Here is a 558,362-nt window from a genome sequence, read left to right as displayed (position 1 = left end):
TTTTTTCCATCTTGTGCTGGGCAGCTGTTGTACCACACTGTCATGCTAAGACAGCAGATGCCTTCTATTGTGGCTCTGTAGATGTTCACAAGCAGCCAAGAAGAGAGTCCGGTCCATTTTAGCTTCAAGAGGAAGACGACCCTTAGTTGGACTTTATACACCAGGTGTGATGTGTTCAGCGACCAGATCAGGTCATGTTAAGTGAAGACCCAGGAACTTGACGTTGTCCACACGCTCTACTACCTCCCCGTATACAAGGAGAGGCGTGTGTTCTGTCTTCCTGGATATCCTGCAGTCCATAATGAACTCCTTAATCTTGCTGGTGTTCAGGATGAGGTTGTTATCTAAGCACCACTGTGGATGAGAGGATAATGCTGCTCCTCCAGCTGGGGGAGATACAGTCTCTCTGCTGCTGGATGAGTCAAAGCGTGCAAAGAAACACGGCTAACCTGTTGGTTACTGTGTTTACAGTCTGTTATACTCCTGATGCATCGCCACATATTTTGCGGTAAAGTAAATTTTACTTTAACTGAATTTCAACTTGCTGAAATTTCACTTTCAAGGTGGTTCAAAGACATGATTAGGTCAGCTATTCAGAGTGCCACAGAAATCTTCACTGAGCACTGCTAAAATAGCTAACATTGAAGAATATAGTCTAAGGAGCTTGGAAAGAAAAGCATCAGGATTTCTTTAAGCTGCTTGAAGACATTTCACTTCTAATCCAAAAGGCTTCTTCAGAACTGAAGACCAGGATGACTGAGAACCTTCACAGACATTGAAGAATATAATCATTGCCTATCATGGGGATGCCGGCAGGCATATATTACAAGCACAATTTAATTTCCTGAAACTGCATTACCGTTTTTGCTAGAGACTAAATTCAAATAGTTTGGGAAAGAAGAGAAGGCAAGCTTTACAGGGATATTTGGTGTAACATGGTAGCATATGGCATTTATAAGGTACTGCTTTCTGAATATGGACAGAAAAAGAAAATCGGCTCCTATTCGTTACCATGTGTGCTTCACGTTACCGTATTCCTCCAACATTTGGGGCTTAAGAGCACATTCAAATGATTCCTGAAAGATGAGAATAACTTTTTTCTTCAATTTTACAGCAAAAATGACAAAGTATGTCCATAAATCTTGGTCAATAAAAGGGCTAATTTGTATATTTGATTTGGCCATGGGGGTGAAATCTGCAATCAGACATAGCAACTTGAGCAGAAACAATATTGTTTACTCCATTACTTTAGAGAAATTCAAGTGGAACAAATAACACAAAAACACCACAAGATGAAAAATAATGCAGGTCAAGAAATTACCATTGTACACATTTTACAGTGAAGTAAACAGTTCACTTCTGCTGAAAAAAAAATCTCAGACTAGCTGGTCAAAATCAGTTGTTGAAGCATCCTTAAAAGGCTTTCCCTAACTGAATTTTACATATCGACTGCATTTACACAGAATAGAAAAAAACCATGCTGAATGGAGATGAAATGAAGACTTTCCATTAAAATATACTGTGTTTTGAATCAAGGCAATAAACTGTCACTTCTTCTTCGCCAGACTTCGTGGGGAATTTTTAAGCAAGTCTCTGATCCTAAGGTATGTTCCTGTGGCTTCAGCAACTTCAGTGAACTCTGGTGTATCTTCAAACGGAACGATGCCAGCTGCAAACTTGCTACGATGCGGAACAGCAGTTATCTTCTCGAGATGCCCTGGAGTCATACAGTCTCCACTCACCGGATGAGGCAAATCTGACTCAGGGCTCTGTGGGTTGTCAACTTCGGCTTTCACTGGCTTGGGACTCTGAAATGTGCTGTCCTCGACTAACATTGATTCGGGACTCTGAGGGGTGCTGTCCTGAGTTTTAACTGGCTCGGGACTCTGAGGGGTGCTGTCCTGAGTTTTAACTGGCTCGGGACAATGAGGGGTGCTGTCCTGAGTTTTAACTAGCTCGGGACTCTGAGGGGTGCTGTCCTGAGTTTTAACTAGCTCGGGACTCTGAGGGGTGCTGTCCTGAGTTTTAACTAGCTCGGGACTCTGAGGGGTGCTGTCCTGGGTTTTCACTGGCTCGGGACTCTGAGGGGTGCTGTCCTGGGTTTTCACTGACTCGGGACTCTGAGGGGTGTGTTCCTGGACTTCAGCTGGTTCGGGGCTGAGAGGGCTATCGTCATTAACTTTTACTGGTCCCGGGCTTAATGACAAACCCTCTTGAACCTCCAGTTGATTTTCTTTGCTCAGGGAAGGTTCTTCAGGTTTTATTGAGTCCATTCCTTCATCCATGTCTTCAGTTTCTGTGTCCGCGTGTGCAGATGTGGATACACTTGGTGAACTTGGTACAGGAGTTTGTGCGGCAGGTGTCTCACAATCACTGTTAGAGGCCATGTCAGCATTTTCTAGAGCTGCCCAGATCAGTCTCTGCTGCTCCTCCAGTTCCTCCAGTGTAAGGTCATCCTCTGTTCCCTCCCCAGTCTCATCAACCACCACCCAGTCATGCCCTCGCACAGCTGGAGAGCCGTTGGTGGGAGTAGGTGGAGGTGTACCTTTAGGGAGAGGTGGGGGGGTGGGTGTAGCAGGAGGAGTGCCCTGTGGTAAAGGAGGAGGAGAACTAAAGCAAGGAGAGCCAGGAGGCAGTGGTGGCTGGAACTGGAAATCACCAGAGCTGTGAATTTGATGAGGTGTTCCTGGATCTATGAGAAGAAATAAAATAAAGTCATCCACAGAGTGCTGACTGTGTATTTTTGTGCAACTGAGCTACAAATACCAAACAAAAACATTGTTTCTGTGAACTCAGCGTGATCTACTCTTGTTAAAAAAGTTATTAATTAGCAATAATCCTGGTAACAATTTACGTAGAGCATTGATATACTGGCAGCAGCCTGGTCAACATGTTGGTTCAACAACAGTAAAATGAGAACTAATCTTTAGAAGATCCATAGTTTTCACATTCCAACTTAAAAACAAAAAGTGAAGTTGGATGGATGGGATCCCAACTCTGGAAATCTAACCATTCAAGGAGAACATGAATACAGGCTGTGACACCCAGATGTACGGTTACCTGATTCAATATCCATGTCCGAGCTCCTGTCTGGGGTCCGGTCTGGGCTAAACTTACTCCTCTTCCTCAGCTGTGGAGATGAATCAAATTCATGTCTTCTCTTGCTGGAGGCGGCACCAGGCTGTTGGCAAGAGCAACATGCAATAAGACCAAAAAGCACGACTTTTGTTTTTCCTTTCTTAGCAACATAAAAACATTTTTTTAAGTAGAAATATTGAAATCCTGTGGATTAAATGGAGGTCTGTGCAGTTGGACCAGTGGTGATTCATGCTGTAAAATGCGTAAAGGAGATTTTAAAGGATGGGTCATGTGAACACCATGAACTGTTGCACAGAGCAAAGTAACCTCAAGACAGAGTAGATTTTGTCCTTGATGAGAACAGTAATGGCTTAAATATCTAATCTATATCTTATATCTAAGAATGAGCACTAATCTGCTAAATAGCGCTCAAGGTGGTGGCCGATAAATATTTGGTTGGAGTTGAGAAGCTGCTGCCGCAAGAAGTCAGTAGAGAGCTGGGATACAGACCGTGGGAAAGAAGCTGGACAGGTAGGCTGCATAGTTTTGCTTCATGTGGCTGCTCTGCATTGGAATTGAACCATAGTGCATGAACTCCTGAAGATACAACAGAAATAAAGAAAAAGTGTTATTTAACTTTAAAAAAAAAAAAGAAAGGTCCCAGCATACTTTAATGGGTTGTAAACCATTTAAACTTCACATTTAATTGAAAATAACACAAAGACAACATAGCAAATTTGGAAACTAAAAATATGTACTCATTTTGAAGTTGATGCCAGCAACATTTGTCAAAAATTCATAAGAAGGTCATATACACCACAGTATAAATTGGCTCTTTTTAAAAATTAAAAACCAAACAACAACAACAAAAAAACACTGTACAAATTCATGAGGAAATAAAATATTTTCCCATTCTTTCGGCTCAGGGTCTTTTTAGTTGTGTTTTAACGCAATTTAGTACCTGGACTTTTTTTTACTCCACAACCGTCTAAGATGGCTGAAAAATGTTGCTCCTGACCCTGTGTGTGTTTCAGCATTCACAGGGCTGACACCCATACAAACATGGACGCTGGTTTTTTTCCTGATAACTACTCAGATGGTCCCTCTCCTCATCAGAATTTAACATTTTTAGTTGTCAGATGACATGACAGGTGGCAGTCGTGTCATTTCTGTGTCCTGTTTACATTTTCAGTCAGTCAGTGATCTCCACTATAAAACTGTGGATATTGCAGAACCGTCTGTTGGCCTGAGAATCTCAGTCATATATCTATGTGCAGCGATTTTTTTCTAGATTCACCAAATTATTTTTTGAAATCATCTTTTTTAGATGACGAACACCTAAAATTCCTTCCAATTTTACACTAAGAAAGAATCTTACATTTATTATTATTATTTTTCCCATGGTTTGGTTTATATTCACACAGTGAAAACCCCAATCAAATCAAAAATGTTTGTGTACTCTGCTGTGTGCCAGAATGCAAAGCATGTCTGGCTACACAAACAAATCGCAACAAAGGGGGAAATAAAGCAGAGTTTGATTTAACCAGACTAGAGAATGTAGATTTAGCTTCACAAGTACTGATCTGTTGCAATTTACCTAAAAATGTGTTGAAATTATTCAACAAGATATTTCTAGTCTTTCATTGCCCCTTTCTTATTTTTATGACATCAAATCAACATTTAATGTTGTTTTTGTATTTTTCATCAATTAAATGTTGTGTTTAAATGGTTTTGAAACAGTAAATCACATATCACATTAGAGCTGGGCGATATAAGATTTTTTCATATCACGATATGTTTTTTTTTTCATTTCAGGCGATAATGATATATATCACGATATAAGCCAAATAACTATATTTGTAAGATTTAAATGTGCCGTTGCTCACAAGTAAAATGTGAAATAATCAGCAGCTTGTCTTGATTTTACTATTTATTTCCCATAATAAGTTCAACAGGGTAGATGTACTTAAGGAACATCAGACTTTTTCAGATAAATAAAGGCAAATGTTGCAAACTACACAAAACGCAGCCGCTAAAGCGTTTAAGTTTCAAAATAGAACAAACAAAACAGACTACTAAATTGTCAATTCCACTTAGAAACAAAATATTAATTCTAAAAATAAAGCTTAGTTCGTTTTACAGAAGAACAGACAAAATTGACTAACTTTTGTCAATATCAAATAAACTGAGAACTAAAAGGAAATTTTCAATCTCTCCTTGTTGTATAGCTTTCTGAACTTTCTGAATCCTTTATCATCCGCAACTGAAAATAGTTGTGGATGATTACTATACCTTTCTAATGTGACGTTGTTGTCCCTGGCTCTCTTTCTCTCTCTCTCCCTCCCGCTCTGTTCCTGTGCTACTGCGAGTGCAACTACCGCCCCTCCCCCCTCTTCCCAGCGCAAAGCACAAGGCTCGCGTGCGGAGTGAAGCGGAAAAAAAGTGCGAGAGAGAGGGTGAGAGAAGGAAAGAAAAAAACCCCCACGGCTCGCGATAAGGAGCCGGCTCGCGTCGTTCACGTCAAAAATCCGGCTCTAAGAGCCATTTCGTTCGCGACCGACACATCACTACGAAATACCTTCGCACTACGGAACTTCTATGGCCCTTCCGTTCGACAATCTCTCCGGAATTGGAACCATCATCTCTTTTCTCTTCGGTAACCTGGTCACCCACGCTCTCGGTTGATTTTTCTCTAGTCGGCACACTCATTTCCTCCATTACCTGGGCAGCCCGGCTGGCTGCTTCCCAAACAACTACACGTGCGGCTTGGCACTTGTGCTGTACGTAACAAGTCACGTGACGTGACGCTGCGGCTGTGATTGGTTCGGCTCTGCACTACTTAATTTGGATTGGCTGTTCTTTTCTTTTTTTCTTTTTTTTTAAGAGGACAAGAGAGATGAGGCCTATCGCAATAGTTAAATTTTTCTATCGAGAAAAAGTTATTTCGCAATACATATCATTATCGTTCTATCGCCCAGCTCTATATCACATATTTACTTTTTACCGGATACCAGGCGGTACTGGAGGTCAAACATTTGAAAAGGCAGACTGCAACACTTACATCTTTCATTTTGTGTGGTGCGGGTACATTGAAACCTGGGAAATCCACCAGTTTGGAAACATCATATGAGAGGTTTTGTGAATTAGTGTTGTCAGTTACAGTGCCATCACTTGATGCTGTAAGAGAGAAAAAAACAACATCCTCTATAATCTGTGCAGACTGCAGAAGCTTTTATTTTTCTACTTACTCTGTTCAACAAAGAAAACAAATTGTGAAGCTGTTGAGTTCTTTTTTAAACTTACCATTTCCGTCATACAGTGATAAGCCAGAGTTTTCCATCTCTGCCTCTTTGAGCCAACCTGGTGGGTAACCTAGCTGCCTCATGCGATAGATCAGAGGAGGTAGGGTGTTCTCATCAATGCCCAGAGCTGTCAGCAGCTCCTCACTGTTTAACAGCACAACACAGTAAATAAATCAAATGAAAAATTAAAAGACTAAAAATTACACTTGTCTAAACTGGCTTAGAGACCAAAACCATGTAATCTACAAGCCAAATATCTTTGGTATAAACTAACTAACGGATGAAACCGTTGGAGTACGAATGTGAGATAGAAAGCACTTACCGAGGAAAAGCTTAGAAAAAAGTATTTGTGTGAATGGGTGAATAAAGCAAGTTGTGTAAAGCGCTTTCAGTGCTCAGGTAGTGTAGAAAAGTGCTTTAAAAGAAAAAGTCCATTTACTGCCAATGTTGCTGAAACTGCAACCTCTCAAGAACAACAGGCTCACAGGGCGGCAGCGAGCCAAAAGCAGTCTTGGGTGTGGTTACGCTTTCAGAAACCCAAATGTATTAAAGGACATGCAGCTAACTGCAGCAAGTCTACCACCAGCATGCAAGAAGCTGAAGCCAAGGATGATGATTCAGAAACTCTGAGTGAGACACTGACAGCTTCTTCTTCATGTAATTAATTTGGTAGAAAAATAGATGTAAACAGAACAAATATTACACTGTCAGACACAGACCCAGGAAGCTGCTGTGGTTGTAAAATGTTGTAAATACATTATTTTTTAAAATTCAATTGAGAAGGACAGAGTTATTTCAAAAAGAGTACTGAAAAAGGTACCGTTGCAAACATAAACCTTAGGACAATAACGTTGGGCAATTTTCATTGATATGATGAAAAAAATCACTTAGTGGTCATTTCAAAGGGAATTTATAATCATAATAAAATGTAACAGGGGTCATTCTTTCCCCTCTTACATCTTATTTTGTTTCTCTCTCCCACAGTTGTCAGTTTGCAGGGAGACTGTGCCTTCACCATTTTTCATTTTTAGGATTTTTTTTCATTAATGATTCCCAAATTCTGGGGGAGCCTTTATTTATTTTAAATTGAGTCCCCAGATAACACTTTTTTTTCGTTTTATATAACCCTGTAAAATATGCACTTTTGCAACATTATGTAATTAAATTAAAATTGTGAGTAAATAAAAATGTGTGGAGAGTAAAAAAAGTCCTGCCTCATGACTCCAGGCTTGTATTTGGCAAACCGCTCCTCCACTTCATCAGCATGGTATCTCTGGTTACTCTGCATGGCTTGGTTGTTGCTCTGATTGAACTCCTTTCTTCTCTCATTAATTGCAGCCATGTCTTTAGGCTAGGAGAGAAAAAATACATTCCTATATTAAATTATGTTCTGTCCTTGTGTTCATCCTGGATTTCTGACATATTAACAGATCATTAATGGTACCTTGGGACAATCTCTCAGCTGGTGACTGCTTGAACCACAGTTGAAACACATAGACTTGGGTCTACAGTGAACAGAGCAGAGACAGAATCATTATACATTATAAATTCCACCCAGCACACAAACAAAGAAGAGTTGTAAACAGGAAAAGCTATGGAATTTTTGTAGTCTTACCTTTTGTCTTTCATTTCTATTTCCTGGCCATCAGTTCCAATGACTTGGTTGAAGACTTGCTGATAGCTTTGCAGCAATTCAGGAAGCTATAATGCATTTGTCTACACAGCTGTGAATTTTTAAAACTTTATAAATCTGACTACAGCATTTCATAGGCAATAAATGTTTAATTTATTCGTGTTAAAGATACGTTGGAACATCCCATCCATCGGTCAGCTGGGGGTTTTCGTTTACCAGAGGCTGTCCAAGTTTATCAACACTGAAAGTAGTGAAATATAAGACACTCCCAACGACCTAAAACAAAAACATAACACAATAAGTTACTACTTGTGAGCCTACACATCCTGTTTTCAGTGTGTTTGAATGAGAAATAACAGCATGTGCTCACTTTAAAGGCTTCTGTTGTTGTTCTCACACTACTGGAAGACATCATCTGTGGATCTTCGTCCAAAGCAAAAGCGGAATTCTTTATAGAGGGAGAAATATGTATTTTTAAACAGAAAATTCATTGTGATATTGAAAATATTTACAATAGTAATATACAGTGCTGTGAAAAAGAATTTTCTCCCTTCGTGACTTGTTTTTTTTTTTTTGCAGATTTGTCACATTTACATGTTTCAGATCATGAATGACTTTATTAGACAATGATAACCTGAGTAAATGCAAAATGCTATTTTTAAAGTTACGTTTCTGATAATGAAGTCAAAAAGAATTTCTAAACTTACCTGTGTAGAAAACTAAAACGCCCTAACCCCTTGCAAATGTAACATTAATCGTGACTTTCTGTCTTTGTAGACAGACACATGTATTTAATTTTCAATGATTTATTACAGGTATTTGCTGTATTATCAGTAACAGACTGGATGTTATTGCCAGCTTGACCCCATTTAATGACAGACTGACAGCATACCAACTTATTCTTATGGCAACATTAATGGTAGGTTGTAATGACAAGGTTAGCATACCAGCAAAAAATTATTACTTTTTTTTTTTTTGGACAATATTACCCCATCAGCCTTTTACAGCTTTTATGTCAAAAAGTGATAAATTACAATATGTGCTAGTGTAATGTTAAAAAATCTGAACAATGTCATATTTTGAGTGACGTATTGTGGTAATATTCTATCATGTTGAGTCTGGTGATTTTCAGCTCTAACAAATAGACACAAAAAAATTAAGAAGAAAGCAAAAAGGGGGGAAACTTCTCCACGGCTCTGTATATTCTAGGTACACACCTGAGGCTTGATGTTAAAAGAGGACCTCTTTTCACCGTCTGGTTTCTGGTGCCTCAAAATCACACTACAGATGCAGTCTTCAATTTCCTGGCGACACTTCCTAGCAGGGTGATTAAAAATTGTCATTCATATGTTGTGAATGGATCTAAACTGAACATGTTATTAATAAATTACCATAGATGTAATAATTTCACCAACAAATACGTTCATGCATATAAACTTACTTAAAATAAAAAGAATTCTGACTTACTTTGATATGTTGTTGTTTGTATAAAGGACCTGAAGAAGAGGCCCGTCGATGTTAACATCTTCAACAGTGACGCCGCTGTAGTGGTGGAGGAGGGAAAACATCGCAGGATCACGGTTGGCGAACAGTTTCGTTTCATTTGAAATGATCATTACTGGGTGTCTACTAGTTACCTTGGTCGTGTCAGGAGGCTCATTTTCCTTCGTAAAATTTTATGTGGTCTGGTAGTTAAAGAAAAATGACAAATTCTGTAGAAAAAGGACCGTTAGAAGTCATTTCTTGGTTGTGTTTTGGTTGCATCCTATGCTAGCAAATTTAAGCTAGTGCTAACAAACTGCCACAAGGATATTCTCCTCAGTGAGTCTCTGGATGTAATCGTCGCACTCCTCCAGCCTGCTCCGGAGCTCGCTCCTCTCGTCCTGCTCTTCCTCATCATCTGTGAACCGAATGTGCGTCGTGACCGGGGGAGCAGACTCATCGAGCTGCTGAAAGAGCTCACTGTCCCCAAAATCAACTTCAGCCATACCTGGCGCTACCCGATCCGTATGCGGAAACACGACATATAGTGCGCATGCGCACAATGTGATTGTTCCTGATACTTTCACAATAAAACTACTGAACCTTCACGTAACTGATGTACGTAAAACCACTAATATTATTTGTTTTTAACTTGCATTCACTGCGTAAAGTAACACTAAATAAAAATATAAATAAATTGTATTACTACATATCTCTGAAGATATATACAAATCAACAACATGGGTGAAAAACTCCAAGAATAAATTTGAATTAAAAAGTAAAAATTGCTTTGCGTTATAAATTTTCCTATTTAGAAAAAACACATACAGAAAAGAGAACATGTACTACAAAAAAACGAATCAACTTAAACATTTACAACCCGATTGCAAAAAAAAACTAAATAAAATCAGAAGATAATGAATCTCCTAAACCCATATATTATATATTTTATTCACAACAGAACATAGAAAAGAAAAGATATCAAATGTTTAAGATGTATCATTTAAATGGACAAGTCATTTTTTGAACTGACGAGACCAGTTGCTCGATCTTTGGGAAAGGATTATCCCATTGTTATATATAAACCTTTCTGATGTCAGTTTTGACAAGACTCCCAATAGAACTGGCTGAGATGTAGCTCCAAACCATGACAGTGTCTCAGAATTTACATGTGTTTTATGGATGTTTGTGTTTTAGAGAGGTAGGCACATATGTACCTCTTTCCTGGTTGGACATGTTGGCACTGATTTTAGAGCAGTTCTTGTGTTGTTGTATTGTGTGCTAAGGATTCAGCACTGCAGCAGATGCTGATTAGCAGACCTAGTTTGACTGTGCAAACTAGGTAAGTTTTTGCCTAGACAATAACACTGTGATCGAGATGAAAAACAAAACAAAATAACATTTGCATCTTTTCTCAGTTTAAACATACTGAAATTCAGTCATTTATTCCCTCTTTTCTCTCTCTGTTTTCTCTCATAAAACCTTGACTCAATTAACACAAAATCTATTAAACGTATTACTCTTTTACAGGTCCAGCCAAGGAGTTCCTGCTCAATCTGTGAATGAGTAATACATCTGTGAATAAGTGAGTTGAGTGGCTGAGCTGTCTCTGTGTGGGATCAAATAGTAGAAGGAGATGTTTTCTGTCCCTCCTGATGGTGCCTGAAGGAGTATCCTGGAAATAGGAATGTGGGGTGAAATGAGGGAACATTACCTTGCCTGAAGTCTTTGTGTCTTGACACACATTTGCTGTCATGGTGTGACTGGGCTCAAAGCTCTCACTGGGTGTCTTTGGTTGAAGGATGTAGTGTCTTTTATCCTTCTCATCTGAGGGATCGGCCATTTGCCTACATCAGGAGGCTCCACAATGCTGCAGCCAAGTGGCTGCAATCCAGCCCAATGGAGGGGGAAGTTTAGCTGCTGAACATGCTGACACTGCAGCAGTTCATGGAGGGGCTCCCAACAGAAAAAGTGGAGAGGGTCTGCTGTTATCGGCCAGTGAACCTCGAGCTGGCTGTGACGCTTGCCAAGGATCACTTGGCAGCACGGCAGACCCTGGGGCTTTTCTGGAGGCAGAGAGGGTGGAGGTTAGGTTTGTGAATGGCGACATCCCATAGAGCCACTGCAGGTCTCGTTTGAGTGGATTGGCATGGATCTCATCGAGGCATTTCAACGATTATGCAACATGATATCCCGAAGCACTGCCGCTGTGCACCATTTTGGCAAAGAGTGTGGTGCAGGCCCAGTTTCAGGTCATCTCCTGAGTCGGCATCCCAAAAGAGATAATAACTGACCAGGGCACATTGTTCATGTCTCACACATTAAAGGAACTGTACGAATTACTGGGAATTAAATCTGTTTAGACTGGTCTGTTCATGTTTGGGAGGTTAACACAGGAGCAGGTATCATTTGCCCATCTTTTTCACTCTTAGCTGCTGTTTTTTTCTTTATTGAGAAAAGAGACAAAACACTCCATCCCCGTATTGACTACTGCAGCCTTAACCAGATTACAGTTAAAAACAAGTTCCACTACCTCTTCCTTTTTCCACCTTTGAACTCCTGCAGGGTACGTCCATCTTTTCCAAACTGGAAATGCTTACCATCTGGTTAGGATTCGTGAGGGCAACAAATGGAAAACAGCCTTCAACACCCACCTTGGGTATTTAAGGTGCCTGGCGATGCTGTTGGTCCTCACAAATGTCCCAGCCTTTTTCCTAGCTCTTGTTAATGATGTCCTCAGGAATTTTCTTTTATTTTTCTTGTTTTTGTCTACCTTGATGACATCTTGATTTTTTTCTAGAACCCTCAATGAGCAACAGAACCACGTCTGGCAAATTCTCCACAGACACCTGGATTATAGGCTCATTGTGTAAAAGTCAGTCTACTGAATGGATTTCATCCTGGAGGTCTGCCCAACTATCTGTATGTTCCTACTTCAGCTCAGTCTAAGGTATTGCATTGACAACACACAGCAAAATTTAACTTAGTAGTTAAATTAACTGCTCATAAGTTTATAGCAAAGGAAATTTTGGTGATCTAATGACTGGATGTGTAAAGCGCTTTGGGGTCCTTAGGGACTAGTAAAGCGCTATACAAATACAGGCCATTTAATCTGAAAAAATATGTTGGGGAATATATCGGACCCTGCACCATCACTCAAAATGAGATGGTCCCCACTCCTCCTGCAGGTCTCCTCAGACCCCTGCCTGTACCTGGGCGGCTGTGAGCCCCCAGAGCCCAAGATTTGGTCACTTACTTACTACTCAGGTAACACAGTCATTCAAATCATTTATTAGGTAAAGAGTTTGCCATGGACCCTAAAATTGTACAGACAGGGGAAGTCTTGATCTCCAGAGTTCCACTCAATCCTAAGCTTCACATATCTGAAGATGCTGTTGTTTGGATTCTGGTGACAAATGAGAGAGAGGTGGTAATCAAAAGAACCAACCTAGTTGAAAAAGTAAATGCTATATAACATTGTACAGTAGTAGCCCCTCCCAGACCAGCTGTCAGTGCGTCCCAGTAAATTTTGTCATATCAGTTTTTTCTTATTTGGTTACAAATTGAGCCCATTAAAAACAGCATGACTGAAAGAGCTCTAATATGTTGTTTGTGTTGTACTCACTGGTAGGTTGAAGGTCTGAAATTCTCTTCCTTGGCTGTCATATAGGAAAGTTCCCAAAAAGGTCCCTTCTACCCCTATGGTCAACATTCCCTTGAAGAAGAAGAGAGGTTTTGGTGAGAATTATAATACAAAAAAAGGTGAACTCTTCAGACTAACAACAAAACCATGTCACTCACATAGGCAGAAAACACTCTTGGGGCGCTTTTGTTGGTTCCATCAGGCGACTGGTGTTTTGGGAGATGCCCCAGTGTCAAAGCAGTGATGGAGACTGGGTGGAACAGTGAGATGATTACAACCCCACTCTGACCTGCCAGGGGCCAGCAGTTCCCTGGGGCCACAGGCAAATATTCCTGAGGAAAGAAAAGTAATTATTACGCTGCCCAGAGTTCATAAATGTAAACTTTTTCTCTATGTTATATCACTTTAAATCCTGCTGTGCAAACTATGTCATTCTTACTTGGATTACTCTCCTATTGGCCCTGGAAGGGTCCACCCACTGCATAAATTTGCACAACCGCCACTTTGCAAAGTGGCGGTTGTGCACAGGGTTCTCTGTCCATGAGGAGACCCCGCTTTGGATCATGCCTCCTGAATTCACACAAATCACAGACAAATTCTTTGTTTTCTTTGTGTACATTCATGTATAAATGATGATGAGACAGATGAAGATGGCAATCCTTACCTTGAGATTCTCTGGCAAAAATTGGCTGATTGTCTGCTGTTTCTGCTTCTTTTTTGCTGTTTATAAAAATTGTGTAGCTCACAATTCCTGGGAGACACGAAGTAGAGGGGTTAGGGGTGGATGTGAGGACAAATGGTCCAGGTTTTACTTGTGTGTTAGGAAGGATTGTCTGACAAAAAGTTCTGAGTCACTCACCAAAAGTCAGAAAGGGCAGCATTAAGAAAGCGGTGATGTGCTTTAAAAGTCTTGTTTTGTCTGTAAAGAGAGGACCACAGGGGAGTTTACAGTTTGATAACAGAATCTTCTTCTCTCATTTTAAATGATGTTAAAATTGAGTAGTGGTCCTTACTTTGCTGTGTGTGATGGTTCATAAAGGGACCTCGTCTCCTGTATTTTCTCCGACGGAAGACCCTAAAAGATGACACACCAGTTTAAAGACTTATTCTACAGGTGAAGATTTACATTGTCGGTACACCTGAGGATGTTCATCCAGAATGTAGCGTGCAGTCCCAAAAGCATCCACACACATACTTGTATGAGATCTCTTTATAAGAAATATTTGGACTTCCATCTTCCCTATAATAGCCTGACTCCTGCAGGCGGAGGCTTCTTCGTGCCATCACTGTAAAATGGCAGAAAGACAGAAAATGATCAGTGATTCACTCTTTAAACACAAGATGCATTCATCACTATGTAAAATCAAAAATTATTATTAAAAGCTGTATACTTTCTCTACTTAGAATCATTCAATATATTTAACATCCTAAGACCTGGCATCCACATATGTGGACATCACATTTTGGGATGTCTAGACCAAAATCCTAAATTTTGCTCTACAAGGGGCTGATATCCACTTATGAGGACATTATACTGCCATTGGGATTTAAAGTGAATGTCCTCATATGTGGATCTCATTTTTCTCAGAAACAAAAATCAGGTCAAAACAAACAAACAAACAAAAAAATCACGTAATTCTTTGTTTTTACAGCCCAAATAACAAAGAGAAATTAAAAATGCATGCCATGAAAGAGTTCGGGTCTTAGGAGGTAAAACAAATCTTTGAATCTCTGCTGCAATAAGTCTTTAAAGCAATGTGCACCAATCTTATACCTTTAGGGATCAGGTGTTCACCTGTCTCTGGTTGATGTTTAGTGGATCAGTGTTAGTCGTTTTTTCTCTCTCTCGCTGCAATCACAGGTATCTGAGTATGCTGAATGCTGCAAACACAAAGGTTTACTAATAAATTCATTTTTTTTTTTTTCAAATCCAATAACATTCTGTCTGACGCAGTTGCCATGGAAGCACGTGTAAACACTGTCAGCAGAGTTGCTATAATTCGTCATTCTTTCATGTCACCTGTCACCCGCAACTTTTTCCCGACCGCATCTTAAAAAAAATGCACGTTACCAATGCAGTGCTTAACACTCTAAACTGGTGTTTATTTAACTGTGGCATCTCTCCTTTGTCTCCCAGTAGACATGATTTAGGTGATCTGGGCAAATTACAAGGTATCCGTCCCTGCATATAATTCAATACACTGTTCCAAACTGGAAAAAACAGCCGACATTCCCAGAGGGCGTGTATCAGTACCTTAACTTGTCGACATTTCCAACACAAGTCCTCTCTACCAACAACCATTCTATACAGCGCTGAAGGAGTATAATAATATATATTAAGAATTTTGTGCTGAATAAATTCCCCCTTATCTATCGGGTTACTTTCGTGTGTTATTGTAACTCTTCCTTTTAAACAGTTTCTTATTTGTAAATACTTCCAAAAATGGCCATAGCGCTCCAAACGAAACTTATTTGTAATATTCTCATATGACATGAAAACATCTCCCTCAAATAAGTCACAACAGTTCTGAAACCTCTTCTTAGCCATTGTGCCCAGTAAACAGTCTGCTCACCAATTTTTATTTTAAGATTATCCCACAAGGTGGCATACTTTTGTACTAAGGCACAAGTTTATATTTTTTATGCACGTCCAACCATACCATTTTTGAAATTTCAAAATACGATTTTGCATCTTACCCTCTTTATTTACTTTTTGTGATAAAATATAAATTGGTGAGGATGGAGATGCAAGCTCTTGTTCTATTAAAATCCAATCTATATCGGTTTTCATTGCGCGATGTTTGCCTAATCTACCCATTTTTAAAAGAGATGCTATAATACTCTATATTGGGCAGGGCTATTCCCTCTTCTTTTTCTGGTTGGGAAAGTTGATTAATGTTAATACGGGGTTCGAACCCTTCCAAAGAAAATCTTTTATCATATTATTATAGCTTTGGAACATCTGTCGCGGAATACATACACATGGGCAACATTCCTGTATAATAGTTGATGAGTGTTGATACAACCATTTTTACTGTGTTTACTTTTCCCCACAATGTCAAACTAGTTTACTCAATTTATCCAAATTTTTATTGATTTTGCTTGTTAATTTTCCCATACTGTTAGCCATAATATCCTCAATATTTGGGTTCAATTCAATTCCAAGACACTTCATTCCTTTGTCCACCCACTTAAAGTTAAAGTCCAATATTAGGTTATGACTACAAGCTTGGGAAACTGGCATCGCCTCTGGTTTATGCCAATCAACTTTGTACCCCGAAAACATTGAATAATTATCAGTCACTTCTAATAGTGTTGTGATAGAATTAGCAGGGTCTTGGCTTAATACCAGAACATCATCTGTGTACAGGAACAATTTGTGTTCTCTATCTCCCCCAAATACACCTTTAATCTCTGCATTTTCTCTAATTTGAATAGCTAATGGCTCTGAAAAGATGGTAAATAGAAATGGACCTAAATTACATCCTTGACGTGTTGATCTAGAAATACTCAAAAAAGGAGAGAGTACCCCATTCGTAAATACAGCTGCTTCTGGCCTCAAATATATGGTTCTAATCCATCTGCAAAAGTTGTCACCTAATACAAATTTTTCCAGGGTCCTAAACAGATAGTTCCACTCCAACATATCAAGTCTTTTTGTGCATTTAAATATATAGCCAATACAAGATTTGTGTCTATTCTTGATAAACCCTACTTGATTTTTATGAATAATTTGTGGTAGTACAACCTCCAGCCTCATTGTTAATACTTTGGATAGAATTTTGTAATCCACACTGATTAAATTTTTTCAGTCTGTAATTGCCTGGATCCGTTAAATCCTTGTCGCCTTTGGAATTAGTGATATTACTGCCTGATTAAAACTTGCAGGGAGCCGTCCATATTCAAAGGCTTCATGCAATACTCAGTTAAAAATGGACGTAGCAAATCTCTAAATTTGTGATAAAACTCTGCTGGGAAGCTATCTATTCCTGGTGACTTTCGAGCTTTCATTGCACAGATCCTTCCGTTACTTTGCCTCTGTTAGGGGAGTTTGCAATTTGTCAGAAGTGGAATATTCTTAAATGCCTAAGTCAGTCACCTGATCTTATCCCAGTTGAGCAAACATTTCACTTGTTGAAGACAAACTTTGAACAGAAAGGCCAACAAACAAACAGCAACTGAAAGCCGCTGCAGTAAAAGCCTGTCAGGGCATTAAAAAGGAGGAAACCCAGCATCTGGTGATGTCCGTGAGTTCAAGAATTAGGCTGTCATTGTCAGTAAAGGGTTTTTTTAACCAAGTATTAGAAATGGACATTTTTTTTCTGTTATTTAATTTGTCAATTACTTTGAGACCCCTGAAATTAAGGGATTGTGTTCAAAATGCTTTAGCTCCTCACATTTTTATGCAATCTTTTCATTCAACACACCAGCTAGTTAAAACTGCAATAATGTCTTAAAGACATAAAGACCTGGATGACCAAACTCTTTGAAAAGCCTTCAGTTGGTCCAAAATTCTGCAGCAAGAGTACTGACAGGAACTAGAAAGAGAGAGCATAGTTCTCCCATATTGCCTTCTCCTTTCTCTGTTTAATCTGTAATCAAATTTAAAATCCTGCTCCTCACATACAAGGTCTTGAATAATCATTCCCCATCTTAATGACCCTATTGTACCGTATCACCCCAGTCCAGCTCTTCATTCTCAGACTGCTGTTTTACTTGTGGTTCATAGAGCATTTAAAAGTAGAATGGGAGGCACAGCCTTCTTCAGCTTTCAGGCCCCTCTTCTGTAGAACCAACTCTCAGTTTGGATTCGGGACACAGACACCCTCTATGCTTTAAAGAGTGGAAAAAAACCTACAGTTTTTGCTGTAATTTGTTTTTTTCTTACTTGGTAAAAAAGAAAAAAAATTGTATTGAAGTAGCAAATAACCTTCCAGCTCTCAGTTTAGATTCGGGACATAGACACCCTCTCTGCTGTTAAGATTAGATTTAAAACTTTAATAAAGTGTATACTTAGGACTGGATCAGGTGACCCTGAATCCTCCCTTAGTTACACTGCCATAGGTGTTGGCTTCTAGGGGATGCATTGAGTGTTTCCTCTTCAGTCACCTTTCTCACTCATTATGTGTTTATACATCTCTCTGCATTTGATTATTAGCTATTAAACAATGAATACATATTACCTACTCTGTTATTAGTAATTATGCCACAAACATCAAAGACAAATCCTTATATGGTTGGAACAGAACCATGGACGGATTTGTCTTATAATAATTTAGAGTTAGACCTAACAACATAAAAAAACAAAAACTAAAGACCATGAGCTATTGATATATTTTTTACCTGTCCCAGTTTCTCCAGTAATGTACAGCATTCATTTGTTGATTATTTATCAAACATAAAATTCTCACCCTTTTATTCTGCTTTTAAAAAAAGAAAAGAAGAAGAAAAAAGATAGTGGTTTATATTTTAAAGCACTGTCGCCAAAAGAAAAACAAAGACTTCTTGTGGAATTCATATTCATTTTCTTTTATATATTTTTCTCATTAATGCAGTTGTACTGTGTATTTTTCCAATTTGTTCTGCAGGAAAGTATTTTAAAGAAGAATTCGATAAAGTTAAAAGCGACACCAGCCAGGAAACGGCTCTTTCTAATCTGTAGCGATGACAGGAAGTACGTAAAAGTTCGCGCATGTGTAAAGCAAGCCTTACCCTGCGAGTCATCGCTGCGGGTTTAAAGCATATGTTTTTGTTTCTGTTTCGTGTGCAGTCATTTGTGTTGATCTTTTTATTACTTTAATTTGCAGTGACTCTTCCCGTAGGAACATTTCTATGGGACAGCACTTAATAGAGACTTCCAGTAATGTCAGGTTGCTCGGTTATCCCTCTGACGTTACCGCAGTGGGACGGGGGCGCGAGGAGGATTCGTTTCATTTACCTGGTGGGTCTGACATCGTTCAGACTGACAGAGAGCACCAAACAGGTGAGTTAATGGTTCACAGGTAGTCTAAGAGGGTGATGTATTACCACCAGCATAATAAACACATCTCCTTACTTCCAGGACGGTCACAGACTTTCTAATTGGATAGTGATAAGTAATGTTTAACATATAAGTACTGTAGCTAACTAAAAACAAAAACAAAAAACAGCTTAGTAAAAATAAATAAATGAATAAAGCTTGACTAATACTATACTGAAGTTTTACACTCACCGGACATTTTATTAAGTACACCTTACTAGTACTGGGTTGGACCTCCTGTTGGCTCCAGAGCCACCTTAAATCTTTGTGGCACAGATTCAACAAGTAGCTGGGTACCTTCCTCTGAAATTTTGATCACACACAGCTCCTGCAGATTTGTCGGCTGAACATCCATGATGTGAATCTCCTGTTCCAGGACATCCTCCTGGATTTAGACCTGGTGGCCATGTGTGTACAGTGAACTCATTTTCACTGCCATTTTGAGATTATTTGAGCTTTGTGACATGCTATGTTATCCTCCTGGAAGCAGAAGATGGGTACACTGTGGTCATAAAAGCTGGACATGGTGAGCAAGTAGCCTGTTGAAATTATGCTCAGTTGGCACTAAGAGTCCCAAAGTGTGCCAAGAAATTAAACTTTGCTCCACCCAAACCCGCAAAATGTAGCGTCAGTTTCCTTTTCTTAGCTGACAGGAGTGACACCCAGTGTGGATTTCTGCTGCTGTAGTCCATCTGCTAAAAGCTTCAACATGTTGTCCATTCGGAGATGCTCTTCTGCATAATTTAGGTGGGATGAGTGGTTCTTGCCTTCCTGTCAGCTGAAAACTCAAAAGTCTGGCCACACTACTCTGACCTCTGGCATCAAGACATTTTCACCCAGAGAAATTCTCTGTAAAAACATGTTTGTGTGGATAAAATCCCAACAACCATGTCACATTCAAAGTCACTTAAATCATGTTTTTTTTTCTCCATTCTAATGCTCGCTTTGAACTTCAGCGGGTTGTCTTGGCCATGTCTACATGCATAAATGCAATGGGGTGCTGGCATGTCATTGGCTTATTAGAGACTCGCATTAATGAGCAGTTGAGCATGTATACCATTAACGTGGTCAGGCAGTGTACGTTATTGTCAGGCTTTATACGGCGGTGGCTTATATTCATCCTCTCTGTTTCAGGATTCAACGATTCCGCTCTATTTGGGAGCCGATCTCCTCTCAAAGACTGATGTCCGTACAGAAAACCATCCAAGACACCATGCCAAGTTTGCCAAGAAAGGCCTTGCAACAAAAATAACTTTTTCCTCAGGTAAAATACAGACATACCAGTGGAAGTTAAACATTAACTACACCCGTGCCTGTAAAACCACTGGGTGGGCGTAGACAATCGAATGAAATAAATATGACTATGGGGAAAATAAACATAGACAAGCTCATGCTGTCGCATTGATATGCATCTTATTTTTTAGGTAAAAGTCACCCACCAGGACAGACACATTGTCACACTGATCCCCCTGATTGTGTTCAAGCTTTCAGGTTTCACGGCTTGAAGGTACCCTCTGCAAATAACAGCCTGTGGTTCTACAGCATTCAGGGACTTTTTCGAGTAGCCTTTGAGTTGTACAGTAAGCAAGATCAGCTTGCTGTGCTGGAGAATTTCCAGGTAAACATCATGTATACGTGATAATTTTATTTTTTCTGTCACAATGCATGTTTTAATCACATCTGTCCCCTAGGATGTCTGGAAAGCACAGATCAGTGACAGCCCTCTGCAAGTGAGTTACAGCCTCAGCGTGCAGCTGGACCCTTCAGGGTCGCTCAGCCAGTGTGACTCACAATCAAAGGGTGTAATATCACAGCCTCCTTATTGCCAGGCTAACAAGGACGTGGTAGATGTTAGTAGCATGGACACTTCTGACACATCAGCAGATCACGATTATTGTTCTCTTCCCAAGCAGAGCTTACAATCTGAGCAAAGAGAAGTAGTGATATCAACAGTGAGACAAAAATTGCACCGCTTGGATGAACAGTTCTCCTCTGAGCCTCAAAGCTGCTCAGAGCAGCTGGAGACGGTCTTGCTGCTTTTGGAGAACATCGATCGCTACATAAACGGGAGACTTGAAGAAAAAGATGCGACGGAGATTGTGCTGGCTCTGCTAAAGGCCAAAGACTGGGGCCCGGTGTATTCAAGCAGCCTGCTCACTTGTATAGGACGTTGGCTTGGCCAGCAGTTTCATGCAGCCAACAGCAGCATCAGCCAGAAGGTGGAGGGCTTTAAACTTCAGCACATTGAGCGCATCAGCGACCTGCCACCTGCTGAGGAACTAACCACAGAGCTGTTCCCTGAAGCGATGCGGACGCTGCTGCTTCACTGGATGGGCTTAAGTGAGGACTTCAGCCTTGAAAAGAGACGCAGCGAATACCCAATCATGCTCCTCATCCTCGAGTTTGCCAACCACAACCTCATCACTGGCGTAGCTCATGTGTTGTACTCCAGTCTTATATGCAGGTAAAAGTGTCAACATAAGACCTGTTTTTCAATGGAACAACGTTTTATATTCAAATAAAGGTTTATTTTGTGCGTGTGTGTACATTACTATACATATGACTCCTCTTAGGTTGGGTAAGGTTCAGTATTAGCAAAAACTTTTGTTACACAGTACCCTGCAAAAATCTCCAGATTCTCATTTCTTAATTTTGCTAAGAAAAGAGATATGGGTGGAGATTGATCAAAATACAGTATATAATATAGAAAGAACAGTGGTTGAAATCCAAACAAGCTTAAAGTCAATATCTGGTTATGACCACCTTTATTAGTGTTTCATTGTGTTTTTACTGTCTAGGTATGTTTTTACTGCATTGACAGTGTGCTTGGGGTCACTGTTACGCTAAAAAATAAAACCTCTGACCATCAGATATTTCCAGGTGGTATTGAGTGGTGGATCAAAATCTGACTGTACTTTTCTGGGTTCACAGTTCTATCGGTTTTGATTAAATCTCCGGCACCACTGGCTGAAATGCAGCTCCATGACAGAGCCTCCACCAAGTTTTACACACAGTAGCAGAAGATACAGTTGTACCTCTCTTCTGAACTTCTCTGTATATCGTGACGATGATTTGAACCAAAAATTTAAAATATGGATTCATCTCTCCATCAGACCTGTTGTCACTGATTTTCAGGTACTGTTTATCTGCTGTGGGGTAGTTTTTGGTTTTTTAGGTCCTCCACTTGTCCAGTTTCCTCTGATTTATTTTATTGATACAATGCACACTATCCTGAGATATGCCAGGTTCATGGCTAAAGGTTCTTTGGGAATCACCTTGGTGGTGTTAGCATTATTTTTGAAACACGTTATGACCCAACCATATCACATAAAAGGAAATGCTGCGACGTGTTCTAAAACTTTTTTAAGACACAAAATTTATTTATTTGAAACACATTTAAAAGTACAAAAGAACATTTGAAACACATTTACTCCTCCCCGCTCATCTCTGTGCAGGACAATTTAGAGGAATTGTCCTGCAGGGGCCAGCAGTTCCCTGGAGGCACAGGCAAATATTCCTGAGGAAAGAAAATTAATTATTACGCTGCCCAGAGTTCATAAATGTAAACTTTTTCTCCATGTTATATCACTTTAAATCCTGCTGTGCAAACTATGTAATTCTTAGATTACTCTCCTCTTGGCCCTGGAGGGGTCCACCCAGTGCATAAATTTGCACAACCACCACTTTGCAGAGTTCTCTCTAGGCAAGTGTGTCCACGAGGAGACGTCGCTTAGGATCATGGCTCCTGAATTCACACAAATCACAGACAAATTATTTGTTTTCTTTGTGTACATTCATGTGTAAATGATGATGAAACAGATGGCGATCCTTACCTTGAGATTCTGTGGCGAAATTTGGCTGAGTGTCTGCCACAGGATGAACCTCTGTCATCTGTTGCCTCAGAGACGACACTTCTCATTTGCTGCTTGTGAAAATTGTGTAGCTCACAATTCCTGGGAGACACGAAGTAGAGAGATTAGGGGTGGATGTGAGGACAAATGGTCCAGGTTTTACTTGTGTGTTAGGAAGGATTGTCTGACAGAAAGTTCTGAGTCACTCACCAAAAGTCAGAAGGGGCAGCATCAAGAAAGTGATGATGTGCTTTAAAAATCTTGTTTTGTCTGCAAAGAGAGAGCCACAGGGGAGTTTACAGTTTGATAACAGAATCTTCTTCTCTCATTTTAAATAATGTTAAAATTCAGTGGTGGTCCTTACTTTGCTGTGTGTGAGAGTTCATACCATTGACTGTAGAAAACATGGACGACGCGACTCCGCCTCCTACCATTGTGCAAAAATGAAGCCAAAATATCCCGCTTGTGGAGGCTGCCATCTTGCAAATTTGGAGCCAGAGTCTGCGCAGTAGTGACTTGAGGTGGAGCGACTGTGTAACGCTCGGCCCACACACCCGCTGGACATGACCGCAAACACGCCCCTCTACACTTTTTACGTAGCCCGGCTGCTCGAGTTTTTTTGCTCGTTTACCGCGACTGACGTCTCGTTTAATTAAGGTAAATACAACCATGTCACTGTTATAAAAAAAAAGACGCACAGCTTATCATCTTGTAGTTCTAAAATCACTCTGTTGTTAATTCATTAGCTAGATTAGCCGCTAGCATACGCGCTGTGTTGGAGGCTTGTTGCTAGCTAGTTAGCGATGCTACACACCTGCTACTCTAATAGTCTGTGTTATTGAAGGATTCAGCACTTCTTATGTTTGTTTTTATCCATTTTTAGACAGCAATGAGATCATCATAAGCCCAGAGTTACTGTTAATATCAAAAATATCATGCTGTCCTTTAAGATTTTAACATAAGACTGAGTGTAATGGATCTATAACTATTTAAATCTTCAGAGCCCTCTACATCCTGGTAACATAGAAACTTTAAAAACATCAGCAGAACGTTTCAGTAGTGTAGTCTAATTTATTCTTTTCATTTTATAATAGAGTCCATATTATATCCACAGCTACATTCACCCTGGAGAGAAACTAGTGAGGGAGACCATCAGGACCAAGCTGGGTTTCCTGGGTCCAGAGGTTTGGAGAAACTTCTTCCCTTTCTTCATCACAGCTGTCCTGTGCCAGATGTTCTGTTGACCAACTGAGAGAGACTTCATTTAAGAAACAATAGGAACACTGAAGCTCATCGCATTGATCAAGCAGGACTCATGATCTTCACCAGCAGCTCCCTCACAGGGAAATCTTCAGCACTCCTCCGTAGGCCCGCCCCAGGAGATGGATAAACCCAGCATTTCATGAACACTGTGATGGAGACCTTTGGTTTGTGTAATGTTATAAATACTCAGATACTCCCCAGAGGCTCCGGACTTTTACATAAAGATATTATATTCAGTCCTGTAGAAAGTTATATATTTAAAAATATATGATCCTCTCTGGTCACTCTGGTATGAATAACTCTGAATCACTTTATGGTAAATAACACATTATCTGCAAAAAACTGTGAAAGAATTCCAGATGACAAGTTTGTAGTTCAACATACAAGTGACGACCTTTGAAATTCATCAGGTTTTATTTAATTGTGTCAGAGAAAATCTCATATGCTCTTCATGCAGCTGAGTACATCAAGTGTTTAAAATGGAAGCTGTGCAGGTCTGAGATCAGCAGCTTTGTGAAACACCAAACTGAGGTCCTGTTAATGCTGATATATAGTGACACAGTTACATGAGTGATTAATCCTTTTGTTTTTTTGTCTTTAACTTTATCAATAAAGCTGCAGCTTTCACTACAGCACGTGTGGTACTTTAACCTTTGTACCGTTTTCATCAGTTCATTTTGCAGTTAACATGTTGGATGATCTGTCTGCTGTCACTGGGTGGTGCTGAGGTCTGAATCTGAGGGCAGCCCCTGTAATCACAAAGAGAACAGAACCATCACAAACTCAAATATAAATTTTATCCCTCAAAATTGAAATAAAGCTGATTCTTCTGTCCTCACACACTCAGGATCTGAAGTTCTTCTCTTACATTTTTTCAGTATTACAGTACTTTAATCCATAGTTCCTGATTAATGAGGAGTTACTGAAGTACAAGCTTTTAAAAAAGATGTTACTGTCTTTACAGATGTGGCAAGAGACTGAAAACATGCTGTTGTTTGCATATATTTGATATTCAGTTCTGCACAGGAGCTGAAGCAGCGTGCAGCCTGTTGCTTTTACAGTATAATACTTGTAATAAAAGTACAGTAACAGTAATTAGTGACTGATTAGCCTGGAACGTTTCTGTTGATTTCTTTAGTAAGTTCATTCACCTGCACAGATTAGCTGAACGAACCCCGATAGCCGAGTGCTCATCCTAGGTCTCAGGACCTAGCTAAGGACAGTAGTTACGGATTAGCTTACAAACACGATTAACTTACCGAAAAAGTGCAGCGGGGCCTCGGGTCCTTCTGTCGGGTAGTCCAGTTTACTGAAGAACACCTCAGGCTGTCAGGTTAAAACAGTCGGTCGTGTTTTCGTAGCGTAAACGCTGGCCCGCCTCTCAGAGCCTACGCTCTATCTGCTATTCCCGAACAGAGATACGCAAGTTTCTCCGTGACTGCAGCCAAAGCTGTTATGATGACGTTACACCCCAATTTAACATCACCGCGGTAGGAATTAGAATCAAACTTATGGGAAATGAGACCCCTTGGACATCAATCAGCATGATGAGAACTATTGATAACAAAAGAAAGAATCTTTGGAAAAAAATTATCTAAGGAGAATTAATTTACTTTAGTCTGACCCCAGTCCCATCCGCTAACATGGAGGAGGCGGGGTTTATGACCTATACTGCAGCCAGACACCAGGGGGCGATAGAGACGTTTTGGCCCCAGAGCCACCTAGACAGGGGGGTTGAAAAAAAAAAACCCAACTATTTTTGAAACTCAGTTGGCGGGAGCCTTTAGAGACACGTGTTACTCCATTCCCAACCTAATAGCCTGACTCCTGCAGGCGTAGGCTTCTTAATACCATCACTGCAAAATGGCAGAAAGACAGAAAATGATCAGTGATTGACTCCTTAAACAGAAGATGCATTCATCACTATGAAAAATTTAAAAATTATTATTAAAAGCTGTATACTTTCTCTACTTAGAATCATTCAGCATTTAAACAAATCTTTGAATCTCTGCTGCTGCAATAAGTCTTTAAAGCAGTGTGCACCAAGCTCATACCTTTAGGTATCAGGTGTTCACCTGTCACTGGTTGATATTTATTCACTATCCGTGGATCAGTGTATGTTAGTCGTTTTTTCCCCCGGCTGCAATCACAGGTATGTGAGTACGGTCTGAATGCTGCAAACACAAAGGTTTACTAATAAATTCAATTTTTGTCAAATCCCATAACATTCTGTCTGACGCGGTTTCCATGGAAGCACGTGTAAACGCTGTCGGCTTTAATTTGTCATTTTTTCACGTCACCTGTCACCCGCAACTTTTTCCCGACTGCATCTTTTAAAAAAAACCAAAAAGGCAGTGACGATGTTACACAGGACAGAAGCCGCCATAGGTTTTCACAGACATGCTGTCTGCTCAAATCCAGCTAAATGCATTAAATTTATTGGGTGACGTTTCATAATAAAGATGGAGAATGATGCAAAACATACATCCAAACCAAACCATGAGTTTCTTGAAGTTCAATTCAATTCCAAGACACTTCATTCCTTTGTCCACCCACTTAAAGTTAAAGTCCAATATTAGGTTATGACTACAAGCTTGGGAAACTGGCATTGCCTCTGATTTATGCCAATTAACTTTGTACTCCGAAAACATTGAATAATTATCAGTCACCTCTAATAGTGTTGTGATAGAATTAGCAGGGTCTTGGCTTAATACCAGAATCTCATCTGCGTACAGGAACAATTTGTGTTCTCTACCTCCCCCACCTTTAATCTCTGCATTTTCTCTAATTTGAATAGCTAATGGCTCTGAAAAGATGGTAAATAGAAATGGACCTAAATTACATCCTTGACGTGTTGATCTAGAAATACTCAAAAAAGGAGAGAGTACCCCATTCGTAAATACAGCTGCTTCTGGCCTCAAATATATGGTTCTAATCCATCTGCAAAAGTTGTCACCTAATACAAATTTTTCCAGGGTCCTAAACAGATAGTTCCACTCCAACATATCAAGTCCTTCTGTGCATTTAAATATATAGCCAATACAGGATTTGTGTCTATTCTTGATAAACCCTACTTGATCTTTATGAATAATTTGTGGTAGTACAACCTCCAGCCTCATTGTTAATACTTTTGATAGAATTTTGTAATCCACATTGATTAAATTTATCTGTCTGTAATTGCCTGGATCCGTTAAATCCTTGTCGCCTTTGGAATTAGTGATATTACTGCCTGATTAAAACTTGCAGGGAGCCGTCCATATTCAAAGGCTTCATGCAATACTCAGTTAAAAATGGACGTAGCAAATCTCTAAATTTGTGATAAAACTCTGCTGGGAAGCTATCTATTCCTGGTGACTTTCGAGCTTTCATTGCACAGATCCTTCAGTTACTTTGCCTCTGTTAGGGGAGTTTCCAATTTGTCAGAAGTGGAATATTCTTAAAAGCCTAAGTCAGTCACCTGATCTTATACATTTCACTTGTTGAAGACAAACTTTGAACAGAAAGGCCCACAAACAAACAGCAACTGAAAGCCGCTGCAGTAAAGGCCTGACAGGGCATTAAAAAGGAGGAAACCCAGCATCTGGTGATATCCATGAGTTGAAGAACTAGGCTGTCATTGTCAGTAAAGGGTTTTTTTAACCAAGTATTTGAAATGCACATTTTATTTTCAGTTATTTCATTTTTGTCAATTACTTTGAGACCCCTGAAATTAAGGAATTGTGTTAAAAATGCTTTAGCTCCTCACATTTTTATGCAATCTTTTGCAATCTTTCAGTCACTTTAATTTTAAAACTGTGTAATTTTAAAACTGTGTATATACTGTATATTCTGTGTATTTATTATCTCACTCTTATTGCCTGTTTATGCCCTGTCCTTATCTTCAATGTCATGCTGCTCTGTTGTATCTTAATTGCCCCTTGGGGATAAATAGTCTTTCTGATTCTCTTTCCATTCAACCCACTGAATTAAAGCTGAAAATCTGCACTTTAATTGCATCTGAGTTGTTTCATTAACAACTCAGCTTTGTCTCAGTCTTGCACTTTGGGTCCTCACTCTGCTTGCCACACATAGTTTATTATGACAGAACATTGCAAACAGTAACCTGGACCCAGCCGACTTGGTGAGGGCTCAGCAGTGAGTGAATGGTTCTTTTCTAAAAGAAAAGAAGAGGTGGGAGGCTTTAAGCACCCCAGATAAATAATTCCTATATTATGGGATTTGCTTGTGTATTTGAGGACGTCGAAGATGCCAAACGCCTGCAGCAGCGTAGGTTCCCCTTCTCCATCATCTGGTAATGAGAGTGGGCAGTCTCTTCTTCACACCAGCTGCTCACTTGCCGGTCGTATCATCTGGCTGCTCTCCTCTACTACTGCCATCTGTATCCTGCTCTAAGCAAAAGGTTCTCTCAGCGGGAGAAGACTGGGTGTAAGGCTAAGTTCTGCAGCTTCACCCTTGTACAGTCTATCCTCTTGGTGCTGGGAATTCCAGAGTCTGCGCTAGACAGCCCCGCCGGCTCGATGATTTCCAGCACTCCTGCCTCAGCCACGCCAGACTGCTCGTTGGATTACCTGCTGCCCTGCTCGTCGAAGATTCCTACCCAGTGTTTGTCAAAGAGTCACTGCTTCAGCACTCCAGTCCCCCTTTTCCCAAAGGAAGCAAACAATAAACTTTCTTGTTGTGTTCCAGACTCAGCAGATAATTAAATTTCCTGTTTTGTTTAAGAGTTGTTAAAAACTAATCCTTTTTGTTATGTTTCTGAGACAAGAACTGTGTTTTCTGTTCCTGAGTCGGCATTCCCTGGCTTGGCCTGTATTTCTCTGACAGTTCAATCAAGAACTCTGTACCATGCTTCTGAGCTGGACAATTTAAGAGTTCTTTGTTTCTCGCAGTCTGTACGTTTTAAAAACTGTTACATCACCCCTGGAGACTCAGTGTTGTTTGTGTTTGTGTCTCCAAAGAGTGTTGCATCACCTGTTGCCAACCCAGAGTCTACTCTCCCACCTGCTCCAGTTAAGGGTTTTCAGGGAATAATGTTAAATGTTGAGTTTACATGACATATCGGAACATGATCCAGTCTGTGATTAAAGTGCTGGTTGGGTTGTCTTACATTTTGAGAAAAGCCAGTTGATTGTAATCATAGATTTAAAAGAAAAAAGAAAAAAGAAAAGCTTTGTTGAGGCTGTAATTATATGGTAATTATAATTATTTCACCTGAAGGGCCAGGTGGATGATAACAACAAAACTTGCTTTTGAGTTTTCCAACTAGGGTGGACCAGTCTAACAGTGAGGCTTTCAAAAAAAATGAAACTCTGTGTCTATGGTTGATTAATAAACAGGAGTGGAAGCTACTCCTGCTCAGCTTGTTTTATTAAGAAATAAAGAGTAAGTATGATTTGGGGTTTTTGATTTATTAAAACATAGTCACCCTGTTGTAACCAAGTTTCTGTAAGGCAAAATAAATCAGTATATTGATTAATTATTAAACCATTTACTAGCAGGGACTGAGAAGAAAGAGGCCTGATAGCATACATTTTCATTGCTATACAGATGATACCCAGCTCTACTGACATATATATCAATGAAGCCAGATATAGCACACCAACTAGTTAAACTGCAGGAATGTCTTAAAGACATAAAGACCTGGATGACTAAACTCTCTGAAAAGCCTTCAGTTGATCCAAAATGCTGCAGCAAGAGTACTGACAGGAACTAGAAAGAGAGAGCATAGTTCTCCCATATTGCCTTCTCCTTTCTCTGTTTAATCTGTAATCAAATTTAAAATCCTGCTCCTCACATACAAGGTCTTGAATAATCATTCCCCATCTTAATGACCTATTGTACCGTATCACCCCAGTCCAGCTCTTCATTCTCAGACTGCTGTTTTACTTGTGGTTCATAGAGCATTTAAAAGTAGAATGGGAGGCACAGCCTTCTTCAGCTTTCAGGCCCCTCTTCTGTAGAACCAGCTCTCAGTTTGGATTCGGGACACAGACACCTGCTATGCTGTTAAGATTAGACTTAAAACTTTAATAAAGTCTATACTTAGGACTGGATCAGGTGACCCTGAATCCCCCCTTAGTTACACTGCCATAGGTGTTGGCTTCTAGGGGATTCCCATGATGCATTGAGTGTTTCTCACCTTTCTCACTCACTATGTGTTTATACACCTCTCTGCATTTGATTATTAGCTATTAAACAATGAATACATATTACCTACTCTGTTATTAGTAATTATGCCACAAACATCAAAGACAAATCCTTACATGTTTGAAACAGAACCATGGAAGGATTTGTTTTAGAATAATCTCCAGTTAGACCTAACAACATAAAAAACTAAAGACCATGAGTTTATATTTTTTTACCTGTCCCAGTTTCTCCAGTAATGTACAGCATTCATTCTTTGATTATTTATCAAACATAAAAGTTAATTTCTAAATTTCTCACCCTTTTATTCTGCTTTTAAAAAAATATTGGTTTATATTTTAAAACACTCTCACCAAAAGAAAAAAAACCTGATCTCATGGAAATTCATATTAATTTGGTTTTATATATTTTTTCTCATTAATGCAGTTGTACTGTGTATTTTTCCAGCAAATGTATTTGTTTCTGTTTTGTGTGCAGTCAGGTTGAGTTATTTTATTACTTAATTTACAGTCCCTCTTCCCATAGCAACATTTCTACGCAGTTTGTTATGCCTGGAGAGTTAAGTGGCTTCACAATAAAAAGACAATCCTCTGAAAATGGTTGGGTACAAGGCCTGGATTGAAAACGAGTGAAAAAGCAACCAGTGTCCAAAGAAATCTTTAAAAGACGTTGAGAAATCCTCTAGAGCTATAAGTGGCTCCTTGGAAGCAAAATATAAACAAATCAGGGTGGATTAAGACAGTAATAAATAGAAAACACTGGTTATTGTAAGTGCTGTTACTTTCCCAGCATCCCCTTAATCTGAAGCATGTTATGACCCACCCATATCACATAAAATGAATTGCTGTGATGTGTTCTAAAACCTTTTTAAGACACAAAACTAGATTATTTAAAGAACATTTGAAACACATTTACTCTTCCCGGCTCATCTCTCTGCAGGACCATTCAGAAGACCGTGTGTATTACAACCCAGCCTCTAATACAGAAAATACACACTGTGTTTAATATAAGTCGTTTCTGCCAGTCAGGAGAAGACAAACTAAAGGATTCTGATTATGCTACTTTGACCTCAGACCTTTTGCTAAATTGATGTAAACAGTGTCCACTTGAACCACATATTCAGTTTATGTTCAAACAATCACATCAATATGAGTTTTTTTTTAAAAAGTTACATTATTCAAAACATATGTACTTTTATCCAGCATCAGCCCATCAAAATGATGCCTCCTCTTCCAGAGATGTACAGATTAATAAACACTGAGACAAACTCAGCAACTGGATATTTACAATGTTCCAATGTGTGAGACCTTTGCCTTTAAATAAATTACATGTTCAGAGCAACATCCATGCAAGCTTGAGGGCTAGCAATGAATTAGGAGTCCTGTATGATCAGGAGAGTGGCGACGACAGCCAAGTTTGGCACTACATGGAATCCATCCCACGTGAGAACGAGGAGGAAAAGCCGAGGCCCATTCCTCTCTGAGTGTGCGTCTGAGAGCGAGCCATCTCATACTGAACATCGAGGTTCCTAAACATCTCCTCCTGCTTCTGAAGCGTCTTCATCCCATCATCGTTCAGTGGTTTGGCAGCTTCCACATCATCATCGCCCTGCAGAGGCAAAACATTCAGTTTAAATTTGACGAGTTGTAGTTTAACAAAAAAAAAAAAAAAAAAGTTGAAATTTGTGGATTTGGTACAAAAAGCTGATAAAAATAACAGCTCTACTTACTTTAATACCCATCAGTTTGCGAAATTTAACATTTTGGTCCTTGTTTCCGAAGTTAAGCTTCTCCCACAACTCGGCTGTTTGGGACTTCTCCTTAGAAAAGAAAAGAAAAAAACCCCCAAAACAAACCCAAAAGAAAACATGATAAATATGGCATATTTTCAAAAGTTAAAGAAGAAGAAAATAAATAAATAAACCAGCTCTTACCCCATCCTTCTTTCCCTGCCATAGCATTTTCCTCTTCTTCTCCTGCTCTGCAAACTTCATGGGGTTTACAGCGGATGGGTTATAGTAGCTGGGAACAGCAATACCAGTCTCTGCCAGCGTCTTTGCTTGTAGGGCTGCCATCTGTGCTGCCATGGCGATCTGAGGTGTGACCTGTGTCCCAGAGGCCAGGAGAGCCGCGACGTTGAGGGCAGGGTTTGAGACAGCTGCTGCAGCAGCTGCTGCTGCCAGGAAAAAAACCAAAACAAAAAGAAAAGAAAAAGAAAACAAAAGAAAACACAGACCATCCTGATGAACTGAATCTTGACTCGTATGTATAGATGTAGGGTCTACCTTACAATATAAAGCGCCTTGAGGCGACTGTTGTTGTGATTTGGCACTATATAAATAAAATTGAAAATTGAATTGATTCAGGCGCTAAAGTTTCTACTTTGTGCACAGTTAGCACTTCTCACCTGCAGCGATCTCCTGTTGTTGCTGCTGCTGTTTCTCAAACATTTCCTTCTCCTTCTGCTCCTGCAGTTTCTTTGCTCTCTCCAGCCTGGAAAGAAGAGTGGAGACCATTTTGGTTAAAATGAACAAAAGATCTCGACCTACACGTAAACCATAACAGTAAAAAGACACCAGGACACTTTTCCAACTTAGAGCCATACTGTACACCACTAGGGGGAGTGTTGATGCTACCAAAAAGGCCAGCGTGTTTAACCAGTGGCTCCATTTGCCTAACAAATAATAGATTCCCAGTTTAATCTCAGGAGGAGACACAATTCGCTTTGGGGTTGCATCAGGAACTTAAGGAGCTGGTCTCACTTAATGAATTTAAGCCTATTTACAGATATTTATATTTATATATTTTTTTAATTTAATTTAATTTAATAACTGTACAGTACTCGGTTTATAGTAACCATTGTGCTTAATGTAAGTATGTAAGAAAAATTGTGTATGTTTCTGTTCTGTGTCCTGTTTGTTGTATATGTGTCTTTCTGGCTGCTGTTACAACCAAATTTCCCCTTGTGGGACAATTAAAGGATTATTCTATTCTATTCTATTCTATTCTAGATAGAGCTGGGCGATAGAACGATATATGTATTGCGAAATAACTTTTTCTCGATAGAAAAATTTAACTATTGCGATAGGCCTCATCTCTCTTGTCCTCTTTAAAAAAAAAAAAGAACAGCCAATCCAAATTAAGTAGCGCAGAGCCTAACCAATCACAGCGGCAGCGTCACGTCACGTGACTTGTTACGTACAGCACAAGTGCCAAGGCGCACATGGTATTTGTTTTTGCAGCCGGGCCGCCCGGGTAATGAAGGAAATGAGTTTGCCGACTAGAGAAAAATCAACCGAGAGCGTGAGCGAAGGTTACCGAAGAGAAAACAGATGATGGTTCCAATGCCGGAGAGATTGTCGAACGGAAGGGCCATAGAAGTTCCGTAGTGTGAGGGTATTTCGGCTATTTCAAGTCTGACAAAAAACAGAGTAGCGCGCACTGTAAATTGTGCCGAAAGCAAGTCTGGAAATACAATAAACCGGTGCATGCTCAATCTCTGACTGAAAGCGCTAATTCGTCATTCGGCTTTTGTCAGACTAAAGTAACTGTTAAAACTGTTTGAAAAGCTAAGCTATACAACAAGGAGAGATTGAAAATTTCCTTTTAGTTCTCAGTTTATTTGATATTGACAAAAGTTAGTCAATTTTGTCTGTTCTTCTGTAAAACGAACTAAGATTTATTTTTAGAATGAATATTTTGTTTCTAAGTGGAATTGACAATTTAGTAGTCTGTTTTGTTTGTTCTATTTTGAAACTTAAACGCTTTAGCAGCTGCGTTTTGTGTAGTTTGCAATATTTGCCTTTATTTATCTGAAACTGAAGTTTCATGTTCCTTAAGTACATCTACCCTGTTGAACTTATAATGGGAAATAAATATTTAAATTAAAACAAGCTGCTAATTATTTCACATTTTACTTGTGAGCAACGGCACATTTAAATCTTACAAATATAGTTATTTGGCTTATATCGTGATATATATCGTTATCGCCTGAAATGAAAAAAACATATCGTGATATGAAAAAATCTTATATCGCCCAGCTCTAATTCTAGATAATGTAACTACTTTTGAGTTTCTGTATATCAAACTCCATCATGACCCAGCAGGATTTAAACTCCATTTGATGTCTTCCTGCGCATCTGATAGTGATCTGATGAAGCTAAAGCTTCTCTAAGCTCACTTTCTGCTACCAAAGTTAGCGCCTTTTGTTGGAACCATGAATGCTGCAACCAGCCATCATAATTTTAGACTTTTGTGAACAACATTAGTAAAAAGCGCAACATGAATGAGAAGCTTGACTGTAACCACAAACTGCGATATTAAACTTCTACCTGAGATTCAGTAACAAATGCCTTACTTATTGGGCTGGGCTTTAAATCTATTTTTTTAATCACAGGTTTCAAGCCAAACATCAAAGGTCTACATTTCCCATCAGCCGTTTTCTTACCTTCTTGCTAGGGCCTCTTGAGCATCCATGGCTGTGTTTCGGCCTCGGAAGGCGGGTGGACTAGGAGTCCTGCTTCGGCTCTTCCTGCGCACCTTTTCAGTCCTTTTCTTATGCTCCCTGGAGATAAAAAACAAAAACAAAGTCAGCCAACAAACATACTCTTAACCCTTTAAGACCTAGCAAAGAACCAAGTCCGCCAGAGCTTATCTTTATATTTTTACATGCTGTAGTGCCATTTTTGGGAGCATCTCAAGTTGCTATACATCAATACATTATAGCCCAAATTTTAATAATATGTATGCATTAAGTGCATAGTAACTACATAAATTGCAAAAAAGTGCAATAAACTACAAAAAAATTGAAAATCTTTTTTTTTTTTTTTTTTTAAATAAACATATTTCTAGTTAGAGAAATTTAAGAGGTTTATCCCTCAAAACTGTAAATACAAAAAAGTTGCACAAAATAGTTTCCCACCACAGGAAATTTGTTTTGAGTATCTTCATAGTTTTATTTTTGAGATACACCAATTTTTATATACTGCAGGAAAAACGCAAATATATATTATAATGCAAATTTGCAAAAAAAAAAAACAACCCTATTTCCAGCAGTGCAATTTGAGTTCTAAGCATCCCAGAAACTATACAGAGAAGCATAAAGTTAAACATGACTTTTAAAAACACCAGTTTTATGCAATTTTTGCAAAGCTATATGTGGATGGAAACTGTGACCTAGGGCAAGTTGATGGCATAAGATGCAAGTACAACTCCTCCGGTTTCATATGCAAAAAAAAATTATTGCGCTAGCTTACGCGGTTGCAGTTCTACAGGGATTTAAAAATAGTTACGCAAAACGGAGCGTGCCTGCTCCGACCGGTCTTAAAGGGTTAATGACATGTAAAATCTAAGACAAAAGTTCAAAAGCACTTCATCGGCATAAGAAACGGTGCGATTTCAGCTGAGCCCACCTGCTCTTACTGCGACTTCTGCTATGGTGACGATGTTTGGTCCTTGAACCCGAGCGAGACCTGGCCTTCTTCTTCTTGTCCCGGCTGCGTGATCTTGATCGCCGCTTGTCCCTACTTCTGCTGTGATGCCGTCTGAAAGCAACATTAATGACATGAAACAAATGCAGGCATTTCTGTATTTCTTGGCACGTTTTTCTTCTCAAAGTTTGACAAATGACTCAGGTCATCCAGAAGCTACAGCCAGCAATTCTAAACAATTTGCATTTTTCTTTGTCGTAAGTATGGAGACCTGCTGCAGTCTTACTTTACTGAGCAGACTGACCTCTCTCTGGAGTGTGACCTAGACAGGCTCCGGCCCTTTGAAGACTTCCTGTCCTTGCGCCTGGAACGTTCCTCTCCGTTCTCTGCCGAAAGTCTCTCTTGGTCTTGCGGCTCATCTGTTTTTCTGTGTGATTTTGATGGCTTCTCAGAGTCCCTCTTTCGTGCCTGTTTTAAGAAGAAGTTGTCTCTTTCAGGAAAATAGTGCAACAAAAAGAGTTAGTACCATGGCTTAGACCATAAGGTATGTAATAAAATTGACAAGCTGAATAAAACCTTGTCATTTCAAACCCACTTCCATAAAAATTACAGAATGTCATTCTTAGAGAACTTAGAGAAGTGTAAGTGTGGGCAAACAGGAACCAGCAAGTCGTCATTTTATTCAATAAGCTAGGAGGAGGAAACACTTTAAGATTTTTTCCCCCCCAATTTGATGACAAAAACTGAGCGCAAACCAAATTAGTTTGTGCCTGCTGAAAGGCTGATGTAGGTTCGGGCATCCAACTTACTCCTTACGCCCACACATTTGATCGTGTTTGGATTCAATTTCAGTTTAATTAGATTAATTATGCCCATCCCCAGCTGCAAGAGATGCAACAGTTAATCCAACTTTCTACTCATAATGTGTGACAAAGAGGAGTTTGAATGGCAGATAGTTACCTGTCCCAGTAGTAGGCATATTATTTTGCTATGTCAGCAGGGTCCTCTGTTCAGTCTCTTCGTGCGTTAGCACGCTGAGTATGATTTATTGTAGAAATGTTATCATGTGATCTCCACACAGGATTTAACAAAAAATAAAAAGGAGAAAAGCTAGTCTTCACCATTTACAATGGTTACAAACAATGACAGATCACCAAGGACAAAAGCTTCCTTTGAGAAATCAGAGCACAACGAGGGTAAAAAAAGAAAAAAAAAAAGACCCTTTCCACGTGAGCAAGCCCATCGCCATTTATTTCACTTCTTCTTAATTTTGGCTATTATAATTTGTTTAACCTAAGAAAACATACTCACCTTGACTTAAAACTAACAAGGAATATAACTTAGGGTCCTTAAAATCACATCAAATGCGTTTCTAACTATAGAAACAAAGGTATTAATTACCTCTTTGCTCCTGCTGCGACTGCGTCTGTACTTTCTGTCACCTGGAAAAGCAGAGCATATTTCAGATTAAATCTGTTCGTCTGACAAGATGATCAAATATATGGCAAAGCCACTGTGTAAAGTATATTCTGCAGGTAGTAGACCAGATTTCACATGTGTGATTAACTCTTAGCAAATTTGGTAATGTTGAGGCTAAATTGCCCACCACTACTAGGGATCATCAGAAACTTTAGTTTATTGTTTTTGTTTTGTGCTGCCAATCTTTTTTTGTCTAGGTTACCTCTAAACTGGGAATGTAACAAAATTTTGTATTATAGCTCGAACATACGTGACATTTTTTTGTGCCATTTGTGAACTGAATACTAACGTTTTCGGTCCCTGGAGCGTGACCTTGACCGTGAATGGTGGTGTTTGGAGCTTCTGGGGGACTTTGATGACTCCATATGCCTTTTTCTGTGATGAACTGGGGAGCCAGATCTGGTCAAGTCGACAGAGTCGTTGTCACTCGCCTGAAACAAACATGCGAAATCACAACAGGAACTAATTAGTGAAGTTCTTTGGAGTCAAGCGAATTTTATACAGCTAAAGAACTATTATCTACTATAACTCATGGCCTATGAGTAAAACTGATCAGGGTTTTTGTTGAGTAGTAAAATGCATGTGGTATTGGCTTTTCACTAAAGTAAAAAACAAAACAGTAGAACTGTAATACAATAAAAGTGCTTGATTACATAGGGAAACTACCCTCAAAAACCTATTTGGAGCCATTAAAAACCCTTAAAGTACAGCCCAGATTTTCTGTGATACTCAAAACATGCACAGGATGATCTGGACAGACAAATAGAGCTTCTGTCTAATGTATTAACGCCAATAAATACATTAGACATTGATTACTTATGTAAGCAACACCAGTGTGCATAAAGTTGCCTTAATTAACAAAGATTTCCCTGTTATTCTGAAGGTTTTCGATAATCAAAATACATTTCAAAGGCAAGGCACAAATTAATTACAGTACTGGTTTTACTTTTTCCAACAGCTTTAATAAGCAGGAAAGAAAGTGCTGAAATAAAGTGTTATGGCCCTGCTCTGGGTTAGAGTGCACTTCATGAACATTCACAAACAGATCCTAAATAAAGCATGAATTTCACTTTCGATTAGTCCTTCCAAATAATACTCGAGGCTGACTACTATTGCATTAAACACCTATCTGAACACTGTTCAACATTACTTCTGCAGTATGTCGCAGACATTAATGCAGTTGCAGTAAGGAGGGAATGTAAGGCTGTGTAGTCCACAGGCACAACGTTATTTTTATTTTATGCTTTTTATTTTAAGTATTGCTCAGCATTTTTTTTACTGTGGTACCTATTTAATGTCCTTCAATACTGCAGTATTACACTAAATGTCACGATATAATGGCTTTTATTGTGTGGCTCACGCAGACTAAAACGCAGCCGTTTTCAAAGTGGAGTCATTTCAGCAGATGAGACATACCATGGGTCACTGCAGTGTTAATTCATAGTTAGCCATATCAGTCATTTGTGCTACTGTGTTGCTATTGTATTGGATTAAATGTGTGGATTCTAGTGATCACATGAAATGAATAGCTAGAAACCCATCACGTAATCTACGGCAGCCAAATCTCTCCGTTTTCGTTCTTCACGCCTTCACCGCAGTGATATTTGGAGTAATTTTATCGTTAGCTCGACCGCTAAGCTAACACACGCTAGGCGCCATCTTTAAGAGAAAAATATCATGAATACAACCGAAAACTTCCACTAAAATTACGAAGTATCTATCAAACCCATGTACGTACGACATTACAGTAACACGATAATACTTACCGACATTATATTGAAGTATAATATTTATGCCTAAATGCGATTTTCTTGTTGCCTTTGTGAACGAAGACGAAAAGGTAGAGAGGTAGCTTACTGCTGAGGCCCTTTGACTAGCTCAGCTAATCTGATCTGGGTTGCCAGTTGTAGCCTCTTGACTCCCTGATTCAGGTAAATGCCAAACTTAAGAAACGAAATAATAATAATAATAATAATAATAATAATAATAATAATAATAATAATAATAATAATAATAATATACTTTGACTGCAATACAAAACAAATAGTATAATACTGTAAGACATAATTACTTTTATATAGTCATTGGTTATACACCCAGCAAACATTTATTACAAAAACATATAGTCGTATTCTTATAATCCTCTTTGTCTTATTCTTTTTTAACTTGTTGCATTTATTTATTTTGTTGTTATGTTCTTAAAAAAAATGCACGTTTTTTGTAAAAATGTAAACATGGCCATATGAGTCCTAAAGTTTAAGCATTGCGTCAAATGCGGCCGTAAATCACCAAACCTGGCAACACAAAAGACTCGCCGGATATTCCTGCAATGCCCCGCCTCTATATTTGTTTGATTTTATCCTCGATTTAGCCTTTCAGGCGTCTCTTAATCTCAGGTCAAATTATCTTAAACATTTAAATGAGCCATATTGGATGATAGACACATTGCATTGAACATTTTATAATAGATTACTGAGTGTCGCGTGGGATGCTACTGCCAAACTTACAGAAAGCTCTGGATCTTTACCTTTTACTGTAAGGACATTGCATCTGACAGGCAAAACTCTGGGAACAACCACCACAAACAACTCAATCCTAACAACCTACATCAACCCGCCAAATTCTAAAGCTAAATACGGTGGTGTAATGTCGGCTCTCTCTGCTATAACTGTTTAAGTATTACAGTAAACTGGTGAGTTGCTGTCGGTTATATCTCCTTAATAAAAAAAAGTCATTCCATTGTTTGCCTTATATTTTATTGTTATTTGTAAATCTCTGCTAAATAGCTAGCATTGGTATTATAACCTGATTAATGACAGCTAGCTGCTAGGCAAGTTAAGATATCCTCTCCTGTATCAGCTCCTGAAAATGGCGCTGTGGAGCGAAGTTGAACTTCTGACCAACGAAGATACAAATACAGTCCGTTTCGATGGTGTGTCCCGGGAGGAAAACAGCAGTGGCCTGTATCAGGTGGACACGTTGGTCAAAGTCTCCAGTGCTAATGAGGTGACTGATGTAAATATTTACCACACACTCATGCCAGGGGGTTTGTGGCAAAGACTCCTGGGCCTGTATTAGTGTTTTAAGCAAGGTTTAGTAAACCTGGGTTTTTACAGGTGCAGGTAGATCCCAATCTCACGTCCTCGAGCGGCTCAAACTGGAGTTTTATTGTTGCTGACAGGACAGTCATCCTGTTTGATCAGAGCTATCAGAGCATCCTCCTGCTTCTTAACTTTGGTAAGCATTATTTGTGTGGCTGCATAAAAATCAGCCATAAAAATCGTTTTGAGGCATCTGCAAAGTATAAATAAATATACATTTTAAAAAAGTATAAATAAACAAAGGTTTTCTTTTCCAGAAACTGATGTGGACGCCATTGACGTGTGCCTGAAGGGAAAGTTTCTGGTAGTTTGTGAAAGAAATGGAAACCTTCATTTGATCTACGTTCCGCAAAAGAGGATCCTCCTAACCCGGGTGTGTGTGGTTTTCATCTTTAAGGCCTTAACTCTTATCCTATCTAATCTTATCTAGTCGTATGCATGTCTGAATAATAAAGCTAAAGTATACAGGACAGTAGCAGCAGTAAAAACTGAACCCTGGTGATGCATGAAGTGTTACATCATTAACATGCTGTGTATCCTCTGAAATTGAAGGCTTTGGTTGAGAAACCAAATGGAGATAAGAAAACCTACCGCTATCTCATCATGGATGAAGACAAGGCATCCTCAGGTGATATGAGAACAGTGACTTATGAGAAATTAACATGTCCTGGAAAGACAAATGGATGTAGAAGCAGTGCTCTAGCTGCCATGTCAGGTTTATGTTTGCTTGTTTGTTTGTTTTTTCATGTTGTGTGTTTATTATTGGCAGGAATGTACCACATGTTCCTTCTCATTAAGGATGGTTTTTTCCACATTACAAACCTTTCCTTGGCAAAGATTGAGTCAGGTATAAAAATTTGTGTGCCCCACATCTGCTAAGTTTTTTTTTTTCAAAGCCATTGTTTGATCTCTGTCTTTTGTCATTCCAGCTATTGAAAAAATGGATGTTGGAGCTCTAAAGGAGGTAAGTTAAGGTCAAAAACTCTTTTTATGCACAAGCAATATTTTTTTTTCTTTCAGCAACGCAGAAATAGTCACTCATTTCTCTGTTTCAGCTCCAGTCTTTGATCAAGATAGATTTTTACTCCACCAAGGATTACTATGAGGAGGGTTGTAGCACAGCAGTGATGTTCAGTCTGGGCCATGAAGTCCACCTGATGATTGGGGTCAGTGTCTATCAGTGTCAAGTTTGATTAATTTGACTTCCAGCTACAATTCTGAGATAAGCGTTACATGATAAAGGAAGCATATTGAAAGAATTTTAAGAAATGATTGTAACACCTTATGGTGTTTCGGATATGTTTTAGTCATTCTGTCCTGCTGTGTGCATTTCATTTTACTTTTGGTCTCATACCAGCAAAAGTTGCACTTTTTAATGGTAAATGACTCAAAAACTTTTCCAAATACTGCAAGTATAAAACCATTTTTAGTGGCAAGTTTACAGTGGACATTTTATTAGGTACACCTTGCTAGGACTGGGTTAGACCCATTTTGCTATCAGAGCTGCTTGAATTCTTTGCGGCACAGATTCAACAAGGTGCTGGAAACATTCCTCAGAGATCTGATCCATAGTGACATAATAACATCACACAGTTCCTGGAAATTTGTCAGCTGCATATCCATGATGTGACTCTCCACCGCATATCAAAGGTGCTCAATAGAACTGAGCTCTGGTGAATAGGAGGCCATGTGCATACACTGAACTCATTGATCCTCATTTAGTAATATGTGCGTGGAAGCAGTGTTGTGCTGCACAAAAAAACATTCACATAGGCTATGACTGTGTATATGTCTTTAAATCAGAGTCATTCTAAATCAACTGCCTCGTGCTCACAGTTTTGTCAGTGCATTTTAAATATTTGATAGTCCTCATATAACATAAAGCAAGTGTTTCATTATATCATGTAAAACAATATTTTCATCTTGACAGGGGGATAAAGAAAATGTTTTGACTCACTGGAGGATGGACCCTCATCAAGCTAAGATGTGCTTTGCTCAGACCGTCGACAGCAGCTTAATTCCAGGTAAGTGCTCTCAGTTCCCAAGTGTTGCATTACATTACGTTTTTGTTGGGGGGTTTTTTGGAAGTAGGGCTGCAACGATTCATTGAGTAACTAGAATAATTAGATTCTTTTTTTTTTTTTTTTTTTTTTTTTTTGGTCTGTCCCATTTGGTTCTTTAGCCGTCAGAATTGTTGTCTGAAGACCAACAAGGATACCAAATGGATTTATTTTGCCAAATGGATCATCATGGCATTGCCGTATTGGTCCATTTGATCAACCTTTGTTGTTATTATTTATTTTATTTTCAGTTGTTACAGATGGGACAGACATGACTGGGGGATAGGAAAGAGAGGAAGGAAAAGAAAAACAGAAGGGAAGAGGGACAGTGAGAAAGGGCACTTACAAAGACAAGGAGAAAAAGAAAAAAAAAATCTCCTGGATCACCTGTTGAGAGAAAAAGAAGAGAAAACAAGCAAAAAAAACCCAAAGCAACATACTAAACACAACACCATCCCGTTAATCTAGCTAAGTGTGAACAGCAGTAAATACTAAATATTGAATGTTGTTGTGCAGCACACAGGACAGACAGCGCACCATGTGCTTTGAAGTAGCAGCTAAGAAAGGTGTAGTTTATGTCTACGAACAGTGAACATCCGTGTGCACACCTGTGTGGATCAGCGCGCTTGTATACAAAAGGTTTCTCCATGTAACGGTCTGCTAGAGGGTGTGGGGGGCCATAGCCCCGTCCCCCAGGGCATGAAGCAGACATGGAGGAGATCCAGGCTTCAGACATCCAGAGGCCCCAGAGTGCGAGAGCCCAAGGTGGACCACCGGAGGGGCATCCGTGCCACCCTCCTGGAAAGGGCTGAGGAGATCCCCAGACGAGGGGTCACCCAGTAGCCACGGAGCAGAAGCCAGAGGGGGCTGCACTGGCGTGCCCGCCGGCTCTGCCGGCAGCCAGCTGTGCCAGAGTGAACCGAGCCGCAGACCCCGAGGCCGGAGGCCCGGGGGGTCCCCTTTGCCCCGGAAGAGGCCTGACCGAGCGACAGGCACCAGGCCCCGCCAAGTAGCCACCGGGAGTGAGCTGGTGCATACCTGAGCACCCAGCCCCGGACACCAAGAACCACCAATGCACCAACCCCTGAGGGCATCAGTCACTGGCAGGGAGTGTGGTGAGGGGAGATAGGCCTCCACACTTTGGAGGGCCTGGGTGTTCCCAGAGAGGTGGAGTCTAAGACCCGACCTGACATACAGACACAGACAAACAGGCACACACAGACACAAACATGCTTTCCCACCCTCATGCACACATATACAAACACTCAGCACTCACCCAACTTAGTAATAGACATACATGGACATGTACACACAATCACACTCCCCAAACATACTCTATACCCCGGGTCCAGGTACCCTCACCCCCAGAGGGGGAAACGGCACCCAGACCCAAGAGATGTGACCCTTTCCCCCGGGGTGGAGGCAAGCAGACCGCCCCAGGCTCCGCGGCAGCAGGGAGGCCCATCGGACAGCCAACACCTCCTCCCAGCCCCCTGCCCCGATGGCTAGTAGAGAACGGGGGTGTGTGAAGACCCCATACCTCCCTCCTCCCGCTCATGTGTAGTGTTGCTGCGTGTTGTTCTAAAGTGCATTTAAAACAAGGGAGGGCATGGTGCTGCTGCCAGAGAGCAGCAGGTGAATAATTAGATTCTGAAAAAAATTCTAAACGCAACTTCTTTGCTTCGACGCTTCGTTTAGCACACGGCTCTGTAGGCTGCTGTTGTAATAAACGATGTAAACCTGATCATTTCACCCACATTTGTGACTAAAAACAGACCTGCAAATAGAAACTTATTTCGGAGCGGCGTGTGAATAAAAAGTGACAACATTAAGTTCACACAGTCCCCAGTTTGAAACAGAAACACTGATAACACAGCAGCAGTGATGACGGGCCACCACAGTTTAATGTGGTGCCGGAGTCTGTTTATACACCATGAAGAGCAAAGTGGCAGAGCTGTTACGAAGGTGGTGAGGCTCAGGTGGGGAGAAAGAAAACGTGTTTCTAGCATCCAAAACAGCAGCGCTGTTCCCGTGATTGCCAATAAAAACCTTTACTGGGAAAAAGCAAGCAGGAGAACTTCATCCACCTGATCAATAAACTCAGACGTGAAGAAAAGCAAACTTTGCTCCATCCACTGCCATTTGTTTCACAGAGAGAAATCCATGGTTATATAAGCAAAATGTTGAATCTAATGCTGATTTAAGAAGTGATGATTTTAGGAGTTTTTGTGTCTTTGCAGGTGTAAGGAAGATGGTGGTGGTGGATAACCTTTTGTACATCCTCGACACTGAGGTGAGATCCTGCTTTGTAAAACAGTTTGAACTTTTAGAGCAATCAGAATTTGAGTTTGAAATCTATCCTGGATTATTTCTTGTGTCTCAGGATGTTCTGAGTCTTTGGGATCTGCACTTCCTTGTCATGATTCACTGTTGGCCAGAACTCGCCGTTCATGACTTTCAGCTCACTGCAGAATGTGGCTCTGCCTCCATGGTGGCGTACGTATCACTGTTTTACAACGTCCTGTAACTGTAAACATGCACAGGGGCATGTCTTTGTTAAAACAGTTTTGAAAATGTTCATTCATGTGTGTATTACAGCCAAGATAAAGGCAGCATGAAGATGATCATGCTGACAAAGCAAGACAACAGTCAGGTAGAAGTACAAATCAGTTTTAAGAAGCTTTAACGGATGATTTCCCAGAGTTCTGCTCTGAACTCGTTATGTTGGGTTTGAATTTTTCAGATCAGCTCACTGCAAATACGATTCCTGCCCTCTATGACTGTTTGCTACTGTCTGGATGTTTCCTTTGTCTCCTGTCTGGTCCACACAAAAATAAACATGGTAAACAGTCAACACAAAGTAAAGCGTTACATAAATTTTGCTACTGCAATTTCTGTCTGTTGAGATTTCTTCATGTTAAGGTTGGTTGCCTTTTTTTTTTCTTTAATTCCAGGATGCATTTTATTTAGTCGAGGGGATTTGTGAGAACCCAGAGAGGTAGGATATGTCTGAGTGAGTTTTACTGTGATGATCGGCCTTTGCTTACCATTCAAACATTAAACTTTTTACTTGCTCTTCAAATAGTCGAAGAGAGCCAGTCGCTTCTGTGGTTGTTCGATCCTTCACAGAGGCTTTACCTGAAAACAGGTACATAATTTAATTAAAGTTTATGACATTATAGTCTATATGATGTTGATGTAATTTGACTTAATGTGACTACTCTTTATTTCTAGGCTGAGCAGGCTTCTTCACAAACACATGTTTGAAGAGGCTGAAAAGTTTGCCATCACATTTGAGCTGGATTTAGAGGTAATTGAGTTTGTGTAACTACAAGCTTAGATTTGTGGTTTATAGATCATTATGAATTAAAAACAGATTTAATATTTTATGAAGAAGGTGGGAAGCGTTGCATGGCTCTGACAAATGATCTGACAGGTGCTCTTCAATGCAGACTCTGATTAAGACTGAGAGTCGATACACATAAGTCTGTTGTCTATGTGCTGGAGTTTTTCGTGTTTGTTTGTTTGTTTGTTTTGCCGGTGTGTGCAGAGACTAAATTTAAACTATCACTTCAGCAGCTGGCATGATTGAAGATTGGCTTTGTCATTTTTAAGTGGTTATACTTGCCCCACACAATATATTTAGCTGGATTTCTGAGGTTTTGGTTTTCCGTATCTATTATTGTCGCTTTACATGAGCGGTGCTTCTTATAGTATTTTGTCATCCTAATCAGTGCTGTATACAACAAGCAACCTGTTTTGTTCAGCTTGTCTATAAGGTGAAGCTTGACTTTGTGCTGGAGCAGCTGGCCTCTGCATCAGTGGGCGGTTATGGAGAAGATGTGTGGTCTGAACTGGTCGAAGAAGCCAAGACAAACCTGATGAAGATCACAGTGAGTATGATAACAGTACTGTCATCAGTTCTGATTTCTTGTTTCAGTCAATTGATTTCAAAAACACTTGTTATGTGTGTAAATGGAGAAAAATATAAAGCTGTATATAAGCTCCATGGAAGGTTTTATCTCATGATGTGAGGATAATCGCGAGAAAGGTGATCAGTCTGCCCAAAACTACATAGGAGCAGCAGGAAGTGGTGTAATCAGATGAAACCAAACTAAAACTCTTGGGCATAAACTTGAACCACCTTGTTTGAACAGAAATCCTGAGTGTGACCCAAAGAATACCATCTCTACAGTCAAGCACGGAGGTGGAAACAAAACAGGCCACCATTGCAGCAATTGAGTGGCTAAAGAAGCACATTAAGGTCATTCAGTGGCCTAGCTAAATCTGTTGAGGGCGCTGAAACAAGAAACCTAAAGGATTTAGAGAGTTTCTATAAAGAGGAGTGGGCCAAAATCCCTAATTTTTGTGTGGAAGGCTTGGTGACCAACAACAAGAAACATCTTAACTGCTGTGCTTCCTAACAAGGGCTTATTTTGGTTAGAGATTAAATCCATATTTCACTCAGTAACATGCAAATTAAAGTAAATTTTTATGTAATGTGTTTATCCTGGATGTTTGGTTGATATTTGTCTCTATCTATTAAATTAAACTATGATAAAAATGAAGGAATGCTCATTTCTTGAGTAGTTATTGAGTAGCAACTGTTTATTTATATATATGTATATCTTTTCACGTGGTCTAGGATGAGCAGTATGTGGTGGAATACTGCCTCAAGGCCCCATGGCCGACCTTTGAGACAGCAGAGAAGATGCTAAACCACGCTGCCACGCGATACTCCTCTTTACAGATCCAGGAGGCCTTGGCCAGACTGGCCACCTTCTGCAGCCTCCACAGTGTGGAAAAATTCAAGTAAAATGAATGTCTTAGTGTCCAATTCTGAATTATTTTGTTATACAGAGTTTGTTTGTTTAAGTACAATTTTGAGTGGTTTTAGTTTGTTACTTTACCATCCACAGTGGAATCGCCTGGATTGAGTTTCTGAACAGCACTGATGATCTCGGAGACATCCTGTGCCATCTAAGAGAAGGAGACATGAAGGGTGCACAGCTTCTTTGGCTCAGATATGAGGTAATTTTTATATTACCACATTTATATGTGTAGAAACTTTTGCACACATCAATAAATCCACCGGTTAAATAAAAAACAGTGGTTATTGTTTCAGGAATGGTGTAAGGTGTGTTGTGATGTTTTGTGACAGGGCCAGATTGCAACCAAGTTCAGTGAGAGCAGCCTTGAAGCCATCCTCAGTGCCATCCCAGAGGACCTGCCCTCACAGGATCTCTGCCTGTGGTTCAAGACAGTTTTTGTTCCCTTTGTGAGGAGAGTGTTACCACAAGGACAGGTAGGATACAGTCCTGCATTCCTAAATACTATTGTCTCTAACGTATAGTGGTATGCTTAATAAAGACACTGCCTCCATATCCCTACAGAGAATCCTGGCAAAGTGGCTCGAGCAGAAAGCAAGAAATCTGGAGCTAACAGAAAAGGTAAAGACAAAAGGATATTGATCTGAAATGATTAAATAAAACCAGGCTTCTGAAGTCATCCACAACTTTAGAGACCTCTAATTTAAATGGGTTCTTTTATGGACTTATTTGTATAAACTGGGAAACGTATTTCAGCTTTATCTTATTATGTTGTTAAGTGGACACAGATATTTCCCTGTCTCAGAATCGGCCTTTGGTGGTGTCTTACCTAAGAGAAGTCTTGCACTAAATGCACATTATTTGTTTTCAGCGTGCTTGGCCTCAGAATGGGTTGGACCTGGCTGTGCTTGGACTGCCGTCTTTATGGACATGGATGAAATCTGTAGGTTTTTGTTTTGTTTTTAGGCTCTACCGGTTTCAATAAAATGCAGCTTAAATAATATGATGTTGTGTTTAATTTCCTGATAATTTTTTGATTGATTGTTTTTTGTTTGTTTGTTTCTTTTGTTTTTTAAGGATAACAGTAATTGTGTAGAAGAGGTGGAAAACCTCAAATCCCTGGTGTCCAACCTACGTCAGCTGCTGGACCTACATCAGAAGTACAACTGCTCACTTTCCCTTTCGGTCTTTGAAAAGGTTTGTCTTTTTTTAATATCTACCCTGCTGTAGGGGGTCGGTTGCTGTGTCTGGGTGTCTGGGTCAGCGGCAAGGAGTGGGGGCCCTGGTGGTCTGATCCCCAGCTTCTGAAGCTGGCTACTGGAGCATTATTTTTTGTAGAGGATGTGTTTTCTTGATGTTTACTGGGTTATCTTCTTTCACAATTTAAAAGAAGACTGTGTGGAGTGTGGCATTTTTCATGCTGGACAAAGTGCCGGCTCCGGAGCTAATCGCCACCAGAGTGGAAAACAGCATCAGGCCGTACACTGAAGAACACAAGATTCCTTTTGATGAGCTACTTCTGCAATACATCAAGGTAAAACTCAATTGCAACCTCATGCACATGAGGAACTAGTTTATCAAATACTCAGTGGTGTTTGTGTTTCTCCCCCTAATCTTCACTAGGATTTGCTGGAACGCTGCAGTTCTCAGACCACGACACTTTTCACTGAATGGGAAGCTAAAGCAGTGGCTGTGCTCGGCTGCATGACTGACACTGATGTAGGTGACTGTTACCGTTACGTGCTACACAACGAGACAATTAATGTGCACAAATATTTGAGTGAAAAATCAGCCTAGCAGCCAGTGAGAGCTGTAAAATCTCACATCATGGTGTTCTCTTCCAGCTGATGGTTGATGCCGTGCTGGAGATCATGCAGAAGGCTGTGGTACCATGGAGTAATGTGGTGGAAAAACTGGTCCAGAAGTACCTAGAGATGGATGGACCAAAGTATGATTATATCATTGTCTCCTTCAAGTACCTTTAACCTCCTAAGACCTGAACTCTTTCATGGCATGCATTTTTAACTTTTCTTTGCTGTTTGTGCTGATTAGGACCTGATGAATTTAAAAACAAAGAATTATCTTTTTACCTGACTTTGCTCTACAAGGGCCTGATATCCACATATGAGGACATTTGTTTTAAATTTCAATACAACAGCGGCAGTATAATGTCCTTGTAAGTGGATATCAGGCCCTTGTAGAGCAAAATTTAGTATTGTGGTCTAGACAACCCAAAATGTGATGTCCACATATGTAGATACCAGGTCCTAGGAGGTTAATGTGAGACACTGAATAAAATCCCTTTTCTTTTTTTTAAAGACAGGAGCTGTTAAAGGAGAGCTACCGTCTGATGGAGATTAGGAAACTTCTCAGGGGATACGGCATCCGCAACTTCAACCTGTCTAACAGCACCCAAATAATGGTATGTACGGACTGCTCTATGTAACATGCAACTTATTATCTGTAAAATAACCTCAGTTTTTCCCCAGACACTGATTAGATACATCCTCAAGCAAGACTTGCCAATGTCCTTGGAAGACTCGTTGACGTTAGCTGAGGCGTACAAACTGCCAACGTCCCAGATAAATTACCTGTATGTCATCCACCTCATAGGCCAAGGCAAGGTATGTAAATCCTCACAGGAGTTTTTAATTGCATGTTTCTGACTAATTTTGCTTTTCTGTGTTCCTGATATTTTTGTATGGGACTTTTTGTACTGTTTTTTTGCAGACTGAGGAAATCTTGACTCTCCTGAAGAAGCTGCCCTCTGCAGAGGCAGAGTGTGTGATTGAGCGTCTCACATCGTGGGCCAGGATGCAGCTGCAGGACAAAGAACACATATCTGACGAGGTACAGAAGGGAAGACGTCACCTTTGTGGAAGTGCATTTTATGCTTATTTATTTTTAAGGTTCAGTTAAAGTGTTGCATTTTAAAAGAATTTAAGTCATTCTAGCTAAACTTTCCTTCGTAAAAATTAAATTTCTTTTGCGTCTGCATAACCTTATAATCGAAACCTTAAGATTGCAGCAGGAAACATTGGAGGTTGTTATGGTAACCATATGATCATTTGGTTTGAATTGAATTTCCTCTTTGATAGCACAAGAAACATCAGATGGTGATAGCTCAGGTGATGGTGGAGACTCTGAAATACCTGCATATAATCCAAAAACGTAAGTAATATATATGACTCATTCCTCACAGCTCTTTGGCTGACTGAAGGAAGTTTCAGAAAAGTCTCTGTGAGCTAAAATTGTTTAAAACGATGTGACACTGGTTTTCTATCCGAGGCTCTTTGGAAAGATATGCAATAAATGTGCACCTGATTATTCAAGAGTGAATCCGGGCCTCGTGTTTCATTGCAGATGATGCTCTAAAAAGCGTAGTGTGTGAGAACAACCTCGTCATGTTCAAGGCGATCGCCCACCTGCAGGTGAGCTTCATTTAACAAATGTATTTCAGCATTACTAAATCTGTTATTTGATTTTGTTTTAAACTCCAGACTTTCTGTCTTTCTCTTCTTAAGGAGGACTTTGATATTTTTTTCACTCCCTCCAACTATGAGGATCCAAACATTCGAAAACAGATCCAGGAACATCACATCACAGCGTACGAAAACACTCATGGCCGCCCTTTATGTAAGGGGAAGGCCATGACAACTCCAGTTGTGGCTAACGATCCAGATGGCAAGACCAAGACGATCTCCACAGAAGCTGGTTTGCGCCGTCTGGGGAGGCAGCTGCAGCGCACCGAGCAGGAGCTGTGGTCTGACTTGGCCTTGAGAGCTCTGAAAGTTGGCAAAGTTGACAAGGCGCTCAAGATCCTGAGGTTTGCATGTAGAAACTGACAGAGCCAGCTTTTTTGTTTGGTCTCTAAAAAAAACTGGTGCATTATTTAAACATTTAAAACTTGCTTATAGTCATATTTGCACTTTCTCTCTATGTTTTCAGTGAGCTGTATGAGCACCACTATAACAGCAGCACAGGGAAGGTTTTGTTTACTGCTGCCAAGATGTTATGCCATATGCTGGAGGCGGATGTCCCCATGGTGCTTCCTGATGACATGGATTTGCCAGCAGTGATTCATGATCTGGCCTGTCAGGCTATCACTGTGTGTCATTCAGGTAAAGAACACATGCAAGTAGAGCAGGGCGATATGACCAAAAATATTTATCACGATATACATTTGAAAATTTGCGATAACGATATAATTGACACTAGACAAAATACTTTACAACTCCACAACTTTATTAGTGCAAAAAAAAAAAATCAACGTATTTTCACTTAAACAAGCAGCTGTTTTTAATGTGCATTAAAGTTATATAAAAATTTAACAGTGCAAATGCAAATTCCTTGCAGACAGCTTAACCAAAAGGCATTTCCAGTGGAAATTGGCCGACATATCCTGAGCATAACCATGTATAATATCCACAAAGCTTAAAAAGAGGTTATACACACACAATATTATGTTGAAGCACAGTACGTATCACTCCGCGAGGCGCCTGCCTACGATAGCCGTAATGCTCCGACAATCCATCAAGCCGTGCGGGTTCGTAGCTTAGCAAAGTCGTGCTAAAACATTTGACAGATTTTCGAGCGCCGTGTACCACATAAAATTGTTTCGAGGTCAGTAAACACAACCAGAATTCATACATAAGGCACACGGGATTATAAGGGGCACTGTCGATTTTCAGAAAAATCAAAGGATTGATTTTAAGTGTGCCGTATTTTCAAAAAAGAAAACACGGTAATATCGACGGCCCGCTAGCATGCTCTACCAAAAATAGTGCTTTGTTGTGTATCTGACGGATGAAAGCTAAGAATGCTGCAACCACTGAGGTTGCAGCATTTTTACAAACCAATTCTGGTTCATCCGTTTCATTCAACGATCCGCTTTCGCCCTTCTCAGTCTCTGTCGCCGCCATGTGCGTATGAAAACAAAGGCACTGCGCATGCGCGTTTTACCCATATTCTATCGCGATATTTCATTTTCTTATCGTTGCCCAACATTATACCGGTATTACCGTGAATGGTATGATATGGCCCAGCCCTACATGCAAGCATCACAAATGTTCAACAGTATTTTACACAGGTGAAAGTTGCACTAAAATGACTCAGCCCTGTAAAATATTGACTGTACTGTAAAATATATTTTGCTGTAAAAAGTGAATACATGCGTGATATCAAAGTTTGACAGGATTTTTTTTACCCTAACTATCTTAAAACAAATAAAAAAGATATAGTTACCACTTATCTTTGTCTGGTCTTTTTAAAGCAGCTGCCTTTCCTCAGGCCAACAGAGTGAAAATATATTTGATAGAGATGTTTTTTGTTTTTTGTTTTTTTACCCTCAGCTATCAAAGGCTGGTGGGGTTTTGTGGTTACTCTGCTAGATGAGTAGGTGAGCAGGTGACAAAGACACCTACATTTTTAAATGTGATAAACCAGAATGAAACAAAGTAGCAGGTCCAACATGATATCATATGTGTATCTACTCGAGGCTGAGGGGTACCACTACCTGTCAGTAGTTCGTATTTAAAATCAAAGTGTTAAATTATGTGTGAATACTCTTAAAGCCAAAACCTCAGGCTTCAGCCTGCTCTGAATGCTAAATGACTCTGTAGGACGTCATTGAGAGCAGATTGCACATGCACTTTTTGATATCTTCTGTTTGTGAGGGGCATCCAATCACAAAATTAACTTAAAGGGAGAGTCAAGATGTAAACAAACATCTAGAAGAAGGAATATTTTCAACTGGTCTAAGTGAGCATAACATGTCTTATTCCCCTTACCTTTTCATATAATTTGCAAGTTTGCAAAATCCTGAGGTTTATCTTGTATTAACTGTTACAGATCTTCTCCTGGATTGTCTGGAGCTTTGCAAATGCACACGGATTGCTGTGGATGTCTATCATCAGTGTCAGTTATCAGACAACTATGGCTTCATCGTCAAGGTCAGTATCTTCCTTCCTCTCATCCAGTGTAAATCACATAAACCAGTAGAACAAAGAAAACATTTCAGATGTTTAAACTGAAACTTTTCACGACTTGATGAAAAACAATATTAGTTTGTTTTGAATTTGATGACGGCAACATGTCTCAAAAAGAGGAGGATGTAGCAAAAGGCTTAACAGCAGCAGGCCAGTAACACGATTTTCTGTAAAAAGAGTTTCTTAGGCAGAGGTGCTATGGAATTGGCAGCTTGCATATCTGAAAAGGCATCATTAATGCTGGAAGGTATATACAGATTTTCAAATAACGTGCTCCCATATGTAAGAGGGACTTACATATTTCAGTGAAACAATGCTAAACTGGATACTGGAGCTTTTACAACAGCATGGCTTGACAGTAGAAGTTGCAGGTGCAGAACTGGCCAGACATTTGACCAGCTGAAAACATTTGGCACATTATGAAATAAAAGAAAAATACAACAAACCAGACTGCTGAGCAGCTAGAATCCTATATGAAACAAGAATGGGACAACATTCCTCTACAAGAAGTCCAGCAGCTGGTCTCTTGAGATCGCCGATGCTTATGACTGTTTGGGGTGCTATACTGTGGTAAACATGGCCTTGTACCAAGTTGTTTTGTATTACTGCCATCAAATTCAAAACAAGCTCATATTTTCCATGAAATTTTACTTTTTCTCAGTGTAAATATTTCATATGTTTTCTGTGTGATTTGAATGACATCTGGGTTCGTGAGATTTGAAGATCATTGCATTCAGGTTTTACTTATATTTTACTTTTTGGACATAGAATTGTATATTCTAGCCTCTTCATTTTTTATGTTTTATTTGTTGGTAGACATCTAAATTATTATTATCACAAAATGATAACTGTGAATCTCTTAAACGGATGGTAAGAAATAATCCATGATTTTGATAAAAGTGCATTTATTTAATGCTTCTCTCTCACAAAGCTGCGGAGTGAAGCGAATGTTTTCATACTTTTTAAACTGTGTACCGTTCCAGGATTTGACACCGGAGGCAGAAAAAGACCCACACTCTCAGTGGAGTTTTCAAGATGTCTTTAATGAAGATTGCATTGTTCTGGACCCAGTGTCAGTGCTGCCTGTCCAGTATGAGATTACCAACTGCTTGCTGCCTATTTCTCAAGGTAAGAATTCTCAGATTTATTTTCTCTTAAATGTTTTTGTTTTTGTTTTTTAAGCTTGGCAACTTTTAGTGGTCTATGCCATTGATTTTAAATACTGATATTTATTTAATTTTGCGAACTGATTTGATTGTATTACTTTTATGTTGCATATTTCTCATGCTGCCTGTCATATAATGTCTATAGCCCTTTGGCCACCTTTGGCTTTATCAAAAAAATGCTTAAATATACTTGACTTACGTTATTTTTACCGGAAGTAGTCTTATTATAACTTATGACCTTTTTTGCAGATACCAGATTGTACCCCCTGGACTGCTCCTGTCTGTCACACTGCTCATTTGAAGATGGTAGATTTGAAATTAAAAAACTTCCTCTGCTTTCTATGTTTTCTTATCAAATTGCAGTTTTGTATGTTGACCTCATGTCTCATCATGCATGCAGGTTCAAACTACCTGCGGCCGCTCTTCGGTCCCCTGGCCAACATGTTACAGATGTTACAGGAGTGCAGTCAGCTGGAATTGGCCCTCAGAGTGCTGGTCAACGCGTACGGCAGCTGCCTGCAGCACGTCACCTCAAACGTCATGGATATAAAGCTGAGCCTACAGGTACAACTGCGATATTCTCAGCGGTGCTTGTTGTGTTTCTCAAGACGTTATACTGAAAATGATTGTTATCTCCTCTCAGCTTTATGACGCACAAGAGCTTAAGAAGTACAACCTGTGCCTGAACGATCACAGGAAGACAACTACGTCTACTCTGAATGCTGTGGCTGTGCCACTGTTGAACAAGGTGAGTCAGCCAAGTCCACAAAACCACAAAAATTCTGTGGTAGATAAACAGCATTTTTGGTATATTTTAAATAGCCATCTATGTTTCTGTCTGTTGGCTACAGGTGTTAAACTGGAGGGTGGTGGATTGTGATTTGGCTATTGGTCTCTGTACACTCCTCTCCAAAGCAGAAGTCTTCAAAATACTGTGGAAAGTTATTGACAACACCTGGCAAAACTATGACAAGATTTTGGTAAGCAATAAAATCTCTTCTTTTTAAAAAATTAAATAAAAAATGTTTTATTGTTTTTAGTAAGTGAAATTTAAGAGAAAGAAATGGGCAAAAAGGGACTTTATTATTTCTGTGTATCAGTTAGTGAGTCCATAAACATCAGACTATCATCTGTTTTGTTTTTTCCCTTTGACTACGGAAAAGATTCAGCTGAAGTTTGTTTAAAGAACCTGAGATCATAAGCACTTGGGAATCAGTTCTATCAAGCAGTTATCAATTTTGTAGAAAAAATAAATAAATACAAATCAATGTTATATTCCAGAAATCCGTTACGGTGTTTTATTATTCCAGGCTGTGGCGAGGATTGGAGCAAATCTCTGTAGTTTATATAATGAGGCAGAAGAACAGAGGAGGTTTCTCTCTGTCATCACCGATGCTGAGTGGGGAATCAAGCTTGGCAAATTGGAGGTAATGAAGTATTTAAATCAGGTGATCAAAGGTACTCTGGTCTGAATAAATGCAATGCTCAAAAAAACATTAAAGGAACACTTAGAAAACACATCAGGTCTCAATGGGAAAAATCCTGCTGATATCGACAGTGATATGGACTAGGTAATGTGTTACATATGAATGGATGCCGCAATGTTTGATCAATATTAATTCAAAGACGGCCCCAAAATCAAAGTCCATTTTGCAAAAATGTCATTGCAGCAACTCTGAATAGTACTCAGCAGTTTGTATGGCCCCCATGTGCTTGTACCTCACCACATGAGGCTGAGCATTGTCATGCACCAGGAGTAACCCAGGACCCACTGCACCACGGGGCCATGGATTTTATCCTGATACCTAATGACAATCAGGATACCACTGCCTAGCCTGTAGAGGTCTCTGCCTCCCTCCATTGATATGCCTCCGCAGGCATATCACTGACTCACCACCAAACTGGTCATGCTGAACGATGTTACAGGCAGCTTAACGCTCTCCTTACTCTCACCAGACCCTTTTACTTCTCTCACATGTTCTGAGGGTGAACCCGTCTTTCATTTGTGAAAAGTGGTGGACCTGAATTCTGGTATTCTATTGCTAATACCAATCAGGCTCTATGGTGCCAGGCAGTGAGCACAGCGCCCAGTAGAGGACATTGTGCACTCAGGCGAGTCCCATCAAGTCTGTTTCTGATTGTTGGTCAAAGTCATTCACACCAGTGGCCTACTGGAGGTAATTTTGTAGCTCTGGCAGTGCTCAAACCTGCTTTTGGGTTAAAGACCTTCTATGGTCCTGTCCAGCTCTACTTGAGTAACTGTCTGTCTCCTGGAATCTCCTCCATGCTACTAAAACTGTTCTTGGAGACAGCAAACCTTCTGGCACTGGCACATATTCATGTGCCATCCACGAGGAGTTGGACTACCTGTGCACCCTCTGCAGAGTCCAGGTATTACCTCATGTTACCAGCAGTGACACTGACGCTAGCCAAATGCAAAACTAGCAACAAAAGAAAAACAGTCAGAAAAGACGAGAGGAAAAATGTCAGTGAGCTCCATCTGTAAGGCCATTCCTGTTATGGGGGTTGTCTTATTGTTGCCCTACTAGTGCACCTGTTGTTAATTTTAATAACACCAAAGCAGCTGAAACTACTTAACAACTCCCCCCCTACTAAACTGACCTAATGTACTCTGATTAAAAAGTGTTCCTTTAATTCTTTGAGCAGTGTAGGTCTATAAAGATTTGTTTAATTTTTTGTGTATTTCATTCTCTCTCCCTGTTTTGTATCACTTCATATCTGTTATTGTGCGTCTCTCTCCCAGATATCAATCCAGCCAGTGTTCCGTCAGCGGTCTGAGATGAAGAGCACTCTGATCCCTGTTTTAGTGAAAAACAAGAGAATCACCCCAGACATTATCCTCCAGTACTGCAGGTCAGCTCCTCCTGTTGTCACTTTTGACCATCTAACATGTTGGATAAATGTGTCTAGACTGTGTTTAAATGTCCACCCTGTTTTGGAGTGCGTGTGTGTGTCACGCTCAGCTATGCTAAAAGTTGTTTTTTTCCTTTCTGCAGCACCTACGATCTGGACCATGATAGTGTAATCAACCAGTACATTACCACCTTACTGCTGCTCCAGGAGGATGAGGAAGGTGCAGGTGATCCAGCTGTCGGTCAGGAGGAGGCGCAACCTCTGTCTCACACTGACACGCTGGATCGAGTCCTGCAGGTTATCCCAATGTTACACAACACCAGCAAGCTCACAGACAACCTCTGTTCTGCCATATTCAAGGTCTTTGTATTTAAAATATAGTATAGGCTAAAATTACCTGTTTTTAAGACTTTTAAACATTAAAAAAATCAAATTCCAACCTACAAAAATCTGTTGAGCTGATCTGTAAAACGTTTCCTCTCATACAGCTCAGCCCATACAACTACGAGAGAATAGAAGTGGTGCTGAAGATCATACAGGCTGCAGATGAGAACGTGACCAGCCTCTCTGTTGGTCAGGTAAAAACCAAACACACTGGCATATTCAAGCCCATGTAGTTCACTGTGTTCAAAATGAAATGTTGGGACTTGAAACATTTGAATTTAAACCCACAGGCGATGGGTCTCCTGCAGCATCTGAAGTCCTACAAGCGAGTTTCTCCTCCCACAGACGTGGAGAACACGCATCTTCTTGAAACCGGTCTGCTGCCAAACCCCCTTTCAAGCAGCAGACTTCCCTTCCACCTGCTTATGCAGACCAAACATTACTGGAAGATTATCTGTAAGTTAACCACTGTTACCTTTTCACACCTCAGTATTAATGCTCATAAACTTATCTTCATCACATCTGCAGTGGCAGAAAGTTGTTATGATGTAGGTGTTGTCTAAAAGGAAGTAATTTCAGCTATTCTCCTGAACTGTGAACATGTTTGCACACTGGCATCTATTACTTTTAAAATAATAATTATCATAGACAAGAAGCAAAAAGCTCCATTTGTGGTCAGTATTTACTTTTAAGGGTATTGTATTGTAAGTGGACATCAATAACTTAAGCTTATTATATAATATTACAGTACAGTATATTTCTAACTAACTAGGTAGCTCATTCTCTTTAATCATAGTTTTAAAGACATTTTATTAAGGTTTGACCTTATTTGACCCGGAAGAACAGGCCAGAGGTCAAAAGTAAAACACACCAAAAATTTAAGAATTATAGTTCAAAGGCTTTGGTTGACTTAAGCCAATTTTTAATGGATTGTTAACATGACCCCACTCTACACCCTAACAAAGTTTTATCATGGTTCATTAAAAACCTTTTGAGTTACAGACAGAAGTATACTGGTAGAGTTGATGAGATGGTTTAAAACTGATGAAGTTAAAATATTCTTCTTTGTTTAGGTCCTGAGCTCAGTGAGGAGACCTTCCCCACACTTCTGCTGATTAGCAAACTCATGAAGGTAAAGCCACACTAATCTAAACCACGGCCTTAGTCTGTTTAATCACAGAAATCATTCTTTTATTCATAAAATTAGGTAACTGAGGCTGTTAAAACCATCCTGTTGCTCCATAGGTGAGCCTTGACAAGCTCTACATGTCAGCAGCAAACCATGTCTTTGAGAAGAAAATGAAGCCGTTAATCTTAGAGCAAAGGAAAATGGGTCAGGGGCATTGTCAAAACAAAGAGACTTTCAAGGTGGCGAAGACTATGATGAAGTACATCAAATGTATCCAAAGCCCAGAGTGGGCCGCCGCCACGGCCCACAAGATAACCCAGGAGCTTCCGCCAGGTTTGAGCTGCACGTTTGACTCTACGCTGGACTGTGAGGGGTGTTTTTATAGATGCACTTAGCTGTTTCCTCTTCTCTACAGGCTATGAGAAGACACAGTCACTCAGGTTCTGTTTGGCACTTGGAGACACTTGGTTAAAGGATCCACACCTTGATGTCAGTCTTTGAATTTTTCACATTCTGAAATGTCTCAAATGCCCATCTAAAAAGTTTTTTATACATTAGTTGATGATTTTTTTCCCTCTCCTTCCCCTCCTCTGACCTCACACAGGAGGCAGCGCGGGCCAGAGGAGACACCTTTCTGTCCAAGCTGAAGCTACAGTTTCAGCGCTCAGCCACTGAGAATACTTTAATATCCAGTCAGCTGAACAGCCCGGAGCTGATGAAGCTGTCTGGGCTGCCAGGCAGGCTCATAATGGCCCTGTACGAACACAGCAGTGTGGAACAGCGTTACAAAGAGTCAGGAGGTCAGACGTATCCAGGTGAGCACACTTATCAATGCAGTAGGTAAATTAATGCTTCATTAATGCTATTTTTTTAAGATCGCTTTTTTCCTAAATATGTAACCAGGTCTCTCTATTTCTCAGATATACATGGTGCAGTTGAAGAAATAGCCACAGTCAATAATGTGGATCTTCTAAAAATCCGCACCATGTTGTTAGAAAAATGGATCTGCAAGACAGGCCCGGCTGTGGTCAAGGTTTGTCAGTCGTAGCTTTATCTTATCTCTCTGCCTTTTTATTGTTTTTCTGCCTGTTTTGTGTGTTATCAGATTTGCTGCTGTGTGTTTAGTGCAACTAAACTTTTTTCTTTCTTCTTATTTAATTAGGATATTGGGTATAGTGACTGTGTCAGCAACATTGAGGAGGACCCAGACTTGATGAGGTAGCGCAGTCACTTTTTCCATTCTTACTACTTTTCTTTTTTCTTAATGATAATTCGTTAAAACGGGATAGTTTACCTTTGAGTTACAAAGGATGTTAGCTGTGACAGTGCAGTGTGTCTTCTGCTCAGCTGTCAACTCTGCTCTCATAGGCAACCACAGATCGAGACCTCAAAGCTCACTCACATGTACGACAGAGCAGCCGCAGACATGCAAGTGCAACCCTAAGATATCGGTTACTGTTTACAGGGTGCTTTCTTTCTTTCTTTCTTACAAAAGCCTTTAGCAGCGCCCACAGATGTTGCATGCGTCTGCAATATGAATGAAATAAAGATTACTTGGTTGCTCTAAATTCTCTCTGGCTCTGTGTTGAGAACCCACTGGCGTACTTGTTCTACTCACTGTGTTTTTAATGCTTACAGGGTAGTGTACATGCTGCAGTCCTGCTCGATGCAAGATGCCGTCCGTCATCTGAGCCCTATCTTAACTGCAGAAACTTGGGTGCGTTTAAAGGGAAAAAAACAAAACAAAAGCAATAATGGGGGAAAAGTCCAACTAAATCTGTGTTTGATTTCCCTTCTCTAGCCGCTTAGCACATCTGGGCCTCGTCTGACCTTCTGCCATCGTGCTCGAGCGCTACTCTGTCTCGTCCGCCTCGCTGATGCACCCATTCTGGAGGCTCAGCTGCAAATCCCCATCACCAAAATCCCGTAAGAATCCATGAAAAGTTAAACGGTACCTGTATGGCCTGTAGGTCTATAGTAACTAATGTTTCTCTGGTTTCTATTCATATGCAGATATTACCTGAAGTGTTACATCTTTGTCTCTCAACTGGAAGCATTAAACATCCCGTACACAGTTCAGTCCTTCCTCAGTAGTCCCAAAGAGGGTTTAGTTAAAGGGCTTTGGAAGAACCACAGTCATGAGCCTCAGGTACTTTCTGACAGATAACATTCAAATTATTCCAGCTTGTTTCCTCACCTTTACTTCATTGGGTTAGAAATGTCAGACACAAAACCGGAAGCACCTTTTATCCTTTCAGGCTGTGCGGTTGGTAGCAGACCTGTGCCTGGAGTACCAGATTTACGACCCTCAGCTGTGGAACAACCTGCTTCAGAAGCTGCTCGGCTTCAACCTGGTGAGAACGTGCATCACGCTTTTATTCAAAGACCCAAAAAACAAGTAGTGTAAAATAAGAGGGGTTTTTTTTCTCCAGTACTTGGAAATATTTTCAAGCTGAAGGTCCATAAATACATTATTCCTAAATAGCAGCTGGGTTGTGTTTCAGAAGTAACACCTGAATTTAAATATTTCTCTTCCTCAGATCAGCCACCTCCAGAAGGTATTGGAGGCAATAGTGGCTGTTCCGGCGTTGTGGGAGGTAATTCATCACTTTTATTTCACGAATTGAAAAAGGCATTTTTTTCACCTGGAAAACCATTTTCTTTAAAGTGTCACAAACCATATATGCCTAATGTCTTTACAGTAATGCAGCACTGAATTTGATGCTCAGATATTTGTGCAGAGCATGGGCTTTGGTTGTTTATGTGTGTGTTTATGTTTTCTGGAACGAAAGCAGTGGCATTGCATTTGGTAGAGCACGGTTTAACCACTGCACCACAGGATGTCCGGTGCCAGAAATAACTTTCCAGTTTGACAACGAGTAATTATTTTATTTGTGCTCCGCAGATTTCAAGTTTCTCCCGGACCTGGAGGAGCATGATACTGGCACCTTTTGTCTCAGGTACCACACAAATGACTGAAATTTGCTTGTCTTGGTGCTCATTGATGTTCAGATATCCACTTTCTTTATATTGGAAACTTTAGCCCCAAACTTGTTCACTCCTGCAGGCTTAAGACTTGTACAAACAAGTTACGTGTGTCTTGTTCCTCTTTCATTGGCAAGTAAAAGATGAAAAATTACTTTATGTTGAAATGTTGTGGCAAGAGTGGTGCAACTTTAGGCTTTGAGTATAGTTACAGCAATGCAACCCAATAATAGAAAGGCATGTATGAGGTATGACTGCCCATCATGAGCTGTGCTCAGTAAAAGACTGGGTTAATAACTCTACCTTATGAGCCACAGCTTCCCCTTGAAAAGTCAGAATAATGAGACTCGCGAGTAAGCTTTAATGCAGGTTCATAAAAATTAAAAAAAAAAAAAAACAGAAGAAGAAAAGTAGGAGCTGAAGTTTATTTTGCTGCTTTAAACTTTTTCAAGAAGTCTTTCTTTTAAGCCTTTCAGCATCAGAATTTCGAAACCACCCATCAGCAATTCCCCAAAACCGAGACAGGCTTGATCGGATCTAACAACAAATAATGCTGTGTACTCCACTTCATACAAGTGAGCTGTTTCTGAGGCAAAGCTGATAATGGGGTGTACTAAAATAAGTATGCATGGCTGTGTTTGCATCTATTAACTGCTTACCCATCTCAGTGTAATGTGGCGGTTAGACCCTGTCCCATCTGACACAGCACAAGAGGTGGGGCACATGCTGCCCCATAGGCTAATTACATGTAGGAGATGGTTTATGTAGTTATCCAAACAACTACTGAAAGATTACTGCCAGATAAAGAAGATTATGAATTAATTTATGGATGGGTGGATACTTTATTGATCCCACCAAGGGAAATTACTGCCGCAGGGTAAAGAACAAAAATGTTACAGTCTACAATAAATGAACAACATTGTTGAAGTAGAAGTGCCACAGGTGCATAATAAGGGCAAAAGAAATTATATATACAACAGTGATTTTTTTTTTAAAGACAGAAAGAAAGAAAAGAAAACTTAGCTTAACTTAAAGACGAGAAAAAAGTCAGCCGTGTAAGAGAGTAGTGCAAATTACATTGATAAATAACAGGTTTACTCAAATCTGAGATAGAGCTGCAAGAATAATACAGAAATATGTGAGTTAAATCTGACAGATGTGCTCATCTGTACAGTACTACTGTTTTATAGAGGATGGTAGGGATGATTACCTGAAGCAGGGTCAGTGTAGATCATTAATGTGGGCATGACGGTATGCTGTCACTGAGTATAAGTTCCCTGATAGTAATTTCACTAGCTAACTGCTTCCTATGAAGCCTTTTAAAGTTGATGATGCATGTGTGCTCTGCTCTGTTCAGCTCTTCTTTTAAATGCAGTTGTTTGTTTGTTCTTATTTCTTGGCAACAGCTTCTGTTCCTCTGAGTCCAGATCAGCAGGCGATGCTCTACAGGACGTTTGTTCTCCTCCTCAAGTATGCCTCACTCACATTCAGCTATAACCACCAAACTGATTCTTTCATGGACATCTTGTGTTTGAATAGGGCAGCATACTGTGCGTACACTCTTTATTAATTTAAAAGCAAAAATAAATCTTGATACAACTTTTTCAATCAGAACTTGAAAACTCTGGCTGTGCTACAAAAACAAAAGAGGCCTTGCACGTAGATAGAGATGCGAATACTTGATAAGACTACATAAAGTGTTCACACTTAAAATATACTGGTCAGCAAGTGTTTTTAAATAGGCATTATACATCAACTATAATAGAAGCTCAAACAAGAGATCTAAAATGAGGTATGACCTCCTGTGGACGTGATGCATGCTGTTGTGCATCTGTGCATTGATGGTACAAGTGTTGAGGAATTTCTCTCCATACTGGTTGAGTACAGCCAATGAATAGTCACCGGTTGTGTCTGCCTTGAACAAACTGTATGTTCAGTAGGTGGCATATTAGAAATAAGTAAGCCAAGGATATGTCAGGATATGCTCCTGATCCAAGCAAGAATGGTACAAGTACTGGTTGGAGCACCTCATCTCGGTGCCTCAGTGCAGTCAGATTTCTTCCGAGAACGATTAGGAAATGCAAGGCTGCTGCAGCAGATGCATGCAGGCATCCAGGGTGCCAGTAACTCAGTCAGCTTCATTCAGCTGTGGCACCAACGATCTTATACATGCTTGTTTTTTTGGGGGTTTTTTTGGGGTTTTTTGGGTTCTGAGACAAGTGGCTTAAAAAATGCAGTAAACTGAACCCGTGTGTAGTTCTTTTGTGTTCAATAAATAGATTTCCAATGCCATCACTGACTAAAACCAGTCAGAACCAGGAATTGGGGCACATCTGTATGCTGTGTTTTCACATCAGCAGCCATGATTTGATTCAGAAGAACAACACACAGTTTCATGACACATGACATCATCACAGTGAATGAGTGTCAAAGGCTGTGTTTTGTTCTTAATGCAGTGATGTAAGTCTAAACTGCAATATCATGTTTTTGTATATATGTTTTTCTCAGTTTAGATAAGATATTAATAATGAAAGTTGATATTGAATTTAGGTAGATTGTTTTGAGTCAGCAGTTAACGAGGTCACTGCCTGTTCTGCCCCTTGTGTGGTCTTTTGCTTATTTTATCTACGCTAATGTTTCCCTATAAGGAAATGATGTTTGCCACTCCTGGCCTATATACACCGCATGTGTTCTGTATGTACTTTTAATGCTTGTATAATTGTGTTTTCCCAAAAGACACATAAAATATACACTGGTCAAACAATAATTAAAGGAACGCTAATCAGAGTATAGCATCAGGTCAGTTAAACGTGTGGGTCAGTTCAGTAGCAGACTGGGTGGTTAATCAGTTTCAGCTGCTTTGATCTTAATGAAAATAACAACAGGTGCAGTAGAGGGTCCGACAATGAGACAGCCTCCAAAAGAGAATGGTTTTATAGGTGCACTGACATTTTTCCCTTATTTTTTCTGACTGGTTTTTCATTTGGTGTCAGCGTCACTACTGGTAACATGAGGTGATACCTGGTCCCTGCAGAGAGTACACAGGTAGTCCAACAACAGTCTCAAGAGCATGGAGGAGATTCTAAGAGAGAGATAGTTAATCTAGGAGAGCTGGACAGAATACCAGAACTGGCAGGTCCGCCACTAGTGCACTGTGCTTTTCAAAGATGAGACCAGGTTCACCCTGTGGACATGAGACGCATGTGAAAATGTCAGGAGAAGCGGTGGAGAACGTCATGCTGCACGTTATGATGTTTTCAGGCATGCATTCAGGCTTGTGGGGGCCATACAAACTACTGAGTGCCATTCTGAGTTGCTGCAGTGAAATTTTTGAAAACTGGACTAACCTGCTGCATCTTTTTTTATTGATTTTTTTTACTTTGATTTTCAGGGTCTCTTTGAATGTGGCATTCTGCCTATTCTAACATATTACCTAGTCCATCTCAGATAGATAGATAGATAGATAGATAGATGTCCAGCATAATTCCTTCCCCATTGTGTTTTCTAAGTGTTCGTTTAATTTTTTGAACAGTTTATAAACACACTGATCCATTTCTGATTCATTTCTGAATTAGTATTAGACCTGAGTAATGCTTCATCTAATCTTCACCTTAACTCCTAATGTCTCGCCATTCCTTTTCCCTCCTGAGGTGCCCATTTTTGTTGAATCTGGATTTAATCGGAATTGCCAATCGCTTTGCACAGTTCAATCTGCCAGCCTTCGCCCTGGGAACGCTTCTTCTAATTCCCTGTGCCAGTAAGAAGGAGCAGCAGGTCCAGGTGAGTGCATCCATTTAAATACATGTGAGAAGTAAGCATGTAGTTTAGGCTCTGACTCTCTTTTTGTTATTTGCAGGGTTTTCTGTCTGTCTGCAACCCGCTCGCCGTGCTCGAGCAGGTGGAAGAGCTTATGAACACCGGGGAACTCGCTGGTATTCCTTCACAGGTTAGATGTGACGTCTTTCCACTGCTCACAGATTTAACTGCCTTTAACACTTGTTACCACATTTTACTATCATTTAAAAATTTCCACTTCAGCTACATTGTCATTTCATTTAATCTTTTTTGTTTCTAAATATATTTTAAAAATAGAATTCTATTTATTTTTTTAATTTTTAGGCATTAATATTTCTGAGTATCAGCACACTCCTTAAAACTGTTAAACAGGAAGTTTGATCAGCTGATTAGATGGTGTGAAAGATATTTTTTGTGTGTCGGAAAAACAGTGTTGCTAACCAAAAACATAAATAAACCCAATCTTCACGTGAGCAGATTTGCTGTGTTGTAACATCTGCATTCTTCATTGTGATTCTCATATAAACAAAGTTATAGAGTATATTATGTTATATATTTAATGTCTTATACTACATTACTTAAATTCTTAATGATCCATCAGGTCAGAGAGACTGTGTTAACTTTCATCAGCCAGAATGGACAGCATCAGAAACTGCTGAAGACGAAACACTTCAGCCATCTGAAGCAGCTCATAGTGTCGAGTGGGCAGCCTAACCAAGTGAAAGATTTGGTGGACTATCTGATCAGCCAGAACTGGTGAGATTCACGCCTCTCAACCCTTCATAGGAAAGCAACAAAAACTTTTCTATAGAGATGGTTTTAAAACATCAACAATAAACTGATGCATAGTGCTGTGATCTAAAATGTTTAAAACCTGATGTAATCATCCATACAAGGATATAAAGAGCAGGTACCTGTCCTTCCAACCCTCATATAAATGGAAGGAGACTAGCAATGATCTACCTGTACCTATGATATCTATGAGCTGTGATCTAAAGCTTTCATTATTATACACATAAAAATCCAGTCTGTAACCACGCACTGAGACGCCTCCTCTGCATTGATCTGTAATAGCCAGATCCCCAATCTGCAATTTCACCATGGGCCTCAGACTTACACAGAAAAAAAACATCAGCTTTTGTGTAAAACTTATTCATCATCACGATTAGTAAAGTTGGGTCTCTGGCTCGGACCCTAAAGAGAAGTCTTCAGTGGAAGAGCAATGCAGTTTCTAAGCCTTAAATGGTCGAGAAACACGCTAAGCAGCAGCATGCTCACCCACCCACCCGAATTGAGTTTTTTTACAGGATCTGTAGTGAATGCTCCCCAGGGTTTTATACTATGTGCCATTAAGCCTGGGCACAGAGTAAAGTAAAGTCAAATTTATTTATATAGTGCTTTTTAAAACAGGAATTTATTTCAAAGTGCTTCACATAGGAATAAAAGCATATTAATCGAAACAATAAAACACTATAAAGAGGGTATAGTAGCATATCCAATAAAACAGTTTGCTACACATGAATATTACCTAAATGCCTGTCTGAACAGATGTGTTTTGAGCTGTTTTTAATCTGCATCTATCATGCAGCCGACCTGGAGGCTGTTCCGGCTGTAACATTAGCTTTACATGTGGCTCTTTGTACACAGTTAGGAGGTAATGTGCAGTTCAGGTGGTTAAGAACCCATCATAAACTGGAGATTTGATCTTTTACCCAAACATAATGAATTAACCTGAATTACAAATTTTTTACACTCTTCGTGGGATACAGTACCACACAGTCGTGTGAGAAACAAGCACACCACCTTCTTTCAAGTCTAAGAGTTTACGCATCAGTGCACAATTTTTAAATTATCTGGTCATACCCAGGTTCTAAAATTATTTAGATACAATGTTAGATGAACAACATAATTACACAAAATAATTACGCTAGTTCATCATTTATTGAGAAAAAAGAAAATACAGACGCTGCATGTGAAAACTAACTACACCCCATGATTCTGTTTGCTTGTAGAAGCACCTTTATCCGAACATTGAGTTCGGTTTTATTCAGTTTATTGAGTTTTGCGGATGTTGATTTATATACAGCTGTCTTAAGATCTGACCACAGCATTTAAATCGGGATGAAGTCTGCTCTTTGACCGGATCAGTGCAAAATCTTGGTGTTTTTCTATTTCAACCATTCAGCTGTAGATTTGTTGCAGTGCTTGGGATCATTGGGCCTCATTTACTCATTTCACAGTGCATATGCAAAAATCTGTGTTTATCAATATTTTTGTATTTTAGGAACAAATTTAGTTTAGGTCAGTTCCTCTGACCAAACATATGTACAACAAACACCTGGCTGCCTTATGAATTTGAACACAAATCTGTAAAATGAGTAGGGCTGCTACTACTACTACTACTAACAATTATTAGCAAATATCATTGAATGTTGGTTTTTATTCATAGCTTTCTAAAACACATTAAGCTACAAAATGCTCAGGACTACAGAAAAGGCACATGAAGAAAACAAAATACTATCGCAAAGGGGAAACACAGCCACCCTTTGGTGGACGCTTATTTGTGCCACTTGCATCTGATTCTTTCAGTCACTACCCGAAGCTCGCGAGGTTCTCGTGTGGGGCTGATGGATCACATGGTTCCTCGGCCTCCACCTATTTTAATCTTTTTATTCCTTGTGGTCTTTTTTTATGTCAACTTTGATCCCAAACGTTAGTGCACAGGGAATCTCTCAGGAGAAATTATATTCTGCTATTTCAGGCCTGCGTGCTTCTTTTCTTTATTATGTGTGCCTATGCCAAGAGGCACACATAATACTATTCGTCCTATTCGTCGGATTTATTATTATTATTGTGTGGATGCCTCAAGGCATCCACACTATTGTTTTCCTGTTTCTCTTTATTCTTTATCTTTATTCTTCTAGTTGCTCCGATCTTTGCCGTTTAACTACTCCCTCAGTTTTCAGCCGATTTTCACCGTTCAAACTCTAAAAAATTCTGCTATTTCTGCTAATGTGTGCTATGACTTTTGGTGCTCATAACTTCTATACTTTTTGAGATATTGAATTTTTTTATGCAATATTTTTGCCCTTTGAAATGAATGGAACACATTATCAATGTGGTCACTTATTTCTGCTTGCCGGGCTGAGCTGTGTTTTAGCTCAGTGAGATGAGCAGCCGTTCTCAGACTGGGAGGCCCGGGTTCAAATCCCGCTTGTGGCAACATTTTTTTCAATTAACAATTAAACCTTTTTTAACTCTTTTCAACGCAAATTTCAGCTTTTTCACCCCTTTTCAGCAAAATTTTCAGTTTTTTCTGCTATTTTCAGAAAAAAAACTCTTTTCAGCAGAAATTCTGCTCATTCACTTCTTTTCAGCGCAAAGTTCTGCTTCTTTCCATCTTTTCTACAGAAATTCTGCTCATTCACCTCTTTTCAGCAGAATTTTCACCTCTTTTCAGCCCAAATTCTGCTTATTCACCTCTTCTGCAAAATTTTCAGCATTTTCACCTCTTATCAGCACAAATCTCAGCTGTTTTCAGAAAAAAACCTCTTTTGAGCAGAAATTCTGCTGATTCATCGCTTTTCAGCGCAACTTTTTGCTTCTTTACCTCTTTTCAGCAGAAATTCTGCTGAGTCACCACTTTTCTGCAAAATTTTTATCCTTTTCACCTCCTATCAGCACAATTCTCAGCAGCTTCTGCTAAATTCAGCAGAATTGTCCATCTCTCCACCACTTCCTTGCGAGAATGAGTTTGGGTCAGTGAGATGAATAGTTGCCTTGTGTCCAGCAGGGCCAGGTTCGAATCCTGCCCAGGGTGAGTTTTTTTTCACCACCCTACAATTTTTTGCAACTTTTCATCTTTTTCAGCTTTTCAGCAGACAGCTTCAGCGTTAAGGCATCCACACAGCATTTTCGCAGGAAATGCAAATTTTTCTAGTTATTATTATTCTTCAGTTTCCGCCTGAAATTTTGCAGCGAATCTCGCCTCGCAGTTTTGAGACAAGATTCATATATGTTACCTCATTTTGTGCGGCTGGATCAGGAATGGTGTGCTATGACTTTTGGTGTTTATGACTATTATAGTTTTTTAAATATTAATATTTTAGTGAAAATTTTCCCGCGCTTCTCTGCCAAACAGTTTTGACAATAGGGTTACATATGTTAGATCATTTTGTGCGGCTGGAGCTGGACTAGTATGGTATACACTTTTGGTGTTTATGACTTTTATAGTTTTTTAAATATTAATATTTTAGTGCAAATTTAGAAAGATTCTTCTTTTGGCGCCATAGAAACAGACTTCATTTGTGGTGTGTTGGCTCCATCTTTTGGTCCCACTGATACAAATTTCAAACTTCATTTGTGGTGTGTTGGCTCTCTCTAGTGGTATGCCGGGAGTAGTACGGCCTGTCTACCCTTATTTGGATTACCGTAATGATGACAATATCAACGGTGCGCACAGCGTCGCTGCTTTCAGGAGCCATTGGAATTTTTAAGGTTGCGCAAATCATTCAAAAGTTACGGTAATGCTTGGTGGAAAACTCAATATCCCACAATTCATAGCACGCCTCTGCCGAGTCAAACAATGGCGGCCATCACTTAGTTTTTATTTTCCTCTTAATACTGTTTCTAGGTCACAAAATAAACTTTTAAGATATTTTCAGGCGAGAATATAGGTGTGTAAACTTCAAATATCTGCTCGTTTTGTCAAAACATCCCATATTAGCGACAATGTTCTGACGATGTCGTTTCTGCTTGAGGCTAGCTGGCTAGTGTGGCTAGCGCGGCTTTGCTAACAAGCTACAGCCGGCCTGGATGACAGTGAGAGCGGCTTACTCTGGTTTCACACCCGGTCCTTCGTAAAGTCTCGTGGTCACAGCTGGACTTATTTTTCGTTTAAATGGACCGATGATTTATTTATTTATTCATTTTAGTAACGGTATAAACAGTGAAAGGTGGTGGATTGGCCAGATGTAAACTTCAAATATCTGCTCGTGTTACCAAGACATCCCATATTAGCTCTGATGGTTTCGGTGCCTGCAAAGAGCTAGACAGCTAGCTAGCTAACTGGCTGTCTTTTTGACTCAGGGTCATAGCTGGACTTATTTTTCGTTTTTATGAGCTGATGAGGGTTTTTTTTTAGTAACGGTACAAACAGTGAAAGGCGGTGGATTGTCCAGATGCTGGTCGATGTGAAAAAAATAACTGAGTTGTTTGGTGGTCGCTGACACGGAGCTACAACCGAGGGCAGCTATCCACCGGTGTGTGTCAGACAGAGCATGCAGGGAACGAGACATAAGAGGCGGCGAGGCGACCGCCGATCGACCGGTGGTAGATCGTGGATCAGGGAAACCGAAGGCAGGAGAAGCAGGCGGCTGCCGGTCAGAGCGTGAGGTGAACTGAATTTCAGGTAAGAAGTTATGAACTGCACTCTATTTGGGTCAGATATAAACCGAGTTTAGGTGTAGTTTATTTTCGTTGTGCTGACTTTTTACAATCAGTTATAATAACTCGTACTGCGTGCTAGCTAGCACGACGGAGTTTCTATACAGCTGTGTGCGCGCTAAGTTACTGATGTTGAACTTTATGACAGCCTCCCCTGTCATTCTTTCGCCTGTTCAAACTTCAGTCATGAAACTGATCAATGATCGGCTTTTCTCTCTTGTTTGTTTATCGCGCTAAACAACAGCAGCACGTTTAAGCTTGATCAGCTGTTGTTAGAATTCATTTGATTTTAATTTCTAGTATCAGCTGATGTTTGCTGGAGCCACAGCTGTAGAAGCGGCTGGTGGAAACCAGGAGATGACCTTACCGAATCATCAGAGCTGAACTGGTGATGGAGAAACAGGTTTACCTTTTTTTTAGGTGACATGAATGAGTTGAAGGGAAGTTATGAACTGTTTCTGAGAGAAATAAACACCAAGCTCCTTTTTTATTTAGCTGACAGCTGGTAACTGTGCAGGGGCGGATCTAGCAAAGCTTTTGCCAGGGGGCCAGGTAGGGCATCTTACAACCAAAGTTTGTATAATAATACACAAGATTGGCTGTAGACCATTGTTAATCATTCAGAACACTGTGTAAAAATAACAAAAAACAAAAAGTGAATGCAAAAGTGCATAAATATTTATTTTACGTGTTTGATGTGAGCTGAACTGGTGATGGAGAAGCAGGTTTACCCTTTAGGTGACATGAATTAGTTGAAGGGAAGTTATGAACTGTTTCTGAGAGACAAATAAACACCAAGCTCCTGTTTTTGTGTAGCTGACAGCTGGTAACTGTGCAGGGGCGGATCTAGCAAAGCTTTTGCCAGGGGGCCAGGTAGGGCATTAACAGGGAAAGGGGGACACAAAGATATACTTTTCTTTCTTACTCTCATATAAAATATTTAGCTTTTTATTAAATAGTTATCTGCATCTTACAACCAAAGTTTGTATAATAATACACAAGATTGGCTGTAGACCATTGTTAATCATTCAGAACACTGTAAAAAATAATAAAAAACAAAAAGTGAATGCAAAAGTGCATAAATATTTATTTTACGTGTTTGATGTGTGTGGCGGGGCGTGGTCTGCAGTGCCGCTGCAGTGGAGGTGGACCCACCTGAGCGGCACCTGCAATCACGCCTCTCGGGCGTAGTCTGTGCTGATTAGCAGCGGCATAGGCACACTTAAAATTTCTTCTGAAATTTTCGCTTTCTAGTTATTTTTGAAACTTCTTTGGTCTCTTCTGGCTTCCTCTTTCAGCATCCAGACACTGTTATTTAATTTTATATGGTCAGACTTTGTTCTTGTTTCTTGCCTCAGATTTGCAGGATTCTGTCTTATAACATCGCCACAACTTTCTCTTCACTTGGAGCTAAGTGTGTTCACTTATCTAGAGAAGCAATGGCGGGGAAGTGCGCAGATAATATGCAAATTATATGGGGCTCCCACAAGGCTGCTGATTTTGAACTATTCTGATTTACTAACATACCCACAGTGGTGAGAATAAAATAGGCCAGTTTGCACGTTTCTGAATCTGACCGTAATTTTGCATGCAAACTAATTTGTTGCACATGATAAAAACATTTCCATCCAAATATTAGTAAATGAGACCCATTATTCTGGCTTCAGCTGTTGGACAGATGCCCTCACGTGTGACTCTAGAATACCTTGACATACTAAGTTAATGGTGAATCTTGAATACTCCTGACCTGCAAACTGACAAAACATCTGCTTTTATAGAGGTGCTGATATCTGCTGATGATCATTTAATCAAATGCATTTGATTAGCAGCACCTGGCTGCTACTTAACCTCTTAATTGAAATGAAAGCAGTAAGAGTTGACTTAGGTTTTCACACACTGTGAAGAGCCACATTTTGGCTCAGTTTGTTTATATATATATATATTTTTTATTTTTTATTTTGTCTTGATATTTCAAACCTTTTAACTGGAAGAGGGTGTCACAGACTGGCTGTTATTTAAAAAAGCTAGCTCTTACTGTTACTCTTACTTACTCTTAATGTTATCCTACAGTCTCAGGTTGTAGCTCGAAATTCAGATTTTTGCTTTTCCTTCCTGTTTAGTTTAAATGCTCGCACTTAGAACAGAACTGTCCTAGAAACGGACGTCTTAAACCTTTTAAAGTTGCATGATTTTAGTTGTCTGTGCTCTTCAATCTTCCCTGCAGCCATGATGATGCTGAATCACTCGCTCGTGAGTACATGAAACACAGAGAGCGTCAGCGAGGGAAAACCCTGACAAATGGCTCGTTGTCATCCAGCTGCCTGAAGGTAACTGAAGCCGATATCTTGGACCCAGTTTAGTGGAAAGTAAAGGCTACACATCATGTTTGATGTGAAGTAGAAGTTTCTTTTTATTAGCTAAAAGCACTTCACCTGTGTGCATTAATGATTTCATTTGTTTTTCAGGACTTTCTTAACATGCAACACGGAGTATTGAGATGAACCAGCACTGTTGCTTCAGCCGTGTTTATATAATCCTCCTTGGTCTGCTTTAGGCTGAGATGCAGTATTTGCACTTCACATTTATCTTTCAGCTGTAATATTTGAATAAACTATTCATTTATGAAAACTGTGGAGATGAGCTATGAAGCAGCAGATCACATGTCAACTTTTATTTTCCACTGTAACTCCAAGTTTGTTTCCTAGGATGTGTATTGAGTTTAACTGTTGATTTTCATTGCACAGCCACACTTTGTACAATATTTTGAAGTTAAAGTACTGTCCCACATCGGATCTAAAAGAAAGAGGAGCAGTAATCCTAATAAATGATGTGCACTGTGTTGCCAAAAGTATTAGCTCATCTGCCGTCACACACATTAAGGAACAAACCAATCTTACTTCATGGAATTTTATACAATGTTGGCCGAACCTTTGCAGCTATAACAACTTCAACTCTTCTGAAAAGGCTTTATAAAAGATTTAGGGATGTTTATGGGATTTTTTTTTGTTAAACCAGAAGTCCTGTCTTTGCTCTACTTCATCCCAAAGTTGTTCTATCAGGTTTAGGTCAGGACAGTCAAGTTCTTCCACACCAAACTCGCTCATCCAGCTCCCACAGGGCGAGAGGCAGGGTACACCCTGAACAGGTCACCAATCTGACGCAGGGCTAAGACAACCATTTGCACCGATGCAGTTAGTTTAGAAACTAACTGCATGTCTTTGGAGTGTGGGAGGAAGCCGGAGTACCCAGAGAGAAAATGTGAACTCCACACAGAAAGGTCCCGACCAGATGGTGGCTTCGAACACACGACCTACTTGCTGTGCTCACATTTTCCTAAAGTTATTTCTGTTTTCTTTTTAAATACTTGTTACTTTCACATTTATATGAACAGCTTCCTTATCTTAGTCATACTTCTTTGGTTCATCAACTTTTTTTTTAAACACTGGTCTCGTTTCTGATGGACTACTTCCCGTCACTCGCTGTTAGAAGTCACTGTGTGATATCTGAGAGGAAGTGTGCACTCACACTGAGACCGATCCGAGCTGAACTTTACCCATTCTGCATTTTTCAAAAGATTTATCAATTTTGGTCCTCCAGTTTTTTCTTCTGCTATGCAGCTGTCGCTTATTCAGGTGTGCAGAGATTATGTATCGCATGTTTGCCCATCAAGAATGCTCAGCAAGTTTACTTGTTAGTGGCTTAGCCACACATGGTGTGCCTTTAAATTGACTTATAAAGCTCATCTGTTCCCAGAGAGGAGCACATTAAATTAATGTCACGAGACTTCCTTTTCAAACTCACTTGCCTCATGGGAAACGGAAGACTTTGTATTCTCTGCGTGGCTTTGTGTTAAAATGACGGTTTTATTTTCATCTAAAATGGCCATTCTGTGAAACTGGTGTCTAGATTTAGTCCGGTCCTTGTTCAAGGCACCTAACTCAAGGTATGAATCAGTGTTGTCCAAGCATTATAGACAAAGAACCATTTTTAAATTGTACCTTTTGGGACTTTGTTACTAGAAGCAAAAACTAAGAATTTGTTCCTATTTTTTCAGTTTAATCAAAGAAAGGTCAATATACTAACACAGTTTGACAGATTCCCTTGTCTAAGAAAGACCAGACTGTGCTTCAATAAATCGGTGGACACGTTTTTCTGCAAAAAAAATTTTTTAAATTGAGGGGTGGATCAAGACTTTTGCATAGTATTCTACAGATTGTGTTCATGTATCCAAAAAGGTCTGAGAAATATGAGATTAAATATGTGTTTATACATTCAAACTGTTGCCTTTCAGAAAACACTATATAAAGATATATAAACCAATGCATGTTTTTAAACGCAATTTGTATCATTTATGTGTTTTCAATGATTCAAGGACTTGTTTAAGCTGCACAAGAACCATAATTTTAGCTGAGTGTGAATTAAATGATTGCATCGAAAAGAAGAAATGGCTTGTTTCTCAGAGTGGACAGATCAAGTGTCATAAAGTTATATTTATAAACTGTATTCACAGAAACCAAAGTGTCTGAATCATCTTTGCTGAACTAGGCCATCAGATATTCAACTTCCCCAACTTTAGCTGCAGTTATGAAACTGCAGTTGTGAGTTGGTTAAAATAGTTTCATGTAAGAAAAACAGAAGACCCAATAGAGTGCCGAATACCAGGAAAACAAACGAATGCAACAAGCAGACAAACAGATTCGATAATACACATATGAAAGATTTTTCTCTAAGGGTTGTGCTCATTGCTTAAAATCTCTTAAGGAACAATCAGGCTTTCATTAAATCCATTGTTTCCTAATTCAAGAGATGATACAGAACCTCAGTGTGTCTCTTTATCTGGGCGAGCGCATGGAGATTTAGAAAAACGGTGTAGATGGAGCACACATCTGTCTTCTCCTTCGTATCAAGTATGTGATAGGTCTGGATTTTATATATCATCTGCCATATCTGCATGTTCTGAAAGATTATTCATAAACAAGTTATCATTATATCATACTGATATTGCTGTTGCAGCTGCACACTGATGCGGTGTTTAGCACTGTTACCTGACAACAAGGAGGTCCTGGGTTCAAACCCACCCCTTGCGTGGTGTTTGCATTTTCTCTCGGTATACACCATCTTTGTGCAACAGTCCAAACATTGTTTTTTGATTGATAAACTTACTTTAGTGGGTTTAGGTCAACTCTAAATTGCAAAGGGTTTAAATGTGAGTGTGAACAGCTGACTCTCTTTGTTAGCCCTGTGACAGACTGGCAAGCGGTCCAGGGTGTACCCTCCCTCTACTCCAGCCACCTAAAAGCAGCTATAAACTCCAGTGCCTGTTGTTTTACAGGGAGATATTTGAGCAATCTTAACCAGGAGGAGTATGCTTTCACTGCACATTTTAGTCTGATCTGTCATATCATATTGTACTGCTGTAATGCCAGCAGTTTCATTATGATCCCTTCATCGCCCACCCCTGAAAGATTCCAAGAAAACGGGCAACATCTCAGTGTTGACAATAAACGTATATTTATTATCATACGTTCATATAGCATTGGCCAAAGACAGAATACATATTCATACAGTTTTGTTGTTTTTATTCAAAGTTATCTTAATATATATCCATATTTTTTAACTCATGTATAAAAGCTTTTATACATTATGTATATATGCAGTATGTTTCTCATTATTATAGTTTTCACATGACAAAAGAAAGAAATTTTATTCAGATGTGGTTATAAATGTCTCTTTATTTCACATCAACGTCACAATCTTTGTTTAATTCACACATCTTAACATGTACATGTTTTGGAAGACAAATACATTTAGAAAAGTGCAGTCAGCATTGGTGTGATAGCTTCTAAGCAAGTGATGTGCTGGTAAAAAAAAAAAGAAAAAAGCTTTTCACTGATGAGAAGTATAATTACTCAGTTCGGAGGATTTCTGTGCCAGTGTGGAGCTTATTATTTCAAAGTGTGAGTGAGACTGCTTTAGCTAGAAACGGCTCTATAGAAGACACAGCTGCATCGTTTTTTGACTTTTAGAGGTTTTTACTCCATAATTGCCATGTTTTGAAAATGCAGTTAATATTTTTTTTTAAAGTGCAGTAAATAGTAAATATGAAATAGCTTTAGCACTTACAGCTTAATGATGGAATCGATCAACTTACTTTAAATTGAACCTTTAGCTATGAAACTGCTTGTTATACCTCCTCAGTTTAGTGATCACAGCTGGCTGATCGACTGGGAGCCCGTTTCCCGGGTTTTCTTCTCTGTACTCTCAGCATTTTCTGTTTCAGGCAGATGAAGAGCCTTCCTGCAGATGTTCTTAAAGACGGGGCTGGAGAAGTAGTAGACCACAGGATCCAACACGCTGTTGAGGTAGGTCAGGCTAATGGTGACGTAAAATACAATGGTAAGGTTTTCCATTTCAGAACACATGTTAGAGGAACCGGCTAATTTATGGGACTTGATCCAGATCGCCAGCTGTGTGAAGTTACTTGGGAGGAAGCAAATGATGAAGAGCACTACCACGACTATGATGAAGTACAAGGCCTTCTTGATCTTGGCATGCTGGGCCAGCTGCCTCCCTTTCAGGTGGCGAACGATGCAGAATGTGCAGTAGAGGATGACCAGCAGAGGCATGTAGAAGGAAAAGAGAAATGCAAACTTATGCCAAGAAAGATTACTCTTGGTCTTGGTGTCAATCATGAAGCTCTCACAGTACGTTGTGTTGACGTGTGACAAAGTGAAGACATGAGCAGTCATTGAAGTCGTGACCAACCACAGCCCGAGTGCTCCGATTATGGCTTTAGAGACGCTCAGAGAGTTGATGGGATGGTGGGGATGCACCACACGCATGTACCTGTCCACAGCGATGGCCATCAGGAAGAAGGTGCTTCCGCTGCGATTCAGGGCCAGCATGAAGAGGCAGATGTTACAGAGGGCGTTTCCAAACTTCCATTTGATCCCAGCGAAGTAGTAGCTGGCACGGAGAGGTAAAACAATATTGAGCAGAAAGTCAGCCATTGCCAGGTTAAAGAGCAACACTGTGCTGCTTTTCCAGGGCCTCAGGTGGAAGCAGAAGATCCACAAAGCCAAACCATTACCAAGGACTCCCAGGACAAACTCTGTCATCAGCAGAGGAGGGAGGACATTGATCAGCAGAGTGCCATTGAAGCTGCAATGCATCGTGAGCTACGTGCCTCTCTGATGCCTTCACAAAAAGAAATGACGCCTTTTGAGCTGCCCGTACTCTTTAAAGGGAAATGCAAATGCAAAAAAAGTGTGATTATGTGGTTTACCCTTTACCCGGAAGCCTGAGGCTTCTGCTTTTTTTTTTTTTTTTTTTTAGGTGTTAACAAGCAATTAGTTGTCTGTCTTGGTGGTGTTAAATTTCTGTAGAAATAAAGAAATAAAAATAAAGGTGATAACAAAAAATCACTTTTACACAAATGATCACATCTCTGCATGCAGAAATATTTTTAGCTGTTTATCCTTGGAGTTTTATAAACCTTATGTTGTCACACTGCATGGCTGCACAGTTAAAACTGTCCTACTCAATCAAATCTCCGAGCACATAAGCAGGAACTCATACCTGTGATGAAGCGCTCCTCACATCTTTACCTCAGTCCACACAGGGCCCTTCATGGAGAACTGAAGAATCTCTCTTTCATGGATAATTATTTTACACTCCACTAAGAAGCTTTTCTCATGAATCACAAAGACTAGATAATGATCTGTGTTGGTTTTTATTGTGCACTCTCTATGTACAGGAAGCTTAGCATTTATTTTATTATCTTGGAATAATACCTAATAATATAATAATAAGCAAGTTCTTATTCTGGGACAATCACCCACTGCTGTGCAGCTAGCGTGAGAAAGTTCAGCAATTATAAAAAGCCACATTGTACCGCACTGGTTTTATTTACCACGTGCCAAAAAAAAAATTTACACAAAGGCTTCACTTTGTTGCATGCATCGTGGAGAAGTGTTTAACCTGCATCTGCTGCATCACCTTTTTCATGAAGCTACCTAACACCAGGTAGTACGTGACCAAACAAGATTAGACCAGGAAAAAAAAACAAAGGCGATCTGCAAAGTCAAATATGAGAGAAACTGTCTGCATCCAGCTGGGATGCATTAAACTGACCACTAACAGCGTCCACCTGTACACGCAGAAAGATACTTGTTTTTAATTGGCTCATGGCTTCCTATCATCCATTCTCTGATGCTTTGTTGTAAATGAATTCAGTACTTACGTCTTGTACATATTGTATAATAATATTTAAGTCCTTAATGAAACAGAATCTGAGAAATGTCCGAAAGGTTTCAGATCTTTTTATTTTCACAGAGCTTCAGTACTGGAATGAGCCACGGTGGCGTAGTGAAGTACTGAAGCCCACGTTTATCGATTCATGAAGCAAAACTATATAAATATCAACTGAGGGGACAACGTGTCAGATGATGTTCTGCACATCCTGCATGGAGTTGGGGGGTTTTTGTGTTTTTTTTTTTCAAATAGCGGAGGTGTATGTGTCTCTTCCTCACTATGAATACTTAAACAAATTGTGTCATTTAGCACCTTTCAGATAAAACTTTACTGCTGGACACGTTTTGCATAATGAAGTTGCATCACTGAGGATGGTAACTGTGCAAAAGGTCACAGAGTCGAGCATTTTATTTCTTATATAAGTTTTGAGCCGTGTCTCATGTCTTTTATAGTTTGCTCCGAAAACTGGAAAATGGGTCAGTGACTGGCTGAGACATGCCCACACATACACGGAAATACAGTACATAAGGCAAAAATAGAGTTTGTTGGTTTGACCATTTTTATTCTTCAATAAAAAGAACTCTGTTAGGTAAAATTTCTCGTCACTTCTTTAAATGGTCTTCAGAAATAGTTCTCCGGGCTCTGAGAAGTGAAAATACAAATATGGGAGAAACTGTCTACATCCTGGGACACATGAAACTGAGCTGTAGCAACTTCCACCTGTAAACACAGAGAAAAAAAGGCTTTTGTCTTCCTATCATTCATTTTCTGATGCTTTCTTGTCAGTGAATTATGAGCCATTTGTTTCTTTGTGTGTGTTTCTTTTTTACTCACTACGTGATTACACACCTCTCTACATTTAATCATTAGTTATTATTAATCTCTTGCTCTCTTCCACAGTGTGTCTTTATCCTGTCTTCCTCCCCTCATCCCAACCGGCCGCAGCAGATGGCCAGCCCTCCCTGAGCCTGGTTCTGCTGGAGGTTTCTTCCTGTTAAAATTGAGTTTTTCCTTCCCACTGTTGCTAAAGTGCTTGTTCATAGGGGAGTCATATGATTGTTGGGGATTTTCTCAGTTTTCTTTGTATTATTTTAGAGTCTTTACCTTATAATATACAGCGCCTTGATGTAACTGTTGTTGCGATTTGGCACTGTTTAACCTCCTAAGACCCAAACTCTTTCATGGCATGCATTATTAATTTCTCTTTGCTATTTGGGCTGATTGGCGTCACGGGACCGAGTGGTCTGTACAGAAACAGGACTCAGGCGCAGAAACCCAGAAAAGAGACAGCAGGCGGTTTAACAATATTTTATTAGTTAGGCTTAGGCTTTGGAAGTATGGCAAGGACAAAAGCAATAAAACGTAGAACTTGACGTGGCGTGGCCTGGGTAATGTGGCTAGGGGAACGCAGAACTAGAGAGAGATAGGCCTGAGACGCAGCCTGGAGCTGGGCAGTAAGCAGTCACATTGCAGGAGGAGAAACAGAGCGATGAGAGGTGGGTGACTGGTATCCGGGGTGAGGTGACATCCGGAGGTTCCGGATGGAGTGTGATAGCAGGAGGGCAGGCAGGTGAGGTACACAGAGTGATTTCCAGAATGGTGGCTTGGTATCCTGAGTCCGAGAGCACAGCGTGAGCCAAAGGTTTGAGCCAAGGTGAATCCAGAAAATTAGTTGATGACGAACTGGCTTAAATCACTCTGGCTTGATTGCCTGCAATTGGCTCCAGGTGTGCAGGAACTGGAGGAGGTGGTCCTGCCCAGGGGCGGATCCCAGGTAGGCTCAGGAGCCTGATGGAAATTCCAGCCGCCCACCGCGGACCATGACAGTTGGGACCTGATAAATGTAAAAGCAAAGAATTACCTGATTTTTTAAAATAACAGTGGCAGTATAATGTCCTCATAAGTAGATATCAGGCCCTTGTAGAGCAAAATTGGTATTTTGGTCTAGACAACCCAAAATGTATTGTCCACATATGTGGACGCCAATGTCGTAGGAGATTACGTTGAATTGAATTGAACTGGAGAGACCAGTGCATGACTGATAGTGTTCCAGTGTGTTTTTCTATCCAGATATGCTTTTACTGCATTGACAGTATGTTTTTCAGATCAATCAGATTTTTCCCCAGATGGTATATCATGGTGGAATAAAGTCTGATGGTTCTTTATTGAGTTCATAATTCCAGTTTTGACTGCTAACAACACCACTGGCTGAAATAGCAGAGGTCAGCACGTCTCTCTGTCACGTATGAATACTTAAACAAATCGTGTTATTTTGGACCTTTCAGATAAAACTTTACTGTCGGACACGTTTTACATAATTTAGCTGCATCGCTAAGTAGGGTAACATTTTACATTGGAGTGAAGCATTTAATTTTAGCTGCTTTCATGTGTAGTGGCCCTTTGATAATCACCCCGTTGGGGTAAAAATACTAACACAAAAGTACAAAGTTGCAAAAGCGCATGAGAATTAAAGAATTTGAAAAGCTATCTGAAGCATGTACAGACTGATATTAATCTTTAATAGGGCTGTCAAAATTGAGAGCAAACAAAACAACTGCTGTATAATGCCCTCCGGTATCTTAGTTTAATTGGTCACGTGACTGCATCATATGACTAACATGTGTTAGTGAAAATAAATTGAAGAAAACTAAACAGAAGAAAGTAGAGACATAACAATTTAACATAAACCAGTGACACACTCCCAGGTCGATCAACCCTGGCAGGGGCTCCTTGGATGAGGGTGTCTAGTGATAATGGCTGAAACACCCGATGAATCCAAGGTCCACTACTGACAATGTGTCCCAAATTGTAATATGATAATCTAGATCAGATCTCTAATCCCTAAACCTAACCAAGGGAGGTTAAAAAATGCAGATTAGCTTGGGATAATAGACTGAAACACCCTGTGAAGTTGAGGCATGCAACGATGTGTCCCGCTGGTAAACTTTCTGGGCTGCCTTTCCTCATAACAGCCATCCCTCTCCATTTGAAGCAATAATGCATTGCTTCAAATGGAGAAAGTCTTGAGGGATGGCTGGGGTGTCCTGTTGGGTTTTAGATATCAGCCTGGGTCAACACACCTGAATCAAATGGTTAGTTCATTACCAGGCCTCTGGAGAACTTCAAGACATGTTGAAGAGGTCATTTAGCCACTTAAATCAGCTATGTTGGATCAAGGACAAATATAAAACCTGCAGGACACCGGCCCTCGAGGTCTGGAGTTCGACACCTGTGATCTAGTCCTTTTACTGAATGAATGTTGACAATAAACTAATTATTTTTAAATAACAGGGAGGTCTGTCTCATTGGAAACAAAATAAAAAGAAATAAGGGATGCATCAGGATTTTGTTCACTGTTCTGTATGAATGACTGATGTTTAACTAAGAACTTCATGAGTGTTCCGTAAGAAGTATATTTGTGGTAGCATTACTATGGAAACAAAGTACTTTTGTTCATATTTGGTTATGTTGTGAACACGGGGGTGATGAAATGTACACATTTACTCCTTAGTCACGTCCTGTCTTACAGTTTGGGCACTGTTTCCAGTGCTGTTGGAAAGGGGGTGTGGGTGGAGGTGTGAGCAGACTAGTGTGATAAATTAACCCTGGGGAGATAAGTTTTATACACTTTAAGCATTATTAATTATGTGAATTTAATCCAGGAAAAATATTTCAAAGGTTTTATACATTTCATTTAGAAAATACTGAAAAGAAATGAGAAATAAAAGTAAGAAGTAACTGTAGTTTACTGGCTGCGTCCTTTGTAGTTTTGTAAGATACGTTAATGAAATTAAAATTAATTACACATTAGAGCTCAGCAAAATAAAATACATATGATCTTATGATATTATCACATAATGAAACTAATATCTCATTAAGGTAAAACTTGAACAAAAGTAGCTCAAATTCAAACAGAACATGAAAGTTAAAAACAACAACAACAACAACAACAAAGAGCTAGTTGTAAATATGTAACAATCAAATTAATTAAAGAAATTAATCTGAAAAAATTCAAAACTTAATTTTTTTGAATAAAAGATAAAGTGAGTATAATGAAACACAGTCCTTTTTTTCTGTATTGCAGTGCTTTATTTATTTATTTTTTGTCATTAACAGTCTGACCTTGCATCATTTTTAATGTGAATCTGGTTGTAGAGGATTGCCAGGTTTCTTCATAGGGGTTATTTGCAGTGATGGGAATAACAAAAAACAAAACAGAGGACGTTTTAGGAGTGACGGCGAGAGAGAGAGAGAGAGAGACAGAGAGAGAGAGAGAGAGAGAGAGAGTTTTGAGATGTGAGAGATTTGTGACGTTTAGCGTGTTTGGAGTGTGTAGTTAATGTGTTGTCTTGTGTAGTTAGTGTGTAGTGTTGTGGATAGTTTTGTGTTGTGTGTCAGAACAATGAGGCGACTGCTGTCTCCAGGTAGAAAAAGGAGTGATACACCTGCTGCTGTCAGACCTGCAGGTATCAGGCTGTGATGTTCTCCTTTATAGTGGACAGAAATTATGTTTTTGGAGTGGCACAAATAATTTGTGTGGCATCTTATTGAATGCAGAACAGCTGATTGTTGTGTAAATAGTTTGAAATGGTTATTTAAAAAAATCAAGGTAAAAGGTAAATGGATGCAAATAACTTTGTTGTTTGCAAAACTTGTGCATAGGATTTTAAAATTGACAATTTATATTTGCATTTAAAGTTATGAAATATGATTCATTAAACATGTTTGTGGTTGTTACAGTAAAAAATATAACTTTTTCTACTCTGATTTTATGTTTTTTGTGTGACTTTAGATCAATTGTGTTAATACAGTATGTCAAAATGAAAACATAACTCTAAATTCAGACACATGAGGTTGTGCTGAAAAGGGTGATACCAAACAAGGCAAAGTAAATAGTTTTTAAAGGTAAAATGTGGAGGGAAAATCAAAGTAGTTAAAAATGGCCAATTATACCCTGGACCCCAGAGGGTTAAACGTTTTTTTTAAAGTAACGCAATAGTTACTTTTCAAGTAATTAATTACTTTTAGAATATTGCAACTCAGTTACTAACTCAGTTACTTTTTTTGAAGAAGTAACTAGTAACTATAATTAATTACTTTTTCAAAGTAACTTGCCCAACACTGCTTATTTGACAGTCAGGCAAAAAGCCGCCTTGTTTCAGCCCATCCATAATCAGCAGCAGTGGACAATTATGACGCTAACGCTGGCACTATGTTTAACTCTGCTGCCATCTAGTGGATAATATCTGAAAATGCATACAGCACACAGGTCAGAAGTTGAAACATACTCATCATGGGCATGAATGTCATGGTAATTTTGGACTTTTAATGAATAATTGTAGAGGATCTTTGATTACTTAAAAAAAAAAACAAGACAAGGTTCCACAAGTTTGAATTTATTTTTGGAATTTCTACGATCTACACACGGTCAAAGGTTTTAATCAGTCATGCTAAAGGTTCTGCAATGTAGTTCAACTTGACAAGACCAAGGCCTACTATCTTCTCATTAGTGATCATGACTGACCACAACTGGTCAACACAACTCTTTGCAGCATAAAAAATGTTTGTTTGACAGCATTCATAGGAGTGACCAATACTCCAATGAGCAATTGGGAAGTCAAAGGAACTCACTGAAGATCTAAGAATAAGAATTGTGGATTTACATAAGTTCAGAAGGTCTCTTGGAGCCGTTTTTAAACAACTGCAGATCATCAGTTCAAGCAGTTGTACACAGGTGCAAGTTTTTCAGATGTGTCACCACTTTGCTGAGGTCTGGAAAAAGTGTCACCCTCAGATAAGAGGACATTGTTTGGGATGTTTAGAAACAATACAGGAACCACCGAAGGTCAAACCTGCCATGAACTGGAAACTGCTGGAACACCAGTATCACTGACCACAGTGAAGTGAGTTTTAAATCAGAGGTTGCTGACAAAGAAAAGAAGCCCCTGTTCCAAACAAACACCTTCAAGATTGGCTAAAATCTGCAGTTCTCCACATGGACAAGCCAAACTCCTTCTTGAGAAAAGTTTAATGGTCAGATGAGACAAAGACTGATCTGTTTGGCCTCAATGACAAGACAATGTTTAGAGGAGTAAAGGTGAGGCTTTCAAGTCTGAGAACATTGTATCAGCTGTCAAGTATGGTGGTGGCAGCATCATGCTCTGGAGCTGTTTGGTTTTGTACAACATGCTGGTACATTGTACAAAACTTGGTTAAAACTTGGACACAACTGGGTGTTCTGACAGGACATTGATCCCAATGCACATCAGAACTGGTTTTGGAAAAGATAAAGCAGGTTAACAGCAAACTTCTGGAATGACCTTTCCAAAGCCCCGACCTCTACCCTATGGAAAATTTGTAGACTGTGCTTAAAAGCCGGCTCTGTGCCAGGAAACCCACTCATTTAATTGAACCCTACCGATTTTGCAAAGAAGAGAATTCAGATTTGCAGCAGAATCATCCCAGAGGCTTCTTGTTGGCTATCAAAAGTGTCTGGTCAAAGTGCAGCTTGCTTAGGGACATTTAACTATATATTTTTATGTATAAAAAGGGGTTTTATGTATATGTCTGAGCCTCTGTGTATCCTTGGACCCTGTGTGGATTAAAGAAAATTACAAATAAATTTAAAGTTACACCCAATTCTTTCTTTTCTTAGTCATTTAAGATGCTGTACAATCCTTTCAAATACTGTTCAAAGAAATCTTGAAAAAAACAAAATTACCCCAACAATCTTGACCGTGATGAGTGTATTAATACCTCTGACTGCAACTGTACATGTTTTAGAGACTACGTCATCTGAAGAGTGTTTCTTTGATGCACAAGAAATGTTGTGTGAGGAATTACTAATAAGAATTTTATTAATGATTACTATCTTTTCTTTTCTGAGTTCATCTAATTATTCACACATAACTCATCGGTCATAATGTCAGTGCATTACTCAGAATTCTTTCATACAGATGTCACGCAGTAATTATCCATGGATGTGACTTGCAGCTCGTCAGTTCAGATATCGTCAGTGTGTGCAGAGTTTACACCAGGGACAAAAAATGTGAAAGAGTCAGTATGGCTTGCGGGGCCTTTTGTCTCCCATCTCCTGTTGTCCCATCAGCCTCTGTGTTTCTTTTACTGCATAGCTGGGAATAAGACATCATGTGTGCTACTCCACCCAGCAGCGTGAACATGAAATTCCAGTCTAACAACATTGAGCAGCACTGAGATCTGAGCAGATCCTAAAAATATAAATAAGAAACGGAAACTGAAGGGTCAGTCTGCTGTCACAGAGATTATCTTGGTGGTGGTCGACTGAGGAGAAACTAAACATCCAACAGATCAAGAAACAGCACCGACGACTTAAACCGGGACTTAGAGTGCTCAGCACAATTCAGCGTAAACAAAACTTACAACATTAGAATGCTTTTGCATGTCTAACTGATTCAGATTTTTGTGTGTCTTGATTGTCTGAACTGATCTGTTGCTGAACATTTTGTCTGAAACTGTGAAATGATAAAAGATTGAAGACATCATGATGACTGAGACAAACAGAAATCAGGTTTTTCCTCATACCTGTCTGCCAGCCACAGGGAGTTAAGTCAGGAGAGGCATGTGACACAACACCCTATAGCTCAGGAGTGGGCAACATTAGAAACTGGGACTGTTGCTTTTACCGATTAATCCATAAGGGAGTAAGTATTAGGGACAGACCACTTAATTACTTAATTATAAAGAGAAATAAGAACATCGAAGAGGAAACACATTAGTTTGTTGATCTGCTGAATTTTAATACACCTGAGACTCAACGTGAAGAACAGCGATTTAAAGCATACAGAACATTCTGTAGTCATGAAGTGGAAATGAATTATAACCTGCGTTTAATCAGATCCTAAAAGACTAAACTATTGTTATTTTAAATGAACTGTGTGTGTTATGTTAGTACTGGGTTGGACCCTTTTTGCTTTCAGAACTGTCTTAATTCACCTGGCACAGATTCAACACAGTGCTGGAAACATTCCTCAGAGATTTTGATGCATGTTGACATGCACCTAACCTTTGGAATAGCCTCCCTGCTTATATTCGAGCCTTGGACTCTATCCAATCCCTTAAATCAAGATTAAAAGCATATCTATTTGACTTGGCTTTCCTAACCAGTTAATACCATTTTAAATCTTTTAAACTTTTAAATCTTTTATTAAATTTATTATTTTTTATTAATTTTACTGCTGTTTTTGTCTTCTCAGCAGATTTTGTATTTATCTAACTCTCCTGGTCTGTTAGTGCCTCTATCCTGTCTGTGCTGGTGCCCGATTTGTACCCTGTTATTGACTTATGTTGACTCTCCATGTTACTGTGAAGCACTTTGGTGTGCCTTCGGGTTTTTAAATGTGCTATATAAATAAAATTGCATTGTATTGTATTGTATTGTATGACAGCATCACACAGCTGCAGCAGATTTCTTTTATCCTAAAGGTGCTCTGTTGGACTCAAACTTCTAATTCCTCATCTTAATGTTACAGGAGCAATCTAGACTCATCTGACCAGGCAACATTTTTCCTATTTTAGTGAGCCTGTGTGAATTGTAGTCTCAGTTTCCTGTTCTTAGCTGATGGGAGAAGCACCCAGTGGGGTCTTCTGCTGCTGTAGCTCATCTGCTTCGAGGTTTGACATGTTGTGCATTCAGGGATGCTCTTCTGCCGACTTTGGTTGTAACAAGCGGTTATTTGAGATACTTTTCCTTTCCAAGAGCTCAAAGCAGTTTGGCCTCTGGTATCGACAAGACATTTTCACCCAGAAAACTTCTGCTCATTAGATATTTTCTCTGTGTAAGGCCTAGAGATGGCAGTGTGGAAAAATCACAGTAGATCAGTGGTTTCTGAAATACTCAGACAAACCTGTGTGGCACCAACAATCACGCCACATTTAAGGTGACTTAAATCTTTTTCCTTCCCCATTCTGATGCTCAGTGTAAACTTCAGCAGACCATGACTACATGCCTTAATGCACCGAGTTGTTGCCATGTGATTGTCTGATTAAATATTTGACTTACACGGGTGTACCTTAGAAAGTGGGTGGTTCACACCTACCCTGCTTATATAAGCCCAATATTTTTGTTTTATTTAATTTGATTTGTGGAATAATTTATTCCGCAAATGCGAATGTGCATCTACAAAAACACATCTTAATCTGACTGTAATTTCCTGTTTTATGTCCTCCCAGCTGGATTGCTTAAAAAAATCAGACGCATTCTCGGGATTAAAAGATAATTTAGAAATAATCCTCATGGGCTTGGATGTCATTGAAATGGCGTCACCGTGCCGAGGCTGAGAGCGAGAGGCAGACTCTTAAAAACAGCAAGAGCCAAAAACACATACTTGGCATTCTTAAGGGAAGAGTCGACGTGAAACCTGCGCCGTAATCATTACAGCTGGAAAAAAAAGAAAAGAAAAGAAAACGACCTTCATGTGGGAGGATGACTTTAGCGGCGGAGGACGCGCAGATGATTTCCTCCACCTTAGGGGGAGGATCCGTCCACGTAACGCGAGGCAAACTCACCGCATTTGCTCGCATTAGCGTTTCCTCCTTCAGCCGTGATGCATCAGAGTAATGAAGCGGCAGCCTGGAGATGACCGTGGTACCCCCGCTCACAGCCCGCAGTCTTCATAGAAGAAGAGACCGCTGCTGAACTTCGCTTTCATTCGGACGTTTTTGGTGATTTTTTGCGTAAAGAGGGGGAGTGACTGTTTCTTAATAAAGCCATCATCGTAAAAAATTAAAGAAGTGAAATCTAGAGGATGAGCAGCTTAGGTCATGTACCCACACGGGTGAAATCCAAGCGGACTGAGGTCAGGCTCGGCGCGGAGAGGGATCATTTTGACAAGCAGCAGGTAAATATGCAGGAAACGACGGGTTAATGCCCGCTGTGGGATGGACGGTAAACCTGGGTTTTATTCAGGCCTTCGGTGGCTTTAGAGGATGAGTGAATATCTATCGGATAGGCCACAATCCCTGTCCCCAAATTAAATGTTTAATGAGTGAATTAACTGCCCAGAAGGCGTCGCAGCTTTACCAGTGGCCACTGAAAGGTCCCACGAGGGATCCCCCCTCTATATATGTGTGTGTGTGTGTGTGTGTGTGTGTCTGATTATATGGCTAACACTGGAACATTGAGCTGAACATAAGGACAAACTCTTTGGCATAGCGTTGTAGGTTTGACTATTTAAACACAATGCTGAAAGACTGAAAGTGCTTTGCCATTGCGCACTGGAGTCAGTCCATTGGTATCCCGGTATTATGCTCATCTAGTCCTTCCGGTTTGGCCACCTTTTCCCCTACTATAGGCATCTCTCTCCCCGTTTTTTTTTTTTCTAAACCACCTCCACGTTTCGTTTCTTTGTTTGTTGTTGGGTTTTTTGTTTTTTGAAAACATGAAAAATAGACCCTTAACTTTGACAAACTATCCTTCAACGTCACCTCAGTTTCTTTTGAATGTGTGCAGTGAAGAAATGAAGGCTGGCCTCATTCCTCACACAACAGGTGCTTTGTGGTTTCTGCGCCTTACTCCACTGCACTGTTCCATACATGGCGAAGAGCTAACCCGGGCACTGGTGTATTCATGTTGTGCATTCGTGTTATTGGCTAAAGCCCTGGAGACACTGGGGCTACATTTTCAGGTGGAGAACACAGATACATAAGAGCCGAAGCGAGTTGAGTAACTAAACAAACAGCTGTCCGGCCGGTCAGGCTTACAGCCCTATTTTATCTGAACTGAGTGGAGCGTTTCCTCCGCTGGGCGTGTGTTTTACTCAGTGTTTTAGTTGCTTTTGACGCACGTGTAGCGAGGTGGAGCTCAGGTTCTCAGACTACTGTGGCTCTGTCCTCTGGGCTGCTTAATTATAGTAAAATAAATAAATATAGCCTTACTGCCGTGCGTGTTTAGCGTCATTGATCAGAACAGCAAATGACAAAAAGCAGGTGTGGCTTTGCTTTCAAAACTAGGCATTGTTGTCAGACTTGTAGTTTATGTTCCTTTGTGTCAAACGATGCATTGCACATAAAATATGGGTTTCAGGGAGCTGCTCAAATTCTTAGCATAATCAGGTCTAGTCAAGGGATTTGGCACAGCGGATCATAAACTCTTAAAGCAAATACTTCAGTGCGGGGTCCTCAGGAAGAAAAGCTGCTGGATGGTTTCAGTGTGTGGAGGTAGGAGTCGTCATTTCCAGGTTACTTAATATGACTAGAGTGCCACAGGGTTCGTGTCTAGGGCCACTGTTATTTATTTAATGTATAAACAGTCTTTGGTGGGATCATACAGTTCAGGGCTCTTAGAATGAGTTAGTATCTCAATAAAAGTACTTAATAATTATAATTGACTGTCTCTCTTTTACACCTCACATTCAGTGACTAGTGAGAAACTTTTTACTTCACCATTAAGTCCATTCTGTTCTTTTTATTGCCTTAACCTTTGTCTTTGCTGGATTATAGTGATGGTGATATTTACATGCACATCTTCACAATGCTTACATATGCTGGTGCACAGAGATTTATTACAACTTTAAAGCTTGTCTCATATCAGAAATGAGGTATAAGCCAATGACTTTTATTGATGACTGACTTTATTGCTGCTGGTGTTTATAAATTCTTTATTTTATTGTTTTGTTTTGTTTTTTCCAAAAGCTGTGTTTTAGTGTAGTTAGTTTGTGTACTTCTTCCTCAGTGTGTGCTCTGCTGATTGTACTGCTGTTTGTCTTGGCTTGGCCACTCTTGTGAGAGATTTTTATTTTTAAATCTCCAGAGTTATATTCTCCTCGTGAAATAAAGGTTAAACAAATAAATAAAATTCAAGCAGCAGTCGAGCAAATTTCCAGCTGCATTGACAACCGTGCCTGGGCAAAATGCAAATGAAGTCCTGGCAGAATGAGGAATCTGGACTCCTGTCTCAAATAGTGTGCTAATTGCATATAATTTATACAGACTGTGCTGCTTTAAATGTTGCATAGTGTTGCTAAAATGTGTTCTCTTAATTTAATCCTGTTATATTAAAGAGGCTGCTGCATGTAGCAGGGAGAGCTGAGAGACTGAAGCTACTCTGGTGCTGTTTTTTTACTTCCACTCTCTCTCTCTCTCTTTCCTCCTGTCTCGGCTTTTCATGTCGACCTCGGTACCAAGGTGAACCGTCTCGCACAGCAGCTTGTGTGTTTTTGTGCGCACTGTACTGTTTGCTTTCCCTCACTCCTGTTGCCTGAGTAAGCGCCCATGAGAGGCAGAGGGTAAAGGGGGGATGGGAGTAGGAAAGGGCAAATTCAGCTACTGAGTGGGAGTAGAGAGAATGAAAAGGTTTCTGGTTAGCTGTTTAGCCACTTTACTCCACAGGTCACTGCATGTTATTAGAGTTTGAGTTTTTTAGGTCCTTAGTAGTTCCAGCCTTGTTGGTCTGTGCTGAAAATCTATTACAAGAAGTGACTTTGATGCAGAATGTGCACATTCTTTATATTTACATAACAAGCCCTCGTTTGCCTGTGACATCCTTATATTTTCACTCATAACAGGCCAGTGATAATCCGGCTGTCATGGTTTGGCGCTGAGATGTTTGAGCCATGGTTTCATTATATTTATGTTCCACAGCTACTAATATTAATAAACGGCATGTGAGTCACGAGCTAACGGCCCAGCTCAGCGAACAGCGTATGTTTTGTTGCTATTTTAATGCAATAAAGATAATTCAGTTAGATATAAAACTGAGTCATGACCCAGTGATCTCCATATCTGCAGCTACTCTTCCCTTGTGTTCACTCTAAGTTCATTCATCTACACTGTCATCATACCTTTTTTAATGCATGTACTTCATCCAGTCCTGTTAAAGGTAACTAAATATGAGCCTTATTGGCTTTTTGTTTTCCTTGTAGCTGTTACTATTTATGTTTGCTCCAGCTTGTAGACTTATTGAAGGACATTCTGGTGATAGATTCATTAAAGTCGACCTTCATTCTGTTTGGGGCTCACATTCCTCAGCCTCCCCGTGGAGGTGTACAACTCTGACTCATTCCTGTGGTAGGTGTTATCCAGGCTTGCCCCTTTGTCACCAATTTGCTTCATAAATCTTATAGACAGAATTTCTAGGCGCAGCTGTGGGGCTTCAGTCGGGTTCGGTGGTCTCAATATCTCCTCTGTGCTGTTTGCAGATTATGCGGTTCTGTTGACTTCATTGACCAATGACCTACTGCTTGCACTTGGGTGGTATCCAGTGTGAAATAGCTGGGGTTAAAGTTGGCACTTGGATGTCTGAGGTTGTGGTTCCTAGCTTTAAATGGGTGCCATGCCCACTCCAGGTTGGAAATTAGTTTCTTCTCCAGGCGGAGGAGTTTAAGTATCTTGGAGTTGTCTTCATGAGGAAGGGAAAAAAGGATGAGGGTGACTGGTGCTGCGCTGGGTCTGTAGTGAAGAGAAAGACGAGCAAAGCTGTTGCTTTATCGGTTCAAGCTTCACCTATGGCCACGAGCTCTGCGTAGTGACTAAAAGAAGGAGAGTGCAGATAGAAGTGGTGGAAATGAGCTTCCTCTAAAGAGTGAGGATTTCAGACTCATTTCCTCCACATCGAATGGAGTGCCGCTCCTTACTTCATCCTCCTAAGCTCTCTGCCTGCTTCCTTTAAGCAGGCTTGTCTTCTGATTGGCTGCACCTCTGAAACTGAGGATTTGAAGAGTAGGTGGGTGGGGTTGCTTGCAGGAGGTAGCTCAAAGAGTGGCTTTGGCACCCTTGGAGACCACGTCCTGATGCTGCTGTTTGGGTGGGCGATTCCATGACCGACAGTACAGTTACATTTGGTAATATCACCACCATTTATTTCCCACTTTCATGCATTAATAGTGAATTATAAACCAGATCTGAGGGATTATAACTTGGGTGAAAGTCAAATGAACTTTTTGCTTTTGGGTTGGGAGGTTGTTTTAAATATGGTGTTTCTTTTGCTCCCTGTACATTGTTTCTGTTAGGACAAAATAAGACATGTGATGTGGACTACTGTTAGGTTTATTGCCTGTGTTGATGTGGGAGAAGTAGAAGGAGTCAGTCATAAAACAAGATAACAACAAAAGATGTTAATAAAACACCAAATGAAAAAGGCCATTTGATCTGAGAGGATATTTAAAATCACTGAAATCTTTGATTCTCCATTTCTTTGGTTGATTTTTGACTCTGGTTTCACTTTTTGGTATGCCAGTGATGTGATTTGTTACCATTAACTCTACCTGCAGGTAACCTCAGCTAAGAGACGTGAGCTGTGTTCATGTCTGTGCTTGACCTTGTCAGCCAGATCCTCAGCAGCACTCTGTTGAATTAAGCTGATAAGAACCAGCAATAAGTGCTCGTGCCTTAGGGCGTTGAGTCCAGTGTGAAACAGTTCTGGTGTCATGTTGATGCTTTGACTTTGTTAACTTCACGCACTCTCATCTAAACCACAATGTCCAAGCACATGGACACGCTGCTGAAAGCCAGAGACGACCAGGTAAGCTCAGACGTAAGGAGGTTGAAGGTATTAAAGCTGCGTGCTTGGGGTGTGCACTGTGTAGTAATGCTAGCTGGCAGCAGACCGTATGGCAGGCCTCAGGGATTAGTCCAGGCTTTTCCTCTCTCTCACTTCTCTTCCTCTGTGCTGGTCAGAGGGTTTAACCACATCTGAACCAGCCTCCAGGAAACGGTGTCGGCATGTTTGGAGCTCTCGGACTGAATGGCTGTGTTAGTAGAAAGTTTGGATTTCATCTGACTTTACCGTGCCATAAGGAAATGGTATCACTGTGTAGCAGCGTTTGGTGTAGGCTGATGTGAGGCTAGATAGTGAGACCTAGTCCTGTGGGTAGAGGCAGAGCTTTACAAACAAGGAGCTCTCTCTCGCAGTTTTTAATAAGAAAATTGCACTAAAATAAAAGTAATTTAAATGCAGGTAGCTGGAGAAGCTGACTAACAAGAGCTGCAGTTGATTAATAGATCAGCAGAAATTACCTGATTTTATTAATGGTTATCTGATTTTTTTATATATATTTTTTTTAAGTTTGGAGTCCAAACCGTCTCTTGTTGGAGCTTTTCAAAGTAAAAATGTGCATTGTGATATTTGATCTCATTAATTTTTTGGATTTGTGCAGACCCAACAAGTAAGCAGGCAAATATTGAAAAATAAATTAAAGTAACTGTTATTTGTTTGTGAATGGTTGCTAGTTTGACCCCTGTGGGCCAAACCAGCACCTGTTCCTTGCCTAAGGCATTTAAGAGTGTGTGTATACTGGTGCTAATCTGTTACAGCTTAGAAAGTGCTGCAGTAAAGATTGTGGCTGTAAATCATATAATGTACTTTTATCATTTTTTAACTGTATAAAGCATGTGCTTGCCCTGTTGGCTGTCTTGCTGTTTTCTGACAGTCAGCCTTTCTGAATGTACTATGAGAGTCTCCCTGCAGCCTCGCTGCTCAGCAGCCATCTGTTGAGGCCTCTGTGCCAGGCTCTGGGTTGGATGGGGGCCGCGCTCTGGCACACAATCTTCTACCCCAGCTGACGGCCTTCCTCCTCCAACAAGCCCCTCATTGTCGCACAGACAGCCACACTCGCACCGTGAAAACGAGGGACTCGCGGTTAATTTGCGTCAGAAGCTTGTGGGAAGGGAGGGTCTCCTGTTAAGCGCTACACCCCTTCTCTAACTCTGAACCTCAGTCTTCACCCACAGTAGCCCCTCTGTGCTCTCCTGTGTGTCACCATGCTTCTTCTGGAGGTTGTGTGCATGGATCAGCGTGCTGGCGACCTTCAGATTAAAGGAGCTTTCATAATGTTTTGTTGGATAAAGCAGAGCTGCCACTGATACGTGATTATGGTTTAAAACATAAACGTTTCTGTGGTGTGGACTTTCCAGGTCAGTGTTTTAGACAGCCGGGGTCTTATCAAGGCTTTTATTTTAAGCTTCTACTGTATATTCTGGTCACATGTTTGTGTTTTTAAAAAGCTTTTCTATCAGGAGAGGTAATTTGTGATAAAAGGGAGGGTGTGATTGAACGTGCCTGAGCTGCGTGTCCGATTTTTCTCTTGTACAGTGCACTCGTTCTAAAGCCGACCTCCTAAATCATACAAATGTTGGTGTGGTTGGATTCAACAGCTGTGATGTGGTGGGGACCAGTGACAATGCTAGAATTTCAAGCTTGATACAAATACTCAGGAAAATAGTTGGTACTGTTTTCATGGAGACAAAACAATTAAGCAGGTTTTTAAAGTTGATTGACAGAGAGAAAAAATAATTATCATAGTTGTAAGGTGTGTGTGTGTGGGGGGGGGGTATTCAAAAAAACAAAGCAGGTTGTCCTGTGTTCGGTGACTGGGCTTAATATTTTCTTTCCTGATCAAACAGACTTCACGTTGGTAATTTAGACTGCTGATTGATGCAGTTTTAGAAAGTTTATTTAGAGAAATAATTTTTGTTAAATTAACACCTTCTATTATAACATTACAGACAGGACTCATAACACTAACATGATCTTTTATTAGTTGTAGCTGCTAGCTGGTTCCGTAATGATATCAATAAAGTTGAAGGATAACGTTACCTTCGGCTGCTTCCTTATTTCCTCCTGGGTTAGAACAGCAGATGGATGAACATACTTGATCTGGCAAAGATTACAGCCACTTCCCAAAGCTTAGTTTATGGTACTGAAGTAGTCAGTTTGCAGTGTTGCAGTATTTGTCTATTAAGAGCAGTTTTCAACCATTGCAAACATGCAGTTATCCAAAAACCCAACTGCAACTTGCTTGATGTGGATGATGCTACGTGTTGGTCGAATGCTGACTGGTTGACGAGTGGGCCAGAGCAGAGAATGGAGGGACAGCACAGTTCACCAGGAAAAATGCAGTAAGAAAAGTACAGACAGTGGCTGCAGTGCACATTGTTGCTTTAACGCTCATTTTCACTTCAGCCATGCATCTATTTTCCTCTGGTTATCCATTCAAGGGTTGCAGTGGGGCTGGAGTCGATACAGAGCACGATGTAGGGTACACTCTGGACTGGTTGCAAATCTGTTGCAGGACTTACACATACAACCATCCAGATCTATGGATGGTTAGAATCACGAGTAAATCTAACACCGAGCATGTTTCTAGCTGTGGGGGAAACAAACTCCACACAGAAAGGCCTCAGACTGGACCTTGAACCCAGGACCTTCGCGCCACTGTCCTGGGTTTACACTCCCAGATCAGTTGTGTTCATGCTTTTGTTTTTTCATAGGCAAGTTTATCCACTTGTTACATTACCTCATGCCCATATTAAGTTTCTGCAGTCACCATCCAGGAAGTTGCTGACATCTGTGAGTCCTTAAATTATTCTCTCAGTGATTAAATTAAAAAACTCCATTGGGGGGGAGACAGAAATGCACAGGAGGAATCGACGGTACTGAACAGGCCAATCAAGTAAACAAGATGATGTCCCTTTGCATTATATTTGTGTTCTTTTATGTTTGTCCAAATTACCTCCCAGATCTTAAATTCCTCACAGCTATTGTGTATTTTTCCAGTTTGCTCCACTTCACTAACCTGCTGCGAGCTTGCATGTTCTGACAGAAACAAGCAGGTCTGGTTGATTGCGACACGTCAGTGGGACACTAGTCTGGAAATTAATGTTTGTGTCCTCCTCCCCCCTCTTATTCTCACTGTGATTCTCACATGTATATCCCAACACTGAGCTGACTCGTATCAGGACCACCTCTCAGCCTAAATTTAGCGATGACTGGCATCACAGTGGTCCAGCGTAATTGTGCTGTCTAGACTCTGCTTTGATCACGATGCAGTCATTATGAGTGCTTTCAATCTTTCATGTTCCCGAAAGGAAACGTGATGGTCAGCAGTGATTTTTATCAGAGATGTTACTTTTACATGGCTCTGCTGTAAAGCATTTTGTGCTCCACCTACAGACACATTTGTAACGTCTTTTCAGATTGCAGTTTTTGTTTGCTTTTACAAAAGTTTTTCTGGAAATCATATAGTTCACAACATTGAGTTTCATCCAGGCTGGGCTTGTGCCTGTTTTGTTTACATAACTTGTTCTTTTGCAAAGCCTTGACCACTGCTTTCTGTGCTGATTTCAGTAACTGGATAGCGTGGGAAAAAATGCTTTTATGTGAGTGGCAATGTACCACGAAACAGCAGCTGGGCACACGTTGTTTCACACGGTGGTGGGGGTGGGGGGAGTAAACTTATCCACGCAGCTCTGTCTTTTCCTTGATTGAGCTCTCATGTTAAAGAAATTGTTTAATAGGGCTTTGATCATAATAAATGTCACTTTAAGAGAGCAAATTTATTTCCAGATGGGATTAATTCTGAAAAATAAAATAAAATGCATAAGAATATGATGTTTAAATGAAGCCCATTGAGAAATATTTTTATCACAAAAACTATGAAAATGATCCAGAAACCACTGTCGAGACATAGAGGTGATGATGGTGGCACTGAGTGGTTGTGTGTTCTCCCTGTGATTGATTTAAAATACTTAAATCTTCAGGAGGAGATTGATCCCGTGTGTGTTTCCGTGTTTCCCTTCCTGCTCCTTTGTCAGCGGTGCTCGCTTTACCTGCTGAGCAGGTTGTAGATCAGCTCGCTTTGTGTCCCGTAAATCTGATGACACTCCGACTCTCTGACGCGCCTCATCAGCGGGGTAATGGCAGACATTATCTTTCCATGTGGGGTTGGTCTCTTCTGATCTGAGTTCCCACAGAAAAGCAGTAATAAAGTTAAGTGGTTTTATTGTCTCACTTGGATGGCACAGAAACATTAAACGTGGATTATCTTACTAAAGATGAGATCACACTAAAAGCGAAGGGAAAGTTCATGAGGTGCAGTCATACTGATGCACTTTTATGATGACCTTTGTCCAATTGTGAGCTAAATTTAGTTCACTATAATCAGCGGGGTGGGTTCAAATGAGTCTAATCAAAAGAGGAGAGCCAGAAATCCATCAGTACATTACTGTGTACACAGTGCAGTCACTGTTCCTTTGACTCCAGTCAATGTCGTGCAACTGGTTATCATTTGTTTTGCTTCCCAGTTAAGGTGCAATGCATTATGTTATGTCTATTGTAAGTCCTGCAAATGGAACTGATGTTTGTGTGGGTGGAGAATCAAGACGTTCAGGCTCTAACAACCTCTCTCTGCTTCTCTTTCAGCTCAGCAGCATCAGCAAAGCCATCAATTCCACTGAGATACCTGTGAAAGAGAAACATGCTCGACGTATCCTCAGTAATAAATCTCAGCAAAATGACTTGCACACAGGCTTGACATGGTAGTTGCCACCTCTAAACAAATTTTTAAAAAATAGTCCTCACTTAAAATAAAAAGGGACATTGATGGAAAACAGAAGCGTTAAACGCCACCTGATTTAGCAAACACTCCAAAAAATATGAGATAGCATGTCACTTTTATGAGGCACAGCAAACTAGAGAAGCCATTTAAGGAGTTGAGTGATCTGGTCACACTTCTGGTCAAGTAGCAGGCTGGAACCCCTGAATAGCAGGAAGGTCAGGAAACGGCTGCGATATTTCTATGATCGTTCAAGCTTTGTTTTTCCATTACATGTTTTAGTCATCGTGTCGAGAGCTGAGCTCGTGTTGAGCATAACCGGCACAGAGAGACTTTTTGTGGCTATCCATTAGTGAGTAATGATCCCAGATAGAGCTGATTCAGATCTATCATAAAGCTGGAAACCATGTTATTAGAAGCAAAACAAGGCCACAGAAACAGATTTTAAATATGCTGCAGGAACATGAGGGGAGAGGTGCATGATGTGATCTGACTCAAGTTGAATTTGCTCAGCTATTTTGCCTCTGAGACAGACGCGTCTAACGTTTCTAAATGACCGACCACTTGCTTACGTTTAAAAGTCTTCACATATCTTGCAAGTAGGATTGGTGATTCTACTTTCAGATTGGCTAAAACATGAAATCTACTAGAGCAGTTTTGGATGTAAAAGTCAGACATTGCTGTAACTGATCATTAGGAATAGTAAATAAATTCAGCAAAAATAAACATGTTTATTTCTTAACACGCAAGGTGAGCAGGTCATTTTACTCATCGTTGTGTCTTTAATGCTTACCAGAAATAAATAAATGGATATTAAAATGGCACAGTGCTGTGATGGTTTTTGCTTCCTTAATGAAGACGACAACAGGAATCATATTGGGCACTCACAGGGAGAAGGGAGCCTTCACCTTCTGGTCCTACGCTCTGGGCTTCACCTTTCCCAGCAGCTCCATCCTTTGCTGGAAGTTCTGCCATGTGCTGCACAAAATCCTGCGAGACGGGCACCGCAATGTAAGGCACCAAGTACCCTCCTCTGCATTTCTGTTACTACCTAAAGCGCCAGACACTGGAGTGCAATTAAGGCAAAAATTTAAAACCTGTGACTGTTTGAATAATTTGTACGACAAAGTAAAATTTTGTACATGAAGTTTTAGTTTTTATTCATTCAGCCTGTTATCTTCACAGGTTCTACAAGACTGCACGAGACATTACAGCTCCCTGGTTGAAATTGGGGAAATATGGGTGAGTCCTTGGATCTTATTATAGTTCAGAAACTAATCATAATTTTATAAAAGCAATTTTATAGAGTTTTGTTGTTGTTGTTGTTGTTTTTTAAAAAAAAAGGCCGGTTGAGTCTGTTTTATGAAGTTTTTTTTTTCCTTTTAAACTTGCTCATCTAGTGTTGTTAAATAGTGTAGTGGTTTACACATTCACCTAACAAGGTAAAAAAAATCATTAAACAGCCATCACTTGTTTCACTTTCACTTTCTTCTGTACCAGCGTCCACCATTTTAGCCAGCTGGTCATTGCTACAGGTGGCTAATTTCCTTATTTCCTTCTTACATAATTTAGGGATTAATAAAGTGATTCTAAAGTGAAACAAAAGCACTGGCCTCTCTCTGTTGTTGGCTGAGCCTTTGTTTCCCAGTCAAATCCAGAAATGAATATTTTATAGCTGCTACATTGTTCAGTCAACATTTGGCTCTTTTAATGATGAATTAACTCAAAAATGCCTCTTGCCCATTTAACCCATGCTCTTCTCACTCCTTGGGGTTTTCAGGGCAACCTCCATGACAGATACGGACAGCTGGTGACTCTCTACTCGAAGCTGCTCTGCACAAAACTGAAGTTTCATACGAAGGTAAATGCACCATCACTCATGTTTTACATGCACTTTATGTGAATGGATAATTCAACAACATTTGCATTACAAATCTCATGAAGCTGCACCTCATTGTAGCATGGCGATATCCCAGCAAACCTGGAGATCACAGATGAAGAGCTGGAGCGCACTGCAGGAACAGACATTAATAATGTGTGAGTTTCATAATATTTAATGGACCTTTAGGTGCCTGTGTAGCCTTAAATCCCTGTCTTCCTCAGTCTTATACTGTAGTCAGCTGCAGTTGTTAATAAAATAAACAGACAGGCCCAGTTGCTGTGTCATTTCGCAGGGTCGTAGTTTGAGTGGGTGTCCTTTTCAGTCTAACAAAGGTATCAACTTCTCTCCTGCAGGTTCCAGCTCTCTGTGGAAGTGTTTGATTACATGGACGCAGAGCTGCGGCTGGCCGAGACAGGTGAAAACAAAAACTCATCCCACCTTTCCTCCCCTCTGTCCTTCCAAGGAGACGTAACCTGAGTCGAGGTTGAAAGCTGCTGCCTGCTGACATTATCTATTAATGCACAAAAGCTAAGAGCCTTTCAAAATAGGACTGTCAGCAGCTCTCAGTCTACCTGTTTTCACAGACTGCAGTTTGTTTTCTTCATGAAGTGGCTTCAGTTACTCTTGGCTCAGTTTTGACTCGTCATTGTTTTTGTTTTTTTGTTTTTTTTTACTTGTGAGGAAATGCTTGCAATTAGAAGACATTAAGCAACTTCCTCCAGTTTAGCAGTAATGGTATGATCCTCCCAGTCCCTGCAGGGTGGAGGTCCGGCAACATGTATCAGACTGTAAACAGAATTTTGCAATGTGGTTGCCCTCAATAGACCTTGAGTCATATCCAGGAAAAATATTCAACTCAGAAATTTTCAAAATAAAATGCTGCCAAATATTTAAGTAGCAATTTCTCTCCCTCTCTCTCTCTTTTTTTTTTTTTTTTTTTTTTTTTTTTTTTTTCCCCTCTATCAGTGCTCCGACAGCTCAACTCGTCCCTCGCCATGACAACTCTCACATCAAGCCAGTGTCGCCTGGCTCCGCTGATCCAGGTCATCCAGGACTGCAGTCACCTCTACCACTTTGCCGTCAAGTTGCTGTTCAAGCTGCACGCCTGTAAGGACGATTATTATTACCCATCATTAATCAAATGTCTTTTAATGTTCTGTGACTTTAATGATTTTAATGCTTGGACCATTCATCAATTTTAGGTCTCCCTGCTGATACTTTGCAAGGACATCGTGATCGTTTCCACGACCAGTTTCACAAGTAGGTGGCTATGAGTAAAGAAGGGTGACTGCATTAAAAGTTTTTAATACCTGTGGAAGCTTGCAACTTAATCTTGCCGCTCCCAGTCCCCGCAGCTCTTGGAACTAATGCAAATGCATCCCTTCCCCCCCGCCCTTTGTTGTGTCAGGTGGTGACACAGATGCATTTATGTTATGTTCAGTAGCCCTAAGGTTCAGAGGGAGCTCTCCAGGGTTTATTCGTCACAGATTACACTCATTGTCACAGTCGAGTAACAAAGTCACAAAATCAAAGCTATTTATAAAGCACAAAGTGATCAAATGTAAGAAGAGGATGGAGCCTGCAGAGTATGTGTAGCACATGTCTAAGTTTGTCTTTGTGCTACATTATTGTGCATGAATATGTGGTGAATATTAAAGTTAAGCTTGTTTTTCTTTTGTCCTTCAGACTTAAGAACTTCTTCAATAGAGCCAGAGAGATGATCTACTTCAAGAGACTCATCCAGATCCCCAAGCTGCCTGAAGTAAGAACACAGGGGGAAGAGGGGAGGCAGGATGATGATTAGTGACCGCCTCCATTTTCATCACAGACCCCCTACTGACATCTGCGGTCTGAAATTTGCAGAAATCTGTACATAAACTTGATGTCTTCTCTTCTTAGTCCCCGCCTAACTTCCTGCATGCAGCCTCACTGGCGAAACACGTGAAGCCAGTGGTGGTCATCCCCAATGAGGATGAACCGGAGATGCAGGATGACGAGGATGACGAGCCGGAGCCGCTCATCGAGGTCGACAGCTTCACGACCTCCAGCGTACAGGCTCAGCCGCAGGTACGGCATGTCACACCCACTCAAGTACTCAGGTGTTACCATACTGCTGTGTGAGCTGTCTGTTACATTTACTGATTCCCGCTTTCAGCAAGTGGACATATTTGATCAAACCTTCGGACCTCCAAATGGAGGCTTTGACGACAGGTGAGCTAGCCTGTTTTTAACTGTGAGCCTTCATTGTTTCAATGGTGTCGGGAGTTTCTTTGAATGTGACTCTTTTCTCTCCGGCAGGGACCTCCAGATTGAAACCCTTAAGCGGGAACTCGAGCTGCTGAGAGCAGAGCTGGAGAGGGTGAAAGCCGAGGTAAGAGCTGTTGAGACTGAATGGCCTGTTGCATGGACTTAGACAGTTTTGTGTGTGTGTCTGTATTTGACAGTACAGGGCTTGGTTAGCTCTGTGCAAAAGAATCTGGGTCATGTGTTGGGAGGATGTGAATACTTCTTCTGACATGTAGAATGTGGCAAGTAGCTTCTGAATGAGATGACTGACATTGCAGACACAACTTCAGCTTTCATGCAAAAAGTCTGGAAGAGGAGATTAGCCCAAGCTGATATAAATGCATGCCATGGAATAAATAAAGATTCTCACATGTAATAGGCATTGAGACTTTTTTTTTTTTTAAATATAAACATGCTCATGTCTCTTTTTCCTCCTGTAGGCTCAGCGTTACATCACGCAGCTCAAATCCCAGATCAATAGTTTGGAGGCAGAGCTGGAAGAACAGCGTGCGCAGAAACAACGAGCCCTTGTGGAAAATGAACAGCTGCGCATGGAGCTCGAAGCGACCCGCCGCCGCAACACTGATCACGAGAGCTTACAGACCACCTTCATCGAGGCTGAAAGTAAGAGTCACAGTTAATACTCTCTTACAGAGAGACTGTTATTGTCAACGAAAATGTAAAAAAAAAAAAATTCTTTCTCCTTGGTGGTGTCTGTGCAGAAAGGGCACAAGCCACTGAACAGCGGTACAATAAGCTGAAGGAGAAGCACACAGAGCTGGTGGCCAGCCATGCTGAGCTGCTTCGGAAGGTATACACAGACCGCAGACCAGTCCAGAGGTGTTGGCTTTAAATTAGATATCAGCATCTGGCTGTGGGTTGTAACAGCAAGTGTGTTAATGTGCTGACAGAGTGCAGACACTGTGAAGATGCTGTCAGTAACCCAGCAGACCCAGGAGGAAGTAGAGAGAACCAAACAGCAGCTGACCTTTGAGATGGATCGAATAAAGCAGGAAGCTGACATGAAGGTTGGTGGTGTTTTTGCTCTTTTCCCCATAAAGATGACCTCCCAGGTTGAGGAGTTTTAACACCTCAGTATATATCAATAAAGATGTGGTTAGATGACCCTTAGAATCGGTTCCGTGGGTTTTTTTTGGGTTTTTTTTTTTGGTTTTCCATGGCGAGCCCCAGTAAGTCGTACAGGCAGAAATAACCTTCACTAACTTCTAATGCACAGTCATTCTGTTCTGGAAGCAGGCCTAAAATGACACCCCCCGGTGCAGAAAAGAGACACAAAGGTTGGCCCAAGTTACGTGTATAGAAGATTAATGCTGTTTTCCGTCACTGTAGATGGAAGAGCAGAGGTTTGAGGTGGAGAGGGTGAAGAGAGAGCTGGAGGAGAAGATGGCAGAAGTGACCCGTATCAAGGCGACCCTGCAGAGCAGTGAGAAGGTGAGCATGCGGTAACCTTCATGGCGTCTAGCTAACTCATCTCGATTTAGTCGTCAGTTCTGTGTGGAAGCTGGAGGCGTGCTGCACGTTACCGCCTGGACTTTTCCTCCGACACTTGCAGCCATCTGCCTGTCCGGGCTCCGCTCACTGCTCTCTCTTTTGCCAGACGTCGGAGCAAATTAACAGCTCGATGACGGCTCTGCAGGCGGAGAAGGAGCGTCTGATGCGGTCTGTGAGCGAGAAGGAGGCTGAGCTGTCATCAGTGCGGCAGACTGCGCAGCTGCAGCAGTCGTCGCTTCAGCAGGAGCGAGATAAGACCAGCAGGGAGCTGGGAGAGCTGCAGGGAAAACTGAAGGAGAAGGTCAGTCAGGACACAAGAGCCAAGCTCAGCGGTCTCTGCAGAGTGCTATTTTAAACCTGTTTGCCAAAGCAACCCGGATCATAAATGTCCCAGAAATGCAGCAGTCAGTCCATTGTATTTGTACTATATGGTTACATTTACACCTGCACACCTGAGGTTTCCAAATAGCCTTGGTTTTCTATACAGTTACAGAATTTTAACACATCATGACTTATAAGCTGTTGGATAAAAGTTTGACCATCTAATTATCTAATTCTACCGCAGTAAAGGTTTTTGCTTTTTCCCTATTACTGCTGCAACAGTGGCAACCACATTAAAGCAGCAATGTGACAGACTAAATTCACCTAGCAATAGCCAGAAACCTCCAACAACCACTCCTCAGACAGTTTGGGAACATTTATTTTTCCATTGTGAGCAGAGATTGCCACCCAGTCTCTAGCCCTTAGATGTAACAAGAGTATGAATATCACAAAAACATTCTTACTTTAAAGTCTCTAAAATCTGAGCAAAAGTACATTGGCAGGCGAGCTATAGGCTGATGCTCAGAAGATAAATTACAGCAGAGAGACAATAATTGGACCAGACATAGCGAGTAAAGTAAATGTGAGATAAAGTTAAAGCAATGAAAAAGATGCTAAACTAAATGTGAATATAAAGAAATCCTGATGTAATAAAGACGACATCTGCTGCCTTTTTGAACTATCATTTTTGAAAGTAACTAAAACACTGTGGCTGTACGCAGACATTTACATCTAGCTCTCCAACAGCATGCTTTCTATATTTTAATAGTGCCATAAACCTGTATGTAAACCTCTGTGTGTATAAATGTAGACAAGTCAGGAGGAGAAGATGAAGCAGAAGCTTCTGGAGGAGCAGTTTGCCCTGCTGCAGGGAACTATAACAGAAGCTGAGACCATCATCCAAGATGCTATTGCCAAGCTGGATGATCCCCTCCATATACGCTGCACCAGCTCTCCAGGTCCGATTCCTGTGCTCAAAAATTAAAACGGCAGAGAGCGTGTCCCTAGCTTGCTGACCACATGCATAAATATTGATATGTCTCTTGCAGAGATTAAGCGGACTCTAATCTTTTGCTGTCCTCCAAACAGATTACCTCATAAGTCGGGCGGAGGCTGCACTTGGCTCCATCGACAAAGTGAAAAAGGGCCATGCAGATTATCTGAGAAACATGAGCGGTGAGTTCTCTCCGCTTCCGATTTGGCTCGGTCCCGCTGACCTCGTGGCTGCTCGGTATTCCTCGTTGATATGGCCTGCTGCCCTCTCACTGTCTGATCTTGTAACCAGATGCTGGCACGCTGCTGAGATCTCTGACCCAGTTCTCTCACTTGACCGCGGACACAATTGTTAACGGCAGCGCTACTGCACACATGGCACCCACTGACCATGCCGACAGTAAGGAATATTTTCTTGGCTATTTTCTTAACTTTTTTTTTTTTTTTTTTTTTTTAAGTACAATGTGTTTATTATCCACACCATATGCTCAGATGCAAGTCTTTAATCTTTAAGTACATGTTAGAATTGAGTTACTCGGTGCATAAATGATGCAGAAGTATGACTGATGATTAATCTTCGACGCCCCGCAGAACTGACGGAGAACTGCCGAAGCTGCGGCACTCAGAGTCTGCTGTTCTTGAGGGAGATGAAGTCCAAGGCCACGCTACAGAAGGCAGACCCAGCCACCATTCGCATAATCATACAGAAGATCCTACACCTGGGTCAGGTGAGGGAAAACATATTTAATGGGAAGGATGTACTCCAAAGCTTTGAGGAACTATTTAACTGAGCCTGAAGAGCCTTTTGGTTCACCATCTGAGATATGAACAGCACGGGAAGCTGCCATACAGCGTGCTGCTTGTGGGCACAACTGCGGACATTTAGAAAAATATTACTGCTTTGCCCTAATGTTGTACAACATGTCAGTCTGCTATCATACCGCATCATTCCTATAAGCCAGAGGATGAGGCCACTTTACAATGTTTACACTGTTAAATGATCCATCTTCATGTCTGAGGTTAAAAACAGGAAGTGGTAAGGATGTACGTCAGCAATCCGAGTTTAAAGGCAGAGTGAATGTAGAAAACTCAGGTGGATTACTGATACATGAACTATTTAACAATCTAAAAAACAGACTTCCACAAGAATGTCAGCCAGCCAGCTCCTCAATCTGAAAGATTTTAAACATTTTTTATGATCATTTAAGTCCAGTCTGCAGTATAATCGTATAATACATAATATTTTGGGGGGTTTATTTAGACGTGGTAATCCTTTCAGTTTTCACCTGGCTTCTTTGGGAACACGAGCCTTCTTAAAGAGTCAGTTATTCAATTATAGTCCTTATTAGCAATGTAACCAACCATACACGTTACCATTGAGCTCTACTTCAGGCTCCAGTTTTTACTAGTGTAGGTTTAAACAAAATATTATTTCTGGTCTTATTGACTTATTTTCCAAACGCTTCCGCTTGTACCATCCAGGAGCTGCGGCCAAAGGGCTTGGACGTTCGTCAGGAGGAGCTGGGAGACCTGGTCGACAAGGAGATGGCTGCAACATCTGCAGCTATTGAGGAGGCAGTCCGCAGGATCGACGTAAGTACTCTAACTTGAAGATGTTAATGTTATCTGTGAAGAACAGACTTGTACTCTGCAGTGTATTAATTTTAAGAGATTACCTTTTTTTCCCTGTACATTTAGGAAATGATGAGTCAGGCACGAAAAGACACCACAGGAGTTAAACTGGAAGTCAATGAAAGGTTTGTTTATCCTGTTTTTCTTTTCATTAAACACAATCTTATAAGAAGATTTCTTCAGATCATTTTTTTTTCTTATTAGTATCACCATGTTTATCAAAGACCAAAGCAATTTAACTCTCTATACCCCCCACCCCGCACTTTCTTACAGGATCCTCTTCAGCTGCACAGACCTGATGAAGGTACTGTACTTTAATCTCTTTCATTAGCATATGTACTACACTTCTGTTTTTTGAACAGTCCAGTCAACTAAACCTTTAGCTTTCTTTAGTCTTATTCTGTGCTTTATCCTCCTCCTCCTCCGCCTCCCCCAGGCCATCCGCATGCTGGTCATAGCATCCACCGACTTGCAGAAGGAGATTGTCGAGGGTGGGCGGGTGAGTCACACTGTTCTCGCTTTGAATCCAAAAGTGGCAGCTTGTTTTGTGTTTCTGAAATCAGAGTGGGCCGCTCTGTTCCATTCAGAAATATCGGCTAACTGTGCTGGTGTTTTTCTTGTAAAGGGCGCAGCCACCATTAGGGAGTTCTATGCCAAAAACTCTCGCTGGACAGAGGGACTCATCTCTGCTGCCAAGGCGGTGGGATGGGGAGCCACGGAGATGGTGTAAGTTCTCATTGAATTTCTTTGTATCTGAAATTAATGATGATTCTTATTTCACGCAAATGGTCTGCACCGTTTGAGCAACAGGAACTGCATCCACAGCTGTTCCGAGTATCCATTTACGACCTTTTAACAGGAAGTGTAGCCGGTCATAGGCTGAAGCATTCATGTCGCGTGTTTGCCTGATTTCTCACAGAGAGTCTGCTGATAAGGTGGTTCTGCACACGGGAAAATATGAGGAGCTGATCGTCTGCTCTCATGAGATTGCTGCAAGCACAGCGCAGCTGGTGGCGGCTTCAAAGGTAAGATGTACACAAAGGTTAAAGATTTTATATTAGGGCCCCGGTTTAGCTCAGCCATGTGGCATATGATCGCCTGTTCATCCTACTAAGAGTGGCCGGTCCAGGCTCATGTCTTCCCCTCTCTCTCTCCCTCTGCTTTTCTGACAGTCTCTACTGTCCTTATGAAATGAAGCCAAAAAAGCCCCAAAAATTATTTAAAAATGTTACATTAATAATATTACTGCATAAAACTGAATTTAGACTAGACTTTACTTCCTGTTTATTCTTTCAGTGGCTTTAGAGGGCCTTATTGACTTTAAGTGAAGGACCACACATTGAACAGTTGCTAGAACTGGGGCTAATTTATGTTAAACACAATGAATCTGGCAGATTATTTTATTGCAGGCCTGGGTTCTTGTTTCTAAAATCAAAAAGGTTCCTCTCAGGAGATGTAGCAGCACCTCCTACAGGTGTTGGAAAGGTGGGCCCTGTGGGCTAAGGGTGGACCATAGTGCCCTAGCCCAGGCCTGACTCCAGCATGGGGAAATGGTAAAAGTAAACCTGTCCTGGGTAGGAAGTTAATTTTATTTATTTTTAGTAATGAAAAGATTGCGCATCTCAGCTGGTTTGGGAACACCGTGGTGTCCCTCTCGAGAAGCTGTTGGAGGTGGCAGGTGTAGATGGCACAACCTGGACCCTGATAAGTGTTAGAAAATAGATGGATTAAAGCCACAAAAGTCAGTATTTTTAGAGTTTGAATAGTGTAATCTTGTCTCATGCAACACTCTCCTGTGCTTTCAGGTTAAGGCAGATCGCCACAGCAAGAAGCTGACAAAACTCCAGCAGGCTTCTCGCCACGTGAACGAAATGGCAGCTAACGTGGTGGCCTCGACAAAGACGGGCCAGGAGCACCTGGAGGACAAAGGTGAGTAGAGTCTGATGTGTGCAACTGACCATCATGAACTCTGATGAGCATCTAATTTCGCTGTTTCACCCACCTTTTATGTGCAGATACAATGGACTTCTCTGGGATGTCGCTAATTAAGCTGAAAAAAGAAGAAATGGAGTCACAGGTTAGTCACGGGGCATACTGAAGCATGCCTGCCTGCGAGTTTGTGGAAATCTCACATTCAGCAAATTTCTGTGAATTGTTTATATCGAGTTTAGTGAGATTCAGTCTGTATTTTGCTATACAGCTTATGTAATTCTGCTGGTCTAATGTGGTGGATGTTGTTTTCCCCCCTCTCCTCAGGTGAAAGTGTTAGAATTGGAGAGCATGCTAGACAATGAGCGTCTGCGCTTGGGCGAGCTCAGGAAGAAGCACTACGAGATAGTCGGAGTTCCTCTGGACCAGCTTGCCGAGGGGAACGGTGAAACCTCCTCGCTGGTCAATCCTGTCACCATGTCACCAAAACCCTTAAAGCCCAGTCTCATGAAGAAACCTCCACTGGCCCAGAAACCCAACATCCCACCCAAAAATCAATTTGCATACAGTGTGAGTTTTAATTTGTCATTTTTTTTGCAGATTATTGCTCACAGTAGGAATGCGTGTGTCTGATCGGTATATTATCTGATGTACATCAGCTTTTTCAGGAAAAAAAATCGAATTGAATGTAGTGGGCTCAAAATTTCACACATCAAATGTGATCCACTCGGTGTTGCTGGATGTAGAAAATGAAAATGTGGCTTGTTTCTGAATATCAACTATTTTTTTTTCCCCCTCTTTGGTGCAGTTTAAATAAATGCCTGAGCAGAAGAATGAGAAGCACTAACAGGATGGTTGGACTGAAGAGGAGGAAGACGGCCTTTTTGTGAACCTGCACTTCCTTTAAGTTGCATGCTGACAATCCTCTAATCCTGCTTCTATTGTCTCCGTTTCCTGCTTTTATTTGTCTTTCCTTTTTTTGCCAAAATGGACCAGAAGCCTGATGTTTGATGCTTGATGTCTGGGTTTTTTTTGTTGTTTGTTTGTTTTGTTTTGTCTTTTTATTTTCATGTTATTGTTAGGCATCGAGAACAAAAGGTAAATGCTAAAGTTTTTGGTTGTATTTAAAGTATTTTTTTTCTTCTCTATATAATTTTAAACCATTAAACACTACTCCTGCTTTTTAAAATGCAAACCTCGTCACTGACCGCAAATCGACAGCATATCTTGAACTTGTAGGATTGTTAGATTTGATCATCTTCTTTTCTGTTTTGGGGTTATGTTTTTTCGCTGTTTTGGATGTTTGTCACAGAGCACATCAGTTTTCTCAGCGTACACTGTATGATATTTGTGGTGTGGTGGGTTTTAAAGAAAACTGGGGGAATCACTTGCATCCACGTTTCAAAAATTTAACATACCTCCAATCATCGCCTTCACAATGGACACCATTCATGTCCTGTGTAAAACTGCTTTCTTTCTCAAGAATACAAGATTGTCTCAGAGGCCTTGAATAGTGCTGTACCAGTGCACTGAATGATACCTGTAGAGACATACAGTCTGTATAGGAGTGTGCAAAGTATTTATAGCTACACTCATCTCTTTAAATACCCCTTTACTAGCAGAGAACCTGGATATTATGTCAAATAGATGCTGTAGTGCTCGCACGCACATACTGGCTGTAGGTGTCCTTAATTATCAAATGCTTCTTTCAGGCTGAATATGCAGATTATAGGTTTTAGTAGTTGTATGATATCAAGGTGTTGAAGTCCTTGCTGCCTCCGGGAGCCTTTTCTTATAGGGTCTTACAGGTTCTGTTCTTTCCTCTGTATGAAATGTCTTTATAAGCTCAGATCTATTAATATATTTTAGTAAAGATACTGGTGGGTTTTTTTTCCTTGTAACATGAATGAACAATAAATGTTTGATTTTAATGTGGCATTGTGTTCCTTCCTCCTCTTCTCAGATTACGGATGATTTTAAGGAGATTTCATCAGTAACCGTTTCACATCTGATTGTTGATTATAACTATTTTTGTCACGCTGGTAATATTAACAACAGCTGAAGTTTAAAACCAATAACAAAGATTAGACATGCTAGTAAATATTGGGGACCAGGAGCTTTCAGTCTTTCTGTACTGCAGTCGTACAGATGAACACAGACCACACATGCAGCAGGCATTAGTTTATGGTTATAATTTGTGAGCTGAGGCAAATCTAGAGCAGCAGATGGCATATTATAAATACAGTTAGGCCCATAATTTGTTGAACAAAGACAACTTTTGTAGTGTATTTAAATCAATCAGAATGACTGAACTCCAGACTTTCAGCTTTAATACAAGGTTTACTGATTTTTAGAGGCTCAAACAAATATGGATCATTTTTAATACTTGGATTAAAATCATTCGCAGTTGGTGACTGAAGTGTGGAACCCATACACGTCAACGTCATCAAATCCTGTGTTCCCTATGCTCTGCTAGGCCATAGCTGCAGACGCCTTTAGTTACTACTTGTGGGTCTCTCTTTGCCCTCAGTTTTGTTTGTAATAACTGAAAAGCTGGTCGATCAGGTGATTTCTTTCCCTTCACAAAAAATGTGGTTCCTTTATCAGTATGGGTTGGGCCATGTCATATCTACTTGCACTGTCCAGTGCTGTCTGATCAGTTTTCAATATTTGGCTGAATCAGAGCGGAGTGTACACCTCTGTACCCTTAAGAATTCATCCTGCTGCTTCTATCAGCAGTCACATCGATAGCAACCACTAGTGACCCACTTCCACTGGCAGTCACACATGCCCATGCCATAACGTTGTGTGGGGAAAATCCCAGCAGGTTCTGAAATACTCAGACCAGCCTCTCTGCCACCAACAACCATGCCACGTTTAAAATCACTTAAACTTCCTCATTCTGATGGTCAATGTAAACCTCAGAAGGTCTACATGAGTAAAAATGAATTACTGCCCTGTCAATGGCTATGTAATGGTTAATGTATCTGTGTACTTCAAACATGAAACCACAAAGAAGAGGTTCAAAAGAAAATTTCTAACAAGAACCGTTGCAGCATTTTGTGCATTTTATATATATGAATTTTGCAAAACTTACCCAGCAATTTACTATAATAGTAATAATAATGATGATAATAAACGATTTCAAATTATTAATGACTAATTCAGACAATTAAAAAATAACACTGAACATTGAAACATATGAACCATGCATTGTTACCACAACATAGTGACACTGGCGATATTTTAATATTTTCATTTAACTTTTATTTGTTTTATGTATTTTGCTGTACTGCTTATTATTTGCTGCTTGTCGCTAAGGCGCCACGTACGGCCGGGATATTTTAGAGCCTACATAGAGCATAAAAGGTAACGAGTTACTGATATTTTGACATGCGCAGTTCGGCCTGGAGACAACGAGGATTGCTGCCTTCACAGACAATTTTAAACATGACCAGCGTCTTGAAATCACACGTTGAACCGCTGGAACAGAGGAGTATGCGTTTCTCTCAGTTTTTTTTACTTAGCGTGAGCTTAAAAAAAAATAAGCGCTGATATTTTTTTAAACACCCAAAGAACTGCTGTTTCATCATACACGACTCTAAGTATCGCCAACATTATTTTACTTCCAATAATCACCGGTCCTTTAAAAAAATGAAAGGGGATAGTTACACGTTTTCCCTCGTATTTCGTCATGTCTCTGTTTTACATCTGATAACATGCAAAAATGTCACGTTTTACCGCGGATGAGGACATTTACGACTTTTCGCGGGTATGTGAACGCGGCATACGAGGCGCAGGAGAAAGTTTTAGCTGTCAACAAACTGCGTTCTCGCTCAGGCTCCTGTTTGCTTAGGTAAACTCGTCTATCTGCAAATTAGTCCTCTCGGAGAGTGAGAGGACATGAACATGTGTAAAAGTCCTGCGGTGTAGCTAAAACTGAGCTCAGGCATGGAGAACCGGGCTGTGTCGGTGCTGGACAAACCCGCGGCGGTGCTCACGGTTGTGGATGTGTATGAGATAGCGGCGGTGCTAGGGCAGGAGTTTGAGCGGATGATAGACAAGTTTGGCTGCGACGCTCTTGTCGGATTGGTGCCCCGTGTGGTTCGGGTCCTGGAGCTACTGGAGGCGCTGGTGAGCCGCGGGGCCGCCGGACAGGAGGCCGAGGACCTGCGGAGGGAGCTTGACAGACTGCGGCAGGAGCGGAGCGACAGACACGAGCAGGAGAGGAAGCACCAGAAGGTCAGTGTCAACCTACCTGCAGACACCTGTTTCTACTTCCACCTGTGTGTGTACCTGTTTATGAGGCCTTGTGTCAGGTGAGCAAAAAGGATATCAGCACATTTCACATTTTATAATTCAGCTTTTAGTGTGGAAAAACAGAATAAAGTGGAGAAAATACAGCTAAAAAATGTTTGGGGATGCCTATTGTATTTTCCTTCAGTCATAGGTTATTGTAGTTAACTAAAACTAGATGTGGAAAAAATATTGTAATTTCTAAAATAAAAACTAGAAATACAAAAAATGAGAAACTAACTGGAACGATTTTGTGAAGTTGGAAAACTAAACTAAAATAAACATAGAGATTAAATATTATTACAGCTTGCCGGATGAGGCTTTGACTTAAGTGTCTGGACTGTGAGTCAGCTGCTTTTAAACACTTACATGTACTGATTTTTCCTAAATATAGTCTCTGGCACATGCTCTGCACACAATAAAAATTTAAAAAGACCAAAACAAATACTGAAACTAATAAAAACTAAACTAAAGCTAAATATTTTCAAACAATACAAACTAAACTGATACAATAAAATCCTCTCTGGAAACTAATGAAAAAATACAGAACTATAATAACTATATTCAGGTAGTGACTGAAGCATTTAATGAGTTGCTTTGAGCACTGTTTGTATTATTTCACATTAGATTGCTGCAGTAGGATGACCATTTCACATTCATTACATTACTGCTTTATAGCACACTGTCTAATGAATCAAACAACCTCTTATCATGTATAATAACAAGACCAGACTTTTAAGACACATGTTGGTGTATACTTGAGTATTTTAAATACAGATTTTGGGAGCAATAAACCAGATGTGCGGCTGACCTTATCCAGCACAATATTTCATTTATTTTAGCTGTGGATTAGAGCCATTAGCTGCACAGTTTACACAAATAACTCTCAGATTTACAAGAAATCAGCCCATCTGAGATAATAATTTGTTTTCATGAAAGAAGCGGTGGCAGAGACACAATTTTCTTTTATAGGGTTGAGAAAATTACTTACATTTTCAGTGACAAGAAAATTAATTTTGTTGCCTTCAGTGTTGCTGCAGGCCAAAGAGGTTTTGTTTTTGTTCTCTCACTTCTATCATTTCCTGATGCAGGTGTAACCAGTACTGAAATACATAATCATTTTTTTAAGCAACTCCCCAATGATCAAAAAGCAAATCTGGAAGCACTGCTGAAATGGAGTCCCACAATGCAACCATCAGAGTGTGTGTGTGTGTGTGTGTGTGTGTGTGTGTGTGTGTGTGTGTGTGTAAAACCTGAGTTTTTAAAATGATGAATTAATTTTTTAAGTTTTCCAAACTTACCTGGCCCTGTGTGTTAAAGTAAAAACTCTCTCTCCCCCACCCCCTAATTAACTATCATTAACCACATTTTTTGTGGTTACTGATAGTTAAAGCTGAGTTCTGTTTCCAGCCACACCTAGGACTGATTACTGTTAGACCTGTTGAATCAGGAAATCACAGTCTGTCTGACAAAGTGAAGAAGCAACATGTCATGCCACGATTCAACGAAACAGCTGAGAAAGAAAGTTACTGACGTCTATCATTCTGTAAAGGGTTACAAATCCATTTTTAAGGCTTTGGGACTCCAGTAAAACACAATGAGAGCCATTATACAGAAAATAGAGAAGACTTGGAACAGTGCTGAACCTTTGCAGAAGTGACCAGCCTGCCAAAATGACTCCAAGAGTGCATCAACGACTCATCCAGGAGGTCACAAAAGAACTCAGAACAACATCTACAGAACTCCAGGTCTCACTTACCTCAGTTAAGATCAGAGTTCATGATTCCAGTAAGAAAGAGACTGGGCAGAAATGGCATCCATGGGAGAGCTCTAAGGCGAAAACCACTCCTGTGCATAAAGAAAACAAAGTATTGACTCACATTTCCAAAAAATAAATAAATAAATATATAAAATTCTGTGGATTGACGAGACAAAAGCTGAACCTTTTGAAAGGTTTGAGTCCCATTACATCCTATGATAAACTTACACAGCATTTTAATTAAAAATGGTGGTGGTAGTGTGATGGTCTGGGGCTGCTTTGATGCTTCAGGACGACTTGCCTTAATTAATGGATCCATGAATTCTGCTCTCTACCAGAAAATTGCGATGAAGATGTTATCTTCATGTAATGTTAAAACTGCTCGATCTAAAACATGGAAAAATAGTACACACACATCTGACCCTGTAACCTTATTTTATGGTCATGTGGCCGCTAGAGTCTATCCCCTCTTTGAACAAGTGGCGTGAAACAGTATGGACAGGTGGCCAGTGCCTCTCAGAGCTAACACAAGCACACACTCTAATTTTCAAACTGTTTTTTCTCAGCTTCTAGCACTGGATGCACAAAAGTTGATTTCTTGTGATTAGTTACCAGTTCTTGGTCATTTCTATCCAGTTTCTTATTTCTACATTTAGTTGCAAATTAGACTTTATTTTGATTCACTGCTTGTGTGGAGCACAGAGTGTGATAGGTTTGAGCCATCCTCATAAAGTAAGGGATGATCTCTTTTGATTAAAGAAAAAAATCTAATATGCCCCTTGCTTCCTTTTTTCCATATATAGTATTAATGGGTCCAGTACTCCATTTGAAGTTTCCTCCTTTTTGTGCTCAGGAGTTGGAGTTGCTGGAGGATGTGTGGAGAGGAGAAGTCCAGGACCTGCTTTCTCAAATCACCCAGCTTCAGGCGGAGAACAAGAGGCTGCTGGTGAGCCTCTCACTTAAAGAGACACCGGTCACAGAGGAAGACCTGCAGAAAAATGAAGGTGAGTTGATTACCAAAAAGCTCTCAGCCAGGGTTTAATACACAAACCTTGAATAAGAAAACAGTCGGTGTGTTACATCTTAGTGGAAAACTCAAGGGATGTATGCTCGTAGTCACAGTCAAGGTGGCCTGCTATAGTTCAAATCAAGCATCAAAATAGAGAAGAAAAGTGATCTAAGTGACTCTGAACATGGCATGGTTGTCGCTGCTAGATGGACTGTGTCAGTATTTCACAAACTGCTGATCTGCTGTGATTTTTTTCTTCAGGCAACCATTTCTAGGGTTTACAGAGAATTGTTCAAACAGAGAAAATATACAGTGAGCGGGGGGTGAAAATGTCTTGTTGATAACAGAGGTCAGAAGCAAAAAACCACACTGCTTCAGGCTGTGAGAAAGGCAGCAGTAACTCAAATAACCACGAGTTACAGCAAAGGTGTGCAGAAGACCATCTCTGAATGCACAACATGAGGAACCTGAAGCAGATGGGTAACAGAAGCAGAAGACCACACTGGGTGCCACTCCTGTCAGCTAAGATTAGAAAACTGCTTCACAGGCTCCTCAAAACTGGACAACAGAAGATTAGAAAAACGTTTCCTGCTTCCTTAAACCCCACAGTCTACCTGAGTGCCCTTGCTGACCGTATCCATCTCTCTGTGGACAGGTCTTAAAACTCAGATCATCTCAACCAGGTTTCTTGAAGGTGACAGTGAGATCACTGTACTCAAATGACCTCCACAGTCACCACATCTCAGTCAAACAGAGCACCTTTGGATGTGGTGGAATCGGAGATTCACATCATTGATGTGCAGCTGACAAATTTGCAGCAACTGTGTGATGCTGTCATGTCAATATGATCAATTCAATTTTATTTATACAATCAAATCACAACAACAGTTGCCTCAAGGCGCTTTATATTGTAAGGTAAACCCTACAATAATACATACAGAGAAAAACCCAACAATCATATGACCCCCTGTTAGCAAGCACTTTGGCGACAGTGGGAAGGAAAAACTCAGAAGAACCAGCTCCAGGGAGGGGCGGCCATCTGCCGCGACCAGTTGGGGTGAGAGAAGGAAGACCGAATAAAAGACATGCTGTGGAACAGAGACAGAGATTAATAACAAGTATGATTCAGTGCAGTGAGGTCTATTACAACAAAAATCTGTGAGTGGTTAGCATTGTTCCTTACAACAAGAAGATCCTGGGTTCGAATCCAGCATCTGACCTTTTCCTCCCTGTGTCTTTGTTGGTTCTTTCTTGGTACTCTGGCTTCCTCCCACAATCCAAAGACATGCAGTTAGTGGAGTTAGGTTAAATGATGATTCCACATTGTCCATAGGTGTGAATGTGAGTGCGAATGGTTGTCTGTCTCTATATCTTAGTCCTGCGACAGGCTGGCAACGTGTCCAGGGTGTATCCCGCCTCTCGCCCTATGGTAGCTAGGATAGGCTCCAGCCCCGAAACCCCCCTTGTGACCCTGATTTGGACAAGTGGAAGAAATGTACAAAAAACTAACATCCAACATGAGAAACTCCACTGTGCAAACTGGTTGAAACTAAACTGAACTGAAAATAAAAACTCAAATGTTATTACAAAACAAAAATGCAAGACTGTAATAATTCTGCTCTGACTCTTAATTAGATCAGTCTTGGCTGAAAATCTGAAATGTGTTTCATATTCATAACAGTCTGCTGTATGTTACACACAGCCACCCTGTGCATGAGGCTGTGCAGAGAGAAAGCCGGGAGCTTGTGAAGAAGTCTATTTTTGAATCCGACTAAAATATTGCTCTGTGTGGAAGTGCTGTTATACTTACTGTCAGGGCTGCAGCACAAACAACAGGATATTACATGACGTGACTCCTCTGGCCACTGACACCTTATCTGTCTCAAACATATACATCCATGGTGCTTTATTTTTTTGAATCTCAAAGCCTAAAAATAACCAGGCTTTGAACATTTGTTAAAGTTTCTATGTTTTGGGAAAATAACCTATCATATTTTACTTTAAATTGAAAAGTTAAATATTTTTTAAACATTTTTTGGACTCTTTTATTTTGTGTATTAATACACCAAATTAAGAAGGTGTACACCAAATTGTGTCATTTAATATTTTTTAGGCGTTTGCTGTTTAAAACAAATGACTGTGACCCTGGTGTTTAACTGGAGGATTTACAGTACACAGTGCATCCATGACATACTGAAAAATATTCCTGTGGATTCATAACTCTTTAAATGTGATTGTAGTTCTGTTCAGTTTCATGCTGGTAAAAGTTTTTAGTGCAAAATCTGCCCGTGTGCAGAATTTCACTCTGTTTTGATTTTTTAAAAACCTATTTTACTGTGCTTATTTGAATGCTTATGTAACCCTTCTGTGAGCATTAATTTATTTATTTGGATTACAGCAGGAATGTCAGAGAAAGAAAAACAAGTGATGAAGAAACTTCAAGACTTGGTGGATAAACAGAGAGACGACATCCGGGCTAAAGATCATGAGCTGACTCTAAAAAATGAGGATATCGAGGCGGTGAGGATTCATAATACCTGCATCTAAGAATATATGTAATATAAAACAAAAAACAACAACTTTGTTTTACTAGAATTCATGAAGCAAATTCTCTGAACTTCAGCTCCAGCTGCAGCAGCATCGGCTGATAAGGATGAACCAGGAGCTTCTTCACAGGATAGGACTGATGGAGGCTCAGGGCAAGACTCTGATTCAGCAGAGGGCTGAGCTGGAGGCTGCAGCCCAGGCACAACACCAGGAAGCGGGGGCTCTGCGGCTGGAGGTCACCAGGCTGAAAAAGGAGCTGCGGGAGCTGGAGCGAGAGATAGAAGTCGCTGAGATAGAAGAGTTGCCTCTGTCAAAATCTGAGATTTCTTCACCTGCATCCCCACTGATGACTGTAAGAAAAAATACCTGATATTTAGCAGATGTTCAAACTATTTGTGGGTGGGTTTTTTTGTTTTGTTTTTTGTTTTGTGCCTAAGTGGCTTTTATGTTTCACAAATCTAGTCTGCAGCAGCAGCTCACCTTTCTAGCTCCTTCAAACCAAATTCAGTGTGGGTGGAGTGTGGGGGAGATCCACACTTTCTGGAAAACTGTTTCGAGTGCGACAAGAGTCTTTCCTTTCTCCGAAAGTCAGCAAACAGAGAGGATAACAAGGAAGAGGGAGATGAAGAGGAGAACTCAACAACATTGTTACTGGTAATGTCCACGTACACTTTACTATTTAGCCAGTGCTGCTGTGTTGTGTTATAGCAGAGCTGCTATAAGACTGTTTACACTAAACAGTCGTTATCACCTTGTCATAGTGAGGCACAGCAGTCAGCTGGTACCATCTTTAATCTCACTACTCACAGATGTATCTGATTTAATCTAATGTAACTTCAGGTCAGTGGTTCTCAAACTGTGGGGTGGGCCCATTGCTGGGGCACAGAGCCACTGCAGGTGGGACATGAAGGACCAGGGTTAAGCCATAGGGTGAAACTAGGAGACCAGATTTTTGGGACTCCAGTGAACCACAGATCCATGGAACCATGATCTGTTCTCTCTATCTGTGCTGGCCTCCAGCTCACACTGAAGTGGTTCGAAGCTGAGTGTGAGGCAGCGAGAGTGAGAGCAGTGGGTCAGGGATGAGATGCTGCCCCTAGTGGTGGAGTTAAAGTATCTCGGGGTCTTGTTCATGAGTGAGGGGAGAGTGGAGATCGTCAGACAGATTGGTGCTTCGAGTGTGTTTGGGTGAAAAGATCACAAAGCTGTCGATTTGATCTACGTCCCCACCCTCACCTGTGGTCACACAGCTTTGGGTAGTGATCGAAAGAATGAGATGGTGGATGTAAGCAGTGGAAATGAGCTTCCTCAGAAGGGTGGCTGGCCTTTCTCAAAGGAAGCCAGCTGGGGTGGTTCAGTATCCAACTGGGATCGATTGTGGGCGAGGTGTTCCAGGCATGTCCTACTGGGAGGAGGCCTCGAGGCAGACCCAGGACAGGCTGGAGAGATTACTTCCCTCAACTGGCTTGGAAATACCTTGGTATCCCCTGGATGAGCTGGAGGAGATGACTGGGAAGAGGGAGGTCTGGACTTTCCTGCATAGGCAGATGTCTTCACAACCCGACCCCAGATAAGCAGCAGAAATGGATGGATCTGTAGTTTGTTGATGCTACCGTGGGATAATGAGGTGTGCGTAGCCATGCCAAGATACTGGTATTGCCAGAGTTTTAAGGGCGGAGCAAGGTAAAAATAGTTTGTCCACACTTTATTACTAGCTACGCCTCATTGGTGCTGAAAATGATCAAGCACTGGATGTTTAAATATGCCTGAAGTGATGCACAGCTGGGAGAAGATTGTTTCACCGTTTAGCTAATCATAACACCATGACAATCACTGGACTGATGTTATTGTTAATGCTCATATCACAATGCCAGAGACATTAGACAGCTCAGCGTAGGCAGATTCAGACGAACTTTGTCATGTAGTGTTTCCTTAAGGCGATGAACATCTGTCAGACATGACCTTTTTTTGTTAAATGCACAAGAACGGCGACTCGTGGTTAAACTTTGTTTGCTCCTTTTTCTGTTGTACATTGCTGGAGAAAACCAGTTTCACTTCAACAGCATAACCAACCTCTTTCATTTTATAGTATCTGTGTTTTTAAGCTGTGCAGTAGAAAGAATGAATATTTGTTTTGAATGCAGAATGGATCGACCGATGCAGAGCCAGAGGAGGACTCGGACAAGCCTCGCTTCACCCTGCAGGAGCTGCGGGACGTCCTGCAGGAGAAGAATGAACTCAAAGCTCAGGTGTTCCTGCTGCAGGAGGAGCTGGCATACTATAAAAGGTACGACTTCCTTCACAGGCATAAAATTTGACTCGGTGCGGATACAAAAGCTGACATTGACCTCCTCCTTATCCTTCAGTGATGAGCTGAACACTGAGGAGAACACCAGCTCCATTGTCTCCTCTCCGTCTCCTCCTCCAAGCTTACCTGTGGCTGATCAACGTGAATCAGGAATAAGACGCTTGTGAGCGATGAGTTTGTTTGTGATGGTTTTCTTACTGCTGTTATTTGAAATATCAATACTCTGCTCCTGTGTATGATAACATGACCTAATAATACATGACTCAGTAATACTGATCTCACATAGTCTTTACATATGATGTTTTCTGTCTTTTCCTGTCTGGACAGGATCTTCACAGCTATTATGCCAATGGTGGCTGCCGGTTTGATCACAGACGATCCAACGTTGTTGCCAATCAGAAGACTTTCCTTCGTATGACTTTTTTTTTTTTTTAAAACCACACCATCTCAGCACGAGTTTCTGACCAACACACCTGGGTTTAATGGCTCCGATCCTTAATTATTAAAAACTAAACCCATCTTGTGTTTTTTACATTTAAAAATGTGGCGATTTAAGGAATTGATGTTTATTTTTATGATACTTCTTGTTTTTATTTTTGCTACTTTGAGCTTTACATAAACTTCAGCAGTTAAAATGTGAGGCAAATGGCCATACCTGGATGTTCTCAGGTGTTTTTATGACCTGTCACAGTCATATTTTATGTCTTTGGAAAGTCACCACCTGTAAGTGCTTTGCTTTATGCAGATATACTGAGGAAGACTTTTGATGCTGCACATGTCAGACGCTTTATATTAGCATTTAAGCTTCTTATTGCATGGCTCCAAATACATATACACATATACAGAGTATTTGTTGAGCCTATAAACTGAATGTCTTGTTTGGTTCATGTTGAGATGCATCTGATGGCAAAGTAAGCACATGATCATGAAAGTTGAAGTGCCTTTATTCTATGAGCTCATCATGAAGAGAGTGCGCTGCTGCTAATCACTACAGCCTGGCACCAAACATCGTGGTGTACACTGGCAAGTCTTAATCTCCAGGAGAAGTATATTCCATCACTAATGAATACTCTATAAATACTATCATAACTACTGGTATGTGCCAGGATGCACAGGGAAAATAATTTTTGTTTGAAATAAAGTAATAAAGTTTTATTTTTAAACTTTTGATTTTTTTTGGTGTCACTATGAAGCACAGTCGATATTTTGCTCTTTTTTTAAAAATATCTTTATTAATTTTGCAAAATTAGCAAGCAGAAAGAAAGCAAAACTGAAAAAGGAATAACTAGGGAAAAGAGCTCCTGTTGTTATGCATAGAATACCATTTGACCATTAAAAACATATCCAGACACATTAATGCTGAATTAATGATTCACAGAGCAGTGGAAGTGCATTTTATGGGTATTACAAACCCTCATTTGTGGACAAAAACATAAACAATCACACAGTATTATGACCCTTTTTTGGTATGCAAACATAACAGTCAATAATTAAAACATATTTTATTAAATGTAAAAATGGCAAAAAAAATAAAATAAATAAACTATTTTGCTTCTTTTATGTAACTATGTATAACTATTACAACTGTTAAGCACTGTCCTTACTTCTGTATCATAAAAATATGAAAAGGGCCATTCGCTCTCAAATCAACCATGATTAAATTAAAAAAAAGGTCAGTAATCTTGCAAAGTCCCATAATTGAGCACACTTAAATAAAACTTCAAATTGCTAAAGATTTCTGAAAGACATACAGTTGAATTACACAATACCATGATATTTTTATTCAACTTATATGCTAGATTAAGCTACCCCACAAAAAGTACAGGTTTCTGAATTCCTGAAACAACTATTTTCCTAGATATGACCCACTGGAGCACAGATGTGGGTTAAATTTTATCCGGAAAGGCCTTAATGTACAAAAACATGTACTGAACAAGAGTATAAAATGTTAGAAAATATTTGTATTTTTTGTTTATTTTGTGTCATTTTCGGGAAAAGTCATCAAATTTCAATCTAAAAGATGACATTTAGGATATTTTTCTCCCAAACCTTTTGTTTTACTGTAGTTAGTCAGCTAACCAGGGCCACTAAAACAAAACACATGAAATCACGTGTTTTCTCACCTGATTTGATTGAGAGAAGTTCAGAGAGACTATATGAAGAGTAATCTCTCACTCACAAACTGCATTATTTTCCTTACAAACCGACGATCTATGATCTGGCGGATGGCCAGAGCCGAGTGAGCGCTCTTGACTTATACACGATCTTTGTACTCACCTGTCGCTAGGATACTTTGCCCTCCTCTGCTGTCCGACGAGTCACGCCATTGGTGCGTGAGTGATGGGGGAAGTGCTGCTTCTCTAAAGTTAGCCACCTTCGGTCTGTACGAGTATTGAGCCGAAGTCGAGAAAGAGGGAGGAAGAGTTGGGTTTAAGGACTTATGAGTGGCATCCGGGGGGGAAAAAAGTCGAGTTTATTTCGGTCGTCCCGCTAAGTCATGGAGTTTGGTGAGGAATCGTCACCAGCTCGGGCTTTCGAGAAGGACGCTTTCGAGCTCACTGTGGAAGATGTGTACGATATCTCGTACGTAGTCGGAAGAGATCTGTTAAAAATCAGCAGCACTGGCGAAGAAGTGTCGGACCTACAGTTTAGGATAGTCCGTGTGTTGGAAATGTTTGAGACTTTGGTCAACAAGTACAACTTGTCTCTGGAGGAGCTGAAAATGGAGCGGGACAACCTCAAGAGTGAGCTGGATAGGATCATCAAGGAGGGCTCCTCCAGGCCTGGCGCGGTGAGTTTGGCGCTCTATAGTTCAGGCTCTTGTCAGATAGAAGTAGACCTTTAAATATGGCTTTTTGTTCCTTTTAATCATAGCAGACTTCGGGACCGAACCAGCTGGTGGTGGACCTGACAGACCCCAACAGACCCCGATTCACTATGCAGGAGCTGAAGGAGGTGCTGCAAGAGAGGAACCAGCTGAAGGCTCAGCTCATGGTGGCCCAGGAGGAGCTTCAGCTGTACAAGAGGTAACCGGTGTGAAATGTAAAGTTCACTCTGGCTTCTAAGAGTACATAAAATAATGATAAATCTTTTTTTAATATCAGAAACATGTAGCTAATGCACCAGCTCAGTGTCAATACACCTGAAGACTGTGCGCTTGTAAAAGAGGATTTATTGATGGGCTGCTGTATAATGCTATGTGAGACTGGCTTGAATCTCATATCAGTTTCACCTAGAATTACACTGAGTCCATGGGTAAATGCATACACTGATCAGCCACTCTATTAGGTACAACATGCTAATGTGCTAGTAGTAGGTAGGGTAGTAGGTTGGACCACCTTTTGCCTTCAAACCTTTAATTCTTTGTGGCACAGATTCAGCAAGGAGCTGGAAACATTCCTCAGATTTTGATCTATGTTGACATGACAGCATCACACCGTTGCTGCAGACTTGTGGAATGCACATCCATGTTAATCTCCTGTTCCACCACATCCCAAAGGCTGTTAGATTTGGTGACTGTGGTTGCCATTTGAGCTGAACTCACTATCATGTTCAAGACACCAGTTTGAGATACTCTGAGCTTTGTGACATGGTCTGTTATGGAAGCGGCCATCTGAGGATGGGTACACAGTAGTCATAAAGATCAGGTAGATGGTTTCTACGATGCTCAGTTGGTACAAAGAAGCCCAAAGTGTGTCAAGAAAATATCCTCCGCATCAATATACCATGACCACCACCACATGCCTGAACCATTCAAACAAGGCGGAATTGAGCTGTGTTTTCATCTTGTTTTATGGCAAATTCTGACCCTACCATTGCAGTAGAACTCGAGATTCCTCAGACCAGGCACCATTTTTCTAATCTTCTGTTGTCTAATTTTGGTGAGACCGTGTGAATTTGAGCCTCAGTTTCTGATCTGAGCTGGTCTTTATAAGGCTAGCCTCTGTAAACCATAGAGATGGTCACGTGGGAAAATCCCAGCAGATCAGCAGTTTATGACATACTCAGACTAGCGTGTCTAGTTTGACCCCCATGCTACTTTCAAAGTCACTTAAACCACCTTTCATCTCTGTTCTGATGTTTGGTTTAAACTTCAGCGTCTCCTCTTGACCAGGTCTACATGCATAAATCTATTGTGCTGCTGCCATGTGATTGGCTGATTAGATATTTTTGTTAAAAAGCAGTTGAACAGGTGTACCTAATAAAGTGCTGATGAATGACTGTGACTAACTATGTAATTATAACATTGAGCGCACAAATATAAGAACCACAATTAGCCAATGAATGCAAAAACATATATGCCTATTATTGAAGCTTTACATTTCATTGTCAATCACATCATGTTTTTTTATTTGTTGTCATTTTAAAGCAACAAGATCGATCATGTCTTGTAAAATACTCTTTGTGATCATAAATAACTCCGTTCTCCTGCAGTGGGATTCTGCCACAAGCTCAACCAGCCATGGTGGAGGTGTCTCCATCTCCACCATGGCTGGTGGAGACACCGGCAGCTACAGAGCACAGACCAGCCACGATAAACGACACAAAAGAAGAAAAGACGACCATAGGCAAACTGTGAGTAACAAGCTGGCTCGGTTTACCAACAAAAGTATTTACAGATGACTAAAAATAATATAAAGAAAGCGGAAAAAAGGAAGTAAAAGTAGGTCTTGTTTTAAGCCGTGCACCTCAAATGGAAAGGATTCAGAAGAATTCTGAGCAGCAACCACATGATGCTGTAATAAGCTAGCAGGGAGATTGTTCTCACAGCCCGTCTCCTGTCTCCTAATGATATACTTGTGACTGGGTGAATTCATGCTGACGCTCAGGATGTTTGTCTGAGCAGTGAACGAGACACAGAGAGAGAGTACGCCTCTGCCAAAATGCTTCCGTCAGTAATCACAGCCTCCCGTGATGCAGCGTTGTTTGCATGCTCCATGTTCACCAGCGCTCCTTCAGCTAACTCTGACCTTTCTGTTTGTAGGTTTTCATTCAGGCGAAAATGAGAAGAAAAGCTTTCACGGGGAACTGACCATGTAGGAGACAAACGGGATTTGTCGGCACGATTAACCTCCTTTTGTACTTTCACTTTTTTTTTTCTTTTTTAAGAAGTATTTGTCAGTTTTAATAAGCATTATATTTTTTACTAATTTTTAACCTAAGATGTTTTTAGAGTAGACATCTTTAATTCTGTAAAAATAAGATATGGAAAGGAAACTGGAAAGTATTATTTAACAAGTGATGATCATGTTGAATGTTTTCAAAAATCAAATTATTTATAAACTTGAACATCAGCTTTTTTTTCTTTTCTTTTCTTTTTTTTTTAAATGAGCCACGATAAGGTCTTTATGTAGGCCCATTCCCATCACCCATCTCTATGTTGTTAATGAAGGTAAAATACCCAATCAAAATCTAATAATAAATTTGATTGTACTTGTGTTTTGTCTCAAGTTGAATATTTAAAAAGCTTTTATCATATTTTAGCCAGATGCCAAAAATATATGCTAATACACAAATTACAGCATAAATTTACAGGCTTTAATCAGCAGGTTACAAGGCTTTGTTCTTACTGAAGTCCTCTCGTTGACTTGTTTTGTGTGAAGAAGGGTAGGCGGGACAAAAAGGTAACCCACTCTCATATTTCACTGAACTGTCTTTAGCTTTTATGTCATTTCAGTTCATGCATTGATGGAAAAACCTGATCACTCAGTATATTTAGATTAGTCACCAACCACCACATCGTAACACTGCTCCCACAGGCTCGTACTGTAGGCTTGACGGCTACATCACATCATCCCCTCTCTTCTTATCCTAAGATGCCCATCACTCTGGAACGGAGTAAATCTGCACTCTTCGGACCACATGGCCTTTTTCATTGCTGCAGGGTCCCATTTTTTTGCTCCCTAACAAATGAATCCTTTTTCCCCCCAATTAGCCTCACTGATAAATGGCTTTCTTAACGCTACACACTTGTTTAACCCAATCCCAAGTGCTAGCTGCATGTGTGGAAATATTCCTACTTTCACTCTTAAAGCCTCGTCAGGTAAGTTTTAAAGAAATTTTGTAGCAAATTTTGCTTTTGTCTCCTAACTGCACTAAAGAATGTGTGGACATATAACATGGAGGGACCATGCAACATAGTATTTACAGTTCAGTATCTGCTGGGGACCATTGCTGGATACAAGCACCTCTACATGGGCTTTTATTTCTTTGTGCCCTCCTCTCCTACGTCCTCCTGCCTCTGACCTGGACATCAATTTCAGTACGCTGTGTTGACGGTTTTTTCAATTGCTAAAATAAATGTAGGAATTAGACGATTAAAAAGGAGGGAGGAGGCACAGATGTAGTGTTTATTATACAGGCATTAGGTGAAATATAGACAGTTATTTGTATTCATGTTGTTTTAAGTTATTAAAGATGACAGTGTAATTACACTTTTAGCCTTTTACTATTTAAGATTTTAATAAAAATGCATCACACTGCATCTTGTTGTAAGTTTAATTTTGAGGTGACTGTAGCTCAGGAGGTGGAACAGGTCACCAATTATGCTCCAGACTGCATGGCTAGAGCGGAGTTGTTCTCCAATGTGTTCATTGTATGAATGAAGCAAGAATGACGTGTGTTGCATATGGGAACCAGCCCATAATTAAGCTCTAAATGTTAAATATCATCATCACTGTGATCACAGTAGTGGCTGGGCTATAACAGAACAATTCATAATGTACCGTCACTTTGCAATTTCAACAGAAGGTCTCATGGAGAAGAAACACTGGTGTAGTAAGTGAAAGAAATCTGCCAACATGACTCTTTGGGCTTAAATTGAAAGAAGTAAATGTGTAAAAAAAAAAAAAAAAAAAAAAAATCACAGAAATCTATAATTTAATTACTTTGGTGTGCTGTGAATGGCCGAGGCTGTAAAACCTGTGAAAATATAGTTAAAAGTTAAAAAAATAAATTAATTCACGAGGTTTGAAAAAGCCAGCCAATGGGTCACATTGGAGTCTTTGCCAGGCCAATTCAGGCTCCTGGCCTTATGTTTGAAACCCCCGATGTACGATATGGTCTTGTCCCACCTGGAGGATAGTAGATGTGTCCCTTATTTAATCTATATGTCCTCACATCTCATGCACCACCAATCATGCCACGGCAGGAATGAAGACCGCTTTATTCCTCAATTCACAGTACATGTAATAATTTACAAAAGCTAGAATGACAATTACTAAAGGAAACCCCGTTCACAGTGCAACCCTGCTTCTCAAAGAAAATGACTGCTACATTTCGTAAAGATATAAAATCCTGATAAAAATTCTGCAAAAATATACTTCACCAGCTGAAGTTTTAGCATCTATACAAAATAAAACATTTCAAGTCTCAAGTATCACATCTTTTTCCATAAAGAAACTGGACAGTAGACGGGACAAATTCATATTAAAAAAAAAAAAAAAGGTCAAGGTCTCAGTGTTTGAGCCATGGGTGAGCAAGGATTGAGGCTTTACTCCGATCGCCATAGTCATAAAGCAGCTCCTCGCCTGCATCGATGTCTCTGGAGGCGACCAAGATCAGGTGAGGCGTTCCATCGATGGGGTGAAGCCTCGTCTGGCAGTTTCCAGTTTTACTGTGGTTGATCAGCCTACCGAGCCGACTCGTTTCCTTTGTGGCATCAACACTGTGATACATAGATACAGATATGACTGTCACAACACAAGACAGGTGTCCATACTAAAATCACAGCTATTAAACTTTTGTTTTTAATTCTAGGAGACGTCTTTCGCATAATAAATGTCAGCTAGAATAAAGTTTTATAACAGTGCTTTTTGTATTAAAGAAATATTTACTCATCCTAAAGAACAGACATGTTTTTATCATTCTAAAAAAACATGTACAACTAGAATTTGTGATTTCCAGGAAGACAAAAATAATACAAAAAGTATAAAAAAAAAATAGCCATAGGGTGAATATATACAGGTCTATGGTGAGACACCAACACTGAATAAACTGATGATTAAAGATTAATCTCACACACTTTGAAGGTTTGTATGCATGGGTGTGAGACCTCTTGCAGAGCGATGCCATTTGGACTTACCAGTAAGTTTTGGATTGATACTGGAAGTAGTACATGTAACAGCCTGTTTGAGGATCCTCAGCGTACTGGGCCTCTCTGATTTTAGCTTTAGCCAGGTCCAGCAGGTCTCCATGATACTCCACGACAAAATCTCCCCTTTTGAAACCACTCACAGCGAATACCCCTCTCCCCTTGCCGTCTATGTTTTTGACCTGTTCACAGTGAAAATGTACACTGGATTAGCAAATGTTGCTTAACCAACATTCAGGGATCGTGTCTGCATGCAGAGTTTTGTAGTGGCACAAACGTAAAAATTACCTGCATTCCTTCTTCAATGCCATTCTTTATCAGGTCATCGAGGTGCTTGTGTTGTTCACTCTGTTAACAGTGATTAGATCATTTAGTTTAGGGTTGTTGGTTTTTTTTTTGGTTTTTTTAAAGAGAACATCAAGACAACTTTATATACAGCACTGTGCAAAAGTCTTGAACCACCCCTCATTTTTGTTTTAATAGTTCCCCCTCCCTTAAGAATGGCTCGACAGCCACTCCACAGAGACCATTTTCGATGAGGCTTCAGTGATTTTAAGGGCCAGATGTATATCTCAAGTCCTGTGTCAGGTCTTCAGACCTGCAGTCGGTAGTTGTTTTTATTTTATTTTTGTCCTGTACTTGTGTAGTTTCCTCATTTTTTTAAAGGGATACCATGATGAAATGTGTCAGGATTTTAGCTAATAAAAAAAATATATATATATTATTGCCCATTTAATACCATTGCCAGTGTAAATGTTTGTCACACTATTTTCTTTACCATTTTTCATAGATTCAATTAAAGAAACTAATAAATTATGTGTTATTTAATTGTTTATTTGCCAACTGTGTAGACACAACTCATGGTTCATCCCTCGAGTTAGGTGCCTCTTCTATGCTTTAATGAGTCATAGGTCAGCGTTTAGTGGCTTTCAAAAAAAAACCAAAACCCAAAAGTATGAAGGCCTTTCAGAAATCTGGAAAAGTATTAGTCAGTACAGACCTTTAACTCTGCATTTGTTTTTCTGTTACTGCGCCTGATGGGAAAGTAGTCCGTGACCTTTCTGTTTTGAAGAGCTTTACTCTCCATCCTGAAAACAAGAGACATCAGAGTAATAAGTGATTATGATTGTGCAACTGAGTGTGAAAGAGCCCGTGCCTTCCCCCCCCCCTGTGTTTTTAATGAGACTGGCACGTTGGCCACATGTACTCACTTTTTTGCTCCCAGCTTGCGTCCATTTCTGCCCCGAGACTTGGATTTTGGGACACTGCCATCTGTTGCAGACCTGACGTCAGTATGCGAGGTGGAGCTTGGTTGCTCAGGTTGCTCAGAGGCCTTTGCTCTTGTTTCATCACTGTGACAAGCCATTTCAGCCTTCTGCACTTTGGATACCTCAGCTTTCATTTTATTGGGTGAGCCTTAAACACAGAAGAAACAAAAACACCACAAATATTTAAGAAGAATAGGTCAGTGAGTGCTACTACTACTAGTAGGCTGGAAAGTTGTGTAGCTCACATGAATCTGCTGATGAAACAGCAACTAAAAGGACAACAGTGAAATAACAGAGTAAGTGCTTAATTTAAGAATTTACCTTTTTTCAGTCTTGGCATATCTGGTTTAGTTGAATCCGAATCATTTCCTTCCTGAATGAGCGTGCTTGAGCTGTCACTCAGAGGGGACCTGGGCTTGCTTGGAGTCCGTAGACTTGGGAGAACTGTCTGCACATTACCTTTACGACTCTACAAAAATCATTATAAACATGGGTCATAAAAAGAAAGCTGTATGAGAGTGATCTGATGCAATAAACAAAGTGTAGCATTTCATCACTGTTCAGAAACTTGTCTAAATCTAGAGACATGTTGCACACTTAGCACTGTGCTTTCCAGCACCTTTGAGAACAGAAAACAGACTTTATCCATCGCTTTAATCCAGTTGAGTCCAAAAAAAACAAACCATGAACAAATTGCAAAAACTGCACGGCTTGCTCTGGCAACTCTAACAAAGACTCTGTCCATAATCAGCTGTTTCTCACTCATTCAATACTTTATAACATATATAAAAGGGAACACTAAACTGAAATTTTCTGACAGAACTTGCAGGAAAATCTGCTCACAATTTAACCGATTCGAATATCCAGTTTAAATCAAGTACAGGGATGTGGAGTCATCAGCCCTGGAGAGTTAATGTGGAGATGGGTTATGCAGCAATCTAAAGTAAATTAGGAGCATACATTCCTGACCCATACAGTGTGCAAACTCTAAAAAAGATGAGGCCTTAATATTTTTCTGCCATTTGCAAGCCACAAGCCTACATTTCAAATTGCTCAAATTCAATGTTTAAGTTTTTCTCCCTCTCTACTTGTGTGTCAAGCTGAGTTTCTCTCACAAGAATTCACTAACATGGTCAGTGAATCCTGGTACTACTGTTGGTCATTCACTCAGCCACAGAGAAGGACTAAGTTATAACATACAAATAGCTGAACTGAAACCAGGTGTCCACTGTGGCCGGGCTCTGGGTAAGGACATGAAGGACCTTGCAGTGTGGGTTAGTTTCTAGAGGGAATGTCAAACTTATTTTACATCCACTAGCTAGATAAAGCCCACTTTGATTAGATATTTTGTAACTATCAACCCAGTTACTTTGGTGCAGCATGAATACACAGAAGGGAGGTGTTTATCAGTAAAGCTAAAGCTGTAAAACCTTTAACATTAAAGTTAAAAGTCCAAAATGTATGTCTTCTTTTAACCTGTCCAGTTGGGCCGTACTGGAATATCTGCCGGACAGCTTCTGGTCCCTGGGGCCTTATGTTTGAAACCCCTAGTTCACAGCATGAACCGGAGGATTTACCCCTTGCAAGAGTAACACTAACTCTCAATTGGTTTACCAGAAAATGTGAGCTTCCTGCTTTGGAGATGCATAAGCTGAGGAGAGCCTTGTTACCTTGTTATTTGCTGGCTTGTTTTCCTTTGTCTCCGTCAGTGAGGTTACTGTATCTTCAGCAGAGTCCTCTGGCTTTTTGTCGGCTCTCAGCACATTTTTCTTCCCTGCATAAACATAGAAATGAATAAATTTGAGCTCTTCTATCTAACAATTCATTGACATATACGACAAAAAAGCACTACCGCTGAGTTTTATTTGTAAACAGCCACGTGTATTTTAACAAACCTAGTCCCTTTTTTGCGCTAACTAGCATTTAGCAGTCAGCTACTACACAAACAGCAACACGTCTCAGTTACCTTTTGCCATGTCAGTACACAAATAAAAATCCACAGAGGACGTGGGAGCTGTTAAATGCAGTCCTGTGTCTTCTGGTTCCTCACTGTACTCAGTTCACTGCAACGACAACGACAAATATCAGACCGCATCACTCCGGAGAGAGTGTGGAGGATTTAAAAATACTACCGCGCTTCTCATTGGCTCTTTAGTACAGACGGGAGGGGCTTGGGTTTGAAAACATCTCTCTGATTGGCCCCAGCTGACTGCTCTGCGTGTTATCGGTCTCTTTGCAAAAGTTTTTCTCAGTGGCATTAAATAAGAGTTAATGATAATTATTTTAATAGCAACACAAACAATCTGTTTTGCCTGTTTACCTGTAAAGAGCTTATAAATCCAAAAAGTAATATTAACGGAATATAACATCGCAAAGATAAGAATAAAAGACTTACAGCTAGAGATCATGATTTTTACTTAGATGTGGCTAGAATTGAGCACAGACCCACATTTGCTTTTGAAATAAAACTTTCTAAATAAAATATCCTATTGATGTAGAGAAAGAGATTTTTACTGACATCTAGTGGCAAAAGGATGTAAGAGGTACTGTTAAAAATGATGCAGACATACTGGTCTGAGTATTGTAAAAAACTGCTGATCCGCTGGGATTTTCCAACACAACCATCTTTAGTGTTTTCAGATAATGGTCTGAATGAGTAAAGATATCCAGTGAGCAGCAGTTCTCTGGGTTAAAATGCCTTGTTGATTATAGAAGTCAGAGGAGGCCAGACTGCTTTGAGCTGATAGGAAGGTAACAGTAACTCCAATAACCACTTGTTATGGTATTTCCTTGGCATACTTTATGCCCCTTGGTACCAACTGAGTATTGCTGCTGAGCATCCCTTTATGACCACAGAGCACCCATTTTCTGATGGATAACACACCATGTCATAAAGCCAAAAGTATCTTAAACTGCTTGAGTTCACTGTACTCAAATTGCCTCCACAGTCACTGGATCTCAATTCAATAGAACCCCTTTGGGATGGGATTGAACAGGACATTTATATCATGGATATTCAGCCTACAAATCTGTGCGATGCTATCATGCCGGTATGGACCAAAGTCTCAGAGGAATGTTTCTGACACCATCTTGAATCTATGTGAAAAGAATTTAGGTAGCTCTGGAGGCAAAAGGGATCTAACTGGGTACCAGCAAGGTACTTAAAGTGTCCAGCAACTGTAATTCATTTCAATGCAATTGTTCAGCATCCTATAATCAGTATAAATAGAAGCAAACGTTTTTTTATGTTCATTTGCAATAGGTCCACTTATATATTACTGTGTTCTGGTGACACCAGAACACATCCATAGATCGACTCATCTCTTTTTAAGCTTTTTCTTGTGAAATTCAAATATGCTGAATGCTCCATGGCTTCCAAAATTTTTGCCATCCTACTTCAATCTAAAGGTAAACGAAGCAGACCCCCCTATTTAACTCAAGTTTAGACTCACACGAATAAACAACCAATCACACATCAGTGATGTTTAACTTTATTTTAATCCTTATATGACACACTGATACTGTCCCTGTCTGAAGCTAAACAAATAAAATCTTGTTATTAGAGCTGACAGCACTTCTTCAGACTGAGGCTTTACAGACACAACGTGCAGGATCATTCAAGTATCTCTGACCTCATCGACCACACACACACACACACACACACACACACACACCACTCATACAGTGTCATTTCCGGGCTTGGAGTCTGCAGCCAGCACTTCTTTGAACAGTCTCTTTCTCTCCAGGTTCTCGTTGGCCTTCCTCCTCTTTTCTTGCTTCCTGAGCACAGACTCCTTCTTCTTCATCACAACTTCACTGAGCTCTCCTTTGTAGGCAACGTCGAGTTTCTCCCTCATAATCTCTCGGGCACGTTTTCGATTTATGTCCACAGATCTGGTCTGGTGGCACTGGAGAGGAGATTAAAAGACAACAAACAATATCAAAGGTATTCCAGATGTACTGGACACCATTACACAATTAACTATTGGTGAACAAAAAGCACCTTCACCACGATCCCAGTGGGGATGTGCTTGAGCACCACGCAGTTGCTGGTTTTGTTGGTCGCCTGTCCTCCGGGTCCAGATCCTCTCACAAACTGCTCTTCGAGCTCATCCTCGACCAGGACAGGAAGGTCTATCAGGTCCTTTTTACCGGCTGCCAACACACACCTGAGTCCAGTGGGAGGGGGTCTAAGCAGCAGAGAGCCTCTCCATGTGAGCCACATGCGCACAAAGCTGGTGATCGGTACAAACACGGACATCACATCACAACACACCAGACCCTAACAGAGAGACAGTTTTCATTTCTCTAATCCAGAAAAAAAACAACAGGTGTCACAGGCTCACTCTTTTAGAGTCACGATGCGCCTTTGTTTATGTTCCGGTTTGTCTTCTTTACTTCCGTCGTTGTGCTTTTCTTCGCGGCCTGAATAGTGGGTATGTTGACTCTACAGCGCCACCACGTATCACTTATTTATATACTGGTGTACTTGAATAAGCGATTACTCTATTTTTCTAATTATTATCATTATTACTTTTCAACTTTAAGCTTTGATAGTGTTGATGGAGAAGTTTAGAGAAGGTCAGAAGGAGTTGGACCGCGTCTCTGTGGATATAGAGAAGGCACATGAAAGGGCGCCAGGAGAGAAACCGGTACTGTCAAGAGTGGGGGTGAGGGTGGTGCAGGACAAGGGTGATCGGATGTCCCACTTTACGCAGGACTGGACAGCATTTTTATCCTTTGTTCTTCTGATTGGTTCTGCAGGGCATACACTTTTCTAAAATCTGACTTTTACTTCAATGTATAAAAGGGGAAGGGCTTTTGTTTTATTTTGTTTTCTATAGTCCAAAGAAGGTTAGATTTATCATGCCTTACTCCTCACCAAAAAGTCACAAACTTTGCAGATTTGATTGAATATGATGGGAAAAAAACCACAAAGAAAAGAAACGGAGGAAAAATCAAGGTAGGGTAATATGCATACATCCAAGCTGGAACCCAAAAAGTGTTACGAAACAGAAAAGCAGTGAAATAAAAGAAAATACAAGCATATATAAAGACTATTGCATAAGGTGACAGCCAAAGTTTGACCAAAATTGGGTCATGTAACAGGACAATGACCCAAAGCAGAGGAAATCTACAAAAGAATAGTTAAAGAACAAAAGTTAAAGACCAGCCCTCAGTCTGATTTAAATGCTGTGTTGGGACTTTAAGAGAGCTATGTATATAAATGAGGGCCACATTCCTCAATGAACGACACTGTGCTCTGTAGTGAGATTAAGGAGCAGGTAAAGCAACATTGTGAAAAAGTGTGGGCTGAAATTCCTCCACAACATTGTGAGAGACCAATAAAGTGACACAGAAAATGAGTACTTCAAGTTATTGCTGCTAAAGGTGGTTCTCCAAACTGCTGAATCAGTAGGCGTGTTTAGTTTTTCTACAACAGACTGCATAATTTTGCTTTTTTAGCAGCTGTGCCAACTGTAAATGCTTACACAGCTCACGTATATGTTTGTTATGTCAAAAATGTTATACTGCTGTAGTTCCTACTACAGCAGGAACTATAATAAAAGCTTTTATTGTGATGTGATTGTCAATAGGTTCACAACCATGCAAAGTAACTGTAAGCTGTCACATAAAATGATGATATCTGATGTATAAATACAACACAGTGTCTTCAGATGGGATCACACCTGCCATCATGCCAACACGATGGCATGTGTGGACCGTGTTTTGTCATGATGATATGCTCAAACCCAAACAGACTTGCAAAGTTACAAAGCAAAACAGCCATATTGAGGCTGGTGATATCCCATCATATGACAGTCTCGTATGTTTTTCAATTTTATGGAGTACAGCAGAGGTAATTTAGAGCCACACTGTCACTGTTTCCACTGTTGTAAAATTACGCTTACAGCTGCCATAAGTGGTTATAAATTAAAAAAAACCCAAAACAAAACAAAGGTGACTACAGGGATTCAAACAGTGCAGCTATAAGTCAGGTCTACAGGAAATATGAGGCCATAAGTTTTGGTTAGATGTTGAGTAATGTGGACTGCTTTTTACATATTGAAAAGCAAAAGTTGAAATAATCACCACTTTATTCCATAATGCACCAGGTCTGTTGCCATTATTCACCTCAAATTGTGAAGTTTACTTTTTGTTTTGCAATGATTTCCTGGTTTTACACAATACATATATACTTCATTTAAAAACGTCCACGTTATTATGTCTTTCACTTCTCAGTGTCCAGGCAAAACTTGTGAAAGAGATTCATTAGGTTGTCATTTCTGTAGTAATAACACAAAGACATAATAAATGTCAATAAATAGTAAAAAAAAAAAAAAAAGACTGCAAAACAGTTTCAACCAATTTTCCAAATGGATTGTTAAATGGACTGCGATGTAATGCTTCCTGTTCGTCCCTTAACAATGACTATAATTAGTAAAGCAGGAAACTTATGTGGGTCACAGGGAAAAGACAATGTCTCCAATGACCTGTGATGGCATTTCTTTTATAAACTAAGTGTGGGGACATTGAATTTCGAACATCTATTAATCTATCTATCGTTTTTCTTTGGACATTTGGTGCATCTAATTTAAGGAATAAACCAGCGTTGTGTTTACACATAACAAACAACCTCGAAAAGAATCCATTTTAAATTGTATCTTTAAGCCCTTTGTTACAAGCAACCTGTTGCAAAAATATCTCATCTGTATAAACTTGGATCTATAATCTAAAAAAACTACCACATCTCAGCATGGTTTGCAGTGTGCCCTTAAAAAATTTGAGGAAACTGAACAATTGGAGGACAATTATACTGCAGAAATATCTACAGTGGAGCAGAAAGTCATGTCCTTAAAAAAACAGGAGCAAAGACCTGAGACCCAAGAGATCTATCTGACCCTTCAGTTGATCCATTTACCTTTCACTGAAGCTTCACCAGAAATGGTCTCAGTGGACGTGCGGCTGTCAAGAAGCTATTCATAAGGAAGGAAACAGGGACAAACGGCTGAGGTATGAGTTATTACACAAGAACTGGACTGAAAATGAGTGGCAACAGGTCTTATGGAGTGAAAACTCTGTTTATCCCTTATGTACTGCAATTCCATGTATATTTGTGTGTGTATCAATAAATCACTGCATCTATTCCTCATTTTTCCTTCTAAAATATATATAAGGGTGGTTCAAGGGAACAAAATCTGATAAACTGTTAAATCTAATCAGTCACCTGCTTGGAATGCCACCAGTTTTATAGCAGAGCTTTTTAAAAATAAAAAGAGATTATTTTAAACATGTAATTTCAACTCATTAATTCATGATTCCAGTTTTTGTAGAATACAAACAGAGCTGAGTAAGTGTATCAGAAATATGTGAGTCAGTGGGTATCAGTATGTTTCACCGTGAGGGCATTAACCTTTGTAACTTCACATCCTTTACTGCTTATGTCTGCGGAAATACGTAACCACCGGTTTGACCAGTTTCGAGCGTGTACCCTGCGGCCAGCAGATGGCGCGCTACCTCACAAACCCCGCTCCGCCTGTAGTCAAGCTAACGGATGGAAAGACAAACACCGGAAGTTCAGAGACGAAACCTTCAAAAAGCTGACACAATGGCGTTAGTGGTCCCGTTCATTATTGGTTTCCTCAGAATAACACGCCGGTTAAGGCCTGAATTGGTGCGAGGCTGAGCCACGGGGGTGTGGGGACAGCTGAAACCCGGTGAGTATTTGGATATATGTCATGAAATTGTCGCTTAGCAAACGAAAGGCTTTACACAACTTAGCTCTGCTGTCGCAATTTTAAAGAAACCGAATACGCAGCCAGGCTGGCTTTTATTTCGAAAGTGGTGCGGGGAAGCTCGCCGAGTTTTGTGTTGTACTTGGCAGCAGTTTGTGTCGTGCTTGAAGGGACTGAAGTCTCGCCGCGGCTCAGACTTGAGGAATGATAACTTACGATGGCGAGAGCTCTTCTTCTTCTTCCCGGTTCTCTGGACGGAGGCAGCAGCCGCTGAGCTCACCTCACCTCGCAGGCGATTTATCCTCCTCAGCACCGGACGAGCCCAGCCGCCAACTCTTGGGAGGGCAGCTCGGATATTCAAGGACATTGTAACGTTATCATAGCTACTTTAGCCGTTTTTTATTTTTATTTTTTTATGTGTATGTGTTTTTTTTAGTCGATTGAGGAAATCCAGCGTGTGCTTCTCCGGCGCAGCGATGTGGACAGATTTAGTAAACACTGACTGATCTCCTGTAACACGCTCGGGGGGCTGATGATGCTTCTCTGCGTGTCATCTTTACGTGTCGTACCCGCGCCCCCTTCCTCCTCTGCTGAAGGGCCACACAAGACAGCGACGTAAAGGAAATTAGTGTCCGACTTTCGATACGTCTCTGTCGGTTATGGCATCGTTTCCAGATCTCGTCAAGTGCTGAAGGAAACCCCGCGTTGCTGGAGAAAGTAGCTACCCGCCAAACCCTTCCTCATCCCCCCCTCTCCTGGAGAAAGGCTGATAAACTTTGCATTGCTGGAAGGTGTTGGGGAGAGGGGGGGAAGGACCTGCCAAAGGTGCATCGCTGCTGTGCATCAGGTTCAGGTATGTGATGAGCCGCTGAGAGCCATCAATTTGTCATTACCGTGCTGCCATGTTGCTAGGTAACTAACTAACGGTGGGTTTACTCCAGTTCAGATTTGATAATCTTCTCCCGGAGATGCAACGTCACCTTAAGCACGTCTTATTTTACAAGGTGCTCCTACACCCAGCATGTTTAGATTAAGTTTGCATCCCTGTTCGGGGCTCTGGAGAGGAGCACCATGTTTTTCTGCTGCACACAGTTGAAGCTGATGAAATGTGCCCCTGTCTGTACCGACTGTCGGCTGTGATGATCCTGTCACACACACTGCGTGTATTTTGGTAACATACATACATTAATTTGCCTCTTAAGATGCACACTTATTTTTCTGAGACACTTTTCACTGACAGCCAGCCAGGTGGAAGGATTTATGTAACATCCTGCTGCACATTAGAGCATGTTTGATTATTATTATTATTATTATTATTATTATTATTATTACCTCCCACTAAGCAAGTTAACAGCAAAATGAAGGAGAATGCCAGACTTATTTGCTTATCTAAAAGCCTACATGCTACAAGCAGGTTTTTTTTTAGTTTTTTTTAAATAATTGATTAATTAATTTAGTGCATACCCAGGCATATTTTTGTTTCAGTTTGACTTTATGAGTTTCAGCATCAAGAGTCACTTGACTCAGCTGGGCCTGGGTGAGTCATGGAGGCAGAGCTGACTTTGGAGGCTGTGGCGTCTGTTGTCCAGATGATGGCTGTGCTGTGAGGGGCAGGAGCCACTTTCACTGTGAACCCCTGTTTTACTCCCAACATTGCACCATGTCTTTAAGGTTTGAGGATTTTATTTCCAATGCATCTCTGCTGATGGCAGGGGCAAGGTCAGGCCTGCACTTGGGGTGTTTCAGCAAAGCAAGACATTCAGGAGACACCCACTATGATGGCTTGTTTCTCAGCCAGTGTGCTCTGAAACAGGGTGGAAGCTTTTTTGTTCTTGTTTTTTCCTTGACATGTTAAAACCTGCATCCCGCTCCTTCAAGCCCCAAAATTTGTGTAACATGCTCGGCACAAGCTGCTCTGTAATCTTGAACCTTTTTTTAGCTGTCTCATTTTTGGGTGTCTCATTCGAGTACAGTGAAAGCAGCAGAAATCTGAGCCATACGTCCACTGCAGGTGTAGCTGACAAAGATTACAGGCATTCTGTGGGTTTTGGCACGCAATTCTCATCTAGGTCCCTTGTGGTTGAAACTTTTTAGACCGACATCTGTTTGTTAATCTGAAACTAGCGTTGCATCTTTTGATGCGGATTGTTACAGCTGCCATTCATTAGTGTCATGAGGCCCGCTTGTCAGTCACTGAAGTACTTTTCTAATGATTAAAAGCGACGTGTCTGACGCGCAGTCCCTCGATTACAACACAAGCATCATTTACGGCCAAGAAATCAAATCTCGCTCATGCAACTGCACGTCACTCTCTTCACAAATTAAATGTGAACTTTAAGATATGATTATGACCTTTTAAGATGCTGTGAAGGTAACAGCATCTTAAGAAACCATTTATTTTTCTTTTTTATAAAAAAAGAAATTATTGACTTCCTTCCCTCTTCCCCGACAGACATTCACTCACAAACATACACATGTGGTATGTGGTCAAGGGCGTGCTGATGATTCGGAAGTGTAATTGTATGGTGACATATGAGGTTTAGACAATATTTTGTCTTTTTGTATATTCACCTTGTAGTCACCAAAGATAACTGATATTCTGCTACAATGAGTCTGTGTATCAACAGTGTTTGATTCTGCAGATCGCCGAAGTACTGATGGTTTTCATATTCCAGTGGGCAGCTTGATTTAACTGAGCTCTCTGTTTATTTGCATAACCTGTTTGCTCATTAAAAATGTGTGAGTACACGACTGCATGAGGACTCATGCTCAGTGGAGGAAGTGCACAATACTGTGTTTTTGTTTTTTTTTTGGGGGGGGGGGTTAAAGAAAAAAAAATCCCATTTCATCCTGGCAAAAAAACATCTCTGCGTTTATCAATTGACAAGAGCAAAGACCTGCACAGACTTCATGCTGGATGCATCTTTTGTCTTGACTGATTCCTGTCTTCTTCCACATTCCTGTAACTAGTACACTGTGAATTGTGGGTAGTTCCCTCAAGCAAGTTCTGCAGCATTGCAGACATGCTGAAAGGTAGAGACAAGACTAAAAATGTCTTTGAGACAGCTCACAGGAGCTCACAGGAGCTCACAAATTCTCATTAGTCCTAACCTGTCTACATAGATGTGTGCTGGGAGTATATATGTACATCTGTGAGTGTTGACACTGAGACCAGGCAACATGTTAATGACTGTACTGGTAGTTTAGTGTCATGTTTACCTCTTTTGAAAAAGGCAAACTGGTAAACTCCTGCAAAATGGGCTTCTCAGACATCTATTTTGGAAAATGTACCAAAAAAGGTAGTTTAGAGTACCTGGGCAGGTTTACCTGAAAAGGATTAAGCTGCTTTTTCTAGATATATTCACTTTGAAATGTGCTTATAATGTCAGCCTAGGCTTAATCCATCTTTGGGAAACTGGCTCTCTAAGTCTGTGTGGATGTATGAAAAAAAACAGTCACAAATGTTTACATACAGATGTGTAACTTAGCTCAAACAGTGGACTCTGGCTGGTGTTTACACATTTGCGTCACCACTGTAGCTTCAGAAATGTGTAAGCAGTAGTCACAAAACTGTACGTGTGTGTGTGGCTGACGTCAAAAATGAAAGCCGTGTTCATAGATGGGCGTTGGCCTGTGCTGTTCCATTGTGATGTGATCTCTAGTGGACTCTAGCGCATGCTTTTTTTTTTTCTTTTTTTTTTTTAATATTTAAATTTACTTCAGTTCTTATGAGCACATTTAACACTGAGAATCGACGTTTCCCTTCCTGCAGAAAAGCCCCTCTAGAATCTCATTCCACAAACATTTGAAGTAACAAAGTAATTTAACGGATTTTAAATATTAATTAAATATAAATATTGTATGAGTTATTTGCTGAAAACCCAGAGTTGCAGCTCCTGGATGACAAATTCATATGCAGCTGTAGCCCAGTGAATATGTAAAAGTTATTATTGTTATATAATTATTGTTTTTTTGTTTTTGTTTTGTGAAGCTTGTTTTGTACACAGGCCTGCAGATATTATTTTCAGGTTTTAATCAGTTTCTTTTGAGGAGCACAATTACTAATGTGTTTCTGAGCGTTCACAGAGACAGAGAGACTATGAGAGAGCGGTTGACAGGCTTCTGAAACCTGATAGCTCTTTAACTCTCAGGTGCCTCTCTTAAATATAACACATCACACAAACAGAGGCACCGAAGGAGAAAGAGTGGAGGTGATTGTGAATCAGCCCGTTGTCTGTACAGTTGTGATTTCTTGTGTGGCTTGTTCACAACTTGTTGTTGAATTAAAGCAGTTATGGTGCTGCTTTTAAAGGAGGGGGGGTGGAAAAGGAGGGGGGGTGGAAAAGGAGGGGGGGGGGGGGGGGGTGCTGCGATGAGCTAATTGAAGAATGATAAAAATTCATAACCGTGCCAATATTTGCTCCCGTCTCTTTTCCAAGGCTCAAATTACGCACTGCTCCACTAACATTATACAGCTGTGGGATTGCTTGACAACCTCCTGACGGTCAGGAGGAAACGCTGCAAATATATGCTGTATGTCTGAGTGACGGTGGAGTGGAAAATTCCTGATAGAGGAGCCTGTAGCTTTCGAGCATGTGTCCCCAGCCTTGTTTGAGTATTCATAGTGGTGTGGTATCTATTTGTTTTTTTGTGCGTGTGTGTGTGTATGTGTTCTTGCATGTGGCAAATCTCCCGTACTACCACATTAACCCTCGGTTTGCTGGAGTTTGTCCTGCAGCATAAGTCAATAATCCCGCCGTTAATAAGATGACAAACAAGCATACAGTCATTAAGTAACCGAATTTAGTGGAGCGAGGAAGAAAAGACGCATTTCCTGCCAGTGTAAGTTTGAATGACGTATGCTGCTGCTCACCACATCTTTTGGTTCCACGTGTGTACCGTTTGAGCTGATTATCGGATGAGATCACTGGCACAGGAAGAGGAAAGAAACGACAGGTTCGTACAGCAAAAGCAGCGACGCGAGCGGCGGCTAATAAGGTTAAATATTCAAACGGTGCGTCTTTAGATGTTGCTCTGGAGATGCGTGCACTGACTTTACAGGTTTGTGGTAATCTGATGTTTTCTTAACCCACTTGCTGCATTGCCACTTGTTTTTCAAAGAGAGAAAAATCCCCAAAAACCGAACTGTTGTGTAATATCGGACTGTTTCTTCAGTTCTCCAGTTTGGTTTTTCTTTTTCCTTTTTTTTTTTTTTTTTTTTTTTTTTTTTAAGCAGAGGAAGAGGTAAAGTCTCTGCTTTTTATGTAGACCTGCCACCCACCTCATAACGCAATTACTGCCACTCTTACCAAAGCCAAGTTAGCAGTATAATCTCATATAATGGCTAAAAGGATGCAGCTGTAGATTTGCGGTTTCCCCAACTTCCTCATTTATTTTATTCACTATTTAAAATGGTCAAACTCAGTGCATATACTCTCTCTCTGGAGCTCACTGCTGAATTGTGGTTGCAGTGGCCAGCTTTCTGTTAGGATTAGGAAAGTCAATTTATTCTGCAGCTTGGCATGTTACGTGGGATTTCATCTGGTCAAATAAGATTAAAGAAAGATAATCAAAGCATTAAACACAGTTCACCCAACAAACTGGTGTTTTGTTTTGTTTTTTAAATCTCAGACTCTATATTCTAAAGTTTTTCCCTTATGGTGGTTGTCATGATGTTTGTCATGAACAGAGTCGTGCCTCTTTAGTTTAATTTCTTTGGCCATTGTTAGAGACAGTTTTATATTTGTACATTCAGCACAGGAGGGGATTTTATTAGTTGAGTACAAGTCCTGTTAAGTGTCTGATCTTTAACAAGGAAGCTCTTTAAAATATCCTGTGGTCTTTGTTTATTGTCTGTGAGAGGACATGACTGTTTGGTTAGCAGCTAACTAGGCCTCAGCTGTTGTTCTAGGTGGGTTTGTCAAATAAATATATTTTACTAAACGGGGACTTGACTTTTAAGGATGAGGGTTTTTTGTTTGTTTGTTTGTTTTAAGAAAGGGTGGTGATTTCAGTACTCATGAAGGATGATGATGTCAGTGATTGTTTTTGTACTGATATGATGTCTGGGTGACGCTTAACTGAAACAAATTCATGATCAGATGTAGATGGAGTCCACTGATTCCTGTGTATTTAATTTGCTGCACTGGTTAACACGCGGTTTGAAGAGTATTTTTGGAAATAGCCAAATAAAATGTCAGAAAAATTTACATGTTCAGTACTGCAAAACAGACCTTAAAAACACTGCAAACACCACAGTAACTTTTCAAGGAGTTTCGGCACCCCTTTGTTGACATGCTCTGGCGTTGTGTGATATGTTGTGACCTGTTATCGGTACTCCTTGCCTACATTTTTCTCTCTGACTTAAATTAGTTGTGCACTGAACACTGTTATGTTACTCAAGCATCGTGCCTATGGCAGCTGGTCTACTGTTTGCATGGTGGGGTTTATATATACATGGCAGGTGATTGGGTAATGCTTTTGACACACCTAGCAAAAGAGGTGGAAAAAAAACATACTTTGATGCACACTGTTTGGTAGAAGTGGGAATCGCCAGATACTACACAATACTGCACTCACAGTACAATAATATTGCAATATAAAATTTTGCAATATGCAGTAACACATATTGCAATTTATCAGCTTTTTTCAGCCGCAAATTACATACTCAAAGTTAAACAAAGTTAAACTTGGTCAATCTGTTTTATCCAATAAGTCTTTGTTGTGTTTGTTTTTTTGCTACAAAATGAGATTGTTAAGCACACTGTCGCTAAAACCTGCCATAAATGTTACCATAAGACAGTCTGCCATCAGTCTGTCAGTCTTAAATTGGCAATTAATCACAATCTGGTTCTGATAATACAGCAAATATCTGACAAATTGTTGAAATGTACTCATCTGTTGCTGTCTACTTAGACAGATATTCACATTTAACTGTTAAATGTGTGCTCGGCAGCCTTCCTGTTCTGCACGAATACAACCAGAAAACGACCAGCTGGCAGCCAGTCGAGTCCCCTCAAGTTGTGCTCATTGACGCATTCAGGCTGATAGCAATCAGTCTTTATAAGTTAAACAGCAACTATTTGTCAGCCTTTGACGAGCTCTGCAAGAGTGACTGTAGTCAGTCCAAGTGACACTGCAACTGGTCTGATAGGAGGTAGAAAGTCTGCCTCCTATCGGCTTGCGATCAAAAGTGGTTGTGAGTGTGCAACACCCTCAAACTCTGGGCAAATATTTACTCACCAAAAGTTTTTATTTATGTATTTATTTTTGGTAGGTGCAAGGAAATTCCTGTCCTATTTACTTCTGTGACTGAGCCATTAGCTAGCTCTCACTTAGGATGTATCAAGCTAAGTGTGTTCAATGTTAGGCTAACGTTATCTGAGGATGGTGGTGCATGAGATGAGCCTTCTTGTTTGTAGTATTCTCGAGTTTTAAAAAAAAATTTATTTAATAAAATATCAATATTTTGGTTAACCTTTTATTTATATAATATCCCAGTACTATGCTGTAACAATTTTTATCCCCCCGCTGTTTGAGCCAGTCTCCACTCTTATGGTGTAAGCACTAAACTCTCACAGACTTAAATGATGTTGCCTGGGGGGTGAATGAGTGAAGTTATGAGGAGGAATGTGATTCCAGTGACTTTACTCTTTGTTGTCTGAGTAGAATCTGTACCTCCCCAAAATAAGCAAAACTTTTTGAAATTGTTCACGAATAAATAAACAAGATGTGTAAAATACCACATTCTGCATTCTTCTGGTTTCATGTAAAATTATTTCCTGTATCAGTCGTGTTGGGTTAACCTTTTGTACTTATCTTCGCTTTTGTTTTTTTTTCCCCCTGCTTTTATTTGTAAAACCATGTTTAATCTCACAGCACTATGAGGGATATTTAATTACCTAAGGCCACGTCTGTAGCAATGCAGACTTAACGCAGAGCTCTCATGCAGTGGCCTAAGGTCTCATGGTTTCAGTGGGTAAGTGCCCCAGAGGCTTTAAATGAAGAATCTTTTTTATTTATTTTTTTAATTCGGGCAACAAATAAGGTCACTAATCACAGAAAGGAATCCAGCAATTATTTATATACTACTTACACTTATATACTGTTATTATACTTATATACTATTATTTTTTCTTCTTCAGTTATCAGATCAGCAGTAACCCCCCCCTTTTTCTGTAAAACTGCAGGGTTTGTCATCATCCATTTTGCTCACCGACCGTTTGAGATAAATACAATCATTTTCCAATCGTATGTTCATAATAGCTTGTGTGTCCCTTTTGAAAGTCATGCAAAAGATTTTGCAGTGCACCCTGAAGGATATTCAGTAAATTTCGCTAACCAGAAACTAAATGCTGTCATCTGTGCCTTTTCAATCATTCAGGAACCTGCAGGGATTTGATGCACTCCTAAAAACAATACAAAAAACAAACATCTCTTACAATTTCTGATGGGAGCATAGGGACACATTGCCAGCTGGCTGGTTATTTCAAGGTCTAATTTTTCTTTTAATTCATCTTGAGCGGACAATCACGCATCATGACAGTACTTCAGATTAGCTTCCATCATGCACCTGGGTGCTGGCCAAGCACTGAAGGGAACACTGTGTTTTCTCTGCACTTCGAGCTCCGCAGACTCCGTCCTTTTTTCTTTTCTTTTTTTTTCTCTCCCACCCTCAGCTCTCTTAAACAAAACAGGTGATGCTAATGCTGGCGTTGAGCTGTTGACAGGGACAACAGGGGTACAACCTGTCCCCACGCATCCCTGATGAGCCGGCTGATGAATGGCATATCATTGCTAATGCTCCTACAGTGGCGTTGTCTGGGAAATGAGACAAAGGCGTACGCTTTGCACGCGTCTGCTCCATGTCCTCCTTCATTTGGACACAAGTTTTTCTTGCAGTGTGGGCAGACTCCAAAGAAGAGCCGAAGTCTTTTTATAGAAATCGTCCACCTTCCTGTGTCCTTTCTCGAGCTTCATTTTTTTTATGGAAGATGAATAGAGTTTATGCGCATCCTCTAAGAGGGGTGGCATGTTTTATTTTTTTTCCTGGCCATAATCATCAACCTTGTAGATGAAGGGATATCAGGCTAGTCTGGCACATGCTCTCTGTGCCGGGAAACCTTTTAGCTCTTAGGCAGAACGATCTGCTTCTGTGAGGGAAAGTAAATCGAGCGATGAAGGATCACAGTCAGCTGTGAATTAGAAATGCTGCTTTCACCATTAAGAAAGTGCTCGTCAGTGGACTTTTTCACGCCTCCTTATTCTATCTCCACATTAGTTATGAGCCAGCCATGTTTATTTCACATATTTTAGAGATGTAAGTATTTATCTCTGCAGCTTTTACATCAGTGTGATGCACAAGTGCCATTTTATATCTGTTTCCTTTTTTTGGTTCTGCCCTGAGCCCTCGCAGCGCTCTGAGTCACATGGACTTCATAAAATGAAAGCAGCAGCGCTGGTTCATGTCACTTTACCCATGTTCCTCTTTCTTTTCCACTGGTCAGAGACACCTGATTTTTCTGAACCTAAAAATAGACCCCTTTGGATCCTAACTCAGTGTCTCACGCTTACTTTTTTGCTCTCACTGTACAGGTTTTTTCTTTTCGGGCGATCTCTCTGTATTGCCCGTTCTTACGTGCCAGACAAAGTGCCACGTCTTCCTTCTTTCAGAGTTGTGTGCCTGTGTGAGAGAGAAAGGGAGAAGTTAGAGACTTTTGTTGTATATCTGTTACTGTAGTGAGAATTTGTGGTTTTTTTATAGCCCCTTGCTCTGATAAGAAACCGGGCTTTCCACAAGGCTGGAAAGCTGACCTCACAACCCGCTGCAGTGTTAGCCACAGACACTTACCAAGAGCATCTTTGAAAATGGCCTTTTATGGTCAGTAGAAGAAGCTGCTTCACTCTTTGGTGAGTGGGTAGAGCACTTTTTGGAAGGCTGTGTTATTTGTGCTACATAAAGGGGTTTAAGGTATTTCACCAAAGGGCAGCCTGTAAGCTTGGGCTTTTTTATGAGCAGCTTTCTTATCATTGACCTTTTAAATGTGCTTGATGCACAGTAACCTTGAAATGAGCAGTGACGCACGCTGAAGTGATGATTCAGTGATTTGAGTTGTAACCCAGAAAGTATAAGGTTGACACAGACCAAAGCACTGGCTGAGACGGTTGTCGATAATTGAGTTGAGATCAGATTTGTCCTCCCTTTTTGTGAATTGCTTGGACTTTATGCACTCAGCCAAACAAGAATTTAGTTTGATATGAGGGACTTGTGAGGGATTAAACTGTCATAACATTCAAAACCAGTCTGTTTTAGTAGGTATACCATTTCAGCTTTGCACACTTTTAGTTTCTCTGTGTCCTCAATTCACAGAGAGGTTTTCGGATCCACTTTCCTCTAAGCTTGTGTGTGAAGCTGGCACACAGAGTTTGTTTTTCTTTCCACTTTCTTGTAACTGACTGCTGTTTCTGAAAGAGGATCTGTCAGTGGTTTACTTGGTTAATCTTAAACTTCACAAAGAGAACTAGCATTAAATTGACAGGGCATAGGCCACCTTTCAACCCTTGATGTGCTGCAGGAAGTAACATGCGTGTCTTTATTTATTTATTTATTAATTTTAAGCATAGTACAGTAGACGCAGAAGCAAACTATTCTTGAACCAGCATGTAAGGATTTTCAAGTCTTATCGTGAATTTTCTTTGATGTTTTGGTTTTTGTTGTTGTTTTTTTGGGCCACATTTAAATCCTGCATGCTGACACAGTTGCAGATATTTATGGTTGCTGTATGAATCAATGAGGCTTCTATAGCAGACAGCCGTGGAAATGAGCTGCGGCAGGAGGGAAAAGAGACCGACAAAAGTGAAAGTGGAGACAGGAGAAACGGGAGAAACAAGTATCAGCCCCGGCAGCGTCTGGTCTCTACTTTCCCCCGTCACTCTGACTTCATCTTGGCAACCAATAAGGAAAGGCCCCTCTGTGTCTCCATGGTAACCCCCTGTTCAAGCAATGATGGAGAGGATAAAGGGGCAGGAAAGAAAATACATTTTGGCCTAAGGCAAAACATTTTTCTTCTCAAGTTTTGTTGAGTGTAATGCATTTTCTTTCTCTTCTGTGACATTGTCATTCAAAAAAGAGAATGTTGCATTACCACTTATGAAGGGGCTGCCTTAGTTTTGGGTTTTTTGTTTTGTTTTTTTCTTTTTAAATGTGAGAGACTAAAAATAGACCCCAGGCAAGGCACAATGATTTCTGTTTACACTTGCCTTTAAGCTTTATATGCTTCTATACTTTTGCAGTGACCACGACCTTTGTTGTCTATCACAGCTGATAAATATTTTACTCGTAGCCCTGCTGCTTCTGCAGTTTGCAGATGTTTTAGGGCCTTTTTAAAAGCTTCATATCAAGCACTCACTTTCCTCTCTGCAGGTTGCGATACACATGCATGTGCCCACATTCTTTTATAGAGTTATAGTGTAGGTGTTAGCGCAGTAATGAATCTCAGCCACAGCGCTGTCGTATGCCACATAACCAAAGCTGCTTCTCACTGTTGTGAGAGACAGAGAGTGGCAGTGATAATGGAAATTCATTTGTTGTTATCCGTCCAAGCCTTTGTGGCACTGGTAAGCATGCACTCTGCAATAGTCTCCACATTAGCAAGAAGGCCTTAATTTGAATCAGCGTCTTGTTGCTGCCAAACACTCGAAGAGTGACTGATGAGAATGTTTTGGAGAGATTGTCTAAATGCACCAAAGCATTTCCTTTCCTTTTGGTCTGCTGGGCTACATGAATTAGTTAATGGAATGGGCAAAATGCGAGCGTAGCGACACTTTCCTTTTCTGTATCTGCTGAGTTATATAACATGCTCTCTCTACGCAGCTCATTTAGGCTTGCTGAGCACTTTCAGAGAATGACAGCAAGGGAAGATCCTCGTTTAACCTTGGCACGTAACTGATTAATCCAAGTGCAATTTTCATATAAGGTCATCTAATTTTGGATTTCTGAGTGAAGCGTGGGGTTGGTTAGAGATGGTGTTGGTATGTAACGGGCCCATTTTGGACCACTGCGGCGTTGATGAGCACCACTGAGGCATAAGAAAACAATGGCTCCAATTATTAAAGGGGCTTAAAGTTCTCAGCGGTCACCAAGCACCTGATTTATTTATTTTTGAATTTTAATTACATGATGCGGGGGTGTCAAATGTAAAACCTATATTGCAGTGGTTCCTGCCCTCTGTTAAATTAGATGATCTGCTTTAGATTAAAATCATGTTCACCTCGAGATCTTGCAAAAAAGGCAGATATCTTTGCAACAGGTGTGGCTTTCTTCTAATATCTAATTCTTCTGTATGTTGCACAAGGAGAGCTTTTCACATCAAATGAGCAGTTATGACACTCTTTAAATGTATGTTGGGTTTTTTTGTTTGTTTGTTTTTAGATATCTTCCAAGTGGGTATACACACTAAAACTAAAACTCACAGTTAATAGAAGATTATTCATTTGTTTGTTCGGGTTAACAAATCCCTTTCTCTGTGGTAATCAAACTGCAGTTTCACGACACCATGTTCGGCTGTGCCTGAGCTCGATTTCTTTTTGCTCTCGTTCATTCCCTCCCTGTGCAGGCTCATTTTTAGAAGCAGATCATACTTGCAGGGCTACTGTAGGAGGTAGAGGACGAGAAGAAGGAGGAGGAACACAATGCAGGAGATGCTCACAGGGTGTCAAGTATTTTTAGCTTTCCCCTTGTGCTGTGATGATGAGTAAAGAACAAGGGCAGGTTGTGCTTCCCACCTCCATAGTTTGTGGAAGATTGTGGACCTGAGGGACGGGAAAGAGTGATGGATATGTTACAGAATGCATACGGCGCTCATTGTATTTACTGTATAAGAACAAGATGACACACCATTATTTGGCCCCTGTATTTTTACAAGATTATACTGTTTTGTCAACTTATAACACGGCTTACAAAGGTGATTACTCACACATTGTTTTGTTTTTCCATATAAAACTGATTTTCTCATCTTAAGTCAGCCTCAGTTTAAAACAAGTCTGATGCTAACTAAAGAACCATCATAATGCTCTTGCTTTGCCTTTGTTTGAGCTGTGCATTGTGTGGTGTCACATATTTAAAAAAACAAAACAAAAAAAACCTTTTTCATTAAAGAGAGAGGCTCAATGTTTGCTCACTCCTCCAGTGCTGTATTGAAATCAAGCAAGGTAAAACACGGTCTTTGTCCAGTCCCAGTCTTGGTAAAGGAATACTCCAGCATCTGCCTTATGGAGTGTGTATATATATTTTTCTTAAAAAGCATTAAACAATAATAAGGTAGGATAAAGAGTTTTATTAAATTTCTTTATTGGTGCCTAAAGGGGGTGGGTTTTGTTGGGTGTAAATTAACGTTGTATTGTCACAAAAATACTGTTTATCTGATAAATACTCTTCATTCTTTGCCCTCATTAGACCCTTCACCTTATAATCTCAGTATGTTTGAGACTGAAGTTAGAGTTCGAAATAAGCCCAAAGGCTTCTTTAGGCTCGTAGATGGATGGTAAACTCCCTCATTTGTGTGCGTGTACGGCCCAGCATGAATACATTTGTCTTAAGCCTCTTGACATTTTAACTGGATTGGTCGGTAAGCCCATCAACTCAATCAAGGATTCTTATCACAAGCTGAGGCAGTTGCCATAACCGAGGTTGCCTCTGTGATACGAGAGCAACATTGTGAAACCGATATGCTGTATTTCAGGCAAGCCGGGAGGCTAATATGTTCCACTTGTATTTTAACGGTCACGTGAGCCACCGATCCCTGGAATTTACCGCCTTCTCTGGTGCGCAGCCTCAGCACGGTGCTCTATAAAACACTGCTAAATTTAAAGGAGCGCCACCATTGCAGCCTTTGGGAAAAGCCTCCAGTGAGTCACCACTGCCCTCTCGGTGTTGTGCTCCGTGTTTGACAGCAAGGCCCAGCTGCTGCTCTCTGTCCTGGGGATCTGTCTGTTTACTGTGCATATATCTTGTCTTTGGACAGATTAAGTCATGCCACTTTCCATTATGAGAGTGAAGGACAGTGTGGAGTGGCAAGGAAAGCCAAGAGTGAAAGGAATATTTCATGTTTATGTCAAAGCAATCAACCTGAAGGATATGCTGGTCTGTGTTCTGTGGAGTAAGCAGGTTTCATCTGTTTATGTCACTTATCAGTGGTTAGACGTGACCAGCTGTGCACCGCTCTCCACACTTGTTTGTTGAGAAAGGCTTTTGTAGTCAGACAGATGTAGCCATGATTAAAGGCATCACCCTTATGGCTCCTGTTGTATTATTCATCGTGTTACCTGGAACGTTTCTGTATTGACGCTGATTTTTAGTGTCTAATTCACCTTTTGAAAAAGGAAGGAAAAAATGAATCATTCGGTAAAAAAACACTCCTGCCTGGAGGATTGCATTTTTAAAAAATTTTTTTAATACCTTCGATGGCTCGTCACACTTTTTGTGATGTAGCATTGTGCACCTCAGGGTGTATGCCAGCCACACAGGATTGCGAAACGGTAGCAGGAAGAGGTACAAAAGGCAATCCCACTCAAAGTGTCTTGTAGCTATCGCTGTCTTCAGCTTTGTCGAAACAGGAGCAGGAACATTGGGGGCTGCTTTGTGATGAGCGCTGTGCATGGGCTTGTGCTGCTGTTGCGTCACTGCCTAGAGGGGGGCAGAGACAGTATTTTTAGAAGGGAATGAGCATATTCTCTGCACAAACAACGTCAAGCACTCTGCTTGCGTATGCTTGGATTATTGTGACCAGGCTATTTTTAAGCTCTGTGTGTGAGAGTGCTTTTTTCTGGGTCAAGCATGGTGCCAGTACTCTCTCGAGGCTGCTGGTGAAACGTACATTACCGGTCCTGTGCTGTGCACAGCATCTGCATCAGTCGAAAGTTGGAGAGGCACAGGTTTAAACCAGCAGGAGGAAAGGCTTTTTTTTTTTTTTTAAAAGCTTTCTATCTGCAGTGAAATGTAATGCCTGTATTTGTGGAACAGTTACGCGGTCTTAAATTGGCTAATTCAGGAGGCCTTATAATGTGTAGTCAATACAACCGCAGACACAATACATAAATATACAACACAAGATGTATGCTGTCATATAAGAGTATAAAGTTTGGGTGTGTCCATGTGAGATTGTTGCTTCACTGAGTTTACACAACTGCAGCCGGACAAGAGGAGACAGGTGCTGGAAAGTGGTGCATAAGCTTTCCACTGAAGCTAAACGTTTTACTGAAGAAGCAGGAAAAAAATATTTTAAGCTTGAACCACAGATTATAGAGGGCGGAAATAACCTCCTAGTTTTTACCCGACAAGGCATAAATATGACTCACATTTGCTGGTATATAAAATCAGACTTAAGCCAAATACGAGTACTTACTTTCATTATGTGCACAAAACAGAATTTAGGGTGTATGTTACTTTTTTTTTTTTAAAGACTGAATTTAATTGAGTAATCAAGATGGTGGGGAATGGTTGCTATGTGCAATGCTCACCAGTAGCAATACTGCCGTAATCCTGCAGAATAGTGACATAACTAACCTGCATCAGTATTGCTGCTAATCCCTGCAGAGCATCATCACAACAGCTTCCGAACACATGCTGCCGGTCAGAGCTCCGCTTTGGGTGGACAGGGTCCCTCTGTTGAGCTGCCTATTGGTTTTTCTTGCTTTCTGTTTGCTGTGTCCTTGTTGTGGTATTTGCATACCTGCTGTCACTCCCGTGTGTGTGTGTGTGTGTGTGTGTGTGTGTGTGTGTGTGTGTGTGTGTGTGTGTGTGTGTGTGTGTGGGCTGGCTGTTGGGGGCTGAACTTTGATTCATAAAGCAATCGTAGACAGCAGACAGTAAAAGAAGTAGTCTTATCACTGTCAGACTGAATGACCTCCAAATCAGTACAGTTAATACATCCATAATCCGTGGTCAAGAGAAAATACTCGGAAAGACTAATTTCTTGCATCAGTAAATGCATCTGCATTAACAGTGTTGCCACATTTTTAAACCATGCTTGGAGTAAATATTACTTTGAGGCTGTTAGTCAAAAGTGCTTATCCTTATTGATTAACTTCTAAAGACTCCTTGGGCTCCAGAGCTGCAGGCTTTCCTCTGGGCCTCTCCATGTAGCCTAGTTTTATTCTAGCATCCCCCCAAGAGTGCAGTTATTTTCAGCAAAATGTGATGTTCTGCTCTGATTTTGTCAATGCTTTGTTCTTCACTGTAAAGAAATCACAAAAAAATGTATAGAAGCAGAACACTTCCTAATATTTTAGTAAGCAGCTGCTGTTCCAGATGTGAAGTCGGTCAGGCTGCGTCTTCTTTCCAGCCTCAGTAAACTCATTAGATAAAAGCTTTTCTTTAGCGGCATTCAAACATTCAAACACTGGAGGTGAATGGGTCTGTTGGTTCGACCAAACCTGGCCTTTGTTTGGTGGATAAGTGACGCAGGGGGGATATTGATGTGATTAGAGTGATTACACAGAATGGACGCATTCCTGAGCAAGGTCCAATAGCTTCCATAGTTCAGAAATTGGTAAATATTAAGGTTATGCAAGACTGTGTGGTCACATTTGGCTAAATAGCTAAATCAGCAGTGTCAGGATGGTGTTGTGCAGTATACTCTCGTCAGCAGCATGACTAAGATCCTGCCTAATTTACTTTCAGTTGACCTATCTGAAAACAGGCTGAACTTTATCTTAAATTTCAGTTAAACTCAGTTTTATTTATGTCATTACACTCGCTTAAGGTGCTTTATATGGCACGGTAAAGACCCCAACCAATGAGCAAACACTTGGGGACAGTGGGAAGGAAGAACTAACTTTTAACAGGAAGAATTCTCTGGCAGAATCGAACTCAGGAAGGAGCAGCCATCTGCTGCGACTGGTCGGGGGGCGAGGGGTGAAAGACAGGATAAAAGATGCACTGTGGAAGAGAGCCAGAGATTAATAATAACTAATGATTAAATGCAGAGTGGTGTATGAAGGGAGAAGAAGATACACTCGTGAGAAACCTTGAGCAGCTTATGCCTATTGCAGAGTAACTAAGAGAGGATTCAGGGTCACCTGACTCAAATATGTGCTTTATCAAAGTACACCTTTAAATCTTTGCTGTTAAAATATCCAAGTTTGAGAATTTAAAAACATAACCTGGAAAGGAGATAATACCTGTGATAGTTATTTAGATAAACTTCCACTACAGTGCAGTATGGTGCTGCACAGGCGTGATCTTGTTTTGTACTTTTTTAGCTTCGGAGAGCTGTTTTCTTGCCTTAACGGTTAAAGCAGACTTCTGCAACTCACGCCACCCACACGTTGTGTATGTATAGCCCACACCTACCCCTATTCTACCCAGTGGTTTGAAAACAATGCTTTGTGTATTTCTTATTTGTGAAACCTCGATCATGAACAGGGGGGCTCTTACACTGTTATATAATGCCTCCCACTCTACTGTAATCCCTCTTATGCTAACTTAGCACCCCATGTGACGGTGCTGGACCACTGGAAGAAAAAGGGTGGCTGTTGGGACTGTCGGCAAGGCATGGGTGCTCTTCGTAGACTCTGGCCACACACCTACACACAAAAACACACACGCAGTAGCCTGTGTATAAGAAGGAGTATTTATCCTAGGAAGTGCTTTACTTGGATTTGCGATGCTGGATGGAGGCACAACACCGGTGCTTGTCTTCGTTGCCAAGGCTTGGAGTAGATATCTACTACATGGAGCATATGTCCTGAATGACACTTTGGCTCTTTTCTTCATCTGCCTGTGAGCCACGAGAGGGGATGTTTGTCCTCCGATGAGTGTAGCAGAGTTTGACAGATTCAGAATTTAGCCTGTGTGCTGACATGTTTTGCACATTATTGATATTTTTTTGCTGCTGCTTTCTGATTTTTGAGTGTTGGGATCTGGAATAATCATTAGAAATTTTAAGATGTTAACTTTATGTTTTGACTCTAACACACTCTACAAATGGGATGTTTTGCATTAATGTGCAGCACCCATAACCCAGTTTTTTACGTTTTCTTTCACCTCCACAGGAGCCATCAATGTGGACTTCAGCTGGTGATTTGACAAGTCTCGTATAGGAGCATCCCGAGTCTCTCCTTCCCTCTCTCCCCCTCCCTTTCCCTCTATCCCTCCCTCCCCCATTCCCTTGTCAATCTCCTCCCTGATCCCCCTTTCCCCCTTCTCCAAGCTTCACCATGCTCATCAAGGAGTACCGCATCCCCATGCCCATGAGTGTGGAGGAGTACCGCATCGCCCAGCTTTATATGATACAGGTGAGGCAACACAACCATGGTTTCCAGCAAATTCTCACCCACACACACGCACCTAACTAAAAATGAACAACCGCAGAAACGAGGGGACGAAAACGAGCAGTCAGAGAGGAGATAAAGTAACACGGGGAGTTCTTGAAGTGTGCAATGACAGCATACTCAATGATGAAAACGATTGGTCGTATGATGCGTGACGTTGGTGGAGCAACTAAACAAAGAGAGCCTGTGTGCTGATAGATTATCCAGTTTAAACTCTCTGAAGCTGGCTGTTTAAAGCTGTCATAGACCGCATGTTTCTGCACTCGATGAAACTCCATGTACACACACTGCTACGATGGAGATGGACATACTGCTTTCATTTGTCAAAGTAGGCCCTTAGCTGGAGAACCTGCAGAAAGGGCCCATTTATATAACTTTAGTTCTGCTGTGCAGCATTATATCCTCTCCATATGGCATGTGTACATGAAGGTAGATTTACTTAATCCAGTGCTGCTGGCATTGTGCACAGGAGCAGCAGTACACAGAGGAGGTATTGATGCCAAGACTCAGGCTGTGGTAAAAATACAGTGTTATTTAGTTATTTATAGTTCAGAGATGTGCATACTAGACATTAGGTGCATTTGTTTGGATTTGAGCTGCACGGTTACGTAATGTGTGTTTTACGATCATTGCAGAGCAAGCTGAAGTTACAGACCTGTTTGATCAAGTTGAGGTTTTTCGAGTTTCGATGCATTTAGCCTCTTTGCTGATCTTAAATTGCGATGGTAATGTGAGTCTGTTTGCTTTTTGTTATCAGAAAATAAGATCCACAAAGAGTGCAGAGTAAATTCAAAGCACAGTATCAAGAGAAATCGGCATCTTAAGAGTCGGACAGTTAAACATGGGAGCTTTATTTTCGACCTGCATCTCTCAGGGTTCAGCTTTGCTGGATAGGTTCAGCATTTATGGCTTGTGTAAGGAAAGCCCAGGATGCTTTCATGATGTAGACCCCTCCTACAGCCGTTAATCTTACAGCCAAATAAGGATGTCGACAGGGTTGTTTAAAATTAATATCCACCCACAGGTATAACAAGGCTACATAGAGATTAATTCAACTGTATTGACTCTGAAAGCCTCTCCTTGTTTTTGCTGTGTACTTTAAAAATAGCCTGTGTCACTAGCTGCATTACATCATTGCAAATAGAGAGAGCGAGTATTTGAGAGAGTATAAGAGAGAGAATTTGGTTGTTGCAACAGTCTCACCAGTTACCGGTTTTCTCTGCATAAGCTGAAATGAGTGTAGAAAGAGTGTGTACGTCTTTTAAAGAATTTCAGATTTATTTGTTTATTTTTTCAGATGATAAAGATGTTTGTTGTTCATGTTTGTTTGCTTGCTTTTCTAAACGTCCTCCCGATGCTGTATCCAGCGGACAGGTTGTTTGCTTGAGTTGTAGATGTGTAGGAACATGACTCAGAGGACATGCCCCAAAGCAAGCAGACGTTTCAAGACGGTACATGTCGGGCTCTGCGGCACACTTCTTCCTCACCTCATAATTCACCTTCATTGTATTTCTGAAGAGTTAATTAATCTTTTAAAAACATATGTTTTTTGTGTGTGTGTGCTTTTTTTTTTTTTTTTTTTTTTTTTTCTTTTTCAAATTTTAGTCTTGAACTGCTTGCCTTTCATATTTTCAGGACAAAGGCAGAACACGTGAGAAAGTCTGCTAAAGAAATTCTTTGCGTGTGAAATCTTAAGTATGTAAACAAAATCCCAGGACGAAGAGTTCCAACATCGTATTGACCCATAGTTACCTTTCCCCCTGACCTAACCGCCTCTAAACAGCCTCGGTGCTCTGAGGCTTCTGTCACTATGGCAACCATGACATCAGCAGCATGCCAGTGGTCAGGTTTTGTTCACGAGAAGGAGTGAATGAAAAAGTGAATGAGGAAATGGAGGATAAAAAGAGAGGCAGTGAAGAAGGGATGGGAAGAAATTTGAGAGAGGGGGTGGAAGGAAAGAGAGCATGGCTACCCTCATTTCATTGCTTTATGTTACCAGGGCAACCGCAGCATGTAGGCCTGTCCGCCGCCTGCAATCCATCCTCAGTGAAAGCCTCATAAACGAAGCCGGGGCCTTAGGACAGCCTAGCCATATCTCCACCTCACCAGGCTGCGCCCCACACTATCTCTCCTTTCACGTTCTTTCCTTTGCCCCTTACGGCACTTTCTTATATGATCGGTAATTTTCACATTCTTCTCACAATCGGGAGATTTACAGTAATAAGAAAATACAGAAAGTGTGAGATTTTAAATATGAGCAGTTCTCATTGTGCCTCATTCATCCACACAGGCCCTACGTGTTTTGAATAAGCAACTGTGGAGTTATCGTTAAAAAAGGAGCATCTCTAGCAGGAAATGCGCCTTGCGAGAGGAAAATGCCAGGATGTGACTCCTATCCTGTCATAGTAGTCGGGTCTAAACATGTATAGCAGGCCATCATGGTGATAGTACTTTGCAAAAGTTTGATGACTGTTTAAAGAAAGCTTTTATACTTTTTAGAAAGTAAAACTGTATACATGAGAGACTCCCTGTAGAGGGCATCAAGGTACCTCCCTCTACACTTATTTTCCTCTAAAGGTACACTTTACCTCTGTATGTGAATAAATGAAGTGTCCTGTATTTTGTAAGACATAAAGTTACATTTAGAGTTTCTTTATCTTTAAACTTGTTATCTGTTCCCGCTCTTCCCGTTATGAGAGCAGCTACGCCCCGGCCAGTGTTTTATAATCTTTTTCTGGTGAATTGGAGAAAATCACCCAGAGCTACAAAGGGAAGAAGGAGGGACTCTGCCTTTGACAGGCAAACACAGGGATGTAGTGTTTGTAGGTTGGACTTTTCCTTTTAAAATGCTTAAAATTCATAATCAGTGGTATTTTTCATATGTATTTTTGTTCTGTATTTTCGTAGTGAGCTTTTTATAATGCACTGTAATCTGGATATTATCTGTTCACTTGCTGTGACTGAGTTTCTGCATCGCATACTGGTTGAGTATACGGCCGGTTTGACGTTGCTGTGGTGGTGTCTGTGCTGTGTCTTTGGAGCTGTGTCTGGGTTGTTGAGAGCTGGGCGGGTTGCTAATGAATGACCTGTCAAAGGTAATGAGGTCCAGTGTGCTGGATGCCTCATGGCTTCCTCTTCCCCGCTCCACTGATTCACTGGTTTGCTTCCATCACCTCGCTCTGCCCAGCTGACTGGAGGAATCGGTCTCCCTATTACGCCATCGCTGCACTAAACACGCCGTTAAACAAAGGTTAAGCTGCATATACTAACACTGAACAACTGCTGATAAGAGGGAAAAAAAAACATGATACATCAGAAATCTGACTTTTTATGGTCCTCATGTCTGTCGTCAGCACTTGGACTATGTTCTGCTGTTTTAATGTTTTCTCATTCACAAGTTTCACAATTACAAATTGTCCTCTAGCAATTCCCGACATTTGCGCCATTGTGACTTCACACAGTCGCAGCTGCAGGCTCCACCCGGCTTCTCCTCTTATGTGCATCTGCAATGTAAATGCAGAAAAGGTGTGGCTCCACACGCTGATTCTTTTTTTTCGGATCTTCCTGATATGCCGTTCAGAGCTGGAGGTGCTTCCAGGAAGCTATTAATTTTGTGTGTCGTTGCCATACCCAGACTGATGCCTCACTGTCTCTGCAAAAATCCCATTCATTTGGTTATTTGTTCTCAAACATCAGTTCCAGATTTAGTGTGAAATTATTATTACTAAAAATTATTAGAATAATAATGATCCTATGTTGTTCCATCTAACACCGCCACACTTTGCTTTTCTACTAACATGCAAATATGCATTTCCTCTTTCATTATTCCTCTTACAGAAGAAGAGCAGAGAAGAGAGCTGTGGTGAAGGCAGTGGGGTGGAGATCCTAGAAAACAAGCCGTATACAGATGGACCGGGCGGGACCGGCCAGTACACCCACAAGGTCTACCATATTGGCATGCACATTCCCAGCTGGTTCCGCTCTATCTTGCCCAAAGCGGCACTGAGGGTTGAAGAGGAGTCCTGGAACGCCTACCCTTACACCCGCACCAGGTGAGATTAGGTGATGTAAGGAGGCCACCTCGACACTTTTAATGCAGCATTGTGTCGATACAGGAGGATTTTCTCCTTTTGGATGCGATAAAGTAACGTTAGCTTTAACCTTGACACCTCTTTAAAGCAGGGTAGTAGAAATACACAGGCTATTTTAATAGTATAAATGCTTTGTGCATGTGACATAGCTGCTGCCGGTAGATCTACATTCATTTACACACAAAAATCTAGCCTAGGTTCTGCAGAGGATAATATTTTCTGCCATAATTGTATTCAGTGATTAATTTGATGATTCCAAGTCCATGAACAAGTTGTCAGAATATTACCAGGCAGCCCATCAGATCGGCGCATGGCCAGCAGCGCTCCCAGACAGCCAGACGTTGACAGCCCCTCACTTTCAGAGCGTCAGTCCATTTGTCTGTGTGAGGTCTGACAAACAAAGATGTGAAGGTGCTGAAAAGAGATGTGCCCTTGACTGCACACTCGGGATATTGATAGACTCCAAGTGCTGTTGACACATCTATTCAACTAGTGACAGTTTTGCTGCAGATGCAGCAGATGGGTATGGCTTAAGTGTCTTTTATAATCAAAAGTAAGATGGGGTTGTCACTCGTAGTAAAATAGTTCTGCTCTTGAGTTATTAATATAAAATGAGTCTCCTAATGAAGGGAGACACAAAACTCACTGGTACTTTGTTGGGACAGTTGTTTCATTTCTTTTTTTTTTTTTTTAATTTCTTCTCCCTTAGATACACTTGTCCCTTTGTGGAGAAGTTCTCTATTGACATTGAGACATACTACAAGCCCGACACTGGCAACCAGGCAGATGTCTTCAACATGTCAGCAGCAGAGAAAAGACAGAGGACTATTGGTGAGACCATTTGACGTCTGCCCTGAACGTCTGTGTCAACATAAAACTCGGATAATAAAATAATGTGGCTAATTTCACTTTCAAATTGCACACATACAAAGCAAGCTCAGGCTGCGTGTTGGCATATGGCCGCATTAGAGAATCAATACAGCAAGTAATGATCTCCTCATTCAGCAGCTGAAGGCGTTTTGCTGGCTGTCCTCTTGCTACTAAGATATGCAGTGGATGAGGCCCACTTGTGGTAGCTTAATGTTACAGCATCTGTTATTTTTCTCTGGTTATGAGTGTGTTTTCCCAGTGAAAACAACGCCCTGAAAGGAATGGCTCTTAGGGTACGCAGTGACTCAGTTCCACTATTGTAATTATTTAAATCACTTGTGTCTGTGTATCTTATAGTGTTAGCTGGGATTTCAGTTATAAAAAGAATTTGAAGCTGTTAAACACAAGCTCATACAAGTCAGAACTAGTGCTCCACCCACTTGTGTGCACACACCGTAATGTAATAGTAAAGCCTCAACAACTTCCAAACACCTGACTCCATAAATGCTTACCCTCTGAAAACGAATTGTCTTTTGCAGACCCAATTGACATAGTGACAGATCCCATCCCCCCTCATGAGTACAAATCAGAGGAAGACCCGAGGCTTTACAAGTCAGCCAAGACCCAGAGGGGTCCTCTGCGGGACGACTGGATAGAAGAGTACAACAATAACCCAGGCAAGACCCCCATCATGTGTGCCTACAAGCTCTGTAAGGTGGAGTTCCGCTACTGGGGCATGCAGTCAAAGATTGAACGCTTTATTCATGATGTTGGTGAGTTGAAGGTCCCAGATGTTCGTGCATTTTTAAAAATAATTTTTCATTTTACTAATACCCTATTTAGTTACAGTGTTAGCGAGGGTTTATTGTTCTGCAACCGTTTTTCACTAGGCTTAAGAAAGGTGATGGTGCGTGCCCACCGGCAGGCCTGGTGCTGGCAGGATGAGTGGTATGGTCTGACCATAGAAGACATCAGGCAGCTGGAGCTGGAAACCCAGCTGGCCCTGGCCAGGAAGATGGCTCAGTTTAGCCAGGCGGAGGAGGCCACCGAGGCCAACGGAGGCACACCGTCTCCAGACAAAGACCAGGAGGTTAAAGAGGCAATCAGCTGTATCGAAGCTGAAGCAGTCGTTCCCAGCTCAGGAGGAGAAACTCTGCAGCCACGAGGTATACTTACCAAGCAGTGGTCCACCTCCTCCCGATCCTCCCGATCATCCAAGAGAGGAGGTGAGGAACATGCCATCTTCATGCATTTACCCTCATCACTGCTGTGTACGACTTTGTGAAGCTGGCACATCGATGTGACGTGTAAACGTCTTGATCCACCCCTCATTTCATTATTTTTGCTACCAAAGAGGCAGGCTATTTTTCATTTATTTATTTATTTATTTATTTTAAGCGGTCTTGAGCAATAGTTTTCCAGGCCTCCTGGAGAGATTTTTTTTAGTCATTGGCTGCTCTTTCTCTCATTTTCAGTCCAGTTCTTATCTCAACTATTTTCAGAAGAATGTATTTTGTTTGTTGAACCACTTAACACTGATTTATGAGTCATTCAAGGGTAAAGGCAAACAACTCAACGGATGAACCAATGTTGTGTCTACAGATAAGAATGAGTTTTAGATTCTATTTTCAGGCACTTCGTTACTGGCAACCTGTCACAAAAGCAGTTTCTTCCTCTTCCTTTAGTCGAAAAATTGCAAAGATAACACAGTTTGACAGGCTTAAATTTTACACCAACAAGGTGTTTCCTGAATAGCTATTAGCTGAAAACTTGACGTATCTCAACATGGTAAGTAATGTCCTTAACCAATCTGCGAAAGCTGGACAAGTTGAGGAAAAAAGAAGTGACACTACACCTAAAAAATAAAACTATCTTCAGCAGATGAACAATATCTGAAAGTCGTGTTTTTAAAAAAAAATTGAAAAAAATCTAGCACAAACCAGTCACTATCAGTCCTTCCCAGAGCCCAGATTTCAACATTATTGAAGCAGTGTGGGATCATCTCAACAGAGAATGGAACAAAAGGCAGCCAACATCCAAAGAAGAGCTTTGAATGTCCTGCAAGAATTCCTGAAGACTACTTATAGAAATGAAAAAGCTGCCTAAGAGAGTTCTTTCTTTCGAGCTCATTAGAATTGTACAAACTCTGTTTTTGCCTTACATACGATATTTCCATGTGTGTTTGCACATGCATGGAAATCGTGTGCAAACATACATGGAAATCCTTGCACCCATTTTCCTAGCAAAATATAAAGAAACGAGGGGGTGCTCAAGGCTTTTGCACGGTACTGTACTCTTTCTTGTGACAAATGTATTTACATCTCATCGTGCGTTAAAGTCTTATTTGTGACTCATTTCTGCCTTTTATATATTTATGCATGCTAACATCAAAGTCCAAATATCCTGTAAGTGAACACGGCAAACTGTGATACTGTAGACTCGTCCACACTAGAAAGCTAGTATGTGAAGAATTCAGTCAGTTAGGTCAAGCTTCAAGCTGGTGCAAAGCTAAAGTATCATTGTGTGATTCTGTGAGGTCTCATTTTTCATTTTGCACACCTGCGGTTGAATGAATTTGGGTTACAGCTGCACAGGAAGTGCAGTAATAGCGCTTCTTTTTGGGGGGGGGGGGTTCAGCTCTGCACAAGCATACACACTAAGAGTTAACCCAAAGGTGAAGTAACCAGGCTCTTTTGAAAAACCGTGAGCTCAGACCTTTGAATTGGTGTTAATAAAGCAAACGCCTCAGAAGCAGCTTTTAAAGTGTGCAGACTCTGTTTGTGCCTTTACTTTCCTCTGAGGCACCTCAACCATATTTACTCACACCCCCTGTGTGAATCTCCCCTGGGTTATTTTTGTCAGCAACATTGATATCGCAGACTACTCATCCGAATTCACCCATCTCGAGTGTCACCCCTTCTTCAAGGTGGCACTCACTTTAGCTGCCAGATGGACCCCGACTCTCATCGAGCCTCATTTCACCCCTGTAACTGCCCCCCCTCCCTCCCTCCCTCCATTATTCCCTCCAGGGCTATTTTTAGCAACAGTGCTGACATCACAGGACAGAGGAGGCTGATGCTCCTCAGAGTGACCCTCCCTTCCAGCGCTGCTGTGTCTCTCTGCACTGACAGCTACATCTGTACCCCTCTCTTACTGCCTCTCACAGTGACCACCCCTGTCCTTTGTGCTAATGATATATAATCCATAGATTGAAGACAGGTGATAGACGAGGCCTATTTTTCCTCAGCTGGAAAAGATTTTGGTGTGTTTGGAGCTCGTTCTTGTTGCACTGGGCCTCGGTTTTTAACACACCGCCGCTGACCACCAATCAGTCCATCTGTGATGAAGTAATGCACCACAGAGACTGTTATGTTTATGTAACACTGTGTGTGTGTGTGTGTGTGGCATTGATAGGGGTGGGGGGTGGGTTGTGCAATACATCTTTGTTGTTGAGTGTGTGTGCATGTGCGTGCGTGCGTGTGTGTGTGAAGCACAGAGGCTAAAACACACATCCCAAAATAATGGTGAATTTCTTGCTCGTATGTTTCTATTTTTTTTTTTCTTTTCTTTTTTTTGCCCCCCCCAGTGAGCCCGTCACGTCACAGCATCTCTGAGTGGAGGATGCAGAGCATTGCACGAGACTCGGACGACAGCTCGGACGAGGAGTTCTTCGATGCTCACGGTAACTTGCTGCTCTGATTTGTAAAGTAAATGTGGAAGCTGGGTGAAATGTTTCTAACCTGTTTGGCTCCCCTTTCTTCATTTCCTGTGAATGCGTCTCTTTAATCGCAGATCAGTTCTTAAGCTTCCCAGATACCCAGCATGCTTTGGGGCTACAGTTGAACTAGGTGGGTGTGCTGCGGCACCCGTTCTTCCTGCTGGATAAGTTCGGCCGAGAAGACACGAGCCAGTTGTCTCATCCCAATATCATGTTCAAAAATCACAATCGTCTCTGCCTACCTTCATTCACACAGTTCACGGTGCATCAAAGAAATAAAAGAACCCCTTTGAATAATTTACGCGTGTGTGTGTGTGTGTGTGTGTGTGTGTGTGTGTGTGTGTGTGTGTGTGTGTGTGTGTGTGTGTGTGGTTGAAACTCACCGTTTAGTCAATATGATGAATGAGAATAAAATTATGCACGATGCAGTCATTGATTACACTGATACTAATTTTGCTGCATTCATTAGTTTCCACCTACCCCGAGTTTAATAGGTTGCTCGTGACACTATGAGTCACTGGAAAACAATAACTAAAATGAATTGTGTTGACGTCTAATTATTTTTTTCATATTAACATGTGTCACAGTATTCGTGTTTATATGGATTCATTGTTTGTGTGTGTGTGTGTGTGTGTGTGTGTGTGTGTGTGTGTGTGTGTGTGTGTGTGTGAGAAGCAAAAGCCAGATGGCCTGCTTAAAACGTTATGATTTATGAACACTTATTTAATTATGGGTAAATAAATGAGGGCATCAGAATGAGCTTATACATGTAAGTGTTTGTAAATCACATGATGGAAGTGCACAAATTAAATCTGAAAAACGACTGAGTTGGCACGGATTGCTTCTAATTTTAGGCTTCTGTCTTTAAAGTTCTTGTGATCTTCTTGCAGTAACCATCCATCTCAAGGATTAGAAAAGTGTGTGCGCAAGTTTATTTTTACACTCCTTTTTTTTTTTTTTTTTTTAAATGCAAATGAATAAAGGAAAAAAAAAAGCTAAGGAGGTGAATCTGCCAATGATGGTACACGTGTAACCTGTCGTCTTTAATTAACATGTTTTATTTAAATCATTGAAGGTTTATTAATAAAAATCTTGCAGTGGAATAAAGAAAATCTGACATTTTTATCCAGTTTAACACTGGATTGTTGTTCATATTAATGAATAAATTAGAAGGATGTTGAAGCAACTGAGGAAACAAATGAAATAAAGGACTCTGTTGATTTAGAGTCAGAAGATTTTGTGTGTTAGGAACAATGCTACAAAAACTTGCCGCAAGCCCCTGTGAGTATTCCAGCCAAGTCGTTATGAAATAAAGATTGTCATTTGATTTCCTGCGTTGATGCTGTTTATTTGTAGTGTAGCTGCTGTAGAAATAAATAGAAGGACATGATTTGATTTTAGGTCAAATCTTGATTAACCAGCTAAAGTGAACACTGTTGGCAAAAATCGCCCCGAGAGGAATTAAAATGGATCCGTTTGAGGTCCTTTTAAAATCACAGGTTAATCTGCGAGACGATTCATCCATATGTGTGCATGAATTTAAGGCGCATAGTGAAATTTTTGTAGCAGGTAATCATGGAGGAAGTTGACTGTTTTTAGTTTATAGAAAATAAACTATAGTGATACAATAAATGCAAAACAACGTATACTCACTGTGTGTGGATGATCACACATGGAAACCACAAGCTTCATGTGCATTTGTGTAGGTTGTTAACTTGTAGGAAACCCTAAGAAGGTTCCTTTTCCTTCATTCCCTTGTTTATTAGATCACTTTGACACTGACAGGGTTCATTTAGATTAATTTTTCTTTTATTGTTCATTTTTAGCGGGTTGTCTCTGTTATTCTATTTTATTTGTTTGCATATTTATTTATTTATTTTTTAGCCCATTATTTGTTGACACGCAATAGGGTTTGTGGTTCGTGTTTAAGGACGGCATTGTGTGAGTTTGATTGGGTGAATAGGTTGTCAGGGTAAGCTGCAAACAAATTGGCCTTTCTTGGGATTAATAAAGCAATCTGGCACTCTGAATCTGAACTCTTGGTGTAATAATCCATTCGAAACCCCTGAATAGTGAATAGAGTTTTAACCAATCTGTTGACCCCCACCCCCCACCCCACCCCCACAGAGGATCTCTCTGATGGAGAGGAGGTCTTCCCGAAAGAGATTGCCAAGTGGAACTCCAATGACCTCATGGACAAGATCGAAGCTGCAGAAACGGAGGAAACTCCTGGTATGATGAACACCTCTACATGGGCAGGCACAGCCCTATGACACTTGATGTTAAATGTGTGTTTGTGTTTCTAGGTGAGCTGTTCAAGGAAATGACTGTTGATTATGAAAGAGCAACCAGCGAGGAAAGATTAGATGAGGTATGTGTGTCACACATTGACTGCCGGTGCAAATAACACACCTATAACTCGCACTCCTCTGATGCCCTTCCATGTCTGGAATAAATATCCCTTACAAGCCATCTGCTGAAAGTTTCCTTCTGGACATGATTTAATTTCAGTTTAGCTGCTAAAAAACAAAAAAACATATCAGGCTTTAAACTTTGGAGGATAAGAGCCTCTCTGTCCTCTTGTGTTCAGATGCGTGGCTGTCTTAGCGGCCAAGCCGATAGCTCTCCCATTCCCACCATCACGGTAACAAGGCACCAGTCAGTAAGTAAACATTTTGGCCCCAGTGCAATGTGGGGTACAACAGTTCTTCAGACACCTCCAGTCTATTAAATGCCCCTGCCCTTATCCTTGCCGTAGCCCGAACCCAAATCCATGTGTACTCCTCAACCTCACCACCTTCTGTTCGACCCCCTCCTCCCTCTTCTGTACTTAATGGAAATGTGAAGTTTTGGATTGGAAGTAAAAGACAAAACTACACATTGTGCTGTGCTAATTAGTGTGAACTTGTCGTCGGGAAGCATGGTTGTTGTTTGCTGTTAGTTGAACGGTTGTCCAGGTGAAGGTTGGCTCTGTTATGTGTCTTCATGGTTCCTCACCCCTCAATGGCTATGAAAAGCAGTTTGCTTTGTAATTCATGTTCAAAACGATGGACGCAAAACGTTGCAAGTCGTACCTTTTGAATCGGTTAAAAAGTGATTTGATGCCCATTTTCAAGGCCTCGTTTATCTGTTTTTGTTTGTTTGTTTTATCACTCACAGTAAGTACGTATTCTTTGGTCATGCTGATGAAGTGAATAAACATTTTATTGGATATTTTCCCGATAGTGCACCTTAACATTCCCATCCATAACGCTGCTTATTAAATTTGCTGTTCTCAGGAGAGCTCTTCCCAGCAGTGTCTGCAGCCCTCCAAGATCCATGTGCTCATCTTGGTCTTGCACGGAGGGAACATCCTGGACACAGGAGGAGGCGACCAGAACAGCAAGCAGGCCGACGTCAACACAATCAGTACGGCTTTCGACACAGTCATGCGTGTTCACTATCCTGCAGCGCTGGGACGCATCGCCATCCGCTTGGTGCCCTGCCCTGCCATCTGTGCCGAGGCCTTCTCCCTAGTGTCCAAGTAAGAGCACGCGCATGCACACATTTCTCTGCAGGCTCAAAACCTCATGGATAATGATTGAAGGTTTGTGTGCAGTTAGGTTCATAATTTATTGGATGAAGACAGAATTCTTGTGGTTTTGCACAACCGCAGCGGAGTTTAAATCAGATAATCAAGCAAGATGTGATTGAAGTGTAGACTTTCAGCTTTCATTTAAGAGGTTTAATGAAGAATTTCATTAACTGTTTAGGAATTACAGACATTTTTATACAGTCTCTAATTTTAGCTCTAAAGTAATTGGGCAAATTTACATCATTTTAAGTGTAAGGATCCTAAGGCTCAGTGACTGCCTAAAGTCTAGAGCCCATATACATTTTCTGTTGAAGTGCTCTGGTGAACCTTTACTACAAACACTTGCTGCTTGTTTAATAACTGAAAAGCTGTGCCTTTGAACTGAGATCAGGTGACTGACTCAGCTTTTGAAGAATATCATATTTCTGTACCCTGAGAAACTCTTGGGTTGCTCTTACAGTTTGCTTTGGGTCATTGTCCATTTGCACTGTGAAGAACTGTCCGATCAGTTTTGCAGCATTTGTCTGAATCTGAGCAGAGAGTGTAGCTCCATACACTTCAGTTAATCCTGCAGCTTCAGTCAGCGGTCACATCACCAATAAACACAAGTCCTCCGATTATACTGGCAGCCATACGTACCCATACCTTCACACTGCCTCCACCATGTCTGACATTATGAGCTGTTTCTCTAATACTCTATATTTTCTCATCCATGTTCATGCTGGTTTCATCTATCCACAGATATTTTTATACAGTGTAACCAGTGGTTTGCACCTTGCTGCAAATTCTCTGTATTTAAGTTCATGAAGTCTTCTTTTGATTGTAGATTTTGCCAGTGATAATTCTGCCTCCTGTGGTGGTGGTTGTTGTTTTTTGTGTTTTTCTTAACGATGTAAATAATTCTGTCCTCACACACTTTGGCCTTCTTCTTTCAGTGTACCGGATTGTTTATTTGGCCACTCCTGAAGTTTTGTTTGTCTCTCTCTCTGAGAGGTTGATTTTGGTTTTTCAGCCCAATGATGGCTGGTATTTCTTTGGGCCATATATTTAAATTTACAGTTAAAAGCTTTAAAAGGTAAATTCAACACTTTGAATCAACTTCACTTATGTCTGCTTCATTTATCATGAAATAACAAGTGAACATGCCTCACCTGGCCTTGGAACTGCTCGTCAGTCAATTGTAAAATTAGTTTTGAGCCACTAAAAATGAGGGACTCTACAAAACAATGCCTGTATTTTTGTTAAACCCCTCCAATTAAAGCTCAAAGTCTGCCTTTCAGCCACATCCTGATTTGTAATTTAAAAACAACAACAACAAAAATTGTGTGTTTGTGGAACAAATTGTGGTTCTAACCGTATTTTAGCTCGATAGCTGTTTGCTTATGATGGAAGAGGTCCAGGTGCAGCTCATGACTCTTGTCCCCTCTTCCTGCGTCTATTTATGCTCCTGTGTGCATGCCTTGGGTTTTAAAATTTATAATTTGATTTTTATCCACTAATGTTCTCACAGCCTGAGCCCTTACAGCTACGATGAAGGTTGTCTGTCCAGCAGCCAGGACCACATCCCGCTGGCAGCCCTGCCTCTCCTCGCCACCTCTTCTCCACAGTACCAGGATGCTGTGGCCACCGTCATCTTCCGAGCCAACCAGGTGTATACGGACTTCATAAAATCTCTGGACGGGGCGTCTTTCTCCGGCCAGGTCAGATACCGATGGGGTTTGTTGTTCTTGTATGCTGTTTAATAAAGAATTGGAGTCATTAGAGTTGAACCAGCTGTACTTTTTGGAGCCACATCATCCTTACATCCAGCGTGTAGCTGCAGAAGTCTTTTTAGGTGATCCTGAACCCCACGGATATATGTAATAAATATTTTTCATCCTTTAATTCTCCAGGTTTGCCTCATTGGGGACTGTGTGGGAGGAATCTTGGGCTTTGATGCTCTGTGCAGCAGCAATCAAACGGTAAATGAGAGCCAGAACAGCAGTCGCAGGGGCAGTGTCATTAGCGTACAGGTAAGCGAGACATCCTCCAGCATTAATGAATGCACGGCGACAATATCAGCTCATCCTAAACACTGCCTGGAACACTCCTGTGTGCACCTTTAACCTGTTTTGTTCTTCTTAATTAGCTCATTTGTTGATTTTTTTTATTTTTTTTTCCTTAAATTGCTGGAAGTTTTTATGACACATTTTCACAAATTGCCCCTGCAGGACCAGGATCTTCTCTCTCCTGGCATCATTGTCAACAGCGGACACGGATCAGCGTCTCCAACCTTGGAGGGCAGCCGCCACCTCAGTCGCAGCAACATCGATATCCCACGTACCAGCGCAGGCGACGACAGCAAGAGACAGCTGCCTCGGAAGAGAAGTGACTCTTCCACCTACGAGCTGGACACCATAAAGCAGCACCAGGCTTTCCTGTCCAGGTGTGTGGTCAGTGGGAGGACAAACTCTTTATGTGGAATGAACTTCTTTTGTCCTTTTGTCATGCACTGTCAGAATATGTTTTATTTTTAGTTCCAGGCACGGAAGTGACTTTGTGTTGTCCTCCTAGCTTACATTCCAGTGTCCTGCGGAACGACACAACCTCCCGAAGGTCGAGCAGTAGCACAATGCTGGATGGAGGCTCCCTGGGGAAATTTGACTTCGAAGTGTCCGACTTTTTCCTCTTTGGCTCTCCGCTTGGCTTGGTACTCGCCCTGAGAAAGACTGTGATCCCTATGTTAGATGGTGAGCTTCAATTACCAGGCTTTGTACTATCTGTAAAGTGAAAGGTTTGCCCCAGATGGAAATCTGCTTATTACTATAGACACCTATAGACCAGGCTGTCATCAAAATATGCTTGAATTCTTCCCTTCCTCTTTCTTATGTCTCTGGTTTCATTTCTCCCCCTAGTGGCCCAGCTACGACCTGCCTGTCAGCAGGTTTATAATCTGTTCCACCCCGCTGATCCTTCAGCCTCCCGCCTCGAACCTCTGCTGGAGCGGAAATTTCACCTCCTCCCTCCGTTCAGCGTGCCCCGTTACCAACGCTTTCCCCTGGGAGATGGAAACTCCGCCCTGCTGGGTGAGCTCTTTTTACAGATGATAGATGAAAGGCCACGTTAACGTGAAGCTTTCAGTTTTTGTATGACTGTCTTGGATGCACACACACGAATGCAAAATACCCTTTAAAACCCCCCCAGCAACAACCATTTAAGATCACATCACCTGATGCTTCAGATGCTGATTTTAACCCACTGTCCTTTTTCCCATGGATGCACACCATAGATGGCTTAAAGATGCCTTAGTAGCATGCGTTGAGTTCATTTACAAAGTAAACACTGCCTGAAAGAAAAATTACACGTTTTTCTACTGTTTGTGCTTCGGCATGTTTTGTGAAGCAGTTTATTAATCTCGGTGTTGTCACAGTCCCACTGGTGGTTTCTGTTTGGACTGATCTTTATAGCGGAGGATGCCTACCCTATTTATACAATTACATGTCTGCTGTTCTTGAAGAAAACGCACACAGAATTTAATAAGATCTTTAATGAGGAGAAATTTTCTTTTTTTTTAAAAAAAAAAAAGATATCTAACATTATTGAATCAGGAACTGAGGCTTAGTAAGGATGGACACCGGGGTTAATAAAGATGTTTAATATGGTTAAGATGTTTCTTAATTACTTCAGAGTTTTTGTGTTCCCTGGTGGTCATGGCCTCCACCAGAACAGCTACCAATGAACCAATGAACATCTTCAGGCCTTCCAACATTTTTTAGCGATGAAGTTTCAAAGACAATTTCAAGATCACTGTTAAGGCAAGAGAGTTCAAATGATTTCATAAATAGCATATTGCAGGCTTTTTCTAATCTTAGAACAGGGTGATATGTCAGCTTATTGTGTCTCTGAGGAGCAGCTGTGGTCCAGGAAAAAGTGAGCTCCACTAAGGGCTTGACTCTTGTTCCTTGTTCAGTTCTTGCTTCATATGTTTTTGTCTTCCTTGTCTTCTTTCCTTCCTCCTCTCTTGGCCTCCTGTCTCCATATCTGTGTACCTTGCTCTCTACCTCTAAAACCTCCTCCCCCGACTTCTACCCCTCCACCCACCCCCCTCTGTAGTGGAGACAGTCCAGAGCAACGCTCAGCTGCTGCTTGACAGCGGGCCTCCCCTGTCCCTTCGCTGTCAGGAGACCATCAGTGAGACCTGCATCCCTGTACCTGTGCTAAACTGGCAGGAGGGCTCCCTCAAAGCCACACCCGCCACTATGGAGTGTGTGTAGCCTCTCCCATTCACCTCTATCTGTTCCCAACCCTCGTTCGCCGTATCTCTGTCGTCCCCGTGTTTGTCCTTCTCGCCATTACGTCGAGATGCTCAGATTCCAGGCCGCCTCTTACTCTCTTCGAGTATGTCCATGCTGTCATTTCAGTGTCTCCAAATACTGATAAGTTTGAAAGTTTTAAAACCACATATATATTTTACCTTTTAGCATCGTGTCTTCTGGTTTACAATTTAAAAAGAAATGTAGCCAATTGGAACATCAAGTCATGGAAATACTCGAGACAAATCTGCTAAGCATCTCTTGTGGTGCTGTGTTTTGCTTTGTGCCATCACATTTTCATGACAGAGTTTGGAAGATGCAAGCGTCTGTGTTTGTGTGCTGCGGTTTTAAGGCCGGTTTCAGTGTATTTGCATCATCTCTGTAATATTAGCTGATTTGTGGTGGCATAGGGTTTTTTTTTTTGTTTCCTTATTTTTTTATTTTTTTTTACTGTTTTTTTTTTGACTTTCCAAAAAAAAGGTTTTGATGTGCTGCTTGTGACGTGTTTGTGCAGTGGACTTGGAGCTCTGTGTGTACATGCTAAATAGACTGAAGCCTGTGCTTCTCCTTGTGATACTAGTCAGAGGTCTTGTGATTTTACTAAATCTCTGACGTTATTTTATTTTCAAGACATTAGAATAGGCTCTGAATTTAAAAATCACCTCCGTAAGACACACTAATATTACTGTAGAAGACGTGGATATTTGTGATTTTACATTCACTGTGTGTTTAATGTCTTCATTTACCAGTCACGTGTTGATCGGTGAAGAAATGTGACCGGGGCCTCGCCGCCTGCTGTCACATTTCTCACCTGCATTCCCCCTCCTCCCCCAACCGTCACCGTGAGTTCCCCCTTACCTGTGTCTCTGTCTAATGGGATCTCCTTGTTTGGGCTCAATAGCGGATGTTGTTCAGTCTCATGGTGGTGTCTTCATGGACAGTTCGTACCCCTCATCCCCCGTAACGGGCCCCCTCTCCCGGGGCCAGCGGAGGGCCAGTGAGGTCAGCATTGCCAGCCAGGTCTCAGGAATGGCAGACAGTTACACTGCCACCAACATAGCCAACAGTAAGTGCTCTCAATACCAAACAGTCTCTCTTTCTCTCTTCCTTCCACTCACACAAACACTCTTCTAGTAATTCTCCCGCTTTCTCTCACATTCAGCCCAACTTTTATCTGCTTTTATCTGTCCTAGTTTCTCTTTCCAACACTCCGACATCATTTACTCTCACTCTGACTCTACACACACCCTGCTGTCCTGCAGAAACAGTCTAGTCAGCCACGTTAAGTGTCCCGCTCCTTTTTGCTCTTTTCTGCTTTGCCAGATTTTGGACTGAAGTGAGACTCATGTAAGGTGATTTATCCATCTCCTGTTAAAACTAAGACAAGATCAGAGTCCCGGGGAAGAAACCAGCTTAGAGCCACTTTCCACTGTCTGTCTTTCTCTTATTCACTGTCTAAATGTAAATGCAATGAACGAGTGCTGCATTTAATTAATGTGGCGATGCATGTAGACACCTGTTTCCCTCAGCCATTCCTGCATTGTCGACTCCCTATTGCAGTGTTTGCTGAGATAACCGGTACTGTTTCCTCTTTGTTTGAATGTCCTTTGAATTCCTCCTCCCCCTCACCCGTTCACTTCTGTTACCAGAACATTTATTTGTGCCTCACGTTACTGCGCCTGAACACTGCTGTTCAGCCACCCACAGTATAACCCTGGAAATGTGCTTAAACTGATTACGACATGTTTCTCTTCTGCAACAGCATCACTCTGCCCCATTTACCTGAGCGGTTCCTAATATATCTTTAGGGCTTACACAGTCGCAGCTCTTTTTAAAACTGTCCAAGCTGTCCTAAACTGTCACAAGTGAATTTGTATTCATCATATCATATATGGTTTCTTTATCTTTTTGTTATTTTCGCTGTTGTTTTTTTTCCCCCATAGCTGAATCAAACCAGGTTAACCAATCCAAAAAATACAGTCTTTTGTCCCTCCTCGCCCTATCATCACAAAACAAATTCTTCCTGAAAACTCCTCCCACGTCCCGTAAGGAAACAAAGGCTTGCCAGGCCGCAGGATCTTCTGATGCATATGTAGCGGCAGAGCTGGACGATGAGGCAGACTCTAGTGAATCTCTAAGTCCCACCGGCCAGTACGAGAACTACCGGGCAGGGCTGGACTTTGCTATATCTGATCTGGTCTCACTGGACTCCCAGGCTGAAGTGGACCAAGGTATTTTTATAAGGAAGGGAGCTACTGAAATCGGTGTGAGGCTACGGCTCTCTTCCGTGTGCTGCTCTGTTTTGTGCCACAGTCGAAAGACTCCGTGCTGCTCTTCCAAAAAGCCTCTTTGCCTCCCTTTCACTTCATTTTTCTAAAATGTAATTCACAGCGATTCAGGTGCATTCACTGTCACTGATGAGAGGTAATCCATAAATCTAGATGCTGCCGGGGCTTTTAAAATCATTCATCTTCTTTCACACGCAGACTAACACAAATAACCACCTTCAGCTGCTCATGTAATCAGCTCTAACTATCGGTTCCTGTTCTCAGCCTTTGGATTTGCTGATAATAACCATTATAAACTCTTTCCTTTCCCTCCTGTAGCTGAAGAACTGCTGGGATTGGTGATGAGTGTGGCTGAAAATTGAAATCAACTTCTTTCTTTTTTTTTCTTTTTTTTTTTTTGCTATAACATCAGGGGTGTTGCACCTTTCTGTGGCATCACATACCTCACGCTGGCTCTTTGAGTTTCATCTTACGTCTCTGTACCCTATTCACTCCATTCCCATTGCAGTTGCAGCACGCTGGTGGGGCACAAAGCGGCTGGACTTTGCCCTGTACTGCCCCGATGCCCTAACAGCTTTCCCCACAGTGGCTTTACCGCACCTGTTCCACGCATCATACTGGGAGTCTACTGATGTTGTGTCTTTTCTCCTGAGGCAGGTGAGTAAACAGCAATAATGAAAGTGTTAGGACTTATTCAAAAATTCTCAGTATGAATCACTGAATTGTCCCCTTTCAGGTCATGAGGCACGAAAACTCAAGCATTCTGGAGCTCGATGGAAAAGAAGTGTCTGAATTCACCCCCTCTAAACCTCGAGAAAAGTGGCTCCGCAAGAGGACTCACGTGAAGATCAGGGTGAGCATCTTATCTGGAAACAAAGTCTGTTTCAGAGAGCTTTAAAGTTTAGTCGGGGACACTACGATACCTGCCATCTAATTACAAATCAAAAAATAGCCCTTTTGTTTTTTTTTAATTCATTTCAATTTAAAATTTTAATAAAGCACCAAATCACAATAACTGTTGCTTCAAGGCAAAGACCCTACAATAATACAGAGAAAACGTCCAACAATCAGATGACCCCCCTATGAGCAAGCACTTGGTGACAGTGGGAAGGAAGATCTCCTTTTTAAAAGGAAGTAACTGCCGTTAGGGTTGAGGGGAAGGAGACGTGACAACACTCTGGACGACAGCCAAAGATTATTAATGACCAATTCCAACCAATATGCAAAAAAAAAAAAAAGTTGTTGGTATTTGTAGACTGTTTTTGTTTAAATAAAGATAAAGCAACATGTCAGCATTTTCCCTTTGTTTCTTCTGCATTGACAGAATGTGACCGCCAACCACAGAGTGAATGACGCCGTCTTCACTGAAGACGGCCAGCAGGTCTTGACAGGCCGCTTCATGTACGGCCCTCTGGACATGGTGACTTTGGCGGGGGAGAAGGTGAACATGCTTCTGTCTTTAGTAGCTCACCTCCTGCTGTTAGAGATACCTGGGAAATCTGAGTTTGAGCTTTGTTTTTTGTTTTTTTCAAGGTCACTTCTAAGTGGATTTTAAGTCTCATACATTTGAGACGTGTGCCTTATGTTTGACAAACAATCCAAAGTTCGGGTATATATAATTATTGCTGTGAAATTTTAGCTTCATAAATTTCAAGATATATTATTGAAAATTGGTCCGTTGACATTTTGACATTTTGAAATCTGAGCCACTGCTTGAGCACAAGTATGTCTCAAACTATTCAAGATAAAAGCCTGAAACATTCACTCAAGTGAGTATTTGCCAGTTGGCTAGTAGAGCCCTACATTTGAGCACTCACTAATAATGTGAAACATTTAGAAAACTTTTTAATGTGAAATATTTAATCATAGAAATGAAGACAATGTTGTTTTCATTCAACTTTACCTCTGGGTTGAGGAAATATGAAAAAAACTCAAATATCTGTAGATCGGCTGTATTGAAACGCTTTTGTTTCCTTTTCATTCCTGCGCAGGTCGACCTCCACATCATGACCCAGCCACCATCGGGAGAATGGGTGTACTTCAACACCGAGGTGACCAACAGCAGCGGGCGCGTGTCTTTTGTCATCCCAGAGGACAAGCGTCTGGGAATCGGAGTGTACCCGGTTAAAATGGTGGTCAGGTGAGATTAGCCTGGTACCAAACTGTTATTGTATTTTATATATTCAAGCTTTTTGTCCGTTTATCTTCACAGAGCCTGGTTTCCATTTGACTTTTAGCTTACTTTAAAGAAAAAATGAGCTGCAATAATGTTTTTGTTTCCATTTCCTTACTCTTTTTCTTTTTATTCACCAGGGGTGACCACACGTTCGCTGACAGCTACCTGACAGTTGTTCCACGTAGCACGGAGTTCGTAGTGTTCAGCATTGATGGTTCATTTGCTGCCAGCGTTTCGATCATGGGCAGTGATCCCAAAGTGCGAGCTGGAGCTGTAGATGTTGTCAGGTAGCTGGCTGCTCTACCTCTCCTGTTTTCTTGGCTTCAGATATTTTCTCCCTGATTGAACTTTAAGATCTGGTGTGTCCTGCTGCTTCTCCTTATTTCAGGCACTGGCAGGATTTAGGCTATCTGATCATCTACGTGACCGGACGGCCAGACATGCAGAAGCAACGGGTAGTGGCCTGGTTGTCTCAGCACAACTTCCCTCATGGCATTGTCTCCTTTTGCGACGGCCTGGTCCACGACCCGCTCAGGCACAAGGCTAACTTCCTCAAGTCTTTGACAGAGGTCAGAGTGGGTGTGGGAGAGGGGACAGTGAGTGTTTTAAATGAGGAAACAGAAGCGACAAATGCTGACAACCCGTTATTATTTTAAACATGTACCCATTTGTTTAGAAGAAACCAGGATTGAACATTTCTCGTCTTCATTTCTCCGATTTCAGGCACACATGAAGATTTTTGCTGGCTATGGATCAACCAAAGACATCTCAGTCTACACCTCCATTGGCCTCCCTTCTTCTCAAATATACATTGTTGGCAGACCTTCTAAGAAGATGCAGCACCAGTGCCAGGTATCACTTTCTGCACACCCTGAGAAAAGATCTTGTTAATAGTCTCTTCTCACATTAAAAAAAATAAATAAAAGTAAAAGCTCAAGTCACCGCAAAATGTGTTGCTTTTTAGTTGACAGTTGTTTCTCTGATCCTTCAACAGTTCATCACAGAGGGATACGCAGCTCATCTGTCCCAGCTGGAGTACAACCATCGCTCTCGGCCAGCCAAGACCACCAGTGCACGCATGGTGCTACGCAAAGGCAGCTTTGGCTTGGGAGCAAACAGTGACTTCTTGAGGAAGAGGAACCATCTGTTACGCACCATCTCCTCTCAGCCAGCCCCCAGCTCTCCGACGGGCAGCATCCACAACAGGCCGGAGCGCACGCAGAGCCAATCAGACAGCGAGCGGCTGGAGCGGGAGCGGCTGGAGCGCGCTCACAGCCACGGCCAGGGAGGGGCCCAGCGCAGCATGAGCATCACGGCCAGCTGCTGGGGCCGCAGCGGCAGCACCAAGCTGGAGCCAGGAGTTTTCAGCTCAAAATGAGACTGGAGACACGATGCAGGGTTCGGGAGAGTGACTTACAAATGCAGTGCTGAGGAAGAGACGCAAAGTGACGTGAATATAAACGCAAACAGTGGAAAGCAGTTGGCTTCTTGCACCAGATAGGTAAAATACCATAAGGAAAAAAAATCAGGTGCTACAAATCACTCTTTATAAAAACTAACACCAGTCACATTCAGTACAGATATTTATGGGCAGAGCATGAGGCAACATTCATGATAACACAGACCAACATTTCAAGAAGTGTTGCCCCAAGGCGGGAAAGTGCACACAACCAAATAAAGCTAATACTGTAGGGATCCAGGCTGTTTGTACTGTTTAGTAAATATTTATTAGTCTTGAATACAAGGTCAGTTTTGCTCCTCCAGCACATGGAGACAGTTACACACGCACGCACACACACACACACACACACACACACACACACACACACACACACACACAAGCACGCCCCATGCAAACAACACAGAGTTGTTACAGTAGCAGCTGTAACCAACTAACGTGACCAATGCAAGCACAACAACGACTACAGAGACGAACTTTGTTTATAGCAGTTTTAAAGCTGCGTCCTTTTTAACGCGATGATCAGGTACGTTCCAGTCAGAGAGCGGAGCTGAGAATCAGGTGAAGCTGATTCGCCAATTTAGTGTAAACACGGAAACAATCGAGAAGCCAAAATTAATTTTTGTTAGATTTCTTTTCTTTTTTTTAAGGAACACCGAACAGATTTAACATCTTTACGCTCCCGTTCTGCTTGTTTTCTGGTCGCCCCTCAGACACGAAGAATCATGTAACGCAACACGAAGCAAAGCGCGTAATTACCCTTTAACTGTGGCTGCAGCTGAAACTGTTCTTGGGTTTTATTGCATCTCACACTTCACTTTATGTCATCGCTGCCGTACCCTCCTGAATGAGTAGCGTGCAGCTCCGCTATAGGGAAAAGCAGTACTGTAAGGGAAAGTGCCAAAGTGAAGCAGTGCTGAAGGATAAGCCGCCTGTGGATGCAGAGGAAAGGAGGGATCTCCTGTGTAAAAACAGAAACATAATAAATGGGTTAGTTTGTGTAAGTATGTAGTTGAATGCCTTAACAAGGCTTGTACATAATTGTTACATTACAGTGCAGATCTGGTATCTGGTCCACTGAAGATCAGTTTCAAGTGTCTTCTTTACTCTGGGGGTAAACACCGTCTCATTCAGGATATACTTTATTGATTGATGATACTTGTTGTTATTTAAGACTATAGACATTTTAAAATGTATGGATTTTTTTCGTGAACAAAATGTGTTTTAAGATTACTTTAGCTATGATGTGTTGTTTTTTTTTTCCCTCTTTCCTTCAAACTTCAGTTGCAGCAGCCAAACCTCAGAGGGCACAGTGTTGTATTTCTATTATTTTATCTCTCAGATCACCAGAGTTGTATCAACAGAACTTGTGTCAAAATATTGTTTTGTTTTTGTTATTAACTTTTGGGGGGGGGGGGATTCAGGATATGGCTTGTCTCTCTCTTGTTTATCCCCAAGCTGTAAAATGAGGTGTTGAATGTTCTCATAGATAATCCTCCTTAGGTTAAGGTCTCTTTCTCTGTGTTGCTGCGCCTTTAGGAAAAGAAATGTGCAAATTGTAAATCCTGTACAATACGCTGTTGAAAGTCGGAACACAGAGCTAAGATTTTGCTTTAATACCGTTGGCCATTTATTTTGTAAAGCTGGTTTAAAAACAAAATTGTGATTTATTCATTTAAATAACATTTATTTGTACCTCTGTAATCATGTACAGACAGAGCTGACAGCAGTGGACCAATATGGGCTCAGACACGAGGGGGAAATGTGCAATATTCCCGAGTAGCACCACCAGATCTTACAGACTGTTGAGGAAACACGTCACAGTGCATTGACAATCAGGTGAACAGGCACATGGTCTACAGACGTCAAATTGCGGAGGGTAACTCACCTTAAAACGGCACTGCCCTAATTATGGCTGTCGGGTTTTCTCCTGCAGAGAGACACGCTGTTTTGTTGTGATGTTTCCATTTTAGAATATGGGCATCTAGACAGACACACTTAATATTTATAAAACAGTCAGCCTGGTAACAAAACAAATGGTTTACATAAGTGCGATGAACAGCACGTTTACAGATGATGTAACCTTCAGTTTGCGTTGGCCCTCTTCAGAGGTGTCATTTTAAAGTTAGCGGTCCTTTTAGAGGCTTCACTTTGTGATGCAGTTGAATTGTATTGTGCTGAGATGTGTTTCTAAATATTTCATCCACTTCACATTTCAATAGACGACATAAGACATCCTAGATCAAAGGCACCTGTAACCTCTTTAATCAGCACTGATTTTATTTTATATTTTTGTCAGCTGGTTGAGGAGAGTGTGACTCATGCTGTACTTCTGTCCCTCTGCATTTTGACCTTGACAAGAATCGGCTTAAAGCCATAACTCTTTAAAAAAAAAAAAAAAAAAAAAAAAAGGAACAGGAAAAAAGCTGCTTGTTGAAGAATAGCTCTTTGTACATTTATTGTAACTTGAAAACAAAAAAAAAGGACAGTCAGTCCTGGAAAACATGCAGTCATCTAACATTTTCAGCTACTGAACCATGCTCCCTGATCTGAAACGCCCGGATATTAAAAATCCAGAGAAGCGATCTGTGAAGTTTTGCAACCTCTGGGCAGACGATCGCTTTGATTCTGCTACCGACACACACATTACCAGAGGCCTTACATTTCCCGTTTTACTGCCTTACATTGACCATTGTGCGGCGAGGACGAACGCCGATCACGCCCCGAACAGACTTCACGGTGAAGGACATTGTTCATGTTACTTTGTGGGAAAAGATGGAGGCCATATTTTCTAAACAGGACTTTGGTTTGTTTGACTTTTTTAAAGGAAATTTATGAAGAAGAAGAGAGTGGGACATAATTCACCAACATTAGGCAATCCCATCGCTGTCTCCAGCTCCGCCTCCAACAGTTATCGTTCAAAGGCTGTATATCTGCAACACAATATCATGCTTGGAAAATATTTTACCTGTACAGGGTGTGTATCTTGTAGGTTTTGGATAACTACATTTTACCCATTCCCTTGTGTTTTTATGTACAGTGTATAAAGAACATATAAAGAACAACTAAGGCATTTGGGCTTTTTTTTTTTCTTCCACACTGAGTTGAAACGAGGATGTTTTTGTTTTTTTATGAGAGCAGGAACTGAAGTCAGACTTTACTTTCACAAAGAAATGGAGATTTATTTAGAGAAATGAAAATTAAAAAAAAAATTGAGATACAAATGTAAGACAACCATGAGGTGGTGTGAGAAGGTGATATCAGACAGCTGAACTGGACGTTTATCTGGGATTAATCATTACTTAAAGCAAAGATTTTGCACAATAAAACTAAATGAAACTTTCCTATGAAGCTCAGTGTTACAGAAAATAAGCAGCAATGTCTTTTGTTGAAATCAAAAATCTACTATAACAGAATCCCAGTAAGATCCTTGTTGTCAGCAGTTTTATGTAGGCACTACTTTCTATCTACTCGATTACATCTGACAGCCATTACAAGCAGCTCACTATGACTTCTACCATGTGTACCTCAGGAGAGCATCACAGTATTATTTTGCTATCACTATTATTTGATATGAAGTGCATTTCGAGTTACTTTCTGCAGATCTGTTTAGTGAAGGTGCTCTCAAGCTGACGAAGCTGAAGGTGACGTCATCTTCTACCTGCTGATGCCCAGTTTTCTCTGGAAGGCATCCCCGTCTCCCTTCGTAGCTTGCTGTGAGATGAATAGAGGCTCGCTGTTAACAGAGTTATAACAGCACATTACTGCAATTACAGCTGAAAGGTTTCTGTCATACCTTGTTGATCTCTTTTTGTTTCTCCCGGCTGACTATCTCCTCTATGATCTCCCCCTCTCCTCTCACCAGTCTGTAAGACAGCAGGGGGGAAAAAAGATCACCAATTTAACCAGGGTGGGTGAATTCTTCCTCCAAACTCCCACTCTTGTGGCACGCTTACCTTGTCCTCCCTGTTTCAGGGTCCACCACCCTGCGGATCACGCTCTGCCTGGCTTCGTACTCCTCTTTGGTGAGGGGCCTCTTAGTGGAGAGCCGGGCCTTCTGCTCATCTGTCATGACTGGAGAGGCAAAAATGCACCAGATTAATTTTTGGGAAAAAGAGACGAGGTGGAGGAGGAAATAACCAGATAACGATATCAGAATGAATATCAGAATTGAGCAATGGGACTGCATATACTTTGAGTTAATAAAGGTAAAGGTGCTTTCCTCCGGGAACTTGAGCTTCCTCACACAGTCCTAAAACATGCATGGTGATTCTAACATAGATGTGAGGTAGATAAAGTGCTTAAAGTTTACAAAATAAATGCTGAATGAATGTATGGTTGAAAAGTGACTTTTAGTCTAAAATTTAGGCTGGCAATGCTGATAACAAATGCAAGTGACACGTAGACTGATGGGGATTTGATTTACCAAGATCATCAAAATGAACTAGATGTGAAAAAAAACATTTTTAGTTAACTAAAAAGGAAATACACATTGGGCCACAGCTCTTAATTTAAACCCAGGTGCTTTCAGTCCCAGTGCCAGAAACGCCTACCTATGCAGTCTCTTTACAAACATTTGTGAAAGAAGGGTCATTCTAAAGAGCCTGAGTGTGGTGCTGTAACAGAATGCCGCTGTCCCAACAAGTCAGTTTGTGAAATCAACTTGTGATGGTCAAATTATTTAAAAAAAACAAAACCTCAATCTTTCTACAAATCAAAGATCTTCAAAAACAGGATCTCAATGTCGTCTGTGAACATCACCACTATAAACAAGAAGGGTTCAGAGCCGATGTAATCTCGCTCCACCTTGAACCCATCTGCAACTCCTACCGCTGGTGTCCTCATTCGTGTTCCCTATCAAATGCTTTCTTTAGATCTATAAAGAAAGAGTGCAGCTCCTTCTGACCTCCTTTAAACGTCTCCATTGACACTCTCAAAGCAAACATCACATCTGTAGTGCTCTTTCTCTGAATGAGGTCATGGTGCTGCTCATTACCTCTCTTCTAAACCCAGCTTCAACAACTCATTCCCACAGCTTCGTGACCTGCCAGCGTTATCCTGCTCTGCAGTGCACTACTTCTTAGATTAGGAAGTAATATGTCCTAATAAGTCCTTATGTTTCACAAGCTGGGAAACAAATCCCACTCGTGATTTATCAAATATAAAAACCACAATTATTTTGTTGTGTCAGACTTTGTGTGACCAGCTGATGCACTGAAGTGTGGTGTTGTGTGTGATGTCCCACCAGGCCCGAGCTCCACGGCCCCCTCCTCAGTTTGCCACACCTCCAGGTAGGATGGAGGTTTCTCTGCTGGGCTCTGCTTCATCTCTGCCTTCTTCTTCATCTTCTCCTTTTTCTTCAACTTCTTCTTCTCCTTCTTGATCTGCTTCTTCAGCTTCGCCTTCTTCTTCTTCAGCTGCTGCTTTTTCTTCTTCTTCTTCTTGGCTTCGCTCTTCTTCTTCTCATCACTTGACGAGGATGATGACGATGAGGAGGAAGAGGTGGATGAGGAAGATGAGGAAGAAGAAGACGAGTGCCTTCTGCGCTTCTTTTGTGTTTTCTCATCTGGGGGAGAAACAGAGAATATAACCCGATGATGAGGCTGATTTTCCTGTGAATGATAGCATTTCATTTTCCAACCTTTGCTCCTGTGCAACGTCTTCTTTCTGCTCCGACTCCTGCTGTTGGAGGAGGAAGACGAAGATGATGGAGAGGAGGAAGAGGAGGACGAGGATCGTCTCCGTTTCTTCTTCTCGTGTTTTTTCTCTCTGCCAGCTCTGTTGGATGGTCTGCTGCGGTCCATGGCTCACGGAACAACTGTTTACAGACCGTACAGAACGACAAACACGGAAGTGTGCCCGTCAAATTCCTTCCGTCGCCTTCTAGGATTGAGGAACCTAGTTCCCACTTCATTTTATTTATTTCTTTATGTATTATTATTATTATTATTATTATTATTATTGCTAAATGTACCTGTATATTGTTTACATGATCGAAATAAATTAACAAACAATTATTATTATAGTTGCAGTGTTTTATTATGAGACACTTTGCAAGGTAATAGACTCACTGTCATCTACACATCTCAAACTAATACACCAAAGTCTCGTCATCTTTAAACACATCTTTATTAAATACATTCCTTTATTATTATCTTACTTATTTCTTATTTTGTTTGCGGTATTTATTAATTAAATAATTCCAGTCTGTTTGTTGTTTTTTCTTTCAGTTTTGGTTCATTTCCAAATACCAGACTGCTGCTGCCCACTTAACAACCAAAAAAATCCCCTGGGGCTCACCCAAATTATAAATCTTCACTCTAATCAAAGTACGGACGAAGTATTTCATTGCAAATTTTATTCAAATAAACAAACAAGCAGCCTATATCTGTGTTTGTCATATAAAAAGGGTTTAGGCCAATATGTGACCCACCTGCAACTGGGACACAAACTTCAACACAAGAGCAGAAAATTAAAAGTAATGAGTACTATCATAAACTATCCACTTCTTTTTACTAGTTTTTATTCACTTTTTATATAAATAAATACATGTGTATACAAATATGCAACTGAAAATACTATGTGCAGAAGAGCATATCTGAACACACATTTAACCTTGAAGATGATGGGCTACGGCCAGTGGCGGTCCTAGCCTGTTTGGAGCCCTGGGCGAACACTCCCTCCCTCTTTAATTTTGCACTCCAGTATGAACACCCATCCCCCAACCCGAGGATCACCACAACATAACCTAACAGACCTACACCTTAGTTCACAGATTTACTTTGTCTAGGGTGTATTTCTGGGATTTCACACAACCCAGGATTCAAATCATGAATATATAATGGGCTTGGATTTACAACATTATGAATGAAATGTGCTCTATTTGGAAGCAGCTGGCCCCCCTCCCCTTTCGACGTGTTGTGTGTGAGACTTTAAATCATCAAACTGTAAATTATAAATTTTAAATTGTTATTGATCCCTTTACTCCTGGTCCTAAAGTGTATGTTTATTTTCTTACTCTTCTTATATTTATTGTTTGTTTACTTGCACTGCTGTAACTGGAGCCTCCTCGTCTGGACTGTATGTAGCGGAGATGACAATAAAGTTTACTTTGACTTCAGCAGCGCAGGCGCACCGAGGGCTCTCGCGCTCACTTTTCGCGTATAGAATTTCGGTGCAAATTATAAGTCTGTATCATGATGTCTGGTGTTTTTGTGTTTGTTGTTTTGTTTTTATTTTGTTTTATTTTGCGAGTTGGTTATTAGATGCTGCTCCAGCCAGCCAGAGACTCCCCCGCCGCCCCGCCCTCTCCTCCCTGTGCCGCAAGCAGCAGGCGCACCTCGCAAACGGAGGGCGCCCTTACTCCCAGCAAATGGGCGATAGAAAACCGATCGGTGCCTACGACATTCCCAGTATGCGCTGGCATGACGTCGGGGCAGCATGAGTACGAGCAATTATTATTTATTTTTTTTGCCGATGCCCGTGATGCCGCCCCGGGCAACCGCCCGTATCAAAAACCGCTACTGGCTACGGCGGCAGAAGACCACATCATGGAAGTGCTGCCAGCAGTGTGATGCAGTCATGTCAACATGGATCAAAATCTCTGAGGAATATTTCCAGCACCGTGTTGTGCCACAAAGAATTAATGCGGTTCTGAAGGTAAAAAGAGGGCCCAACCCATTGCTAGGAAAGTACACCTAATAATATGTCCAGTGAGTGTATGCTGTCAATTTTAATTAAGACAGAGGTCATTTTCCTTTGTTTTAAGCTACATTTTGAAACAAAGTAAAAACACCAATATTTAATTTTAGTGAATACACAAATCCCCCAGATCTCCCTTCTGATTTCAGTCAGTCTTAATTATTTTTTGTATATTCAGTAAATCTGAGACAGAGCGCCAAACTCAGTGAACTCAAACTTTACTGCTCTCCAACTGCAAGATGATTCCTCGAGGCCAGAGGTGCATCCAGTTACAGCAAAACAGGAAAAGAAAAGAACTAGAAAGAAGTGCAGGAAACACGGACATCATTTACTTGGCAGTTAAAAAGTAACAGGGTGATTTTTTTTAAGAAACAACAGAAAACCATCATCATTAGAAGACATTTGTAATATTTATTTCAAAGATTTCTCAAAGGCAATTGTGAATCTTTAAAGCTTGTATACGGATATACATACTTGCCCCTGATGACATTAGCCCTTATCACTCTTTGCACATCAGGATAAACTAATAGAAAGACGTACAGCAGAAAGGCTTCAGTCACCCGGCAAGCTAATCCTCACCTGCCGCTTTCACTCATGTTCAAACACTGCGTCACTGTACCAATAAATAACATAATCTCTGAAAATTCTTTAAAACCTAGCACAATCCAAATGATAAATACTGAAAACACTGTTACATTAAACATGCTGCTGCATCAGTGAATGTAACAGTCTAATTATGGCTGGACCTGGAGTCATGAAAGGTTAACGACATCAGCAGAAAGAGATCCATAAGGCTATCATCTTTCCAGTCCATGTGCAAGGGGAGCATGGCAGGTTGCTCCAAGTAAAAAAAAATAAAATAATAACGGTAGTGTTGGGAAGTTGGAGGGTGGGCTCGCAGTGGAATGTGTCACTGTTGCTGGGATGTGGTCTTGATCCAATTAGGATGCAACAGCCATGCGGATCCTCTGTGGGGGACACAGGAGGACATTCTTGGCTGCTTTGACAGTGTTCTTCATCAGCATCGCCACAGTCATCGGGCCAACGCCTCCTGGCACTGGGGTGATGAATCCCGCCTTCTGTCTCACACCTGAAAGTGCACAGGAAAAGTATGACGATTAAGACTTTATACACCAAATGGAACTTTCCAGAAATCAGGTCCTCCTCCCATCATCGTGTGTATAAATATAATATGAAAACAACATAAAGGTCACTTTCTAAATAACACGGGTAATGAGGTAACATGACGCCAAGCATGTGCTCCAGAAACATGATCACGTTCAGCTTCCAAGAAGCAAAGTATAAGTCTGTGCCAAATGTTTGTTTATCAAAACATTTAGTTATTCTTTCCTCCATGAAGGAAGCGATGTCATTGGTTTGTTTTGCTAGCAGGATTACTCAAAGAGTTGTGCATGAATCTGCATGGATGTAAAGCAAGGTCCAGCTTGGTTGTAATAACTTTTGGATGTGAATTGCAAATGTTCAATATGGGAAAAATCTGACATTTTGTGTCATATTGTCACACATAGAAATCAAATTAAAACAACAAACGTCATTATAATGTTTTCTAGAAACTATTACAAACTAATCTAGCTCCAGAACCACGACAAAGCTAGTAGGTCACACCGCTTAATCTTCGAATTTGGGTGTTTTCAGTCCCATTGCCACAGCTGTATAAAAATCAAGCACAAAGCCATGCAGTGTGCTTTTACAAACATTTATGAAAGAGTGGGTCGCTTTAAAAAGCTCACTGAACTTGAGTGTGGTACTGTAATAGGATGCAGCTGTTACAGAGCGTGCGCGGGGGAGGGGTTGAAAAAGGTTGCCTGTGGTACGTTTTATTGGAACACAATTCAAAATGCCTGTGTGTAGCACTGAGGTGTTCACATATGTTCTCCCTCTCAAGCCTTACCGTCAAAATCCACATCCCCAACCAGTCGGCTCTTTCCAGTGACGGGGTCCTGCACTCTGTTTATTCCGACGTCGATCACAGCCGCTCCCTCTTTGATCATGTCTGCAGTGATGAGGTTTGGAATCCCTGAAAGTTCAGTAACACACACACACACACACGCGCACAAAGAGTACAGTTAGTGAAGTACAGCAAAAAGACAAAAAAAGATTAACAAACCAACCAACCAACAAACCTGCAGCAGCCACAATGATGTCAGCAATTTTAGTGTGTTGGCAAAGTTGATCCTTTGGAGTGTATCGGTGAGAAATTGTGACTGTAGCGTCACCTGCCACAGAGAACAGAGGTGTTAGGGGTGCACACGCTTTAGTTTTATCACTCAGCAATTTGCGCACACATATCCTGTCCTACCTCCGGGCCTCTCGTGACGGCCGTCTGTGTGCAGCAACATGGCGATGGGCATGCCCACGTTCTTGGAGCGTCCAGCAACCACGACATTCTTCCCAAAAGTAGGAATACCTGGAAGATAAGAAAATTTGCAATCTTTTAGATAGGGTTAAAATGCTGTTGAAGAATCTGAGAGGAAGAAGGTGGTCACTATAGTTACCTGTGCGTTTAATAATTTCCCAGACACCCCAGGGAGTGGCAGGGAGCATGGTGGACTGATCCAGGCACATGCGGCCCACGTTGACCACGTGGAAACCGTCCACATCCTTGGTTGGGGAAACTGCATTGCAGACTGCACGCTCATCGATGTGTTCTGTCCAAACAAAAGGGAGTTACAGTCAAAACAACTTTATCAACTCGTTCTGCTCACCGTCATAAGGTCAAATTCAGTTTCTCAGAGCAAATTCTGCCTCCAGCATGAAAGAAAATCCAAGCAAGAGACAGCAGGCAGGTGGGCAGTTTTCTGCTCCAACGTAGGCGCTGCAAACACACGTTCACCAAAGCTTGCATTCAGCCGTCATACTGGATTTCTAGACACCACGCACACGTACGCAAACCCGACTCCCAATGCAGGATTTCCCAGTTTTTCTGTACCTGGCAAAGGCAGCTGTACCAGTAGACCGTCCACGCGGGGGTCGGTGTTGAGTTTATCGATCAAGTCCAGTAACTCCTCCTCACTGATGTTCGTGTGCTTGAGAATCGTCTCACTTGAGATTCCTGTGGGAGGTCGAAGTGTGAAAACAACTCTGCTCACAGGCGAACATTTGCAGTTTTGCCAATCACACGTATGAGGAATGTGCACGCCCCCCCCAAAAAAACCAAAACAACACCTACCGACATCAGCCGCAGCCCGTGTCTTGTTCAGGACGTAGGAGTGGCTGGCGGGGTTGTCTCCCACGAGAATAACACTCAGATGGGGTCTTCGGTGGCCGGTTGAGACCCATTCCTCTACGTCGGCCCGGACCTCATCCCTAATTTGCCGTGCGAGTTTCTTTCCTGAGATGACCACCGCCTCCTGCCTGGGAGTTGGCGAGACAATTGTGGTCAGAAGACAAGTTATTGGGCATCAAGAAGCTAGGATTCATTGTTTAATTCCTGACAGATTTGTACACAGCTTTATTGAAAAGTGTTGGCCAACATGGCACAAATAACTGCACTGCGGCGCCAAAGCTAAGCCAAAATTCTTTCAACTAGGACTCATGTAAACTCATCTCAACCGTAATCCAAGCACCAGTTCTAGCCTCTAAAATTAGACATTGCCTCCACCTGACTGGGCCACATGCTTTACTACCACTTATGTTTCAATATGTATAGTAAACTGGTAGAAACAAGCAAGGAAAGTCAGGTTCTTTGAGCGTCTAACCATCAGGCACGGTCAGAGATATTCGATGGTTAAAACTCATGTACAGTATTCAGGACTGTACAGACTGCTGCCGCACCGTTTTGTCCTCTTTACACAAGTGTCAAAGATGGTTCTCTGTTATATAATGACAAGCAGAGCGCAGGGGCTAATAACTGAAGAGTAATGAGCCATCGACAGTGATGTAACCGTCACTTTTATCCTGTCCAAAGTAATTAAATCCTCAGAGAAGAGGATTGAGTGTTTTGGGGAGAATGGGACCAGTGTACCAGGTCCCAGACGCAATGTGTCGAGGTTACAGGGCTAATAGAAGTTCAGATCCCCCGACAGGCTGAGGAAAGATCTCGCTTTACAAATGTTTGAATAACTCATGTTCATAATGTTTATCTTTTGTTATTGTTTACTCTGCACATGATAACACAGCACTAGTCCCTCTCGCAGCTGAGTTTGCAGAAATTTTCCTGGCATATATAAATGAAATTACCTTGAAGTAACGTGATCCCACCAGATCTAATTTCACAAGCAGTGATGTAAGATAATCACACACACATATGTCCTAAATTATCAGCCTTGTGTCTTTGTAAATCACGCAGATCATGTGCAGGACCCACGAGATTTAGGAGTAGTTTTTTGTGTGTGTGAAAGATTAGTTAATTGCATGTAGTCATACTGCACTCAGCACGTTTCCAATAAATACCTGCAGATGCAAACGCTTAACAGGCTGCTGCAGCATTACTGTCAACGTGTTATATCAGGTTTTACAGACCATGTGATCAGATCTACCCTGCATGTTCATTTTTCCCCAGGTGTGCACAACTACATCTCGAACTCCACCTGAAGCCTGCCACTGGGTGCAAGCATTCACACAGATTTCATCAGCCAGCCGCCCCACACCTCATCTACTCCTGCAATATTACCGGCTTGACGCTGGGGGCGCTGCGAAATGTGCCCTACTGAGGACGTTTAGTGCAATAAAACAATAAAAGCCAGCAGAATAAAACCCAGCGACCTCATCCGCGTACACAAAAGCCTAAAAACAAGTGGGCACACGGAAAAAAACAAAACAAAAAAGAAGCAAACACTCCCACCGAGTGAGGAAACAAAAGCGCCTCAGAGGTCGTAAAATGACCGTTAAAGCCGCTCAGATCGCAGCAGATGTGCGGAGGAGACTCACCTCGAGGCGGACGTGTGCAGTTTACAGACTTGGTGCTGTGTGTGCTGGCACAGTTTCCTGAGAGTCCTGAGCGCTGCCATTTCTCACCGGCTCACAGAAGACGAGACACAGCTACAGCGCCGGTTACGAAACCCCGGGTCTGACGGAGGGAGGCTGGGAAGGAGGAAAAGGAGCAGAGCGGCTTTAAACACCTCCCCCCCCCCGCTCGTGCAAGCTGCCTACGTCACTGCTATCAGTCACCAGCCCTCTGCTGCGGATACCAGAGCCCTGCCCCTTTACAGCAGCCCTGCGTGGAAGTTCATGAGCGGTACCAGGCCAATATAGAGTCAGAGTTGTTGTTGTTTTAGAGCTTTAAAGGTATTTTTCACGTACAGTTTCCACGTTCAAACAACCAGGATCATCATAGTTAACTAAAACAACATTGAGACCAAGTCTAGGTGTGGTAAAAACATTTGAATCAACTGAATTAAAAGCTAATTCATAAAAAAGACTTAAGCATATTATATACTTGCAAAACTAACTTAATTGTTTTGTATTTTCACAGAACTTTTTGCAGTTTTCACCGCAGGCCAAAGTCACACCCTCCAATGCTCAGAGACACTGCAAAAACCCAAGAACCCCATCATAGACTCTACAGGCTTCAGTTAGCATGTTAAAGGTCATTACAGTTAGTAAAAAAGTGAACAATCGTGGCTTGTTTTTCCCTCTACCCTTGTGGAAACAGGTTAGAGGTTTCTGGTTCAGCTTCGCCCACTTCTGAGGTGCACGAAGAAGAGCAAACATCTGAGGACTCTGACAAAGGCTACAGGCAACAAGGAACTATAGAGTTGTTCTTCATACTATAAATGTAGTTTGGAAGAGTTGCCAGGAGAAAGCACCATGTTTGTCATAAATCAAACACAACAAATCAGCACAAACACCTCATAGCAGCTGTCAGGCACGGTGGTGGAGGGGTGATGATTTAGGCTTGTTCTGCAGCCACAGGACACTTTGCAGTCATCGAGTTGACCGACTTTCATTTTACTCATGACTTTTTGGTTGTCTGTGTCACTTTTCACAAATTTGTTCATTGACACGTTTATTAACCAAAATAAAAATAAACATTTGAGAAAAAAATCTTACAATATATACTCTTATACTTACAAGACTGACTGAAATAAAAAATAAACAGAAAACATTCTTACTTTTTGACAGTGTGGTCAGATTTGAAACACCCAGACAGCTTAATGAGGCTTTGGTGTAAATTCATATCAAGTCTATCAAATGAAGTGTGTTTGTATTGTAATATATTTTCTGAACTTCCTAAATCTTGCTTCTAACTCTTAACGCCCACATTATAATAAGAAAACTAAAACCAACACTGAAACTGGATTGTTATTATTAGATTACTAAATGATTATCATGGCTTTCTTGGTCAAGTTGAGCAGCTTTAACATCCTTTAAAACGTTTTTTTCTGAAACCATAACAAAAAACAACTACAAATATAATGGCGTACATGGCACATTTATCTATTGGATGTATTAAAGCAGATTTTTATACATTTAAATATTCAATTATGTACACATAACAAGAATTGTACTTTAGTGAAGCACTTGATTAAATGTAGGTCTTATCTGTACTCAAGTTTATTTCAAACTGTGGGCACTTAAAGGAAAAACAGTTCTAAAGCAGTGGATTTTTGGGAGTTAACCCCAGTGTCTGCGGGAGGTTTTGTGGAAAAATGTAATACCTGACTGAACCTTTTGAAACACACTGATCTGTTCTCTGTTTGCCACTGTTTGTTCTCACTCTTTGGTGTAACCACAAGCTAACAGCCTAGCTTAGAGCTTGGAGAGTACCGAGATGTACTGTACTTCCTTATCTGGAGAGCACATGCAGGGTGGGCTATATTAATGAATATGGAGGTTCTCTGACAGATAATGTTGTATGCTTCAGATCATATGCTGTCTCTCTCTTCTCTTCTCCATCTTTCAGGTACAAGTTCATCTTGTTTCATATATCCAAAGATTTATTTATTTTATTTTATATATACATTCATATATTTATTTATTTTATATTTTGATATCTCTCTGATAGGTTTGTGTTTCCAGACTAATGATGCCTTCATCTGCACTGATGTGTCTTTTTTTGCCTCATATTGCGAATTCCAAATGCAAATCCTAGACTTTAGACCTTTTACTCCAGATTTTTTATCGGCTTAATTAGTTTTGCTATAATGAGGGAACAGGCCTCACCTGGCCATGAAATAGCTTGTTATTGAACTGAAAATGGAAAAGATTTAAGCTGACAGTCTGCACGTAGATCACATATCCATTGTTTGATTTCAAATCTGCCTCTGTCTCACCCTGTCCCTAGGATCTACCTCTGTCACACCAGCCTTCTTCATGTCCTCCTTCGCTACATCCATGAACCTTCTCTGAGGTCTTCCTCTTTTCCTCCTGGCTGGCAGCTTCATATTCAGCTTCCCTTGTCCAGTATATCCATTAATCTCTCCCCTGCACCATGTCCAAACCATCTCAGCCCTACCTCTCTAACTTTGTCTTAAAACTCACAACTCACAGCTGTCTCACTGTCCTCATATTAAACAATCAAAAATTCATATAGAAATAAGGGGAATGTTCTATGTCACAGTATTACAGTGTCACAGTATGTCACAGTGCTCCAGGATGACACATAAGAAAGTAACAGCTTTCTAACAGAAAGTTCTTGATCTTGGAATATGCACGTAGTAGTACCCACAGGCAGCCTGAAGGGGGCGACAGACTACCGGTTGTGCTGCTGCAGACAGCAGACAGAGGAAGAGGCTCTGTGGGTGCAGTTCATGTTAGCCTTCACTGTTGCTGTTAGCAGGCACCACTGACAAGTGCCTCGCACAGTGTACTCCTAAAACGCGTTTCTGTTTATTAAACCAGCTTCAAGAGTTCAAATCGAGGATCTTAAACGATTCCTGCGCCAAGATGAGCTTCCTGTTGTAAGTAAAGTTTTTTTTGTTTTTTTTAAGCGCTCGTGGAGTTACAGCCGGAGCTTGCGGTTAATGTTAGCTGCGCTTCTACGAAGTTCAGTCAAGGGAAGTAAGCGGCGATAAAATAAGACACCGCTACATAAAGTAGTCAGCTAACCGCATCCCAGTCTTAGTATAGTTTTAAGTTATGTTAAAGTCACCCATTTCTTACGCAGAGCTACCACTGATGATTGTAACATGATCGGGAAACTGTTGATTTACAGTTCTCCACAACTCACGAACTATAACTTTTTAAAGTAGTGAGTTAGTACGTGCTAACTTTGCTAGCCTGGTGAGCAGCGCTAACTCGCGTTTGGTTAGCCAGCTTAGCTCATATAGTCACTCTCTAATTGACTTAAGTGATGCTAGACATTCAATTTTTAGTCATGAGCCACACCTTTGGAGGTCTAATCTCGCTGGGTGGTTATAAAATGTAAAGCAACGCCGCTAATTAAGTTTCCGTTGTTTACAGTAATACCGTGACACTGGTGCATTTCCTGTCAGTGGGTATGCACTATAATGTGGTTGAGTCACGGCTCTGACGCTGTGATAACCAAAGTTTTTGGTTTGATGGCAAACGCTGCAGCGGTCATCCATCACGAGTTTGGATTCAGCGTGAAGTTCATAGATGTCCACCACCAAGCTTGCGTCTGCCGAGTGCACACATGAATAGGAGTCCTCCTGTGTGTAGATCAAGGCCCAGGAAGAGGATCTGCTCTAAGATTAGCCTTTTAAAAACAACACTTTAGAGAAAAGTCTGTTGTTTATATAGTTCACTATCACAAGTTCAGTCTTTATCGTGTTTAGCTCTCTGTCCTGTTACACATTTGATTTGACAGTCTTACCCCAAAATACCTTATAAAGGAAAAAAATAAAAGAGGAAGGAAAACACATGAAAGTCGGCCATGCAGGAATCGGACACAGACAGATCAACATGTCCAGTTTACAGTATATTTATCAGATATCAGATATTTAAGATGTAAAATTTACATTGTCAACATTTCAAGGGCAGATGTTAACCCCGCGGGGGAGAGGGGGAAGACAGATATGGCCTGTGCCACATGACCACCGTGAAGACAATATTTCTTAGATCCACTTTGATTTCTTTCCAGTGGTAGTCGCTCATCCAAGACCTTCAAGCCAAAGAAGAACATCCCAGAGGGCTCCCACCAGTATGAGCTGCTGAAACATGCAGAGGCAACGCTGGGTAGCGGAAACCTGAGACAGGCTGTCATGCTGCCAGAAGGAGAGGATCTCAATGAATGGATTGCAGTGAATAGTGAGTGACTTAGTACAATGAGCCTGCACACACAGTATCCAACTAACCAGTTAAAGTTTGTACCTGTGCCCAGTGTTAACATGAATCATAAATAAAATAGTTCTGTACAGGTGCTGCACATTTGCACCACCCTGTGGTGTGAATAGAGTAGTAGGGTCATAGAAGAGTGCACACAGCTGGCAAACTGGTAAATAATTGGTTGTTGCATTAAGCAGGGATTGTAGAATTACATGTTTTATATATTATCTCTAATAAAATATGGTATGTTTAAATATATGGCTTGTGTGCATTTTGTGCTTTTTAAATCTATTAAACTGTGAGTGTAGATGATACTAAAATACATATTATAATTTAATTTGTTGCAACCCCCCTCCTCCCAGTTCTTTCATCATAATAATAACATGCATAAATTCTGGATAAAACAAATAAGAATTTACTCTTTCCATTAGCGGTGGATTTCTTCAACCAGATCAACATGCTGTACGGTACCATCACAGAGTTCTGCACCGAGACGAGCTGCTCCGTGATGTCTGCAGGACCAAGGTAACGCCAGTCATTGTCCTCCTCATGTTTGTGCTCTTAATTTAGAGTAAAAGTATTTTCACTAGGGCATATTTAACTGAAGTCACTTTGTGACACAGCAGGAAAACCACAGGTGTGCTTTATCTATTTGTGTGGTTAATGATGTACACGATGGCCCACTGTCATGCGTATATGGGTAATGTCAAGAGCCATCTGTAAGATTTATCAATTCAACACAACAACACCGAGACTAGGGTTGCAGCGATTAATCAAGTAATTTGATTATAAAAAATTCTCAACACAAATTCTTTGCTCCAGTGCTTCATTTAACACGTGACTCTGTAGCACGTCGGTGTTGCCATGGAAACGTGAGCCACATTTGTGACTAAAAACAGACCTGGAATACAAACGCAATAAAAAGTTTGACAACGTTAGATTGTATTAATATTTAAAAAAACAACAACAAAAAAAAAAAAACGTTAAAACTTTTTTTCACAAGCCAATAGAAATTTAGACCGGCCAGCAAAACTCAGAGGCAGAGTAAAGGTACATTTTTATGCCTTAGTTTAAATTTCATATATATCTTATTTTGACCTTTGACTGTACTTGAGATTATTTATATATTTTTACATTTAAGAGAAGTGGATTTTTGACTTTTAAGACTTGGGTTATTATTGAGCTATGGGAGAAACATGTTTTAGTGTTTGATACCAAAACATAATGTTTTTGTTGAGGATTTAATTACCCCCCCCCCCAACAAAACAAACAAAAAAAAGACCAACAAAAACAAAAAGCTAAATCTGTTTTGCACCGTGTATCAGATAAAGCAAAATTCAGCTGACTCATTTCATGCGCGTCCACTTCCTGTGTTTTATCATCTCCACAATTAAATTTTATCTATTTATTTGCCGTTATTTTACCAGGAAGTCTCACTGAGATAAAAATAGCTTTCTTTTACATAAGAGACCTGGTCCAGCTATTAAGATCTGATGTCCTGAGTTAACTGCAGAATCAGATTCCCAGATCACATTTTGAGTGGTGGAGATGGTTAAGTTAAATCAGCTTCAAATCCGTCATCTGAATGTCACATGAGGAACACGGGAATTAAATCTTGCACGTGGACCCTGTAGAAGCTGTTTAGTTAGACTCTTCCCCTATCCTCTGTCCTGCCAAGACTTTCTGCGCTCAGTCTCTAATCAGGAGGAAGAGACGAGGGGGGTTCACTTCCTGTTGACATAGCCGCCATCAAGACTACGAAACTTCTGCATTTCCCTCTTCTGTTCTTTTTTTGGCCTGTCAGCTACCAGATGACGTTCCACTGTCCTGACAGATACACAGTTATATGCAGAGCTCTCATTTTTCTTCAGCAAGTCCAGTTTAACTACTGAATCAAGGTGGTAATCTGAGAGATGACAATTGATTTTGTTCTTTCTCTGAAGGTATGAGTATCACTGGGCTGACGGCACCAATATTAAGAAGCCCATCAAATGCTCTGCACCCAAGTACATTGACTATTTGATGACTTGGGTGCAGGATCAGCTGGATGATGAGACACTTTTCCCCTCCAAGATTGGTGAGTTTTAACAAAACTTAAAGCTTTTGTTTGTGTTTATCAGATAGAGGGATGTTCCCTTTGACTTTATTTTTAGCCTGTGAGAATGATTTAATTATGGTATTATTGGTCTTCTGTGTTTTTGAAAAAAAGACCAAAGAGCAGAAATAAGTTTTTTAGCTGCACACTTGGCATTTAAAGCAATGCAATCCTAAACATACAGACAAGATAACCAAGGGCAGCAGGATAATGGTGTTGGCGGTCCAAGCCAGTCACATGACTTCAGTCCAGCTAAACTGTGTCTTGCATGCTGAGGAGCGGACCGATGCCAAGAAGCCCCTTAGACAAACAAGCTTTCTCTTTGTTCATTTTCTACAGCTGAGGTTTTAAAACTGGAAGACAGCGCATGAGAAGGTTACAGTTCCTGCTGCCAGTCTGTCTGTGAATGTGATACTATCACCTTTAAACTGCAAAAGTTTCACTTTAAATATCAGCATTGTAGTTTTATATTAAAACATCAATTTTTAAGTTAGGCAAATGAGCTAAAAGTCCAGCAATCCTCAGGATTGGTTGGATAGGTTGAAATGCATAGTTGACATTGAGGCAGCGCATACTCTTCTCTTGACATCAGCATTTTCCAACCCCTTCTCCCCTACAGGAGTTCCCTTTCCCAAGAATTTCATGTCTGTGGCCAAAACCATCCTGAAGCGCCTGTTCAGGGTTTACGCTCACATCTACCACCAGCATTTTGACTCTGTGATGCAGCTGCAGGAGGAGGCCCACCTCAACACCTCCTTCAAGCACTTCATTTTCTTTGTTCAGGTAGGAGGTTTGTGGTTCTACAGCCCCTTTCACACCTGGACTGTTATTTATATATACTGATCTAAAGAGTGCCGAGTCATTTTTTCTCTTACTGTTGGTTGAGTAATCTTTGTGCTGAGGAACTAATAATGTTTCTGAAACTGCTTCCATTTGGCTCAGCTTTGACTAAAAGCATTTTTAAGATGGTGACAACTTCTTGTAATATATATCTAAGGCTTTGTTTGCACTGCAGACAGAAGTCACACTGGTCTGAAGCCAGTTTTATTTAGTTTTTTTGCTTTCATATGATTCAGATCTATTTTTTTTATGACGGCACATATCACATTGAGCCACTTCCATAACTGATACCACATATTTTTGCAATGCTACCTCAGTCTGTAAGCAGTTAAATTAGAATACATGTGACTCATGCACATTCGCCTGACATGAGTATCTTGCTGCAAGACTTGTGGAGAAGACAGATGTAGTTAAAAGCCTCCTGAAATGTTTGTATGTACACACACCTCCATGTAGAAATAGTAGTCATTACTCTGCTGAAAGCCATAATGAGAAAGTTAGCTCCCTCTTTTCATCCTTTTCATCTTGATCATGTGCACACTAATTCTCTGGCGTCCACTGCACATTAACTTTTAAGTGAAACTGTGATTGGCGACTTCTTTGGCCTCCGGGTTTATTTCTGTTCAGCAGTGTGCTGCGTGTGCCTGCATGGCTATTTTTGTCCATGCGGTTCTCTTCAAGGTCCTTATATGTGGTAATGTCCACATTTAAAAAAAAAAAAAAAAAAAAAAAGTAATGTGAAGAGCCAAACAGGAAAAAAAAGTCACTTTTGAGAAAAAAAAAGATTCAAATTGATATTTAAACATGTTCACAGACCACACTTGTCACAATAGCTGACATTGCTCAAACACAGGAATAAACTGAGGTACTCTCAGTTGCAGAACAAGATAAAACCACATCTTAATAGTGTGTGGTAGTAAATACTATGTGCTGTTAAGATGTCTTTTTATCATAGACTATACATAATGTACTTAAGTGTCTTGCGTCACACGTGCTTGATGCTAAATGCCAGTTTTAGTGCAGGTACTGATGCTCTAACTGTTTCAACAACAATAATAAGAGGCCATCGCCTGCAAAGAAAGTTCGACATACGCAGGATTCCATTAGCAGTCAGGATAAGCGGTCACACGAATATGGTTGTTAACTCATTAGGTTAACCCAGGGTTTATGAATCTAGCACTCATGTTAAAGGGGTGGTGTTGGCAGCCATCACAAACATGCCTAGGTCTACTGTCACCAAAGCAGTTGAATTTACAGAAGATAAAACTATAATGAAGACAAAGCAGCCGTATGTGTGTCTGTAATAGGAAAAGCACAGTAGAGCAGTACAGTATTAAGGTCCTGTGTGAATGTGCAGTCAGTATGATGGGAAAAGACCTGCTGTGTTAATAAAGTCGAGCCCGTTTGAAGCCAGGAAGGCGGGAGGGTCAGTGAATACAGTTGTGTCTTAAAATCTATCTTTTATGACTGATGTTCAGCGTGGACAGACATAGACTTTAGAAGTTACTTAAAAAAAAACTTTAGATGCTCCTGCTATCTGAGCATGGAGCACTGAGGTATCTTCCATGAATCCATTCCTAATCTCAGACATAAGGTTATTTCTTCAGCATAAATGACCAGGATACCTTGGTAAGAAGTGAACCATCCTCATAGTACAGAAACCAAAGTTAACCCTGAAATTACCCAAATCCTGGTTCATAGTACAGGCCTTGTGTTGGTTGTGAAGAGAATTTTTATTTTGGAGCTTTAGTAAATGCTACACTTTTATTTTATAGTTTTACACTTTAAACTTAAAGGTTCCCTGTCTAGTTTTCTCCTAAATAGATAAATAATGTTTACATTAATCATTCACATTGTGTCTATCCATGAGGTCTGAGAACCATTTAAATAAACTTATATAAAATATATCTTAGAAACTAATCTGGAATACATGTGTAATTTTTAAAAACTTTTTTCTTACAGGAGTTCAACCTCATTGACCGGCGAGAGCTCGCTCCCCTGCACGACTTGATCGAGAAGCTGGGATCAAAGGACAGATAGACATTTCATCACACGTCTTCCCTTCATAACATTTTTTCCCTCCTTTTTTTCGCTGTCTGTGACCTCTTCTACCTCTGACTTCTAGCCTCAGCTCTGAAAATCTGTGCCTTCCTCCTCGTATCTCCTGAATCTTTGCTGTATTCTTTCCCTTTTGTTCCTTTCTGTTGTTTGCTGTCTTTGAGCCTCTGTTTTTTGTTTATTTTAGCTTCACAAGATCATAAAATAATGTTGTAGAGTAAACTTTTTTTTTTTATACAGGGCTGTGGTTAATGACTCTTTAAGAGCAACCTACTGATTTTTTTTTTTTTTTTTAATTGGACCAAGGACATTTGGAAGTTAAAGTGAAACACAGCTTCTCTTTCAGAAGCTGCTGAGCAGGGTTTGCTAACACTTGCTATTTAGTAATTCCTTTTGTTAACTGATCCGCTGTAATTACAGAAACTGACCAAACGTAGGTTTTTCTTTTTCTTTTTTAACTCTCTGTCATTAGTTTACAGGGAGAGTAACAGGAAGGATGGGGGGTAGTGACGTTAACAAAGGTTTTTGGAGGGCTTTTGTAACATTACATGAAGGCAGGCAAAAAAATGTAACAGTATATTATAGTATATTAACAGTATATAGAGCTCTCTGTCACGCGCTAGTTGTGTATCTGATATCTCACACACGCTAACAGGGGTCTGATTATGTGACGAGATTCAGTGATAGTTAATCGTAAGGTGCCTTTCCTCTTACACCATAAAAGAACATCATCTTAGACTCCAGTAGTTTCAGTTTGGTCACACATTACTGTCTTTTTGCACTTTTTTTCCTTCCTTATTTGATTAAAATAGTAAAATGTGAGATATAGTGCTTTTATTTACAATTTGGTTCCACCTATAGCTTTTATAATGACCCTGTGAAGGGACTATGTAGTGTAAAGTCAACCTGTTAACAGCAAAATATAATCTGTGAACTTTTTTAAAATTTTAGTTCTTTTCTGTGGTGCCGATTAAAGTCAGTGCTGGTACTTAGTTTCTTTGTTTTTCCTTTTATTTTCAAAATTTGTACTAAATATTCCCCCTGAAGTGGACCATAGTGTGATAACTATTACTATTATTACACCTGTACACCTGAGATGTATGCAGTATTTCAGGCATGGTCAGTTCCTCCGGCTTCAAACAGCAGGGCTGTTTGTACTACCATCTTTTTATAAACTGAAGCAGATTATATTCCTGCTGAATGCTTTGTCTGGTTTTATCAAGGGAATTCTTGTTGGACCTAAATTTCTATTGGACAATCACGTGACCAATTATGATCTTAAATTATGCACAACAGGAACTAACTATTAGATTTAGGGGCAGCAGGATTCATTTTATTTTTTTGTTACCACTTTGTAAGAAAGACTTGTTGTCATATCAAGGTAAAGGTGTAATTGTAAACTTTTAGTTCATGGCTCACAAGATGCTAGTCAAGTCAGTACTCTGCAGGCATTTCCAGGCATTACCTTGAATCTGTATTCAATGACATGTTTTTGAAATCTATTTTCTTTTTTTTTCCCTCACGATTTTTATTTTTAAGATTTTGGTATGACGTTACATTTCATATTGCATTGCAAAATGTTGGCTTTATCTTTTGAATCTTGTATAACAAAAAGGGCTTTGAAATGAATGAAACCAGTTTTTTTTTTTTTTTTTTTTTTTATTGGACCAATTGTTGGCTGGTCATTCAGGCTAAGAAAGAGTTGTTTGTATGTACCACGTCCACACATTTGCTGTACATAAGATCAGTGTTTTCTCTGAACAAACCTGTGCCTTACCATAATGGAAGTGTCTGATATGATGGCATTGATAGATCAGAAACTCAATAAACACTGAAAAGACACTGCTGCTTGGTGTGTACTGCATGTCCATGACATGTCTTTTTAAAAGACTATTACCAATACCATTGCCAATATTAGTGTTTCTGACAGTTCATTTAGTAACATGCAGCTGAGCAGTTTCCAGGGAATCATTTTGTAGGGCTTTTACAGGAGCAGATACTGGTGCTGATGCTGGGTTCATGGCTTTCTACTGCCCTGCACAGCTCTCCTTGAGTAACCGCCTATCTCCTGAGCAAGGAAACACAGCAGAACTTCTTGGAATGGCATGATGGGCTGCGGGTGCCATCAAGAACACTAGCAAAAGTGATACTAGAGAAGAATCAGTGATAGAGCAATATTCTAGTAACCATTTGCAAAACCATTCCCTTGTGCAGGTGGTCTTGTTGTTACCTCTGCAGTGCACCTGCTGTAGCTTTCATTTGCAACAAAGCACAAGAAGTAAATTCTCAGTGTTTGATGCTTCTATCTGGACAAACTGACATCCATTGAGTTTAACTGACTTAATTTTATAACGTTTTGACTGAACTTTGGCTTTATGTGATTGAGTAGTGTATGATAGTATCCAGGCTATGAATATAAATGGGACTAAAGCTGGTACTTTGTTTGCGATCGCCACTAAATTGTAGACTTAAAATTCTAATAGTTTTAAAGATGGTAATCATTTTTATTGTTTTATTTAATTTGAAACTATAATTTTTCTGGTTTTAAAAAAAGAAAACTGATTAACGACAATCATGTTTTGAAATGATAGGTTTAAATATCTAGCTAAATATACAATAAAATGTGCACTAAACCATTAAATATGTAAGATTTCTGAGAAATAGGATAGAAAAAAAAAAGTAGATTTACCCGAGACGTTTTCAGCCATTGCACGGTCCTCCTGTCAACCAATCAGAGATCAGTCTGGAGAGACAACTGGAGCTTTTGTGCCCTGAGTTAAGACTTACAGTTAGCTTTGACCCTTAACTGCTTCAACGTAAGTGGGTCCAGACCCCAAAATATAGAGCCTGCCATTCCGTTTGGTAGGTGTATTCTGGTTGCAGTTTTATAAATTGTGACGAGACGCTTCGGTTTGGTTGAGTCGTAAACAGCCTGACGAACTCCGCGTTGGGTGTCAATCTAAACCAGCTCAAGAAGGAAATAGCGAACTGTTTTTCTGGCTAGTTGTCGTCAAGTAGTTATCTGTCGTCTGTGAGTTTGGGTGAATATCATTGACTGATAAGCGCTAGCGTTAAATCGGTTAATTTGGCTTTGCTTCCAACGGTCGGCAGAAACTATCTAAAGGGGGAAAAACGATGTTACATTAGCTTCCTGGCTTAGTAGCCTCTTCGTATGCGCTTATAAAGTTAGTTAGCTAGCGTTAACTTTGCGGTGATACCTAGTCGTGTATTCAGTACGGGGTTATATATCTAGCAAAATAATAAGGAGCTAGCACAGTAAAACGTTTCGAGGTAGTTCAAATATGCTTGTTAGTTATTAGTGAGGAGGAATTTCCTTGCTAATTCAGGCCATCGTTGTCAGCTAACGTCAGCTACCTGCCTGAAACACTGGGTGAGCAAACCGAAAGTCCTGCTGCCAAGCAGCTTCAATGAGTAACAACAGTGGCGGCCCATATAATGTCTGGGCCTATTTTAATAGAGTTCGATAAAAAAATATTATTGTCGCCTGATGTTCAAATGCCACCTTTTTCACGAATCAGTCACACATATTCTTTAGCTTCAAACTGTAGCTCATATGAACGCCAAACTCACCAGAGAGCTGATTTAAATGTATCTTCCTCCTAACAACTTGCTGATTTGTTACTAATGTATTACTTTTTTCCCCACAGTCTTTGGCAAAATCATGGCAGATGAAAACACACAGTTCTGTGGCAATTGGTAGGTATAATATAATAGGTGGAATATTTTGCATCGCCCGATGAATATATTTTATAGATTGACGTTATAAAAGGTTTCTTAATTTTCTTTGTCCCTTTAAGCAAACATGACATCCCTGAGGCCAATTTTACAACCCACGAGATTCACTGCAGAAGAAATATTTCTCTGTGTGATGTGTGCCAGGAGCCAGTACCCAGGTCAGACCTGCAGGATCACAAGCAGCAGGAACATACACAGGTAAGCCTGAAGAGGAGCGATGTAGACTGTAACATGATCTCTGCAATAGATAGATGTGTGCTCTCAGAGGTGGGGAATATATATATATATATATATATATATATATGTATATGTATGTATGTGTGTGTGTGTGTGTGTGTGTGTGTGTATGTAAAGAGAGAGAGGGATGTTATGAAGTTCAGTTTTATTTATTTACTGACAGTTCACAACAACTTTCCTCTCAAGGTGCTTTGTACTGTAACATAAAGACCCTACAATTTTAGAAAGAAACCGCTATAATCACACAATCCCTGTGGGCAAGGACTTGGCGACAGTGGGAAGGAAAAACTCCCTGGTTACAGGAAGAAACCTTCACCCGATCCAGGCTCAGGGAGAGGCAGTCATAATCTGTAACCTGTAGGGGAAAGATGAGAGAGCAGAGAGAGCTAAGACAAAAGACACATTATAGATGTGAGACACAAACTTGATAACTGCTAAAGACAGCAGTATAAACACACAGGTGTGAAAAGACCTCATGCAGCCTAGGCCTATTGGTGCATAACGAAGGGAATGTTAGGCCTACCTGATTCATCCCTAACTATAAGGCGGATCAAAAAAGAAACTTTTAAGCCTAATATTAAAAATAGAGAGGGTCTGTCTCCTAAATCCGAACTCGGAGATGGTTCCATAGTTGCGGGGCCTGAAAGTTGAAGGTTTTGCCTCCCATTCTATGTCTGAAAACTCTTGGAGACTGAAGTTAACCTGCAGTGCAAGATTAAAGTGCTCTGTTAGGATAATAATATATAAGGGATATAACGGGTCCTGATTATTCAAGACTTTGTATGTTGAAAGAAGCTTTGTAAATTCAATTCTGAATTTATGAAAACATTTATTTGCTGTAAATTGATTCCACCACCCATTTGATTTCACTGGGTTCTCTTACTTTATGACTCATTTGGTGTTCCTTAACAAAAGGAAAGGGGTTAAGGAAATGAAAGTTGGCTAACTTGAAATGAAGAAATAGAAACTCAGGAGGAAGATGGCTGACAGAGATGTAATTGTGCGCAGGACATCTTGTCAGAATGGAATAATAATGATAAAACACACGGTGATACATAGTCACTGCTTTTTAAAATATTTGTATGTACATTTTGTGTTTCTCAGTTGCTGAAATATTGTGATACATCACAGATGATTATTTTTTTGTTGCAGTGGTTCTCAAACTTTTTCTGACCCTGGAAAAAAGTTTCATCCTGCTCTCTACAGCTTTTATTAATGTGTAAAGTGTAAAAAGTTAAAGTTAAAAAATGTAAAAGTTAAATTCTTGTCAAGTGCAAGCTCTGTTAGTGTATTTTTTGGGGGTGGGGGAGTTGTTTTTTTTTTTCTTTCTTTAAACCTTATTGGATTCTAAAGTGTCGCAACAGTGATAATGATAATGTAATAAATCCTGTGCTTTTCATTTTAGATTACCTGCAAGTGTGGTTTGAAGATTGAGAAGAATAATTTGGATGCCCACCAGGTATTATTGAAGAGCCTTTCCTTTCCTTATTTTTATAACTCTCAGCTTCGTTAATCTTCATTAAATCCTGCGTCTTCATGATGATTGTCTGTTGCAGAGCTCTGAATGCTCTCAGCGGCTGGTTCCATGCCAGTACTGCGAACTGGAGCTTGTCTTCAGTCAGTCCAAAGACCACGAGGATTATTGTGGAACGCGCACTGAGCCTTGTCCCTACTGCAAGTGCAATGTAATGCTGCGAGAACAAGCTACACATCCGGCCTTATGTGGAAGCCTCACACCGCCCCAAGAAAGAAACAACAGTAGGATGGGTCGAAGTCCAGGGGACCCTCAGTCAGGGGCATGGCTGGAAGCTCACTCCATTAGAAACCCCCTGAGAAGCCAAGAGAGAGGCCCGAAAAATAATAACGTCAGTGCAGCAGAGCAGCAGGTCTTTCCCCGACCTTCAGTTTATAATACTTCAAGGGGATTTCGGCCCTTAGGAGACTGGAGAAATATTTCACCACAGAATCCTTTTAGCAGCTGTGAGTGTTTTGATCGATACATTTTGAAACAGCAGCACACAAATGAATGCTCCAGAAATGTAACTAGCTGAAAAATTAAAATACTTTTATAATGTGTTGTAGGTGCTTAAACTTAAAAAATGTGTTATTTTACCCCATTGCTAGATAATTGCTAGGTATCATGATGATATCATCATAACGTGTGTTTTAGATCAGAAGCTTCAGGGGCCTAAGATGTACCTGTGTGCAAAATTTGGTTCCTCAACTTCTGATTGCGCGGGAGGACACACATACACAGACAGAACATACACAGCACTGTGTGCTTGTCTATATCAGCATAACCTTAGTGTTATTGGCAGTTTTCTTCAAAAAAATTAAGTTTTTACACTTGTGAAATATTGCTCACACTTTAGATCTCTTACTGTCATGTTTGTTTTAACTTTTACATTTTACCAAAAATAATTAAACAGACATTTATATTTTCTTTTTACTCTACATTTTGCATAGAGATTAGAATGAATCTGCCATGCTATTGAGATATTTTCCTGAACTGATTTTCTTTTTTTAAATAACTTGTACTTCCAGTGCTGGGGCAGAGTGATTTTCTGCACAGCAGAAGCGGCAGCACATGGGCACATACTGAGCACACTCTGGATGATGATTCATCTGGTCTGGACTACATGCTGGCTCTCAGCCTGCAGACTGAAGGAGACACGGGGGCCAGAAGTGTCGAGGGCAACGTGTGGAGTGGTATCTGGGATCACAAGATTGGAAAATCCAACACTTCTCTGTCCAACAACAACTATCCAGACTTCACTGTTGGATCGAGTACAAGTGCAGTGCAGGACCACGATCAAAAAGGTGAGTTAATGTTTGCTGGAAACATCAGGTTATTCGGATATCCATTTATTGATCATTTCAAATTGTTTTCCCAGATGCAATGCTGCCTTGTGAATTTTGCGAGGAGCTGTTTCCAGAAGACGACCTCATTTTACATCAGGTTTGAGATTGCCTTTGATTGGTGTTTCTTTGAGTCTCAGTGCTAACTTGATGTTACCACTCAGAGTTTTAGATGTCGGAAAGTTCCTTTAAATCGGCTGAGCTAAAAACCTGAGTGGGGTCACAGAATACACGATGGACAAAAGCACTACAGTCACATGGTGCCTGAAAAGACTGCCGTGTGTCACAATTATACACTTAGACAACCGTTGCTTTGAATAATAATAAGGATCTTTTGCTGATTTTCTTCACGTCCAACATTTCTAAATGTTGTTTTACTTCCGGCTGTAATAAGGCATGGTGTAAGTTTAGAGGGGGCCAGTTTCAGCAAATGAAAATAAAAAGGAGCAGTTCATCCTCCCCAGACTTGTCAAAGTAAAAGCTTATATTCATTTGCTTGCATTTTGGTGTTTATTGACTGTATAATCAGTGAAACAAAAAATATTTAAAGTTGGTTCTTTGAGAACAAAACATATCAGTATTCATAGCAAATCTATGTCAAGTTGTCTTTGGAAGGAAAACACAGAGCATAAATCATCAAAGAACTCCTAGGAACAGTATTTCCAAGTAACATTAAACTGCTTTTATTCTCACAGAGTGGTGATGTTTAACCTAAAAAACTCGGTATAACTTTAAAATACTGCTTGCGACTAACTCCCCTGTAATTAAATGAAATTTCAACGCATTTTAATTTGAAATTACAATCTAATTATATTTACCCACTAATACCTAAAGGTAGGTACACTTGAATAAGGGGCTTACAAGTCAGGCTTTTACAGGAAACAAAGAAATAATTATACTGTAATTAAATTAAAGTAGCATGTAAATAATTTTACATATTGCATGAGTAAAACGATTTCGTACTTTGTGTTACACGGGTCGTATTATGGAGTGGATTAATGTTGCCTTTTTACGTCTTTATTTTATTTTTATTTTATTTTGTTACATCTATATTTAATATTCATTATGTTGACGTGCATTATGGATGCACAGCCACCCTCCTGTTAAAAGCTGACTTGCTGCCCCGTTATTCTAATGTGGCCAACCTTTTAAGCGTTTGTAGGTAAATATAATCACATATTTTTGTTTTTTTGTTTTTAAATAAAATACATTGAAATGCCATTTAACTTCTGGGGAATTATGCTGTAAGTCGTGGGCTATTATATAGTATTACCTAGGGCTGTTCGATATAACGATATATATCGGATGACGATATAAAAACGTCTATCGTTTAATTTTACGCTATCGTTTGTTTCATGGTGTCGCAAAATAAACTGTTTACGGCAATATTTTTTCATCGTTTTGATGGTCACTGTAGTGGCTATATTAATTTCTTAAAGTTCTCTCTTTCTCTTATATTTTATATAACCACACTACGGACGGACATAAACCTTTCACAATAAAGCTCAAGATCCTGTTGAGACTTTTCAAAATAAACTGAATCACGTGAAAGAGCAGATTATTTACGGATGAGAAGTAAGAAAGAGCCGCCAGGTGTTAAAAAATAAACCTTAGACTAAAACGTTAGAACAGGCTTTTCCCCGCAGCACGCCGTGTAATAAATACAAAGAAAACGGCGGCCGTTACAACTTATGTCTAAAAATTTATAGTTTCATGCATCGGTTAAAACACTCGACTCCAGCTATATGACGCGCAGCTGGAAACACTTCCTGCAAGACGAGCTGCCCGAGATTCACAGAATTTACAGAAAATGTTACATTTTTGTGATTTATATCGTTATCGGGACGATAGAATTCTTATATCGGGATATGAGATTTTGGTCATATCGCACAGCCCTAGTATTACCATTATAAACTATTACCAAAAACTCCATTGTATTTCAGTGCAGAAGTCTTCACGCAGAAGCCCAAAACTCTATAACACATAGGTGCACCTGTCCAGGTTTTCGAAATTCCTCCTATTGGTGGAGCTTCACTGGTGGAAAATGCCACTTTCATCCTAGGTGGAAGCTTACCATTAGTGGAACGTCATTACAAAAGATCATGTATTCCTTATAAAGTCTTGTTTTATTTTCTGATGATGGCTTGTGTGGTGAAATGCATTGGATTTCTTTTGTTTTGTTTTTTAGTTTGAACAGTTAGTTAGAATACAGGCGTTGTGAATTTTATTTGAAGAGACGGTGCCTTTGATGATTTTACCCTGTCAGTCAAGTTATTTTAAATAAGATATTGCCATTTTTGTTATAAATGTAAAATTTTTAATCACTAACTCGTTAATTTATTTTTTTCTTTCTTTCTTTTTTTTGACTAATGAACTTGGATATTTCTTATGGCGTCCACCCAGAGGCTACACCTTGAAACTAACCTTTATGCATATCTGATAGTAAACCATGAGATATTTCCTCTTAGAGAAACATTCATTTACTCAGTCTAAAAGACCTGCTTTAGCCTGCCAAGTAACTTCAGCTGACATTTTCAGATATTTTCCCTCTTTTGGTCTGAGTCCAGCCTCAGCTTTAGTTCATAACCTCTGTGTATTTCTGGTTCTCTTTCTAAGCCTTCTGCACACACTGCTGCCCTCTCAGTTGGCACTCTGTATTGTTAAATGACAAGTAATTGTGTGTGCTGCTCAGTGTAAAATGCTTAGATCCAGAGTGATATCACACAGCGTGCAAACATTTGCATAACTTTGGTTTATCTTCAATTGTTCACAGTCCACTTAAACTCTATGCATGTCGGAGCACATGCCTTATTTCCATCTAGACATAACATGACAACTTGACTTACGCAGGTTTCAACAGTGTGCACTTTTCTCTGTTTCAGACTGGATGCAGTCCTGCTTCGGCCTTTGCGTCTTTCAGCAAACAGCCCTCATCTCCACCTAAAGATGACAGGACCAGCACGACTACTTCAGGGCTGATGCACAGCCTTCCTGACACACTCGCTTCTAATATCCCCACATTCCCGCGATCAGTCTCCCCAGCGTCCTACAGTCCTCCAGCCAGTCCACTAGAGGGCGATGTGGTCATACCATGTGAATTTTGTGGCGTTGCTCTTGAAGAGGCTGTAGTCTTTCACCATCAGGTATTTCACTCGTCTAATTAACCAGCCAATACAAAACTCCCACTTCATGATGACTGTTAAGAACTCTATGTGTTACCTTTTAAAATGTGTTCAACTACATGTGTATGTATTGGTTTTTTTGTGTTTTTTAAAGTTTTATTTATTTTGTTTGTTTGTTTTGTTGTTCTTTAATATAGGACAAATGTGATATGCGCCCCCAGAGTGCTCACCCTCTGAATAACGTAACAAAAGCATCGGTCAAAAAGCCACTAAGCCCTGGTAGAGAAGCCTTTGGGCTGCCGTCCCCAGAGTTTCAGAGGAGAATAAGGCACCAAGGTAAAATCTGACATTTATTCAGAAACCTGATTTATGGGAATAAATAACTGACTAATTCTGAGAAATCTAAATATAGCATTTGCAGTGATGTAGTAACATATGGAGACATTGTTTTGATATGAGCAGAAATAATTTTGTAAGTCTGTGTTTCAACAGTGATTAAGCAATTTGATACACTCGTGTTTAAATGACATTTAAAATCTTTATTCTCATGGTTTAGTCACGTTTTGGCATTTTAACCTTTAAACGAATGGCCTGGGTGGACATAAATCCAGGCCACTGCATTAGCCTTCAGTATTTGGGTCACGAGCTCAGCCAGGTGAGCTGTAACGGCACATAAATCTAAAACAACTTTGTTCAGCAAACGAGCCTTCATCAGGGAGTTAAACGTGATCACAGCATGAGAATAAAGTTGATTTATTGATTTAGATATTTTATGTCTATATGTGTTTAATTGAGTTTTTGTTTGTACTTGTGGTTGGATAAAATCAGGATTAAAGAAATGTTCAATTTAGTTTAAAGAAACTACATACATAAAGCTAGAATACCTTTCATGCAGTATCAGCAAACAAGTTTGTATAACTTGTTAAACGTTTGTGTTGTTTGCATTTTATTTGGGTTACTAGATACTGTATGTCCAGTTTTTCTTCTGTTGTGTCTACATCTGCATTTGTTTTCATTTACACCTTTTTTTTTAAATTCTCTTGTATATAGCAGACTTCTTGGATGAGGACTTTGCATTTGACAGGGAAACACCATCAGGGCAAAATCAAAGGGGATGGCAGAAAAGCTGCATCGGCCAACCGAATCAAAGGAAGACGTCAAACTTTGATGTTTCGGTTAAGAACAGACCTCAGCAGGGCGGAGAAGCAGAAGGGACTCACTTTTCTTTCTGTGACACAGACAAGAATGCATCTCTAAAGGGGTAAAATAATTATATGTGCAAATGTTATTTTAGCTTTACTTGACTGTTGTTGGTTTTTTAAAAATATTATTAAATAGATAGTTTTTGCTGCACTTTTAGAGATATTTTCCCTGTGACTCTTAACAAGTAGTAAAGAAAATGGATGAATGGACCTGATATGTTATTAATATTCTCATTTAAATGTATTTTTCCACCAGACTTCATTATCCAGAAAACAAAGAAGGAAGAGGTAACAGAAGGAATCAAGTATCAAAGGTACACAACTTTTAAAATCCCATTCACCTACATTGATATTTGTTTGCATGTTTGGAGGATCAGAGCATGTACATGGTGAAAAAGCAAAAAGTTAATTTTCCTGCTTGTTTTTTTGTTTGTTAGTTCCTCAATTGTTCTTGCCAAAACTTAAACTTTAAATTAATGACAGAGCAGTAGGATAAAGTTAACCCATTCAAAGTAACCTGTTAATAATAAAATAAAATGTAAAAAAACAAGCAAAACTAAAGCCTAAACTTTTTGTTTTGCAGGTGGCATAAAAAAGTAAAAGTAGAAAAAATTTAAGTTGAACCAAATAAGATGTTTCTGCTAATAATCCTTACTTGATTAACAATAAAAACACAGCATATTTATGCATAACGAGTGACGTACCTTGACAGTGACAGTGTCTTTACCTTCCAAACAGTGCAGACACTGTGCACAATCTCTACTGACATACATTCAGTGGTTTATAGTATTGAGAAAGATATGGGAGTTTGAAAAACCATTTTATTTGTCAGGAAAACACCCTGATCGATCGAAAGGGAGAAAAATGTGTTTGCAACACCATTTCCAAAACAGTTGGAGCACTGTGTAAAATGTATTTAAAAAAAAAAAAATCAAATGTTCAAAGTGAGACATTTTTCTATTTCATGAACAATAACAAATTTAATTTAAAGTCATCAACATCTCTGAACAAAGTTGGGACAAGTGGTACTAAACCAAAGCAGCTGGGGAAACAATTGCAGCTCATTATGTTAATCAGTAACATGACAAGTAACATCTACAAATTGTGGAACAATTTCACAATAATGCCAGTGTAAAATTGCTTAGACTTTGAATATTTCATAATCTACATAATACCAAAAGATTCTGAGAAAAAGGCACAAGGGCAAGGTGGAAAGGGCAAAGATGAAAATTATTACATTGTGCTGACCACACAACCCCGTCAGGAGCAGGTTGTGTTCAGTTTCATATAAAATCATCTGGAAGCCCCACGACTTCACTGATTCATTTATTTACAGGATATTTAAATGCAGTATCGATTCTCTGCTCAGCAAATGCATTTTATGTGGGCACCTTGTTAAGTCGTGCACCGTTAACAGAGTTGGCAAAAGTACAGCCATTTAGTACTTAAGTAGAAGTACAAATACTACTGATACTGATTTAACATCTTTACTCAAGTAAAGGTAAAAAAGTACAGTCTCTGAAGTAAAGTAGCTCTTTGAAGGATGTTTCTATTTGTGTGCAAAGCTAACTGAACTTGTGCTATATTAACATAATGATAAAATAATATTAAGTGGGATTAAAGTGGGATTCAGCAGGTGGGGGAACCCTAGAATTGGTTGTAATGGCTCAGTGTGGGGAAAAGAATCATAACTCACAATAATTTCTATCGAGAGCTCTGGTAGATTTTGTTAGTATACATGCTGTGATCAGCTGAGCTCCTGCTCTTTGTGGATGCACACAACTGAATTCAACCTGATGTAAGCAGATGTTTCGTAAGTTGTCCTGGCTGATTTCCATCCTCTACACTGATAGCGCACAGTTTATGCTGTCTTTCGTCTAGATGGTATAAAGTTGGTATGAATTTTTCCATCATCAGCCAAAATTCATATGAATCTCTGCTACACTTGATGTAACCTAACTCTGACCATTGAAACCACAGCCACTGTGCACCAGTCTGTGCACACTGTTCTTTACTTTAAACCAATCACAGCACAAGAATCTAACCTGTTTATCCTGCACTAACCTGCAGAGGATTTTCATGCAGCCTTTAAATAGCAGTTAGTCTACCTCAGTTTGCTTTGCAGCAAGTTTCACAATATGAAAAAACATAATGTCACATGTACAGACCCAATATCCGATTTAAAAACATGAGGACTTACATGTAAGCTTTAAATTTACAGTTTATCAAATCCCACTGAGCAGTTCTTACCTTTAGATTAACCTCTCTTCTTTCTCTCCTGTCCCCTTTCTTATCTTTCTCCATCTGGGGGTGAAGTTAGCTCTCTTTTCTTTTCTTTTCTTTTCTCTCCCTGTGAAATACAGCAGCTGGACCTTTAGCTGATGTTTGTTGAGCTGATTTAAAAACACTGCATTTGAAATGACCTCACATTCCCTTCATGTTTTCTCGTCTTCAGTATGGCTAGCAAGATGCCAAAGTAACTCAACAAACAACTGTAGAAAGGAAAAGTAAAGAGTAGTGAGAAAACAAAAACTATTCAAGTACAGATACCTGAAAATTGTACTTAAGTACAGTAACAAAGTATTTGTACTTTGTTACTTTCCACCTCTGCCAATTAACATAATGTTTATTTTACTGGTCTGTACACTAAATCACCAGATTATTTCATCTCTTATCTTATTTGTGACAGTGTTGCATTTTACTGCTATGGTTTTTAGGTTCTTTATAGATTTTTAATCACCATTTTATCATCGTTATCTGATAGCATCTCTGATTACAGTAGACGACACTCGTAGGGATTATTTTGGGCAGGAACAAAAGCCACATGAGGGGTGAAGCGCCCCTTTTTATGTGGGCACGCAGCTTAACAGAGAAAGTTGATAACCACTCGTGATACCTGTTATCTCTGACTGGGGTTTAGGTTTTGTTAAACCAGCTGGCACAAAGAAAGAACTTTGTTCAACGCCCCTCTGTGAAACTTTCACAAGGAAAACATTGAGGCTAGAGCAGGTCCAAAACAGCAGGTCATGGGAGCTCTTGGTAACATTTATTGAAAGTGGTCCAAGTCATAGCAACCAGTGAACCCAGCAACGGGGTCATGGGTGACGAAAAACTATTTATGTCTGTGGTGTAGCTAGGCCATCACAAAAGAGCCATTACAGCACAAACTGCTTCAAATCATACTGCTAGCTTTGATAGATGGATCTCACTCTGCATCACAGCTGTTTGCAGTTCTGACCAATGTGCACAAGAGGTGGACCTTACCCAGTAAAGTAAGGCCAGCACTATGCTAAAAAGAAGGTTTGATAGAAATGTAACTGCACACTGATGCAGACCATGTACGCTCTTCATGGTGATCATATTCTCTAATGCCAGTGGCCTCTGTTAGTGTAATAATGTACGCTGCGTCACTGCAAAATCTGGAAATCCATGGACAAATACACTGAACAGGGTGCTTTCCTGACAAGACATAGAATGATGCAAATAAAAATACAAGGATGTAATTATTACCATGAAATAAGTGAGATCATTAATTCTCTGCACACGGAACGAGTTTTTTTTTTTTTTTTTAAGTTTGTTTCTATAAGATTGCAGATATTTGATTGCTGAATAACTGTATAATTAACGTGAGGGCCACACAGCATGATTTTAAAAGCATTTTCACTTTTCTTTTCTTCAACTGCAGTTACCCAAGAAGCAAAATGAAGAGCAGGACGAAGAGTGAGAGCTGAGACTGGTGCAGAAATGGAATAACCAAATCTTCTACTCTTCTGCTTTTCGTGTAACTTTTTGCACTTTTTGAAACTTAAGGAAACATATAGCTATCTGCTAAGTGCCTGTGAGAGTGTTTGGATATTAAAGTTTATATCTTGAGGAATTTTACTCTTAGTATAAAAAAGAAATAGAGTGCCCCTATTATGCTTCTTTGTAGGTTTGTAATTTTTATTTTGGGAGACTGCTACAGTAAGCTTACATGCCTTAATGTTCAAAACTACAATTTTCTCAAACTGTATACTTGTGAAATCTTCAAAAGCTCCCATTTAAGCTCCTCTCATTTTAAGAACCCCCGTTGCACAAAACCCTGCTCTGATTGGTCAGCTGGCATGAACGCAAGGACAACTCTGATTATATACTTAAGATAGTCCAGAATAGAAAGAATTTTGATTACTTCTAACTTTCTGTGATTAGTTTACATGTAAATATAAATGAAATCACAGCACAGCCATTATCTCTTACTTATCTGAACCATCATGATGTGGCTGTTCTAACATCAAGATTATAGGAGTGTTGAACTCTGCCTCCTCAGATATCAGGGGTGCATGAAGACTCCTGCATACCGTCTTTCAGTCAGCAGAACATTTGGCATGCTTTGCTCTAAACTAAGATATTTTGGAACGAGCAGAAATGACTCTACTGTGAAAATCATGGCAGACTGTGAGGCAGCTGCTCGTTCTTTGTTTGAGGGAGTGCCAGTCTTGTGGCATTATAGGAGTGCGGTGCATAGCGATCTAGAATGAGTTCAGGAGCAGTGTTTTCTGGGGGGGTGTAACTCCTTATGGACTTTATAACTTTGCAAACCTGCACAGAAAAGCTAAATAGTGTAGCCAGCGTAGCGTCACCTGTTCATTAGAGAAGTCCTGTTAGGAAGCCTCGAGCTGATCTGTAAAACTGCACACTCACTAGTTATCAACTTCTGATTGACAAGATGCTGACAGATGACTCCGGCAAGGAGCATAATTTATAAAATGAACTTCATGTTTTATCCAGTATGAGCTGAAGCTAGCTAATGAGCCCATAAATACTCCTCAGGGTAGTTATCCCAAGGTCACAGAGCCAAGGAGCCGAGGACCATTTTTCACATAGCCTACAACCAGAGGAGACTGACCGCTTAAAAGGATGCAGGCCTGAGGCATACCTGGAGGTTATGTCCATCATTCACATACAGATTATATGCATAACACACTAAAGGATAGGGAAAGCCTACAAAGTATAATAGGGGCACTTAAAAGTCTGTTTGGTTTATTCATACATATTCTACTTTATATCAGATGTTTTATGGCTAACATGAAGCCTTCACTATAAATGCTAAGATGGACTTAATTTATACTGAATATAAGGTTGGGTTGTTTTTTTTTAAGACCTTAAAAATCACATCTTGGTTTATGAAGAAAAAACTGTGTGTGTGTCAAGGGCAGTCACCTGACCCCAACAGTGTGCATTTGTTAGACTTTATATTTCGTTTGTTACTCGAGCCTGTCATTGTTACGTTTAATTTTTTTTTGTAACCACTATTTGCCGTTTCTTCATCTTTCTATAACCTAAAGCACTTTGATAGATTTTACATTTAGTTTAAAGGGCTTGAGGAACAATTTTAATTTCTACATCTTTGACCAAGAGAAGATTTTCCGGTTCGATTGAACACTTGTCTTTTTATACTGTTAAACTTTTGTCTTTAATAATTTGTTTGTAACTACTCAGTAATGTTTTCATTTGTATTTAAATACCATCATATCTCGGATCATATAGAATTCATATAGAAAGCCTATAGAATTATATTTGTGGTGTTATAAGATGTTTTCTAATATTTTATGAAGTAGTGTTAAAAGTTTTGTATGTTTCTCCTCTAAGTAGTTAGGATAGATAGGATGTATTTTGTGTGTAACATAGGGCCTGCTCAGATAATGAGGTCTGCACATTTTGCCTTTGTGATCAAAAAGCCCAAGTAGATAGCAGCAGCTCATGAGCGAAATCACCTTGTGTGTTGTTTTTGTTGGATTTTAGGCTGACGTGCTGTTTAAGAACAGCTGTCTTGATGCTCTTTGTTTTGTGTAGTTATTAAAAGTTTTAAGGCGCACTTTGATAGTTTTGTGACCGGTGTTTGTATTTTCTTTTCCATATACATCACATGAATAAACCTGGTTGTAACAAAGTGGCAGAAAGACTAAAATATCTGCTCATGTTCTTCACTTAATCCACTGCTCATTTCTTTTCTACTGCCAACAGCGTGGCTAGGGAAGTGAAATACTAGAGTGTCTCTAACAGTAAGAATACAGTATAAATGTTGTTATTTTAATAATATTTAAAATGTTGCATTTTAATATATATTCATTAAATGTAAAGTTAAATACCTGTATGTCAAGACTTATTTTGTTTTAATTTGGATGATTTTTGGGTTAAAGTGCATGAAAATCAGAAATCCAGAATCTCTGATTATTTACTTCAAGTTTGAGTAAATTGCTTTGCTTTCTGTGTTAAACTGAGTGTATTTAGGCACGTAGGCATGCTTGAGATGACCTGCTGAAATTCAAACTGAGCATCAGAATGAGGAAGAAAGGTAATCTATGTGACTGTGAACGTAGCTTGGTTGTTGGTGCCAGATGGGCTGCTCTGAGTTTTTCACAAACTACTGATCTGGGATTTTCCCACACTACCATCTCTGGGGTTTACAGAGAACCATCCCAAAACAGAAAATATCCTGTGAGTGGCAGTTCTGTGAGTGAAAATGTTTTGTTGATGTCAATGGTCAGAGGAAAAAGGCCAGACTGCTTCAAAAAAGTAACTCAAATAACCAGTCATTACAACCAAAGTATGCAGAAAAGCATCTCTAAATGGACAACATGAGGGACCATGATGCAGATAGGCTACAGCAGCAGAAGACCACACTGGTTATCACTTCTGTCAGCTAAGAACAGGAAACAATTTGCAAAAGCTCATCAATAGATGATTGGAGAAATGCTGCCTGGTCTGAGTCTTGATTTCATTCAGATGGTAGGATCAGAATTTGGTGTGAACAACATGAAAGCATGAATGCCTATCAGTGGTTCAGGCTGCTGTTGGTGCAATAGTGTAGGATACATTTATTTGGCACACTTTGGGCCCCATAGTGTCAAACTGTCTGAGTGTCATTGCTGACTATGTCCATAACCACAGTGTAACCTTACTCTGATGGCTGATGTCACAAAGGCCAAATAATCTCAAACTGGTTTCTTGAACATAACAATAACTTCACTGTACTCAAATGACCTCCACAATCACCAGATCTCAATCCAACAGAGCACCTTTGGGATGTGGTGGAGTTGTGTGATGCTATCAATGTCAACATAAACCAAAATCTCTCTGGAACATTTGCACAAAATCTTGAATGAAGTCAGTAGTGAAGGCACACTTTGGGCGTCAGTTTAGCTTGGTGGGTTGAGTGGATGTCCATCTGCTGAAAGGTTACTGCAGGGGCCTGGCTCTAGTTCAACCCTGGGCTATTTCCTGTGTGTCATTCCCTCCCTGGTCTCTGTCCCACCTTTCCGGTCTACTCTACTGTCCTGTTATCAAAATAAAACAGGCCAAAAATACATCTTAAAAATCTACATTTATTAGATAAGTACTATCAAATAAACTAATCCCTTATTTACTGTATAAACAGGTAATTACAGACTATAAATAGATGTAATTGTTATTATAATTATTACTAACAGATATGTATAATTATTAGTATTACTTTAGGGAGGTTTCATTAATATTATAAAAGGTGGGGTTTTAATGAGAATCATAAGGGTTTGAGTGCCGTATATACCTGGAGGCTATTTTGCGTCTCCCCACACAGCGGCGCGTTTTGAATGAGCGCCGGGAGAGGCCGGATCCAGCGAGGGGCGGGGTTACACCTTTCCGAGGGAATCCTCGGTTCAAAAAGCTCCCAACGTCTCCTCGTGAGAACTTCGGACTGTGTGTGCTTTCATTGTGACTCGAGAAACGGACGAAGACGACCGAGGTATGCTCTTTTAGCAGGAACGAGGGTTGATTTCTGTTGTCAGAAGTAAAAAAAAGTTTCTACTGTGCTGAGTAGAAAGTTATAGATAGTGCGGATAATTTTAAAAAAGACGATAACAACAGCCTACGTGCCGTGCAGGTGGGTACAGACGTTGTTGTTGTTGTTGATCGGGACACCTATCCCTATCCAGACCTCGTCTCACCTGAGCTCGACAGGACACTCAGAAATGTCCCTGGAAAGCTATTCAGCGTTGGATGAGCCCTCTCTCCGAGCTTTGGTGAGTAGATGAATGGGAATACTAATGTTGAGCACTGTGGGATATAAGTGTGTTAGGGGGCTAAGTGATTCCTTTGTTTTGGGGGAAAATGTCTTTAAAGGAAATGTGTGCTTTTAATGCAGGTAAATGTCTGTCTGATCACCGGTGATTGAGCCCAATGCTGTTGATATATTCAGTATATGTCTCACCCTTTTGATACCTCACAGGTAAGAGTGTCCAGACAGGTGGTCTGCACGTATACAGTGCCATCTGCTCCCAGTGCTTACCACTACACTGGGAGTAATTCATCTCCAGTATATCCCAAACACAATGGCAGTACAAAAATTATGAGGGTTTGCTACTGGTGCCAGGATATTAAAGGGTATTTGAATCTTTAATAAATGAGTAGTTTTGTGTATAATCAAAGCAAACAGCTGTCAGACTGATGGACAAAGTAGCTGTTTAAAAAAAGTTAATATCTAAAAATGTCTGATGCAGAATAGTCAAAGTAGTTCATGATTAATAAAGTTATTCATGAGGCATTACCTCACAGGAGCATCAGTCAGTACTGACAGGAGGAATGTATCATTCACCAGGAAGTCTAGAAACATTTATTAGTTCTTATCAGGAAGGTTGTAATTAATTATGGAGGAGGGGAAAGTAACACCTGCAGACACGCTGATGAGGAAGTATGAGTCAGCTGCCCTTGTTTAGGCATGAGTTTGTCTGAATCACAGACGCATACGCAACAGTCATACATGAAACAGATTCATTCTTTAGTTTTTTAAAATTTGTAATGACTTAAAGCCTTCAAGTTTGCATCTCTCAGCTGAAACTCTGTGTGGCTTTGCTTTTCTGTCATTACCCTCACTGGCTGATTTCAGAAGAATGTGCACTTTAAGATGGAAAAAAAGAAGGGGAGGAAAAAACCCTTGATTGCTGTTTTTAAAGATCGGTTAACCTGACAAGAAAAGAGCTGTTTGCTTTTGAAGGGAGTCAGGGTATGAATGCGATGTTTAGCTGACCTGCGTGCTGTTCTTTAAACCAAATCCATTAGAGTCTGGAATCATCTTGCCGACACACACAGCCCCTGTTTTCCCATAAATCGCTCTCACCATGAGTGACATTACGCTGGTGGGAGCACAGGAGTACATGCAGGAAATAATATTTATCCTTCAGCACAGTGATTTACTTTGAAGCGGTGGCACTGGCTGCTTTGATCAGGGGCTTTATGAGTTTATTTATACAAAGACGAAGCAGGGAAAAGGAAGATGAACTGAGTGCGAGGGAGGAAAGCCACAAATTTAGCTGGGAAGGTTTCAAAGACTGTATTGGGAGATTTTGTTTGGGAATATTTAATTTCAGACACATTTTTCATCAAATTATGGTCCCATGAGACCCCAGCTCATTGGTTTTAAGGGTGCTTGTCTGCCTCTTGCTGTGTGGCCTGTGAGAAAATGCTGTCTAGAGAGGGGCAGCAGCATCAGCAGGAGAATTAAAAAAACTTGTGTTCTTATCTTGGCGCCCATTAGTCAAGCCTTTACTGAGCTGGAGCGAACGGGACTCTTCCGGCTGAGCGTTTCTCCGCTCAGTTTTCCTCCCTCAGACGTGACCAGCAGCCTGTAGGTCACAGAGATCCCACATTTTCACTGATGATGTTTGTGGTGACTCGAGTGTCAGGGTTTTCCGTGGTGAACTCGGATTCAAACGAAACAAACCCGGAGGAGAAGTTCACATGAGGTTGCGGTGTAATTTAAACTCGACATGACAGCCGTGAATGGAGCCTTTTTGTGTTTTAAGTTTTTTATGAAACATAACACCTCATTGTGTGGGGTTTATGCTCTCTGTGAATCTGCCTTTATTCAGGACACTAGTAAAAGATGACGGGCGTTTGGAGATGGCTGGGCTTTAATTAAGCTCATCGTAAATCCGGGTGGAGGAGCTGCTATTAAACAGTTGGATAACGAACACAAGTTCCAGGCCTGTGTTGTACCTAATGAACTAAGCAGTCAGAAGGTCATACGGCGGCCTCTCTAACGCCACTAATCCCGTCTCTACACTTGTATTGAAAGCCCGGTCAGCCTTTTATACTGCTCATTTAATCCCCTCCATGGCAACAAGGGAAAGCAGTTGTCTTTTCTCTCAGCTACCACAATTATTTAAATGTCCACAGGAATAATCGGTTGGTGTCCTGGTTTCCTCAGGAGAAGAGCTGAGTTGAGGTGGGGAGGGGGAGTGTTTGCAGCGGGTCATCTGTCTGAATGGTGCTTGTGTGGCCACAAAAACACAAAAGCTGCTGAAGCCACTCAGAGAAAACCCCTTTCCTTCCAAACCACTCCAACCGCTGTTACTTAATAGCAGACTTTATCTGATGGTTTCAAGCTCTGAGGGTGATGATTATCTGCTGTTATTCCCATCAATGTGCTGTGCGGTAACAGTTTTCTTGTGGGTTAAACCTGCAGGACGGGTTGGGTCTGCAGGTGTCTGTTGATGTGGCAATCTTGCATCATCCTGCTCTGTCGCGAAAGTGTCTGTTGGTTCTCTGGCTGCACCGTAACAGATGTGAAATCAGTATTTGCATAAAAATCACATTGCAGTTAATGTACAACTCAGACGTTTTATTATTTATGAATTGATTTGACCGCTTGGAGACTTTTCTGCCTGCCGCGCCTGCTGGGCTGGTTTCACACGGGCTGGATGTCTCGCGTAATGATTTGTAACCTGTCTTGCCAGCTGTGTGACTGTCCCTTTCTCCCTGGTGAGCGAGAGGCATTCACACATGTTTAAAATAGCCGATTTTGCTCTGTGGTCCAGCCTCGTTGATATATGGGACCCCTGGGCCTTTATTTTATGGCTCTGTGGACCCTTTGTGAGTTGACAAGGGCTCAACGGTTACAGTCTGAGAGGAAGAATGGACTTGTTTTGAAGGATCTTGGTATAGTGTGCAGATTTTGCTTAACCCCCAGAGATGGAGGTCCAAAATGTCAGCCTTGTCATTAGGAAGATATAAATTGCAGGAGTTGCACTATATTACATAACTCTTGTCTGGGACAGTTTCATATATATGCAGGCTGTGTGTTTTTATACACTCCAAGCTAAAATTAGAAAAAAAAAAATTGTTTCCATGAAATTTCAGTCAAGGGGACTGGTTATGCTTGTACCAACTATAAAATTTAAGAGCTGGAAAATTTTAAGTGAATTAGAGTTAATACCTGATACACAGTTCAAAATAATCCTTCATTTTCTTACCAATAGATGGCCATGCTTACAGTATTAACTGGTGCGTTTGGTGCTGTTGGCAAACTCAAATATTTAATCACATTAGGCCCCTTTTCCATTACTACCTACTTGGACCGACTGGTTTTCGATTACAATTTAGTACCACCAAATGTGCATGGTCGTTGTCATAGCAACGCGTTCGAGCGTCCTGCGACGTAACAAACTCTACAACAAAGCTTGACGTCGAAGCAAGAATACCTGCTGCTCGGTCTGCTGAGACGGAGAACACTGCGTTTTGGGTTTTTTTGTTTTTTGCTTTTTTGTAACTGTTTACAGAAATGGCGGGTTTGATTTTCGTGAACGAGACGATCTCATGACTCATCGAGTGACTCTACTGACCAGCCAATCGGTGGCATGCAGTCTGACGACGTCACGCGGCCAAGCAGGTACTGTTAAAACACAGTACCTGGTACCAGGTGCTATGACCTAATGCACAGGTGTCGAACTCTAGGCCTCCAGTGCCTAGAGTTGTAAATCAGCTGTGATGGCCCAGGGTGTTATCTAAAACCTGCAGGACACCGGCCCTCGAGGCCTGGAGTTCGACACCCCTGACCTAATGGAACACCCTAAAAACCGTGCTGAGTCGATCTGAGTAGGTAGTAATGGAATAGGGGTCGTGGCATCATAATGTATGATAAATAACTCAACTGTGTGGGTATAAATGTGATGAAAATTCAAACTATGCAATGCTTTTAAGGTGTTGTACGTGTGTAAAAGCTTAAAAAAAGGTTATTTGGTAAGTGGTTGCTAGGCAACGTGACAGCGTTATAATATCTGATATATATAAGATAAGCGCATCCAGGAGCCTAAACTTTGTGCCAAGTTTTGTTGCTCAACTCCTTGCGGACTAAATCGCAAACAGACACACGCAAAGAGATTTCATTTAAAACGTGGCCTCGGTGTGGCCGCAGTCTGAAACGAGTTGTTTTAGCTGTCTTCTGATTGGTTGCCCACTTGCAAACAGAAGATTTGAACAGCAGGTGGGTTGCGGCTGCTGTGTGCGTGGCTTCATCATCATCAATCTCCTCTTTCTTTAGCACCACACAGAGCCAAGAGCAGTAAAACATGCCTGAGCATTAAGAACCGTTTCACGTCTGAGCTTTCAACTGGCCGGGATTACTTGTAAATACACTGACCCACATTATTCAAAAATCATCCACGGCTGTAACAGCCGGTGTGTGACAGAACAGTACAGTAGTGGCGCCTTATTAAAGTGATATAAATCAAATTGAAGCTGAAATGATCAGATATTGCTGTCCTCTCAACGATCCTGAAAACCATTTCTATTTCTTCATACCTTTTTTGGAAAATTGAGTGAAGTGTCCTCAACTTGTACCTACCATGGTAGGTACAAGTTGTTGCATGCATTACATCTCCCTCCGAATGCACCGCCCACGCCTGCATCCCACCACAAACACCTGTAAAGACAAGAAAACTGAACCTGAAGTATCTCCTACATCTCCAGCTTTAGGGTTTGTGAACTTGGCTGCCTTTGACCTATGCAGATGTGTATGTGGTGTTTGTGCTCCATTTTCCAAAGGATTAAAGGGAGGTGATGATGAAGACTGGAGCAGTTTAATATTCAGGGCAGCGCTCCCTCTGACGCAGGATGAGTTATCTACACTGCTGCAGTGACAGCCTATTATAGTGAACCATTTAGTTCCTGGCTGCAGGCTTCAGTCTTTGAAGCAAATATCCAAATAAATGGCCGTGCTGAGCTGAGATAAGAAGCTGCATGTTTGCGTCATAAAACTGGAAACTTTTGTTTCTGCTATAAATAGTGCTCTACGATTTTGGCGCTGAACAGATGAGAAAAGAAAAACCATGAACTTTGAGATCATCTGGTCTTTGACCCCTCAGTAGTTTGTTATTGTGGGACAATCATTCAGAGTGAACGTAACACTGTTTAACGCAGCTCAGAAAGTATTTAAGTGTTTGTGTTTTGAAGGCAAAGTTGAAACTGAGTTCAGTGTGTCAGTTTTTTCCTTATTTAAGTGTATATTTACTATTGTTATGTCATTTTTGAAAGGGTGGATACTTCAGAAGGACGAGCGGCCTTTAAAATCTGAAGCAGTATTTTATTTTTAGCAGCCATTATTTTGTCATTTTTGTAATGCCATTAGAGAATAATGTGGCAGTACGCTGAACAAACAGCGCTCAACAGTGTAGTAATGTGATTACATTATTATAAGATTGTGTATTAGCTTGTACTTAAATTGTTACTGCTTAGACTCCTTGTCTGTGAGTTATATAGTTCTCATGAGGCGGTGTGTGGAAACTTTACTAAATATTTTGCGATACAAAGTTAAACTAATTGTCACTGTGGCCTTTGGAGCCCAGCAGCAAGCTTAAATTTCAGGCGTTTCACTTTAACAACTATCAAACCCCGTACTCTGCAAGACAGAGTGAGGAAAATGGGGTAATTTAAAAATAAATTACAAGGTAGACGTTTAAAGTGTTTATCCACCAAAACAAATGGGTTGAATACATTTCATTTATTACAAAACGTTAGTCTTTATATCAGGGATGTCAAACTGATGGGCTACATACAGCCCACTTTGATCTTAAGTGAAGCTCACAAAGTTTAACTATGCATTGAATCCTGCATTGAGATGTCTTAGTATAAGAGCAAGTAGTGCCACTTCTACAGCACATCTCAGTTCCTTCACATGATAAAGAAATGTTGTTGTAATAAAACAAAGATATCTGACGACTCTCAGTAAGAAATAAATGTGTAAAATGACAAAACAAGTTCTGGTAGCTCATTGCTCAGTCTGTCCTGTAATTATTTAAAAAACAGTTTTTGTTGAGTCACAGAAAATACTTTTTTTTTGTTTTATTTTACTGTGGAAACACTGTTAAAAAACGAATGTTTGTAATATATAGTAGAAACAGGAACTTTTCTGTCATTTAATTGTTTACCTATCACTTTATTACTACGGTGTAGTAATAATGCTCGTGGGGGAGGTCTTTATCCATAGGAAACACTGTAAAGTCTAAAATTTATGCCGTAATATTCTTTACATTTTCCAAAGCTGTCAAGTTGACCGGATTGCAGTCTTTGCTGGGCTGATTGCGGCCCCTGGGCCTTATATTTGACACACGTGGTCTATATCAAACAAGCTTGATGAAGAATATTTAGTGACTTATAGAGTAGAAGTGGGATTAAATAAGTGTGCACTTTTCCCCAGTCCTTTTTGGGTAGGTAAACTAAATCAGCAAATCAGTGGCTTCATATTTTAGTGCAGGTGTGTCAAACACAAGGTCCGCGGCCTAGAATCAGCCTGGCAGAGAAACCAGTCCGGCTCACTGGACATCTTTGGAAAATGTGAAGGAGGACTTTTGGACTTTTAATTGCTTTTATAAATTTTACAGCTTGTCCTAATGATAAATATCTCTCCACAGCCATTCTAACTACAGTAATAAAGTAATAGATAAAAAGGTAAATAAAATGACAGGAGAATTCCAGTTTTCAATATCTACTACAGAAATATCTATTTTTTTAGTGTCCACAGTAAAATACATAAATAAGTACAAGAGGACATTTTCTGTGAGTTAACAAATCTTTGCGCTGTAGTGCTGGGCGATATGGAAAAAATATTTATCACGATATGAATTCTTTTATATCACGATAACGATATGTATCACGATATACCACCTGACCTGTGGTCATCTGGAAAGTATGCAGTCTGTAAACAGCGAGTGGAGAGGGTGCAGTCTTTGTTTTGAGTTAAGTTAAAGCATGTCGCAAATCCAGGTGCACGTAAAGCAGCACCATGTCGCAAAACCACAAGACGGAGTTTCTTTGCAAAAAATATCATTTTTTTATACTTTATTTTCTCTTGCATAAAGTTCAGAGTATGTATAGTGAGAAGACCACACTAATATATTTGCCACAGGCTATTTAACCCTTTAAGACCTACGATAGAACCAAGTCCGCCAGAGCTTATGTTTATATTTTACATGCTGTAGTGCCACTTGTGGGAGCATTTCAAGTTGCTATACATCAATACAACCGTTATAGCCCAAATTTTAATAATATGTATGCATTAAGTCCATAGTAACTACATAAATTGCAAAAAAGTGCAATAAACTACAAAAAAATTGAAAATCGTTTTTGTTTTGTTTTTTACATATATTTCTAGTTAGAGAAATTTAAGAGGCTTATCCCTCAAAACTGTAAATACAAAAAAGTTGCACAAAATAGTTTCCAACCACGAGAAATTTATTTTGAGTGTCTTCATAGTTTTATTTTTGAGATACACTAATTTTTATATACTACAGGAAAAATGAAAATAAATAAATGCAAATTTGCAAGAACACAGCATGTGCATCAAAATAAACTATTTCCAACAGTGTAATTTGAGTTCTAAGCATCCCAGAAACGATACAGAAAAGCATAAAGTCAAACATGACTTTTAAAAACACCAACATAGGCTTTGAAGCAAAAAAACTACATTTTCCGCGAAAATGACGTCACTTCCGGTTTCGGGCAGGTAATGGCGGACATGCGATAGTTGCGCTGACTTATATTCCAAGTAGGAAGTGTTATGAACAGCTGATCGGATCGGCAAAGCCTGTTTCTGGAATATTATGTTTTTGTTGCTGCAAGTCTGTAATATTATGTTTTTGTTGCTGCAAGTCTGGAATATTATGTTTTTGTTGCTGCAAGTCTGTAATATTATGTTTTTGTTGCTGCAAGTCTGGAATATTATGTTTTTGTTACTGGAAGTGCTTTCTATGCATTTTTTGCAAAGCTATATGTGGAAGGAAACCGTTACCTAGGGCAAGCTAATGGAATAAGATGTAAGTACAACTCCTACGGTTTCATATGCAAAAAAAAAAATAATTATTGCGCTACCTTACGTGGTTCCAGTTCTACAGGGATTTAAAAATAGTTAGGGAAAACGGAGTGTGCCTGCTCCGACCGGTTGTAAAGGTTTAATGATATATTTTATGTAATAATTTATAAAATTAGGGTTAGAAACGATAGAAACGATAGAAGACAAATGGCACGATAGACACTTTTCTATCGTCCGCACGATATATATCGTCATATCGCCCAGCACTATTGCGCTGTATAATTGCAGGACAATCTGGGCATTGAGCTACCAGAATTTTCTGTAATTTTATGTATTTATTTCTTATGATTTACGCTCAAAGAGTCACACTGACTTTATCATGTAGAAAAACTGGAACATATAGTGTTGATGTTGCTCTTCTTTTTCTTGCATTGAGATATCTCCGGGATTAAGTGTGCAGTGAAGCTACTTTACACTGACAGAAAGGGTATTTTCACCGGATCAAAGCGGGCTGTATGTGGTCCGCGATGTAAAATGAGTTTGACATCCCTGTTTTATCTGTTTATACATTCACCTAGCAAGCAAAATATCAGCAGTTTGTTCTCAGGAGAAGATGCAGAACCCTTCACGACTGTGTCAGGAAGGGAACATCAATGTAGTGTAGTGTTGCTTTATTTTTGTGTATGTTTAAAAAAATATTTTTTCCCTAAATTAGTTCCTGTTTATTGTTGAAAATAAATTGAGCACAATGTGAGTTGTGTTGCTGTGTCTGGTTTGACTCAAACTAATGGCGCTTCACAGTCTGCAGCTTGTCAGATGAATTCCTACTTCCAGTACTTCTGATGCAGTCAGCCAGGAGATATTCAGAACGACGGAGGAGACTCCGCCTGTGAAGTTTAGACTCAGTATATTGTGTAGCTGTCAAGCAGGCGGTGCACCGAGTTTTGTAACTGTCAGATATGAGACTGCTGCTGCTGTCACAGCTGCTCTGGTCTTTTCCTCTGTGTGGTAAGTGATCCAGCAGAGGCAGTTTGTGCGACTGATCTCTGTCCGGATCATCAGTCAGCCAAATGGAAAAGGTCTGAATAAGACATTGAACGTGTGCTTTCTTTCTTCCCCTCCTCGTCCCTGTCTGCTGTCAGAGGCGTCTCTGAGATGGACATCAACCTTCCCTTGAGCTTTATGCATTTAGTGTCTGGAGATTTTTGGGTTCCAAAGTTCTCTCTTTGTCCAGTTTTTAGACAAAAAATACTCAGCAGATGTGGATGAAACATACAGTTTTTTCGATGTGATGAGAAATCTGTTGTTGTTCTCTCAGGGGGAAGAGAAAATTAACTCTCATTGAGATGCCATTAAGATGCCATCTAATGCTACTTCCCAAGCTCTGATTCTCAGCTGTACTGCTGGAGGAAGTCGGCACAGATTTTGCTCCCATTTAAATACTAAGCTGTTGCTCTGTTTATAGAGGAAAATGGAACATATAAGGATCTGCATACAGCATTCAGCAGGAGGGAGAAAAAAAGTTTTTTATTAAGTCACATAGTGAGTTAATAAAAAAGGATGATTGTATGGCACTGGATAATGCTTTTTAAATGAGCAACTGAAGAAATTTAAAAACACTGTTTTTCTTTTTTAGTTTTTTTTTCTATATTAACTTCCTGAGGAAAGAGGCATTTCCTGAGGTCCCTAGAACTCATCAGGCGGATGTTTATGTTTTGCTTTCCAGCTCGGCCTTGTTAATGTCGTGGCATTCTTGAGATGTACACTGCTGATCTGTTAAATTTTGTTTGCCTCTCTCAGTCTGTCTCTGTATCATTGTTATACGCAGGATTTTTATTGTTGCCTCTCTGGGATCTTTTATAACAAACAGTTTGTGCTCTGCAGCATCCCAAATTGCTTCAGTTATCCCTTTCTTTTTCTTCCTGTGGGACACCACTTCTGCCTTCTGGCCCTCCATCATTAAACTAAATGACTTGGTCACGCAGGGCTTCGGTTTGACCAGCGATGTAGCATATTTAGAGAAGATTCATCATGCACTTTCAAAGTCTTGTCACAGGACAGTGCAACTGTAGTGTAGGATGCAGTGTGATTTTTGAAGGCTCGTTCCTCCTGGATGGGAATATACAAATGTTTTTTTTAAAAGCAAATAAGGCTCCCTGACTGCATTACTGCCCTTTGATTCTCTATGACGACAGCAAAGCTTTGGACAAAGAGGTGTTTTGGTTTTTTTTACTACAATTTCAGCTTCAAGAACCAGCTCCTACAGATAAGATTCAGTATCAGAAATCCCAAAAGAAACTAAGGAACAGTGAGGCATAAACCCTGTTACGAGAGTGGCTCCCAAATGTGGGTCACAGTTTTCCTGCTCGACCTGGATACCTCACTGCGACCTGACCTGCGGGACTGGAGGCAAGCACTTTCACAGGAGTGGCTGAACGAGACCAAAGAGAATTACACAGCAGAGCTGATTTTTAGTGTGCTGAGATGCAGCAGTGCAGCAAAGATCTGAAATAACTTTGAGGTCCCGCACACAGCCGAACAGTAATTATTTTGCAGTTTAGATCAGAGTGCCGACCATGTGTGCACAATCAAGCGTGCGCTGATTAATCCTTCAGCATGTGGAGTTGTTTGCACTAATGTGAGACTAAATGAATACAGCACATTCGAGTCCAGATCTGTCTTCAGTGCATCATTACGGCCCTATAGGGCATTGTTGATTACTATACCCCCCACCCTCGTGGCCCCCGCGCATTCCTCTATGTGTCTGTTCTTTGTGGCTGCTACCTCTAGTGTAAAGGGGGACAGTGTTTTCCCAGGTCTGTCTATTGAAAACGTTTTAAGCTTTCCTACACGTGCAACTGCACTTGCTGCAAGCACGTTGGCACATGCACAGTTATCTCTCCCTCACTTACCTGTATATTTCATAGATGCTCCCTCTTTTTCTTCATCACAGACAATGAAGGCTCAGAGCGCTCTGTAACACAATGACTTCTAACCTTGAGTTTGGTTTTCAGCTGAAAGGCAACTGAAACTGCCTCCTCTCCAGAACCAGGTGTCCTCTGCCTTGCAGGGCTTTCTGTTGCTATCCTGATTATATTTCCACCTATCTTTGTCTGTGTGTGTGGTGACCTACTGTATGCATTCAATGTGATGTAATTGATCCACTTGATCAATCATTAAATCTTGGAGTTTTGTCCTGAAGAAAACCAACAAGGGCATTATATGGTAATTAAAATTACTCTGAGCTTTACTCACTGTCACTTCTCTGTTTTTTTTTTTTTTTGTTTGTTTGTTTCTTTGTCAGTAGCAGCCCAGCTTCCTCGGTGGCAGCTGCTAATCTATTTCAGCTTTTGCTTTAAGAGGCATCCCGTGTTTCCTTATAAGGCCAAACTCACTTGTGGACTTGACACAGGACTGATCCAATCAGCTGCCTGGCTGCTCTCAAACCTCAGTCTACTCTGGAAATTATTACTCTAGGGCTCTGTTCATGCACAAAAACACAGTACCCCCTACCTCTCCTTTATATACGTGCACATGGATGCACAACCACATGCTTCAACCCTTGGTGTAAAACTGCACAAGTCCTAGCTTTCAGTAAAAACACAGCAAAATGAGACGAGACCTGCACACACCCACTGAGAGTCAAAAGGTCACTTGGTCTGAGGGGTCTCAGACACTGGGCGCATGTTTTGGGTCATTATCTTGCTGTAGGATAAAACCTTCCCCAGCTAGGTGCATACCAGAGGGCGCTGCAGAATGCTGTGGTTGCCGTTTGGGTTCAGGGTGTCTCTCACTCTCAGTCACCGACCCTGGATCCAGACTATCACACTTCCTCCTTCTTGTTTGACAGTTGATGCCACACACTGTGGATTGATTCATCAGTCCATAATACCTTCTTCCAGTCTACAGTAGTCCAATAGCAGTGTTTCATGGCCCAGGCAAGCCTCTTTGTCTTATTCTGATGTCTTAGCAATGGCTTTCTTGCTGCAACTCGTCCTCTCAAACCTGCAGCTTGAAGTCTTCTCTTCACACTTGAAATGGAGACTTGCTTACTATGAACACTATGAAGCTGTAGCCTATAGCACAAGATAAAAGAGTCCATCTGGGAAAGAAGGATTGCCACTTGGAAAATGTATTTTAATTTCAGAGAAAATGTTCAAACAGAGGGAGACTGAGGACTTCAATACACGGGCAGGATAATGAGAGGATGGAACAGGTGGGAACACAGCTGGGGACTAATCTGACATAACAAGACAAAGGGGAAACAAAATTGAATACATCGAATGCAGGACAAGGACTATCAAGATAAAACAGGAAGCATGACAAATATGAAGAAGCAGACAAATACACATAAGCTTAACACTGAGAACAGGGGGGAGAAACAAACATGAGGACATTACTGACTGGAGAGACGGAGAGGGAACATGAAATACAGAAAGACAGGGAAGACACTGAGACAGAACCCTAAAGACTAAAACCTATACATAAGCACAAACCCCATAACAGACAACAGCAACAACAACAAAAACATGACTGACACTGGAATATTAACAAAACTCAAAAACATAAGAACCCTGGGTCACCAGACCCAGGACCATGACAGTTTGTCTACTAGGAAGCTGAAGGGTAGCTCTGTATTTTTGAAGAATTACAAACAAGACTTAGTTGATGCTTAAAGCTGGTTTATTTAATTAATTTGTATCCAATTTACCAGTGTAAACATGGTGTTTGAGGTCTGATTGAAGGATTGATGTGATGGTAAGGTGTCCGCTGCTCTGCTTTGAATATTGGTATGAACTTGAAACAGTGATTACTTAGTGGATTTTCACCAAAACTGTGCCCATGTTCAAGACCATATTTGCTGATTGTTGTTGTTATTGTTGTTGTTTTTAAGGATTTTTTTTTTTAAATTTTCACAAGAATTGCTAGTTCCCCTAGAGCATAAGTCTCTATAACTCCAGTCCTCGAGAGCTACTATAATACACAGTAGCTCCTGAGGACTGGAGTTTGAGACCCCTGCCCTACAGTATTTGGCCACTCCAGCAATCAGAGGATTCCCTGTGAGCAAGCATTTAGCGACAGTGGGAAGAAAAAAACTCCCTTGCAATAGGAAGAAATCTCCGGCAGAACCAGTCTCATGAAGGGACAGCCATCTGCCGCGACTGGTTGGGGTGGGGGGAGTGAAAATTTAAAAAAAAAAAAAAAAAAGCCAAAGTGATAAATATTGGAGCAACTTAATTAATTTTTTGTTAAAATCTTAAGCTGTTGTTATCAGATTTAAAGGAGTATTGAGTTTGAATTGTAGATAAGTGTTTGCAGTGGACTTCTGCTGTTGATTGCCTTTTCCAACCCCTGCTTGTGGTTTTTTCACCTTTGTCTGGGGTCAAAGAAGCAGTGCTGGAGACTTTTGTCCCCCTCTGCTTCTCATTTTAATGCAGGGGGCTCTCAGGCCAGGGTCAAAAAAGGGATGCTTGAGAATCTCCAAGGGTTTGATGCACTGGTATGCATCCAAGGCCAACATCCTTTTAATCAGGCTGACCAATAAATCTGTGCCACTTTCAGGTCCTGTTCTAACTGTGATTACTTGTTTGAGGTCATCAAGATGTTGCAGTGTTATATGTCGAGTGTCCTTGGATTGGTATCCTGTCTCATACTGAAATTGTTCTTCTGTCTTAAATGTCCAGCGCTGTTTGCTGTGGTTGTTTTGGCCATGCCACAGTCTAGAATATAATCTGGTGGCTGACCTTGATTGTCGGTGATGAATTTTAAAACTTCGTAATTGATTTTCCCAGGGTAGAGGGGCACCCTTATAGCAAGTTCCACAGCTACCAGCCCCAGAGACCACATGTCAATTGCTTCATTATATGGAATATGAAGCATAACTGCATACCAAATTGTCTGCACACAGGTACCAGGAATCACTGCAGACACAGGATGTGCTAGGCCAAAGTCAATAACTTTGACTTTGATGGGAGACTCATGGCGGTTCACAACTATTATGTTTCCAGGTTTGAGGTCAGCATGCACTATTCCCAAAGAACTGAGGTGGTACAGAGCATTTGATATTTGAATTCATTTCATTCAATAATTTGTAAAATTGGCCTCAATTCTCTTATGGGGAGACCCTGGTAATTCTGATCCTTTATGTAGTCCCACAGATTTTGATCAGTTTTGCCTGTTGCAGAATTTCAGGTTTGCTCTTGTTGATTTTAATAGCCACGTCCATAGAATAAACTCCGCAGGCATGAAAACTGAGAATTCTGTAGACTGGACATTGCTGGCGCTCACAGCGAAAGAATTTTGTCAATACGACTTGTAGTTTTCTCTTGGGAAGCATTTGTTTTGGGCTCACTTTTTTGTTTATTTAAACCAGCAGCAGACGGGCGCATGTCTGTGTGTGTGTGTGTGTGTGTGTGTCTGGTGCCACTGGCAGGAGTTGCTATAGCAACCAGGCTCAGACCTGCCTTCTTAATGAGCTCTGTTTGTCACTCTGCCAAGATTCATCTTACAAACTTCTATTTCAACTGCTGCTGTGTGCACTATACTTGCTCTACAGCCATCATTTTACCCTCAAAACGTAGCCATCGTTATTCTCTTTCCAACAGTGTGTCTTCCAAAGCTCAGAGATGTAAACTTTTTGAACTGTGTGGATCCAAGTAGAGGGATCACATTTCAGTCATTCAGCGATTAAAAGAATATGAACTTTTAATATTCATTCAGATGTTTTCTGACTCTGAATTTTCTTTTCTCATTAATCAGCTTTTTCTAATTTACATTTTAAAACATGTTGAGCTACTTTTCAACTTCTTCTGTGTGAATGTCAGCTTTCAACAGTTATGCACTTTTGTTTTCAGGTGAAAAATTCTTTATTTTTCAGCTCATTCAACATTTCTTAACTTAAAATTCAGCAGATATGTCATTTCATCTCAAGACATTCAGCTATCAGCATTCACACTGCAGTTTCTTCAGAAAATGCATTTTCTAGTTTTTTTGTGATATTGTTCATACTAAATTTGACCCCTTTTAATTTGTTATGAGTCAATCAAAGAAAATGTTGGTTTTGGAGAATTTTTAATTATAAAAATTGTTTATTTATTTATTTATTTTGTTTATTTACTGTATTTGGTTTTCGTTTGCATGCCATGTCAAGCTTTTCCGTACATATTATTTATTATTATTTTAGATTCTCCTTCAGCTTCATATATTCTTATTTATACAAGCAGTGTGTTTATGCGTGCGTGTGTGTGTGTGTCAATGATGTGGTTCACACAATAAGCTGCAACGTTTGACCCAACCCTCTTCTCACAGCATTGTTCAACAGTAATGCAGTTTTTACAGCTAACTTTTATACTTGTAATACCTGAGTTTAGCGTTGTAAAGTACATGCAAACCTTTTATATATTTAAATATATACAGCTGTAGAAGAAATCATATTTTTTTGACAAATACAGGCAAATTAAAAATGTAAAATAAAAAAAAACAAACACTTTTAGCACGCAACATTTCATCCTCCCATCAGGGCACCTGTGTGTTACCATTTAACCCAGTGCGCAAAGATGTCTGAAAGCCAGAGCTTTCATATAATAAGTGGTCTATTTGTTAAAGATGCTCAGACATTCAGAGGCTGTGTACTGCTCTGTGTTATTACCAAAAAATGATCTAACGCTGGGAAAAGAATAGAGGTTGACACATCATTTGTATATTAATCCTGTCTAAGCACTGCATGTTTTCACATGTTTCACGATGTCAAAATGTAGTCCTGAAAATACCAGCGGTCACGGGAACTACTACAAAGGCAGTTTTGAGTACTTCGGCAGGCGTTGATTTGTCTGTGGACAGATTTTTGTCAAGTCGCACACCCTCAGTTAATAAACAGTATAAGTAAGTATATATAAGTATAAGTAAAAACAGAAGATAAAGGGTTTTTTTTTACATATTAAAACTGATGTCACTAGACAAGCTGTCACAAGCTACTCTGTCTGGTAACATTTTTAGGTTTTAGAAAAGTTGCCTCCACTTGAGCCAACCAAATCTGAGTGTGTGGGACAGCTCCTCCCCTAGCCTAAGCTGTTTTGACAGCACAAGACAGTCCCACAGGGCAGTTTTTATGATGTAGTTGATACCAATATTGTGACTACTTTAAATCCCCTCCTTGTTTAACCACATCTGGTGCAGTTTCTATATCGGGCACAATAAATTAAATTAGCCTCCCGAAACATAGTCCTATTGAAACCTGCGTCTCTCATGTGTACCAGATGACTTCAGAGGGTGCTCCTGTCCTCAGGAGCGTGTCGTCAGCTGGTTGGGATTACTGGTAAACCGTAGGAGCTCTCTAATTGGCTGTGATTGATTGAGCTGCTTCAGTCGGATGTCTTTTGGAGGTTTGAGGTTTTGACTCCATAGAAAGCTGCTGCTTGGCAGGAAGTGACTCAAAGCACCCTTCAAGTGCAAGTTTTTACTCTTGTGAAACAACTTTCTTTTGTCATTCTCCTCCTCTCTCCTTGTTTCCTTACAAATATCATGGCGTAATGTCTCTAATACCTGTCTCCCAGCAAGGATTGTTCTCTCGTCACCCTCTCATATCCACCTCCTTCCTCCTGGATCTCACCGGCTGAGTCAGGTGAGGCTGACAGGTGTGGCGACGGCTTCCTTGAGGGTCTGTCAGCACAGCAGACCAGACTGCAGCGTGACTGTCTGCAGTCATTAAAGGTGCTGATATCTGGCGCTGATGTCTCAGTGACTGCATCATTTTCTGTAAAAACGTACTCTGCGTGTGTGACGACATCGTCATGTGTGATTTCTGAGTCATGCGTCTTGTTAGAGGCACGAGCAGCGCTCTATGAAACGCTTTCTGTCTGGGTGTAACTGTCTCTTTCTGGGTCACTGTGTCGCTGTTTGGAGCCACAGTGACAGTTGGTGAGCCAGAGGTTTGTGGTCTGGTTTGAAAAATGCCTGCAGGGACGGTCACTGGTGTGAGATGCTGTCAGTGTGTAACCAGAGGGATATTTTTCCCCTTCTCCGCTCTCATGACACAGCTCACTCTTTGTCAAGGCCGCTGTCACAAGGCGCCAACTGGACTCTGTTACTACCCAAGTGCATGTTTCCGTCTCTGCTTTTTTGACCGTTATTCTGTTTTGTTTGGCAGGCATCCAGGTGTAAGGTGTGTTTTATTAGTCTGAGTTAAGCCTGCTCATTTCTTTCCTGTGCGAGGAAGTGCAGATAAGTAAAGGGAGAAAGTGGGTTACAGTCTTTGGCGGCATTGGCCAGTTGAATTCGACAAATAAATGTTGCAACCAATCCAGCAGCCATCTGTCTGCTGATTGGTCCATTTAAACCCCCTGTACATGTTAGACGTTACTATTTGAAGTTGTTTTTAGAGCAGGTCAAGTTCTTAATGACTTTAATTCCTCCATTTATGTCACATGTACGGTGGCCTCTGATTCTCTTCCCACTGTTTAATCATTTCTCATGATTTTTGCTTTAAGTTTAAGCTGAATTGGAGCCTGCTAGAGAATGCTAGGCACACATTACTGTCTTTGAATTGAGGGTTGAAGCTGTGCTGCTCTATATCATGAATAAATAAATTAGTTAGCCCTGATACTTGGTGAAAAGGGTACTGGCTGTACCATCACATCCTGACACTCGCTCAGCGCAGAGCCCGGCAGCGTGGTAAGGGATGACTCGAGGGAGAGTGTTTGAGTTAGTGTAACACGGGCGTGTGAAGGACACACTGGCCAGTGATGAGCGAATGTGATCTCATTTTCCTGCTTCACAATCAGAAACCAGCTATTGTCTCTCCAGGTCATAGTTTCTCTGCGCTGAGCTAGAAACAAACCCAGTGCCTGATTGCTGTATTTCGCTGCCTTCTTTTTTTCTTGTGAGTCAGTAGGAATGTGAGGAATGACCTTTGCGAGGACTGACTGTTTCCCACCCAGCTCTCATCTGCCCATTTTTAGTCATGCACAGGTCTAGTTTCTCCTTCGTTTTTCTTTGTCATCCTAACGCTCCATTTCTTTACTCTAACCTATTATCCATCTCCTGCTTTCTTATATCCTTTCTTTCCAGCTGTTTATGAGCACTTTCTCTTCTTACCCATTCTTTTCAGTCAGCTCAGCACATTGAATTTCCACAAATTGCAGCATAAAGAAAGAGCCCCTGTGAGCTGGAGTAGCTTGGGCTGCATATTTTGTGAAACCTCAAAAACCACTGGACCTCTTCATCTCTTGTGAGAAGTGCCTCCTCCTCCTCTTCCTCCCATGAGCCTAGCAGTGGGGCTACATCAACCCCCTTTTTCAAGCCATCAGCATGTGGGGCTTAGCTTAACAACCACATCCAGCTCCCTTCAGAAGAAGGCAGTTGGCACACACAGGTTTGAGTCACAACACTGCAGGTTTTAACCGGTGCAGCGGGAAACCTTAAAGTGTGTGAGCATGAGATTCAAGAGAAAAGCCTACCAGAGGAGCTGTTCATCTCTGCGTGTGTTGACAGGTTCCTACTGTGGTGTTTTTTTTGTTTTTTTGTTTTAAAAAGAGAGATTTATCTCCCGTTTGACAGGACAGGGCTCCCTCTACCCTGCGCTCACGGCTGTTGCTGACACGAAGGCGCCAGTGTTGTTGAAGTGGTGTTTCTGTCTGCAGGTGTGCTTTTATACACACTTGAACACCTTAATTAGTCCTCTTTGGCTCGAGGAAAAGATGTGCCTTTTAAGTAACAGCCACTCAGAGCGATGAAATGGCTCACTCAGTGTTTTAAGTGGGCCATTCAACTTTTCTGGGTCCCGCTGCAGTCTGGCTGCCATTCAGCGAGACAGGGTAAGACACCACAGTAGTGTGTTGACCCGGGGAGACAAACACACTTCTCATCCTTAGTGCTGAGCACCAGCTGTTGCCAGGCCAATTTCTAATCCTGCGCTCTGTCTCGTCACGTTAGTGAACTCTGATCACTTGTCATCGCAAATCTCTAAAGCACCCATCACCCTACTGACCCTATAACTCTTTACTACATGTTCGAAAGTAAGCCAGCAGTACATGGATGGGAACTTCTACTCTATTTGAACTCTCAAAATGTCTAAATGGAGCATCTGAAGCATTGAAGCATTTTTTTTCTTGTTGGAAAAAACACCCACACTGAAGTCAGGGTTCAGTATTTTGCCAAATATACTGAATAACTAGAGGAGCCAGGGATCGAACAAACGACCTTCTGATTAGTAGATAACCCACTCCACTTCCTGAGCCACAGTACACAGTACGCTCTCAGCCCTACCAGGGATACATCCATGACCTTTGTCACCACAAACTATAGTCTGACCAAGCCATGAGCTCGGTGGGAAAGCTAATTATACTACTGAGTACACGCACATACTTGGAGCTGGAGTTCAACCATTCCAGATTTGTATTTTTTCAAACAGCTGAAGGTTGCGTGAAAAGTTTATCCTACATGCCAGCCATGCCTGCATGAGCAAATGATAACAGTGTCATCCAAAGTTATCTGCAATGCATGGAATAAATCCCAAATCTCTCCAATTAATTCTCTACCTCTTCCAACACCATTTACACCATTTATTATCCTAATCGCAGTCACACCTAATCGCAATTAGGCTCACATAATTAAAAATCGAGTCCCAAACTTTATTGGATACGCTGTCTCTCATGGGTGTGTGTATGTGTGAGAGCTGGGATTAATTACATAGACCAAAAGTAACAATATATTGTAACTATAATGTAATTACCGAATTTAGTACAATAACATCACATTACTGCATTACTGGTGAAATGAAATGTGATTACAGTAATGTGTTACTTTTGTTACGTGTTACGCTCAGTGCTGCTCGCCACCTTGTACTTACACTGTCAGGAGGTCTGTGACTCTTTACCTGCAGACTCTCATGTAACTGTGTGGCCATTTCCTGAAATGTGAGCAAGCCTCTGCACTGTATTTACTTGTGAATATGTGCAGATATGCAAACGTAAGATTAAACTTTGCAAGCCAAATGTTTGCCGTTCTGTGCAGCCTCCATCCTTCATGCACTTTATTCTGTTTGTCTTTTATTATGGTGTCTGCAGCTGGATGGAACTGTGGATCTGGACGAGAGGCGCCGCATCCGTTCAGCCATCCGGGAGCTGAGGAGGAGGGAGATTGAGGACATGGAGGCAGCTCTGGCTAGCAAGAGATTTCGACCCACACGCCTCAATCAGCAGGAGGACAAGGAGAACCAGCACAGGTGAGGCTGCACACACAGACACACAGATGTCTGTGCTGATGACAGTTTACTAGGCCACGTGAACTAGAAATGTTGAAAAAAAATCTTCAACTCCACTGGGAAAGCTCTGGAAAAGTCAAGTTAGCAAATCACAGGAGAGAGAAAACAACAGTAAAATTTCCCATCCCTAAAATTTCCACCTAGTGTGGCTGTTTTACAATAAATACTTTCACTTTCAAATATGCCACACGGTCATGTGTCACATTAACGTAGATCAGCTATCGCAGTCCGTTTGATTATTTACCTTTCAGAGACTTTCCAGCACTTGTCATCCAGCTAAGCAGCGTGGATTAATGGGTTACTCATTTGAATCACTTTATGTTGCCATAAACATAGCACAGATTCTGGTAAACCCGAGTAAAATTAAAATATTATCTCTTGAAATCTGTCCAGTAATGGACAGATTTCCATTTCAACCGACTAAAGAATTGAAAATGAAAAGCAAACAAATTTGCAACAAAATTGAAAGAAGTTTCTTTCAGATGACAAAAGGGGGGGGGAAAAAGTCGAATCATTTGCTAAATAAAGACCATAAGAAACAAGAATCAAGCAGGAACTTAAAGTGTGGATGATTTGTGAAAAATCCCAAGTTCCACGGGATCTGCGACATATTTTATAGGTGTTCATTAAAGTTCAAGGCCGCACCACAATCCCATCATCTGTTCTGGAGTAAAGGGAAGAAGTGACATTATTGGATAAGAAGCAGACACACAGAATCAGCCGCCACTCTCCTCCTCCATCGCCGAATCCTAATATAAGAGTGGTGACGGGGCCCTGATTGTTTCCATTCAGTGCTGCTCTCGAATGACTTGCGTTACAATAACACAGGAGGTGCCTCAGTGAAGCTGCTAATGAAAGCATGCTTTTGCACATGCATGCACGTATTCATATGCCAGGACACAGAAACCCATCTGAAAGTGGGATAGAAATGGGGTAGGAGGAAAGGCCATTGTCCCGTGCCTCTCAGTGGTGGAATGTGAAATATTCCGCTCCGGCATTGCTGCTCATCTTTTTAATGCCAAAGAGAAGGGAAGCGAGGATAATGAGTATATGAGTAATAGAAACCACCATAAAAGCAAGGAGTGAAATGGAGAATATGAGGCTGAAAAAGGGAAAATGAATGCAGCTTTTTTTTTAGGGGGGTGGGGGGGAATGTCATTGGCTGTCAAATCTGTCATGTCGTAATATCACTTCTTCCATGCTCGATTTGGGAGTGTTCCCTCTGGGTTTTCTCTCTGCCAAGAAAACCGTCCTTTATCTTTCAAATTACCTTCAGCTGACTGTAATATATGGGCAGAAGCTTCAGATTAGAGTCAGAGGAGCCAAAGTTTTACAGTCAGGTATTTTAAACTATTAGGCTTTCTAGTTTGTTTCACGGTGAGTGGGGACTAGTTGAAGATCCATTAAAATGTCTTTGCGTTTCTTTCTCAGGTCAGAATCCAACGAGAACTTGGATGGGCTGAAACAGAAACTGCAATCAATCCGGGACATCGACGAGCTTCAGCAAATGGTGAATATCGTATCATAATATCAGTAATGCTAACGTCTCACATCACTTTGTAGTTTCACTGAGCTTTTGCGTGTGTTTGCTCATAGCTCAACGCAGCCAGCGAGTTCAAGGAGAGGAGAATGATCCGAGCGGCCATTCGGCAAATTCAAGAGGAGCAGCAGCAGGGTGAGTGGGATCCAGTAGCACTTGTCTGATGGAGCGGAATCAGAAACATCTTGTCTCATAATGACAAATCAAATTAGGGTGTTGTAGTCTTCATGCCATGGTGGCATCTCAAACAGTTTAACCAAGCTATAATTTGCACTAGTGTAATTAGAGAGAAATGCACCAGAGGGAAATATGTCAGAATTTCAAGTCTTCAGATGTTTGCGGTTTGTTGCAAAAGATGTAAATTGGTTTGATGAGGATGCAGAGAGGAAGAAATTCCAGAGATGGACTAATTATTGCTCATTTACAGATGAAAATTATTACATTATTATGAAATAATCCCTGGTTATCTCATACTGGGCCTTGGTGCAACAATAGAGACAGGGAGAACATGCAAACACATGCACATAGAAAGACCCCGGCCAGATGGTGATGGTGGATTTGAACCCAGAGCCTTCTTGCTGTGAGGCAACGGCACTAACTAGGCTGAAAAACTGCCTAAAATCAAGCCGTTTGCGTAGTCTCATGCATGCGCTTTTGGCTTAGAGTTATCTTGCACATTCACTTATTCCATGTGCTACAGCATCCATCATTGTAGCACTTGGACATCAATACTTCAAGAGCCATCCAGGCACCATGTGCACATCCAGAAGAGGGTGCTAGAATTAAAGGTAAAGAAATGAACTTAGCTGTTCATTGTGGAACGTGAAAGTAAAAGTAAGTTGGCCTTATCATTGTCTTGGCCATAAAGTATGTTCACGTGTGAGCGCTCAGTGCCATAGTTACTAGGGCAGATCCACCTACGATGCTGGGTCAGATAGGGGATTCCTGTCATGCCTAAGTGCTGTCTGGCCCGTGTGAACATTGAACTGCACGTAGGAGGCTGTATGTGCAGGGTGATACACGCACACAAAAAAGCAACCCATTTTCAATTTAACTTGTGTCCCCCTGTGTTTCCTCTTCTTTTAAAATCACACATGACCAGAATGTTAACATGAGATGAGATTATAATAAGGTATCTACTTTGCTCTAAATATTCCTGTACTGTATTTCTATTGTGTGCCCATGTTTTTTAGTGGCCGTGGAGAGGGGGAAGACTTCTGGCTTGGAGCCTGAGGGTGTGCAGTCCCAGAGCAGCATGGGAACTGGGGTGAGTACTGCAGAGTTACTGGAGTGGGAAGAGGAACGATTAAATGTCACAGCGCTGTGCTGGTGCAGTCCTGACATCTCACTTATATCTGACGGGTAAACCGTCTGGTGTCAGCTTCCATTTACAAAAATCATCTAAGCATGGGGCCGTTTGCGGGTGTCACGTTCTGTTGCATGGCAGCAGTGACCACCGAGGTTTCTCTGCTGCCGCAGTGAAGAATGCACAAAACAACAAAAACAACAACAAACAGCGAGACTTGAGTCACTTACCGGAGCGGGAATATAGCTGCACACAAAACAAAAAAACACATGCCTGAGCCGCCACAGAGGGAGGAATGTGTTTGTCACATATTCCTATTCAGGTTCGACCAAACTGAGGAAAACGATAAAATGCGCTTTGACTTTGGTGTGAGGGCGGAAAATTGTTTTTGACAGGGAGAGTCTCCCAGCTGCTGTCATTTCACACACATGTAACTTAAAAGCTTGTCTCATTTTTGAAGAAAAAAAAAGTTTTAAAGTATGGATTTCTTAAGATTTATGTTACATATGTAGGACACCTACTTTTAGCTGGAGCATTCGGCCTTTTCTCAGAGGTCCCTCACAGCTGGCGCGCCCTCTTGTGGCTGAGCAGCGGAGCCTTACAGGAGGAGACGTTAGGTTATCTGCTGTCGGTGATCAGTTTCTTGATAAAAGCTCTGTTTCCAGTGGATAGGATTTCTATAGGGAAAATTCCTTTTGTATGCAGCCACTGCTCTTAAGACTAAGTCCCTGAGTGATGAGACCACCTCCCATATCTGTGCTTTTAAAGAGGGGAAAAATACAATCACTCACCTTATCAGTGTTTCATTTAAAAGCACTTGTTTTTCCCACCACAGAGATGCAAAGGGGGAGAAATGAAAGGCTTTTAGTATCAGTCCCATTGTCTGCTGGAGCCTGTGCTTTGCTTGCATTCCTGTGCGTGTGTGTGTGTTCTTCTCAGCTAGGAAGTGATGATGGCGTGTTGGCGTAACAGGATGCCCTATCACTCAAGCCTATTTTACCTCACTTCCTTCAAGACAGCTGAACAGTACGTTGGTGAAATTGTGAGGATGGACGAGGAGGGGGAGTGGGAAAATGCGGAGGTCGGGGTTGAATTCGGAAGGACGGACAGACAGACGGCCCACCAGCTGTGCCCCGGCAGTCTTCAAAGTCTGTACTGAAATGGGGATGTGGGCCAAAAAAAACATCAGCCAGCAGTAGCAGCAGCAGCAGGGCTCCTTCCAGTCACATCACAGCGTCGGATCTCTTTGAGCCTCTTACAATTGTCCCGTTGAAGATGGTGGTCTTAGATAGGCCTGAAAAGCGGCGTGCAGTATGTGTATGTGAGCCCGAACTCAAGAAGTTGCCTGTATACAAAATGATGAATGAAGGTGTTTAATTAGTAGGTTAATACGGCTGTTTGTCTGTATTTATACTAGATCCCGATCCCATTTAGAATTTAATGTTTCTAATGCTCACATGTGCGGGTAGCTGAGGTACACTTAAAGTTTCCTTTTGCCCATTTTCTAGTAACCATGTGGAAACTTTAATTATATGTATGTAGCAGAAAAAAATGTCAGTACACAGAAAGGGTCCTTTTGATTATTGCAACACATAAAGGCAGAGAATATTTAAATAGTGTTTTTTGTTTTTTTGAAGAGCACAACTCCCCAAAAAAGAAGTCAAAACAAGAGCAGAGTGTGTCAGAAGTTAATGTGTCAACCAGGCAACCCATTAACCTGTAAAAGTGTCCGTGAGTGTGAGTGTGGTGGGGGTCAGATCCCTCTGGAGACAGAATGGGAGGGAGGGGAAGTCAAGGGAGTGGCTTCTTGGTATTATATGTGTGTGTGTGTGTGTGGTGTTTGTGGTGGTGTAAATGTTTGTGCGTGGGTGTGTATGATGTGGCTGCGGGAGCAGAGCGTCAGAATAGCGGACGTCCTGACTCCAAGAGGGTTACTGCTGATAGAGAGGGAGAGAGAGAAAGAGAGAGAGGCAGTCAGTCGCGTGAAGAGAAGGTAAATGTCACTCTGATTTTATCGCAGGCTAAACACGCCTCTCATTTTCTTAACCTTTGTTTTTTTGTTTTTTTTTTTCCTTGTCCTGAAAAGGCATGTAAATATCTTTCCTCGTCAGTCTGTGCTCATTTCTTTCTGAGCGGAGAATGGGATGTGCCTGCCTCTGTGTTTACATTTCAGGTATGTGTACTTAATGGTTTATTGCTCACTTAGATCGCTCGGTGTGCATTTTAGCCAACAGGTAGACTAACTACAGCTGAAACTTTTCACGTTTTGAATGAAGATCCATTCAAATAGTCAAAGTGTTGTTTAACAAGTTTAACAGAAACTGTAATATTTAATGCTGGATTTTAAAATAGATTTATTAAACTAAACTTTGAAAGTTTGCAGGTTCGCTTACTATCTAGGCGTGTTGGGGGAAGAGTTCTGACAGTCTGCTTGTTGGTTTGTTGTTTAATCATAAAATTGCTACAATAAGGAACCTTAGTTGTCAAAAACAAGCCCCAGTATGTGCAATAGAGAGGGTTTAGCAGACTTCTTAGAGATGAATTGTGAAAGCGTCCTGTAGGAGGAAAAGTCTAAAAAAGACCAGAAGGAAAGCTTAGACTGGCATGTGCTGATCTGCAGTAAGTAAAAATGGGAATGAGACTCTGGTCTGACGACTTCTGCGGGTTTCCTCACTCCAGACTGAGTGTATATGTGATGCAGAGATGATTCCTGCTTCATTCCAGATATTGTATTTCATTTGTTGGAGGTTAGCCGAGCGTGTGGTTCCTCAGGCTGCCGTAATGGAAAGTGAGCCGCCAGGTTCCTTCTTCTTTTCTTCTTCTTCCACGTAGCGGCATGGAAGACCCTCAAATGGGTCTGACCTCACCAGTGGAGTGATGGATTTAACTTCCACGGAAAACTGGAAGTTAAACCCCGTCATTTAATCCAACTATGGATTAAAACCCGGCGTGTTAATCCATAGTTGAGCTCACTTGTGTGAGCTGGTTAGTAAAAGAGGTGCTTGTGTCTCATTCTGAGCTCTCATTGTTGTTTTTTTGTGGAGTTGAGGGTTCAGAGGAGTCCAGATGGCCCACGCCTTGCTGTGGTCAGGGGAGAGGACAGTTGTTTTTGTGTTTACGAGGTTGAGATTTTGCAATTATAGTCTGACACAAACAGGCGCTTGAGGCCGTATGGGACGATTGGCTGGAGCGACAGGGTGTCGGTGTTGGTTCCCCTCTGTCAGGTCCCAGCCATCAGGGCCAGAGTGAAGCCGCTAATGACAGCATGGTGGCTGGCAGCAGGTCCTGCGCTCTGGTCTCGATCTCTATTTCCACTTTATCTTCCCTTTTTTTTTCACTCAGCCTCGCTGTCTGTGAGAAATATGTTCCCTGTGGTTTAGTGGGAGTTTTAAATGACGGCTGTCTGTCTGAGTAGGAGCAGCAGAGGGTGAGGGGGGTGAGCACGTGAGGGAAGACTTGTTCTCTTTAATTGTGTTTGCTGCTCGAACACAATTATCTCCCCCTGCGACTCTTTGATTGGGTGACTGCACTCAGGATGCGAGCGTCCTCTCGCCTCAGTGCACCGTAGTGCCTTCATTACAGGAGACTGTTTGTGCCCTCCAAAACCATCAGACGCTTTAATGACTCATTATAGGAGCATTCTGCTACGTTTCTGTGGCTTGCCGCAGTGTATCGGTGACATTTATTGTTGTCTAGAAAAGCTGAGAAAACCTTTTTTTCGAGCCCCTGAGTCTGTGCTCTGCTTTTAGCTCCATATGGAAACCTGGAAAAAGTGACATCAGGGCACCTGCTACGTAGATTTACACTGTTATAATATCACATTTAGGATTTCAACTCCCCTTTTGGCTTATTTTAGCAACAAAATGTAATCATGTCTCCCAACCCGAGCTGTGCAATTTCCACATTCACCTCTTGCCTGCGTCTCATCACATTTTCTCCTCTGCTATCAAGCCACTATCTCCTGTGATCTGCTCAAGGAGGGGAAGGTCACAGTCAAGAGAGCATAAAGCTGTCGGGTTTCTTTCTTGCCTCTTGCTTGTGTTTGACTTGGAGCAGGCTTTGTGGTTGGTCCTCTGTCTGCACTGATCACACATTGCACTGATTAAATTCCATTTAAAACACCAAAGGTGTGATTTGTAGGATTTTCACTCTGCTTCTGCTGTTAACAACCAGGCCAGCCTTTTGTCTTGAATAACATAGTTTACACATGGGGAACTGATTGCGGTGCAATTGTGCGGTTGGGTGTGTGCACTTTCTTTCCGTGCTTGAGAGATAGTGAATGTGTTTAAGGAGCATTTGGCAGTAATAGTAGGCTGTAAATCTGGTTTAAGTATTATATTTTCATGTATTGTATGTTTTTTCAGGATCCACCCCAGCATTTGTTGCGCTATTCTTAACCCAGATGCCTCTTTTAAAGTGATTTTTGGGCTGTGATGTCATTCATCATTTCAAATGAGCTGCTGAGTGACGAGCAACACCTGAAGCTCCACACAAGAGATTTTTGCCCTTTAGTAGAAAAGTTTAAGTCTCCAGAAGTTTGAGTTAAGAGTATGTTTGTTGGTGATTTGAAGACTGTGTGTGTGTGTGTGTGTGTGTGTGTGTGTGTGTGTGTGTGTGTGTGTGTGTGTGCGTGTGCGCGCGTGTGTGTGTGTGCTCAGAGAAGCCCTATTTGTGCAGCTGATTTTCCCGTGGAGTAGCTCAAGGTCAAGCACCAGAGGCCCAACAGTAGTGTCAGCATCCACATCTTTCCCTCTCTGTTCTCTCTCTCCTGTTTCTTTTCTTCAATCCAAAATGCTGCCGCCTCATCCTCGTGACCTCCTGCATTGGAGCTCAGGGTTAAAGTGCTGGGTAATCTAAAGATGGTCAAATCGTGGCCCTAATATAGCAGTAAACCAGGTGGTGAATGCACATGTTTGCTTTTTAGCCACTCAGGGCGCCTCTCTCTCTTTCTCAGCCATACACAATCTAAAGTAAACATCCTTACTTTTCCAGCTGGCCAAGCTGTGTTGCTCATCCATGCTCCACGCCTCGAGCATTTGACCTCGACCTCAAACAAAAGACAGTTGTGATCACCAGCTAACCTCAGACCTACGATAGACGTGTAACTGATCTTTCATTCTGGTCTTGATCGGAGGAGTGGCTGCCTGCTGCTCTGAGCAATGGCTGAACACATTTTGCCTTTTGAGAATTTCAGCTCAGTTGAGTGCAGCTTTGCTTTTTGCAGCTGAATTGAAGATCACTAAGCACATGTTATTCTTTTCTTCTTCTTTTTTTTTCACAGGAGACCGAGAAGGAGAGCCGCAGTGAGCGTATCCGATCTCAGATCTGGGAGTTAAGCAGCCAGCAGACACAACAAAACAGAGAGCAACAGAGAATAGGTGAGAATGAATGCGAGTACTCTTCAAAAGAGGGAAATTTTCACCGTTTTATGGTTTGTTTTTCATAAGAAAAAAAGAGAAGCTGCACAACCTCACGCTTGCAGGATATTACTTCTGTCACACTTTGGGATCACTGCCATATAGAAGTTTGTATATACTGTAAACATGCCCTAAAGGTCAAGTTTGGCCAGGCAATATCAATACAAAACCAACACTGGTCACCTCTGTTACACGTATGTGTGAATACATACGCCTCTCTTGATGCCTTTTCCTCTGGAGCGCCTGTTAAAATAGTTGGCCAAAGGAGCCATTCTCCTCATGAGGTGGTCGTCGGGAGGTCATGTTAGTTCAGCCTCTTTATGCTCCTTCATCTAACTTTATTAAGTGTTTGGGGTAACTCACAGCCACGACTTAATCTCTTTGGCTACACGCCCTTTACTTTTTCTTTTTCAAGTGTAAAGTAATTTCATTAGCCACTCTGTCAGTCCAGCCATCAATAAAGTAATATCAGTTCATGCCTTTAGGGGGAAACAAGTGTGCTACATTTGCAGCAACACTTACAGAGCTAACACGAGCAGCTTGTAAAACGTGTAAAAGTGATTGAAGTCTTGTTGCAAGCCTGTTTGTGTTTTGTCATTTTTACTTTTTTTTAATCCTAATGACCACGTATAACATTCGCTTTGTATAACTTAAGACTAAATTTAACTTTGGCCATCCTTAGCTGATTTCAGCACACATTTGGCTAACTGGAGCTTGGCCCGAGGCTCATAGTCATAATGTCATTCTGTGTGGCCTGGTCAGCCGTGGGCTTGGCTCTTGGTGTCCTTCACATGGATGAGGGGTTGGTGATGGGGTTCTGGGAAGCAACAGAGGGAAACCCAACAACCACACCTCTGCTAAATAAAGCTGATACCAGAACAGAACTGAAGCCTCCTTTACGTGGCCGTGAAACTCCCCACTGTTCTGCATTTAGCTGTGCCTTACAATTTAAGCCAGGGTGAAGCTAGGGTCAATAAAAAAAAAAGACCACCATAGAAATGTAAAGAAGAAAGGGAGCTTTTTTAAAGTGTATCAACAAAGACATGGCACATTTGTGGTTGGTGTAATACAGTGTAGGCAGGGTGGGCATGTGGTTCCTGAAGGTGTGGTTGTCTTAAGCCCTGAGCATAAACGCATAATTCTGCGTTTCACATACAAAAGAAGAAGCTTATATTTACACGCTTACGTCAGTGACCATGTGTCACTATACCGGTAAGGTTATGATTTCAAGAGTTTCTCAATGCTTTAAGTTCCCAGGGGAGAGCGAGTTCCTTTGAACGTATCTTATGCAGTTTTAAAGCTTTGAGCTGAGCGTTTTGGACATCATGATTGAGGTGATGTGGGATAGGGGTAGTTCAGACTGAGAAAGTGATCCCCATACAGTAACTTATTAATCTAAAGGTTTTGCACAAAAAATATGCTGCTTTATTGTCCTTTTGACTCTATTTGGGTCATAATTTGCAAAAAGAGCGTCATTTGCTATTCAATAGTACGTGAAGCTAACAGCTGAGACCACTAATTCCTCAGGATTTTGTGGTCTGTATACAGTGTCTGTATACAGTACACACACAGTTTCACAGATTCTGTTTGCAAACAGGTGAGTTCCTCGCTGCTGCTCATTAGAAAGAATGGACATGCTCAAAGGCACAAGCGCCCAGGTGATTTGTCTAGCTATTAGTATAAATACAAGTCCCCAGTCATTCGCTATAGTCTTTGGTCTGACCCACAAATCGCTGATTAACCGTAGTGTCACAGTACTAGTGCAAATATTGCTACAACACATGAAATCTCTGTTTGTTTGCCTGCGATCTCCTCTTTACACAATCACAAGCTGAGCAACCAAAATTGGCACACAGGTATATCTTAGGCCCCCTATATTAGATCTTATTATGTTGCCTGGCAACCACCTGCCAACGCGACAAAAAAAAAAGTAACAAATTATGAAAGCATCATCTCATTTTGCAACAATAACATCTAATTTATATCCACAAAGCTTTAATGATGCGTGATATGACCTCATCACGGTTCCTAGCAACCACCTAATAACACAGACCCCGAAGTACCGTAGCACAAGCATGTACTAGCTCTAAAAACAAGTTGCTTAATCCCACCACTGTTCGGATCATTGAAAGATTACATAGTGTTTATGTTTTTTTAACCTCTCTGTCAGTGTTGCTCTTCCATTTGGTTGCCACTGAAAGGTTTCAACAGCAACTACATGCACGGACAGACATTCATTGTTCCTGAGGATGAATCATTCAGACTCTAGTAATCCAGACTGTTTCTTTTCTTTTTCCTTTTTTTTCACCACGGTGAGGTTAAACTTGTAGATTTTAGTCAAATATCAAATCATATTGTATTACTGTGTATTGTATGAGTTGTCAGATTGAATAAAAAATACTAATAATGAAAGTCCAGAGCTGCTGGCATGGCTCCAAAATCTACAGTGGGGTTAATATTGCGGACATCTAATGTAACAATGTCTTTAAAAATACTTTGTGGCTAACAGGGCTAACCGTTGCCTTCATCAGCTTGCTACAGAAGCCTGTGTCCAGCCTGTTACACCAAATTTAAGGTTTGATTAAACCATGGAACTGCTCATGAGCAGCTGAAACGAACTCGTGTTGACCCCTTCACAGCCAGCACAAATACTGGGCAGGCTTCCTCTGGGGTCATTGCTTCACTGTCAAAGCAGTATAAAGAAAGCTCTTGGTTGTCCTTTGTTTGTGCTCCGTATATATACTGGCAGAAGGCTGTAGCTTTTTGTTGCTATTTTGAAATATATATAAAAAAAATGCAAGCCTCTCATTATGCAGTAGCAGTGGGGACTTTCCCAGAAATGGCCACACAATAGATACGACAGCTTCCCAACGGCAACGACGTGAACAATAACGTTTGCTGGAGAGCAGCAGTGTGTGTGTGTGTGTGTGTGTGTGTGTGTGTGTGTGTGTGCGCGTGTGCTGGCTCTCACTTCGGTTATTACACTTATTAAAGACCAGTAATTGAGCTTTGGTTGAGTGCATTGCGAGCTATAGACACTACTGTGTAGCGGACCATTATTTTCCTAATTGTGTGTCCCGATCACGTTTTCTATTCAGGCTGTATTACATAAGCATTCGGTCTGTTTAATCAACAGCTTGGTGCCATTTTTATCTTCTTTCATATCTGAAACAATTCACAGGATTATTTTGGGAAATTGCTTTAAAAACGATAAACTATTATTAATAAACTTATTGTGCAGAATCTACAAAGCAGTAATGAGCCGATAAAGGTCAGCTATGCTTGGTGAAGCTGTGGATGCTCAGCCGTGATTACGACTGCTCGAAAGTTGAAAGAGACTGTCGGCTGCCTCCGGTCAGACTGGAGTCCCTCTTTGATTTGGTTAGTAAATGACAGACATGCATACTTGGTGAACGCCATTTGGTTGCCAAGCTGGTGCAAACTAAGGTCAGTCAGAAGTGTTTTTAGGTCTTGCTTTGTACATGTGCTGTAGGAAGTGGATACACATCTTGGTTTTCTCTGTTTTTCTTATCTGCGGTGTGTGTGCATAACCTCAGATATTCATATAGCAGCACGGTGGGGTGTTGGAGGTAGATACCTTGTCGCAGGGGGGAGGATGCGGGCACGGCTGTGATGTTTGGAGTGTGGTTTCCTGTTCGTCTCTCTTTTTAACCCACTCTCTCCCTGACTCCTTTTTTTTAATCGCGTCCCAGATATAACTGTGCCACATGATCGCTTTCCACACTCGTGGAAAGCCTTCTTCCTACTTGACGCACATTCACCGGCCCAGTTGCAAATCTCACTCAGGAACTTGAGGCCAGTCTGGAGGAAATGTCTACATCCCTTCATGTCTCCACATGCCTGCCCTGTGATCCTGAGTGTATTTTCTAGCCTGGCCTTTCTGGGGCCCCAGTGTTGTGGAAAGATTTCATTTAACTCTCCAAAATACCCATCTACTTCTTCCATTGCCCTCTAGTGTACTAGTAATATAAGAAGAATCTAGGTAACATGTTTTTACAGCAGAGAAAACTTGAATGGTACAGAAAGTTACTTCATATATTTCATTTGTGTTTTTTATAACAGGTTCCAACTCAGGGATGGTGTTGGTTCTGGATCACCTGGTAAAGGATGATGGACCTCTGTTGATCCAGCCTCAGCGAGAAGCTGTGACCAAGGAGGCTGACCTGGTTATGTCTCACTGTCAGAGGTCAGACTCCTCCGATCTTAGCGCAGCCTCGATGCTTTCCAAGCCCAATCTGGATTCTGTGGCCTCAGAGAAAGGTCTGGGCTCAGCTTACAGAGCCCGGCTGGACTCCGGAGCCTCAGACAAGAGCCAGAGTTCCTCCCAGCGTGGTCGGCTGGACTCCGGGGCATCAGACAGAAGCATCAACTCCCAGTCCTGTGCCAGACAGAGACTGGGCTCAGATGTCTCGGATTCATGCGTCAGACCCCGTCTGGGCTCCGAGACTTCAGACAGCATCGGCCTGTTGTCAAGGAAGCGGACGGTCTCTGGCACATCTGATCAGAGTGCGAGCATGTCCTCAGAGGAGCGGGCGCCATCGGAGGAGGCGGCGGTAGCCAGGAGTGAATCGACTTGCAGCACAGATTCAGAAACTGACAGCAGAAGCCGAGGTTCAGCCGGCACCCAAGCTGAGTCTAACCAGGAGGAGCCTGATGGGGCGGTTTTATCTCGGAGAGATCCCGTAAATGGCCTGCTCAGCGGGAAAACTGACATCCAGAGGCAAAAGGTGGAGTGTGTGTGTGTGTGTGTGCATCTGTGTGTGCTTCAGGATTCAGTCATATTTATGAATTAACAACTTAAATTAAGTAATCCATGTTTTTGCACCTTTTTAAGCTACACCGCCTTGTACTCAGGCTGTCCTGGAGTCTTACGTTAATGCTTTGTGGTGCATTTGTCAGCTGTCTGTATCTTTGAGCCCGCTGAACACCGAGCGACACACGCCGTATATCGTGACTGCGCCACTAGAGTGGGGTGCTGAGCTGCATAGCCAAACTGAAGCGCACAAACCGTCCGAGCGCTCCTTTTTTCTTTCCTTCCACGTCATTATTCTTGACACGAAAGCCGACACTTCATTGTTCAGTGACACCCAGGTCACATCGGCATCCATAAACACTCCACTTCGAACTCCCGCTGGATGTTGTTTGACTTTTGTTACTTGGTTACACAAACAAACTGTGCACCTGACTTGTCTCTGTTTCACCTCAGCGGCGCTTCGGCCTCACCTGGTGTCAGAGAGGAGTACACAGCGTTAAAGGCCAAACATTCCCTCTCTCTCTGTTTTTCTGCACTGACTCTGTTAAACTGTTAAAAGCAAGATTTTCCCATCTTCACATGGAGCGGGAGGGGGGCTACGGTGACCATGACGCCATCGTGTCGCTCCGCTTAATGTGTTTACTCAAGACTGGCCCCAAACTTTTTTTATTGTTCCCCGTGCTATACAAGCTGATCCTCAGGCTCCTCGCAGTAATGTAAACACTCTGGGATCCATCGTGGCCACAGTGCCAAAAAAAGAACAGATGCTCACATCTTCATGCCGAGTACAATGTTACATAATGAAAACACCACCAGTCGATTCTGTATTTAGGACTGTGTAGGTCAGGAGTCCCCATAGCCGCCCATGTAGTCTTCATGAATGTGTATTTTTCGCTCTGCACGTTGACCTCTGCTCTCCTCTTCTTCCTGTACTAATTGTTCTGTTGTGTTTTTGTTTTTTCCTGTGTTTAGATAACTGTGGGCAGCGACCTGTCCCGCTCTTATGGCAAAGCGAGGGATTCTGGTAAGAGTCCTGCTCTGATGTATAAATAGAAAGCCTGTCAATATCAAGCTAGATCATCTTTTTGAGATACTTATCAAGGAAAACCTTTAAACATTCATCTTTACATTTTCTTGAATACATCTGGAGAAATTCTCATTGAAATTATTGCTAGATCAGTTCTGAGAATTATGTAGGGGCTGTTAGGTTGACCATAAAGGAATGGACGGCTGGGATGGGAGCATTTTGTTAATGCACCATATCTTCAGCGCTCTCTCCTAGATCTCATGTCATCTCATGTCCTACAAGCTGTACTATAAATTTGTTTTCCTCTTAAGTGTCACATCTTGTTTTATCTTTGTTAGGATGACCCCAGTAAATATCATCTACTCTAATCCTTAGAATATCCCAAACCATGAGCGTTGTACACATCACCTCTAAGTGGGAGAAACATTCCCTGAAAAGTCCAAAAATATAGGAACTATGAGAGGGTGAAGCACAAGTTAAGTCAAGTAAAACAAGGGGCTGGAACAAAGGCTAAAAATGAGGGAAGAAAAGAGGAATAGGATTTGTAGAAAGCTTTTGAGGTGAAGGAGGGGATTACAAGAGCAATAAGTTGTAACGGTGCTAAATTCAGCCTGGGCAGTGGAGGAGATCCTGGTTACTTATCTCTCCTGTACTGAGCTGTCTCTTTCTTTGATTTAAACTCCCCTCTTTCATTCTGTCTTCACAGCACCCGAGAAGAAAGCTGTTATATCGGAGCAGTTAAGTCGCAGCACCTCTGTTCGTGATCGAATGCGCAAGTTTGCAGAACTTGAACAGAGTTCAAATGTCTCATCTTTAAAGAAAACTCCTTTGAGGAATGGTTCCTTCTCCAGCAGCACTGGCCATGCAAATGTCTCCAGAGCTACCGAGCTGTTTACACACTCAGCAGCATCCCTCAGCACATCTGGAGACAGGCCAGCACGGTCACGTGTGGGCTCTGCATCTGCATCCGTGAGTCAGGCCGCGCCTCAGCCAAGAGGCGTGGCTAACAAGTCTCTGTCTTCAGCTGACCAATCGCAGAGCTCCATGGGTGGGATGGGACATCCAGCTCAAAAAGATGCGCACGCCTCCGATAAGTCAAAGGAAGACGGGACCCCAGGGATAGCAGCTGGAGAAAAGGTCAACCAGGGAGAGGCAGATCCAGACATGAAGACCTTCCTCACCATTGAGATCAAGGATGGGCGCACCACCACTTCCTCCTCATCAACCACCAGTAGAGGCAACATTATACCCATCACCCACATGACCCCACGCATCACTCCTAATGCCCTGGTGGGGCAAAGGCAAGGTAGGAGCATCAACCTGGAGCTCACTAAGTCCTTAAATGGTCACCAGGAGCAGCAATGGTTGACATAGTGTAGTGTAGAGATTTTACTCTGAGCTATCGCACACTAGTGTTTTTGTTTGGACTCATTAAGGTTGCCAAGCTGCAGCCCACATTGTTTCTAATGGACTATATGTCTTTTCTTCCAAATGTCAGCATTAATATCAGCCGCTACAAGGAGTAATCAGATTGAAGGAATAAGGTCACAAGTGGGATAATGTCAAGGGGGGTTTTGTGCTTCTGAAGAAGCACATGGATGAGTGGGGATAGATGTTAGAGCTGAGTGTATAAACGGCACGGTCGCACTGAATGGTATTTGTTAGAGCGTGGGCATGTCGGGAGTACGGCGCTGTGGGGTCAACAGAAGAGAACAAACTTGGACAAGAGAAACAGCAACTGGTTGTCTCAGACGAAACTCAATGGGAATATTGTTACAGTGCAAATGAATGAGCCTGCCTGCCCACACAGTACAGGCCTTTGTGTGTCATATTCTGTAGTTATTGTCTGCAACACACTTACTTTTTACAGTCAGTCGTTTGAGTGTGAATTTTAAAATGAGAGAAAAATGCCATCAGAGAGGGAGCACATTCACTTTGAATGTGGCTCAACATCTTGATAGTACACCCAGGACAGTATGTCATGATGTAACAGAGACGAATTATCTGCATGATAGAAAAACATGTCTGGCATCAACTCAGCGCTTTACAGAAGCGCGAGCGCTATGGCTGCTGTTACAGTCTGTCCAAACAAAGATGTCTAAAGCTTCAGCTCTTCTCAGCAACCGGCATCTAAAACCCAAACAGTTTATTTTAAACTCAGTCTGAACACGTGCGATTGCAGCCTGCTCACCACTTACAGCTCCCTCGTACTCCGAGAGCCGCGCTGTGCTCTGTCACGAGCCTCGCACGGCTCTTTTTCATGTCATGTTCGCTTTAATGTTTTTAGGCTCCTTTTTTGGAATCCTGCCCGTCCTGCTCTGAGTAACAGCAGCCTGTTAATGTGTCTCCAGTTTCCTGCAAAAGCACTGCAAACTCTCTTAAATGTAGACCGAGCTTTGCTGGTTTGCATCAGTCCTTTATTTTATGATATAGCTTTCATGTGTGTGTGTCTGGATGTGGGAGGAAGCGGGTCACATAGAAATGTGCACACCAGGCCAGTGAAGAAGTGCTTATGTTAAAGGTGGCGCTATCAAAATTTTCTCACTCTTCAGTCATTAGACTTATGTGCTGTGTATGACACTGTAGTGGTGTGTGTTTGTTTTCACCCCAGCTTAAGGTCTTATATTTTTTAAATCTTTGTTTCTCTGTCTGTTTCAGAGTTGACCCTCGGCCTAAGAGCCACACCATTTAAGATCTCTTCCTCCAGCTTCTCCTCTGGACCCTCCATCAAGGTACAAACTGCCTTACAAAATGGTTTTGACAAATGGTCACAACATTGTGGCTACACATAAACCTGACAGATCTTATCAAGCTTGTGTAACAGGCTTGATAAGATCTGCTATTAATTTATAGTTTGAGCTTTTTTTCATCTTCTGTTTTATTTCCAGCTGACCCAGTTAAATTGCACTGTTTCTGCTGCGTTTCTGTCACAACAATCACCTATAAGGTCTGAAAAGCTAGAGAGCCGGGGGAGTGAAGGACACCGAGTGTGAGAAAAGGAGGGAGAGGAGGGAAGAACAGTGTTTATCAAACACAGAGCGGGTAGCCAGTCACATCTGCCCTTGTAGGGTATATGAAAGAGAGAAGGAGAGAGAGAGAGAGAAAGAGGGAGGGAGGGAGGTGTTCTGGGTATTCCCGGTTTTCTCTGTAGGTCATGCACGCTGAAAATTATCCAGGAAATGTTTCCTAAATACACCTCCAGTGCTGTGCAAAAATGTTGAACTACCCCTCATTTCCTTTTTGTAATTTTTAAAAAACTCATCTTCAGCAGTATTTCTTCTAGAGGTTTTTTAAAGTTTTCCCTGGACATTGGCTACTTTTTCACTAATAAGATACCTTTATTAGTCCCACAAGGGGAAATTTCATGTTAAGGCTGCCGACCTATTGCACGCAATGGCGGCGCCATAGTTATAAGGCGCCATAATTATAAGGCCTTGTAAACATTCAAAGGAACATTTTTTTTTTGCTTTTTAAGCCAGTTAATGCTGACCTATGAGTCGTTCAAGCATGAAACAACACGTAACTCAAGAGATCAACCTGTGTTGTATCTAGACAACTTAGCAAAGAACATTTCTTTACTAAAAATGCCAAAGATAATACAGTTTGACGGATATCAAATTATATTTTTTTCATCAACATGATTCTAAAAGCGCTATTAGCTGAAAACTTGGACTATCTCATCCTGGTGTACAGTGTCTCTCTTATCTTATCTTATCTCTTAAAAAACTGAGAAAACTGAACAAGTGGAGGAGAAAACTGGAAGTCTTGGGCCTAAAAAAAAAACCCATTACAGCACTATCTGAAAGTCATTCCCTTACAAAATTGGAAAGAATCCAGGAAAAACCTGACACGGGACCTGAGCAATACTAGCCCATCAGCTGATCGATCTACTGTGTCCCAAAGCTGCACTGCGCCCATTTCCCATTTTCCTAGCAAAACATAAAGAAATGAGGTGTGGATCAGGCCATTTGCACAGTGCTGCATGTGCACACACTGCACTGATTGGGTGGATTGGTCTTTCCATAGGATTGGAAAGTTACAGCAGTCAAAGATCACCAAACTATAACCTCTGAGGTCTGGGAGAACAGATAAACTCCCATTTGCCTCATTTCTTAAATCCTTCACTCTCCTATGAAAGGAAGTATCCTAGTTAATGGAGAGTGGGTGATTGAGAGAGGAAAGGGACAACAAACAATGTTCTGTTTACTCTTTAAGGGCTTTGTGTCCCCCCTCCCCCCATGTGTTGAGCGCAGTGGTAATCTGATTATGAGATTTGAGAGTAGGTTAATTAGGGCTGGGAAGAGGGTCCGCAAGGCTGTGCCTGTGGACCCTCCTTTCAGCATAACGGCTTTCTTACAAACGACAGATTTTGCATGAAGAAGATAAATCTTCTGCAAGATGTGAGGTTTATCCTAGCATGCAGGTAATGTCTTTAAGTGCAGCTGTGCATAGGATTACTTCTAAACATTTACCAGACAACAACTGTGCTATCTGTAACTGTTGAGGTTGGTGGATCAGCAATGGGCTCCAGCGACACAGCACAGATATGACTGCATGCTGGCAGCAGCAGGCATTGGTTTACAACATCCAGACAGCTGCATCGTAGTTGTATAAGTTTAACGTAAACACCTTCAGTGAGAAAGCGCAGAGCTGCATTAAGTCTGCTGCTGCGATTTCAACAGCTTCTGCTCACCATCGAAGACTGAGCCTCAGTCACCACGCTAATGAGACTGTGAAAAACAACAGACACCGTTGGTTAAGCTGAGCTCAGAGGTTGGTGGGTTGGTTCAGGCAGATGCAGAGCCCACCTGTTGCCTGACTTTCTCTGGTTTAGCTTGTGTGTGTGTGTGTGTGTGTGTGTGTGTGTGTGTGTGTGTGTGTGTGTGTGTGTGTGTGTGTGTGTGTGTGTGTGTGTGTACGGGTTCGTACTATCCTGGTGGGGACCAAAATCTGACTTTTACTATCCTGGTGGGGACTTTCTGCACCGTGGGGACCAAAATCCAGGTCCCCTCGGGGTTGAAAGCAATTTTCACACTCAAAATGCGGTTTTACTGTCAGGGTTACAATTAGGTTATGGTTAGGTTTAGGGTAAGGGTTAGGGTTAGGCATTCATTTTTAATGGTTAGGGTTAGGGTAAGGGGCTAGGGAAAGCATTATGTCAATGGGATGTCCCCACGAGGATAGCAAACCAGACATCAGTGTGTGTGTGTGTGTGTAAGAGAGAGAGTAGGTGACATGTCAGGAGGATTGACCTTAAAGAAGCTTACCCACATACCCTTTTCACATTAGTGACTATAAGAGAGTGCACAGGATGGCATGCTTTTGAATAAACTCTTCCTGTTTAGTGATGTTAATTGACCAGAGTGGTTTTGAGATGAAACTCTGATCTGTTTGGGTGGTCTGGCCTTCACTTTGGTGGTCTAACCTGAGCACTTGCAATTTATTTCTATCCCAATAAAAGACGCTGATAGCATCGGCTTTTTTTTTCTAGACGATCACTTTTAAATCAGGAACCATTTGAGAGACCGGATCAGATCATATTAACAATGAAAAAGTCCAAATACTGAGTGACTTGTAGTTTTTTATTTCGGCTAAGTGCTCGCAGTGTTTCATTACAATGAGAGTTCGTTTTAGGTGGTGGCTAATTAATGTTGGCTTCTGCTCTAAGTGATCGCAGCTGCTCCTGCCTGTTTTGTCCGCTGTCTGTCCATGCTGATCGCTGGCCTTGAACCCAAGTACAGATGATGCCTTAGCTTTATAACCATGGTGATGACAGGACAGTTGGCCTTTCCAAAAGTCGCAGAGATTATTTCAAAGCTCTTGGTCACGCTGGTGGTGCTGCCGCATGAACGTGGACATCTAAGCTCAAAGTCAGTGGCAGATTGTCTCGCTGTCACACAGAGGGATGAAAACTCTATTGTTAGCATGCTGCCGATCCATGACGCATGCTGGGTACACAACCGGTTCATGTGTGTCACAGATTTAAGCTTGGTTCACAGACCGGAGGGTAAAGGCTCGAGATGTACTTAATTAATAGAGTAGAGCGATGTCCTCCATGGGTTTGGCTATTGTTCCTGTTGCCGCTAAGCATTTGTATTCACTCTTCGAGCCCACGTCATTCTCATTTGCTTATCTTTAAATTTCAGAGACTGTTGCACTTTGTCAAATTTCTCCCCAGTTCCAGTCCTCATTTTAATCCTAGATTGATGCACTTTACTTTCCTTCTTTATGTTTGTCATCAATGATAACAATCATTGATGACAATCATGAAATGCTTCTTGTTCACACTGTGTTCATAGATGCAGAATGCACGGTACTATTTGATTTCTATACTGTGGTGCAGCAAAACATCTTTGAGTATCTCACTCAATTTGAAGACGGTACACAGACCTATGTGATCTTAAGAAGTTTTAATTTAACACAGAAGTACTTGACATCAGCACTGGCTGATTTGACTTTACCCTTGAACGAAATTTTGGAATTGCTGTCCTTCCTAACATCCTTGCCCAGAGCTCTGAAAACTGGGCTTTACTTCATATCCACAGCATGTCTGGTTTTCTCATGGATCTAAATTCTTTGCCCTCTTCCCAAATCTGGAGGTATATCTTGAATGGTAATCATGCAAAATGGCTGAGCTGATGAATCAGGTTGTATTTTGTTAGAAAGCCTTTAGTACAGGAGGTGTACAACCAGTGTGCAACTTTTTCACCTCAGCCCAGGCCTAGAGCCACATCTAAATGCCTGCTCCCTGCCAGTGGAGGTGTGAAGGACGTGCTTTAGATAAAAGGAAAGTTGAACTGGGAGGTGTGAGTTTCCTGACTTGTGGTCACTACAATTCCCCCTCTGGCCTCCCCCAGTGCCCCAGATCTAACCAGCTCAGTGGAATAATAGCGGGGCAGGAGATAAATATACACGCCCAGGGCACCTAGAAATAAGTAGGTGTGGGCTGCCTGGGAAACGGGATTCACTGCATACTCATTGGTTGCAGGGGGGATTTGCTGGGGGTATAAAGGTCATGCATTGTTTTCTGAGAGGACACTTCTATTCTCACTGAGGCATAGGACACAGCCCTGATCTGACACCGCAGGATAAACTTTTTGGAAACTTGTGTGTATTTCAGCAAAGAGGACATTGGCCAGTGTGAGTTACATTCTGTCTGGCCATGCCTGGAGTGAACCTGGACTTCCTCCCAGCCTCTCAGTCTCCTGAGGCTTTGGGAAGCCCAGACAGTGCTTGTGCTGAGTCTGGCCTCGAAGAAGTAATTGGGGACCTGCTTGCTCAGGATGAAGCTGAGGATGAAGAGGAGCAATTTGGTGTGAAGAAATTTGAGGCAACATTGCGCTGTGCCGTGGGGGAGATCCACAGTGACCTGCAAGCCTTTGGGAAGCGAGTGGATGCCCGGCTGGATGAGGCTGCGGCTGAGGTGGCTCCTCTGGCTGAGACAATTTCCAGGTTGCAGGAGGAGAACCTGAGACTGAGGATTCAGCAGGAAAGGCTGATGAGGCAAGTTGAGGCCCTGTGTCAGGTGATGGGGCTACCTGATCCATCAATGCATGAACTTTACAGCAAAGACTGCTCCAGTTTAATTTCTAATAAAAGCAAAACTTCATCCGGTGGTGCTCCATCCTGCATGCAGGAGACTGGGTCTGAAAAACTCCAGGATACTTCCAGCTGCACTCCCCAACACTCTCTTTCCAGTGCACCTCAGGAAACCCAAGCACACTGTCTCCTCCATAGTCAGTTAAGTGTACCCCAGGAGCCTCTAACGCCTATCCAGGACTCAGTCTCTGTGTCTCCCAGGACAAACGCACCTTCACCGGCCCCTCACCCACCAACCTTTGCTACGTGCCGCTCCCTCTCTGCTCCCTCTCTGATGGCAAACATTTCTCTCTGCAACAGCATGGTACTGCTCTGTTAATGATTCTGATCATGATCCCTTTAATTCAGATAAGCCACTTGAAGAATGGGACTGTCTTTTTGTGCCAGTGTTGCCAATACCTGCGGATCAGCAGACCATTAATTTAATGTGCCGCAGCAGCGATCCCGTGTTCAAACCACATACTCTCTCTGGTCACCTCTTTCAAATCTCTCAGTAAGCTTGACCGTCTCAGCTGACCGTCTCAGCTGCCACAGAGTTCTGACAGATTGTGTTTATGTGAAGGACTCCACCGCAGTCTGTCACAGAGGTATTCCTGTGCTGTAACACCATGCGTCTCTAATTGTGTCCCGGTTCGCGTTCATGGATGCCTGCAAGTGTTCTGTTGAGTGGATGCACTTCCCAGCGGAGGGAAGCATGATTACATTTAGCAGCAGCCTTTTAGTTTGCCATCTGCAGATTGTGTGCCGTGCTCACTTTGGCAGGCATAAAATAGAATTGAACGTTTGAAGTCTTGCTTTGGCTTTTTTTTTTCTTTTCATTTATAAAGTTGCAATCTCGAGTTAGAAAGAAAATGCAGGGAAGGAAAGCAGGTCCGGCAAAGCCACTGAAGGCGTTTTTAACTCATGTGGCACAGTGTGTGGCATGTACATTCATGTTTTTCAGAAAGGAGCCTAGTATCAAGACGTCAGGTTAGAAAAGACTGAAAGGCTCTGATTAGATGTGGTCCTCATCTTGAGGCTTGTTTGCTTTTGCAACTGTGTAACATACCCTCTGTGTGTGCACTTGTAACTTTTCCAGGGATATTGGGAATTTGCAGCATGAGATTCAGTTATTGAACCATGCAGAGTCTAATCTTGTGGAGGCAGCTGGGACCGCCAATCAACTACTTTAAGTCAAGGTGACTGGTTTCTATTAAGTGGTAATCCTTTCAGCAGACCGATGTGATAATGAGGGGTGATCTTATCTGACGGTGTCTTTGCCCAGTTTGAGCTTGTTTTGGCATTTTTTCTATTTATACTTTTTCACCTGGAACTGGTCAAAGCAGTCTCCCATCACAGAAAAAAACCTATCAAAACAGGCTTTTTTTTTAAATTCCACAATGACTTGGATGTTTATAGGTACACTTAGGCTTAGTTATACATGACTCGACCACAAAGGTTATCGGGGAGCTTCTCACCCCGTGTGCATTCCCCTTGTGGCCTGACTCAGAGACTTTGTCTGGCTGCATTGCCTCCCAGAACATTCTTCATCGGTCGCGGGCCTCTCAGTCCAGCCTGTCCCATGGGTCAGAACTCTGTGTCCAGAAAAGACTTGAAAACCAGGGGCCACCTTTGATCACCCAGTTCTGTGGCTGAGCTGGGCATTGTCCCTCCCTGCTGAGACCTGGTTTGGCTGGGGGACTTCAGTGGGCAGGACTAGGCGGCTGTGGATACAGATGGGACCAGCTGCCTGAGCTATATCTGGACCCAGAGTCGTTTACAGCAAAAGCATTGAGGCCACAGCTAGAACATATAGTCTGCCACAGGCATTCGGCACCATATGAACATGTAAAAGGAATTTTCTATAGGATTCATGGTAACTCTTAATAATGCAACACATTCCCACGTTCCTCAGCTCTGCTCCTCAGCCCTTAGGAGATATTTTTCCTCTGGACTTTTTTATATAGTAATGCGTTGTTTTACAGTGAGAGTAAAGTATTGCACCTGTCACATAAACTCTGGGGTTGGCAGCAGTGTTGTATGATTAAGAAAAATCCATGTGTCAGCAGCACTCCATAAACTAGTGAACAGTAACTTGGCAGGGTTTCTTTTAGCCTCGTGTGCTTATTGTCACTCCCTCGCAGATCATCCCGCTGGAGCAGGTCTAGAGACAAGGAAGTTATTACTGGACAGGAAGCGTCAGACGTACTGTCGCTGCGATGTGTTAGAGCAGCCGTCGGCTTGTTCTGATTACATCTTAAATGTCAGCCACTTTCAAATAAGTTTTCTTTTTTACCCTCCTTCATTTTGGTTTTGGCTCTGGTTTAAGAAGTGTCCTTCCAGTAGCTCACTGATTTCCAACTAAGGTCACGGTTTTCTTTGCAGTCTATGATAATAAATGTGCTCCTGTTCACGCTCTGTGTTGTGTTACTGTGTTCGTTTTGCGCGCAGATGGAAACGGGGCCCGTCGTCGCTTCTGAGCCGGTGTTTTCCGCTGTCTCGTCTGTCCAGCGTCACGTCCCAGTCATTCCCAATGGCTCTGGCGCTCAGACCAAACCTGCTGAATGCTCCGGGAAACTGACGGCTGAAAAGCTGGCTGCGATCGAGGATGAAGAGCTCCTTGACAAAATGGTACGTCACGCCGGAGCCATAATTCTGAATGATTTAAGTTATTATTTAGATAAAAGTGGTGTTTTGATTCAGGCATGTGGAAAGTTTGTGCGTTGACACTAAACCTTGTCACAGCTCTGCATTGTGTGCGTGCAGATTTGTACCGTAGAAAGTACCAATTGGGCAGATTTGCATAGAACGACCCCTCATATTTCCATCCCCTCTTTCACAGCTCGATGAGTCAAAAGACTTTGAGGAGAGGAAGATGATCCGCGCAGCCATGAGAGACCTCCGTAAAAGAAAGAGAGGTAACACCATGCATCTTACTGTTACTCCAAACTGCATGAAGGCTTTCTTTTTAGATATTCAAAAGCAATCAGGCCTGATGATTTCTAATTTTCATCTACTTTTTTGTTATTGTTTATACCTTATCTTGACACGTAATTGCCTTTAATTCTGCCCTCAGAGGCCATGCTGGGATGTACTCAAGAGGAAATGGGTAGGACAGGTGGTGTGCAGTGTGCAATAACAATTTATACTTGCCTGTGTTTGCCTTTTTGTGTGCACACACCCTGTCATTGTGAGACCACAACAATTTTAATCTTAGATGTGGTTTGTGATGGAGGATATTATGACATTTTTTGGTATCGTGCATGCATCCTGTGTTTTGTTTTTGGGTTTTTTAATGTGTTAAACACTCACCCTACAACAGTTAAGATCTGTTTTTCTGCGGGCACTCACCACGTGGTTTCATTAAGCACCTGCTAATGATGAGCTCAGATTTAGAGTGGATGCGTCAGTGGATTCGGTGGAAATGAGCATGCAAAGGGTCCAAGAGGGCCTCGGTGATCTAGATATTAGACACAATTTAAGTTAGTAAATCATTAATACTGTGCAGTATGTGTAAATGCATGCATGTTTTCTGAGAAAAACTACAGCCACCAGTGCAGGTACCAGCGTTTTCGACATCGCGGTGTGTATTTGCTCTCTGTGGTCTGTGGTGTTTGTGCAGAACATCTTATTTGACAGCTTTGGCTTGGCTGTTAAGACTCCCACCTGTGGGTGTTTGTGTGCTCAGAAACCCTTCACAGTCCCGTGGAAAGAATTCTCAAACATATTGCCTCAAATCTGGAAGGCCTCACTTAATCCAACTTTGTGGCAGTCAGATGAGGTGCTGTCAGCTTATTTAGGACCTCTTGTCCTCCTTCTCCTCCTCCTCTTTTTCCACTGACATCATCTCTCCACCATTCCCGTCTCCTCTCCTCCACTCCAGACCAGAGAGAAAAGGAGCGCGAAACCCGCCTGCAGGAGCTCCGGCAGCAGAGAGAAGACCGGGTGCAGAAAGGTCGTGCCGGGGTTGGAGCGGGAGAGGTGGTCACGAGCAAGGTGGAGAAGTCGGCAGATGGGTCAGCCGTCGGCCAAATCACCAAAACGAACCGCTTTGCTCAGTCTGGTAGTCTCTAATCTTTCTTGAAGCAGCATTTAACTGAAGTAAAACCAAAACAATAAAACCAATCTATAAACATTCAAAACAAAGACATTAGCTTGAAAGTAAAAAGAGTAAAATTGTGTTGCATCAAAAAAAATTGATTATAAAGACAGAGATGGGAAGAATTTTATAAAGAATGGTCAATTTAAAAAATTTTTTGTGTGTTTTCAGATGATGGGAGCAAATCAACACGCAGTACTATTGTCGAGTCCAGTTATGTGCAGAAAACAGACAGTGAGTTTTGCTTGCTGGATTTACAAAAACACATTCACTCGAGTGCATTGTATTTTTTTTCTTAATCTTCTCATTAATGTGTCCGTGTGATTGTCATTCTAGGAGGGACAGTCCAGTCAAAATCATTCAGCTTCACCTCTTCCACCTCCACTAACACGAGCAAAAAAATAGGAAGGTTGGTCACGAGGCATTTGTACTATTAACTACAGCAGATTTAAATATCTGTGCACTCTCTCAAATTAACCTCCTGCGCTCAGTGTGTTCGACCGCGAGGATGACGCGTCGTCGCGAAGCGGCAGCGGCGGGTTGGCCGCCATCGAGCGAAGGCAGGCGGAGAGGCGCAAGGAGCTGATGAGGGCTCAGACGCTGCCGAAGACATCGGCCATGCAGGCCCGCAAAGCCATGATAGAGAAGCTGGAGAAGGAGGGAGGCGGGTAAGAATAAACAGAAAGGTAGTGCTACCAAAGAAAGAAAAGGAGCAGATGGAGGCATGTAAATATTAACACAAAACTGACTTTTCTTTTAGCCCTGGAAATCAGGCGGTGGCCAAGGTAAACAAAGTCCAGCGCTCCACCAGCTTTGGCGTACCCAATGCAAACTCCATCAAGCAGATGCTCCTCGACTGGTGTCGTGCCAAGACCCGCTCATATGAGGTGAGCCAGCGATCCTCCACACTAAGTGCTCATTTTTAATCTTGAACCTGAGCTGAGATGATACTTTGGGAAAGTTTCCACTGCTTATCCATCCCCGTCTCCGTATCTGTTTTGTTTCTTTTCCTTCGTCAGCATGTGGATATTCAGAATTTTTCATCCAGCTGGAGTGACGGCATGGCGTTCTGTGCCCTGGTGCACAATTTCTTCCCCGAAGCCTTTGACTACAACTCCCTGAGCCCGAGCAACCGCAGGCAAAACTTTGAGGTGGCCTTTAGCGCTGCAGAGTGAGTACACGCTGAAGACAGGTTCTTCCTAACATTTGCAGTGACTGTAGGAAACAGATAGAAGAACTGCTGTGTTAGGCCTATAGGTGTAGAAGTGATGGGAAGTCTGAGCCAGTTTGATTCGCTGCCCTGCTCCCCTTTATTCTGTGTCGCTGTATGCCGGCATTTGCAGACCAGCGGTATGAGAAAACTTCTCGACCGATGTCCTGCTTTCCCCCTTTCTCCCAGGTTTATCAAAACCCCACTCATGACTGAGCCCATTACTACTCTAATACCTCTGCCTCTAAACCTCCACTCTCTCCTCTGCTATGAGTAACCGCTCTGATGCCCCAATCTCCTCCAAACCAGATCCCCACGGGCAATCCCACTCCAAACAGCAAACAGGTTAAAAAAAACAAAAACAAAACTTATAAGCTCGCCTCTGTGCCTTGAGTCATTTTCCTCTATTTTAGTCTAAAACTCTTTACTCTCCTTGTTCTTTTCTTTTTCAAATTCCTCTTTTATGCCACCAGTCTTCACTTTTGGTACCCCCACCCAGCTGTGTGTGCATTTTCACGTGCTCCTACCAGGATAATGTAACGCTGAGAGATCTCGAGTAGTGAATCGTACTCAGCGCTGTCCTGTCACTCAGCCACAGCCCCACCCACTCCCCCAGATCTTCTCACCTTTGTGTTGCACTATCACTCACCTCCCCGGGCACTCCAAATCCCCGCCAATAGTTTATTTTTACTATCTGGATTCTTGATACGCACTCAAACACACTATATGTGCACCAGTGTGGTTGTTTTTTTTGTTAGTCACTCTGTCGTTGTATCTTTGGGTTTTTTTGTGTTTTTTGCAGAATCCATGTTGTTTTTTTCATCGTGTCTGGTATTTCACATTGACTATGGTTAAGAAAAAAACAACAACAAAAACATCCTCGTCTCAGTGCACAGAAAAAAACAACAGCAAACAAAAAGGCTAAATGAGCATCGCCTGGCGCTCATTTGACATTTTGTTTTCCCTTTGTGTGTGTGCGTACGTGTTTTTGTCACGCACTGTATGTATGTACTGAGATGTTCATGAAGCATGTCAACTCATGGATATATTTGTGAACACAGAATGTAATGTGATTGTTTTCTCTTTGTGTTCTTTCTCACTCCTTCTGTTTTTGTTTTTCACTGGCTGCTCACTGCTTTCTGTTTTTTTTCCACTCCTACTTCCTCATTTTCCCACACTCTCCCTCTCTTTGTCTACTGTCTCCGTCCCATTCCTTCTGTGTCTTTTTATCTGTCCTTTGCCTGTTGTCTTTCCTGTCCTCTCCACGTTGTTTCTGTCTTTTTGGGTCCTTTCCTTCCTCTCCCTATTCCCTTCCTCTACCCCCTTCCCCCGCTGGCCGGGGGTGCAGGAAACTAGTGGACTGTCCCCAGCTGCTGGATGTGGACGACATGGTGAAGATGCGTGAGCCAGATTGGAAGTGTGTGTACACGTACCTGCAGGAGTTCTACAGGGGTCTGGTGACGAAGGGCCTGGTTAAAACCAAAAATTCCTCCTAGAGTTGCACCCCAGCTAAAACTGAGCCTATGGTGAGAGAGGGGACGAGCTTGTGAGGGAACCGCACACACTCTGTGGTTCCCGACAGACTTAAAATGTAAAACATGGAAAAACTCCTTTATTGGCTTCTTTTGGATATTTGATGCTTCATGTTAATCTGAAGCTCCAAAGTACCAAACATGGTGTGTGTGTGTGATAGTATGTGTGTATCTGTATTCTGAGACTATGGCTCAGGCAGAGGGCCAGGACCATCTGCAGATCAGTGCTTTAAAAGGAACTGCCGGATCACAAAGTTTCAAACAGAGTTAAGAAAAAAAACAGAGAAGGATGAAGCCTGCTTTGTGCACCGAGTTTTTATCAAGTGTAAGGTTACAGGTGTTTATGCACTTGGCTTGTTAAGCCTTGTAAAGATACTCTAATAGAAATAAAGTGCAGAATGATTTATGTCCACAGTTCCTGAAATTACTGAAAAAATGTTATGTTGTTGACGTTTATTATCTCATGCAGGGGATCGGCCCATCTGCTGTTTTTAGGTGCTTTTTCTCTTTGTAGGAGTTCTCAGGGGGCTTAGAGTGTGAGGAGATGTTGCCACCTTGTGGTTACACTCTGCATAGCTCACACTGGAGGTCTCAGTTCTTAAAACTGTTTATTGAAATGCCCAACATTACCCAAGTTTATTTATACAGAGCTTTTAAAGGGTCCGTAATGGTTCAGAGCAAATGTGCCAAAGACTCAAGCACACTAAACAGCTTTGGAAAATGTGAAGAGCAGCAAAGTTTTTGCAGCTTTTCCTACTGATAAAGACCTCCTCCATGGCCATTTATACTATATTCATAGATAAAGAATCATCTATTTGAAAAAGAAAAAAAAAACTTTTAGTGAACATGATGATTTCTCCTTCCCAGCTGGTCTTCTGTCTGTTCTGCTTTCTCATGCACGCTGTCCTGTACGCCTGTTCCTCAGGACCCACGCCAGATGCATGCCTTTGCTGGAGGTGGAAGACATGATGATCATGGGTAACAAACCAGACTCCAAATGCGTCTTCACCTACGTGCAGTCTCTGGTCAACCACCTGCGCAGATACGAGATGTCCATGGGTCGGCCCTGTGACCTCTGACCTGTTTTCACCTGATGATGGCCTCCACTCTGACAGGCTGGGTCGAACAGTTGCACATCTCTGATGGTCGGCTTGGGGATTGTAAGCGTGTGTGCGTGTGTATGTATCAGTTAAAATCAGCGTAAAATATCTTCCGGCAGTGATAATGTGTGTTGCTTATTCTGGACACACACACTGTCGACACAAAAGTCTACCGTTCTCCAGTAAGAGATCAGCAGCAGCATGATTCTTAAAAAGACCCCTTTGGTTTAAAAACTCCAAGTAATATTCAACAGGCAGTAGTTTGATCACATTGCTGTTGTACTAAGAAACGCCTCAAGAGGGAAAAAAGAAAAATAGTTTTCTAGTATTTCCAGTTTTTAAAGTATTTGCACATGCGTTTTTCTCTGCTACACTTTTGTAAGTACTGTAATGTATTTGCACTTCTCTCAGTAATCCCACTGAAAAAGAAAAAAACGTATCCGACCAAACGATCCATTATTTCTATTCAATTTTGGTACTTTTACTTTTTTTTTTTTTTTTTACCAAACTCATGTTGCTTGAAGTGTTTTAATTAAGTTATTTTCTTTTTGATGTAATTGATGAGTATAATGATTCTTATTACATGAGCACAGGGATTTTCTGCCTTTGTTATTCAAATGGATTCAACATCGTTGCTGTAATCTCACTTTTCTGAAGTCCAAACAGCTACTGAGGATATTTACTGGACATTTGATCCATCCTGTATGACCACACCACCATCATCATCATCACCATCACCATCATATAAGTATGGATTAAAGGTGCTAGCTGTTAAACTGAGGTTTGGATTTTTTTGTATTTCGGTACAAAGAAGTCATTCAGCTGATTTGTGTCATTACTGGCTGTTTGGTGGACAGCATACGTGCAGAAGACCACACAGTCGTCTCCCCCCCCCCCACACACACACACACCTCCCACCACCGCTGCATTGCCCTGCCACACACATTCTCACACAGCTCTGTTAGAGGGCTCCTTATTTATGCTTGAGTAGTTTTTAATACGGTTAACGCTGGTGTGTACATCATGCTTTTAAAAGGTTTTGTCGATAAGCTTAAGATGCCACAATGTTATATTTTCTTGTGTGAAAGCCGGCTTTCAGTACAAACATGAGGATTCATGACTGATAACCAGCCAACTGTATAGTTAACTAAATGTAGCTAAGAGGAAAAGGGACAAAAAATAATTTTAAATGAATATTTTATTTCACTTGTACAAAATTTGGGTTTCTACGAGAAGAAAATTTGGTTTCAGAGTTGATTTAAAAGAAGCTTATTTCTTAGATTTCAGAGATTATTTGAGAACTATCTGCTGCCGACAGAAAAAAAGCTTTCATGAAGCAGTGGAGTATTGTATGTGTGTCCGTGTGTGTGTGTGTGTATATATATATGAGAGCTAAAACACATTATTTCATTTTTCTGTGCACCACAGTTAAATGTGAAATAAACCAATTTGAGAAACAAACGTGTGTTTGTGGGATTATTGCTTTGAAGACTATCCATGGTCCCGGCAGCGTGGGATATCTGCACACAAACACTCAGCACAACAAGAGCCAGAGCACACTTCTTTTTAAAAATGGTTTACTTTCCATGCACTTGAGTCTTTTTGTGCGCATCAGCCCAACCCACCAGAACACGCAGCATCAACCCCAGGCCAGTCAGACGATTTTCAGCCTGAGGCTTCATTTAGTTTCACAGTAGGTCAGAGGCAATCACAGACACACAAAAGAGCTCAAATGAGGCAAAGATCATTATGACAGATGACAACACAATGGACAGTGATGTTAAAAAAAAAAGGTGCAAATTCAGACTGTGGAGCGTCTACAAAGGCCTGCTGACGGGCTCATCTGTAATCTGCTAGGCTCTAAAATTACAAACATTTCTGTCACCTGTGATAATCAGCTGGTCGTGGAGCAGCTAAGGGAGCTAGAGGGGTACTGTTACTGCTGATGTCTACTCTTACAGGTCAGTGTGTTTGACTTCTGTGCTGGGCTCTGAGGAGGCACTCTCTGTGGCTATAGATGAAGTAGAAGGCTGGTAGGCAGGCTCATTTTTGAACGGGCTGTCTTTGGCAGGAGAGAAGCGGAACTCCTCCGGCACCTCATCCTCGGCCTGAGCCTTCTTGTAGAAACCCAGTTTCCCCAGCAGCTCGTTTATCTCAGAGCGGGTCATGTCAGACAGGGCGACGCGCTGCAGAGGAAACGCACTTGTTATAAAAGGACCATTAAACTGTGAGCTAAACAAAAGACACTGATCTGCGATATATTAATAGTGCAGTAAAGCTGAGCTGAACATTGATGGGTTTAAAGAAACCTGAAAAAAACATTAAACCTGCATAAATGAATTATGTGTTGTGTGAAAAGATCACTCGTGATGATGAAACTACAAAGCTCTGAAACATTTTACATTTCTTTTGGATCCTTGTTACAGTTTTCTGGCCAATGTGCTGTTCTTTTTAATGTCATAACAGACATTTGTATTTATACAACCCATTTAAAAGCATGGGAACTGGCCCAAAGAGCTTTCCAGTGGAGGCTGATTAACAATGCAAACATACAAGACGTCACAGGAAGGAACAACAGGTGCAAAAAAAAAAATGCGATAAAGGCTGTTAACCACAACCATGGCAATAAATACAGGAGTTAAGAAAAAATAAGGCTATATAAAAGATATGGCTGAAGTTAAAAACAAAATAACACCTGAGAACGGGGAAAGTAAAAAGGAGAAAAATCTGATTAATTCATAAGAGTACTTTAAAATTTAAAAGAAGCCTCAGATCAAACAAAGTGACCTGCGAGTCATTTCATAGAAATGCTCCCGGCATTTACAAAAATATTACACTTGAAAAACACAATTTATTTCCATGTTCAAATAAAACGTTATCCGAACTATTACATCTTCTCGAATATTCAGTTCAACAATTTTTTTTGTTTGTTAAGTGATAAATAAGTTCGACCACCACAAAAATGCTCATCCCCACAGTCAAGTACAGTGATTCAATGCTGTATTTTGACCACAGAAATATGCTTTTTACCATTTAAAACGCCATAATAGGACTATCACATATATTTTAAACACGACACAACAAAGCTGAACTTGCGTAACTGCATGAGAAAAGTCTATTGTTTTGAATTGCTAGTGGTAAGTGGTTTATCTGAATTCCTCTCTTATTTAATAATTTGAAGCTTTTAGTTAAAGTCACTGGTGTTACTCACTTTACTTTTAGGGAAGTGCAAAATAAATAAATTGATTAAATGACAGAACTGAATGAATATGAGGTGACTGACAGCATGTGGTTCAGTAGCAGCTATTTTTAAAAAGCATTGATGTAACCTTCATGAGTAAAAGCTCTTGGCAACACTAGTGACTCCCATTTACACAAAAACATTACAAGCTGTTCAAAGGTTTTGTTTCTGGAGTAAAATTTTATTATTTTATGCAAATTCTAACTGTTCTGTATCATTATCAATCTTTTTATCAAGTACGTCTAATTTGGGTGTCTTATATCTCAGCAGATGGTTCACTGTGTCACTGTTTTTTGTCACATAAAATAAAACGGGTCATATTTGACCAGATAATTTCACAGCCATTGAATTTTGTTACACTTAAGGCTTAACATATGAAGGATTACTTACTTTTAACTGTATGAAATTAATAAGACAATCTGCTGATTTGTTGCAAGATTATTATAACCGACTACGTGGCTGAAGAGCCTGAGGAAATAATATTCATTAAAACGCCTGAAGGCTTGCAGAAGGAGTAAGGAAACACAGTTGAGAAAAAAAATAATAAAAATCACGGCACAACCAGGCTTTGAGGAAATTTGGGGGGAAAAAAAGCTGTCATTTTTGTAACTAAATAGTCAGTTAAGTAATAATTTAGTTCAAGTTTAAATGTTAAAAGTAAATTCTTGTCATATCAAAGTGGGATATATCTGTAGAATGACCTGTGCTCTGCAGATTTCTTGTTTCCTTCTGAAGTTATTTTAATCCAAAAGACGGGAAAAGCTCAGAGCCTGCTCAGCGGTCACAGGACGCCTGTTTGTCATCATTTCAGCTGTAATCTCTTCGAGTAATGATGTCAAGTGTTGGTGCTTTGTGGTGAGATGCTTTACTTCAGTTGTTAAACTGATTCTGACATTCAGCACAAACGAGTATCATATTTGCTGCAAGTAAACAACAAATACAATTTACAAAAGTAAAAAAAAAGAAATGCACAACACACACTTACGTCCAGCTCTTCATAATAATGGTTCAGGAGGACAAGCTCGGGGTCTGCACCAGGAATGTGCTTCATCACCAGGTTATGGCTGAGGTGGTGCTCAGGGATTAAACAGCGTGCAGTTTATGAGCAGATATTTCTAAAGAGTAACAGTGCACTTCAGTGAAAGGATACTAAAGAGGAATATCCTGGACCACAAAGGCTTTGACCTGCAGACAGAGGTTTGGATTAGTGTTTTTCTACTCAGTTTGGGTTTCAGTGGCAAATCTGTCAGGGATTATGTGAAACTCTAAACTAAAATGTTCCTCAGAGAGAAAAAACTTCTAGGCAAGAGTAAGGCTTTAGCCTGCCTCTGACCCCTGGCTCTCAGTGTTTTGTCGCTTTTGTTCACATAACAGGGCAACTTGCCTCTCTGAGCCTGTTCAGCTGTCATCCACCACACGTCTGAGGAAAGACAACGACACAAGAAACAAGAAAAAGTTACATGCAGAGCTCGTGTTTCAGAAATGGGGCTTTACAAGAACTGGAAACATGATTACTGAACACACGTCATCTGCAACTGTAATGCATCTTTATACATTTTTGGCGGTTATGATCCCTAATCAGAAAAAAATAATTTATGTGCTGGTATCACTGCAAGCTTTTACTTTGAAGAACGCTTAGTACGGCCCCAGGGAAGGCTACCCGACCTATTTTTGCAGATATCTGAGCCTCAGGTATAAGGCGTGACTAACACTACAATAACAACAGATCATGATTTGCTTCAGTGATGCTGGCAAGTAGGTGACTGGGTGACACCCTGGGGGAAACTGCACAGATCTCAAAAGAAAAAGGCGTAGAGTTTCAGTCTTTGTGCAGGACCGCCTGTTACACACCCTGTGCCCCCCTTTTAAGCTTCCACCAAGTCACTCTGAGATGACGATTTTAGGGTTACTAAAATAGTAACAATGCGAATTAGAGACCATGTTCTTCATTAGAGCGCATGCCATTCAGGCACGGAGGCATCCATTCAGCTTAGTACACATCTGTCCTGCTCACGCATGCGCCCAATCCAAAAATGTTTAAAAGCAGGGCACCCATTCACACGTTTAAACTAATCTGATAATTGGCTCTGACACGATTATTCCCGTGTTCTTCTTTATGGGGAGGATTGTGAAAAAATAAAGCCTTATGTTACCTCCACCCTCGCTCTTGCCAGCCCCCCCAGCTTCTTCAGATCCACATCATAAGCCGAGGCGCAGTGAAGTAAACTGGCCAACACGATCAGCCACATTTCTCCTGCTTCAGATCGAGGTGCCGCACTCGCTCTTCACCGGGACCAGTACCTGCAGATGCGTGAAGGTAACCGAGCTATGGAAGAGGAGGGAGGAGAGATGATGAGCAGCTATGTCACGTCCGGACCTTTTGCCACGTCAAATATTTTTGTGGCGGAGAGAGGAGGAGGCGTGGATAGCGCGCTCATTGGTTATCCCAGGCTTCCTTAAAAGAAATGAATCCTATGGATTTCATGTGCGCTCTATAGGCTGTCACAGGCGGTGTAATTGTAGAGATGGACAACGGAAAGAGCTCTGTTATTGTCTGCGTGCTCTTCTGGGTTTTTTTTTTTTTTTGATGCCCTTTTGTGCAAAGTGACACATGCGCCGTGTTACATTAATAACAGCATAATTTTAAATTCCTAAATGCACTGGATTATATGGTAGACTGATCCTGAGGGTGAACTATGCAAAGTTATTTAGCCTGTGTAATCTTGGATTTAGGAGGATTAAAGAAGATCGATTGTTGTAAAGAAGGATTGTGGTTGAAAAACTCAGAGTCCCGTGAAGGAAATGTGATATTTACCAAGTCAAGGAATATTTAATGAGTAACAACCCTCTGTGGGAGCAGACTTTTCAGGTGTCTGATTCCCGCACTACAAAAGTTCTCAGTGACCGGTGAGCGCTGAACTCAAGAAATATTAGATCCGAATATGAAATAAATCCAACTTACTTGTATTTTACCTTCTTTCGCTGTTCTCCTGTTTAAATATAAAGGATAAATCTTCCTATATAAACATTTCTGGGAAGAAGAAAAACTGGAGCTGTTTGCTGTGTTTGCACTGCTCTGTTTCCGGGGTTAAAGCAGGTGACTGTAAACCATTAGTTGAAACAACAGGAAGAAGGAGGCCCTCCCCTCGTGTCAAGAAGGGTGTCAGGTTTACAATCTCACTTGAAAAAACCGTGCAAATAAGTTGCGCCAACATCAATGAGGTAAACTACAACTACACAGCTTACCTCCCTGAACTCACTGTGCTGTTGATCAGCTTCTTTGTTATCAGGATGTCCCTTTCAGGACTGCTGTGCTGAGACTTCTTACGCGTCAAGTGAAGCTCATTTGTGTGAAACTCGTTTATAAATAGACTTCACTGGTGCCACCGGTGACAGAAGTCTCAGTCACAACACTGGACAAATGTCATGTTTTTATTAGGGCTGTCAGTCGATTAAAATATTTAGTCGCGATTAATCGCATACTTATCAATATTTAACTCAAGATTAATCGCAAATTAATCAGATTTGTTTTTGTTTTTTTTAAATCTGTTCTAAAGAAACTTTAACAGCATACTCTTCATGTTTCTAATACCCTTAACAGTATGGGAGTGAACAAATATACTTGCTTTATGCAAATATGTTTTTATTGCAACAATTCAAAACAATGAAAACTCCAAAATACTCTTCAGAAAAACCTCAAAGGTACTGAATGCTCAAAAATATGCATAAAGGAAACTTAAGCATACACTCCCACACAATGTAACTATTTAATTTACCATTAGACAGTTAAGGCTCACAAAATATATTCCCATCTAAATGGGATCAAAACAGGGAGACACAATACACATTAAAAATAAAAATACAATAAATAAAATGCATATGTAACTGTGGGGAGTATAATACATAAGCTTATAAAGTGCAGTTAGGCTATACCTTAATACTTCCAGTGTCTTTGACTAACACAGTTTGGCTATACTTCTTGTTGCTCTCCAGTTGTATTTAGCAGAGGCTGAGCAACGCAAGCCGCTTCCTTTGTCTGTTTTCCTAACAAAACATGAACATGGAAACACCACAAAGGAGAAAGAAAAAAAAAAAAGAACTAAAAACATACAGTGCATGGGTTGTCCCTATTACTTTTGTTTCTTTGCACTGAACCAGTTGCTCAAACAGACAAGCATTATGACATTTTCAAATGACAGGGCAGCTCGCGTCTTCTGAACAACATGCCCAGAAAGTGAAAATAACCTCTCGCATGGTATGGATGTGGCGGGTGCTGCCAAGTACTTGCGTGCAAGGTAGGCCATCTCACTGTGTGCCCCTTCATGCTTGGACCATCATTTCTGGGGACAGTCCTAAATCAGAAGCCAAAGTCAAAGTAAACCTTATTGTCATTTCCCCTATATACAGTACGGCATATAGAGAGATGAGACAACGAGGGTCCGGTTACATCAGTGCAAAAGAAAAACAAACAATAAATATAAGAAGGGTAAGAAAATAAATATACACTTTAAGACTAGGAGGTAAAAGTATCAATAACAATTTAAAATTTATAGTTTGAATTATTTAAAGTGACCTTTAAGTGATTTAAAGTGACCAGTGTAGCAGCTTGTAAACATTGAGCAGAATTCTTGAGAATAAGGAGTGTCCTAGACTAAGGATTGTGCATGCTATGTTATATATTTTTTCTGTAGTAATGTGAAAATACGTCAATGTTCATGCATTAAGTTAAGATAAATAATTAACTGTTTGTTACAGGTAATGTTATGAAGGTCTAGTGTAGGTACTGTTAGCAGCTTCAAGGGGGCCATCAGCTAACCACAGTGCACGGCTTTTCCCAACAAGTCTTGGCCCTAAACAGCACGGACATAAACACACACTCAGTTTTTGACTCATGCATTTTTAAGTACCAGTGAGACTCATGAAGTACCCTCAGGTGTTTCCACAGGCTAACGTAGAATTAATTAGTTTTTTTCCCCTCTTTGAATAAACCGGTATTTATGGCAGTGAGTGCACTAGTTCCAAGTCTTTATTTTGACATATTTATATGCAGTAAATACAATAACGATAATTAGAAGTAATGAAAAAACATTACACAAAGATGCATCATTATCACTGTATCATTGACCCATAACTAGGAAGTGAGTATATTACATGTTTAATAAGTGACATAAGGTAAAAATGTGCAACACTGGGTGATGGTTTAGTTCATCAGGCAAAGCAGGTGACCCATATGACTTAAAACTAATTGGAATAGAATGGAATAAAACTATTGTGGTCTGACAGGAGGCTAAATCTTAGGATAATGCTGGGTTAGAATCTGGCCTGAGGCTATTTACTGATTGTCTTTCTCCCTGCTTTTCATTCTTTTCTCCCCTGTTCTATTATAATAAAGCCCCCACCCATCAATCAAAAGTAAGAAAGGAAACTTAAGAAACCTGCCCTCATTAAATTATTTAGAATAGTATAGTCCTTTTGTGTCATTGTACAAGCCGTGCCAGAATAAAATATAAATGGTAGATGGCAGGAATAAACAGCAAACAGGAGAAATATATACAACCAAGAGGAATATACACAACAATAAGACAAAGGCACACATTAGAGAACAATAGTTGCTTGGAAGCAGTGCAGAGATAAGACTTGGTCTGAGTAGTGTCCGTGTGTGAGTGGCCTGAGTGATGAGGGTTTCTCAGACCATGGCTCAGATTGGTGAGGCGGGTGGGCAGAGGTGGGGTGTGGGGGGCATAGTGTTTATTGACAGTCTGAGTGGCCCAGGGGAAGAAGCTGTTTATGAGTGTGAAGGTGTGGGACCTGGTTTTTCTGAGATAGGAAGATCTGGCGATCGCCTCCAGGGGTGGCAGAGAGCAGCCAAGGATTTTTTGGTTGGTGTTAATTACCCTCTGCACAGCCTTCCTGTTCTCAGTTGTGGCCCCTGCGTACCAAACACCCAGGCAGTAGGAGAGCATGTTCACCACTGAGGAGCCATAGAAGGCCATTTATTGCCTTTTGTTGTTAATGGACACTGTAAAAAGACATCTAAGAGGAGGAAGAACAGTGCAGCAATTTATGGAACTCCAGCTAGTGCCTCTAAGCAGTGAGATGAGATCTGACGACTTTCAAAAACTGGTTTAAATAATAAGGGGTCACCACCATCTCACCCTATCCCTAGCATCCTCCTTTGCCACACCTGTGTCCTGTGTGGCATGTCCTCCTTCACTACATCCATGAGCTCTCTCTGAGGTCTTTCTCTTTTCCTCCTGCCTGACAGCTTCATATTCAGCATAATTGTGTCCAGTATATCCACTATACTCAGTGTTGGGAAGGTTACTTTTAAAATGTATTCCATTACAGAATACTGAATACATGCCCCAAAATGTATTCTGTAACGTATTCCGTTACGTTACTCAATGAGAGTAACGTATTCTGAATACTTTGGATTACTTAATATATTATCATGCTGTTTAAAACTACGTGAATGTACTATTGCTGTGATTTATTACTGTTACTGAAGGTCCGCGGCTCCGAACCGTAGTAAAGGGACCTCTGGCTAATACGGTGGGTTCCGTGTCGGGCTCGTAGCTGAAAACTAGCTTTACTTTGTTGTCTGGGTCAACTTTGCTAGAGACAGAGAGAGGCGTTGAAAGGCTGCTCCAACCGAACTTATTTTTTCCGGAGGAAAACACGAACACAGTGTACAGTTGAGTCTTAATAGCTTACTTACAACTGGGCTCGTCAGGCACTCTTCTTGGCTGCAGTGGTTATTATTATATTTACATGCTTCCAGCTCCCGTTTTTGCTCCGTGACAGCTCGGACTTTTCCTTTCTCTCCCTCCCTCGCTCACAGACACATAACGTGTATGGTAGTCCATTCTCGCTGCAGCACGGACTACACTGCCCATGAGGCTACATTCTTTAGGGCCATGCCTGTAGCATTCTGCCTTTTAGCTTAGCACAACAACAACAACAAAAAAGCGCTCTCTCACCCAGGAAACACGCAGAGAGAGAGCGTCACCCAGTAACCATGGCAACCGTAACGCTGCCGCCTGGAACAACAGAACATAGCTGTCAAACAAACCCAAACAGTCCTGACTCGCGATAATATGAAACAGGAAAGTACCGCCGTGTCTTCCATTTATTTCAACAAAGTAACTGTATTCTGAATACCACCTTTTTAAACGGTAACTGTAACGGAATACAGTTACTCATATTTTGTATTCTAAATACGTAACGGCGGTACATGTATTCCGTTACTCCCCAACACTGACTATACTGCACATGTCCACATCTTCTCAGCCTCGCCTCTTGAACTTTGTCTCCAAACCTCAGCCTGAGCTGTCCCTCTGATGTACTCATTTCTAATCCTGTCCGCCCTGCCTTTTTCTTAGTGTCACCAAAGCATAGGCGCTACCATTGTTGACCGGCAATGACGCTGTTGCGCTTGGGGGCTGTGCCAAATCCTAAATCCACAAACAGAAAGAAGCACATCTGGGGGTTTGTTCAGCTGTTACTATAAAGAGCATTAAAATGACTCAGTCACTGCTATTTGATTGAAAGTTAAAGGCATACAGCCCTCGCTAATTTTCTCCCACGCTCTCTTCAACACAGTAACCACCAGACGGCAGGAGTGCGCCATCATAGAGTGAGAATACATAGATCTGACGTTCCTAATGTACGTTTTCCATCTTTCTTTTCTTTTTCTTTTTTTTTTTTAACTTGCACGCTGACATTGTGCATCATTTAGTGTGTTCTCGTGGCAAACAGTGTACATCCGCGCGGAAGCCATGTTTGTAGTTGCAGCCTAATTGCCCAGTGTCCTTTCTTACAGTCGCAGTTCTGGTAGACTCTGACTCACTCTGCACAGTAATCGTCCGCCAACCTTGGCAGACAGCGGCTGCTCGTTTACGGAAGCGCTCTTGGTCGCTCGCGCTCTCTGTTGTACCGTCCGGGACGTCTTCTGTAATTTGAAGGGCACGGGGCACGGACGTGCTGCTGCAGCCTGTGTCTTTAAACACAAGAAGGGGGAATGTGTTTCTGAGGCATGTAGCCTGCCTGGCTAAACCCACCAGCTCCTCCTCTCTCCTACCTCCCGCTGAGGAAGGAAGGAAGGCGAGAAAAGCGCTTGAGATGCCGATGGTTTCATCAGAGAGGCGACTGGAAATAAAAGTTGAGCGCGTTTCTTTTTTCCCCATTTTTTTCTTTCTATAATTTCCTGTAAATTCACATCTTCCATCGGCGCTCCGGACAGACAGACAGACTCTGCAGAACCCCAGCTCTAAAAAATTCTCCGCGCAGACGATCGCAAACAGGTAAAGGTGATAATTAATGAGACACGCATGCGTTATGTTCTCGATTGAAAACTATTAGGAGCATTTGCGGCGTTACAACGATATGCTTCTGTTACACAACTTTCAGCTTTCCTTAAAACAGAATACATATAGAGACGCTTGTGTTACCGAGGCAGGAAGTGTTAATTGCTGTTACGCCTTAAGAGCAGCTGCAGAAAAATTCCAGAAACCTGACTTCGTTGCCCTGGATGTGTGCGTACACGTGCGCGCTACATCATTTGTTTATAATATCAAAGTATGATAAGACATTAACAAAAAAATGAATAAAATTAAATTAAAAACTGTCTTTCCACCTTTTGCATCGCCTTACACACGCATGCCCACAGGCTGGTTGTCATCTTTTCCACCCTCATCTCATACATAAGGGCTCACAAACACATGCAGACTTGTCTCAACTCAGATGTGATGCACAACACAGCACTGTTAAAACTGACCTTCATTCTCTTTTTCAGCCATAGAAACTGTCCTTGAAGGAAGAGTGTAATTAGGCCAAGTACTCGGCTGCTGTTCTTGTTCCAGCCGAGGTGTCACAGCCATCTGTGGCACAGGAAATGTGAATATTTACAGCAGGCTTACATGCAAGATTCTAATGTTTACATACAAGATATCAGATGAATGAAAAGCACTGTTGGCTTGTTAGGGATGTTTGCATATTACACAATGTGTGTGTGTGTGATTCTTGTTGTCTGACTCTTGTTATAAATGTAGCATTATGAGGTAAACCATTCAGTTACTTAATCCCTTACATGTAATAGGAGTTATGGGGGGGGGGGGGGGGGGGGTGTCATGATAGAATGTCTCCACTCCAGATTTCAAAACAGTGTGTGTAATGTCAGCTTATTACGCAACGCTTTTGTCAGTGTATACAAGAATGAGTACAGTGATGATGCGAAGATGTAGTTGCAGCATTTTGTGATTTATTTCAGTTCCTTTGGCTTGTACTTAAATACTGCTCAGGAAGGAAAACTGTGAGTAATGAACCAACGTCTCTGTGAGAGATCCTTTTGCTATCTTGCAAATGCAGACATTAGTCCACACGGTCGGAAGCTGTTTCACATTCCTTTAGCTACATTCATCTCAATTACTTGACAGTGTGCAACAAACATATGCATGAAGATTACTCGCGATATAAGATGCTGCTTTTGCAACATGGTGACCAATGTTCTCTATGGAGAGTCTTCGAAGCAGAAAGCTTTAGAAAGTGAATGTTTCCATTCGACTGATTTCTATAATTGGTAATGGACAGAACTGGAAATTGCAACTCACAACATAATTTTGCAGTGCAGACAGCGCACTGTGTGTTGTCAGCACGTGTCTTAAGTGTTAGACTGTAGGAGAAATCATTGTGACATCCTGCAGCCCTGGCTATGACCTGATCAGAAAGATGCAGCCCCTTGGATACAGAGGAGCGATACTCAGTGGCATTAGGACCTGGAGGAGCCATTTACAGCTGTGGCAGCAGCTGCCGGTGTCGTTTCAGTACGGGTCATCATTAGTATCCCTGTCACAGGGGCATATGGCTCTGGAGGCTCTCAACACCAATGCACTGCTTGGCTGTAACTCCAGCATTCAACACTAAAGAGGGCAAAATGTGATTGGCATGTCAGCTGGAATCTGTGTGTGAACAAGGAATAGGATAAAACATTGGCATTGCAATATATTTAATTCCTTCTCCATTCGATCCAAAATATAGATATTTTTTTAATTAAGCCATGCTCTAAATGATTCCCTTGGTAGTTGGACTTACCTGTGTCAGTATTCCATGACTCCTCACAGTGGCTTTTGTCAAATGAATGAGGGTCAGCTGAACAGACGTTAATAAACTTGTGGTGTAGTTGGGGGGCTTTGATGGTCAGCAAGGCAAAACAATTCAGAAAGCTAATTAAAGTCTTTAAGCCTGGAGGTGCTTGTATGGGGGAATGTGTCTGTTATGTAAACACACCAGAACAATTTTTATTAGACTGCGTGCAAGCTGGGCACAGTAGATGAAGAGGCTACACAAAGAATTCAAAATGCTGGATCTAGTAGAGATCTTGCAAGTGAAGTAGATTTTTTAAGGCATTTTTTTGTAGTTGCACAACTATGACATCACACCAAAGTGATTGGTCACTTACAATGTTGAACCTGGATCAACAATAATTATGATGATGTGGGAACAACACCAACAAGTGGATATCAGATCGTGCACACAGTAATGTCAGTGGGGCTTTGTGGTTACCTCAGATTAAATTTAGAAGAGAAGCAATTAGGAAACTTTCAAAATTCTCCCAAATTTCTACATTCACTGGTCATTATATTAGATACACCTATTCATATAAAAGCAAACATCTAATCAACAAATCACATGACAGCAACTCAGGGCATTTGGTTATGTCAAAGGTCAAGACGACCTGCTGAAGTCCAAACCAAAAATCAGAATGGGGAAGGAAGATGATTTAAGTAACTTTGAATGTGTCATGGTTGGTGCTGGGCTGGTCTCGGTATTTCACAAACTGCTGGTCTACTGGGGTTTTCCCACACAACTATCACTCAGGTTTACAGAGAAAAAAGGGAAAATATTCAGTGATTGGAGGTTCTCTGGGTAAAAGTACCTTGTAGATATCAGATGTCAGAGGAGAATGACCTGATTACTTTGAGGTGATAGCAAGGTACCAATAACTCAAGTGTCCACTCCTGATAACCAATTTTTGGAGAAAAACATCTCTGAATATACATCAAACCTTGAAGCTGATGGGCTACAGCAGCAGAAGACCACTCCTGGTGCCACTCCTGCTGAGAACAGGAAACTGGGGCTACAATTCACAAAATTGGACAACAGAAGATTGGAAAGACATTGCCTGGTCTGTTGAGTCTTGATTTGTGCTTCAACATTCAGATGGTAGGGCCAGAATTTGGTGTAAACTACATGAAAGCATGGATCCATCCTGCCTGTTGTCAATGGTTCAGGCTACCCGTAGTGGCGTAGTGTGGGGGGACATTTTTTGGCACACTTTGTGCCCTTTAGTATCAACAGAGCATCATTTAAACGCCACAGCCTGCCTGAGTATTGTTGCTGACCATGCTCATCCCTTTATGACCAAAGTGTACCCATCTTCTAATGGCTGCTTCCAGCAGGATAGCGCACCATGTCACAAAGCGCAAACTATTTTTTGAACATGATTAGTTCATTGCACTCAAATAGTCTCCATAGTCACCAGATCCAATAGAGCACCTTTAGAATGTGGTGGAACAGGAGATTCACATCATGGACGTGCAGCTGACGAATGTGCAGGAAAATTGTGATGCTGTCTTGTCAAAATGGATCAAAATCCATCCATTCACTTCTACTTACCCTTTTCAGGGTCGCAATGGAGCCTATCCTAGCTGTCTAAGGGCGAGAGGCAGGGCACACCCTAGACAGGTTGCAGGACAGAGACAACCATTCATGCTCACCTCCACGCTTTGGACTGTGGGAACATGCAAACTCCACAAAGAAAGACCCCAGCCTGATGGTGGAATTGAACTCAGCTGTGAGGCAACAGTGCTAACCACCGTGCCACCATGCTGCCCGAAATGGACCAAATCTCTGAGGAATTTTTCCAGGACCTTGTTAAATCTGTTCAACAAATAATAATGCAGTTCTAAAGGCAAAAGGAGTCCAATCAAGTACCAGCAAGGTGACCTTAGTACATTTGCTGTTAAGTCTATTTCTTTCAGCTGTAATTTTAAATAATAGCTCAACTGCAATATTTTAAAACTTGAAAATGATAATGATAATGATAGTTAAGCGTATGAATGATAACATATTGTTAGTTAATTGGTGGATCCCAAAACTGGTGTCAGTACTGTAATTCAGAGCCAGTGGTTTAAATCCCTTCACCCATCCATCCAGTTTTGGGTCATGGTTGACCTTGAGCCTATACCAGCTGTCATAAGGCAGTTACACCTTGGACAGGTTGCCAGTCTATCACAGAGCCACTACAAAAGATCAAAGTCTGTGTGTGGAAATAGAAGAAAAAATAGTGTGTGACTGTCATTCAAAACTGTATAGTCAGTGAATCCCACCAAAGAAGCCAAGGAGGCTGGTTGGAGCCTGCTGTTTGGGTTACACCACATCCTTCCTGGCTCTCTCAGCTCTCACCCCCTCAAGAGGCTGCATGTAAACACTATGACACATTTGTTATTATCAAATCATTCCACTCTCTCCTCTGTGAACGTGAGTGGAATAAAAATTGGCAGCCTGTCGTAATTGTTCCCAGAAAGGCAAATATTTGGCTCTTCCTCCGTCATGCAAGAAGGAAATGAGAATGTTAGAAAGATGAACTGAACTCGATTTAGATTTTCAGCCTTCTCTCTCATTTTTCATTTTTCCACATCTCTGAGCACTTGAACATACTTTACCACTGATTACAATCTCTGTATGGTTGTTGTGACGGTGGCATTTGATGTCTTGCGTTGATAGTGACTGTGAGGTGGCTGGCTGAGAGAAGACGACACAGAGCATCTCTCAAGAGTCACCTTTTAGTCCAGATGGGTTAAGAGAGGAAAGAAATGGAACGTTTTTAGCCCGGGAGTAGTCTACATCCAAAAACTAAGCAGTTCGGTGTCCATACACTAAAGGTTGGAAGCTGGAACAACAGAATTTGGGGAAGATGGGGAGCGAAAGGATTAGAGAAATGGAACGATAAGAGAGCAGGGGGGATTAAAGCCTGGAAAAATACACAGTGCCAGAGGGAAGTGTGAGAGGATCAATTTGGAGACATTCTGCAATAAGACTCGGTGCTGTCGCTGAATGAAGGACTGACTCGGTTGGCTCTTCCTCCCGCTGCACTCAGCTCGTTTTGCACCCACCCACTCCCACATGTGCCCACTCACCCTCCTCCTTCATGCTTCCCCACCCGACTAAATGTCATACATGGATCATAAGAATACTTTATGCCCAGTCAGGCACCAGGTTATTGGTGAACTGAAGGACCAGCATGTTAATGAGCACATGTGGAATACAGAGGTGACCCTCCTCCCTGCGTTAAAGCCACAACCTCCTGCTGCTCAAGGTCATGTGAATAAATACGAGGGAGCTGTGTTGCCTCTGTGTCCCCAATGATTCCTGTGATTTTCACCCAGAAGGTTAGGTTTGTCCTCACCCTCACCCTCACTACCACCACCACCCCCACACATGTTACACTTGAAACGCCACTGACTCGCAGATCCGTCACCGTTTTGTGCCCAAATCAGCTTTTTTTTCCAGCTTGTCCCCGACCTGTCCCTGAGATTTTTACATGGTGCACATTTTTTGCACTTAGATTAAAAATTGTCATTTAAATGGGACTTCAGTAGCTTTTGCTGCTTTTGTATTTTATCAATCCACAGTCGAGAAACGCAAATGAGATAAGGACAATGATTGAATACGTCGTTGCGTGAATAAATGGCCTATTTGAATTCGTTATTTATCTCTCTGCAGCTTCCTCTCTCTGCGTTGTTGCTGTTGTGGTTTATTCTGGGCTGTTGCTTTTTGCTCTTCTGGACCGTGCAGTGGTTCCTCATGTTAGTGTGTGACAGGTGCTTTGAGCTGATATGAACTGACTGAGTATCTCCCTGGTTACTGGAGGACGGGCAGGCGGCTTAGGTAGAAGCAGAGAGGATGATGAACTGTGTCCAGGCTTTTATTCACAAAATGTCCAATCCTGTAGCCACAGTAAGACAACATGCCTCTTTGTGTCTCGTTATGCTTTGTGCTCTTTATTCTGTTATGTGAGTTTTGTTTCGTCATTGTATTCGGTACATTCAGCTGTTTCCAAGGCCATAAGAAACCAGGTAATTGAACATTCATGATGCGGGGAGCCAGAATGACTCAGTCAGTTGTTCTGCTGGGTCAGTCTTATGACGGTCTTTTAGTCATCAGCTGAATTGGTGTGTCATTTGTTAAAAAGGCTACAGGTTGTGTTGTGCAGTGTTACAAGTTCACTGTGTGCTTTGTTAGCTCCATTTATTACACAGCGTTATATTTTCTAATATATGCTCTAAAATACAAACGTAATGTGTGCCATCTGAGTTGATACAGTCTGTTTTTGTCGTCACAGAAATCTTAAGAAATGGACCAAGATAATCCAACCCAGCTCCAGACCTCAGAAGGCAACCCAAACAGCGAAGCAGCAGCTGTAACAGCAACTTCAGCTACGCCTTCAGATACGTCAGCTCCTGCCACCGACTCAAGCACCGGCCAACATGCAGTGCCTGCCAGGCCTCGGCGGCCGCAGAGGACCGCCAGAGTTGAGGGCTCTGTAGATATTTCTGAACTCAAAGCCGAGCCCAAAGCAGAACCCACTGAACTGCCTAACCAGGAGGAGTGCGACCCTGATGGCAATGTGGCCAGTCATTCCAAACCCTCTCACCCTTCAGCAGTCAAGCTCTCAGAAGAGTATACTGGGCCCGGCATTAAGGCTGGTCCTAAAGGTCCAGGCCACCACCCAGTAAGAGCTGCCTCCGTGCCCCACCCATCTGCCAGCAGGCATGTGCCTCATCACCTGAACCCTCATGCACAGAGAGCTCTCTCTGTGGCAGGTACAGCTGACACTCAGGCGCAGACTGTGGAAGACTTCAGGCAAGTTTCCTGTGTGTGTGTGTGTGTGTGTGTGTGTGTGTGTGTGTGTGTGTGTGTGTGTGTGTCTGAGCATGCCTCTGCAGGCCCTGTCCTGCCCAGACAGCTGAGACAGATTAACTGTGGCACACATCACATTTATTTATATTCATTAATAGTGACATTGGAAGGTTGCGATTATAGTAAACATGAGGCCAAAGTGTGGCAAGTTTTTGCAGAATGATGTCACTGAATTTTTATTATCATTGTTTCTGTGCGTAAAAATTTGGGACTAATGGCCTGAATATTGAAAAGTTTCATTATAGACATTTAATGTTTTTATAAATTACATAATAACCCATTTATGGAGTGAAACGTCTGTGGATGATTTTCTGAGGTGAAGCCTCGCAATTAAACTGTATCAACCGACACTGATGAATCAATGACCTGGACAATATTACCACAATCAGATACATAAATTCATCCTCACATCCAGTTGGTAACTCTCACAGAAACCATGTTATTGAAGTTGCTTTGGCCTAGTCACAGTTGCTGCGCATCTGCAAGCCCCTTGGCAACCCACCTCCACCCCACTGCACCTTTCTTGCTGTGTCGGGCTCAATAATTGTTGTTGTTGATGCCTGGGCTGTTCTTACCTGCTGGTCGTACTGCTGCTGTGGCTTCAGAGGGATAGCAGCAGAGCCATAACACCAAATATCAAGGTTGTAGTAACACTGATTAGTGGATCCTCAGGGGATTGTTTTTTATAGAAGCACAAAAATTAAGCTAATGATAAGAAGTTCAATGAAGATTAATTTAATGATAACACTATTAGATGCTGAGCACTGTAAAAAGCAATTAGTCCCCCTGCATTAGGAAGAGGTTTCATACTTATTGGTATGCTTAAAAGTTTTGATGTTTAAAATATAGTATCAGATTATGAGACGTGTCCTTTATTTAGGATGAAGAGAGGTGACTGTATCCTCACCACATCTTACACCCTTGGATTTGTTTGGCATATAAAGTAGAAACTTTAGGATCTAGGCATGTTATACTCCATTAAAATCCATTTTCTCAGTATTGCATGTAACTGGATCCTGGCCCAGTGTACACTCTGGCTGAGAGACAGGGTTTACCCTGGAGGTCTCTAGTCTTTTAAAGAGCCAATTAGAGCTACAAAGACAAACATGTCCTCACATTTACATTTATATGAGTGATTTAGGTTTTATTTACTTTGTCTGCATGTCTTTGACTGGCCCAGGTGCTGGGAAACAATATTATCAGTTTGTCTGTTGCGGCTGGCTTTCAGTGCCATTTATTTTAATTTAATATTTTTTAAGTAATTTAGTAAAGTTTTCCTGAGTATGAATCAAAATGAGTGACTTTGTGAAGCTAAAATAAGCCTGTTCTGTTTAAGTGATTTGTAGACGATGTCACATAATGTTGAAAGACTGTCAAGGCTTTGCGTTGTAGTGAAACATTGACTGAAAGGATTCATGTCGATGTGATCTGCTGTTGCATTCACTGTAGGTTTGTCTGTAGGTTGTGACACAGGTGAGTAGGAGATGAGTGCTTGCAAGAGTTTTTTATATAGCGTCCTTTTCCAACAGGGTGCACATCATCACTTGGAATGTGGGTTCAGCCACACCACCCGATGACATCACTTCTCTGCTCGGGCTGAATGTGGGTGATGGAAACACAGACATGTACATCATCGGGTGAGTGTTTTGCCTCGGCTATCTCGTTTGTTCAGCATTAAAGCCGATTGGCCTGTTTATATGCACGTCAGCGCTGCAGACAATGCATCTAATGAGCAGTCAGGCCCAGATTTGAATGTCTCTCTCTCCTTATGGAAAAAACAAAAGTGCTTTGATTACATTATCAAAGCACGCTCTCATTAGCTCCTTTTCCTTGTCTGTCTGCTCTTGACCCTTTTACCCTGCTCTGTGTCTTTTTTGTTTTTCTTCAAGGCTGCAGGAAGTAAACTCAATGATTAACAAAAGACTGAAAGACGCCCTCTTCACAGACCAGTGGAGCGAAGTCTGCATGGAGAGACTCAGCCCCTTTGGTTATGTGCTGGTCAGTAATGGCTTCTGTTGTAAACACATATGCACACTCTTATGGTGAAGTGCTCAACAGCTTAGATGTATCGTGGGATTCCTGACGAGCTTGCCGCTTCTTACTCTCTCAGCTCATTTTGTTCCCTGAGCAACGGATGGGGTGATAATTTGCTAGAAGCATGTAATGTCAGCGAATCTGTTATCTTATCCTGTCTGCCAGGCTGCTAATGTCGAGCTCTTACTGACTGTCGGTCTCCCTTTTTGAACCTTCAGACCTGTGCCCCTCTTTCTCTGTCTTTCTGTATCGCTATAGCTACATATACCGATTGTAGGTGTACTAATATAGAAGATAGTACTTATCCCTATCTTACGATCTCTAGTAGGTATCATGTGTTACAAGGAGTTACGAAAATACAGATTAGTTTTATTAAATTAAATTAATTTTCCATCATATTTCATTCCAGTAGGCTCATACACACAGTCCCACACACCAGTGCACACTCTTCAGTCTCTCCTTATAGACAGCGTAGCTCACATAGGAAAGTCAGTCTGAGTACAAGTAGAAAAAAATCCATGTAAAGTCCATAAAATCCAGAGATAAGAGTAATGCAAATCCACAGTTTATGATGAAAAAGATAGTGTCTTTGATGATGAGAAGAAATTACCCAGCAGCAGGAAAAAAAGAGAGAGAGCCTCATCATTGGATGATCCCCTCTGATCTTCAGTAAGTTCAGCCCACTTTTATTTCCACTGGTCGCTTTATTTAGCGGTTTGTCCTCAGTCTCCTGAAGCCCCTTTTGCAGTATTTCCACGTTTATTTTTTTAACTCCTGTTCCTGGTATTCACCACAAAATAAAATGCACTACTATTATAGCTCATAGATGAGATGTAATGATGCTGTAAAGATTAATCATAGTTAACTACTGTTTTGATAGGAAAACAAAAGTCAAGAAAGGGGATTCTTATGTGGAAGAAGTGTTATGCACATATTTCTAGCATATGTTTAATATTGTTTCAAAATCAAATAAAAATCAAACCTTTTGATTTCATTTGTATTGTTTGTGTTTAAACGCTGTGGTTGGTGTTTGTCTGGCTGCGTCTGTAACAGTGCTTGGCTCAGTTGGCATGGTGAGCCAGGCCGCGTGAATCAGCTGTCGAGTTGAAAGAGCTAGACAAACGTCTCCCAGGGTGCTGTTTTATTTTTGGATCTCGTTGTTGTCAGTGTTGATGGGCCTCTGACAGTGTGACTGATGCTGTCCTCGGGCTGTCTCGCAGTCCTGCTACGTTAGTTTAAACCTTGTTAATGATCATCGCGATGTGACCTTTTTTGAGTGTTTCTAGTAGAAATCAATGGCGTGAACAGGTCGGGGGGTTGTCAGGCTAACAAGTAAAGTGAGATGCACGGTTGTGGCAGTAGGAAGATGTTTAGTCATGACAAAAGAAACGTAGTAACGAGACACACCATCTATACTTTCTGCCTTGAGATACTCTGCTCGCTGTGACTCATTGTTGGGTTCAAACTGACTGCTCAAGAAAGCCTTTTCATGTGCAGTGCAGCTTACAACACATTTTTTCTGGCCATTCACTGCACGGTTTCTGCTGATGTTCACCATAGTTCCTGTACAAGTAAGCTACAATTTAAGTGCTCTGAATAGCAAAGGCAGTCTGGCCTTTCTGATTGCAATGTGGTTTAATCCACTAAATGCAAGACTTCTCTTTTTCTGTGTTTCTGTGTCCATCTCTGTTAGAGATGATAAAGAATGCACTAAACTTTTTCCAAATAACATCACACTCACAGCTCGTTTCTTTAGTCATGTTTGTGCTGTACAAGGTCAAACATACGCTGCTGGACTCATGGCCCCACTCTGTCTCTGTCTCTCACACATTTGTCTTTGGGCTTTAATGTCTTTTCTGTGCTTGGTCAAAATGTGGCTTGGCAGCCTTCAGCAGATTTCTGTGTTTTGTTTTGTTTTGTTTTTCTTTGTTTAATTATGATGATGGGAATTTCTGTTCATCCACAGTGTATGCAGGCCAAGGTACCCTCTCCTCAGACTTTACCTAAGTGCACGCAGACCCAAACGTTATGTGTCCTCACACAAATGACAAAAAAAAGAAGTTGGTCCACTTTACGGTTCACTAGAATCCATTATGCAACAGCCAGTTAGTGTGCAAGCAAGAGGATCTCCTGTCACGTGGAGATGTATGCCTCCATTTCCACCCGCGGGGCATTTAGACTGGGTGTGATTGTGCTTCTTCAGACTGTGGATGGGGGTTGGGATGTGTGGACAACTGGAGAAGGCAGCGGGGAGGAGGCATGAACATGGGAAGGGTTGACATCTCGTGTAAATGGGATGTAACATTCCTCACTGTCTTGTACTGAACAAAAATAGCACCAGAGGTGCACTAATGTCAAATCCTGCATATTATCATGAAACGCTTGGTGGGATGTTGAAGGACTTGGAGAAGGGAAGGGGCAAATATCAAAGGTTATAGTGGTTTTTAACCTCAGTAAGTGTAGATGCTGTGGCAAAAGCTGCCCGGGGCTTCATGTGAAGTAGCTGTTGAACTAGACCACATGCTCCTGCAGGCCAAAATGGAAATGCAAGTTGGTAAAAAGAGGACGAGTGTGAGGGATGCCAGGAGATTTTATATTCATGTTGTAAGCCTGATGTGCAAGTGAACTTTACAGCTGCTCTCCTTAGCGAATTATGCAAAGCATGTCCTCATAACTCTGCTGTCTATTTACATTATCCCGTCTAATTCTTCATGGCTTTCTCTTCTCTAGGTTACATCCCAGCGGATGCAGGGAGTGTTACTGCTGGTTTTTGCCAAATATTTCCATTTGCCGTTCCTGCGTGGAGTCCAGACTGAGACCACTCGCACAGGCCTGGGGGGTTACTGGGTGAGATGGCTACTGACATTTTGTTGTGACCAGCACCGCATTATGGAAACTTCCCACGTAAAAACAAAGCACTACAGAGAAGTGGGCTATATCTCGGTTTTATTTTTAGGCTGGTATCTCTTTCCCACGTACCCTCATGTAGATATGGGACACACCAAATATCTGCACATCAGCTCTTGCACTTTGTTAGTCAAATGTGGCTTCATCCAGTTTTATGTAAATAAAGAGATAGATGCTGGTATCTTGCAGCAAGCTGATATTAACATTTGGAAAAGTCAAGCATAACAAAAATGAACCAAAGGCAAACTGCTGACTGGAGTGATATTCCAATCTAATAATTTTTTAATGTGTTTTAAGCTTGAAAAGTAAAATATATTTTTACCAAAAAGCAACTGCTTTACAGCAGTTTTGTCAACAAGCACAGTTTTATTTAGAAAGGAGGTTAGTTGCAACATTTCTACGCACACTTTTTTCAAAAGTAAAATTCTCATTTTATAAACTCAAATGACATCGACGTGTACTGCGGGTTTTATAACGCACATCTTTGGTGTTTTTGTGGGTCAGAACAGTGGGAAGTTATGTGCCGACTCATCTTGCCCCCACCTTTGTGCTCTCTGCTGTTATCATTAAATATTGATATTGTCCCTCAGTATTCCTTAATGAGTGAACTTCCTGTTTGTGGCTGAGACACATATTCAATACAGTGGAAAATCCTAGCATACTAATTACTGTTTTTATTGGCTTTTTAATCACTAATAACATACATTAAATTCATTTGTTTCCACTTAACTTCTCTTCTGCTTGCTCCTTGCTACAGGGGAATAAAGGTGGAGTGAGTGCCCGCATGTCAGTGTACGGTCACACCATCTGCTTTCTCAACTGCCACCTCCCGGCTCACATGGAAAACTCAGATCAGCGGATGGAGGACTTTGAGAGCATCCTGCAGCAGCAGCAGTTTGAGGGCCAGGCTGCCACTGGGGTTCTTGACCATGAGTATGTCAGTTCACAGAAACACAGAAACTTTAGGTTAATGTATAAGCTATGACCAAAAGTCAGATGCTACTTATTCGCTCTCTTACGTCGGTCCATTAAGGCTGAAACAGTTGCAGAACCCCAGAGTTTGACTTTGAAAAGGCAGGATTCAACATTATGGATGAGCTAATGAGAAATATCTCTGCGTCTGTCAGTTGCATTGTAGCTCCTTTTGCACCTTGCCTCCTCCAAACCAGCATGTTTTCTTCTCAGCAGACACATTCTCAGCATTTTCTCCTGGAAGTCTAAATGCTTATGATTATGTGGTGATTGTAGGTTACAATCGTATGTAAAGTTTTCACAGGACTCTCTGCAGTCCTGTGACTAAGCACACCACATCATTCACTAGCTTGTAGAACCACCTTTAGCAAGAATAAGATGAAACCATATTTGTCTGTATGACTTTATCCATCTCTCTCGTCATTGTGGAGGAACTTTGGTTTGGTTTTCTTTACATCGTTGCTTCAGTTCATTGAGGTTTGCAGGCATTCATTTATGCACAGATCTCTTAAGGTCCTGTCACAGCATTTCAATCTGGTCGAGGTCTGGACTTTGACTGGGCCATTAAAGTAGATTTTATTGCTGCACTTCAGATCATTGTCCTGTTTCATGACCCAATTGGGGCCAATCTTTAGCTGTCAGACAGATGGCCTCACATTTGACTTTAGAATACCTTAGTATACGGAGGAGTTCATGTTCGATTAAGTGACTAGAAGATGCCTGGGTTGCAAAACTGTGCCGTGCTTTAATGCCAAACATCTGCATTTTGGTCTTGTCTGTAAAAAGGAAATGATTACAGAAATTATCAAGAAATGTATCATTTAACATGTTGACTGAGGCCTGGGAGAGTCTCAGGTGTAGCTTTTGGGTTTTCTGCATTTTCTCTGAGCGTTGGAGTCTGATGTTTGGGTCAGTTTGCTGGGACATCCACTCCTGGGAAGATTGTGGCATTGTGTTAGCATACAGTCGAATGATCCAGACCTGCAAACTGCCAGAACTCCATCTTTTCAACGTAACAGTATGTTATGCTGTAAAATTTGATTGCAAAGTGGGCTATAATTTGATGAGGTTTCCCACTGTGGGTGCGAAGCTGCGGCATGTGTGATATGATGAGTGGTAATATTGATTTTCACGCAAAGTAAAGCAATCTAGTACCTTAGGAACTATCTTTCTGAATCTTTTCTTGTAAATTTATGATTTTATAACCTAAAAAAAAAATCTACTCTTTTTTTTTTCTCATAAATTTTTAGGTCTTGTCCAGAAAACTGTGTTTTCTCTGAATATAACCTTCATCTCCATCCTCATTTTTTCCCTCTATTTGCTGTATGTATCTGTAAGATCAACCTAGTGTTGTTTTTCCATGCTCGTGGTTTCTGAGGGAAATAATTACACAGTCATTGAGGTAACTTAAAGCCTCACATTTGTTTGAATTCACAAAATTACTCCTCTTTTTTCAGTGTGGTGTTTTGGTTGGGGGACCTTAATTTCCGCATCGATGACCTGGAGATGCAGGTGGTCAAATCAGCCATTGATAACAACAAGTTTTCAATATTATGGGAAAAGGATCAGGTAAAACCAAACATTTATATGTCTGCAATTATTGTACCTCAGCTCATCTGCATGTGGCCTTCCTCAGAAGCACTAAAAATAACCTGTACTCATCTCATAGCAACTGAGGAGTGTGTATATTGAAATTCTATCCATATTTATTTTTCTTATTATTATTTCAGTGCATTCAGCCTGAAATAAATGTAAAACTGTATAGAGAAGTTCTTTATTTTATGAGACGAAAGCTGAAATGATGTTAGTCAGGAAGTGGTGCAGTGTGTAGGGATTGCCACTAGAGGGTGATACAGAAACACACTATTCCCATGAGCAGCGTCAGTAATTGTTGAAGGTATGTGACGTCTTCTGATTGGTACTATGATTTACAGCTAAACATGGCCAAAGACAGCGAGACAGTGTTAGAGGGATTCCAGGAGGGACCGCTGAAATTCCCTCCTACCTACAAGTTTGATGTTGGAACAAATACATACGACACAAGGTTGGTGACGCCAGGGGTGCTTTTATGAATTCTAGGCCACTAACCAGATACCTTTAACACACATCCTCTGAAAGGCTCTTGCTGGCTTAAAGGAATCCTTACAGTTCGTCTTTTATCCTCGATCTAGTGGTTTCAAACATGGCGTCATTTATTTCTTTATTTTTGCCATGCCCCATCTTTTTGTTTCTGGAAACATCCCAGTGGGAAGAAACGTAAACCAGCTTGGACTGACCGGATCCTGTGGCGTCTGAGAGCCACGGCACCTGCTGGTGCAGGGAAGCGTGGCTCCATTTCAGGGCTAATGAGTGGCGCCAAAGTGACGCAGCACAACTATCGAAGTCACATGGAATTCACCGTCAGTGACCACAAACCAGTTTCCTCCATCTTTACTCTTCAGGTGAGAAACACTAGGCTCTCAGTCATCCAGGTCATGGTAGTTTTAGGATCCGAGGGTACGTTATGAGGATGATTTTGAGCAGTATTAGGCCTTTGCATCTTTGAAATTAGTCTGTAGTTGATAATACAATAAATACATATTCTATTGCTAATCAGAGTAGTTTGGCTAGAAATTTAGCATATTTATGATAAATTCAGACAATGACATAAAGAAAATATTTAAAGAATATATACACATGCTGAATGAATTTGGAGCGGGCTTTTGATACCATACTATTTTTGATAAATAAAATTCATATATCTGTCTCACCTGGAGGGCTAAACAGGGCTTTCCTCTGCTCTGACAGTTATTTTCAACAGGTTTGTGTAGAAAAATGCCAACTAGCTGTTAAACTAACAGCAGCTAACCGCTCTGTATTCATAGCTACTAGCAAAGTATAGACTGTCACATTGAACATAGTTCTTTAAACCTTACTATAAAATCACATTGACCAAATCAAACCAATTCATCCTACTTCACAACAAACCAGATTCCCGTTGGTGGTTATTTTAAACTGATATTACACACAGGTTTTGATTAGACTCAAAAGATGACTGTCTCGTCAGCTGTGCCCTACTTGCCTGACTACAGTAACCCTTAAACAAGTGATTGTAAATAACTAACATTCGGTCTTACCTTTGCTTTCATATTGATTTTGCTGTCCTTCACCTACTCGATTACACCATTATTGACCTTTTCTGAGTGATATAAATAGAACTGTCTGTACTTCTGTAGACTTTCATCCTGGTGGTACGGATTTCTCCTCACAATACATACATGTGCTTTTACAGGGAGAATTTCATCTCACAAGTGCCCAAATCTGCTGTTTGTTTAATCTGTCTTAAGAAACAGAAATATAACAGGCTTGTGTTGCAATGCTGTGGAGGTCCAGGATATCAGAGCAGTGTTTTTAGCCTCCGCTGACAGGCACATGACTGACATTTTAGATGAGGTCGAGCCTCTGCTCTCGTTATCCTTTAGGACATCGTGGAAACCTTACAGCACTTTGGTATTAAATAACTATGGTACGTGTCTTTGTAGTTCCCATACAAGGTGGATATTCCCCTGGTCACAATCATAGTGGAGGATGAGTGGAACAGTGTTGCTGATGCCACAGTGATATTCAAACTGGCACCCAACTACTCTCGCAGTTCTTGGGACTGGATTGGACTTTTCAAGGTAACAAACCAATACGTGAAATTAATACTACAAGTAGGTTGAGCATGACAAGTAATCCTGTGTATTACTGATTTTACTGACTTCTCCCATAGGTGGGTTTCAAACACTACAAAGACTATGTGGGATATGTGTGGGCCAAGCAGGAGGAATCAGATTTTCTTCGACAGGAACATCAGGTAATCTGGATGCACGTAGGCTTCAATACAAGGATAATTTTCTTTCACATTTAATGAAGGTCTTATCGACTGATTTCCAGGTAACCTTTACTGAGGAGGAATTGCCTAAAGGCTCAGGAGACTTTATCTTGGGTTACTATAGCAACAACATGAGCAGCATTGTGGGTGTAACAGAGCCATTTCAGGTAATTGTAACCCACTGCTTGTTTGAGGTGAAAACAGCCAAATGCTCTTTCCTTTGGTGTTCTCATCTGCATCTGTACTCTTTTTATTTCACGTTTTCCACTTTTACTTACACTCTTTTCCATCTGTCTTCAGATCCTGCTTCCCACCTCAGGCGATGACACGAGCTCTTCAGACAGCTCTGATGTCACTTCAGAAGATGACAACACTGTTGTCATGAAGATGAGGTCCCGCAGTCCTAGCCCACGTAAGGGCAAGCACCGCGGCCATCGCAGCGGCAGCCGAAACCGCAGCCGCTCCAGCAGTCCTCACCAGGCCAAAATGAAAGAGGTTGATGTCACCAAGGCTCCTCCACCAAGCACCACTGCAGAGACAGACTGCAAGTCCATTAGAGGCCCAACAGAGGGCAGTAGCAGCCAGCTGTCTGGTCCTGAGGAGACAGAGAAAAACTCACAGGATCCAGGAGTGTGAGCCCGGCTGTGTTTACAGCTCACATAAAAACCTGTTGTGTCTTTAAAGTCATGCATCCACCTCACTGTAAAGTTTCTGTAGAGAAAATTTACAGTTTCCGATGCCATCCTTTTCAGGAATAGCCATCTGGTTTGTCCAGGAGGTTTACTTTGCCTTGGGTTGTTTCAGTAAGCTGTGCACATGCATGTCTTTTATTTGTAAACCCTTCACTCTTTGCTGTGTTTCTTCTCTCTTCGTCCGTTCTCAGGTGTGGTCAGCACAGGGAGCTGACACCTTTCATGAGAAACTACTCAAGGATTTTTGGTCACTTAATACTTCATAGGAACCATCTTTACTGTTTTTCGACAGTGCTTTGATGTTCCTAGCAGTCATGTCAGCTCACTACATATAAGATATTAGGATTATAACTTATACTCGACACAGATATTCCACATAATTCACTCAATGTTTGCTGTAGTAATGGATCCATTATAGAACAAATCCTATCATACAGATAAGATTTAATTCAAAAACAATCCATAAAGTCATCACCAGCTCTGGAAACTGTCACATTATTAGTTTCTGCAATCGGAGACAGATGTGCAGCATACAGTTTGACTTGGTGATGTGGTTCTAACCTAGCACACATTATACTACAAAATATCCAGGGAGCTTTTCAAATGATCCACCAGTGGGTATAAATTCCCTCGAGGGTGCATAAAAGCTGAGCAGAGCCAAAGTACGTGGAGGCTGTGATTCAGGGGACTCGGACACTAGCCACGGCGTCAGAACAACACACACCAGTATAGAGTGAATGCGAGTGTAAGGACATTTAAATAGGCCGCCATGTCCGTGCAGTGCGTATGTGATGGGTGTGAGAGGCTAGCTGTCAGCTGACACAGCATAGCTGTCTTACAAAAACTAGCTGATTGATTGCTGGCCACTTACTGCTGGACCAACTGTGGCAACGCCTACAGCAATACCTGACTCACCATGAATTGCTTTTTACACACAATGCTTGGTGTGAGTTAATGAGTCGTACTGCTTTTGCTCACAGCAAACAGCTGTTAATTTTTAAGCAAATTAACCCACAACATGAATAACAAAGCACTTGTTTGGATTTTTTATTTTATTTTTTGCATGGTGTTTAAACCCAAAATCAAGACATTTCTCATCTGGATATCTCATAAAAATGTGAGCAGGAACTCTACTGTGTAGAGCCACCACTTGTATTGTACTGTAGGTAGTATAATACAAAAAATGACGTGCTCCGCTTTTGTGAAATATCATGTTGTTCATTTATTTTCTTTATTAAAGAAGTGGAGTGGTCCTATCAGATACTTTACTTTCACTTTAATTTGATGCTTGTTTTCTCTCTTGCTCAGATCCACCCTTAATGATCCAGGTGATTAGCTGACAGTGACAGTAGTCAAAATAGTTGTGTTGCATTGCTACTGTGTGACCTATTAGACACTTTATACTGTTAAGCACTTAGCATAGGACAGTGTATACTACTGTAGCTGTAACTCTGTGTGTGTGTGTGTGTGTGTGTGTGTGTGTGCGTGTGTGTGTGTGTGTGTGTGGCTGAGGCAGTGAATGGGGTCTGTCTGCATGGTTTGCTGCTGTGGACATACTGTACATTCCAGTACTGTGGTTTTTGTGCCGTAAAGTGCTGTTTTTGACTTCCCTTGTCATAATAGTGGCCGTGAAAGTTGTTAGAAAAACTTGGTAAGGGCAGTAAAAAAAAATTACTTAAGTGTATGTGTTAGGTGATAAACTGCTGAGTAGTTATACTTGCTGAAATCTGGAGCTGTTTGAAACACTTCATTGTATTTAAATGTAATTCTTTGGTTTTAAAATGGGAAAAAAAAATCTATTGGACCTTTGTTGGAAATAACGTGTAAAGACAAGTCTCACATTTTAGATAGTGTAGATGATCATGTTCTGTATTGCAGTCAATGCCAGTGACTATGTATTGTGAAATATTAATGAAAACTGTCTACAGAATGTTATTATTTTGTAATTTATGTGGCAACAATAGAAGAAAATATATGTAAAGGATAAATATGAAGTATGGTAGAAATTATCAAATAGGAGACAATCTATGCCGCAAAGATTATTTTACTGAAATTCTGTATTTATTTTCTTATTTAACTGTGAAATGAGCCTAAATTCTGCTGGCCAGCAAGGGAGCGTTATTTCTACTGAAACAATATCACAGAATATTGATAATGATTATTTTTCTTTTTTTGACAAAGGATGATTTCTCCACTTCACATATTAGTAATTTCATATCAAATTCTGCTTTCACTGTCAGACGTGTAGATTGTTAAGTGTACAGGTGTTCGTATAATTGTGAACGAAACTACAAAAATACAGCAAGCCTGTGTGATCCTGTGATTGTTGGCCTAGGGTGATGGTTTATCTCTGATCGTCTAATCACAGAAGCAAGAAGTTTGTTAAAGGGTTGCTTGCTTTGTCCTCCAACCCAGGAACTAGTGCAATACTGTCCAAAGAAATAATATTCTCCCTTTCAAGTTGTCTGTCTGTTTCTTTAATTGTTTCATATTTAATATCATTGTATTAAAAAATGTGTAACTATCTTATCATGTCTTATCGTTCAGGTTAATTAGTTTAATGAAAGGTGCTTGTTTTTCTTTTTCTGAAAGCTGTGTCTATGGGAGAGATAACACAGAGAATGATACAGACAAAAAAAAACAGTGAGTTAACTTGCAAAATACATTATAAAATGCAGTACCACAGTAATGTACCAGAGTACAGCACCATGGATAAACTACCTACTTTTTTTCTCCTTCGACATTGGTTGCTTTTTCACTCATTTTCAGTCCAGACTTTATCTTGACCATTTTCAGAAGAATGTATTTTCGTTTGAGCCACTTAATACTGCCTTATGAGCCTTTTTTTTTAATTTTAAAAAGGGACCTTAATCAAGGAATTAACCAGTGTTGTGTCCACACATAACAGATGAGAAACAATTTAAAATTGCATCTTTAGAGACTCTGTTAGGAACCTTTTCCAAAAACATATATTTTTCTTCCCAAAAAATCCCAAAGACCACAGTTTAACAGGCATAAAATAGTATTTTTCTGTAGCATGGTGTGCAGTGTGTCCTGAAAAAAATATGAGGAAACTGTATAGATGGAGGAGAAAGGCAGAAGACGCAGGTCCAAACAACTATTTGCGCGAAATGAAAGTCATGCTGTTAAGAAACAGGAAGACACAAGATCCGAGAGATGCAAATGACCCTTCAATGGAACCATGTTTGCTGCAGCCTCCTTAGAAATGGTCTCAGTGGAAGGGTGACTGTTCCTCAATGTCGTTCTTAAGGAAGGGAAACAAGACACAAAGGCTAACGTAATGGAAATTTTTGGTTCAAAGTGTACACTAAGGAGGTCAGGAGTGAGTGTCTACACCCACATGTAAAACATAGTGGAGGCTGCATGGTTTGGGGCTACATTTCAGACAGTGGTATTTGGATCGTATTCAAATTGAATTATAAAGATAAGTATCGTATCCACCATGCAGTACCATCTGGAAAGCAACTGATTTGCAATGGCTTAATTATTCAGTGTGACAATGATCCCAAACACACTGCCAGTGTAGTAAAAGCATACTTGGATAGAACACGACACAACGGCACACAATCAGTCATGGATTGGACCTCCCCAGAGAATAGAATTAAAGGCATCCAACAAAGAAGTGCATTGAATGTCCTTCAAGAAACCTGGAGAACTATTCTTGAAGGCTACTTAAAGAAATTACAAGAGAATTTCCTAAGAGATTTCATGCTGTGCTGGAAAATGAATGTGCTCATATCAAATATTGACTTTTAAGCCCACTGGAATTGTACAAACTCTGTTTTTGCCTTATGTTGTTATGTATGTTTGCACATGTTTAACAAGCTTAACCATACACTGAAAACTATATCTCTTTCCCATTTTACTAGCAAAACATAAAGAAAACCAGGCATGGCTCTGGGCTTTTGCAAAGAAATGACAAGAAACAGAGTCTAAATTGTGAAATCCTTTGCACAAATTACTGCATATTCATATCTCCTTTGGGATGTCATTATAAAGGTAAATAGAGTAGCGGCACTACCGAGCTACATTTATTTCAAAGATAACAAGCAGTGAAGGGGACCTTTAGTCCATTATTAATCTAATGAAAAGAAATCAAACCTTCTTGATGTGCTATTGTTTGCTATTTTAGACTTTCTGAAATCTAAAATGGTCGGCAACAAACACAATGTGCAGAAAGCAACAGCAGGTACATCTTGCATCATACTTTTGCCCTGTGAAAGGAAACTGTCCACCCTGCACATTCATGATGAGTGCACTGATGCAACACTGTCAGGGACTGATTTGCTTGGTTTAGTGTCACTATACAAGGTAATACTGACCAAGCTAATAAATTCACAATGAAAATCCTCTGATTCAAAAGGCACTGTGGGAGGGTGGGTGTGGTCTAAACCTCTGTAAACGCTATGTCACTGTGACTGTTATGTCACTGTAATATCTAATGAAAAAAATAGAAATGGTGAAAGATGCAGAATGTCAATATTCACAATGACATGCAGAATATATTTATGCAAGATGTCTCAGCAAAAAAGTGGTTCACTAAGATATTATGTAAGTGTTTCATCCGCTTCTACATGCATATCAGATTTTTGATAAACTTATCTTTTGTGGGTAAAAAAACAAAGATCTGTGTGTTCTTGTGAAGAAATACAATGTTCCCAAACTAAAGATAGATAGACTCTGGTCTCCTAAAGTGGAATGAAATCTTGTAAATCTTATTCTCTGCTTTGTTTTATGTTGTGACTTCTTTGCTTTTGTTTAAGTACTAAGTTTTAGAGATAATAACTAAATCCATCTGGGACTAACAAAGGTACAACATGCTCACAAAACATAGATGTTGATTATATTAAATAACAGGCCCTGGAGCGTGAGAGAGAGATAGGAGCTTTTTTATTCTAATATAATCAAGTTGTGTTTAGATATAATATCCACAGCATCTGTTTTTCCCCCCAACAGTCCAGTTTTCATTGGTGGAAATGCATTTCCAGGTTATTCTGGCTTTGTCACCAGGGAAGCGAATGTTCTGATGTACCCACGATAGCAAAACTAATGCAACTTATCAGATTAATTACGCCACTGCTGGTTTATACCAAACTTTAATAATTGTTTCCAGGAAACCCACTTCTCATCCAGTACACTTAAGCCTATGATCAAATACTTAAAAACAAAAATATTATTTTATATGATACAGGACTCAATGGGAGCTGCAGTTTATGCATGGAATTATACAAAACAAACATTACCTGATATCCGACTACTTACAATTCTTTCTATTGTCGTCTAACCGGAATTTTTATTAGTCCAGCATACATGCGAGCTCAGCCCCAGCCGGTCAATCCTTGGTGCTCAATTTGTGGCCTGTAACTTGAGAATTCAACTTGAGTTTTGATATTTGTATTGGAAGACAAGAATGCTGTATTCTTTTTTAGTCCAATTAAGGCATTAATAAATTCAAGAAGGATGTGTTTGGGTGGAAGGCACCGATTTTCAAACTCTGTGCCACTTTAGAACCCAAATAAATGCTCCCCCTCTCCTCACCTTACAATTTTCACTCAGTCACTGGCAGCTCACTCTGACTGAAGCACCAAAATCTACTTTGTTTACACAGTTTATGCGTATTCAGCTTAGCTTCACTCCGTATTTCCCCCTTGGTAGTCTGCCGCCACCCTATAATAGATCTATGCCTAAAAAGGAATTCCACCCACAGTTTCAGGAGTAAACAAAATAAGTTTATGATCTCAAAAGGAGTTGTTTTATAGTCAGATGAGAGCAAAAACGATTCTTTAATAGTTTTAGCTGTTAAAGGTGGGCTTCTGACCTGACCAAACTACCACACACGGTGGGAAAACCTGGACGGATTTACAAGATCATCATTCTTGCCACACCTTCACACGTCCATATACTTTAGGTATTATACTATTATTTCTAGGGAAAAACCTGCATATCGGCCATGTCACTGTAGCATCTACTCGGCACGTGCTCGCTATCAAATTCAGCACCGCATTCTTGGTCGGTGCGGCCCCTTCATAGGCTCAATGGTACGGTCCGCCTACTCCTTACGTCATGGCGTCTGACTTCGCAGGATAAATACAGCAGCTCTGCGCCATGAGGCTCAGGCTTGAGGATCGGAACACCGAGACGCTAGGGGTCGTCCTTTGAAGAGCTGGGAAAACCGCCGAGGCACTGCTAGTAATACGTAATACCGACTAAAGACGTTACCAACACCGTAATTTAACGTTTTCGTACCAGTGGCAGCCGTTAACGATGATGAACGGACAGATGAATGGTTTTCATAACTCCCTCATTGACGAGGACTGCTTCTTGTTCACCTCGGAGTCCGTCGGAGAAGGACATCCCGGTAAGACGCGAGATGTCGGCCTTCTATCATTCTGGCTGATGAAATAAGCTACATTTCTTGCTATGGTTTTTTTTTTTTATATTGTTTGTCCCACAAACTATAGCCTATTACTGTATTAAAATGAAAAAATAGGGAGTGAAATGACAACATCGCGGCCCTTTTTTTTCCTTCTTGTACCTTGGCCGGCTTGGAGACCACGCGCTACTAGCTGATGTAAGCTAGCTAATCTTCAGTGAATAGGTCATTCTGTCGCGTCTGCGCCACCGGCAGCAAATGTAGCACAATAGTCATAGTAGACATGATGAAATTGTCATGTGAATTGTTTACGGTACCGTTATTCATTTTAACTGGTTTTTCTGATTCTGCCATCCGTCCCTATTCATGAAGCACGCGGCTGTTTGTGTAGCTGACTCCTAACACAGTCGTCTTCATCCCTGAAGATGAAGATAGACTGTGCTTTTATCAGTCTGTCGATATGTAGTTAGTTCAAACATTTATAAGTGTACCGTGCTTGCCTTCCGGTCTCCGTGGAGTTGCGCGGGCTCTCTTTGACACCACATGTGCGCATGCTGAAATGGCGACCGCCGAGACTCCGGTCTATGCCTCTTGAGTGTGAAGGGGGACAGTTTGCGCCGACGTGCGGCATATTACGTTTAGACCCTGTGATGTGATTGATGTTGCCGTTTACTCACGTTATTGTTTTTGTTTTTCAGACAAAATCTGTGACCAGATAAGCGATGCCGTTTTGGATGCCCATCTGAAGCAGGATCCAGATGCCAAAGTTGCATGTGGTAAGTAAATATTTCCTATCTTGTTTGCTTTGGCTTCACTCCTGTGTTGACACCAGGGTATTGAACTACATGTGAATTGCCTCATGCAGAGACCGTTGCCAAGACTGGGATGATCCTATTGGCAGGTGAGATTACCTCACGGGCCACGGTGGATTACCAGAAAATTGTTCGTGACACCATCCGCCAAATTGGATATGATGACTCCTCCAAAGGTGTGCATTGCTTTACTGATTTTGTTGCTTCCCCCCCCCCTTTTTTTTTCTGTAAGGACTATTCTTAAACTCCTACTGTGTGTTCTGCCTAGGTTTTGACTACAAGACCTGCAATGTTCTTGTGGCGCTGGAGCAGCAGTCTCCTGACATTGCTCAGGGTGTTCACATTGATCGCAATGAGGAGGACATCGGAGCTGGGGATCAGGTTAGTATTGGCCTGAGTGTTCTGAAACCACAAATACAACATGTTATTGTCCTTTAAGAGCTTTTTAAAACTATAATTGTCTCACTCTGCAGGGTTTGATGTTTGGATATGCCACTGATGAGACTGAGGAGTGCATGCCTCTCACAATCGTTCTTGCCCACAAGCTGAATGCCAAGATGGCTGAACTGCGCCGCAATGGCACCCTTCCATGGCTCCGACCAGACTCAAAGACACAGGTATTCATCATTTTATTTTCTAATTTTCACTAGCAAAAGGAAAATTGGAAAAAGGATTGTTCTAAAAAGTTGCTCATTTTGTTTCTTTTCACAGGTTACTGTACAATACCGCCAGGACCGCGGTGCCATGCTGCCAGTGCGTGTGCACACTATTGTCATCTCTGTCCAGCACGATGAGGATATTTGCTTGGAGGAGATGAGAGATGCTCTGAAGGAGAAGGTCATCAAGGCGGTTGTTCCCTGCATTTACTTGGATGATGACACCATCTACCACCTGCAGCCCAGTGGTCGTTTTGTCATTGGAGGTCCACAGGTAAATGCCTTTCATGGCGTGTTGTGTGTGGTTTGTTTGTTTTTGTTTTTTTTTTGTTTATCGGGAGCTATTCAGCTTTGAGTTTACCTTGATTCCTTCATTGCAGGGAGATGCTGGCCTCACCGGACGGAAGATCATTGTAGACACTTACGGAGGCTGGGGAGCCCATGGTGGTGGAGCCTTCTCTGGGAAGGATTACACAAAGGTGGATCGCTCTGCTGCTTATGCGGCACGCTGGGTGGCCAAGTCCCTGGTGAAAGCTGAGCTTTGCAGGAGGGTGCTGGTCCAGGTGAGTGGTAGTGGTAGAAGCTGCGTTTCCACCTGACATGTTCAGAAACATTTTTTTTTTTTTTTTATATATATATTTTGTCCTATTGGGGGTTCATCAGATTTCTGGGTAGCTGTGGTTTCACCGTGCTCTAAAAGCTGGGTGTAAATTAGTTTCTTTAATCAGCTGAAAACTAATTTAAACCCCTAGCCCCATCTTCGAAAGGTTCATGTTCTCTGGGGAAAGTTTCTGTGGTGGAAACGCAGCCAAACCCCCCAGTCTTTATTTCAGGGAGCAAGGTTGCAGCAGGCTCCTGCCTGAAGTTTTCTGTTTTCCTGCTTGATATAACGCATCTGTGTGCTGTATTAGGTGTCGTATGCCATTGGAGTTGCCCACCCCCTCTCGATTTCTATCTTCCACTATGGGACATCCCACAAGAGTGAGAGGGAGCTACTTGACATCGTGAAGAAGAACTTTGATCTCCGGCCTGGAGTCATCGTCAGGTAATGTATAACCTTTGAAGCCACCTACTCACTGATACCACAGCTCCTGGTTCCTGGAGGATTGCTGTACCTTAGTTTCTCCAATCTGTAGTTTATTTTGATTTATTATTATTATCATTATTATTATTATTATTATTATTATTATTATTATATATATATATTTTTTTTTTTTTGTGAAAGTTCCTCTTGTCACAGGTATCAAAGTTATTGGGTAGGGGGAAAGTAATAAACAAATTGCATTAGGTTAAACACCTAGGCTTCAGTGGGGGCAAACAGCTTATTTAGTGGGGGGTCTTGTATTTGGATTATTTAGCTCAGTTAGTGGTTTTATAAATGGGAGGAGTTTGGTTTCTGCAAGCTGCAATGTCCTGTGGTTAGCAGGGTAAGTGTTGAGTCTTCACGTTCCCCTCTTTACCAGCCAGCCATCTAATGTATTTTTTTCGCTGTCGCCACTCCCCACCGGCTAATTCGAGTATTATGCCTGTGTGTGCATTTGAGGTCACTGGATGTGACTGCTGCTAAAGAGTTTGATTATGTATTCCAGGGATCTGGATCTGAAGAGACCCTTGTATCAGAGGACCGCAGCCTACGGCCACTTTGGCCGAGACTCCTTCCCTTGGGAGGTCCCCAAAAAACTCAAATACTAAACCTGTTAAGCTTTTACCCCCAGGCTTGTTGGTGTATACTACAGAGAAGCCTCCAAGGTTCCGGGGGTGAAATGCCCTTTTCTCTCATATTGGTACCATTTAACACATTAACCCCTTTCCTCACTCCACCTCCCTTTTTTGTCTTGTTACTGTTTTTCTACTGATTGCAGTATCGTGCTGGGTCCCAGGAGGCATGCCTCAGAAACTTGATGTTTTAAAGAACTAGATGAGTTCCATGAACTCATGCACCGTAGTACTTACTGTTATCCCACGTCTTGAGGTTCCTCCCCGCTTCTTATTGTGATGCGCTGAGTAGCGGCGTTCAGTCCTCATTTTTGGCATTCCACACTCATCACTATCGTCACTATCACTGTCATGGCGGTAGTATAATAGGCTGTATGTGATATTCCTCTTAATTTACTGGTGCTACTAATGAGTCTGCATGACATCTAAAAGAGAAAAATAATTTCAAAGTCCTCTCAAGTGCATATTTGGAGTTTTGTGATCTGGCTGTGTCCCCCTAAAATTGTTAGCTTCTCTCATTCCTCCTGTTGTCAGCCTGGTACGGTTGTTCCTTGACCCCCAGTGTTCATTTATCCTTTTTTGTTAGCTTGTTTTCCCCTCATCCTTGTGGAGGATGCTAGAATGGCACAATTTAAAATTCAAGGGTTGTTGCTGTTTTCACTAATTAAAAAAATAAATAAATAAAATGCTATGCATTGCAGGGCTAAGGGGCAAGCCAAATCCTAATTATTCAAGCTCTTAAATGAGCATTAGGCCTCAGACACCCCTACAGACCTTTGCTGTTTTCTGACGTAATACAGAAAAGTCAGAAGCTGCTGTCACTGCTCTGGTCTGCAGAGGTTTTGGTTATACTTGAAGGTTATGGGAAAAATTTAATTGCTTATGCATTGAAATTAAATTTTAAACTAGTCATTTTAAAAAAAAAACAAAAAAAAACTAGTTTCACTTGAGTTTTTTTTTTTTTTTTTTTTTTTTTTTGTATGGTTTGAAGTGACCTAAAGACTCCATTTCCCTCAAGTATATAGATGGCAGGTGTAGCTACAGAGAAACCTGTTTCATCTTTGTCCTTAGAGGGGTGTGTTCTTTGCCACAGTCTTATTGACTAGGAATTAAACCTCAACACTATTTATTTGTTCTCTGAAACTCGGCGTGGATACAGAGAAGCCGAAATTTCAGAAGGCAGCTTTAAACAAACTTGGGTATTAGGTCTTGACTTTCTTGTGACGTGGTCATTTTGGTGTTTGGCTTGAGGCTCCAGAGTGTTGTACAGAAAAGCTTTGGACTGCCTCGGCAAGAAAGTGTCACTGGCTAATTGTAAATGACTATTTTACAACCTTTTTTTTTTTTTTTTTTTTTTTTTGGACTGCAGAACTTATTTTTTTTAGGCAGGTTAGTTATCGAAAATCCCATTTTTAAAATATCTGGTGCAATTATTATTATTTTTTGGCTCTTGCTTATCCCCATTACTGCGATGGCAACATTTGGTTGGTGTAGTACAGAGAAACCAGCCTTGTTTACATGTCCATCTCATGTGTGGGATAGAAGTTTTGGTCCCTTTTTTTACGACTCGGAGGTCATCCCGTTGGCTATAGTAAGTGTAAGAGTGCCTTTTCTATTTCCTCTGCTCCCCACTCGCTTTTCTCCCCACCACCAACATGCGTTCAACTTCCAAAGGAACACGTAGCTCATTCTGTATTAAACTTCATGTCTGGACTGGGTAGTTTCCTTCTCTGTAATAAACAACTACACCTCTCACATGTCTTTGTGTTTTGTTTTGCTTTTGTTTTTTTTTTTTATTTTAGTTGAGGCTGTAAAACAACTCAACTATGACACTTTAAGAATTGTGAAACAGGTTGATTCAGACTCGGGGTCCAAAGGTGGTGCTGGAGTCTTGAAAATTCAGATTGCAGTACAATGTGGTTGTAGAGGAGGGTGAGGGGGACCCTCCAAGATTACTGTTGATCATTAACATTGGCTTGTAAATATACAAAATTAGAATGGTTTTATAAATAAACTGCAATCCAAATGGATACATGTAGGTCTCCAGTACACATTACCTCTTAGTCACTTTGTTTAACCGTTTGGCATTTATCATCAGGGTCACTGGTGAGGCTAGCATCACTTAACCGGGGGAACTAAAGGAGTTTCAGGGCTATCATTTTACATGATACCACTGGACCAGTTTCAGCCCTGAGCAATGTTTGCTGCGGTCTTTTAATTTGTTACTAGCAGCTGTCAGAACAAGATAAGAGTCAGGTCATTTTCATGTGACTTGGAGCACAACCAACACCCTGGCTGAGCTTTTGAAGCTCAAATTGCAGCTGATAATTTGGTTATATGGTAGGTAGTGGGAACGGAGGTTGCTCCAAAGAATAATTTGATGTGTGCCCTCCCACCCATCACACACACACATGCTACCAAGCAACAACAATGTGGCACCAGTTTTGGCAGGGCAGATAATACTGGGCACACCCAAAATGGTTTGAGGAGAAAAATACAAACATTTAAAGATAGTTTTAACAGTCAGGGCTGCACTCTGTGTACTGAGGAAAACTGACCTCATGTACATTCATCATGTTATGCCAATAGCTCCTTAAATTCTACATGTTTCTGACAGAAAACCTAAGACTTTATACACACTGAGTGGCATAAAAGAGAAGCCACTTGTACTGTTTCAAAACAGACTGAAAAACTTTGGGTATGCATACCTGTATAATAATAAAGATGGATAATAATGTATCATGATCTGGTTACGACAATAAAGATGAATGAGGTTAAATAGCTGAGGTCAACCACCCAAAGCAATAAACGGTGAAGACGGTGCAGGCAGGGTCCGTGGTAATGTGTGGCTGAAAGATGGCAGTGAAGGTTTACAAGATGGCTGGGAAATCTGTGTGGACACGATTGGAAATAAATACACCAGATGGACAGCTCAGGTTGAGTGGTTTGGAGACAAAGAGAGGAAAGGCGAATATGGAAGAGGAAGAGGAAAAAAACTGCATAGCTCCTGCTGCCTTAGCCTTTAACAAAGAAAATCGCGCACTTGTGGTGCAAGTCTTCAGTTAAGTTCAGCTCATGTTCGGCAGTTACATAAGACACACGTAATGTATTCTAACCTGCCATACAGGTGTATGCAACACCTGTATGGCAAAAAGGGAGGAGCTGTCTTCACTTGTTTGTGTAATAAGTTCCAAAACTATCTGATTACAAAACCATGTTTTGGTTTCATTGCTTGGTGCTGGACTATTCATTCCAGCATGTTATTTAATGTAAGTGAACCTGTACACATAAAGAAATAACTCTTAATAAAAGAGGTTTGCAACGTTGCGTCTTTTTGGTTTTCATATTGCTTCCTCTTCCAAATGGAAAGTTTAATACCTAAACTGGACACACTGAAAAAAATGAACGTGTAATGTAATTGACCTCTTACCTACTGAGTCAACATCCAAGAAGATCAGGAGATCCCACAGTTAAAGGTTGGGTTTATTGATGAGTAGTCAGTGATTGTGAAATTTGCGACACAGTTGGGTTTGTGTAGTGATTCTCCTTTAAAATCTTTATTCATTTACTTTTCTGCTCTTTCAAAATGCCTATTCAGTTAATGATTTAACTTGGGAAATTCTAACATTGAGACCACTTTTGCTTTTTTTAAAAACAGGGTCAGGTCATGATAACTAGATTCTTCAGCACACGTTATTTAGGTTAAGAGTGATGTTCACATGTCACAGTGAACCTTGAATTGATAGCAGAACAGCTTGCTCTGTGACACGTCGACCATTTCCCAGCCCTTCAGTCAGTATATTTAGTACTCTGACACGTAATCACTGTAACTCAAGCCTAAACTTAGGAAACTATTGTAAATAAACACTCAAACAATATAAAGATAGCTGTAAGTGTAGGAAACGCACAAGGTGAAGATTAGTACCGAAAGACCTGCAGATATAGGAACTAAGAATTTAAGATTGAAAGCATTTACAGAACCATCGACATTCTGTGTCTATACAAAGGCGATATTATCAGGAGCATAGCAATACTGTCAAATATCTAACCAGCCAGAAGCTTTTATATATAGGCATATGAACTCATGAAGAGCTTCACTGTTAAGTTATTAAGTTATGTTGGTTGTTGTGTTTTATGAGCTGCAGCTTTTTCACACAGACAACTTGTTTTGCTCATCTTCACCACTTAAGATTAGTGGTGAACTGTAAAATCCATTCATGAAATACAGTACAGTAAAAAAATGTCATTAAGCACTCAACACAACAAATTTGCAACCTCTAAATACATTATACATAATATTAATATTACACTTATACTTCCTCATTCTGGAAACATGATTAAATCTTGCAATTCATATTTATGGTACTTTTAAATGATCCAAGTCCCCAAAACAAAGCATATCCCTCCAGAGCTATGACCTACCAGCCAATGATTTCTGCAGATGCACATAATCTGCTAAAGAATTGCTTGAAGAGCATTAGAAAGGACCAAAGGTATTGATGGAGCCTCCAAACCTCCGTATTCTGTTTTTGAGGATCTGCAGGATCAACACAAGATCCATAGAGACCAACAAACCAGCACCATACACCACAGGACACCTCAGATGGTCCCATGCCCATGCTGTTTTGGAGGCAAAAAGCGGAGTTCATAAATAAACATCGGTTTATAAAGTTTAGGGTGCTTATATAGAGACTGTAAAGAGTACCGATTAAACAGATAATCAGTATTAACATTAATAGATAATTAGTACTAACGCGTCCATACAAAAGGCTTCTTTAAAAAGGCTAAAAAAATGCTGCCACCATTTTTTAAAACATGAGTCTTTAAGTAAATAAGTATCTCAGAGGGAATTTACAGTGTAAACCTTTGAGAAATCTGTAATCAGTAAGAGAGCATGTTAAAGTACAGCTTGCCTTTGTTTGTCAGAAGTATAGTTTGGAATCAACTGTTTGACACTGTCATTTGCCTAATTTGTGTCCAGTTGTATACCAAGTATAAGTCTGAGCACAGCTCATATCTGTGTTTAGCACTGAATGTTCTAAATAATCCACCCTACATTATAACCTGCCATTCAGACAAAATGCAAGTTGATTGTAGCATCCATTAACCTGATTGTGTGATTTTTATTTATTATTCTTCCTTATTTTTTCACTTTTTCTTTGCATATGCTTTGGGTGAATTTGTTTGAACTTCAAAACTGTTAAAGCATTGCGGTGTCTTAATGGACTGACTAATTTGCTCCATACCTTCCAAATAAGTGATCGTAATGTGTCTGAAAGGTAAAAACAAATCCATGGTTGTGTAAGTAATGAGCAATGACCCTGAAGCAAATTCAAAACACTGTTGCTTGAGCTTCAAAGGGGAACATGTCCCACCCTTTCTTAACCGAAGATACTATTTCCAGTTACATCTTAGAACTCATCAGTCACTTTGAAAAGGTTGAGCACCCGTTTCAGCTACATTTGAAGTTGTTAACCAGAGCAAAGCTTACAACAAATTGATGAGATCATAGTAATGCATAATAAATCAATAAAATTACATAAGATCCTAATTTAGCAGTTTGAAAGGTTATTTTTTTATTATCAAACAACCTTGAAACTTTATGATGTGATATTTTAGTCATTTGTACTGTTGGCATTCTGATGTGAAACATATCATTGTTTGTCATGCCATGCAACACAAAGTAATATGTTAATTACAGTTTTGTAATGAAAGCGATAAAAAGGCCAAATATGGTCTGAGAAGATTCTGTTCTCATTCCTAATCACACCAGAATGTCGGACAAGTTTGGGCAGTTCACACAGCTCGCTGCCAAAAGGAAATGACAAACAACTGTTAAGAAAAATATTTGCCTCCGGAGACAGGTGTACGCAAAGAATTTAGACTGAGCCGCTTAAAATGTTTAAAGTTTAAAGTGAGAAAGGGTAAATGTAACCAAATAAACAATAAAAAATGTCCCTTTGTTTGTTTAACCTCCTAGGACCTGGCGTCCACATATGTGGAAATCACATTTTTGGTTGTCTAGACCAAAATACTAAATTTTGCTCTACAAGGGCCTGATATCCACTGTTTTATCAAAATTTAAAACAAATGTCCTCATATGTGGCTCTCATTTTTCTTAGAAACAAATATCAGGTTAAAAAAAAATCTGCTGATTCTTTGTTTTTACATACATTGGGTCCCAATATGCCCAAATATAAAAATATAAATAAAAATGCATGCCATGGAAGAGTTCAGGTCTTAGGAGGTTAAAGGTTGAGTTTCATTTTTATTTTGAAAACTTAACATAAAAAATCACCTGCAGTTTAACCTGTCGATGACCTGCTGAGGGAATTTAAAATTGAATGGAATTGAATGGAATATTATGCTGAGAACAGTTTTTCCTGTACTGAAGGCTTCACTCCAAATCATGTAGATGTTTTGTTGGCATAAAAGTCTGTGCAGACCCTTTAGCAGCGTGCGAGCTGTTTGACCATTCTGTAGTCTGCACATTTGGTTTGTATGCTCCAGATTTTTAAACGTGCGTATGTATACTTTTGCCAATAACGAGGAGAACAAAGATTTGAGTTAGATGTAGCACCTATGGGTATGTTTGTGTTAATGATTTAAAAAAGGACACATTTCTACTGAAATATAGCATACAGCACTAAATTTTTCACTCACATTACTTAGCATCACATAGTTGCTGCAGATTTGTCAGCTGCACATCCATGATGGGAATCTTTAACTACATCACATCACAAAGGCACTCAGTTGGACTGAGATCTGGTGAGTGTGATGCCATTTCAGTATAGGGAAGTGTCGTGTTAAAAAAAAAAACAGTTTAAGATGATAAGTGTTTAATGGACTGGTTCTTGTATGGAGCTTTTCTACTCTACTACGCACTATATACTACGACATCCCTCATTCAAACAATCAGTTTTTATTTGCTTTCTAGTTCATTCACACACATTCACACTCCCATGATGGACCGCAACTTGGAGTTGAGCATCTTTCCCAAGGATACTTTGGTATGACTGTCAGCCAGGGATTGAAGCACCAACTTTTTGGTTAGTAGATGACCTGCTTAATCTCCTGAGATGATCTGAGCTTTGTGAGATGGCACGTTATCCTGGTGAAAGCAGCGATCAGAAGATGGGGACACTATGGTCATAAAAGGATAGATATGGTCAGCAACAATACTCAGGTAGGCCTCAGTTGGTACTAAGGGACACAGACTGTGCCAAGAAAATAAAGAAAATACGCCCACACCATTACACCACCACCACCAGCCTGAACCACTTATACAGGCAGGATGGATCCATGCTGTCATGTTGTTACATTGAATTCTGACCATGCCTTTTGAATGTTGCAGCAGAAATCGAGACTCATCGAGCTCATATCTTGGTCAACATTTTCCTGATCTCCTATTGTCCAGTTTTGGTAAGTGTGTGTAATTTATAGCCTCATTTTCCTGTTCGTAACAGAAGTAGCACCCAGTGCGGTCTTCTGCTCCTGTAGCCCATGTGCTTCAAGAGATGCTCTTCTGTGTACCTTTGTTGTAACTAGTGGTTATTTGATTTATTGTTGCCTTCCTATCAACTTGAAGCAGTCTTCCCATTCTCCCCTGACCTCTGGTATCAACAAGGAATTTGCTGCTCACTGGATATTTTTCCTTTTACAGATCAGTCTCTGTAAACTCTAGACATGGTTGTGTGGGAAAATAAGTAATTTTAGTTAATGAGGAGCTGAACAGGTATACCTAATGAAGTTGGGTGTGAGCGTATTAATTTTGTAGCATTTAAATCTAAAAGCAGTTATTCTAATAAGCCTCTACTGCAAAGGTCAAACTTAAACTGAGAATTACTATTTGCTGAGCAAGAGAAGCCTTACTGGAAATAACTTCTAGGAACCTCTCCCTTTCCCTTTTACGGAGGACTGGATGTACTTCTTGACTCTGAAATTTAGCCTTGCACATACAGTTACAGTCAAGTTCTGCTACTTGAGTAACATCACTAGACTTCTTGGACCCAAATTGTGGTTACTGGTCGTACTGCAGCAGCTGTGCATTTCCACTACTGCGCTCGACAGCCAAGCATCTATATTTAACCGAATGTTAGTAAAGGCGAGCTCATACTTGCACAGCCTTGAATGGGCAAGAAGACTCACCACGGTAACGGTACCATGGCACCAACAGAGGCTGTTGCAACTGAAAAGCACTGAGCACTAATTAAAGGAAAAAGGCTTGGAAGCTTGTTTTTCAAGAACATTGCACCACACACACACTAAGCAGATCTTTTTTTTCTTATGTAGCAACGTGCTGATAAAGCTTTAGCCTTTTATTGGTGGTCGACTTAAGCAGGCTGCAAGCGGAATACAGTCATAGTGAGAAGGGCAGAGGCAGGTCAGCTGTTTAGTTGAGGTCACTGGCATTCACTGTCAGGATTAGATGACAGCTGATACAATATCTGTATGTGTTTGCTGTTGCTCTACTGTACTTTTGCAGAAAACTGGACTTCCTCCTCTAACTTTTCTGCACAAGATGTTCGCCTTAATTTAGCTTTAAACCGTTAACAAAGGGCGAAATAAAATGTGAACTCGCAAACCACAAGGGAACCCAAGAGTGCTTTGTTTTTCAGTTACACATTTAAAGATGAGGCTTTTGTAACACATTTGTTTTTAAAACGAAAATGCATCGTCAGCTAGTAGTTTTTTTTGTCACAGTATGTATTACACGATTTGGCTGTTTAGAAAGACAGGTTATCTTCGCAGTATCTTATACTGACAAAGTGCAGTTACAAAGGTACAGCAGATAACAAGGTAACTGTGAATCAAACTGAGTCATTGTCGGTTCCAAAGTTATGCAATTGTGTTTTTGGGGGTGGTTGGAAGTTCTTTCAAAGTGTTATGAGGGTGAGATTAATCTCAGGTTGTCACTGTGCCTAACCCAGCCTAAATTCTCTGATCTGTTATGTAACATTCGTCTCCGAGACTGCTCCATTTGGTTGAGAAAAGTTCCCAAGCCAAATGCTAAACCTCAAATGCTGATCTCATTACAAATTTCAAGATGCGTTTTATTACACTATACAATGTTATAAAGTTAGATTTCTATTTAGTTACAAGAACATCAAAAGCAAGAAAAAAAAGAAGAGAAATTCAGACACATGGTCAGGTGATGTGGCTCGAGGGTCTCGCTGTAATGATTTAGCCGGCAAAGTAAACAGAACTCTAAACTCCCCAAACATTGAGGGGTCAGATATTGGATGCTAGGTTTGACAATAGTGCTCTTGTTTACAATATTTCAGTTCAAGTGTTTAGTACTTCAGTAAATAAGTCAAGACAAACAATGTGATGTAGGCCCTGATAGTAGAGAAGCTCAATGGCTGGCTGATTTTGACATTGGGTCAGTACGTTTGTTAGTGGAGTGTATGAACATCTACTGTATGTAAAAAATAAAAACAACTTGCACATTCTTGCAAATAGAAACTGTATGTTTATGGTTTCTGGATTTTTCGTGTCTTTTTTTTTTTTTTTTTTTAAATAATACGGCAGTAGATGGGAAAAGAGTCTAACCAGTGCTGTTTACCACAATGGCTAACCAATTGGTGCTTTGCTAAATTGCATAATTCCACCCCTTAAAAGCTTTTCACAGGCAGAGGTAATGTACGGAAGAAAAGGTTATGAGTTACATAATTTTTAATGATAAGCTACACTAAGGGTCGGGTATTGAATTGTGAGCTGTGATTGGGCCATTTCAGCCAACTGGAAATCTGTAACTTTAGATAATCTGCTGAGCAGCAGAGTAGCTACCCTGGGAATGTGTCTCCCTCCTTCAGTCACATGCTGCTTAAGAAATGAAAGCAAGCTGGAGGAGGGCGTTGACAGCCTGAAGGGGAGTGTATCTGTTCAGCCAATCAATTTGCGGAGCCCACTCCTCCTTGACAAGGCTTTGTGTAATATTTGGCCCGCCCTGTGATCAGAGGATGAAGTTTGCATATCTTCATACGTCAATAAAAACAATGTATTAATCTCCCACTATGGCGTGGCTCACCAGTTTATCTGTCTAAATGTCAAGTCAGTTTTGTATTTTTCCATAGCCAGGGAAGTGGAGCTTCCCATTTTCACTTTCGAGTTTGATAGGAGACAGACATTTTAACATGTGCATGCCATCGGCCTTTTAGGGGGACGGACCTTTTTTTCCTCGTTTTCTTGAATAACTGACAGACATCCGTTTTAAAATGAATCCTGTCGTAGCCGTCAGGTGGGGTTTTACGAATCATAGGAATTTGACTTGAGGCATTTTCACAATACATCACTAGCGAGTTCCAGCTTGCTTGGTTAAGTCAAAGTAGAAAAACAAATCATAAACTACTGCTCCAGGTAAAAAGGTGGGGAAAGAAATGACATAACAGTGGGAAAAAAGTTAAACAAAAATCACAATTGCTTAAATAATATGAGAACAGGTACAACTTCACACAAACTAAATCACTCCTTTTGGTCACAAGATGAACATCTGCTTTGTCACAAAAAACTCAAGTTCATATTTTAGAGCTCAGCATAGCAAAATATAAAACTGCCACTTGAAATCTGAACTCTACAAATTAAGAGTTTTTCCTGTGTATAGGAGGCTATATATTGTTGGACAAGCAGCCCCAATGAGATGAGATTTCTGAGAAAGCAGAGGACAGAAGCTCTGACTCAAGTGCACAAAGATCCTGAAATGGATACAAACCTAAGGTGCTACTCCATGTACAGCAACTTGCCACCTAATTCTTCATAGCCCCTCAGTTCTTCAAAGTATTTTAGTCAAAAGAGGGGAAATATTAGAATAATTCAAAGTGCCCCTTTTTATGGAAACTAAACTGTTTAGTAGGTCTCTGTAGAAAAATGCATTATTTTTACAGAAGTACAGAGTAAAACCTGATTTAAACAGGAGGAAAACTACAGCAGAGGTCTGCGTGGTTGCATGACTGATGCTGCCACCTGCTGAAAATGTGATGTGAAACATTTGTCAAATCAACCTGATGCCGTATTTTTCTATGTTCCAGTATTATATTCATATTTAAAATCAGAATCTCTGTCATATAAGATGATAAGAAAAAAAAAAAGTGGTGCTCAGCACCATAAAACTGGACAGCAATGTATGGCTTTTATACATTTTATATGTAAAGTGTCATCCTCAAAAAGATATTACAGTATCAAAAATAAGCCTCTCAACAATCCAAAATAAATCAGAGCACTGAAACCTACAGAACAGTTACCAACCCTACATCTACTAAACTCGGACTTCAAAACTAATTTCCCTCATTTCTTAAACACAGGATTGCTGACAGACCGATGATCAGCTTAAAACACTTCGCACAAAGAGTTCAAATCTTAATTTAACAAAACAGAATCTTTGTAAACACAAGAATCACAGGACATGGAGGACAACGCTTTTAGGACTCTGTGCTTAAGAGTACCTGCTCCTTGTAAATGTAACTATTAAAAAAGTAACAATTTTAAAAATGTCCAGTCAACTTAAATGTGTCCTCAATATGTGAATCAGAGAATAACACAACTGTCCAAGGTCAAGAATTGCAATTAAACCTGAAAACAACTCCCAGCCATAAACTGTGCTCTTCCTTCTTGCAAAAAAAATTAAAAAATGGCCTGAATACAAGTCACCATGTTAGATCTCTGCTGACAGTCACTCTAAATGATCCTTCTTATACCCTTAACGCACAAGAGTGCTCTGGAGGAGTGCAGAACTGCAAACGAAGCATTACTCCTCTTTGCGTGGAGCTCCTTTATGGTCGTAATCTGTCGATTGCTCAGCGTTTGTCTCGCCTTTTATCAATTTCCTTTCGAATTCGAACCTTCAGAGCTGCCCTCATGGCTGCATCCAGGATGTTCTTCTCTGCAACACGTTCTACCACCCTCTCAGGCTTGTCCTCCTTCAGAAACAGAAGGCATTTAAAGGAATTACACACAGGAAATAACCAAAGAGCTGAAAACACCATAAAAAGAAATCGGCATTAACCTTGTGCACAAGGATGGATGTAATGGTACCAGAATCTGCTTCATATTCAAGCCAAAAGAGTTCAGTCCCACTGGCGTCAGTCTCTGTGCTTGATCCACTCTCGTTTTCTTCAGCATCAGCACCGGCCCCTGGCTCTGAACCATCTGAACAATGAGCGCACGCATGCACACACACACATGCGCACACACACATACACACTTTATCTTCCCGCTAATGGGTGTACAATCAGCACAAAAGTCAAGAGAAAGCACATCAGTCTTACGTCTTCTTCGAGGATGGTACACTTGCATGTCAGGTCGACGGGGTCTTCGAGGGGTTGTGGTGTGTCTCCGCCGCTGAAGCTCTTTGGCTTGCTTCACTTCTTTATCATAGTCATCTCTGGAGAAAGGGAATCAAAATTTTGTTAATGCAGAAAATGTGACAACTTGGTTGTTCCATGGCATATGAATAAATAAATAATAAAAATAAAATAAAACCTAAATTAAGAACATGTAATAAACAATTTGAAGAATTGAAGAAAGAAAAAAAGAAAAGATTAACCCTCAGAAATATCTGAAGAAATATTTTTAACTCTTCACGGTGATGCTCTCATTTTTATCTTACTTTTAATTTTACCTGGCTTTTTTTTTTTTTAATTACATGAAATTAATGCTAAAACAGCAGAATGAAACAACCGCATTTAATAATAACCTGTCATGTGGACTACTATCAGAGTCACAGATTGCAGAATTCTCCATTTATTCAAACCCAAGCATTAATGGAGTGACACTGCTTTTTTAAATTGTGATTTTTGACTTGACTAACCACTGTATACAGAGGTCAGCATTTTAAATAAAATTGAAAGACACTGACACCAAATGCCCCTTTTTACCATTCAGCCAGTCTTCAGCCAGTATTGAGAAGCTTAAATACAGGCTAGCAATGTAATTTGGGGATTTTCTTTGAAAAGTTTTTTGTGTGTGAAATGATTCATGGACATGATATCCATGCCTACATATGAATGTATGTAAATTTCTAACAGTTTGTTGTATAGTTCAGAAAATGGATTATGAAAGTAGGTCGTTCCTATGTAAATTTGGCACAAAAAGTAAGGTCTATTATTTCTTTATTGTAACAATGCACCTTGCGAACAAATCTCATACCATTGGGAGCCTTTTTATTTCCCCTTCAGTAGTCCCACATTTCTAAGGAAAAATGCATTTTTCCTAACATATGCACTGAATGATCAGCAGAGGTGAGTATGGGGGTTGCGCCCATGAAAAACCTGCTAAATCTTCTCTGCCAATACCAAACAGCCTATTCTGCTATTGACTGTTGTTTGGGGTTGCCTACTGAACTAGATGATTTAGGTCTTAATTTTTTTTTTAGCAATTTCTTAATTCAAGAAATATGGGGCTATGCATGCAGCATGTGGAAGAACCATATGCAGCCTCAACAGCTTGGCATCTTCTACGCTGGTCACCGGCTTGGTCCACATCCAAGCTGATCACATAACCGTTCAACAGGGTCAGGACTTCAGGTAGGACATTCCATCCTCTTCACTCCCAAAGACCGGACCTGAGGTGGTCCGCTCTGTTGTGGTGAGCGTTGCCATCTTTGAGGATGGAGTTCCCTCCTAGACTGTGGAGTTATGGGATTGCCACCATTTGCAGAATCTCATCTCAATATCTCTTGCATTGAGATTGGCTCGTTTTTCCACTGAAGGAGATGCTGCCCCACGTTATAACACTGCCTCCACCAAAAGCTGCTACCCTATCAGTGCAGCAATCAACACAGTGTCCCAGTGCACATGTTGCCAACAGCAGCGCAAATTTGCCTGATGGTGAACAGCAGTCATGGCAGGCCTCCTGGCAGCCCTATGACACTGGAGATTGGCCTGTGCAGTCTGTTCTGGATTTTCTGGGTAGAGCGCAGTCAGTCATACTGTTCTGCAAACCTTGACTGTAAATCTATAGAAGACTGACTTCTGTTCCAAAGTGCTGACAGGGTGAAGAAACAGTCATCTTGTGTCATCTTCTTGGGATGCCCATTTCGTAGCCTGTCTGGAATCCCGCGTCAAATAGAACTTGGTCTTTAATTTGGATAAGGTACTACACCGGCTTGAAGTTGCCCTATTGGAACGTGACCTGTAAGATCCACGATAACAGGTGGTGCTAATCCGGCAACAATCAGACACCTGACTGTCTGTATCCGGGATACCAGAATCTCAAAACAAGAGTCAGTAGCAGAAAAAAAACTGTTTAGGATTCGCAGAGAAGATTTGCAAGCTTTTTTCATGGGCACACCCCACAAGTGGCACAATTTAAGAGGACATAAACAGACTTTACAGTGAAATATCACTTATTTTCAAAAGCCAAACACAGATTTTCCTTACCTTTTGTGCCAAGTTTACTTGCTATACTGAAATGCATTTCAAAGAAACCTACAAACAAAAACATTATAGAAGTGAAGTGATGTGTTTAATTGCTTTCCTAGTATTTTTGGGGTCTGTCGTGTTTTCTGTCAAAAACAAGTTAAAAATGACCCCCCTGTTAACAGATGCACGTACTGATTGAACTCAGTTTTTTTTCAGTATGCAGTTGTTTATCATTTTGCTTCTCAGCATCTTAAATCAAAGAGAACTGGTCACCAGGCCTCTGCGACCTTCCCATGTATTTTATCTCCGAATGTAAAAGCGTGTGTGTTAATAACAAGATAACATTTACTTACTCATAAAATTACTTTTCACTAATAATAATAATAACGATTATGGTTTTAGCTGAATGACCTAGTGCACTAGCATACGCTAATAGCAGCTGAGGAACTCACCTAGCAATCTGGTTCCTCCGGATATGGTGCAGGAAGCCGTGGCTCATATCCAAGCGGCCACCTGGTTTGTATTTCAGCTCGTGGACCCCCTCTTCTCTTAAAACATCCATTTCAGCAAACCGCTTCCAAACAACGTCAGTATTTATGCACTACTGATTGCAACAAGTCCCAATCAGAGCACTGTGAACGGTCAAAAAGCTATATAACTACGGCTAGCTAACGATAACATGTTGTCCAATTATAATGCTCCCTGAGTTAATAAATAATGTTATAACTAAATTGCGCACCATAAACAAATACCCATACATGACAAACCTATATATATATATATTATATATATATATATATATATAAAAGACAAACAAATGTCCAGATAGAGTTTAGAAATTAGGCAAGTTATCATATTAGTTTTTGGTAAGTGACTAACAGTGTGTATAGCGTTAGTAGGTTTTTAAACTCCGGGTTAGGTTTTAGTTTGCTACTCGACGGCTACAACGCACAATCGCCGCGAGTTTCGAGGCGCACCGTGTTTGACCCATTCATCACTCCCTCCAAATAACGTAAAGTTTTAGCTTCTCCATTGTTTTGACGCCGTCTCTCTGCTGCTATGGTTTCTTTGAAGCGAGAAAGAGAGGTGGATTTAGATGATGATGACAATGAAGACGGAGGTAAGTATATTCCTCAAACGTATGCCCTGCGTTTGGTTAGCAGTTAGCGTTGTTGTTAGCCAGTGGTGTGTTCGTTTTTTTGTTTTTTTTTTACTGCCCTGTCCAGTAACGCATAGACGGATCAATAAGTGTCTCCACTATGTGCTAAAAACAACGATACCCCTCATCTTAAAGCACCCATTGTTTGAAAACAAGCACACCTCACAACATTAAAGCTAAGCTAGTTAGCATGTTTAGCTCATTGCTTTGAACTGTTGGTACATGGTTTGGCTTGACATTTGTTCTTCTTGGGCCACTTCACGTTGCAGTGGCAGCCAGAGTTGGACGAGGACATGCAGTAGAAGACCGAAGAAGCCGCCACTGTCCTTACCTTGACACCATAAACAGGTAGGCCGGAGCAGACTGTGTATTGCTACTAAAGCTGTATTCCACCTCTGGAGGTGAATTCAAGTCTGTCAATCCTGCAGGAGTGTGCTGGACTTCGACTTTGAGAAACTCTGCTCCATCTCTCTCTCCCACATCAATGTCTACGCCTGCCTTATATGTGGGAAATACTTTCAAGGTAGGCAAATTGACATTTTAACTGGGGATCAGAGACCCTGTTACTTGTACTGATTTGTGTGGGTTTTGTTTTGTTTTTTGTAGGAAGAGGTCTGAAGTCTCACGCATACACTCACAGCGTACAGTTTACCCATCATGTGTTCCTCAATCTGCATACACTCAAGTTTTACTGTCTGCCAGATAACTATGAGATCATCGATTCATCACTAGAAGATATCACAGTAAGTAAAGTAATGCTTTTCATACTAAAACTAAAATTCATGTAATCTCACTGGCCACTTTATGGGGTACACCTTATTACTACAGGTTTGGACACCTTTTACTTTCAGAGTTTGCTTATTAATTCTTCATGGCAGAGATTCAACAAGGTGTTTGAAAATTCCTCAGAGAATTTGGTCCATTTTGACATGATAGTGTCACACAGTTGCTGCAGATTTGTCAGCTCCACATCCATGATGTGTGGCTCCTGTTTCATCACATCCCATTGCATTGAGATCTGGTGACTGGAGGCAATTTGAGCGTTTAAACTCACTCACCAATCTCTGTGACCAGGATAGACCGCATTAGCTACACCAGAGGGACAGCTCAGGTTGAGCAGTTTCGAGTCAAAGTTAGAGACAAGTCTGAGGGTGGTTTGGACATGTGCAGAGGAGGGATAAGGCATATACTGGGATGTAATGAGAAGAAGTGAAATTGAGGCAGATGATCCGCTGTGATGCCACCTAATAGGAGCAGCTGAGAGAAAAATAATCTACAGTGTAACTGTATATCTATGTTAAAGGTTAAATTACATTCAAAATATTTTGACTTTAGTGACTTTTTTTAAGCTGAATTGAGTGAATAAATATCTTCCAGTCTGAATTGTGACTGGATTGACTGAAGAAGCACCAGTGTTTTCAGTCTGATATGATACTAACCATGTTCTGTTTGATTTTGTCATTATTTCTGAGCTCTGGCTTTGTAACAGTTACCACAAACAGCTGATTTGCTTACATTTCTTCTCTCTACAGTACGTGCTGAAGCCAACTTTCACCAAGCAGCACATTGCGGGGCTGGACAAGCAGGGTAAACTGTACAGAGCCTATGACGGTACCACCTACTTACCGGGCATTGTAGGGCTCAACAACATCAAAGCCAATGACTATGCCAATGTGGTGTTACAGGTATGGATATCTACCACTGTAGATTTTATTAATTGTTGTAAATTTTCTGAATAATGTCCTCCCTTTTCATTTGTGTCTCTCTTTTCAAGGCTTTTTCTAATGTTCCACCTTTGCGAAATTACTTCCTGGAGGAGGAAAACTACAGAGGAATCCGCAGGCCCCCGGGAGACATCATGTTTCTCTTGGTGCAGAGGTTTGGTGAGCTGATGCGCAAACTTTGGAATCCAAGAAACTTTAAGGCCCATGTGTCGCCCCACGAGATGTTGCAGGCTGTAGTGTTGTGCAGCAAGAAGAACTTCCAGATTACAAAGCAAGGTATTGCTTTACATTCACTAAATTGTACTTTCTGGTCTTAGTAGGCTTTCAATACAGGTTGTGGTGCTAATTGATTGTTTTCTGTTCTGCAGGTGATGCTGTGGACTTCATGACGTGGTTCTTAAATGCCCTGCATGGTGCTCTCGGAGGCACAAAGAAGAAGCCATGTAAGTGGGGAAAAAAGTGGATTTGACTCTTAAGTTGTTTGGTTCTAATGCAGTAGTGCATCTTTAGCCTTCTGTTGTGATATTAAAAGCATCTTAAGGACTTTAAGGGTTAATTAAATTTCTATTTTTTGATTCTCAAACCTTGGGTTTCATACAGAATCTGCAGTCTCTGCACAAAATCATATTGTGACTGTGCAGTGTGATGGACAAGCTCCGTGGACTATGACGTTTGCAGATGACATTCAGAGCTCGCAAAATCGCTAGCCCGACGTCCCGGGGCTAGCGATTTTTCCAGTCGGGCTACCAAAATCCATTTCAGCCCTGCCCGTCGGGCTATCATAGGAAGGAAAGATATGTCAATGCTTTTGCATTCTTTCGCAAATGTAGCTGAGTAATTATGTCATCGGCATCGATGAGCCACTGTCAGTATGTGACACATTGAAATCGCGTTTGAATTTGCGCTTGTTTTTTGCTTTCACTTTCACTTTTTGATCGCGCGAACTGTGTATAGAGAGCAGCAGCATTGATTGGTAAGTCACAGATTAATTGCGCACCAATTCCTCTGGCATCGTCTTATCAATCGTTAGCTTACTATCAAACATGACAAGTGAAATCTCCTGCAGCAAGCTTAAACATGCGATAGAGGTTGATTGCGCAGAGAATTGCTGATTGTTATGTAAGTATGTGTGTAAAAGCAGATGGATTTACGCAGGTATTTTAGTTCTGTAGAGCCAAACAAGACAGGTCAGGGTGAAGAAGGGACAGCCAAAGAAAAGCCTACCACAAAACGGAAAAGTTATGACAAATCAGACTATGAGGCAAAAGGAAAGCGCAGCTTTTTTGGTTTCATGGACAAAATAATTTATATGGCTGGAATATGATGAGCTAAATAACATAATGTTCTACTTGGTGTGTTGTGAGTTTTCCTCGATTTCTGAGTCGACAAGTTCCTTTGTTACTGGGACCAGTCATTTTAAGAAAGACCCGATCAGAAACCATGAGAAATGCAAGAAATGCATTATTGCTCAGTCTGCAGTATCTTTCCCAGAACAAACACCAATTGCAAAAAACATACTAAAAATAAACCATGCATAACAAGAAGTCCTGAAAAAGCTGTTTAGAACAGCGTACTATGTTGCAAAGAGTGAACTACCATTGGCAAAATTTAGCAGTCTTTTCAAACTTCAAAAAGCAAATGCCCTAGATCAGGGGTCTCGAACTCCAGGCCTCAAGGGTCAGTGTCCCTGCAGGTTTTAGATCTCACCCTGGGTCAACACACCTGAATCAAATGATTAGTTCATTACCAGGCCTCTGGAGAACTTCAAGAAATGCTGAGGAGGTCATTTAGCCATTTGAATCAGCTGTGTTGGATCAAGGACACATCTAAAAGCTGCAGGACACCGGCCCTCGAGGCCTGGAGTTCGAGACCCCTGCCCTAGATCTTGGTTCCACTTGCCTCTTACCCGTGATTTCAGTGGAGATTTCAAATTCAGGATCTGACACAGACTAATTCATGTTCTACACCAGGGGTGGGCAATCTCAGTCCACGAGGGCCGGTGTCCCTGCAGGTTTTAGATCTCACCTTGGGTCAACACACCTGAATCACATGATTAGTTCGTTACCAGGCCTCTGGAGAACTTCAGGACATGTTGAGGAGCTAATTTAGCCATTTAAATCAGCTATGTTGGTTCGAGGACACATCTAAAACCTGCAGGGACACCGGCCCTCGTGGACTGAGATTGCCCACCCCTGTTCTACACAGTTCGTGCAAGTTCATAGAAATTTCTGTTCAATTAGAACCAAATATTTGAGTTGATGATTGTAATTTGTGTTTTAAATATTTTTAGATTGATGTTTTGTTTCCTTTACAATATTATACTTTAATGTATAATATTGTAAAGGAAATAAAACATCAATCAAAAAATTGTCCTCTTCTTTTTATTCGGGCTACTTAAATTTATTTTGGGCTACCAAAAACTGAAGAGTGCCTGCCCGAAGGGCTACCAGGGATTTTGAAATTTTGCGAGCCCTGACATTGTGACCTGTAGTGAGAGTGTGGAGCAGGTGGAACCTCACCTCATTATGAGGACACTAACCCTCCCTTTTCTTTTCCTTCTCCCCTCATAGCAATCATTACAAAAGCATTTCAAGGCTGCATGCGGATCTTCTCCAAGAAACTCCCACACCCAGATTTGGTGAGTTTCTTGCTTGTGTTATAAGATAATTGTTTAACATATGGACCTTGAATAAGTTTAGTAATAGAAAAACTTGAGTTTATTTGTTACTTATTCAAGTTCTTTTTAAGTTCTGCACTCCTTAAGATTCAGTTCTTCTAAGAGTCCAATAACATTTTACTATGTATTCTGTAAATATATAACACATTTCCTGTGAATTAAGTTGTTTATGTTTTGATGACTTTGATTTTTAAAATCTTACAGCTGCCAGAGGAAAAAGAGGCTCTGCTTACAACAGATGAGTATCAGGAGCAGATGTCTGAGTCTTCCTTTCTGTTTCTGACCCTTGACCTCCCAACTGCTCCATTGTACAAGGATGAAAAAGAGCAGCTTATAATCCCTCAGGTCCCTCTCTTTAACATCCTGGCCAAGTTCAATGGCAGCACAGAGAAGGTACAGATTCATTTTAATCCTACTGGCTTTGATAATCACTCTCACAAAGTAAAAGAGCTTGCAAATACTGCCATGTCAATATCGCAGTGGAGTGATCTGTACTACTGATGAATCAGCAGTAATATAAAGTAGAAAGTGCAAAATTGAACTAAAGGTTTCAACACTAGGTGACAGTGTTTTACCAGAAACGGTTAATGTAGCTGACACAACTACAGCCTATATCTTCCTCTCTCCTCCACTGTGCTTGCACAGATGTGGAGAACAGCTGTGCACCTCTTCAGTTTGTGCCACACAATTAGTGTCACAGTGAAGGAAGTGCGCTGCGTATATCAAGCGCAGCATTATGCCCTCTAACATCCATGACGTAGCCACTGGGTTTAACAACTTTTATTGCAGAAAACCTGCAGTGATACAAAAGTTTGCATTGAAACTTAGGTTTTTACAGTCTATAAGCATTATTAGGTTTTTCCGTTAACATCCACGAACTGTCGTGTGGTGCAAAGCTTAGACATGTTTGTCTTGTTTTGCTCCTGGTTATTATTGCTTTGGTTCTTTGCAACCAAGTTTGATTTCTGTCTAGCATTGTGAGAAGTTTCACCTTTCAGGCTGAATCCCTTACCTTCCACGGCTCTACATCGACATTTCTCCTCAGGGTAGTTCTTGATGCTACAGCTAATGGCCATTCAGTCATGTGGTACAAATTGGTGTTGCATAAAAGTCCACTTAACTTGATTCAGTACAATCTCTTCCTCCAAAAAAGAAAGAAAAATCTGTTGATAACATTAATTTTGAAAGGGTGCAATCTATTTAAATTGAAATTAGAGCATTTAAACCTTAGTGTTATTTAGATGTGAGTTTGTTCTATTAATAATTGAACACTGAGAACAAATCTGTGTATTTTCCCTGGATTTAATTCTAGGAATACAAAACCTACAAAGAGAATTTTCTCAAAAGGTTCCAGTTGACCAAATTGCCTCCGTACCTCATCTTTTGCATCAAAAGATTCACCAAGAACAACTTCTTTGTGGAAAAGAACCCCACAATTGTCAACTTCCCTATAACGTAAGTGCCGCTCAAGTATTCAAAATGTAGCCTTAATCAAAGACATTATACTTACTGCGTGTTGTATCTCTTGTGTGTTCATTGTGTCTTCGGTTTAAATGACGGTATGTTGTCCCTTTGTGTGCTTCAACAGGAATGTAGACCTTCGTGAATACTTGACAGAAGAAGCTCAAGCCACCGAGAAGAACACGACTTATGACCTCATTGCAAATGTAGTGCATGATGGGAAACCAACTGAGGGAGCGTACAGAATACACGTTCTGCATCATGTAAGCATCTAGAACTTTTTGATACTGCTCATAGAATTAACCGAGCAAGTTGATGCTTTTAGCCAAATTGATTTTGTAAACTGTGGCTTGTCTTAAATGGCATCCGTTTGTCTTTGTGTTTAATCAGGGAACTGGAAAGTGGTATGAGATGCAGGACCTGCAGGTAACTGACATTCTCCCTCAGATGATCACACTGTCGGAGGCTTACATCCAGGCAAGTCGACCACTCAGTTTTTGCATGGACAGTATAAATACTGCAGAACTCCTCAGTTTTATGTGCAGCATCCATAGTATGAAGCAGACCATTGCATCTTCTGACAATGATATCAGCGAGATGTGTTTGTTTAATTTAACAAGGAGTCCTTTTAGTTGACAGTGTGCTTTTTCCCCCCTCTCAGATCTGGAAGAGGCAAGAAAGCAGTGATGGAAGAAACAACCACATGGGGATTTAAAGTATTCCTCAGTGTGTGAATGACCAGAGGCTTTGTGATTGTCCTGGACATGAACTGGGTATTTAAGTGTTTTAAAACAACAGAATATTGAATGAGAGTGGCAAGAGAGCATCAGGGCATCCTTTACAACCACATGAAGCAAATACATGTAAATGTCTGCTTTTTTTTTTTTTTCCTACCACAGTTTTATCTTTTTACTACTTGGAAGTTTCTAAATAAACCAGGTCCAGCACACTTGTCCATCTGCAGGTTGCATTTTTTTCACCACACCTTTGATATAATTTAATACCAGTTTTATTCATATGTGGTCATTTGCAACAGCAGTCAGGACAAGAGCAATAATATTACAGAAGAAGCAGCTGTGCCGATCAGTCAGTAGTTTCCATTATATTATTAGAGCTCAGCGTGTGGCTTGCAGATTTTCACACTGATAATAACAGCTATTATCATACACAGAATAAGACTTCCCACAGAACTATTCAGCCCAAACTGAACCCCTGAACCCCAGCCTCAGTGGGACACTTCATGCAAACTGAAAACTTCATGTGTAACATTCATAAGGCCCTAGCATAGGATATGGAAAATTTACCCATAAAACAGCAAAAATAACAAAAATGTAAAAAACAAACAAACAGTGCATCACAGGTATAAAACATTTAACAGTTGATCAGTTTAATAAAAAGTAGATCATTGTGTGCACAAGGCTGCAGTCAGTCTGGCAGGCTTCACTCATTCTTCTTCCACATGTATTTCTCACAGTAGGCTTGATTCTGCAGATTGAAAACACAAAGTAGATTTGAAACAAACGTAGTGGCCCACAGAGTAGCAGTCTGTGTATGACAGAGGACAGGAGAAGACATGTTTAGATGACGCATTCAATTAACTGGTGATTTTAACCTGTAACCTGCCCGTCACCCTAACGCAGCTGGGGTAGGCCCCAGCCCGACCAGTCTCAATGGATGGAAATCACTTGTATTCTCATCCACTTTTGATCACATTACATTATGGACATTAGGACATTATGTTAAATGTTTGCCACGACTAACACTCACGGCAGACTATCCTGATATTTATATAAAGAGTATTACTGATGAAGTCAATAAACATAAACTTATTAGAAAAGAGAGACTGGACATGGCTGACTCTTTAAAAGATAGCAAGGGTTTATCAACTACACAGAAGAGTAAGGGCTGGCTCCCGCTGGCGGTGTGAAATGTTTCTCTCAAGATGGGATGCATAACTTTAGGCAGCCAGTGGCATAATTGACTGAATAATTGTGTGTATATTGTAGTTTTTACATGGATGTTCATGTCTTTTATTGTTTACACTACTAATGATAAAGAATTTCACATACACCACACTCCTGAGCAGTTTCAGCATCTTTGCACCAGTAGCTTGGTCCCCAGGTACAACGATTCTTTCCCAGCGGTTCCAGCTGCTTCGAGGCCACACACAGATCAGCTCTCTGCAGAACAGATGGTAGGAAACATGATGAGAAAATGAACAAAACCTAAAGAATGAGTGGTGGCATTAAGTGGTTACTTGGGTATCTGTGATTTATATTGCATTGACTGGAATGATTCACATCGTAAATTTGCAGATCAGTGCACGTTTGTGCAGTTTTTACTTGCTGAATTCGTGCACTGCTGCAGGCCGTGGTAAAAATTTGGATTAGTGCTGACACAGGTTCTATGTTACTATTCAAATGTAGACCCACTCACGATAACCTTTAGTTTATTCTTACTTCACATGCATGAGGATATCCCATCTGGTTTCCCAAGACCTTCTGCAGCCGTGAGCCGTAGATACTGGTGAAGGCTTCACACTGAAAAGAGAATCAACACTATAATCATGCTGTGACACTTTAAAGACTCGTCTTTCATCATTCTGAGCGAAAGTCCAAACAAGAAGCTGAATGATCACATAAAAAGTTTAGACAAATTTACCAAAAAGCTCGCTGGCTTCAAGTTTTTTAAAACTGCATATAATTTGTAAAGGGTGTTGTTCTAAGAGTACCACTGTTAGCTGAGAGTCAGACCTTTGGGATGGCGGTAGGGTGAATGTCGCACACAGACTCCAGGAAAGCATAAGTCTGAGCTTCAGTGGCATTGAGGCCCTGGTGTAGTCGGCTCAGCGCAGCCAGTGTGCGGCATGAGTCGCAGTCTGATGGGAGGAACACCTCTGGAGAATCAGCGACAGTAGCGCATTAATTAGGTGAATGGGGAAGTGAGCCAGGTCCAAGCTATACAGCAATAATGACAAACCTGGAACTGGCTGCTCACTGAACAGACAGAGGTGCAGAAGAGTGCATATCGTGTGAGGTGCAGCAGAAGACAAAAGGAATTCGACAATCTCGACGCCATATTTATTGATGAAATCATCACACTGGTCCTTATAGTGCTTAGGTATAAGATTGCAGACCTCTCCCATGACCTTCTTTATAGCATCCTGCAGGTCAAGAAGGAGAAGGCAGGGTTTAAGCGATGTAATGGATGGTAAGGTTCTTTAAATGAACAGAAGTAAAGAAAAGATGACCTCAGTCATATTTTTGGGCAGCAAACTCTCCAGCTTCTTGATGATAAACAAACACAGGGTGCAAACTGGGTTAAGCTCCTCCTGGAGAGAGAATTAGCAGATAAGAGGCCCATTTCATAAAATTCACAAAGGTTTCACTTCACTTTTCGATTTATATTTGACTTCTGCTTTCTCATACTGACATCTGTCTTTGTTCCTGCGGCCAGTGCGTGGCTGGATGTATCTGTGCCAGCTACACGGTGGGAGAGTTTCTGCACTTTCTCTTTCTCGTGAGGAGCACAAAGTCCAAAAGCTGCACAAAGCTCTCCTGGTTTCTACAAAAAAGCAAAAGCAAAAAAAACAAAACAACCCAAAACACAATATATCAAATATTTTACATCAAGTAAAAGGACTCTCAGAAGGCTTCAGTGTTTATTGTCTTCTTTCATAAAAAGAAGCCTCACTTGAGGTTAAACTCACCACGTGATCAGGGGTTTGATGCAGGATTTTGGGCAGGTAAGTCTTCACCTGTAAATCACACTCTGACACCTGCTCTTCAGGGAGGCGGCGGCACAAAGCGTGCAAGCTTTCATATACGACTCCCTGCAAAAGCATAGAGAGAAATATTACAAGGGTGTGGCGGCCACTTAATAACCATTTCTTCAAGCCCAGTTCGTGTCGCGAGTAAAACAGTGAAGTGAAAGTAAAGTTAAACCGTTCTTTACCTTGGTATCGCTGCTGGAAATCATGTTGGCCGACAGCTGGATGATCTGGCTGCATTCTGGACAGATATCCAACGTCTGCTAAAGCCGCAGTGACAAAATTGCTCAGTTTTCGCGCTTTCATGTTATGCAAACAGATACAGTTTTGTTTAGTTTTTTTCCCCCCCAATACATGTGCTCTTTTCAGGGCTTACCAGAGATTTCTGCTTTATGAATGACAAAGGGTCAGTAATAAACCTGGAGTCTCCTTCAGTCAAAAGAGAAAAGAAACAGAAAACAAGACAGAAGATTGCAGGTAAATGGCTTCAGCATCGGTTAGCATATAGTTACAACACTACAAGGGGGTTATACGTTTTCAATAAACAGCAACAACAGCCTGGTATAAGTTTACATTATATATTTTATACAGTAGTGTATAACTGAATATTGAATAAATGTCGTCTGGTGGGGGGGGGGCGCAGTAATGCAGACATTAATGTGATTTTGAGTAAACGTCCATCTTACCGGGCCACAGAGACACCGCGAGGATCACGAGAACAAATCCGGATGCAGACATGGTTTAAGCAGCAGAGGACAACACAGATCGGATGATTTTGACTATAAAAACATCGGTGCAGCTGTTTGGGTTGCAGCGGAAGTACAGATTGATCGTCTTTACCCTATCAGAGCGTCATGCGCATTGCGCAGGCGCCTCGACTATTAAAGGCCATACGCTTCAAATTAAATCTCTAAACTTCCTTAGTTATCTGTTGCAGTGATAAATACAGGCTAAGAGTGGATAAACGAATATTTTCCGAGACTAAGCCTTGGAGGCGCATGTCTTTAAGGTGTTTCTGGTATAAAAACTTGACGCTCTTGACATAACACTGAAAAGCAGAAGGGAATTGAGAGTCAAGGCTCCTTCGCCAAGAACGTGGCCACTTTTTGTAGTTTTATTTCAGGTTGTCTGGATCCTCCACTACAATTCACTCGGTTCTTCCTGTGCCCATGCGCCATGTATCATCAGATTCAGTTTGTGTCATTGCGCCGACAAACAACACCGATCACGTGCCTCTACCTTGGCTCATGAAGAAATCTAAAATGACCACCAGATGGCAGCAGAGCTGAGTAAATGTATCTGAGCTGAGGCCGGAGGGCGACAGAGCACTTTAAGAATTCATTGTTATTCTGTTATAATCGTATTATAATCGTAGTAATTACGATATGTCAAAGACCCGAAAATATAACACTGCCACAAGACTTAAGATTTATAAAATATATAAAAGCTTTATTTTTTATTTCACAACTATTGCTTTATTTAGTTTAGGGATTTCAAGCAAAGGCTGAGGGGAGGCGCCTTAGGACTACAAATCTGTCCACATCAATATAATAATAATAATAATAATAATAATAATAATAACTTTATTTAGTAAGGCTTTATAAAGCGCTTTCAAACAAAGTGCTGAACAGTTATTGAAGATTAAAAAAGATAAACAAATACATACAAGCAATACAGAAAAACCAATACAATTTAAAAAAAATGATAATTTAAAAACTAATAGGCAAAAAACTAAGACACACACATATAAAATACACACCACACTTAAAAAGGGATCTATACAAAATAATTAGCCCCTTCTAGTTACCCTGCAAATAAGAGCAATTCCTTATCATAATTGTGAATATTACATTATGAAACCTGCAAATGAAAAATAAAACAGTCAATTAGTTGTTTGGTTCAGGACCTTTCTGGAAGTCTGCCCCTGCAATGCTGACCACACCACTGTTTGCTTATTCACCCATTGTGTTTTCAGCAACTTTGCAATGAAGATGGAGCTCTTCATGATTGCAGAGTTCAAAATATAGTAAAGCATAACTACTCTACAGAGGTGCGTGCTTTATTTAAATTAGCTTTTGTTTTTCTAATATATATTTAGATTAATCTCTGTTTTGTTTTGTTTATCCATATTCTGTTTTTGGTGGACCTTTAACTATAACCTAAAATAGAGTGGTGTGAAAATGTTTTTGCCCTCTTCTTGATTTCCAAGGTTTTGCATATTTGTCACACTTATATGTTTCAGATCATCAAACAGATATTAATATTAGACAATGATAAACTGAGTAACTAGAAAATGCAGTTATTAAATGATGATTTCACTGATTACAGGAGAAAAGTTATTCAAACCTACCTGGTCCTGTGAAAAAAAAGTAACAGCTCCTCTTCTTAACTGTGATTGACCACATTGTTTGGAAAGCTGAGTTCAGTTTCACTAAACTTAATTATGTTTACTGGGAGACTTATTGAATCAGGAAGTCATTTAAATAGAATTAGTCTGACAAAGTGAAGCAGGCTGAAAGATCTTAATAAGTAAGACCTGATGCCACGATCTAAAGAAACACCTGAGAAATAAATTCAGTGAGATCTATCAGTCTGCAAAGGGTTACAAAGCCATTTCTAAAGCTGTGGGATTCCAGTGAACCAGGGTGAGAGCCATTATCCACAAATGGAAACCCTGGAACAGTGGTGAAGCTTCCCAGGAGTGACCGGCCTACCAAAATGACCAGCAATGACTCATCCAGGAGGTCACAAAGACCTGAACAGCACTGAAGAACTGCAGACTTCACAGGTCTCAGTTAAGGTCAGAGTTCATGATTCAATTAACTGGGTTTTAACCCTCTCAGGCTCAAATTAAGTTTTAGTTACAGGAAAAATCTGATATTTGGGGAAAATTATCAAAAAACAAAACAAAAACCAACTCATAAAATATGTATGTGGGGTAATCAGGTTGTTAGTTTTTAACTGTTGCAAATTGGCAACGCCTGCCTCGAGAGGGTTAAAATGGCATCCATGGGAGAGTTCAAGGAGAAAACCACTGCTGACCAAAAGGAACATAAAGGCTCAGCTCACATTTGCCAGAAAACATCTTGATGATTCCCATGACCTGTGATTAAATATTCTGTGGACTGAGAAGACAAAAGTTAAACTTTTAGACGGTGTAAAACATCCGGTGTAAAACTAACACAGCATTTCAGAAAAGGAACATCATACCAACAGTAAAATATGGTGGTGGTAGTGTGATGGTCTGGGGCTGTTTTGCCCTAGTGAATTCTGCTGTCTACCAAAACATCCTGAAGGAGAATGTCTGGCCAGCTGAGGCTGAAGCGCACCTTGATTCTGCAGCAGGACAATGAGCTAAAACACACCACCTCTAATGATGTAAGAAAAACAAAATGAAGACTTTGGAATGGCCTACGTAAAGTCCTGACCTGATCTTCCTAAACCGATTGAGATGTTGTGACATGAGCTTAAAAAGGTTTGTTTTCATAAAAATTGAGGAAGACATACCTGAAAATGTTCTTTTTTAAATTTACCGGCCAATTGAAGATGGTTTGTTTATTCTAGTCTTTAAATATTTAAAGAATGTCCCCGCAACAAAAATGACTTGAAAGATCACGTTTTTGTAAGGTTTTTCAGCTAAATGTGGAAAAATGTTGCTGTTAATTTCAGCATGTTTCAGTATACAAATGGCACCCCATTGTCTCTGCCATTGTACTTTTGCACAGATGCCTTTTCATTTTTAACCCTCTAGATTAGCTGCTGTCCTCAGACAACAATTTTCCATCTCTTAAATTTTTATTTATTTAATAACACTAGACTGTTCATTAAAATGAGGAGCAGAAGAGGGTTGGAGGTGCGGGAATCCTTTTACGACACAAAGCTGTGAGGGCTGCAACCTCTGAGGCTAATATTAATCTTTATACGTGTTTAAATAGAAATAACAATATTAATAAAAAATATGTGCATGAAGTTGTAAAGAAGTACATCTACTTGTTTAAACACTGAATATTTCCATTCATGGCAAATTTATGAAGTTAGACCACTTTTCTCAGGGCAAACACTACGTTGGTGGTTATCAGTTCTAAGTTTGTGGCGCACAGGAGAACTTGTGTGCTAAAGTTTTGGAAATAGATTTGTATTTCCAGGTAAAATAAGCTAATAAAAGACATTGACTGAAGCCAAATCTGTTTACTCATCTTGCAGGTGACAAGTCAACAAATAATGAAACTTGACTAGGTATGTGAACACCTGATTGAAGCACAGATAGCCCAGAGTTATTGTTCCTGGTTGTGTGCCCATTTCAGCGCATCTCTGTCATAACATAACTCTGTCAATCACACACTTACTTACAGTTACATGGAAGTAAGTGTATGATAGTTTTAAATAAACACAGCAGTGACTCAGTGGCATTGTCTGGGTTTCAGTAGTAATTCTATCCTGTTCATCATTTACCCTAGATGCAGTAGGGCTGCAATATCTCACATGGAGCGTACAGAGTTTTGCAATACTCGGCAGGGAAATGCCAAAAGACAAGAACAAAAGATGTCTTTGTTTTTGACTGCAGTAATAATAATTTTCCAGGAATAACTTCTGTACTTTGCATGACAGAGTAAAGGTGTCATTAGGTTAAGTGAAATGAATATATTTTATTTATAATGTATGAACAATTTTATTACTGCACATTTGTTATTTGTTTGATTTTTAAGAACATTATGTTGTGCTTACAAATAATGTTGAATGTTGGTGACAATACTACCTGCCCAACCCCCCCACCCAACAAACAAACACACACACGAAAAACGTAATTTGATTGGCCTTAGTCATTTCTGATAATTTAAACTTTATTTATCAATATTATCTGAACATTGGAAGTTTCTGCTGCTTGAAATTTTATCTTGGTCATCAGGTGTAGTAATTTAACTTTATTCAACAGAAAAAGAAAGTTTTCACTGTCCTATAAAAAAAATCGGATTCAATCAAATGCACTTGATTTACTGGTCATCAGCAGGTGTGAACACCTCTATAAAATCAGAAGGTTTGGCACCTTGCTGGTCTGGAGCATTTAGGCATCCTAACAGATTCACCTCAAGGTCAGACCAATGCTCAAAGAAAATGGCCCAAAAAAAAAAAAAAAAATAAAATAAAGAAAAAAAAAATTTAAGAGCTACATCTCAGATCCACAGGTCTCATTTAGTGTGGTGAATGTTAAAGTTCATGACAGTACGTTTAGAAAAGAAAAGAACTGAACAAGTATGGCTTGCTTGTCAACTTTCAGTCATGGTGATGGAGGAGTGATGTATTGAAGCCATGGGATCCGAGCACATTACAGTCACGGAGTTGGCCACGGACTCCCCTGTAAATATTAAAGTGTCAAATATGTAGCCATCTGTCCCACAGCTACAACCAGATTGGGTCACACAACCAGACAATCATCCCAAGCACAGCAGCAAATCTGCAACAACTCAAGGTGTTGCAGTACCACTGCACATGGTTGAAATGACAACAAAGCCACTTGACTTGACCTAAAGGAGAGTGGGAAAAAAGCTCTTCACAATGATGTGAAAGACTGATAAAATTATTCACGTTACTAATGAATGATAGAAAACCCGGCACAATTTAGTTGCACACGTACAATGACAATAAAGGGCTAATCTCCTATTGTTGTACTGGTAAAAACAGTCCTACAAGCTACTGAATCATGGGGTGTACTTCACTGGACGGTGTAGAATCTTGTGAAAACGTATTTTTTCACATGACTGTACATCATTTGGCTGTTTGGTTCTTTAGTTTTCCTGTTGTCATTGTTTATAAAAGAATCCACCAAAAGAGTTCAAACTGACTGAGACAGACTCAGAAATATTCCTGAACCAATCTCTAACTGATCTAGACATGGAATCATTTTACTGGTGGAAAATCAAAAGACTGCCAAGCTTCAACATATGCACTGATATATTAAAGGTTCCAAGTCACACAGTCAGGAAACAAAACCAAACCAAACCCCACAGAACTATGTTCAATGTGGTTTGGCTGGGAATTGAGTGAAATAGTTATTCTCGTTATAATGTTTGTGATGATGCTTTTGTTACCGCATTCCTGCATGTTCTTGGCACTAATACAGATTTTTTTCACCCTGCTATTGTTTAACATGTCTGGCCCTCAAAGAATTTCTGAACTTCTTCCTGGAACATTTGTGGCTTTAAACTTGTATAGGTTGTTTAAGGTGTCTTGAGTATCATCTTTCTTTCAGTGTCATTAAATATTTTTTTCTTTTCTCCTTTCAAGATGGCTCCGATCACATTTCATGCAGACACGCATTCTCCTATGATCGTGTATTAGTGTAGAGTGAAAAGAAACAAAACATCAGCAGGCTTACTCTTGTGTCTTAGAGAAATTGAGAAAACACTGAATTTTAAGTCTTTGCAGACTATCCAAATAGCATTTACTGGATAAAGGATGACTCACCTTATAATATTAATTAGTATAATTAGTATTATCAATAAACAGAATGAGGCATTATTTTCAAATCCAGTCAAAGACATGCACTATTCAGTACTGTCATGAAAGTCCAGTGGTGTAACATTATTCTACAGCTAGTACCGGTGGCTACATAAAGTAATCTGAGAAAAAGTCAGGATCGCTAGACTTTCACTTTCACCCAGTCCTCCTCTGAATCACTGAGATGTTCAGTGGCATACTTCAAATGGGCCTGAACATGTGCTTTCTTGAACAGGGGGACCTTGTGGGCACTGCAGGATTTTACCCGTGTGCACACCTGTGTGCGTGAGCATGCTTGTATTCAAAAGGTTTCTCCATGTAAGTATCTAATAGTAGGTGTGGGGAGCCATAGCCCTGCCCACAGGACATGAAGCAGGCATGGAGGAGATCTAGGCCCCAGACATCTAGAGGCCCTCCAGAGCATAAGAGCCCAAGGAGGATCACCGGAGGGCAGCCATGCCACCCTCCTAGAAAAGACATGCGGAGAGCCCCAGTTTTCTTGTAAAACAAAGGGGGCCTAGTAAAAAAAAAGTTTGAGAACCACTGCTGTAAATGATCATTGACTCAGGTTAACAATAAACTTTAAACAGTACCTCTCTGTCTCTGTTCTGAACATTTATAATCAGGATTTCACTCAGGCTGCATCAGCTGAATCTGTTATTTGTAAATATCAGTATTTTTTATTCAGATGTGGCAAAAATACTTAAGAGTGCACACTCCAGTGAAGTTGGTGAGGAGATGTACCAGACTGATCCCTGTCCAAAGGTATCATACTCTAACTATGACCACTGGGACAGGCTGTAGCCCCCCACCCTACCACTGTGAACCTGAATTGAATAGACAGAAGAAAATGAATGGATAGACTGAAATTTAAAAAAAAAAATCTGAGCTGTTGGTGTGTCCTTGGATGTGGTGGTATTAATATTAGAGCTAGCAATCTTACTTACAGAATCTCTACTATAAGCCATGTTGACTGAAATTATTCCGATGTTTGCCTGAAGGCCTGGACAAATGTGCTGGGTGAAGGATGTAAATCAAATCACATCTTAACTGTTTACAGTTAAGGAACATATTCATATTTAATTGAAATATGAACCAGTGATTATTTTTCATAAATTTGCGATCATTTTTTGATTGTTGATTCCAAGATGATCTGTTTGGCTTTTTTTCATTTTAATTCTCTTTTCAGTTTGCCAGAACAGTTCTCCACACACTCTAAAAAAATGCTGGGTTAAAAATGACCCAATTTGTAACCCAAAGCTGGGTCAAATATGGACCGAGCCAACGCTGGGTTGTTTCAACTTAACAAGGGTGGGTTACTGGTTTGACCCAGCACACTGGGTTAGGATAACTATCCAAAAATTGGGTTAACTAAACGACTTGGTTCACTTTATGGCTGGGCTGTATGTGAGGATATATCATGTCAGCTTGGGCAGGAGTACTTGTCCCCTGTTAGCATTAGCAAGATTCTCCAAGAGTTCCTTCATGAGTAGAGCTTGTAGCTCTTCAACCTTCTCGCGCATCTGTAGCTGTGCAAGTTGCCCGTTTTTTGGTTGCTCTTTTTACCCCACTGGTTGTGAGTGTGTAAATACCCCCACTAGATTTTTCGGGCTGCAGTTAACTCTGGAGGAAGGGGTGGGTCTCCCATGACAAGATGAAAAACAATTATGTGGGATACCTTTTAATTAAATCCCATCACCTGATATCTAGTGTCAAATTATATCAAACCTGTAAAGCTGTCTACAGTCAGAATTTTTGAAAACTGTGATTGTAAATACATTCAAACAAGCTTTTCTCTTTGTGTTGAATATCAACACTGACTTCTTTGCCTGTAGGCTTTACTTAAGCACAACCAAAAACTGAGTTGTAGAAGCCGTCACTCCAAATGTCTTTTGATAATAAGAAAAAAATACCTTTTCAGTACACGACCTAAATTTCTTCCCTGACTTCTTCTGAATGCCGTCGGCTTTGTCTGCTGGTTTGAAGAGAATAAACCACAAAAAAGATGATTTAGTCACTTTATCCGCATCATGCATGATTTTCTCATCCTGTGGACAACAACATACATGGATACAGGTTTGTTTGTAAGGTTTGTAAGGTTTATTTATTTAACATATCCAGGTCCAGCCCCACTGTGTTCCTGAACTGGAAAAGCACTTAAGAAAATGTGTGAATAAATGGACATACATCAACATACTATATTTATCCACACAGACTGGACCAATTATACTTAACTGAATTAGAGACTTTAACAGTGTTTTCTATTTAAGAATGTCTCGTGCTGATAGACCTGCAAACTTGACAAAACTGTTTTTCAGACTACAGGTAGCTGTCCTCAATGTATCCAATTCAGGGTCGCAGGAGGATGAAGCCTATCCCTGCTGCAACAAGGCAAAGGCAGGACAGGCTGCCAGTTTATTGCAGGGCTAACACAGTACATGTGACAGAAAATCCACTTAAATGTTTTTTTATAATAATAATCATAATTATGATTATAATTATTATTTGAAAGTTTCTTTATAAATAGACTTAGATTTTTTTATAACCCCTAGAATATAAACCTGAGCTGTTTCAGATTCTGAGCTCTGACCTCAGTGTAAGGTGGCTATGTCCTCACTGCAGCTGCCTCTCCCAAGTACTTCTGCTTCTTGTCTTCCCCCAGACAAACACGCCTTCCTTCATACACACTAGTTCACCCTTTGGTAGAGAAATCAGTTTCTGTGAAAACATTTCTGTAAATGAACATCGTGTGGAGAATACTAACATAACCACATTAACATTATTGGCACTTGCTGACTTGTTAATAGTTACTATATAAATGCTGTCCATTTATATGGTCTTACCTGTAAAGACTGCTGTATTCATCGGATTCCAACTAGAGCGGATCTGGAGTCTTCCCATGCTCCTGTAAGTGATCCTCCATCTGAATGGATGATAAAAACCTTCTGAACAAACTATCAGGTGGAGATGGCCCATACTGGCCTATATCGATGGGACTGATTTCAGCTAATAACGTCCATTGTATGGACTGATCCATAGCGGGTGTTCCTTTACCCATGCTCCATCGCTACGAGATGTATCATCGAATTCGGCCCTTTGTGCGTCATTTCGCTGAGAAACAACGCCGAACACATGCGTCCCCTTGGTTCATGAAAAAAAAAAAAATCTAAAATGACCATTAGATGGCAGCAGAGCACAGTAAATGTACCTGAGCCTAAGTCACATGTGGCCCGTGGCAGACGGCTGTTCCCTCTTAATGTGAGATAACTTTAGAAGTTCAGTTGTTCTGTTGATGAAATTACACAATTGTGATAAGGCAAAAATCCGAAAAAACCCAACACTACCGCGAGAGGAAACATCAAAAGCTTAATTTCACACCAAAAACTTTGTGATTTCAAACGTTGTCTCTGTCCACACCAATATAAAATACACACCACCCGTGAAACACTACAAATATAAAAGCTTATTTACATCACATAACAGCCCCGCTCTCAAAAACTGGCAAGGATGTAAGACTTTCTGTGAAGCTGGATTTGAGAAAAAAAGTACGCGCTGTGTTGCTTTGGGGATAGCTCGCCGTCCATGCTACAGTCACCGGGGATGCCGTCATAATCTGCATGTGTATAATCCTCCTGTGGGAAACGGACTTTCTCACCAAATACCATCTATCTGGATCAGGGCTGGACTGGGACAAAAAAAAAAAAAAAAAAATCGGCCCGGGCATTTTGACTAGAGACCGGCCCACCAGGTATTATAGGAAAAGCCATAAAGCCTTTGAATGAAAACGAACGCTGCTGTGACAGTGATGTACACTGTTTTGTTGGTATATGTATGATTTCTATACATTTCACATCAAATAAAAACTTTGGTTGTAAGATTCAGATAATTATTTATTAAAAGCTAGACATTTTAAATGAGAATAAGAAAGAAAAGTATTTCTTTGTGCCCCCCTCTCCCTGTTAATGCCCTACATGGCCCCCTGGCAATTTGGTGTTATTTGTCTCTCAGAAACAGTTCATAACTTCCCTTCAACTCATTCATGCCACCTAAAAGGTAAACCTGTTTCTCCATCACCATCATCACTGATGATTCAGTAATTACACCTAAAGTTGGTTTATATCTGACTCCGATAGACTGCAGGTCATAACTTCTTACCTGAAGTTCAGTTCCCCTGACACTCGGACCGGCAGCCGCCACGGGTCTCTCCTCCTCCTGCCTCCCCTTCCCTCATCCACCTGCTGGCCTCTGTGGAAGCTCCGCCATTGCCACCACCAAACAACTGAGTTATTTTTACACATCGGCCAGCATCTGGCCAATCCACCACCTTTCATTGTTTATACAGTTAAAAAACAAAAAACAAAAAAAACAACAACAAAAAAAACAAAAACAAAACACACACACACACACACACACACACACACACACACACACACACACAACAAAAAAACCCTATTGGCCCATAAAGCGAAAAATCACCATTGGTCCACCGGGCAAATGCCTGGTATGCCTGATGGCCAGTCCAGCTATGATCTGGACAGCTTCTTGTGGTCTCCCAACTAGACTGGACAGGAAAAACAGAGGTGCCAACACCACCAATTTTCAGCATCTGGAATTTGTACCATCTGGTGCTGTCACACATTCAGTCTTGGATTCTTCACCACTTAAATTGGCATTAATCAATGCAAGGTCCGTGGTGAACAAGACTTTCATATACCATGACCTGTTTGTCTCTCATGGCTTGGACTTTCTTTTTATTACTGAAACTTGGCTACCCACTGATGATCTAGCTGCTTTTGTGGAATTGACTCCTGAAAACTGTAACTTCCTTAACACACCTAGGACCTGCCGTCGTGGTGGCGGCTTGGCAACAGTTTTCAGAGATCACTTTAAATGCAGAATGCTACCCAGAAGTGACTACACTAGTTTTGAACTGCAGCTGTTTATGCTGGATCTGTCCTCTCCGGTGCTCTGTGCTCTAGTTTATAGGCCTCCTCACCTTAACAAGGATTTCATTCAGGAATTTTCTGTCTGTGACACTGACAACCACTGATAGGTTTCTAATCCTTGGTGACTTCAATATCCATATGTGTTGCCCCTCCAAACCTTTGGTTAGGGAATTTTCACAACTCTTGGAGTCATTTAACCTGGCCCAGTCTGTCAACGGCCCTACATACAAGCAGGGCCACACTCTAGACCTCATCTTGTCATCTGGGCTCTCACTGATCGGTGTTGAGGTGATTGATGTGTGTCCATCTGATCATAATTTCATTTTGTTTAATATTCCCATTCCTCACTCATCCTCTAAACAAACCCAGGCCCCCTCTCTTATACGCCCTGTAACACCTGAAACTGCTCCCCAATTCTCAGCTGGCTTCGCTGCATCTCCTTTAGCCACCTTTGATGAAATCTCTCCTCATTGTAATAATCCTGATGAGCTACTTGCATGCTTTAATTCTGCTTGTACCAACATAATGGACTCAATTGCAATTTAAATTTGATGTCTTTTAAATGTGCTATATAAATAAAGATGACCTGACAATGATTAAATCCAGGTTAGAACATGTTTTACTGCATTATAGTTCAGAGTGTCAGTGTTCTTAGATGAGCAGGTAGATAAAAACAGGTCAGGTGATTATCAGCACTCACACGTGTGCGCAATTTAGCAGCCATAAATTGAAATGTAGCAAAATGGCTGCAAGGACAGCTGTTTAATGAGACTTGTGGTAATCGCTGGATAATTGCTGTTATACATGTTAATGTGCAATATTGCAGCTGCAGTTAATGAAAAAAAAAAAAAAGAAAGCATTGAAAAAAAAATAATTCCTCTATGTTTGCATGTATGTATTATCAATCTAGTCTTTGAACCATTTCAGATAAGCACTCTTAAATAACACTTTGCGTTTTTTTTTTTTTTTTTTTTTAAATGTATTTAATGACACAAAGATGTTCGATAAGATGACGAGTACAAGAGGGTTTGAGATTTGTCCTGGAGGTGTTGCAATCCTTTCAGGACCCAAGTCTGTGTGGCCTCCACACAGCATATTTTCATTTATTGCAAATTTATGAGATCAGACTACTTTTCATAGGGCAAACACTAAGTTGGTGGTTCTCAGTTCTAAGTTTTTTTAAGCACAGATTGGCGTCCTCAGGAGAACCTGTGTGCTAAAGTTTTGAAAGCGCTGAGTTTTGGACATGGATTTGTATTTACAAAAGAAGCTGTAAAAGTTTAAAATTTTAATTTCTACTTCTTTTAGGGATTTTTATTTTTACTTGGCTAGGTAGGCGGAAACCTGTTGGAAAGGAGCGTATGTTTCTGTATGCCCATGTCAACACATCTGTTATAACTAAGGCATTATTAAGAAGTTACAAGAAAGTAATTGTTTGTGGCATTTAAATAAACACAGCGCTGACTCAGTGGTGGAGCTGTCTGGGTTTTCAGTTCTAATTGTATCCTTTTCATGATTCACCCTACAAGTAGTACGGCTGCAGTGTCTTACATGCAGAATCAAGTTTTGCAATACTCGGCAGAGAAAGCACAAAAGATAAGAACAAAATATGCTTTCTTTTTTGTCTGCAGTTATAATTATCCAAGAACGACCTCCTTGCTTTTCATGACAGAGTTAAAGTGTCATTTACGTCAAATAAAATAATGAACATTTGTTTGATTTCTAAGAAGATTTTGTAATTACAGGTAATATGGATTATTGGTGATAAAACGGCAAAACCCCCAAGAGCTATCTCTGAGATTCTATAGGTCTCAGTTAGTGAGATAAACGTTAAAGTTTATGACAGTACATTTAGAACCCCCCCCCCAAAAAAAAACCAAAAAACAAAACAAAAAAAAAAAAAAAAAAAAAACACCAAAAAACTGAACAAGTATGGCTTGCTTGTCAACTTTGTGTCATGGTGTGGGAGGCATCCACAGGGGTGGCTCGGGAGTCCTCTGCATACCAAGTAAAGAGTCAAATATGAAGCCATCTGTCCCAGAATTACTGATGGTCGAAACGGATCATTTGGGACAATTGTTTTGGAAAAACAACTGACCTTTTGTAATGGACGGAAGACCTTAGCAAGGACAAGGACATCTAGTGGCCAAATAGATTGAGCTGAGAAACAGACTCAAACTGGAATGTTTTTACGTGTCTTTAACGTTTGGTGATGGTTTATAGTAGTTTTTAAAAAAAAAAAAAAAAAAAAAAAAAAAAAAAAAACCCCTCAACGTGATCCCAGACCTGGAATGCTTTTCAGTATAACTTAACCTACTGAACCCCAATGTCCCGGCGAGAGGGAGAACAAGTTTAACGGGATGTATATTTTAATACAGATCTTAATACAGAAATGCGTGTATCCATTTCTGCAGAAACATCAGAGTCTGAGATAATAGCTCACAAAACCATTTCAGCAGCCATCAAACAGCTAAAACAGTGAACGATTATTCGCTTGCTTATTGAGCACCATTTTACTGTTGTGTACAGGGTTGCTCTCTGCTGTTGTTTATGACCTTCGACAAGAGAGAGCCTAATTTGCTGTTCCAAACAAAAGAAAGGTTCCTTGCCAAATTGTGCAAAATTACAAAAGGCATAGCTATGTCTCTAATCTCTAACTTTGCTCTGTTTTATTTCAGCAAGATCAGTATTTGTACAGGTAATGTCCATGTGCTTAATCATGTTTTTTGCTTCAGTTTTTGATCTACTGCAGCACATTTGGGGTTATATGCAATAAATGAGCAGGCTATTTATCTGTTCTGTCCTCAGTTACCGTGACACAAAAGCATCTGCCGTGATGCTTACACCTCTGGTAAAGTCTCACAAGTGTCAGCTCTATTGTAATACTAAGATACCAAGAAGATTTACACAGTTTGTAATTGCAGAGAAATAGTCAACTCCCTTTGGATATGCCATAATTATTTAGATATAAAGTCTTTTCATTCATTGTGAATTTGTAGTAGAATTTGAATTCTGAAACAGGGGTAAAAAAAACAAAAAAACAAAAAAAACAAAAAAAAAAAAAAAACACACACGGGACACTATAAAGCAGCTGGTGACGTAATGGAACGCAATATGATATGATGCGATGCTAGTCACGTGACATCGATACAGCCCTCAGAACAATGCATCAAATCAAATGTTCTACACAGGTTTCGATGCGTACTGAAACAATTTTTCGATTTTGCCATACCGACAGCTAAAGCTTGGCCCACATTTAAGCCTACAATTTAAGAACCCTCAAAAACACATTAAAAAGAAACTGACAAAGCGCATGTTCACTGGCACCTTTGACATACCAACGTAGAACTCCATATGGAAAGCCCTATATAAGCACCGACGGCATGTACATGAAATCTTTATTGGTGGAAAAACAACCTTTAACATATGCACTTGTATTTTAACGGCTCCAAGGTTCAAGTCAAACAGTCAAGAAGCAGCAGCATTTTTTTCTCATCCCTCCACAAAAACCTGAAACAAAACAAAATCCCACAGAACAATGTTCCGTTTTTTGGGCAAATGGAGTGAAAAGAGATTAATTACTTTTGAAAATAAGTAATCAATAAAGTAACAGATTACTTTTTGTAGAAGTAATCAGTAATTAGTAACTAATTACTGTGTTCAAGTAACTTGACCAACACTGTTCTTTAGTTTGTCATGATGCTTTTGTTATCGCCTTCATCTGCCAAGCCTGCACGTAGGCTGCTTGGCAGCAATCCTGATTTTTTTCACCCGCTATTGTTCAACATGTAATCTTCCTGGAAGATTTGTGGTTTCAAACTTGTGTAATTAGTTTGAAATGCCTTAGTGTCATATGTCTTTCAGTGTTTTTAAATACTGCATCTTCTTTGCTTTTGAAACAGCTCCGATCACATTTCGCGCATTCACATATCTCATGCACTCACGGGGGGGGGGGGGGGGGGGGGGAATCGTAACATTATCAGTCTTATGCGTGTTCCCTGTAAATATTTAGAAAACACTGAAAACATTGTTAACTCATTTAAAACTTTTCACATCGCATTTACTGAATGAATGGTAAATACCCAAATTATTTTAATGAAGTATTATCAATAAAGATAACGAGGCATTATTTTCAAATTTTGTGACCGTTTAATAAAAAGTCAGGATAATCCAGACACGATGAAAGGTATTTCCTAAAATGTGTCCATCGATACAGTCAATGCCGGCATACACTCCAATTTTTATTAGTTGATTCTCTAGAAAACAGATTATGACAATGGAGCCACCAATTTAAAAATATCAGCATCTATGAAGAGTTTTTGCTCTACCCAACCAGCCTTAACTTCATTTTTGTTCATAATGTTTTGTAAAGCAATTGGTGATCGTCCAGGAAGAGCTTGCTGGGCCTTAATTTAAACAAAAACAGCGGTTTTGAGCTATTTGAACGTGAATTTAACATAATACATATACCGGAAAGAAAACCCAGATATATCTGTTGTAAAACACAAACATAGACTATTAATCCCACTCTGAAATTCACTGTTCATTGTTACAAACACACAAGGGTCAGGAATAAAAAGGGAATTTGAGATATATTAGAAAAATAAATATATGAAAATAGGAATAGACATAATAGCGCTGTCTGTCTAGAATGTAAAAATTTAACGAGCCTCATTTGATCTCTACATTTCTCGCTTTCCACAAAACACGCAGGAGTTGTCAGATTTTTCTTCCTTTATAAATCCAACTAATCTGGATGGATAATTGATTAAATCAGAGTTTGCATCCTAAAGTTTTTAATATTCTTAAAAATACATTTTCATAAATAATCCTCTCCAAAACAAACAAAACATTTCCTTGTCGTTACAAAGTCTTGTTAACCAGAAAGAAACTAGCAGGGAAGAAAAGGCTTTGTAGAAATAGATAATGCGCCTCGTCAGGTTGGGTTGAATGGAAAGCAGAGTTGGAAATAATGAACAGTTACAATAAATAATGTAAATAATAATGAAAACAACGTATGCTGTCAAAGCCCAGGAACCGCAGAACAGGAACTAACAGCAAGAAAAGGTAGAGGAAGAGAAAGAAGAGAAAACTCATATCTAATTCTTGATTTAATACTTTTAATAAGTCAACTCCACTGCTTGCCGTAGTGCTGAGGAGTTTCTTATGATTCCAAGAAGAGGAAAGCTCTTGAACCTTCTTATGACAACTGTCTGTTAATATTTTAGGAATATTAATGAATTTTACCGATACATAAAGACCTGCACCATTCATTTTACTGGAAAAAGTCTGCAGATGAATTGAAATATGATCAAAAATGAAATACTGAAAACTACAAGCTCCTATAAGCTCCGATTCCACGCGCAGTGTACCCAAAGGGAAACGCACACATGCCTATATGCACAAACACACATGTGAACTCCTCCCTCATTCCATCCTAGGATGACTCAATGTGATTAGACAAACATTGGTCACTTTTCAAGTTCAGCATGCATCACTACAGTCCTTAAAAACATTTACCAGAAGACGAGCCTAATTCCCATTATTTTCGCCACTGCTACTTCCTGATTGCTGCCAAAATAGTAACAACAGATTAAATAGTTGAAATAAAACACAATCCCCTAAAACCCGGTTTAGTTTTGTTATTTGATACTTTTGTTACCGCAATCCTGCACATGCTTGGCAGTAATACAGATATTTTTCCTTATTGTTCGTTAATATGTCTGGAATTTTTGAACTTCTTCCAGGAACATTTGTGGTTTTAAACTTGAATAAGACGAAACATTTTGAGAACTTCTGGGAAGTCCTCCGAGAGTTAAGGCCAGTGTTATCGATATATCAGAAAGCTCATGTGTAGGCAGGATTAATGAAGATGAAGGCATGTACACTTCTTTGTAGTTTTTTTTTCCTTTACTGTTTATTGGCATAAATTAAGTGGGCATTACTAGTTTAGTATTTTTAGATCATTGCTGCTCAGACATAGTTTTCCAATGTCTTAATGCATGCTCATTTATTCAGGTTAGGAAATTCCAAAAAGTTGATTCTGTTCATCTGGATGTAGTGTTTTCAGTGGGAAAAACATTTCGTCACTCATCCAAGTGATTTCCTCAATCTCAGCTGACTGCAGGTTTCCCCAACCTTATAAACTGTACATTTGCACAATGACTGAAACTAGCACTATAGAATGAACAGTGGGCTGTGAGGTCAGTTTCTTGATCATTAATATGCAAATTGTCATGACCGTTGATCAACAACCACTGATCAAAGCCAATTGACCATTAATCAAAGACCATGATCAATGGCCATAAGTACCATTCACAGAGAGTTGGGGAATTGCTGCAATCACAGCATTGTAATGGGCTTTGATGAACACATGAAGATGGTCAGTCCAAGTTCTTGACCATTGGTTCTCAGTCTTTTCACAATGAGTACCACCTCATAAAATATTTGACTCTTGAAGTACCACCCTTATGACCAACATTAAAGTACAGTAGTATAGGTCTATTAAACACCACATACAGTTTAGACAAGGCAATTTTACTTCTTATATGAATGTTATTTATTTTAACTATCATAAATAGGATGTGACAAGTGATAATAATAACAACTGTACTGTATTAAAACATTCACAGCAGGAGGGATATCCAATCTTTAAGTGATGACGTATGAACCCTGCTTCCGGTCCAAACTATTCTGCATTTATTAAGGCTGTCATGTTTTTAACATGTTTTAATGTTTTGTATTTTGTTCTATTTAATCTGATTAAGCCCCTAAAAAAAACCAAACCAAACCAAAACAAAAACAGTCGGTGATCACTGTCGGCCTCTCTCGGTTTTAATCATCACTATTCATTTTAAAGTTCAGTTTTTAAAACATTACGATGTAACTACAGCCCAGCCCATGCAGCAGTAGATTATTGACTAACCATATATTCCAGTTGTTCTCTCATCGAAGTTTAGTCTGTTTACATCATCCCGACATGCGATGCATTTGTCCCTAACCTTTGGGAACCCTCACATTAACTTTTATCCAATGGAAAAAAGTTCCACTTTTCACTGTGTTTATATTATGCTAACCATAGCTGTGTAGCTAGCCACCAAACAGAACAACATTAAATATACCAGCTAGCTCAACTTCAGACAGTAACCCTACAAACGCTACTGCTATTTAGTTTTCTGCCTTCATTTATTTGGGAAGTGATAGCAGAGCTGTACATTTTAATTTTTGCTTTTTTACTCATATTTTACAAAAATATGAGTAACTGTATTCCGTTACAGTTATCGTTTAAAAAGGTGGTATTCAGAATACAGTTACTTTGTTGAAACAAAGGGATTACATGGCGGTCTTCTCCTGTTTCATATGTTAGGCTATGCCTTCTCTATTTTTGATAATTCCATGGCGGTGGAAATCCAAACAAAACACGCATTAAGAGGCTCAAATGCCTGTATGTCAATCTCGCGTCTCATAATGACGTGAAGAAATATTTTTAAAAATTACTGTTCAAAAATGATTTAATATGAAAGCAGAGTGTTAGAGGCATAGCCCTAAAGAATGTAGCCTCATGGGCAGTGTAGTCTGTGCTGCAGGGAGATGGACTGCCATACCGGTTATGTGTCTGTGAGTGAGTGAGGGAGAAAAAGGAGAGTTGAAAAGTACGAGTTGTCACCGAGCAGAAACGGGAGATGGAAGCATGTAAATATAATAATAACCACTGCAGCCAAAAAGAGTGCCTGACGAGCCCAGTTGTAAGTAGAGATGGGTATCGTTTAGGTTTTATCCGATACCGGTGCCAAACCGGTACTTTTGAAACGGTGCCGGTGCTTAAACTGTGCTCGAACCGGTGCTTAAAGAATGGAGAACACAAACTTTGTCCAAAAACCTCTCATGTTTAGCTGTTTTTTTGTAAAAAGATAACAATGTTTTCTGCAGCTATAGGGCATATATGGTATCACTCTTGGCTGGAAGCAGTGCTTAAACAATGGAAAAAACACAAACTTTGTCCAAAAACCTCTCATGTTTAGCTGTTTTTTTGTAAAAAGATAACAATGTTTTCTGCAGCTATAGGGCATATATGGTATCACTCTTGGCTGGAAGCAGTGCTTAAACAATGGAAAAAACACAAACTTTGTCCAAAAACCTCTCATGTTTAGCTGTTTTCCACTTTTTCTTTGGTCATTTTAGCCTTTTTGGCCAGGGTGAAGGGAGTATCTGCCATCAAACAAGAAGAGAGCCGCATGTAACTACAACGGTGTTTGCTAGTTCACCTTACATGCATTAATTTAATAACGTGGTTAGCCTACTCAACATAAATTACACACAAACAACATTAAGCTACTCACCCAGAGAAGAACGGCTGCTGCCATCATCATCTGTCATCATTTCTGCTACACTGGCAGGGCAACTCTCCTCTTTGGGTTCTTGGGGGATGTTGCTAACTGCGGGTCCGATAACAGGCACCACACCTGCAGTAGATGTGCTCGGTGTGAGGTCTCACAGCAAGCTATCAAATACGGTGCATTTCTGGGCTTTTAAAAAAAAAAAACGCTATGCGTCGCCAGGTTTGTCGTCAGATTCGAGGTGTTACCTCCTTTGCACAGTATCACCTTAAAGCACTTGTTGCAGGCTGCTGAGTTTGCATCTTTTGCTGTGATGTACAGCCAGACTTCTGACTGCTTCGCATTGTGCATTTTTAATCTGTAGCTCTGCTCTAAAAGAAGTACGTACTTGGGCCCGCCTACTATCCTTGGAAAGGTAAAATGATTGGCTAGAATCCAAAGTGTATGACATCTCAGGAAAAAAAAAAAAAAAAAAACAAAACACCAAAATAAAGCACTGAAATGTGCGCTGCTTTTCGGTCTGGTTACTACCGTTTATGTCCGAACCGGTGCCATTACCGGTACCCATCCCTAGTTGTAGGTACGCTATTAAGACTCGACTGTACACTGTGTACTGTGTTTTCCTCCGAAACAGTAAGTTCCGTTGGAGCAGCCTTTTCAATGCCTCTCTCTGTCTCTGGCTGGCAAAGTTGACCCAGACAACAAAGTAAAGCTAGTTTTCAGCTAAGAGCCCGACAAGGAACCCAACGTATTAGCCAGAGGTCCCCCTTTACTATGGTTCGGAGCCGCAAACCCATTTTATATACGCGCAGAATAGTTTTAATACGAGATTGCTGCTAAAAGTGCAGCCTCACCTAATGTCCACCCTACTGTTACTCATTTTATATTAAGATTTAAAAATCTAGTTGCTATTGGTATGGCGAGTAACCTTCAGTAACGGTAATAAATCACACTGCAATAGTACATTCATGTAGTTGTGAAAACCATGATAATATATTAAGTAATCCAACGTATTCAGAATACGTTACTCTCACTGAGTAACATAACGGAATACATTACAAAATACATTTTGGGGCATGTATTCTGTAATGGAATACATTTTAATAGTAACCTTCCCAACACTGTCTATTACTGTACACCAGATAAATTACACAACACTGAGGTCATTTTAAGAACATTACTGATCAAAATTAACGTATTGAAAGGAAGCCTGTGGAGTGGCTATCACCAAAGCAGAATGTAATGATAATCTATTTGCAGTTCATGGCTGACTGGCACTGACAAGCACCAGTAAGACACATATGACCATACCTTTGATAAACTCTTGAGAACTGGTAACTGCAACTGTGAGAAAATATTTCTTCCAGTCAGCCTGTGGCCAAACTGCTTTTTCCACCTGTTACGACCTGGCTCAAAGGCTGCAACATAAAAAAGGAGATGAATACCAGAGTGTTAGTGAGAAGAGGTTTTTTCTTAAAATGGAATACCAGGTTGGCTAAAATGGCTGGTGCCACCAAGGCAAAGACAAGTAAGCTCTCTGGAAGCTTGCCTCAGGTATGCTTTTAGCCACACCTGACTAGGTGTGGCCAATTAGCACCAGCTGAACACATTGAGATGATTAGGGGCTGCAGAGGGACGTAACATCTCCTCCCTCAAAAGGGTTCCTCTAGGACCCCTAAATTTATTAAAAGCCCCTCTGAAGCCTTCAGGTCCTTGACCCACAAACCTGAAATAAAAGTAAAAGCTAACAGAAGCACAGCGTTCACATTATAGTTGGCATCTTTAAGCATGGATGCCCCTGCATGAGGATTTGAAGTTGCCACACTGAACACACAAAAAGTAACGTGACCAACACAAAGGAGTACAACAGTCACAAACCCAAAATGATTATTCAACCTGCTACAACACAAAATGAGAGCAGCCACGAATAATCACACAAGTGATCTGTGGTCTCCACCACACAAACGGTCACATACAAGCATCCATCAACACTGACATATGCACACACAGTACACATTATGCCAACTTAAAAATGACCTACCCGCCTCAGCTACAGACCATAATTAATGAATGGTCTCAAACCTCCTGCCAAGTTTGGTGCCACTGGTTTACTATGTGCAACTCCCAGCCTAAAACGCTAAAAAACAATAAAACTTTACCTGTCTAGTCTTCAGTGGTGTACCGGGCTCGAGGAAACTTTAAACGCAAACTCAAGGGTAGGCAGCAGACCAGGGATATAATCTCCTACCAAACTCTGAAGCGTACCCCCACCCAGGATAACCACCAAACACAATAAACTAAAACAAAGCAAAACAACAAACAAGTGCTTCGATGGAAGGGCAGCACAGCCACCCAGCTGAAACACACTAACTAAAGAGAGTTTGCTCAATTACAGTGAACACCATCACCCACTTAAAAGTCAAACAAACTGATATTCAGTCTCCACAAAAATGTCCAAATGATCCCAGACAAGCCCCCACTTATGTTAAGACCTGGCTCAAAGGCCGCAACATAAAAAAGGAGTTGAATACCAGAGTGTTAGTGAGAAGAGGTTTTTTCTTAAAACGGAATACCAGGTTGGCTAAAATGGCTGGTGCCACCAAGGCAAAGACAAGTAAGCTCTCTGGAAGCTTGCCTCAGGTATGCTTTTATCCACACCTGACTAGGTGTGGCCAATTAGCACCAGCTGAACACACTGAGATGATTAGGGGCTGCAGAGGGACGTAACACACCCTAACAAAATAACCTAACCTAACACAACACAATGATGTCAAAGAGGAAGAAGAAAATTAATTATGCTTCGCTTTTATTGAAGCAGCATATAAAAAACAGCACATGCCCATATCATAAAGTCAGGCCAACCTGGCAGTAATTTCAGATTAAGAAGCTGCAATGATAGTGTCTCAAGTTAGTAACAAATTTTGGTTGATCCAAGATTAAACTCCAAGATTAAATCAAATAAAAATCAAACCAAAACACTTTTATTGTCACATCACATTACTGGTACAGCGCATGTGAGTGAAATTCTTGTGTGCAAGCTTCACAAGCAACAGAGGTGTGCAAAATACAAGAAACATAAGAAAGAAGCCAAATGTAAGAACAGGACAGGAATGTGAGAATCATAAGAATAAATATATGTGCAAATGTATGAATGTATGCACATTAATAAATATATACACATGTATACATGTGTGTGCGTGTATATACATATATATGAAATAAAAAATACAGAGGTCAGCAGTATGAATGTTGTTCAAAAGAAATGGCATATATGTACAGAATGGAATGCATAAATATCGAAGTTCCGGTAAGTGAAAGTGAGGTGTCTGTGAAGTGTTCAGCAATCTGGTGGCTTGATGCAAAAAGGTGTCTCTCAGTCTGCTGGTTTGGGACTGGATACTGCAGTCCTGGCCTGTTTGGTGCCCTGGGCGAACACTCCCTCTCTGTTCATCTGGATGTAGGGATTTCAGTGGGAGAAGCGTTTCGTCACTCATCCAAGTGACTTCTTCAGTCTCAGCTGACTGCAGGTTTCTCCAATCTTATAAACAGTACATTTGCATAATGACTGAAAATAGCACCACAGAAGGAAAAATGGGCTGGGAGGTCAGTTCCTTGCTCATTAACATGCAAATTCTCATGACCGTTGATCAACAACCAGTGATCAAAGCTCATTGATCAAAGGCCACTGATCAATGATCATGAGTACCATTCACAGAGAGTTGGGGAATGGCTGCAATCACAGCATTGTAAGATGGTGAAAGATGCACCCTTAGGCCCCCTCCTAGATTCAGAGATGGTCTTTTACCTTTTCATGTAAATGGCCTCCTTGACTCCCCGCTCAAACCAGCGTTCCTCCCTGTCCAGGATGTGTACATCCTCATCCTTGAAAGAGTGTCCACTGGCCTGTAGGTGTAAATAGACTGCGGAGTCCTGGCCCTACTAATGAATGTTATCTTGTTTCAGGATACATAATACCTACCATTATTCAATGACACATCTGGTTACCTGTATCTTTTGCTTGTTTCTCTGCTTCTTTTCTCTTTTTTTCTAAACTGAGGACCTGATGGCTTTGAACTTTTCTTGTCCATCTTCCATCAGTAATTTTGCACTCCAGTATCAACACCTAACCCCACGATATAGACTAATAGACCTACACTTTGTATATTTTTTTTCTGGGATTTCACACAACCCATGAAAAATAATGAATAAATACATAACGGGCTTGGAACTCCACCATGGCTGGTCCCAAGCCCGGATGAGAAAGGAGGAGGGTTGGGCGTCGGGCTAGCAACCCGTCCCTGTAAAAAAACCCTACCACTACAGAAACGACAAACCAAAGCAGAAGTTTTGGACAACTTGGCGGGAATTCTACTTCAAACGGGATGACGGTGCTGGAAGAAACCGAAAACGGCATCCAGCGCCCGATGGAAGCATTAAACCATCACAAGAATTGGGATGTGGAACATTCGCACGTTATATCAGAGTGGATGGCTGGCTGAACTTTTGAAGGAGGTTGATGATTATCAGCTCGACATCCTTGGAATCAGTGAAATGAGGTGGAAAGAGAGCGGCCAAATTACCAGCGATGGCAAGACAATCTTGTACTCGTGTCATGAAGATCGACATGAACATGCAGTGGGGCTCGTGTTGAACAAAGAAGCTGTGAGAGCACTCATGGTTGGAAACCTGTTAACAACCACATCATCACAGCTTGCTTCGGATTTGTACACGCCAAGACGACTATTGTGCAAGTCTATGCGCCGACGGACAATACGGAAGATGCTTTCAAGGACAATTTCTAAGATCAGCTGCAAGACGTCTTTAATGACATCCCAAATCACGACCTCAAGATCCTCATCGGAGACTTCAATGCCCAGCTGGGCGGCGACCGATTGGGATTGGAGACAGTGGTTGGACCGCACGCATCTTCAATGCGTGTCAGCGACAACTAGGGCTGGGCGATATATCAAGTTTTTAAAAAATATCGATATATTTTTATACAAGATATAAGATGTGACAATATCCTTTATATTGATATAGTCTATGTTACATTATAATTATAGTTGTGGAGCCACAAGTTTGCTTCTCTTTCATCCACTTTTGTCTTTACGCAACGTTACTCGACCTCGCCTCTCTCCTTAACAGAACACAACTCCCCCTCCTCCCCCATCGCTTCACCTGCAGGCAGCGACAAGATGGACACGGCAAATCTCTGTTAACGAGTTACCGCGGATCGCCCCGTGCGTGGGGCTGGACGGCGTCAATGTGTTAACGAGCTAACCACGCTAACGCCATGCAGCCCGCAGGGGCTGCACAGCCTAAAATCCTTTCATTCTCTCAAAAGTTGACAGCGCGCCTTTTGTATGAATTCTGGTTGTGCTTGATGGCCGCGAACCGATTTTATGTGGTACACAGCACTCAGCAATCTGTCAAAAAATGTTTTAGTACGACTTTGGTAAGCTATGGAGCTGCACTGCTTGATGGATTGTCGGAGCATTACGGCTACCGAGGAGCCTCGCGTAGTAATACGTACTGTGCTTCAACGTAATATTACCGTATTGTGTGTGTAGGGCTGGGCGATATGGCCTAAAATTCATATCGCGATATAATTTGAAGCATGTGCGATAACGATATATATCACGATATATTCTTTTCTTCTGTATAACGTATTTTCCACACTATAAGGCACACTTAAAATCCTTTAATTTTCTCAAAAATCGAGAGTGTGCCTTATGTATGAATTCTGGTTGTGCTCACTGACCTTGAACCGATTTTGGCGTGTAGAAATCTGTTAAAAAATGTTTTAGTACAACTTTGGTAAGCCTGCTGATGGACTGCTTGATGGATTGTCAGAGCATTACGGCTGCCGTAGTGAGGAGTAATCTGGGTCCAAAACTCCGTCCTCTTCAGGTCCCAAAGTCAAACGAACACTGAGAGTTAAAAACGGTCTAAATTCTTTCATCTTTAATTAAATCATCAGCGTTGCTGCTTTATCGGGTGTAACAATTAAGTTTAACATCCAGGCATCCATGAAAACAGAATTTATTAAATTTAACGGAGTTAGAAGTTAACAGGAAGTTAGCTCGCTAATTTATACCTAAACATTTCATACCATGTTCTGACTGAGAGATTTTTGAAACTAATTAAAACGTACAGCTCTGCTACCACTTCCAACATAAATGAAGACAGAAAACTAAACAGCAGTGGCGTTTGCAGGGTTACCGAAGTTGGACTACCTTGTATATAATGTTGTGCTACGTGATTGCTAGCGACACAGCTATGTTAGCATAACATTAGCACAGTGAAGCTGGAGGATGAACGGCAACTTTTTTTCCACTCGATAAAAGTTAACGTGAGGGATTCTAGTGGTTAGGGACAAATGCAATCGCATAGCAGGATGCTATACACGGGCCAAACTTCAGTCAGGAGAACATAATTTACTGATGATAATGGTTGTAGCCTCTGTGATACTTTCTACCAAAACAGGCGCAGCTTGATGACATCATCAACATGCGCTATCGCGATAGAGCGATATAGTCAAAATCTCTATCGTTGGCCAAATCTATATCGTTTCTATCGTATATCGTTTATATCGCCCACCCCTATGTGTGTGTATAAGGACCATAAATGGCACCTGTTAAGAGACATGGTTACGAAGCAGATTTCAAACTCCAGGCTGTCAGTCACGCAGTAGAAGTTGGGAACAGAGCAGCTGTGAAATCTGTCTATGTTATTATGCTCAGCGTCTTTTAGTTTACATTTTGACTGCACAATTGTGAGCTCTTTGTTATGCACAAAAACAACAGTTTTCTTTTATTTATGGAGCATTATTATTTAATAATTTTTCATGTACATCTATGCTGTATGTTAATAAAAGTGCCTGTGTGACATCTGGGACACAGCTTTGACTAAGAACTCTCTTTTTGTTCTTACTTTATGGCTTTAAAAAAATATCGAGATATATATCTTATATCGCCATCCAGCTAAAAAATATCGAGATATGAATTTTGGGTCATATCGCCCAGCCCTAGCGACAACGGCGAACGATTAGTATCCTTCTGCGAGCACAATGGGCTGTGCGTTGGAAATACATACTTCCAGCACCGAGAGATCCACAAGAAGACATGGCGATCACCGGATGGGCGTATATTCAATGAAATTGATTTTATCTGCATCAGCCAAAAATGGAGGTCGGCTTTGCGCGACGCAAGGGTCTATCGAAAAGCGGATGTTGGATCTGACCACCACCTACTCAGAGCAGAAGTCAAACTCAAACTTTGGAATCAAAGATAGCCCACACCGAATCGCAATTCGCAATAGAGAAGCTCAAGGACCTGACCGTTGTCAACGCCTTCACTTTAGAGCTGCAAAGTCGTTTCGCCCTCCTTGGAGAAATGGAAGATGTCGAAGACCTCTGTACTGGCCTCAGGGACGCCACTGTGAAGTCCGCCCAAAACACCATCGCAAGACGCAGATGAAAGAGAAGCAAACAGTGGATCCAAGGAAGAACATGGGAACTGATTGATGAGAGAAGGCCAAAAGAGAGCAGGCCTAAACTGAACAAGCCAGAGAGGACGGTACCCGACAATACAGAGATTTCGATCGGCTAGTGAAAAAAGCTGTCGGAAAGACAAGAAAGAATGGCTAGAACAAAAAGGTGCCGAAACTCAGGAAGCAGCTGATTGTAATGACTCCAAGACCCTATACCCCATCATGTAAGCCTCGTCCACCCCAGCTGTAAAACTCACTGTAAAACTCACAAACCAGTCTTACTTGTTATTATCTATCGTCCACCTGGGCCTTACACAGAGTTTCTCTCTGATTTCTCAGACTTTTTATCTGATTTAGTGCTCAGCTCAGATAAAATAATTATTGTGGGTGATTTTAACATCCATGTAGATGCTAAAAATGACAGCCTCAACATTGCATTTAATCTGTTATTAGACTCAATTGGCTTCTCTCAAAATGTAAAAGAACCCACCCACCACTTTAATCACACTCTAGATCTTGTTTTAACATATGGCATAGAAACTGAACATTTAACAGTGTTTCCTGAAAACCCTCTGCTGTCTGATCATTTCCTGATAACATTCACATTTACAATAATTGATTACACAGCAGTGGAGAGTAGACTTTATCAAAGTAGATGTCTTTCTGAAAGTGCTGTAACTAAGTTTAAGAATATAATCCACCCACTGTTATCATCTTCAATGCCCTGTACCAACATAGTGCAGAGCAGCTATCTGAACGCTACTCCAACAGAGGTCGATTATCTTGTTAATAATTTTACCTCCTCACTACGTACGACTCTGGATACTGTAGCTCCTGTGAAAACTAAGGCCTCAAATCAGAAGTACCTGACTCCGTGGTATAATTCTCAAACACGTAGCCTAAAGCAGATAACTCGTAAGCTGGAGAGGAAATGGCGTGTCACAAATTTAGAGGATCATCATTTAGCCTGGAGAAATAGTTTGCTGCTTTATAAGAAAGCCCTCCGCAAAGCCAGAACATCTTACTATTCGTCACTGATTGAAGAAAATAAGAACAACCCCAGGTTTCTCTTCAGCACTGTAGCCAGGCTGACAAAAAGTCAGAGCTCTATTGAGCCAACAATCCCTTTAACGTTAACTAGTAATGACTTCATGAACTTCTTCACAAATAAAATTTTTATCATTAGAGAAAAAATTACCAATAATCATCCCACAGATGTAATATCATCTACAGCTACTTTTAGTACCATTGATGTTAAGTTAGACTCTTTTTCTCCAATTGATCTTTCTGAGTTAACTTCAATAATTAATTCCTCCAAACCATCAACGTGTCTTTTAGACCCCATTCCTACAAAACTGCTCAAAGAAGTCCTGCCATTAATTAATTCTTCAATCTTAAATATGATCAACTTATCTCTAATAATCGGCTATGTACCACAGGCCTTCAAGCTGGCTGTAGTTAAACCTTTACTTAAAAAGCCATCTCTAGACCCAGCTGTCTTAGCTAATTATAGGCCAATCTCCAACCTTCCTTTCATATCAAAAATCCTTGAAAGAGTAGTTGTCAAACAGCTAACAGATCATCTGCAGAGGAATGGCTTATCTGAAGAGTTTCAGTCAGGTTTCAGAGCTCATCACAGCACAGAAACAGCTTTAGTGAAGGTTACAAATGATCTTCTTATGGCCTCTGACAGTGGACTCATCTCTGTGCTTGTCCTGCTAGACCTTAGTGCAGCGTTTGATACTGTTGATCATAATATCCTATTAGAGCGATTAGAACATGCTGTAGGTATTACAGGTACTGTGCTGCAGTGGTTTGTATCATATCTATCTAATAGACTCCAATTTGTTCAAGTAAATGGAGAGTCCTCTTCACACACTAAGGTCAATTATGGTGTTCCACAGGGTTCAGTGCTAGGACCAATTCTATTTACATTATACATGCTTCCCCTAGGCAGCATCATTAGAAGACATAGCATAAATTTTCACTGCTATGCAGATGACACGCAGCTCTATCTATCCATGAAGCCAGGTAACACACACCAATTAGTTAAACTGCAGGAATGTCTTAAAGACATAAAGACCTGGATGGCCGCTAACTTTCTGCTTCTTAATTCAGATAAAACTGAGGTTATTGTACTCGGCCCTGAAAATCTTAGAAATATGGTATCTAACCAGATTCTTACTCTGGATGGCATTACCTTGGCCTCCAGTAACACTGTGAGGAACCTTGGAGTCATTTTTGACCAGGACATGTCCTTCAACGCACATATTAAACAAATATGTAAGACTGCTTTCTTCCATTTGCGCAACATCTCTAAAATTAGAAATATCCTGTCTCAGAGTGATGCTGAAAAACTAGTTCATGCATTTATTACTTCCAGGCTGGACTACTGTAATTCACTATTATCAGGATGTCCTAAAAACTCACTGAAAAGTCTTCAGCTAATCCAAAATGCTGCAGCAAGAGTACTGACAGGGACTAGAAAGAGAGAGCATATTTCTCCTGTATTGGCTTCCCTTCATTGGCTTCCTGTTAAATCCAGAATTGAATTCAAAATCCTGCTCCTCACATACAAGGTCTTAAATAATCAGGCCCCATCTTATCTTAATGACCTTGTAGTACCATATCACCCTATTAGAGCACTTCGCTCTTGCTCTGCAGGCCTACTTGCTGTTCCTAGAGTATTTAAAAGTAGAATGGGAGGGAGAGCCTTCAGTTTTCAGGCCCCTCTTCTGTGGAACCAGCTTCCAGTTTGGATTCGGGAGACAGACACTATCTCTACTTTCAAGATTAGGCTTAAAAATTTCCTTTTTGCTAAAGCATATAGTTAGGGCTGGACCAGGTGACCCTGAATCCTCCCTTAGTTATGCTGCAATAGACATAGGCTGCCGGGGATTCCCATGATGCATTGAGTTTTTCCTTTCCAGTCACCTTTCTCACTCACTATGTGTTAATAGACTTCTCTGCATCAAATCATATCTGTTATTAATCTCTGTCTCTCTTCCACAGCATGTCTTTATCCTGTTTTCCTTCTCTCACCCCAACCGGTCGCAGCAGATGGCCGCCCCTCCCTGAGCCTGGTTCTGCCGGAGGTTTCTTCCTGTTAAAAGGGAGTTTTTCCTTCCCACTGTCGCCAAAGTGCTTGCTCATAGGGGGTCGTATGATTGTTGGGTTTTTCTCTGTATTTATTATTGTGCTATCTACTGTACAATATAAAGCGCCTTGAGGCGACTTTTGTTGTGATTTGGCGCTATATAAATAAAATTGAATTGAAAATTGAATTGAATTGAATTAAACAAGGTTACTGCCAAGCCATGGTGGAAGAATTGATGACCCTGTTCAACAAGTGCTGGCACTGTGCCTGTGGCACAGGCACAGTGGACTGGCGGAAGGGCGCCATAGTCAAGCTACCAAAGAAGGACAAAACCTCCGAGTGCACCAACTGGAGAGGCATCACCCTCCTCTCTGTGCCTGGCAAAGCATTCTGTATCGTCCTCCTTCAACGACTGAGGAGTGCCCTCGACCAACGTCTACGAGAGGAGCAAGCTGGGTTCCGAAGCAGCCGATCGTGCACGGAACAGATTTTCGCCTTAAGAAACATCATCGAACAGTGCGTTGAGCACCGGCAACAACTCACCATCAATTTCGTCGATTCGCCTTCCATAGCATCCACCGCAATTCTGAGTGGCGCAGTCAAACTTCACAACATCATCGCATGCCAAAGACTCCGACTGGCCGGCCATATCCTCTGCATGGATGACACACGGATCCCAAGAACAGCGATACGCTGGCAACCCTTGGGCGTTAAAAGACCACGAGGACGTCCCCGCAACACCTGGTGAAGGTCATTCCATCAAGACCTAAAGACATCGAACATATCGTTGGAAGAAGCTGAAGCCCAGGCACAAGATTGAGCCTGATGGCGTTCGTTTGCTGCCCGATATGCCACATAAGGCATGGGAGGATCTAAGTCTAAGTAATGGGCTTGGATTGACAACATTATGAATGAAATGTGCAGGATTTGGAAGCAACCTGCCCACTCCCCTTTGTGTGTGATCGAATTTAGAAAACCCATCGGTGCAAATTTTAAGTCTATATCATCATGTCTTCAGTTTTTGTGTTTGTTGTAGGGCTGTCGACGTTAAGGCGTTAACGCTGTCATCATGAATAACGCGATGTAATGGAGAGGCCGGATTTGAGTATGACCTGTGACCTCTTGCTGCATGTCATGTACATCCTTCTTTGCTGTACACTTTTCATTGTCAAATAAAGTAAAAAAAGTAAAAAAAAAAAAATCTTTCAGAGAGGAAAAAGATTATTAGAAAGTGAAAATGGTTCCACTTGTGTACCGCACAGTAGATAAAATACGTTTCTCCAGCTTCAGTACTAACTTGATCATTTTTCAAGGATCAAACAATCTTGGGACCTAGTGTTAACTTGATCTTTAGTTAAAAAGACATAAATGATAGAACTTACCAGGGAGAGTTTTGTAAATAGATGCAATGCTATTCTATTCTCAGTGTTAGAGATTGTTGTCTATGAAACCATTTTGATATGAGCAAGGCAAACAGCAAGCCTACTATCATGTACAAGAACCAATGTCAGCATTGTTTTTCTTTTTATTAGAGAACCTCACTTTATAAAGTTAATGATGCTAATCCCTACATTCTTGCAGATAAGTCGAAACATACTGTTACCCACTGCTGAAATATAAATGTTAAAAGACATGTCACCCTTATGATCTACCCTAGAAATAAATACAAATTAGCAACATCAGTCAGCAGAAGAAAGGTTCTCAAAGGTCAGAAGCAGAATCCGCTTTTTCTGGTCAAATTCATGCACACACACACACACACACACACACACACACACACACACACACGCACACCCATGTAACAATGCCAAAGAGGTTACATGCCTGAAGAAGAACCAGTCAGTTATCTGTCTCATAGTCAATCTACAAAAGCTAGCCTGTCATTGTCATTGCATGCGCTTCGTGCAACAAGTATTTTTTGCGTAGGTGTGAGGTGAGGGTGAGCAGATGGGAGGCATGAATGGTTATATTTTAAATTTGTAGTAGGTGTTAAGGTGGTAAGCCAGGGATACCCCGGAGGGTGGGGTGACGGGTTCGTGTAGTTGGTGATGTGCTGTAGACCTCTTCAAACAGAGTCAGGGTTGTTGCCTAAGAAGCTATTTTTTAACTTCTCACTGTAGTGGCTCAGCTTAGCTTTTATTAGATGACAATGGACGTACAGTGCTCAGCATAAATGAGTACAACCCCTTCAAAAAGTACGAATTTAATCAGTAGCTCAATGAACAAAATAAAGATTTTCCAAATTTTCACAAGGCTGCTTTATTGAATGCTTGTTTAACTCCATAACATGAAATTAAGGTTAATAATATAACTTAGATCACAAAATCTTGAGTTATACTAAAATTGGTTGAAGCAAAAATGAATACACCCTGCAACAAAAACTACTACATCTAGTATTTTGTATGACCACCGTGATTTTGAAGGACAGCACCAAGTCTTCTAGGCATGGAGTGAACAAGTTGCGACATATTGCAACATCTGTCTTTTTCCATTCTTCAAGGATAACCTCTTTTAGAGCCTGGATGCTGGATGGAGAGTGATGCTCAACTTGTCGCTTCAGAATTCCCCACAGGTGTTCGATTGGGTTCAGATCAGGAGACATACTTGGCCATTCAATCACCTTCACCCTGTTCTTCCTCAGAAATGCAACAGTAGCTTTAGATGTGTGTTTTGGATCATTGTCGTGTTGGAAAAGTGCACGACGACCAAGTGCACGGAGTGATGGCATCATCTTCTTCTTCAGAATAGAGCAGTAGATTGTTGAGTTCATGATACCATCAATGAAATGCAGCTCCCCAACACCAGCAGCACTCATGCAGCCCCACATAAGGACACTACCACCACGTTTCAATGTAGGCACCATGCATTTCCCCTTGAAATCCTCACCTTTATGACACCATACAGTTTTGAAACCATTAGTTCTAAAAACAGTGATCTTTGTCTCATCACTCCAGAGTATAGAGTCCCAGTAGTCTTCATCTTTTTCAGCATGGGCCCTAGCAAATTCTAGGTGTGCTTTTTGTGCATGGGCTTTAGGAGAGGCTTCCTTCATGGACGATACCCATGCATGCCATTCTTCTGCAATGTGCACCGGATGGTGTCACGGGAAACGGTCACTCCAGTTTGACTTTCTACTGCTTTAGCTAACTGCAGTGAACTTCCATGGTGATTTTCTTCAACCCTTTTCATCAGGAGATGCTCCTGTTGAGATGTTAACTTCCGTGGACGGCCTGGACGTCTCTGTAAGATGGTTGCACTTCCATCTTTCTTAAATTTTTGGATCACTTTGACTGATATGTAAAGCTTTGCTGATCTCCTTGTAGCACTCACCTTTTTTGTGTAAAGAAATGATTTCCTTTCGCACATTTTGTGACATTTCCCATGTGGAGCTATTGCTGGCAGCATGAAATGGGAAGGGCTTTTCTTTGTTAAGTAATACCCTTTTATCGTCACCTGTCTGCTGGACACCTCTTAAATAAAGCATTAGACTCACCTGTGGTTGAATGCCTGTTAATTCAAATTTTGTAGTCTTAAGTGTGGCTTTTCTCCTACGACTATAATTGGGGTATACTCATTTTTGCAACATGGGCTTGAATGAGTTTGTTAGGAAAATCATTTTTTTGTGTCTGCAAATTAACAAATCTTTTTTTGCAATCAGTGGCCCACATTTGTGGGAGTATTATCTCATAGAAAATGTTGATTATGAAAGGAAACTAAAGGTTTTCTGACAAATGTAGAGGGGTGTACTCATTTATGCTGAGAACTGTATATTCCAGCTTGCTACCACACTTGAGTCTAAATAAGAACAAACTTTCACACTGTAGTGGAGATATCAAAGATAGGCGCGGCTGTGGCACTGATTCAGTCTTTGAGCACTACGGTCGGCCAGAACACCACTTAAGGCCAATTTGTCCCAGAGTATGAAAGAAGAAGAAGGAGCTTGAGGTTCCGTTTGAGGCACTTTATTGTCACCACTCAATTACTGGGGCTGTAAACACAGCGGGTGTACATATGTGTGTGGTTTTCTACAAAGGAAATAAACAATACAAATAAAAGATAAATAAAGAGAATAGACAAGTAAAATACTCAAATATAGACATAATACAATATAGTTAACATAATTATATATAGATATATATATACAGATCAGAACAATTTAGTACACTTCAAACTGCTCACACTATGCAACTAAACAGCATTAGTGCGAGGTTCAGTTACCGTCAGTACACAGGAACTACTTCCGGTAGTTGCACAAAATAAAAGCTTCCACATTATAATCAGCCACAATCCTCTTCTTGTGAAGGGAAAGCGGGAACGCGATCCTTCCGGTCAAACTACGATCGCTATTTTATTAATCTTCGTCACCAGCATCACATACAACATACAGAGAAGGTCTGATAACACAGGAATGACATTATGGATGTACGAGCTACCGTACATGCGTCAACAAAGCTAAACCAAGATAAGCTAACAACATAAATTAGCATATGAAATGAGGGTGAACTCACGCGTTGCATGCGTGGCCTACCGCTCCAACTATGGACTACATTAGCTCCTAAATGGTAAACACATTACAGTACCAACACAAACAAAGGCAAAATACAACACAGGTCAATACTCACTTGTCATTCACGCACACATAATATCCCCCAGGAATCAGTGCACCCCCTCCGGACCAACACTGCTCATCCGACATTAAACTGCCCACCTTACTAACCGCATGATGTCACTAGACGGTGGGCTGGCCCAAACTGACAGAAGACTGAATATTAAATGAACTTATATAAACTTATAAACACCAATAAAACTATTCTATGAACTTTGGGGCCTTTTATACACACACATTAAGCAAACATAATTCTTATTCATTTGTCTCATTCTTTCTTTCTGTTTTTAATGTTCATCCCTAATGCGCGCACGCGCGCGCGCGCACACACACACACACACACACACACCCATGTAACAATACCAAAGCGGTTACATGCCTGTGGAAGGACCAGTCAGTGCTCTATGCTGGAATGAATTTATGTTATTTTTAGCTTGAGGAAACAGAGGGCAGAAAACCCAGTGACTAAATGTAAGTACCTAAAACTGAATGTTTTTTAAGCTTACAATAGAATAGGCAGTGAGTGCCATGTATGTTTTTTTTGTGATCACAAACATCTATTTTATCCCAGTGAAAATCCAGACACAGCCAATGTAATTATTAAATCATATAATCAAACCAAGTGCACTACTTCCAACCCCTTTGTTCTCCAATGTGTGCCTTTTCATTTGTGTGCCTTTCTCTTGATAGTACTATATATATCTCTTCCAGCTTTCATGAGTGGAGAGAAATGGTAATTTCATAAGTTAACCTAACTGGCACGTTTTTGGACTGAGGGAAGAAGCACCTGAAGAGAACCCAAGCAAGTCAGGGGTGGGTGGGTTGGGGGCCGACACAAACTCCACACAGAAAGGCACCAGACTAAATTTGATAACTAGAAAACCCTAACCCCAGGACCTTCTCCTGTGAGGCAATGGTGTTACCACACTTCCACCATGCAGTGTTGGGGTCAGATGCGTAGAAGCAAGCTGTTCCAGAGTTTACTTGTAGCTACAGCAAAGTTCTTTTTGTTTTAATCTGCTTCTATGTACAACCAGAAGCATCTGGTCAGCTGACCTCAATGATTTTTTGAAAGCAAAAAGTTAAACGGAAAGGTAACAACTTCAAACCAGTACAAATAAACCAGGAGGGCTAAAATGTGGTCCTGCTTGCATGTGTGGTTCAAGTTACCAGCTTCAACATTTTGCAGCTATCTGAGACAGCCTAATGGTAAAATAAAAGCTGTCAAAAATAAAAATCCTGGATGAAATTAAGGCATGGATCACTTTCTCAAAACAGCACCCGAGGATGACTAAAAGGGAAACACATCTGCTAGCAAAGAGACTTTTGACAGCAGTCGAAAGTTCAACATGGATGGATGGATTTGTTTTGTTTTTCATGTTTGCGTGAAAGCAGTTTGCAAAGAAGCACAGGCCAAATTCAAAGCAGCTTTTTCCATTAACGTGTTACATTAATAATTGTACAATGCTGCCTTGCCATTTTTGTTAATATTATTTGTCGAATATGTATGTCAAATATATAAAAAGGGATTTTTTGTGACATAAAAGTGACACAAAACGTGACAATGATCCTTGGAAAACAAGTCATTTCTCTGCTTTCGACATAATTCATTCGTAAATCATATTTTCTACATCCTGTTTATGAGTCAAGAGAAACTTTCTTTAAACAAATTGTGAAAAGTTTTAATCGCCCGTGTTCATGCTTTGCTGTCGCCAGTGAATATTTGGACAGGTAAATTGTGTAGCAAATAAAATGAAGTAAGGCTACTGCGCACCGCACCAATAGCAAGGATGCAGCTATGGGTTTAAAATGAGAGCTCGGCTTGACCTTCAAAGTGCCAGCAGGGAGACTTAGTTTAAAACCATTATTAAACCATTATTAAATTCTTTACTTTATCAGGCTGTTTATCTTAATCTGTCTTAATAATCACTGGAACCAAGGCAGAACATTCGTTTTGCTTTATTTAACCATAAGTAAGAAATTACTTAAGTATGAAAGTACTTAATGTAACCCACGTAGTTATTAAATTGTAGTTAAACAGATCTATTGCGGTTTAAGACTAGGAATTATTATTAGCCTATTAAATTTTAATCACGTTTCTTTCACGTCGTTGTCCGCGTGGTAAACTGGAAAGTTTTAATTGAGAATGAAGTTGATGAATGGCGACATCTTCCTTCCCCGAGACTGAACAATAGGAGATGGCCTTACCTTGTTTACGGTTACAGGCATTGTTCCGAGCTGACTCAATGACACGATCTACCTGTCTGATATGTAACCTCACCTGCAGGCAGTGGAGGAATTTCAGTACGCTAAGATTAGCACAGATTCTCAAAGATGGGCGGCTTTTTTCTTTTTCTTTTTCTTTTTCTTTTTCTTTTTCTTTTCTTTTTTTAAGATCCTGGTCGCCACATAGACAGGCGCACATTCATTTTCGAAAAGTATATACTTTCCTCTATTTACAATCGCCAATTTAACTTGATAATAAATGAGTTTTGCAGAAATTGTGCATCTTACTTTAACTTATTTGGTTGCATGGCCACGAGAAAAGTTAGTAGGCCGATGTGCAACATCAATGTACATGATGGTTTTTAGTGTTGGACAATTACAGAATGAACATAAAAACACAGAAACGCAAATTTTGCAACATGAAATGTGGTTTTCACCGAGACATTTGTTTTGACACAATTTTCTTTTTGTTGGACATTGACTAGTAGGATAAACAATACGAATGGAAATAAGAATATCCAATATCCTTTTAAATTCGCAAAGTAACTTAAATAACGTATATACGGTCACTGCTTGTGTTAACTGGGAAATGTTTTAGCTTATTGCAGTTCTTAGTATGCAGGAAGTTGTTTTCTTAGTTCATTGTTTGTGCGCATTGTCATTAAATCTGGAGAATGTTTGTCTGTCATCGCCGGCTTATCTGACTCCATCGTTTGACGAGCAATGTGCAAAAAATTATCGTTGACTGAAATCAAATAAAAAGCAGACAAAACGGTTTCAAGTTTATACTTTACCTAAAGCAAAATTTGGAGGCTACGTGTTACAGAACAGAAATCGTGCATTTTGTGCAGCGATATGCAAATATGATCAGCTTTTTTGGTTTGGTAAAAACAACCTAACCCAAGTGTAAGGACTGATGTGAGAGAATAAATGGTGTACACTACAGTCTGTGTATCCATGATAATACAACACTTATGGTGAAATGTTGTGTTCTCTCAAAAATTATTTAATGGAGACACAAACAAATGTATGAATTAAAAAAGTAAAGACAATTATTTGTGAGATTTTTCTCCCTCGCTTTAATCAAAACGTTTTATATTTTGTATTATTTTCAAAATGTTGTTCTTACTCTTTAATACCATGACTAAATAAAGGAGCAAGACCCGCCTATAAAGGTGACGGGAAGGAAGTAAGAACGAGAAAATTCCGAGCAAAATTCCTGCCTGCAGATGTTGCATAGGATGACGTACTTGTCCACTGGCCCTATAAAACACCTGGGTGTTACTCTGAGCAGCGCAGACTTCTGATAGCTGCTGGTGGATGCTACAGGACATCAAAATACAGAAGGTTCAGTTCTATCGCGGGTACATTTCTTGCACACACACACACACACACACACACACACACACACACACACACACACACACACACACACACACACACACACACACACACACAATTTTACTATATATATATCTTATATACATTTTATTTTTATTTTTTTCCCTCAGAGATGAATCGGTTTCTGTGCCTTCTGGCTGTGGGCCTGTATCTGTGCTTGCAATGCCAGGTCAATGAAGGTGAGTACTACCTCTGTCTTCTGACAGCTGCATATAATGTTTGATGCATTCCTCACTCAAGTGAAATGATCACATGGTTCTACCATTTGCCTTAGATATTTTCGAATTAATTTATGAGATGTCAAAGAAATGCAAAAGTTTTATGCTTCTTCTTCTCTTCTACATTAAAATCTGTGTGTAACAAACATTTTCATGCAATAAGCGAAGTATCTTGCAGTCAGTGACGCAAGGAGGGAATAAAAGAATAAAAGCAAACATTTTCTCTTTTATCAGCACATTTGAGTCAGAACTTCATTGAAAACACTGTGATGGCAGCAAAGGCAAAGGTGGATGCAGCCTATCGTTATTCAAGGCAACAGTGAGTCTCCAGACCTCTTAAACTACAGCTAAATCTTCAGGCCCTGAACCGATGGGCACAGCAAAAATCAAAGTGTTATTCAAGGTATCCTACTTGAAACTTTAACAAATATGAATTCCTCATCACAGGAGCTTGGATCGCGTGAGAAGAAACGCACATTACGCTGATGTTGTGCGGCTCATGAAGCAGCCCAGAGGAGTATCCCGCATTGCTGTGCGCTCTGCTGATTACCTGGCTACTTCTTTGCAAATGATCACCGAGAGTCTTGAAAAGCGTCACAAGCGCTCCATCAATGCGACAGGTGTGTATTTAAAAATGTTCATATAAATTTCAATTGTTAAATTTTCCATTTTGTTAAATGTTAAAGCTACTTAATTTTCATCGTCTGTCTTATTCAGATTTGATCTCTAAGGAAAATCTACAGGCCCTCATTGATCTGACAGGCTGCTCTCCACGTCAGCGCATCCCTTCTTGTGGGACAACTCAAAACTTGCACACATATCGCACTGCAAGCAGTGTGTGCAATAACAGGTGAGGCAATCATTTCCAGAATAATTAATTCCTATTTTGTGCTTACAGTGATGCCTATAATTTGGGACTTGGGTGAGGTCTTTTGTTGGATGTTGTGTACCTTTATACAATATAGTGTATCTGCTTCTCTCATGTAGGAAAAACACCCGCTGGGGAGCCTCCAATACACCTTTTCTCCGCTGGCTCCCTGCTGAGTATGAGGATGGCACTTCTACACCTAGAGGCTGGACCCGTGCGCAAGCAGTGAACAATCACACTCTTCCCCTGGTAATACACTTTAGAATTTCATCTTTACTGGGCACATGGCAAAATGCTCTAAAGAAATATGTGCATGAAGCCTTTCTACACAGAGCTCATTTTCTACACCCTCATACACAGGTTAGACAAGTGTCCAACCGCATTTTGCCAACACCTACCGCTGACGTGCAGAGCGATCCACTCTACACTTTCCTGGTGACAATCTTTGCCCAGTTCACTGATCATGACCTGACCTTCACTCCTACGTCTCCTTCCATTGCTTCATTCAGTGACGGCATCGACTGTGGAAAGACTTGCACGCGCAGAGACCCCTGCTTCCCCATTGAAGTTAGTGCCACTGCATTACTCAGGGAAATACATATTTGCATTCAAATGCATGCAGAGTAAATGATGAATGTGTCTTGTCTTCCAAACAGATTCCTGAAAATGACCCCCGGTTTGGCAATAATTCAAAGGATGAGTGCATTCCTTTCACCCGCTCAGCACCAGCTTGTGGCTCTGGAAACACTGGCTTCAACTTCGGCGCAAGTACAGTCCGCGAACAGATGAACACTCTCACGTCCTTCCTCGATGCAGGTGAAGTCTACGGCTCAGACGAAGCCAAAGCTCGCTCCCTCCGGGACCTCACCACAGATAAGGGTCTTTTGAGGGTCAATGAAAATTTTAATGATACCGGCCGTGAGCTTCTGCCCTTCAGCTCTATGAGTACCAACATGTGTGCCACTCGAGCTCGCATTACCAATACCTCAAATGCGGTGGAGGTGCCTTGCTTTTTCGCTGGTGAGTACCATCAAATACACTGACTTTCAAATCTCTAAAGTGCACACAGCCAACAAGACTTGTTTTTTCCACTCTAATATCATGTGATTTTTAAGGTGATGATCGCGTCGTTGAGAACACCGCACTGGCCGCTCTGCACACTCTCCTGTTACGTGAACACAACCGACTCGCACGTGCTCTGGCCTGTCTCAATCCACAGTGGGATGGAGAGAGACTCTACCAGGAGACTCGCAAGATCGTGGGTGCCTATCTGCAGGTTTGTGAGGAGCTAGACTACCTGAAGTATTTTAATTACACTTGATGAAAATGTTAAATGCTGAGTTTCTTTTTGGTCTTTTAGGTGATGACATTCAGAGACTTCTTACATCACATTGTTGGTCCAGACTACATTGCAAAGCAGCTGTCCACCTACCCTGGCTATGATGAAGACGTGAATCCCGGGATCGCCAATGTATTCGCCGTAGCTGCCTTCCGTTTTGCTCACCTGATGATTCAGCCTTTCATTTTCCGTCTTGATGAGCAGTACGAGCAGCACCCTAAATACCCCAGCGAACTGCTGCACAAAAACTTCTTCACACCATGGAGGATCATCTTTGAAGGTAGAGCCAAAATCTTTAACTTCTTAGTCCTATCATCGAGGATTTTCAAAACTGAAATGATTTTGTGTGTTTCTCAGGTGGTGTGGACCCTGTCTTAAGAGGACTAGTGGGTCGCCCAGCCAAACTGAACACTCAGCAGCACATGATGTCTGAGGAACTGACGGACAGGCTGTTTAAGTTCTCCTCGAGGGTGGCACTGGATCTGGGTTCACTGAACATGCAGAGAGGAAGAGACCACGGAGTCCCTGGTATTTGTTTAATCATTATACATATAAGTGTATTCAATCTGACAAGAGAGAACTGCAGTCCTTAAATATAAACCATAAACCTACTTTTTTGATTCGTTTGATTGAGTATGTTTGATAGACATTACCTGCTACAATAATCTTTATTTTCTTTCTTTATGTTATTTTTAGGTATTTGTTTTACTTAGAGTTATTTAGTTAATTATATATTATTCATGTTATTTGATGTACTTCTATTGTTAATGAAACTTTGCAATTTCATTTTTTTTCTTAAAAAATTCCTATCATTGCATGTCAGTAATCACTGAAGGACTTTAAGCTACTCTACCTTGCATGGAAAGTACTATACAAACACATTTTGATAGATTTTTTTGACTAATTAATATAATTAAGTTTGCTTAAACATTCAAGGCCTCTGATGAACATGCATAGAAGATGAACTGTCCTAATCTGTGCTTAATCCTTTTCAGGCTACAACAAGTGGCGCAAGTTCTGTGGACTGTCGGAGCCACGAACTCTTGAAGAGCTGGCTACAGTGCTGAACAATACAGATCTGGCACAGAGGCTGCTGAATCTCTATGGCACCCCTGACAACATTGATGTGTGGCTTGGAGGTGTGTCAGAGCCATTTGTCCATGGAGGACGAGTGGGACCTCTGTTTGCCTGCTTGATCGCAACTCAGTTCCAAAAGATCCGTCAGGGAGACCGGTAAGCAGAAGGAAAACAAAGCGAACACTGTTGAGGTTCAGGGGGCTGTGTTAGCCTTACTGTTGGATTTGGTTTTTAAACTTTAAACGTTGTCCCATTTCAGACTTTGGTGGGAGAATGATGGAGTCTTCACTGAGGCGCAGAAAGAGTCACTGAGGCAAACATCAATGGCTCGTATAATCTGTGACAACACTGGTATCGCTGAAGTCCCTGAAAACCCCTTCCTGTACCGGCCTCGAGGGTCTGGCTACACCCAGTGTGTTAACATCAATAAGTTTGACCTCAGTCCATGGAAGGAGGGTGGTGAGTTCATGTTGTGAAATTAGACTCCAGACAGTCAGTGACATTGGATTATTTAAGAAATAATTATTTTTGCTTATCACTGCATGTCGGTAATCAGTGAAGCACTTTAAGCTACTCTTAAAGGATTTTGGACATACTGATTTTTACCTTTTTTAAAAAAATTTTTTTGTTTTCCAGATTCAGATTCAAATGAATCTTCAAGTTCAGAAGAATCTCCAGGTAAACCCCTCACTTATTGTTCTATATTGTCCATGCATATTCAAATTTAAATTAAAGTATTACATGAAGCTTATATTCAAGTTTACAGGTTATTTCATTATAATAGCACTTATGTTATTTTTCAGAAACAGAACTACCTTATATCCCTCCTGACAACCAACAGAACATTGCTTTCTCAATGCGACTTGGCAGCAACTCTCCCAAAGCTGGCAATCCGATCATTTTCCATGAAGTAGTCTACAACGGACAAAACAGCTACAACACTCAGAATGGGATCTTTACATGTGAGGCCCCGGGTGTTTATGAGTTTGAGTTCAGCCTTACGATCTACCAGAACTCTGCCAATGTGGATCTGGTGCGCAACGGGAAGCGGATTCTTCACTCATTCACCACAAAGCATACCGGTTACCTGATGGCCAGTGGAAGCATTTATGTTCAGCTTGAGAGTGGTGACAAGGTCTGGCTGGTTGCTCATAACAGTGCCAATGGCATTACTAGTAACAGCTACTTCAACGGACATCTGCTATTTGAAGTGTAGGATGTTTACTAATAGACAGCATCCTCACAACAATGCCCACGTTTTTTTTTTGCATATCTTTTGTTGAACTTGCACCTTTTAAAAGGCTGCCTTTAGGTTATGATAATTATGATTGTTATAATCGTTTTGTAGGTTACTAAGATTAAAGTGACCCCAATCTAAATCCCTTAACCTCCTTGACCTGGCATCTACATATGGGGACATCACATTTTGGGTTGTCTAGACCACAACACTAAATTTTGCTCTTTCCAATGGCTTTCAAATGAGCCATATTGCTCAAAGAGACACGATTGTTGTTTCTCATTTTGTTTTTGTACTCAAAAAAATGCTGCTGTGTTCAGACACCAAATAAAGAGTTCGACTGTGACACTACAAATCCCAAATAGCAAAGAGAAATTTAAAATGAAAGAGTTCGGGTATTAGGAGGTTAAAGATAAAACAACTGAAACATGCTGTGGTTGATATATTGCACTCTTTAAATGTTTTAAAGATTTTCATTTAATAAAGAAATATGTACAATCCACTGATACCTGTGCTTGCAAAAAGGGATGAAGAAGTTTGTTGTGAAGATTCATTTTAATCGTGAATGATTTGTTCAATCTTGTCTTTTAAATTCCTGAAGATGTATTGTTTTGCATCCTTTTCCCAAATCGTATAAGAGATATTTCAAAGATTTTTGAATTCATGCATTTATTCATAAAGATTTTAAGACTATGACTTTCAGTTCCTAATAAATGAAAATGAGCAACTCGATGTTTTCTTTTGATCCTGCCAACTCTGAAAGTCAGAGCTGAATGCTCCCATGCAGACCAGGAGATGGCGTTGTCGTAGAGGCTTTTAAAGCACAGGAAACTAGGCAGACGCGCAACCACGTGGATGAAATTCACTGACTTTACTAGAACGTTGTGATTCTGCTGATTCTCGAGTTAACTCAAGAATCAGCATGAAGATTGATGATTTTTTTAAAAAAAAAAACAAACAAAACACTTAATTTGTTTGAAAGTTTGGGATAGTTTCATTAGAACAAAGAAACAAAGCAGATTGATCTTTCAAAGATGACTAAAGCGAAAGAAAATATAATATATTCTGGCGGTATTTATCCCCGTGTTTCTGATACGATGAACCCAATTCAGTAGTTGGTAGATCCTTTCCAAAGCCAAGTTTCTCTTATTGTAAAAATAAATGATCTAAACTATTACAGATCATAAACTCACGCTCCCATGAAGTGGTCCGCATTCAAAAAGGGGTTTTCTTTTATAAGTTCATGTCAGAATTTTTGCAGCCTGACAACAAGTACAAAATTTCTCAAATAAAGAACTCAAATCAAATTTTAAATAGGTGGTACGTTATCGAGTTAATTTACATAAAGCACTTCACCACTTTGAGATTGAGAGTTTAAAAGCATTTTTTTTGCTCATTTGTTTTACATTTACTTTATCGCAAAGGTTTGGAATAGTTCTTTTGTTTTGTTTTGTTTGTTTGTTTGTTTGTTTTTTACTTTCAAAGGAAGCACATTTTACACTTTAATGACCGAAAGTAAAATAGCGTTAATGCAACACCCATGCATTTTGCGCTATTAAAAGTCAAAACATCTGCAGTTGAGGTGAAAATTTTGCAGTAATGTGTTGGGCAGATGTTAACTGCACTGATATCATGAAGCCAATTTGCAGTAAAAACCCATTTTGACCAAACAGCCTATAACAGTCATGTGGGGATTTATTCAGATCCTCGCGCACAAACAGACAGTTTTCTCTGTGTGTTATTGAAAGAGGCTATGGACCAATCCCTGTTTTCCATTTGGCTTGCAATATTTTATTCTATATACAAACATTAAACAGAACTTGTTTGGGGAAACTTTAGCTGGGTGCTGATGCTTTCATCCTAAGGAAAGAAAAGTGGCCACCCGGCCTCAATTGCAGATGCCGACACTTCCCCCGGGGATCTGCGTCCTTTCCTAAATAAATAAACAAATATATAGCGATCGATTAGGGACGTGGAGGGTCGCATTAGCTCTGTTGTTTTCTGCACAGTGGAGAGGAGGGACGGAAACCAGCTGCTGCGTCTGCGACTCCCCCTTACGCACAAGCCACGCCCCTCCTGCCCTCCGCGGACACGGTGCCATCCGTGCAGAGTGGATTTGGTTGTCCCATGGGAGCAGGGGAATTCTGGGGAGGACGAACGGCACACGATACCCCATTGTTTGGTTTAGCAGTCACCAACCCCCCCACCCTCTCCACACCTCTCCCCAGCTCCTCCCTAAAACGCACGGCCTGACAGTCTCAGTGGGTTAAATTGATTAGAAAGACGTTTGCGGTCTGACTAATCCTCCATTCTCGCTCCGGCTCCCTGCTTCACCGAATTACAAAAGCCACACATTTAGAAAGTCTTGCGGGTTGCGATAATCGCGGCCGAGCCTCTCACACCTGCGGGGCTGAAGAGTCGGGGCAGGCCGGACAAGTCAATACTAGACGAACTCACACAGGTTACAGCAGGAAGATTTCGGTTAATGATCTGCATGGTCTTTTTCCTCTTTTCAATTCTCAAGGTGCACAAAAGCCTAAAACCATGAACATTAAATTATAATCGACAATACTCCTGTACAGTAATTTAAGTTATTTTTCTCTATTTGTTTTGCATTTATTTGGGGGAACTTTTTTTTCTCAATTATAGTTAAAAATCGGTTTTCTTAAAAGAGTCAATGATACAATAAATTGTTTTAAAGTATTTTTGTGGATTCTTTATTGACTCCATGCACATGTAGAGGATTTTCACAGAAGAGCTTTGTGTCATCCTCTTGCCACTTTTTTTGCCTGCATTTAAAAAATTCGAGATCCTCCCCTGCTTAACATTACACGTGGCCCATCACGATGACAAATTCTGTAGCACTTACACCAGAGGAACTGTAAAAACTTTTCATTTAAATAGTACACAAATAGATAGTTACCTCCCCCCCCCGCCCCAACACACACACAAACATACAACAAAACATTAATTCCATACAATCTACATCTTAAAATTTAAAGAGCACATCTTTGTCGTTTCCTTGAGATCTACAGGAATTTTATCTTTCGCCTCTGTGTCATCATGTATAGATTTTGTCATGGTTTTAGGGTTAAGTAGAGCTGTCAGTCATTTTAGGAAAAGTGTGTGAGGGAGACGGCGACAGGGCGGAGACTCGGCAGCAGGATTCCCCAAGACTGCTTTCATAATTGGGGGAACATCTGACTTTGTCCCGCACTGGCAGATGGTGAGCTGAGGCGCGATCCAAGGGGGGAGATTTACATTCATTGTCCAGGCGCGCAAACTCCACATAGAGACAATAGTCTCGGTAAGGGGCTGAGAGCCCGCGTTGGGGGGGGGGGGGGGGGGGGTAACTTTCCCTTTCATAGCCAGACGAATGGAAGCGGAAATTAATTTTATTCCCCCCCAAATGTAACCCAAAAGCATTGGACATACAACCCAAATTTGACTTTAATGAAAGTAATAACAGATCAGAAAACACAAATGGTAAAATGAACCCATCAGCACTGTGCTCGGTTTCTTTCATATGAGCCTCTCAGTAACGAAATCATCAGATGGAGCAGCAAAGGAAACTTTGTCAGACTCTCAAAACTCGTCAGTTCATGTATTCCATTTTTTCTGCGGGCTACAGAGGATGGTAATCATGTTTGTTAACAGCATTATTTGCAACGGGTCTCATGACTAGGTTGGATTTGTTGAGGCAGTCTGTCGTATTGATTAAGAGAACTCATTTCGGGCACTGTCAGGCAGCGCTCCAAACGCCAATCAGAGTGCAGCGTCGTCGGCTGCTGGCGGAGATTGATGGACCAACCAGACGGCCATTGTTGCTGCTGACACTGATGCGATGCGTCCTCAGCGGAATCACCGCGTTCAAAGGAGCAGACGGTCGAGCTGCTGAATGCGTGCCTGTCGAGAGCGCACTTGTGTTAAATGTTGACTTGAATGAATAGACCAAACAGAACTGGCTGTACGGGCTTTTAAGGGCAGTAGCTGCGCAGCATGTACAAGAAAATCTGAAACCAAACGCCAGTAATTGTTTTTTAAATACACAAAAGCGCTCAGAAATTCTTAAAGTGAACAAAGTTTTTTCATTTTTCCCCCTAACGTAACCTTTCACGTACCTTTTAATAAAAGGTTTTAATGACTACACCCCTACTTCTGCCACACACACAAAGAAAAAAACGTGAAATATAGTATACACACTAAATTCTTAAATTCACAACGTTTCTTCATTATAAATGTTTTTTTTTTTGTGGTTTTATGTGATTTTTTATCTAGGGAAACTTCTCTGTGTTTAAAAAAGTTTGCTGCTGGAGTCACAGGTTGGATGCTGAATCTGGCAGCAGACCAAACAAGGGATGCACTTTGCACCAATGAGAGCACACATTTCAACGATCCCATATGGCACCAAGGCCCCGCCTCCACGCCCCATCCCAGCTGAGGGTCTCATTCATGCTTCAACACAGTCGTTCGCTACAAGCTTCCTGGCCCTCGGATCAACTGGTTTGATTCGATTTGGCCCTGTGACAAAGGAAGACTTCCTGCACACTCATATTTTAAAGAATATTTCGAGACTCGGTCCCGGATATCTGCGGAGCTGAACGCACAGAGCCCGTTCAGACTGACGGTGGAGATGTGCACTTGGACAATGCTTCACATCAGTGGAGGGATATATTTACTATCATCATTTGAACCATAAAAGAAAGTACTTTCGGATTTTTAACGAGACGCCCCTGAAACATCACACAGCGTCGGTTACTTCTTTCCCCCCACAAAGCTCTGTAAATGCTCAGTTCGTTTGTGGCGCTTTGGAGGAGCGCAGCGCCTTGAAGTGGACCTTTTCTTGTGTGCCAAAGTGCTTTAGCTGCCCAGCTCAGTGTTTTTTTCAGCTGCTTCAAGAAAGTGTTACCAACCGATCGGAGCAGGGTGTAAATGTTTGGAATCCAGGAACATTTGATTCGTGAAGCGAGCGGATTAAAAGAAAGAGGTCTTGGAGAGGAGATGGATCCAGTCCGGTCGTGGGTGCGCAATGTTGGGGTTGTGGATGCGAACGTCGCAGCGCAAAGGTACAGAACAAACTCAGCTGATCTGCTGACTTTAGGTTCTCACCAATCCTCTCATCTGATACGCCCAGGCTTGTTTGACTGTTCATGATGGAGACATCTTTATTATTATTATTATTATTATTATTATTATTATTATTATTATTATTATTATTATTATTATATTTTTAAGGTCGAACATTAGAAGAGGCAACCTTTGAGAAAAGAGCTGCAAACTACTTGTTGCAAAATATGACACCAGTCCCCTATAAAACTCACTGCCCCCAAACTCGTAAAAACGTAACAAAAAAATAACAACAAACATTTGTCATTATGCTTGAAATGATAATAAAACTTCCCCCAAATGCAAAACAGCTAACAATTATTTATTTGTACATAAAGGCAAGAGGCATTTAATAACGTCATTAGTTTTCGTTCACAGGAGCGGAGATCACTGTTAAAGCTGTTTGTGACTAAAACGAAATACATATTTTTCCCAGAGCAGCTTTAGCTTCAGCTTAAAGGCAACTTCATCGTCACCTGCCACAAACTTTACAGCTCTGATTTTTAAAAAACAGAAATGACAGATTTTCCAGTGTTGGCTCTTTCTTCTACTTGTTTTTTACTCTTCCGCAGATGTTCAGTCAGCTTCTGCACACATGCATTAATTAATATATATAAATATATTTACAACACACAAACCGTATTGTACTTCAGTGTTGAAGAAACAGTCTTGAAGAAAGCAGAATCATTTTCAAGATGAAAAGTTGGCAACATGTTAAACAGCGCAGCACGCATATTTTAATAGAGCAAATAGAAAACAGTTATCAGGATTATTTATTTAAGTATTTTAGTGATTTTTTTAAGCAGATGGTAGCTGGCTGTTTGTTTTTTAATCGACACTTCTTTTGTTCAACTAGAAACTAAAACTGAAGTTGTCAAGACAAAATCTAAAGTGCACTCGAGTGTGATTTGAGGTCTTTTTCAGACAAAATTAAAATTACAGAAACATTTAACAAACAGTCAAACCTGCTCTGAACCAGCCCGCAGATTCATAACAATCTCTTTTTTTATTAAGATGAATTCAAACAAGCGTTTCACGTGTCCAAATCTTTAATCCGTGTTAATTAAACACTCAGTGTCCTAATGTATATTTTAACTATGATGCTCCGCCATCGACACAATTTTCACTTAAACAAGACGTCGACACTTTTCAATTTTCAAGTTAAAAGAAAAAAAAAGTTTGAGTAAGTTTGGCTTATAATGACGTTTTTTCTGTATTTTTTTTCTAGTCCATATTTGGTTCTCCTTGAAGGGTCAAATCTATGCAAAATTATCCATCAGTTTAGTTATTTTATTTGTTTGGCTTATGCTAATTTATAATTAATGTATGGATCAAAGAAAGACTTTAAAGAAAAAAAAATGCACGATGATAAATATGCTTTTAATATTTTAATGTTTTAATTAATTCAAGTGATAGTAAATTTAACCATAGTTATTGTTGCATTTAATCTATTTTAATTTAACTTTCAAGATTTATTGCAAATAGAGAAAATGTTTTAGTTTAGTTTGTTAGCATGCTTATTGTGTTTCTTTTTCCATATTATCATTATTATTATTATTATTATTATTATTATTATTATTATTATTATTATTATTATTATTGTTATTGTTAATAATAATAATAATAATAATAATAATAATAATAATAATAATAATAATAATAATAATAATAGAAAGCCTGTTAATTGTCATTTAATAAAAGGAAAACAAGTATTTCTATTTGATGCTATAAATGTGTTTAATTAAATAAAGTATGATAATATTCAGTGTGATAAGCGTGAGCTGACTGTCTCTTCCGGTTGTGTCCTAAGTGGAGTGGCCCTGTCGAGAGCTCATTTCGAGAAGCAGCCGCCCTCAAATCTCCGCAAGTCCAACTTCTTCCACTTTGTCCTGGCGCTCTACGACAGACACGGCCAACCTGTGGAAGTGGAGAGGACTGCATTTGTGGACTTTGTGGAGCACGAAAAGGTGTGTGACTGTTCCCGAAAGCTTAGAGATGTCAATTCTACATCGAGTTTTAATATTTAACGTGTTTAATCAAAATCGCCCGAAATAAGAGATTATCCACATGTATTTGTACTATACAGTATTTCAGCCGTAACCAGGTGCTCAGCTTAATTTTCCCCATCCTTGGTAAAGCCAAGCATATCGAACAGCTGACGGCTACATGTTTACACAAGCTTTACCCCCAATGAGCTGATGATGTGGGATTGAAAAAGAATATCTAATGACTAATTAGCAGCTTGCCTCATTAGGAGGACATCACTACTTTTTTAAAATGCAAATTATGCTCACTCCTGTTAAGTTATACAGTGAACTAATCATCAAAGTCTCCTTTTCCTTCATGCCTCTCTCCCATACTCTAAATACTGCTGTATGGGGTGGGGGGATTCCTCAAGTTGGACAACACCAAAATAAAAAAGGGTGCAGCGTGGAGAGAAAGACAGAAACAGTTTGAGATATGCCTGGAGTGTTGATGGATGTTTTTGCCTTGTGGTGAGGGGGCACAAATCTCCTGAACTTCTGGCAACCACTGCACTCAGTGGAAAAGACAAGGGGACTCTATCCTAACAACTAAAGTTCTAGCATACTTTTGGGTTTTTGGAGCTTCGGAGTGAGGCAGGCAGCAATCCTGATGCCGGGGCCGAAGCTGTTAGCGTGCTCCCCTTTGTGCCACACAGACCATAGACTAATATGACGGCAGTGGAGAAGTTCATTTTCTGCATGGTTACCCTGGCATCTGTTTTTGCTTTGTAATTGCGCAGAGGTAGAGTGATGGCATGGTGAAGTAAACGTCCCTCTGTGTATATTTACAAAAGTTATGAAACTGGGCATCCATCTATCTCCAGGTGTGTTCTCATATTAAGTTTGGAGTTTTTTCATCTTATCTTCATGCATCTTAATTTCCACCCCGTTTCCTCTCCTCTCCTTGCAACTGTCTCCATTTCCCAGTTTCTCTACTCCCCCAACCTTCTTGTTCTCTCGCCTCCTTTCTCGCGCTCATCTCTGTGATGCCAGCCTCCTGGGTTATTGGACCAGAGAGCATTCCTCTGAGACCACTTAGAAAGACCAGTGGAGGTAGAGAAAGAGAAAGGAAGAGGGAGAACACAGAAGAGAGGGAGGGAAGAAGGAAGAAGTGAGAGGCTAGTGGAGAGTGTAGGGCAGGGGGGTGTAAGGAGGGATAGCAGAAAGGAAGTTTTTCTGTCAAGGTCGACTGCTGCTCAGTCTCACACGCAGTACTTTCCACTCGCTGGAACACACTTTGCCCTCACACACACAAGTGCATATAGCCATGCCTGCTACCTCACTGCAGCGGGGACCACTGCATTTGATCCGAGGGTTTTTTTAGGCATTTGTATCAGAGATGACAGTTCAACCTCTACAAAGAATATCCGACTCAAGGTTAAGTGCTCAGCTTATGAGCAAAACACAGGGTCCCAAATGAGCTTTGAGCCTACAACTCTCTGATCTCGATGCTGCTCCATGGGAAGGGCGAGCTGCAGGATTAGGCAAGACTCACTGTGCTTAACCCTGTTTACTGATGCCCAGCTGTGCTTATCTGTACCCCAGCGAGCCTAACTGTATTCTCTGCGTTTGTCTGTACGCCTGCCTCTCTTTTTGCAAGGAGCAGACTGGAGAAAAGACCAACAACGGTACTCACTACAAGCTGCAGCTCCTCTACAGCAATGGTGAGTAGGTTCAAAGATGAGCAAAAATTGGACAAACCTGACACACACCTCTACTCTTGACTTACCCATTAATTTCCCCTCTAGCTCTTATCACTAGATTTATACAATTTACTGTTCAGCTTTTCAAGCTGTTACTTATGGACCCATGTATAGGGAAATGAGGTGCACGCTGCCTCCCCATCCCAACACCTCCTCAGCTCCTCGATTCCTCTTTCCACTTCCCCCATGGTGCTTCCACAGCAGATCAGGGGGGATACACAGAAATTTGGTTCCCATGAGCCACTGCTGCCCCAAGTCTGTCGCAGTGGCACCCATGGGAGAGAAGATAAAAGACGCGTTCCAGAGCAACCCGCTGATACACACGCATACATACAAGTACACTAAAAGTACTTCCTCTCATCCCCTTCCCCCAAGCGTTATCAAAGGCATCTCAATCGAGACTTTGATGAAAGGAGCACATTTTAAAGGCAATACTTTCCAAACTCTCCATGAAAAAATTCACAGGCAGCGTGGTCTCCTCTGAGGGAGTAGTTCAGTGCGTGTTGTCTCCTTCTCCCGAGGCAAAGTTTTAAAGAGACACACCTGATTACATGCAAGTAAGAAGAAATGTTTTAAAAAAGAAACAACCCGTTTGTTTCTTCATTTAAACTCTTTAATAAGCCGATCAGCTCCTGTTCGAACGCAGCAGAATGTCTCCCGCCAGTCATAGCTTCACACAGGAACAACCATAAAAGGAACAGCTTGACAAGCCGTGAGATTCTGGTTATAAATTGTGGCCTTAGAGTCGAATATGAGTAATAATCATCAGACATCAAATAACTCAATCCCCTCAGAAACCATCACAGAGGAAATTTGAACTGCATGCCAATCTTGTTCCTCCATGTTGGCTGGACAGAGTTCAATGCTTTTTTTTCTTAGAGCCTATCCAGATACTGTGGAAAAAAAAAATTCTATCATAAATCTTTCCATCTTATTTTGAGAATCCACAGAGATTTATCGCTGAGTGGTTAGGAGAGGTAAGAGAGTTTAAGCGCTTAATGTGACAGATCGGTTATGTTTGCAATTAATTTAAAATGAGCATCTCTTCTTTGGAGGTTTCCAGCACAATAGAAATGTCTGTTTCAAGCTTCAGTAGCCTCTACCCGCACCTTACATCCAACTAAAGAATGACAATTATTTCAGTGTAACAGAATCGTTCTCATGCTTGAAACACTTTTTATAAAAAGTTACATTTTCTTTTTTTTTCTGCAGGGGTTCGCACTGAGCAGGATCTTTATGCACGACTTATCGACTCCGTCACTAAACAGGTTGTTAAACTTTCCTAAAGTTTTCCCTTGAATGGGAATCCACTTAGAGTTTTAAGAAACAGCAGTTAATTTACTTTTACATTTAACTTAGTTTGACCCTTTGCACCTTGCTTCTTCCTCTCAGCCCATATCGTATGAGGGACAAAACAAGAATCCAGAAATGTGTCGAGTTCTGCTCACACATGAGGTTATGTGCAGGTGAGTGTCTCACACACACACACACACACACACGCACGCACGCACACACACACACACACACACACACACACACACACACACACACACACACACACACACACACACACACACACTAACACTAACACTAACCTGCACCTACAAATGTCAAGTACTTATATCCATTACATTCTTTCACTTTGTTTTGTCTCAGTCAGCTTTAAATGGGTTTTGTGGTGATGCTTGGGGCTGTACTTTTTTAAAAATTACCCTGTTATTGAACTGTAAGTCTAAGTTGTCCATCATCGTCCTTGTTACAGTTGTAACCCACCGCTGCTGTCTGCTGTGAGGCAGCATGTCCCTGGGAAAGCTCCCGTTCCGTCTTGGAGTGCTCCACTCTCTCAGGCCTGTGGTTTTCGCAGTCAGAAATCAACTGACAGCAGCAAACACTTTAGGGGATTAATCTGCTTCTGGCTCATGGAAATAAAAATTATGTTTAGACATGTATGAACTTTATCGGCACTGGATGACAAGTGCGGCGGTGCAGCCAGTGCCAAAGAGCAGCTTCGGAAGCAGAGCGAGTTTAAGAAGGCTGGTCGTGGCTTAGGTAGCTGTTTTTTTTTTGTGGATGTAGAAGAACTTTAAGAGTGTCTGGAAGTGGGCATTGACCTATAGGATGTGAGGGCCACAGGAAGAAGGCTAGGGGGACTGGAATATCAGGAGGAGGGCTGAAGCAGAGTGAGCTTTGCCATTGTGTAGCCAGCAGATGCCCGAATGTGACTCACAGCTGGCTAATAACAGAGCCGAAGAGGCAGAGGGCAAGCGTCACAGCTGGGGAGTGAGGCCGTCTGACAGGGGGACGGAGGGGGGGCAGGGCAGGGCCAAGCTGGGACACGAGAGGGGTAAGGCGAGGTGTAGGGGTGGCAGATGGTTAGGGGTGGGGGCACTTTTGTTATGCAGTGAAGGGGAGTTGGGGGCTTTGGGAGGGGTTGTTGAGGGGGACTGGTTGGCCAGCAGGCTCCTCGGACAAGACCGCTGAAGAATGGTAGGATGTTATGGGACGGTGTGCGTGCGCAGTGAAGCTGCATGGGGGTTGAGTTTGATTTCAAAATCAATGTGACAGATTGCCTAGCTGGCTTTTCACTTTTTCAATGGTCCCTCACTGTTTGTAGGGTGTGTTGTTGTACCTTTTCTTCCTCTTTTATTCTTTTGTCCATTCTTCCCCACCCCTCCCATGCTGCTTTTGTGTGTTCCTGGATCACGGCCCACTGTGGAGCAGAGCAGCCGGGGTCTATGGATGTGGATGGGTCAGAGAAAAATGGTGGCTCCTCCTGTTTAATTTGTTGTTGTTGGTGGGGTTTGGTTTTTTTTCCCCCACAACACTAACTTTTTCCACTTTCCTGTTTCTTTAACCGCCCACTCAGTCGCTGTTGTGAGAAGAAAAGTTGTGGCAATCGAAATGAGACGCCGTCCGATCCAGTCATCATCGACAGGTAATAAAATCAAAGCATGTCCCACACAGTGTCCATCACCTCAAACCATCACCTATCTATACTATCTAAACTCTCACAACAGTCCCCTCTGCACCAACTGTAGAAGAAGCTTACACATGCTCTCTGTTCATTTAAGACATAATACCTAACTGTGCGTGTATGCATCACATGTCAATCTTGTTCTCCTTCTCCATGGGAAGTATGTTCATTGTTTCTCCGGGGCGATTTACACCATATCACTGCAAACAGGCGGTAACATCCAGTGAAAAGCGCCCGTGTCTGTCTCCCATGTGTTTTTCTGTCTGCGGCTTTCTGTTTATCGGCTGATCTATCTTCAAGCTTGCTGGGATCTGTTTCACTTTGGTCACTCATTTGCACCTGAGACCTGACAAAAGCACAGATTTACTTTTATCAGAAGCATGTGGATCATTCACACCACCAGACAGGCTCACATATGTACTTAATGTTCACCCCGAGGGCCAGTTATCAGGCTTAAAGGGAGATGACCACCCCTGTAATCAGCGTGTGTGAGAGTCTTCACGTCTAAAGGGCTTTTGGAGGTCCCACACTGTCTGCCTGGCATTAACCAGCGTGATTGATACTCATAAGCAGACCGTATGTGAAATACCTACTGTGTGATGTCATGGGGCAACCTTCATCACCTCTCTCTCCCTCACTCTCTCCTTTGCCCTCTCCTTCCTTCTCTCCTTCCCTGCAATCTTCTGTCTAGAAAGCACTCACTTCACATATATCAAGGACCCTTTTCTTTCCCCTCCTCAGTTCAAGCCGGCTGGCTGTTGACAGTGTGTCTCAGAGGATCTCAGATGAAGATAGTTTTCATATAACGGAAAAATCGGGTTGTTGTTGTATGAATTTTCCCAGAATACCTTGGAGCAGCTGCTTTTCCCATTTACTCTAGAACATTATTCTCACAATCGCTCCCTCCGCACCCTTTTTATACTTCCTCCTAACATGGCTAAACTGCTTTGAAATTTGCTTTTTAAGTAGATTGGCGGTTTTCTGGTGAGGAAAAACAAAACAAAAACAGTCTATATTTCTTTGTGACTTTCTCTGTGTGCGTGTGTATGTGCAGGCTGATGTGCAGCTCTGTGAGGATTGATTTAAATTAAATCATTGACCTACTGTACTCTCTAATCACACTGGCCATATCCTGTCCTGATGGGGGCTTCTCCCTCTCGACTAGCCTACAAAATCCCCTCCTCAGGGACCCACCTATTAGAAGCCAGTTAATTTCTGATAAGCTGGTGGAATACTGCTTTGCCCAATCAGAGGTGTCCTTACTTTTCTCCATATGCTCAATGTATGTATGCTCAACTAGGAGGAAGTTTATAACACATATGCATCGTTTGCATGCACACAAACGAATGTATATTTTCATGCTTGTGGGGATGTTTATTTATGTATGTATATGGATCTATGTACGATTGTCTGTGTGTCTCTTTGACCCCTACACTGACCTTTTTCCCTAGTCTTTGCTTGGGTCTTAAATTATTCATGTGTGTGTGTGTGTCTGAAGCCTATGCGCATTTGTGTATGTGTGTGCAGTTCTGTGTGTGTGTGTGTGGAGGAGACAGTCTGTTTCTGTGGCTCCAGTAATCAGCCTCCTGCTCCCAGCCCTAACACCTGTTCTCCAATTAACATGCAGCGTGCTGGGGCCCACTCCCTTCCACCACCACTGCTTTCTACCCTTTTCCTTCCTTCTTTTCTCCTTCTCCTCGCACCCTCAGTGCATTGCTCCCTTTCCACCTGCCCCAGTTTGTATCTGCGCTTCTGGACACCCCTCTCGCCCTTTTGCTCTCACATGCTTACTATTTTAACTCCCTATTGCTTAATTCCCGTGCTCCTCTTTATTTTCTCCGTCACATTACCATCTCCTTCACCAACACCCCCCTTCACCCTCCCTTTAGCCTGTCTAATTTTGCCATAATTAGGCGGTGTCATTAGGACACCTACCCAAGCACAAGGGAGTTTGCAATTCCCCAAACGGCCCAAACCCCCTCTTTTCTAATCTCCTTTCCATATTGTTTCAGCTTTCTCTCCCCCTTCTCCTGCTGCTGCTGCTACTGCTGCAGCCCCCTCCACCTTCCCTTCTTTCTAATCCTGATCTGAGTGAAAGGGGAGAGAGAGGAGATCACAGCTGATCCACTGGGAGGGGTGAAAGGACAGAGGGTGGAGGGATGAAGAGGGCAAGGGCAGGAGTTGACAAAGAGATGACTCGAGTTGCTTTTGGGGGCGAATTATCTAACGCCCCAGTGCCTGCTGTGTCTGCTAGTTTTGCAGCTGCATAGGTGAACTGTTATACTCGCAGTCCTAATGTGACATCTCTGTTTGCAGGATGTCACTTATCCTTGACTGATGGCCTGACTTGTTTTCTGATTGGTTAGATGATTGGATTGATCAATAGGAAGTTGGATCAATGCCTCTGGGCTCATTACTATGAATGTAATTCTTCAAGCTCATGCAATCAATGTATTTATTACATTACATTTCTTTTCTTTTCTTTTTTAATAAACATGCGTAAATAAATCTTTTTTCAGAAACTGGTGGTTGATTATTTTGACAGGTCATTTTAAAGGTCATTTATTAAGCGAAAAAGACAATTATTGAGTGCTTTCAGGTCAAAATTCAAATACTGGTATTTCTTTTATTTTTATTTCTTTATTTTTGGATGATTGCTTTCACTGTTTGAAACTTAGCTCATTCTCAATCCCAACCCAGGCAGATCTGTTAATGGTGGTATTATTGCCAAACTGATCTCTGACCTCAGAGAAACTATATTGGTTCTGGGCCTCAGTATTTATGAGTGAACTGTGGGGTTTACAATGGAGACAAGCAGATGTCAGTATTAGTATTAGGCTGTGTGGGTTGAATGGGATTTGTTGAGGTGAGGGTGGGGGTCAGCTCTGAGTGTGTGCTTTTATATTTGGCTAAGAAGCTGAGATCAATAGTTGGTCATATAGAGTGTGCAGAGGGATCCATTGTAAGGCAGGAGTCTTGTGAGGGGCACTGGGGTGATCAATGGTAAGCACTATCTCACTAATTGATCGTGTTTCCAAGAGGGCCCTTTTTTAACAAGCCGGTGCTCAGAGAAAAGACGAATAATCAATAGGAATTTTCCAATGTTGTCAATATGCCTGTTCCCTCCCCCACATTGAAAATGAGCTCACAAGGACTGTTACATACTTGTGCACACTTTCATCAGCAGCAGCTTAAACCCAGATTTTTTGTTTTTCAGAAGGATGCATTTAGAGTTTATTTTATTCTTTAATTTATTAAAACTATAGTATATGAGTCTCGCAAAATGACTTTATTTGAGCTTAGCTCCGAGAACGATCCATTATTCTTAATCTTAGGTTGTGGGTTGTATTGATCTGTTTGTAGTCTTGGTTCTAGTTATGTGCATGTACCACAGGTTTGTTTTCATTGAGTGCGAGCAGGGTTTCCTTGCTGATCAATATACAGAAGATTGGTTTAGTTTCATCTCAATTACAAATTTCCTCAGGTCAATGTGCATTATTGCAGTTATTAGTGAGCACTTCTTAATGCTGGTATAAATCTTATGTCACATTTTTCCCCGTGAAAACACATCTCACTCTTGGATATCTCGCTTCTGCGGTGCTTGTGAGCTGTTAAACTCTGTCATTTTTATCGTTTTTTATGGCTCGACGCTGTCTGGAAAGTTTGACAATAAACTATTCAAATATCTGTTGCTGTATGTAAATACCTGCTCCCTGCCACTGTGGTGTATTAGACAGACAGTGTGACCATCTGTTTTGATGTTAGTCTTTCCACCTGCATGTGCCTGCCTGTCATATTTTCTTTAAAAAACCCATGATGATGCAGACTACTTCCCTCTGTGCTTCCTGCAGGGTTTTGCTGCCTACCTGATTTCACAGCAGGTCACATAAAGCTACTCCTTGTCCTACTAATGATGGGGAATATTGGCCTCCTCATTCTTCAACTGAAAAGAAAATAGAAGCTACAAGTCTTTGGGAAAAGAACATTAAACTATCAGCCAAAGAATAAATGCAGCAACATTTTTTGGACTGTGTCAGAGGTCGAATTCCTTCCCTTTCCCAGATGCATACTCAAATTCTACCGCCAACTCGCCCCGTTAGGTCGTCATATACGCGCTTGAGAGTTTTATGTGTGAGACAACAATGTCATTTTAGGAGACTGTTTCTCATGCATCCAGTATTAGATTTGCCTTTTACTGTACTTAATTAAAACTCATAATTCTCTCTGTGTACACTTGCATGCTGTCTTTACCTTTTTCCTCTCATATTATTTTAGGATGAGTTTTTTTAGGTTTGGTCCAAAGCTGGAAATGGTGCGCGTAGTGTCTGAACCCACACTCTTTGGAAAGCACAACTCAGTTTCACATTTTTATTGTGAAGTCACAGATCTTTTTGCCAAGAAATAATTGAAGTCCAGTCAAATATATCAAACCGTGTTCATACGCGCCATCCTGAACCCGAGCAATCAGCACTAAGATCATAATATCATAGCTACATGGCTTCAAAGGTGGATCTCTCAGTTACCTCCATTTGATCCTTTGACTGGAAAAGAGTTGAAGATGATGGCGGTGAAGTTGTTGCAAACTGAGACAAATACACCTTCACATACTCTGAGTGCAGCTGTAGCTGGCTGAGGTGTTTAAGCTGTCAGTTTCTACGACAGTAAGTGGCAGTCCAGTTACAGGTGAGCCTAAAAATCTAACATTTTCAATGTGTGCAGACTTGGCTTTAAAGCTGCTGTTGAATACACTAAAGAAACTGAACATGTCATAGAGAAGCATGTTTACACTCTTAGTAATGGCTGCTGTATCAGTAACTATCTTTGCATAAATTACCTGTCTGTCACACATGCATGTTCAGAGACAAAGTCTGCCCCCCTCAGTCCGCTGTCACAGGACTCTCCCTGGTGAGCTGGTACTGTCCAGTCCCTCCAGACCCTCTGTCAGCAAGCCCCTCATGCAGGGGTCCAGGCAGCGTGGCGACAGAGCCCTGAGGCTCTAGTGCACAACGCCTCACACAGCAGAGCGGCACGCAGGCTGGACCACTGAGCAGCTGGCACAGGACTGTGGGGATGGCTCCTCCCTTGGGGCAATGCAAGCAGGAGAATGACACAAAGACAGACAGGGAGAGACGATGCAATGTCTAGAATATCAAATTCTCTGACAGGCACCGCTTCAAACAGTAAGAGCCACACTCAGAGTTAAGACCGCTGAAAATGAGTTCAGGGACCTTTGGTAAGTCTCAAGCTCTCTACATTTTGGTGTCATGTGAGCTGGAAATACCCGGGACTCCAGCATGCACAGGAAGTGTATAATGAGTGGAAGGTTATGGGCCGAGTTTGTGTTTGGTCACCTTTGCTCTGAAACGGCCAGCATTTGGCTGTTGTGGCTTGAACTCTGCCACAAGAAGTAGGCCTGGTTTGTTTTCTTTGAGAGCCTACACAGGGGGGCAGTAGGAAACAGACAGCAGCGGAGAGATGTTGTGACAGGAAATGGGATCGGACTACCAATGGATGAACTGCGGGTGGGTGGGGTGGGGTGGGATTTATGAATGGGAATTTCGAGGAGGGGTGGGATGCTGGGGGAAAACCCTCCCATTTGGCTAGCCACTAATAGGGTTCACCTTTGGTTGAGCAGTGAAGGGATTAAGCAGGGACACTCAAAGGATCACAAGTGGGCAAATTACAGTGATTTAGCAGCACTTCAGATCATGAGCAAGCGAACAAGAAATTCCTGCACTGGACCTTCATAAGAATCTAGAATCTTTTGTGTGTGTTTGTGTGTGTGTTGGGGGGTTGGTGGAGTCAAAGGCCAGTTAGCAGTGGTATTTAGTAACAGGGGCTGTTTTCTTTGGCTGGACACTGCTGCTGGGGGTGACTGGGTTTGGTTGTGGTTAAAGGCTTAAATTTCACTAATGACTTAACAATGCCCCCTGGTGCTAAGCCGGCCCCACAGGCCACCTTGTTTTTTTGTTTGTCTATTTATCTGGGATCTGGAAAGACTTATTTTTCTTAGGAGTTAGATTTCTCTGAAATCCCCGACGCTCACTTTTTGAAAGCATTTCCAAACACTAATATTTACACTTCTGCAGTATTTTTAAAAAAAAATAAAATTTGATTAAGTATCACTTTTGGCTTGAGGCAAAAGTTATACTTCCTGCGGTCCATGAAGGAAGCAGACAGGCAAAGATGCTGTGTATAGACACAGTTCTTATACAATAGCTTTTCATTCTTAAGAACTTCGGTACATTTATCAAAGCTGCTTGAAAAAAATCAAGCATGGAGTAGTGTGGAGCATAGTATGGAGTGCAGGATTGCTGCACAGAACCTTCCCACTGAAGGCAAGTCCATGGTGTGTTTCCATCTTACTAAGTAGATCTTTGGTGCGACCTTTATTAGCTATTCCCAAACAAATTTAATGTACAAGGCACAATGTAGATACTGCACATTATCTTTAATAGTAATCTTTAATAATTTTTTAACTGTCACAATTTGCTGTCTTTGTGCTATTTCAGATGTTACATCATATCCTATAGTCATGGCTATACCCAGGTTATGTTCCCCTTGAGATTTAGTTTGGTTTAGTTAAGTTTTTTCTTCTGTTTTTTTTCCTTTTGCTGACTTCATGATAGATTTTAGTTACAGATAAGAAAACAACCCACACTTTCTATTGACCGTATGCAATACACTATTTTTTTTAACTGTCTTGCAACAAACAGCGAGCAAAGAACCAAAATGGGCTTAAAAGTATAGAGAGTGAGCTAAAAGCCTGAAGTTTTTGAAGCGTTTTCACGAGATCTCATGAGAGCTGTAGTGGTGGCTTGTCTGATGTGGGGATGATTGCTGGATCAAACATAACATTAACAGATAAAAGTCTGACAGGAAATGTGAATTAAAAATGGTAAAAGCAGTTTAACAATTGTCGCTGCAATCTTTTGGATACATGCATCAGGGTGTGGGATGGTCCTGATGAATCTGTCAGGGCTGAGGGCAGGGGGTGATGTGACTGCTGACAGGCTCCCAGCAGGCATGCTGAGAGCCCCAACAGTCTGCATGCCCTCCCTAAAGCCTCCACCCTCCTGGCCCCCAACCACTCTGCTCCCCTTCTCCTCTCGCAGTCCACGGCTCCCACACATTTGTTGTGTATTAGCCATGGACAGTAAATTACAGCACCTTGAAACCTCTGAGTGATTCCATTCCCATCTCTTCGCACGTTCCTCCTCTCTCCCTTCAGCACCATTATCCAGCTCACCTTCTCTGCGTCTGTCTATCTTCCTCATTTTCTCTCCTTTTGATCTGTTTTCCTTCTCCTGTCTGTCATAGTCGTCCTGGCTTTTCGACTCCCTCAACCCTGTCAGATTTCTCTCCCCTGTCTGTCTTTCTCTCACTTCTGCTATACTTCTCATCCTCCTTTCTCCATTGTGTCACGCTACACAGCATTCCCTCCCAAACACATCCCCTCCGCTCCCCCTTTACTTTCTTACAAGCAGGTCCCTGTTGTCTAGGCTTCACAGGTTTCTCAGCAGTTTCTCTCTCTCTCGTGCTGCTTCCCATCCCGCTCTCTCGCCCTCTTCTTCCCTCTCCCTCCTTATGCCCCCCCCTTCCCTTCTCTCTCTTTCTGGAAACAGATGTTGTTTGTCAGATCTTATCATTACTGGCTAATTAAGAAGACATCTCTTCTCCTTCTGTTGTTGCTTCTCTTTCCTCTCCTCTCCCTCTCAGTGGCATCCATCCCAGCTTCATTGTTCTTTTCAGAGAGAGGTTTGGGCCAAGCTTTATACACGTTATTGGTAAATCTTATTAGCTGCTGATTGATTGAAAGGGTATTGAAAAGGTAAGATTAGATTTTGGTGCGTCGTGGATGACCTTCTGGTATATTTGAAATCTATTCAGTTGAAGAAGGTGCTACGTGTCTCCATCTGACAGTTGTGAGAGTATATTTTGAATCCTCGTCCCTCAGGACACGCCAAGCATGCTGGGAGAGGTCAGGCCACTGATGGGACTTCTATTCCCTGTCCTGGTTGTGAATTCATGTTCTCTAGACTCTGAATATCTATCCATATCTATCTATTTGGCAGGCTGACCGCAGTCCCATGTGGATGGTTTGTATGCTATGCTTTTGGCTAAGCTCGAGAGACTAACACATTAATTCATTTTAAATTGTTGAAATGCACATTTAGCAGCTGGTGAGAGGTTATGCAGTAAAACACTTTTTACACCCAAGAGAAACCTCTCAAGTGCCTCTTGAGTACCCTTCCCATCATTCCACTTTCCTCCTCGCAGCCCTCTTAAGCTCCCAGCTCCAGAATGCCACAGTCACTTTTTCAGTGGCAAGCCTAAAGGTTTTACAGCGCTACCCAGCTCTATAAATCAGCACCAGTGGTTAAAATGTTTGGCTTTGTCACAGTTCTCAAGTTTAGAGGCGGGGTAGGTCTGGGCTGGGGTTGCAGGGGTGAAGCCAGCCCGGGAGGCAACGGAGAGGAGGCCAAAAGGGATACAGCCAATCCACCAGTCAAATTTATAAAGAGCTGAGTTCACCCATGTGCTCGCTGTCTGCTTGAAGGTGTATTTGGTGAAAGTTAGCATGTTCCTTTTTGAAGCCCAACTTCTTAGTCCTGCATTTTGTCTTCACACAAACAGCCAAAAGAAGAAGCCTTAATAAAATCTGTGTTTAATAGCGGCAAAATAATTCTAGTGATGTGTAATTACCTGAGGTAGGGATAAGAACGGATAAATAAAACACACAGCATTAAGTTGCTGTGCGGTATATTCACACTGTTTTATTTTACATGAGTAAGTTGGCCAATTGAGGATAATCTTCCCAGCTCACACAGGATAAATACTGCTGTCAAATGAGATCAGGGTCCTACAGTGACAATCCATTTAGTAGATAAAGCCTTCATCTGTACTTAACTTGTGGAAACAGATGAGGGTCAAGCTGTATTTATTTATTTTTTTTTAATGATGATGATGATGATTGCATATATATTTAAAAAGCATCCCGGAAAAAAGAAAATGAAAGAGAAGCTCAAGCTGTAGGGAGTTTGTGTGGCATTTGCTGGTGAAAGGGCAGTGAAGGTGATGCCACAGATATCCCTGTATGTTTTTAGGAGGAGGAGGGGAGCGGACTGGGGACGACTGGTGTGAAAGGTCCTGTGGTGGTATGCGACAGCGGGGGTATCAGTTCGTGGAGGGTTTTCTGTGCCCCATTAGCAATGTCAGAGGTCAGGTGCCCCGGGTGTTAACCCTGGTGACCAGTCTAGCTCCCAGTCTGCCAGGGGACCCTGGTCCAGGGGTATTTATTACTCTTCCCCCCTGACACATACACATCTACTATGCTCCAATACCCCCCCCCCCCCCCCCCCCCCCCAATACAGCTCCCCTCATGGAGGAAAACAAAGCTCACCCAGCCATTTCTCAGCCAAAATATATGTCCTAATTGGATGCATATCCATACAGTGATGCATGATGACCCATCTGTAGATTTTTGTCTTACAGTGAAAAATTGTTACGTCCTCCCTAATTTATCCAAATCTTCATTCCTAGCCATGAGCTGCAGCGTGTTTTGGTCCATTTCATGCGTGTTTTATTAAAAATCAGCTAGCATGCTTACATTTTTTAGGCATTTGTTTTTTAGGCATCACTTTTTCTAATGTGTATAATTCTGCATGATTGATTGTGCACACATGGCTGCTTTCAAGTCAGTATTTGTCTTTGTGTGTGCATGTGTACATGTGTGTTGTTTTATGGCCTGTGTGTGTGTGAGACATACGCATGCATGCGTGCATGTATCTTAGCCTGCTGTACGAGTTAGTGTTCTCAGTGTGTGAGTGTGGCAGAGGAAGGCCCTCAGCATGTCAGTATGTTTTAATGCTTCACATCTGGTTTCCTAATTTTCCTCCTCCTCCCCACCCGCCTTTCAGCTCCCCTCCACCACGATGTCAGGACACTGTTTTGTTTTTTCAGGGTGGCGGTGGGGAGGTGATGGAGGGGATGTCTGATGAGTGATGGCCCTGCATACAGGACGTCGACATTCTTCCTCTCTTCCTCCGTGTCCGCCTCTTCTTCATCTTTTTTGCATTTTGCAGCCTTTTTTAGTTTGATTATTAGGGATTACAGACTGGGTCAAAAATTACATTTATTAAGATGATGAAGAAGAGCGTCTCTTTTTCCATCTCCACTTTTCGCCTCTCACCAAGCAGCAGGGAACCCACTTTTGCTGAGCAAAAATGATGACGGTCACCCCCTCCCCATAGTTTCCTTTAAGTTTTCTCCTCTCGTATATTTGGATTGAAGCATAAATTTGTCACTTCTGCTGCACCGACCCAAAATTAGAAAACCAATGCCAACCCCAGGAAAGTGAGAGTCGGAGTGTTTTCTGTGCTCCTGGCTAATTTGAACTCTTCATTAAAGCCATGCTTGAATCAGATTGCTTGAAGAGCCACTGCAACCAGTAAAAGTTCATTTACAGCGAGCATAGTGGGTGATGTGTTTTACGACTATGTGAAAAGGCAGTTTATGTCAACAGTGATTAGTGCTGATGAATGCCTATGAAAAGTTTTGTTAAGTCCTTTGGTGCTTAGGTGCTCACTGCATGATTAAGGCCATGTGTAAAGCAGAGCAATGCTTACATGTGTAACAGATGCCAAAATCGACTGAGGAATGTGAAACCAAGCATAGTAAAGAATGAAAATGTGTTAATCTTTTATTGTTTTTAGTGTCACGACTTGGAGTTTGGTCACTGATCTAGTTTTAGCAAAGCAAGTTGTTACTCCTGGGATGCCCACCTCATGCTGCGAGGCCTGTGTTTAGTCTTGGGAACTGACGCAGATGTAGACAAAGGGGACTGGAGGCCTTGACAGAGATTTAGAAGTGAAGACAGAAAAGAAAAAAACACACTCCCTGTGGCGCTCTAGTGTAAAATGATCCCAAAGTTTAAGACTTGGTTCTATGTTTTGTTTGTGTTTCCTGTTTTAAGCGTGTCTGTGGAGGGAAGACGCTGCAGAAGATAAAACTTGATTCTCATAGCTGACTGCAGCATGCTGTAGGGTGAAATTTGCCACTAATGTGGAAAAGCAATCTTAATCTAAGAAGTTTTATTTTTAAAATACATTTTTACAAGATTACCAATAATGCTTTATCTTATAGTCTGCAGTTCTTCTTCAATTGTTGGTCATTAAAACAAATATTTGTTGAGGCAGACAGTTTAAAAGTTGTTTCATACCTCCCATTAGTTTTATTTGCACCGTGTTACCCACTTGACAGTGTTTTAATAAAAACAGGATCTCTCTTTTCCACCTGCTTTATGGAGCAGTATAATCTGTGGATGTGTAACAAGGCAGCCATTAAATATAAACACGATAACTCTGGTGGAGTTCTTTGAAAATAGCCTTTCTCTGCAATTTCCCTGTGACATGAGGATCACCTTCAATTCTTAGCGTGTTCTCTTCGTCTCTTCTGTGTGCACGGGGAGGTGTGTGGGTGTATTACATTACCAAAACAAAAACAAACAACAGCAATATTAAACTTTTGCAACCACAATAGAGGAGGGGATAAAAACAGAGGGTCCTCGACTTCTTATTAATTATGCAAGATTAGTCTAATTATAATTCAGCAAATGAATGTGTGGCAGAAGGTGCGAGGCGACGGGGCTGGGAGATTTGCATGTTAAGTGGGCAGGGGGAAGCGGCTAATGCATGCTAATATATGCGTCAATGTCTCGCTTTAATTTCAGCATTTGCAGCTGTGTGCGTCCGAACTGGGGGGGTGTGGGGGGGTGGGGGGGTGAAAAGTTGACTCAATGGGTTTTTGGGAGGGGAGCAGAGGGGTGTGTGTCAGTGTATTAGAGTGTGCATGTATGCATGCATGTGAATGTGTGGTTGTGAGCGTGCATGTGCGAGGCATCCGGTGTCATACAAACAAGGAATGATGAGAAGAAGTCAACAAACAAGGTCAAGAACCCTCAGAAAGTGCACAAAGCCTGAGATCGGTGTAGACAGCCTTTGAATTAGGTTGTGATTTTGGTATCTGATGCATCACTACAGCAGAAATTTATCATGTCAGTCAGTCAAGTGAGTGATTACGACTGGATTGTGTGAGGAAACCAGTGTTATCAAATCACAAGTATACAATGGACCTGCTTACTGAACCAGAAATGTGATTCCTGTGATGTAATGGTTTATGCATAAGGCTTCTATATTCCTTTAAATGAGCCACAGTGTAAGAAGCATTGGCCCGGACATAATAAATATGTGTTCTGTATCATCTTCAGTAGACGCAGTAAAATGAAACTGGACACTTTTGATTATTGTCCACTTTAGAGTCCAGAACCAGACTTTAAAACTCTGCCTGTGCGATGCACTGCTGCATGTATGTTAAAATCCTGCAGATGTGCCCTTTTACATGTTTCCACCCCAAACTGAGCGTGGCTTTGAGTTCGGAGGCCTAAGATCTAAGTGATAAATTGCAATAGCCCTCTGCCAACAACAATATTGATTGTCCTCTGACGAAATAGCTCAAATCAAGAAATATTGGACACACTGTTGGAACGGAGTTAGAAGCCAGGTCCTGTTCGCAAGGGAGGAAGTTGGAGCGAGTGATGGAAGAATAGCGAGTAAAAACTGACAGAATGAGGGAGAGATTAGTATTCGATGGGAGGATTCAGGGCCATGGGGCCAATATGAAGTTCCTTTCCAAACAACCGCTCTACATTAAGATGACTTATACTTGCGGAAAACACAGTGTGGGTGGGATTGGAGCTACCCATGAAGCCCTCCCCAAAACTAAAAACCCCCCAAAAGAAATACGTTGCATCCTTGTGCAACATTCTTCTCTGTTTCACTATTGTTTGTTTTATTGGAGTGCTAATGGGTGTGTTTCTCACAGACACGGCAGAGATGTGGCAGATGTGTTTACTGTGAAGTGAAGAAGCGTAATTACATCACAACCCTGCATCAGCGCAAAGCTCGTTCCTATTTTATTGTATTTTAACACACGTCCTCTCTTTAAGTCCTCCACCTCCTGAGCCCTGTCTGCACCTGTCCTCTTTATATACTTTCCTGCCTCTCACCTCGCCAAGTCTCTCTCCTGGCTCCGCGCTGGGTTTCAGTGATGGAATGTGTTCTTGTTGTTTCCTTTTCTTTCCCACCGCTGTCTTTGCCTCTCAGCATGGGGACTTTGGGATTGCGGCAGAGCTGCGTTGCCATGGCAGCGGGCTGTGTTGCCGAACTGCGTACACCTGGGATTTGGAGTCTCTCTCCACAGTCTCCCTCTCTCCTATTTATTCCACCTTTCTCTCAGGTTTCCTTTGGTGCAGCAGAGGCTATCAGCACCACTCTCTCTCTCTCTCTCACCTACTCTGTGTCTGCACAGTCTATCACACCCAGAAGTAGACTCACATACGTAATGAGACACATATACTTGAAAACAAAATTCATGTCCATACCAGTGCCTGTGCCTCTATCGCTACCTTCCATCTTCCCACCTCCTCGTTTCACTTTCTCTGTAGTTGTCTGTACTTCATTTCCCTCTCCATTCCCATGTGGGGGTTCAAATACGGCATTGTGGGATACCACGGTCCCTTGAGTCTCCTGGCATACATCACTGTCTCCAGTGTACTTTGAAACACCGTGGCTGTTTCACTGGACTGTGCTTCAAAATCTCATTACTTGATTTAAAGTGTAATAACATTGACTTTATTATTAAACTAAACAGCTGGGATTGAAGACAGAACTGTAATCAGATGTGTACAGAGCAGAGACGTACACATCCGCACAACCTTACACACACAAGACCTGTCTCGGAAAAATAATTAGCGTCTTCTTAGACTGCCAGTTTGTCACAGGGTAGCAAATAATCACAAACGTGATCAAGATTCTTTTGTGTGATGCTTTTTTTGTTGCTAATGTACAAACATGTGTCCTTGTATTTACCTTTGCAGGTTTTTCTTGAAGTTTTTCCTGAAATGTAACCAGAATTGTCTGAAGACAGCAGGAAACCCAAGGGATATGAGGAGATTTCAGGTACAAATACACGGAGGGAAACCAGCAAGTGTGTGAGTGTGTGCTTGCATGGAAGTGGGGAACGTGGCACTAAAAAACAAAAGGTTTTGGATTAATGAGAATGTCACTTCGTGTCTTCTAATTTAGATAGAGGATTTTGTTTTTGAATTTTCTTGTCACACTTTTACCTTAAACTCCTCCTTTGGAGAGGTTGTGCAGAGAAAAACACGAAGGTGGGAGTTAAAGGTGAAAGTTAAAAATCAATAAGAAGACAGCAAGACAGAAAGACAAGCGAAAGGAGTTGGATATGTGGAGGGGGGCTTGGTCGTGGGGGTGCTGGAGTGCAGGAAATAGGTTGAGGTGTTTCAGGAAGTTGTCAAGAATTGAGTGATTGGCTCCAGATGGAGGAGGTCATGCTCCGTGACCCAGGAAGTGGTCACTTGGGACGCTCCCGCCTTACTTCCTCTGCCGTCTTTCAGCAGCAGCGGCCTCTGTCTGGCATTCTCCTCCTCCCAGCAAACCCCCTGTCCCTTCCCTGTCTTCATCCTCCTGTCTTGCACCATTTTTGCTTTATCTCCTGTGAGGTGACACACGCTGAGAAGTTATGAGCACGCAGGCACTCCGAGACTCTCATCTCCGGGTTAAAAGGTGATCAGAGCTGGACAGGAGTCTGACGCTAGATCGATAATTTACAGTTATTTTCCTATAGCTGCCCCTCTTTTTCCACCACCTATGGACCATATGCCTTTTCTCCTTTTTTCCCTCCTCGTGTTCCCTCACCTGTAAAATTACTGCCACGTGTTTATTTCAAAGGGAGTTAAAAGATTGATCTTTTCTGACATATCTAAAAAAAATAAACAAAAAACAAATATATAAACACATTATGGTTTAGTTTAAATTCCAATTTTTTTCTCATTGACCTTCTCCCTTTAATTGTCAAAAAATGTTCATAAACATGCGTAAACTCAGTTTTGCGCTCAGGATTAGCATTGTATCAACACTCATAATTTTTCCAAAGACAAAAGTGTCTTCTCATTAATTATTTGTATGTCATCCTCGTGATGTGGGAAGGGACACACACATGCTGAGACCAGAAAATCAAATTAGGGTCACAATATATCATCCACTACCTTAACTGCTGGCTAAAATGGGAGATTTGGTCCATATGTTTGTTGTCATTGAAGGATCACGAGGAGACAACGATGAGCCTGCTGCATGCTCTATGAATCAAAAAGTTAGTGCAGGAGAGGCCATATGGAGACCTGATGGAGGAGTGGAGGCTTGCGGGAACAGTGTCATCCCCAGAATGCAGACATATTATGGAGATCCCGGGGATGTCACATTACCTATTAAGAAATATGACTATCACCTGTACACTAAAACAAATCGTTGCTCAGGGATTTTACTGTCGTAACCTGAGATTGTGACTCGCAGCATGCTGTCTAAGTGGGTCATAGACGCTCATGTATCTTCCTCATGGCTCTTTTCCTCTCTTTCAGGTGGTCCTGTCCAGCACTGTGAGTGTAGACGGTCACGTCCTAGCCGTGTCTGACAACATGTTTGTCCACAACAACTCAAAACATGGCAGAAGAGCTCGAAGACTGGAGCCAGGCGAGTCTGTCGAGAATACGATGGAATATGGTAAGACAATTACGCCATCGCGTCACACTTCATTTACCGTACCTTTTTGTCTGTGTTACATGTCTGCTGCATCACTCACAAGAAGCATAAGACACACTCATCCACAGAACATAAGGGAACAGCAGGTACTCGAGTTGCATAACGTCCGATCATAATCACCGTGGTATATCAAACATAACTGCTGAGGTCATTAACTGAACTAATTAAAGCATTTATTCCATACTTGTCAATGTGTCCTAAAATATTCAACTCAAGATAATGCTGTCATCTCTAATAAACAATGTGCTATGTGGGTGACCAAGGCTTAGGTGATGAAGTGAAATTACTCCTCCCAGAGCTGGTGGTTTGATATCTTACTGCTCCATATGCGAGACTATCAAAACCCAGTCTGTTTCACAGGGCAGGCAAGCACCTTGTGTTGCAGCTACGGTGCCGTTAGTGTCTAAACAGTGAAGGAGAAACACACTTCAAAATGCTTTGTAGAACCACAAAGTGAAAATGCATATATAAGTGGAGACTATCTTATTGTAAGCCTGAGAACAAAGTTTACAGTTGGAGATCCGTTTCCAGGTCTACATCTTCAACATCACATTGACATCTCAACTAAGAACTACTTATTTATCTGAACAGTGGTGGAAGGTAACCAAGAACATTTACTCCGGTTCTGTGCATAAATAAATTTCATAACGCATTTATTTTTTAATAGAGATTTGTTTTTAACTCTTTCATTGAATGTCGATTGATTGAGCTCCTGTGTCTGCTGACCTACACTGTATATCTTTCCAATGTGCTCTTTGAGTTCATTGTGGATAAAAATCACATCGTAAACAAAATTAAGCTGAAATATTCAGGCACTAATGCTTTTAGCTTTTGTAAGTTTATCTTAGAACTTGTTTTGCACAATCCTGAACTACAGAGCATCTTTAAAACAGTCCTCATCAGATCCCCACTTCCGTTGCACATCTTCTTTTCTCAACTGCTGAACATCCTGTATTGAAACCGCTGAAGTAAATCTTGCTTTGCTCTTCTGTTTAGCTACTCCATGTATCAAAGCCATCAGTCCGAGTGAGGGCTGGACCACCGGTGGTGCAATGGTCATAGTCATTGGGGAGAACTTTTTTGATGGGCTACAAGTGGTGTTTGGAAGTATGCTCGTGTGGAGTGAGGTAAGAGCATCTTCATAACATCACACTAATGATGGTAGATATTTAAAAATGAAAACTTTATCACATTATTTCAGTTACTCAGGTGCAGCCTACACAAAATTAGACTGTGCACTGTAGAAGTAGCCTGAACATTTACAGGACACGGTGGTGAGGATATTTCTTTAAATGCCAGTGGCAGCTGTCATAGCATGACAAACGTCGCCAGGGTGTCACAGAGTTAAGCTAATGATAGTAGTCCACTTTTTGATGGGTTGAAATTTGCCACTTGTGTGTCTTTTCCTGGCCAAATAATGCCAGTTTCAGTTTGAAAACTGAACTAAAAAGTAGTCCAGCTACACTTGACTTGAGCTCCAGACCATGATTAAAAGTCATGTGCATGGCTCGTGACCAGGACTTCTGGCCTCGTATGTAGTTTCTAACAAGCTTATGCAGGTTGTTTCCAGCCTTGAACTGAATTTTTTTTCCCCACCATGGTCTGGGTCTACAGCTCTGGAGCCTTTAGTTGGGTTTTTTGGCTGTTACCATGCTGTTGATTTTTGAAATCCAGATATCACAAGCAAGTGAGTAGTCATTCCCTAAAGCATACCCTGAAACTAGCAATAGTGACCACAGACGCACAAGGAACCTTATTATTGACCTTATGCATGAAGGAAGAATTAAAGTTGCTTCCTAGACCTCTGTTCAGCTGGATCTTTCTCCTGAACATTCCCTGCTGGTCATTACAAAGAAGAAGGATTCAAGTTCTTTGGCACTGACATAATATGTCTGCGTCAATCTTTATATATAATCTTTTTTTACAAGGAGCAGAAATAAATAACCAATGTTTAGCTGGAGTCCTCACGTTGAATTTCTTATCATTTTGTGACACAGTTTCTGTGTTTGTTCCCCAGCTGATCACACCACACGCTATCCGTGTCCAGACACCTCCGAGACACATTCCCGGGGTTGTGGAAGTCACACTGTCTTATAAATCTAAGCAATTCTGCAAAGGAGCACCCGGGCGCTTTATCTACACAGGTATGTAGACACATCATTGTGCTCTATTTGTCCATGTTATCCAAAAGAATTTTAAACTGAGACTGATTTTGACTTACTTTGTCCTTCCTTTTTTAGCTCTTAATGAACCAACCATAGATTATGGCTTTCAGCGTCTTCAGAAGGTTATTCCTCGACACCCTGGTGACCCAGAGAAACTAGCTAAGGTGAGAGAAAGCTACATATATGACCTTACTATATTACGATTATCTTTCAAACCACAGTGCACATGTCAGAAAGAGGTTATTGTATTCAATTCGGTTTTTGTTTTGTTTTGTTTTTTGCAGGAGATCCTCCTGAAAAGAGCAGCAGATCTTGTGGAAGCTTTGTATGGAAATCCACACAGTAATCAGGTTTGGTGGAAATTTTCTTTACATATTGTACTGAAGCACAGAATAATGTACACATGTGACTGTGATTTTGTAGTTTTTTACATATTAACAATTAGCATTGATTTATAGACTGAATTTCTAATGTAAATGACTGATGGTTTCCAACATTTCATTATAATGACTGCATCTTCCTAAAAGGTGTGGCACTCAGAAGGCTGAAAGATTAAAAAACATTGCAAAAAAGTAAAATTTTAGATTGTGGATGTCAAGTGGCTGTTCAGCTGCTACAATTAAAACTCATGAAGGCAACAGTATGAGTCAGAAAACTGTCAGCTGCACTGTTAGTACACCGTATGTAACTTGTAGCTAATGGGCTAATTGGGTGTAGCGTAGACATTCACAGTTTTAGACATTAATTAGATATTAGATATTGTGTTTACTGCCAAGCCAAAGATATATTAATTAACAGCAGTAATATGCTGGCCAAACTGCATTATATGTCTGTGAGCCTGACCCATTGCTCTCTATTTTATTTGACCTCCTGTAGGACATGCTACTGAAACGAGCAGCTGACATTGCCGAGGCGCTCTACAGTGTTCCCCGTCCTCACAGTCAGCTGCAGGCACTGCCCAGTTCACCAGCCCACGGCAGCGTCATGGGCCTGGGCTCCTATCCCTCTCAGTTGGGTGTGAGCATCGGAGAGCCAGGACAGAGCAGCCAGGGTGAGCAAACTGAGCCTTAAGTCATCCTTCATGTTTGATTTTGCAGCTAATAAAGCTCAAATGTAACCCAACTTTTCCACGGTCCCTCCAGGTTACATTCGCAACTCGAGCAGTTTGTCTCCAAGGGGTTACCCGTCAGCCTCAACTCCCCAGCAGTCAACCTATGGCACTAGTGGAGGAATGACTGGAGGCTATGGGACAGTTCCCATGACTAGTCTAGGCGTTCCTGGATCTCCTGGTTTTAACAGTGCCTCCCCCACTGGCTCTCCCTACAGTAAGATCTTAAAAACTTTCTAAATATCTTCAAGTGTGCATTAATGAACTTAACAAAGCAGATGTGTTATGACTTTCAGGCTTAAAGTTGACTGTTGCTCTCTGTTCCACAGTAATGCCCTCTAGCCCCACTATACCAGGAAGCTCCAGCTCCTCATCTTCTCTCTTGCCTTTCTCCTCCTTCCCGTCTGCTGCTAAACAGAAGAGTGCTTTTGCTCCCGTCCTCAGGCCCCAAGGCTCTCCCTCCCCTGCCTGCCCCGCCTCAGGGGGGAACAGCTTCAGAGGTAGTCATCCAACTCACTATCTGACCCCCCTGTCTGAACTTATGAATGCAGTCTAACCCCTTGTACTAACTCGAAAGCTTTGACTGAACAAGACAGAAAACAGTTGCTGGATGTAGAATAATGCAAGAGCTGATTGAGTCGAATCATAGATTTTGTATATTTTTTTCTCTCCAGCAATGACGGGCCTGGTTGTTCCCCCGATGTAGCAAAGCACCCCCAATCTACCCCAGACCACTGCTTCACTTAGCCCCTCTTTTGGCACTACGAGGGCGGGGAGAATGGAAAATTGATCACTAGCGACCATGTACTGTATATCTTCCCTCCCCAACCCCGTATGCTCGCCTTTTCTTAGTCCCTTTTTCATCCGTCTGGATGAACAGCACGGGGTATGAAAATGTCCAAAGACCAGCTATCCACTGCAGACACAGAGGAGAATAATCCACCCACAACCACAGAGACCATCCTCCTTAGCAAGCAGCACTAGACTGGACCACATACGGCTGTGTACGTGCGTGTGTAATGAAGCCTCGGAAAAGAAACAGATGAAGACTGCTTCGAATTTCGCCTCAAGCTTCAAAAGCATCTGCGCTGACTTCTGACCAACCATCACATGCAGTATTCACCTTTTTTCCTCAACACCTGGGCAAAACCACGGCCAGAGTTTTACAGGACGCACAACGAGAGCACTGAACACTGAAGGACGACAGACAACTCAGATAAAAAGTTGTAGCTCTAAAAAGCAGGGTGCTATTCTGTCTGCGTATGGACACGTTAAACGGCATGTGTGTAAACCGTCTGTGAGTTAGTGAGAGGTTTTTTTGTAGTAGACTTTTTGAAGACAATTTACATTCCAGAAAAACAAACCCTTTATTTTTTGTTCTGATCGTTACGGTTTTTCACGGGAGAGCTCTTTGTCTCAAGGGTTATTACTAAAGGAATTCATATATTGATTTATTTAAGAACAAGCAATTTAACTTATTATTGTTAGTTTAGGTAATAATATAAACGTGTTTTTATACAGTGATACTTTTTCCAGCTGTTACTGACATGAATTTATCTCAGCAGTTACTAATGAATTTGATGAATGATCAGCAGAGAAGATGAATTCGGTTGGTTTCTTTTGAAGTAAACATCCCCAGTTTGCAGGATCTTGCATAACGATATATATATATGTTGCAGAAGGTGATTCTCCTTGTATAAAGGAAATGTTAGTTAGCCTTATCTCTTTTTAATTTCACTTTAAATGCATGCTCTCTTACACCGATGCCCTGGTACTTTTTCACTCCATGTTACAAATTTAAATATATACGACTGTGACTTTTACATTTTACACATCCATGTTAAATGTCTCAGCCCAGTACAGGTCTATAGTCACTATGCAGTACGGTAAATAAAAGCACAAATGCTCAAAAAGAAAGAAAAGAAGCGGGCGTATTAGATGTTCACTGACCTTCATCATTCTGTTTTTACTTGTATTTCCTTAGTTACATTTTTTTCAGTACGACACAAACTGCATTCTCAGGACTCGAAAAACAAAGAACACAAAGAACAGATGACTCGTGCAAAATTGTTTTTAGAGTTTGGTTAATTTTATTTATTTAAAAATTATTAGCAATTTAATATTATGTTTTTGAAGCCATCTTTCTTTGAAATGATACAAAAAATGGTTGCAAATGTGATTTGTATATCTCAAGGTGTAATTATATTTTGTGCTCCAAATAAAATGGATACTGAAAAAAAAAAAGTGTGATGTTGATACAAGCTGTTTTGTTTCTTGCCCTGCGTTAAATTGTAAACTGTCTTGTCATTCATTTTCACACACACTGGATTATCAGACAGTTTACTGGACATTAAGATTTTACCACAGTGCTCCACAACTCAAGGTTGTGCTGAATCTATTTTTGACTGCGCCCGTCACCTGTGTGCTCGTGCAGCTTGTTACACTGTTTTGTATACATAGCTGATGAGCCGCAGCATCTTAATTGTGATGCGAGCGTTAAAGACTGAGTAGAGCATGTCAAGATAAACAACACCCCCCTCTCTCCATCTCTCTTCTCTCCAATAAGCCTGCTTTTCTCTGAGGACCAAGCCTCTGGGGGCCCAAGTGAGAACCACATGAGTCTCCCTCCAACGAGGCCTCCTCCTCCTCCTCTCTGTCTCTTTCTCTCTCTTAAAACATACATACACATGCAGTCACTGTCTCGTTTTTCAGCCTCTGCGTGGTACCGCTGTATTTCTACTTTCCTTCTCCCCTTTCTTTTGCTCCCTCAAATGGCCCTTCTCTGTTAATGTAATTAGCACTGGTAAAGAAGGGCAGTTAATTACCCACTCTATTTTGATCGGGTAATTAATGTTATGCCAGGAAACAGCAACTGTTTCATTAACATAGCCCTCAAAGCAGTGAGGGGGTAGGGTAGCACCCGGTGCATGCATGTCTGCATGTGCCGTGTGTGTTTGTACTGAGCACATATGGTCGAACTGCGTTTCAAAAACTCTGCTCGGTGACAGTGAGCGACACGCCGACTTCAAACATCTGACACTGACCTCAGCAGCGAGTCGATGTTTCTGCAAGTCACCGTGCAGTCTTTGTCACCATCAAGTAGCACTTGCACCTGCCTCTTCCTCATCATCGCTCCCTGTTGCTGTCTCTCCTTTGATATGCTGTTAATTTGACAAGTTAAAGTCAGCTTTGTTGCCAGCACCTCAGCATTCATCTTGCTGAGTGCTCCTTCTGTCCAGTGGTGCAGGAGCCATATGCTGCTCTTCCACGAGACTGTTATGTTGTTGCTGCTGCTGATGTGAGTGCGGCGGCACCATTTACTGTTTCCTGATCACAATTTGGATAAAGACGGGATGAGATGCCACCTGCCACCAAGTCATTCCACATTACACTCAGAGCACAGCTTCAAATGAGCATAACTGCTAGAGGGCAACCGCGTCATCTTTTATTATAGATACTGCTGTTTTGGTTAAAGTACTGTCACCCTCACAAAAGAGTGAGCACAAAATGCACCCTTGCCTTCTTCCCTCTCAAGGGATGTGTTTGTGTTTATATACCCAATTAGCCCTCTGGCCACAGCGTGGCCATGCATTAGGGCTGACATTAGCCCCAGGTCTATGTGTGCATGTGTGTAAAATATACACCCCTTTCTCATATAAGGCATAATTTCATGGGTGTGCGTGCCTTATTAGGCAGGCTGAGGCAGGGCTTGACAGGGGTGGCCCACTGTTTTGTCAAATAGATGGGTAGATTGGCTTCCACACACCCAGTCAGTGTCCTTTGCCTTTGGCCCATCAGTAAAACCAGCATTGTTGCCCATTAGACCACTGGACCCCGATTCCTTTTTCCAAAATGAATCCCCCACCCCTTCTGCCATTCCCTTGGGTGTCAGTAGAGTGGGGTGGCAGATGGGACAGACACAGAGCTGCCCCATGAGACCAACACCCCCCCCCAACAAAATACACACACGTGTGCATTCACATATAGGTACACACATAAATGCATGCACACACACACACGCTCAGACATACACACATGCACAAATTCATAAGAACAACACACACACTGTGCACAGACACACACAAAGCACAGCAGCAGTGCTACACTGCTCCCCTGCCCCCAGACACAAACCTCATCTGCCAGCCTGCTGCTTTTGTCCGGACCACAGGAGTTTATGCTGTGAACACAGAGTGACGTCTCTGTCCCTGCCTCTCAATCTGTGCTCTGTCTACCTGTGTGTGTGTGTGAGAGAGAGAGAGAGAGAGAGAGGGAGGGAGAGAGAGAGAGGGAGGGAGAGAGAAAGAGAAACAGCTTTTTGGGATGAGAGCTGTAGCTAAAATGACATTTCCAAGACAATTTTCAATTCAAAAGTGATTACATGTCCCTCCTGTCATGCTGACACTGAGCTCCTGGTCCTGATTTAAGAAAATATTCAGTTTTGAATACATTTTAAAGGTCATCAGTCATTTTCATCTCATTGCTTTTGAGTCCATGTAGAACTTCTGTATGTGCTGCTTTTAATCAAACCCTGACTAATGGAAACATTTACATTAAACAAACCAACAACGCTGTTGTTGGTGTTGTCATTGAATTTTGATACCAGTGTCCCAACCTGGTTGTCCCACAGACTGTATCTTCAGGTAATTAAAGCAGAGGAGTTTTACTGCAGGCTGTTGAGCAAATATAAACTAACTAAAGCAGCTATTGATACAATAAAACGTGGTTTCTTTTTTTTTCTTACTGTACATTGTTCATGTAGTGTTGTTGGGGATGGTCTGCGTTTGATGGTCGGACTCTGTTTTATGTAACGATCCCTCGTCTCCTCTGGGTGCGTTATTGACAATTAGCCAGATTAGAAGAGTGGGGATGTAATTTGGACCAAACGTATGTATTGGCTGTTTTTGCGCGCGCCTGTGTGAGGTGAGAAGGCCCCACGCTGGTGATTAATTACAGCCAGGCCTGCGTGACAGAGCTGGGAGCTCTCCCGGTGCTGTCTACAGCCGACATGCAGGGAAATCCAGCCTGGCTAATTGACCCGGCTTCTGTAAGGCCATCCATCAACCGTGGCCCGAGTGGCCCCGTAAGAAACACATTATTCAGAGGTAAGTTAGTTAACCAACTAGCGCTCCACCGTTCATTAATGGTATTAGCTCCTCTCCTGTCTGTCCCAGCAAACCAGCGCGTCATGAGTCGTGCGCTACAACACTGGACTCATGCGCAATCAAAGCTAAGCTAGTGTAAAATGTTATTTTGTGTGGTCGTTGTTGTTTTAATAGATTGTCCCCCGAAAACATATACAAGTACAGAAGCTGAGGTTTCTAGACCCAAAGGAAACAGCAGAACACGCCTGTTTTTAGCATTTGTTCCAATGTTTTATCATCTAAGTTGCTAATTTGATGAAAAAACCCAAAGCAGTTTCACCGCACTTTTATGATTTATTTAGTTTATTTATTATTATTCTAGCACTTCTAACTTCTTAGAAAAAATATGAATGCAATCAAACAGTACTATATGAATGAATATTATTATTATTGTTGTTAATAAACATAAAAAACACAGGTGTAACAGCGTACAGAGGAGTGTCTGGGTTGTGTGGTTATACCTTATACACAAAAATGGAGAACCACGAGGTCTCCGCTCTTCAGACCTGGTCTGGGCCCACATGTGCTTTCACTTGACCTCTTCCTACCCCCCACCCCATGCAGCAGACCCCCAGATATCTCACATGAGGAGAAGATATATGGAGACATATTTTAAAGTCAGCGAGCAGTGCGGGCGTTTGCATGTAAGCGGGAGAGATGATTTCTCATCCCCAGAAGGTGACTTTTCATACTGGAATCTTTCCCCAAATATCCGGTCTCCTCCCTCCCTGTGAGGTTTGCTGCTAAAGCAGAGAGTATATGCAGCTGGGTCACATCTAGATGTCACGGTGAAGTTATAGTTGAGTGTGTATACGTCTACGAAAGGGTGAAGGCATCAGAGTCTGTGAGCTTTGGGATTTATTGGAGCAGCGTGTAGACTTTGAATAAAAAATATGTATTCAGACTTATAAAAGCACATATTTGGTGATTTGAAGACTGGAGAGTGCTCATCAGCACCATTCATGATCATCTTCATTTATCCAAACTGTGGCTCATAAACTGTGATGGTAGCCCCATAGCACCACCTACCTGTGAGAGAACAGGGCTGGAGTTCCTCTTCCTTTGCCTCCTTTGCTCTTCTTTTAAACAGTCTTTGTGCTAGTTAGTCTACAGCTACAGCTGCTTTGAGCTACAGTTCAAAGCAGCAAATGTATTTAGTTAAAGTTTTACTCCTTTTTTTTTTTTTTTTAGCAGTTTCATTTGTGCTCAAATTTCTACCTGTGTATTAAATTCTATCAGTGTTGTAGCAGTGGCTTCTCGTCAGTAGCAACACTGTCACAACCGCCCCAAATAACCATTTTCTGTATCTTGGTGTCCTCTGTTTACCAGCATGCATAAATATGCAGAAGGATATCTAATCAAATAAATCCATTCATTAGGTGAGCTGCTGGTATTTCTGCTTTTGCATTAATTACATAGTCATTACCATATCAATTAGAGAAATCAGAGATCATGTAATTAAGGTTTAACCAAAAGCACCTGCTGCCTCTGAGCTGTGGTGTGTGTGTGTGTGTGTTTCCTTCACTCCTAATCTAATCTCTGGCCTTTGACAGGACTCCCCCTCATCAATCCTGAGCTGTCGGAATCCAGCTTCTGTTTTTTTTTATTTTGTTTTGTTTTTGTTTATAGGGGTGTGCGGTGGCTGTGGCGGCGGTGTTTGGAGGGGGCGTCATGCAAAATGTTGTCATGGCGATAAAATTGATTGGCATGGACGCCTGATTAGAAAAGAATAATGGGAGACAGGTGGGAGGAGGCGGGCTGTACATCGAAAAGAACAGATTGGGACAAAGTGAGGACTAGCTGGGTGTCACGGGCACTGTCTATTTTGGCTCTAGTTACACCTTGTAAAAGATATCCAGTAATTACTCTCTAACGGTCCACAGAGGCTCTTCCTGTATTCTGAGGTGTCAGGGGTTTTAAATAGTACCAGCAGATGTTGTTTTGTTTGGCTTTAATGTGAATCAAACTAGAGGGATATGTCCACTATTTGTTACAGCAACAGATTCATTTCAACAAGTTCAAGAGGCAAGCGAGCTCTGACTACAGAGAGAGCATGCAAGCAGGGACTGTTTTTATAGTGTTGGTTCACCACCTGTGAGCAATAAGATGGATGGAGCTGTGAAGAGGATGGAGTGGGTCCACAGAAGGCATGTGTAGAAGGCATGTGCAAGGAAAACAAAAATACACATAGGTAAAGCGATAGGGTACACGATGAGATGAGAAATGACAGGAGTGGAAAAATAAGAGGAAGGGAATTGGACTCCGGGGGACCGGTCTCTACTGCTGGGGCAACACCAGCCTCCGGCCCTCCTCCTCCTTTGCATTTCCTGTTCTATTTCCTTCCTTCTCTTAATACTCCCTCTTTACCCCTCCAGCGTCTCCAGTCCGGTCAGTCAAACTCTGTTAACTGAACCAGCGAGAGGGAAAAGCCAGTTCAATAAATATGTTCAAGACGGAGTTGATGATCAAATGAGCCGATGAAATATTCATTGTAGCTAGATTTCTTCTTCTTCTTCTTCTTCTTCTTCTTCTTCTAGAAATATCTGTGGTTAGATTTTTTTTTATTGCTGATGTTGTTTTGATGACACATTTGTAATAAAAATGTATGGGCACAAACATAAAGTTACAGTTATGTTCATAGGTTTTTGGAGAGCAACTGATTTAAAATCTGGTGTGGCGATGTACAGGCAAAAATACAAAAATATGTCATATTGTAAAATCTTCTGGACCTAACTGTACACTATGACTGTACCCTGTCAGTGGCAGGCATAGGCAGTTATAAAACATTTCTGTGGTTTAGTTTTATTTTGTACAATATCACTGTACAAACTAAATATGATAAAGATTAGTGTAGATAAAATTTAAATAATTGATCTTAAGCTGGTTTCAAGTAGGGATGGGCGATATAGCTATAAAACTATAAATCTCACAATAGTTCAGAGATGTTTTTGAACACTATTTTTTTAGTTACTTCATTTTGCAGGGAGCAAAATTTAATAGTGCAAGCAAAATGAATGATGTTTTCCATCCTTCTCCTCCAATGAGTTCCTGTCATTGATGAGAGATTGTCTAATTCTAAATGTGAGACTGTTGAAACAAGGTACTGTAACTTCTGCATGTTTGTCCGTTTCACGCTTTGTCTCTCCAAAGCGTGAAATGGACACACATGCAGAAACAGTGGACCGGCGTGTCTATTACACGCTTTGCCGTGATATCAGGTTGCAAATATCCTCTCCTAACCTTTAAGTAAAAATAGAACTTATTAACTCTCAAAATAACAATAACTAATTTTGTAACTCCTCAGAAGTCTGCACAATATTTTTTCATAATAAGATTCTAAATTATTCTCCACATGTATCTTAAACCAGGCTTTTTAACCAGCTGCTTAAAGCCCTCATTTACCACCATGTAACTACATCAGTAATTTCCATCCACCGTTTGCTTCTCATGTCGTATGGAGTGCAGCTAGCAAGTGTTCCAGCAATGTTTGGTTGCGTCATTTATTTACTTTTGGTATACAATCACCAGCTGCTAGTATCTCCTCCTTTTTAGCCCGGTTGTACTCAATGCAGCAAACTTCTCAATGCAAGTTTGCTGTTTTTTCTAGCTTTAAATACACAGTTTTCTTGTGTATTTTGCAAATCATTGTGTTTTGTTTGGGTTTGTTGATGCAGTGCCCTTGTTACTAAATTGTCAGAGGCTGACATGCAGCTCTTGCTGTCAAACATGTCTGGGTTTGTTTCGTTGTTGTGCAGGCAAGGAAATATAATTGCGTGCTGTAGCTATATCATTGATATTATCTTACTGGCACTTTCATGTCACGTAAAAAATTATGCTGCTATTATTGTGAATGATATGATAGTGTGGGCAAGCTGATTGCCACCCCATACTAGCAGAAACTAAAACAGTGGCTGATCTTGCGGCCAAGATTTGAAGGCTCATCCTCTGAACTAAAGAGGAGAGGGACCATCTGGATTGTTATTACTGCTCAGTTCAAAAGCCTGCATGTCTGATTACATGGGGGTGCATTAATACCTATGCAATTGACAGGTAGCACATCTCAAAATCCTGAAAGGTACATCGTTTTTACAACAACATATACTCCCATTCAGATGTGTTTTTGAAGGAAGAACTTGTATATTTCAGCAAAGCAATGCAAAATTGCATACTGCATCTATTACAACAGCAGGGATTTAGACAAGAGTGCTGAACTGACCTGCCTGCCAACAGGTTCAATCTGATCGATCATGAAATGAAAAATACAGCAAAGCTGACAAAAGACTGTTGAGAAGTTAGAATCCATATCAGACAAGAATGGGACAACATTCCTCTCCCAACAGTCCAGCAGCTGGTCTCTGCATTTCCCAGATGTTTACACACTGTTGTTAAAGGCAGAGTGGTAAACATGACCCTGTGCAAACTTTTTTGGAATTGGTGTTGCGTTACATAAGTTGTAGATCCTAATACTAGCAGAAGCCTTTTGTTCGGTTACACAACTGATAGCCTGTCCCTGATCATAACATTGGTGTTTCAGTCAGAAGTTCAGACAGCATCACTCAACAATCTTAACCATAGCTTTGTTATATATACTGCTCATCTGCACTTTCACACCACTAGATGGCAGAGGTAAACCATTCAGCAGTTGTAACTGTGATTTAAAGTATCACACAAGCCTGCCAACTGTCTTTTATGTTTCCAATGTTTATTCAGAAGACAAGACCTATGTGAAAAATGCTCCAATCAGTCTTTTGAAAAATACACAGTGGGACAATTCTTTAGTCTTTCTGTAGAGCTGTTCTTCTGATGTTTTAAAGACATAGAGCCTAATTCCTAAGAAAGTTTGTTTGTTCAGTGTTCTTCTGAAGTCTTTTCCTCAAATTCTGTGTCAGGCAGTGCCAGGGAAGTCACATTAATCACTGCACTAGCTTGTTAAATGATGTGAAAGTGGATGTCTCTGTACATAAACATAATGACGATAGAGGAAGACTCTGAAAATGCTACAGAACAGTGAAAACAGGATGTGTTTGGTGCATAGTGCACTACGGAGGCCCGTGGATTGGTTTTTGCGTGTAAGGAAGAAACAGAGCATGGTTGTGCTAAAAAAACCTCTTTTTGCTGGAAACTAGAAGGAAAGAAGTTCCTGCAGCCTTTAACGTCTGCTCAGAAGCTCAGGTGTCTGCCAAACAAACACCAAACAAAATAGAGACAAAAAAGACTATTTGGAAGTGTGTTTTAAAACAAGTATTAAAAAAATTCTTCTGAATTTATCCACATGGACTATGTGTATTGATATAGTGTGTTTTCCTGTGCACAAGCGCCCCCTGTTGCTGATTGTTGCATTTCAGGGCGCTGAATACAGAACAGTCAGAAAGTAACTTTGACAAAAAGTTTATTGGAAAAGTTTGTTATTAGACTTTAATCCCTTATTAAATATACCATGGAAGACAAAACAGTGTCACTCTTCTTCTGTTGTACCACTTTTTCCACAGCTGCTGTTGTTTGTTCAGTCAGACCTTCACTAAAATAACCCACAAAAACTAAGAAAGTCTCTGTAAGCTATTTTTCGCAATACAATTCTAAATTTTCCCCCTGCATAATAAAATGCTAGCGAACATAATGTAATTGTTTTAATCACCAGACAAGGCCAAACAGCTGGGAACAGCACAGTATTGTGTTGTCTGCACCCTGCTGAGCTCACAGCACACAACAGTGGTAATTCTCAGTCAGCACAAGCCGTGTATTCCCATTCGGTGAGACTGTGATATTCACTTCCCACTGTGAAACTCTACGACTGCTCTGAACTGCTGTTCTCACCACCGAGCTGGTGACACTGCTATGTCAGTGTCACTCGTGGCGTATTTACACTGATCCCTGGTCTGCATACTTCCCTCAAATGCTGAGCCAAGTCAGATGAGCCCTTTAGATGAAGTGGCAGGATGCCCGAGCAACAGCAGAGTGTGGACATGAAGCCTACCCTCGCTTTGTTGCCTGCCATATGGCTCTCCAAATCAGTGCTATTTCTGCTGGTACAGATCCAGTAGAGAGGAGAGAAAAGGAGAGACACATTGTGTATGTGTGTGTGAGAGATTTTTCAAAGTTTCAGATTTCTGAATTAACCGGATTAAACTTCTCTTCATGCTCCACCAGCCATAACAACTGCTGGGGACAAGCAAAACACTCTGAACATTAATGTCATTAGCAGTTGCTTGGGTCCATTTAGGATTAAGGTATTTGGATTATTTGGACGAAATAAATCCAAAAAATTAGATTCCTTGACCTCAATAAAAAGGTCATTGAGGTCAAAGAAAGGCCTATTAGAAAACTGATAAAGAATTAGAAAAGGAGAAGAGCGCCACACTGATAACGACTTTACACTAGTGTCCTTAACAATGTGACACCAGGTGTTTGGGGTGCTGAAACGACAACGTGCAGAAGATGGACTACAAATCACACATCTTACTTCACCACACTGTGCTGGCCTTACTGTATATGTATTTGCAGGTCTTCCCTTTCAAGAGAAGGACATTCAAATGAATCACACAAATGCAATTTATCAGCACAATTTACTAAGTCTCATGCTGAAAAAAAATGGCTGTTGCGGTTGTGATACTTGCTTTTAGGAGTGTTTATTTGCAATCAGATGAGGAGATGTTGTCAGAATGAGTGCAACTGACTTGGATTCCTCATGTTGAGTGTTCAGAGCCCAGACTCACTTGTTTCTGTTCCTCAGCAATTTGGAGATTATGTATCGGAATTTCAGGAGCAGGACCACGCCTCCAAACACGCTCCTTCCGGTTGTCATCTATACAGGTTCCCCCAGTTCTGCAAGCTGTTCATTCTCGTTTACGTGCCCCACCCTCCCTCCCTCCTTGTTCTCAATTCTTTAACTTCTTCATTTCTATTTAGTACATGGGGATCTGCCAGGCCCAGGAGCCATCGCCAGTTCCCTTCGAGGCCTTCCCCAAACCGCAGCTCAATTCATGTCAAAGCTTTCACTTTTACCTACTAAAACGCTGTCAAACCTAAAATGAGGATGTGGACCCAGCTATTGAAACTGGGATTTTGATGAAACAGGGCAGATATGAACTTAGCTAGATGTCTTTTTCTCAGCAGTGTGCACAAAGCAAGCGACTTCTCTCTATTGAATCTAAGACTCTAGTGTTACCCATCAGACCAGGCGACATTTTTTCAGTCTTCTGTGGTCCAGTTTTAGTGAGCTTTAGTGAACTGTAGCCTCAATTTCCTGGTCTTAGCTGACAGGAGTTACACCTGGTGAGGTCTTCTGCTGCTGTAGTCCATCTGCTTCAATGTTTAATGGTGTTGTGATCTCAGAGATGTTCTGATAATGTGGTTATTTGAGTTACTGTTTCCTTTCTATCAGCTCAAAGCAATTTCGACTCTGACCTCTAGCATCAACAAGCCATTTTTACCCAGAGATCTGCCACTCACAGGATGTATTGTTTTTACTGAGAATGATCCAAGATTATTGTATTGGAGAATCCCTTAAATCACCTTTCTTCCCCATTTGAACTTCAGCAGCTCGTCTTGACTGTGTCTACATGCCGACATGTATTGAGCTACTGTCTTGTGATTGGCTGATTAGATATTTGCTCTTACAAGCAGTTGATAAGGTGTACCTAACTGCATGAGTGTATATCAGTTCTTTGACACCTTAGGCTGTGCTGGTGTCACACATCACTTGATTTATTGTATGCTGTAACCCTGCTCACCTCACTTGAAAATGTAGACTTGCTTATAAAGACACGCAGAACTTCAGTGTTTAAACAGCAATAACTGAATTTTGTTTTACTCATACAGTTAGAGGGACAAGGTGTTCTTCTTTATGTGCCGCATTTCAGGAGAATATGATGGAAATGACAACAAAGCAACTCCAATAAAGAAAGGAAAACATTTAATAACCGAGTGAAGCAGATGAAAGGTTTTCTTCATGTTTTCAGTTATTTGAAACTCACAAAAACATCAAGATGTACCCGTTGATGAATGCCTCTCTACTGAAACCCAAATGATTACTAGTCAAAAGAGCAACTGAAATAAAAGTTAATAAGTTGCTATTTAAAGGTTATTGAGATAAAAAGGAGAATACTTAAGAGGAAGAAGACTCCCATAAGAATGCACTTTGGCTTCCTTTCATTTTCATTACTCACATTCCCACAAACAGACGGAAAAAGAAAAATGTTTTCTATCACTCATATTGTAGAGAATATTTACCAGTCAAAAGCAACGTGTGCTCATGCATTTGAAATCAGTTGAAAGTGTTATTTCAGTGAAATTGTCAGTGTGATGTTAACCATTATTCTAGTTTGGATCTTTCTGCATGCATGGAAGTGTATATGTTGGAATGAGTGTGTGACTGTTGCTTATGTGTCTGTATGCTGGAAGGCGTGTACTTATCTTTAAAGCTAGAACAAAAACAAGGAGGAGAGAGAAAATACCACTCCAGTTCTCTAAGTAAAATACTTAGCTGAATTTAAAGTATTAGTGACGGTTTATGCATCGTTACATGACTTGGGTTCTAAAAATATATTTGGGATGTTTAATGGATACAGACCCAGTAGGACGTTAAGGTCATGTAGTAGTGCACAGATCTGAAACTAAACAGGGTAATAAGGCATTTAGCTGCTACGCTGCCCACAGCTGGAACCACCTCTACAACAACTCAACTACTTTTTTAAAAAAGAAGCTAAAAACAGCTTGATTCACAAGTGGTTTAAACTAAACAGATAGCTGTACCGGGACATATAATAATATTTTTATTTTTGTTCTTTTTATTGTTGTTGCTGTTACTACTACTCGTATTATTTCTGCCTTTATTACTTCATTTATTTTTGGTTTTAATTTTATCTTGTAAAGCAAGTGTTTGAAAGGTGCTATATAAATAAACTGGCTTTGCTTTAATGTGTTCCTTTTATTCAAACTGTAAAGCATTTTTTATCATTGTTATTACATTTAGATAGAATTACATTCAACCTGCTCATTTGGTCTTGTGATTATATCTGAAAGATGTCTTCTCCCATCAGTGCAGTGCTGACCCGTGCAGTCCCATGTTGTGGCTCTGACTTGTCTGTGTACTGCAGTGCAGTGTTGAGCTTCCTCACACTATTGTAAAAGTCTCCTACGGGGGGCACTATGAGCCGTGGTGTAGTTTTATGGATTACTCCCATTTCTGCCATACTTGATATCTCTGCCTCAGCAGTGGCTCCACTTTTGTTTCTTTAAAATTTCAGTCAAATTCATTCTTTTAAATGTTATTATATTAAAGTATGTTGTTTTTAAATCCCCCTCATGATAAAAAAAAATGCACAGCAGGTTTGTACCAGGGTCTTACATCTTTGTCTACTGCAGTCCTACCTAGTCATCAATAGAGGGTGCTGTTTAACTTCTATATATGTTGCCTTTTCAATTCACTACCAGCCGTAAGCTGTTTCACATGGCTAAAAGGACAGCATTATGATCCTTTGATCTGCTTGAAATCACAAAATGGTCCTCAGTATTCACCCATATTGTTTTTAGCACAAGCACAGCAGCTGTTTGGTTCATCTCCTCATCTTATTTTGGCTGAAAGTGACTAAGGCTGCTGCTAAAATAACTCCACAGTCGATGGTGCAGAGGATGGCACAGGCTCGCAGAATACTGTTTCTCACTGTAGGCTGTGGACCGCTGCCAGCAAACACACTGGAGACTCTCCGTATTAGAACTGTTGAGGTGGATTCAACATGAGCAGCATATTGAAAACCAGCAGCACAGTTAGCTGTATCTGTACATGAGCTGCTGTTGCTATCAATGACCCTGAATATGACTGATGCAAAGCAATAAACAACATTATTAGCTTCCCTGTCATTGCTGCCATGTTTGATCTGACGAAGCCTTTGTTTGAAAAACGGCTCTGTGACTTGTCCCAGTTGAGAGAGACTAAATTAGAGCAGGAAATTAGAATTTGGTCCCAAGAGTTTCACCTGTAGCATGACTGTAGAAATTAGTGTAACGCTGTGAGTGTCTCTGAAGCATGAGTGGGAAGAAAGCTCAGTCTGAGGACTGTCTTCTCACTTTTTAATTGTACCTTTTGACCTGCTGTATAGTTTCACCTGCTTCCAACAAATAATTAGGGGTCAAGTTTTAAGTTCAGACATGTCACATGTCCAAAATACTTGACTGACTTCCTGCGTTGCATAGCAAGGTTATATACAGTATGCTTCCATGTGTTGAATAGGCTCTCTCTTCTGTCTCTTTTCACTGTAGTGAGTTTGTGTGTATGTGCCTCTGCCGTGTCCTGTACACTGTTTTTAGAGGAGCAGTGGAGCGGGTAATGTGCTGGCGGGTGCTGGCCGTCACACTGAAGGGAGCTTGGGCAGTAGCTGTGTGTTTCTTTCTATCCCTAGGTCCACACAACCTGTCCCTTTGTGTCTTAGGCAGGACCACCCCCGGGGGCAGTCCTTATTCACTGGGTGCACTCAGAAACACAAAAACATGCCTTTTCAAAAAAAAGCCTTATTCTTGTGTTTTTACACCCTTCAGGCATATTAATACAGAGCATATTAACAAAAAAATATGACTTACATTCGTGCACGTTTGGAAGTGGTCCATCATGTTTGTAGAGCATGGCATTACAGCTGGTAACCTAAAGTTTGATTGTTTTTGTGAAACAGTTGCTTGGTGTCACATTAGCATGTTCCTTAGTTATTTTAACCACCTTTTCCTGCCTTCTTTATACACTCAGGAAAAATGGTTCGAGCATGTCAAAATTCCATGGCTATGTGGCAAAGATCATAAAATATGACTTGCCGTAGAAGGAAGGTTCTATGAATCCCATTCCCCGATCCTCTGAGTCTCCCAAACAGAATCTCCTAACGCCACCAAGCAACAAATACTCAGAAATCTGCTGGGTTGTCCTAGTCACAGGAAGAAACACAGAAATCTTTAGTGACCAAACTGAAACAGACTTACAGAGAGGTGAGGTGAAGACTACTGCAGTTAGATAACGCTCAGGTAAAGACTGAAGGTCAGACCCCAGCTTAAATGGCAGACAGCTGATTGCCAGACGATCTGCAGGTTCGTCCAGGAGGACCATGACAGTGACAGGCTCCGAGCGAACAGCAGAACTCCTTCCACATGCGAGAAGTAAAGTGAGGACCCCGATCAGAAACTATCATCAGGATCCCATAAAGCCGAAACATGTGGTCTGTGATGAGTTGGGCTGTCTCCGTAGCAGACAGAAGCTTGGGAAGGGTGAGGAAGTGTGCTGCTATTAGAGAATCGTTCTACAGTGTTTAAAATGACTGTGTTACCTGCAGCTGGTGGGAGGCCAATGATGAAGATCAGGGAGATATGAGGCCAGAGACATCCAGGTGTGGGTAGTGGTCGAAGGAGTCTAACAGGAGAGCTAACAACTTTTCAGCCAAAGGAATGATCAGCCAGTTAGCAGGACCGCTGCCAGGGTTCATCCTGCTGGGTGTTCCGGACCAGGGATTCACTCTGCCAGGTAAGTTAACCAACTATACAGGAATGCCCTAAGTGGGTGTTAGACGGAATTTTCCACTCATCGCCTTCTTGGATCCGTACCAGATGACAGAAATTCTAAAGATCTAACTTGTTGAACACAGTAGCTCCCTGTAATAACACAAAGGGAGAGTTGAGAAATGGCAAAGGGCATTTATTTTTAGCAGTGATGTCATCAAGTCCTCGAAAATCAATGTACATAGAGTCTTGTCCTTTACTTCAAAGGAAGGCCCTGCCCCAAGAAGAGAGGATGATGGACGGATAATGCCAGTGAGCTAGTGATGCATAGTTTCAGGTTTGGAAGCTTCAGGTTTGAAAAGACTAACCTACTTGTTAGAAGTGGTGTTCCTGGGAAAAAAATCTATGGTGTAGTTGTACAACCGATGAGGTGAAGAGACGGTCTTTGTGGAATACCTCTGCAAGATATGGTAAGCAAAGGCACCACAGAAAGGTCAGGCGGCTCGGATAGTTTTCTGGCGGGGCCGTAGATCCTGAAGGAAAAGCAGACTTGAGACAAAACTGGTGACAAGACAGACTCTATCCCATGATGGCATTCTTTTCCCAGTCAATTTGGGGGTTATGTTTGCTGAGCCATGGGTGTCCAAGGATGAGTGGATTATTAGGTGCTTCAGAAATGTATAGCTGAATGTGTTTGTTATGGTTGCCAGACAAGATGATTTACAGGGAGTATGCAATGACTGATATCTGGGGAACGGGTGCCATCAAGGGAGGAAACATGAAGAGGTTCAGGTAATGCTTGAGGGGGAGGCTGAGTTCTGCAGCCAGAGCACCATCCTGGAAGCTTTGCTCAAGCATGGAGTTAATGAGAGCCTGCAGGGGGTGTGAAAGAGACTAGAAGGAGAGCTTAGCAAAGACAAGCAAATCAAGTAGGGATGAATTATTTTCAGTTTTGCCCACCAGTATCCATACTGTCACTGCCGGGGGCTCTTTTTTGGCCGACAAAGATGCATGTTAATTAAATGGGTCACTAGGGGCACTCACCTGCATCTCGGGCATTCTAGCGAGGAGAGATCGGTACAACAGAGCTGCATCGGTTATTCTCCATGGTCAATCCAAGTTTGGGGTCCCAGGCTCTTCCGGGGCAGGTCCTTTGGAGCCGGAAGCACTGCGTCATAGGGATGCACAGGCGTGTCCAGAAGAGGGTGGAGATCCCAGGAGGATCCCACCCCTGTAAAGTAGGTCAACACACCTACACACAGAGCAGAAAGCACAAATACAGAGAGAGAGAGAGAGAGAGAGAGAGAGAGAGAAGGAAAACAAAGGGTAAAGAGAGAAATGGCGGAGACGCATAGGAGGACTCGAGAACCATGACAAATACTGCATAACTAATCAGGAATTATAGTAAATTTTTCTACACAGTTCCCTATTTTTTAAATCTAACTGGACACTATATAACAGTGTTTATTTAAAGTTTTAGATTTAACCCTTAAGAATCCTGCCTGTCTTCAGTTATTTGTTTTTTTGGTGTTTCTGTATTGAGTTTTTGATGCACGAAGTGAAACAAGTAGGGTCATACCAGCTAATAGACCCCGAGCATTGTTAATAATTCACTTCTTTACCTTTAAAACTCACAGCGTGCTGTCGCAGTATGCTTCGGGCCGTTGTCCATCTGCACTGTGAGGTGCCATGCAATTACTTTACTGCATATAGCTGAATCCGAGGACTGTACACTTCACAATCCATCTGACTGCTTTTGTCTTGTGTCACATAATCAATAAACACCAGTGACCCAGCGCCATTGGAAACAATACATACCCATACATCACACTGCCTCCTAAAGGTGATGTAGTATTAGTAGTTCAAATAATAAAGAGATCCAAGCCTTTTCTTTATTTTTCTCTACCTAACATTCTAGTACAGGTTCAACCGCTTGGATAGATGTTGTGAAGAGGTTCCTTCAATCTTCCACCAAATTGTACAGAACTGTTGATGCAGCCCCTCATAATGCCCCACCTATCTGACAGTTTTCTTTGTGTTTGTGTGGCCAAGAGATCTCCCGTTTGAGCTCTTTTGCTGCATATTTGTGGGTTCAACAGCTTCCAAATGGAAATGCCACACTTTGGATCAACTACAGACCTTTTTAAATTTATGAAGAAATATTTAAGAAATGGCTCCCATTTGGCCATGAAACAGCTTTCGAAAGAATTGTGCAATTATCCAAAAATAGGAAAATGTGGATAAATGGTTACTATTCATTAGTGATTATTGTAATATTTTTCATAGAATCCTTAAAGTCTGCACCTTATACCCATATTCATCATATTTGTCAACTCGAAAGTGTGTTTGTATACAGCTGAAACCACAAAATCATTTGTGTTGAAAAATGCAATTCCCAGCCAAAAGAACGTCTCACACTCTCATATTTCACTGGGTCGCCTTTAGCTTTGATGACAGCAAGCATTCACTTTGGCATTGTTTCAGTAAGCTTATTCTATGTCACTGCATTATTTCCATCCAGAGTTGCATTAATTTGTCACCAAGATCTTGTGTTGATGATGTAGAGTTGGACCGCTGCATGAACTCTTCCAAAGACTCTCAGTGGGTTTAAGGTCTGGAGACTGTTGATAAACGATGTCTTAGACTCCCTGCACCGCTCTTTCACAATTTGAGTCAAGTGAATTCTGACATCATCATCTTTGAACATGCCCGTGCAATCAGGGAAGAAAACGTGATCATTCTGATTAGTCAGGTAGTCAGCTGACCCCATTTTTTGGCACATAACGTTGCTGTACCTTTGACTAGCTGAAGCAACCTCAGATCATAAACCTGCCGTGATTGGTTGATTATCTTATAACCATAAGTACCTTATTTTACTTTCTAAAGCAGGCCGTGTGTATTTAGATTGATCTGTTTGCTGTCGGTTTCTACTGATTTCAGCATAAAGCAGTTACATGTGTCCTGTGAAACTGCACTCTGTCAGAACCTTTTGTCTAGTATGAAACACTGTTTGTTAATCAGGAAGATTTTCCATATTTCATGGGTATGGGATGCCCTCTTGTCCACAGGTTTTGAATAGGCACTGCATTGAATGGTAATACAACTATAACTGGTCACAGTAGGTGTGTTGAAGTCCAATGTAAAACTGCCCATCCATTCACTCGACAAGTGGTTAACAATACCAGTCTGGCTGCCCAAGCAAAAAAACCCCTCCTTATTATCAGGGCAGTCAGTCCTGCTGGTGACTCATTCAGACATTCCCCAGGGGTTCAGTATTGTGATGGATCTCTTGTCACAAAGCTGTCAGCCTGTCTGTGTTTGTGTTTGTTTCATAGCTAGGGCACACGAGCAAGTGATTTGTTTAGCAGCATTGCAGACAGAGGAGAATATCACCACTCCTATTCATTAGCATGCTGCAGTGTGGAGAGAGAGCAAGCTGCTATCAGATCAGGGAAAGCCATGGCTGGAGAGCAGAGAAAAACATAGTTATGCATAAATCTTAGCAAGTGCAGAGATGTGGGCTGGGGGCAGCAGAAATGCCTCAAAAATTGGTGTTATTTTCAAAGATAATCAGTGTATGATTTATTTAATTCACGGAAGATTAAATTTCCTTCTAATACAAGTCACTCCTTAAATAAGAAGCTGATAAGAAATGTAAAAATAGAAAATATGATTATGTGATGATATATTAAAGAAGTGTGCAATGATATCGTGGCTGTTTTATGTGTTTTGTAATGACTTGTTTTGAAATAACTAATGACGGATAATAAAATAAGCCAAAAATTAAGATCTGGCTGCAAAAAAAAAGCACATGTGGTGGCATGTGTGTGCTGTGTTTATGTGTCTACAATATCAGTGTGAACTGTATGTGTGATGTATAGCAAGCTGGGCAAAGAGAGATGTTAAATGATCGTTTCTGCCTGCGTCAGCAGTTTTGTGGGGTGGAGGAAAGATGAGGGGGAGAGAGAGGGAGAGGAGAAACCAAGAGAGGAAGAGGGAGAGAGCAATATCAGTAAACAGGTGCCAGCTCCATGCTCGCTCTCACAGTGTACATGAGAAGCTGTTTTTACTACAGTAAATATACTGCCCTTTGTCTTTTATTGTATGCAAAACTGTGAGAGGAGATTCAAGGAGAGGGAATCAGGAACTCATTAAGAGAATTTAATGAAGCAAAGCTTTTCATCATTTTACTGTATCTCACTTGACAATAGCCATTCAAGCAATGATGGGGAATTTAGACATTTAATGCTCCCAGCATCATTCTTATATACAAAAGCATACTGCACCAACATCCTTGCTTGGGTACCAATTCTGTCTGCTGCAGCGCCTGAACAGTGGAGAGGGAGGAGGGAGCAGAGAGAGAGAGAGAGAGGGAGAGAGAGGTAAACAAGTAAGAGGCAGCTTTTCCCTCATGCATGTTTTAGTTTTTTTGTTTTTTCTTTTCCTTTCTCTGGTTTCGTGGACTGTGTGTATGTTTATGAGTGATGGTGTGATTGGCTGTGGGGACGAAGGGTTCCCTGTGCAACCTGGTGATCCTACACAGATGGACACGCAGCAGGACCAGGAGATACTGAGAAATTAAATGCTGGAAAAGGAAACGAAATCAATGCAATGTGAGGAGGAAGAGCTGACTTTGATTTAAAGCGGCTCAAGCTATTTCTTAACTGACTGTCAGTTCATCCCTTTTTAATCTCTGTTGATGCGCGCATGTTAGTGTGTGTGTGTGTGTGTGTGTGTGTGTGTGTGTGTGTGTGTGTCAGGGTGGGTGGGTCGAAGCAGTTTCACAATACGTTAAAGCAGTGAACAGAAGAGAGATGTAGGGAAGGAAAACAACTGAAAAAGAAGGAAAACCTGTTTGTTTGCTGTTATCCTTTTCTTCTCCACAGAAACGAATGGAGACAAGAAAGGAGGAGAGCAGAGGAATTGAATGGAAGAAGTGAGAGAGCAGGAGAGTGCAAGCATCAAAGCAGGAGGGAGAGAGAGAGAGGGAGGGAGAGAGAGAGAGAGAAAGAGAGCTGCGCTGCAGTAGCATCCCACAGCAGACGGATGAGGACTGCCGGTGTGTGTGTGTGTGTGTGACTGCACTGCTGAAGAGGAGGAGGAGGCAGAGGGTGAGCACGCTCGCACACTTTGCAGGGCCATAGAGGAGCACACAGCGGCAGCGCTAGTGTTGGCCCACGCCAGGTAAAGTGCCAGTGCCGTCGACCCGCAAACCACCGCTGTAAGATCTGGACACGCCAACGCCACCGAGACCCCGACTACCAACGCCATGGCACAAGCAGCCAAACATCTTCGTAAGAACAAGGATTTAGAAGCCCAGGCAGAGCAGGAGCGCAAAGAGAAGGAGGAGGAGAGGGTCAAAAAGAGGAGTCGGTCACGGGATAAAAAGCGCAAGGTACTGGGATATTCACAGGTGGGGTAGCCAGGGGTGGGGTGGGGCGATGGGGTTGGCGTGAGGAGGGGAGGTGTAGCCTGGAGAGGGGGGCAGGAAGGTTGAGACGCCCCCCTCACTTCTTCTTCTTCTTCTTCTTCTGTCATGCTATGGTCAGGGGTGCTGGGGCACACATGGAAACCTGGTGATGAGCGTGTTTCTACTGTGTGTACACAGTCTCCCTGCACACATGTATGTCCTGTGCATACAGACACGGGGAAATGGTATAACACACTGCATGCTTTCCTACTCCTCTGGACTGCTTTATACCTGCTTTATTGACTGTCCTGTCTGAACCGTCTGATAAGGCAGAGTAGTACTCTATCTCTCACTGTGTGACAGTCCCTCTTCACATTTCTGTCTTTCTCTTCTTTTTTCTTTGTTTTCACACTGCAGTAAGGTATTAGTGAGCAAAAATCTGACTAAAGGGCTGATCTTCCATGAGGACCATAACCTGCCTGTTTTTACAAAAGCATGTTCTTGTTTTCTGTCCATTATTTTCTCTGTGTGGCACTGTAATTACTGCAGAGCAGTACCTGCAGGCTTCTGACTGAGAAGTACCAGGCAGAGCTGGAACAACTGGCAAGGTTCGTTGTAAACAATAAATCTTTGCTCCGCCAGTCACCGACTGCAGAGAAATATCATCCAGTCTACTTTATGCCTCTGGTTGCTTGTCGCCTTTTGCTCAAACTCATTAATGAAAATGAGTCATCCGCAGATTGTGTATTGATGGCAAATTGGTCCTCGGTAACCGAGTCCAGCCGCCCTGTGAGCCAGCTCTGTGCCAGGCTGGCTGTAAACCAATCTGATGCTGATGCAGTAGAGACAGGAACACAGTACAGCTTCCACTCTCCCACAGAAGGAAGACAGGACTGTAAGGCTGATATAGGGATCCGATTTTTCTTTCTTTTTTTTGTGTGTTCTATACAGGTAGGGTGACAAGGTTATTAGGTGTATTTGAGAAAAAGACACAGAGGAAAACAGAGAGAGCTTTAGGTGAATGGAAGGTGGTATGACTCAGATACACCTGGGTGGTTTTCTGTCAGCAGGGGCTCGCTATTTAACTCTTTTTGTTGGAGAGTCAGACTCGTTGCACAGACACACACGGCACCATGTAGTCTGCAGTGGCTGATGCGAAGGAATGACTCTGGAGTTAAAGTTTCATCACATTCTTCACCTGTTTAACTCATCAAGACCCGATTCAGCACAGGGGTACATGTGTATATTTAAACAGCCTTCGTACTTAATAGCTACACACGGACATTACAACCAGAGGGTGAATGCCAGTGCACAGATGCCTTTGTGCATGTCTAGTATGTGTGTATGTGTGTGAGTGAGTGCAGCGTATGCATGTCTGGAAAGATGAGGTTTAAGAAGAGAGAGCCTGCAGCTCTAACCGTTGGACAAAATGTGGACGAGATGTCTGACGGTGCTAATGCAGAACAACTTTGACTGAAAGAGTGTAGTTTCAGAGGATCCCATATCACTTACGTAACCATGCAGCTTAAGTCTTTCAAATAAGCTTCCTGACTCCTTTCCACCTCCCCTCTCAATCTCTCTTCCTTTTTTAAACACCAGCTTATAGCCATTCCTGGTTTCTGGAACAGATGTTAACACTGGGGAAATTCTCTTCTCCCTTCATCTTCCTTTGTTTCCTTTCTGATGCGTGTAGCTACCTCTTCAGTTTCTGCACTCTGCAATACAATGAGTGTGATTCCTTATCCCACTTTGTAGCTCACAAAGAAAACAGCCAACAACTGTTCTTTTTTTTGGTGGCTCAGGAGTGCTTCTATCCTTGCTTTGCACAGAAGGTCAACTCTTTGTGGCAGGACTGCATTTTTTATTTCTGAGCATTTAACACTCATGAATGATCATCATATTTTTCCAGCTACCTTTAAGCAAGAGTTTGGGGGCAATTTAATCAAACATTTGTTTGTATGAAAAATCACTCTTAGCTTCTTTGATTAAGGAGTGATTCAGTTTATGGTGTAAAGGTTCATTTATTGTTCTTTGGGTATTTTTACTTTAATAGATGGACTACAGAGCTCTGAAAGGGAGGCAGTGTTCACTGCTCTTTGGGTACATTTTGAGTCCACTGAGTATAATTGTATCAGTTTTTAGTAACATTTGTTTATTTGTCTTTTAAAAACATAACTTGATTTGCTTACTGTTATATTTATCTTCCGTGTTGGTTTAATTTTTAGATGTTTTAGATGGTTTGACGTACGTTGACGTTAACGATTGTTCCCACCGTGTCCCAGTGAGGACACAATGATCTGTCCTCGTCATTAAAGGGTGAAAGTGCATTTTTAACTGGCTTCTCAGTGTAGTGGCATTATGCAGAACTGGTCAGTTGCTGAGCAGTTTATAATGTTGTCCTCAAATTACTTTTATTGATGAGTTTGCTTCTCTTGAAAAATGAGCATTGTCAGGATGTGAACAAAGCCCCATTGTCCCAGTCAGCACCTCTTTTCACCTCATTCAGTGTGTGCGTTTGTATCTACATCTATACCTGCTTTAATGTGAAGTGGCTGACCTGGTGACAGTGGCCCTGAAGTATGAAATAGTGGTTTGTTGCATTGCTTGGACACCAGACAGTGCATTTAGTGTGGGCTATTTACTTTTCTAGAGTTTAAGGACTGCTCCAAGTTCACTGGAAAAAAAAGCACGTGGAATTTAGTGTATATCTAAATGGGTATTAAAGATAAAACGTCCTTTTATTTATTCATTTATAGTTATTAGCCTTATTTTTCCCTTGCATGGAAAATATATTTTCAGCTTAATTGTAGTAGCAGATGAGTAAAAGCTTTTTCCTGTAAATGCAATTAATTTTTTTATCTTTTCATTTTAGTATCTCTGCTTTAACAGCATCCTGATCAAAGTACTCAAAGTACTAAAGTACTCTAAAGTCTAAAGTACTCAAAGATTGAATCAGTTTTGATATTGCACTTTTGATATTAATTATAATAAAGTATTCTTGCATTTATGAGAAGATTACAAATGTAACATCTACTGTAATTGTAGTTTCCTAACAAACAGATCAACTAAGCGAATTGAAGTTGGACTCTTTCTGATAATTTGTTGATTTGCTTAGTAATTTTCGACGTTATGGGATCACTTATTAATTCTCAAATGGTTAATGTACCCACTGGATCCATTCAGGATGATTTTTAGAGCTGTAACCCTGTGTGCATTGAAATAAATTTTCCTTGTTCCTCGTTGCCTTTAAGCACTGTTAGTTATTATGTGTTATTATGAGTCACTTCACTTATTTAGTTTATTGTCATAGAAGTCAAATCAAAATTTCAAAATTTACCTTTGCATACCAGGAACGGAAAGAAAAATTGCACCAGAAGTCAGCTTCTTAATGTCTGAATCAACATTTACTGGGAGTAACTATTTATCACATCACTGATTGTAAATCTCTATAAATCAGAGAAATATCTAAGCTATCATTGCTTAACTGGACATTTATAGATCAAGTAAGGTGCCAAGAGTATGCGCTGGCTATCAGATGTCTTTGTTTGAACCAACAGTTCAAAACCCCAAGTTGTATTTATTTCTGACATAAAACAAGAAAAAACACGGTTTCACTCACCCCACCAACAACATCACCGGTGTTCACATATGGCTTTTATAGCTCTCATAGTCCAGAGGAGCTGAGGATTTACCCGTCATCTGTTTACCTAGTAGTGCTGCTGCTCAGACATCGGTAAAAAAGGTGTGGTCAAAATGTATGGCTTTTTGTCATGTATATAGTCTAACACTGTCTTGGTTGCAGATCTCTATTGTAGCAGCTCATCGGCCATCCTAGGGCTAAAATTCAGCAGCGTAGAGTTCTTCAAAATGCAGCACTTGTGCAGCTGATATGGCTGCCTGGGAGTACTGCAGTGTTGAACGTGCTACCTCGGTGCCCCATGTTCATGCTACAATTTTTGTGTAAAACAGAAAAGGCAGCAGTAGATCAGCATTCCAGCCCTGTCTCTGTCTGCCCTCCAAAATCTCTTACCCTCCCCACCTCAAGAGAAAGCAGAGCCCTCGATGAGGTTTATGTGTGGCAGACGTGCAGAGGCAGAGGTGCTGCAGAAGCAACTAAACCCATCAGTACCAAGTCTAGCACCTGTTTGCTGATCATCCCTGTGTGCCTTTACCACAGGTGCTGTGATCAAAGTGAAGTTATTGTGATAAACCAAAATGTACTTATTCTGAAGCAGACGACTTATTGCTTTCATGTCAGATGTTTGAAGCTAGAAAATCAAAGTCTGCAGCCAGAGTAAAAGAACCTGATTGTGTGACTGTCATAGCCTGGTGCAACTGTCGGTGAACGTATCCCAAATGCTCCACTTTAAAATCTTAAACTTTGTGTATCTTTTTTCCTACCTGTCAGTCAAAGTGTTGGACAACCAGAGTTGGTGTTTAATAACCACCTGAAGTCTCTGGTTACCACCTCAAGGCAAAGACAAGAGTTCTGGATCAAACCCCGATAAAACACTAAGGATAGCACAAAAACTGTTATTCAGTGACTCATTTCTGCAAGGCACTTTGTGAACTTTTGTTGTGTTTTCCTGTAGATGTAATTCTGTCACCTTTCTTCCACCTGCAATTAGTATATCCATCCTCCTCTGACCTCTCTAATCAGCAAGCCATTTTAGCCCAGTGTTTGAGAAGGCCAAGGAGATGAGCAGTTTAAAAAATACTCCAATATTTTAAATCCAGAAACTAATTTAAAATCCTACTCCTCAGATATAAGATCTTGAATAACCAGGCCCATTCTTATCTTAAAGACCTCTTAGTACTACCCCTATAGAGCTCTTCTCTGCTGGTTTTATTTCAAAACAGAATGGGAGGGAGAGCCTTCAGCCTTCAGGCCCCTCTTCTGTGGAACCAGCTCCCAGTTTGGAGTCTAAATACTTCAAGATTAGGTTTAAAACCTTCCTTTTTGGCAAAGCTGAACATTATGGCTGGATCAGGTGACCCCGAATCCTTCCTTAGTTGCAATAATAACACTGCAATAAGTGTAAAAGGCTGGAGGATTCCCATGATGCACTGAGTGTGTCTTCTTCACTCACCTTTTTCACTCACCATGTGTTTATTAGGGGTGCAACGATACTCGTATCGATATTGAACCGTTCGATACAGTGCTTTCAGTTCGGTACGCATATGTATCGAACAATACAAAATTTTTTATTTATTTTATCAACTTTTCTTCTGACGATGCTGTCTGTGTTGAGCGCTCAGTGGATCTGCGTTCGACTACTCCGCCTAGGCTGCACTGTCGAGTGCAGATCCACTGAGCGCAGCGCAAGCTAGCAAGACAGAAGCTAAGCTCGTTGCAACATGGCAACTGCCTCAACGCTACCCGAAATTGAACCTCCCCACCCTCATTCAGATCTGGCGTTTGGTACTATCTTGGTTTTCATGTGAAGTATGACCCTGATGGTAAGCGCGTCATGGACAAAAGTAAAACAGTATGTCGGATGTGCCACGCAATGCTCAATTACATTGTTGGGAACTAGTGCGTTCGCGCAGTTTGCTCGTTAACGTGTTGACGCCGTCCAGCCCCACGCACGGGGCGATCCGCGGTAACTTGTTAACGGAGATTTGCCGCGTTATGGCGTTAATGTCATTTTAACAAGATTAACGCTGACAGCACTAGTGGGAACACAACGAATATGACTGCACATTTATGCCGACATCATCCTAGTGCAAAGACAAGTGGAAGCAGACAAAAACGACAAGCACACATGCTATAAACTTTACCCGAGTCATTTAGACAGCCGTTAGCACATGATTCTCCTTATGGGGACCTGATATGTTTAATATGCTGCTGAGAATATAGTCCAGAAGAAGCTATAGTATAGCTTTTATTTTGGAAAGAGCCATTTCTCTGGAATAAACTCTCTTTTCCAAAGATGAGTGATTTCTCGATCAGATAGTAATGATTGTAATGATTTTATCGTATTTTTAAATTGGTAGTTGTTTTAATCTGTGTTGTTCAGCACTTTGGACTGCCTTGTGTGTTCTTAAAGGGCTATACAAATAAACGAAAAAAAAAAGAAAAAAAAAAAAAGATAGATTTATTTTTTTTTATTATTTTGTTGTTTCAGCAACATTAAATTTAAAAACTGTACTTTTTAGTTAAAATGTATATTTATAATTTGAATAAATGACAAATTAAAAAGGCATGAACATTTTTTTGTATCGAAAAAATATCGAACCGTGACACCAAAGTATCGAACCGAACCGAACCATGAATTTTGTGTACCGTTGCACCATGAAACTCAAACTTCAGGCATGTCTGTATGTGTGTTAATCCAGTATAATACGTGTGTGTGTGTGTGTGTGTGTGTGTGTGTGTGCGGGTCTGCGGCCCGGGTGGCCCTATGGAACCCCTCAGACAGATGACTCAGCAGGCCGAGTCTGAGGCACTCAGTCATGTTGATGGAGCCTTGGAATGAGCCTCACTGAGTCCAGCTCTCAGCTATACAGCAAGTACTGCTGGGGCAGGGTGGCCAGGAGCCGCAACCTACTTTCCTTTAATTAAAGCAGGAATGGGGCACGTGATGCCAATTCACCAAGTAATGCCTTCTGCTTCCCCCTTTCTCCCCCTTTAACATGAGCAACAGCGGATCTTTATTTATGACCTAGCAGAGACTAAGTGACTCTTAAAGCAAATACCCAAGCACACTCTTTCAGGTTCATTAGAGAGGAAAGCTCCCCTACACAAAAAGGTGGCATCCATTCTTTGTTAAAATAGAAAAAAATAATTGAGTAAACACGAGTAAAATAGCATCAAGCATCCAGCAGGCACTCATCCCTGCAGGAGTTCGGCTTCCCTCAAACTCCAAAGCCCGTGGATATTTTTAAATTGTTGATGAGGGATCAAGATTTCTCACCGTGTTGCCAGCTTCAACCTCCCTGCCGTGATTCATTCTTTCATTTGGGTAAAAAAAAAGGATGACACAATCATCTGCACCTGCTGTAAGAAACGAAAGCTTGATGCATGTTTTTGATAATCACCATAAGCCTGGGAGGCAGAGACCATTTATTGGTGTGTTGCCTGGCTGATGATTGTAAATGAAGCTGAGCTGACATGTAGGACTGCAGTGCTTTCAGAAAAGCATTTGTCTCCAACAGAGGTTTGTGTAAACCTCCAAAATTACGAGCAGCAGCATCTCTGTGTGCTTATCCTCCCACTGCACAAGAAGTGATGTGTCATATTGAGAGGGGCTTCCTTAGATTTTCCTCTCAGCCCCCCCCCCCCCCCCCCCCCCCCCCCCCAATCTTCTCTCTATCACCCTCCTTGGCCGATTGCGCTAATCTCTTCTCTCAATTGTTATTCTGATAGTGCAGCCGTTACGTAACTGCCTGGAACAGGAATTGAGAGATCGGGGTTATTGAAATGGATCCTCATCATTCCCAAATAAGAGAGAGAGTGAGAAAGAGAGAGAGAGAAAGAATGAGGTGATACCCTCGGAGAGGAATGTGATAGTCATTGCTGGACAGCTTGTTGTGGAAAAGGGAAAGCTTTCAGTGCCCGCTACCCAACCCAGGCTCTTTCCCTTTAAGCTCCTTCTTGCTGATGAGGGAGAGGAGAGAGGAAAGGACAGGGGGTGGGATAGGGAGCTTAGTGCGGTTTCATGTCCAGGTACTCGGATTCCTGCCTTTATATCCTCAGACTCTGCAGCATCTCATACAGTGAGATGTATGAGAGCCTCTGCAATGTGCAGCAATGTGCAGCCTATCATTTGCAATATTGATTTGTTTTACTTTGTTGAGTAGAAAAAGATTTTATTTGTCCTGCATGTTTGAGTTTTACAAAACTAGCAATATGTAATGCATATATGTATTTTTTTTTTACAGTTTAATGCATCTTCATCTGTTTTGTAAATGAAGTTTGCAGTTCATGTTCACATGAGGACAAGAATTACTGACTTTTTCTCTAGTGGCAATCTGATGTTTATAGTTTTTATGTAAGAGTATATATACTGATGCAATTTATTTTGGTGTAAACTTCAGTTAAGTATGCAACTTAATCTTGTTAGCAGTGCTAGCATGCTTTAATACCAAACTAACATGGCCAATGTTGTAAACATCATACACCGTTAGCATCAGCATCTTAGATTGTCATTGTAAGCTTGCAGTTTTTAGACTTTAGCTAAAAGATGTTGTGTGTTTGTCTGTTCATGGTAAACATGTCAGATTGCTTTGTGTGTGTGGGAAGCACCATATGTGTCTGTGACTGTGTGTGAATGTTTGGTGTGAAGATGAGTGATAAAACTGAAGGAATATAGCCAAGGGTTAGAGCCGGAGAAAAGGATAGTGAAAGCAAAAAAGGAGTGAAATATCAGAGGACTGTGGGTGACCCCAGGGTGACTCTGCACCTTTTTCCTCTGGATTGGATGGCTGGTGTCTTATTTACCCAATTGATATGATGATTCTTGTTTTTTTTTGTCGACCGGAGGGAAGAGAAATAATTCAATTCAAAACACAGAGGTACACTAGGTCATTACAGCGGCATAGCATCCCAGCTATAATTCTCTGTTCCCGTTCTCTGAGTGCAGACAATAGAGAATGTCTGGTTCATTTAATAAGATGAGCAGGAGAAGATTGAGTTCTGAATTTTGGGTTCTGAATTTTCTGACTGGATTAAACCTGCAGGTGGTATAAAATGTAGTATGGTTAAAAAAAAAAGCCCAACAAGGGCTCAAGGTTTTCTTTTAGTAAGTGTTCTTTTGGAGTTAGACATGAAGATGGTACAAGACCAGGCCTTGGCTGGTGTCTCAGAATATCGCCGTATGCTCCCTTATGACAAATCTTACTGAGTGGAGTGCAGATTTCTTGAGTCATCTGATCCTCGTGTGTCATTGCGTTGTTGTAGCATCATGGACCTGTTATTAAAAGCTTAGCCATTCGTAACCCTCTTCATCTGAATCCCCTGGAGGGAAAGTGGTGTCACTTTGATTTGTTGCTCTTTAATTCTCACCCCACCCAGCATGCACAGTTTTGCTCTCCTCTCCAGGAGAATGGGCACTGATCAATCTGAGAGCAAAACATGACACATGGCACAACCATAATAACCTTCATTCAGACTTAGTTAGGCATGCAGCATCTGTACTTTTTTCTTTGCTGAGTCTGTAACAGTTCTTTTATAATTCCTATGTTTATGTGGATGATCTCATATGTAGAGTGAGAGACAAATGCAGACACTCAGGAGGGATGACGGGATGAACAGAAAGCAAGTTGTTTATTTGGCTGATGTAATAGTCAAAAAAACAAAGGTAAATTCTCAGAAATGCTGGAGTAATGCAGGAAAACACAGAGGAGGGGGAAACAGACTCTGTGACAAGACTGAGAGGAAAGACGGGACTATTTATACACAAGGGGTAATCAGGGAAGTGGAACTATCCAGGGGAATGAGACACAGATGAGGGTAATCACACAGGTGACTGCAATCCATTACAAGGAGACAAGAGGGGAAATAAAGGGGAATGCAAGAAACAAATAACTTCAAACTAAAAGAGGAAGTAAATAAGGAAACACAGACTCGTGAGTAACTTAAATTAAGCAGAAAGACACAGGAGGAAGACACAGAGGGAAACACACAAAGCACTAAAAATCTCCACACATGGAAACAGTAACTAGGACTCAAGTATAACCGTTACTCCTATCAGTAAATAAAACTACAGACAAACAAAACTTAAAGAAACCAGAGAGTACCGAAAAGAAAAGAAACCTCTTCAAATACTCAAAAACTCAGTGTTAAAGCGCAGACAATCCATTTGGCCATGGTGTTATTTCTTTTCACTAATCAGTCTCACACTTGTGTACAAGGTACAAATGTGTTGATGCTAAAACGCTAGCGCCACAGATTTACACTGAATGGGAAGTGTTTTTGTTTGATCAGACACGAGCATTTGGATCTCAAAGCAAACTCCATTTTGGATTTAGCTCCACGTTTCTTGTATCCAAAACTGGTATTAAAAGCTCTTATTATTATAGCCCACATTTTCCTGATTTATTCATAAACTGACTGGTAAAAGTTTGAGAATAAGAATATTTTTGACCTTTGAAACAGCAAATATTTTTACTTCCATTCGAGTACAGTGATTACTCTGGGTAATTTACAACCCTGTAAAATACTGATCGGAGTTACCAAAGAAAGAAAAAAATATAAAAAATTCCAACATAAGGTCAATTTAACACCCTGGAGTTTTTTTTGGTTTATAACACAATCATCCTTGGATGATAAAAAAACTGAAAACATCTGTTTACATTTAAGCATTGTAAACAGATGTTTACACTTCCACTTAAGCATCTCAATCTACTAGGGAAGATTATTTTATGTGATTAAAAGCTCTAAAAGAACTCCTAAGTTAACGTTTGTGATGAAATATTTATGCATTTTTCTTTAAAGGAATATTTCTTTGGTAAGCACTAGCTCTAATCATCGCCACTCACAGTAGAGTTGCGGTGTCAGTACAACACATGTTAATGGTGTGAAATGGTGCAGAAACCTCCGACATTTACATATCAAAATGCTTGCAAACACAAACAAATGTATCCAATTAGATATATATATCCACACTGCATTCAGTCATTTTAACATCCCCCCCTTTTTTAAACTTATTTTAAAACAGACAAAGCTAAAATACCTTCTTGATGTGTTTAGATATATTCATTGAAAATAATCCTCATATCCTCATAATCCTATTTTTATTAATGGCCTTTATGATACTTCTGTAACTTACAGACACCTGTAACTAAATGATTTTAATGCACATACTTAAGAAAGAAAGAAATCTCTCACAATCACAGTTGATTGTCTGTGACAGATTGAAGACAAACAGGACTGTATTGAAAGGTAGTCCTCTGTTATTTGCAAATAAGAGATAAATAGGAACCATCAGTCTTTCTATTGCTGCCCAGCCAAACTGATTAATCAGGCAAGACAGGAAACCAAAACCAAGGGTCATGAACTGCGCATACCCTTTGTGGAGATGGGAGACCCTTATAGAATCATCAGGGCACGTAGAGTGGACAAAAGGACGCTATCGCTAGCAAAATGGCACATGACACACTGCTGGGAGCCTGCAGACATCTGTGTGTTGAGGAAACCTGGCACCAAACATCACGTCATTAATATGATCCCTGCTTCCAAGCACAGCAGTGGCAGCATCGCGTTGTGGGGATGCTTTTCTGCGACAGGGGTCAGGAGACTAGTGAGGACAGAAGGAAAAATATACATATATCCTTATTGACGATCTTTTTGTGAAGAGGTAGGTATGTCAGACAGCTGTGAAGGTTTATATTCAACAAGACAATGACCACAAGTAAAACACATATGGAGTGGTTTACGCCCAGCATCATTTCCTGGGAGACTGAAATATGTCTGTTCACCGACACCAGTGCTCAACCCCTTCAAGCATGAGCAGTTCAAGGTGAATGACGCAAACTTGAAACAGAAGAGTGCAAGCTTGTATGATCATTCCCAAGAAAAACAGTCATAGCTGCCAAGGCTACTTTAACAATGACTTTAGTGAAGAGTCTGAGTAGTAGAAAAAATGTGATATTATTTTATTATTTTCCTATAAATATGCAAAACATTCTTAAAATAACTTTTGCTTGTCATTGTCTAGTGTTCAAATGCACTGTTTTTCATGTAAACACACATCACAGTCATATTACAGTCATCCATAGTACCGTGGCAGGTTTGGGCAGCTATGGTAGAGGTCCTATTAAATATTAAATGTTGACTTGAATTCATATTTGGCCATATTTGTGTGATTTCATTATTTACTTAGAATTTATTTTTTAAATTTTCTTTTTAATGTCTATGTGTTTAATTGTTTTCTTGCTCGTGTATCTCTTTATGAGGCCATGTGTTCATTGAACAGAGGCACGTGGGTTGTCTTGTGGCGCAGGATTTACAGGCTAGCTGGGAGGATCGCGGTGTCACCCGGCCTCTAATTGGCTGACCCCAGAGATTTTTCTTGAGTAAATGCAGAGCAAGGTGTCCACCCCCTTTCTCTTCTTCGTCCCTGCTAGAGTAAATTCCTCCATCCATCCCATTACCATTTCCCCCCTTTTAGTGCAGACCGCTACCCCTACCCTCTTCCCCGCTCTCTGCCACAGTTGCTTGCAGCATTTTGCAACACTGCAAGATCATGGATTCGATTCCTAACAGCTCCCTCTCTTCTCTCTCAGTTTCTGAGATTGCGCTAAACTCTATAGATCCACATTAAGAGAAAGAGAGAGAGAGTGAAGCGAGGGAGATTAAGTGAGCAACAGTGAGAGGAAGGAGGGAGGGATGGAGTCACTTTTACTGTAACGACAGCCTGGTGTTTTCTGTCAGCAGGAAAACGGAAGTGTGGTGTGTGTAGATGGGGAATAATCGACTCCCACGACACACATTTGTAAAACTTTAGATCTTATATGTTATATATGTTTAAGCTGCCTTTAACCCATCCTCAAAAGTACACTGTATTAATTTCGGCTTGGGCTGAGAAGGAGGGTGGTGAGTCCTTGGACACTGTACTGGTATCAGCTCAGGGTGAAGGAGAATCTGCATGTGTGCAGCATCCTTACAAGGTCAGCAGCACCTCGTACTTGATCACATGTAAGCACACATGTTTGTAGACTCGACGCACACACACACACACACACACACACACACACACACACACACACACACACACACACACCTACTGTCAGCCAGCCCTTAGTCAGCACAGTGCCGGCTGCTCTGTAATGGAGTTGGACGTCGCCACCTAGTGTTAATGCAGAGACTTTCTAATCATGATAGAAAAGATGATATCTCATTAACTTTGTGTTCCTCAGATAATTTCTGGATTCCCACTTCTACAGCTCACTTCTTCTTAATAAATCATGATTTTAAAAATGCCCGTATTCATAAGAGTCTTTTTCAAGAATCTTTTTCAAGCTATTGTGAATAAAGTCCTTCTTAAAAGGAAAGGAAAGCTAAACTTCTGCTCTCAGTGATAGTTTGATCTGCCTTCTCTTGATCGCTCTGCCACTCTGGGGTAGTGTGTGTGTGTGTGTGTGTGTGTGTGTGTGTAGGCATGATCCTGACCCTGCTGAACGGCAACAGCTGGGCCAGTGACGGATCTAATTATGTCTGTCAGAAACACAGAAACGCAATCCTCTAAATGTTGCCTGCACAGTAACATTACATGCTCTTAGCCACACATCCATATTAGAGTTCCATTACAACTACATACAGCAATGAAAATCTGGTTTGTTCACCGGCACGCAATGAGCCTGACAGATCCATAAAGAACTCTTGCTAATTTTTATTGATGGCTGGAGTTAGATACAGACGACGCTACATTCATCGTGTCCTCATCTCCTTTTCCGCTCCTTTTTTAGTCTACTCATAGACTGCCTCGCTTCTGCAGCCACTATTCTTTTCACCCTTTCCTCCCTTACAGAGTCTTAACTAAAGCAGAATATAGTGTAGCCTTAAGCAGTGCAGGACAGTTAGTGTGGTGGTAATGGAGAAAATGTTTGTCAGAGCATAGAGCACTTTGAATTTGGCCTCAGCACTTCCTTAGGCACAGACCTTTAATTGCTACATATTGGTGAAAAGCTTGAGAAAGTATGAGAGTGAGCATGTTGTATATTCTGGTGGTTTGTGCCTTTCCAATTGTAGAGTGTGTGGCAGATAGTCATGGAATAAAAAGCTCACGGAGCTCATGTCTGTATCTCCTGAACACATATGACTGACATCTTTGGTAAATGTTTGTAATGGTTAAGATGGGTATACAAAGTCTGGTGTTACTGCTGTAAGCGCTTTAACTCGTGAGCTTTAGATAAACAATATAAAAACTGTGTGTGTAGAGCTGCCTTTCCATGGGAGCAGTTCTCCTCAGAGATCAAATGATTCACTCATAAGCTGATGGACAAAATGAATCTAAGACAATTTCATGACTTAATCGAATGAGCCAGCCGTACAGTTCAGTCTTCTACTATAAACCTAACATATAAAGTTTATTCAGAATATTTAAAAGAACAAAATATAATTCATATTTGTTAGGGAAAAAGGTGATATTGTATATGTAATCACATTTTATACTTGAAAGGGAAGAGCTATAAACTTATATAGTTCTACGTCTTCCTCTCTATTAGTAAATGACTGTTGTCATTTACTAAGTCATTCCTTTCAAACAACCTGTCCCACATGTGCATTCATACCTGCGTACATGCGTATAATTTATATACGCAAACATGCATTCACTTACACAGATACATATTTACTTAGAGTTGCTCAAACATGCACTCACTTACATAGCGCAAAACCCCATGTTCAACAGACAGATACCTAGAGAGACAGTACTGTGCAAAAGTCTTGAGCCACTACAGTTCCAAGAAGCCAGACTTTCTTGTGATCTGTCGAAGCCGTACTGAACAATAATTCTCCAGGCTTTCCGAACGTCCCTCAAAGGGCATTCAGGGGAATGTTTGTTTTGTTCATTTGTTAAGTCAATTAACACTCTCCTATGAATCATTCAAGCATTAAAAAAAAACCCCCACCTAACTCAAGGGGATAAACTGGTGTTGTGTCTGCACATAGCAGACAGCTTGGCAAAGAACCAAAGGTTACTTAGTGCCAGTGTTACTACCAGCTTGTCACAAAACACATCAATTGTTCTCTTTAATCAAATGTCTGAATCTACAATAAATGCCAAAATAAGTTCGACAGACAGAGTATTTGTGATTCCCAAATAGAGTTATTAGTGGTAAATTTGGCATGGTGTAAAAAAAAAAAAAAATAGGATGATCGCTGATATTACTGAGCCTAAGCCAGCTGGTTGAATAAACCAGATATCTGACTTCACTTTAGTGTCTGAGATTGTGTAGGTAGTGTTTAGTACTTTAAATGAGACTCAGCATTTATTATTTTTATTTATTGACTGTGAAATTTTTTAAACTTTCAGTTTAAAATGCAAAATGCATCCATGTCCCTCTCATGTTATCCTTCATCTCTTGTGTTTGTCCTTGCTCAGGAAGCTGAAGGTTATCATAAAAAAACTTCCCTCACAGACTCACTGTTCTCCCATCATTCACCAGTTTTCCTGCCCCACATCCCGCACCGTCACTTCATCCCAGTCGGTTCTGCATTTTGCTGAGTCGATGAAACTGAATCTATCGCAACACTTACTCCCTTGTTTTCACTGCTCCATTTTCCCCATCACCCTTTTCTCTGATCTCTCATTTTTCTCAGTATTCTTCAAACCTTCGCTATCTCAATAACTTATTTATATTTAACAGGATTCCTGTTTTATCTCATGCGTCACATCGAGCTGAATGTTAATGTGCCAGACTGCATGATATAGTAATGTTAAAAACCTCACAGCATGCAGCTGGGCTAAACTAGTTAAATTCTCAACTTGAGCTTTAAGTGTTTACTTTCACTTATTTGAACCAAATGTCCAAATATGAGCTAGATTCAACATTTCCTCTGTGTGCTTATTTTTGGGATTCGCATGCTAGTTTTTTTACACGCTTGTAACATCCTTGAACTTCAGCCCTGCTGTTGTGTAATGTGCTCAGAATACCTCACTACTTAGCAGAGGTGTATGCGTGAGTGTGAAAATCTCCTCGGTGTGCAGCAAGCAGTTCTGCTGAGTGAAAATCCTTTCTGTGTGGCTTAAACTGTTTTAATCCCAAATAATTCTGTAATGTTAGGCACAGTTTGGGTTTTTTTGTTTGTTTGTTTGTTGTGAGCTGACAGCACCGGTGTCATATTTATCTGTTTTAAGTTTTGTTTTTCTAAACTTGATGAAAATATATATTGTCCACAGAAAAGTTATTTATTGTAAAACCGAAGCGTATTGAACCACTGGAAGATTAAAACTGTCAACCAAATTCAGCTTTCTTTACCTGCATACACTAGAACTGATGTGGGTGCAACAATAACCGGCTGCAAGTAAGGATGAATATATGCGCTGCCACCAAAGATATGGCTCAGCACAGCAATTTAGACATCTGTAGTAAGATTAATGAGAAATATTCTTAGTTGCATTTTCAGATGTTGCTGCATGGATGAGTCTGAGAACAGTAGAAGTTGGAGGGAGATGTGTACGGAAATGAATGTGGTGTCACAACTGAGATGCGGCGCTATAGTCTGGCGAGCCATCCAGATGTTTGTCCTTGATTGCCTGAAGAAAATGCATCTAATGTGTGATTTGGATTATCAGGATTGACGTATTTCATTCCTTGAGGATGGATTAATAGCGGGGATGAGCTGGTCTTAGCTCCCTCTGCTGGACAGAGCGAGGTCAGAGCTCGTTTACATTCAGCTTCACTATGACTTGGTCGGGATCTAAAGCAGTCTGACAGCACAGCGTGATGCAGTCACTCGCTCTCAGCCGGGTCAGAGATCATCTTCGAAATGCGGCGAGAGGACAGGAAGTGTGAAGGACTCGCACTTCCTTCACAAGGAATCGATTGTGTTGTGTTGTGTTGCGTAGGATGCCTGGAGGACTCCATCTTTATCCGACACACACGGTGTCACACATTGCCCCAGATACCAGCAGAGCGTGCAGTACACACACAAGCTGTGTTCACACCCACCTCTCCCTCTGATCCAGTGCAGCAATTCAACGCTGTTCTGCAATACTGTTACGCAGAGTCATCAATTATTCATTAAAGATTTCTGCACTCGTTCAGTCATGGGCTTGATAGACAGGAAGATGGAAGGGTAAAGAAGTTAAAAATTCATGTAATTTCCCCAAAACCTCAGCAAAATGGAATATTTAGTGAGTTATTCTGTAAAACTTTTTAAATGGAATGATGACTGATTCTAATACGTATAAATGACTTTAAATCAGTGGCTATTCTTACAGTATATGATCTAAATGATGTGACTTATTTGTCATATGGTGCAAAAGTTGCCTCACTGTTGGTAAATCATTGCTATTTCTCTGCAACTCAACCCGTGGCTTCATCTTTTCTGCATATACAACTTGGGTGCATCCTATAAATAACCACAGTATATTATTTAGGACAGAGTGGTGATGGCTTTTTGTAAGTAAAGGTTCTCCTCTGGGTTGTTTCTTGTTTTAAATACAGAATTAAAAAATGTCTTTGAGCAGATAGTTAAGGACAGCAGGGGTTTGAAGGTTCATTTGCTCTTAGAACATGGTCAGAAAAGGACACCCTAACAGAAATAGAAGGACGGTATTTAAGGGAACATCCATGGATTGGTTCCCAGTGTGCCCTTCTAGATGTTCTGCAGACCTCATGAATATGGACATGTGTGACTGATTGATAGTGAGGGAAGTGCCAGGCAGTGAAAGAGACTATCAGAGCAAGGAGCAGATTTAGACATTTTATAGAGGGATACTGCCAGGGAGGTGAGCAGGGGATACAGGTGTATGGAGCCGGAGCAGGAAGACACAAATAAATACTGACGGCCTGAGAGTTTTCTGAATGTCTACCTGCTTGGATGAGCATTTGTAATTGCTGTCCAAGAAGCCGTATTTCAGTGCAGAGCTTAAAACAGTGAGTCTAATGGTGTGTGCGCTTACTGTCAAAGTGGAGACAGATTAGTGGAGGCAGGTCTGGCACTGTGTGGTCCACAGCACTGCGGGGTCATGAATGATTTAATGGGAGGAGAGGTAAGTTTCGTCCTTTGCCTCTGCAGATGCATACAGGCATTTATGATCCGGAGAGATGCTGACGGATATATAGACCTCCTTATTTAATCTGTTGATATTGGCATGCGCCCGCTACGGCATTTAAATGTTGTTCAGTTGCTACTAAGAAGCTTTACATCATCACTATCAGTTGTCTGACGCTTGCTGACCCATGCTTTCATGTTGATCACTCCAAATTCTCGTGCTGCCATCTGAAAATCGAAACCGAAATCGTTGACCAATTTTGGTGAGCCTGTGTGAATTTTAGCTTCACTTTCACTTTGTTCTTAGTGGACAGAAATTGCACCCGTTATTTTGGTGCTTGGTTTGAACTTCAGCAGGTGTCGTCGACCATGTATGCATGTAGCTGCCATGTGATTGGCTGATTGTGTATTTGTGCAAACAGCCATTTGAATAAAGTGTCCGCCGAGTGTTTAATATAATTCGGTAAAGGATGCTTGTTTTGATTGCCACAGATTTATCTGCACTGAAGCAAGTAAGAAGGAATTCACTCATCACGGTTGATATTATTTTTTGGTGATGAATCAGTTTTTTGTTGTTATAACTGGTTTAAGTTTCATAAATTTTTGTTATTTCAAAGAAATATCAGTTATCTGAGCAAAAAACAAAAACACAGAGTGAATGTACCCATTTTCTCAAATCATGCGTTATGAGGCGTCATTACATAGTTTGACCAGCAGAGCGCTGACAGTATGCTACTCCTATTTACACCTTATTCAAATAATCTCTATGTATACAGTATATAGATCAGTGTTATCAAAATCATATTAATTCATAGTCAACACAGAACTCAAAGTGCTCTCAAGTCTCTACATTTTTAGCTCATTTGGCTGAAGGAGTGATGAAGAGGTGTCTGATGTAAGAATCACCATTTCTTCCAGGGTATTGGTCAGATTTTAGTGAAACTTGCGCACAGGTCGAGGTCAGTGACAGATATTTTAAGGGCAGTAACCTGTGAAGTCTGATGGATCGTAAATCAGACGAGCTACTACAAAAGTCTCGGTCTGGTTTGATTTCTCTTAGTGTAAAGAAGTCCATGTTCACAATGACGTTTCAATTTATAAATTGAATCAAGATCAGATTTTATTGAACACATATTTTTCAATTAGTTAATGTATGAGGGTTTTTTTCTATGTCTTAGTATTTTAAGTTTTGATTCTATTTACGGTTGATTTGTTTTTATTTTACTTCACTGATTTGATTATTCTTATTTTTATTACTCTTGTTTTTATGACACTATATTTTGGTTTTGCCTTCAGGTTATTATCATTATTGCCTCCTCAGTGTTTTTAGTTGGGTTCTCTTGTTATTTCCTCATAATTAGTGGCTTCTTGTGTCTTACTTTGAGCTTCCCTCCTTGTGATTGTCTTGATTATGTTAACCTGCTGCTTCCAGCATTATCCTCTACTAATTCACACAAACACCAAACTGTGACACTTCAACCTGAACTCATGCTCTATTTATTTACATTTTCATCCTGTCTAAGGTTATCACTATTTAAAGGTATTGTGTTTGAGCCTGCTAAGAAGAGTGCAGTCAAAGTTGTTGCACTTTTGTTGTTGGGAGCTTTTGTTGTTCTACACAGTTAAAAGCTCTGCAATAAAAGAACAGTTTGATATTTTGAATCTCCATATTTCCTGTGAATTTGAACCTGTTAGCACTGCTGTGTATTATCTTCACTGAGCGGGACAGTCCTGTGATGTTGCTCTGTCGTACCATGTCTTAGATATTTCCAACAGAAGCTCGTGGCTTTTTTTTAAGAGCACGCTGTTCCCTTTCTCGTTTTGAATTACAGAACTAATTGCTGATTTGCCAGTTCTCTTACTTTGATCCAAAATATTTGTACCTGGTATCCCACCTCTCACTGATGATAATTGTTTTTCAGAGTATTTTCCCACACATTGTGTTTCCCAGTGAAAACACGCCGCCTCTGTAGGGCCAACAGTATATCACCTTTTCACTTTTCGCTGTTTTTCTCCCTCTTGACCCCTCTTATCGTGTACAGCTTCACTTACAATGTGCACTCTCATCACATCCAAAAACCTACTGCTCTCTCCCCTCTCCTTTGTACTTTTTTCCCCCTGTTTCTTCCCAGCTCTCCAGTTTCTAAGATGCTCAAATCTTTTTTTACTCTCTGCTGCTTTTCTTTCTCTTTAGCCCTTGAACTGACCCCAGCCTTTCCATGTGCGCCTCTTTATACGTCTTCAGTGTGGACAACCCCCTTAAGCCACACTTACCCGAAAAATCCCAACTCAAGTGCTCTCTTCCTGTTTCAGTGGGTCCTGCTGAGGGTTAGGGACTTCTTTGTGGTCGGTTTGTGTCTCCTTTAAAAGGGGAAAACACGCTTTGTGAGAACAGAAATGTATTTTTCTTCTCAGGCCACAGGTGTGCATCAGTGGAGAGAGCTTATTGTATGTGTGTTTTCTTGTTCAAATAGTGTGAGAGGGAAGTTAATTTAGATACTGAGTGACAGGGGTTTGTGAGTTCACTGTCGGTGTAACACAAAGGGATCTGTAGAAACGGTGATATTCATTTAGATGAACTATTTGATCCCCCAGAAAGGATCGTCACGGGTTTGTTGAAGTCATTTTTTACTTTGAGGTCCACATTGGCCCGTTTCATTTCTCAAGGCCACCATGCAAAGGATCTGCACGTAGATGATGTCCAAAAACTGAGAAGACGGTACTGCAGAGAAAAAAAAGGCTCATAAGACGCAGAGTTTGCTGGAACTTCAGACTCTTCAGACTGCTAATCTGACAGCTTAAAATGGATGCGTCTCATTTTAGTGGAAGTATAAACTTCTTCAAAAGAGCTCTGTCAGCCAATTAGTTTATTGTCACGTCGTTTTTCACCATTAGGTTTATTAACCTACTTTTGGAGCCCATTCACACCTGGAGCCAACATCATGCATCATTTCTGGCTATTATAAAGTGACTCAGACTTGTTTTTTTCTTTTCTTTTCCTTTTTCCAGTTTCTTTTCTTCCAGGTGCAAATGCGGTATCATCATTGCTCTATTTTATAAGCATCAATCTTGTGTAACAAGTAAATTGTATTTTGAAATCATATTTGCATTTTGTAGGCAACCCACCAAATCAAGTGATATATTAGTCTTATGGCTATTAGATTCTGCATAACTTTAAAGCAAAAACTATTTTTTATAACCCGCTGTTACTCCGATGAGGTATTTTTCATTTTCCGGTTATTTCTGTTTTGTTTGCGCTTGTCAGCCAGGAAGAACATTTTTCCCGCCACATTTTGTGAAACATGTTGTGGAGCTGAACAATGTGTGATGAATAATCTTTTAAGTCTGGGTGTGGAATTGGATTTTTTAAAATTTTTTTTAGATAACGCTTTTGCAGAGGACTTGTATCTTGTCAGAGTAGTGAACTGACAAAAGAAATCAATCAGTACAGAGCAAACATTTTGACATCAAATGACCATCGACTTGGTCTTTTTTCTGTGTCTCGTCATGGTTGAAAAATAGCCCCAAAATGAAGGTTTTCCCGGACATGCTTGTTAGATGTTCTAGCAAGAAAAAAAATAAGGAAAAATCGTCAGTTGTCAGTCCAATAACCAACGATAGGCGATATATTCGCGCAGGTGACTTTTGATGGGCGGAGCAATGTAATTGTGTACGGACTGCTTTGCGCATTTAGAATCTATACGTTTTGTTTGGAGGGAATATTTTACCTTCTTTGTTTGTTTCAGGATTAATTACTTTTTGGATTATTCATTTATTTATTTATTTACTTATTTGAGATTGCACAAAAGACCTAACTTTACGTCGGAGATTTTTTTTTATGTTTGCTGGAAGAGACATTTGGATTTTTAACTTGCTTTTTGTAATTTTGTATTTGTTGTGTGGTCAAGTGTGTAAGACAGACAGACACTGGATCGGCCTGTAAGCACGGTTATAGCCACTTCTATTTGTTTCCCTCCCCACCATTATGGGTTTTTAAAAAATTTAAATACATTTTCTTTTTTGTTTTTTTCTGAACATGGGCTACTGCCTTTCTTTCCTTCTGTTATGAGTTTGAGCAAATGAATCGCTACATTTGGGCGCCATCTGGGGAGGGTGCATTTGCTCACAGCTGGAAGAGCACTATAATTTTTTCCGTTGGCTGCTTCTCTTAGCTTCACCCAACATTATTAGCAAACTTACTCATGGGCAAATAAATACATCCATCCATTCGCTTCCGCTTATCCTTTTCAGGGTCGCGGGGGACGCTGGAGCCTATGACAGCTGTCATTGGGCGAGAGGCAGGGTACACCCTGGGCAGGTCGGCAGTCTGTCGCAGGGCTAACACACAGAGACAGACAACCATTCGTGCTCACATTCACACCTATGGGCAATTTAGATTGATCAATTAGCCTATCCCCACTAACTGCATGTCTTTGGACATGTATTATAAATGTATGTATTATAAATACATAATTAGATAAATTGCCCTTGTGAAAATGATCAGTGAAAGCCTATCATCAATAGTCAATATATTTGTCCAATCGCCCAACCTTAGATAGCGTCCCTGAGTTTATGATGCTGATATTACAGCCAGAAAGCGGCAGTGTGTTAACGTCACTGTACAACAAATGAAAAAGAACAAACACAAATGCATATAACCTCTTCTTTGCATTAATCTGAACCATGTTTCTCACTTTGTAAGAGTCATTCTTACTACATGTTTATTCTCAGTTGAAACAACATCATCATTCGTCTGTCTATGGTTCAGTTTTGGGAATCATAGCACGACCATTTTGATCAGGAGATGATGTTCTTGGGTATTGATTATAATAATTTATTAAAGGTACTCTGAAGGTAAATTGTCAGAAGTAACTCAGTGTTACTGCTGACCTTTACAGGGTGTACCCTGCCTTTCGCCCTGTGACAGATGGGACAGCCTCCAGTCCCCCTGCCTGCCACCTGGAACTGGGAAAGTGGAAGAAAATGGCTTCTCAATACTGAGCATTTGATACATGTTGTGTCAGTATACCTAACACTTTTCAGTTGTAGATGTTCATCAAACAATACCAAAATGTCATCTCAGTCCTTTTATTTTTATTTTATTTTAGCGTTTTCTGATAATTCAGACTTACTGTAAAGATTAATCACTTGATATAAGCAGATTAATCCATTACAGAAATCAGCTGTTCCTCTCAGGGTTGGTTCTCCAAAAAAAGGACTCCCCTATTCATCTCTTTGATGCATCTGCTTTTATCTGTTATGTTAGTAGTAGTTATGACATCTTCTGTCTCTATAGGTCTACTCATCCAAGGTAAAAGTTGTCCTCTGGGATGTCACCTCCTGTTCTCCCTCATCTTTCTTTCTGCACTTTAGTGAGTGTCATTCCCACTAAGAATCCAGAGAGAGAAAAAGAGAGGATGAGGGGAAAGAAAAGGGAAGGGGCTTAGGGATACAAGACGGAAATATCAGAGAGAAGAGATGGAGGACAAGAATTGAAAAGAGGGTATGGTGATATCAGTGTCTGTGCCAATGGAGAGACTAGGAAAGCTCCATGAAAGCGGTTTGACTGTCCAACAACTGAGCCCCACACTGCTGATAAGGGACGATGAATAGAATAGTGATGATGGTGGGGGTGCCAGTGGGTTGCTATTTTTAGATGCATTCAGCTTGCTCGCTGTGTGTGACTGCATATGAGCAATTAGACGTTTCTTTACGAGGACGTTGATTTACATGCAGGTAATCTGTGCAGGCTCGTGCGTGGCTGCATCACTGTTAAGTTGAATGTGAAGGTATGAGAGTGTGCCTGTGTTTCTCACATGGGTGTGGATTTAAGCCACGTGCCGTTTGTGCTGACTACAGAGTCAGAGAAGAACTGCAGTGAGGAGCTCAACGTGCCCTCTTCATGAACGCACAGAAAATGGCTTTGCAACAGCTCATCGGTGTGTGTGTGTGTGTGTGTGTGTGTGTGTCAATACTGCAGATAGATATGTAAAAAAAGACTGCAGAAAGAGTGTAAGAGTGATGCACTGTAAAAGGTGAGAAATCAAAGAGAGGTGTACATGCAGTACAATTGTGGTCCTTATACAGTGAGTCAGAGTACATTTTATTTAAAAAAATACAGACTTGCATTACATGGACTTGTACAACTGCTTAAATGACTTAAATGACAGTTGACTTGATATTTGTGATGCTGAAACTACCACTAAAATGAACCAGTCACTCCCCAAAGGACCGACTGTTTGTTGTGTTACTTGCTATGTTCAGTTTTACATGTTTTGAATGTAAAACTCTTTTTATTCTCTTTGCCACAGAAAACAAACAAAATAGTCATGATTTATTCAAATTAGTTTCAAAAACAGATTGCCACCCTTTGATCTGTTTTTCATCTTCACCAGCTGATCAGTAAAGCAATCCAATGACGTCTTTCAAACACATACCTCCCGCCCATTCAGTTACGAGCTTTGTTGTTATCTTCTATTAATCTGTCTCGATTTCCTCTAAAGAATTTGGCTGCATGCGAATCCCAAAAAATCTTTATTGCCCATCATTTCAAACCCATCATATATCGCCTAATATTGTGCACTTAGACTCTTTCACATGGGCAGAGGTCTACTAGAAGTAATAAATGCAATTGCTTTCTGTGGCAGTCACAGCTGTGGCATTGCCCTGAGCTGCAGAAATGTGGGCCATTTTTTTGGTGATTTTGTTGTGTCCTCCTCTCAGTCTCTTTTACAGCTTGATGATATTTCTAATGTAACATTGTGCGTTTTCATCATGACTCCCTGTGTGTTCATATCCTTGCTCTCACACATGCAGAGAAGCACAGAAACCTTTACCAGTGGCAGCAGTACTGCAGCCTCACAGACATAAAGCAGGAGCTGGCACATGGAGGAGTCTCTCTAAAGTCAGACTGGTAACAGCAGAACTTTTGTCTCACCTCAGTATGTCTACAGAATATTTCTCTCCTTTCCTTTTCAAAATAGTGTTTCTACACTCAATGGACACTTTATTAGGTACGCCTTTCAGGTACCTTTTATATCAATATTATTGTGCACGATATGATATGGTACAGCCCTAATGGACATGGTCAGCAGCTATACTCAGGTAGGCTGTGGCATTTAAACGATGCCCAGTTGTTACTAAGGAAGAACATGCGCCCCATGCTATTAAACATCCACCAGCAGTCCGAACCATTGATGCAGGGGGGCATGGATGGATATTTTCATGTTGTTTACTCCAAATTCTGACCCCACCATTCAAATGTAGAAGCAGCAGAAATTGAGACTCATTCGACTGTGGTTCAATTTTGGTGTTCCTATGCAAACTGTAGTCTCATTTTCCTGTATTGAGCGGACAGGAGTGACACCCGGTGTGGGTTTCTGCTTAAAGGGTCCACCTCTTATGCATCCAGAGCTGCTCTTTTACATACCTTTGTTGCAATCTGTGGCATTTTCACCCAGCTGTACCTGGATATTTTATCTTTTTTGGGCCACTCTCTGTAAACCCTAGAGATGGCTGTCTGAAAAATCCCGGTAAATCAGTAGCTTGTGAAATACTCAGACCAGCCTATCTGTCACCAACAACCATCGCCACATTCAGAGTCACTTAAATCACTTTTCTTCCCCATTCTGATGCTTATTTTTGACTTTGATTTTTAGGTAATTATATGTCTTTTTAAATCTATATTAAATTGCTAACAAGAAAGCTAGTTACCGGCTTTGTGGGAATCCAGTCGGTGAGTAAAAGTACACAGTTGATGATAAAGCTGTCAGGAAGAGTATTTGTGATAATTCACTGCTATATTTTTTATCTTATGAATGAACCATACAGACAAACACAACAATGCAAATGGCGAAAGCTTTCCATCAAACTTTTAGGTGTCACATTAAAGCTTTCTGAGTGTAATTTTCTTTCCCTGTCACAGTTTCTGATGTGAGAGCTCGGTTTGTAGGCTTTTCTTTCTTTGAAAGTTTGGAAGACAAATCAGTTTTTCTGTGGGATTTGACAGACTTAATGCTTTGTCTCTCACCCTCATAGCTCACTGGCTGCAGTTTTTGTCCCTTTTCCCTCCTGAGAATATTACCCTTCAGATTCAATTTCCCCAGTGTGAATCTAATCAAGGATGCTCACAATAAAGTTTCATCTTAAGAGCACTGCGGCGGTCATCTATGTCAGCTTTTTGCCTGCACTCGTATTATATGAACAGTCTCAGGAGTGTTGAAAATTCCAGATACCAGGATTTACTTTAGGTGCATTTAAGTTGTGTTTGGTAAAAGACAGAGCTACAGCATGTCTGCATGAAACCTTTGTGGCTCCCGAGGGAGCTGTGTGATATCTGATCATTTACCTCAAGTGATGATTTCCTGGAGTCAGGCTTAGATGTGCAGAGCAAAACAGGTGCAGTTCTCTTTAATAATGATAAGTCTGAATGTTTGAAACACTTAAAAAAGTTCCTTAAAACTGTGGGTTCAAAACATATTAAATACTCTATTTGTGTAGTGACCATATGTGTGTTTACATGCATGGATTTACTTTGTCTGTGTAGTCTATGCGTGCGTGCTGAAACAAAAAATACAGTTGTGAGATGGAGAAAGGGCGACTTGCTACAGCTAAGGGGTTTAACAAGCGTTACATGTAGCAGAGATAGAGAGAGCATCCGTCTCTCTCTCCCAGGAGGAAGCCACAGAAGGTGATAGTGCAGGTGTGACAAATGAGCGCCAAATCCTCCTGCTATGTTTGGGTAACTGCTGAGCACAGGTGTACACACGTAAAATATATGCACACATGAATAAGAACATGCACACATACTCTTAGAAAATGCAGTCTAGTATTTCTTCCTGTACCAGTGTGTGAGAGCAAAATGTGTCATTTTTGCATATTAAACTTTCATTAAGTTAGTTTTTCCTCTGTTTTGCTTCAAGCATATTATAGAGCTCTTTTGCCACTAAATGAATCTCTGCATTCACCAGCTAGTTGGTAATATTTTCTCTTTGTTAGCATGCCACTGGTTTTACAGCTTCTCCTTTGCACAGGGATATACAGCTTTATACGGGGATATCTTTGCCTGAAAGCACCTCATAATGTGAGTAGCTGCTCTTGTAACCACGTGAAAAATTGCTGACACAGATAAATCCAGAGTTATGCATCTCAGTGCTGGAATACGTAGCAGGATTTTTTTTGTCTTTTTCTTTGCTTTTTATAGCAATTTTTAACTTTACACCGACCACCTGTATTTATCATATTTCTTTTTTATCGTTTATCATTTCTTTTGCTTTGCATTGCCTCCAGACTTTTCTATTAAAATATATCATTTGACCACGTTTGATGAATAATGTTTGATTATAAGCTGAAAGCTTCAAAGCAGACAATGACCTCAGGCTTTTCAGTAACAAAAAAAAATCCGATCTTATTGGCATTCAGTTAGAGACTGTTAGATGCTCCGTGTGACTAGACCATCGCTGAACTGTAATGCATTCTGTCCGGCATTGTGACGGCTGTGCCCTGGTTTAAAGACCTAGATCTATTGTCCATGCTGATGTCTGTGGTACAGCTGCTGCTCCTGTTGGTTTAGTCTTGGCATCGCTTTTTGGCTACACTTATTAAAGCATATAACATTCATGGTACACTTGGCAGCGGCGTTCGCTGGAGTGGTAGGTGGTTCTGTTGAAGTGTTGACGTGAGCCTGGGTAATCCACCGGCTGCTCCGCTATGCATGTGCATGGCTCTGGGCTGGCCCCATACAAAAGAGCAGACCTGAAAAGCACCATAATGAGGCACAGGCTGGAAGAAAAGGCATGTCTCTTTCCATTTCTGTGAGCGAAAAGAAAAGAGCAACATAAAAGAATAGAAGACAAGAAAGAAAGATGAAAATAAGCCCCTCAAATCCAGGATTTTGGCTGCGCTGTCTCTTTGAATTTATCTTTTTTTTCCATGCATGTTTTCTATTATGGTAATGAAATGTTGGATATAAAGAATATGTGACGGACGAGCAACAGCTTTCAGTGAGAAGAGGAAAAAATAGAAGGGGAGGGGTATGTCATGTCATTGATAAAACCCATAATCTCATTTAAAATAGCTTCCCTTACCCTCCCATTATTCAATTTTGTGTCTTCTTTGTTTTTATACCTTCTTACTTTAACAGAACATTACAAATGTGCATACAAAACATAAAATATTACAGTATTCATTACCACTGCTGCACCATTATAATTATTTACATTAGAAATGGCGCTGTCACATGTACCCGTGCTCAAAAGGTTGTTTCTTGTTACAACAGAAGCTTCTACTAACCGCCTCAACAATCCCCAGAGAAAAAAGAAAATTAGGAAATAAAACAGAAGATCAGAAGATGGTGCACTTTGTTTCTTCTGCAGAGGACATCAAAGCAGTCTGGAGTCTGTGTGCTGTGATCTTTCTTTCTTAATCTTTTGTAATCTTTTTGCTTTGATGACCTCTGACCTCCATAGGGACAGAAGCAGACGGGAGGAGAGGAGGAATTGAGAAGGTGTGGACAGAAAGGGAGACCTTCTTAGTGTGTAATGCAATCCAGTGCAATTAAATGTCACAGTGAAGGCTAGGTCAAACCAGGAAAACACAGCTACAGCACATGGGTAGCTGGGGACCTTTGCTTAAACATGCAATAAAGCCTTTTTTTTAACACTTGGGTTGCACACAACACTGATATATTTTCACCTTATGAGGTCGATAAGCAGTCATAATCATAAACCTCTGCTTTTTAAAAAATCCAACAGCATTACTGATTCTGAGCTGTGTTTGTGTCAGTCTTACTCTCCAGTATTTGCTCTCTTTTTGTAACTGCTTCATTCTAGTTTAATTTCACCAATTAGCCACTTGGTTCATCTGTTTGCTGTTTGATTGGAGCAGGTAGTGGAAGTGGGATGTTAGAACTGTTTACCACCTGTGCATCTACATCAGAAATGCAAAAACATCCAGATCAAAGAAAAACGCTATAAAGGACCCTGCTCGTTGTAGCAGTGTGTCAGGTGTTAAGTCACCTTTGCATTGTGGCCCTTTCCACATTAGCTGTGGAAAACAAATTTTACAAACAGCTTAAGAAATAGCTGAAGGTGATAGGTTATATTGTATTGGCTTGGATTGTTTTTAGGCATCGCCAGTTCTTAATATTGTGGTCCCCTTCATCTTTGTGAAATCTGAATGTGTGAGTTAAAAGTTGAAATGCGGGCTAAAGGATTTAGAGAGTGACTCTGATCATGCTCACACACCAGTGTGCACCAAACACAGACAGAATATGAACCCAGATGGAGCGCTAGATAGAAAGTGAGGATAGAGGTGAGAGGTGGAGGGGACTGCACCAATCTTTCCTTTCATCCCACCTGGCGGTTCCACCTGTGTCCCTCCAGAAAGTGCCTCTCTTCTGCTGATGGAGCTCAGGCTAGTTGCTGCTGGGCACAGAGCTGGCAGTTCCCTGCGATGCATTATTAATCAGGCTGAGATCTGCAGCACTCTCCTGTTCCTCCTCTCTCTCTCTCTCTCTCTCTATGGACTTTTTACTCTCTTGCTCTGGAAGACTCCTCTTCTATATCTGCACTCATTTATGCTTGCTAACATGTAAAACCTCTTGCCCGGCTCTTTCAAGCAGCAATGTTTTATTTATTTGTTTGGAGGGGATTATAAGATTGTCCTTTTTTTTATAGAGCAGCAAAAAAAATCCGTAATGACAGCATTGCATCACTTGAGGATTAAGTTGTTTTGTAAGGACAACTCAACATATATATGTAGTCAAGTTAAATTTTATTTGTATAGCACATTTTAAACAGCTTCAGGTGACCAAACTGGTGTCCACGCTATACAAAATATACAATATGTATTACAGCCACTAACAACAATAATTATACATGAAATACATTATATATGAAATAAAACAAAGTAAAAAAAAAAAAGACCAGAAAAAGTAGGTTTTTAACAGTGTTTAACAAATGATTGAGAAACTGGGCAGCTCTTATGTGAAAAGGTTGTTCCTAGGAGAAAAGGCTCTATCGCCTATGCTCTGGAACCTGGATCTGGGAATATTCAAGAGCAGCTGGTTCTAGATAACAAGGGATTTGCGAGTGTGAGCTCTGAGACCATAAGTAAAATAATAATTGGATCATTTTATGACATTATTAAGCATGCCTTTCCCTCTTTAATAAGAACACAGACAAATTGGTGATATGGCTGGTTGATTTTAAAGGAGCATATTTGCATTGATTCATGTGGCCACTGTATGCAAAAATGTTGTATTTTATCAGCCAGCCTTACTGGAAATAGCTGCTGAAAGAAAATGATTCTAAATGATGCTTAACCTTTTCAGTGCACTTTCCTAAGGTTTTCTGTTTGTTTGTTCCCACTTCTCTACTCTCCGTTGAGCTCCACACACTAATTTCTCCTCTTTAATCACCTGTGTTGTTTATCACATCTCATGTCCCCTATGCTTTCCTGCTGTGGTCGTTTAGATCGTGTTAAAGCCAGAATCGGAGACCAGATAAATCAGGTGTCTTACGGGATTCCTAGAAGTGCTCTGCCATCCGCCACCTCAATGAAAATGTGCTCTTGTTATAACTTTGCTTGATTGTTTTTGTCTCAGAGTTTGAATTATTTAGTAGAGATCCATTTAGTTTAGATACTGTGTCAGCCTTTCACAAGGAACTCTTGGCCTACTTTGACCCGTGACATTAAGAGCTTGATTACTTGACATTTATTCTGTACTCGAGGATAATGGGCAGGAAGGTGGACGATCAAGGGAGAAGCCGCTGCACTTCAGGACCAAAACAAACGGGAACAATGAGTAGCTGTTTTGAGAAAGGTACTTGCTTCCTAATGAGTCGGTAATTTTCTCATGTGGACTGTTTTCACAAAGAGATACTGAGGCTGTGCAGATTCACTGAGCACCAGAGAGCAGCTCTTTATGTGTAGCATGCTTATTAAAATGGAGCAAAGCTTTATGCACACCACTTCTCTGCTGAGTGAACACAAGCTCAGTCAGTTATATAGCATTTCAAATATCCTAATAATGATTTTGATTTCATTCTTTTTTTAAATCAGGGAATCTGAGAAAATGCCGTTATAGTACAAGCAACCTGTTTTTTATAGTATAATGATTAATTTGCTGCTGTTTTTGTTTCCAAGCTTTAGTACACAAGCCATTGAGATCATGAAGTTAGAGAAAAGTTCATCTTTGAACTTTGAGTTAAATGTTTCTTCATAAATCACGGTTTTCTGTATTTTGAGACTTTCCTCATTAAGACTCATTGTGAAGTCACAGTAACCAAGACGTGAGTGAAAAAAAATTGAACATGGGCAATAAACAGCATGTTCTTGTATCATCTTGTACTAAAAAGTACAAGAAGAGTTCATGCTTTATTATCACTGTGACTTCACAATGCAGGTTTTTGGGCTAAACTCAAGAATTTATCTGCAGATTGTGAGAAAATTTAAGTGATTTCATTTGATTCAAAGGTTTAAATCTCAACTTCATCAGTCACGTCATCATAATCATACTAACTCTTTTCTAGATGTTACTCAGCACCATAGAGGGAAGGACATGAACTGTAACTTAGGTCTTTGCCACACAAGCCATAGACACCAGACTCCTGATAACCTCCTGTCGCTAGGGAAAACCTGAGATGGAGAACGTTTACCTTCAGAGTGATAGTTGTTCTTAAAATGTTTCAGAACACAACTTTTACCGTGAAGGTAAACTGTCTCAGTTTCCAATCTGTGCTGTGCTCTTCACAGTTTTCACTAACAGCTAGCAAGTAGTATGCAAATGTTTGCAGACAAGTTGGCGTCTTTCATAGAAACTACAGGCAATGAAAGCAAACAGCCAAAGCAATCACAAGGAGGTTTTAGGTGCAGTGCCACATACCACTTTTCCACTGGTTTCCTCTAACAACTGGTCAGCGGATATTAACTTTTCCCTAGCAACCGGTGGTTACCATGGTGTCTCTGATCGGTCACCAATAGGCTTGCATGACTGATGCCTTAACTGGTTGGTGAAGCAAAAAACAGTGACAGTGCAGTTCACTTAAACAGTCATCTGACTGCATAAACAGTTGAAATTTTTTATGAATTGTTGTATATTTAAAACCTCTTCCAGTTTACGAGATGGTGACTCTGTAAGAACCTGTGTGGGAAAGTAACTGGAAGTGCAGTGGACTAATCTGTGATTGATTGTAATCATCTGCATCATGTAAGTCCATGAACAGCTGACTAGCCATAGTTTAGCAGATGTAGTCTATATCTTTGTCTTGTTCATTTAATGGTGTCATTTTGTCATCTCACTGTAAGACGTTGTTCCTCAGTAACCTACAGTTACAAATCACCTTTGGTAACAAACAAAACAATCATACAGGGAATTTTTAATTATGTTTGCAGTGTCTGTGGATTTAACGAGTAGATTCACGGTTTCCTTTTCTGTTCCCATACTTATCTCCTCTTTAATACAACGCTTTCTTGGACTCACAGTCCTTTTCCTTTGGCTGTGGTCATAAATTGTATGATCAGTGCTGCCTCGCCAGCTGACACTGTGGAGGACAATCTGCAAATGTGGAAGGCCTCCAGAGCCTCCAGAACGACTCTGCTCCAGTACTCTTTATCATATAGAAAGCAAATAAATATCTACTTTCTCTTTCACGACTCAAATCGGTTGTCTACTTCTAGTCTTGGAGTTTGATGTAAAGTATGCTAAATCCCGAGAGGCTGCTAGTTAGTTGTTCGGAGACTATGAGTGTTGTTCCTTTATTGCTCTAATCTTCAGCGTAACGGTTTGAGCTCCCTCTGCGTGTCTGTTCACTGTCCCGTGGCTCCCAGAGGCTCCACAGCAAGTGGCCTGTTATACTTACTTATCAGTACCTCTCTCCCCCCTCTGCCTCAGTCTGTCTACCCTACTCCTCCTCTTCTTCCCCCTCAACTCCTTCAACTCCCCTCTCGCTGTCATCACTAGCCGTCTGCTACTTAATCCAATTATTCTTCTAAGCTGACACGCTCAGTAACTCACCACAAACTCTTGACGCCCCTGTGCATCAAATCCACACATGTACACACACACAGACATTAACACATATGCAAGCAATCTCCTCCACACCTGCTTTCCCATGTATGGCCTGAGACCAAGCCCCATTACGGCAGTTTTATAGCTGGCTCATGCAAAGCGAAAATTACAGTGCCTTCTGGTTGCCTTTTTCCGCTAGTTTTTGTCTATTTTCAGGTGTCCTAACAGAGGCTTTGGCCTCTGCTGTCACCATTTGATTCACTATACCCTTGAGCTGACTCTGTCTATTCCTGTGTGGTGCCCTCCTCTTCCCTGCTATGTGTTCAGCAGTATCTGTCTTTGCAGTCACAAAACCTGATGGAGAAGGTCCTGACCCCTCTGTGTCTGTTTGCTTCTTGTGTCAAATATTCCTTACAAATATGACGCATGAGGAAAAACATAAACAGGTTTTATCCTTTAAAGGGATTTTTTTGCATGCTAGAATATATATATAATATATAATTATAATCATGGTTTACACCAAGTTACAGTATAAAATACATTTGGACTGTGTTTTGATTTTGTATTTAAAGTCAAGTTTGCACTGGGGCGAGATTTGCAGGAGCCAGTCTACGTGGTTAGGCTACAGATCTCTTGGAAGTCAAATGGGTTTGTTGGAGGCTTAAACAAGACAGCCGCCCGGGAGTGTGTTTTGTGATGTGTGTACCCTCGTATGTGGTTATGTAACATACTCACTCTCCCTCTCTGCGTTCAGTATTAAAGTAGCTGGGCAGTTTATGCCAACAACCGACAGTTTATGTGCTAAATGCCCATTGGTATGACAGCCTGCATCACTGCATCTTAAAAACTGTAAAGTTGCTTGCGTAAAGTAAATAGTAAATGTGCAGTAGCAGCTATGACAGGGTAATTAATCCCTGCATTCTGCGATTTCACCCTATTGCATATTTTGACAAGTATTTCTGCCACATGGGGCAGCAAGCCTCGCGAAAGCTGTGTTCGGTTGTTTTTGGTGCTGACACGACAACAGTCGAGGGTAACAGATGGGGTTTGGTGCATGCGTATGAGATCCTGTATGTGTGTTTCAGGGTGACCGGGACTAGACCGGCTGCAGTATGTGCTTGATTTAAATGTTAGCTGAAGGAGTCTGAGCAGACGTCTCGCTATCTGTCTGTCTGGAAAAGTTTGGGACACTGTCTCTTTTATTGTAGTTTGATTCTCTGAGAGGAGCAGACAGTTGTCCTGGAAAAAAAAACAAATGTTATCTGGTTATCTGGTCAAGAGTTCATGCAGTTTTGTTGGCTGTTTTCCTACATTACTTTTGGCTGAGCCACTCTTGCTGTTTCACACCTTTGTGGATTTACTGATGTATCTGTGTCAATGTGGAGGCACTCACACTGTCATTGTTGTCTTTATGTTATTTTTCTTTCTGTGCTTGCTCGGAGTCTTTTCCTGTGGTGTTGTGTTGTACGGCACATACTCTATGTGGTTACGCATTTCTATATGAACATTCAGGGTAAGTACACTGCAGTTTTGTCCCGGTGCCACTTGCACAAGTGTGATATGAAGGAATCCCGACTCACTCCGGTGTGTAAGTTGCAGCTTTCCCACAGTGACGCACTCGATCCATCTGTGAGCCAAAAACCACCAACACCAGACCCACCTCCATCGCCATCATAGTGGTGTTGCCTACCACCCACCTCGTGTCGTGCTACATCTCGCTCATACCACTCATTGTAACCTGGCCTGTTTCCCACAGGGGAGTTCTTTCCTGGGGTTGAGGTGGGGTTTGACAAGCAAGGTGGGATGGGATAAGTTGGGGCAGGGTGGGGTTGGTTTCCTCGTCCTCCTCTCGCTCCACCTAGTTTTCTCTCCGTGTCTCAATTTGATGTTCACCTGTTCCTCCTGAATCTTTTGATCATTTCCTTGTCATTGTTTTCTGTCCGTGCTGCTTCTCCTCCTCTGCCCTCCCTCTTCCTTTCTGTCTCTCCATCTCTGCTTCTCACTGCTGCGATTAACCGGGCTCTGTCTTTATGTCGTATGTCCTTTTAGGCCCACGCCGTGCATCGCTGGCTAATCGATCAGGACAGTAGTGTGAGCTCTGAGATGCCGGATGGCCAAGGAGTATGGCACTATGATGATGAAGTAAATATCTGCAACACGTATATCTGGCTTTTCCTCTTTCTTTATATCTATATGTATTTATATATATTATGTATTTATGACAAATGTTGTATCTGTCACTTAAAGTTTGTGTCACTGTTGTTGCTCTGCTGTTGTTGTTGTTTTTTATCTTTATCTCTCTTGTTTCTTTTTGTGATGTGTTGCTTTATGGTACTGTAGTTCTGATTCCTTTGACTTTCTAGTGTTGCCGTTGTGATGTGAGCTGATTCAGTCAGGTGTCGTGGGATCAGGCTGGAGCTTTTTCTTTGTTCCTGTCTTTGCTTGACGTACCGTACTAACGTGCTGTTCCTAATTTATTTGATTTGGTTTGTTATTGTTTTTGCGTTCCTTCTTTTCAGTTAAACGTAATATATATAACCTTAGTGTGTATTTGTGTGGATATTAATCTGGATATCGTCTCTGTGATTTCTCTGAAATTAATGTTCTCAAGCAGCATATTACAAGGCAAGAGTCCACGGGGAAAATATAGCTATGATGTACTTTTCAAATGCTTCATACGAGTTACAAATAGGTATGCGCTTCCTGCTATGAAAAAAAAAGTACTTTGCACAACAGTTCACAGTAGAGATAACAGACAACAGTCCAAGTATTTTTCCTGTGGGTTCTTCTGATTTCTAAAATATGCTTGTGTCATTCTGTGTTCGTGTTTAGGGTTAGTTTAAAGTTCGTGTGGGTGTGTGTGAGAGCGAGAGTGCGGGGATGTGCTTTGGTTGGGAGTTGATCTCTTTGTTCTGTGAGTTTGTGTGCATGCTTTTCCGTCCTTGCATGGCTTCGATCTGTGTATTAGAAGAAAGTCTGAATGTCTGTCCTGTGATGTTCCTGTTAAGTGCTGTCGGTGTTGTGGTCTTGCCTGGTTGCCTGCCTTTGCCCGTGCCTTTGATGTGTCAGTGTTGTGTATTGTGTCTGTGCGTATTTTATGTGTCACTATGTTTGTCATGTGCTGTTCCTGTGTTTTGTCTGTTTTTATCTGTTTAAACAGTCTGGGATAGGTTTGCCCAAGGTGTTATTGCACCACATCTAGTAGATGATCTTGAATCTGTTGTCACTTGTTGGAGGAGAGATCATCTAAGTGCAATAAGGCTGCTGGGAAACTTGCTCCAGACGACACTTGCCCCTGATGATTTCCCCTCAGATCCTAGCTCCCCCTTGCTCCCGTGTGAAATTCCTAAAGCTATTCTCCTTACCTCCATATTGCTCCCAAACACTTTGGAGCACTATTGGGTTACCCTTCACAGAAACCCAGTTAAACTTTTCTCATCTTGCACAGTTAAGTACGTAAACCATTTGGAAGTGCAGCGACTTAAGAACAAGTATATTTAAAAAACAAGGTGAGCTGAGCACATTGAACACCGTGAAGAAAACACACCATCATGAAAAACAGCCCAACATACAACAATATGGAGTCCTTCCCTTGGTTATGCTCTTGAATGCGTGTGCACTGGCCAGTTGTATTTTTCCTTTATTGTTTTGAATGTTCTTTTCTCTTTTGTTTGAATGTGTGGAAGCTGATCTTTTATTTATTTATTTCTCTCTGTCACAGCTAGAAATATATTGTTAGGTTTGTAGTCATTGGCCATATAGAGCCAGTGTTGCTTTTATCTGGTTATAAATATTACCACTTTGGAAAAACCCTGATGGCTTACATAAACATAATAATCATCAAGTGGATTGTACAATAAAGAGTTCCTACGTCTTTTTGGGAAGGGTTACTGTGATTGCTGGCTGTAAGCATTAACATTTAAGCACCTGTTACCTGAGTAAAAGTCTTCTCACGTGCCCTTAGCTATTGCAGCAGAGGAAAGCAGTAGTGGCATAAACCAAGTCTCTAACACTGTAGATCTGAAAATGTAATAAAACTGACCAAATCTAACAAAGCAAAACATGTGAGGATTTTGATTATTCAGGTTCTAAACAACTAGTTTGTTTTAATCATAGACAATATACAAAAAAGTCCAATAGAAAAAACTCATTTTTGCATCTTGGCCACTACCATGTTGATTTTTAGGAGTCAGGAATTCTGCCAAGCTAACACATAAAGTTTTATTAGCGATTTGCATCCATATAGATCTTGTAACTGCATGTGATGATCATCACACAGACAAAAATATATACAAATAAACATCCAAATATAATAATAAAATTTCACTAGCCAAAAGTGGAGCACTCATGTGCAATTAAAGATATAGCAAGCAATAAATCTGGCCAGGTCATTGCATCAAAAGGCACTAAAAGACACCAAAACCTTGAAAAGGTCCAGTTCAGTGATTCCATAGTTAGTTAGTGAAGAAGCCTATCAGAAGCCTCACAGCTTCAGTCATCTTTACTAGCATCTGCGTGTTTGTCAGAACAGCCACTCACCTATTATTGCACGCGAATTTTAAGCCTGTAAAAGAAGGCCAAACTGTAAACACATTTCTGCTGTTATGTTGGGCCTTATAAGATCGGTCTGAGTCACGTTTGGAGGACATTTGAAGAACTGTCTTAAACATAAATGCAAAGAAGAGAAATCAGAATTCACTTTTGAGCTACAAAAGCAAGACTCACAGCTACAATAGGTTAACTTGTTTAGTGCTAAACATGACATAAAGTCTTTCTCACAGTTTGGCTACAAGCAGCTTCTTTTTTCCCCCCAATTTTGTTCAATTTTGTTTTTGTAAAGCTTTGCTGGTGTGTAGAAAAATAATTCTTGCAACTGAACAACCAGCCAATCATATGTAAAGACTTTTTACATTCTGGGTGAACTAGAATAACTACTTCTTTTATGCAAATACTTCACAATTAGCAGTGAACTGGACGTGTGTCATATATGAAAATCATAGTAACTTTGTTTTATGACCTGGTCAGACCTAGTTTTAGCACATGTTTAATCAGTAGAACCAAAGCTACAAAAATGAATGAACCTACATTGTATATTGCTGCAAGCTCACTCCAGCTAGTTTTGTTCATAGCTGTCACCCCAAATAAGTCCAAAAGCATTAAGCAGCATCATGCAGATTGGCCAGTCGGCAGCTTGGTGATATAAAACTCAGACAGGTCCCGCAAACCATGACTCTTACCCTGAGCTGATGTAATTTACAAAAAATCCAGCCCTTCATCCAGTGCTCCACCCTACCCTGCCCCCTCCTGTATACAGATTTGTGAGATGTCAAAGGTCTGTGTAAAGCCCCAACCCTTGTGCCACCATTGATAGTAACTAGGGCTGGGCCGGGCCGGGCTGGAGAATATCCCTTATCATCCCACAGCTCTAATTACCCCTCAGTGAGTCCTTGGACACAGATGCTCAGAGAGCCAAGCCCCATTCGTCACAGTACGGCTGCATTGTAGATTTAATATGAAATAAAGCAAACTGTCACACTCTGCTCTGTCACATAAATTCTCCTCCGTCTCAGTTTCTTTTTTCCAGCTGCTCCCTGGCCCACTGTAGATGTAGACTACATTAGGAAGCCCATTCATATCCAGCCACCAGCAGTTGGCTGTAATTTGTTTCGGCTAGGGGGGCAGAGTGTAATTTACATGTGAAAGGCCATGGCGCATTCAAATATTGTAACTCTGGTTTTTGTCCCAGGGTTACTGATACCAGCTTCACAGAATTCAGATTAAAGGTTTACTGCTATTGTGCCAGACTGCAGAAGTCGTGTAATGTCTCAGTTGGCCTCAGCCCAACATTAAAGAGGAGACAGGAGAGCAGGACTCTCCTCGTCTTGCTGACCCATTAGGAACTGATCATTTCTGGCTTTTTGCTATAGTGAGATCCCTCACGGGAACAATCTGGCCTGTAAAGAATACTTTCAGTGGAGCCATACTAAGCTAGGTAACTACTGAATATGTATGTCCCTCATCCAATCTTTTATAAATCAAAATGTTGTTTCCATTCTACGTAAGTGTAAATATACATTTCTGACAGGATAACCTTAAGGCTGAACTTAAGGACCAGGACCAGATGTCTCTTTCTGCTCACACGTTTTTTGAAACTTCTTTTTAGCTTAACCCCACAATATTACACTCCTCTGTTTATGGGAATATTTGCCTTCAAATGATGACTTCCATAACTCAAATACCTTTACCCACTACTTCTTTTTAATACTTTTTTTTTTACATTGGTTGGACTTTCCAACTGCACGATTTGTTTTTGTTTGTGTCCATTTAAACCCAAAGGCATCTTAGATATCATCATCACTATTTATATGTATCCTTACCTGACAAAAAGACAGTGAGAGAGAGAGAATGTGAGCAACAATTAATGTGCATGCATGCGTGCATGTGCATGTGTTTAAGATGAATGCGCAGAGTGCATGGTTAAAGGTGGAAGTATACTCCAAAAAGAAAATGCCCGCTGAAAGCCCTCTGAAATCAACAGTTTGTTAGATACTTTACGCTTTTATACACAGGAGGTGTAATGGTGGGCACAGCTTCCCCGTCCTCAACATGTGCCCATATTCTTACTTCCACGCTGTCTGCATTATCAGTGATGAAGACCTGGTGACCTGCCTAAAAATAGTTCCAGCAGAGAAAGACTGAAATAAAAAGTGAAAAAGTGAAATACATATATATATATATATATTAACAATGGCCAGGATACATCGCCTCAGCGTTTCACAGACAGAATCTCCCTGTTTGACATTTTCACGTGAACCCCGTTAATGTTCAGCGCAGACCAGGGGAGGAAATCCAGTCTCTCTGCTCTCTACACCAGTGATATTCAGTCATTTTCATATGGTTTCATTTGAATTTACAAACAGGTAAAACAGGCTATAGCTTTACCTCGACAGCTTTTAATCACAAGGAAGCAAATAAGATGCTCAAACAAATTCAGACACTCTAAGTGAATTTTGTTATGCAGCATTTTATTTTCATTCATTCATCACCATAAAAATATCTTAATAAACACAGTAGATTGTGTCATTAAATCAGTTCCTGTTATTGTAAAACATCTGCAAGTCTCTTCCTGTATTTTAGTTTAGGCCAACTCTACCAGAAGTTCAAATTAAAGAGCCAAAAAAAAGTGATTTGGCTTACAGATATCTGGTTTAAGTTTCAGAATAAAGTTGTGTATAAGTACAAGACATGAACAACCTGTCACATGGTTTGTAATCAGCTTGTGTTTCTGATTTCTGACTAATTTCTGATGTTTATGGCCACCTCAACCTGGTTCTTCAGAAAAAGGCAAAAGGAGCTTGATGGAAATTTGTGTCTGCCTTGGGCCCCTAATGGTTTGGATAGAGCTGCATATCTGCCACATTTGATTGTACATCCAGGTTTAAATGTACTCACCCTACTTTAATTACCAGCATCTCTCAACACCCCCAACTGTTGTAAGAAAATATATAAACATCTAAACTTCCCTACAAACATTGTTTGATGATACGTTGCACGACATTGTTCAGTTTGAGTATACCGCTGCCCGAATTGAATGTTTGCATTATGGAAGGTTGCTGTGAGCTACATACACCCCTCAACCACAACATTAAAGCTACTGACAGGAGAAAGGAATATCAATACTTCAGTTTCGGGAAAATATGTCTCCTTTTGCTTTTATGCAGATCTTACTTAAATATATGCCACCAACTGTCCACTTGTACCAAGCAGAGCCCGTATGGCAATGGCAGCAGCATTTCCCAGCAGAACGCTGACCTCTGCCGCAGCCTAAAAATGAACAGGAATTAAAGTTAGGACCGAGAACCCCAAGTATTGACCTAGCTTCAAGCTTCCAAGATCCTAATCCAACTAATTAACCCCAGGAACGTCAGAACAAGCCCAATACAAAAAGGCCACAACCCATAACCCACAGGATCCAAATGATCAGCTGCCAACATCTCAGTGCCTGGCACAGCAGACACCCCCAGAGGTCCTGTGGACCCGTTTTGGCAGTATGATGGGGGCTGACACAATATTAGGCAGGTGGTGGTTTTAATGTTGTGGTTGATTGGGATATGTGTGTGTCCTGAATGAAAAGGGTGTGTGTTATGCACCTGCATGTAATGCACTGTGGGTGAAAGTGTGTGTAGTGTGTGTGTGTGTGTGTGTGTGTGGTGTTAATTAATGCAGGTATTTCTATGAGTGTGTGAGTGTTTGGATCTGTAGATGTAAGGCAGCGCTAAAGGCAGCTGAGTGATTGACTCCAGCTTTAAAAGACTTCTTTGGACTCCACTTGCACTGATTGATAAGAGCGTCTCCCTTAATTGCAACATCTGTCCCCTGAGGCAAAATATTAAATGCTGAAGTGGAAAACGACATGATACACACATCAAATATGTATTCATTTTTTAATCAAGAGCAGCCTGTGCATTTGGGTATGAATGGGTCGTTTACTGCTGTTGGCAGTCGCTCCACCAGTTTAGTGTCAATAACATAATGACAGGAAGTTTATGCATATAGAGTTGTGGGTGTCTGACTCAGCAAAGCAATGCAGATTATGCTGTCATACTGTCAACAAGACTGTGCAACAAATGAAGATGTTGCGCACAAATCCACTGCAGCACAGACTCACTGACGCTCCCAAGGCGTGTTTATTTATCACCGGACCCCTTTGTTTCCGCTTTGTTGCGCACCTCTTGCTCTTTCCACCCATCTCCTCTTTCATCTTTGGATTCTTTGCTGCTTCCTCTCTCTGGGGTGAGGAATGGGACTGATGGTGCAAGGCAAACCGAAAACGAATGTTTGGAAATGTCACTGTCCCTGTACAAATGTTAATGACATGCTACAAGACCTAGACCGGTTTAAAACATACCCCAGTGCAGAAAGACACGGGCAGTCACTGTGTGCCTCCATTTGCATACAATCCTGTTTAAAGTGTATTAATAAATTATTTTGTAATTCTACTTTTTTTCAGTCATACATTAACTGAACTCATTTTGCTGAATTTGGTCCTTTTGTTATGTAACCATCTGACATACCAGGAAATGAAATGGAAAACAGAAGAAGATAATGCAGTAACAATCTAGCTAGGTAGCTGTCACAACAGTGTAGTAACTATGCAGTTACCACATAAACAATATACAAAGTTTGTTAAAGATAAATTTCTGAAAAGTAACCTGCTGACTTGAACTTGAACGGTATTTATGTCTTTGTATGAGTTAGCTGATTAATAACAAGAAATTGACCTCTTATTATTCTTTTTATTATTTTAAAAATGGCTTTAGTTTAGTTTGCCTACATAAAAGAAAAATGAAACTCTTATTGACACATTGTAACCTTCATCAAGAAAGTTCTAAAATAATTAGACATTAAAGACAAAAGCTAAGTAACAATAAAATGTTATGCAGTGTTTTACTTCTTGCTCTGCTTCTCTTTCTCAGAGGAACAATGGAGTTTATATTCTTCAGGGTCTTACAATCTTATTGCATTATGCCCAACTTAAATTGAGTTAAATCAGCATTGGCAGGTGAACTCGTCGTCCTGGTGGGGTTTGTATCTTGTAGTTTCAGGACAGTATATTAGTTCTGAATAGAGTCTAAAAACTCAGGCCACTTCACCTCGATGTCTATTAATCAGACTGATTGAATTATGGTCTGGCTGCTCGGATTCTGTCTGAGGCTGACTCAAACCCAGTAGTGAGTGATGGTCAAGATGCTTTATTTTCTCAGCAAGAGCTCCGGCACTGCGTACATACAAAACAAGAGAGGGAGACATGGAGAGTTGTGAAGACATATTCTCTCCACAGTGATTCTCTTTCTCTCGCCTCGTGCACATCCTCCCTCTGTATTTCCCCGACTCTACTTGTCCACTTATGAAGATTAATAGGAGCCCGGTCCTGTGCTGACATATTGCGGCTGTCATTCTTCTCTATTGCTTTCATCTTTTCTGCTATCCTTCCTCGAGTATTTCTAACTTACTGTTTTTTGTCTTCCACAGGTCAGTCTGGCTTTGTCACATTGAGGTGCATGTGCGTTTGTTCAGGTGACCGTATGCCTGACTATGTATGTATATGAGCGTGAGCTACCTATGCTGAATTAAATAGCTCTTTTCTCAATTCAGAAGCCAGGCAAGCTTAATGTGTGGAGGTGCTGAAGTACAGGATAAGCCACTGAATGTGTGTGTTTTGTGTGTGTACTTGTGGGTGTGCGTGTGAGCGAGAGAGACTGTAAGGTTTTTGCCAAGGCTGCAGTATCAGCCCAACCCACCCCATCCCTGATATGAAGCTGCTACTGACCAAAGCTGCAGAGCATTGTGCTGCCACTAGAGGGGCATTACAGCATTCTGAAGCTGTGCAACCTTACATAGAAATAGCATTACGTTGGAATTCAAAGAGAATATGGTATAGAGTTTTTCATTATGACTGATAATGCACTTGTTTTCTGCTTTGAAAATGTTGCCCTTCAGAGAATGCATTTTATTATTTTTACTTAAAGATTTTTTTTTCCTTTTTTTCCAAATGAATCCTCTCCGGTTTCCACCAGTATAGTTCCTACTGCTATTGCTACTTCATATGTTTGATCCTAAAATGCTAACTTTAGGTCTGTGGTGTGAAATAGTGAGAATAGGTACAGACTACAGTGTGTGACAGGTGATTTTTTTTTTTCCTTACAGTTTTTTTTTCTCTCTGATCACTGTTCTCTGAAGCATCAGGACGCGGGCAATAAACCACCACAAGCACCACACGTGGACAGTCGCAACCCTTTATCCTGCAAACAAGAGGAGCGTGACACAGGGTGCAGAGGGCATGTCTGTCTCCAACTTAAATCAACCCTGTTACAAAACAGCAGTGTGGCCTGAGCTCGATAATGACCTGAAATCACTCTCTCTGACTCTTTAAGAAAATAAATAAGAATACATCTTTGTGCAAGGGTGTAAGAGTCACAGCCTAGATGGGGAGATGGGGACTAAATGATCAATAACACAGCTTTAAAAACTCTCATCTGCATTAGAAATAAAGCACAGCAATGCTTTACATATATTTATCCTTGTTGAATCTTTCATGCGTTATTAGCTTTTAAAGGTTGAGGTCTATGTGACGAATCAAATGGGATCATTTTGTCTAAAATAAGGAAGTCCTAGAAAATGCCAGCGTAGAGGACATAAAGATCAAATTGTTTGGAAATCACCTATATTGGATGGGCCATGTTTGCCGCATGGATGATGACTGGCCAATCAAACCCTGATAAATGGGCAGCTGGCTGAAGGGACAAGAAAAGTTGGTCGGCCACTAGTTCGCTATGAGGCCACCTGCAAGAGTGCTCTTAATTGCAGGGACGCTATCAAAGATTTAAGCTGTATGGTTAGTAATCAGAACAAGTGAGTTCTGACCCACAACATCTGTCACACAATTGACTTAAAAAGGAAGAAAAGTCTTGCAGGAAAGCCTGCAAAGCACCATAATCAAAAATCCTACTATAATACCTGATATACTATTGACTATTTGATTGTCTTACTGTGTCATGCCCAACCAAACTTTGTAACAGTAGGAGTAACAATGACACTTTTAAGCTGACTGCACCTGCTGAGAAAAACTCAGGTGGGTTTCATCACTCACTTAATTCTGCCACACCTTTGAAAAACAAAAGTCTTATCAACAAGGATCTGAGAGGTTATCATTCTTCCCCTCATATAATTTGCGTTACTCTCTGCTGGCTTGGCAAGAGTACGCTGATGTTAGAGTTGCAGTCCCTTTTCTTGGAGAAGCATGGGATAATTTGTCATGTCTTCATGGGCATTAGTACTCGTTGTCCACTGCCTCAACACTCTTTTTCACTGGAGCTCTCGTCACTGTCCAAACTCAATTCTGTGGACAGCACAGACGTCCCACGTGATGTTTTTGCCCAGGTCACGGTCCAGTGGTACTGAGTAGTGTATAGCCTCCTTTCTGCCATGCCCCCTCCTTCATCTCTCCTACTAGCATTTATCTCTCTGCATGGTTTTGGCAGCGATGTGCTTTTCCCAGCATTTAGCCAGGAGAGGGAGAGAGGAGGGGAGAGGGAGAGAAAAGGAGGTCCTTTCAAGCGAGGAATGACGGACGCTTTATTAAAAGAGGCAGGGCCTTTTGAGAGCCTGGCCCCTCCGTGCTCCCCCCCACCCCTCCACCCCATGTGTCTGGCCCCATTGTCACTGGGCGGTGGCAGCAACCCCCCCACCGGGCGCTTTGTCACTGTAAGTCACCTCGCAGACTGAAACGGACCCACTCCGAAAAACACACCCATTCGCCACAGTAACTCTGCACTATTCTGGTATTCTGCCTGGTCTGTGAAAAAAATTGATTGTCTGGCTGTCACAAAACATACAGGAGACACAGCGATGGGCGTGACATGCGGGCAAGCAGGGACAGGAGAAAGGAGGGATAAAGTTGGGGTGACACAGAGTGTCGGGGTGCAACAAATGTGAAAGGTGGAGGGGACAGAAGAGGTGGACAGCAGAGCAGAGTGTGATGGAAGACAGTAAAAGGGCATGAAACGGGTGGGGTACATGAGAAAAGTAAGGATAGTTCAAAAATATGAGTGGAAATGGAGCCGAGAAGGAACACGGATGGAGGCAGGAAATCCACGGGCAGAGTGTGGGGGGTGCCCATTTGTTTTCGGCTGCGTGTGAAATGTGTGTCCTTAGATACAGGCAGCATTCCTCCAGAGATAAACCCCTGGGCCCCCCATCCCCTCAACCCCCACCCTACCCAATCTCTCCACCCACCATGCTTACTCAAGTGTGCGTGTCTGGGCGTGTGTATATGTGTGTGTGTGTAAGTGGATTTCGTGTTTACGTTGGATGGGGGTCTACGTGCCCTGTACCGCAGCACTTGCAGGGGGCAACAGAAAAGACAGCTGTGTGTTTGAGAGAAACAGAAAACGTAAGAAAGAGAGAGTGGAGGGCCAACAGGCATGCCAGTCAAGAGCGTCACTTTTGGAGTGAGTACACAGACTCTGCTGTTCTCTGTCTCACCTTCTTCTTGCTGCACTCGTACTGTATCTCTTGTCCTGTAACTATTCCTGTCTCTTCATATGACTTGTCTCCAACTGTATGTCTCTCTAATACTCATTCTGCTGTCTTTTTTTAATAGCATTTTGCTCTACTATAAAATCATTGCATTTTCTCAGCTGTAATGCACCTGCCAGCGTTCCCTGTCTTAACCTTTCTACATCACACTGTGATGGTCCAGTACCTTTTTCTCGCTGGCTTTGCTCCCTGTTTTAAATCCTTTTCTTTCATATTTCTTTCATCTCACACATGAATATTGATGTATTGGTATTTGTTTCAGCTCATTTTATGCAGCACACGGCTCTTTCTGTTGGCTGTCTGTTTGCAAAGTGCCATTCTTATTCTCTGTCTGTCCACATTAACTGTTTGGGAGCGTTGTCTTCAGCGCTGCTTTCACTGCCTCTGCTTTTCAGTCCTGAACAGGGCCTTGTTTTTAAGAAGAGAAAAAGTAACACAAGTCCTGGAGGAGTAAACATTGATTCTGCTCATTGAGAATCTGATCTGTTCTTTATGGACTACACACCAGCTTCATGCGGTTTTAATCAAACATCTATAGAGGTGATTGAGTGCTAGAAAAACAGCCTATTTAGACGTGGGAGTGAGTTTGGTTGCTTGGGAGTATCTTTGAGAATTGTCATGCATGTGCACCCAAGATTAGTGCAAGTGCGTATACGTGTGGGTGTGTATCATGTTCTGTTTCCAACCTTAATCTTGTTTTTGACTTAATTTGTCTGTTTGATGTTCAGATTGTACCAGGATTAGCTGCGGTAAGTAAACCAGAGGTCAGTAAAACTGATTAGAGGGTCAGTTAATGAGAGCTTTAAGTGTGGCTTTCATGTGCTCACCCAGTGCAGGTAATGGAAACACAGGGCACAGACTCACAAGGCCTTACTACTCGAGTTTGTGTGCTTATTTTGTGTCTCCTGGAGTTTATCTGTGGTAAAAGAAGAAGTGATTGTAAGAGTTTACTCTTGACGATGCAGCTTCTATGTGTAGTTTATTGGCGTGAGGATGAACTACATATATAGTCACCATGCAGTCAGTGAAGTTTAAACTTCTCAGAACCATCCACTGTCTGGAGGGTTTTTTTCACTTCTATTAGTGTCTGCACAATTATACCTTCCAAAGTGAATTGCTAAGTAACTAATAAAGGATAAATATATAAAGTAAAGTTGGGCTTTTATCCTCTCTGAGATCCAAGTCTTCATCAATGATGAAAAGAAACCCTGATCTGAATATGAAATTTGTGGAGTCTTGGCAATAAGGGAGCAAATATAGATGAATTTTAACTGACGTGTTTTAGTTAGAAAACTGTTTGATTATATTCCAAAAGTCACTTTATTTTCCTTTATAATATAATATAATATAATATAATATAATATAATATAATATAATATAATATAATATAACATTAGGGGTAAGGCTATGTTTACTTACAAGTTTGATATTTTACTTAGCTAAAAGTACTCTATATTTTAAAAAATTAATTATGAAGAAGACCCCTTTCTTGCTATCTCTAACTGCTACTTTTAACATCTAGGAAGCATTTTAATGCTGCAGCTGGTTAAGATGTTAAAAATGTGTGTTTAATTTATGAGAAAAACATGACGTCCATATAAAATTATTGCACATTTTATAGGTAAATTCAGGGAAAAGGCAGTAGTTACTATTACAGTCATATAAATGTGGTCAAGAGAGAAAAGTACAATGTTTCCAGTTAAAAAAAAATTGGAGTTTTAATGTAAATGTAATGGAAAAAGTGTAAAAGCCCAGCAAAAAAACAAAACAAAAAACCTACAACATGAGGTTTACTGGGTTTCTGTAGCTATTGATTAAGCTGCAATACTGAAGCAATACTCAGTGTACAACAAAGATTTATACAAAGTCAGTTCTATAGTGGTAGATTAAAAAAAAAAACTGAAGTAGACTTCAGATCATCCAATATCATTCAATACCTATATGTGTCTATATATATATATATATATATATAATGTATGTGTGTGAGTGTGTGTTTGCAATCAGTTGCAAAACCTATTGTCATCCTATGGCTTTCACGCCCTTTGTCCTCTGTCAAAAACATCACAATAACCATGGCAATAATAACCATGACAATCTCATCTACAAATGCAGAGGCTTCAGCAGGCCCAAATATAAAGAGACAATCATCGAGTTTGGCAGGGACAAACAGTGGGCTGTGGAGTGGGAGGGGGGGCTCGGAGTGTGAGAAAGTAAATAGTAAAAATGGGACAATACGCTTTGTCACATACAAGGAATATCCGCAGAGAGACAAATGATTGGACAGGGGGGCACATTTACATGCAGACAGACAGAGCTGAGTTGGGGAATGTAACAGCTTCATCCCAGTTGTGCCCCTCTCATTCGTTTCCTGTTAATGTGTCCAGAACCCAGCAGTCCTGAGGGTCTCCATCTGACAGACTCTGCACTTGCTACATCTCTTCAGACAGAAACAACCTGCTGCCTGCTCAAGCACTCCAGGCAGCCTGAGATCTAAAGGCAAAGAGGGAGAGCACAGAAAAAGGGACAGAGGGAAAAAAAATTGATTTTCTGAGCAAATGCAAGTCAGCAGAAAATAGTGTTGAAATCGCTGTTTAAGCATTTTGCTTTGAATTTCCATATCTGTTTTTCAGTGTCCCCCGAAAATGTACAGAAACTCCCAGAATTCAGTGTTAGCCCAAACACATCGAGACACTGAGGTTAGGAAGGGAAAAACACTAGACATCATCTAGAGTTTGGTGTGCTTACACAGTTCACGTTGTTTAAAGTTCAGGAAATTATTATTGCAAGTAAAGCAGTACTTGTGACACACTGAACATACGCAGGCACCTTATTTTCACCTTTCTGCTGGTAGCACAAATAGCTGTGGTGGCACTTAAAATATTTATGATTTGCACCTGGTGCTGTGCCTGCAGATTCATACTGTGCTGTTTGCATACCTGTGTGTAAGTGTGTGTATGCGTGTGTTAGCGTGTTTGAGAGGAAGGGGATTGTGTCTGTTTTGTAAATTTTGTGCTAATTTTGATAGAAATATTGAGATTTTCTGGAACTGGTTATGTCTGATTATTTTGTTGACATCCCATGGAAGAGATTCAGGATTTGTCTGTTGATTGTACTCGTAAAATATTTTGAGTTCTTTCGTTTTTTTGCGCAGCATTGAGACTAGGCCAGACTCGGGCTAACCAGTCTAGAATCAGTGATTCCTAAAATAAATAAGATCCATCACTAAAGGCATCAAAAAGAAAAAAGGGTGCAATAAACGTTTTTGGCAGATACAGACTAACCTTTAAGGGGTCACAAACAAAGAGGATGCCGAGTACCAATGTTTTCTACTTGCTCTACCAAAGTATAATGAATTTAGCAATCGAATGATTAAGACAGGATGGCTTCAGTGTGTCTTTTTTAGTAACAAAAACTGATTTAATACAGAAACTGCAAAGAGCTAACAGCTGAATAGTTTACAGATTTATTGTAGATGAATGGCTGTTTTCCTGAATTATGCTGTTAGATTTCTATTAGAAGTATCTGGTACTCTCCAGCAGGCAGACTTCCCATTCATGCCTTGCATTGTTTTTACTTCCCCATTCAGTCTGATTTCATCCAGACTTGTCATAAAAACCCTTTAATGTGAAATTGCTGCAAAAATAAAATAGTGAATGTTCAGGTGAGTTTTAGGGCCTCAGTCGATGGGATAGGAAATTAATATCTGACACGTGCATACAAGCACATATGCACACTTTGAGTCTTTGAACACTGCAGTCCACTGGCGAGGGGATGATGTCATCCTGTCTGCTGCAAAACCAGCAGAGGAGGCAAGCGAAGGTGGGGGGGATAGACGGGTAAGGAGCAGGGGGTAGAGGAGGGAAAGAAAGCAACAGGAAAGAAAAGCCGAGATAAGGGCGGGGCGAGTAGGGGAGCTCAGGGAAGAGGATTTTCTGTGATGAGTGATGATAGGGGAATAATTTTACTTGGTAATTTTGAGCTTCATTATAATGCGCCTTGCACTGTCTCAGCCCGAGGACAGCTGCATGCACACTGCATGACACTGTGCGTTGATACTGCTAATGTTAACCGTGGAGCTTCTGAGCAGGTTATTGTCTGCGTCGTTTGCTTCAAGCAGTATGATTAATGTGTCTGCTCATTTCGGCGCAGCCCGGGAGTCGTAAGCTTGTCCATTCTCTTTGGGAATAATCGTGGAGGGATTCATTCATCTAACTCGTAACACGATCCAGCAGAGTGCAACACGAGAAAAACCACACAGCAGTTTTTAGACTGCGTGTGTTTTCTCTGCTCTGTGTATGAGCTCTGTACCTGCTTGTCTCTGAGTTTGGCAGATGGGTGCGGTTACCCTGCATCTTTATCTTAGCGCACCACACACTCACTTCTTGACGCAAGCAGATAGTTAGAGAAACATACAGACACATATGAGCCTGCAGGACTAGGAAAGCCTCACCTTAAAGAGAAGCAATGGGGTGGGTGGCAGTGGTCTGAGTCCAAGATGGGTTGGACAACTGTAGAGGGGCCTCAGCTGGGGTCACTATGGTGTTACCATGCCACCATTTGCTGTGAGACCATGTATATTGTGTTGGGTGTGTGTTTGCATCAGCTGTATTTGCCTTTACTTTGATGAGAGTGTCTCTGTGTGTCACCATGGTAGAGTCTGCAAACCTCGCATGCAACAGAAACCTCACATGCACTCTGTTACATTATGTATATTTTGTGCAGTCTGATATTTATATTTAGCTGTTGCATAGATGACATGCGCAAGCTTAACTAAATGAGATATGGGCAATTATTAAACCTACAACCTCTATTTAAATTACATTAATGAAATGAATAAAGGGAGGTATGCATGCGTGTTTAGAGTGTGGTGATCAGAACTCCAGTGACAGGTGTTTGTGTGTGGAGGTCAGTCTGATCGCAGCTGTGTAGAGGGAGGGGGTTTGTGGGTTGTTATCTTCTTCAAAGTGAAAGAGGATGAGAAAGTCTTGGAGTAACTCAGCAGGAAGATGGTGAACCAAGTTAACTTAGGATCTGTGAGTATTAAAACAGTCACCTATAACTAATCATTAATTCCTAAATATAAGTGTATTATGTTTATCTTTATTGCTTTTTGATGTCTTTTTGATATTTTTTCTGTAAATATAACTGCCATGAAGTAAGATCTAGATATCATATCATGTATTTATAAGTCAGTTTGCTTTCCGGTACATCCATGATTTGTTTTCTTTTATTGTGGGACTATCTAACTGGCACTTTCCCTTTTAAAACACACATGTATATGACTCAGAGAAGTTGTACTGCAACTCCAGAGCAAATGGCTCTGGAGGAGTGGGTGTACTCAGAAGCCCAGTATTTAATACTTCACACTCAGGGTGCTGCTTGCTGCACGAGGTTCATCTGATAAGTGGAAACTTTGCCACTGAGTAGATTTCATCTCTGATACTCGGGACTGTTGTTTTGCTGCCACAGTCAGCTGGAAGCGGCTTTTCCTTTTAAGGTTTTCTGTTTCCCTTCCATTGTCGTTTCTCCTCTTTTTTCTTTTTTGTTTTAAAGTGACCTCTCTCTTTGCGCAGCGCTGTGCCATTGGTGTCATGCTGAGGGTGTGTGGTGTCATTTGTTGCTATGCCTCTACTTCAGGCATGTGGATCCTTTCTCTTTTATACCCCGGCCTGCTCTCTCTCTGTCAAAAGAGGACCAACAACCCTGTCACTACAATAGTCAACACAGCATAAAGCACTGAGGAAACCATCTTTTGTAGTGCGCAGCAGCATTTGGTGTTTTTCTTTTGGAACAAAAAACGAGGGATTTGTACAGTCAATAACTTTATTATTTGTGTTTATGCAAATGCATACAGTGAACGGCTGTTTATTCTTCTTGACCAGCATGTTGAGATGTCCATTCAGATGGGAAGAGGATGTAGGGAAGGGATAGCCAAGAGAGGAGATTATGTAAATAAAATAAAAAGGTGTGGGGCTTTGCTGCAGTCGACTTTCTCCCTGTGGTTCTCCCTCGGTCGCTCATGCTCCTGCTTCTGTTCCTCTCCCTTGCTTCCCCCCCGTGCCACATGAGTGATCCTGTTTCAGCGGCACCCCTGCCTGCCTTCCTGCCTGGAAGAGGCATGAAGCCCTCAGACACAGAAAAAAATAACACAGACAAAAACAGAGAACGTGCCATGTGCCGGCCTGTGAGCCAGAACTCACCAAAGCCTCACACACTCTCTTCTCTCTCTGTCCTTTCTCCTTTTACCTTTGTCTCTTTCATTCACACACACACACACACACACACACACACACACACACACACACACACACACACACATACACACACACACACACACACACACACACACACACACACAGACTCCAAACAGAGAGCCAACAATCTGCTGGCATCACATATACACCACAGACTACTGGTGTTATCACACTTGCCTTATCACCTGAGTGAAAGAAAGACTTGTGGACAATATTTTCTAATACATTTGCCTACATACCCAACAAACCCTCTAACACGCCCATTTAAAGGTCAAGATGTAGATTTTCAAACTGCACTGTCCAAAATACCCAAGGGAGGAGTGAAATGAGAGGAAAACTGATGGACGACTGCCATCGTGCTATCGCTCTCAGTCCTTAAAACGCATTTTTCCCAAAAAATAACCGAACACTGTTTCTCTCTCTCTCCATTTTCCCTCTCTTGTCCTCTACTTTTATGCGTCTCTCACTTTCTCTTGTACCCCTTTATCCCCCTCTTTCCTCTTCTCTCCCTGTTTCTGTTGCAGGCAGATGCTGGCAACAGTTTTCTCCGAGCAGCCCGTTCTGGCAACCTGGACAAGGCCTTGGAACACATCAAAAATGGCATTGATATAAATACAGCCAATCAGGTGAGAGAGCTCATTCACCAGATTAAATATCTAGGCTGGCGTGCATATCTAACTACCAGCCAGTCACTTTTATTCAGACTGCACGTGGTTTTCTTGGCTCTTAATTCACGTTATGTAATTTTGCTTATCAGCAAACCTGGTCTTTAAACGTATTGTGCTGTAGTGCACAGCAAAAGTAGAAACCGAACTTTATTTATTACTTTTCATTTGCCCACAGTCAAATCCTGCCAGGGTTTTAGTCTTCTGGCTCACTATCTGCTTTCTAACTCATTAAATTACATTTTTAGGATATTGGTGGACTGCTCACTTTATAAAAAAGTGTGAATGGATGGTGTAGTAGCAGTGTCTCCAAAAATGAAATAAAATTAGGTATTTTTGTAGCTCTGCACTGAGTAGTACCTGCAGTACTTTTAAGTTTCTCCTATAGGTTACAGTGGGATAGATACAACAAGTACGTGGCGCCATTTAAAATAAAATCCCTAACCCAATTATGTTCTCCTCAGATTTTCTCTGTGTTACCAACGTTTACTGCATATGTGTGTTATGTTCAGTGTGCATGAAGTCTCCAAACTGACTACTAAATTTGTGTGCCATCCAGTGCACTGTATGTGTACGTTCGGTTAGACTGTTAATCAGTGGCTGAAGGTGACAGGTCGGGTTTTAAAGGGTCTCCAGAGGAGGTAATAAATGGGGCAGGGGCTTTTCCTTCGCCCCATTTCCATCTTCCTTTATGCTGACAGCGTCCAGGAAGAGATAGTGTTAGTGGGCTAGGAGTGAGGCCCTCAGGCTACAGAAACTTGGCCAAAACCTGTATGTGCGCACGAGAGAACACTATGGCTCATTAATCTAACTTAGTCATGGTTTCCCTTCCATTCGCTTACTGTATGGTGCCCTCAGCACTTTCTAATTATTTGGCGGTAATGCTTCTGTCAGGATTTCTGTGAGCCCTATTCACCATCACCGCAACGGACCCCACATAATGACAGGTTTATTTGTATAAAATGGCACTGTCCCGATCATTACTGGAAAACTGCTCTACAATGACAAAGGGATAAACCCCACTGATTAAAAATGTGACTATGTACATGCAGAAAAACTACGATACCTTGGTAGATGTGTTTTCCTGAATGACACACTTTCATTTCATTGTGTTGTAGATACTCAACATGAAGTTGTGTTGTCTTTTTACTGTTTGGCATTAAATGTTTTTGACCTACAGAGATAATCTACAGCATTCCTGTTTCACTTACAGTTACGGTCCCTAAATGTGGAATTTATTCATGACATTTTGGAAAAACTGGTGTCTGCTTTGTGTCTTATTTTAAACCATTTTACATTGTTTTTTTGGATAAAAACCAAGCAAACCTAGTCTTTTACTGCACATGGCTTACACCAATAGCTTTGACCAAATGTAAGCTATTATTATTATTATGTGTATTGCCATTGCTGTCATTGCTGGAACATGCACAGAGCGACAGGCTATCTGGCAAAAGCTGTAGATTGTCCCTTAAACCTCAGTGGTTGTGTGACAGTTTGAGTCAGTATGGTGGGAGTTTGGCCAGGTGGAGGCTTAACTGTTCCTTCTTTGTGTGGATACCTCTGCCATGGCTCACTCGCCAGCACGCTGCCTCACTCCAGCCCCTCCCTCACTATATTTTCTTCCCTCCCTGTCCCTCTCAGTCTAACTGATCCTCCACTACCATCTCTCTTTGCCTGTTTATCTACTGTTTTCTAACTCGCCTCCTTTTTGTCTTGATTTTTTTTTTACCTTTTTTACCTACCTCCCCCCTTTTCTTCCCTCCCTCCTTTGTCTGCAGTAGAGTGATGGTGTGCTGTGGTCTCTCCACTCAGAGGAATAATATCAGTGGTGTGGGAAAGGTCCAACCTCACATGTCCTGTGCGGCTGAAGGAAGGCTGTGTGAGGTCAGACCTATCCCACACGGCTCGTATTCTTCCCGGCCACGAGACCAGCGGCCTGCCATCTCCCTCCCGTCACCCCCCTCCTCCTCCTTTCATGATCATTAATCAAATGAAAGATTTTTCATCTTGATTTTCATCCCTGTAGACAGTGTTTTTGCTAATGGCCACTCTGATTCTGAGAGTACCGCATGCATGGTGTCCAGTGTAAGTATGTGCATGCTATGGTTTGTGAGTGATTCAGTCACTGTGATAACAGTGTCAGTTGGCATGGTCTTCAAGTGTTTGTGTGTATATATATATACTGTCTGTTTGGTTTATTTTTTTTCCATTAGAGGAAACTGCTCTTAGTGTGTGTAGGACCCTTCAGTGTGAGGTCTACTCTTTTCTCCCTTTCATTCAGAATGGGCTCAATGGGCTTCATCTGGCCTCAAAAGAAGGCCACGTCAAAATGGTGCTGGAGCTACTCCATAATGGGATTGTACTGGAAACCACCACGAAGGTAAAAATAAGAGTTGCAATCTTAACCCCTCAAAAATCACCTGTGGGAAAAAAGAAAAAAATCATAGATGCTTCAATATCAGATACATTTCTTGGAAACATGCCTAATGTTTTGAGATAAGAAGATTTTCCTTCCCTCTTCCTTGAGTCATTTTGCTGCTGTGAGGTTGACGATGAACCAGCTAGGACTGCAGGAACGTGCTGCTCCTGTCAAAAAATGTTTTAATGTCTGATCTTTTATAGTCGTAATGAGCACAAGCTGACATACATGCGTTTGTGTTGTTCCTGCATCATCATCATAACGTTGGCCCAGGATCAACACTGCAACCAACCAATAACGCTGTCTGATTAGTTTAGTTAGCATTAGCCAAGAAGTTAGTTAATGCTATGAAATACTATCACAAGCAAACCAAACTTAGTAACTAAAATTTGGTAAACAGCAAACCTACAAAGTAATAAAGATAACACTTGAAATGCTTACCATTTGTTCTGGAAGAGAATTTTATAAAATTAAAGAAATGTTTTTCTTTTCTTTTCTTTTTTTTACCACACTGTGAAGCTATGACATCACAACAGCGTGACTGGTCAATTGCAATGTTGATGCAACATTATTGTGATGATGCAAGAACAACACCAATACAGATACAGATAACTTAACACCTTGTAATGCTGCCAGTTCTCAAAAAAACAAACAAACAAAAAAAACACTTTGCACTTTGAATTCACCTGTAATATTTCATGTAAATGTTTACTTGTGTTCTCATGTTTCTGTGTTTTACCAGAAAGGGAATACGGCCCTGCACATCGCAGCCCTAGCAGGGCAGGAGCAGGTGGTCCAAGAGCTGGTTAACTATGGGGCCAATGTCAACGCTCAGTCGCAGGTGAGACAGAGCTGCCTTTCAAAGCAGTCGTCACTGAATCCACAGAGGCTTCTCTTCAGGCTAACTATTGTGATCTCTACTGTGAAACCACTGTAGTAACTATTGCAATTCCATCTGTTAACATGTGTCTCTGTTCCAATATTTCTGTGTGTTGCTGTTCCCTCTCGGTCTACATCTCTGTGTGTGCATCTGTGACTGTCTCTCTGTTGCTGTGCTTGTGTGTCTGCTCTGCTGCTGTTGTGGGTGTGTGCGTGCCTGTTGTGTCTTTCTGAGACAGAAGGGTTTCACTCCACTCTACATGGCTGCACAAGAAAACCATCTAGAGGTTGTGAAGTTTCTTCTGGAGAACGGAGCCAATCAGAGCGTTCCAACTGAGGTACCACTAAGCTGAGAGACATTTTTGAAGAGTTATCTCCCAAATTGCTCAGTCCTATCTCTGCTGATCCACACCCGCTGTGTTTTCATTCCGTTTTTGTTCTCATTAGCCTCTCTCCTTACATCGCTCTCATTTTCCTTCTATGAGTCAACCTCTCTTCTGGTTCTCTCCGGTGTGTTGCAGGATGGATTCACTCCTCTCGCTGTGGCTCTTCAGCAGGGGCATGAAAATGTTGTAGCCCTGCTCATCAACTACGGCACCAAAGGAAAGGTCCGCCTCCCTGCGCTGCACATTGCAGCACGCAACGATGATACACGCACAGCCGCAGTTCTTCTGCAGAACGACCCCAATCCTGATGTGCTAAGCAAGGTGTGTGTGTGTACAGAATGGAACAGGAATGTCTGTAACTGGTGTGTTTTTGCTGTTTGTTTCTTAAATGCAAAGGGAATGAAAGTAGCATCGTGTTAACCTTATGTGTCCCTGCAGACTGGATTCACACCCCTCCACATTGCTGCGCACTATGAAAAGTTGAACGTAGCTCAACTGCTGCTCAATAGAGGAGCCAATGTCAACTTCACCCCAAAGGTATGGGAAAACTAATTGTAAGTGAAGGTCAGTCACATGACTTGCTCTCTGTTCTTTTAGTTTTTTGTCTAAGCTCATCTGTGTCTGTTCTACAGAACGGTATCACTCCTCTGCACATTGCATCCAGACGGGGTAACGTGATCATGGTCCGACTCCTCCTGGACAGAGGGGCTCAGATTGATGCCAAGACCAAGGTTTCCAAAGCTCTCATCTCAAAGCTTTAGTGTTTCCAAAGCTCTGACTGTATTTTCCTAATTAGATGGTTCATTAACTAAATCACTAACAATCACTCCCCTCTAGGATGAGCTGACTCCTCTGCACTGTGCAGCAAGAAATGGTCATGTTAGAATTATAGAAATCCTGCTGGACCATGGAGCCCCCATTAATGCAAAGACTAAGGTAAACCCCTACAGGTGTCATGAAAATTCTTTAAGTCTCTTAAAGGTTTTATTTTTAACAGTAAGACAGGAAAGAATTCAAAAACCGTCATCTTTTCAACTGATTGTGAAAGACTCGATCCTTTGGCTTACTGTGGCATACTATCTAAATTGATTTTGAGTGGGGTAATGGTTGTGGTCTTGCTTTTTATATTTGTAAATGAAATGTGAAGAGAGAGGACGTGTGTGCCCAACATACCTGCTTTGGTTTGAGAAGCTGTTGCTTCAGCGTGACTTACAGTGTTTCTGAATTTCACTCTTTCGTTTGGTCATAAGTACAAATCTGGGAGCTTTTTTTTAATTTTCTGTTTTTAATCTGAAAATGTTCTTCCTGCCATGGGAGATAATAAAGAATCAACATATTTATTTATCTATCTATTTATTTATTTTGCAGAATGGCCTGTCTCCAATCCACATGGCAGCGCAGGGCGACCACATGGACTGCGTCAAACAGCTTCTACAGTACAACGCAGAGATTGATGACATCACACTGGACCACCTCACCCCTCTGCATGTGGCGGCACACTGCGGTCACCACCGTATGGCCAAAGTACTGCTGGACAAGGGGGCCAAACCCAACTCTCGGGCTCTGGTTAGTGACAAACATACTCTAATAAGGCCAGATCAGCTTATTAAGTCATGCGAGTCAAAGTTGCTCTTTACATTCGTAGTAATGATAACTGTTTGCTTTCACAGAACGGCTTTACCCCTTTGCATATTGCTTGTAAAAAGAACCACATGCGTGTGATGGATCTCCTGCTCAAACACTCTGCGTCATTAGAGGCTGTGACTGAGGTAAGAAGAGTTCAAATAGATAGATGTGAAGTTATGTAGATGATTTAATAAATCCCCAAGATCATTTCTAATTCTTGTAATCCTGTGCTCCCTTTTTTATAGTCCGGCTTAACCCCTTTGCACGTAGCATCATTTATGGGTCATCTCAACATTGTGAAGATCCTGCTGCAGAAAGGCGCTTCCCCCAGTGCTTCTAATGTGGTGGGTACCTAACTAAAATTTCAAGTCCAACTCAAATAACCAATTCATATTCCTGAGAGCATTATTGATTTGACTCTTTGGTTTGTGTGTGAACAGAAAGTGGAAACACCTCTCCATATGGCATCCCGGGCAGGACACTATGAGGTGGCAGAGTTTTTATTGCAGAATGGAGCCCCAGTGGACGCCAAGGCCAAGGTAGAAATGTTACACACCAAAGCATAAACGTCCAGTAAATAAATATGATACACGAATCCCGGCAGATGAAGCTGACCGAGTTTTGCATCCACGTGCTAATTTCCCTCCTGTACAGGATGACCAGACACCCCTGCACTGTGCAGCTCGGATGGGCCACAAGGAGCTAGTGAAGCTTTTGCTGGAGCAAAAGGCCAACCCCAACTCCACCACCACAGCAGGACACACACCTCTGCATATCGCTGCCCGGGAAGGTCATGTGCAAACTGTACGCATCCTCCTGGACATGGAGGCTCAACAGACTAAGATGACCAAGGTAAAGACTTCCTGCTAAACCTTCTGCTGTGAAATTTGCCTTTTTTAAACTGTCTGCCCAAATGCTAAAAACCCCTAACTGATGTTTTACACACTTTCCTGTTGGTGCGTCTGCAGAAAGGCTTCACTCCACTCCATGTGGCCTCCAAGTATGGGAAGGTGGATGTAGCAGAGCTGCTTCTGGAAAGAGGAGCCAACCCAAATGCTGCCGGAAAAGTGAGGAAATCATAATGGGCTTGACTGTTTGGAAGAAGAACTAAATAAATCCTTGTTTGAACTACCACAGTCTGATTAATGTTTGAATCCCTTTCTACAGAATGGTCTCACTCCGCTGCATGTTGCTGTACATCACAACAACCTGGATGTTGTTAACCTTCTTGTTAGCAAAGGAGGATCACCACACAGTGCAGCCAGGGTAAATCAAATTAAAAATACACGTATATAGACACAAGGTCAGGCATTTTTCAAGCTAGATGGTTTAGTATAGTGTATGAATTCATGTCATTCTAAAAAAAAAACCCACATCTGTTGTCCAGAATGGCTACACTGCCCTCCATATAGCATCCAAGCAGAACCAGGTGGAGGTGGCCAACAGCCTGCTGCAGTATGGAGCATCAGCCAATGCTGAGTCACTACAGGGTGTCACACCTCTCCACCTGGCCTCACAAGAAGGAAGGCCTGACATGGTGTCCCTGCTCATCTCCAAACAGGCCAACGTCAACCTCGGCAACAAGGCAAAGACAGATAAAATTAAAAAATGAAAGAAATGTTACTGTAAAATAAACTATAGTCTATGTTGTTTTTGCTGTTTTTGACCTTTGTCTTTTCACTCTGACAAACAGAGTGGGTTAACACCCCTCCACCTGGTGGCACAGGAAGGACACGTTGGAATCGCTGATATCTTGGTGAAGCAGGGCGCGTCAGTCTATGCCGCAACACGGGTAAGACCTTTTCGTCAAGCGGTGTTTTGTCTTTGAGCTGGAAGAGAAAATGTCTGAGTAGCTTTGATTTGTCTGGTTATATTGGTCCAAACGCTGTTTGTTAGTTCCTAAAATAATTTTTTTTTATTGTAATTTTTGAATCAGTCTTCTTTTCTTGAAACACTTTAACCATTTCAAAAACATTATAGTATGCATTTCTAAAACATTTTTCATAAAACACTCAACCTCCATGTGGAATCATTACAATCCCGGTTACGACGTTCACTGTGTTTTCTCCACTTTCAGATGGGCTACACCCCACTCCATGTAGCTTGTCACTATGGCAACATCAAGATGGTGAAGTTCCTCCTGCAGCAACAGGCCAACGTAAACAGCAAAACAAGGGTGAGTGCCTCCCTCTGGCTCTGGACGAAAACTACAGCTAAAGCCGGATGGGAATGAGTCATAGAGCTTCAGTACAGTCTGTCAGTAACCACGGTTACAGTCTGTTAACACACAGGTCATGATGGCAGAGTTTCCCAGCTGTTAGTGTAAAATGATTTAATAGGACATAGAGGAGTTTTTTGCTCATAAGGGAATAAATGTTTGAAAACATGGTTTGCTGTAATACATAGAGTAACTGTTTCAAGCTGGTGTGCGTTTATCCATATTCATATGAATATGCTAGAGGAAAAAAGCAGCTAAAAGAAAAGGTGGGATGTACTGTAGGGCTGCAATGAACTGTTATTATCATCACTGACTAATCAGCTTTTTCACATATGACATTCTTTGTTTTTTTTCTCAGTTGGCTGCTCGTTGCAGTCTATTTTTGCTTAAAATGTTAAGCTTTTACTTTATTTTTTATTATAATGTAGTGGGTATTTTTCTTTTACATCACTTACAGTAATGTCTCAGTCTCAGTAAACTCAGGCATCAAGGCTCATCACAAATTTAAGCAAACTGACAAAACATTCCTACAATATTTTCATTTTATTTTTATTAGTTTTGTATCTATGCACTAAAGTTTTATTTCATTTCCGTTTGGTTCATAAGTCTATCTGTGTTTTTTCACATCTGGCTTAGTTTAGCTTTTGTTGACTACAGTGAACGTGGTCTTTAGAAATCTCACAGAAATTCTAGTGTTTAGACCGACTTTTACACTTTTGTGTATTTTTTCTCTCACAGCTTGGTTACACTCCTCTGCATCAGGCAGCCCAACAGGGACACACGGATATTGTGACACTGTTGCTGAAGCATGGCGCCCAGCCCAATGAGACCACTACAGTGAGTGCGATTATCTCTTCTTCATCCTCATTCATAAAGTTTGGTGTTCATCGATGTCCCACTCTCTTTCTTTTAGCATGGCACGTCAGCTCTGGCTATTGCGAAGAGATTGGGCTACATCTCGGTGATCGACGTCCTAAAACTTGTCACTGAGGAGACAGTTTCCATGGTGAGATGTTTAGAAAAGGGGTTGTGATAATCACATGGGAACATATTGTATGAAAAGTTGAACCTTCCCTTTTGCTGTTGTCGGTAACTGTTTTCTTTTCTCCTGTGCCCAAAAGACGACCACAGAGAAACATCGCATGAGTTTCCCAGAGACAGTGGATGAAATACTGGATGTGTCTGAGGATGAAGGTATTATCATTATTATCACTGAAGTAAAACAGCAGGAACACTGTAACTGATTGATGATATAAACATTTTTCCCCCCACGACTCATTTTTTTGCCTTTTGCTCTTTTTTTTTTTTTAGGAATTGCACAGCTAACATTAGGTATGAATGTCTGTTTCTTACGTGTGTGGCTCCATTTCAGACTCACGCCATCTTTGTGCCACTGCTTTTCTCTCTCTCCTTCGTTCCCCTCTGTGGTGGTGGCTCTGGTTTCTCACTGGCATGCACCCATAGCACCCATGTCTGTAACCTGGATATGTCCCAGTGATAACACGCTCATTCTCTAACTCTCCAGGCGTCTTTTCTCCGTGTTGTGACATAAGCCATTCATTGTTAATAATATTAAATCAAATATAAATCTTTAGTTAGAAAAACACACAAAAAAAACCCTTCTTTGTGAGTTTTAATAACTTAGATTTTGGTGTCATATATATATATATTTTTTTAATATTCATTTGAAACATGTGTGACTGTAACCATATCTCCATGTAAATCTGCCTCTATGCATTGCATCGTTTATTACTGTCTTGTGTTTCTGTCATGTGACCTGTGTTTGCTGGCTGATTGGTTGTTGGGTTGGGGACTTAGAGATGCTTAGAAATGCTCAAAGGACTATTAGCGTTAGGGCTGCCACAAACGATTATTTTGATAGTCGACTAGTCACCGATTATTTTTGCGATTAGTGGACTAATCAGATCATGCATCCATTGGACGTAAAACGTACAGCTTATTGCACCAGCATGCATCTGCTCTTATATAACTATCATTAGCTTACAGCTTTAAGTGTTTAAGGTATGTGCTAACTAAAAATAAAGACAAGATGATAGTTTATTAAATTTTAATGAAATCTGCAGATTGTTTCGGTGGAGTTTAATAAACGCAGCCGTCTGCTCCTTGCTATCTAAAATATAACAGGACACCGGAGTATATTCTCGAGCATCTCACACTTCTGATAATCAGTTGTCTGCTTGACGTCTATTCGGTTGTGTAAAAACTATAACCAGTGTTGGGAAGGTTACTTTTAAAATGTATTCCACTACAGATTACAGAATACATGCCCCAAAATGTATTTTGTAACGTATTCCGTTACGTTACTCAACGAGAGTAACGTATTCTGAATACTTTGGATTACTTAATATATTATCATGCTTTTTACAACTACATGAAAGTAGTATTGCTGTGTGATTTATTACTATTACTGAAGGTCCGCGGCTCCGAACCGTAGTAAAGGGACCTCTGGCTAATACGTCGGGTTCCATGTCGGGCTCGTAGCCGAAAACTAGCTTTACTTTGTTGTCTGGGTCAACTTTGCTAGCGAGAGACAGAGAGAGGCGTTGAAAGGCTGCTCCAACTGAACTTATTGTTTCAGAGGAAAACACGAACACAGTGTACAGTCGAGTCTTAATAGCTTACTTACAACTGGGCTCGTCAGGCACTCTTCTTGGCTGCAGTGGTTATTATTATATTTACATGCTTCCAGCTCCCGTTTCTGCTCGATGACAACTCGTACTTTTCCACTCTCCTTTTTCTCCCTCCTCGCGCTCACAGACACATAACGGGTATGGCAGTCCATTCTCCCTGCAGCACGGACTACACTGCCCATAAGGCTACATTCTTTAGGGCTATGCCTGTAGCATTCTGCCTATTAGCTTAGCACAGCAACAACAACAAAAAGGCGCTCTCTCACCCAGGAAACACACAGTCGCAGAGAGAGAGCGTCACCATGGCAACCGTAACGCCGCCTGGAACAACAGAACATAGCTGTCAAACAAAACCCAAACAGTCCTGACCTGCGAGAATATGAAACAGGAAAGTACCGCCGTGTAATCCATTTATTTAAACAAAGTAACTGTATTCTAAATACCACCTTTTTAAACGGTAACTGTAACGGAATACAGTTACTCATATTTTGTATTTTAAATACGTAACGGCGGTACATGTATTCCGTTACTCCCCCACACTGACTATAACTTTAATCTCAGCCAAACCGATTTACTCAGGAACAAATAAAATACTAAAAAAACGCCAAAATTAATATTTTTAAGTTATCTAAGTGACTTATATATCATGTTTAACCTGAGTAGCGAAAGAGGGCGGTGGGTTTGAAAACGATTTGCTGGGAGTCCGGTGTTCTCAACGGCTCTAGTGAGCCTTGAACCCCGGCTAGCTATCGAGCTGGTGGGTAACAGACGTCTCCGAAAACGTCGGAGTGCTTTTGAAAATATGTGGTGTCTTGATAAACTGAGCAGATATTTGAGGTTTACACAGCTACATTCTCGCCTGAAAATATGTTAAACGTTTATTTTGTTACCCAGAAAGAATAATAAGAGTAATATTAAAACTAACTAGCTGCCGCCATTGTTGGAAACTGAGCAGGGCCGCGCTATGAATTCTGGGACACTGCTTCTTCTTCTTCGGGGTTTAACGGCAGCTGGCATCCTTGTACATGCAGTGCTGCCATCTTCTGTTTCAGTCCGTTATTACACTCTTAAATCCTACTACTTATTCCTGCGTCTTTTGGGATTTTACAAAGCTTCAAACGACGCGTCGACTATTATATTAGTCGTTGACGATTTTGATAGTCGACGTAATCGTGACTAGTCGATTAATCATGGCAGCCCTAATTAGCATTAATAATATGTCACATGACCAGGTTCTAAAAGGAGTTGCTTATAATTATCACACCACCGTTGCCCTCAGGGTTATAGTGACTTTCAGCTAGTGGTTTGCTTTTCCAGCTTGTTGTATGTGTAATATACAGTATATAAGGCAAAAACAGAGTTTGATTTTCAAGCTTGTTACAATTGCTCAGTATTTGATATTACCACCTTTATTCTTTGGCACACTTTCACTTCTGTGTTTTAGATCATTGTCATGCTGAAAGTCAGGTGTTTTCAGATAGTACTGCATGGTGGTTCAAAATTTGATGGTACTTTTCTGTTGACCAACACCACTACCTGAAATGCAGCCCCAAACCATTACAGAGCCTCCACCGTGTTTTACGGATGGATGCAGACACTCAGTATTGTATCTCATGTCCTCCGTACATACATAGAGCCCAAAAATTTAATCACTCCATACGACGTGTTGTTCAAGTGAACAGTAGATGAATCACCTGAAGGGTCAGATGCATCTCTCAGGTCTTGTGTCAGGCTTTGCTTGATCTTTTCATGTCACTTAAGGACATGACTTTCAGCTACTCTTCACTCCTATAGGTAGTTTCTTAGGCTTGTCCTCCACTTCTTCCACCCCAGATCAGTGGCTTAAAAAATAGAATAAAATAAAATTCCTACTCCTAACTATTGTTCAAGACCACTTTAGAAACTTGGAAGCAGAATATAAAGAAATGAGAGATAGCTTGAGACTTTTGCAGAATACTGTTAAAAGCTACGGAGCTATTAAACAAAAAGACTTTTACTCACATGATTAAGCAGAGGCCGTAGAATTATGAGTGGAGTAAAAAGAAACGCAGGATAAAACAAATGCTATGGTTGTGTGGTGTCACAGATGAACCGTCGGTCAGGTCACAGCTATTTTCTGCTGCCCCCGTGTGGCCCCAAAAATAATCACTTATGACAGGTTTAAGGTTTCTCAGGTTTAATGCCTGAAGTTTACAATACCGCTGACAATAATGTCATGGGATATCATGTCTTGATATTTTTAGGCCCCTGATAATTCAACCAACAGTTTTTCAGTGTGGCTCTAAATATAGAAAGTAGCCGAGTCGCCGTCTTAAAGACACATCTCACATCCGGAATGGTAAACTGATATTAGCAGACTGCTTTGCCTACTCAACACATGCATGGCACACAAGACAGAGGATACGCAGGACATGAGCTAACTTGTGAACCTGTGGGTAGTGCACTCATGGAGTCAAACGTGGTGTAATGATAACTACGACATCACTGTGGCTCTGGGACCTCATGCAGACACACAGGCTGCTGCAGTCACTAATTCACGCACACAGGGAAGATTTCCTTTTGATGCTGATTAACACTTTAACGTTATCGCCTGTTTTGGGGGGTAAGTAACTGAAGACCACCTCAATTCACTTCTAGATCTGTGCTTTGTTCTAAGGACAGCAGAGAGCAACTTACACTGTTGGTGTTATATGTGGAGTGGAATTCTGTTGTTCTGCTTGTCTCTGTGTTTGTGTTCATCTCTTTTAGAGCAAATCGCCTCAAGCATCACTCTCTGAAGCAGCGGCTGTCTAAAATGTTCAAAATTAAATTATGCTGATCCGTGCTCTGATGCACCCTCTGCTCATCAGTAACAGTGTTGTCTCTAGCTGGATTTTATGAACTTTTCCAAAGTCAAGAGCACATTTTTATCTTTTTATTCTGATGTAGTAAAGATCAGTTAATCTGAATCAGCTGCCCACAGTGTCCTGCTGTATTGTTGATGTCCTCAGATCGGCTCTCTGTAGCAGTGACTCCACCCATATTTCCCATATTATAGTATAAGATGGTTTATTATTATTGTCCTCACCAGCAATTTGATCAGCTGTGTTCTGTTAGAGCAAGGATGTGAGACTCATTTTACATTGTAGGCCACATGCAGCCCGCTCTGATCTTTCGTGGGTCAGAGGAGTGAAGAACTTTAACCACACCCTGAGATATTTTAATATAAGAATACATCTCAGTTTTTCCACATGATAACAAAATACTGTTTGGGGCTTAAATTGTAAGAAAGCTCATTAGCTCATTGCGCAGTCTCTCCTATAATTATAAAAAGGTTTTTGTTAATTGATAGAATGTCATTTTTTTTAAATTCCTACATTGAACCCACTGTAAAAATCATAAATTTTTATAGTAGGTAGTAAAAATAACTGAAACTTTCTTCCATTTAATTCAGGCCACTTCACTGTTTATTCCAGTAATACATTTTTTCTCCTTTCATCCTACATCACATCTTTTGTCCAACAATTAGCCATAAACACAACCCCATCAAGGAATTATGTTGCTCATTTTCCCCCCTTTGCCTTGTCCCCATTCTTGTGACACCTTAAATTAACACCTTAAAACCCAGATGCTGAATCTTGTATCAGGCCCTTGAGCTTGAATATTAAAGGTATGAACAATCCGGCTAGACTCTCAAAGGTATTCTCTCATCTGAAACACTTAAATGCTGACATCTCGTTCCCATTAGAGATCCCATTAGTCTCCGGTGTCGATGAGTGGGTGATGTCTTTCACTCAGCTTTTAATTCCAAAGCCAGAGGGGTAGCAATTTTGTTTAATAGAAGTCGAATTTACTGCTTACTGGTTTTTATTTGATAATAACAGCAGATTGTTGATTACTGCAGGCAGTTTATAGCCTAACCCTTTATTATAAGTGAATATATGCTTGTAATTTTAACAACCCGTGTTTAACAGTAGGTTGTCCATTTATTACATCCATAGATGTTTTTTGGTTAAACACTGAACCCACCCTTTAATTTTTAATTTAGTGTAATTATAATCCAATTTATCCAAGTCAGTATTGGAATTTAATCTCCAGAATGGCTTTGAAAATCCCACACCTAAGGTTTCTCCTTTTTCTGCATATCGTATTATTCTTGTACTGATCAATTATTTATCTATTTGATAAAAGTACTTTTACCCGCATAGTGACCTCTCCTGAATATCACTTAAGTGCTCTCCCCAAACTGGTACAAAAAGGTTTTTGTGATGGTCTCAATTCTTAACAGGCTGCTGTTGTCAGGCGATGCATTCAATGTCTTTGTCATGTCCTAAATCCATGTCTTCATTGTACTTAATAATAAAAGATTATTTCTCCTCTCCGTTATTGTTGGGAGTAGCTTAAAGGATGCTGACGTGGAAAACACTTCCTTCAACTTAGAGTTAGTTCTTGTCTTTCCCTCCCTGATAACAAGGCATGGGATGATCATCTCATACAATCAGTTCATGACTCTCAGTGATGATTCCAAAATTAGAGTTCACTTAACAAAACCTTTTTTTGCTTTTTAGTCGAAAACATCTAAAAATGAATTAGATCAGAATAATGGATGCCTTTTTTTCCTATTCTGGAACAAATTTCCAAAAGCTTGATCCATTTCTCTGTTGCTACAGTTAGCAGTGTTTCTCCAAGTTAGAAAAGAGAAGATTCTCAGTGAAAGGCAACTTTTTTGGATCCTTTAAAAAATTCCCACTCAAACCATGTTCTCACGTCCCTTTGTGTTTAGTTTTTTCCACTAGTGTGTCATATATTTCATCTTTTTCACAATTTCCTTTAAATTCCAGTTTTCTGTGTGGAGAAAATGTTTCATCTACTCCTTTCTATTCAGAAAATGGGAACAACTGTGCAGCTTTCCTTCTACTATTGTATCCTGGATAAAAATATGTTTGTGTTTGTGCTGCTGACTAGCTATAATAAGGCTAGATCATTTTCACCGATGTTTCATTTCACCAGTCTAACCACCACATAGCAGAGCCATCAGCTGGGATATCATGTTGTCTAACACTTCTCACAGCTGGTTAACAACCCTGTTCTCTTCTTTCTCTCTTTCTCTGATGCTGTTTCACCAACCTGACCACGGTCTGTTCGCTCTCTTTGGCATGTTGTTCTCTGAAGGAGAGGAGCTCTTGGGGACAGAAGGGGCCAGGTACATGAAGATGGATGACATGAAAGACCATGATGACGATTTCCTCTCCCCCAAGAAATCACTGGAGTACGAGAGAGGGCTGGGCACAGCGTAAGGGGGGCTGGTCGGGGAAGCAGGGGAGAGAGCCAAGCTAGTAACCTTAAGCTAATAGGTGGATGGATCGTAGGGGTTGCACCATAGACACACACACATTAAACACCAGGATGAACACTTGGGAGGAGATGCAAAGAAATGTCTTAAATCTGACTTCTTTTTTTTTTCCTTTTTTCCTACAACAGAAATTATTCGCCAGCCATTCCACGGATCCCTCGTGTCTCTCCAGAGCCTGTTATCCTGAGAGAACATGAGATAGATCAGGTACTACAGAGCAGTATCACTGAGATACCGAAAACCTAAAATAGTAAATGGATGCTTTTATTGCACTTTCATAATATCATCAAATGACAAAATCGGAGCAGCAGAGAAAGCTAGGCTCTTTAGTATTGGTCTACCTCTTTCTGCTCCTGCATAAAAAAGGAAAAAAACAGGAAAAAAAAGGTTTTATCGTTATTTTATGTGTTATACTGTTATTTACTCTTGAAAATGGCCCCATTCAAAGCCAACATAATTAATTGATTAATTGATCACCAGCAAGTGTGAGCACCTCTATAAAAGCATAGGTTTTGGCAGTTTTCTGGTCTAGCATTCAGGAGTAAAGTCATTAAACATCAATCTGGGAAGGGTTATGAGGCTATTTCCAAACAATTTGGAGTTGGTCATTCTGTGGAAAACATTCAACACACTCATCAGTCTTCCCAGGAAAAGACGTCCCAGCAAATTCAACTCAAGGTCAGACTATCCACCTGTCAGGCAGGTGGTGGAGCGGTGATGATTTGGGCTTGCTTTGTGGCCACAGGCCTTGGGCAACTTACAGTTATTGAAATCATCATCGATTCATGTGTATACCAACGTATTCTACAGTTAAATGTGACCAACAGCTGAAGCTTGGCCCAAACTGGGTCATGCAACAAAACAATGATCCCAAGCACAGCAGCAAATCTACAACAGAAAAGAATCAAAGTGCTGCAATGGCAGAGTCAAAGTTTCCTCTTTAAAATTTTTCCCACGCGTAATTTTAAGAAGGCAGTGAATATTATTTAGTATGAGAAATGTAAGTGACTTTCAGAGTTATTATAAGACATACTGTGATTTCATATACACAAAAAAATATGTTGTTTTAAAATGTGTAAACACACAGTTTTGATTTCTGGTTCATTTGTTTCAGCATTTCTGTAACATGACATAAAACCCTCCTTTTAGTCATTGCCAAAATGTCTTCTCGACATTCCCTGTAAAACTAGAATTTTAGTGACTATAACCACAGGTTTTCAGTACCCATCATATCGCTTCTCATACCCTTTTTTTTTTTATATAAGTAATAAAAGTTTTTAGTTATTTAAATCATTTATTTGTTTATGTCTGTTGTAGCAACACACTCCACTTCCACTGCCCAAAGAATACGACGAGGACTCACTGATTCCCAGCAGCCCTGCGACTGAGACGTCAGACAATGTCAGCCCAGTCGCCAGTCCCATACACACGGGGTCAGCACTGCAAGCATAAGAATCACTTAATCTCTGCTTACTATCTGATCGGAAATCTAACCGTCACAATCGCTGTCCGATAACAGGTTCCTGGTCAGTTTTATGGTGGATGCGCGTGGCGGTTCAATGCGAGGCAGCAGGCATAATGGTCTGCGTGTCATCATACCTCCGCGGACGTGTGCTGCACCCACCCGCATTACCTGCCGCCTGGTGAAGCCGCAGAAGCTGACCAGCCCCCCTCCACTGGTGGAGGGAGAGGGGCTGGCCAGCAGAATCATTTCCCTGGGTCCTGCAGGGATGCAGTTTCTGGGGTGAGGAAGCTTTTTTTTTTTTTTTTAAGTGTTTTATGTATTGTTAGAAAAGGGTTTCTCTACTCATGTGTAATTCTGTGTGTGTGGCAGACCGGTGATTGTGGAGATCCCCCACTTTGCTGCTCTCGGTCGTGGTGACCGGGAGCTCGTAGTGCTGAGGAGCGAGAATGGCTCGGTCTGGAAAGAACACCGCAACCGTTACGGGGACGAGGTGCTAGAAACAATCCTCAACGGGATGGATGAGGGTAAGAGTTTAAAGGCTGATCTCAGGCTGACACTCAATTAAGCCACGGCCTAGTGTCATTGTTAAACAAACGCAACCACTTCTTCTCCCTCCAGATTTAGAAAGTCAAGAAGAACTTGGGAAGAAGCGAATCCGCCGCATCATCTCTACCGACTTCCCCCTTTATTTTGCCGTTGTGTCACGAGTGCAACAAGAAAGCGACCTGATTGGCCCGGAAGGAGGCTCCCTGACAAGTAAACTAGTGCCGATGGTCCAGGCCACGTTTCCCGAGACAGCAGTCACCAAACGAGTCCGTCTGGGGCTGCAGGTGAGATGGAACGAAGTGGAGAAGGAAGGAGAGGAGAGACAGAATCGTTAATGCCTGTGTTGCATGTTGGATTTACTTTGATTGTTTAATGATGTAATCTTATGAGCATTTGTGCCAAGTTTCTTTGATTGACTTTTCTGTTTTTGTCTATTTGTCCTTTTTTTCTTTTTTTTTGGGAGGACCTTTTTGCCTTATATTTTACACATTGCATGCACTTGGCACCTTTGTATAACACTGGACTGCTCCTTTAGTATATATGTTATTGTTTCTATTGATTTCAGTGACGTCTTTCTCACTAATGTATTCTTGTCACTGACCATATCCTCTGTACTTAGCATTTTACACACTAAATTAAGATATCTAAAAAATAAGTCCATATTTTTCTTTTCTTTTTTTCTTTTTTTAAAGAAAACAAGATAAATAATTATTAGCTCAACTTTAGCACCACATTCTGTAAAGCAGTAATTTTTTTAAGAGGACATATAAGACATAGGACTGCATGTCCCCAACAAATCAAGGAGTCACATATCATGGCACTGGGCTGTTAACTGTAAGACTAAAATACATTCAGTAATGTGATTTTACTTTCTCTAAAAACAACAATCCAGTCATCAGACATAAAACTATATTGATTTCGTTCGAGTTTCTGCCTTCCTAATTCTTCACAGTATGCATCTATTTGTTTCTCAGACGTGCATATTTGGAATTTCAAGGTTTCGTTTGCATGTGATTTTTATTTTGGTTGCTTAAACAATACCGACTGTTTTGCCATTTGTTTTGCAGCATGTTCTTTTGTTCTAGTTCAAGATTCTGATTGCATTAATTCCTCATTCAAAATCTTCTTTCCATACATAGATCGGCAGCTTAAGCAGCTTGTGTGACTCCAAATCATGTTTCAGTAAATCAAAATGAAAAGTGGACCTTCTACTACTGTTTTGATGAAATTGTTTTTCTTTTAGACACATGAGTGAATTCAATCTGAGCTCGATAGGTTTTGCAAACTAACAATGCTGATAGTGAATGTAACTGAATGTTAGTGAAATATAATGTTCAGTATTTTCTTACATGGCTATATTTTAGGAACATATCTGTTTTACTAAAATGCTGTTGTAGTAATCGCGTCATAAATGGCCTTGTGAAAAGCCACAGTGCCTTTTTACTTGATATCTCTCCTGTATTAATGATTGTAAAAGCTTCTTGTTAACATACTTTGTTACATTTTACAATAAAAAAAAATACTTATAAAGTCATGCAACCAGTTTGTGTTACTATTTGGTTTTCAGATGTATTGTTTTTGTGTTGAAGTCTTTTGTTCACTGCGGCCTTATTTCTCTTTCTCTCTCTTTCTCATCATCTTTAATTTTCCCCACTTGGTTGTCCTTTCTGTTATCCACTTCTGTTGTCTCATCATCCACCTACAATCAACTCATTACATGTGGCATCCTGATCTTTTTTAAAATCCTTCTTCATATTTATTTATTTTCATTTAATCTCCCCTTCATCAAACCCGTGCCCCCTGTTGCGTACTCCCTTTTGCCATCATCGACTCCCAACCTCAGGCTCAGCCAGTTCCAGATGAGCTGGTTGCAAAGCTTCTTGGTAACCAAGCAAACTTTAGCCCCGTAGTCACGGTGGAGCCTCGGAGGCGCAAGTTTCACCGACCAATCGGCCTACGTATACCCCTGCCTCCATCTTGGAGGGAGAGCCCTCGAGACTCTGGGGAGGGTGACACTACCAGTCTGCGTCTTCTCTGCTCTGTCATAGGTACTGCATGCCACAGCTGTCACGTGGGTGTTTGTGTCAATGTCAGCAGTTTACTTCCAAAGCAAAGAAAGATTTGTGTATGCAGCTGATAGTCAGGCTTGGTTAAAATACTTGGTTTAAAATGCTGCCATCACTAGACTTACTCTTTATGACTGCTGATCACTCAGTGTGCCCTCTCTCATTCTCTGTGACTCCCAGGTGGTACAGCCCCAGCTCAATGGGAGGACATTACTGGCACTACTAAGCTTATCTATGCTAATGAATGTGCCAGTTTCACAACCAATGTTTCTGCAAGGTAAGTTCAGATAGCAGCATGCGCAGTGAAATTATATTTGTCATCATAACACAGAAAAAAGAAAGATTATTCAAATTCTTTGCCATCTACAACCACTGCAGTAAGCAGCTTGGCTGTGATTATAAAGAGACAAAGAACAGATGCATGTGACTGAACGTGATCGTTTTCTCCCAGATTCTGGCTCGCAGACTGTCCTCGGACAGCCGAGGCTGTGTCCTTTGCCAACCTGCTGTACAGGGAGCTGTCGGCCGTACCTTACATGGCCAAGTTTGTGGTGTTTGCAAAAATGAATGAGCTACGCGAGGGCCGTTTGCGCTGCTACTGCATGACTGATGACAAGATGGATAAAACTCTGGAGCAGCATGAGAACTTCACAGAGGTGGCTCGCAGCAGGGACATAGAGGTCAGTTCAGAGACCTTCTTACACAGGACAATCGAGTTCTTGGGCCATGTTGTGCTTATTGGATTACTTCTTTGTACATGTGTTAATGCCTCTGTGATTACAGGTTATGGAAGGAATGCCACTTCACCTGGAGTGTTCAGGGAATCTTGTTCCGGTGAGGAAGGCCACCCAACAGCCTCGCTGCTTTAGCTTCCAGGCCTTCAGAGATAATCGACTTCCTGTCTCTGTTAAGGTGTTGCCTTTTGACTTGTCTTCAGTTTTATTTTCTTTGTTTCTTTGTTACTCCATTAGGTCTTTCTCTACTCATGCATCTGTCATAATTCTTTTTAACCTTTAACCTCTGCGTCTAAGGTGAGGGACAGCAGTAAAGAGCCCACTGGATTTTTGTCTTTCCTTCGCAAATCCACCAAGTATGAAGACAGCCAGCATGTGCTCTGCAACCTCAACATCGCTATGCCTCCATGTATCAAGGTAAAGCTTTAAAAGACACCTTCAATGTATTTATTCACATTTCTCCCGAGATTTCCGACTGCATTGATGTTTTCTTTCAGATTGTTGGGAGTGAAGACCGAAGGCGAACTCTCACCCCGCTGGCTTTAAGAGAAAGATACAGTGCTCTAAATGAGCCTGCAATGGGTACGAGTCTCTCACTCTCACTTCTTTATGTAACTAGATCTGTCTACCTTCTAGGGAATAATGTATAATACATGATGATGGCTTCATTATGTCTTATCATAGCACTTAATTTCCAGCCAGCCTAGAATCATTAAGCATCTCAGCTTTATATTTATGTTTTCTGCAGCATCAATGAGTGCTATGGAAAGGACAGAGCTGAAGATGGCTGTAATTGCAGAACAGTTGGGACTGAGCTGGGCTGGTGAGTGGATCTGTTTTATGTGCGGTAAACCATCCGTGTTTATCTTATGTCTGACAAGTTTGCTAGCATGCTGCTGATTAAACAAAGTTAACACATGGTGCCCAGCCAATGAAACTAATTATTTTCTCTGCCAAGAGCCGTGGCTATTTTACAGAGACTGTTCCTTCTCTTCTGTGTATGCCTCATTGGCGTGACTCAGACGCCAAATTATATAAATATTTCTCCTGCTTTCTTGATCTTCCTTCTGTCATTTTCTAAACAGAGTTGGCACGTGAGCTTCAGCTGAGTGTGGATGACATTAACAAGATTCGTGTGGAGAATCCAAACTCGCTGCTGGAGCAGAGCTCCGCACTGCTCAACCTGTGGGCCACTCGCGAGGGCAAGAGGGCAAAGAGTCAGTAAATCTGAATTTGCTGTAGACATTTGTCATTTCACTTCACTCAAAGCTACACTTTTATGATTTCTAGAAACCCACCTCTTTTCTTCTTTTTTCCATGCATGCCTGTGACTCCTTTTTTTCACTGCAGTGGAGAGTTTGTACACAGCTCTGAAGAGCATCGACCGCATGGACATCATCAACATGTTGGAGGGCCAGCCACCTCAGCCTGTGAGACAAGGATCCCGTGATCTCAACAGACGTCGACACAGCGAGAGAGACCATCTGTCCCCTGGTATGACCAATGGTAAGCGCCCTCCCCAGATCCCATAGCCTGGTCTCATTTCTGTCCCATTTCCTTGATCTCCAGCCACTTTTCCAATAAACATGCACCCTCTTTCCCTAAACTCCCCAGAAGATGAAGTCAAGTTTGTTTCCCTCTAAATGACTCTGTTGTCCCAATGTCCTTCTTATTTAATCTCTGTGATGCTCTTGTGTTTTAAAGCTGCCTCAAACTTTTGCAGGATTTTACCTCAGCAACACACAGAGGGACTCAGGACACTCCTACTGTAAAAAGGGTAATATAGAAATGCAGTGAAGTACCTAGAAAACCTTAATTAAATGGTATACTTGGGGGGGTTAATGGTGTATTGGTTCAGTTATTCCATTCTCCTATCCTCAGAGTTTAGTCTTTTTCTTGTTTGTTTGGTAGTTAAGATGTTCTGAGCTTAATTTCAATTTTAATTCATAAGAATTTTATGCATCATAAAAAAAATTCTATAAAATGTGCTGTCATTTAGCATGATATATTCTCTATAAAAAACACCTTGTCATACATGATGAGTCCATGTAGATCATAAGTAAAGCCTCGCACATTTGGCCTTCTTACCAACTGTCAGACCTCAGTCTTTTCCTCATGGTTTCCTTCACACGTGCATACCCTACATCTTATTGATTCCATTTTCACATCTGGCCTGCTGTGAGCTCCCCGTCTTCCTGGACTGGCTCCTCCTCTCTGCCTCGAGTGCAGATGATGAGTTAGTCGGACAGGTGATAGGTCCTCTCGTGAAAACTGGAGCAATAATCAGAGATGTAACAATGCATACGGATGTGACCATGATGGCTAAAGCGTGAAAAGGGAGACGCTCAGATCACAGCTGCAGTGAATCTGATAACTTTGTATCTGTCTCTTCTGTCTGTCTGTCTGTCTGTCTTTTTGGCTATTTGCCTCCCAAAGGTCGTTCCTGCTTTGACTTGGCGGATTTCAAAAACTGAATATTGTTTACTTGACTTATTTTACAGTGAAAAAAAAAGAATCAAGAGGTTTATGATTTACCGATCCAGTTCAGTACATACTAAAGTCACATCAATAGAGTGAGGCACCTAGCATGACTTTTCAATGAATTAGAGTGAAACTAGCAAAAGCAACAAAAAAAGAAAAGAGTATTTAAAAATATCGTGGTGAAAAATAAAGAACAATGTGCACATATTTATTTTCAGTTTTTACTTTATTCACAGAAGTTAGATGAGAAGATAATGTCTCATTGCATGTTAGCTTAGCTTAGCATGAAGGGAGAAGAGACTGGAAGAAGCAGCTAGCAACCCTGGCTCTACTTTTAACCAGGTAACCTCAGTAAAACCACAGCTTAGACCTATAAACTTTAGACAAAGTTTAAAAAAAAAAAAAAGCCACTAATGAACTGCTTTCACGTCTGGACAGAAGCTCGCTTTTTTCTCCACGTTTATGCTAAGCTGAGCTAACTAGCTGCTTTTAAACTGCAGAAATGTGTGGCATCAATCGTCTCATCTGACACTTTGGACAGAAAGGGAAGGAAATTCATGGATACTGAAACATGTCAGTAATTATTTAAAATCAGGCCGCTATAGACTCCCCACCACCACAAAAACAAACGCTATTTCTATTTTTTAAAGTACTGTTTGCAGAAAATATTCCTTCAAACTTAAAATCAAAAGCAAGCAAAGGTTTGTTCAAAAGCGACTTCAGGTTACTAAACAAAGCATACACTTGATCATAATAGAGTAACCCCTCTTCCTTTAGACCTCTGTCTGCCTGTGTCTGCATGGGACTTAGTTTGAGTCTTTAGAGGTAGCGTTGGTGCACCGAATGTGCTTTTGGGAGCCCTGTTTCATTCCCTGTGACTCTGTCCCTCTCTTTGTTTTTCTCTGGTCATCTGCAGCCTAGCCGCCCCACTCTTCCTCCTTCTCACTTCCTCTCCGAACTCTGACCTCATGTTGACCTCTGACCCACATCTCTAGCTTTTATTTTTTGCGACAAATGCATTTTTCTTTTTTTTCTTTTTTTTCCTGACTCTTGAAAACCCCACCTTTCTTAAGTGTCCACTCTGTGACAGATACCCCTCACACAGACTGTGTACTCAGCACCCACTGGGAGGGGGGAGGTGACCCTCGCTCTCTCTCACTGTTTCTGTCTGTGTTCATCACCCTGTTTTATATTCCTCTTCCTCTCTTGCTGTTCTTCTCTGTTTCCCACTCCTTCCTTTCCCTCCTTTCCCATCCCTTTTTTTCCCTGCTCTCCTGCATGTCGGCATGTGAACAAGACTTCGCTCATTGCTCATCTCCCTCGTGTTTGCATGGAGACACCGGGATGAGGGCCCGCTCTGAGACTGGACTGTTGGAGATAAAGCTTCAAATGCTGCATCAGTGCCTAACGTTGCCTGACAAACAGACGTGTCTTTGCATGGCATGTATACTGAGAATGACTACAGTCTGTCTCTGTTACTCCTCAATGATCTGTCTTAAAAGGGGATACAGAAAGGCCACAGACCTTTTTTGTGAACTGTGTCTGCTGTTCATGTATGAATGCTGTGATCGTTTTGTGTGTCGCTAATTCTACGTAAACCGTGTCCATCTTATGTTGTGCAACTATCTATCTTTGATGTCTCTGTGAGTTTTGAGATGTTCAGTTTGAATTTGTTCTCCAACTGTTTCTAAATGTGCTCTTTGATTACTGTGAAGTCTATATGTCTCTATGTGTGTATGTGTGCGTGTATCAGTGTGAGCATCTCTACGTGTTTTTTAAATGTTTCGTGGCTTCCACATACATATATGTGCCCGTTTAATGGGCAAAAGTTGTATCATTTATTTATATATATATTTATGTTTCTGTACATACATCTGTCAGACACATTTTCCATATTTCACACTTTTTATTATTTCAAATTTTCTCTCCAGATCTCTTTCTTTTCTCGTTATTTACAAATCTACTGCCACAAAGCGAGAGGGATGACAAACTCAATTAGTTACAAATTCACATTCTTATTTCCTCCTTTTTGGTCTTACCACGAAGCATAAACACAAAATATCCTAAAAGGAAGATAGATAGATAGATAGATAGATAGATAGATAGATAGATAGATAGATAGATAGATAGATAGATAGATAGATAGATAGATAGATAGATAGATCTTAGATAGATAGATCTTAATTCTAATAATCATATATTCAGGCATCAGGCAATCATATATGCATTTCAAGACTAAAAGTAAATATAACTGAAGCCTCTAAAATTTAAACCTCTTAAAGCAGATGCCCTGGTATCTTGTGGGACCTAAATAAACACCAAATGATTGTTTGAATCTCGTACAGTAGCACTGAAATACTATAAGTTTAATTACAAGTGAAAATCAAATGCCTGCAGTGTATAGATGTTCTGCATCTGGTTTAGACTAAATCTTCATAAGTCAAAGAACTACATCACAAACTAGAAGTCAGAGTTTATCATCAACTGTAGTTGTAGCAGTTGGGATGTGAAAAAGAAAGTAGGACAAGGGTCTTTTCGATGGCTTGGTGTCTCAAATATCACCTGCACTCTCAGCAGTACTCTACTGCTGGCCATGAATCAAGTTACAGCAGCCTGCACTCTGCAGCTTTCTTACCACTGTACAGTACATACGCATGGTCTCTCTCTCTCTCTCGCTCTCTCTGAGTCAAACATTAAGGAGAATCATTTCCTCTGCTTTCTGTAATCTATGTACTGCATATGGATAGTATGTCCTTTAGTGGTCAGTCATACTGATACTCATGTTTTGCTTTACCTGCATTACCATTTTTTTCAATTTGTTCACATATTTATGTTGTAAAGGTTTATCACTCTTTACAAATTTAGTATAATCATTTTAGAAAATATAAATGTTAATATTTGCAAAATAGCCTTAGGTGTAGTCTTCATCTAGATTTTCTTTCATTTTTAGCATGTTACATGAAGTTACTACTGCAATATTTTTTTAATGCTTTCTGGGACATTGTACTCAGTTGTGCCAGGTCTGGTTTCATAAGAAAGAAAGAAAAAGAAAAAAAAACATATTTTCGAAGGTTGTTCAGAAAACGGCTGTAGGAGTGACCTGAGTCCACAGCTCATTACTAACACAAAGTTTTACTAAATTATATATTTGCACTTGAAATTTGTTTGAGGCAGCAACATTGTGGCTTTCCTAGCAGAAGAAAATTGAAGTCTGTTGTAATTTGTTTGCATAAATTTGAATACTACTATGTTTTATCTTTACATAGTTGTGTTATATTGAATGCATTGTAAAAACAGTATGAGTCAGTGAGAGAGCAGCTGTGTGAAGAGTGCGTGCGTGTATGCGAGAAAATGCGATTGCCTGCGAGCATGCCATCCAGCCTGACACCGGTATTAACCTGCCTGTTTCTGAGTGGGTTTGAGTGCATGCATATACGAGTGTGAGCGTATGTGAGTGCCGGTGTGGGTGTGAGACAGAGTGGGTGTGTGTGTGTGTCCCTGCTGGACAGGTGTCAATAATCCCTCTCCGTCTCCCTGCAGGTGGCAGCCAGCAGAGCAGCATCAGCCACTGCCGGCCTCGAACCCCAGTCTCAGCCTACTGGTTCAGCTGGCTGTGTCTGCTGCTGCTACCGCTGCTGCTCTGCTGCTGTCAGCGCTGGCTGATTGAGCTTGACAGCCTCTCTTCTAAAAGCTGCCCTTGCTCTCATGACCTTAGCTCCTTGCACCTTTATTCTAGCTCCTATTGTCTTGGCCCTCCCCTCTCTCCATCCCCACTCCTTTCCCATTTGTCCCTTCAGCCTCCTCTACTCCTCCCCTAAATGCCCAGCTACTGGCCAGGGGAACTTACCCCCCCTCCCAGGGTCCTGATGCTGTGGGGGGTGAGGTGGGGAGCGAGGCGGGGGGCTGGGTGTCAGTGTGCCTCTCTCTGTCTCGCTCCAGGTTATGGGCTCCCGCAGGAAGAGCTTCTCTCACCAGCTTCCATGCAGTACAGCCTGCCCTCCCCGCTGGGTGCTGAGCCTTACTGGCAGGAGGTCTCCAGCCTGGACTGTGCACCTATTGCCACCACAGAAGAAGACACCCTGATGGAGATGTCTGATGTACAGGTGTGGCCCTCAGGCAACAGCCCTTCCTTGGTGGCTGTGGAGGACTCCTCGCTGGAGTGCAGCAATGCTGACGATTCGGAGGGTCTGCTGGGGCTGCCGTATGGAAGTCTAGGTCGGCCGGCCAGTCAGGCCAGCGCAGCCAGCGGAGGGGGTGGGGTGCTGAGTGGCTCCATTGAGCTGCCCGAAGACGATTCAGAGATGGGCGTTGACTCGCTCAGCACCACCACACCAGCTTCGCTCGGGGGTACCATCGCTGGGATCAATCTTAACGGGCTGAACAATGGTCAGGGGTCAGAGGCGAGTTCAGAGGCATCAGCCGTCACAAGCACGACTGGTGGTGATGGAACTGGAGGAGGAGGAGGAGGCGGGATGGGCTCAGAGGAAGGGCTTTCTCTTGTTGCAGGACAGCAAAGGGTGTATGCTCGGTTGAGTGAGTCAACTGGTCTGAGCAGTGCTACAGATCGGAATGGAGACAGGTGAGTCCTAGCTCTGTATGCCTCTCAGTTGGTGTGACGTCATATAACCTGGGGCTATAAAACACTATCAGTAAATATTTATGATGTACCACCACCTAATTAATTCATTGATCTCCTTTCAGGTCAGGCAATGGGGGAAATGGTGGTGGTGGAGGATCTTTCCTTTCCTACCTGCAGGAGCAGACAGGCCCGGGATGGATCCCTGTCACTGACCCTACTCAGGCTTGGGTGGGCAATCAGTCTAAACCCAGGCAAACCATGGAAACCATGATGTCATCAGTGCGTAACGCTGTGGATGGAGACCCGTCCCGAATGTCCCAGGAGGCCTTGCTTCAGCCTGTGAGGGACATGGGGCACTCTGAGATCTTAAGGGGGCACTTCAGAGGTACCCAACCATTTGAGAAGGGTTTAGGCTTTCCACACAGGGTACCAGAGCTGAGGGCCTGGGATGATGTCCGCCTGAAGGGCCAGGTGAGCACATTAAACCACCCGTGCAAATTTAAAGTGGTCACAGTGAGTAGGATTACTCCTTTTACAATGTCTGACAAACATTTCAGCCTGAACCAAAGTAATGAACTGACCAGCAAACCGCATTTATATTTAAACTGCATTTAGCAAATTTTTGTGGTGTAAACAAAAAAGGCGAACTGCTCCAGCAGAGGTAAACCTGGGAGAAACAGTGTGATACAGCAAAATCATTACAGTGTTATACACACAAGTGCTTGCTTTCATACTTCCTCTTCTAGAAGTCACCATTTAAAACCTCACTAATCAGAATTATGTTATGTCGATCCTGGGATCATACAGCAAACATAAACACACAGCCAAGAACACACACAGTGGTCTTAAGCCCAATTTGGGCACAAACAGCGTGTCCAGCCAAATATAGAAAGCGCTCTCACTCGTCAACCCGCGTTACACGATCCCCACCCCAGTCATTCCCACATGTTAACTTTCTGGCACAACACAGACATATCACACTGTATGGGACAATCTCAGCTGTGAGACTGTGAGAGAACAAAAATAGAGCCTTTCAGAGCCTTTGTGAGCTTCATGCCTCTTGTGGGTCATAATGATACCCAAAAAGCACATTTAGCTTAATTTGGAGGCGGTTGCAGCTGCATAATAGATTCTATGATTGTTTTAGGAGAAATCTGTTGTGTAGGCTGTAGTTAGAGCATGTGTGAGAAGTTTCTTAGTGTTCTTACCACAGCTCACAGAGCAGCTCTGCTGGAGGTATTTAAAGCTCACAGATCACATGGTCAAAAAGTGAGGGAGGTAGGAATAGAAGCCTCCCAAGATTGCTTTTGGTTGGATCTGGTGTCTTTGACTGGATAGTTGTGACTCGACACTAGGAAGGAGAAAGAGACGTGGGGAGAAAAGGGCCCACGGCCCCAGCAAACGGAGGGCAGAAATGAAATGAAAACACCAGTTTGACTGAACCAGTGACAAAAGACTGAGGGCTGCAGCTGTTACCTTCTCCTTTAGCTAAGAGAAGTGTGAGAAGCAGGAGTCACCACCAGCTACGGGACTGAGGCTGCAGTCGTGCGTTGCTCTGTGCCAACCGTGTTGATTTACTGGGGATCAAAGTGGGGCAATGTGGGCCCTGGTTACCGAACTCCTCTTTAGCTTCGTGCTGCTGGCGTTCCTGGTGATCAGCTGTCAGAACGTCCTCCACATAGCCAGTGGCTCGGTGCGGTCGGTGCTCACCTACATACACACTCAGCTGGACCACGAGCTTGGTGAAATCGAGGGAGTACCCGACGAAGAAGAGAACGTCACCACCAGAATCGTCCGCCGTAGAGTCATTCTTAAGGTACAACAAAACGGAGGTCCACGAATTTGAAGAAAGGATCTTAGTGGCAGAAGAGAGAAAAAGAAATGAAAGAGCAGGGGGGAATCACTGCTGGTGAACTCTTGAATGGTGCAGAGTATTTAAGAAAAGTTGAAAGTGATACAGGATAGGTTTGTGGTGAGTTATTTGACTGGTTTTACTGAGAGGAGTGGGAAGGTGCAGCATTATGGACACAAGTAATTGTGGCATACAATGATGGGATTTCATCAATGTTTGTTTTTTTCTATGACAATATCAAATGACTGAGAATGCAACTAAATATATCTTCTGCTTTTAAAGATATACTGTAAATAGATTGTCTTCAGCTCAACAAGTTTGGACTCCAGTTCTATAAAAAGTTCTCATTGGCTCTTTGCCGTTTCCTGCGTATTGTATCTCAAACTCTATAAAACAGCACATTTTTTTATTTATTCAGTTAAGTACACTGAAAATCACACTGAGATTTGGTGGATTAGGATATAATTGAAATTATGTACAAAGCATATAATAGATCATTTCCCCTTAATATCCAGAAAGCTTTTAAAATGAGGGATAATAAATACAAATGAAAAGGATATTATGTTTCTGAAAAATCCAAGGCTGGAGCCAGTATGAAATTTCATTGTGTATCTGTTACAGAGATTAAACTTAAAATGTACAGCATACTGAAACTGCTTAAAAGTTGTATAGAAGTAACATAATTATTCTGTATGATAACTGATGCTCTAGATACAAATAGTTCATATATAGCTGGATTTGACATGAATAGTTGGTTGTTTCTTCTTTTTTGGTGACTTTGTATTTAAATCCGAGGTTAAAGATGTAGTTGATTTACTTTTCCTTACACGTTGATTGTTTTATTATGGGTAGGTGTTACATAAGCTGTAGCTTTGGACTTGCACCCTTTAGGTTTGTCACTTCTTTTTTTATTATCATTTAGTTTCATGTGTGATATAAATTGAGATAAAGATCAATTTTAGAGTTTTATACAGGCCTCCACATGCTCGACCTTCACTCGTTCTTAGGCCGAGCGTCCGGCTTCAGGAATTTCTTTGAACTTATAAATAGCTCTACAGACATGCTGCTATTATAGGGGGCTATAACACTGTTGTGTAGTAATGAACCTCATCAATTGTAACTATAAGTGATAAGATCCCCACTGTTAGATTTACTTTTTCTCTCACAAGCAACCGCACCCGCTCCTCACCTATCTGCCATTAGTCTGATTCTCCATGCAAACAGCGCTGCAGCGACGGCTGTTTTAACTGCCTTTATTGCCACAGTTCAAAACGTTTATGGTTACAAAAAAGCTTTTCTCTGTCCTCAGGGTGATGAGGTTGAAGATCTTCCTGGGGAGCAAGTGAGCGAGGAACATTTCACGGATGAACATGGAAACATTGTCACAAAAAAGGTCAGCCATTTAAATTGCGTCCTTGAACACGAATGTCTCTGTTTTCACTTTTTTGTTATGTTTTATCATCACAACACTTTCACGGATCTTTTTACGGAATGGTTATTAAACTAATAATCATGACAAAGTTGTTCATCGCACACGACACTGCAAAATCCACACTTTGTTTTCCCCCAGCATATTTCACCGATCCAGTCTTTTTCACTGCCTTTTCCACGCTCTCTGCTCTCGCCCATCACTCTATCCCACCCTTCTGTGTGCGACTGTGTGCGTGTGTGTCTGCGATAGATCGTGCGCAAGGTGGTGCGCAGAGGGAAGGGATCAGGTGAGGAGGGGTTTCAGGAGGTGAGCGTGGAAGGTTCGCTGCAGGACGCCAACGAGCTGGACGCTGATGCTGAGCAGTTCATGAGCTACGCCGTCTTGGGTCGGGACAGCAGCAAGGTGGGCTTCTGATCTGCAGACGAAGCTCTCTGTCTCGCCTGGAGCTTCCGTGATGACCTCGGGTGTGCAGCGAGCCTGCAAAGCCTAAATGCTCTGAATTAGATCAGATGATACATACAATGACACCCTGTTTCATTTAAATCCATGTAGTATCTGGGGTCTGTGCTGCAGTAAGTTTTAAAGTTTCATCTCACTGTGGATTCCCAGGCATTCCCCAACGGTCCTTGTGCAACTTAACCTGCATAAGCACAAGTTTGTTTGTGATCTTATAAAATAAAGGTTAGGCATTTTCCACTATGTGTCAGGACTAAATTGCAACAGAAGACAGAGGAACGTGTATTTGATTAATTGCCTGATTGCTGACTTCCCATAACATTAATCTCCACCCATATACTTCGCTCTCATGCTCATTATCTGCATGTAAGAGAACAACTGGATCCACTCTGCTCCGGTGCTCTGATTTTTTAAGAGGCTCACAGTAGATCAGTTCATGAGCGTTTCACTGTTTTGGTCATCACTAAACCACAAGTGCAGTTCATCTGGGAGGGGGGGGGGGGGGGGGGGGGGTTTCTTGCACATTAATGACTGAATGAACTTATAGTGGTTCCTTGCAGTGCTTTTTTTCTCCCTGTCAGTTATCTCACTGAGTAACTGAATAATGTTCATAGTCCTTTAACTGTGAAAGTGTGCCTTAATCACTCAAAAACCAAGTTGAGGTCAAATATTAATTGCATTGAATAAGTTGAGGTTCAATACACCAGACGCAGTAATTATCAGGTTTGTTGTGATTGTGTGAAATTTCCTGAAACTGCTGTGTTATGTGGCCTAGCCCATCCATTTGAAGCTTAAGAACGCTTTTCAAAAAGTTCTTTGCAAATTTTATCTGACATTACTCTGAACCACCACCTGGCTTTCCATCTGCCACCCACCACTTCTGTCCTTGCTTGACTGTTTATACATTATTTCTTCCTTTTTTTCCTCTTTTTATTTCCTCTTTTGTCCCTCACATTTCTGTTTCACTTCCTGTCTTGTGCTCCCTGTTTGTAAGCCCTCGTTTTTTTTCGTGTGACACTGTCTGCCTCCTCTGTGGGTTTGTTTCTCTCTCTCTCTCTCTCTGCCACTGTCCCTTTCTCCTTTGTTTTACCCTCCCTTACTAATATTACCTCAACCTCTTGTTCTGCTCCTGTCATCCAACTTATTCTAAATCCTCGCACCTCTTCTGCGGTCAACCCCCTCCCCCACCCTCTGATGTAGCCCGATACTGTGGATGTGAAGAAAGGTGCTCAGATAGTGAAATGTGCCAGTCTGCGGAGAGTTAAGCAGTGAGGCAGACTGAGTGCTGCGTCCCCGCAGGTAGGGGACTGACCCACAGTGCTTCCTCTGACCTGTGAACTACACCATTTAATCCAGTCTGTCTGGATTAAATGCATCTGAATGTACATTTAATTCAGTAATTACTAATGTTATGACATATGGTGTGACGCTGGTGCAGCTAAATGACACCTAAATCTTTAATAGTTCAAATATAAATGACACACATGAACGCATATAAAAAGGAAAAAGATACAGATGTAATTTTTGTGTGTGTGTGCATTAGAAAAGAAAAAGTGCTGTCAGGAAAACTCTAAATGCTTGAAAAATGGTTTGGTAGCTCTTGCAAATGTCTGCTGTGTCTAATACAAACTGCAATTGATTTAGATTTGGAGTTGTAGTTAGTACAAATCCAGGTGATGTACACTCACCGGATACTTTGGTAGGTACACCTTGCTAATACTGGCTTGGGCCCCCTTTTGCCTTCTGAACTGCCTTAATTCTTTGGGGCACAGATTCAACAAGATCCTGGAAACATTTCTCAGAGATTTTGGTCCATATTGACATGACAGCATCTCACAGTTGCTGCAGATTTGTTAATTGCTCAGCCATGATGTGAATCTCCTGCTCCACTGAGCTTTGTCATTATCAGCCTTTAGAAGATGGATACCTTGTGATCATAAAGGGATGGAAATGGTCAGAAACAATACTGTGGTAGGATGTGGCATTTAATTAATGCATTTGATACTATGGGGCCCAACACGTGCCAAGAAAATGTCCCCCATCATTACACCACCACCAGCGACCGTGATCCACTGATACAAGGCAAGCTGGATCTATGTTTTCATGGAGTTTACACCAAATTTTTACCCTGCCATTCAAATCCTGCTGCAGAAATTTTTCCAAACTTCTATTGTTAGACTCTAGAGAGCCAATGCGAATCAGTTTTCTTTTTTTAACTGACAGTAACTAAAAACTACAGCACCCAGTGGGGTCTTCTGCTGCTGTAGTCCACCCGCTTTGAGGTTTGACATGTTGTGTGTTCAGAGATGCTCTTCTGCGTATCTCGGTTGTAACGAGTGGTTATTTGAGACACTGTAGACAACTGATGAACTTGAAACAGTCTGGCCATTCTCCTCTGACCTCTGGCATCAACAAAACATTTTCACACAGAGAACTGAACATTTTTTCAAGCATACTTTGTAAACGTTACACATGTTTGTATGGGAAGATGAGCAGTTTCTGAAGAACTCAGTCCAGCACATCTGGCATGAATAACCATGCTGCGTTCAAAGTCACCTAAATCAACTTTCTTCCTCATTCTAATCCTCAGTTTGAAATTCATTAGGTTGTATTGACCTTGCCTACATGAATTCCTGCCATGTGATTGGTTCATTAGATATTTGTGCTAACAAGAATTCGAACGGGAGTATCTAATAAAGTGGCCGGTGAGTGTATGCACTATCTAGAAACAGTCAGTGTTTGGAATTAATCGATATATTAATGACTGATGATCCAGTAATGCTTTTTAATGTCATCTTTTTTCTATTTTTTTTTTATTTCTTGAGTTTAGCTTAAATAAACCATAGAAATGACCTCCTGACAAACACTTTCCCGTATTTACATCAGAGTATGAAGTCAAATGTATGAATAATTAAAATTTCCTATCAAGTCTGTTCTTTCTATGATATATATATATATATATATATATATATATATATATATATATATATAAAAAAAATTGTCCATAAGCAAAAATTGAACACAAATATTATTTCATACGTTTGATGGAAAGAGATTGTTAATGTGGCAGTACATCAACCACACTGTATACTGCTTTAGTTACTTTTGTCAGACATGTTGTGAAACACTGTAAAAAGGCTGGTGCAATGTGCACTCAGCGAAGAGAGATCGTAAAATGACAGTGACCAAGGTCAAAGCTGTAAGGCATCTTGTGTGGAGAAATGGAGCCACTATAATGTGTGTACATGTGCGTGCGTACGTGCGTGTGTGTGTGTCTTGCCCTCACTAACGTAAATGCCATGACATTCCTGAGCTTGCTGATATTTCCAGTGACTCGCTGCTGAATGTTAAACCACTGCTGGCCCCCATTTGCGTGTAAATCTTTGGCAGAACTAACGTGTCGTTGAGTCTTTGAACGTTATGAGGATCAGCTGAAGGGAACTTAAAAACTTTCAGTCACTATAAAGTAGTATAGTAGCATAACCAGGATTCAAAGGCACTCACATTAGCACTGGCTTGTTGCTGTTTGCATGCCACCTGTGTTGCACGGTAGCAGGACGATCGAGAGGCTTGTAAATCACTACAGTTCTCTCTCTCTCTCCTCAGAGTTCTCCGCAGGATTCAACCCCTTCACCAAAACCATCCTACATGAACACATGACCAGCAGCAGCTGACAGGAGGAAGACCACACATCAGAAGGCAAACAGATGGAAATGAAGAGAAACCAACTCAATGACAACCACAGTGGCTATGGCAACTATCAGCACGCACCAGAAGAAAAAGGATACAGATTTTCTTGTAGTTTTTATTACTTTTTTTTTTTTTAAGAAATGGTGGGAAAAAAATATCTACTACTAGGCTAGAAGCATGATTTCGTATAAAACAAAAACCAGACAGACAAAAAAAAAAATCAAAAACAACAAAAAAAAGAAACTAGCAACCAAAACGTGCTTCCTGTTATCTGTATCAGCATGAGTGACTGCTGCCGCATGGCCTGTGTTTAACTACAAATACCGAGGGAATGCAGGGGCGGGTTAAAAGGGTGGGGCGGGATGGGGAGGAGACACCGCTTAATGGGACGGGCATGCAATGTAGGCTACCACCGGCCCATTTTCTAACCCAGTGGTGAAGAGTTTAACTTAAGAAAAAGAGACACTAAAATACTGAGAATTACGTCATCTCTAGGCAACTGTTACCCCCTCCTCCTCCTCCTCCATGCTGCACTCAATCAGCACCACAAACTAGTTTCAAACCTGGCCAAGTGGTCTCTAAGTCCAGTAAAGCTACAATTATCGCCCCAGGATATCAGTGTTGTGTACATAATATTGTATGCACTAAAATGCTCTACGTGACTGTGTGTTACGTGTGTTGTTTCTGTTACTAGATCCCTATGCGATGCAACTGATGCTGCTGTTTCAGGTACATGAGAAATTCCTCCCTGTTTTTCTTTTTCTTGTTTGGTTTCATTTGCTCAGAATCTATATATTATTCTTCTATATCTTGAGATCTTTGTGGGTAAAAGAACATACCGTTGTGTCGCTCTGCCTGTTTTAAATCGTTGGATTTGCGTGTGTATGTGCGTGTGTGTGTGTCCGGATGTTTCGTTGTGATTTTCACGCGCTTTCATTGTTTGCGTTCCACATGTCCGACTGTAGAGGAAGATGTACTTTAAGTCATTTCCTGTACCGTGGGGATTTTTCAGCTTTGGGAGACGGGTTTACAGCAGGAACCTGCCTCGCCAAACTTTGATCAAAGTGGCTTGCCTTGTGAAGAGGAAGGTAAAGAGATATATATGTACAAGTGAAAGATTATCACAAGAGATTAACCTGCTCTTTCATCCTACTCCTCTGCCTTTTTCTTGTCCCCACTGTGCTGTATCCTCGTGAGGTTTGTGTTGATGTCTGAGCTAAAATCCCGATACCTCTGCTTATCACCCAACCTCCATCTCTCATCCCCTAGCCTCTACAGTCAGCCTCTCAGAGTAGATGTAGCAGTCCCGTCCACCTTCCACTGGGATGCGGGATCCCACCTTCAGCTCGTACAGTAGCTGCGTCTGTTTGACCTCATCGCACAGTATATGACACCACCACACGAGGTGCGCTTACAGACCATCTCACAGCCACCAGAAGATGTCACTCGATGAGGGTAAAGTAGCTGAAACGGAATCATGTAGCACTAGTTTTACTGGATGAAGTGATGTGCGTTGCGTTTAGGGTCGAGGACGTGTTGAGCTTCGATGTTTGTCTCCTTGGCAGTTCTTCAGTGTGTAGCAAAGACAGTCACCAATCACTGTGATGAGAAACTGTAATACTGACCCGTAACTGTGAGCCTGACCCGTCCAGAAGCATGTCTCTTTTTCCGCTCCTTTCTTTAGTCTTCTTGTCACGATTTGCTGTCTTAACTGTACTCCAGAAGTAGAAGCAATAACTGCTTTAAATGGAAAGGATTATTCGTGTGTGTGTGTGTGTGTGTGTGTGTGTGTGTGTGTGTGTGTGTGTGTGTGTGTGTGTGTGTGTGTGTGTGTGTGTGTGTGTGTGCGTGTGTGTGTGTGTGTGAGAGCGAGAGAGTGACAGAGGAGGGAGGATTTTAGGATCACAGCTTGCGTTCTTCCTGAACTTTCAGCTTTACTCTACTTCTCACTTTACTCAGAAATGATGTCAGTACATTAGCATCCTGCATTTTATCCTTTTGCCTCTCTAGAAAATAAAACTTTAAGTATACTGGTATGGCTCCATGCCAGCCATCGCATCTGCAAAGTGCCCGCTGTTTGTTTTTGTTACTCATCTGGGAATGTAGGTGTGTTCAGCCAGTTTTTAAACCTTAATAACATTCATATGCACCTTGAAAGAAATCCTGAGTGTGTTTTGCGTGTGTGCGAGTGTGTGGGCGCGTGCGTGGTGTGATTTAAATATCACATACTCAGTCCTGGATATTGGGACAAGTTAAAGTTGTGATAATATCACAGGAAGTAATATTGCAAATGGACAAAGACCATATGTGTAATTCTAAATCACATATTTTTAAAGGTTTATTTACCTCAATAAGTGTGCCATCTCACATTATATCAATAACCAATACATGCATTTCTTTCAAATGTTGCGTCAGACATCGAATGCTTTTATTATAGACAAATATGTAAGTCACAAAAATGTTGCAATAAGCACCCATAAATAAGTGTTTAGTATGGCTTCCCACAGCCATGAGATGATGAATGTAAAGTCTTGGTATACTGTGAGTCTTGTTATGAAGTAGTCATCCGTGTTGGCTCTATACTTCAGTAGATAATAGGGTATTCACTCTGTTGTTTCAGCTCAATATCTGCTGTTGATTATCATAAATATGACTTCATTCTCATTTCATCACAAACATGCACAGATGGTGGTAGATTTTAAAGAACGAAGCCTCGAATTCTTTTTTTTCTTTTTTCTTTTTTTTTTGACATTTTAACAAATATCCCTTCATGAGGTATTATTGTTATTTTATTAGCTTAATAAAGGTCAGATGTCAAAGAAAAGTTGTGCCCCCTTATATCAATCACAGCATATGATTTGCTCTTTAAGGGCTCATATGTTTAGGTTGTTTTCTGCTGATGTCAGGCTCAGAGCCAGACGGGAACAGATTAAAGAAGATAGACGGAGTTATGGGGGAGGTTTGGTGGCTTCGAAGGCTAGTCTTCAAGATGACATGCATTTTCCCTCAACACAGCCCACCCCCTGACATTTTTATGCCCTTTTACCAAATATGAGACTGAGCCAATCTTAAGACTTCCACGTGGTGACCGTTTGGACGTGGTCAGACGGGAGTCCGACTAAGTGAGAGCGAGAGAGAGTCGAGGTTACATCAGAAAAAAAGCACTGCACTGAGGGACTACCGAGATGATGCCATGCACCAAGTTCATGCAAAAATATTAACTGTTGCAAAAACTAGAGAACACATGTATATTCCTTTAGAATGGATTGAAGACATTATTAATGCAATAGCATATTACTCAATACTAAGGAATGCAACTGCGCACATGCACAGAAAATGTTTTTAACATAAAAGGCTATATATATATGAAATATATGAAAATATATATATAAATATATATATTTATTTAGAATGCTATGCACCCTTACTTGTCAAATGGGATTCTAGTTATGTTATGGATGTACTTTTAGCATCATACAGCTGTAGCTACCAAGAGACTGTTGAGTTCTGGGTAATGCCTGCAAAATGGGGATAAAATAGGGTTCTTGTGGGTATTTTAACTTATTTTGTCTGCTTTTTTATTGTTATGGAGAGTCAATCATGGATTTAAAATATGTAAAAGCCTTTTAATCCGATCAAATCCGAAGACATCTACTGACAATTTACTCTGTACACCAGCTCAACATTTACAAAATTAATAAAGAAATGAAATGTCTTTGTGTATATTGTGTGTGATTTTCTGTGTGGCACGTCATCCATGACAGTCATCACAAAGTCAGCTTTATAAACATGCTGAAATTTCAGGTGTGTAGCTGTGCATGCTGTATGAAGATGATCTTGACTTGCTGGATCTTTACAAAGAACAAAAAAAGAGGAGGATGGGAAAGATGCTCATTTGAAATGCCACAGAGGAAGTAAAGTAAACGAACAAATGGAAGCAACACTTACACAGCCTTGTGGAAACAATTTTATAAATCTTTTTTTTTCTCTTTTTGTGACACATCACACATGTTTTAAAATCTCCCAGTATGTATTAGAGTTGATTTTGACATTTGATGGTCACGTTTGAGGCTTGTAGAGGATCGGTTCTGCAACTTCCTGATCTTAGGTTCCTCAAACCTTTAAGCTAAAGGTTTAAATTTTAAGGCTTCTTGGTTGTGGAATCACCTGCTGACACCTTTTCTTCTCATTAAAAAATAAGAAAAAATGCATTTACTTCAGAATTGTCCTTCAATCCCGCAAATTTTGCTCTTGTTCTTTTTTATTTTGTTTTTTACTAACATGGTCATATTTCTCCAGATTTTCTGACGGTCTTTCAAAGCTTTTCTTTGGACACTGGCTCCTTTTTCACTACCAGATCATTTTTGGAAGAATGTCTTTTGTGTTTGTTAAGCCTCTTAACATTGACCTATGAGTTGTTCAAGCATAAAACAGCACCTAATTAAAGGGAACAGGAAACTTAGCAAAGAAACAATTTTGTAAAATTGCAAAAACACATAATTTCTTGCATCTTCTGGTTATATCTATGAAAAACACCAAAGATAACACTATTTGACAGGAATAAAATAGTATTTTTTCACAAACAAGGTGATTCCCAAAGGCCTATTAAAAATATATGGAATAATCTGGCATGGTGCGCAATGCCTCCTTAAGGAATTTGAGGAAACTGGACAAGTGGATGACAAAAGAAGACAAGAAGATGAGAAGCTATCAACATTATTATTATTTACTTTGGACATCTATTCCTGAAGACCGCTTTATTGACTTTCACGCTCATTAGCTCATCAGAACTGCACAAATTCTATTTTAGTCTCATATAAAACATTTCCATGCATTTTTGCACGTGTTTCAATAAATCAGTACACGTATTTCCAATTTTTCAAGCAAAATATAGAAGAGAAGCGAAAAAGAAATGAGTGCTGACCCAGGAATTGCACAGGACAGTATATATGTTATCATCTTATTAATTTTTCTATTGTCTGTAAATAATGCTTTTCGACCTGTTTTGGAAAACACTGTTTTTAAAAACGTCTTATTATGCTGTTTTTATTGTAACAGCTATAGCTGGTGAAGTTTTGAACACCGCAGAGTGCGCAGTCCTTTAGTGCCAGCAGGGGGCGGAGTTGGCTGGTTTTTGTGCACCTCTGGAGCCTTCTCTCCTGCAGCCTGCTGTGTTGTTTTGTGTGCATGTTGAGGCAGAGTGAGAGCGGAGGAACGTGTGCTCAGGTCCTTTTAAACAAAGATCCTGGACACTAGTTCGTGTGTGTGAGTGCTTGATGTGATGTGACTGTTTTAGATCCAGCCTTCCACTGTTTGCACTTATGAAAACGAGGTATTTATTTTTATTTATCCGACAGTAGTCATTTAGTTGAGTCAAAGCCATACCCGAAACCCCGGCTCGGCGTGGCTTTATAAAACCAAGACTTTGTGCTTGTTTGATGTTATTTAGTTAGTTAGTATTAGTTTATTGTAGTTGGGAGAAGATGTCCACCGATTGCCAGAAGACCACCGCTAAGGCCATCCCGTCGATCAGGAGGGTGACGATCAACGACGCGGAGCACATGCCCCACGACTACTCCACCACCCCGGGAGGGACTCTGTTCAGCACGACCCCCGGCGGTACGCAGTGTTGTTATTTGTCATATTCATTCAAGAGTGCCGAGGAGATCTGCTCTGACTCCCGGACACACATGACTTGTACTCTTATCCACTGTGGAGCCGCTCTGTCTGTCTGCAGCTTAGGCTAACTCCATGAGGTCTGCTGTAGCTCTGCTAAGCTAACCGCTAATGCTAGCGAGCGAGTGTTTACTTGAAAAGAGGAAATGAAGGAACAGGTTGTTTAGACATGACGGTCTTAATTAAGATAGTGAGCGTCTGTCTGTAGCTTAGCTGCAGTCTAAAGTTTGGGTTCAACGCACTGTTGTCACACGGTCAGCCAGTAGAGCTGCTCCACCTTTGGTTTACTGTAGAGATCATTTAAATTCCTCTAGAGGTCCCTGCTTCTGAGGACTGTCCACCTAAACCTGCTGCAGACACGAGGTTTAACTAGGTAAAGGTAATCTAAAGGTTAGAGTAACACTGTGTAATTACACTAAAAGGTGTCACTTCATCCTTTTTTCAGGGTTTTGTGTGTCACACAGTGTTAATAACTGCCTTATAAAAGTAACACTGTGTCATTATTAAACGGATATAACTATTTTTAAAAACCAGTATCAAACTGCTGAATAGGAACAGGGGGCCTGTGTGTCTGACGATGATTTATTTTCATATTGTGATGTGTTCCCTTAATTGGTCAGGACACATTTCTTCTAAGGGAGATTATAAAGAATAGTATAGTAAAAATATATTATATCAATGCAGGCAGCATATTTAGCAAAAACATTTTTTTAATATAGCACATTTAATTACATGTAACCTCAATGTGGTTAACAAAGAATGAGAATGAGAGAAACCTTATTAATCCCAGAGGATTGAGTTGTCATAGCAGCAAACAACAAAGCAAATATTTCTACACTTCATATAAAATAAGGTATTAGCACTAATGTTTCTGGCATATTACAGGTATTGTAAGCACACAGGTGGTGTGCAAGCATGCGTTGTGGTGTACAAAAAGTGACTGCGTGCAGTGAGCTATGTTTAGTCTGGTTCAGTACATGTGGATCTGACTCAAGAGTTAAAGAGTCTGATAGCAGCAGACAGCAAGATTAAATAAATCATTTGCTGAAAAAAAGAAGACAAAATCATACCTGTGCAGGTTTATGAGGCTTTATGGTAGTGAAAACAGCATAAACAAAACAACAGCACCTGTTAAGTGTAAGCCCAGGTACATAAAGAGGATTCTGAATATGTGCACAGTTGTAGTTGATCTCAGATCAGCAGGCAGCTTGTTCCAAAGAGCAGGACCACAGTAATGAGAGCAACCTCAGACTGAGGTCTGACTCTGGGAACAGTTACAAGATCTGCACCAGATGAGCAGGGCATGAACCGGTGAGAGATTTGTGAGATAACAGAAGGATTTAAAAAGCAATTCTATATTGTACTGGAAGCCAATGAAGTGATTTCAGTACTGGGTAATGTGGTCAGATTTCTGTGTAGCTGTAAGGAATCTGGTTGAATGACCTGAAGCTGTCATGTTGATGATTTGGGCAGTCCTGAAAATAGAGTGTTACAATAATCTAACCTGCTTGATATGAAAGCATGGACCAATTTCTCTGAATCAGTGGGACATATTTGATTCTGACCCGTAGCATAAGGGACTTTTGCTTGTTAGGCGAATGTGCAAATATAACATACTGCCTTAAAAAGGGCACATGTTCCTTTTGCACCAAATGTTAAAACTGTGTTTGTTAACTGTACACTTTGCTGTTCACAAAGCTTTTCGTCACAAAGCTTTTCGTCACGAAGCTTTTCTTCGAGTTTAGTTGCGTTAAATCAGAAAGTAAATCAGTTGGTTCGTTATCACAACTGGAAGCCATCGCATCACTGCCAAGGAGTGTGTGTGTGTGTGTTGTGTTCATTCAGACTGGCTCATTGTGCGACAGTATACATAATATACAACAGCTGAAGCGTTGCAGATCATAATAACAGCCGTAAGAGAGCAGCAGCATAATTAGTAATAACATTGTCACATATATGCTGCAACGTCCTTCTAGTTACTGCATGAAGATCAGGTACAGACAGCAAGATTTTGAAAAAATGCCTGTTTTTATATTGTAATCACGTCTATTGTGGCACACAGGTCAAGTTAAAATACAGGAATTTGATGAAGCAGCTGATCCCAGTCAGTGCGAGTGTGGCCTCAGTGCTCTGTTTGATCTCTCAATGCTGCGCATCTGATAATCATCCTTCATTTTTCCCACCTGCGAACACAAAAGGTACCAGGATCATCTACGAACGCAAGTTCCTGCTGGACTGTCGCAGTTCTCCGTTGGCCAGGACCCCTCCTGCCAACCTGCCAGTCATTCCAGGAGTGACCAGCCCTGCCTCCAAGGACACCAGCAAGAACACTCAAAATGGAGAACTACTGAACAACAACACCGCTGCTCCGAACAGTAGCACTGCTGGTATGTTCACACCTATACACACATCACAGGATGGATGTAGTACTTAAAGTCCATCCAAGCAATACAGCAATGAAGCCTACAAATCATCATCCATCTCCACCCTACATTTATTGTTTACTTATTTTTCTTTTCAAAGGTGATGACGCACAGTTTGAAATGGACATCTAGGTGAAGCCCAACAAAGTGCTGTGAAGAGAGGGGTACCGTCTCCCCCCCTACCATCACCTACTCCATGTAGACAGAGGATCTTATCTCTGTCGGCCTCATTTTTTGGATCTGTAATTACACTTTTACTGTCTGCCTCAAGGTTTCGGCCTGGTTTGTGTGTAACAAAAAGTGTGCCTTCAGGTAGTGGCTGCGAGTTTAAAACGAACACTGAGAAGTGCTTAACACCAACAATGCCTCATCGCTCGGTAATAAAACAAGTCAGTGAAAATGAGAATCGAGTTGTCCGAATTTCTAACCATTCCAGAACGGTTTTCACTCGATGTGCTTTTATTTCAGTGCATTTCGCACAATCTCTCTTTAGATACGGTCTGTCAGTATTGCTCTCATAAACGAGCGCTTCACCTGAAGTGTAAAGAATGTCAAACAGAAATTTGTTGACGGCATTTTGAATCAGATATTTTGCTATTTTAGGGTGATTTAAAAAAAGAAATTAAAGCAAACACCATTCAGACTTTATCTCTCCGTCATGTGTTCACTGAGTCTTTCTGTCTGTGTTTTTTCTAACTTGAATGGCGCCATCTGAAATCAAATAATGCTTTCGTTTCATGTCAGCGGTTTAGATGTTTAAGTGAAAAGCTAATATACATTTCAAAGTGACAAGTCTTGCAGCCTGCTGCACCTCCTGCGTCGCTCTGGTTCAGAGGAATTCCACGTGGAGCTCGCAGGAGGCTGATAACCTCAGTCAGTGGGCTGTTTAAAGAGAGGTCAATATGCAACTGTACAACACATCAGGCAGGAACTCCTTCCTTCCATTCAACATTTACGATTCCACTTCTGTCACTGGCACGTTGTTGATTCGCTCCACTGTGAAGTGCTTATGAACAAAGGCGCCGGAATAGATGAAGGTGTTTCACTGAACTTCTCATTGTTTGATCTAAAAGATGTTTCACATTTTTAAAATCTTGCATCCAGTAATGTGCGAAGTTTAAAGCCAACAGTCATTTCTTTAAGTTTTGATTCCAGACTTTCTTATAGCGTTTTAAAATGCTCTTGAACAAAGAACCAGTTTTAATTTGTGTCTTTTGGCACTTTGTTACTAGCGTTCGTTACTAAAACAGATTTCAGTTGGATCGATGAAAAATCCCAAAGGTAACACAGTTTAACAGACTGTGTTAACATTGTATTTTTTGCACCAACAAAGTTATTCCAAAAGAGCTGAAAATTTGGTATTTCTCTGCGTGGTGTCCAGTGCTTTAAAAAAAATTGATAAAACTGAACACGTGAAGTACAAAACAAGAAAGGTCAGCCCAAAAAAAAAATATTTACAACAAATAAACAGTATCTGAAAGTAATGTTCCCAAGAAATAGATAATCTAGCAAAAACCTGACGCAGAGATGTATCTGACCCTGCAGTTGATCCATCTACTGTCCACTGAAGCCTCACCGGGAATGATCTCAGTGGAAGGGGGCTGTGGAGAAGCCATTATTAAGGAAGGGAAGTGGAGGAAAGGCTGTGGTACAAGAAGTGGACTGAAGATCAGTGTCAACAGGTGTGACAGAGTGATAAATACAGATTTCTTGGTTTGTACACAGTGATGACGATTTAAAGGAGGACAGGAGAGTCCAACACTGTCTACAGCCATCCGTGAGGCTCTGTCATGGGTTTTAGAGTTATGTGTGGTGTTGGAAATCGCATCAAAACTGAAATAATTCTGAACACAGAAAAGTCCTGTCAGATTTTTTTGATACATTATGGAGTACAATCAATGCCATATAGAGAAACACGGTGTGAGACACAATCAGTCACTGACTGACCTCCACAGAGCCCAGACCTCAATATTACTGAAGCAGTGTGGGATCTCGACAGAGAATATAAAAGAAGAGCTTTGAATGTCCTTCAAGAAGCCTGGAGAACTATTCCTGAAGACTACTTAAAGAAATAACAAGAAAGCTGCCAAAAAGGGTTCAGGCTGTGTCAAAGAATAAAGGTGCTTATAACAAATATTGACCTTCAAATTCGTTAGAATTGTACAATTCAGTTTTTTGCTGCTGGATTTTTATGTATGTTTGCATGTAGCGTGAATGCATAAATCACTGCAACTGTTTCCCACTGTCCTCGCCAAATATGAAGAAATAAGGGGTGGTGCAAATCTTTTGCACAGCGCTGTAGCAATGAAACACTCTTTCACTATGAATACTCTTGCATGTGCGGGACTGTACAAATGCTTTTTACTTTCAGCCTGTGGTGTAAGCGGCTCTGTAGAGAATCATCATTAGAATAAATATAAATAAAGCTCAAATCGTTGAGTGGAATAAAATCGATGCACTCCAGGTTCTGCTACTTGTAGCGAGTGCAGAAAAAAGGTCCTGATTGCAAAACTTACCTCTGCAAAAAAAAAAAAAAAACCCGGAAAGAAAAGAAGAGAAAAACACGTGGACAAATCCTGAAATACAACTCGGTCTGGTCTTGTCTTGGGTGGATGTGTGGATTGAATAGTTTCAGCTGATCACTTCCAGTCCGGCCTGTCTTTCCTCCACAGTAGCGTCACCCTTCAGGTGCAGTCTTTCCACTCCCTCCCACTACTTGGGCCGTGAATGATCTCCTTGTCACCTCAGCTTCCTGGCTGTCCAACCCCCTCCTCACCAGGATAAACAAGTAGTACTACTGCCTTTTCTCACCCACCGGGCCATCCTTCAGTGTGGTTTGTGTTGTTCCACCCAGCGTGCCCGGCCAGGGAGGACGACGCTAATGACCTCTGATGATGTGTGCACTTTAACAGGACCAAGATGTGGATTGGGGAGGTGAGAAAGGCCAATATACTAAGTTGCTGGCTGCTAGCAACGGATTAAGAGGTGGATGCACACTCTGCCTTTTATTTGTTAACCCAAACAGATCTGTCATCCAAGGAACATTAAGAACAAAGTGTGCCCGTTTAGCTTTGTAGCTACTGCTGGGAGATTTAATGGAAGTGGCAACAAATTAAATGCTATTTAAAGCTTACACCAGATAAACTGGTGGTGCCAATATATATTTGTTTAATTTTAACAAATAAATTAGGCGTGATTTATTTTTAACTAAATAAATACATTTTCATTTAACTTTAAATTAGGAAAAAAACCCTTTGTGACTATGTATGAGCCTTTTTTTTTAAATGTTTAATAAAGGGTTTGTTAAGAATGTTCACCTTATAAATAAAAATATATACGAATGGGTGAAGAAAAATATTTTAAAACAACATAAAACAGCACACTTACGTCAAAATAAAAAAATTTAATATACGTTTCATATTTTATGTACAGAATTTACATGATAATGCATAAATAACACAAAAGATAGAAAAATATGAGTTTATCACCCAGTATGGATGGAATATATATACTTTGAGTCATTTCATCTCAATAACATTGATATTTTAGTATTAATTTATACATTGAAGCAATTAAAAAAACATCTCAGTTAAAGTTTATGGTCGGTTAATGTTCAGTTAATAGACCGCAAACAAAGCAGGTTTTTGTGTTTAGGTGTAAGCTGGGGCGGTGATGGGGTGGGGGCTTCAGTGGCACCCACACTCCTCAACAATCATGTCCTCGTGATGCCGCAGAGTCAAATCATCGTTCTCAAAGTACAGCATGGAGAGGGGGCTGAGGCGCGTTGGCACGCAAGACGGGCAGGTCACTCTTTCTGGGTGGTGATGTTTCAAGAGGCTCTGAAAATGAAATAATTTACATGAATAAATGAGCAACTATAGGATTTTTTTATTTTGAGGTTTAGAAATAGTTCAGTGAAACTCTTTAATCTGCGATCTTACCTGCATGTATGCATGGTTGGTGGGACTGAACGACTCGTCCAGGGGTGTAGGGCACTCTCCCTCACAGCGATATGCGTTGTAGCGCTTTGGATGCACAATCCACTCATCCCAGCCGATGTGGTCAAAGTCCACCCACATGTCTACCTTTCGGCACAGCGGTCTCTGGACCTGCTCTGCTGCTGCTGCTGCTGCTGCTGCTGATGGTGCTGGAGCCACAGTAGGTGCAGGTACACCAGCTACTCGCATCCTTTCCATTCTGTTCCTTTTGTGACGCCGACTTTGAATGTCGCTGCCCTCTTTGTCCATGGACACATACTTGGAGTTCTCCACAGTGTGAATGAGACTGTACGCCGCATGGCCCTCCTTATGTTTGGAGAAGATGACCATCATGACCCGGTTTGTGGTTGGATGGGGGATTTTTCTCTGCCTCAGTCCTAAAGTTGTGAACAGAGACTTTCTGGTTTTCTCCACTCCATCCCCAGCGCCACTCCCATACTGAGTCTCAGGCTCTCCCGAAGCCTCTCGCCTCTGCACTTCGTCTCCCTGGTATAGCCAGTATTTTAAAAGACCGGTCACATTGAACACCTTCCAGGAGGACTTTGTGCTGCTGGGTGATGTGCCAAAGCTCCCTAAGAAAAGACGCTCCTCCTGGCACGATGTGTCGTCCAGGTCACAGCTCTGCTTCCGGGAGTGATATAAATCCACAGTGACACGCTCAGAGGCAGAGAAAGCTGGTAGTCTGATCTGCAGCTCTGCCAGCTGGACAAGCTCACTGGTAGAGATGGATGACATGTCAAATGTGACGGTCCACTTTTCGCCCTCTTGATGGCAGCCTGAAAATGAGACACGCAAGTGAGACTTCAGATTCACACACTGCAGTCTGGGATGAATCTGGACAAACCAGATCCGTGAACAAATGTCAAAACACTGGAGTGAGAGGGTGAACAGGACAGGATGTGTATTGGACCCCCCTGTGCAAGGACGTCTGAGGGCTAATAAACAACCTCCCCACATAAAACAGGGCAAGTCTTTAAAGTTCGAATAAGCACTGACACTTGCTGGGTCGTAAAAGGGAGGGTCTGATAGCACAGACAATCAACCAGTCAAAGAGCTCCTGGAGGACTCAGTGCACAGAGAAACTAACTCATACATTAAATAGCAAATTTAGCAACCAATGAGCAACTTGAAAAACATAATTCAGCTGTTTACTCACCTCTGGCCATCAGGCTTTTGACAGAATCAAAACTGTGCACTGACAGGCTGTCGCTTTGTGCAGTAACATCGCTGACAGCTACAGATGAGGAGGAATCAGCACTTTTAAAGGAGCGATACAGCTGCATCATGTACAGAGGGTATCCGCTGCGATGATCGGTTGACAGATTTCTGAATGCCAAACTGCTCTCGAGTCCCGTGTGATATCTGTGGCCCCGGGCGGAAGAAACCACTCCAAAAACACAGATGAAAACTATCAGGACTTCCATTTCAGCTGAAACTCACAAAGTCAACACCAGAATGAGAAGAGAGAGAAGCAGAGATCGCCTCCTTTACTCCAGCTGCTCTCAGGCTCAAATGATGCTCTGAGCAGACGGAGCTCCAGGCAGGCCTTTTATAGCCGCCAGCTGCCCTTTGATGACCCCTGGCCACTCCAGGCATCCGAACAGCCCCTCTGATCATCAGAGCACATCAGAGGGCCAGAAAAAAAAGAAGAAAGCATTTATCCAAGGTCATTGTCCCATCAAATGAACTGTTCTTTCAAAAATCAATTTAAAAACAATTAAAATCTTGCACAGCAATTTGCACCTTTCTGTTTAATTAATACAAATAAAGTTTATAAGAATAAAATGGCTAATACAAAATGACAACTCAATGTTGAAATGTAAAAACATGTTTTATTTATTAAGAAGCTGCAAGAAACATTTGTCTTAATTGTTTGTTCCAACGAGTTAGGATTATAAATATGTTTATAAAACAGTACACAGACACACACTGTGTGAATTTCAGTTCTAGTATGGATTAGTTTATAATTTATAGAAGCTGTAAAAATGTGCTGACTCAGAGAGACAGCTCCAAAGATTTAAACAGTAAACTACAGTTTAAGAGGTAACGTTCATAACTACAAAGTGTGTTTCAAAAGTAACCAGGAAATAACAGTACAATGCTTTAAAGTAACACATTCATATCCAAAAAAAAAAAAATGTCAGGGTTTCACATCATATGGTCCGGAAGCTCATCAAAAAGAGGTCTGTGTGTATTAATTTATATAAAGACTTTATATGGAGGTCTGACTGGTTTCATCTGTTTCCCACTGTGCTGCTGCTGATGGCTCCTCTCATAAAGCATCAAAGAAGTTCTTCACCTGTGGACAAACACCATACTAGGATCACAGTATATCAGAAACACATTAAACATCATCCATACAAAAAACTGTCAGCTGACTGACTCAAACACCCTCACATGCCCCACCCCAGGGTGGAAGATTGTGATTCACAGCATCAGAGCAGTGCCCTCATGTGGTTAACTCTGGCACAGCACCTTTTAGGAATAAATGCCATTCAGTAGGTATTCAAGCACACCTTTGTGATAAACTGTTCCTGCACCTCTGGGTCACTCTTAAATTCCACGCTGGCATCAAGTTTTAAGACGGGTATCTGCTTCAGCTTCTCAAAATGGATTCTGAAAGGAGAGAACAAAGCTGTATCACGCACTTTATGACATTAACAGCAGAACACACACTGCTGAACCGTCAGCTGTTCACAGCAAACAGCTGCAAGGAACCTGAACACAAGCACTGTGCCACCACTATGTTTCAAAGTAGAAAGTTTAGACCAGCTAGATATCACTACTTTGTGTAGTTTATCTTTTTTACTTGTAAGCATAATGGAGAGGGCGGGGGGAAACTAACGGGATAGCGGGCTATCTCCAGCTTAAAGTCAGAGTTCTCAGTATCACAAAGGCGAGTCTCTTTTTACCTGGCTACATCACCATGCTAACCTACACTGAGCACATACCACATTCAGAGTTTCTCATTAAAATCACCTGGAAGCGCCACATTTTCACTTATTTGTTTATTTACAGCATGCTTTGAGTGCAATGCAGAGTGCTGGGGGAACATGTTTTACCTTAGTAACAAGTTGGAGCTAACTGTGCTAACTGTGCATCACATGGTAACTGGATGCAAGTATTCTGTTGGTCATGCAGAAAATGTATAAAGGTCTTTACGCTTGACTCTAATTTACTTTTGCAGCTAATAGAACGCAGAACATGCACCAAGAATGTTTATTTAATAAACCAAATTAATTTCACCTTAATCTGCCAACAAACTGAAGTGTTTTCCATGCCTCCTCTCAGTAGGACAACAACGTTTAACATCTAAATGCATCCAGTTTAATGTTCCAGAGCTCTAATGTGTGTCTTTTGTTCCATTTTTCTCCCCTCACCTCTCGTGGGAGATTACCGTGCTTCCCTGAGCCTGGTTGTGCCAGAGATTTCTTCCTGTTAAAATGAAGTTTTTCATTTCCACCATCACCAAGTGCCTGCTCATAGTCTGATTGTTGAAGTTTTCTCTCTATTATTGTAGGGTCTTTACCTTACAATACAAAGTGCCTCAAGACGACTGTTGTGATTTGGCATTATATTATAATTATTATTATATTAAAAAAACTGAATGATCACCCTAAAACCAAGAGTGCCCTCAGCATTAAAATATATCTATTAACTCAAATTAAAAAAAAAAAAATTTCTTACCACTGTGTGTTAATTCACCAGATTAACGATTTTCTGCAGCATTAAAGTCTTGTCTTATTTGTCACAGTGTTGCACTTTACTGTTATTTTTGTAACACTATTTTATGAATATCATCTGATAACATCCGTGATTGGAGTAAGTGCCACTTATAGGGATCTTTCTGTGTGGAAGAGGAGTCACATGATGCCTGAAACAGCCTGGCTTTGTTGAACTTCTTTCGTAGTACACCCCTCTGGTTAGGCGTGCAACATAAATTACGATGGCAATAAATCACGTAATCCAGAAAATCTGGGGTTAAACCTTAAATTATGTCACCAAGCCCCAGGTCTTTCTTCATTGTACAGTTGACCCCCGGTATTTGCAGGGTTGAGACCCCCTGTAAAAAGGCTTATAAGACCAAATATACCTTAAAGTATCACCTCAAAACAGCCAACAGCACTGGAAAAAGTCAAAAGATAATCAGAGCTGTTTAATCTTATTCTCACTCACTGGGTCGTTTTCTTAACCAGCCACCTCTCATGTTGAGAGTGCAACTTATCCAGATAATCCAGCTTCACGCCCTCCTCTTCTGCTCTTCCCCGACGCTGCAGGCGCTCCATGCATTTCTAAAAGACATGCAAAACTGTTTGTGTGACACTAAATTACCTTCCACTCAGAGCACAAAATACTGAATTTCATGTGCCATACCTCTGGTGGGGCGCTGAGGTAAATTATGCCCTCTAGCTCCACCTGGTGTCCAAACTGCTCCACCAGGAGGGAATGCCAGTCCTGGTAGACGGCCCATTCTGTAGTGTTGATACATCCCAGCTCAAACATGTTCAGAGCAAAGATATATCTGAGAAAACATAATACAGGAGAATTAATTTTCATTATATCCTTGTCAAAATTTTGCTTAGTTTGTTGAAAATATTTCTGGTAAATGTGACTCACTCACCTATCGCTGTAGACTGAACGCTCATACACCTGGACAGGTGTTCCCTTTGACTGGAGGAGGCGTGCAGGTGGAGGCTGCAGCTGTGTTCTGAGCCGGCTCATGCAGGAATACGTCTGGAACGTGTATGACCAGCGCTGAGGGTCCTGGTACATCATCTGCAGCAGGTTGCTGACTGTGGTCTGTGGGGGCACACCTTGGCCCTGTCAAAGACACGAGCAGACAAATGTAAGCTGTATCATCCTGCCTTCCTTTAATTTTTATAACAAAAAAGATGAAGATGTGAATATACCCACCTTTGAGGTCTCACTCTCAATGTTCTGCCACTTGCTGACAGGTTCTGCCACCACCTCCCAGTCTGCACAAGCTGACTGCAGGAGTTTCGCAAAGGTCGATTTTCCAACAGCTGTTATTAAAAAGCAGGAGATCAGCACAGAGACATCCAACAGGAGATTCGTCTAACTGGGACAATCTGTAAACTCTTACCGATGTTGCCCTCGATAGAAACTCTCCTCACCCGAGATTTTGCATCCGCAGCTGAACCTGACAGGCACCTCGAAGAAAATAAAGTGAGGTTTCCTGTCTTATTTGCCATAGCTCTCAGTACGGCTGTGTATCCACCTCTCAGCAGGGAGTCAGAGCTCTTCCACTGGATGCATGTAAATCTTCTGACCTGTGTGAAACCTGCTCGCTGATTATATATGCTGAACAGAGCGTACCGACAAGGCGCAGACATCCCGACAGGTAGTACAACTATACCGGAAAATCACATTTACCCGCAGGTCATTCGGTGGGTAAATGAGTTACAGAACCTGTTATGAAAGTTTGCATCAAGTTAAGACAGACGTTAGCTGGAAGCCCCACGTGAGGTAAGCTCGAGGAGCGTTCATCAGTAACCAAAGGAGAGCTAATGTTATAGCGGTGTGGATGCTAACACCGCTATAATGTTGAATTAATGGTCAACGTCCGTTTAATTCGGGTCAGGAAAAAAAAACAAAAACGACTATTACCGGCTCAAAACACATGTACCTATTTTACGCACGCTACAAACAGTAGCGTTAGCAACGAAAACCACTTCCGGCTCACGTTGTGTCCTTTCGCAATAAAAGCCTTTCAATATTTTGCTTAGCATAAACAACGAGGTTTGTGTAAACTGACAGCACAGTTTGAGGTGGTGACTACTTATAAATGCATATGTGTGATATATAGTTATATATAGTAATACAGGTATATTTAATTATTACAATTTTTTAAAAATCTATTAAATGAGTATATAAATGTACATTCTCTTGTGACAACGCGAGAGTTTATTCTTTATTTATTTTTCACACTGAAATTTTCATACGCATTTCAACCTCGGTGCTTAGCGTTTTTTGGGGGTTTGAGTTTTTTGGGGGGTGGGGGTACTTACATTCGTCATGTTTGTGAGGTTTGTTTTTATTTTAAATATGTATATTTTAGGTTTTCTTAGTTTTCTGTTTACATGTACTGAGAGATTTGCACTGGTGTAATCTCGCAAAATGGCCAAGAAATTCCCAGTATACGAGATTTAAGTTTACATTTCCTGTCCAGTTAGCGTAATCCGATAGTTTGTATTCAGCGTGTCTACAATAAAGTAAAACAAACAAACAATAAAAAAAAAAATCAAAATTAAAGATAATTATAAAATAAATAAAGTATCCTGTGTTCGTGTGCCTTTGTAGACAAACTTGTTTGATTTCATAAGTACAGGGTATGAGGGCGCCAGCATTAAACTCAAACTAAACAAAGATGTGTTGTATGGATTTCCTAAATGTGTGGGCAGAGTAGTTACATTGGTCTCGATGCATGTATAGGCTATTAAAAGGGAGAGTGTTTCACTAAACCTGATCATGTATTTTTAAATGGACTCCATCAAAACACATCACTTGCTGACAAACAGCTGCGGAAATCAAAGATAACCTGAAACACCAACAAAAGTCACTTCTTTAATTTTCTTGAACGCCTGTCAGAAATTCTTACCTTCACATAGTGTAGCAAAGCACCATTTCTTTACGCAAAAACACCTTAAATATATTAAACACTCAACGTAATGGCATAATCACACTCTAGATCTTGTTTTAACATATGGCATAGAAACTGAACATTTAACAGTGTTTCCTGAAAACCCTCTCCTGTCTGATCATTTCCTGATAACATTTACATTTACAATAATTGATTACACAGCAGTGGAGAGTAGACTTTATCACAGTAGTTGTCTTTCTAAAAGCTCTGTAACTAAGTTTAAGAATATAATCCACCCACTGTTATCATCTTCAATGGCCTGTACCAACATAGAGCAGAGCAGCTATCTGAACACTACCCCAACAGAGGTCGATTATCTTGTTAATAATTTTACCTCCTCACTACGTATGACTCTGGATACTGTAGCTCCTGTGAAAACTAAGGTCTCAAATCAGAAGTACCTGACTCCGTGGTATAATTCTCAAACACGTAGCCTAAAGCAGATGACTCATAAGCTGGAGAGGTCACAAATGTCACAAATTTAGAGGATCATCATTTAGCCTGGAGAAATAGTTTGCTGATTTATAAGAAAGCCCTTCGCAAAGCCAGAACATCTTACTATTCGTCACTGATTGAAGAAAATAAGAACAACCCCAGATTTCTCTTCAGCACTGTAGCCAGGCTGACAAAAAGTCAGAGCTCTTTTGAGCCAACCATCCCTTTAACGCTAACTAGTAATGACTTCATGAACTTCTTCACAAATAAAATTCTTATCATTAGAGAAAAAATTACCAATAATCATCCCACAGATGTAATATCGTCTACAGCTACTCTTAGTACCATTGATGTTAAGTTAGACTCTTTTTCTCCAATTGATCTTTCTGAGTTAACTTCAATAATTACTTCCTCCAAACCATCAACGTGTCTTTTAGACCCCATTCCTACAAAACTGCTCAAAGAAGTCCTGCCATTAATTAATTCTTCGATCTTAAATATGATCAACCTATCTCTAATAATCGGCTATGTACCACAGGCCTTCAAGCTGGCTGTAGTTAAACCTTTACTCAAAAAGCCATCTCTAGACCCAGCAGTCTTAGCTAATTATAGGCCAATCTCCAACCTTCCTTTCATATCAAAAATCCTTGAAAGAGTAGTTGTCAAACAGCTAACAGATCATCTGCAGAGGAATGGCTTATTTGAAGAGTTTCAGTCAGGTTTCAGAGCTCATCACAGCACAGAAACAGCTTTAGTGAAGGTTACAAATGATATTCTTATGGCCTCTGACAGTGGACTCATCTCTGCGCTTGTCCTGCTAGACCTTAGTGCAGCGTTCGATACTGTTGACCATAATATCCTATTAGAGCGATTAGAACATGCTGTAGGTATTACAGGTACTGTGCTGCAGTGGTTTGTATCATATCTATCTAATAGACTCCAATTTGTACATGTAAATGGAGAGTCCTCTTCACCCACTAAGGTCAATTATGGTGTTCCACAGGGTTCGGTGCTAGGACCAATTCTATTTACATTATACATGCTTCCCCTAGGCAGCATCATTAGAAGACATAGCATAAATTTTCACTGCTATGCAGATGACACGCAGCTCTATCTATCCATGAAGCCAGGTAACACACACCAATTAGTTAAACTGCAGGAATGTCTTAAAGACATAAAGACCTGGATGGCCACTAACATTCTGCTTCTTAATTCAGATAAAACTGAGGTTATTGTACTCGGCCCTGAAAATCTTGGAAATATGGTATCTAACCAGATTCTTACTCTGGATGGCATTACCTTGGCCTCCAGTAATGCTGTGAGGAACCTTGGAGTCATTTTTGACCAGGACATGTCCTTCAACGCACATATTAAACAAATATGTAAGACTGCTTTCTTCCATTTGCGCAACATCTCTAAAGTTAGAAATATCCTGTCTCTTAGTGACGCTGAAAAACTAGTTCATGCATTTATTACTTCCAGGCTGGACTACTGTAATTCATTATTATCAGGATGTCCTTAAAACTCGCTGAAAAGCCTTCAGTTAATCCAAAATGCTGCAGCAAGAGTACTGACAGGGACTAGAAAGAGAGAGCATATTTCTCCTGTTTTGGCTTCCCTTCATTGGCTTCCTGTTAAATCCAGAATTGAATTCAAAATCCTGCTCCTCACATACAAGGTCTTAAATAATCAGGCCCCATCTTATCTTAATGACCTTGTAGTACCATATCACCGTATTGGAGCACTTCGCTCTCGCACTGCAGGCCTACTTGTTGTTCCTAGAGTATTTAAAAGTAGAATGGGAGTGAGAGCCTTCAGTTTTCAGGCCCCTCTTCTGTGGAACCAGCTTCCAGTTTGGATTCGGGAGACAGACACTATCTCTACTTTCAAGATTAGGCTTAAAAATTTCCTTTTTGCTAAAGCATATAGTTAGGGCTGGACCAGGTGACCCTGAATCCTCCCTTAGTTATGCTGCAATAGACGTAGGCTGCCAGGGATTCCCATGATGCATTGAGTTTTTCCTTTCCAGTCACCTTTCTCACTCAGTATGTGTTAATAGACCTCTCTGCATTGAATCATATCTGTTATTAACCTCTGTCTCTCTTCCACAGCATGTCTTTCATCCTGTTTTCCTTCTCTCATCCCAACCGGTTGCAGCAGATGGCCGCCCCTCCCTGAGCCTGGTACTGCCAGAGGTTTCTTCCTGTTAAAAGGGAGTTTTCCTTCCCACTGTCGCCAAAGTGCTTGCTCATGGGGGTCATATGATTGCTGGGTTTCTCTCTGTACCTATGAAGCGCCTTGAGGCGACTTTTGTTGTGATTTGGTGCTATATAAATAAAATTGAATTGAATTAATTTTTCACGTTGTTGTCACGTTTCAGGACCACAGACAGCACGCGCTTCTGCGTTCGAAAATTAGCTCGTTGCCTCTAATCAGCAGATATTAGTGAGTGTCACAACTTCCCATTACACGCAGACGACTCCACTAGCTTTCTTAGTAAATTTGGCCCATACCCTACAATATATAATGTGCAAATGACCGTAAACTGTAATATAATGATGTTTATATGCAGCCAATGCATGTGGCAAAGAGTCCTCAACCAATCTTTAATAAATAGATACAAACTTTCCTAGAAATTATTTTGCCAGATGAATATGAAAGATGCCATTTTCAACCTTCGCGCACTGACACATCTACTCGAGCCATGTTAACAAACATTCATGGCACTGGCTGCATGAGCAACAGAAAATATTACTCTTTCTCGTCATTTGGAGGGCACCTGTTTATTAGTGCAAACAACCTAGCCTGAAAGACAATAATTTACCTCAGCAGTCAGCACGCAGTAACGCAGTGTGAAAGCTTGGCGCTAAACAGGCACTACATTTTTTTTTTTTATTCTGCATTTTTATTATTTTATTTTTATTCAAGCTACATACTTTTGAAAAGCCATCCAAAATAAATAAATAAATAAATAAATAAATAAATTCAGATGAACTGTCACTGGTTTGTACTGTTTGTAACAATATAAAAAGCATACAAATAGATTGTCCTTAAAAAAAGTCTTCAAAAGAGCATAATCACAAAAGTCATTTTAATTGACATTTCGTAGTAAATATATTATAATCATAAAAACGTTTTCCAAAGTAAAAATATTCAACACAAACTTAGTTGAAATATCACTTAATTACACTTTTGTTCAATCTTCATATCTACTTAAAACGCAAACATTCTGTTAAGTAATTGTGGGATTTATTGATATATGATGCCAAGAGACAATTTAGGTGTAATCGTTAGTTCATAAAGATTAAAGTGCTGATCATCTAATCACTGATTGGCTGGAACATCAGTAGCTCGTGTTTCTGATGGTGATCCTTTGAGCCGCCTCGATCTTGAAATCGCCGACACCTGACAGAGAGACACAGTGAAAGCAGATCAACGAAATCCTCGTTTGTGCGTCACAGTCTAAAGTGTGTTTGCATGCATGTGTGTGTCTACTCACCCTCAGTGAGTGCAGTGCCATCTGAGGAGAGGTGCCAGTATCTGCGGTCGCTTTGCCTGGCCTGCTCTCCATTCACCACACTTAAGAAAGGTCCCCACAGGCTGGACTCCTTCTCAAACCTGCCACACAGCATCGTCAGAGACTACTCACTGCAGCCAATCACATGCAAGGTAAAATGCAGTGGCATGAACTCACGTGAAGCCAGCATTTTCCTCCTTGAGCAGTTCAAGAGCCTCTAGCAGGGAGCTGCCCTTTGGCACATGCACCGAGTAAAGTGCTGCCGCTCCGCTGGATGTCACCACTTCCACCATCACATTCACCTTGACCTGGTTTGGTGAAACCACTACAGGATCTAAGGGCTCAAGCACCAGAGTGTCTGCAGCAAGGTACACATATAACAATGTTAGAGTGGCAACAGACACAACCTAAAGTGGCCAAAGAGGGTAGAAATGATGCTGCACATACTATCCTCAGTGAGGCACTCCTTGCTTTTAACTGCCATGTAGGATGTTTGCTGGAGAGCAGGCAGCGTCTGAGAGATGGCCATGGGGTTGTTGTATGCGTTGCTTCTGGCAGCTGTCCTCATGGCCTCCATTGAGGCGGCACACTCTGCAACCTCACTGCCCATTGCTAACAGGGCCTTGAACACATCAAATAAACACACTTCAGCTGCAAAGATATTGCTCTGTAGAAGTCTCTGAAGAGAGAGAGAGAGGAAGGATCCTTACTTGAACTGCAAGGCCTGTGCTGAATTCATTACCAATATGACCATCAGCCCTGCGGGAGGCTAGAAGCTTCTGCTTGATCTTGCTAAGAGCGCTGTCCAGCCCAGCAGCGTTCTGCATGTGAGAACCAGAGTCCTTCACACACTGGAGTGCCATTCCAGCCATGGCATACGTATCTGAGGAGAGAAATTGGATAAAATATTAGCACGACTGCATCATTACAGCTGTATTCAAAGCTAAAATACAAAGTGAAAAGCTTTTAGCATTTTCACAGCATACTAATGCAGATGTTTAGTGAGAGCTAAGCTAGCAGTACAAGAGGTAACCGCTTCGCCAGAGCAAACTGTGGCATAGCCAAAGAACTGAAAGCTAAACTGTATGTAGAGCTTCCTGTTAAATATCCATCAGGTGGCCTCAGCTTCAAACTCAGTGGATTTTGATATGAAATGTAACATGGCAGTGAATATATGTTTACTCCATCATGTGTCATCATGTCATCAGCGGTAAACTAATTTATCCTAAACCCATGATTGTTAGTAGGTAATAGCAGGGTGACTCCTGCATCATTATTTCACCTTTATGTTAACAGCTAAAGACACCATTAAGGCATGTTTCACCCACCCACACTCTCAGACTCTCCATGTTTGAACTGCTCATGTTCTGCTGCTTTGATGAGCTTGTTGGTCACATGGCTGTTGACCCTGATGCCGCTCACACAGAGAGCGAGCACACCCAGGGAGTACTGGTAATAGTTGGTCAAAGGGCGGTGGCTGACTGAATGCAGGAGAGAAGAAGCAAATTAAACCAAATTACACTGAACCACAACTTCACAGCAATGTTTGAGAAATTATGAGGCATTTCACTCTGGATGAAATTAGACAGAAAGTTACTCTATCCCTGCTAAATTCACAAACCATGAAATATGACCCCCGTCCTCTACATTAGGTAAACTCTGGTCAGATACTGTAGCACATCAAAAACGAGAGGATTGCTGAAAATTTTTTTATGACAACCATTGCCCTTCAAAAACTGAAAAACAAACAAACAAACAAAAAAAAACCCTTACAGGCAATGTGCTCTTTCTCCAGCTCCATCTGGTTCTTCAGGTGTGTCAGCAGTGTTTCACTCCTCTCGTTTACAGTGAAGCTGACCGTGTTGAGATCATAGCAGGAGGACTTTAAAGCCAGGCTGTAGAGCGCCAGCACACCAGTCACAGGCTGACTGTTAGAGAGAGAGCTGAGAGGAGGAAAAAAGGCTCAGTAGAGAACATTGGGGAGAAAGAGGACTTCATAGAAAGTGTTTAAGTGTGCATAAATGTGTGTTGTGTGTGTGTGTGTACCTTTGAATGTCATTGTGCAATTCATTTTTTAGTCTGTTGAGGTGTTCACTCTCCTTGGCCAGGTTGTGGTTATTGGAAAGGCGTAATGCCAAGTGGACACTGGGGTTAGGAAGTCCCTCCTGGCTCTCCAGAGAGCGAAGGAGATTCTTGTTGAGTGAAAGCAGCAGCTCAGTGTTGGAGCCTTCTGTATCTGGAATTTAACTTTATAGGTTTAAAAAAAAAAAAGTCACCTGACACAAACAAAACCTATATAAGTATCTCTGCTCTGCTGCTGTTGACATTTACATGAACTTTTGAAACTGTTGCAAAACCACAGCTGCTGCATCAGCAGGACTAATTTACAGAATCATCACTACGTTCAACACCCTCAGCAGATCAAGGCCAAAGAGGAGCCACATTCACTGTTAATCCTGCACAACTAAGTAAACAAGCAACACAATGCATCACTTACATTCATTAAATACGCAATTGCAACATCTGTGAATGTCCAGACTTGTCAGTAAGTGTATTTGCAAACTGGGTTGCCTCAGAGTTAGTGCAGCTTTAGAAAGTTTAGTATAGTTAAATTTTCTTTTCTTTTTTTTTTCTTTCGTTTAATTAATTTGTAAAGACGTCTTTTTAAAGTCGGCCTACTTACCACATGGTTTGGTAGAGGCAAAACCAATCAGTGCTGAGATTATCACCAAAGTTATCATTCTGGATAACCTGCTGGTTAAAAGATACAAAAATAAGGCACACAGGCACACAGAAAATGAATCAACTCGGCTAAACAGTTCAAGTTAAAAACAAAAACAGTAAAAGTAAAACAGATATACAGTCATTGCGGGTGATAAAAATGCAAGGAACTTTGAGGAAGGCATGTACAAGTAATAGAAAATAAATATAAAAATAACTAATTTATAGTAACATGGATTGTGTGCCAGCATCACTGCAGACAATAAGTATCACATGATTATAAAATCAAAGTGTTGTTTTGACATATCCTATAAACAGGAACGTGTTACCTCCACGGATCGTCCAAAGTGAAGAATCACAGCCGAGTGACGAGACGAGCTGCGACAACAGCTTCTAGCAGCTTCACTGTCACATGACTGGTCATTTGCAATCATAACGCGAGAGGGTCCCTTTAAACGTCAGCTGACAGGAAATTAAGAAAAAAAATCTCTAATATTAAAAAATAAAATGCCAACACCGTCTTATTGTCACTAGAGATCACTTTTACATTTCCACGACAACGTTTTTTGTCTTTTTTTCTCTTTTTCGGAAAGTACACTTTGTAGTACATCCACTGAAACTACATTTCCCACAATCCCACTAAACGTAACATGCGCACTTTCTAGAACCTTGACGACTGTTCTGGCGCGACTCAGTATTCAGAGTAAGGAGCTAACGTCAGTTTGACCCAGCCTATCGTAGAAGTCCACAGAGCACGGTGACAGTTAATTTTGGATCTTTTTCTATTCGACGGGGGTATCACGCGATTAGGTTAGTACGACTTTAGCTTGTAAAAACTATTTTTGTGTGCAAATGGGAACTCTCTAAAGGAGAATAAATAAGCTCTGAACGGAGGCGAGCTAACTAAACACATTTGTCAACAACAAAAACGGCAATGGGGCAGAGCAGCTGCACAACTCGCTCTTTAACGCCAAATATTTTTGCTTAACTTCTGCAGAGTGGCTGTTCAGTGCAGGGATGAGGCTGTCGCGTGCTTACCTCTCATCTATTAATAACACAAAGTTTTTATCATTAACATGCTAACGGCAGTAGCGTTATAGCTAGCTAAATAGGAGGCAGCTAGCGCGATGTAAACAAATAACATGTGCGTCATGTAGTTTGTAAAAAAAATTTTAAAAAAACCTTTATCAGCTTAACTGACTGGTATCAATACTGATCTTCCAGATCAGAGTCGTTAATAGCTGCTTACCCGCGTAGCTCTTCAAAAACATTTCATCGATTGGGCCAGCATGCATCACCCTGCGCCCCCAAGCAGTGAGCTGAGCTGCTTGCCAGCCATGTATTCCTTTTCAGGCCCCACAAGCCTTCCCGACTTCGACCTCGGACCTTCAAGTATGATTGAGGATGTACAGACAGCGACAGTCTCTAACAGGTATGTAACTGATGCACAGTGCACTATTTGTTTGTTTGTTTTCACCACATTTGTCTGACACGCTTTAGCTTAATTTGAAATATACTTTTATTTCTGAGCCTGACACAGGCATTTTCTGTGCCTCTATTCCACAGCAACTGGGAGACTAGATGCCTCAGGAAGCACAGGAGGAGAGCAGATGATGAGTAAGTGAGAGATGAATTATTAAAAAAAAAGAAAGAAAGAATAAAAGCATTTGGTAATGCTTGTCTTAGCCCTACATAAGTGTTCAACTATATGATTGTTTTATCAGGGGTTGCAGTGCCAAAAAGAGGAGGTTAATGTTTGAGGCAGAAGTTTCTCCTTCAAATTTGAGCACTAGCACAGAGTGTGACTGGTCTGGTGCAAACAGCTGCTCTTCTCAGTCTGCACAGCAAGCCTGCCCTGCGCCTCCACAGTCCTGCACAACATCTAATAACACCACTTTGCCGCAGACCTCTTCTTCCCTGTTCCGACTTGAGACGGAGAGCTCCTGCATGGAGATCGAGGCCGCACAGAGAAAACTTCAGGAGATAGAAGACAGGTATGCAATGTATAACATTTGGGAGAAAAAAACTGAACAAAACACGACTTGCCATTTGTTCACAGCAGCTGTGTTATGGTGTGTATTGTGTCTTTAACCTCTGCATGATAGTTTTATCTTCCTTTATAAAACGAGTTGATTCTATTGCCAGTTCACCAACCCATATTTGTGATTGGTCAGATGTTGCCAAGCCCTTTTATGTAAACATGCAGGGGAAACATTGGGTTGGCTTAGAGATTTAGCTTCATATGCTTGATTATCCTGATTGTGAATGATGGGTTAAGTGAAACCAGATAATGGAAACATAATCCTGGGTATGTTGTACATGCTCCGAAGCAGGTTTTGGTATGTAGAATAAGTAACCATAGTGATGTAACCCAGTAAAAAGTCTGAGTATTCGAGGTCAATCCTGAACGTACCTCTGTAAGCACAGGCCTCTGTTTATAATGTGTATACAATGTATATGTCAGGCCCACAGACCACCCTTCAGGCTGTTTTGTATTTTCACTTATGTATTTACATTGTTCTTGACAATGTAAATACATAACATTTCTATTTATATCATTCAAAGTGGTTTTTGTTTTTAAATCTGGCATTCAGCGTTGGTGAAGAGTTTGGGGGTTACATCACAAGAAAGAGTGACAACCCACATTGTACTATTGATGTATCACAGAATAACACTGGAGGACGATGAGGATGAAGATCTGGATGTAGAGCCAGCTCCGAGACGCCCGGTGCTGGTGATGTCTGACAGTTTGAAGAAGGGCCTGCAGCAGGGCATCAGTGACATCCTCCCCCACACAGTAGCCCAGTCTGTGTATGTTTATTTTGTTATTGGAACATTTAATGGTGATTTTTAAGTAATGAATAGAAATGGATATATCCTTTATTGTCCCTCATTAGGGAAATTCAGGTGTTCTAGCAGTAAAGCGACAGGCAGATGGAGCATGCAGATTCACACAAAAGTTAAAAATATAAAATAAAAAGCAAGAAATAAGAGACTGTACAGGGAAATTTACAACATAAGAAGGAAAAAACGAAAAAATATGAGTAATGATGTGAGACGGACTCCAAATATTGTTTTCAACTGGCAAGAGTTTCTTGATTAAGAAGTCAGAGCAGTTGCACTTCTTTAGGGATGCTAATATTTGTGTCACCTTCGTCTTTCTCACACTTTAGGAGCCGTTCCTGTATGGAGCTGGTGCTATGGCGGCCACCAGAAGATCCCTTCAGTCAGAGACTTAAGGACTCATTACAGAAACAGCGCAAACAACAGACTGTGTGTCGGCAGACTCCAACTCCATGTCCATCTCCCAGTCCTCACAGTCCCCTTAACCCCTCAAGTCCACCAGCAGACACACACTCTCCTCTGTACAGTTTCTCTGTGGCCCACAACTCTGGGGAGGAGGAGATGGAAATGTAATAGTGTTTCTCCACAAAGTGATGCCAAAGTGAAAGACTGGAGACTCGTAGCAAAGTAAAAAGATTTAAAAAGACGTGGAACAACTTCAGGCTGGTCAGTTTGTGTCTTTATAAGGATATTGTTAAGTTTTGAACAGTTTGTGAAGCGCATCATTTTCTTGGCAGTAATTTATGTTTTCTGACTTTAATCCCATTTGATCCCACTTGTAACATAATAACTGACATAATCTCCAAGGTCTGTCAACAAGTAGCCTTACATAATACTTCGCAGTATTGATGTTTCCCGTAAGAAGTGAAACGACTTTTACGTTGCCAAAGCCTGGCCAGCACTACGCTGATGTGTTGTAAATATGATTATATTTCTCAAACATCAGCGTGGAGCATCTGGATTTTCACCTTCTGGACATTAACATTTGGTCACATTTGCTCGTGGCATGCCTTCCTGCTTGTAGTAATACTTTTGGCGGAGAGATCATCTCTATTGCTTAGCAAGTATGCCATTAGGGGAGCTTGGAGGAATTTATAAAGTCATGGAAATGCAGAATTTTATGGTTTGACTGTATTTTCATATGCACATGACCAGAACTTCAGCTAGCCATTGGGTGCTATAAACTTTATATTTGTTTTTTAATAAATGTACAGTTTTCATGTGTATATTCTGCCCAGTTTTCATTGGATGAAAGTGCTTGAATCAGGCAAGTTTGTGTGTGTGAACGTGGCTTGTAGTAAAATGCGCTATAATACTGTAAGTACCAATCCATTTACCATACATGCATACTGTAAATGGAGCTCTACCCAAATATTTAGATAGTTGTTTGTATTTGGTTTGACTCTTACAATAGTGATCATCATACTTCACACCCTTTCCAAATTCAGCCATATTTTCGAACCCTTCAGATTAATGGACAGCGAGTACAAGTAGACAGGTTCAAAAGCCTTTAATACATTACATTTTGCTTCAGTCTTGCAGAAACTGTAAATGTATTTTTAAGCATTTTCTAAGGACTTTGTTAAAGCCCTGCCAGCTGCCAGGTTATTTAATGTACGGTAACTCACATGATTGTCAGTCTTCAGAGAAATGTCAGCTCCTGTCGTTTACAGCTCACTGCAAGCTATAAAAACCTTACTGCCTTAGCACAGAGGAATGTGATGACCACATCTCCAGTTGTTCCATATGTCACTGTGACCTGCTTGTTAACCTCCTATCTTAGAACAGTGAATGATTTATATTTGTTGCCATGGGACAACTTTAAATAAGACTGATTTGAAGAGCATTCTATCACTGGTGTGCAGTCGCTCACACAGTGTAAGGGTTTGGGTTGCTTTAACTCCCATCTGTGTCTGTACTCTGAGGGATCTGTGAATGAAACAATAATAGCAGTTAATATCAATATTTGGAAAACAATGAGTGCTTTTAATATTCCCATCAGACATGGGTAACATGGCTCTATGCATGACTGATACTATTCTGAGATTCATCTAAAGAAACATGCTATTTGTGTTAATGTTTTATCAGTTTATTTTATAATCTGTGGAAATTTGAGTGCAGAGAACCACCGTCAATAGCCTTAAACTGCTGTAAAGCTTTGTATTTTTTCATTGTGCATTTTTTTGGTCAGACTAAATATGAATGAAGACGTAATTTTGTGGGTTAGAAAATTAAGAAGAAAAAAATTACAAAACATTCACAAAAATACTTGACTTTAAATTACAAGTAGTACTTGGAGTGTTGAAATTTATAACTACTGTAAACTTCATCAAGTGGAAACATTAAAAGTCACTTCACAATAACCAGATATTGAAGAATTTACTCACTGTTCCAAGATAGGATCCTGATAAATCGGGAGGAGGTGAGCTCCACCCATAGGCCTGATTTTCAGCACGGAGCTGCTTCACTTTGCTCTGGAGGTAACATATAAGCTTAAAGGAAGCCACGTCTGAGGAGCTGTGATGGGAGTTCAGAGCTTGGAGGGAGGGAGAGCTGAGAGATTTCTGGTATTCCTTAAAAGAAAAATGATACCAGGATTTTTCTTAATAGCATAAATAATGAGTAAGGACACAAACGTTTTGGGTTTCACACAGGTTTCACAGAGCAAAGCACTTACCATTTCTTCCTCAGGTCTTTCAGACTCCCTCTGCCTAACATCTTGTGGTCTTGGTGCCTTCCTAGAAAAAGCAAACCTGAATTTGGTTGGTTGTTTGGTAAATAACATAACTGCATGAATATCTGTTGTACATGTATAATGTTAGATCTATGGTCTAAGCATCGCATCACATTGAGTTGAGGTGAGATCATGCTCTTGTACAGCTGGTTAGTATAACATTGATTTACCAAGACACAAAATTACCTGCCCCTTAACAACTTTGCTTGGCACCTGTGGGATGACAAAAGTTAGCACAAAAACTGTATACATGTCACAGTATTGTTTGATTCAAGATCAGCAGCTTTGGGAAATTATTGCAACACAAAAAGAAAAATATGACTTGGCTGCATTCTGGGTTTAGTTTGGAGGATGCCATTTTTGTTTTGAGCACGTTACCGTTCCAGTTCAGCCGTCAACTCTTCTTCAAACTTGCGTGCCAGGCGAGCTGCAGTCTGTCCCTTCCACTCAGCCATGCTCCTCTGAACCTGCCTGAGCTCAGAGTCTTTGGCCTTCAGCTGCTTGCGGAGACATGCTGCCACTCCTCCTCCGCCTTGAACCCCTCCATCACTCATGTGAACCCATTTTAAGCTGCTCAACTCCTCAATGTGTTCCTGCAAAAATGTCACAGGGAGTTAAATTTCCTCTAATGCTATGTGTGTGTGTTTTGTCTAAGCGTGTGGGTTCAGACCTGAATGAGTCGTTCCTTTAAAAAATTCAAAGCTTGATCTCTCTCCAGCCTCAGCTGTTGCCTCTGGATGCTCAGTTCTTGCTCCTGAAAAATGGGAGATTTTTACTGAATATGTCCATATAAACATTTAGCGTGTTGTAAGCAAAGTTCAAATGATACCTTTTCTTTTTTCAGCTGCTCGTTGGTTTGTTTCTGTGAGTCTAGCTCTTGGTGCAGTTGGCTAATAAAATCCTTCAGCTGCTCTCGTAGTGTTTTTAGGTTCATAAAAGCCTCGGCTACTGTGAAACTGCAAATGACAAAGATATGTGCATTACAAGTCAATTACAAACAAGCTATGAAAACTGGGCATAAAATTATACCTGGGAGGTAGTTTTCCAGCACTTTGTTTGGCTCCACTTTGCTCCACTAACAGGCTGAGATGCTGGCACTCTGCTGCTAGCTGCTCGGTCCAGTGTTGGTGTTGCTGCTCCATCTCAGCTGTGATTTGGTTACGGCTGCTCTCCCTTTCTTCTAGCATCACCCGGAGCCTGTCTGCCTCTTTAACTGCCAGCTGGACATCCTTCTCGAGCTGCAGAACTGTCCTCTGACTCTGCCATGATTACAGAGCACACCAGGTCAACTTTTCTAAGATGTCACATCACATCTAGAGTATGAACATGACTGCTTTCTGTGGTTTCACTGCACCTGCGCCATCTGTAGCTCAGCCTGGTGCTCCTCTTTCAGTGACTTGCAAATTGCAGCCAACTGTGTACAGTTTTCCTTTTCCAGCTCCTGCAGTTTCTTAGAGATAAAAGCAAAATCATACAAACATGGAAAGAAAATGTATTTAGATTTATCTAAGTGGAAGATCCCTTACTGTTTTTAGTTCCATGACCTGATGTTGAAGAGCTAATGCTTTACTCTTCTCTTTCTGCATTTCGCTCCTCAAACTTTCCAGGAGCTTTTCATTCTGCTCTTCCAGTATCCCACGCTGCACCTCCAGAGCTTCCATTTTTTCTGCCTCCCACTTCCTCCTCTCCTCCTTCACTGCTTTGTACACCTAAATGGGAAAAGAGAGCATTCTGTTCATACCATCCAATTATGTTAGAAAGGTTGCATATGTTAGTCAAAGGATTATCAGTGTACCTTTTCCGATGCTTCTACATGCAACTCCTCTTCATGTTTCTTTACCTCTTCCTTCTGCTGTTGCAGAGATTTCTGTAGCTTAATTAATTCTTCTTCCTTTAGCTACAAAATTAAGAGAGGACGACCTCTTAGAATTAACCCTACAAAGTATTTTACTAGTAGTATAATATGTAGTGCAATAACCTTAACGATGGCACGCCACCCAACATAAAATATATGCATTTATAGCATTACAGAATACCTGAGATACAACCCCTCACCAAACAGTTCTCTAGTCTGTACTTTCAAAGGAATACTTTTTTCTTTTTAGCCTGAACATGAACTGAGGAGAAATCAGTAACCTGTAACAATAAACCTTTTGGGCTTGCTGTTAATAATATAAACATATTAGTAAAGGTACTTATAGAACAAGAAAAAATGATTTGTGGCACTTACCATTATACTGTGGACGTGCTCTTCAACTTCCTTCAGGGCTTTGTGGTGCTGCATCCTCAAGTGCTGTTGCTCCACCTTCAGTCCATCTCGTTCTGCTTGTAAGGCACTGCATTGCTCCTGGAAATCTAGGAGCTGCAGCTCTTTGTGGGCCAAGATTTTCTCCAGAGTTACCACTCTGATCTTATGTTCTCCCACCTCACCCTGCAGCCCACTCACTCGAGCCTCCAGTGCCTAACAGGAAAAGAGACAGCAACAGTACTACACACACACACACACACACACACACACACACACACACACACACACACACACACACGTAGCATTAAAAAAAAAAAAAAAAATGCTACCTCAATCTGCCCCTTTTTCTGCATCTGTTTTTCTTCCAAACAAGCACATCTGTTTCTCAGTGACGTCTCTGCTTCTGTGGCCTTTTGGAGCTCTTCACAAGTCTCCTCCAATTTCTGCTCCAAAAGGAAAATATATTCAGAGACATTTTAAAACAGACACTAGATCTGCCTTTACTCAAACAAAAATGGATTCTGTCTGTTAAATTTCATTCAGTACCCTCACTGAAATTGAGATCACAATGATAAAGAAGCCCAAAATAAAATTGTAAAATGATAAATCCACAACTTTATGATTAAAGTTTAGATTCTCCATTTGGATTGGTGAAGATCATAAATATTTCTGTTCATAAAGTGAATGCAGACTATAATTAGAAAAAGAAAGCACAATTTAATGTAATTTCATGTTTACATGTATAAAAAATGAGTCCCATTAAACCAAAAAATATTTTTTAGTTATAACTTTGTATTTTTGGAGTTACTACATAGTCTATAAACAGGCTATGATACCTCTTGGATGGACTCCAGCTTTTCTCTCGCACGTCGCTGCTCAGCAAACAGTTCTGTTTTGGCATTATCCAGCTGTCTTTCCATTTCTTCCTGCTCCAGCACCGACATTATGACATTGTTCTGTTTATTGAACAATAAAAAGAGAAAGTGATGACATAAGAACAAAATTAAATCAAGGACTGAACTACTAACTACAGGAGTAGGTTTGTTTTTTTACTGCTTTGAAGCAGGATCCATCCTTTGGAGTCTGTTTACACAGACGCTGAACTGTAAAATCTTCCTGGGTGTCTCTGTGCTGGAGAAGACATGATTCTTTCTGCCTCAGCATCTTCTGCAGCTGCCAGCTACCATGCCTGCGGCAAAATGATGTTTTATCAATAAAGAAAACTCTCCTTTATGCAGACAAATATTATGTTGATGTTGGCCGTGTTAATGCATATGGCTCTGAATGAGACAGTTAGTAGGAGGAGATTTTATACCCAACAGACTTCCTCTCTGCTCTGCTGTCTCTCTGAACAGACTGCAAAGTCCTCTTCTCCTCCTCCATCTGTGCCGTCTCTGTAGTCAGTCGCTCTAACTCCTGCAAAGCATGCTGCAGCACGAACCATTACTTGTACATGTTAGTGAGTCTTCAGCAAACATTCTCCTGAAAAACATTTGAAAATGCTGGACTTTACCTTCCTTTTCTGTCGAAGTTCAGAGAGGCAGACCTCAACATCTTTTATCTGAGCCCTCTTCAACCACAGCGTCTCCTCCTCTTCCTCACATTTCTAAACCACACACAAACAAGCTAAGCACCATCTCATACATATGCATGCAGGTGAATTTATACAACTGACACAGAATAGAATAAATTTCCCCCGGAGGTTTAGCTTACTTGTCGGAGGTCGGAGAGTCGGCCAATCATCTTGACCCATTCAGACTGCATCTTGTCCAGTGTCCTCTCAGGCCTGGACTTGCTGCTCCGGCAGCTCATTTCTTCATCTGTGTCACTAAAATGACTCGCAGGTCTGAATACACATGAGAGCAGAATACACAAATCTGAAAAAGTATTTAAAAAACAAGGAGAACTTGCCCTAGGAGTATTTTTAATTTTGAGATTAAGTTTAGGTCACTGACATCTGGAATTATAGAACTTAATTTGTTAAAATAAGTGTTCCTTCCTATTCTGCTAATTCTTAATCTATGTTTAAGGTCAGATGACATTCTGGTCTACTGTAGCTTTTAAGTTTCTTCTTTCCAGTGTTTTACATAGATTTCTTTGCACTGGTTTACTCTGATTGATATTTGGAAAGCAGTGTTGTTGCAGAACTAGGTTTTGACAGGAAGCATTTCAGAATTATCACCAGCTGACATGAAAGGTTCTTCTTCTGGGTTCATCTCTTACGCTTAAGGGCTGATATTAGGGTAATTAAAAATTTTGAGTGCTTGACGGGCATTTTTTGGCATTTTTCTATGTGCATATAAAATATATTTGCAGAATTTTACATGTTAGAGATACTGTTGGGTGTTTGTCCCAATGGGTAGAGCTCTAAACCCAAACTTCCCCACCATACAACCAATTATCCTACAGCACAATTGGCAGAATGACACTACCAAATATTTAAAGGCAGATTTTAATTGGATTTTGGAAGTTATTAAAATTTTCTCTTTATTGTATTAAGAGCTTTCAGAGCTTGTCCTCTTAGTGCATTACCTGCCATATTGAAGTTTCCTGATGCTATTGAGTGTGTACTAACATAGGTGCAGCTCATACTTTGATTTATTTTACCTATATGCTGTTCTCCTGTTACGTTGAGAGTTACAAACGGGTCCATATGGGGATCTCTGTACTTTGGGAATAAAGACAAAAAAATTATTTTGACACTTTATTACTTTGTGTATTTTATAGTAATAAAATAGTAGTAGTCAGCTCTTACCTGATGTAGACTGAGATTCACTTTCTTCTTGTGTTGTTCTGTCGGTCTGGTTGCAACTACCGGGGTTCTCTGTGCACCGCGCGGACAGGTCACAGGAGCTTACTGGGAAAAGCAGAGGCGGTGGTGTATGTTTCATGATCAACAACAGCTGGTGTGATTATGCGAACGTGCACCCGGTCAAATCTTTCTGCTCACCGGACCTGGAGTACCTGATGATTAAGTGCCGGCCATTCTGGCTACCGAGGGAATTCACAGCAGTGATTATTACGGCGGTTTACATTCCCCCACAAGCCGACACTGACCGAGCACTCAGGGAACTGTACAGCGCGATCAGCAGTGAGGAAACCGCACACCCAGAGGCGGCGTTTATCACGACCGGGGACTTTAATAAGGGTAACCTGAAGAAAGTCTCACAAAAACTCCACCAACACATCCATTTCAGCACTCGTGGAGACCGGCTTCTTGACCACTGCTACACCTCTTTCCGGGATGCATACAAAGCCCTCCCCCGCGCCCCATTCGGCCAATCAGATCACCGCTCCATCCTGCTCCTGCCCGCCTACAGGCAGAAGCTGAAACAGGAAGCTCCAACCCTGAGGGCGGTGCACCGGTGGTCGGACCAATCGGAGTCTACGCTGCGGGACTGTTTTGATCACGCGGACTGGGAAATGTTTCACGTGGCTGCTAAAGACATTGATGAGTACACAGACTCAGTCTGCGGATTTATCAGAAAATGCGTAGAAGATGTCGTCCCATCCAGAACAGTTAAATCCTTCCCAAATCAAAAACCCTGGATTAACAGAGATGTTCGCACAGCACTGGCGGCACGGAGCACCGCTTTTGCCTCCGCGAACACATCGGACTACAAACACGCACATTACCAACTCCGGAAGACGATCAAAGCAGCCAAACGTGAGTACAGGGACAAGGTGGAGCAACATTTTGACAACCCTCGGAGTATGTGGCAGGGACTAAACACGATCACAGACTTTAGAGGGAAAACCAGCACACCGCAGACCACGGCCTCTCTGTGTGAGGATCTAAACGTATTCTACGCTAGATTCGACACAGCGAACACCACGAGACCGGACAGTGTGCGCACCGCGGATGACGTCAGTGCGCACACTGTGTCTGAGGAGGATGTGCGGAAGTGCTTCAGGAGGGTGAACGCACGCAAAGCTACTGGTCCGGACGGGATTCCCGGCCGCGTCCTCAAGTCATGCGCGGCTCAGCTGGCTGGAGTGTTTACACACATCTTCAACCTTTCCCTCTCTCTGTCTGTAGTCCCAGCCTGCTTCAAAATGGCCACCATCGTCCCTGTACCCAAATCCTCCACCATCTCCTCATTGAACGACTGGCGACCCGTAGCCCTGACCCCCATCGTGAGCAAATGCTTCGAGAAGCTGGTCAGGGACTTCATCTGCTCTGCACTACCCGACTCACTGGACCCTCTACAGTTCGCATACCGCCACAACAGGTCCACTGATGATGCCATAGCCCTGACACTCCATGCTGCCCTGTCACACCTGGAGAAGAGAGACACGTATGTGAGAATGCTGTTTGTAGATTACAGCTCAGCATTCAACACCATCGTTCCCTCGAAGCTGGACAGGAAACTGCAGGATCTAGGACTGAGCAGCTCCCTCTGCAGCTGGATCCTTAACTTCCTGTCTGACAGACGCCAAGTGGTCAGACTGGGCAGCACCACCTCATCCCCCATCACACTGAACACTGGTGCTCCACAGGGGTGTGTACTGAGCCCTCTCCTGTACTCACTCTACACCTACGACTGCACGGCCACTAGAAACTCCAACATCATTGTGAAGTTTGCGGACGACACTACAGTGGTGGGTCTTATTACCAACGGTGATGAGACGGCCTACAGGGAGGAGGTCAGCGCCCTGACCCACTGGTGTCAAGACAACCATCTCACCCTCAACGTCGCAAAGACAAAGGAGTTGATAGTGGACTTCCGGAGGTGCAGAGGAGTACACACCCCCATCACCATCAACGGCGCTGCTGTGGAGAGAGTGAGCAGCTTCCGCTTCCTTGGTGTACATCTGGCTGAGGATCTTACGTGGTCAGTACACATAAACAAAACAGTGAAGAAGGCGCAGCAGCGCCTCTTCTTTCTCAGGAGACTGAAGAGATTCGGCATGAGCCCCCGCATCCTCAGGACCTTCTATCGCTGTGCCATTGAGAGCATCCTCACTGGATGCATCACCACCTGGTACGGCAACAGCACCGCTCACAACCGCAAAGCTCTCCAGAGAGTAGTGCGGTGTGCTGAACGGATAATTGGAGGTGAGCTTCCCTCCCTCCAAGACATCTACAGGAAGCGGTGCCTGAGGAAAGCGGGGAGGATCATCAAGGACTCCAGTCACCCCAGCCATAAACTGTTCAGACTACTTCCATCAGGAAGGAGGTTCTGCAGCATCCGGTCCCGTACCAGCAGACTGAGAGACAGCTTTTTCCATCAGGCCATCAGACTGCTGAACACTTCATAGACACCTCACCCTCACTACTGGAACTTCAACATTATGCACTCCATACTGTATATAAATACCACTGTTCTGCACATACCAACCTCTGTATATTTTATATATCTTATTTTATTGTTTACTTTATTTCATTTGTAAAACATGTATATACATACTATATACACACTCAAACACACACACGTAGAAAAACATATTTAGTATACACATTCAGTAATGTATATACCTTTACATATTGTACATATATTTATTACTTTTTAGATTAGCCATTTTTATATTTTGCTTGTTTTACGTTATTGTATTTTGCACAACTCTGTTGCTTGTGAAGCTCGCACACAAGAATTTCACTCACATGTACTGTACCAGTGTACCTGCACATGTGATGTGACAATAAAAGTGATTTGATTTGATTTGATTTGATTTGATTTGATTTGCTACACTGGCCATTAATTTCTGTGACAGACCGAATGAGAGAGTGCCATCCTAACAAGAGTGGATACTTTTTGTAGATATTATCCTTCATATTTGTAATTATCATTCATTACCCTTTAAATTTTTCAGTTTCACTTTTCAAACTCTGATATTTTGTGTCTAAACATATTTATAAACTAGTTCACTTCCATATCTTCTGTTTCTTACCGGGCCACTTGTGAATGTGCTGCCTGACTTGCTCCGTGCAGACTGTATCAAGGTCGCTGTCAATGGACACGGTGTCAAAGCTCAGCACAGGTACTCCTCAAAAAGAACCAAGCAGCCCACAATCACTATTTCAAATAAACAGAATCCCAAAAGCATCGGTGTGGTAGGCTGTGCTTGTAAATGCAAGTGTAATGCAGTGTAATGTGTGTGGTACCTGCCAAGCACCTGGTCTTAGGAGAACAGCTGCTGTTGACATTTTCAGGGTCTTTTAAAACCTCTGTCCTGTGGAAGACTGAAATGAAAAGGGAAGAAAACAAGGCTTGTTAAGACTTATATATTAAAAAAAAAAAAAAAAATACTGCTGACAGTACACGTAATGCGTAAAGGTGTCCTGTACTACATCTATTAATGGTTATAAAACTTTTTCATTCATACTTCTATTTGAAAAGTTAGCAGTCCAGCCTAGCTAACATCAGAAAACTCTACTAGCATTTATGTTCATTCATTCGTGCAACTTTAAATCCATTCAACATTATTCTCCATGGTCGGACATGACTTCATGCAGTGACTCCCTGAAGCCATTGAGTTCCCTGCCCCCGTTTTAGGAACCACTGCATTATGTGCATGCTGAGTTGAAAGTTTGGCCTCAAGTCCAAAAGCTCAAATCCAGAGTTCTGGTAAATGAGTGTAGGGAGAGCATGTGATATATTTAATGCTTTGGGTATGAATTATAACCAATCATAGATGTGAGCTAATTTTTTGACTTACTACTTTAGACGAGAAGTAATAACACTCCTCAACCTGGTATAGTATTCAGGCACCATTTTTGTTTTGCCAAAATGATTTTCAAACAGTCAAACATCTGTAGAGAACATGCCTTCAATCACATGTCGAACACACAGATGGACAGACATATAGCCAAAGAACTGGAAGACAGATGGATCATTTTTCTCTCAATCCTCACCCTTTTGACTAAGCAAAGTTTAAAACATGCCTGAAAGCTTATCTTTCAAAGATTTTATAGATACAGACTTGTATCACTGCTGTCATCCTCAGGCTGTGATAATCTGCATGTCTCTAAAGCTCCTGCTTTCACACCAGCATGTGATATATTTGCTCCAGCGCTATGAGAAACACAGCTCTTCGTGTTTTGACCTGGTTGGTTTGTCAGGGAATGCTGAGGAGTGAGTGTGTCATCGCTGCTTTCCCCAGTCATTTCTGAACCTCTTCTTTCAACATCATAAACATGTCGTTCATGTTGTTTACTTTGGTAAGCGCCGCTGTCAGAGATGTTTGTACTCCCAGTCACTTCTGCTTTATCCAACATTTGCATACTGCCATCTATAAAAGTCAGTTCTACCATCTCCTCTCTGAAGCGTGTAGCAAAGTCCTCGGTGCAGATACTGTCTGAAGGAGGGCCAATTTCTTCGGCCAGCCCTCCTTCCTTGCAGGTGCCTCCAAGTAGTCTCTCCAGCCTCCAGATGACCTGCTCTCTACAAGACTCAATTTCCTCTTTGTCCCTCCTGTCTAACCTCTTTTCAGTTTTGTCATCAGTTACAGGATCTTTCGAGCAGCCCTCTGTATTTTCTGAGGTAGAGCAGAGGAGAAGTGGTGTAAGGAAAAGTCCACTCTATTAACATTATGGTGATCAACATAGACCATACAGTCCTGTGCAAGAGTCTTAAGCCACCTCTAATTTCTTTATATTTTGCTTCAGTGATTTACTGAAAACATACATACAGTATTTAAGGCAGAAGGTATAAAGAACTATTGCCCAAGACCATTTTAAAACAATTCCAAGAAAGTCTGGAAGTATAATCAAAAGAAATGAGTGTTGGATTGAGATTTTTTGCACAATACTGTACATATATATTATTTAATTATAGGCCACCTATGAAGACAACGCACAGGGGCCTGACCAACTCTCATATTAAGCAGCTGCCCAAACATGTATACATTTAGCAACATACTTTCCAAGAAAGTTGGGTTGTTGTATATTTCAATTTTAAACTTAGTTACAACTTTTTTGGAAATCAGGGTTGCATTTCTTTCACTTGTGCAGAAAGAAAAATTATGTCACCACTAGTACTAATCATTTTCACTGCTGTAAGATATTTACCTCAGACTATAAATAAGGCCTTTTCAGTTAAAAACATTGTTAATTTAAAACTTTTCCTGTGAATA

The 558,362-nt window shown here is 41.1% G+C and overlaps 31 protein-coding genes and 1 long non-coding RNA gene across 65 annotated transcripts; 17 read left to right on the top strand and 15 right to left on the bottom strand.

Annotated features, from left to right (window-relative positions):
• Positions 1-924: 924 nt before the first annotated feature.
• zcchc8 (zinc finger, CCHC domain containing 8) lies at positions 925-10,013 on the bottom strand. Its single transcript, XM_063490552.1, has 14 exons — positions 9,827-10,013; positions 9,651-9,693; positions 9,481-9,555; positions 9,231-9,330; positions 8,384-8,461; positions 8,186-8,289; positions 7,996-8,061; positions 7,825-7,885; positions 7,595-7,731; positions 6,382-6,524; positions 6,140-6,255; positions 3,589-3,675; positions 3,061-3,181; positions 925-2,692 (listed from the first exon to the last, which is right to left on the bottom strand). Exons 1-14 carry the CDS (start codon positions 9,999-10,001, stop codon positions 1,548-1,550), a joined length of 2,451 nt encoding a protein of 816 aa, XP_063346622.1. The 5' UTR covers positions 10,002-10,013; the 3' UTR covers positions 925-1,547.
• Positions 10,014-18,866: 8,853 nt separating this feature from the next.
• On the top strand, positions 18,867-21,687 carry si:ch211-110p13.9 (uncharacterized protein LOC562347 homolog). 2 transcript variants are annotated; one of them, XM_063490028.1, is made up of 4 exons: positions 18,867-19,121; positions 20,292-20,421; positions 20,642-20,775; positions 20,849-21,687. In XM_063490028.1, exons 1-4 carry the CDS (start codon positions 19,002-19,004, stop codon positions 21,623-21,625), a joined length of 1,161 nt encoding a protein of 386 aa, XP_063346098.1. In that variant the 5' UTR covers positions 18,867-19,001; the 3' UTR covers positions 21,626-21,687. The 2 variants fall into 2 exon arrangements, with proteins under 2 accessions (XP_063346098.1, XP_063346097.1); XM_063490027.1 differs by having other exon boundaries at positions 20,582-20,775.
• Positions 21,688-22,387: 700 nt separating this feature from the next.
• LOC135933707 (uncharacterized) lies at positions 22,388-23,503 on the bottom strand. Of its 2 annotated transcripts, none has more exons than XR_010573898.1 (4): positions 23,397-23,503; positions 23,219-23,278; positions 22,991-23,110; positions 22,388-22,902 (listed from the first exon to the last, which is right to left on the bottom strand). It is a non-coding gene; the product is annotated as an uncharacterized LOC135933707 (long non-coding RNA). The 2 variants fall into 2 exon arrangements; XR_010573897.1 differs by having other exon boundaries at positions 23,373-23,490.
• A 7,896-nt stretch (positions 23,504-31,399) lies between these two features.
• Positions 31,400-39,200, bottom strand: rsrc2 (arginine/serine-rich coiled-coil 2). 3 transcript variants are annotated; one of them, XM_063489974.1, is made up of 10 exons: positions 39,089-39,200; positions 37,612-37,753; positions 37,245-37,285; positions 36,148-36,311; positions 35,826-35,957; positions 34,862-34,978; positions 32,822-32,907; positions 32,349-32,590; positions 32,145-32,234; positions 31,400-32,023 (listed from the first exon to the last, which is right to left on the bottom strand). In XM_063489974.1, exons 1-10 carry the CDS (start codon positions 39,092-39,094, stop codon positions 31,838-31,840), a joined length of 1,206 nt encoding a protein of 401 aa, XP_063346044.1. In that variant the 5' UTR covers positions 39,095-39,200; the 3' UTR covers positions 31,400-31,837. The 3 variants fall into 3 exon arrangements, with proteins under 3 accessions (XP_063346044.1, XP_063346045.1, XP_063346047.1); XM_063489975.1 differs by having other exon boundaries at positions 32,349-32,587; XM_063489977.1 differs by having other exon boundaries at positions 32,349-32,584.
• A 794-nt stretch (positions 39,201-39,994) lies between these two features.
• On the top strand, positions 39,995-73,667 carry kntc1 (kinetochore associated 1). Its single transcript, XM_063489720.1, has 62 exons — positions 39,995-40,014; positions 40,182-40,328; positions 40,439-40,559; positions 40,681-40,796; positions 40,976-41,051; positions 41,193-41,270; positions 41,353-41,387; positions 41,479-41,589; positions 42,354-42,447; positions 44,724-44,776; positions 44,867-44,979; positions 45,082-45,136; positions 45,227-45,325; positions 45,438-45,481; positions 45,569-45,631; positions 45,718-45,793; positions 46,251-46,376; positions 47,129-47,295; positions 47,403-47,514; positions 47,645-47,788; positions 47,877-47,933; positions 48,184-48,255; positions 48,390-48,509; positions 48,703-48,846; positions 48,936-49,031; positions 49,157-49,260; positions 49,632-49,734; positions 49,802-49,936; positions 50,043-50,162; positions 50,411-50,483; positions 50,676-50,743; positions 50,837-51,138; positions 51,261-51,433; positions 53,163-53,263; positions 54,283-54,427; positions 54,715-54,771; positions 54,866-55,029; positions 55,109-55,213; positions 55,317-55,445; positions 55,776-55,892; positions 57,230-57,339; positions 57,483-57,699; positions 57,828-57,917; positions 58,014-58,179; positions 58,797-58,855; positions 58,969-59,185; positions 59,268-59,341; positions 59,457-59,667; positions 59,773-59,885; positions 60,015-60,070; positions 60,491-60,569; positions 60,654-60,778; positions 60,866-61,001; positions 61,111-61,206; positions 61,393-61,449; positions 61,758-61,812; positions 63,244-63,307; positions 65,488-65,617; positions 65,694-65,783; positions 66,234-66,388; positions 73,302-73,404; positions 73,543-73,667. The coding sequence occupies exons 2-62, from the start codon at positions 40,191-40,193 to the stop codon at positions 73,576-73,578; spliced, it is 6,645 nt and encodes a 2,214-aa protein (XP_063345790.1). The 5' UTR covers positions 39,995-40,014; positions 40,182-40,190; the 3' UTR covers positions 73,579-73,667.
• Positions 73,668-76,815: 3,148 nt separating this feature from the next.
• On the bottom strand, positions 76,816-78,249 carry LOC134639297 (hydroxycarboxylic acid receptor 2-like). Its single transcript, XM_063490416.1, has one exon. It carries the CDS (start codon positions 78,247-78,249, stop codon positions 77,284-77,286), a length of 966 nt encoding a protein of 321 aa, XP_063346486.1. The 3' UTR covers positions 76,816-77,283.
• A 10,395-nt stretch (positions 78,250-88,644) lies between these two features.
• Positions 88,645-111,099, top strand: hip1rb (huntingtin interacting protein 1 related b). 3 transcript variants are annotated; one of them, XM_063489450.1, is made up of 32 exons: positions 88,645-89,208; positions 98,505-98,568; positions 99,506-99,648; positions 99,823-99,879; positions 100,418-100,498; positions 100,598-100,674; positions 100,873-100,934; positions 101,486-101,626; positions 101,722-101,779; positions 102,206-102,281; positions 102,419-102,586; positions 102,675-102,730; positions 102,818-102,890; positions 103,246-103,429; positions 103,528-103,616; positions 103,717-103,833; positions 104,156-104,257; positions 104,424-104,618; positions 105,450-105,597; positions 105,728-105,814; positions 105,924-106,031; positions 106,223-106,359; positions 107,114-107,224; positions 107,330-107,388; positions 107,537-107,567; positions 107,700-107,762; positions 107,889-107,989; positions 108,183-108,288; positions 109,069-109,192; positions 109,279-109,340; positions 109,520-109,762; positions 110,001-111,099. In XM_063489450.1, the coding sequence occupies exons 1-32, from the start codon at positions 89,116-89,118 to the stop codon at positions 110,007-110,009; spliced, it is 3,225 nt and encodes a 1,074-aa protein (XP_063345520.1). In that variant the 5' UTR covers positions 88,645-89,115; the 3' UTR covers positions 110,010-111,099. The 3 variants fall into 3 exon arrangements, with proteins under 3 accessions (XP_063345520.1, XP_063345521.1, XP_063345523.1); XM_063489451.1 differs by lacking the exon at positions 88,645-89,208 and adding an exon at positions 93,696-93,827; XM_063489453.1 differs by lacking the exon at positions 88,645-89,208 and adding an exon at positions 94,001-94,057.
• A 1,770-nt stretch (positions 111,100-112,869) lies between these two features.
• On the top strand, positions 112,870-121,653 carry LOC134638852 (RILP-like protein 1). Of its 2 annotated transcripts, none has more exons than XM_063489776.1 (8): positions 112,870-113,434; positions 116,101-116,251; positions 118,658-118,776; positions 118,880-119,155; positions 119,266-119,457; positions 120,948-121,090; positions 121,170-121,274; positions 121,439-121,653. In XM_063489776.1, exons 1-8 carry the CDS (start codon positions 113,144-113,146, stop codon positions 121,527-121,529), a joined length of 1,368 nt encoding a protein of 455 aa, XP_063345846.1. In that variant the 5' UTR covers positions 112,870-113,143; the 3' UTR covers positions 121,530-121,653. The 2 variants fall into 2 exon arrangements, with proteins under 2 accessions (XP_063345846.1, XP_063345845.1); XM_063489775.1 differs by having other exon boundaries at positions 112,872-113,434; positions 118,655-118,776.
• Positions 121,654-123,451: 1,798 nt separating this feature from the next.
• rilpl2 (Rab interacting lysosomal protein-like 2) lies at positions 123,452-126,550 on the top strand. 2 transcript variants are annotated; one of them, XM_063489468.1, is made up of 4 exons: positions 123,452-123,902; positions 123,986-124,137; positions 125,546-125,686; positions 126,096-126,550. In XM_063489468.1, exons 1-4 carry the CDS (start codon positions 123,609-123,611, stop codon positions 126,115-126,117), a joined length of 609 nt encoding a protein of 202 aa, XP_063345538.1. In that variant the 5' UTR covers positions 123,452-123,608; the 3' UTR covers positions 126,118-126,550. The 2 variants fall into 2 exon arrangements, with proteins under 2 accessions (XP_063345538.1, XP_063345540.1); XM_063489470.1 differs by having other exon boundaries at positions 123,455-123,902; positions 123,989-124,137.
• Positions 126,551-128,253: 1,703 nt separating this feature from the next.
• kmt5ab (lysine methyltransferase 5Ab) lies at positions 128,254-132,572 on the bottom strand. The gene is made up of 8 exons (XM_063489969.1): positions 132,438-132,572; positions 132,142-132,245; positions 130,793-130,940; positions 130,415-130,619; positions 130,204-130,291; positions 129,492-129,551; positions 129,195-129,385; positions 128,254-128,777 (listed from the first exon to the last, which is right to left on the bottom strand). The coding sequence occupies exons 1-8, from the start codon at positions 132,445-132,447 to the stop codon at positions 128,567-128,569; spliced, it is 1,017 nt and encodes a 338-aa protein (XP_063346039.1). The 5' UTR covers positions 132,448-132,572; the 3' UTR covers positions 128,254-128,566.
• Positions 132,573-133,960: 1,388 nt separating this feature from the next.
• Positions 133,961-134,859, bottom strand: mtrfr (mitochondrial translation release factor in rescue). Its single transcript, XM_063490135.1, has 2 exons — positions 134,475-134,859; positions 133,961-134,379 (listed from the first exon to the last, which is right to left on the bottom strand). The coding sequence occupies exons 1-2, from the start codon at positions 134,730-134,732 to the stop codon at positions 134,149-134,151; spliced, it is 489 nt and encodes a 162-aa protein (XP_063346205.1). The 5' UTR covers positions 134,733-134,859; the 3' UTR covers positions 133,961-134,148.
• Positions 134,860-138,086: 3,227 nt separating this feature from the next.
• Positions 138,087-181,819, top strand: LOC134639128 (membrane-associated phosphatidylinositol transfer protein 2-like). 8 transcript variants are annotated; one of them, XM_063490198.1, is made up of 27 exons: positions 138,355-139,060; positions 156,259-156,501; positions 160,375-160,589; positions 161,338-161,459; positions 162,038-162,271; positions 162,389-162,724; positions 165,085-165,180; positions 167,344-167,448; positions 167,523-167,587; positions 167,807-167,878; positions 168,495-168,739; positions 170,301-170,490; positions 170,683-170,802; positions 171,001-171,215; positions 171,344-171,519; positions 171,685-171,855; positions 172,883-173,035; positions 173,984-174,148; positions 175,026-175,313; positions 175,879-176,027; positions 176,107-176,223; positions 176,695-176,811; positions 177,362-177,510; positions 177,684-177,833; positions 177,935-178,115; positions 178,270-178,398; positions 178,541-181,819. In XM_063490198.1, exons 2-27 carry the CDS (start codon positions 156,424-156,426, stop codon positions 178,922-178,924), a joined length of 4,422 nt encoding a protein of 1,473 aa, XP_063346268.1. In that variant the 5' UTR covers positions 138,355-139,060; positions 156,259-156,423; the 3' UTR covers positions 178,925-181,819. The 8 variants fall into 8 exon arrangements, with proteins under 8 accessions (XP_063346263.1, XP_063346268.1, XP_063346262.1 ...); XM_063490193.1 differs by lacking the exons at positions 138,355-139,060; positions 175,026-175,313 and adding an exon at positions 138,087-138,189; XM_063490192.1 differs by lacking the exon at positions 175,026-175,313.
• Positions 181,820-182,161: 342 nt separating this feature from the next.
• On the bottom strand, positions 182,162-184,853 carry arl6ip4 (ADP-ribosylation factor-like 6 interacting protein 4). The gene is made up of 5 exons (XM_063490200.1): positions 184,647-184,853; positions 184,251-184,571; positions 182,962-183,079; positions 182,802-182,871; positions 182,162-182,719 (listed from the first exon to the last, which is right to left on the bottom strand). Exons 1-5 carry the CDS (start codon positions 184,807-184,809, stop codon positions 182,663-182,665), a joined length of 729 nt encoding a protein of 242 aa, XP_063346270.1. The 5' UTR covers positions 184,810-184,853; the 3' UTR covers positions 182,162-182,662.
• A 2,241-nt stretch (positions 184,854-187,094) lies between these two features.
• On the bottom strand, positions 187,095-191,777 carry mthfd2 (methylenetetrahydrofolate dehydrogenase (NADP+ dependent) 2, methenyltetrahydrofolate cyclohydrolase). Its single transcript, XM_063489319.1, has 8 exons — positions 191,597-191,777; positions 189,897-190,081; positions 189,657-189,779; positions 189,223-189,375; positions 189,027-189,134; positions 188,851-188,943; positions 188,619-188,744; positions 187,095-187,796 (listed from the first exon to the last, which is right to left on the bottom strand). Exons 1-8 carry the CDS (start codon positions 191,674-191,676, stop codon positions 187,648-187,650), a joined length of 1,017 nt encoding a protein of 338 aa, XP_063345389.1. The 5' UTR covers positions 191,677-191,777; the 3' UTR covers positions 187,095-187,647.
• A 1,752-nt stretch (positions 191,778-193,529) lies between these two features.
• On the top strand, positions 193,530-202,722 carry mob1a (MOB kinase activator 1A). Its single transcript, XM_063490301.1, has 7 exons — positions 193,530-193,571; positions 193,953-194,568; positions 195,711-195,877; positions 196,327-196,420; positions 197,839-197,972; positions 198,610-198,773; positions 200,793-202,722. The coding sequence occupies exons 2-7, from the start codon at positions 194,555-194,557 to the stop codon at positions 200,868-200,870; spliced, it is 651 nt and encodes a 216-aa protein (XP_063346371.1). The 5' UTR covers positions 193,530-193,571; positions 193,953-194,554; the 3' UTR covers positions 200,871-202,722.
• A 937-nt stretch (positions 202,723-203,659) lies between these two features.
• trafd1 (TRAF-type zinc finger domain containing 1) lies at positions 203,660-218,169 on the top strand. Of its 6 annotated transcripts, none has more exons than XM_063490297.1 (12): positions 203,660-203,750; positions 204,557-204,605; positions 204,707-204,842; positions 206,287-206,340; positions 206,438-206,861; positions 207,426-207,701; positions 207,776-207,840; positions 210,623-210,883; positions 211,060-211,198; positions 211,913-212,123; positions 212,321-212,378; positions 215,750-218,168. In XM_063490297.1, exons 2-12 carry the CDS (start codon positions 204,571-204,573, stop codon positions 215,786-215,788), a joined length of 1,698 nt encoding a protein of 565 aa, XP_063346367.1. In that variant the 5' UTR covers positions 203,660-203,750; positions 204,557-204,570; the 3' UTR covers positions 215,789-218,168. The 6 variants fall into 6 exon arrangements, with proteins under 6 accessions (XP_063346367.1, XP_063346369.1, XP_063346370.1 ...); XM_063490299.1 differs by having other exon boundaries at positions 203,664-203,704; XM_063490300.1 differs by lacking the exon at positions 203,660-203,750 and adding an exon at positions 203,837-204,279 and having other exon boundaries at positions 211,916-212,123; positions 215,750-218,169.
• Positions 218,170-219,745: 1,576 nt separating this feature from the next.
• smtnb (smoothelin b) lies at positions 219,746-271,466 on the top strand. Of its 5 annotated transcripts, none has more exons than XM_063490707.1 (21): positions 219,746-219,826; positions 220,017-220,103; positions 240,226-240,383; positions 241,854-241,932; positions 242,019-242,097; positions 243,156-243,229; positions 245,355-245,441; positions 248,550-248,646; positions 252,769-253,433; positions 254,432-254,483; positions 255,193-255,792; positions 257,145-257,218; positions 264,516-264,695; positions 264,907-264,982; positions 265,948-266,127; positions 266,335-266,397; positions 266,500-266,572; positions 266,655-266,831; positions 266,924-267,050; positions 267,183-267,334; positions 269,831-271,466. In XM_063490707.1, the coding sequence occupies exons 2-21, from the start codon at positions 220,053-220,055 to the stop codon at positions 269,982-269,984; spliced, it is 3,198 nt and encodes a 1,065-aa protein (XP_063346777.1). In that variant the 5' UTR covers positions 219,746-219,826; positions 220,017-220,052; the 3' UTR covers positions 269,985-271,466. The 5 variants fall into 5 exon arrangements, with proteins under 5 accessions (XP_063346777.1, XP_063346778.1, XP_063346775.1 ...); XM_063490708.1 differs by adding an exon at positions 268,722-268,899 and having other exon boundaries at positions 219,759-220,103; positions 269,831-269,941; XM_063490706.1 differs by having other exon boundaries at positions 219,768-219,826; positions 219,965-220,103.
• On the bottom strand, positions 270,484-276,315 carry selenom (selenoprotein M). Its single transcript, XM_063490713.1, has 6 exons — positions 276,209-276,315; positions 275,400-275,572; positions 274,631-274,666; positions 274,397-274,431; positions 274,232-274,310; positions 270,484-272,191 (listed from the first exon to the last, which is right to left on the bottom strand). Exons 2-6 carry the CDS (start codon positions 275,493-275,495, stop codon positions 271,961-271,963), a joined length of 477 nt encoding a protein of 158 aa, XP_063346783.1. The 5' UTR covers positions 275,496-275,572; positions 276,209-276,315; the 3' UTR covers positions 270,484-271,960.
• Positions 276,316-281,007: 4,692 nt separating this feature from the next.
• Positions 281,008-301,212, top strand: inpp5jb (inositol polyphosphate-5-phosphatase Jb). 2 transcript variants are annotated; one of them, XM_063489517.1, is made up of 13 exons: positions 281,008-281,549; positions 287,648-288,168; positions 289,755-289,862; positions 290,115-290,223; positions 292,990-293,106; positions 293,924-294,099; positions 295,596-295,707; positions 296,073-296,182; positions 296,384-296,579; positions 297,660-297,797; positions 297,890-297,973; positions 298,054-298,158; positions 298,292-301,212. In XM_063489517.1, exons 2-13 carry the CDS (start codon positions 287,660-287,662, stop codon positions 298,625-298,627), a joined length of 2,100 nt encoding a protein of 699 aa, XP_063345587.1. In that variant the 5' UTR covers positions 281,008-281,549; positions 287,648-287,659; the 3' UTR covers positions 298,628-301,212. The 2 variants fall into 2 exon arrangements, with proteins under 2 accessions (XP_063345587.1, XP_063345589.1); XM_063489519.1 differs by lacking the exon at positions 281,008-281,549 and adding an exon at positions 284,969-285,244.
• A 3,596-nt stretch (positions 301,213-304,808) lies between these two features.
• On the top strand, positions 304,809-310,016 carry mat2ab (methionine adenosyltransferase 2Ab). The gene is made up of 9 exons (XM_063489807.1): positions 304,809-305,062; positions 305,776-305,853; positions 305,943-306,065; positions 306,158-306,270; positions 306,363-306,506; positions 306,601-306,819; positions 306,926-307,108; positions 307,457-307,590; positions 308,135-310,016. Exons 1-9 carry the CDS (start codon positions 304,969-304,971, stop codon positions 308,235-308,237), a joined length of 1,191 nt encoding a protein of 396 aa, XP_063345877.1. The 5' UTR covers positions 304,809-304,968; the 3' UTR covers positions 308,238-310,016.
• Positions 310,017-315,117: 5,101 nt separating this feature from the next.
• Positions 315,118-323,291, bottom strand: lg12h2orf68 (linkage group 12 C2orf68 homolog). The gene is made up of 4 exons (XM_063490495.1): positions 323,071-323,291; positions 320,525-320,640; positions 320,263-320,405; positions 315,118-320,176 (listed from the first exon to the last, which is right to left on the bottom strand). Exons 1-4 carry the CDS (start codon positions 323,178-323,180, stop codon positions 320,054-320,056), a joined length of 492 nt encoding a protein of 163 aa, XP_063346565.1. The 5' UTR covers positions 323,181-323,291; the 3' UTR covers positions 315,118-320,053.
• A 285-nt stretch (positions 323,292-323,576) lies between these two features.
• Positions 323,577-330,563, top strand: usp39 (ubiquitin specific peptidase 39). The gene is made up of 13 exons (XM_063490710.1): positions 323,577-323,738; positions 324,047-324,125; positions 324,206-324,300; positions 324,384-324,520; positions 325,310-325,462; positions 325,552-325,777; positions 325,870-325,944; positions 328,072-328,139; positions 328,383-328,571; positions 329,491-329,633; positions 329,767-329,902; positions 330,030-330,116; positions 330,301-330,563. Exons 1-13 carry the CDS (start codon positions 323,678-323,680, stop codon positions 330,352-330,354), a joined length of 1,503 nt encoding a protein of 500 aa, XP_063346780.1. The 5' UTR covers positions 323,577-323,677; the 3' UTR covers positions 330,355-330,563.
• A 445-nt stretch (positions 330,564-331,008) lies between these two features.
• sftpbb (surfactant protein Bb) lies at positions 331,009-334,257 on the bottom strand. 2 transcript variants are annotated; one of them, XM_063490711.1, is made up of 11 exons: positions 334,095-334,257; positions 333,785-333,837; positions 333,594-333,671; positions 333,349-333,471; positions 333,072-333,203; positions 332,890-332,970; positions 332,619-332,802; positions 332,393-332,535; positions 332,099-332,179; positions 331,709-331,819; positions 331,009-331,124 (listed from the first exon to the last, which is right to left on the bottom strand). In XM_063490711.1, the coding sequence occupies exons 1-11, from the start codon at positions 334,144-334,146 to the stop codon at positions 331,080-331,082; spliced, it is 1,083 nt and encodes a 360-aa protein (XP_063346781.1). In that variant the 5' UTR covers positions 334,147-334,257; the 3' UTR covers positions 331,009-331,079. The 2 variants fall into 2 exon arrangements, with proteins under 2 accessions (XP_063346781.1, XP_063346782.1); XM_063490712.1 differs by having other exon boundaries at positions 333,594-333,668.
• Positions 334,258-372,118: 37,861 nt separating this feature from the next.
• Positions 372,119-376,724, top strand: LOC134638282 (eosinophil peroxidase-like). Its single transcript, XM_063488798.1, has 14 exons — positions 372,119-372,185; positions 372,459-372,543; positions 372,672-372,844; positions 372,942-373,074; positions 373,212-373,341; positions 373,453-373,659; positions 373,749-374,112; positions 374,208-374,368; positions 374,453-374,711; positions 374,789-374,959; positions 375,427-375,664; positions 375,768-375,967; positions 376,145-376,186; positions 376,312-376,724. Exons 1-14 carry the CDS (start codon positions 372,119-372,121, stop codon positions 376,722-376,724), a joined length of 2,643 nt encoding a protein of 880 aa, XP_063344868.1.
• A 4,507-nt stretch (positions 376,725-381,231) lies between these two features.
• ebf2 (EBF transcription factor 2) lies at positions 381,232-409,666 on the top strand. Of its 4 annotated transcripts, none has more exons than XM_063489185.1 (16): positions 381,232-381,811; positions 383,662-383,818; positions 385,482-385,539; positions 386,791-386,846; positions 386,971-387,044; positions 388,445-388,513; positions 402,489-402,570; positions 404,049-404,190; positions 405,226-405,356; positions 406,247-406,373; positions 406,470-406,558; positions 406,679-406,744; positions 407,271-407,445; positions 407,537-407,719; positions 407,832-408,002; positions 408,177-409,666. In XM_063489185.1, the coding sequence occupies exons 1-16, from the start codon at positions 381,678-381,680 to the stop codon at positions 408,206-408,208; spliced, it is 1,746 nt and encodes a 581-aa protein (XP_063345255.1). In that variant the 5' UTR covers positions 381,232-381,677; the 3' UTR covers positions 408,209-409,666. The 4 variants fall into 4 exon arrangements, with proteins under 4 accessions (XP_063345255.1, XP_063345254.1, XP_063345253.1 ...); XM_063489184.1 differs by having other exon boundaries at positions 385,476-385,539; XM_063489183.1 differs by having other exon boundaries at positions 407,832-409,666.
• A 19,545-nt stretch (positions 409,667-429,211) lies between these two features.
• ank1a (ankyrin 1, erythrocytic a) lies at positions 429,212-520,744 on the top strand. 2 transcript variants are annotated; one of them, XM_063490763.1, is made up of 45 exons: positions 429,212-429,510; positions 464,250-464,342; positions 482,077-482,178; positions 484,499-484,597; positions 485,379-485,477; positions 485,755-485,853; positions 486,037-486,222; positions 486,340-486,438; positions 486,534-486,632; positions 486,739-486,837; positions 487,270-487,467; positions 487,572-487,670; positions 487,773-487,871; positions 487,968-488,066; positions 488,182-488,379; positions 488,496-488,594; positions 488,695-488,793; positions 488,915-489,112; positions 489,221-489,319; positions 489,605-489,703; positions 490,484-490,582; positions 490,659-490,751; positions 490,867-490,939; positions 491,057-491,077; positions 497,548-497,668; positions 497,857-497,935; positions 499,046-499,161; positions 499,248-499,472; positions 499,563-499,717; positions 499,812-500,023; positions 501,583-501,787; positions 501,986-502,082; positions 502,257-502,485; positions 502,589-502,717; positions 502,837-502,956; positions 503,037-503,121; positions 503,288-503,362; positions 503,625-503,756; positions 503,890-504,045; positions 508,960-509,599; positions 509,722-510,070; positions 512,761-512,844; positions 513,133-513,285; positions 514,540-514,638; positions 516,946-520,744. In XM_063490763.1, the coding sequence occupies exons 1-44, from the start codon at positions 429,385-429,387 to the stop codon at positions 514,609-514,611; spliced, it is 6,108 nt and encodes a 2,035-aa protein (XP_063346833.1). In that variant the 5' UTR covers positions 429,212-429,384; the 3' UTR covers positions 514,612-514,638; positions 516,946-520,744. The 2 variants fall into 2 exon arrangements, with proteins under 2 accessions (XP_063346833.1, XP_063346834.1); XM_063490764.1 differs by lacking the exons at positions 429,212-429,510; positions 464,250-464,342; positions 482,077-482,178; ... (38 more) ...; positions 514,540-514,638; positions 516,946-520,744 and adding an exon at positions 510,772-511,415 and having other exon boundaries at positions 513,133-513,297.
• A 1,440-nt stretch (positions 520,745-522,184) lies between these two features.
• On the top strand, positions 522,185-525,766 carry LOC134638769 (eukaryotic translation initiation factor 4E-binding protein 2-like). 2 transcript variants are annotated; one of them, XM_063489646.1, is made up of 4 exons: positions 522,185-522,361; positions 522,479-522,648; positions 524,904-525,092; positions 525,229-525,766. In XM_063489646.1, exons 2-4 carry the CDS (start codon positions 522,513-522,515, stop codon positions 525,258-525,260), a joined length of 357 nt encoding a protein of 118 aa, XP_063345716.1. In that variant the 5' UTR covers positions 522,185-522,361; positions 522,479-522,512; the 3' UTR covers positions 525,261-525,766. The 2 variants fall into 2 exon arrangements, with proteins under 2 accessions (XP_063345716.1, XP_063345717.1); XM_063489647.1 differs by having other exon boundaries at positions 522,185-522,648.
• A 3,004-nt stretch (positions 525,767-528,770) lies between these two features.
• spaw (southpaw) lies at positions 528,771-530,550 on the bottom strand. The gene is made up of 3 exons (XM_063488797.1): positions 530,283-530,550; positions 529,070-529,902; positions 528,771-528,967 (listed from the first exon to the last, which is right to left on the bottom strand). Exons 1-3 carry the CDS (start codon positions 530,548-530,550, stop codon positions 528,815-528,817), a joined length of 1,254 nt encoding a protein of 417 aa, XP_063344867.1. The 3' UTR covers positions 528,771-528,814.
• A 431-nt stretch (positions 530,551-530,981) lies between these two features.
• Positions 530,982-534,819, bottom strand: dguok (deoxyguanosine kinase). Its single transcript, XM_063489653.1, has 7 exons — positions 534,231-534,819; positions 534,041-534,150; positions 533,748-533,947; positions 533,501-533,648; positions 533,303-533,418; positions 531,643-531,742; positions 530,982-531,425 (listed from the first exon to the last, which is right to left on the bottom strand). Exons 1-7 carry the CDS (start codon positions 534,478-534,480, stop codon positions 531,399-531,401), a joined length of 951 nt encoding a protein of 316 aa, XP_063345723.1. The 5' UTR covers positions 534,481-534,819; the 3' UTR covers positions 530,982-531,398.
• A 4,477-nt stretch (positions 534,820-539,296) lies between these two features.
• On the bottom strand, positions 539,297-542,871 carry tcn2 (transcobalamin II). 3 transcript variants are annotated; one of them, XM_063489680.1, is made up of 10 exons: positions 542,790-542,871; positions 542,423-542,493; positions 541,786-541,975; positions 541,513-541,682; positions 541,068-541,220; positions 540,450-540,622; positions 540,187-540,361; positions 539,917-540,097; positions 539,722-539,840; positions 539,297-539,627 (listed from the first exon to the last, which is right to left on the bottom strand). In XM_063489680.1, the coding sequence occupies exons 2-10, from the start codon at positions 542,478-542,480 to the stop codon at positions 539,566-539,568; spliced, it is 1,281 nt and encodes a 426-aa protein (XP_063345750.1). In that variant the 5' UTR covers positions 542,481-542,493; positions 542,790-542,871; the 3' UTR covers positions 539,297-539,565. The 3 variants fall into 3 exon arrangements, with proteins under 3 accessions (XP_063345750.1, XP_063345751.1, XP_063345752.1); XM_063489681.1 differs by having other exon boundaries at positions 542,423-542,490; positions 542,790-542,846; XM_063489682.1 differs by having other exon boundaries at positions 542,423-542,490; positions 542,796-542,817.
• Positions 542,872-543,131: 260 nt separating this feature from the next.
• ccdc117 (coiled-coil domain containing 117) lies at positions 543,132-546,528 on the top strand. The gene is made up of 5 exons (XM_063490508.1): positions 543,132-543,892; positions 544,027-544,077; positions 544,185-544,454; positions 545,128-545,271; positions 545,634-546,528. The coding sequence occupies exons 1-5, from the start codon at positions 543,750-543,752 to the stop codon at positions 545,875-545,877; spliced, it is 852 nt and encodes a 283-aa protein (XP_063346578.1). The 5' UTR covers positions 543,132-543,749; the 3' UTR covers positions 545,878-546,528.
• A 99-nt stretch (positions 546,529-546,627) lies between these two features.
• si:ch211-102c2.8 (trichohyalin) lies at positions 546,628-553,284 on the bottom strand. The gene is made up of 21 exons (XM_063490507.1): positions 553,237-553,284; positions 553,042-553,143; positions 552,894-552,954; positions 552,000-552,132; positions 551,800-551,892; positions 551,602-551,714; positions 551,340-551,475; positions 551,123-551,242; positions 550,616-550,729; positions 550,269-550,499; positions 549,834-549,935; positions 549,565-549,747; positions 549,393-549,488; positions 549,068-549,297; positions 548,868-548,994; positions 548,709-548,792; positions 548,417-548,631; positions 548,225-548,251; positions 547,982-548,042; positions 547,692-547,877; positions 546,628-547,233 (listed from the first exon to the last, which is right to left on the bottom strand). Exons 4-21 carry the CDS (start codon positions 552,096-552,098, stop codon positions 547,201-547,203), a joined length of 2,250 nt encoding a protein of 749 aa, XP_063346577.1. The 5' UTR covers positions 552,099-552,132; positions 552,894-552,954; positions 553,042-553,143; positions 553,237-553,284; the 3' UTR covers positions 546,628-547,200.
• Positions 553,285-558,362: the final 5,078 nt, after the last annotated feature.

The sequence above is a fragment of the Pelmatolapia mariae genome, linkage group LG12, assembly GCF_036321145.2.
Source record: "Pelmatolapia mariae isolate MD_Pm_ZW linkage group LG12, Pm_UMD_F_2, whole genome shotgun sequence".
NCBI classification, from domain to species: Eukaryota; Metazoa; Chordata; class Actinopteri; order Cichliformes; family Cichlidae; genus Pelmatolapia; species Pelmatolapia mariae.
The sequence above is the reverse complement of the archived record's forward strand: the minus strand, read 5'-3'. Positions and strand labels throughout refer to the sequence as shown.

Coding starts and splice junctions, on each gene's coding strand:
- zcchc8 (XM_063490552.1), bottom strand. CDS start 10,001: ATGGCTGAAGTTGATTTTGGGGACAGTGAGCTCTTTCAGCAGCTCGAT. Junction 8,462..9,230: donor CTTTTAACATCAAGCCTCAG/GTGTGTACCTAG, acceptor CCCTCTATAAAG/AATTCCGCTTTTGCTTTGGA. Junction 3,182..3,588: donor TGTCCAGCTTCTTTCCCACG/GTCTGTATCCCA, acceptor TCTTGCCAACAG/CCTGGTGCCGCCTCCAGCAA.
- si:ch211-110p13.9 (XM_063490027.1), top strand. CDS start 19,002: ATGTCAGGTTGCTCGGTTATCCCTCTGACGTTACCGCAGTGGGACGGG. Junction 19,122..20,291: donor TGACAGAGAGCACCAAACAG/GTGAGTTAATGG, acceptor TCTCTGTTTCAG/GATTCAACGATTCCGCTCTA. Junction 20,776..20,848: donor CTGTGCTGGAGAATTTCCAG/GTAAACATCATG, acceptor TCTGTCCCCTAG/GATGTCTGGAAAGCACAGAT.
- rsrc2 (XM_063489974.1), bottom strand. Junction 37,286..37,611: donor ACGCTCCAGGGACCGAAAAC/GTTAGTATTCAG, acceptor CTGCTTTTCCAG/GTGACAGAAAGTACAGACGC. Junction 32,908..34,861: donor CAAGAGGCCCTAGCAAGAAG/GTAAGAAAACGG, acceptor TCTTCTTTCCAG/GCTGGAGAGAGCAAAGAAAC.
- kntc1 (XM_063489720.1), top strand. CDS start 40,191: ATGGCGCTGTGGAGCGAAGTTGAACTTCTGACCAACGAAGATACAAAT. Junction 53,264..54,282: donor ACTATGGCTTCATCGTCAAG/GTCAGTATCTTC, acceptor GTACCGTTCCAG/GATTTGACACCGGAGGCAGA. Junction 60,570..60,653: donor TCTTAACTGCAGAAACTTGG/GTGCGTTTAAAG, acceptor TCCCTTCTCTAG/CCGCTTAGCACATCTGGGCC.
- LOC134639297 (XM_063490416.1), bottom strand. CDS start 78,249: ATGCATTGCAGCTTCAATGGCACTCTGCTGATCAATGTCCTCCCTCCT.
- hip1rb (XM_063489450.1), top strand. CDS start 89,116: ATGAGCAGCTTAGGTCATGTACCCACACGGGTGAAATCCAAGCGGACT. Junction 101,627..101,721: donor GCTGTTCAAGCTGCACGCCT/GTAAGGACGATT, acceptor CATCAATTTTAG/GTCTCCCTGCTGATACTTTG. Junction 106,360..107,113: donor AGATCCTACACCTGGGTCAG/GTGAGGGAAAAC, acceptor TGTACCATCCAG/GAGCTGCGGCCAAAGGGCTT.
- LOC134638852 (XM_063489775.1), top strand. CDS start 113,144: ATGGAGAACCGGGCTGTGTCGGTGCTGGACAAACCCGCGGCGGTGCTC. Junction 113,435..116,100: donor AGGAGAGGAAGCACCAGAAG/GTCAGTGTCAAC, acceptor TTTTGTGCTCAG/GAGTTGGAGTTGCTGGAGGA. Junction 116,252..118,654: donor AGACCTGCAGAAAAATGAAG/GTGAGTTGATTA, acceptor TTTGGATTACAG/CAGGAATGTCAGAGAAAGAA.
- rilpl2 (XM_063489468.1), top strand. CDS start 123,609: ATGGAGTTTGGTGAGGAATCGTCACCAGCTCGGGCTTTCGAGAAGGAC. Junction 124,138..125,545: donor GAGCTTCAGCTGTACAAGAG/GTAACCGGTGTG, acceptor GTTCTCCTGCAG/TGGGATTCTGCCACAAGCTC. Junction 125,687..126,095: donor AAGACGACCATAGGCAAACT/GTGAGTAACAAG, acceptor TTCTGTTTGTAG/GTTTTCATTCAGGCGAAAAT.
- kmt5ab (XM_063489969.1), bottom strand. Junction 129,552..130,203: donor AAACAAATGCAGAGTTAAAG/GTCTGTACTGAC, acceptor CACTGTTAACAG/AGTGAACAACACAAGCACCT. Junction 129,386..129,491: donor GCATTGAAGAAGGAATGCAG/GTAATTTTTACG, acceptor CACTGTGAACAG/GTCAAAAACATAGACGGCAA.
- mtrfr (XM_063490135.1), bottom strand. CDS start 134,732: ATGTCCGTGTTTGTACCGATCACCAGCTTTGTGCGCATGTGGCTCACA. Junction 134,380..134,474: donor CCACTGGGATCGTGGTGAAG/GTGCTTTTTGTT, acceptor TCTCCTCTCCAG/TGCCACCAGACCAGATCTGT.
- LOC134639128 (XM_063490198.1), top strand. CDS start 156,424: ATGCTCATCAAGGAGTACCGCATCCCCATGCCCATGAGTGTGGAGGAG. Junction 176,812..177,361: donor TGACTTTGGCGGGGGAGAAG/GTGAACATGCTT, acceptor ATTCCTGCGCAG/GTCGACCTCCACATCATGAC. Junction 178,116..178,269: donor TCCTCAAGTCTTTGACAGAG/GTCAGAGTGGGT, acceptor CTCCGATTTCAG/GCACACATGAAGATTTTTGC.
- arl6ip4 (XM_063490200.1), bottom strand. CDS start 184,809: ATGGACCGCAGCAGACCATCCAACAGAGCTGGCAGAGAGAAAAAACAC. Junction 184,572..184,646: donor GACGTTGCACAGGAGCAAAG/GTTGGAAAATGA, acceptor TTTCTCCCCCAG/ATGAGAAAACACAAAAGAAG. Junction 182,872..182,961: donor CCTGAAACAGGGAGGACAAG/GTAAGCGTGCCA, acceptor GCTGTCTTACAG/ACTGGTGAGAGGAGAGGGGG.
- mthfd2 (XM_063489319.1), bottom strand. CDS start 191,676: ATGGCAGCGCTCAGGACTCTCAGGAAACTGTGCCAGCACACACAGCAC. Junction 190,082..191,596: donor CTGCACACGTCCGCCTCGAG/GTGAGTCTCCTC, acceptor GCCAACTCCCAG/GCAGGAGGCGGTGGTCATCT. Junction 189,780..189,896: donor ACGGGCTGCGGCTGATGTCG/GTAGGTGTTGTT, acceptor GACCTCCCACAG/GAATCTCAAGTGAGACGATT.
- mob1a (XM_063490301.1), top strand. Junction 197,973..198,609: donor ACTTTTCCCCTCCAAGATTG/GTGAGTTTTAAC, acceptor TCTCCCCTACAG/GAGTTCCCTTTCCCAAGAAT. Junction 198,774..200,792: donor ACTTCATTTTCTTTGTTCAG/GTAGGAGGTTTG, acceptor TTTTTCTTACAG/GAGTTCAACCTCATTGACCG.
- trafd1 (XM_063490297.1), top strand. CDS start 204,571: ATGGCAGATGAAAACACACAGTTCTGTGGCAATTG. Junction 206,862..207,425: donor ACAGAATCCTTTTAGCAGCT/GTGAGTGTTTTG, acceptor TTGTACTTCCAG/TGCTGGGGCAGAGTGATTTT. Junction 211,199..211,912: donor GAGGAGAATAAGGCACCAAG/GTAAAATCTGAC, acceptor TCTTGTATATAG/CAGACTTCTTGGATGAGGAC.
- smtnb (XM_063490707.1), top strand. CDS start 220,053: ATGTCCCTGGAAAGCTATTCAGCGTTGGATGAGCCCTCTCTCCGAGCT. Junction 255,793..257,144: donor CCTGGTGGGGCAAAGGCAAG/GTAGGAGCATCA, acceptor TGTCTGTTTCAG/AGTTGACCCTCGGCCTAAGA. Junction 257,219..264,515: donor CCTCTGGACCCTCCATCAAG/GTACAAACTGCC, acceptor TTTTGCGCGCAG/ATGGAAACGGGGCCCGTCGT.
- inpp5jb (XM_063489517.1), top strand. CDS start 287,660: ATGGACCAAGATAATCCAACCCAGCTCCAGACCTCAGAAGGCAACCCA. Junction 297,798..297,889: donor ACTGGATTGGACTTTTCAAG/GTAACAAACCAA, acceptor CTTCTCCCATAG/GTGGGTTTCAAACACTACAA. Junction 298,159..298,291: donor GTGTAACAGAGCCATTTCAG/GTAATTGTAACC, acceptor ATCTGTCTTCAG/ATCCTGCTTCCCACCTCAGG.
- mat2ab (XM_063489807.1), top strand. CDS start 304,969: ATGATGAACGGACAGATGAATGGTTTTCATAACTCCCTCATTGACGAG. Junction 306,066..306,157: donor ATATGATGACTCCTCCAAAG/GTGTGCATTGCT, acceptor TGTTCTGCCTAG/GTTTTGACTACAAGACCTGC. Junction 307,109..307,456: donor GCAGGAGGGTGCTGGTCCAG/GTGAGTGGTAGT, acceptor GTGCTGTATTAG/GTGTCGTATGCCATTGGAGT.
- lg12h2orf68 (XM_063490495.1), bottom strand. CDS start 323,180: ATGGATGTTTTAAGAGAAGAGGGGGTCCACGAGCTGAAATACAAACCA. Junction 320,406..320,524: donor GTACCATCCTCGAAGAAGAC/GTAAGACTGATG, acceptor CTCATTGTTCAG/ATGGTTCAGAGCCAGGGGCC. Junction 320,177..320,262: donor CATCCATCCTTGTGCACAAG/GTTAATGCCGAT, acceptor CTGTTTCTGAAG/GAGGACAAGCCTGAGAGGGT.
- usp39 (XM_063490710.1), top strand. CDS start 323,678: ATGGTTTCTTTGAAGCGAGAAAGAGAGGTGGATTTAGATGATGATGAC. Junction 325,463..325,551: donor ATGCCAATGTGGTGTTACAG/GTATGGATATCT, acceptor TCTCTTTTCAAG/GCTTTTTCTAATGTTCCACC. Junction 328,572..329,490: donor TCAATGGCAGCACAGAGAAG/GTACAGATTCAT, acceptor ATTTAATTCTAG/GAATACAAAACCTACAAAGA.
- sftpbb (XM_063490711.1), bottom strand. CDS start 334,146: ATGTCTGCATCCGGATTTGTTCTCGTGATCCTCGCGGTGTCTCTGTGG. Junction 333,838..334,094: donor CGCGGTGTCTCTGTGGCCCG/GTAAGATGGACG, acceptor TTTTGACTGAAG/GAGACTCCAGGTTTATTACT. Junction 331,820..332,098: donor GATATCCTCATGCATGTGAA/GTAAGAATAAAC, acceptor TCTGTTCTGCAG/AGAGCTGATCTGTGTGTGGC.
- LOC134638282 (XM_063488798.1), top strand. CDS start 372,119: ATGAATCGGTTTCTGTGCCTTCTGGCTGTGGGCCTGTATCTGTGCTTG. Junction 372,845..372,941: donor GCGCTCCATCAATGCGACAG/GTGTGTATTTAA, acceptor TGTCTTATTCAG/ATTTGATCTCTAAGGAAAAT. Junction 373,075..373,211: donor AGCAGTGTGTGCAATAACAG/GTGAGGCAATCA, acceptor TCTCTCATGTAG/GAAAAACACCCGCTGGGGAG.
- ebf2 (XM_063489182.1), top strand. CDS start 381,678: ATGTTTGGAATCCAGGAACATTTGATTCGTGAAGCGAGCGGATTAAAA. Junction 381,812..383,661: donor GCGAACGTCGCAGCGCAAAG/GTACAGAACAAA, acceptor TTGTGTCCTAAG/TGGAGTGGCCCTGTCGAGAG. Junction 385,540..386,790: donor GCAGCTCCTCTACAGCAATG/GTGAGTAGGTTC, acceptor TTTTTTCTGCAG/GGGTTCGCACTGAGCAGGAT.
- ank1a (XM_063490763.1), top strand. CDS start 429,385: ATGGCACAAGCAGCCAAACATCTTCGTAAGAACAAGGATTTAGAAGCC. Junction 487,468..487,571: donor AACCCAACTCTCGGGCTCTG/GTTAGTGACAAA, acceptor TTGCTTTCACAG/AACGGCTTTACCCCTTTGCA. Junction 501,788..501,985: donor TCTTCTCTGCTCTGTCATAG/GTACTGCATGCC, acceptor TGTGACTCCCAG/GTGGTACAGCCCCAGCTCAA.
- LOC134638769 (XM_063489646.1), top strand. CDS start 522,513: ATGTCCACCGATTGCCAGAAGACCACCGCTAAGGCCATCCCGTCGATC. Junction 522,649..524,903: donor GTTCAGCACGACCCCCGGCG/GTACGCAGTGTT, acceptor CGAACACAAAAG/GTACCAGGATCATCTACGAA. Junction 525,093..525,228: donor TCCGAACAGTAGCACTGCTG/GTATGTTCACAC, acceptor TTCTTTTCAAAG/GTGATGACGCACAGTTTGAA.
- spaw (XM_063488797.1), bottom strand. CDS start 530,550: ATGGAAGTCCTGATAGTTTTCATCTGTGTTTTTGGAGTGGTTTCTTCC. Junction 529,903..530,282: donor CAAAAGCCTGATGGCCAGAG/GTGAGTAAACAG, acceptor TCTCATTTTCAG/GCTGCCATCAAGAGGGCGAA. Junction 528,968..529,069: donor CCAACCATGCATACATGCAG/GTAAGATCGCAG, acceptor TTTCATTTTCAG/AGCCTCTTGAAACATCACCA.
- dguok (XM_063489653.1), bottom strand. CDS start 534,480: ATGTCTGCGCCTTGTCGGTACGCTCTGTTCAGCATATATAATCAGCGA. Junction 534,151..534,230: donor TTCTATCGAGGGCAACATCG/GTAAGAGTTTAC, acceptor TTTTAATAACAG/CTGTTGGAAAATCGACCTTT. Junction 533,419..533,500: donor ACCTCAGCGCCCCACCAGAG/GTATGGCACATG, acceptor CATGTCTTTTAG/AAATGCATGGAGCGCCTGCA.
- tcn2 (XM_063489680.1), bottom strand. CDS start 542,480: ATGATAACTTTGGTGATAATCTCAGCACTGATTGGTTTTGCCTCTACC. Junction 541,221..541,512: donor GGAGAAAGAGCACATTGCCT/GTAAGGGTTTTT, acceptor TCCTGCATTCAG/TCAGCCACCGCCCTTTGACC. Junction 540,362..540,449: donor GCACAGGCCTTGCAGTTCAA/GTAAGGATCCTT, acceptor GATGTGTTCAAG/GCCCTGTTAGCAATGGGCAG.
- ccdc117 (XM_063490508.1), top strand. CDS start 543,750: ATGCATCACCCTGCGCCCCCAAGCAGTGAGCTGAGCTGCTTGCCAGCC. Junction 544,078..544,184: donor AGGAGGAGAGCAGATGATGA/GTAAGTGAGAGA, acceptor TTGTTTTATCAG/GGGTTGCAGTGCCAAAAAGA. Junction 544,455..545,127: donor CTTCAGGAGATAGAAGACAG/GTATGCAATGTA, acceptor GATGTATCACAG/AATAACACTGGAGGACGATG.
- si:ch211-102c2.8 (XM_063490507.1), bottom strand. CDS start 552,098: ATGAGCTGCCGGAGCAGCAAGTCCAGGCCTGAGAGGACACTGGACAAG. Junction 551,243..551,339: donor ATGGATCCTGCTTCAAAGCA/GTAAAAAAACAA, acceptor TTCAATAAACAG/AACAATGTCATAATGTCGGT. Junction 550,730..551,122: donor AGCTGGAGTCCATCCAAGAG/GTATCATAGCCT, acceptor CTTTTGGAGCAG/AAATTGGAGGAGACTTGTGA.